Below are 489,899 nucleotides of genomic sequence, written 5' to 3'. Positions count from 1 at the left end.
AGAGATCTTGCAGAAGAGCTCAGTATTTCACAATTCATCTATTGAAAAGCACTTGTGTTTCTTGTCAAAAAAAAAAAAAAAAAAAGAAAAAAAGGAAAAAAAGAAAACCAAGGCAATCTCCTGCAGAAAAATTCTGCTAAATAAAATAGCCATTGTTTAACTAAGCACTTGGGGACTGAGGAAAAGAGACTTCAGTGACATGGAAAAAACAAATTTGGCAAAGAGACTCAATTTTTCACAGGAGGAGTTGTAATGCATTGGAACAGTACAGAGTTTTCCAAAGGTGACACATCCAAAAATGGCCTTATTGGGCTTTGATGACACTGGTTAGTCATACAGCATTCCCAAAGCTGGAAAATCCATTTAAAAAATTTAAATTACACAATTTACAGGTGGAGAAGGCTGAGCAAGTGTTTCCTGTAACTGGGATAAGCAGCACAAAAGCAAAGACCTAAGGGACAGCTTTGCTCCACCACAGACCAGGTGAATGAAGCCACACCTGGCCTAATAAAAACCATCATGACTGAATTATAAAAGCTCTCCCTCTCTCCATGTATTTTATCTCACTGCCAGGAAATCTCCTTCTCAAAAGTAGGTGCAGAACTTCCTTTAACTTCCCTTGCCACTTACTTGTTTAATCCCTCAAGCATGACACTGACAACTCCATCTAATATAAAGGGATTCTTAAAATCCCCTGGAAGGTTTTAAATTCTTTTTTTTTCCCAAATCCTTGTAAGTTCATGGCCTTAACAGTAGCCTGTAGCAATGAGCTCTGGAGGCTGATCACAGCACTAAGGGAAAGAAAAAAAAGGAAGTTATTTTATTAGTGTTTAGATCTTTTATAGCGTGAAAAACTGCATGAATGCCTTTGCTCATTTCCAAGGATTCCCATTACTCAATCCTCTCTCCAGGAACACATCTGAGTCTCTCTGGAGGGAATGTGGAGCACAGAACGTGGTGCTAGGAAGGATGATGGATGGAACAGGCACTGATGAACTCACACAGATCTTTACACACCCTTCCCCACTCCTACGTCAGGAAAACACCACCACACTCCTCTGAAACAGGATTTATCAGTTGTTTTCAGAGCTCACAAAGTGTTTAGTTATTATTTTGCTTGTTATGCTTATTTGGATTGGGTCACAGAGGTTTTATTTCACTCAAGGTGGTCTTTGAAGAGAGGCAGGGACTGATCCTGCCCAGGAGCAGTGACCCTGGAACAGCCCAGCTCCTCTCCCTGAGCAGCAGCAGCAGCACAGCCCACGATTTATCTCATGCATGCATTCATCCTGCATGTGATCTCACTCTCATATTATTGACAAGAATACATCTTCATACATTACAATACTTATGTGCCCTTGTGGTGCTGAAAATGCCATCACTTTGGGATAGCATGGCTCACAAACAGCTTCTCAAGGTTCTGGTTAAAATGTGCTTTGGGGAGAAGCAGATCAAGCAAAAACACAACCAGTTTGTGGCATTGCTAAAGCTGCTAAGGCTGTTTAAGTGAAAATAATGATGGAGCTCTGAGATCAGAATGAAATATGTGGGTTTAAAGCCTTTGTATATGATTTAAACAGCCAACCTCATCACAGTACCCAGCAACACCAGCAATGCTGCTCTTAACTAGAGCAGCTGTTTGACACCATCTCTCAGTTTGATCCACTCACAGCAGCTCCAAAATTCTATGTTCTTCCCTCTTTTGTGAATGCAAAGTTATGAACATTGCACCATTCTTTACAAATAGAATTCTGAACCCTCTGAACAATGACTGGAATTATGCAGCCTTCATGTATACCAGGATTTAAGCCCCAAAATCTTTCCTAATTTCCTGTTTTATTCCTCTTCTCGCATTAGTGGATCAAGAGGCACAAAGTGTTAAAATAAGGAGGTTTGTAAGATGAAAACATTTGCTGCTCCTGTGGAGTTTAAATGTCACACCAACATGGAAGCCTGAAAAACCTTTTCTTTGCTCCTTGTGCTTCTGCCCTTTCAGCATTCTCTTCTCTTATTTCCCAGCTCCATTCTCTGGATCTAACCCTGCTGCTGCATTCAGTGCCTGTAAGGCTTGTTCACCCCAGGACCAGATTCAGGAAGTCTCCAGGGAAGTGGGAAAATGACTGTACAGTTGAACAGTAATGGGCCCTCCAGGAGCTGGCCCCCATCAAACCATACACATTCCTGCCTAATAAGAAGGAGAGAGAAAAGCCTTGCTGACACAGCCAACGTTTGCAAACAAAAAGTCAGGACAAATTTAGCTTTGTCTGACAGGGTTGGATTGAAGATCAGAGGTCTCTGGTCCTTAACCTAGAAAGTCGTGCAGCAACTCTGTGAGGATTTGACAGGCCTGCAGCTCCCCCAGGCAGGATATGGGGAGCTCCAGATGGATGTTGTTGTATTAGCACAGAAGACAGAGTTTGGGAACTTGGTGGGGGTTTTAAAGAAGAACAGCCCTGTGATGGATTTTACATTTAAGGGCAGCAGTGAAAGGCCTGCCCAACCTCCTACATGGGGGAAGCAGTTACTCATCCCTACTTCTCCCTCTTCCACATTGCCATACTGGTGACTGCCATGAGAAACACATTTCAAGAACATTCAGATATGCTCTGACACATTTACTCATGATTTTTTAGTGACATGAAAACATTTGTTCAGAAAATCCTGCAGTACAGATCCTACCCTGGTAACAGAGTATAATAGTTTCTGTAACACTAATTTATCTATTTCCTTCATTTTGCTACTGCTAAATCACTACTCCTGGGTATTACAAATAAATAGACACAAGTGCAACTTTAGAGAATAAAGAAAAAACCAAACCAAGCACTGCACCACAGAGAATTTACTATGCTGAATCACAGCACTTTCTATCACCTGTTTGAAAAGCTGATGTGGGTCCCAGCCTTAACTTCTTCAACTATCAGCTCAATCTACACGATCTATTGATTAGAAGGTGCCATCACCTTGCATTTTTATCACATTTCTCAGGCAAGAATCTGAGAGCTCTACGCAACCAATTCAGTGAGAGCTCCTGTGAAGTCAGCAAATATTGCCCCAGCCTAAGGGATGAGAAACTCAGCCAAAGAGAGGTGAAGTTGTCCAAGGTAACACAATGACAGAGCCAGCAATAAAATCTGTAAAACTACTATAAACCCCCCCACAGACAGTTTTTCAGCTGGTTACAGGACACCCTTTCCCTGAAGTCTTTCTGGGTAAGTTTTTATTTTTTGATAAGTATTAATAATTTGGTATTCATCAAGAGAAAACTGGACAACAGGAATTTAGGAAGAGAACAAAGATTCTCATTTATCCATACTGCAGACATAGAGGTAGCAGGAAGAGGGGTATTTTATGTTTTCTCACTGATCTCTTCAACTTCTGCTCTGAAAGCATCACCTGGACATAAAGGGAAATTTATTCCATTTATTTATGCATCCTGAGTACTTAACATAGAGATCTAAGCAAGCTGGACACTTACTGTACTCTGTTATCTCACTATAGAAAACTGTATCATCAAAACCTGATTATTTATTACATTTAACACAAATTTCAGCTATATGAATTTACCCTTTCAAGTTATTCTAAACCAACACATCCAGGGGGACAATCTTATGCCCAAATGAGTGTACAACCAAACACACACATTGGGATGTGGGAATTGGGAAACTGAGATGATGCAATTGGGGAACTGAGATGATGCAGGTAATTCCAAAACCTTACATTTATTCCACTGCAAAAATCACTTTAAAGGCAGGCTGATAAACAAATGCTGTTTTACTTCCTGCTCTATTACCCTACTTGATGCTAAAATAGAAAGAATATTTAAACCACTAATCTCCGGGGTAAAGAATCAACTGCAGCAAAAATTTGCTTTAATGCCAGGCAGAGAAGGGAGAGCAACCAAGCTCCCCAAAAGTTGTCTCTTGATCTCCAGCAGGGTAATATCCTAGGTCAAACATCTCCCCTTCTGACTGTCTCTGAAATCTTGGAAGGGAGCTGCACAAATACAGCCAAGATGCCACAGTTTTGACCCCTGTTTTTGAGCTCTTTCGAGTCCCTGACCCACATTTGTCTCACAAACAACAAACGGGGATGAAAGGAGCCAGTGCAGCAGCTGGAGACTCCAGCTCCTTGAACAGGGGCTTGAGGGTAGGGAAACTGGAATTTAAACTCAGATCAATCTGAACTTACAGCATTCTGACAAGAGGCCTTCAAAGAGAATTCTTCCCTTCCTTGAAAACAGCAAGATATAGATCTTTCTAAAACACACTTTAACCCTCTTAGCAGTTTTATTTTTATTGCTGCCATTCTCTCATCAGTCTTCTCTTACTTTATGGCAAAACATTCATTCCAGTAAGTCCCTCCTCTTGCTTACACCATCACGGGAAGAAGGAAAGGCAAAAATAATGTCACGGAAAATATTTCCAAACTTATTTTGGAAAGGGGGTTCCACTGTTTTATTGAAGACAAGAATGTGAGGCAACCAACCCCAATGAAAACAACAAAGCAAAATCCAAATGAAGTTGAAACAGTCCTTTCTCCCCCAAGAGATTTAAACTGAAGAAGGAATGCTCAGAGATTCCCCATGAAATTTTAAGACTAGTGCGGTATAATCTCCAAACTCCTGTTCCAAACCATGGACTGGAACTGTGATAGGAAATAAATCCAAATTAAATAACACCAGAAGTGATCTTCTTTTCTACTCACAGTTTTCCATCATTACAAATTATTGTTTGCTATTTGCAAGTTGGGATGACAAAGAATAAATTTTGAATTATTTAACATAAGGGCCCAAATATTTAAAATCAATTCCACATATGTGCCTTAGGTAGAGAGAAATGATGTGAGACTTACCTTCTGAAAAACTTGATAGTTGGATTTAGACCATATGTCAAGCTAGAGTAGGCAAAAAAAAAAAAAAAAGTTATATGTTACTACAGATAAAGCAGCAGCTTTGGAGAGAAAATGGATCTACAAAGATATATCTCTGAGTTCACTATTTTGACCCCTTGCCCTCACCTGCTGCAACCCAAGAAAGGGAATTAATAACGTAAGATTTCCTTTGTATTGCAATGAAGAATGAACACAGTTCAGCGCAGTTTCAATAAAAAAATTATACATACAAGACCTGTTGAATTAATGAGTTTTCTTTAAAAAAGCAAAATCTTCATTTGTATGGGGTTGTGGCTGATCTATGCAAATATTCATCAGCTTGAGTGTGTTTCTAAAATGATGGCATTTTTATTAAGTTTATGCTTGTCTTGTGTTGAGTAAGTGATTCAGTTAAAACGACACAAAGAGCGTTTAGCTGAATTAAGCCAAAGCTTTGGGTCTACTGGGGCTAAATAAAACATCCCTCAGGAAACTGCATTTACATTTGCAGACAAAAATCACACTAACAGAGATTTAAGGTTGTAGATAACTGCACACATCTATGACTTAAACCTGTGCTCAGCTACACACAAACTAAGAGAAGAAAATTGAAATTTAAGATTTATTAGCCCCCAAACAGGAAGGTAAGGCTGTCCTTGATGAACAGCCCAGTGGCTCTGGTGTTTAACACTTCCTACTGACACATTAATGGTCTCTTAGCCCAGCCCTGTGGAACATCTTGGACTCTGTCAAGGAAAAGCAGCAGGGAAAAATAAGAGGAGCTTCCATCAATCCTGGACTTGCAAATCACTTTTTTTTCAACAGATCCCAGTGTACTCAACGATTCTGTATGCACAGGACTCGTCATGGGAAAGGTGTTTGATAAAGCATTAATCTCAGGAATCTTAGTCTAGACAAAAGAACTTCTGAGTGAATTTATGAAGCAGGGGTAGCTCCTCTGGTGCCTGATACCCTGGTTGGACACATGTGTTCTCACAAGGGGGGTTCTCTCTTTTTCTCATTATTAAACTGATTGTTTTAGCTCTGCCTTACATGCCCATACATTCTAACTGAGGGCACAAAGAGACTCTGAAATGAAGGAAGTCATAAGAAGTGAGTAAAACACATTAGAGGGAGGTGAGGGAAGTGAAGGGGAAGGATGCTGAGTCCAAGTGATTAATTCACCACACTAAAAATGGTCAGAATTCTAAAAGCTCTCATTCTTTTAGGAGCAGCAGTGTGAAGTGGCCCATGTCCAAACCCTGCACAGCAGTGACTCCTGAGTCCCCAGTGCTCAGTGTGGACAGGACATGAGGCTCAAACTTCAAAAGCCACTCCAGGAAGGATGTTTCACGGCTCAGCACGGCTGACCTTGCCGTGAGACAAAAGACAGCTGAAGTCTAAACGCCTTTTCCAGGCTGGATGGAGACACGAGTACCCCGAGGCACCTCCCTGCAAACCTTGTAACATTTCCTGGCTCTTGGGGTGATATCAAGAACCTGTGTGAACACCAACAGTCAAGATGCAGCCCAGGCTTGGACCCAGGCTTGATTTACAGGGAATTATCCCACCTGTGCCTCCTAGGAAGGCAGCACTGCACTTCCAGATTAGAAAATCTGACATTTGGAAATAAAAAACTAATGTGTATTTATTCCCCCCCTGCTCCCCCCTTAATTTTAATCTAATTTACAGCTTTTTTTTGACTGCAGAGTTAGTGTAATTGGAATGTATAGATGGTTTGCTGATCTCCAGTGATCAAACCAAGTATGTGATCCTCTCTAGTTAGGCTCAAAAAACGTCCACTTCAGATGCTGCTTTAAGATGAGTCCAACAGGTTCTGAATGTTCATTAGCTGGCATGGAGATGAGAAAGCTGAAAAAGTAATGAATGCCTGTCTTACAGACATGATGCTATCCATGTTAAAAAAGGAAGAAAGGAAAAAGAAAAAACCACTAGTCCCTGCTCTGTCCATACATCCTAAATGAGTGCCCACCTTTCCCTCCCGAAATTGAGGATTAAGGCAGAGGCAGATTAAAGAACGAATCGTTACAGGTCTATTATTCTTCAACTTTTCACTTTCAATCAAGACACACATTTGTAACTAAAAAACTGCTGAAAGCAGAATTTCAGGGCATCCTCTGCATGCGAATTAACCCGGGGCTTGCTTTCCCCAGCGCCCCTCTCCCCACCCACCCCCAGCAGCTGGAACAAGAGGCCGTTTTCTGAAGGTCGTCGGAGCGATTTCAAAAGCGATAACAACCCCGAATGTTCCCTGCATCCCATATCAAACAGGTCCGGTGCCAACACTTATTAGAGAAATCGGATTCAACCCCCCCTTCACCCAAACACACACACAGCCAGCTTTGAAGTGGTGAGAATGCAGGGATCAGAAATTACCCGAGAGACAGCTCTGCCTGTCTTTGAAGCTTTCCTTTGATACTACTATTTCTTCTCCTCTCTTATGCTAGGAGGCTAAAAGCTGCCTTTTCTTACTGATATGGGGTAATTAATGAAGCCGTAGCATTAACATAACCCAAGTTCCTGAACAGGAGAATTCAACAGAGACACTTATGTTTCTTTAGTTAAGTCTAAGGGATGCAAAAGAGGAATTTGGCTGGGCAGTGATGTGAAGTGCCCACATGACCTGTCAAGGTGGTTCTCGGTCTCTGCATCCAAAGAAAAGCACGGTATTATCATGCCAAAAAATCCCAATATGACTTTGATGGCCCAGCTGCCCTGTGAAGATGAGCTGCATAGCTTCATTTAGTCAGGAATCAGGAAAACACTAGTAATTAATTACCATCCGTGGTTAAATTTCAATGCACAAACAGCGTGTCAGTCTGAAATTAAGGGTGGCATTGTGCCACCACTAAAATCATGAGGGTAATTAAAATGAATCAATCTGTGGTGGACATGAAGGGTTAGGATGGTGAGCAAGAGCAACTCTGAGCAGGTCCAGCACCCATGACATGTCAGAGCCTGCCAGATCTCACTTACTGTTTTTGCAAAGTGGCACCAAAAATGTCCAAGTTATGCAGCTGGAAGCTTGGCAAAGACAAATTCTGCAGGGTGTGTGAATAATTCACGAGAGAGGGACACCAGCCACTTAAGAAATGCAGTGATTCTGTCTGTATAAGTAAAGCTTGAAAATAAAATCTCAGAATGGCTGGTCTTGTTTTATTCACTGCAAGCTTAAAACTTCTGCTTTTTCACCTTAATTTTGAAAGCGTTTAAATGTGTAAGAGGGAGGACCCAGCTTAGGGAGGCTTCAGCAGAGACTGTGTGAGGCTCTCACGTAAGCACCTGTCAACCTGCACAGCACAACGTGTGAGCACACAGCAAGATAAAGCAACCTGGAAAATGCAATGTCAGCTTTCCGGGGGAACTGCTGGTGTGCCACTGAGCAGCTCCACAACCAGAAGAAACACCCAGATTTGGGGCTTTTTGCCAGACTTGCCTGACTGAAGGACCAGAAGAGTCTCAACAGCTCTGCTGTTTGCACTTGCCCCTTCCTTTCTTCCCAGTAATGCAGAATTTGCTAAAAGCAGTGTATTTCCTGTAATAAATGATGTCTACTCTGATCAGAGGGAAAATCTTTGGCCTCTTTTGTGCACAGTCCATTTTTCACTGTCTGTGTGACCAGTCTACCAGTGATGGCCAATTCTCCTTTATTTAAACACCACTGAATACATCTGGTTACCCCAAACCCCTCTACTTGTAAAAGGTCTCCCACTAAATTTCATTTTTTGTACTTAAAGGCCTTTCCAATGTGTGCAGTTTGGAGGGTGACTCAACAGACCCTTATCCAGTTAAGTGCAAAGAAGTACAAAGACTTATCCAGTGTCCTTTCTTCAATGTGCCTTACAGAAAAGAGGCACTTCAGCATTGCCATTTGCATGTTAGCACCTAATTCCTCATCTCCCTGCTGTTTACAAATATTAAATGTTTCCTAGGAATATATAAGCTAAGTCCCAAATCAACAATGACTGTGTAAACTGCTCCCTGGAAAAATTATCACCTCCTACTGTGTTCCTGAGCGTTCTCCATATTTCTGTTATTTAATAAGGATGATACTCTCTGATCTTTTTCTTACTTTTTTTGTGTGTTTCTCCTTAATGCTGGTGCATTTTTCATGCTATCAGGCTAGCAACTGAGAAGCCAGAATCGTGCAGAAAACTCACTGAAGTACTTTCCCAACAGCATCTGTTGTGACAGGGAAGGAATTGCAATGGACTCTGTCTGTAACTGACTGCAATCGCTCATTCCCAGCAGGCACAATAAGGAAAGCAAATCATTGTGAGAGCACAATCTTAATTCTTATTCTCCAATTACCAGAGTAGTTAATTAGTGACAAAAAAAAAAGGAACTCACTGTTTGTCAATATGTGCTCCAGTTGGCAAAACTAGCCAACTACGCGTTTATTTAATCTTCCAAGCCAAATTTGCTCATGATTTAAGTGGCTCCAACTCCAATTCTACTTCAGTCAAATGAAATGTTCCTATAACAGAGACCTTCAGGTTTGCAAAAACTCTGGGATGCCCACTGGAATAGCAAAGTGCCACATAAAGGTCATGGGTTGGTGCAGCCTTAAAGGAGCACTCATACAGCCCAGGTTTGGACACAAAGCTAAATGGGTAGAGAACAGACTCCCCTGCAGACTGGCTTAAAGCAAGAAATAAGCCAGGTGTTAACAGCAATGCTCTGGAGGAGCAGAGCTGCTCCCCACTGACAGCAGGCAAAGGTTAGTGCCCCGTGCCCAGAGCTGGCCTTGGCAAGTCCTGCTGTCCCCTGGCAGCAAATGATGCCAGAGGAACAATGTGCAGCTCCCAGGAGAGTTCACCTTGAGCTGAACAGAATCCCAATGCCAGATGCTGAGTTTCAGAAAGAAACTCCTTAGTTAGCTTTTCAGCATATGTAGCATTATTGTATTTCAAGGGAGCTTCAAAGGAAACTGGATTCATCAGAGAAAACGAGCACACCCAAATGAAGTGTGACATGGGAATCCATCACACACTGTCAGTGCTCTCTCAGCAGACCATCATTTCACTTCCATGCAGAACGTGGGGTGAAGAGGGGCCGGTGCTGTAGCTCTGTATTTCTATGTAAATATACAGGGAGTAGAGAGCAGCTGCATCTGCAGCAAGCTGGTATTTAAACCTGCCTATCCGAAAAAGGCAAATCAAAATTAAGCAATTTTTATTTTACTACTTCTTGGGCCCTTTGAGAAAGAAGGTCTCACCTGGGAAACAGAGCTGCAGTATTTCCTTCCAGCAGCTCAGCTCCTTGCCTTTCCCAGAGAACAGAGGTTCAGACTCAGAGCTGCTGAACTCTGGGTCAGCACACAACGTGCTTCTGTGTGCTGAAACACAGATAACACAGTTATCACTTTTGAAAGGAAAAGAAGTCTCACCTCATTATAACATGGCCTATGGGTGCCAAATACTCATCTTGATATAATGAACTTTTTATTTTAATAGGCATCATAATCAGAAGAGAAGGCTCCAGAGAGATAATGTGAAACATGGAGGTATTTAGTGCTGTTACTGGCAACGGAGAGTCCTGGTGGATGTCTCAGGAACAGAGACCAATTCCACCCTGGAAAGAGACCTGGGCTGAGCTAAGGCCGTCAGGTCCCGTTAACATCTCCTGATGTGCTGAGGAGAGCCATATGGAGTGTGTGCAGGCACAGGAAATCTCAGGGTTCAAGCAGGGTGAACTGTTCACAAAACAAATCACTTGTGGAAACAGGTAACACTTGCTGTAGTAGCTGCTGTTCAAGATGTGCTGCTGCTGGCAAGCAAATTCTTGAGGAGCACCTACCAGTGATCCTCTCTGTTGTGTTTATTGAGCCAAAAAAAAACCAGCCCAAGATTTCTCAATGGCTCTCAGAAGAGAGAAAGCTGAACCTTGGGGTGTTGATGTGCTGGTACACTGCAAAATTGTTTTCTCAGTAGACACTACAAACACAGCAACTAGGGTCTAAGGTGATAAATCAGAAATTCAAGCAAAGGCTTCAGAGCTTAGAAAGAACTCAGAGATCTGGGGATGCACAAGCAAAGCAAGACAAATTTAAACCAGAACATTTTGCCGACATTCCCAATCTTTTGCCAGCTTTATGTTTCCATACTTGCAGTGGGATCCCAGTGCTCTGTAAACAGACAAAGATGAAATGCAGTGGCTGCAGAGGCCACAGCCCACCTTGCCATCCTCGGTGTAGACGTTCTCGTTGTAGCCTTTGACGATGGTGCGGTCGATGAAGAGGCTCCGCATCACCACAATCACTTTTAACACCTTTCCTAAGGTGACCTGTGAAGAACAGGACAAGGACACCAACTGAGGGCGAGTCGATGGTGTCTGAATTCATCGAGTTAACAGCTTAAGTTGATGCAATTTCAGTTTTCAATATGTTATAGAGAGACCAAAATAAAAGACCTAAAAGCAGTGTGTGATATGAGGAGGAGAGAGACTATAAAGTGCAGAACAAACAAACATTCATTTGCAACTGAAAATGTATGAGTCCACAGAATTCCCTTGTGCAGACATGACACTGCCAAGCAATTCTCTCCATTTTATTAACACCACAACTCAATAACTTGTCAAAAACAATGGGCAAATGTGATTATTTTCGATGAATTTGATATTCTCCAATATAAGTCCACTTAGAGAAAAACAATTCAAAAGAAGAATCAGACTCTCTTAATGCTGGCTTGTAAAAGCATGCCATGAGTTTAATGGAAAACATTTTCTGTCCAATAAAAATGTAAAATTATTTCAAAGGAAACTACAGCTTCAAGTAAAAATGTTACATTTTCAAAGGTTTCATTTCCTTCTGTGAAAGTGTTAAAGTGCAAAGAATAAAACTAGTATAATGGAAAATACAGAGGGTCAGTCAGAGTACAACAACAGAAATGAGCCTAAATTATATTATTGACAAAAATGCAATAATGAAGGCATTTTAATCTAAAAATCAATTTACATTTCAAAGATGAAGTTGTACTTCAATACAGTTACGGTATGTGTCTAACAAGAATCCTGTCTTTGTATTTTGTTATGCAGAGATTATTAGAGAGTTTTTCCTCAGTCACAAAAGCATAAAACCAAGATAAAACCCAAACAATTAGCTCATTTTAATATTTCCCAACCAGCAGCAACTCATTTTCTGCCGTGTTCCAACCTTTCATCCTGTATAGATTAACACCCACTGAAACAAATGTGCTTTTACTGCTGACCTCAGCAGACAAATCCACACCTAAAGAAATAAGTCAATATGCACCTTTATTGATCTGTTGGATGTTATTCCTTTGTAATTTCTGTTAATGACTCCTGCCCATCACCTTGTTCCAACACCAGCAGCCCCAGCTTGAGCTGATTTAATCAGCAGACAGCAGGACAGAGCCACAAACTCTGGACAGAACTGATGCCAAGCCTTTGGCATGGGACAGGGAGAACTCCAGCAGGGAAGAGTCTTAACAACAGGGCAGGACAAGTTCGCAGCAAGAGAAAAGACAGAGGAACAAGAAGGGAAGACAATGACAGCCATCAAGCAGACAAGCTGCCAGGCATCATGCTGCAAGAACATAAAAAGTGGGTCAGAAAAATGGGTAATTTCTGTAGAAAAAACATGTGAAAGGCTGGAGGACAGGAACTTGTATCAGGCTCTGAGCCATGGACACAGCAGGAACCATGAACATGTATGGAAACACCATATTGTACTATCAGGTGCTGTGAATTTTGGTTTAAATGCAGCACCTTGCCAGGGTACTCTTAAACAAGACCTAGTTGATCCTCATATACAGAAAATGGGCAGAGTTATTTCAGCATCTGACACTGTATTAATTAAGTTAGAAATGCAAAGTCATGACCCAGAGGTGCCTAAGCTATGATGGTGATCACCCACTGGAATCACAGAGTTTTGTCATAATTGCTATGAGGAGGAAATGAATAAACTTTGAGACGAGTTGCCAGCACATTAAGAGTTAACTATTTTCAATTTATTTTTCTGCCTTATTAAAACTGGCACTTTAGTGGAATATTGGTCTGCTGAGAGAACGGACTCTTATTTATAACTTCACGCTAGGCATCAACCATACATAATAAAATTAAAAATAGGAAAAGAAGACATTTGAAAGAAAAAGAAACCTTAATGGAAGAAGGATAAGGCTGCCCTACAAACACTCAGACCCAGCTTTCTGTATAGTATTTCCTATCCCCATTGCCTTCACACACTTCAGTTGAAGCTCCCTTCTTTCCTCTTTCTCTTTACATTGTGCATTCACAGCATTTCCCAGTGCTGCCAGGTAGAAATAAATCTGAGGTTGATCTGAAGCCTGTGTGGGATGTTCCTGAAAATCCTCTCAGTGAACAGTGGAAAATAACATGGTGAAAAATCCTGTGTGTGGCACTCCAGCTTGCTGGAATGAACTCACTGCTGGTCTCAAACCTTCTCCCCACCTGATCTACCTGTACAAATGCTCCTGCATTAGCTCCCCTGCCCTTCTCCAGGTGATGTGACTTCATACCCTTCCAGTGGGTCACTCTCCACTTCCAGAATCCAGCACAGCACTGGAATGTCACATCCTGCACAATGTCCAGGACAGTACCTGGATCAGCCACTTGCCTGAACACCAAAATTCAGAATTCCTGTCTCTCACAAATGTAAGGAGCTGTGGAAACCTAACTCTAGCTGGGTACCTCAGTGAGCTCACTGAGGAAGGTCCTATTGCTTTACAGAGGGCACCCAGGCACCCTGGAAATCCAAACTTCGCCTGGGTTGGTGCTGAGTTGTCAGAATTAGCTCTTACAGTGCTCTGGTACTAGAACAAAAAACTTTCCTCTTTTGTACCACTCTTGTTTTGACAAGGGATTCCTGTAGACTTTACTCTGGCTGGAAGAGAGATCGAGACTTCGAGATGATTTCTGTAGGACTGTATCATTAGCTAAGTCTGACAGAAGCAGGAATTTTGTAAAAGAGTAGCTCAGAAAAATTACAGTTCATAGTTTTAACAGCACTGAAAGAATGAGAGTAGTAGTACAAAGAATGAACAACAGCCTGTCACCAGACTGGAGGATGCTGTGAGATGTAGAAGCCAGAACTCTGCTCCACAGCTATTTGCAGGGTGAAGCACATTCCATATTGTACACAGCAAATACTTTTTTTTTTTCCTCCAGTAATCAAGATTCATAACTATTTCCAGGGCTTAATGTTTTTGTTCAACTCCACTGTATTTTACAAATCATGTTTTTCAGCAGACCATTTTATTCCAATCCCTGCTCAACTTGGCTACTTGTTCAGAACAGATCTATGTATGGAACATAATTTACACTTACAGTCGGTCATACAACTGTGTCCCTACAGATCACCTGAAAGAAGGTAATAAAACACTAATGGCTTTGGTAAACCAGTAATGTGACAGTTCTACTCCAAGCTCCAAGAGTGCAGGTCTCTCCTGGAGGTCCAGACTCACTCAGATGGTCCCTATTTAATGGGCATTGAAATGTCTCTACATTTCCACAGGTACCAACTGAGAGAAATTTCTTCCCTTGTTCAGAAAAGATACCTTTCAATTGTGACAAGAAGGCAACAATTTCCTTTCTAAGCCAAGTTTTCCTATTAAATTTCAACTTCTCCTGTCGATATCCTGTTAAGACAGCACTTGGCTTTTTAATATTTTGCCTGAAGGATATATGCCAACTCGTCCTTGATGTAGAAAATTTTAATTCAAATCAATACATGTACAAGGTCACTTTAAAATTCAATTAATATGAATGAAAAAATATGCCCCACAGTTCTGTGAGCTGAAAATGGAACAGTTGCAAGTTAAATACTTCTGTAGCTTCTGTTTTGGGCTGTGTAATAACAATGTACTTCTAACTTCCTTTTAACTGAAGTATACTAAATTCAGACAGTTAAGTTATTCATAAATCCCCTGCTTCCTAAAATGGCAAGCCCCAGAAGAAGGTAGGACAGGCAGCTGATTGAAATCTGCAATATTATGCAGCTTTTCTGACAAAGACATATAGAATAAAAATCTTCTTGAAATATCCCAGTTTTTAAAATATTTTGTCTATCACCAAGATAAATTTCAAGGAGCATCTGACAGACACAGTATGCCAAGGAAGGGAGAGGGGGAAACAGAATAATCAGGGAGAATGACTTAGATAATTTCTTGTAAGACTGCTAAAAAAAGTTCCCATTTAACACCAATTATAATTGGAAAGAAGAAAGTATCTTTCCAAGTAAGTCAGAATCAGGGTCCACATGAGTTTACAAAATAAAAAGGATCAAACTTAATTTACCATGCCAGAACTCTGCCTGGAGGAAACAGCTTGAAATCCCCCCTTCAATTTTGCCTCCTCATTGAAGCTAATACCAAGTGAAAATCCCTTTTATGAGCCATTTAAACAACATATTAGCAAATGCTCTTTCTTAAAATTTATTTAAGTTTGATATCAGGAAAATGTATGCTGACAACACCAGGCTCCCACACTTTGTGAAATGAAAAATCCCCAAAGCTGCAGATTTCCCCTCAGCATTCCAGGGAATTTGCTGCTGATTTGAGCTGCAGATGCTCTGCAATGCAGAGCTAAAAGAAAGAAAACATTATTTTCAGTTAACATGGGCACCTCCCTGCTTCTATAAAAAGGAGCACAAGTGTGTGTGTGTGGTTTTTATTCACCTCAGAAATAAGGCAATATCCAAGCAGAGATGTAACCAAGCTACAGATTTCCAGCAAAAGGCTGGATACCTGCTCCTTGCCATGGAACCAGCCATAAGCTCAGCCTCCCACTCGCAGATCCTTCTTACTAATCAGTACAATGCATGGAATTCATATTTATATATGCTCGAAAAAAAAAAGATTTTGCATTAAAAATAAAGATTAAAAAAAAACAGAAACCAAACCAACGCACAGACTTTCAATTGGACTTTTTTCCTCTCATTTTTTATGTCTCATCTGCTGCTGGTATGGCTGCATTTCCCCTCACATGCTCATTATTCTTTAATGACGCCTATTTGTAAATAGCAAGATAAGATGCAATTAAGCCATTAGAGTCTAAATAAACAAACATACTAATTAGGTTCTTTACAAGGATTTCTTTTTTTATGCAAGGGCTGGAATTTACCTTTCATTAGTCTAACCTAATTGCAATAGAGCCTGCTAAAAAGTCAACATAAATGAAGGACTTTAAATGCTTCCACCATATCAAGGATGAGCTGACTCTTCTCCCTTGGTAACATCCCCTATTCTCTTAATAAGGCAAAAAACCTGGCACAGGAATATTGTTCAAAGGTTCAAGGACAGATTTTGCCAGTGGCCAGTCACACTTAGGGAAGGGTCACACCACTCCATTGCTACAGAAGATGAAATGGATTTTGTCTCTTTTCTCCTTTCTAAATTAGAGCACAACTCTCGGGGTTTAATCTGGTTGTTTCCACCCGAGATTCCAAAGCTGGCTGGTGGTTCGTGTGGGCACGAAGGGAGTGATTTTCCCTCTTGACCCCTGAAGGATTTAGGGTCTGCTGTCTGACTCTGTGTCTCTGTGTTCTGTGCTGAGCTCGGTGCTCGGTGTTCGGCGCGCGAGAATGATGAGGAGTCTCAAGGTCTTGCTTTTCTGGTTTCTCGCGTTGTTTATTAGTTCTTATCTTACAATTCTCTGTGTCCGGCCAAGATGTTCACAGCAGCCTGGACACGAGGTGACTCCCTTTCCCCTGTGTCCTGCCATGATGTCCACTGCAGCTCGGACACAAGGCGACTCCCCTGTGTCCGGCCATGGTGTTCTCAGCAGCTCGGACACAGGGCGACTCCCCCCCTGTGATGGGAGGTCGCTACCTCTTATACAGATAACTACGTACCTATTGTTTACAATTCCATGCCAATGTCTATCACCTAAACTAACAGGGTCATTTCTACTCTGATCCAATCCACTGAAACTACTTTGTGCCCACGTCACTGCAGAAGATGGATGCCAAGGGAGAAGAAGAAGAACCCAGGGCACCGCCCTAAAACCACCATCTTGTCCCTTTGCATCTACGTTCTAAAAACCCAAAACTACAAAATCTTCTGCACAGTGATAACTACACTACTCTCAGTAACACCTTTGTGACTTGCAATTCTTCTCTCTGTTGGATGTTTTTCTCATGGACCAAAATCAAAGCCTGTGTCTTCCTGGGCTCTGTGCCAGGCAACCCCCCCTGCACAGACCCCAAACCCTCATTTTCGGGTCCCAGGCCTCTCTACCGAGGTCTGTGACTTCCCAAGGCGCCCAGAGGGATGCCCTGGACTCCAACACACAACCAGGATTTTACAAGGATGAAAATGATGTCTGATCTTCCACAATATAAATCTATGAGAATATCAATACACACCTGAGAGCTTTGGGCACAGTAACCCTGTGGAGGGAGCAACACTGAGGACATTTCTCCCAAGTCTTTGTTTACTTTTCTCTACTCTTGTTCCCTTTTCCCAATGGAAAAGACTCTTCCTCATCTTCCTCATTCTTCATTAGAGAAGCAGAGAATACTTTCCAATTTACTTGCCAACTCCTGCTCATGTACTTTGGTAATTCAAGACATTCTTCCCCTGCCCATGTCACCTCAAACACTGACGTAATGTCCTTTAAATGCTGATTTTAATGCTTTTAAAATGCTGGTTCTCCACCTTAAGGCACAACCTCTGAAGCCACTGCAGTCACAAGTCCCACTGCGAGCTCAGGAGTGATTCCTCCAGCTCACAGCAGATCCTGAATCATCCCAGGAGTTCCCTCAAACACCAAAACCAAGTTATTGTCTCCAAGGCAGTAAATCCCTAAATGAATATTCATCCTACAGGCCCAAAAATCAGGTACCCAAGCCACCAAACGTGACCATCAGAGCTCCATCCCCCCTTCCATGAACCTGCCTACTTTTATCCTGTGCCTGCTGAGCACTGGTTTCCTAATAAACCACCCCACAGGGAAAAAGGAAAGCTCACACTGCAAAGCACTTGGGAAATATGAAATTGTTTTGGGAATAACAGCACTGAATTGTTTCCAATCAATGTACCATCAATACTGTTTTTCAATCACTTTGTAAATTCTCCCCAAGTCCTCCCAGTTCTCCAACATCAGGGTCTCATGCACAGAAATCAGTCTGGTGCCTTTCTTAATGGGCAAATAATAAATTTCAGCTTCCATTTTCCCCACAAAAATAATAATGGTTTTATGTAAAACACTAATAAACAACAATGAGACACGACGAATTATTCAGCTTCAGAGAACAGATGTCTGGCCCATTTGCAATTAATACAACCCACTGCCACACAATCAGACTGCTGCAAATGCCGGGAACAAGATCTGAAAGTTCAAATGCAAATGTGTCTGGTTTTAAGGAGAATGAATAAAACTCTTTAAAAACCTGCTTCATATTTTTATATGACAGATCTATTAAAAAATCTAGGCAGCAGTATAAATTCATAAAAATTAACTTAAAAGCAGAAATTTGTAAGATAACCTGGAAAGAAAAACAGTCATGATTCCTGACCTGAGTTTGGCAGAAACAATTCAGTTTTTCAGGTTGGAAGTTACTTACACATACCATTGTGCTTTAGAAATTGCAGGAAACAATTCCATTATCTGCAAAAATATTTACCCAGTCCTTGTAATTTCTGTAATAGTTCTTAACAAATATTGGTGATAAAAAGAATTTAAAGACAAAGTAGTTCCCAGATGTAGATAAGAAAATAAACTTCTTCCCTAAGTAGGAGTGGCTGGGGAAATGATGCTAAGGAACTCAGCTGGAAAAGCTGGGTAAAGTTTACTGTCTTCTAAAATCTTTCTATTATTAATGAATCAATTGTATACAGGATTCGTTTCACACAAAAAATATTGTGAATTTTGATAACAGAACCAAGGTATGTGAAACAATCACAAAATAATTTGATTATTAGAGTAGGAAAAATAATGTATCTAGGAGTACAACTAATCATTCAAGGAAAAAAATCTAGTTATTTTCATTCATTAAAAATTAGTGAATGTTTTCTTAATATACAAGGTAAAATTTATCTATTTACAAATTCTGGCATTTGACCAACAAAATCTCACAAAAACCTTAAGGAGTCCACAGCTCCCTGTGCTGCTGCTGGAAATTAATTTTGCATAACACAGTTATTAGAGCTGGTATAATTCTATGTTTAGTCTATTTTATACATAGTGCTATTAAAAGATTAATTGAAAAATCACTGGTGAAGACTGGGATTAAACAGCACCTTGAAATGCCACAATAAACTGCTTTTAAAATTGGCCGAGGATCTCGCACAGCTCTGAAAAGGTTTCAATTATTTATGTGTTTGGCCTGTGTAGCATAAATCCAGACTAATGAGGAACAATTGCTGTGAATAAATCGAAAGCATAAAAAACCTCCTCATTGTCTGGAGGCAGCAGTTCATTTTTCTCACAGGAGTTTGCAGCTTCTGGTCAGGGAGAGCCCAGCTGAGTGTGAGGTTTATTCACCAGAAGAGTTTGATCAACGGGCTCACACAGCTCCTGATCACTACAGAATTCCAGAATTGTTGAGGTTGGAAGGGACTTCTGGAGATCATCCCATCCAAGCCCCTGCCCAAGGCAGAGTCACCTGGAGCAGGTGACTCAGGAGCATTTCTAGGTGGGTTTGGAACGTCTCCAGAGAGGGAGACTCCACACCCTCCCTTGGTTCCTCTGCCACCCTCCATGAAAAAGAGTTTATCACAGAATATTCTGAGGTGGAAGGGACCCACAGGGATCCCTGGGTCCAACTCTTGTGTGAATGGCCCATAAAGAGACCAAACCCACAAACATGGCATTACTGGCATCATGCCCTAACCAAGGGAGCGCCTCTCAGGGTTCTTCCTCATGTTGAAGTGAAACTTCCTGTGGTTTCTTTTAGTTTATATGGCCATTACTCCTCCTCCTGTCACTGGGCACCCCTGAAGAGAGTCTGGCACTGACTTGACACCTCTTGGAGATATTTACATGGATTGCTGAGATCCCCTCTCAGTCTTCCCTCCTCCAGACTAACCCGGCCCAGCTCCCGCAGTGTCTCCTCATCGGAGAGATGCTCCAGCCCCCAAATCCTCTCTGCAGGAGACCCTCTCCAGCAGCTCCTTGTTCTTCTCGGAGAAAGACATCTTCTTGAACCACCAGATAAATCTTAGTGGTGCAAGTACTACCTCTACAGCTAAGGACATAAATAGATTTCCATGTGCACATGAAGTTGTAGAGTCTGGGGCTAGAACCTTCTCTCTTGGATCTTTTACCTAATTTGTTTGGCAAAGACCCCAACATTTCTTGAGTCTCAATGAGTCTCCCAGGCCTCCTTTCTCCTTCTTCCCCATCTCCTTCCAATCATTTACACATTTTTAAGTTATGGATAGTGCTTACCACTACCTTTGAAGATGAATGCATGGGTTTTCCCCGGTAGATGGAATAATTGTATTTAAAGATGTTATTAAAACCGGACCTTTGCATCAAGGACCTTCCTAAGATGCCAAGTGTGCTATAAACAGTCCAAGGATGAGCATGGTCGAGATTGTACAGTCAGTTAATTAACTCTGGGCAAACGCTATGGCTGTGAAATATTTTGAAATAAAATGAGCATTATCTGGAGCCTCTGGCACTGAGGTAAACCACGCTGCTGCAGGGGAGCAGCTCCAGATGTAACTTGGGCTAAGTTCAGAGTGAGAAATCACAAGTGCTGAAGAAACCTCTCTCCTTCTGGAGGAGGTGCTCTTTACACTGCCCATCCTGCAGCACCTTTTTCACTGAAGGATCTGTGGCTGAAAACAGCAAAAGCTTTTGTAGCAGTCAGGGCCAGATGGAAAGTGCCATATTGGCAACATCAACTGAGACAGATGGGAAAGAGGGAAAACCTGGCTAAAAGAAGAAATGATAAACCCATCACACAATCACACATAAAAATACTTTAAAAACAATCTTTTTGATCTCTGATCCAAGGAAAATATGCACACCACTGGTTCAACATGGGGCTGGGATCTTGTAGAAACAAAAATGCCCTTGATTTAGAGAGCAACTGTCACATGGAATTTACTCTGACTGCTGCTGGTGAAAGGTGCTTCCTTTAGTTATCACCCAACCCTGTTACTTGGCAGTCACACCCAAGGTAATTTACCTTATTTCCTAATTGAGTCTCAGTCTTGAAAAACATCATCTATTTCCTGACCACCTCAAAAAGCCACCAAAAGTGGAAGGTACTTCAGTATGAAAAGAAGGGCTCCAAGAGAATGGAAAGCATTTCAAAGTAAGGAAGCAAAACCAGACATTTTTCCATAGCAAAACAGATAAAACACAAAGCCAGCTTAAGAGGAAATGCAAAAACTTCTAAGACTTATAACTTCTTAAGACTGCACTGATGAATTCTATTCTTTTCTGGAATATATTGTTCCACTTGGTGAATCCAACAATTGCAGATTAAATGTTTTAATGCCAGCTGTTTATTTTAACCTCTGACTCAGTTAATCTCTTGTGAATTTGTGACTGTTCAAAGAAAGTTAATAATGAGATGTTAGACAGTTGATTAATCAAAACTAAATACAATTAAAATACTTAAAAATTAACAATAATCACAGCAATAGCTACAGGGAAATTTCCATGAGAAATATGAGATGGAAAATACTGAACTGGCCTCAGTTCTTCATCTGTGTATGTGGTGTAATTTCTAGTTTTATTTAAAATTTGGCTAAATATGTGACTTCTTCTGCCTTTTCCTAGAAGGAAATCAGCTGCCACACCATGGACTCCTCCTCTTCCACTTTGCTGTCTTAGAGCTTTGAAGACTTCTTTTGCTATAAGGACAACAGCTGCCTGTAAAAATGGATGTGAACAATAGATTCCTCTGCAATGAAATCTTGCTTGGTCAGGCAGAAATAAGTCGAATGTATTGGACTTGTTTATCTCAAATCCAGCCTTTACTGCTCATTTACTTCAAAGGCAAATTCTTAACTTCATCATATAACAGAAATTCACTGACCCAAGAGCAATGTGAACAAATTTAAATCATATTGGTCTCCTTCTTTTCTTCTTCACAACATTCTCTTCCTTCTTAATTATCATGATCAAGATTCACTCATTGCCAAGTCTGCCGAAAATCACAGTGAATATTTGAGTTTATGCTCATATTTCTGCAATCACATTTAACGATAAAGCAACAGATCTTCTGTTTAAAAGGGAAATTATTTTTATCACTTATTTGCCTAAGAGCAAGAAAGATGCTGCATTGCTGTGGCAAATGAAGAACAATATATTTCAAAAAAAAAAAAAAAAGAAAAAAAAAAAAAAAAAAAAAAAAAAAAAAAAAAAAAAAAAAGAAGAAGAAGATCTTTAATAACCTGCATTTTTGGGACAGCAATTCAACCTGTTAAGAAAATCAACTCAAGGGATTACATGATCCAACTTACCAGGAGCATTGCAGAGGTTCCATTTGGCCGGGAGAGCTGGATGGACATTTCAGGGAACATCCGATCAATCCGACTGATCACATCATCAACGTACCTACCAGCCAAACCAAACAGCAGCATTAACACAGGGGCTCTTTCTCACACATTCAGATTATAAAACCATGCTTTTAAAAAACATTGATCCTTTTAAGAAATTATCCTTTTAAAAATTATCCTTTTTAACCCCATTCATGAGACTTTCCCAAATCCATTTCTCTTTGATACCTGCATATTTTTCAAAACCACATGCAAGCAATAATTCAAAAATAATTCAAAACAACTCTTCAAGTTGTTTAGAAGATCAATTACTCTGCCCTTAAAAACATGCACTTGCCTAAATTTTAGTCCACATCTGTCAGTCTCAAACTCCTGCCACTGTATTTCTATACTTTCTCCTCAGCAGCGCTGAAGGACACAAGATTAAAATTACTCTTCCAGTGTAGGAAGTCACAGGTTGTCATGTCTTTACTCTCTCTTTGATAAACTTAACAGATAAAGGTTTTATCAAAGTCTTTGGATGATTCTTAGGGGTGGTGTTTTTTTTTTTTTTTTTTTTTTTTTTTTTTTTTTTTTTTTCCCCCTGAACCTTTTCAATTTATTTCATGCACTGGTGACTCTGAAATTGGCTGGTAAATTCCAGATGTTTCTCTGGAGCAATCGAACACAAATGTAAAACAACATCTTTTCTGCTGGGTGTAATCCCTGTTTCTGCAGACCAAGGTGAACAGCTGTCCTGTTCCCTGGGATCAAATTAAGAACTGACCTTCATTAACACTGAAAACAGCCTTACAGAGACCTTGCTTCCCAGGAGACATCGTCCCAAACCATGGACATGCCACTTCAGCCACTCCTCTGGGCACATTAAAATCCAAATATTTGCTATAGCAGAGTTTCCTGGACAGTCTGTATCACCTGTGCACTGATCTGTCTCCATTTACAAACTGCAATTTGATCAGATCCATAAATGAATTCGTAAATAAAACAGTTTTCATGCTAATCCACAGATGTGCACTGAAATAAGACTTCGGGAAAATTGGATGCCTGAGTTAGATTAACAGTAAAACTACAAAAAAGAGCAGCTAATTATTTCCCTTTAATCTGCTTAAACAAAGGCAAAAAAAAAAAAAGAAGTTGAATTCTTGCTCTTTCAGAGTAATTCGCTTCTAATGTTAGTGCTCAAACCTCCTGAACAACGAGGTGTTATGCTCCAGTTGCTACTTTGCAAAGGATTAAAACAATCAGGAAAAATAAAATCAAATCAGGAAAGCTGCACCTCATCAGCTGGTAAAGTCAGCTTTTAAAAGCAACCAAAGACTGAAACGAGTTATGACAATTTTGTACAAAAACCTTAATCCACACTTGTCATTGTGCAGAAGAAAGTTCCCCCATTCACTGCAATGACTCATTAACACTTGCTGCTGATAAGCAAAGCCAAAAACATCCAGAAGCCAACAACTTCCTCAGCACTGGGAAAGAGGAGGCACATCAGACACTGCTCCAGGAGGAATAAACCACACGTGGACAGCACAAACCCAACTAATTTCAAACACTGCGGAATCCCAGACTGATTTCATGCAGCAGGAGAGTTTACACTGTTCCATAAATGCTGCTACTCCTGGCTCTGCAAATAAATTAATCTCTTGCTTGTGGGGAACCAGGGATGACTGGCTGTGGTACAGGCAAGGAGAGATTCTGTGTTTCTGGACATGTCCTGATGGAGATTTTTGCACAGCTTAAGTTTTCCAATTTGCCAAGCTTTAGGCAATAAGTTAAAAGAAACAAAAGAAGAAGTTGCAGAAAACAAGACATTGGCATAATCAATGCATTAAGGAAGGGAAATTCAAGTAATTTTAAGATCATGTGAACAACAGTTGGACATGGGCACTTAATCTGCTTACGTCCTTCTGAAAATCCCACTGGACACGTACACTCATCCCTTGAAAATGGGATTCAGGCTAGCTGGAGGTAATCAATTCTTTGAAGTCTTTGTTATATATGATTATTTTTAAATGTAAAACTTGTCTTACCACGAGGCTTAAAATCTGACTCAAACCCAACTGTCACTTTTACTACGTGAGCAGTGTAAGGCAGAACAGGAAACTCACGGGGTTTTGAAATCTTCCCTTTAAATAAAATCACACATACAGCAAACCAGAAATCTTCCAATTTGCATTAACCACTTTGTGAAAGCACTTAAAGGTGAGTGATTATGAATTTTGGGCTTAGATACCTGTTAATTTTGTACTTTTTTCATAGATCAATTGACAGAAGAAAGAAAATGAAAATCACATCTGCCAGGAAAGGTGATGTTTTACTTTGGCAGCTCTATCAGGGCCATCACATAGGGAGCCTTTGCCTTCTCTTCTTAATCAATGGGACGCCAGAGAAGATCCCAGACCAACAGGAGAAAGGAGCACTGATGTATCCAGCATTGTCTTGTGCCCCTATGCCTTTTTTCAAGTAGTCATCGGGCTTTCCTGAGCACTCATCAGAACAAGGATTCTTCAAAAATACATATATAATTATTCAATTGGCCTGACTGGATTGTGGCCCTAAATACAAAATGACAAACAATCCTATCCAAGGCAAAATTCTTATATAGATTTGCCCTTCTGAGAGGACATCTGGTAAAGTATCTTGTGAAAGCATGGACACGAGGAATCAGATGCAGCAAAGTAATGTTAAAGTGTAACTGCTGATTACTTCAGAGAAAACTGAGGAAACGTGATAAAGAAAGAGATAAAGTGCACTCCTGAGGCTGTCTGGAAAGAGGGCCAGAGAAAAAGCTGCTGTCTGGAACTTATTTTGTAGCACTGAAATACATAAATTTACTGCCAAAATAAGCACTAACAAAACTTACACATCTCTGTCCTGTTTTAGCTCAAAAATACGATAGTTCCTATTTATATGTTACAGAACCTCTTGCCCAGTCTCAGAGAAGCAAAGCACTTGAGGATGGAGAAAAGTCAATTTTACTTTGCCAACAAGCACTTCTAACTTCTGACGTCCTTTGCACATCTCATGTGTAGTTTTCTCCTACACACAAAAGATGATGATGGTTGGAATGAGCATTTACAAACCCAGACGAAATAACGCAAAATGGGGAAAAGCAAATGGCAATAGATTTGTTCAGACATTTGGCCTATTTTCATCTTAAGAAAAAGAAATTCATGGGATTCTCAGAATTAAATACAAGCTAAAATTTCATGTCCTGGAACAGGCATTGTTCCACCTACAAAGGGCTGAGAGTGTCTAGACAAACTCCACTGCTTCTCTGGGATGCAAAGGTTGTTCAAAAAGGTCTGAAGCCAGACTGCAAAAGATTGTACCCAATAATCCCCATTTTACAGCACAGAATTTTAACTCTATAGACAGAATTTCCTATTATGAACTATCCTAGGTCTCAAAAAACATGTAACAACTTCTCATTGCAACATCCTGAGCTAGTCCCATTCTATTTAAAAAGACTTTAAGTAACTTCATCAACACCTGCATCCTAATCCAGATCCATATGCACCTCCTAATCCAGATCCCTGAACATCCTACTCAGAAAAAAAAACCAGACTCAACCAAGAGGTCTTCACCTCATTAAACCTTATCAAGTACTAAAACAATTTCCCCAATGTAATTGTACTGGTCTGGGGGGACATTTTAAAAATATCTTTAACAGCAGGTTTGTACCAACTTCCCTTTTCTTTTTCTTCTTTCCATCATGACACAGGTTCATGATTTTTCAGGAGGTATTAAAATTGTATTTTAGATACAAAAATTTTTACTTAAAAAAATGCTAATATTATCATTCAGGAGTTTACATCTGAATGTGCAGAGCCAGCCAGTCCATCAGATGCTTTCAAAGGCTGTCAACACTGTAAATCAGTATTTTAATTTTAATGTAGAAGAGTTATTTTTTCCACAAACATGCCAGATTAATACTACAAAAGTCAAAACAAATCTACTTCATGAACATCAGCAGTGATTAAAATTAATTCAAAATATTACACTTCAAATGAAGCCTTGCTATGAACAAGCAGAAAAATCAACACTAGAATAAAGTAATACAGATATTAGTTGAAAAATGTTCCTGCCATTTTGGCAGTAAGTGTAGACATAAATCCTTTAGCCCCTATTAGAGAAACAATGCCTGGGACATGCAGAAGAGACCTCTGAAGGCAGTTAGAAAATACTGTTTAGAAATGCCTAATTATCTATACAAAACACTCACTGAGAAGTTTCATGCTAAAACATCAGGTTGACAATGTAGAAATAATTCAGAAACCATTTTTGTAGATAAATGGTCTTGTACCATCTCTGATTCACATAAAGGCCCCCCAAAAGACAGCAATATAGGAAAGTAATTCATTATAAATGCCTTTCAATTCCACACTGGACAGATGGCTTCACTCTCTAATGTGACCTCTCTTTTAATTTTTTTTCTATTTTTACTGGATTACATCCAGCAATCCAGTGTTACTGTGATGTTTAACAGTTTAGACAAGACTTAAATAGAATTTATCCCACACAGTGTTTCACTTGCGTGCTGTTCATTTTTTCCACCCAATACAACAATTTAAAAAATAGAAATATAGGTATTATTAATAATTTTATTTTGGAAGAAAGAAAATTTTGCTACGTGATCTTGGGAAGATGGAGAGAAAGAGAAAAGGGGTAAAAATACACATTTGTAACATGAAAGAAGTTAATCTTTTTTCTTAGCAGAAAACACCACACGTAAGACAAAAATAAAACTCTACACTTCTGTCGAATCTGGATTCATGAAATTCTGGAGAGCAACAGGGGAAACTCTCCACACATCCTCTCACTTACTAGAACAGTATTCACTTGTTCACAGATTTTTTTTTTTTTTTTTGGCTTTCAGTTAATATTTTCAACCCAGTTAATAATTTCTTTTCACATGTGCGATATTTCAGAAGCATGAGTTGGCCCTACAGCACATGTTGAGTTGGTTGATGGAGGCACTGGGGGACATCATTTGCCTGCATTCATTCCAAGACCTACGGAACAGCTATTTTTGGCAGAACCAAGCTCAATATACAACTTAAAGATTTTAGCAGCAGCAGAATTTAAAATGTTATAAACTTATAATGAGATTTAATAGTTTTCAGTCAGCCTGATTAGAGAAATAGTATATTTTAACACATACAGGGGTAATCACAGTTCTAGTGTGATTTATTCATCACGGAATTTAAGTTTTAATTTGATTCAGCTACCTGCCAGGCAAGTCTCTGCAGGTAGCAAATTCAAGTTGATAGAAGGCTTTTCAGAAGCATCAATTAACAACAGTTATTAAAACAGTGACCTCTGCCAGCTTTGGTGAGATGACACTTCCTGCTTGGATAGGCAATGAAGAGCGTGAAAAGAAATTCAACACCACTCACGCTGAGAAAGCAGCTTCACGTCTCAAGACTAAATTGGACAGCTGGCACCATCCCTGACATCTGTACAACAATCCTGGAAGTCTCTGCCTCCTCTCCCAAATTCCACAGGTTCTACTGTTGTTGTTTTTTTTACATTAACACAGGCTCTTGCTTTTCACTTCTGCAGAACCTCTATAAAATGCTCACGGTTTCCTGGCTCTGGTACTAAATTCTCTTGTTTTGAGCAACTTCTCCCCCAGCTATGAGTTTCCTTGCCAGGCTGTTTTCTCCTACAGTTGTTAACACTGTTCTCTTGTCCTTTCTGAACAAACTGCTTCAGCAGTTTCCTCTGTCTTCTCACCCAATTTCCAAGTTTCTTGTCGTGGAAGATTCCAGCCAGGATCCTCTTGGCTCATCTTTCTCTTCCCTTCTCATGTGCACATTGACTTGGTCTCTGCTACTCCTGCAATGCCTCTGTTCCCGCTGGAAAATCTTTATTCATAACACATCAGAAAGGAAAAATGTTCTTTCAAATAACTAACTGACTTCTAACTACCAGGAGGTGAGGTGAGGGCAGAAGGAGCAAATCCGAGTTGTGCACAGTGCGGCAGCAGAGAGTCTTGGCAGCACTGGAGTGCACTTACCACTGCACTTCTTGTGGCAGTATGAATCCACAGGTGTGGGAAGAAGTCAGGATGTGTGGGCTGCAAAGAACTGATTTGTTAAGACACCTTGAACAAAGGTCCTGAGGAGCAAATTTGCTAAAATTTTTGCCCACCTCCAGCTCCAGAGGAGTGGAAGCACTGAAATATCCAAACCTGAGAGAAGGCAGACTTCCATTGACTCTTACAAATCCACTTGTTTTCAACTTTGCTACGGATGTTATTTTGGTCATAGAGGAATTATACTTCATTATTGAGTGGATGCAAAAGATTAAGTTATGCGCCTAAATAGTCTAGCAGTGTTTACATATAAACACAGGGTTGTCTGCTGCAAAAGCATATGCACACAGAGCTGTATCAAACACTCACCATCTGCACTTCTCACTCATGAGAGGCCAAACCTGGTACAGCACTTAAGGACACATGTGGAATTGTTTGGACAGTTCTCCAGAAGCCAAGACAGAGTGTTTAAGGGTTGGATTTACAAAGACATTTAAAAACCTGAGGCTGCGATTCAACAATTTTCAGGCTTCAGCAGCAATAGTGACATAAGGCACTGACACATCCCCTCCTGCACAGCATTCAGCCCCCTCAGCTGCTCTGTGCTGGAGGAGCTGGAGCTCACAACTGAGCTGGCTTGAAAAAAAAAGAAGCATTAGTTTAAATCTAAACCAGTTTCATGATTCAGCTCCCTGTGTGGCTGCACACACAGCGTGCCAGTACAATTCCTGCTGGCACTACACATCATGGGCCAGCAATGCTGCACGCTGAGGTCACTCTATTACAACAATAAAATATTGGTTTATGGCAAAATGTTGTTACTTAAGCGGCATTGTTTATACAGCAAACACAATTCAGAATTCCTCAGTGCCACCGTGAGTCCACTGCTAAGTGACGTGGTGCAGACCTGCCTGGAATGTCCTCAAAGGTCTGAGCTGACAGTGATGGCACAAGTGAACACAGTTTCTCCTGGTGAAAGCTTCTGGAATGCAAACCTGCTGCTGAATCAAACAGTCTCTGGACATCTGCACATTTACATTAAATATGAACAATAGCTCTGTAACACACTCTGAAAACACACATTGTCAGTGCATACTTTGTTTTTTAAGACAGAGCAAAAAGCTATCTGTTCACAACACTGAATTCCAGTGCACCACGTTAAAAAGCATAACTTTAATAAGGAAAACTTTAAGTTACAAATAGAGACCTTGCAGTCCAATTCCCGGGGCTATTTTATTATAGTATTGAAATAGCTTTCTTTGTACTTTTGTGGAATGCTCTTCGAAAAGCCTTTAATTCATAGCAGTAATCATGAGAGGAATATTGATATTAGAATGTGTGAAAACTGGTTAACAAAACAAGCATGCATCTACTTTACAGTCATCACCAGGATCCTGCCTGAGCCTGCACTGGTCTGTGCTTTATGAAAAAGGAAAGCATTAACTCCTTTATACACACCTTGAGAGGAAAACCAGCCCTCCCTTAACCATTCAGCATCAGTGGTAAAACAATTTCAGAACCAAAACTCCACAGCACAAACGCACTGTTTATATTTCCACTTCATGAAACGTGATGTTGCACCACCACAATAATAATATTGTTATTATTAACAATAAATGCTAACAGGAGCCATTTTCAGGGGCCTGGCTAAGAATCAGAATTATTACATTAGTGTTTACCTACAAGGATGGTTCTTGAATTATTCCTAACTTTTCAAGCAGTTTATGCCCCACACATCAACTTAAGTTTGCACGTGCACACACATTTCCATACAGCAGAGCTGTGTCAGAATTCCTCAGGAGAAACCCAGAGTTCTTTAGAAAGGAGCACCAGCATTTGCACAAACAGAGAACTGTCCCCCATGGTGTTCCAAAGCTGAATAATGCCCCCCCACCCTCCTGTGATTCACCTGGGGTTGCTGGGTCAGTGCTGTGAGGTGAAGCCCCTGTCCTGCACCCCCAGGAGGGACAGGGGGTTAAGCTGTTGCTGATCTCAGTAAACACAACATGGTGCTTTGAAAAGGCCCGAGAGGAAGGCACAGAGTTCAGTCCTGCTTTAAGGAAATGTGATGGCTGGGATGGTTCCTGCCCCAGCTGCCCAGCCCAGATTCCCAAGAGAAATTAGTGGGGCTGTCTCCCATTTGGGAAAGGCCTCACTGTGTGCACTGACCAGGTGATGAGACCTTACACCATGCACTACTCCACACAGTCACTGAACTTGAGTTCAGTCTTCTCAAGCTAGAATTCATCATTTTATAACGTGTTATTTTCAGCTCTGCTATTGAAGATTTACTGCAACAGCAATGCCTTCTCACTCTGTTTCTTTGTGCTTTATTTCTCCCTCAACAGAGCAGAAATTACAGCACTTACCTCCTTTTATGAACAGCAACAGATGATGCATGATACCTACTATTTATTCTATACTTATGGGAAGCAGTGAGATTTTCCCTTTGGGTGCAGTGACTGATGAAGAGGAAACACAGAATGTTGTGCCCAGTTAGACCTTTTCATACACTGGGCTTGGCCATGACAGGCACTGCTGGCAGGAAGAGACCTTAGTGATCAAATGAACTCTCAGAACTTAGTGAAGGCATCACAAATTCCAGAGGCTGGGAGGAAGGGAGGATTAGGGATTTAACCCTCTGGAGGACAGCTAATATATCAAAACAGGAGAGAAGAGCAGACCATTCCATACACAGGACTAAAAATACACAGAATCAGCAAATGAAGACTCACATTTTATGCCCCATCAATAGACTTCGAACAGCCACTCCAAAAAAAATTATCCACTTCAAGGTCTAGAGCTTTGTTAAAATTATAAATTGTGGTAGAAACAGGCAAGCCTTAATATTATTAGTTCTAAGGGTACTTAAGATACTTGATATCAGCCTTTAAGAATCCTTAAGATCAAACTGATTTTCTTTCATTAAGAGGGAAGTAAAGGTGAAGAAAAAAACCAGAAAATATGAGATATAAACGTTGTACAGCCCACTGCAATTTATTAGACGAACTTTTATCCATTTTGACTTTTGTGATCACTTACTTTAAATTTTCTTGAGGGAATTTTGTAATTAGTCCTGGTTTTTAGCTCTTCAGTATGATGCTCTGACCAAGTACTTCGATCTGCCTGTGATACTACAGAGATAAAAATCTATCTTACGACTCAGACGTTTATCAAAAGACTCCTTCAAGGTCATCTTCACACTTCAGTAGAAAAACTGGAGATAACAAGTACAATTAGGCATTTATAAACTCAAGACTCTCCCAGTACAAACATTTAGGAGAGAGAAGCCCTTCAAAACACTACTTTATCAAAAATATGCTTTCATCACTTCTTCCTCCAGCATGACAAGCTGTTCCTTAGGTTGAGATTTTTTTATAGGGCTTATGGAAATTAATTGCGTGGCTTCCGCTGAAAGTCAACGTGGGGGAGGAGGGCGAATTCCCTTGAGGAAATTCAATGAGAAAAACTCTCTCCTTGAGCAAGAAAGTTGGTTAAAGGAAAGGGCTCATCATGGCTGTAACTCCTGGGCTTGGTGAGCACAGTCCAGACATGGCAGCAAAGTGACAGCAGATATTCACTGCACCTTTCTGGCCAGTTCCCCACTCTTGTAATCAGATTCTTTCTCATTTGTTATTTCCACTCACACAAGGATCATGCACAGCCCCAGCAGAGATCACACAGGTTTTAAGTTCACTGTGGCTTTTGAAATGTTGGAGCCTCTGAGCTGAAGTTTGAAGTCTTTCATGGGGCTGAGAGCTGGACTAAAGCCAAGTACCAGAGTAGGAAATACAGAAATTCAGAAGCGTAGTCCTGCACCTGCATCGTTTGACATCACCTGTAGAGCTTCCCTAAAAAATACAACCTAAGATAACATTAATGCCAAATATACCTAAAGAAGAATAAGCCCTGTAAAACTACCATGTCTGGTGCAATCTGGGACAAAATCTCAGCCTACTAAAAAATAATGATTCTGTTTATGTAGGCAGACTTAAAGAGAAAAGTGCCCAAGTGTCGTCCCTGAATTTCTTGGTTTCAAGTGTTCGAGTCTTTGCAGCAGCTTCTCATGCTGCTTCATGCAAACAATATTTTATTCTTAGAAATTATCAGTATGTTTTGCATTCTTGTTCTCTGAGAGAGAACTTGACTGATGGTCATAGTGACCAATGGAGTCAGGAGGTTGTAACCTCTTTGGGCCAATCTTGGCCCTCTGTACAAAATGTATATAAGCCTATTGGAGTCAGATAATAAAGAGCTTTCCATGATTCACCAAGCTGCTCCCTGCTGTCCTCTGTGAGGCTCCACTCCCACATCACAACGTGTTGCCCCTCTAAAGGGCAGGGGTAACACCCAAGTGGAATCCAAAGAATAAAGGTCTCCCAAGGTAAGCAAAAATATTATCAATAATACTGCCCAGCTTAGTTCCTAAATACATTTCTCAATCCTCTTCATGAATACTAAGCTCAAAACTTGTGAAGAGCAAATTCCTTTAAGGCATGTCAAGTTGGTTATACAAAGTAATGAAATTCCAAGTTGTCAGACAATTTCTAATAATAAATAGATACAGATAAAAAAAAAAAAAAAAAAAAGAAAGGACAGTCTATGCATTCACAGTCTTATATTTAAAAATAAACAAAAAATAGAGTCTGTCCACTGTAATGTGACTGAGTGGTACAAAATAATCTACCTGTCTACCTGTCCCTGGGTCTGTAGTTGGTTAAAAGCCAGGGTTTAGACTCTGCCAAACATCTCCAAAGTGCTGCTAGAAGAAGGGCCAAAAAAACATTTCTTGCAGACCCTGCAGACAACACGAGCCTGCTGAACCCTTTCTGATCAGCAGCCCCAGTGTCTGGCCTGTCTGTCAATGCCAGTGGCTCTCAGCAGGGAGTGGTTTATTATTCTAATAAGATGCTCCAATGAAGAGAGGGTCAGCTCTGAATCGCTGCCATGAGAAGATTTAATTAGATTTTTACACTGACTAAAGACATTCCCTGCACACACACAAAATTTTAAATATGGAGATAAATGACAGTGTCTTTTAAGGCAAGGTTACTTTTGTTTTCTTTCTGTTTTAAACTCCCTGTTTCTATTTTTCCTTTTCTTGAGATAGCTGTTTACATCACACAGTTACAGTGTCCAAGCTTAAAGGTTTCTTGTGAAAGAATTCAATAATTTTCTGATTAAAAACTCTCTGGAACAACCTGCTGAAGTACTCCACCCAATACAGAGCTCTATAATTTCCTAGGAAAAGGTCTGAAAACTCATATCCAAGTAAAAATTAGAAAAATCCAACAAAACAACCCAAATTTTCTTCATCACTGAGTAAAACCTGCAGAACAGATTGGTATTGAATACATGTTTATTATATATCATTACTGTTAATTATATAATATATAATATTGTTAATTATATATATAATATACCATTAATGATATATATAATAACATATATTATAATTATATAGCATTAGTGTTAATAATGCTGTTTTAATTCAAAATATACTGGATAAAGAAGAGAAAGGGGCTCAGCTGTATTGATCCACACAGCTGCAAACTACCTGTATTAGCAGACAGAACGTTCATTAAAAGTAACCTCATATAAAAGATTTTTCTAAAAGCCACCAGAGGAACACTGAAGTCAAGCACGAGGGCCAGGGCTATTAGGGCTGTTGCAGTCATTAGGAAACCATTATCTCAAATTCATGCTGCTACCAGGATACAGGTCCACCCAGTAACATGACAGCAAATTATATGATTAATTAGCTCCCACACAGCTACTGTGAGTCAACCAGTTGAAACCGATGCCCTACAGAAAGAGATAAAATATTACCCAATGGTAGCTCATGGCTCCACAGATCCTCCTGCAGTTACACTCCCAAACATCAGTGAATTGCACATGTTTTAAGGGAGCTCCCCATCCATGCTCACTTTGCATTTACTACTCAGTGCACGGACGTGCATTCCTGTATTGATTTTTTTTCCCCCAACATTTCTTTATTTTCACTCTCTTCCCTAATTTCAATCATTCAAAACAGAAACTACACTGGCATTCATCTAATGGCACCCATTCTTAACAGCATATATAGGCATTTTTTAAAAGGAGACAAAATATTTGCCTCCTTTGGGAATTTGGCAAAAAACACAGTGAGACAAACATTGCACAATGACTCTGAAAAGGATGATGGGAAAGCTGGAAGAGAAAGCTTAACTGAGAACAAACCAAATTAAATTACATCCACCACTGAGAACTTCCCTGCTCTCACTGGGGTCCTGCAACCCATCCCAACAGTTGAGTCAAGTGCTGAGAAGTCAGCAACAGCAAAACCAAAAAACCAAAAAAAAAACAAAAAAAAAAACAAAACAAAAAAAAAAAAACACCACCCAAAAATATGGGAAACAAAACAAATCTCTCACTTTATTCTTTTCAAGGGTTTTAAAAAAAACCCCAAAGTACATGTGTGTACAAACATTGCCCAGTGTTACAGTAGTTGGTGCCCCCTGACACCTAAAGAGGCTCTGCTTACTCAGAGCTGAACTTTTCTCAGTACATCCTCTCCTGCATGCTCAGGAGATGGGAATGAACTATTTATTTGGGATCTGAGAACAACAGGAGTCAAATGTGGAGAGACCTTATGTGAGAGAAAACAACTTCATCCTTGAAACTCTCCGAAACAAACCAGAGCAGGTTAAGAGATAAAACATTTGAAACTGAAAATCTAAGGACCATCCAATTACCAGGTTCTCTGTGTACCTTCGTCTCACAAGCATTTTAAGATGTCTTGAGAGTTTCAGCAGAAGGTATTTGAGAGATTTGCAAAATGCAGACCTTTAAGATCCAATATTTATTTACTGACACTTTAACAATGCAATTAATGCAAAAGCAAACTGTTCACTGACATTAAGAGATTTCTGGTGGAGGTTGATGACTAAGACACCAAGAATTAACTGGCTTTAATACACATCAGCATAGAAATAGATGATTCAATCATGGCACTGCTGGGAGATGCAAAAGAGCAGGACAGAAAGAAGGATATTACAATACTCAGGCTTCAATATCAGAATCATTATCCCTATTGATGATTTAATAAAAAAACTGAGGGAAGACAGCAATTGTGGAACAACAAAAAGAAATTAGTAGCAGTAGATAATATTTTAGTTGTACTGGCAAAAATTATAATTGATTTTCTGTCTGTGGTGTTAAAGTTGCTATCTTTGCTCTGAAAATAAATTTTCATTTTAAAAGCATAATCACATGTTAAAATAGTTCTACCTGGCATTTTCTGTCCACGAGCTCATTTTACAAGAGGGATACAAGAGCCACCATTGCTCTGTCATGTCAAGAAATCCATTTCACTTCCTTAGGAATACCTAAGATTAGAAAGCATTAAATTTGCTTATCATCTACTATGCTGCAAAATCAAGTTGTTGAAGAAGGAACCTTTTGTCTAAATGAAGAGCAACTTCCAAACAAGAAAAGATCATGGAAGCACCAACAGAGAAACTGTTTTTAAGCCAAATTACAGACTTAAAAAAAAAAAATCTTGCAACAATTACTTCAAATGCCAAGCACTCCTCCTTGTAACACTCCTTTCAATTAACTCAGCTTCTCACTGTGGGATTTTTAAGCAGGCTAATATAATCTACATTATTACTTAATGTAGTTTCTTCAAAAATATCTGTTTTCTCCTCCATCAGGCACCGCCCTCGAGCCATCCTTCTCCAGGGTTCACAAGTGGGCTCTCAGCTCTTTTCAAGACCTGTCTGCACGGCACACACAAATCTGTCATGAGCAAAGGCATCATCTTTGCTGAGCAACTGTCAAAATGCAAAAGCCAAAATGAAAGGAAGTTCTGCATGTAAAATAGGGAAGTAGAAAAGCCTGGGTTTTGGCTTCAGGGGAGCTCAGCCTTACAAGGCTATTTTGGACACAGATATTACATTCTGACTTAAAACACAGCAAAACCGTAGGGTGTTTTTTGCCACTCCTAGAGCACACTTGATTTTAATACCAAACACTGAATACAACAATCAGCAAAAGAGTTCAACAATTTAAGAGGCCACAGAAGTTTAGGCAGCTTGACACAGACTGACAGGCTCCAGCCAGGCTTGTGTGGAATTATTTCATGTGCTGGCACTTTGTCTTCCATCACTGAAATGAGCACCTAAAGGCAAGAACACAAAGGATATAGGATAATACATCACCACTCATTTATCACAATGAATGCTGGCAGTGGATAGTGAGAGTTTCCTATCAGGCCTTGCAAGTAGGAATTATCTGGTCATCCCTTCATTCCTCAAAAAGTGTCATTCCCAGACTCCAGATTTTTAAAAATATTACCCGATCTTGAAAAACTAAAAAAGATAAAAGTCCAGATTCTCTTCCTGGATGAAGGTTAATGCTTTGTGGTTAATGCCTTCCATTCACTCCCAGCATTCCTGCACAGCTTCCAGATGATAAAATTCTCACCGTTCCCATGGGGAAACTGAGGCATGGAACGATTCAACAAAACAGTCATTTGCTCTGCAGGAACTTGTTGAGGGGTCTCTGTGTAGTGGTGTGGGTTTGGTTTTATCAGTTTATGTATGTATTTGTTCCTTGTATTAAGTTCATTTTTATAAGTTATAATGGTTTGCCCCATGCACCCATGTTCCACCCTCATTGGTTTCATCCCAACCCCAGTTCTACGTCAATCAGAAGTTATCCAGCCCCTGGGCCTTGTCTGTTACTTTGGGGTCTCTCCCAAAAGTCTGGAAAGTTCCAGGAGAAACCCCAAGTGATTGGACAAGACTTCAGCTGTCTCCCCACCTGAGGTATTAATTTGTTACTATGTATGTCATTTATCCAGAGAGCCGTGCCCCTTTGGCCCCTGATTAGTCCCCAGTTAGACCCGTCCCTGAGTTCCTCCCCCCAATAAAAGGTGTTGCATTGGGGGGTTCAAAGAGATTCTTTTCCCTCGTTTTTCCCCCACTGCTTCTGCTGAGGGGTGTCTGCTGGGGCAGATACCCTGATGAATAAAGCCAGCAGTTAACCCAGAACAGCCTCCTCTTTTTTCCTGCCATTGTTGCTTCACTCCTTCAAGCAAGACAAGAACTCACGGGGTCGGTGAGGTTCATCCAGCTATTGAGCCGTACCCTTTACTGTTGAGGTGTCAGGGCTGGCCGAGGCAGAGAAAGACACCTCAGCATCTCTGTATCTTTAAGTGCTTTCAAACACACATGGCACAGAATGAAAAGGCTGAACACTATTCCACAATCACATTTTGTGAGGGATGGAGTCTATTACAGGCAACAGTGGAGCACAATGATGATACACAGAATACAATCTTTATTTCACTTCATTCCAGGTAAGCTCAGCAAACATTAAATAAGTGATTCACTACTTTACCACGAACTCTGTGCCAAACTCTTACTTTCTTTCCCAAAACTGAGTTTCAAAGGACAATCGTGAGCAACACTAAAGCATAAATTTAATTTCAATGCAAAACTTGCTGCATGGAGCTGCTTTTGGTTGCTAAAATTAGAGGGCTTACTACAGGATTCCCTTGGCCATGACTCTCAGACAATAAAGACACGGTGTGCAGCCACAGAAAAAAGCCAAACCCAAGTCTCCAATGTTAACAAGGTCTTCCCTGTCCAGTTTTTACTCCCTGTGTTACCTGTGCAAAGGTAAGAATCAGGTAAATACACAAATAACGAGGTGAATGCATCTATGTCAATTAGCAATGTGCATCACACTATTAATACACTTATTTTCACAGTAACATACACATATTGCTGAGTAACATCAATGAAATTGAAAGAATGGTGTTACTCCTGTGTAGGTAAAACCTACACAGCACAGAGCAAGTGCCTTCCAAAATTAACCCATCAAGAATGGAAATAACAGCAGCAGATGTAGAGCAGCATCCATAAAGAGATGAAACTGAGTCACTTCACCCTGTGAAACTTCCAATGGTTCCATTTTATTTATTTTTTCCCACTGTGTGTTAGGAAAATGGGGCTAGAAAATAAGTGTACCAAAATAATTCAAATCATTTCAAGTGAAGATTATATTTAGAGGAGAAAACTATGAAGTCATCAGCTGGAATTTGCTACCCCAAGCTTTTTTCATTTAACCCATCCATAGGGTTCCTTGTAAACACATGGATACCCAGAGAATGCCCTAAAGTGAAATTAAAAAGTAATAACGGTTATTTTTAACAGCAAGTAAAGAAAGCAGAGCAAAGCAGTTCTCCTCTGTAGTTAGAAATGACAGCCAGGGATCCTCTCAGACCCTGCATGTGCTCAGGAACACAGCCAGAGCCTGGCACCACCACAGTCCCCAGGGATGGGAACAGCCCCCTGAGCTCCCAGGACACCTCCATGGTGCACTTCATCACTTGGGAAAATTCCACCCTTTATAGAGTTACTGCTGAAACTACTTTAATTGTCTTTATTTCCAAGTAAGATTTGCGTTTTTGAAGTTTTTTATTGTGATACACACCTAGAGCTTCCTTCTCCTCAAGGATACAGGGTTCCCATTTGAAAGGACTTTTATCTCCCCTCCCAGTGTAGCTGTTTGGTTTTCCTCTCAGACAGACAAAGGTTACTTTGTAGACATACAGAAATAAAGTAATTGATTAATACATTCACAATGGGCTTATACCACATTACACAACAATTATACAACAAAGCTGGTCTGCCTAAGCCACCAAAATATAAATATCTTCTCATTCCACCTTATTCCAGCTCTGCTCTTCCTGCCCCTCATCTCTGACAAGGGAATATACAACCAATGCAGATGGAAATACTTGCTGTAGTACATTTCTGAATTTGGCAAGAGGCAGTTTTAATTTATTCTTTTCAGATTGATTGTCTGCTGCAGTAAAGCAGCCTCGAATCCCCATCCCTCAAATTGCAAAGCTAAAAAAAAAAAGAGGAAATGGGGGTGTTTAAAGCAATCTTATTATAAAATCACAGCTTTAGCAAAAGCTTTGATATCGTTATTCGGTTCATACAAATTTCCTCTCTTATCTAGCTTGTTCTTTACTGTCTTAATTAGTTCAACCACACATAGTTTGTGTTCTTTTTAACTTTTTTTTGACACAGAAACAAGCAGTTAAACTAGTATTTGCAGTCTTTAATTACACATTAAAATCTTCATCCTTGACTTTCTTTTTTTACTGGGAGTACAGGGATTCCCTACAGTGCAATATTAATGTTCTGCTCTAAATGCTGCAAGGGCATCTTCTAATGGTTGGGACTGTGGAACAACTTTTAATTAATTGCCACCTTTTAATGGCACAGTTCTCACACAAACATTACCTTTAAGGCAAACATACATCAAAAGAGTCAGAAATTTGCTCTTTTACAACAGAGCTGTGGTCCCCTGTAATTCTAAACTCGCTAAGGGTCTGCTGCTCTAGATCTGTGCACGCTTTGGAAACAGCAGATCAACACTGCTACACGGCCCAGAGTCTCCAAAAAGATTCATCTTTTTTACTTCCCAAATCCAGTGCTCCAGTTAATCTTCCCCAAAGTAGATGGGAATGATTTCAAATTGCTGTGCTTGGTCACACAGGGCTCCACATCACACTCACCACAATCCTGTTTAGGGGATTATTTGTGGAATATGACAACAAAATATCAAGAGCCACCAGCCCCAGGTGCTTTTTGGCTCATGTCTCCACGACAGGCACGTGCACAGAGCTCATCATGTCAATCCACAGTGGCTCACAACACACTCATAAAAAAAGCTCCATACACAGTAAAGAAATTGTGAAATCTGTGAAATCTTAATTGCACGCACTCTCTTTCCACAGTACTTGGTTATAAGAGCTGTTGAAAAGTGAATAAATAAAACGGATTTTTCCTCTAAAATGCACCATGACGTTTTAGCTCCTAACCAATATTTCCTGCCCACATCTGTGGCTGCCCCTGGACCCCTGGAAGTCTCCAAGGCCAGGCTGGACAGGGCTTGGAGCAACCTGGGATAGTGAAAGGTGTCCCTGCCCATGGCAGGGGGTGGAATGGGATGAGCTTTAAGGTCCTTTCCAACCCAAACCAGTCTGGGATTCTTTAATGTGTATTTGAGTAATTTACTACAGATAAAGCAACATCCAAGATCCTTTTGTATTGTCTGGATAGAAATTATTCTCCTGTTAATGAATATCATAAGGAACATTTAGTTTTATTTCCTTTGGACAATCTGTGTTGATCAATGCCTGCTGGTTTTTTGTAATTACTTTGTAAGAAAATATGCAGCTGTATAATACTTAATGGAATGAAATTAAACTCCGCATATAACTACAGCCAAAAAACCCCACAACATTGATTTGGCATAACAAAACAAAGAAGATTACTACAAAAACCCCTGCTGTCAGATATATCAACATATTAGAAGATTAAATCAAGATTAAAATGTTTAAAAGAATTGTGTTTCTAAAGATGCACAGAGCAGCAAAGCTCGTGTTCTGTATCTTTGGTATCTACACAGGTTACAAAGCATCTGTAAAGTCTCAAAGTTAACATGATAATGACCCAAGGGAACAGCACTGAAAAAAAACAGAGACATCAAACAATTTAAGAGCACCTATTTTAAAATTTACCCGTTACACTGAAATAAAATTTCAACTGGATTACCCCCTTCTCTCTTTTCTGGAGCAGAGTTTGGTAAGGTACCTTTGGCTACAGGTAGTGAGATGACCATTGTTACACCCCTGGTATGTTACAGAATTTGATCTCACTGGAGTTGCCTAACAAAGCCCTTCATGAATCAAAGCTGTACTGTGGAATTCTTTCTTTCCAGCTGCATCATACTGAGGGCTCAATAGTAAATATCACATAACTGAGACAGATTGCCATTACATTTAATAGCAGACTGTTTCCCCCCCACCACATTTAAACAAAACACACTCAAAGCAGCAGGACGAAGCAACAGTCAGTCACAGAGCTCTGGAACATTTGTCCCTGCTGCTGACATGAGCAACTGGGAACGAAAAATATCTGTCTTTAAAAGCTCAGAATCATCTCTCATCCAAATGACAAGGACTGGGTAACCCACTTGTGTCACATCTGAAATCCAGAAAGGACAATGCAACACCCACCCAAGGGCTGTTCCCTTGGAAAACTCAACTCAGTTCAAGATAGGTTAATGATGTGTCTTCCACCTTGGAACTCTCCCTCAAAATTTGTTACACAGATGGGTTCAGTCAAGGGAGATGTTCTCCAGCTTTGAGATCACAGAGTCCTGGCTCCACACCCCCTGAACACACTGAAATCAGTAGGGCAGTCAGGGGTGGATGGCAAACACACTGCAACTCCCCCCCAAAACAGCTTCACAAAAGAGCTCTGCAACAGAAGCTCAACAATTTACTAAAAAGAAAAACAACACAATGATGTGATCCAAACTGTGCACAGGACATCAAATACTGAAATTAATGCTCAATTGACATGGTACATGGCTGCAAAGTAATTAAACTTATTCCTGTAAATATTATTATCTTACAATATAAAGAACTAATTTTTAATCCTTTTTTTTCTTTCATATAAAAGGGGATTAATTTGCAGAGCAAAAGGGTCACACGTTTCAGCAACATGTTCTTTTACAGTTCCTGTTGCACTGACTTGCTAAAAATCAAGCTAAAGAATTCCATGAGCAACTGAAACATGAACAGGGATATGAAATGAGCTCCCAGTCTTGAAAGTTATTGGAAACTGATCTCTTCCTTATTAATACAATTCCCCATCATGTAGGAAAAGATATCTCCATGTTCCAGAATGCAAACAGAGTTTTAATCTTTAATTATATTCTCAACCTCAGCTCTTCTGGAGAGAAGTACAGATGTGGGCCTGAGGATTATTGCTTTATTACATTATCATCTCCATGGTATTTAATGAATATTGATACTTAATGCAGCTTTGCCAGTACAGACAAAGAAGAATTTCAGAATTGCACAAAAGAACTTCTGATGACTTTTCTCAAAACAGAAAATATGGCCACACACTTCACTCTTCTACTCTTCAATACTCCAGGAGGAGGCCCAAAGCTTGAAGTCCAGCTCCTGATACTGAATTATTGCAATAACAACACTGGCTGTTAAATAACCCCACCCCTATGCCTGGTGTCACACTGAACTGAATCACATTCATCATGGAATTTGGGTTGGAAAGGAGTAACACAGCATAATTTAAACAAGTTTTCTTAAAAATTACAAAACTTATAAACATTTATTAGTTTAAGCATGTTTTGCCATTACCTTTAGAAAAACCTGCCTCGTTCTTACAGACTGAAAATCCCTGAACTTAGGAAGCAATTAAATGTTGTTTATGAAACAAAATGCTGAAAAAACGCTTTCCTCCAAAAACCTCTTGGCAAAGGGCTCAGGATTTTTCCTTAATGCAAAAATGATAAATTATACAAGTCAAGTTCCAAAGAATTTATTCTGGCACGTCTGATGACTGGGTGTGTATATATATATAAAGCTGTTAAAAACAGTAAGTTTTTTATTTAATACTAAATCCTTCCTTAAAAGTCAATTTGAGTATCCTGAAGAAAGCTCCTGACCAAAGCCAATAGAACCTGACAGTACTAATTACATGACAGAACCATTAAACAGGTAAGACATCAATGCTATGACAGAATGACACTTTGACTATGCTGGTATTGAATCAAGCTCCAATAAACACAGAGTTTTTCTGTACAGTTCTGTTCCAAATCCAGATGAACAAATAGAACAAATACCTGCTGAGCCAGGAAATTAACTTTTTACAGAATCAACTCACTATGGAGCATCTTTAGTTAATGCAGTTCCAAAAGATGCAGAAAGTATAGACTTCTTTTGAATATATCCTTCTTCTCTAGAAGAATCATCCAGATGAATTCTGAAGGTGTAGAGAGCAGATCAGAGACTTCCTCCATCTCACCCAGAAGGAAAAGAAACAAACTGGCCATCCAGAGTCCCTATATCCTCAAGTTCTCCTTATCTCCTAAAAGAAAAGTTATCTCCACAGAATTTTTTGCTCATTCATCTAGAACAGTATCAGAGGCAGCACTGTCTTTTCCTTTATTTAAAAAAGAAAAAAAAAAAAAAAAGTAATTTTGCTGGTGTGCTCCTAGCAATAGAGTACAAATTTACAGAGATTTTTACTCAATCTATTACAGTATTTTCACTGTCAAGTTAGGGCATACATCAGACCACAAGAGATTTTACAAGACAAGTTGAAGAGCCTTAAAACAAAGAAACTGGACTCTCTTTTACTTAAACCTCTCTGTTCGTTGAGCCTGATGTTGTCCAACAAGAACAAGACTTCCACTTGTTTATTGTTTATAGTGTGCTTATTTCTCCAAAACCACAAAGTGACAACAAATGACCCTAAAAGGCACCATAAAGGGCAAGAGTCTCAGTACCTTCTGTGGTGATCAAGTTTTTGTTCTGGCAATTTTCTTCCAGACAGAGAAGACAGATGATTAATCTGGGAGCAATGAGAAAGCCCCACACAACACAGCTACCAAAATCACAGGGTTTCCAACTGAGACCCCTAAAAATTCCCATTAAAACTGACTTCCTCTTGTGTGTGCCACTCAACTCCACTGTAAGAATATAGACAGCATCCTAGGCTTTCTCTTTTCTTCCTTCTCCAGCTCACAGTGGCTCACTGCTTTTGTTTTCCAGCTGGACAGTGACACACCAGATTCCCTGGGATCCCAGCAAGGTGGTCCAGCAGCAGGGATTACCTTGTGGACTCCCTGCACTCAGCACTCCCCAAGAGAATTCTGCTCCCTCAGGGTCTCACAGACAACTTCGCAACTGCAAATTTGCTTTTGACACGTGGTGCCGAGCAAAATAACACAAGATTAATTAACTAAACTACACCAATTACAGCATTTCAAGAGGAAAGGAAAGCTATGCCATCATTTCTTATTGTCTTTATTTATTGATTCCCAAGCAGGAGCAGCCACCCTGGTTTTCAGCAGGGCTGCACACAGACACTTCCCCAGGCACTGAGAGCTGACAGCTCTCAGCACTTCAGCAAACATTGCCTTGAGATTCCTTAACAGAAGGAAGGAACCCGCAGCCAGATGAGAGGCATGTGAGGGAACGCATCCATTAGCACGTACAGGGAGATGTCTTGTTAATAGAAGACAGAAGGAGGGACAAAGCAGGCAGAGAAAGCGGCCAGCAGTTAGTCATTTTCTCACACAGATCATTTGGCTGGGAATGAGACACACATCAATCCAGTCTTCCTTTCTGTGCTTTCAGAGCCAGGGAAAACCAATACTGAAAAGCAAATCCAAACGCCAAAAGGCCTCTCATCAAAACTGCTCAGCACCCTTAGAACTCCTCCAATAACAAACAGGGAGAAAATGCAGATTTTCCTCAGATGGTTGCATAGGGCAGAGAACTTCCATTTTCAAAACCACCTTTGGGATTCGAAATTGCTGCTCTGTTTCAGATATTTACTAGTGAAGAACTTGAGGTTCTCACCTCCAAACCAGAGCACATCAGAAGACAGTCTAAGGTTGGGCAGGAAAAGGGGTGAGGACTCACCAAGAATCATTTTTGCCATCAACAAAACCCTTTCTCCAGCTCCTTCTGCATGCATAAACCAGGAAGAGATGGCTGAGCCTCCAAGACAGGCTTGGGTTTGCTTTGTTTGATAGGTTTCTTTAAAAAAAAAAAGGCATTTTGGAGGGGGAAGAAGAAAAGCAGAGCAGGGATAGAGACTAAAGGCTCAAGTGAACAGTAAATTGAACAAAACTTCATTTTTCTGCTGCATCACCCCCTTTATGAGAAGAAACACCATTTGGGTAACTTCAGTTTGTGGAACACAACCCAAGTCTCACCCCAGCAGCACAGATCAAAGACCTGGATGAACAAGAAAATTGCTCAGCTCGCACCACTGCCATCGAGAATGTGAAGTGCAATAGCAAAAGTTACTCATGCAGTTTCTTCAAGGAACAGGACCATAAATAAACAGTTAGTAAACCACTCTCTAATACTACCTTTAACTGAAATATAGACATGTTTACAAGCAAACCACCCATGTGCAAAATCTGCATAAGAATAAATTGGTTTTAGGAGATTCTTTGCCCAAATCATCACCTCTGATACCTCCTGAGCAAGTGTTTCCTGCATTCCTTTGCTGGCAGAAAGGATTTACTGCAGTGTTGATATTCACTCCAACCTCCTCTCCTGAAATGACATTTTGGCATACAGCGGGTTTCAACTATTTCTGTTTAAGAAAAAACTCTAGATAATATAGTTGCTCTGAACAACATTTAATAAGCACTTGACTCATTGTTACTCAGCCCAATGACTTGTCACTGAACTTAATTTTACTAGCATAGATCAAAGCAAAAATAGACCAAGAAATAGTTATCCTTTTTTGATGAATTAATAAAGCTAATAATAATAATTAAAAAAAAAAAAAAAAAAAAAAAGAGGCTTGAATTGTCATGGGAATATTAGGATACAGGATGCCCTTGCAAGGAGATCTGTAGTTTTGCATCTGGATGTTTTCTTCTTTTGCATTTTATAAAGAATGGAGGGGAAAAAAAAAAAAACCAAACCACTGCATGATTCATCACTATTTGCATGAAACTACAGCAAAATCAAGATATTAAAAACCATTTGTCACACCTTTTTTTTTTTTAATACTTTTCATAAGCCTATTTTCATAAGTCTTTTCATAATCTGCTTCTGCCTTGTGTGGAAAACAAGATATTGAGCCCAACAGGTATTTTATTTGCCTTAATATCACTATTATTCTCTTAAAACATACCGAGATAACAAACAAGAGCAAATATGGAGAGGTCAAAGAGAAGCCAGAGAGGAGGAAACCAGTGACAGATAAAGGGCCAGCTCAGCAAAAACACATTTTCCCTGTGAATAATGCTGGAAGTGGTAATAAGATACTGAAACATAATTCAACTACTGCCTAAAGTTTAGCAACCACACTAAAATTTCAGTCTATCTGCAGGTCCTAGGTAAATGCACCACTGAAGGAAAATCATCTACAGATAACAAGATATATAATTCTTTTAAATATGTATATTATGTATCTCACATTAAGATTTATACAGCTGCAACTGTTAAGAAACAATTTTTTCTATGCAAAAGTAGAAGTTAGCCCTTTATATGTATTTCTAATTACTAGAAATGCCATGATTAAGAAATCAAAGAAAAAAACCACCAAAATACTTTAAGATCTCTGAAAACATTGTGTTAATTGATGCAACAGTACTACAGTTTACAGACTTCCTGGAGAAGGAAGTCCATTTGAAGCTCCAGACACCTCAACAAAGAAGGAGAACTAACCAGTCAGTTTGACACAAGATATCCCTGTTCCATCACACATATCAGAGAAACAACATCTGGGTTTCAAACTACTGCTGGAGCTCCCTTCAAACCATTCTCCTTTGTCTGAGATATTGGTAAAACCATAGAGCATTTAATGGATTCTTGAATTACCAGCACTTTAAAGCTAATATACAAGGGGAAAGCTCTATTGACTCTGATTTTTTTCACATTTCCTTTAAGAAAAAACCCTCTAAACATTGACCTCTGAAATCTGGTGACAACAGTGACTTTTATTATTGCAACTACGAGGTTTTTGGTAGCACAGTGTTTATACACCAGTGACTCTTGTTTTGTGAAGAAAAGCAGGCAGCTTCCACAAACTACAAGGATGCTCAGCACAGTGAACAATTGCTTAGCATTTAATTTTCTACATAATAATAATTTTCATACATGGACCTAAATATATTTCAGGCCGTTTATTAATTTATAAGCTCTGCTGTGTACATCTCTGTGTTTCTGGCATCACTACACACAGGCTGCTTAAAGTGTTGATACTCTCTATCCTCAAACAGTTTCTAAGTGTCCTCATAATTGCTTGTCACCTGTAAAAGAGGTTTAGATCTGATGCAAAATTAACATATGGTGAACAGATGGACTCAGAACGTTTGCCGAGAAAGTACTTACACCAAAGACTTTTTGGCTTCAGTCTTTTAGGACCTTCAGAAAAGTCCTACTTGAAGCTCCAAGTCATAACAATCAGGTGAGCATCATTCCTCAATGATAAGCTTGCGTTGCAAAAAGTTTTTTAATGACCTGACACAAAGAGAATGTGTACGGAACAAAAATGCAAGCACAAGGTTGCTTATTATGATGATTGAAAATGAAACCAAAAAAACCAGTAAGTTAATAAGAAATATTCCACCCCCCAAGCATGGAAACTCTTCCAAATATTCTCTTACTTACTGAGGAGGCAGGACAAGAGTTGTTGGCTGGGCTTTTGGTCTGCGCTTTGCAGAGACGCCCATCTGGTTGGCTGAACGTTTCAGGGACTGCTGATTCAAAAGGCCAGATGCCAGCCCAGCATGGTACTGCAACTGGATAAGAAAAAACATATATATATATATATTAAAATACACACCACTGCAGTACTCTGTCTGTGTCAGACCTCTGCGACCTGTGGCACCTGATTCAAATTACAGCCAGTCAGGAAGAGAATGTGTGGTATTTCAGATGTATTGCTAGGTGGAAGACAATAGGGACAAAAGCACATGGGAAAAGTCTGCTGTGAAATAGGTGTGAGGAGCAAGTTATGCATTAAGGCAAGTAAGATGAGGAATCAAGGACTTCCACTCAAGTCTAACTCCCTTGAAACTTGGGCTTGCTTTAAAACATTGAGACTGTTTCTCCTCTCTAGGGACTAAACATTCTCACTTTAGGAAGAAGATAAGAGGAAGACAGATGCAACCCTTTTACAATATAAACTAGCTTTTTAGAAATAACACTCATCTTTTTCTTCTTCAACATAAAACCACAAAACATTTGCAAAGGAATTTCTACCACTGTAAAGAAAACTCTTGCTTTTAAAATACCTGCCTGCACATCTCCATAGCACTGCAGAACAATTCACATTCAGTAGCTTTCTCCTCGAAACTTTTCTTTTCCTTGCCAATAAAAGACAAATTTCTGAAGGACACAACATGAATCAGCAGGATTTTGAGTGCATTCCCACAGCTCTCAGATTTAAGAACAGCCACAGGGCTCTGCTGTCCTGCAACCACCTCCAAGTGCAACAAGTTCTCCTCTGAACACTTTCAGTTACATTCTGAGATCCCCATTTTTGAACTGGAAAGGGAGGAAGATTCAGTGCCAGAGAAATGTGATTTCCTGCATCATTCCAGTACCTGGATCTATGTGTTCATTACATTGTCTAAAGAGTTGTTCTGAAAAAGCTGAATTGTTTCACACCTTAACACCTCTAACCCCACGGTCTGCACATAAAAAATGGGTTATGGTCAGGAAAATATGATTTTAAAATGTTCAGAAAATAAAGTGGTCTTTGACCAAGCTGTTTTACAGAGGCTGAGTGAAAAGGAGGGAAGTAAAGCTTGGAATGATGTACTCAAAACCACCTGTGGACAGGAAGGAAATGATCCCCTGAGCAACTTTGACTCAGATGTCACTGCTCAGCACATCCAGAAGGATTCCTAACAGGCTCCTGGTTCCCTCGGCTGCCTTGCCATGTGAGCTCAGCCATGGCACCATGTGAAGACACATCACATTCCTAATGGGAAGAGAAAGGGGGGGATTTTATTGCCCCAACCAACGGATTTTGCTGAAATTTGTTTTTCTCCGACAGTTTTCTGAAATGAAAAAAAATCAATGAGAGCAATGGAGGGTCCACGTTTGAAAGGTGATGTTTCAGTGTCAGGGGCTTAGTTTTCAATCTTCACTACCTGAATGTGCAGGGAGTGCAATATGCAGGGAATTAAAAGCAAAGACAGCTCTGGCAGAATAGCCTGTTGACTCCAGGAATATGTTTTTCCTTTTCCTTCTTGCATCTTTTCGTGTTGGTGACACCATTCACTGATGTTCCTTGTGCAGGTATTTCAGGTAAACAACATTATTTGGAGACTTGCTCAGAGATGGAAGTAATCACTGGTACTAATCACAGATGGATTTTAAAGGTAACCTCTTAAAAACATTTCATAACCTCCCAGCTAGTGACATTTAGTGGTCAGGCATTAAAAAAAACAACCAAAAAGCTACAAAAGGAATAAAAAGGAAATAGATTCTAAACCACAAATTTGTCCTTCGAGGCTGACTTCCAAATGATTAAGATATTTTTATTAATTATAAGTATTTCTTCGTAATCTACCTTTGCTCTTAGGAATGCAGGTCCAACTGTCAAAACCTGTAAGGGCCATTAAATATTTACCAAACCATCTTTATAATGGGAGAAAAGGTCAAAGTTAATAAAACTGACAGGCAGCTTCTGTCCAGCTTGATTTATACATTATTAAAGCATCACACACTGTACTGCACAGAGTGCTCTCCTTTTTGGGGACAGGGGGTTTTCACTGAAGGGATCAGGAAATTGTTTCCTAATCATTTTTCTGAGAAGCAGAAGCAAGACTGTAAATAGTACCAAAGTAGGACCACAAGCATCAAAACTATGGCCAGGAGATTGATGGTCTGATGGATAATACAGGTACCATTCAGTTCCCTTTTCCTCTTACAAAATAAACACCTTTGTCTGTCAGCATCAACCACGAGAGAAAATCTCAGCTAAAAACACACCAATCCCCCCAAATTTTTGCTTACTAACAAAAGAATGCCATTTCCAAACACATTCTCTCCACTTTGGGGCAAAGTGCTGAAATGCAGTATCAGAGGATGTTGTGGGTGCTAAAAAGGCTCATGCAGGGAGGCTGAGGGACACAAATCCTTTTTGGGGTTAATGAACACACAGAAACCACATGGAGTTTGAGAAGACCTGAATCCAGGGAATGCTGGTGGCTGGAAGAACATTGGAGAGAAGGTTGTGGGCACATGCTACAGCTGCAGATGAGACAGGGGGTGACAGAGCCTTGGGCTGGGCCAGCAGAGCTGTGGTGACAATCCCACAACTCAGAGCAGTGAAAAATTGCAGATTCACTGGCAGTCAAACCTGCCCCACCCAGTGCATTCCCAACAACATTCCCAACAACCTCCTCTCTGCCTCTGACACCTGTGCCCAGTTAAACCAGCAGAATGGTGAATACTCACTGAAATGAGCACTGGTAGCAGTTGTGCAGATCATTCCCCCATCAGCTGCAAAGGAATTCCCCATCACTGCTGCAAGCATCCACCTTTTTCCAGCTTTGGGGAATTCCACCTGGCTTGTGTGAGGTTAAGCTTTTCCTAATGAAATATTTTTCTGCATAATACCAATAAGATCGATCTGTTTTCCCCAATACACGTAGATGAAACAGAAAAATCTTATTTCAGAAAACCAAGAAATCAAACCCAGCAACAACAAAAATCAATTTACAACATTTAGCAGCCAGGATATACCCCAGTGCCAACTTGTACAGGTTTATGATGAATCTCACGATAGCTGATATTTTTCTTAAAACTGCAGTTCCAAGAAGATGTGTGAATTCTACATTTTAAAATCGAAAGTGACTCTTCTTAGGAATGTAGGAAAGGTACTGAAAATAACACCTCAGTATATACAAAAGCTTTACATGAAGCTAAATAAAACCAGAACTTGGATTACTTTTAAATTATTTTTTTAAGATTGATTTTTTCTACGTTAATGGCCACACAGCTGTATTTTCTAGAACAAAATGCTACCACTAATATTTCCCATTTTCAGTGTTCCTGAGTATATGAAAACTATATTAATATATTAACAACTGTTAATCTTCCTCATTAAGTGAAAAGCATCAACAGAGAAAGCACCTGGGAGTCACTTTTTCCACAGCTGTAATTGTAAGGAGGGCAATTTCTTCACCTACATAAGATGTCTTTGGCTTTCACAGGAACTATTGAAACAAAACAAAACAAAAGGTGTATTAAAGAATTACAGATTTGATTTAGCACTGAAAGCATTAATATTTTTAAAGATGCTAATCACTTAATATCTTCTTACTCTACCCCAGTGACTCTTCTACCAGAAATAAGGTAACACATCTCCTAAAACAATGAAAATAACCAAAAAAACCCTCTCCACCCCTCAAAAAATCCTGTTTTGTGCAGAGGATCTTTAAGATTTGGAGCAGACAGAAAACTTCTGCTACAGCCAGAACCCTGCAGAAAAGGCCCTTTTATTCAGATGAAAAGCACTGACCATGTTGTGACAGGTTTCCATCTTAGCCTGTAGGGTTACTCTGCAGTGAATGCTATGAAACCACAAACACGGGCAAAGTGCTCATTTAAAACTTTGCAAACTAAAGCTTCATCATTAGAATCAAGCTGGGTCTAGAGGTCTTTAGTTTACATAATTCATGGGCTGGAGATTTTGCATGTGCTGACTGCTGCCCAAACAAGTGAGTGCACTGCACTTACTGTCAAGGCCATCCCAATTTGCAAAAATAGGTTGAAAGAAGGTAAGAAACAGGGAAAAAAGAGTAAGAAATAAAGAAAAAAAACCAACCACTTGGAGCATTAGCAACTGATCACATCAGCTCACAGTTGCACACTACATTTACATTTTGCCATTAATTAAAGCTTTCCAAGCACCAACACTTTAAAAAGTGAAATCAGAAGAATGATATTCTTCGTAATCACCTTACCCTGTTATTTCCTCCATTCTTATGTAAATACTTAGTGATCATATACATAAACAGAAAACTGTTTTCTCACATCTAGGTAAAGTTTTTCTCCATTCCTCCAAGGAATGCCTTTTAGAGAGGAGGCTGACAGATACTCACCCCCGGTGGCATTTTCTGTATTCACTGTAATCCTGGTGATGCACATTTGCCTCCTTTAGGATGCACACTGCTCTGCCCCCGCCCCCCGTCATTAAACTTCTCCCTTGCAGATGAAAAGGGATTTGTCTATTCTGATAAAACTTTACTTGTTCTTTTGAAAAGAGTAACGAGCAAGCAAGGAGGATACTCCCACAGTTTCATCTCTGCAGACTAAAGTAGGAAAGAGAGAAATTATACTACCTTAATTGATATTTTTAAGCTTTTTTTCAGATAATGAGGCCTGTTTGGAAATTCTCTTTTTCTGCAAACAACGTTTGATCATTTTAGGACAGCTGAATTCTTGACTTGACCAAAACAGCATCAATAAGCCAAAAGAAACGTCTCCAATTTCTTTACTCATTGGTTTTCCTCTAGCTGAGCTGGATTGAAGGCTTTTCAATTAGCAGGAAAGCCAGACTGTGTGTCTTTGCTCTACTTTACTATTTAATTAGGACACCTTATCCTATTTTTTTACAAGCATTTATACCCCCCAAACACTTTCTAGTTTACAAGAATATTTAAGCAAGAAACATCTATCCATGACAGGAACAAAGGCTGCTCCCATCCTATTCTTTTTTAAATCCCTGTACAAAAGTTATGACGCATTTTGCCAAACACCTTGATCTGACTAAGCTGTGACAATAATGAGCTCACACTTCTTTTACTGTCCTCTCTCATGCCTGGGCTGGGTCTTGCATTGCAGTGAGATGCCATAGCCTCATCCTGGTCAATAAATTGGGATTTGGAGCAGACTGGGAACACCAGCCCTGTACAGAGCTTCTCTTTTAAGTCTCTCTCCTCCTTCCCTCCCTGACCTAGGGAGTTCAAAAACAAGCTGCGATATTTTTATTTATTTATATATATAATGACACAATAGTAGGAAATGCATTGATACACATCCCTGTTTCTTTTTCTTGTCTTTGCTACAGGTTTTATTCCATTGTCTCTGAATTCCTGTTTTTGCTGAGAGTGCTGTTCTAATTAGTGTCAGATTTCTGCCCTAAAGTGTGTCCTTCCCATACTTTTCTTTCGAAAACATTGAAGTTCTGCTGATGAATGTTCCCTCACTTCAATACTGCTTGCAAGTCTTTGGCTTTTTACCATGCAGAGATAGCAAATCTCATGGCACTTTCTTCAAGGAATTGGTCAAAACTTCAGCATTTGCATCCCTGCTGCCAATAAAATGACCTGCACTGCTCAAAGTCCCTGCAAAAGCCACTACTTCTCCTCTATGTTTTTAAAAAAATTCTGGGATCCACTTAATAGAAGAAGTGCCATATTCTTACTTTTTTGGATAACATCAAAACAAAGGGACACTACACAGCCATCAGGCTGAATTTTAAAGGGATCTAGTGTTTGAAATGGATAAAGAGGCACAGTAATCATAATCTGGGGTTACAAGCTACTTTATTTACTCTTTAGAAGAATAACTGTATTTTATGCTTAAAATGTCTATACCTCCAGGTATTCTGAAGGGTTTGAACATACATATTTACTGAAATACAACTAAATGAACTGGCATTTATTTCCTTGTATATGCAGCTACAACATAAACACATAACAGAATTACAAAAAGCAAAGTAGAATTATTACATTGTGTTCTGCATCTAAATGACAAAATAAAACCAGGTGCAGTAACAAACAGCAGCATTTTCAAGTAACCCTGAGCTGAAGGCAGTTGATACAGAGGTTGCCCAGAATAGGTAAATGGTCTTAGTGTCACTCTGTGGCGTGCATTCACAATTGTGCGTTCCGTTAATGGACTTCATTAAAGTCTAAAGACCCAAGAAGTGCACATGATCAATATCTAACAGAAAATCCTAATTCCTTTTTGACAGAAGCATTATCTTTGTATAGGACAAATAATCTGTAGCAGGGGAAGTCATCATTAAACTCAAAGATCAGGACACAATTAGTACCTTCTCCCAGAGCTCCGTACTCACTTAAACAGCCACCAGAACTCTGGAGACTGCTCTCCTGCTAAAATTAGTATTTTCTAAAGGCCTAGACTAAATCTTTGGTGTCAGGGGCTCAACTGGCAGCTGTGTCAGTATGAAGAATGACCTGCTGCCTCTGTGACAGGGAGTGCTCAGGTGCTTAGATAAGAAATGGGAGACACTTTAAACCCAAATGGCAGAATAAAGGGCTGCAATCAGGTACACAAACACTCCCCAAACTGTCCAGCACCATGTTATGATTTGCAGCTCTGACGGTGGCCTTTACTAGAGCAAGCAAAGCACTTTACAGAAAAATTAATACTCTTCAATAAAATGTCTACATGGTGCAGCACATGTAAATGCAACCAGTACAGTGCACAGTCAGACAAAGGGGAGACAGGCAGGCAAAGCAGACAAGAGAGAAACCCATTAGTGGGTGAGCAGTGGAACAGTAATAACAACACCCAGTACTTGCGCTGCTGACGCATTCTTTCCCTAACTCATTCACTTTAATTATTTTAACTTCTGTTAAATGCCTTTCCTTAGTTTTGCTCACTTGCTCAATAATTAAAATGCACAGTATCTTTAGACTTCAGGCAGATATCCATACTGAGTGTGTGACAACAGCCCAGCTGAGGGTTTTCCGGCCAGCACAGGGAAACCTGGCTTTCCTCAGCCTCCTGTGGCTTTCTTGAAGGGGAAATTGGAAGATCATAACTCCACAGTCCATCCCAAGGCTCTGTCAAGCTACACCAGACATCACCACTCTCTTCTGCTCCAGGTGACCATTCCACTGTTTCAGCAGAAGGGGCTGAAGGAATATTGTTTAAACTGAGTTGAAGTTGCCAAATTAGGAGCTAATTGTTCCTTAAATGGTTCTTTACAACTAGCGGGCATCCTGAAGCAAGGCTGCAGGGGATGCTGATTTCCAACCCTCCAGCAACAAGCAATTAAAGCTTGAAGCTGGAGAGTTTTGGAACAGAATGCACAGAGGCCTATTTCCCTGTAAGAACATTCCTACTACAGAATATTCATGATCAGATTAATTTATCCACCTTTTCTAGAAAGTAACCCATAGAAAATATTCATCCACAAATCAGAGCAAATCTTAAATTAAAGGTCACTGTTACAACTAGAGTTTGAGTAAGAGGTTTTAACTCTTATCCCTCCCATATAACACCAGGATTCTTACAGAGACAAACTCTGCAATCACCACAGGTGTCTGGAACTTCTGAAAAATTAGATTAAAAGATATTTCGAGCTAGACAACCAAAAAATAAGTAGATATCTATAAAAGTCTTAGGCAAATTATTTCTTTAGACACCAAAGAGTTAAGTCATGACTGTTTTTGGGAATGCAAAAAGAATCTATCAGGTTTGATTGATAAAAGTGTAGCTTTTAACTAAGACTGAAAAAATGGAAGACTGGCAACATTCTTTTCCAGAATAATATGCTTCCTCTGCTTTTTTTTCAGCATAGTGCACATAAATCAAAGAAATGTTAAAGAGGCCCATACATCACAGGCTGGCATTTCTAAACTATTTACAAAATCTGTAATAGTCAAGAGGATGGAAAACATAAAAGTGTGACCAGCAAAGTTCCTGGAAGAAAAAAAGGCAGTTCTACCATCCCAGCAGGGTGAAGGCTGGAAACTCCTGATTGTAGACTTTAAAACCATTAAACCAAGACAATACTGATAATGCAGGGTTACAAAAAGCAAATAGGATGGTGTTACAAGCCAAATATGGCGTCAACTAGACCAGAGCATGGAGTGCCACGTCCAGGGATAGTGACTTCATCTTCCTGGCCAGCCCCTTCCAATGCCTGAGCATCCTTTCCGTGGAGAAATCCTTCCTCATGTCCAACCTGAACCTCCCTGGCAAATGCTCTAAGGAGGTTTGAAGTCCAAAAGCAGGGCTGACCTCGCTGCAGACAGAGAGCCCCAGAACCAGCAGAACTCCAGGGCTGAGCTGTGTCTCCATCACGTTTTCACATCCCCACGTCTACACACACAACAGATTTCGACAGATTAGGTTTTCCTCAACAACTTTTACAGAGGAGAATCTCATGTCCTCTTCTGAAAGGAAAGAAGTGGATTATGGAAAGTTTATACGTCCATCTGTTGGAGATGTCACACTCCGACTAGAGAGTGCAAAAAGCACAGAGATGTTTTACAACCAAATCCCAAACTTACTGTAGTCTGAACGCGTGGAAGAGCCATATGCTTTGCAAAAAAACCACCTCTTTTGCTACACATTTTTTGCCACAGCACAAAGAGTAACAGTTCTCTAAAGCTGCTGTAATCTTTATTTCTGAAAATAGACTGCATATTCTTACTCTCATCTGCCACACTCGGGTGAGTTACTGATGGGAAACTGGAAAAACAAGGAAATACTACTGTGGGAAATGCAAACTGAAGACACTGTGCACTGCAAGGAGTTACCTGCAGCTCCAGTAAAGGGGCAGCTCAGAGAGCCTGGGACTGGGATGATGCACAACAGGAGGTTTGGTGCAATGACACATGAAATGCATTTACAGTTTTCTGTGTTGAAGACTTGCAGTGGGAGCATTTGAGATGAAGCTGAGGGACCTCAGAAATATCTTCAGGAGTAAAACAAATGGAATACACTTCATCCTATTTTCATGGGAGCTTATAATGATATTATAATTAACTCAATTACACCACAAGATTAATAGCCTTTAAAACGCTCCTAGTCATTCATTACAGGCCTAATTAAAACTCTCTTTTGGTGCTGAGCCAGCAAGAAATATGAAATGACTTGCTAGCAACCATATAGAAGTATACAAGGTATTATCTTTATTGTGCTGGTTTTCCACGGTCACAATTCAACGAGAAGTTTGGGTTTGGGTTGCTTGGGGGTTTTTTCAATACCAAAAACAACAAGAAAAAAGGACAAAATCCACTTTAGAGGCTCCAACACCTGCAACAGCATATCAGCCTCACCACAGCTAAGCAGTTTATTTCTAGTTTTTCTGCAACAGTTAAGGGCTTCTACAATAGCAGATGCCTTTCCTCCCACACATCAATTAATTTGCAAATGCGCTCAGGTTGTAGAAATAATGAAGTGCTGAATGCTTCTCTATTGACAAGTTTTGCTGTCAGGAGGTGGATGCTGTAGGCGAGGTGCTAAAATCCGCTGCCTCTCTCTGCATGCCAAAGGATAGACACGCCACACATGAAACTTGGACATGAAACTTGCTCGACAGCTAACAGGGCACATCAATTACTTTATTTACTCTCCTCTCGCTGGAACCAAAAGGAAGAAATCCTCTCCAAAAGCTTTTTATTGTATTTGTTTAGGTATTTGTAACATGCCATTTTAAGAGGGAGGTGGAAGGTTTTTGTGCTGACCCAAGACATATTGTGTATTTGAGGAGAGAAGTAGTATTTTTCATGTATTTTTAGGTATGCTAAAAAAGTTTCATTAAAATTAAGGTTATAAATGAAGAAATCCGTAACTAGGAAATGCTTCATAATGCCTGTGCAATCTAAATCAGTCTGCCTGTGCTAAGGATTCAGACTTTCATTATGTGCTTCTTTCCAGACCTCAAATTACCACAGTCTGCAGGATCTCATGGATGAAGAGGCAGTTACTCAGCACCGTTTTCATGCACAGAATGTTATTTGCAGAATCTCACACAATGCCCACACTTCTCTCAGATGCCTTCTACCATATTTTCCTGCTTTATCCTGCTTCTTTACAAATACTGTTAAATTTACCTTCACAATTCTTATTCCATTCATGCTGGGTGTGGATCTGAGGAATCTCAGATTTTTAAAAACACTACATGTTTTTACTACTTACTATATTTATAGTAGAGTTTCTACAGATAATGACTGCAGTCAGGTGCTGAGCAAGTCTTTGAAGCAGCCAGAAGAGGCTTTCAGCCAGGCAAGGTTGGAATCTCTACCCCCACTTCTATCACTTGAAATAAAGGATCAGTCTGGAGCAGTCCATTGTAACTTTCTGTCTGGACCAGCCACTAATTGGACATAAAGCACATCTTGCCAGATAGTCTCTGAAACCAAGTTAAAAACAGAGATACTGAACTTTCAATTCCAAGGAAGGCGAGTCCCAGACTATTTCTCTCCAATTCTTTCCATGCTTAATAACCACAGGTGTTTAAATCACCCACCTCAGCAGCAGTCCAAATTTTTTACACTTTTTTGTTTTTGTTTTTGGTACAATGAAGAACCCTCTTACCCACTTTCTCCCCCAGCAGATGTTGGTAAAAAGCAGGTGACCCACCCATTATTATTTCTTTCATGAGTGGAATAAATTGACTTGTTTGATCATACAGAAGGAGCACAGGAACCCAAATGCTTCTGGCTCAGTTCTCATGTCTCTCAACTCGAAAACTCCATATTAATGAGCACTAGACAAATGGTACCTAGATAGTTTTACAATTAAAATGATGCTTAAAACCATTATCAAGTGTTAATAACTGAAAATGTTATTAGTAAAGGTACTAACAGGTAAGGAAATTTGCTGTTAAAAATAAATGATTTTCTGCTTTTTAAAATATGCAATTTTCAGGTTGACCTTGTTCCTTTTAAATTTTTATAGCATCTTCAGTTCCAATTTGAGATTTTCATATGGGGTAGGCAAACCTTCTTATGTTCTGTATTAAATGCAAGACACCTCCTTGGCATGATCTGCAATATTAATAATATAACAGTACCAATTTCAGGAGCAGCACTGTAGCATCAACACATGCATACCTACATGAATCAAAATTTAACCATGTACATCATGGAAATCTTTAATATATCACAAGAAAAAAGCAGTTCTGAGACAGCTCAAAGACAATTTAGGATTTCCTCTTTTGCCATACAAACACACAACCTTGTTATGCCTCCCAAGGTAACACCGATGTAGCTGATGCAAGAAAACATATGCTTCTCTTTACTGGGCTCAAAATAGGAACAGAGGGGAAGGAGAATGATACTCAGGGCCAAACCCAGGCTTCTGAAGACCAGACTTGCAGCTGTCACTGTATTGAGCAAAAAACCCCATCCCCACGCACACAAGCCCTACAGGATTCCTAACGCTGACTGCCACTACAGAATGGGGAAAATACTTTCTGGAAATTACAAACATTAGAGATTCATTACTTAGCTAGGAATTTGCACTGGTGTTATCACAGGGTTTTAAGACTTGGAGATTGAGCCATTTTTATGTTGCTGTGGGACACAGTTAAAAGCCACAGGAAAATGGAAATTATTATTTTCCATGGATTTCAAAGGAGACCGACATATATTTGATTTTCCATGCACTGGCTGTCTTGCAGGCACTCTTCAACAATCCAATTACTACTTAAATGTTGGCCATCTAGCCCACAGACATTTCAGATCCTCATTTAAACCTGGACATACCTTATTTCTGTATCTTGATAATCACTATGAAAATCCTACCAGATCAAAGCCCAGCAGTTTATCAGTACCTCAGTTCAAGGCACCAAGTAAACAGACATTCCTCTCACTGCCTTGTGGACTTCATAACTAATGAAGTGAAAATTGCAGACATCAATCTATTGCTTCAGATGGCCATCATCAAAAAAATAAACAGAAATGTGGCTGCTCACAGTGGCTCATCTGGCACATTCACTGGAAGGTAAATTAAAAGCACTAACGACCAGAGCACAACAAGCGAGGGAATAACATTGGATTGGAATAGGAAATGTATCTACACAGCTTCATTCAGGCTGTGTTTCCTCCCTCAATCGTAAGATAAACAAATAATATCAGTGATTGTTTTAATGACTTCACCTATCTCTGCTGAAGGCCATGCTGCCTATAAGCCCCTGCAGAAGAAATGAACACTGCTGGCTTTTTTTTCTGAATGCTCCCCAACACCAAGAAAAAATAAAAAGTGGGAAAATAATAATAAAAAAATCAGCACAGTATTACTTAATCTCTTGAAAGAGCCGGTGAGGCTCTGAGGGGGTTCTCTTTTCCTGCACCTGCATTACCCAGTTCACAGCTGTTATCACACCCATCCCTGAATGGGTAACTCCAAAAAGTCCAGCTGACTCTGGGAAACAGCACTGACCTCCCCATACAGAGTCTGTGTTGTACCAAAATTTCAGCATCACCCTATTGTGCACTGGTATCAAACTCATCCTATTGCCTGCTTCCCATAAAAACCTCAATGCATCCCAAATATATGGTCTGCCACCTTCCAAAGCTTGCCAGTCCTGAACAGCCACACAATACTCTACCTTATATTCTTATTTTCTTCACCTGAAAAACCAAAGTAACTCCTTCTCCAACAGTTCTGAGCTGGCCATAAGCAAATTCCCTATGGAGCTGAGCACAGCACGGTGCCTATCGCTGCAGTATGGTGGGTGCAGAACTTTGGAGAACCACTGGAAGTGGGAATGTAAAAATGCATCATGTATGTAGGAAAATAGAAAACAAACCCCAAACCTGTATCTTTTGGTCTTGAAGACAGACAAGGGAATTACATTTAAAAAAAAAACCCAATGCAACTGTTACATTACAGTTACAGTTGGAATTTTATATTACAAATACAATTTCAAAGCAGATATGAGCTGACAAATTCAGCACTAAGTTTTCTGAAAGTGTCCTCAACTCTTCAGTAGTGCATGTACTTACACAACCAAAAAGGATCTTTCTGTATGAGCTCATAGCACCAGCAGCATGACAAACTGGTGTGCATTTAAGGAAACTGGGGCGGTGGGGGAGCGAGACACTGCTTCTCACAAACCATGATTTTTGAACTTGTTTCCATCACTTCTCCAGCTACAAAATCTTTTTTAACGAGGACACTGCCTATCTACCTCACAAAGTTTATTTTATCAAGCCAATAATTCAGCAACATGAACAACTGACAATTCGCTCAACTATAGTTTTTGCCTGAGGCATTCACAAAAACATAAAAGAGCAAAGAAAACTTAAAAATGGTGCTGGAGAGCTGAAACCTTGTTGGCAGCACGCTGAACAAACAGGAACAATTGAAAGCTAAGGAGCAGTCAGTAATTTATACTACTGAGCCCAATGCCTGGACAGTAAGGAAAACAGATGGCTCTGCAATATGGAGATGGCTCCATGAAAAGTAGTCGGCACAGGGACGCTGCAATAGCTCAGCAGCAATGGTTTGCCTGGCTCTAAGCACCACAGCAAACCAAATTCCATCATCTCAGAGGATAAAACAAAAGAAAAGTAAATGAGATTAAAAGAAAACAGAAGTTCTTATCACAGTTGGCCTATATTCCATGATCAAGCGTGGGCTCCTTCAGAGTTTTTCCAAGAGTCCTGCACAGACAGCTCTGTGCAAATAAATGAGCTCCATCCACCCGGCAGGAGCAGCACTCCTCTTCCTGTCCCGGCCCCCTCCCAGGAATTCTGCATCACACCAAACGTCTCTGAACGTCAGCTATTTGGTTCTACTTTTAGCTCTGCTTTAAATAAAAGTGTGTGGAGTGCAAGCTGCATAATGAAGGCTCAAAACCATGGAGATGGCACAGACTGCACTGGGCAGCATTACCAAGCTGAAGGGGATTCAGGGTTTTGCTTTTCTTTCTGGCAGCCTTATTTACGTGGAACAAAACCAAAATTTGCCAAAGGAAGTTTCCAACTCCATGCTGGAGCAGACAAGAAGCTGGTTCCAAATGGAAATGGCCCTGTTTGAGCCTTGAGGACATACCCAGAGGCAATGGCAGGGAACACATCAACAAACACATCAACACAGGAAGAGCGGGCGAAGGAGTTCTTGACAAGTGCGTAAGGACCTCAGACTAATCTTTCTGAAGTATTGCTTTTCAAGGCCATTGTGACTAAGCAATATACCAGTTATGCAAGGTCTTAAAATAAGCTAAAAATCTAGCACAAAACTTTTCAGAAAGGCCAAAACATTACAAACTCTTTGACCGTAAGAACCTCTTAAAATAAATATACACTCAATATGGAATCAGAGCACAGGTGAAAGCCTCAATTTAAAGCCAAGCATAGGATTCTTCTTCCTCTGCAGGTTTCCTGTGATAAATCAGGTTGTTTAAAGGGCAAGCTCAGTAGCTGGATTTAGCAGAGGAAATATCATCTTGCCTTGCACATCATGACAGGTGATGCTACTCAGCTACCGATTATGCTGACATATTCCTGTTTCACCTACAGAATTGTTTTAATTTAAAAAAAAATTCCACTAAAACGAGTGTTTTACTGTAGAATATGTCTATTATTTTTCTTAAATCACAACTTACTGACACAGTTGCTGATGTTGGTAAAAGGCCTCTGCACACAGTTTTACAAATGGTTTAGAATTGAGCATGAGCTCACAACTGCCTGGGGTTGGCTTGTAAAACTCAAAAGCACAAGTTTATCATCTCTCTCAGGCAGTAACCAAATGTTATTGCTTTCTAAAGTAATATTCAGATAGAAAATCAAAGCAAGTTCTTTTTAAGGAATATGCTTTCAGATATTTTTATCTTTTTTCTAGATTTAAGCCTGCGACATTGTACAAGAATTAGAAGAGAACCTGCATGTACAGTCCCAGCATCCTCCTGCCAGGACTGTGGCCGCTGGCATTGCTCTTCTCAAGAAAGCAAATATTAAGATTGATTAAACACCTTTGTTCAAGTACTCTTGATAATAAAGGGATTATTCTTCCCCTTTTCTAATGGGTATTTTATTCGGGCAACTGATGGATCATATATTAAACTGTTTCAATTCCAAGCAGCATCTGCTGCTACAATTACCAAACTCAAGAAAGAAGGGATATAAAGCCCTGTGATTTGAAGGAAAAACAAGGAGAGAGAAAGGCATAAAGTTTACATGACACTAACAATCCTACTGACAAGTTTTTCTGACTTTGCAAACTTTCTTTCACACAGAAGCATTCTTTTATAACCTGACAATTCCCTGCAGTCGGAAAACCTCATGAACATGTCACAGATTCTTGTTTTCAACCTCTCTGAAGTTCCTGCAAGAATCTTTCTAACCTACTGGTCAGGATGACATCCGACAGCAGACATCAAATTAATAACTGCATCTGCAGAACCCTTCTTAAACTACTTCTGCCCTTTACAAGATTCATTGTTTCCCTAAGTACCCTTTTAATGAAGACAAACAAACATCAACAAAGGTTAAAAGAAAGAAATAGATTTAAGCAACTTGCAAGAAAAGAAAAACCAAGTCATTCAGCCAAGGCATGTTTGACTTCATCAGCCACTGAGAAAGCCACAAAGGATGTGCTGCTCCTCCAGTTTCTTCATGAAAGTCTCTGAAAACTTTCCCTAGTCTATTATTTATTTAGGAAAGAACCCCTTTCCATCTTTACCATAAGAGCAGTGAACATGAGACATTAGTTTTCCAGACTTCACAGTGGCTGACAAAGCAAAACACAGACTGAATTTAGGCAGCCAGCAGAGCAAGAATCTCTGAAAAAGGGCACCTTAAATAAATGCACAATAAATGTCTCCTCAGCCCACTCAAGCAGAGCCTTCAGCCACTGCTGTATGTCCATGTCTGCTTTAAAAGCAGGTCATGGATGCTTAGAGAAAAGCCACAGACCCTGATTTCCATCCATCTGGGAATTACTACATTTTGCAAGTTAGCACATATGAAGATGCACTCCGAGTTCATTTAGGCTCAGAGAGGTCTACTACAAAGAACCTTTGCAAAACAGTTAACATGACCCACAACAGATTTTTTTGAAGGATTGTGACTCTTAAATAAGAGAATCATCTTTCTGTGTTCTGCTAACACAACAAAACCCTTTCCACAGCCTGACCATCAGCAAATATGCATTTACTAGCCACAAAAAATAACAATAATAAAAAAAATCACAAAGTTACTTTTTCAAGTAATCTGTTTGAAGATGAGCTAAAAGGATCTGCAATGCTGTATGCCCTGATTCAGGAACAGCTCCCATGCCATTAATGTCTATTCCATTTTAAACTTCTCCTCTGTTATTCCATGGAAGATCCACACAAGTTTATCAGTACAGGAAAAGAACAAAACTTCATTAATAAAGTCCTATCAAATCAATATAGCAATAATATGGTTCATATGGGAACAAACTTTAACAGTAATGTGTTTTGGTTTATCAACCTAAATTAAATCTCTTTTCACCCATCAACCCCTTTTTCATTTCAAGACTCTTACTTTGCAGGGAAAATTAATTTTATCTGAGCAGGTGAATATTCCATGTCCCTGCTGCTTTTAATTCATGCCACCTGCTACAGCAGCACAGTTGTTTCATTTGGGCTCTTGCAAAAAATTAACAGGAAATTTATTCACCTGTGTGTGCAGATATTGTTGCCTATTACATGGAAATACGACTTTGAAACACCACATTTACAAAACAGAATATGCCAAAGCTGCCTGGTCTCTATGGACACCTGTATAACACCAACTGCAGCCTAAACCAGGAGCAATGAGAAGTTCTTTTGAAGATCCCCACAGATGAAAGGGGGTTCTGCTGACTCTCTGCACCTGTGGTGCTCTTTGAACAGACAGAATCATCCCTGGGATGCATCAGCTCAAGCAGTTGTGTGGATTATCTAACGAGACAGCCAGACTGCAGCTCTCCTCTCAGCTTTTCCCTGGAAGAGAGGTTTGTTCTTTCCAAATCCGTCGGGTGCGGTGAACTCCTCTCTGCTTCTGCTCTTCCACAGGGAAAGTATTGGCTTGGAGGAAATAACAAGTAAGTAGCTCCCTCATTGACAGCAGAAAGCGAGCGCATTGACTTGTGCCCTTTCTGTATTGATGCTCTGGCTGAGTAAATGAAGATGTACAGGGGAAAAGCAAAGAGCACCACGAGCGGGTATGTGACCCAGAAAAGCACAGTAGCAATTTTATATCTTCTTCAATCTTCCTGAAATGTGATTACAGTTGACCTTTAAATCTAGTAGATCAACCAATCGATTCTGCTGGAACAACCCCGTGTGTGATCTAAGAGCATGCCCATGCTTAAAAAACTTCCCGTGCCTGCCTGGCATAGTCATTTTATTTCCTTGTAAAAGTTACCAAGATCTGTCTGAATTGATTTCACTTGCAAGAAAAACACACCATCAAAACTGCAGCATCAGCAGACACTAAAGGTCTTAGATTCTTGCAGGATGAATGCAATATCAATACAACTAGGATTTATCCATATGAGGTACACAAGAGGGATGGAAAGAAGATGTTTCTAATCTCACTTAATCCTAATGCAAACCCGAGTTTGCTTTTTCAGACTGTGGGAAAAAAATAAATACAAGGAAAACTACAAACACTCCAAAGTATTTGCCAGGCAAAACATTGAATTTGGAACAGAAAACATATTTAACAGCTCTTTAGGAAGTAAAGCTTTAAAGCTTTCCTGTTGTGTTGGATGGTAGTTTTATCTCAGCTGATAAACTGTCCTTTAAAAAAAAAAAAACAAAACAACATCAAAAGAGACTTCAGGATGGTGTTTGTCCATAGTGGCCTTGGAAGTGAGGACCAGGGATCCTGCTCATGTGCAGCACCTCTCTCAGATTTCTCTGAGCACTCACTCTGTAGCACAACCCTTATTTTATAGTTAGATATTTTACAGATGGAAAAAGACATGCACAACAAAGAGACTCATGAAACCTCATCCCGCAAGCTAAGGCCAGAGGAAAGAGGAGGATGTACAACTCCAGAGTCCCTCCAGCCCCATGACAAACTTGGCAACGCTGCCAAAATCTTCATCCTCCTCATCAGAAGTGTTTTGGGAAGTCCACATCACACACTCATGTTCACAGAGTCAACTACACAGCAGGTCCTTTTAAACTGAAAGCTATTCACTTCACTCCATATTACATGCAGGGTGTCCAAAAGAAGCAGAAAATTGGAAATGAAAGGTTAGCTGGTGCTTTAGCAAACTGAAAATGCTACACTGAAAATTCTGAAAATACAAGATTTGACTCCAGAGTAAAACTGAAGCAGACGGCAAAGCAGAGAACTTGTTAAGTCTGAGTGTAGAGACAACTGCAGAGAAGACTCTAAATAGAAGCCAACTGAAAGCAGATGGGTAGGGCAGGGAACATTAGAATAAAAATCTAACTACTGGTAAAACACACAGGGATGTTTTTTCTCAAAAGAGAATCATATATCCACCCTCACTGAGGGATAACCTTGGAAGGAGGAGGAAGCCATTATCTTTTTAACTGCAGCTTATTTGATACAAAAGTGACATTTTTCCTGAATGAGGAGTTCTTTGCCCATAAAGAAAACCCACCATCTGAAATGAGAGAGAGCCCAGCAACACTGCAGCAGTTGAGAATGTCATGATTTCCATCAGAAAACTGTTTTGCAGAGATCAGGAACAGCTGTTTCAAACTGAATTAGACTAAAACTGGAAACAAGCTGTCAAAACCCAAAAAATATATTTTATACATAAAATCATGTATTTGATTCAGCTGTTTTATCGTGGTGGTCAGCCAAAAGAGAAATAAAGTAACATTCTGAGATCCAGACGTTGTCACAAAGACTCTCTCATTTTAACACTCTTTATGTAGATTTATTCCTTTGAGCATTTGGAATAGGAAAAATGTCAAACAGCTCATATCACAGATTCTTGAATATTTTCAAACCATGGGCAGCTTAAAACAGTTTAAAGACACCTGAGGACTCTTGCTGCTCCAGTCCACATTCTCTGCATCTTCTGTAGCAGTAACAGGCTGGTGCAGTAAGGAAAATATCCTGAATTGATGCTGACATGAAAAGATTAAAATAATTCACTTTAACCCACCACTTGTGGGTAATAGCACATGCATCCAGCTCCTTTTTGTGCATGCTTGCAGATCCTGGGAGGCTTTTAGTGGGTATTTTCAATATTGATTTCCCTAGGAATCGCAGTTTCATGTAATGAGAAGTAAATACATCTATTTTAGACTCTACTGTAAAATGTCACATCAAGATACAATTCCTTTGTGTCCAATGGCCCATGCAGTACACAGAGCACCTTTAGTACTCTGCCACTACCAGTTACAGGAGCTTAGAGAAGCCAGATACAACAAGCAAATTAATCAAGACTGCATTGGTTTTGAATAGGACTATTTGTTCTAAAGCACAACTCCGAACATCAAAGACCTCTGTGATTTCATTACGTGCTGTAAGATGTAGTCATTACACCCTGCTTGCCAACCAAGTCTGAGATAATCTTGAAAATACCCTCAGCATTCAATATGGTCATTACTTCTCATAATGATGATTCATACTAATTCCATCTAATAAGGATATTAGTTATTACTGTCAGCTGTCAGCAGCTGGGCTTTTGAAGAAGAGGTATCTGAGAACAAGCAAATTCATGAGCATATTAAAAAATGTACATCCCAAGAAATGCATTTTTAACTCACTAGAAGACCAGGCAATCATGCAACAGCAGCCATATGCCATATCTCCTCTCAGATTGCTCACCCAGCCCAGATTTGGGCATTTTAACTCAAAGGTTTAAGTTTCCAGCACATCCAGTGCAGCTCCAAAGCATGAATTAGTGCTTCACACTAAGCCTAGAACTTCACAAAAGAGCACAAAGTAACTGCTGCTCAGGATACAGAAACTTTTGATCTTTCTGTGAAAAGATCAAAAAATGTGAAAGACTAGCACCTGGTAGAGTCAATCAGCTTTCATTAATTCTTCTTTTATTAATTCAAAGGACATCTTTTTCCACATATACTGTAACTGAACAAGTGTCAGTGGTTAAAAGATTTATTCATGTTTTTTGTTTCTTCTGCAAGAACCATTACATTCAGGCACTTAAAATTAGATTAAATGAACTGCTATAAATGCTTGGGCTAATCTTATATCAGCAAAGGACACGATAACATGTACTGATAAGCATCTTTATTTCCAGAGCTTCACGATTTGACAGCTCTAGTAGATTTAAATGCTAGCTCATACCAAGAAAATATACCAGCAGCAAATGGAGTTGGGAGTGAAGCAACTCTGAGTGCAATGATCATATTCTGATCTCTTCTCTATTTTCCTGTCAAACCCCAAACCAACCCAACCACAGCACCACTCAGATTCCAGGAGAGCCAAGACAGTTCTGCATGACAGCAGGCATAGAGTTACAGCACCTGCAGTTCTCATCCAGTCATGGTCCTGATGTCATGGTCTGTAACTTCTTATTCACATTCTTCAGCTCTCACAAAACACCACCCTTTGTCCAAGACAGGATTATTCTTCCCTCCCAGGTAAACAAAAATCAGTCTGCATTTATCCCAAGAGGGGGTCACCACAGACCCTCTGGTTTACACACCTTCAACATCAGCAGCTCAGTATTAACTCCTGCTGAACAAAAAAATGCTGTCACCTTTTTGCCAAATGCACATTTCCACAAAGCAGCAACCAGTGGTCAGAAATGCAGTTTTGATTACATGCTCACACAGTTCCTTACACAGACTTGTAAGACTCTCAGTTTTATTAGCTGTTAAATCACCTCCATGTTTTGTTACCCAATTATCAACAGCATGAGATTAAGATACAATGGGGAAGAACTGAGCATTGTTTATATGCAATTCAAACAAATAAATCCACTGTGAACTATAAGCAGAAAACAGCTGAATACACTTTTGCATTAAAAAAAACCAAATAACAGTCACAAATAAAAGACCTGACAACAACAAAAGTAGAGAGCAACAGGGTGACATCATTAAATTTTCCATTTTATTTGATTTCCTCTAGAAGCGACAAAAAAACCTTTTCCATATGAAGAATACCTGTGGGATGCTTATCACCTGCATCAGTTATTTTATATTAGTGTTCATATTCCTTGAATGCCCTTCATATGAAGGTCAGCAAATGCTTCACAAACATCTTTAATTTGCCTCAAAGAAAGCGAGAAAGGACACTGAGTGTCTGAAAACATTCTTTTATGCTTTCATGGTGGCACCTTCCATGAGATGGTCCAGCTTTATCACCAGCAGCAAGTCAGTCTGAGCCATGGAGAGCTGAGGCAGCAGGAGAACTGGAAATTCAAAGCAATGCTGGGTCTGAGGCTTTCTTACAAGGCTACTCTTGTTCTGCAGTCCTGCATATTCATCAGTTAATCCCCAGACAACATGGATTTCCAGTTATACTTTGTTGTATTCCTCAGATTCTGAAAGTAAAGCCTTTTCTGCTGCTCTGATGTGGCTGTACCATGAGTTACAGGCCACATTTCTGTGTCTATGCCTGACTTAGCTGCATTCAAACTCCTTACAAAGCAAGGCAATTTTAATTTGGTTTGATGACCACATCACACAACCTGGAAAGGGAAAATGATCACTGCTTTATAAATCCCATATTTGAGCCATACAGCATGAATTGTATGAGCAGTTCTTGCAGAGGGAAAAAAGGAGTTAGAGAGGGAAGAACCAGGAGTGGGCAGAAGTGTTTTGGGTAAAACAGAGCCACATCAATCATTTCCATCCTGAAATAGGCTAACAGCTAGGACATTAATACTTATCAAAGAAACAGGGAAAAAAACCCCACTCATTAGCAAATAAAGGTGTTGCAAAGCATTAAATAATTCCCACCAGCTGACAAGGGAGCTGTGATTTATAATAGTGTGTTATTGATAGATCACTTCCCATAATTAGGAAAAGTGAGACTGGTACTGCTTACAGCATTATTTTGATCAGAGCCTTGAAAAATACTGTTGAATAGCAATGAACACCAGGCATAACAATAGAAAAACACCCTATCATTGCTTTCAGGCTGCTCCAGATTTGAAACAAAATATTGTAAAAAAAATTCAGTAAGAAAGGCAATTCTGTTTGGACACATAACCTTACTTCACAACAGCATCCTGGTGTGAATTATTATTGTGATAACTCTGGGAGGATCACAGATATAAACCATTCAAACTATGTAGCAAAAAATAAGTCAGAACCAAAGGCTAATTATTTCTCATTTTTTAAGTAACAAGTTACTCCTCATAACTCTTATAACATAACAGTAACCTCAGTCTACTAAAATGTCAAATAAATTCAGCTAATTTCTCTACTAGCACAAGTCAGCATATGTGGGAAATTCTCACCTGCCATGATAACTTTCCACAGTGCAAGGAAAAAAAACACACTGGCAATTTTCATTTCCTTCCATTCACATTATCAGGTGTCAAAACCACTTTTATAGCTATAAGATAACAATAAAATAGTTACAATAGCCCTGGCTTGGACTTCTGTAGGAAACCAACATAAAAATCAAATGCAAAGAGACAGAGAGCCCAAGAGCTGAAGATTCCAGGGATTCACCGCTGAGGAGAGAAGATGCATTTCCAAAGAGAAAACTCAAGTGATGTTATCCACCTCTAATGCCTCTGGCACTGATTTAGGCAGGACCTCCAGGAAAAACAAACCCTGTCTCACAAGCAGGAGCTGGTGATTCTGCCTTTGCTGTTGTTATTATTATAAATTTCCCTGTTTTCCTTATGGTTTTCACCATTTTCCCCCCTCTCACCATATTCATGTTCTTTTTTTAAACTATCATTGCAGAGCTCAAACACCCTCAGAAAAAGTTCATGTCCCACCTTTTTCCTTCTCCAGTAAAGCACACAGGGACTATTGAAGTTACATTTTGGTACAAGCACTTTCTTCCTCATCACAGCTTTTCCAGTGTTTTTTCCCCCCATCATTATAATATCAAGGATAATTTCCACGCTATCTGAATTTGCCATCCCTGCCATGGCCGGTCACTAAAATCAACCCTGCAATGAGAAAAGTCAGTATTCTCCAGGCAGACAACTGAGCAGTAATTAATAACTGCAGCAGTTGGAAACAGAGGTAACCACCTGTTCCCCAGTCACACTAAAAAAAAAAAAAAAAAAAAAAAAAAAAAAAAAAAAAAAAAAGGGAAAACCAGAACATTAATGTAATTCTGAACAGCAAGGGCATTTCACCAGATATCTACCCAAAATCACACAGAATTAAAAGCCCATAAAGGGCATTTTTCCAGCCTGCCAGGCAAACAGCATTAGTCATTGCCTATATAATACTTGGCACCTACAAAACATTTCTGTCCAAAGAACCCAATGCACTTGGGACACATTTAGACTAGAAACTCTCCCAAGAAGTAGGTTAAGTGATATTATCCTCTTTTATCTGCACGAAAAATGAGGCACAGTAAAAATTTGTGTGTCCTGTTCAAGGTTACAACAATTAGTAAGAAAAGCAGGAATAGAATCCAAATGGCCCAGCTCCTATTTTGTGTCCAGTGTACAAAACCCACCAGCCTGTGGCATTCATTTCTCCAGTGACAGGAATACGAATTCCTGTGGCTGATCTGCACAGCAAAGCAACCCATAACTGGAGTTCCCAATGCAGCTCCCTCTAGGAAGCTCTGATTCTACTCCTACAAATCAGATTCTTCCAGAATCTCTGGATCTCCACATAACAGCATGTCACAACATTGTAATGTTGCATTTTTGTAGGAAAAAAGAGTCCTGAAAGGAGAACATTTTGGCCACTTGACTGAAATTCCGAAGAAGCACCAACACAATAATCCAGTTACATTGTCCATGCTGCCGTAAAACTACAATAAATTCACGAGGTTTGAGCACACCCAAAATTCAAAATTAATGTTCCTTGGAATGAACATGTCCTTTTACAATCAAGATGGAGTATTTTTTTTTCCTGTTCTGCAGTGTTTCAATACTATCATGGTTAACATTTCATGTCATTTATTGTCATTAAACTCAGTATTTGTGTCTAATCAATACTAAGCTACCAAGTGCAGCTGTAACAAGTCTGGTCTTTCTCTACATGCTCTATTGATTGGGTTTTGTTGAGCCCTACAATAAACACAATTTATACAAATAATTTATCAGGGAACATAGCAAAATAATTTAATAAACAAAACCTATCTATACCTTTTCTCTTCAGTCATGTGACAGAAAATCATTTAAACTCATTAATGGTAATCTTAACAGTTCGATTTTAAATTTATGTAAAAACAAGAGGAAGCTATAAAGCAACAAATTTAAATCCAAATATTTTTAGCCTATTTCCACATGCAGATCAACAATTTTTTTTTTTCATTTTGTATTTCCCAGCATATTACCTTCAAATAAATTTATGACAACTCCCGTCCAGGTTTGTTCACTTAGAAAACATATAATCCACTGATATTGTAACATTTATCCGAGTTGCCAAAATAACTTTTTTCACAGATAAGTAAATTAAATAATTTGATATAAATCCTGCTTCCCCAAAAAGCTACAAAGTCAGAAAAGTTGATTTTTTGCTTCCTGCTTGAAGCAGTAGAAAACAGCCTTCCCAAACACATGGTTATCACGTTTTGTAAGCAGCATCTCATGAAGATAAAACAATACCACCACCCCTCACACACACCTACACACACGGGTTCAAGAAGAGTTGGAACTGGAGTAAGGCACATGGATAAATGCAACTCTGAAAACAGCAGAGGATGCAACACTGCACTTCATTCAAGTAAAAAATCAAGGAAAAAATCTAGAATAACATCACCTGTTTAAGACTACAATTGCTCTCAATTTCCTCACTTCAACTGCTGTTAATAAAATTATTTGAAGTCCTGAACACAAACTTTTCACTGCAAAGGAAGGGGGAGAAGGAAAGATGACTTGCAGAAGACTATTTTTACTTGATCAAGTGAACTCAGCTGATGCTGCTGTCACTCAGCAATGCAGGGGAGACTGAGTTTGCTGCTCTCCAACAAACATAGCATTCCTTCAGTGGCTGAAAGTAATTCTGGAGTGCTGGTTTGGGAGCTGATCCATTCTGCACACACCCTTCACCTAAACAAACAACAAACAAGCAAAAAAACCCCTACAGTGATTAAAGCTCAAGTGTGGGGCACAAACTACTTAACAGCATCCCAGCAAGAGAAGGGAAACCTGCCCAAGAAAGCATTTTCCTTGCTCAGTGGACATAAAGTACACTATTTTCTGTTCCACTGGAGCCAGTGGAAACCCCTTAACAGGCACTGCCTCGGGCACCCACAGGGTGAGGGCGTGGAACACTTTACCAAGGGCAAAGGATGAGCAAGTACACGCTGCAGGCCATAAATAACCTCACTGAAGCTGCAGATGGAAACCCAAAGTTTATACCACTCAGAGAATGACACTCCTGGATCCCAAAAACCTGCACCTGCTCTGATCACCAGCATTACTGTAGCCAGATTAAGTGACCACACCACCACAAGCTTCACCGAACATTTATTGTTGGGGAAATATGGATTGGATTAATCACTGCACCAACTAGCCTTTCTCCCCTACAAAACCTCTTTGTCACCCAGTATTGACAGCAAATATTGAGAAACAGGTAGTTGCTTAGTAAAGGAAGCTGATGTTCATGAGTTGGTGGTCTCATCTCCTGCAGGAAACAAGCAGCACTAGGAGCTGGGAAGGGTGGCACAGGGGCACCTGGCAGAGCAACCTGAAGAGAAGAGAGCTCTTCCAGCATCTACCACAAATCTGAAGTCACATCTCTTAAAAAAAAACAAAAACAAAAAAAACACCAAAAAAACCCAACACCTTAATCAGTATTTCAGTCTAGAAAGTGACTTTCAAAAATTCCTTTAATCTAAACTTAGCTGATGCCTTCCACTCTGTGGCGATCCCCCTTGAATTCCAAGATAATGCAAGAAGCAGGCAGCTGGTAATGAGGGATAAGGCAGAGCCTCTGCAGACCCATCCTGAGTGCTCCAGGAAGCATCAGGCCACATACACACCAAACAGGAGCCCTCCTGACTGCTGCTGTCATCTCAGATTTCACCTGCTCACACACAGCAGCATGTTACCAAAAAAAAAAAAAAAATCAACTGCCAAGATGTACATAACTACTAAACCCAGAATTCAAGTGCAACGACTCAACAGAGACAGTCCATGAGAAAAAAAAAAACAAAAAAACAAAAAAACAAAACAACCAAAAAAAACTACTGCTATCTACAAACATCCTGTCTTACCCATAATACTCTCTCTGCATTAACCTTGCACAATGATAGCTCATTTTTACCTTATCTAATATTATATCTTCAGTATTACATTAGAGGGTACATATGGATCCTTCTGGGAAACAGCACTTCAATTGTAATAAAGATAACCTCTTTTCTTAAATAAAATTGAAGAGGAGGGGGAAAGAAATTTATAAACTAGACCTAAATACTGCTCCATGGCTACTACACGTCTCCATGCACCCCACAGGCAGCAAAGTAATTCACTTCCATGATTTCTACTGATACATAAAATAAGTTAAAGCAAAGAAGAAAAACCACTTAGTTGTTACTTGCAATAAAATAAACTTCCTATGTTTTTCAGCTATGGCTTGGTGATTGCTGTTAAACACCTGAAAAAGGAAAGTTCCTTTACAGTTGTGTGTGTATGCAATTAATGCATTTGTCAAGCTGTTGTGTTCCCAAACAGCTGCTTCCATTACACAGACAACTTTACCATCTGCAAAACTATTGGATAAACTACAGTAAGTAAATATCAGGAGAGCAGGTGCTCATAAATAACAAACCCTGCCATGATAACACACTTCAGTAAGGGAAGTTTTCATTCTTCCCACTGGACTTCTTCTTACTCCTGAAGCAGGTAAACTTACAGTCAGAAATGGAGGAACCAGTGCTGTGACTCACAGGAGCAGTAAAAAAAGGTTCAGGGTAAGTATCTGTGAAATCACAACTAAATGCAACTCATCTCTTCTGCACTCAGGAAAATGGGGTCAGTAAATTTGCACCTGAAAGTGACTCTTCTCCAAATACATTACCAAGCACAGCTACAAGTATTAATGATGGTAAACAAACCAAGCCAGTGAGTGTCAGCTTCCTCTCATCTCCTATGTCAACACTCACATCTTAAACACAGCATTTTCCATTTATGTCCGTGACTATGATCTTCACTCCATTTCACATCCAGCACTTCTACTTAACCCAAAAACTTCTCCCTGCATCCAAGACCAGAACAAAATCAGGCATTTGCTGGACCTAACATCAAAACAAAGCTGCAAATAGAAAGAAACAGCTATTCTAACATTCAGTATCTCATGAACCACAGGACAGTGCTTTGATAAACTGAATTTGCTTCTCATAGGTAGCCCAGTTATTACCAACCTTACTTATTATTGCCCTGAAAGTGACTTTTAACAGTCTCCTCATGTCTCAAGAATAAGCAGAATGCATTGAGACATGCAGCACAGTCTGTGCACTCATTTTCCTTGTATTTCCTGAATGTTCTTTTGGAATGGCACCACAGCCCCAGAAGTCTCCTCCCCTGGCAGCCATGGGGCTGTTCATGCCATCAGTAATGCATGAACAATCAAAGGCAGAGGGAAAATGCCCTTATCTCAGCTCATCAAAAATACAAGCAGGCAAGCCACCAAGGGGTCACAAATTAAACATTAAATGCAGGCAGACCTAAAGTGTATTGACAGACCATCACTTCAAAACCATCCCTGCAAAGCAGCTGGAAACAAGAGACACATAATAAGAATCGAAGGCAGCCAGAAGAAGTAATGAAATAACTCTTATTCCAGAAGTGTATTTAGCAATGAAGAATTAAGCAGGAATAGAAGGATGTGTGCTGGTAAAGCCAGGAGCTCACACCCTCATACAGGCAATACATTCCCTGCAACTCAGCCAGTATTTTCCTTTTATTTTATCTCTGTTGTCTCTGACTTCTGTTTTACAGCTAAAATAAAAGGTATTGTTTTCCTCCTGCAACATTTAATTATGAATATGAGTGCACAGGATCCTAAAACATTCAGCTTTCTGAAATCAGAATCTGGGATTACAAAAAATTGCTCTTCAAAGCTCCATAACACTCTAAGTTAATAAAAAACTACATCAGAACAGCTCTGTAAAGCTATTTCATTACTGCCTGAGTTTACTCTGATAATGACCTAAAGAAGTAATTAAATCCCTGAAGACTTAGGTGCCTGACAAGTTTATAAGTTTTCCTACTTTTACTTTTGCTGAAAGTAGCAAATTAATTATTTTTTCTTCAGTGCCAATAATCTGCTGCGAACAGCAAGGAACACAAGCAAACATGAAATATTTTCTCAATTACTAAATCTCCACTTAAAAATCTTTCCTGTCCCCCATTTTCCAATTATACCAAATTTCTCTCAATGCCGAATTCTGCTGATTTTAAAAAACATTAACACATATTTGTATTGTGACCCATTACTGCGGTATTCATACAAACATTATTGCAGTATCCTGTCCTAAATCTGAATAAAGTCAGAATGGTTGGCTCAATGTATAACAAGAATTTGCCTACAAAGTATTTGTGTACTCTCAAAGTCTTCCTTGCTCATGTATCATAATGAATAATTTAAAGAAGAATGGTTTCTTTTAATGCTCTACATATTTTCAGATTTATAATTCCTGCTTGTTCCTGCTGTCTTCATAAGGGTATTAAAAGCTACAACTCTGGACACACTTACTACTAATAATTATTGTAACAGAAATTAATCCATCTTTTATATTTCTTAACAGCTTACAGTATTTCAAATGTAATCTTAAAAAAAAAAAACTTTTAAATACTTACTCATCCTAATACTTCTATGAAAAGTAATAGGCATGCTCAAAAAAATCAGGATGGGAAGCAACCTGAAACATAACAGTGCTCAGAGGCCAGCAATAATTGCAATGCCACATTTACCTATTTAAGAAAATTAGGAGAGGAAAGAAGTATTTTTGACCCACAAGTAGATCGTTCAGAGTAGAAAAGAGAACATACTTATTCAAATCCTACATATATTCACCATACAGGTTTATGAAACTGAATTATGCTGTTGAGAAAGAAATTTCTTTCAGCAGAAACAATTAAATTTTTTGAATGTAAAAGACCGCATTAATATTATCTGCCTTTTTCTTTTAAAACTACTTAAAATTCAAAACCATATATATGATATGAAAACAGGAGGGATGCCAAAGCTGCTGAATACAAAGCTGCTTTTCAGACCATGGGCAGAAAATGGTAGGGGAAAGGCTTCAAGATTCCTGATGATGGCAACTTCCCTACAGAACTCTTTCCTAGAAATTTTTTGGAGGTGACCTAAGGTGTTGACTCTCTGTTCTAATATCCCACTAAAGCGTTTACTGCCAGATGCAAGGACACAACATACTTTTAATTTACATCTACATAAGATGCTAAATGTGGAAATGCTTGGGACTTAATACCCGCTTTGAAATCAAGGGCACACCTTGGTATCAGAGAAAAGTCTTCTCTTAATTAAAACATCCTTTTATCCTTGAAAGTACATTTAGGCACGTATTATGCTCCTCAATTCCAAAAAAAGTCAGCCTTTTTGGCAGCTCCAAACACTCAGAGGGTCTGCTGTATGGCTGCTCCAATGTGCAATGGGAATACACAACTAAATCACACCGAGGTGTTTTGTTACCTTGTTTGACCATTTGTAGGCCTGGAGGAGTTGGCTGTAGAGGGGGGTTTTGTCCTGCACAGGGTCCAGGCTCAGGAGCCCGCTGTTGTGCAGGGGGTGGTTCTCTGAGGGTTTCCCAACCAGGTTGCTCAGACGCTCCAGCTCCCTGAAGAAAGCAGAAGGGCATTTTTTAGACTCAGATCTGGGAATCGCAAGATGTGCAATCCTCCAGGGACAGCAGCATGCACCAACACTTATTTTAGTAGCTAAATGAGTTTTAAATACATCCCAAATTTGATTTAAAACATAATCTCTCTTATTACCCAAACAATCTGAAGCAGGCTGTTGGTTGTTAAGTTCAGTTCTTCTTGGGAGGGAAAGTACAAGTCAAGAGTCTTTGAGAACAACCTGGAAAGAGTCAGACTGTCCACAGCCCAGGGCACCTCCTGACCAAAGCAGCCCCTCAGAAACCACAAAATTCTGACTTCAGCACTGCCTGCAATACTAGAAGTAAGCTTTTGAACCACCAACCAAGCAAATGCTTCATCATTTCATTAGAGAACTCCAAATTAACATTGTCCTCATATAAATACACACATGAACTGGCATTAGTCCTAAGCCTGGAGACAATACTGCAAAGGCTGTGACTACTCTAATGAAGTATCAGCCTTCCAAATTCTCAGGATAAGGAACGATCTTCTGATTTCCATGAGCAATTTGTATATCTGTAGTGTAAAATACTCAACTGAAGCATAATAAGCACCATTTTCCCCTGAAAAAATCCCTCACTGTGAAATGATCTATCATTGCTTCATATCTCATTTGTCAAGCACAACATTTCATCATAAAAAAAGTTAAGCAATTTTTCAAACTTGCATTAATCAACTGTAGAAGAAAGACTGGCCACTTTGCACAGATATAAAAAGCAGTTTTTCAAGTGACATGACTAATCAAGTACTTTTCCTTCTGATTGCCCAGTGCTACACCCAAGTCTGAACTTCAGAACCTCCACTAAATTAAATGCAGCACTCAAAAGGCAGCTTATGAAAACATCTGTAAAGAAAAATCCAAAATATCTCAATTTACATTTAAGAAAGATTACAAAAATAAACTCCCAACAATCCGGGAACTGACACTTAAAAGACCTCCAGACTTCAATACCACAAAACTCTCCTTTATTAATCATCATTTCTTGAAGTTTCCATGGCCTACATTCTTTCCAAGCCTCTGATGCTGTGAACACTTGCAAATCTGCTTAATACTCCTCGACAAAAGAATACAATAAACAAGTGTGACTAGGCATAATAACTGAGGATTTGCTGAACAAAGATACCAGTCAATATTTTCTCTACATAAAAGTCCACTGGTAATATTAACTTCAACACACCTTGGAGTATTCCCTTGCTACTTGAATAGGCCAGTTGATGGGATACCCTGAGTTGGAAAGGACCCACAAGGATCTAAGTACAGCTCTTGAGTTGTTATCTATTATTGTCTGGGAATGAGATTGTGGGGTTATACCTGATTACTCTTTAGGAGGCCACAGAGTCAGGTAAGAAGGATAACCAAAGGAACAGCTTAACTTCCACAGAGGGAACTGTGAGGCCTCCTCAACTTGAAAACTAAAAACTAAAGGGATACAACACCTACACCTAGAGCTGCGTACAGCATCATTCATGAGAAAGGTTATCCACCACCCTCCCCAATAGAGGAGAAATGGCTAAGAAATTATATTACCATGATCACTGCTAAAAACCAGCAAGGTCTTTTAATCAACAAGAAAGAAATTCTTGTACACAAGACACTGAAGTAGAAGATGTTCTGGGAAGGGGAGGTTAAGTGGACACCTCCCTGGACAGTGCTGATGGCTCCCAGGAGGACAGTGTCAAACCCAGCAACCTAGTGGTGGGAACGACACAGACAATCATTGACCCAATTAGGTTGGAAAACACCTTTAGGATCGTTAAGTCCAACCACAAAGCTCACAACTAAAGTTGCCAAGTCCACAACTAAACCATGTCCCTACATGTACACTACTAAGTACTCAGTTCCTGTGACTGTGTAGGGGTTTTCAATTTAAATACACAAAATTGCTGAATGAAAATGTGTGCTAGCCTCTCTCTTCTGCCCACAACTTTCCTCCACGTCTTCAGCCTCAGCAGTTTGTCTCTACTTTACACAAAAGACACCTGCTGATACTGAGCAACTACACTTACCTGGGAAAACTTTCCAGCCTGACAAGTTTTGGTAGGAAAACGATCATTCCTGAACCACTTAGACGCTACTGAATAGTCTGCACTTAGGAAGTGTTTGAATTTTTTTTAAAAAAACCTTCAAAATATAGAGAAAAATCTCCCTGCAACCAAACACCTTCATCTTGTCAATGCAATCCCACCGACATGTCCTTCGTGAAAACAAAACGAGAACAAAAACCAGGTAAATATTATGATCACGTTTAACCCTTTGGAGACTCCAGAGCAGAACATCACGAAAGAGGTAACGCGCCCGGTGCTGGAGAGGAGAATAAACCGGAACGTTTTCGCATTTATTTGCCTAAAACTTTCCCCTGGAGTGAAAACGAACCCGCCGGTCGCTGAGAGGAGCCAGGACACCCCGGGACCCCCTCCCCGCCCACCGGGGGATCTCCCGCCGGGGCCGCTGCTCACCCCAGGTCGCGGCTGACGGAGTGCAGGCTCTCCTGGAAGGCGGCCACGAAGCCCTTCTCGCGGCCCTCCAGGGTCTCCTTGTTGCGCATCCCATCCTTGAGGCAGTCGAAGACCCTGGTGACGCTGGAGCGCAGCGCCTGGATGGCGGCGATGGCCTGGGAAAACGCCTCCAGATTCACGCCGGGGCTCAGCGTCCCGTCCGCCATGTCTGCCGGCGCCGCCGGCCCTGCCGCGCCGGCGCCGTGCACGCTGGGAAATGTAGTCCGGGCGCGTGTGGGGGGCCGGCTGTTGATCGCCGTGGAGCGATTGTTTAGGAACTTTTATCTTCTTTTCCTGGGCCACCTGCGTCAACAGTCACGGAGTCGGCAAGAGACAAGAAACCATGGGATTACAGTTAGATAGAACGTGGTGCTAATAACACCAAGGTTGCGGGTTCATGTGTGAGTCATATACTTGAGAGTTGGACTTGATGATCCTTGTGTGTCCGCTTCAGCTCAGAATATTCTGTTAATCTGTAAATCATCAATTCCAACCATCCACCCAGCCCTACTACCATAACCCCTGAACCACATCGCCCAATGGCATGCCCAGATGCCTGCAATCACAACATTACAGAATCATAGAATCATGAAGCACCCTGAGTTGGAAAGGCCCAAAGGATCACCAAGTCCAGCTCCTGGCCTTGCATGGACATTCCAACATTCCCACCATGTCCCCTGTTATCCGAACACTCCTGGAGCTCTGGCAGCCTTGGGGCCGTGCCCGTTCCCTGGGGAGCCTGGTCAGTGCCCCCATCGCCCTCTGGGGGAAGAATCTTTTCCTAAATCCAATCTAAACCTGCCCTGACACTGCTCCATATCATCATTCCTTCAGGGCCTGTTGCTGGTCACCAGAGAAGCGATCAGTGCCTGCACCTCCATTTCCCCTCTTGTGGAAGCAGCAGACCACAATGAGGTATTTGTAGGGTTCATTCCCTCCCTTGGATGTTCTGTGGATCTGCAGGGTGTTTCCCAGGCACAGAACCAGAAATAAAACCATTTGGAATGGGAAGCAAGGGCCATTCTGCAATAACTGCACAGAGGTGGATGCGGGCAAGAGCGTTTCCATCATCCTGATGCTCCTGGGGAGACTGGGATGTGCAGGTCCTGTGTTATAGCTCCTGTCTTAGTGATGGAACCACCTGGTGCAATGAAAGTGTCCCTACCCATGGCAGGGGGTGAAATAAGATGACCTCTAAGGCCCCTTCTAACCTAAACCCAGCCTGTGATTCTGGGTTTCTATATTTCAGTTGTCATTACTGCTGAAACAAGGCCCTTATTACCCAACCTTTACAAAGCACTGCAAAGTTCAGGAGTGCTTTCACAGCAGTAAACAGTGCTGGTTTGATTTTGTAGGAGCTGCTTATGTTTCCTATGCCACCTCCAGCTCTTTTCACCCTCAGAGTGCAGCTAAAATAAATAGAGCTAAAGTAAATGAAGCACTGCACAGGCCAATAGTTGCTCCACACAGAGTAAACTGCTGCACAGGGATGGGTCTTTTCTCAGCTTCTAAAGTAAATAACAACCCCTTTCATAAAGGTATTAATTAAATTCAGTAAGTAAAATCCACACAGATCCTTTAGCCATGGGTGATCTTTTTTTTTTTTTTTTTTTTTGTATGTAAAATGGAAATGAATATGACAAGGAACAGCCGAGGTGTCAGTGGCCAAGTGAAGCGAAGCTTTGCCCTCCACTTGGTGACACTTTTCTGTCTGTCAAGTGATGGATTCTGAAAATTGTATCCAATCAATTAAATGTTCTCAGAACACCATGTGAGGTATTGGAAAGTGAAACGCTATTACTTAGCATGAAGAATGAGAAAATGAAAGGGCTGTGGTTCCTCTTCTCTTGAGCTCAGGGATGCTGCTCTATCTGAGCACTGGGGTAAAGCAAACCTGGAAGCAATATAGGCTGAAGCAATGGAGTTCAGCCTACACAGCCAGTGAAATACATAGCACTGTGCTTCAAAGGATCAGCAATGGACTGAGCACACTTAGTAAGGCAAATAGGAACAAGGTAGGAATAGTTCTCTGTGTTAAAAAATACTGAATCAAAGAAAAGCAGCCAGAGGCAGAAAGGACAGGACTATCTCAGCCAGACCAGCAACCTAAACTGTTTATGGATCTGTAATGCTAGTTCTTTTAAACATAAAATATCTTTCTTTGGACTAAAATAGATTGGTGAAGAAGGTATTGTGTTGTAAGGGAATACTTGCAGGCTGAGAGATCATTCCTGCATGACATTATTTTTTTTTCTTCCCACTACAAAGTTCAGATTCTCAGTGCACATTGCAGATGTCTGTAATTTATTTTATGTGTTATCACTTGGACATGGATGATGCTTTTCAATTTAATATATTTTAAAATACATACTTTTACATGTCAATATTGAACTCGTTTTGATTATCTCCAAGAGCCCTGTCATTGTAGTGCCCAAATGCAAGGAGCATTTCTGATTTGATATCACATCCTACCTGGAACAGTAGAAAGGATTTGACAGTTGTTTTACTATTTTTAAACAAACGACAAAACGGTGGCCTAAAAACAAACCCATAAATATATAAAGAATCATTTGGAACTTGCCCCTATAGAACAAAGTGCACTGCATAGCTTTGCCTTAGAAACTCAAAGGAGGGCATTCAGAATTTTTTGCTCCAGGGATCTGCTTTTTCTTGCATAAATGAAGAGCCAAGTCCTCCAGAACAGACAACAGGCAATTCAGAGCAGTCAGAACTCCACTGGCTCCATGGGGAGTTAAGGCAGGCACTGCTTCAACACCTACAGATAATGGCTGAAGAAGAAGAGAACAGGAGCTCCTTTTCCTCTTGTTATTCCTCCTCCTGTTTTGCCACATCTAGAAGGAAAAGGCTGCATCATTTTGTGTGCTCATTTGTAGGGCATTGCTGTGCCGATGTTGCTCGTTTCTTTTAAGCAAAATTCCTTAACTGGCAGCTTGCCCAAGCCAAGGCAGTATGTTCACTTCATCTTCATTATAGGTGCATTGTAAGGGGACATTATGGAGAGAAAATATGTGGAACAGGGATATCTCCAAGGTACCTATAAAAATCTTCTTGCCTTAAAATCATTAATAAAACATAAAAGGAAGAATCCAGCTGATGTTCGGAACATCCAAAAATCTTATTATCTGACAGCTGTTGAGTGGGCTCCTGCAAAATTATCTGGGTGGCTCAATAGGGCAGGTTTCCACACCTGAGCAAGCAGCAGAACTGGTGCCTTTTATCCTCCCCACCAGAAGTTCAAGGACCTGGTGATCTCCCACCAAAAAACATCTCACATTTAAAGCATAGGGGGTGTATCCACATGGCAGAACTCCGTGTCATGTGGAGAGGTGCAAACAGCAGCCCTGCTCCCTTAGTGCAGCATCCTGCCCACACTAATTAACCCTGTGTCTCAGCCTGGCTAATTAGCCATAGCAGACCCCTGTGCTAACACGGTGACTCTCCAGCCAGCTCAGTTCTCCCCACCATCGCTGCTCCATGCTGAACAGAGGCACTACGAGATGGGAGAGGGAAAGCTGCTCTGAGCTGCCAGTTCTGGATCTGTTCTGTGGCTAAAGAGAGAATTTCATTTTGGGTGCTGTCAGTCTTGGAACGTACATAAGCTCTGAACTCACTTGGAGAGAAGGGAGGGGTATAAAGTAACAATTCAGCCTGGCATCACATGCAGCAAGAGAAGTTCAGTTCCCTTCTCAAGCAGAAGCTTGGCTGGGGGAGTGTGTGATTAAGATGAACATTTCACAGCAAAGTATGTTACTCAAATTGCGGCTACTAAGAGCCACGTGGGCTGTAATTAATCAGCAACATCAAAGCAAAGGGATGACTTCAGAATCCTTGCAGAGGTACTGTAAACAATTTGTTAGGGAAGAAAGTGTCCAATTAGAAATGAGTTCTCATTTAAGAGAAATTAATTTTGTTGTCAGGAGAGACAATTAATGGCCACTATTGGGTTTCAAAGCAAGTGCAGATAATCTCTCACAAAACGTCCAAACAGGGCTCAATATTGAAATAACTTATAACATAAGAAATTATCTTTATCTTCCTCTGACAGAGATAAATGCTGATATTTATTCTATGGCAAGCTGGACTGATATTCATCACCAGAACCTCTTCATTTCTTCATACTTCATTGCTACATTCTTGACAGCACTTCAGATAAATATAATAAACTGATTTTGTTGTTGCTGTTGTTGTTCAAATAATTGTGATGCTCAATAATGCAATTGGCAAGATGTTCTTGCTATTTTTACATTCCTATTAATTTCTTTCAGGTTTTCAGTGTTCAGTTAGCCACAGAGTTTACTACACGATGCATTATTGAAACAGAAGACAAGCTGAGGGGTTATCAACTCCTGTTTGAGGCTTCTGCCAAGAGAAGGGAATGAGTCCTGCCTCCCTTTAGAGAAGGCTGAAATGGCAAGACATTTTCAGATGTGGAGGAGACTTGCTCTTCAGTGCTATTTCTTTCCTATTGTTCCCTGAATCAGAATCCCCCACTATATCCAACAATAGTGAACAAAAATCTTATCTGAACACTCCTGCCAGAAGAAACAGCGAAATAATGAACTGAGCTGACAATGATGTAGTTATCATCAGAGTTCCTGTGGGATGAATAGAGTTGGCTTCCTATTGTTTCATGCTCCCAGGCGACCAGGCTCACATTCAAAAGGATCTTCTCCCACATCATGGTGGATGGAAAACAGACCTAGAGGCCTCCCTGTCCCCTTAGAGGCTCTCTGTAACTGTATGAACTACAATTTTCAGGTGGCTATTCAATAATCCAGAGAGTTTTCTTTCAGTTTATGGTTATGAAGAGTCCCTGTGACACACAGAGAATCCAGATTTGTCTGCAGAACCACCAAGGGCTGGCTGGATTATGACTCTTCAATTCCCTCTTACCTGATGGAAGTGGCACTCTTGATATCAGCTTTAAGAAAATTGAAAGAGATCTGCTGTTGTGTTGTGCTGCTTCTGAAACTTGGTTCCTCAGAGATGTCAACTTAACACCTTATTCCAGCACTGAATTTACATGAGAAGTGTAAAGCAAAATACAAAAAGTAAACCATACCCAGCAAGACTCATGGTGTTATTTTATGCATGAGGAATTCTGTCCCAAAATATGTCAAATTTTACTTGCAAAAAATAAAAGGCTGCTGTTTTATTCTGTATGTGTGCAATCTGCAGAAAACTCAGTTACGTCTTTTCTTTAAACATTCAGTGATCAAATGGGGAATCTGCTGTAAAACCAAATTGGAAGAAAGTACCATTATTTAAAGGCTACAGAACTGCTTAAAATTAGAGCTGTGGAAGGCACCAAAAAATACCAGAAATCACAGATGGTTTGCAGATAAATTCACATTGCATTTAGTCCACTCAACATCTAAAAAAAAACCCTAAGCTTTTGCCTTGCTTTTCAGTCTATCTGTTGATGCCTGCTCAAAACGTACTTTCTTTAAATCGGGCTTTGAATTGTGTTCTGTTGCCCTACACAGTCAGATCCCAGTCATTTTGAAAAATCTGCACAAATATGTATTTTTAAATGATGTCGTTAAAATTTAATATATTCTGCATATTTGCAAAATCACAACTATCCTGGGCAGGTTAAATAAGACATTAGCAGGGATGAAATAGTAGCAAGAACAGACAAGTAGCTCTGCAATATGCAAGTGGCTGAGACAGAATGACCCAGTTGTTTCTTGTTGTCTATGCTGATGATTCTGCAGTATTAGAGTCAGTTAAACATTGTTTTCCTCACCCAAACACTGCAAGATCAGGATTTTACATAATTCTGGGATGTTTGTGTATTCTATAATTTAACTACTTAAAGCCTTTTTTCTTTTTTTTTTAATGCCTAGGCCATATTTTCAAACGCTCTCTCTTGTCCCCTGAGTTTTCCTTCTGATACTGGCTTGCTTTGGGGAAAATTCCGCTTCCATTATCATGAAAGATCAGGATTTGGCACAATCATTCCAGCCTCACTGCCTAGCAGCAGTCAGCAGAATTTGTTGAATACATAATGCTCCATTCTCCTCCTTTACCAGGTTCTTGCGCAGGGATTTTGCAGCAGGCGAAGGGAAGCTCAGAGCGTGATGGTCGTTCAACACCTGCTTGAGACATCCAGGACCTCTTCTCTTCACTGCACAGGCATAGGGAAGTTTTAGATGGCGCTGTACCCACTGTTAAAGAGAGTAAATAGGATGAAGTTCATGGTACAATATATGGCATTTCTTCTTGCCAGGAACAAACTCTCACCTGCAGCCTGGAATAGCCGAGGCTGCTTTTCCCTCAGCTCATTAAAAAGCCTGACACACTAAAAATCCCTGAGACAAGTTCAGAGAGTTCTCAAGTCCCTGATTAGTAAATATTATTTGTGCAAAATGTAATCTCAGGACAATAAGGCCTGACATAAACCAGATTCGGGCATGTTTGGCAATCCTCAGCTTTATTCCTTCTAAATACAAATGTAGCATGCCAAGCAGCAATCCTCTAACTCCTGAGCTTAGCTTTCCCCATTCCACCAGCCACTTGCCAAGAGTCATTTGCTCCAGTACTTCTCACAAAAGCCAAGCTACTTCTCATAATTCTCCATCCTAATTAAGCTACTTGCTGGCTTTTATAATCACCTCTCCATACACCAATCAATCTCAGCAGGATTTTTAACAGATGAAACTTGGCTGATTTTCCCTTAAAGCACCAAGCATCCTGAAACAATAAGGTCTGATTTTTTACTCTTTACTGCTTTTCTTGCAGGCCCTTTTTCTTCTCCACCTGTCAGAAGGGGAGGCCAACAACAAAAATAAATATAGTCAAGTATGCTTGAGGATGAATGGGGGCATGAAAACCTTCTGTTTTCCAGACAAGTCAAGCAGTTCTAGCAACTGCACAGACCAGTATTTTCTTCAAGCTATTCCACACTCACTATTCATCAACCCATCAAAGAGGACAAACAGCCAAACTTTTTAACAGATATCCAGACAAAACAGTCAGAATAAAGCAAAGTTCTGGGATATTCAGAACTTTAGCATTTCAGAAATACAGTACTTCATCTTGACCTTTACTCAGGAGAGCAGCTTGAACTAAACTTGGAGTACATACAAAAGGAGTTTGCAATCGATAAGCCCTTCTACAGCACTGCTGCCAGCTTTAAGACCCTACTCTGGAATCTATAGGCATCTAAACAGAGCTCAGTTCACAGAGTCTACAACCAAGACAGCATTGCCTCTGGAAGGGGTTTTGTGGGGAACACACATATCCAAACAGTGCACAGAGCATCCCTAAGTCACTGCAGCACTCAACATGTTACCAGGACCCAACTGACACTGCTCGAATTGCCACTGGACTGGATTTACCTAGAAGCTTCTAACCCCTCAGAAAACATCCTACATGAGGGGAAAATAAAAGTTAAACGAATTTGATGTCAAAGGCAGCAGAGTGTTCCTTGCTGTCTCATAATGAAAGGGACATCAACACTTGGAGATACTGGAGGCCGCAGATGATGTGGAAACAAACTGGCTTCAAACAAAAACCTGGCTTCCTTTTGAACTGGAGCAGATGCCCTCACAGTGGGGTCACAGAGCTTCCAAGCACCCGCAGCCAGGGTCGCCCTTTTGGGTCTTGCTCCACCAAGAGCAGCAAACCCAAAAGCCACAGACAGGACTGTGCACTGTCAGTGTCTGCTGCTGCCACTCCTCTGTGTCAGCTGACGGTGTCCACAGGGTTGGGATGTGTGGTGTGGGCAGTGGATGCAGAATGGGTTGGATTGTTTCCAAAGGCTATTATCTGAAAAAGACTTTGCTTTATGCTTGGGCCAATATGGTAAACTGCATCCAGTTAGCTCAGGGAAAGGTCAGGCATATTTTAAAGCAAAGAAAGGCCATCTCTGGCAGGTGTATCCAATTCAGAGAGATATATTATCCCCAAAGGAACGTGAGAAAAAAAAATCCTTATTTATTTTATTTCTGCATATTCCACTTAGAGTTACCCTGGTGCATCCATGATATGGAATTGAGGAATGTTTTCAAGCAGAATCCAGCCAGTCTTCCCTAAAATGAGACGTTGTTTGTCTAAACAGACAATCACTTACTGGAATTTGCAGATCTAATTCTGTACTTCAGTATTTAAGGCCTCCAAAAAAAGTGACATCCATCTTCCTCTTATAAAAAAAAAGAAAAAAAAGAAAGATTTTTCTTCTATCTAGAGATTATTTAGTGCTCTGTTATTGACGGTGCTTCTATTGAAAGATTTAAAGATAAAAATGCAGTGTATTCAAGTAGTGATCATTTTTCATCGTCACTTAGTGACAGAACAGCCTATAGTCAATTCCAACTGATTTATCTTTTCTGCTATTGATTCTGTGTGGGGCTGAGCTGTGCACAGGAACTTGGCTGTGGTGCTTCAGAAACGCAGCAAGAAATGCAAAAGGAGTGGACAAGAGAAGTGCCAAGAAGTCTTGTTTTCATTCTCAGGCTGTTTAATTATTTCCCTCTGAGTGATGAGGCAGCCTGCTAGAAGATAACTTGTGTGTAGACACATGACACTTCCTGACGGGCAAAGGGAACAGCCCATAAATGCTATTTCCCCATGTAGCTCAGTCTACAAGGTGTTCCAGAGCTGGGTTCAAGACATTGGATGCAAATCAAAACTTCAGGTACCGGAGGGACAGATGTTTTGTGAAAAGTAGGAACTGCCAGTCAGATCCCTAATGCAAACCTTCCCTGATCTCCCGTGGTGAAGATGCTCTCTTGTGCTCTCATGAGGATTCCCATCACATCATGGAAAGAGTCTTTCTGCTTTTTGAAGCCCAAAGAGAATGGAAAGTATTATCCTGAGACTTTGGAGCACTCCAGCTTCCAAAGTTCCATGACCAATTTTTATACTTAAGACACGGATATTAATTCTGGTCCCCTTCTGAGTATAGAGTGAAGCTGAAAGGGAAAAAAACCCCAAAATATTTAGATTCAAGGTAGAACCTGAATCTTCTCAAACAGTTCAATACTGGATCCCAGACTATCTACTATTTTAAACAGAGCCAGATTTCTATATATGCTATTCTTCACTTAAGCCAAATACATCGGTAAATGCTGATACAGAGGCTGTGAATTTGATGGCTGAATAATGTTTGAATCCTTCAGAGACCAAGAAAGCTTTCTCCAGAAGCTGTCATGCACCTCCTGATGGATCACTGCTCACAAACCATAAAGGCACTTAATGCTGGGAGCAGGCAGAACCAGATCTCCAGCTTCCTACAGCAGCTGCTCTCTTATGGAGCTAAAAGATAATTTTGGGCTTGTTCCACTTACCAGGTACTGGCTGAAATGTGACCCAGACACCTTGAAAGTTCCTATACATCAGGTGTAAGTTTTAAATATAAGCTGGAAAAGAGACACAAAAAGAAGTTAAGTGAATGGACAATGGTGCCTCTGTGCTATTTGCAGCTTTCTCATCCTGCTGATGCCATTTATCCACAGTTCCCACTGTGACTTTGGGTCTGTTTTTTAGATATTTCCCACACGGCTTAGGAAATGGAGACCCAAGCACTGGCTTGACTGTTCTAGTCCTTGTAGCTGGGGACACCCAGCAAATTAATTCAGACAACAGCAAAACCCCCAAACATTGCAACTATGTCAAGATGAAAATCACAGACAGTATTCTGGAGGCAATGAATTCAACCAAAGCCAAGCAAACTATACAAATAAAATATATATACAGGTTCACCTCATGTATGAGCTTGACAATGTTCTAGCCCTTCTCTCCTTCCTTGTTAATCGTGAGCTTCTGAGGTTCATTTTCTAATCATTTCTGTGAAAAACATTCTTCTACAGAGACCTAATCTTGTACTCCTCTGCAGCTCTGGCTGCCTTGTCATTTCCTGATTCAAATCCTTTTGATTAATCATCTCTGAACAGGTTTATCAGTCTGTTCTGAAGGCTGCACACAGGAACATACATGTTCAGCAGACATTTCCTCCTGTAGCTGTTACACTATTTTGGAGAACTGTTCCAAACTGTGCCAGCTAACTCTTGCTATTTGCAGACATGGGAGATGGGATTCTAAGCCATGAGCACTTGCCAAGGTAGCTATATGGGTATACTAGCAAAAGGATATTTCTCCTACTGTATAGCTCATTCCTACTCTTCAAATAAACTCTACGATTAGAAAGACTTCCACTGCCTCAGCAGAAGGGTTTTGTTGATAGATAATTTCACCTCTTTCATTGCAAACCAATGTAGCAGTGATAATGCAGCTTTTGACCAGAGTGAGTTGTTTTCTCCTCAGCATTCACAGCTGCCAGAGAAGGAATATGATTATTGTCTTAAAGAATAACAAGTGGCTTCATTTTCCCCCCCAAAATAACCTGCACCTTAGATCCATTCTGAATTTTTTTCTCTTGCAAGGCTTTCCTGCACAGAGAACAACATTAAACAAATTAGCAAATTACTCTCTCTGCAAGAGCCAGGTCATATTTCATCATTAGAGAAGGAGTCTGATTTTGGTTGGGTGAAAATAAATCCACAGTAACACCATTTGCTATCATTCATGTCTCAACATTTCCCCTCAAAATAGTTTCATTTTGTTATATTTAATGCTTCAGCATTACATCCTAAAATAATGCCAATAATTACAAATCTCACCGTTTTATTTTAGGCACTGTTCTCCTGAAGTGACAGAAGCACACAGATTGAAAATGTTGCTGAAAGATTGCTGGAAGAGAGAAAAAACACATCCAAGCTTTACCTAAGTGGTAAAAAGGAAAGAGATGCTCTTTGGACACAGTAGGAGATAAAAAAAGTTTGTAATTTTTGTCATTTGCTGAAAGCCTGAAGAGGATTTTGGGACAGAAAACAGAAGCACTGCAGTGTCGTGGGTTCGTGGTGCAATATTTTGGTCCTTGTGGGATGTTACACTGCAATATTAAAATGAAGGATCATCCTTTGAAGTCTGCAATCTGGTGCCCCTCTCTGGCTGTCATACCTAATTCTAGGCAGAAGAAACCCAATAAGGGATATCGATCAAACTGTTTGATGTGTCAGTTAAAAAATAGCCCCTATGTAAACAAAAACTATGCAGAGCAAAAAAGAAATAAATTCAAAAACCTCCACTTCTTCAAGTTATTAAAGCTCTTTCTGTTGCTATACAATGAGAATCTTTGTATAAGTTTTATGAGCTCTATCACTGATCCGTTCATTTTCTAATGCCTGAAAAATTACAGATCTTCTGCCTATTGAATGAAAAAGCAAAGCCCTTTACAAGCCTATTAGGAAAACAATATTTACAACAAAGCACCGAGGAAAACTCTCCCATTAAATTTTACAGCAATTTCCTTGGAAGAGTCCTTTCCAGTGAGAACAGCTGGACTTAATTGCAGATGAACTGACTGAAGGAAGTATATCTGATTGCAGATGTAATAAAATTCATGCTTGACACCTAAATTTTTTTAAAATATATATTGGCCACCATCAAATCCCTGCATTTGCTGGTTTGCAGGCTGAATCTATCAAAGTTTTGGCAGGAGAATAGACAGGGAACGGAAAAGCTTGTGGAGGCCTTCAAAGCTTGGTGCTTAAGACACAGCTTTTTAATGCTATTGATTCCTAACAATCAATATTTTTTTCAATAAGAAGGTCTCATATTACCCCTTTTCCCAACCACCCTTCACAATGAACTTAGGATGAAAAAGCACTTAATGGCTTTCTTGTGAGATTTTTTTTTCCACGTTCATTGCAGTCTTTTCTCCCTTACAAAGTTCACCTTGCTCTGCCCTTCTGGTTGATGCTACATGGTTGTGGAGTGGTTGACCAGCTCTTTTCCAGCATAACAACCTACCATGAGGTTAATCTTTTATTTGAAAGAAATTAACTCTTCTGGGTCAAAAACATTGCAACCACATCAACCTCTTGCCTTTAAGGTTTTTTGCTTAGAATCCACCATAAAATCAAAGAGCTTGCTCTTCTTCCTCATCCCTGTTGAAATTCTGTGGATAATTTAATTCTCAATGAGTTTCACAAACAAGGTTTTTAAGTATCTTTTTACCATTAAATTTGAACCAAAGCAGTTATTTCTGTTAGGAGTTTTTTTACAGTGACCTTTGAAAAAGTAGGGTTGGTCATCTTCTGTTGTGCATCACAAGGGTGTGGAAATTGCTTGGAGAGAGAACAGGGGGAGCAGGAACTCTGCTCAGTGCCACTTGAGATTGCCCAGGAACTGAGTTGCATTGCTGACTAATTGCAGGCAGATTTCTTCTGCTGGAATATATTGAGTGAACAGCAGCAGCAGTGCTTGCCTGGAGAGCAGAAAGTTTAACAAGGATGGAATATACACTAAATGCTGCCTGAATCCTCCTGCAGTGGTGGTGTATATATAACCGCTTCCTTCTTCAGTCTGGGACATAGGACTGTGGGATCCCCCTCCCATTTGCCCAGTTGCTCCATTTTCTGCTGAAGAAAATATTGGGATACTCCCCCAATTCTTTCCTGTCTCCTGACCTAACAGGATTATTCCTGGATAGAAACATACTTTTGTGTGAAAGGAAAATAGTTATATTTCATCCCTGTGTTATGAGCTGAAGCTGATAATCAGGACTTATTACAAACAGAGGCTGCTTCTCATGCCTGGGGGAGTTTTGTTTGCAGAGTAACACTGCATGGGCATCCCAACACTTCAAAACCAACCTGCTGCTCCTCAGGTACCTAGCATGCCACTAATAAGAACTTCATGAATGTTGCAGAATCTTTAATAAGAAACTTTTTTTTTTTTTAAGGAGTCGCATTCACTGCTTGTCTCTGTAAGTGGCTGTTTAACCGGGCCTGCCAAACATTGCAGATGTACACACAACTGCATTTTAATCAACCACAAAAACACTCTGTAGCATAAGTAGTTTGGCAGCCCTGCCCACAAGAGCACAGGTAAGTGGGCTAGTAAATATTTAATCAACTATTGTTGCATGGGATAGTAAACATGAATATTTAGTATAATATTTACTTACATTTATATCCCATGTTTAGAACAATATTATGTTTAAGGACAGGTATACATTCAGATGTTTGGTCTGGAATACTACTTGTAGACATGTGCTTAGGTAAGTTATTTAAATACTGTCATGATGCAGGCAAGAAAAGGAAAGGATTAATTTATAAGAAATAGACACAGGCACACAGATATATACATATTTAGTTTTCTTCATGGAGTAATTGCACTGTGACGAACAGATGCAATGTACACATCAGAATCTCTTTACAAGGTGGTAGATGTTGGGCTTTTAATATCAGATTTATCACCTGGCAAGGAATGACCTTGGGGGGTTGCATTACAAAATGCTGGACTAGCACAAGGGCAGTTTTCCAATGAACACAGCATGAAGTGCAAATATCACTCCCCCAAGGCACAGCCCCAAGCACAGACGGACCTCATGCCTTTCATAGAGAGTAAAATGGAGGCATTGGTGATTCTTTGGGGAAATGCAGGATCCAATCACTCCAAAGGAAAAGATTCCTTACCAAAAGCCCTGGAAGTGCACCAGCTCTGTGGCAGGATTGCAACTCATTCTCTATCAGGCTGGCTTTTGCCTCCATCCTGAAATAGAGGTGGCACCCAGCTTCACACATTAATATTTACTGCAGCTTGCAGTGCAGCAATAGTCCTATCTCAGAGCTGACTCTATTACAGAAAAGACCTGCATTATATCAAGAGGTGGCCCTTTAGAGGGATTTGGGTTTTCCGCCTGATAACACATTTTGGACTACAGAGTCTCTATATACATTGAAAATTTCCTGTTACAGCCACCTTGCATTCATGATGACAGACAGCCTTTCTCTTCAGCTGGGGGCCTTCTGAAAGAGTTCCTTCAGGTCTTTTTTTTATTTATGAATTAAATTAGACTTCTTTAAAATATATATCTGTATGTGGATGCGCAGGCTTGGGTACTGGTTAGTGCCATTTATATTGGACCCCTGACAAAAGCCACATCAGCAGCTTGACCAGAATATTTTCTGCCAAAGTAGAGAAGTCATCTGAGGACCAGTAAAGCAGTAAAAAGCATTTAATCACTATTTCATGGGCTTACAGATGGCCCATGTTATTCAGGACTGGTTTCACAACCATGACCTCAGCGAGATGTGGCATGGCAGTGGGTCTGCTCTTAGGGGATACAAGTTGTCTGTTGTACAAACAACATTGTCACTGCTGATATCTCTGCCAGAAGGACCTGTGTGGAGCACTGGGGTTTGTTGCCTTTTTCCTTAGCATGCACTGCCTTTTTAGCAATATGCCTGCTGAATATTAACCACCTTAACGATCCCAGCGCAGCTCCACAGCACTGCTGCTGCCTTTAGTTCTGGCTGAAGTGATTTTCTGCTTTTGTAGCAGTTTCAGCAGAGGGGCCAAGGACTGGCAGAACTACAGCAGCTGAGCAACCTTCCTCCTCTTCACAGGCAGCTCACAGCCAGGCACCAGTGCTGACGCACAGGGCAAAGAGATGCTCTGTCCTCTCCGGATTTTTTGACAAGGGCATGTGGTGGTAGGACAAGGGGGAATGGCTTTAAACTGGAAGAGAGTAGGTTTAGATTAGATACTAGGAGAAAATTCTTCCCTGGGAGGGTGATGAGGCCCTGGCACAGAGAAGCTGTGGCTCCCCAGCCATGGAAGTGTTGTCCAAGGCCAGGTTGGAGCAGCCTGGTTGAGAGAAGGTGTCTCCTGCCCATGGCAGGGGGCTGGCATGAGATGATCTTTTAAGGTCCCTTCCTACGCAAATCACTCTGTGGCTGTGATTCTATGACTGACACACCCTCCTCTGGTCACAGCTGGACTGGCTGATGCGGTGGCTGTGTTTGGATGCCCATCACTGCTCTTCCCTCTGTCCACCAGTCTGGCTGGGTTACTTGGGGTGAGGGCATCCAGAGGAACTGACCCAGGCAAGACCCTCCCAAAACAGGGTCTGCTCTCTCTCTGACCTGCCCCCAGCCTCTCTGCAGGCACACTTCATTTTTCATTGACTGCCTGCTATCATTGTGCCTGACTCCATTGAGAGGCTTTTAAAATCTTCAGTTTTGCTATTAGTATTGATTAGCTTTGTCCTCTTAGCAGGCTATTCTTTTTTTTTTTTTTCTCTGCGTGTGTCTCCTGGCTTGTTGCATCATCAGGTTCTATATTGCTCTTTAGGGTCCTTTCCGTGGATTTATAAGTGTGAATACAGCTGGGGACAGCTCTGGGAAGAGATGCTAATCTTCTGAACAAACCTCCCCAGGCCATCTTTCAGTGTCTAGGAGACAATTCACAATGAGAAAGAGGACTAACAATCTGATCATTGCATCTGGGCAAAAAAGGGGGAAAAAAGGAGAAGAAAAAGAGAAAAGAGAGAGAGTTGCTCTTCCAAAGGGAGAGAATGAGTATTCAGGAACTCAGTGAGCCAATGCACCAACTTCATTCCTGCAGCCATGGATTCTGAGCTTAAAAATACAGGAGTAGTAATTAATAGTTTGCACTTACATAGTATTTTTGCAGATTAACCTCTCCACCATGAATTCACCTAAATCTAAATGCAGCCATTTCTGGAGTGGAAAATAGTGGGAGTTTAATAATGCATAGAAACACCATGCAAGAAATCAAGTCAGGAATACTATATAGACATAAAAATGCAGGGGCAACGTTCATAGTGAGAGAACTCAGGTACTCAGGCTGAAATTGCTTTGTCCTGTCCAACTAATAACCTGCCTTACAAAGCTGTTGCTGAATTGTTAAAATATTACAAGTAGGTGTTAGAAGTACACTTCAGTTCCATATCTCATCTTACAGCCAGCATCTCCCAGAGTGTGGTGCCTCCAATCAAATCCCCCTGCATTAATCTGATATTTATTCTGAGGAAACAGAGCTTCTGAGCCACCCAAACAATGTTTTGCAGCACAGAAGGTTTCCATTGACATCTGTCCTCCAGCCAGTGACCCAGCACTCCTGTAAGCTGTGAGAACAGCAAATATCACTTTGCAAGGTGATGATGCGGGTGCAGCCCATTGATTCGGTGGCCTCATCCTCATCCACTGGGAATGAATCCATTGCACAATTTAGCCTGGATGTCAGACAGGTACTGCAGGCTAGAGAGCTGCCTCAGAAACTGGTGGTAGTTACTCTGCTTTCCCCATTGTTGGAAAGTCTTCTTTGTCATCTCTGTTCTTCATTCAATGTCCCCAACCCTCAGCACTGTTTGGTTGTCCAATGGAATGGGGACCGGGAGTGATTTTTAGCCTCTTCCTTGGGTGCTTGTGCCTGGGATTTGATGTTGAGCTGCCTCCTCCCCACCAGCTCAGCTCATCCCCATGCCTGTTACTGCAGACCACGACCAGCACACATCTCACCCTCCTGCTGCATGGAGAAGTCCTGTGACATCTGGATCTGGAGATGTTGCTGATGTACAGCGAGCTCAGCTCATGGAAGAAGGAGAAAATACTCCTTAGAGGGGGTGTGCACTCGTTAGCTGACCCCAGGTATTCCTTAATTGGACTCTGCTTCCCTCAAAATTCTCTCTTGAGGGCTGAGCTCTAATCAAATTAATTTGTCTCTTGGCCGGTGAGGAATAACAGTAAATCTGAAGTCCCTGCAAGCGTATGGAAATTGGCCCACGTGAACCATATAATTTTTGAATATGAAGGAGAAAACAGATTTGCAAAGGAAGTTTCTTAGGTGGAAAAATAAGCTATAACAGAGAGTACAGCAAAAGGGAGAAAGTAGCTAGGAGAATACTGCAACACAGCTGGAACACAAGGTTTTGTCTGAGAAAAGCACTTTCTTTTATTTTACCAGAAAGGCATTTCAGTCTGAAAATGAAATCCAGACAGGATGTTACTGAAGGTCCACATCTTATTTTCAATAAATGATGAACCTTCATGTCCCATGAAATATGAAAGTATAAAGCTGCATTTCTATTACAGTCAGCAAAGGTAGGGGTTTTTTGTTCCCTTTTGTTTAAATATATTCATTATCAAAGGTGTAGTGCCCTTGAGAAGCTGAGATAGTTGCTTGTATTGCTGTGCAAGGAATTCGAGAGACTTGGTAAAGTTTTTATGAACAGTGATGCAGAGATGTGTAGTGTGTCTTTCAAGACCCCTGATCCATCCATCCAGAGCTGACACTTGAGCTGTAAAGAGACATCCTTGTCAAACCACTTACATATTGCATATGCAATGAGATAGCCCTTCATTTCTAGCACACCAGTTGCAAGAGGTAGAATTTAAAGCAGAAGGGCTCCAGAGCTCTTATTTCAGATTCTTATGACTCCAAGCATGGAAATCACATTGCCAATAATGAAAGGTCAGTATCTGAATGCACAGTTCGTGAGAGAGCATAAGAATATTTTGGTAAAAAAGAACCCGTGCTTCAGAATTTGTCAGTGTGCTACAAATCTGAGGGGTAGGGAGGGACAATGCTTGTTTGAGGTGCTGGTTATCCCTGTACATCCTTTGTTTTGTCCTGCAGTTAGGGATGACACTGGAAAACAAACCCACCTGCATATGCCATATAGATCTACAATACAAAAGAAAGGGAAAACTATCTCAAATGGCTGGTTTCTGAAAGTCAGTAAGAAAAATAAGATTCAATTCAGCCCTCAGATACACACCAATGATTCCTCTGAACCTTTTACACCTCATACTTTCACTATGATTTTATTTTAATAACACTTTTCTACCTTCTCCCCTGTCCTTTAGACACACTGGTTGCTATTTCATATAATATTTCCATTTTTAATTTGTGTGATACCCTCATAGATGGTTCAAAATCAGGGAGAATTACTTATCTTCTCAAAAAGTAACAATGGTTGCTATTAACCAGATTTTGGTCTCTGCAGTGCCATTGGGAAAAGGTGGCTCGAGTGACTCCAGTTGTAACTCAGGAACTGAAGCAACCAGAAGTCATTGCCTAAGTTGATAGGAGGTTGTCTCCTCTGGCTGTGTATTTCCAAGGAAAGTGCAGGCACAGTCATGCTGGGTATTGAAGGAGATCCATTTTATGCCAGTTTTTGTCCGTGACAGTCTCATCAGCAGCCATAGAAAACGATATGAAAAGTCTGAGGATGGATGTTAACAATTCATCTCCTAAATTTCCATAGTTAATGTAAACTTAATAACTTCCATGTCCTACCAGCTTGATTGTGCCTGCTGGAGTTCACTGCCTAAATAGTTCTCCCTGTAAGGAAAATGTACCAGGGGCATCATCTGGACCAGCTCATTCACTGCCAGGAACTCAGATGATTTCTTAGAATAACGATCCAGGCAGCTTTTTTACAAATCACTGCAAGTTCAGCTCCTGTGAAAAGGGTTTTCTGAGGAAGAACTCGTGGGCACAGCACGTTTGGAGGCAAGCAGGAGTTGAAGATTCCCCTCTGCCTCCACGGGAATGGTGCCTTTCCCAAGGCACCTCTCAGAACAGCAAAAATCCTGCACAATATCAGCTCAGTCTTTCCCAGGGAGGCTCCAAAGGCTGCTCCAGCAGCTGGAAATCCTTAGAGGTGCTTTATAAATATGCCCAGTCTTACAGCAGGTGCCACATCCTGGTCCACCAAGGAATTTTCCTGCATCTGTTCCAGGGAGAGATCAAGGCTGAAGGTCACAGCTCTGAGAAGTCCTTGTGTTAAGTGACCTCAGCTGGCTGGGATGTGGTCCTGGGTAATGTCTAATGGGTTTCATATGACTCAGGTTTTTCTCCTTTGTCCTTCCTTCTCCTTGCCCAGCATTTTGCTAGTTAGTGGTTGTGCAGCAACAGCTGCAAAGTACCCTTTAAAGGCAAATTATTATTAACATCGCTTTGCCAAATTGGCACAAACTATTGAACAAGGAGTCACGGAGTGGTTTGGGTTGGGAAGGACCTTAATTATCATCTAGTTCCAACCCCCCCGCCACGGGCAGGAACACATTCTTCCAAGCATCGCTCTTCCAAGCAGCCTGCTCACTGCAGCCCTCTAAGCAGAACACGAAATTTTGAACTCCAAATGCTTTTTTTCCTCCTAGAAGAGGCTGAAAAGCAGGAGCTGGGCTGGCTGCAGCACAGCCCCGGCCAGCCCCGCTCCGCTCCCCCAGCGCTGCGAGGGAAAAGCTGCGCTGAGCGAGCGATGCTCTGCGATGTGGCAGCTCCGGAGGTGCCAAGCAGAGCTAATGCTCCGGAGCGATACTAGAGGGCACTGTAAACCTGGCAGTTTTTTGGCTTCCGAATGGGACGAAGCAAAAAAAATTTGAAGTGTTTGCTACTTGCGGTCGTCAAAGCTCTCCTGGTATTTAGTGCGAAATTAGTGCTAACCCCCGGGTCCTGAGCAAATTAATTTGTGGAATTACATTCTGCTGTCGTAGATCCTCCTTACAGTCCGGGGTATTTATTCATTGCCGGGCCCTGGACTGTTGTATCCATTGCTGGAGGGGCTCCTCTCCCAGTAAATGGGCAGGCTTGGAGGAAAGGGGAGAAAAAAACATTATGAGAACTCAGCAACTTTTTTTTTTTTTTTAAGCTATCACTTAGCAGTAATGTGTTCATTAATTGGCAGCCAGACCACTGCCTGGCTTCATTTAAAACCTGATGGTTTCCTTTCATTATGGTAGCGAAGGTTTCATCCTGCATCTTCCCTATGTGCCAACATCATTCTTTTCCATGTGTCTAATTAAGGATGCACACCTATCAGAGAGACAGAGAGTTCCTGTACTGCGATGAAACAAAATTGTTTTTAAAAGAGTCTTTTAAAACATATTTAAAAATAGGAACATGTTACTCTAAATGAAACACTCCAATCAATGTGATCAATAGATTAATGGATTTCAGTACCTGTCTCCTCAGACAGTCCTCATACACCCATCACTGTAATTTATAATTCAGTGTTCAACTTAAATTAGTAAAATTTAAACTGAAACAACAACGGGCTGACAAGTAAACAAGACTTCCCAATTTAAATGTAAAATGTTTACCCAATATGCAGAATCAAGCAAGCTCTCAGCTCTTGCAATATCACTGCCACACAAAATAAACACAGAGCCACAGGGAAAAAGAGGAAATGGCATCTTGAGAGGTCACCTAGTCCATCTCCTTCCCCCAGGGTAGGATCAACCCTGCCTAAATCGGTCTTGACAAGAGAGTTTCTCTAACCTGTTCATCCCTGGAGGTTTTAAAGGAAACTCCACAGGCTCCTCAGATGGTCTATTCTTATAGATGGAACATTTCCCCCAAAGTCTAACCCAAATTACTTTTACTGCAGACCAATCCCACTAATTCTGTCTGTGAGCAACAGTTCATTACTTTTGTAGCATCTTTTTATATTCGGGGAGATTATTACTGTATCTTCATCAGCCTTAGGCAATGGACTACAGTTCTTTCCCTCTTGGGAGGTTTATTTTCTCAACTGTTCTTTTCATTTTCTGTATTTCTCTGAAAGTCTGATGACAAAACTGCTCCTCCCCAGCACTTAGCAGAGATGGGAGCAATGTACCAATGCACCACACTACACTCTCTTTATGTACAGCAGTGTCAGCTTTGCTTTGCTCACAACCAGGGCACCATAGTTGGCTCAGGGTTCATTTCTAGCCCATGATATTGTCCTTTTCTCCTAGAAATGCTGCCTATGCAGCCATTTCTGGACACACATTTCAATAGTTTTCATACATTCAGCTTTGCTCTTGTCCCTGAAGAATATCAGTCTCTTCTTTCCAGCCTCTTTCTTCAGTTTGTGAAGATTTTTGAATCTTTCTCTTGTTCTCTGAGAGCACTTACAGCCCCTCTCAGCTTGGTGTTGTCAACAGCTGCAATATGTCTCCTCCATATTCCACTACCCAAGTCACTAATGAAAAACATTGAGTAATGCCAGAGCTGCACAGACCCCTCTAGCACTGTATTCAAGCCATCCTTCCACTTGGACAGCAAACAGCAAACAGTTTTTAGTGTGTTCCCCAGCTGGTTTGGTACCTTACAGCATTTCTCCCCATCCATATTCCCCCCACCTCACTCCTGGAACACCCCAAGGGTCAGAGTCAAAATCCTGACTGCAGTCAAGCTGCATCTCCTCTCTTCTCAGAGACCTTCTGCCCTGCCACAGGAAAATTAGATTGGTTTGACATGATTTATCCTTGACAAAACCACAGCTTGTGGGGCTACTGCATCCCTCATGCCAGTGCCATGCCTTGCCTTTGGATTTAATGAGCAAAATTCTGTTCCCTTTGAAGTAAGGGACAAAACTCCCTCAATCCTGGGACTTTACCATGTCCATCCAGCCCCTAGGAGCAGTGGAAATACCATCACATTACTGCTCATTTTGGTAAGCAATGGTTTATTTCCACTGAGAGCTACAAAGGCAGAACATAATCAGGGATATCACAGCTGAGTTTGAGCTTTGAATCCCATGAGTACCATCATGTTTGGACACACAGCCCCTCCCCAAAACTGCTGCTACTTCATTTCCTTGGGACAGTTCAACAGAGGTGGGAGAAAGTACAATTTACACTCTGAAGGGAGCTGCAAGGAGGTATAAATTACTCAAGCACAAGCCACCTAGGATTCACTTAAAATTCACTCTGAATTTGGCACCAGAAATGTAGGAGATAATCAAGTTTTCCTTTTTGAGATCTTGTGTATTTAAAACCTGCTGTGTTTAATTTTTGCAGTCACAACAATGCTCATTCAAAATATTTCCTAATGTTTAATCCTATTAGTATGTACAGCGTGGTGTTTGATTAATGCACTAGAACAATGCGATCAAATATATTTTGGGCTCCAGAATACCACTTTGTAATGCCTAATATTTGATGAGATATTACAGATAGGCTTGTCTTCTGACTAGAAGTGATGGCACTTGAATTCTGAGATACCCAGATACAGATCTTGGATAAGATCTGAATTTCAAGTGAGTCCTAATTACGCAGCACACTGGACCAAAGCTCAAGGTCTGCACATTTCCAGCACTGGATTCTTCACAGCTCAGATGCAAATGTTGTTTCTTAGCCCTCTCTCTCAGGAATTCATAACATATTCATCAACTTGTAGTACCTAAGAGTCCTGTCCGACCGTATTTGGAAGACCTTAATTTGACTCCGGTAGGAGTTTAACAATATTAATAACTAATATTAAACTGGATTCCTAACGGGGATGCCGGGACAATACTCTTTGATCACTGCATTAATCTGCTGCAATTGTGTTTATATCAGCCTTGTTCATCCCATGTGAGCTCAGTGCCATCTTGGCATGAATATGAAATATGCAAATCTGGGGGATACACTTTAATAGTGGGTCCATCTGCTTGGATCTTTTATTAAAGGGAAGTGTGAATGCAGTTGCCATGCAATACACTCTTACACACAAAGACCATGAGTTATGAAAACAAGAGAAAACATCTCGTGCTTTGGCCTTATTGGTATCTCACATTCGTTGTTTCTGCGTCCGGTTTTCATTTTAATTTAGAAATTTTCCCCAAAACGAAATTTGAGTGAAGAAGTTCAACAGTTAGCAATGACTGTGCGTATACACGCACGCACATCTCTTCCCCTCTAGTGACAGACAGGATATTACTTTTCCACTGCATATGAAATTAATACCAGAAGCACAAGAAAAAACATGCAAATGCCATCCCTTAAAGCCTGATCTGGATCTCACTTCTACTGCTTAAGACATATATAACACCGAGGAAAACTAGTTGTTGGGGTGAAAAAGACAGTAATCTGGAGCTGGTTTGGGAGAGCCAAGCCCAAACATGAGCTCGGCCTTGGCTATGGAGTCACAGCCCAGTGCCTCCAGGGGATATGGATGAGCTGTTGTGTTCTGCTATCCCACTTTCTCTGTAATAAAGAACTCTCTCAACTCCATCCAAAAGGAAAAAGCTCCTATGGCTCATTGTTCCCGTGCATTGCCGTGTCCTTAGCTTGTCTCCCTTGGGTGTGTGCTGTTCCATGCTAATGGTTTGGGGGGAGTGTGCTGTGATTTATTTAACAGCTGGCAGGTCAAGCCTCTGTGCCCCAGATAAGCAAGTGCTGAATCACATGAGGAGGGGAGAACATGCCCTGATGGCATAAAGTCAAAGTATCCACCTTGCTGAGCACTCTTAATCCAGGAACAGCCCTTCATCCACCACCCTGCAGGAATGGAGAGCTCCTGGCACCACAGTTGGTTCTGAGGCTCACACTCATTCCAGCAGGTTGGATTGAACAATCATTTTATTCAAGGACACTGGGATCTGATGTACAAAAGGGCCCATATTCTCCTCCTTGATTCAGAGATATCTGAGTAGGCAGCAGAGTAAGCAAGAGGAGTTTTTTCCATATCTTCAATATGCAAATAGATGAGTGAGCTCAGCTCTCTATTCATTGCTTCCAACATACATGACACAGATGCTGCTGTTCCCATTGTCACGCTGAAACTGGGGGCTTGATGACAAGAAATTCACTGAGCTTCCATCTGCACAGAGCTGAGATGGTGGCTGGGTAGGGAAAGTCACTGCATTGGATTATGTCAGCTCTACTGTCTGCATCCACAATTTATTAGCTGTGCTTGGGATCTGAGAAGGCAGTTGGAATTACAGTTATTCCTGCATGATCAGCTCTTGCTGCCACCTGGGGCGGGCCTCATTTGTCACTACCCAGGACTGGCACCTTTCTCTCTAGTAGGGGCACAGGGACTGTGGTCTGGGAGCCAACAAAACAACTGAAGGGAGTGTTCCACCAGTGTTCAACGTGACCCAAGTAAAAAGTTAAGTGTGAGATTTATTCCACATGTATTTCTTAATAGCATCTTAACATAACTGGGTCAATTATCTGGGAGTCGGCACGTGTGTGCCTGGGAGGGGGACATGTGCTGGTTCTGTGCTGCTCAACACATCACCTGCTTGGGAGTGAATGAATGTGCTTATCCCAGTGCTAAGGAAAGAAGGGAAAAAGAACACGTCAACCTTCCACGGCGAGCTGATTATGAATTTCCCACCTCAAATTGTCAGCATTTATTCAATTACTTCACTCATTACAAGTGAGTTCTTCTTCAGCCACTAACCTAAAACCCCGCCCTGCTGCTGTCAGCTCCTTTAGAAGCGACACGTTCCTTCCTCAGGTTAAAAAGCTTTTGTGGAAGGCAGCTGTTCCCAGGACAGGGCTCGGGGCTGCTGAGGGAACACAGCCCTGCCCTGGAAGGGAGCTCCTCTCCCTCTGCTCCCCTCCTGGAGCACGGGAATCCACCCAGGGATTGAGGTGAGTCCTCCATGGGGTAGCAGGAGTTGTTTTTCAAGCCTCTGACACTCTCTGAGGCAGGAATTAGAAGAATTCACAGGGCTCAGCCAAGGATACAGGGGAGATCCCCGGAGCCAAAACTGTATATTTTCCAAACACTTCCACTTTAATAGTAAGTTAAAGGGAAAGTTCCCCTTCTGAGGGGTTGTTAATTATAGATCCCTCCTTTAAACAGTCCTCCTGTTTTTATCCATGCTTACACCCCCACAGCTGGTAAAGAGGAGGAAAGCTCTACCTTCCCCAAAAAAGTCAAATACATCCGAACTGCTTCCTGAGCTGATTCACTTGGCTGGGCTCCTATTTGATATATGAAACAAAAGACAAGGCAGCAGAAAGCAACATATTTTCCCTGTGTCAAGGTGAAGCACTTCCCCATCACCCAGCCCATCTCTGCTGGGGTTAATGCGCATCGAAAATATTTAAATGATCAAAGTTTTTCAGCAGAGATAGTGATGGGGTTTTTTTCTGACTTGTCATGCTTGTTTTCCTTAAAGAGGCAATGACCTGCTGTAGTCAAGGCTTGCAGTTTGGCACACAGGAGCGTTTTGAGAAGCGTTATCTCCCGAGCAGAACAGCAGCCTCATGTTTCCCTGCACAACAACCTTTCTTAGCCTAAAATGCTTTGCATCCCATTTCCTTGATCTGGCTAAGTGCTTGCATGCTGAAAATCCCACCCTCCCTCCAGCTGTCCTTCTGGCAGGAAAGAGACAGCATCTTCTCTCTGGAGAGTACAGTCACTGCTCCTTTGGTTATCTAATCAGGGAGGGCAAAATTCACTCAGGGCCCTGTGAAACCGGCTGAGCTGCAGAAAATGCATCCCGAGGTCTTGTGCGGGAGGGTGGGAGGAGGCAGCCGGGGAAGCCTCCCCTCCCAGAGCAGATGCTCGCTGCCATTTCCCCAGTAGCTTTCACAAAGGAAGAAAAATGTGGAGTACTCCAGGGACTGAAGCATTCGGCTCTTCCCTCTCCTGCTCCCCGGCTCTGTGTGTTCTCAGAGCAGGGCAGGGTCTGCCCCGAGGCCAGAGCAGCCTGGGCAGGAGGGCAAAGAAATAAATGTCCTCCACCCACCATCCCGGCGCCAGAACTGGCTGGTGCTCAGTTTCTCAGGGTTTGTGTGGGTTTTCCAGCATTTCTCATAACTACAAAATATTATACCTCTCTGCCTTCTAAAACTCTGTGATTTTATCTTTGCACCAAGCACGAGGAACTGGGAAGCAGAAACCTTCCCATCCTGATCAAGCTGGGAGCTTTGTTCACATTCAGCTTGCTGAGAACAAAAGGGCAGCACAAGGGGGGTGAGAGGAGACAAATCCCCCCTGGAAGTGCGAGGTTCAAGCAGCCTTCACCTCCATCTGTAACGTTCCAAACAAAAGCACCTTTAAGTCACTTCCTTCCTTTTCCTGGCACACTTCTCCCCCGAGGTCCTGGTGGGCTGGAGAAAGCCACCACTGGAACAAGGTTTGGGTAGAGCTGTGCTTGGCAGATATCCCCCCTCAAAAAGGGGTCTCTCAGCTGCTCCTGGGCTTGGAGCACATTCCCAAGCCGTGTGTTCCCACCTAATAAAATGCTTACTCACTTGCGGGAGGCACTTTGACATCCTTGGCCTCACGCTGCTAGATAAGGAGCATAAAAAGAATGCATTGCTGTTATAGGGGATACAGCAATATGTATCCTCAAATGAAATATCCTTTATAAGCCTGGTTATTATTCTGGCAGTGATCTTGGATGGCTCTCAGCGGGCTCAACTCAGCTGAGGTGTTATGGAGCTCATCGCCAGGGCTAGTGAGGACTGAGAGGTGTCACTTTTACCTTCTGTTGTTCCAGAACATCCTCTGCCATCCCAAGTCGGGAAAACACTTCCCTCTCCTCCTGCGCATGTCAAAAGCCCCGTTTGCCATTAGATTTAGGGAGCCAGATACAGCCCTGGTATAAACAGGTGTGAGACCGCATATGTCAATAGAATTACACCCGATTTTAATGGGCTTACATTTGGCCCTTGGGCCCTGAGGATCCCTCTGGGAGCAGAGGCTGTATTAAATATTAAGGGCCTTATTCTCCACGCCTGCCTACGCTGGAGTAATTAAATCTCCACGCAGACCCATTGATTTTCAACCGCGTTCTCCTCCCCGTGTGAGGAGGCAGCACTGGGCACGAGGGAGGGAGCAGAGATGTCCCCTCGAGGAAAAACACATCTATTTTTCCTCCCCACGGAAATTTTATCCAGAAGAAAACTATACCCAACACTAAGTATTTGCAAAACGTGCTCGGGCAAAAAGATGCAAATGGTCTAAAATGAAAAAATGGCTCCAACTATTCCCCATCGCCTCCAGCCTGTGACAGCAGCGCTGCCGCTGCTTTGCCGCTTCTTTCAGGCTCTCGGCTCTGTGAGTGCCACAGACAATCCCTCTCCTTTCCTAGCATCAGGACCTTCCGAGCCAGACCTGCGAGGAGCTGGGTGATTTCCCTGCTCCTGGATCTCCTGGATCGCAGTGTAACCTTGGACAAGCCCCACAGCTGTTGCCGGCCTCTCCGGGGGGTTACACTCCTTGGTTAATTCCGGCGCCTTTTACCTGTGTCTATACCAGCATTGTTGCCAGCCTGTGATCTTTTGAGCTCGCATGGCTGTGAAAAACGACTTTGGTTTTTCCTTAAATGCCACAGAGTTTAGAAGTGTGACGACTCACACTGTGCTGTTATTCTTTCCAATTGAAACCTAATGATGCGTGCATATCACTTAACTCTGATGTCAATAATCAGCACACCACTTGGTCTTTGCCGTGGCTATTAGAGGGAATGAAAATGAAATACCAACTCCTTTTTATCCTGTTACTGTACCATAATAACTAATAAAGAAGTAATAAGGGAGACGTCGGGAATTTCCAGGGGAGTCATTACTACCGAGCAGACCTAAAGGCACAAAGCGAAATCCAGGAATATCAGCCAGCCCTGGATTTCCAGCCAGTACTTCTCACTTAAGCTATACTGCTGCTCTAAAAGAAGTGTTTACAGAAGAGGTTACCATGTGGAAAGTGTCAGACTGTGTCCTGGAGTGGAAACTGAGCCAGAATCAAAGACATCCTCGCAGGTAAAGACCACCCTGTGCATCAGTGTTGTGTTTAGGCTGGGCCACAGTCAAGACACAATGCCAGCATTTCATAAATCTCACTTATGCTCCAGAATATGGGAAACATTTCCCAGAAGAGCCCTAAATCACCTCTGCCTGGTTGCAGGATGAATCGTGTGTTTTCCAGGGAGTCCTGTATGGGAGAGGCCACCCAGAGACCTCAGGGCAATGGGTCAAAGGAAAGAAACCATATAACAAAATACTGAGTGCATGGGGTTCAAACCACGTGTAAGGTGGACAATGCATTTTCTGGCTCAGAAATTATTGAATTTTTGGGTAGGAAGGAGCAGTCATTTTTTGGTGGTTGTATCTATACATAGGAGGCAGTGGTGATTCTTTGGTTTTCCTCTCCATAAATGACCTGTCGTTTCTCCATGAACTGTCATTTATCCACGTGTCAAAAACCTGTCGCTGCTCAGGAATTCTGTCTTCACCAGCTGCCTGGTGCAGGGAAAACTTGGACCTTTACCTGCCACAATTTTATCCACCTTGTCCACAGCTGGAGCCTCCTCTGCCCCTCAGCATGGACACAGCGTTGACCTAAGGACCCCCAGGTGCTTCTCCAGCCCCGTGCTGGAAGGTGCTGTCACACCTCACAGCCCAGCATTCCCTCACCTTTCCAAAGCAAAACCTGGTTCGCTTCAACCTCACAGCACATTCCCACCAGTACCAAGCATTTCCCAGCCATCTGATTTCCCCATCTCCGAGTTCCTGCTTTGTTTATCCTATTAATTCCAACCACCCCCTCTTCCCCCAACACACACGCACGCAGCCTCATTTACAGCATCTTCGCCAGCAGAAGCCTCCCCAAAATATTCAGGGCACACCAAGCGAGGACTTACACGTGTGGGGAAACCCTCGTGACTGGAGATTTTTTTTCCCTCTCTCGAGCAAACATGAGCTCATGATTTTAATTTTTTTTTTAAGCTCTTAAAGGAAAAAAAAAAAAAATAAAAGAGAAGCCCCGAGGAGCGGCATTCCCGGCTGCCGTTCTCCAAGCGGGGGCAGCGGGACGGCGCGGATGCTGCACCGGGAGCCGCGGGGCCGCCGGGGCTGAAGGCTCCCGCTCGCATCCTCCTCTTCCTCGGGTGGTTTTCCCTCCCTCCTCCTCCTCCTCCCCCCCCCCCCCCCCCCTGCATTTCCTCCTGCACCTTTAAGAAGCCCATTGCCGCCGGTGGGATGGTGTGTGCTAAAGCTGCACAGAGGAAGTTACGCAGCCGGGATCAGGCACGGAGATAAAAGCTCCGATTGTGATTGAAAGTGAGAGCAAAAGGGATTTCAGCTTCAGCATTAACTTGCGAGGGGAGCCGGGATTGCACAAAGCTCCCCCGGCCATCTGCCCTTGGGGGCCGGCGGCGCAGCGCCTGCCCGCCGCGCTGGGCTGGGCTGGGCTGGGCTGGGCTGGGCTGGGCAGGGCAGGGCAGGGCTGGGGGGGAGTGTTTTTTTTGGGGGGGTTCCCCCGGCCCCGAAGTTGGCTGCTCCGCCGGGAGCCCCGCGCCGCAGAGCTCCCTCCGGTAAGGACCCGCAGCGCCGGGGATGGGGGAAAGCGGGGGCGGAGGGGGGGCGGGCAGCGCCGGCATCTGCCCCAGCCCCGAGCGCTGCGGGGCCCCCCCGCGCCTCCCAAGTTGTCGCCACGCTTCCCTGGGGTGTCCCGCTCTCTCGTCCCCCTCCCCGGAACGTCCCCGTCTCCCCCGCCGCGGGATATTGGGTTTATTTTTCCCACTTCGGAGTTTGGGAAGCCGGGGGGGCTCTCCCGGCACAGGGCGCCGGTTCCCCTCGCCCCGCCGGTTCCCTCCCCAGTCCGTGCAGCCCCCACAAAGTCCTTTAGTGTAAAAGAAGCCGAGGAGGATGGGGAGGAGCGGGAGCGGTATCGGGTTTTGCCGGGAACCGCGAATCCATCAGGGAGAGCGGCGGGATGCGAGCGGGATTTCCAGGTTTTCAGGCGGGAGCCGCGCAGGGTTATCGCGGGGTTCGGGCTCCCGGCCCCCTGAGGGTGGCCTCAAATTCGCTGTCCGGGCTCGGGGAAGGGACGGTCAGCGTGGGAAAGAGGGGAACAACTCCTGCTCCACGAGCGCGGGAGGAGAGCGGAGAGTTCACGGGGAGAGCAACACTTCTGAGAGAAAATTAAAAACTCCTTCATTGAGTTTACTTTCTGCTCTTAATCCGAGAGCAGCTCAGTTGTTGCTCAGCGTTGTCCCTTTATTTCAATAGGGTGTTAATCCAATAATAAAAAAAACTCGGAGCCAGCTAAGTCAAGACACAATCTAATTTTGTGTTTTTAATACTCCGGCTATCAGTCAGTCCCCAGTGAGTGCTGAGTACTCTTCAAAGAGAACAAAGAGCATTGATTCTATTTGTTCCCATGAACTGCAGTTTCTTAATAATATCAGGTGAAGATTTATTTTCTAAGAACCAAACCAAATCAAGCAGGGTGAAATTTGGGGAGCCTCTCTGCCCCGTTTGCAGTATGTTGGCTCATTCTAGAGCAATGCTCCAACTATTTCTGCAAAGGGACTGCACTTGCTAAGTGAGTGTTGAGCCACAGACTTCACCCCAAACCCACTTGCCTGGCTGATGGACCGACAGTAAATGCATTTTTTTCCAGCAAATTTTCATTTCCCTGGGAATCTGTGACATTTAGCCAGTGTAACAAGACTAATAGATATTATAGATCCTTTCTACCTGGATGTTTCCCTGACAGCCATTCAAGTGCAAGATATAATTGTTGAGGCTGTGAAAATAGATCCATAAACTTAACAGCACTGGAGTCCTCATTAAAACTACCCTGCTTGTTTTCTCCACAATACCGGAGTCTCTCACTCTCCGCTGTTATCAGGCACTTGGCAGTGACCAGTTTGATGTAATAATTAGGAACTGACTTGTTATAACTGAAAAGACAGCTCTGATGTAAGTAGGACTTACAAACACTGTGTCACAGTGGCTTATTATTTTTACTACATTTACTCATAATATAAAAATAGCAGCCAGTCTATTCTTTTTCTGGGAGTTTATTCAGGTCCAACACAGCTATAACAGGCTCTTCGTTGAGAGCTGGCAATGAAACATGAGAGACAGCTTCTCTTTTCTGGACTCATTCATCTCAATCAGCAATCTTTCAGGCAAAAAGGGGGGAAAGGGAGATGATAGCAGTGTGGTGTGAAGCCCTCGAACACGGATCAATGCATCTGTTAACCTGGGGTTTCTGAGCTTTAGTAACTGAGCTTCATGAGAAAGCAAATGTTAAGCATGTTGAAGCAGATATGCCTCAATTGTGAAAGAAAAGTTGGGGAAAGAAATAGAAAGGGAATTATCCAAAGGTAAATTTCTCTTCTGGATATGTGCCTCCCACCTTCTGGGATGAGATCTCCCTCCTGAATATAATACTGAGAGAGGGTTTGTGTTTTTCCCCCTCCCCGCTTCAGTTCTTTGTCATTTTGTTTTGTAATTACTTACAATTTTTATAGCTCTACTGGAAAGACAACAAAATTGCAGAAATGTTGTTCTAACCTGAAATGAATACTGGGAAGGTCATTGCTCTTTGTATTAGGTGAACCTAAATGTTATTAGGACTTTAAATTGTTTTTTATTAAATGTTATTGTTCAGATAAATCATATGTGGGGATGCTGGACAATGTATCTGTCTCCCCAGCTGTCTTATTTATTTGCTTATCTTTTTAGGACTATCAATTTGTCTGTCTATCCCTACTCTGTCTACATATTTTCCATCTTCTAATGACCCATGGTTGCTTCTTGATATTATTTGAGGACCCATTAGAGCTCCTGTTGTCCAGCTGCTGTTGCAAAGCAGATACCTTAAATTGGGCAGCGCTCCTTCCCTTCTCCCAGACAGCAGAAAAGCCATAAGCATCTTACTATGGATTGCTTTTTATTAAAGTTGTATATCTCCCTGTTACAAAAACCTGTCTGGTGGCTTGGCAAGCCCAGCTGAGGGCTCTGCCTCCTGAGGGATCTCTGTTTTTCTTGTTCCAACTGTCCCCCCTTGCTCCCACCTAATTTGTCCTCCAATTTCTTACAGGTCCCTCCTGCTGATGAACTCTGCCTTTGCCCTGACCATGAAAGAGAGAGGAGATCTCAGGTAGCCCCATGGCTTGCAGCTGAAGGCTTTGGGAACTTGGTGCTCCGTTGCCAAAAGGCAGAATTGGACAGGAATCCTCACCACCACCACAGGACACAGCAGGAGAAGCCAAAGCCAGCCCTGTCCCAGTCACTCCAGTGATCACCCAGCACCTGCTGGGACCACCACAGGTCTGGGCACCCGCTGACACAACCATCCTTTGGGAAAAAGGAATTTTAGCTCCAAGCAGTCTCTCTTGTCAGAGTTGTACTGATGACCAGATGCTCTATTTTATGTGCTAATGTTCAAACACCCCAATAATTAAGGCAGACACTGTTTAAGGCACTTTCCACAGCAACACATTGGGAGCAGAAGGTTGAGGAAAACCTGATCCAGCACCATCTCACGGCCTCTCCAATTTACTCCTATCAAATTTCATCAGCAGCTCAGAACTTGATCTTTGTATTGATTGACTGGAGTCACCTCTAGATATTTTCATGCTGATTGGAAGACCTTTCGTACAATAAAAGGGGAAAAAATGAGGTTAAGGAAGACTTTTGACCACTGATCAGCAACTCTGGCCAAAACTTTCCCAATCAAGTGAATTGCAAAGTTGGCTTCTGTGCCCAGAGGAACTTTCCACATCTAGACACAGCGTGCAGAGTGGGATCATCCCTGTTACTGCCTGGATCTCCTTCGACTGGAGCATTTTTAGATGAGGAGTTTCCATGCTGATCCTGAGAGCCACCCCTAGCCCAGTTGCTGCCTTCCTCGGGACTCTCGGCACTGCCCTCGCCCAGGGACCCCACGCTTGGCCACAGCTGCCATGCTCTACCTGGCTGCTCTCCTCATGCACTGCGTCCCCCTGGCCATGGGACAGTATGACATTTGCAAGTCCTGGGTGACCACGGACGATGGTCCTTCATGGGAGTTTTATGCTTGCCAGCCCAAGGCCATGAGGATGAAGGATTACGTGACCGTGCGGGTGGACCCGGCAGGAATCACTTGTGGGGACCCTCCGGAGAGGTTCTGCACCCATGTAAGTGTTTCCCTCCTTATTTGCTGCCTTAGAACAAACTCTGCTGGTGGCTGGGAGGAGAGTCCAGCCCAGGTGCCACTATAAGGGTGTTGTGGGTCAGAGTGGCCACAGTGGCCGCTGCCTGGAGCTCTTACTCTGCAGAGCAGGGAGAATTCACCTGCCCACCCCAGTGCTGTGCCAGTCCTGCAGCAGGGATGGGGCTGGCATGCCAAGGGGAGAGTGAGGAGGAGCCAAGGAGGGCTCAGCAAGTCCTGGGTGAGGTCTGGGTTTTGGAGAAGCTCTGCCCCTGCAAGCACACACAACCTGAGCTGCTCCTCTACTTGCTAAAGTGTGGGGTGTACTGGCCAGTCCCATCCCAAAGGGCTGCTCCAGCACTGCTGGGATTTTACAGGATGTGGGTAGATGGTCTCAGTTCGAGGCAGAGTGAAGGGCAGGGCAGTGGGGTGGTTTGGCCCCTGCATACACCACAGCTCTGGCAGTTGGTCTGACAAATTTCACTAAAGCCCCTGAAAATGTGGTTCTCCCTCTCTTCTAGCCTCCACATGAAAGGGCTCTGTGGACAGACATTTGCCCTTGTAGTTAAAATCTTTAACTTATTTTCTCTTAAATATTAATCATTGCATTTCATTCCGTGCACCACAAAGCTCAGCAGGAGCATTTGATTTATAATTCACAAGGCTTTACATTGTTAAAGAGTTCAGGGGTCAAAGCAAAGAGCAAAACAGTAATGCCCCCTCCCAAAGGTCCCCCAGGAGCAGTCCAGGCACACATTTAAAGGACAGACACCAAGCCAGCTCATGCTGGCAGGGTTTCCACTGGGCTGAGGACTGGACAAGGAGTGTCTTCTGAAAGAGCATATTATTCTTTTATTATAATGAGAAGGGGATTTCTCCCTCTAAATCAGTGCAGAGAGTCTCATTTTCTATTGCCAGTGCTACCCCATGCCTCAATTTGCCAGGAAAATGCCCTGAGGAAATACCCTGGGCCCAGCCACTCAGAGCATCTCTTGAAAACACAAGAAAAAAAAAAATGCTCCTTCAACACCAAGGAATACCAAGCATTTGTGACCATCAAAACATGCTGCCAGTAAGTTACCCAGTTCCCTCCAGCCTGAGGGCTCTCATTAGTACCAGGGAAGACATTTCCACTAATTCTAGATAAGTAGCAGCTTTTCCTTTTAAAAGATCGTTTGAAAAGAAAGATTAAGTCCAAGGTTGCAAATAAAACCGTTAACTATTGATGGGTCAGTCTGTATTTCCACTTATCTGACTGACTGCAGAAGGATTAAAAGGAGAATACCAGATTGCTTCCCACTACACTCACTGCAGCTCTTTGCAAACCCTCTCTGGCTAAGGATGCTCCAGACTTCAGCTCCACTGACCTCCAAAGAAGCAAAAGACACAAACTGCAATCAGCTCTCTGCATCTCTTGATTCAGTCAATACTGAGCTGAAATCTTTCTATCCTGGGCACCAGCAGTATTTCCTTGTAGCGTACGCCTGCCATGTGCTGTTACACTTGCAAACACCGTGTACAGCCGTGAATGAGAGCTACACAAATGCAAAACATAGATTTGCCTTCTTGTCCCTGCCTCACCCCAGCCTGGCCCGGCTCTCGCCTTCCAAAACAGAAACCAGCACTCACAGCAATGTCCCTGAGCAATTCCCTGGTGAAAAAATCAAGCTAAGAACAGGAATAATACATGGCAAGGTATTTTTTAGATTTTTTTGGGGATGCGTTTGTGAAATGCCAACTGTATTCATGGCCCTTTCTCCCCCACCTTACACCAGTGCTGTTGTCTCCAGAGGACTTAAGAGTTGTAAAAACGAAGCAGAGGAAGAGCAGCCCTGCTGAGGTGAGCAAGGAGCCTACCCAGCACCCAGTGCACAGAGCAGGAGGTGGCTGCAGGAGGGATCCAGGCTCCAACCCAGCCTTAGCACTGGAGTGGTGTGGGCTGGGAGGCCATCAAGCTCAAATTTCACAGCCTCTGTCACACGTGGCCACTTCCTGCTGAGCATCCCCTTCTGGTCAGTGGGAAGTGGAATCAGCAAGAACTGGCCCTTCCATCGCAGGTGCTGGGCGGTGACTTGACACCGATCGACGTGCAGGGAGGGGGAGCAGAGCCCACAGAGGATGTGTGCAGAGTTTTGCTCCCCCTGCACTAAGGAAGTGCCGGACAAAAATCGATGTCTCTGCCCACGGATCATTAGAGCCTCCGAGCCCCGGCCCTCGCTGCCCGAGGGGAGGGCGAGCAGCTCACAACACAGAGCCAGGGCAGCTCCTCGCTGCCGACCTGCTCAGGTGTCTTTTCATGTCCTGTTATCCTTTCTCTTCAGGTTTTAATTATTTCCTTGTAACAGGTGGGTTCTCATAGGAGCCTGGCTTTCCAGCAGAGAAGTTCTTGCAGTGACTGTATTGCTTTCTTAGGTGTCTTTCAAAACAGCAGGGGACCGTCCGTGCAGTTAAACTCGCGTTACTCAGAATTAAGCGCAGCCCAGCGGGGCTCTTGCCCTGCTCAGACAGCTGCAATCAAAACTGAAGACACACAAACACCCCTCCATGCTCCAGGCAGCCAGACAGGAATGAGCTGCAGCATCTCCCCGTGCAGGGCAGGCCAGGAGCAGAGTCCTGGTGACAGTCAGGACCTTGTCAGACAGAGAGTGTGTCCTGCGAGGCTGCACAGGCCACGGGACCAGGCACTGCCCTGCCACAGCACCAGCAGTGCTCACAAGACTTCTGCACCAGCAGGCTTCAAGAGATGGCAGGAATTATTTGGAGGACCGTCCTTTGTGTTTTATAGCAATTCTGGTCACATCTGGCTGCTTCCTTCTGATTGGGAAGCGTTTTGTTGCTTATTAAAGTCAAGGGTTTTGCTTTTTCCACAGTTTCTGAACCTGTTCCTATTCATGTCAATGCCTTCCTGGCAGGGTCACCTGAAAAATGAATTGTACTTTGCCTCCTGGCAGAGCAGGAAGACAGATGGATAAGTAAATAAAAGCCTGAATGAGACTGAAAGTGCGACTGAAGACTAATAGGGAACAGATCTTTTAAACCAAAGATGTCGAGGGAGGGGTGGGACTTCAAAGATCATAGGCAGGGCATGGCATGGAGCAGCTGAACGTGGCTTTCAAAGGAGAGGGGTTTGCAGGGTAGGCACAGCTGGGAAATGGCCAAGCTGCACATCCCTATGGGGCAGAGGGGAGATGTGGTATTCCTTCACCTTCCCACCCTCCTGGGCAGGAGGAGGAGGAGGGTGGCACAGCTGGCAGGCTGCTCCCAGGTGCTGAGATGCTGAAGCACTTCTTTGATACCGAGCAGGGACCTTTGGAAGTTTCACTTTCAAGCGTCAGCGTTTGCACACGGGATAAAAATTCCTCAGCCTTTGTGGAGAATTCACACGTGGGGAGCCAGCAAACAGCACAGCCCAGTCCCAGCTCCTGGCAGCTCAAGGGGTTTCCAAATCATTCCAGCAGAAACAAGGAGAGGTGTCCATAACAGACGGTCATTATGGGATGGTTTTTGCTGCTCCTTGACATCCCAATGAGAGCACAGGGAGCCCACCTTGCTGCAGGAATGGGAGCCTTTTTCCCCCGCCTCCAGAGGTGTGCAGACAGTATTTCTTGTTCTGACAACACTCTTTGATGCAGGGCCGAGCTCTCAGCCCATATTGATGGGTCAGGGGTATTTTTATTTGGCGTCAGCATTGTTTCATCAGCTAATAGAGCTTGTTGACTTTGGCACGGGCGCATGAAAGGAAAAGGTTTTATTTATTCATTACACATGCAGCCAAATTGGATGTTTAGTTTAATTCTTAGCTAAACTTTTCTGAATGACATGTGGTTATAAGGCTTGTACTGAAGGACTGTTTCTCCTGTGGACTGGGTGCTAAAATAGGAAAAAGCAGACAAACCTTTGGGCTAAGAAACCCTTTTCCTCTGCTTTTCTGCCCATCTCATACAACTCTATCCATCTATATCTTCATACACCTGTTTAGGTGCAAACAAGATTATGGGTTTAGGGATGATTAAAAGCCAAAAGATTTTAAAAAAGGGAAAAGCCAAAGTTTTTAAAGTGAGAAGGGGAAAAAATTGCTTCAGCAATGCTCTTCCAAAAGCATTTTTAAAGATGCAACATGTTCTGGTGGTTAAAGGATGGATTCATCCCTTCTGGTACCCTGAGCAGAGACCCACAACCCTTTCCTGGCTCACCAGAGTTCTGCCTTGTTTTGAGTAGAACCAGGGGGCAAAGCACGAGGTGTTCTCAGCCTTTCAACTGCCCTAGAGTTCAAGGACATCCTTTGGGCTAAGCAGAGCCTGTATACAAGTCCAATGGAAAATCCTTTCCAAGAAAAGCGGATATTCTCCCTCCTCCTTGAATAAATCAGCACTATCCACTGCTGCTTACAAACCCATCCTTGGCCATAGCAGAGGGAGCTGGAACTCCCCTTTGCCCTTCATTGTGGACCCTCTATGGCCTGGGGACGATCACTTTGCCTTTATGCCAAAATTCAGCAGCACAAGAAGTTCACTCTCTGCTGTCAGATCACCTGTGACACCCCTGGCAGGGCTGTAGGGATGGAAAGACTGGACTTTGTTTTCACAGCTGCAAAGTGCTAACAGCCTCTCTTCCCCCTTAAAGCCTCCAATCTGTAAAATTAACACCTGAAAAATGCCCCCCTTGCCTTTGAGGAAAGCCTGGAAAAGACAACTTGCTGCCATTTCCACCCAGAGGAAGGTTTCCCAATCCACCCCTGGCACCCATCGTGGCACCGCTTTTGAGTGTGGGAGAAAGAGCTGGAGCCTTTTGGTTCTGTTCCCACCCTTAATCACTCCTCAGCATCAGAGTTGCAGCAGAGGACACTGTTTGAAGTCAGGATCAGTGGCTCCTTGCCCTTGGGGCCAGACCCTTGGGTTGTACATTATTAGCTGCTCAGCAAATTACACCCTGCTCTCCTCCTGCCACTGAGGTGACTTCAGAGTGCAGCAGGATCTTGGTGTTTTAAAAGGAAAGGCTTTGCAGAAAAATGAAAGAAGACAATTCAGCTTCAAATTAGAGAGTGCTGAGCAAACGGGATTTTCCCTCAACAGCCTGTAACTATTTCCTTAAATGCCCAGTTCGGGATTCATCTTGTTGTAAAGTGGGATGCTACTCCCCTAACAAGGATCATTTCCAGCTGCTGATGGAAAAGACACAGTGATAAAAATGAAGCTGTCAAGTACATTTAATTGGTACAGTGACCAGAAAGTTTTCCCCTACCTTGAAGGTGTTCAGGAAGAGTAAGAAAAGCTTTGCTCTTCAAAGGGAACAGTGTCCAGATGGGAAAAAGAGAAGAGAATGGAATGAAGACTTGTTGGGAAGTGTGGGCAGAGCTGGGAAAGCAGTTCTTACAGCAGCCCTTAAACTCATACAGCAGCTCCAGGTACCACAGCTTTCCATAGGCAATTTTTGAAGCCAAAGGTATTTAGGAAAATCCTTCCCATTTATTTATTTAAAAATCTGCACTGTATTCTGTAGCATAGATATGATTTTCCAATAAACTTTAAAAGGATTTCTCCCTACAGAAAATCCTGCCAGAGTGGGAAGGAGTGCTCTCCTACCATGCTCTGGTTTTCCTGAGTGAAAGTCCAGTTCCAACCTTAGTTTCAGATCCCAAACCACCCTTTTACCACCAGCCTTTTGAGATGTGGAGCTCTGGCTGATCCAGTTACTCAGGCAGCTCAACACAGAGGGCAGGTTTCTGTGTTGGAAAACACCAAAGAGGTTTTTTCCTCCCCAAATCACACAGCACGGCTGGGATGTCTTTGGGGAGAAGCTACTGCCTGCAAAGCCCTGGCAAACAGCAATTTGGACTTCCAGCCCTCACCTCAGGTAGATGAGCCATGCCCTGCAGCCTCAGACATGTCTCATAAGGTTCCCCACTTGTCCCCCTTTTTCCAGGCAGGGCCACCAGAGTGCCCAGAGGAGACAATTGCAGCCCTGACCCTGCTCCTGCCCTACTCCACTGCCCTGCCCTGTGCTTGCTCCAGCATTTGGCACCGGTGCCTCTGCACATCTGCTCAGTGCTACCCACAGCCAGGCTTAGGGGAACCTCTGCCTTTTGGCTCTGGGGTGGATTTCTGCATTGGTCAGCCCCAGAGGAGGGGCCTGGCTGGGGCTGCTGGCCCAGGAGCTCAGTGCTGCAGAGTCACGGGGCTGGGTCTCATCCCTACTGGCTCCCATCCATGCAGGAACCTCTCAGGGCAGCCTTCCCTCTGCTCCCCTCCGTGGAGCACAGTGCCAGCACTCCAGCCTCTGCCAAGGTGCTGCACAGCCCAGACCTGGGGGGTCTCTGCTGCCCCAGTGCTGAGCTCCACCCTGTCCAGTCCTGCCTTGACACTTCCATGGCCCAAAGGGGGAATTAGCACAGATTCAACTGGTTTCTACTCCAGCCAAAGGGTTTGTAACTCCCCATCTGCTGGCTGAGTCAGCTGCCTCAGCTCTGTAGTGCTGCCAGTCAGGAGGTTTGGGGAGCCCTCTCTAAGGAGAGGATCACTGTCGGGGTCTCAGGGACAGCCAGGACACGTTTTGGGCTGACAAAATCCAAACCTCTGACAGGCACCTGCTGAACTGCTCCCCTGAAACAGAGCATAAAGCAGCCAAAGGCTCTGCACACAACAGCAAAGGCAAGAGTGCTTGATGCAGCAGACAGACACAGGAGCCCTGAGCAGAGGCTGCTGTGGGTGCAGGGGATCCATCACCCAGCTGTGCCCCTTCCACAGAGGCTCTGGAGGAGCACAGCAGAGCCTCCACTCCCCCCCCTTTCCCACCCCCGGGCTCTGCATCCTGCCCTCCCCCATTCAAACTATCAGGGCCTCTCTCACAGAATAAATTATTAAAAGCGGCGTAGCGAGCCTCTCTGCAAAGGCTGCATGTATTGAGCTTACAAGGCGCACAAGCTTTTAGAGAGCAGGACACTTTTCCTACTTCCTAAGCATTTTCTTAGTCCTGAATCAATAATGCACTCGCAGCCCTGCACACAGGTCGCTGCTGCTGTGCTCCTGCTGCTAGGGGCTGCGGACACAAATACATCTCTGGAGCAAGATGCAAGGGCTTCATAATCTGGCAGGGAAGGGATGGGGCGGAATCCAGACAGCTTAATTTGTAAACAAGCTTCAGGAAAGTGCCCTGGGAAGAGCAAAGCTTGCAAGTCCCCAGTAGAGAAAAGTCCGAGTTTGGAGACAAGCTAAAAATCAGTCAATGGGATTAAAGTGCCGCGTTTTTGAACGCGTGCCCGTGGCTGCCAGCTGAGGGGTGTCTGGTGTATCAGCCTCTCATCCCAGGCTCCAGGTCACCCCGCAGCACCCACTGCCAAAGGGGGAGGTTGAGGGGTGCAGCCCCGGCAGGGAGCTGGGGGTGGAGGTGAGCCCAGGGCGGCAGGAGGGATGGGGTTAGAGCGGCTCACCGGGGGATTAGCAGTTCACAAAGAAAGAGCTGCTCAAAAATGATTCCAGGGGAGGCCGGGCTGCTGCGGGTGGTGTGTGTGTGTGTGTATCCCCAGCACAGATGAGATTATCTGCTTAGGAGTGGAATTTTCCGGGCGGCGTTAACCCTTGTGCCGCCCCCAAATGAGCTGCACACGCTTCTCAGGACAGGGCAGGGGATGCCAGGGCTTTGGAAATGGAGGTGCTGCTTCCAGGCCACTCTGCAAACATCTTGGGGCCCTTCTTGGAGAGGTCACCCGTGGACTGGGCTGGTTGCAGGCTGGAGGCTGAGATTCCTCATGCAGCCAGATTTTCTGTTTGCGGCTCAGGCAGAGTGGGCGGCAGGGGATTTGTGCCGGGGCAGGAGCGGTGCCGGCCGCGCTGCGAGGGGGGACAGGTGACTTGGGTCAGCCCTTGGCGTGACAAGCTGCACCTCCCTCTGCATCCCCCCTTTGTGGACAGGATGCTTCCTGCCTGGATGCCACCCTTTTTGCCCAGGTTGGGTTCATTTATGGTGGCGCAAGCACCAGTTCAGACCCTTTTCACGAGGTGCTGCCAGATCACAGGGAGAGTTTCAGAGACGGCGTGGGATGAGAACAGAGATTTCCTTGAGCCTCACATCAAGGCTGCGTGAGGGAGCCACGACTTTGCCCTGCTGCAGGTGCCTGGGGGATTTCAGTCCTCGGAAAGGTGGAGCCCTCAATGCCTAGTGAAGGCCAGACCGCTCCTGAAATCATTCCCTGCCTCAATTTCCCCATCAGGAGACAGGACACTGCCCTGCCACCAGCCCACCCTGTCTGGCACAGTGATGTCTCCCCAGGGCCGGTGGAGAGAAGGGCACAGAGCTGAGCCTGGATGAAATACGAACGAGATGCTTCTCGAATTCAGAGCAGGCTGGAGGGGGAAGGGGAAGAGCAGCCACGAGTAGGGCTTGAATCTCTTTCTCTGACGGAGAGACGGGCCCAAGGGAGCCCCGGAGCCTTGAACGAGCGGCGCTGCTCGGTGAATGAGTATCTGCTTCAGGCCAAAGGGAAGAGGCAAAACAGCGAAATGTCTCGCTGAGCGCGTCCCGGTGTCTCGCCCGGAGCCCGGGGTGGGTTTGCTGACTCACGGCCCGTCCCTGCCCCAGGCACAGCCCGCCCTGCCCCGGGCTCGGGTCACCTTGTGCCCGGACAGCCGCGATCCGGCAGGAAGGGGAAGGAAGCGGAGGAGCGATCAATGCCCCCAAACCACGGCCGGGGAGGAGATGGAGGGTGTGACATTCGGCTGAGCCAGAATTAGCAGCAGATCTGTGGAGGGACCCCATTTCCACCCTATTAATAATTCATTCCAGCTCTGCCTTTACCTGCTCATAAACAGCAAACAGCTTGTTAGCGAGGACGGTTTTCTCCCCTTTTGCTGTCTTTGCCTTAATAAGAGCCTCTTGCAGATGGCTGGGGGAGGGAGGAGGCAGGGGAAGGACACACAAGGGAGCAAAACACCCCATCAGCCTCCCCTGAGCTTTGAATCCTGTTCCATCCCATCCCATCCCGAGCTGCCCTTCCCCTGCAGAGCTGAAGCTGCGAAATAACCCCTCACCAATGCCTGGGTGCCTTTCCAGAACCTTCCTATCCACAAGGGCCACCCCAAAACATCCCTTTGGAGGGGCATTGGGAAGAGGAGGGTGATGCCTGGAGGATGTGCAGATGGATGAAGGCTTTGCTGGAGCATTCCCCAGTGGCTCTTGGGCTGCAGCCACCCATGGGAAAACTGCATCTTCCACCTTGTGAGACAGCTCCTGTCTTATCTAAAATAATAGAGAGCTTGACCAAAGAGGTATTTTTTAAAACAACGATAACAAAAAAGTAGAAAACACAGCATTTTGAAGAAAGGCTCCCCAGAGTCTCCACAATCCAATGCTGTGGTGCTGGCCCCATTAGGGACCTCTCCCTGCATCCCAGAGCTGTTCCTGAGATGTTTTCCAGGTTCAAGTCACAGCTGTGCAGTGGGGAAAGCCCATGGCTCACTTGAGGGACAGGGAAATCAGTGCAAGAAGAGTGGACCTGGCCAGGCAGATCCCAGTGTCCCCCCATGCCCTCAGAGGAGGGCACAGACCTTCACCTGGGCTCACAGGGAAGGGGATTTGTGGGGCTCTTTGGCATCAGAGGGGCCTCGTATTTCTCCTGCTCCCTCTCCGTGCTCCCAGCCCTCTCTGCAGTGAGTTGTGCCACTTGCCAGCTGTTGGAAATAATCGCTGTAAATTAATTACGGTTGTTTCACCCCTCTGATCCCTCCCAGCCCATGAATAGAGTGAAAATTAATTGTCAGAGAGTATTTCCAGCTCTCTTAGAGTCCCACCCTGACCACTGGCAGGTTACGGTTTATGCCCTAAAGCAGGAGATTTAATTACTCACAAATGTTATTTTTGATCATAAAATCACCTTGTCTTGTCATAAACCCAGAGAGAGCAGTTGAACCTTCAGATCAGGAGCAGCAAGAGTGAAAACACCCTGAAATGTCATTAGGATGAGCCTGTGTTTTCTCCTGGGTAATTCTGTTTGGGAAGCAGATCACTGGAGTGATTATTGGGAGAAAAGCCAATAACACACATTGCTCAGGGTGGCCCTTATCAGAAATTTGTGCTGCAGAAAATAGGTTGAATTGTGTGTCACTGGGGAGGTTAAGGGTGGTTGGCACTGGGGCAGGGTCAGGCACCTTCCCTGCTCAGAGGGTGATTTCCCTGTGCTGACACAGCCCAGCCAGGAGGGGAACAGAGATCCCTGTGAAGCCCTGGCAGAGTCAGGAAAGCCGGGACAGGGGATGGAAGGGAAGTGAAGCCCTGCAGCTCAATCCCAGCGTGAGCTGGGGGCACTCAGCCGAGTGTAAATCAGGGAAGAAAATGTGCTGGGAAGGTCATTTCAGCTCCATCCCCACAGCCTGTGGAGCCAACGGATCCAACGTGGTGCTGGACAGTAAAAGGGAGAGGGGAAAACAAAACTTGGGGAGGGATTGTGTTCCAGAACACCCACAGGACAGGCAGGGGTGGGGAGGGCTGGCCCTGCTCCTCTCTGCAGATTGGGGACCCCCATGTCCCACCAGCCCTCCTGGTGACAGATGAGCTGCTCAGGGAAGGGGAGGCTGCAGGACACCTGCAGTGGCACCACTCCACAGCAGGGACATCATCAGGGCAGGAGTGATCAGGTGCACGTGGAGATTTTGCTGATCCCGGGTTTTTTGCAGGATTTGGAGGAAATTTGATAACAGTTTCAGGAGTCAGTTGCAGCACAAGGAGACACGGGGACTTTGTGAACCTCATCTGCTGCCCTTTGAGCAGAAATTCAGAGGCAGTGTCAGAGGTGTCCTGAGGGAAGCAGAAGGGCCCTGGGTGCCCCAAGGGAAGCAGAAGGGCTTTGGGATGCTCCTGAGAGCTCCTTAAGCATCACAGCTGGATGGGGTGGGGGCTACAGAGGGAACTGTCCCCTCCTGGATGGAGCTGCAGGTTCAGACCGAGGTTTCCTTGGTCACAAGCAGCCCCAAGAAGGAGGGAAGGAGGTTCCTGTGCTGTCACCTGCTTTTTCTGACTCTGCAGACTCTTTGGGGGTCTATCAAACAGCCCCCAGTCCCAACCAGCAGCAGCACTTACAGGAGAGCCTGGAGACACCCTCGATCTCAGAGGTCTCTGGTTGGGTTTGAGAGCCAGTTCTTAGAGGAAAAAGCCACTCCAGGAGAAAGTATCCAAGAGAAACCCACACAACAGCACTGATCTTTGGGCTGAAAAAATGCATTTCACTTTTCCTCCTTTAATAAAAATCTTCCTAATAAAACACCAAGGATTTCCACTCCCCACCTCCAATTAAAATACAAAGTTTTGTTTTCCAAAACTCATCCAAGTTGATGAGACCTTGTCATCACTCTTACTGGGAGACTAATTAAAAACAAGTGGTCCCGGGGTGCTCTAGGTTTTGGCAGAGCCCTTGGATTAAATTCCATCAAGCAGAAGAGAACCTCAAAAGCAAAGGAAGTCCAGGGAGGGGTTCCCAAGACACCATTAAACAAATCACACCAGGTATGAGAGCTGTGATTGAGCATCCTTGGCTGTGCAGTACAAACTCTCACATCACCTACTCATTTTTCTTTGCCCAAACCTCGTTGGTTTTTTGTTTCCTTTTAATATTATTATTTTTCTTATTTCTCTTCACTGTGCAGCTAGTGGTTGCAATTGCTTTCCAGCTTTCCTTTGGCATGGAGATCTAAAAGCTGCAGTCTTATTTCTGTGCAGCTTTCACCATTCACAACAGATGTCTAGTTTGTTTAAAATATTCAACAGCCTAATGATTAATCAAGCAATTGCACCTACAAAAATATATAATTTTATGCTATGAGGCTTAAAAATGGTAATATCTGCTAGGGAACAAAAAAAAACAAAAAAAACCAAAAAACAAACAAACAAACAAACAAAAAAAAAAAAAAAAAAAAAAAAAACCAAACAAACAAACAAAAAAAAAAACCCACAAAACTTTTGCGCTCATTAAGAGCCCTAAAAACCATCTGGGCTTTGTAAAACTGAGGCCTTTTGTTGTGGCTGGTTTCCCCCATTCCCCCCCTTCCCAGCAAGGTGGGGAGCAGCTTCTCTGCAGCATCCTGGATTCCTGTCATCCTGCTTTGTCAGACCAATATCTTGTTTCTTAAGAAATCCTCCTCAAGGAGCAAGTCTCTGCTGTCACCTTCAGAAAGTCCCTTTTGCAGCATTTCTGCCCAGAAGTGACTGCAGGCACCAAGAGGAGGCAAAACCCAAGGGCTAGGTCAGCACTCACCAGGGCTGGGACACATTTCCAGCTCAGGGACTGGGCCCCTGGGAACCTCCTGAGTGCACCTGGATCAGGACAACCCCCAGGCTGGGGAGGAAGGATTGGGAGCAGCCCTACCAAGGAGGGTTCAGAGTCCCAGGATCTGAAGAGGGTCTAGAGGAAAGATGGGGAGGGCTCTTTATTATGAATTGTAGTGTTAGGACAAGGGATAATGGTGTTAAACTAAAAGAGAGCAGATTCAGATTAGCTGTAGGGAAGAAAACTTTTATAAAGGGTATGATAAAATACTGGCACGGTGAAACCTCAAAGGTGATGGATGTCTCATCCATGGAAACATTCAAGGTCAGGTTGGATGGGGCTTTGAGCTGCCTGACCTAGCTGTCCTTGCCCATGGCAGAGGGGTTGGACTAGATGACCTTTAAAGGTCCCTTCCAACCCAAACCATTCTGTGATTTGGTTCACAGAGGCACAGCCTTACCATAATGCCATTTTTTTAGGACACTGTGTCCTCGACGAGGCTCTCACAGTTCGTCCCCTGGAGATTTGCCCTTTTGGGCTGAGCTGGGGCCAAGCAACACTGCAACACTCTTTGGTACAACCCCAAAAAGTGCACAACCAGAAGAGCTGGAGAGCCTGAAATCTGCAATGTTTAGTTGCTGTGAGGACACTCACGACTGATTTAATAGCGTGAGACTCAAAGTGAACTGGTTTATTTTAAGCTCACTGAGACCAAGTTTGCCTGGCTAATGCATCCTGACTTTTAGATTGAAGACTTAAATATCTCGAGACTTTGGACAGATTCTTTAGAGGACACACGGCTTGGAGGAGGAAACCAGACTCAAAAATAATACCTGGAATTGTTTCAATAGTGCTATATCTGATCTTACCAGGACCAAGGGAGCAGCCAAAATGTGGCCATCTGTTTCCGCTCCCCCCTGCCCTCCTGGCTGACTCCAAACCACCCCCCCAGCAGAAAAGGCATCGAGCATCCCGCAGAGGAAGGACAATTCAATAAACGTAACCCCAAAAAGGAACACTTCATTTGAGCAGAGGAAGCCGTAGTGATGTGACTCACTCGGCGGCTTTTGAGGCTCTCCCCCACCTTTGCAGCACTGTCACTTGGAGGTTATTTTTGAGTTTGCTCTGTTACAACCGTGCACCTCCTGAGCCTTTTGCCTCCCCAGAGCCTCAGGGTGCTTAAGATTATCTTTGGGGGTGCTGCCTGCTGAGCTGAGCACACTGAGGCTGGGATACACAGGAACCATCAGGGGTTCTGCCCCTCCATTTCCTGGGATGAGCATATGGCAGACAGGCAGAGTTTTCACTCCACTTCTCCCTGCTCCCAACCCTGCCAGGGACGTGCCTGGCCAGCCCTGTTCCTCCAGACGGGACATGGTGAGGGGGATCATGCTTGATCAGACTTAGCTGCTTCCCTCACTGCTTCAGGGAAATCTGTCCTGCCTCCCATCCTGGCCAGCCTTTTCTGGGCTGGGTAAGGTTTCCTTATTGTGGTTTCATCACTGAATCCTCCTTTTGTTTAATTTTGCATTGATAGGAGCATCACCCACAGCCCTGGAGGTGACTACTGTGGCCATGCAAGTGGCAAATACTCAGTGAGATTCATCTCACACCCACTCAAGGGCTGTGGCTGCTGCCCACAAGGAAAGGAAAGCTCATGGCAAGAGCTCTCTTGCCAGGACAGCTCTGAGACACAGACTCTGCTCCAGCTCTGAGACACAGACTCTGCTCAGACAGAGCCACTGAGCAGCAAGGCAGGTTTGTCAGGGAGTTTTCTGCTGCCATCCCAAGCCAATCCTCCACCTGCTGCACCCTCCTTCAGACAAGTGGCAAAAATGGACCTCTGGGATGGTCTTTTCAGGGCTGTCCTATTAAGCCATCTGTATGGCCACATTGACAGGAGGACCAGACTGCAACACAATATGTTGCCTCAGCTCAGGGGACACACTCAGAGCCCCCAGCACTTGAGCTGAGGGGGATTTTTCTGCCTTTTCCCTCAGCCACCAGCATAAAGCTGTGCTGAGAGGGAGCTCCATCCCCCCAGCAGGAAGCTGTGTCTCATTAGCAGAGGTAAACAATTCCTCTGAACGTGTCGAGTCAGGAGAGCACATTAAATGTGTCAATATCTCAGGGTTTTTCAATCCCTACTCCAGAACAGCTTGTTGTGGCAGGAGAGGACCCCCCCAGAGCCCCACCACAGCCCAGCTGGCATCTCCCCTTCTTTGAGGGGCTTGTGGGGTGCCCTCACCCACCCAAGCAAGCCTGAGCACTCCACTGATTTCCCTCACTCAGTTATCACAATTGCAAACAAAATAAATAAACAAATAAGTGACCCAGCTATTTGCTTTTAAAACATCAACCCAAGCACCCGTTTGTGAGCAGCCTCCCTGCTGCAGGGTGGGCACCACAGCAGAGGTCAGCAGCCCCTGTCCCAGCCCTTCCTTCCAGCACACACAGGAGGAACAAACCCCTCATTTGCAAACAAACCCCACCCCAGTGTGGCATTTGCAGCTTCACCACCAGGCAGGGCTGTTTCAGAGCAAGACTGGGTTGAAAACAATTTGAGTTTTGACCTGTTTTATCCTGTGCTGCTTTCCCTGGCAGCCTCGTGCACACAAACACAACGTGTGCTGTGTCTCCAGGAGTCCCCTCGTGTCCCCAGGGCTGCCTCCCCTGCACAGGAGCCTGGTGCTCACAGACAGATCAGCCACTCTCTGGTTTGTTTTCTCCCCGTGCTGACAGAGCAGCCTCCTGCCTTATTTACACTGTGCTGCTCACATGCTGCTGCAGACACAATTATTTGTGTCCTCAGGAGTTTTTCAGGGCTCCTGGGTGCTGTGGCCTCCACTGACTTTGCAAACAGTCACTTGCCTTCAGTGCACATCTCTGAGCTCCGAGGAGGCACCAAAGGCCCATTTTACAGACACAGAGTGGGGAAGCTCTAAGTGGTTTCCAAGACTCTTGGCTGCCTGGGTGGAGGTGGCAAAGCCCAGATTTTTCCAAAGCACATTGTGTTATTCAGAGGTTTCCACTTTCAAAGCATAGCCCCACTTTTCACCTCAGAGCATCCACTTGTACAAGCCAGATCCCCTCCTCTGCTGTGCCTGGGCACCCTAAAAGCAGCTCAAAAGGCACTCAGACTCCAACAGTTCCCTAGGTCAAAGCAAGCCGTGGACACATGAGCAGCCTCTTCCCACACCTGCAGCAGCCAGAGACACAACCAGCCTGTTTAGATCTTCATTTTTTGGAGCCTCCAGGTACCAATATTAGCTTCCTGCACCCTGGCACAGCCTTGGCACTGCAGGAAGTCCCCAGGGCCAGGCAGGAACATGCTGATCCCCACACACAGCACCTCCCCATGGCTTCCAGACATGCACAAAGCACCCACAAACCAATGCACAACACCCAGCTCGGTCTTACCTTGGAAGCTGCTGTGCTCAGGAGAGCCAGACCTCACACCCCAGCAGGCTCCTCACCTCCAACCAGCAGCTCTGAGCTGCTCCAGCTGCTTTATCACCTCCTCCTCCTCTGCCAGGTGCCTCTGCCTTCCTGAGAAGGGTCCCACAGCAGCAGAGCCCGCTGTCATACCAACCTCTCTCCCTCCCCAATCCTTTGGATTTTGATTCCAAGAGGGAGGCAAAGTGACAGCAAATAGATGCTTCATATGCAAAAAAAAGGGTTTGCAGTATGTGGCAGAGTTGTTTGTGCTCTGTACCCACTAGAACACAGCCCTACACCATCCCCAAGGCAGGTGTGACCTACATGCTCCCTCCTGGAGGCAGGGGCTGCAGGGCAGTGATGATGGGCTTTAACAAACATATTGGGTGAGCAATAAATGCATTGGCACAGCTGCCCACCCCCAAAACTTCAACATGTGGTGTGTGACCTTGACATCATGTCCTAGTGTAGCTCAGCCTGTGTGGATGGAGGTGTGTCCCTGCAAAACACATCAGCCTGGCCCTGCACTGCCACTTGTGGGCAAAATGGGATCGCTGGAGGTTCTCTCCCACTGCTCAGGCCTGCAGCAAGTGGACATTGTCACCTGGATGGGATGAGCCATCCTTCCACCCTGTTCCCTGTGGGTAGGTGAGGACCAAGGCACCAGGAGCACAGATCTCTGCTCTCTCTGCTACTGCTCAGTTCTGTCCCAGCTTGGAGCTGGAGAAATTGGGTTTCCCTCCTCTGGCTGTGCTCAGGGGCACTGGGAGGAGAGTGTGTCAGGGGCCATGAGAGGCAGGGATGTGCTTGGGGGGTTTCAGCCATTGAGTTCCTCCAAGGCAGCAGGGATGAGCACAGCTTTCTGTAGGCTTGTAAATCAGCCAAGCTTCACCCAAGTTTCTCAGAGACCATCTCAGGGAAGGAGCTTTCTATGAAAATTGCCCCCGTGCCAAATTGAAAAGCCCTTTCCCAAAGGGCCTTTCAAAGGAAACAGCTCAGCCGTTCTTACAGCTGAGGCACACCCGCATCTTTCTGCCTTAAAGCCGTTCTCAGAAATAGCATCCTCCAGACCCAGGTCCCTTCCAGCTCAGCCCAGCACTTAACGCTGGACACAAGCAGCCAGACCCATATGCCCACGCTGCCCAGGCCGTGCCCAGGCTTTGCTTTCCCGTCTGGTGACCGTTGTTGTTGTTCCAGGAGAACCCGTACCTGTGCAGCGACGAGTGCGACGCCTCCAACCCCGACCTGGCCCACCCGCCCAAGTTGATGTTCGACAGCGAGGACGAGGGGCTGGCCACCTACTGGCAGAGCGTGACGTGGCGCCGGTACCCGGAGCCGCTGCTGGCCAACATCACCCTGTCCTGGAACAAGAGCATCGAGCTGACCGACGACATCGTCATCACCTTCGAGTACGGGCGCCCCACCATCATGATGCTGGAGAAGTCGCTGGACAACGGGAGGACTTGGCACCCGTACCAGTATTACGCAGACGACTGCATGGAGGCCTTCAGCATGCCAGCACGGAGGGTCCGGGACCTCTCCACCACCAGTGCCAACAGGGTCCTCTGCACCGAGGAGTATTCCCGCTGGGCGGGTTCCAAGAAGGAGAAGACCGTGCGGTTTGAGGTGCGTGACCGCTTCGCCATCTTCGCCGGCCCCGACCTCAAGAACATGGACAACTTGTACACCCGGCTGGAGAGCGCCAAGGGGCTCAAGGACTTCTTCACCGTGACTGACCTGCGCATGAGGCTGCTGAGACCTGCCCTGGGTGGCACCTACGTGCAGAGGGAGAATTTGTACAAGTACTTCTACGCTGTCTCCAACATCGAGGTCACCGGCAGGTAACGGCCGCTGCGTTTCTTTGGGCGTCTCTTCTCGGAGGGATGAGAAGAGGGTTCTTGCTAGAAAAGTGAAATCAACTTTTCTGTCGACTGAGAGAGAACCATTCCTCCCTCTAACAGCCCTTCTCCCCAGGCAGGGCAGCAGATGTGTCCTTGTAGGGAATGCCAGGGACACCTCCAAGGCTGTGTCCTCCCACAGCTGGTCCTGGGGGAGCTGGGACATGGCTTGGATGGACACTCAGGGTCTGAGTCCCCTCCAACACCCTGTCCCAGCTGTGCAAACACAGCCAGCCTTTGGCCAGATGTCTCAGGGGTGATGCTGGTGGATATGGGATGTGGAATGAAGCTCAACACACTGAACTCTAGCTCACTGCCAGTACAAGCAGGGTGGGTCATCCGCAGTCAGTCCTGCACACCCTGAGCAGCCCCAGCCAGATGAAGTTTGGGGTGAGGGCAAACCCCCCAACAGATCTGGGGCAGAGGAAGCCAGGAGGGGGGTTTGTTTCTCCTGGGTTTTGTTTCTCATTTCTCTGTACGATGCCATATGTTACATTATGACATCAACCAAAAAAGCAAAGTAAGGTGGAAAAGTGCCAAGATGGCTGATTTCCCATCCAGCTTGCGCGAGACTTAGAGGCGAGAGGGGAAGAATCTCCCCATCACCCACCCCAGGCTAACAAGCATCACCACAGCGACAGAGGAGCCATTTGTATCGGTTCCAAACCCTTTGCTTCTGAGACTTGCAAGTAGAAATGTTTGCAGGTGCCACTGAGACTGGTTTGAACAGGCTCCAAGGGGAAGGAAGCTGCAGTGAGGGATGGGAGAGCCCTTTCCACCTGCCAGGGCAGGCAGGAGGCAGCAGTTGGGGTGTTTCTCATGGCCTGGTGCCCGTCTGGGATGAGCAGCTGTGGCTCTTAGTTGGGTTGGGGGCATTTTGGGGTGCTCACCGTGGGGATTGCTCAGGGAGGAGCCCAGGGGGTTCTCAGACATGTGGGCAGAGGAGTAGAAGAGCACCTCCACATGTATCTGGGGAATTAGGACTAAATGTTTGATGTCAGTGCTTGTGCAATGAGCTTTGGCTTCCAAGTGTGGAGATCAGCACAGGTAACCAAGGACTTGTTACTGCTCCTACAGCAGCCTGGGGGATATTTGATGCTTCAAAGAGTTAAAATACTCTTGGTGTCCCATGAACACCTTCCTCCTCTGAGCCTTTTACCTTCCCTGCCTGCCTTGAGTAAGATTTGTTGTTTCAGTACTTTGGAGTTCAGGCCATGCTGGCGGGATTCTCCCCAAACCAGCACCTTGTTGTCAGTTGTCCTCCTCCCCTCTCCAGTCCCCCATCAGCTTTTGGATTCACTGGCCAAATTTAATACCCTTTCATAGTAGCAGAGATTGGTTCAAGACAGAAAATCCCTAAAAATTCAGTGAAAAGAGGCAGGTAGGGAAGGGGAGGAAAAACCCTTTCAAACACACCCAGGGCTGGAGGAGCCTCAACCTCCCCAAGACATCCAAAATTCCCCAGCCACCCCGCGGGCACCTGGAGGCGGGGGGGATGGCCGGGCTGCGAACGCCCTGTGGAAGCTGCAATGCTGCTTTTTCAGCCGGGACCAACACGAGCCAGGTCGGGGTTTTGCTGGCTGATCCCCGCCGGCCTCTCCCGGCGCTGGCGCGGTGCCGCCGTGGCCGCCCGCCCGCGGCTGCTGCAGCTCCGCCGCTTCCCCCTTGGCTCCGCTCCCCAAAAACCTGCCCGCCCGCCTCCCCCAGTGCAGCAGGGCCGCTGCGAGCAGAGGGCTTTTCCTTGGCTGGGAACGGGGGAAAACTCTGAAATCTGCTTTTTATCAGCCCAAACTCCCCAGTTCTGAGCAGGTTTGCGCTGCTCCAGCTTGCTGGGCTGGTTCCCAGGAGAGAGGAACACCCGTCCTGGACAGGGAGGAAGTCAATGCCTGTCCTGTGCTGACTCTTCCAGCTCCCGTGGGCACAGGGCAGGGAAGGTGAGCAGCTGAGGAGCTGTGGATAAGTGGTGTGTAAGATCGAGAAGCTCCCTGTGAATTAACTCTGCTCCTGTGATTATTCCAGTCCCAGCAAGCAGGGTTTTTTGCACTGAAAAGCAATCTAATTCCAGCTGTAAGCAAAGCCAGTTACAGTGCAGGGACTAAAACCAAATTAAATCTAGTGTATGGCTCAACAAGGGATGGGTTATTGAGAGGAAGAGAGGAGAAATCAATGTGAGCCTGACAGGAGCACTGTGCAGGGAAGGGGGGAGGAAGGATGGGCAGGGATGGGGATGGACACACACTGCCTCTTCCAGGACATGTTGGAGGAACAGCAGCAAAGTGCCTAGATAAAAGTGAGGCTGTGTTTGGGATCCACTACAGAGGGCATGGAAACAAAAGGGAAGATGATTCTGAAGAAATGAGGGGTCAAGGGCAAAATGCAGCCAGAAAATTCCACCTGGAGAGCAGAGTGAGAGAAAATCCCACCTGGAGAGCAGAGTGAGCAGCCCTGAGAGGCTGAGGGAGCTGTGCCTGGCCGTGTGTGTGGCAGTGCAGGAGCAGTGTGTGTTCTCAGTGTGTGGCATTGCCTGTGTCCCTGTTCCACACCGGGATTTTGGCAGTGCCCACAGGGTGATGAGGCACTTGGCAGCTCTTTTCCAGCTGATGTTCATGTTCAACACTTTGCCCTCAGAGCAGACCATGAGCCCAAGTGGTTTATTGTGCTGCAGCCTTAACTGGTGGGTTCAGAGAGCTTTCTGTGATCCCCTCAGTCCAGGTACTCCTGGCCCCCATCCAAGCACACTCCATCCTTCACACCAAAGAAAACCCCTCACCACAATCTCCCAGAGCTTTTGGGAAAAGCAGAAAGAGAACAATGGACCTGGGGACAAGAGGAAAGAGTTTTTTGTCATCTCTTGTCCTGTAGGCCAGAGGATCTGGTGAATCCTGGGGGTCACTGCTTCATTCCTGGGTGTTGGTACAGTGGGCTGGTCCCTCAGGGTCTCCTCTGCATCTCCTCCTCCCACAGCCTCAGCCAGGTCCATCTCTCTGTTCATGGCTGACAGTTTATTTTTACTCCCTTTCTTCTTGGTATCTTTTTCTTTTTCTTTTTTCCCTCTTCCATCCTGTCCCTATTGATCTGCAGAGTAACTGGAGATGCAGAAGAGTCAGGACAGGAATAGACACAAGCAAGCCCTTGGCCTGTGTGCTGTGTGTGTGCCAGGCAGGGTGGGGAAGGGAAGTGGAAGGACTTTTCCCCACAGATCTCTCTGTTCACTGCTTAATTTTCTCCTCGGTGCAGCAGTGAGCTTGGGCATGGGTGAATGAGCTTTCCCTGGCTGCCAAGGCTGTGGTGAGAGCCACTGGTTCTGCCTCCACTCCATGCTGGGTCTCTCTGGAGTAATTTCTTCCCTTTCATAACGTCAGTCACTGCCGTGCTCAGCAGGGCACGCTCCATCACGGAGACATTAATAAACTGTAATTGAAGTTAATGTGCCATGGCCAGGACATGTGGATCCAGTTAGGGGAAATCAGATTGAGCAGAAGTGAATCAATTTTAGGCTGGTTATTAGGATTTCTCCCCTCTGTCCTGCCCTGCCCCAGTGCATGCACTGTCTGTCTGTCTGTCCATCCTGCTGGTGATGAGCAGTCCCTGGAGGAAGGCAGGAAGAGGGAGCATCCCTCATCACTGAGGAGCTCCATGGAACAGAGCCTCCTCTCTGGCTGTGCTCAGGCCAAAGAGGCACCAACAAGATGAGGTTTCCAGTTTTGAAGTGGCATTTCCTTTCCTCACTTCACCAATTGCTTTTCTTGAGCTTTCCTTGGCTAATGCTTTGCTTACACCAAAAACCTGAAGGGAAAGGCCCTTTGTGCTCCCCTGCCTCTTTCCCTGGTGTGTTCTTGGTGCTGTGTATGGATGCTCTCCAGGAGGATTTTCTCTCCACGACTCAGAGAGTTTGTGCTAGTGGAGCAGAACAACTTTGGCCAGCCTGGTGCCAACAGCCAGGATCAGGCACTCCAAACCTGGAGGACCAAAGCCATCCCCAAAAGCACCTCCTGCAATAACTGGAGCTGGAAGTGGTCAGTGGTATCCAGAGGGGATATATTTTTCTGCATCTGTGGTGAATTTTGAGATGTGGAGCTGATTGATGCTGCATTGCTGTTAAAGATGAATGAATTCTTGGTCACTGCCTCCTCCTCCTCTCAATGAAGGCAGCTCAGTGCACTTCCCCTGTGGCTGTAGCTCAGCTCCAACCAGGGCTGCCAGCACAAAGCACTTCCTGGCTGCCCCTGAGCTGCTTTTCCCTGGTTGGACATTCCTTCTTCTGGCTCTGTTGTGGGAGACCTTCCAGCTGATCTTGACTCCTCCAACAAAGCTGTCTTTAAATTGGAGAAAAGGTTTGGTCTGTGGAACAGTCTCCTGTTGAGGGTCTTAGATTTTGTGTGGTGGCTGGTGAACATCTCTCCCTGATGATCAGGGTGGGACCTGCACCAAAGGGGAACAGGCAGGGCTTGGGGTGGATGATCTGTGAGAGCACAATCCCAGTGCTGGCGCATCACTCCCAAAAGGGCCGCAGGCTCATCAAAACATCCCCCAAGAACAAGCCCAACTCCCCTGCAGCCCTCAGCCAGCTGCTGCCCACACTTGGCAGCTTTGGGATGACCACAAAAACCAGGGCAAGCACTGCCTGTGCCCATCCCTGCTTCTTCCCCTGCAGCTCCTGGCAGACAGAACTCGGGTCCCAGGAGGCAGCAGCATCCTGGTGTCAAGGACAGCCAAGTCTGTGCCAGCAGAGCACCGTGTTCCTCAGCCCGTCCTCGCCTCCATCCTGGGCAGTCCCTAGGAGCTGGATGGCTGAGCTTCCCTAGCATTCCTCCGGGCTGGAATTAGCTGGAGTTTGAGCAAAATCTTCCTCTGGGTCATATAGTTAAATTAGGTTAATGTGCAGCAACTGTTTGCTGGAGTCCTGCAAAGGTTTCTACTCCCACTGCAGCGAGGTGGGGAGGAAACTCTGAGCAGGAGGGAGGGAGTTAGTGAGAAACCCGGAGAGCTCCTCCCTCCCCCAGACACTGCTGACACTTTGTCGATAGCCAGAGATAGATGCCCAAGGTCCTATTACCTGCTCCTGCCTTCGGTTTGTGAAGAGTTTTATTCTCCCTCTGATTTTGTTGCCGAGTTGTGTCCGGCCCTGAGCAGATAATAGAATTTCATCGATAGACTGAGAAGGTGATGTATGTTAAAGCACTTAATATAAAGAGACTTCTACAGGAGCCCAAATTCAATTTGGCCAATGAACTCAATTGCAGGCATTATTGCATTCCAGGAGAAAGAACAAGAGCATTTATACACATTACTCTGCAAATATTTAGGTTCACATATCCGTGTGATGTCCTCTTCACCCTTCCTCCCTTCTGCTGGCCGACCCCCTAATGGGGAACTTTGGTTTTGTGTTTGCTTTTTAAGGCAGCTTTGAATATAAATAATGTTTCACCAGTCAGCAGGATCTTGACAGCTGGTGAGTGTCAACTTATTTAAAATAAATAGCCTCTTGGATGGGAACAGCCAGCTAGCATGCTCTCCACTTCGGCATCTTTTAAATTGTCTCATCTTTGTAACCCAAACCTCAAATCATTTCGGAGGGCAGCGAGGAGGGTTCCTTCCTGCTGGGAGGACTCACCCGTCCCTTACCACACAACCAAAAGTAAAAACCCACAAGGAAAACAACCCAGTCACAACCCTCTGACCTAACTCGGGTTTTTTTTTTTCAGTTCTTTGGCTCTGCACAAAGCAGTGAAAGCCAGAAGCCTCTCACCCTGGTTCAAGCTGAAAAAAACCAACACATTAAAATGGCTTTTCCTCTCCTTCAGCCCCTGGACCTCAGAAACTCCCAGCCCAGCTCCTGGGATGAGCCACCACCACCTTCTTCGCCCCCTTGAGCCCTGCTCCAGGACTGGCAACAACAAACCCCTGCCAGAGCAATCTCCCAGCCAGGCAAATCCTGATATAAACGCTCTCCACAAAGGGACTGTGCTTCTTCCATGGCCCAGCCATTAGAAGCTATTTTTACCTGCTTCCACACGCACAGATGGGCCAGAAACAATCCAAGCTCAGCACCCGTTATGCTTTGCCCAAAAGATTTGCTCCCTGCTTTTGCTGAGCTGCCAAAACACTTGCAAAAGAGCAGGTAGAAGTGGGTAAGTGATGGCCAGGCAGCTGCCGGAGCGTGCTGCGAGCAGCGGCTGGGGATGACAATAGAGAGATGGAGAAGAGTTATTCATGTTTCCCCGAGAGCCCAGATCAGTTGAAACATCCTTTTCCTTGGGGACGGAGAGGAAAGAGCTCCCTTCAAACACATCGTGCCGTGAGACTCATTAAAGGCTCATCAATTACAGTGAGAGCAAACAATTCAGGGGAAAGCTCTGATGAGCCTTCCTCCGGCCGGCAGTCATTAGCGGCTCTCCCGAGCTGCCTCTCCCCGCACCGGTAGGAAGGGAGCAGGGGGGCAAAGCCAAGCCCATGGAGGGAAAGGCAGGAGTGTGATGGCTCAGAAGGCGGCAGGATGGGACCAGCAGTCTCCTGAGCATCCCCGTGGCCATGCAGAACATCCTTATGGAGAGGAGAGCGCAGGCTGAGCTGGAATGAGGCTTGCAGGAGAGGTAGTGGCCTTCTGCTGCTCCAGGATTTTTTAAGGAGCTCAGGGCAGCCAGTGTTGTCTCATGGGAGCTGGGCAAGAGGCACAAGGGGATGGAGCAGCTCTTTAGGGCCCCACTCCAGCCCTACCCAGCACAGCAGTGTCACTGCATCAGGCCTGAGGCAGTGCCAGCATCCCAAGGCTGCCCCATCCGTGCAGGAAGAGAGAGGGATGAGATGACCTTTGCCTTTCTCTGCCTCACCTCCCTGCTCTGCAAGTGGGGTTGTAAAACAAGGAAAAAATCCTTTGAAGGAAAACAAAAGGCTGGGATGGCTTTTTGAAATTACTTCAAAAGTCATTATTAATGAAAGCTCAGGGAAAGGGTCTGTTTTCCCACTCCCAGCACGGAGGGAGGTTTGCTGCAGGTTTGCTGCACTCCTGTGTGTGGGTATCTCCTTCCCTCACACGTGGGCTTGGCACCAGACACCTCTCCAGCAGCTCGCTGCTGTGACCTCCAGGATGCTGACGTGGAGAATTGCAGAAAAGTGTTCTTTATGGCTGAAAAAAAAAAAAGAGAAGAAGAAAGGGGGGAAAAAAGGATACTTTCCTGTAAACTTTCCTTGGCGCTCAAAGCTCTGTGATGTTCCCTGGTGGAGGCATTGGCAGCATCAGAACCACACTGCACCACTCTGAGGAAAGCCGAATGACCTGCACTAAAATAAACTCATAAATGCCCCTCTGTGCAAACTGTGACATCTTGGGGCACACATTTCTCCCACCACTCCTGCTGGGAACAGTGTGAGGCAGTTTTTGTTTAATGCCAACTGCAGTGGGGTCACCTCCTGCCAGCCTGGTACAGGATGGGTGTCCCTGGTGCCCGAGGGTGCTGTGGGTCCTGCTGACTCTACACAGGCTCTGAATGCCCACCGAGAAGACAGCACAGTCAGCACAGCCCTGACCCACGAGTCAGAGAGGAGAAACACTCCCAGATCTCCTCCAGAGCCAGAGAGACCATATTGCAAGCAGCACTTTGCTGGAGCAGCCCCGGGGCTGGAGTAGGGCCACGGCTGCCTTCTGCAGGACACAGCACAGGTGTCTGCCCCACTGCTGATTTTTAAGCCTCATTGCTAAGTAGCTCCTAACCTTTCCCTTCATCCTCTCCTTCCTGCCATGGCTGGGAGCCGAGGAGGATGAGCAGAGGCAAGAAGGACCAGCAGCTCCCACCCAGGGGACTGGGCTAATGCCATTTATTCCAGTCTCTGCCAGCTGAGCCTTGGCTGGGGAAAGGCAGGCACAGACCATCGGCGTGTCCTTGGGCTGTGGGCCTAGAGGAGGAGGCACAGAAGCCTGAGGAAGGGGTTGAAGCTGATCCACTGAGCCCGAGCTGCAGGAAGGCCAGGATGTAGAGACCTCTGCCCAAAATGGGGCTGGTTGAGGGTGCTCAGCTGTTCACCATTAAATAATGCAGCCTGATTGATTGGGCTGAAAAGTGCTGTGCTACGGGGTTAGCCTGCTGGGGTTACAGTTCCCTGCTTAGATTGATGATCCTCAAAGGTCGAATTCAGAAAGCAATTCCCTGATAAAATTGATCCTTTGGATAACAAAACTTTTGCACAGTGGCAAAGGGTCTAGCAGTGAGAAAAATCAGTGACCCAGGCACAGGCAGGCAAGGTGAACACCTGCCTCTGCTTCCTCTTGACTGAATTTTCCTTGTTTACACCAATTAGGAAGTGAGACTCTCCCCTGGGAAGAGCAGTGGTCTGTCACTCCTCGCTGAGGGACATCCATGAGCTCCCTCCCTGTCCCCATCCCACTGGGCAGGAGGCAGCTGGGGCTGTCCCAGGAGCTGGAGCTAGCCTCCCAGCCCTCCCCTGCAGCAAGTGAGCAGTGCGTGTGTAGGAGCAGCTGCCTCCTGCTCACACCTGGGCAAGGCCAGGTCCTGCTGTGTGGAGGAGGCTTTGTAGCTGGAGCCAAATTGATGGTGAACAGGTCTCACCCTCCTGCACTGGGAGCCAGAAGCACCCGAAAATGTCTGCTTGGCTTCTGCCAGGAGCAAGGATGTGCCACATGTGGAGGGGGTTGGTCAAAGCTGCCTCAGGGCCACCCAGGGCTGATGTCCCCACTGTGACTGGTCCATGACACACAGGGTCAAACACTGGAGCCAAGCACCACCCTCCACCTCAACCCAAACTTTAGGGAAAACAAGGGGTGTGATTTCCATCCTTGTTCCCACTCCCCTGTGGCTCCTAAACCACCCTAGGCTGGATGCTGAGGCTGTGCCCTGGCGCTGCCCCATCCCCTGGCCCCCTCAGAGGAGGAGGGAGGAGATCTGCAGCTCCTGAAGCTGTTGCTCTGCTCAGGCAGGGCCCAGAGCAGCAGTGGTGAAGCTTTGACCTGCTTTAACCTGTCTTAACCCACTATCTTGCCTGCTTTGCTCTCGTCTGCTTGTTTTGAAGCGAGAGAAGGAGGCCACCCTGTGTGGATGCTGAATAATTCAGAGCCAGACTCTGCAATACCCCAGGGCTGGGCAGCGCCTCTGCCAAAGGGCTGGGACAGCTCAACCCAAATCCTCCCTCACCACAGCCAAAGGGGACCTGCAGCATCTGAAATTCAGCATCCCTCCTGGCTGTAGGTACCAGCCAAAGCCACTTCCTTCCCCTGACTGCTGGGATTGGTGGCTCAGTCCCAGAGCACTAGTGGTGGAGGCTGTCAGTGCTCTCAGCCGTGACGTGGCATCTCCAGCCCTCGCTCATGCACGGTTTTGAGTGGAGCATGCTGAATGTGTCTGCCTCTGCTCCCTGGGCCACGTTTTCTTCTCTCCTCCCTTTCAGAGGCTGCAAAATTCCCTCCTCTGCTTGGTCAGACACAGGGCAGGGTTGTAAGACTGGGAGAGAGATTGTTCATCCAGCTTATGCTTAGCCTCTGAGCGGGGTTTGCTAGAATTAAGGACAGGGAGGGGAGGGAGAAGAAAAAAAGAAATCATACATGAGGTCAGCTTATCCAGCCGTGCGTGAGGAGAGCACAGCAAAGGCGGCCTCAGCGGGTCAGGCAGGTGGCTGGGGAGCTTCTTTGGGGGCTCCAAGGGAGAGGGAGAGAGGTACCAGGAGCAGGGGGCTTGTGCAGCACCAGCACCCAGACTCCCAGCCTGACCCAGGCTGTTTATCCTGGTGCAGACAGAGCACAAGGAGCAGCAGGCCATGTTTTTTGTCTTCTCTGCAGGCAGTTCACTCCCTGATTCCCAGATTCATCCGTGCATCTCCAGGGCCCTGTAAAAGGAAGCACTGTCCCATCAGACTTCCCCACCCCTGCACAGAAGGCACAGCATTACTGTTTCCTAATGCTTCTGCTTCTGAGGGTGTAAATTATTGCACAAAGCAGGGAAAACCATCAGGCTGTGCTAGGGATCGGCTGTCTGGAATGAAATGAGATGTTTTGGTCCCCAAAGTCTCTGTCTGGTGGCCTCAGCTCGGGCCCAGGAGTCACCAGAGCCACGAGTGAGTTATGGGCTCAGCCTCTGTGCTCTGCGCAAGTCACCTCCGGAGTCTGAGCAACAGGAATTATTGTGCACGGAGATAATTATTCCCTGTGTACTGCACTACAGCTCATTAAAAGTTTCTTAATGTTTGCAAATTGCTGAATAGCATTTTTAGTTGTTGCCTTCTCTGATGAGGCGGGGACTAACTGGTGGATTCTGGTGGTGGCTTTGTTGTCTGTGTTATTTTGGTCACAGCAGGCTGGGGCCATGCTGCACACAGGGAAAAGGGTTTGTGCTGGGCAGCCTCACACAGCCTCACCAGGGCGAAAACACTGTTGGCTTTGGGACAGTGCACAGGGGGCAAGGGCTGAGTGCCACCAGGTTAGCCCAGCTCCTCCATCCAAAGCCAGAGACTGCCCCAAGTAAAAGCCTCCACCTGAGGTAATTACCCAGATTCCTGTAACAGCCTGACATGTGAGGGACTCCTTCCTGGTGTGTCAGCTGGAGATGTTGACTTGTCATTGAACAGTCTGTGCGCCTCAGTCAGAGGAGTGAAGTGTCTCATTTTGGACAAGAAGCTACAGATCTGCCCTGGGTGAGGAGGTGGACATTGAACCCCAGCACCAGATACCTGGGGAAAACTGCTGAGTTCAGTGAGAAAAACCTGCAGGAGGAGCAGGGAAGGGGTGACCAGCCCAGCCACAGCACATTTTCAGTACTACGCTGGGGACAAGGAGGAGCAGCAGTAACACCTGACAGCTCCTCCCTGTCTTCTTCCTCCAGGTGTAAATGCAACCTCCACGCCAACCTGTGCACCTTCAAAGAGGGCAGCCTCCAGTGCGAGTGTGAGCACAACACCACGGGCCAAGACTGTGGCAAGTGCAAGAAGAACTTTCGTTCCAGGTCCTGGCGGGCAGGGTCCTACCTGCCTCTCCCCAACGGGTCCCCCAATGCATGTAAGTAACCTGCAGGGAGCCAGCCCTGCCCTGGCCTGCACAACACCCACAGATGGGAGTAGGTGCTCATCTTGTCCCTCTCCAGCTCGAATCAGTGAAGGATGCTCAGCTTTCCAAAGGGAAATGGGTTCTTCACAGAGAAATGAAGGAGGATCTGGTGGATGCAGAGGTGATGTGTTGGCTGTTGGCAGAGGAGTGATGAATCTTAATGATGGTCAAGAGCAGGGATGATGACCTTGGGTCAAGATACAACCATGGCTTTGGGGCAATGCTGATTATTGTCCTTTGATGAAGGTGCTATTCAGCACAGCAGAGCTCAGAGCAGCCCAGGGGCTGTGTGCTGGCTCTGCTCAGCTGCAGGAGTGTTGGCTGCTCTCTGGATCCTGTCTGTGCTTGCTGGTGTTCCTGGGAAGCGCTGTGAGCTGCAGTCCCCGTGCACAGCCCCAGCCTCCTCTGGCTGCTGCTGGAACATGGCTCTGACAGCAGTGAGATGAAGAATGTATCCCCACCATTCTCTGAGCAGAGAATTGGGGCAGGAAGCATCACAGATGGGCCGGTTCCTCCTGGGTTCCTGTCCACTGCACATTAGCAAACTTGTTTAAATGTCACGAAGCCACAGTAGCCATTCTGGCCTTTCAAAGCAGCAGCTTTGAGCATTACCAAAGAGAATCTTTTCTTTCCCTCCTCCCAGATTTTTTGAAAGATTTATGTGCTTTAAGATGATCAAAGCTGAAATCCAGGCTCCAAAGGCCGTGACGGGAATGTTTTGTGTGTGCCAGGGCTGGTAGACGAGCAGGTTCTTTGAAAGGGAATGAGCTTGTCAGCTCCCACCAAGTGGCTGCATTGCTTCAAAGGAGCCTGGGAGAGTTTCTGGTGTTGACAGGCACAGACATGCTGTTCTCTCTCTTTCCCTCCCCTCCATTCCTTGTGTCTCTTCCTATTTCTCTTTCTCCTCTCCTCTTCCTTCTCCCATTCATCTCTCCTCCCATCTGTCATTCAGTCTTCTTCCTCGTCCCCACCCCAACTCTCCCTGCTGCTTCCTTCTCCCCACATCAACATCCTCTTCCTCTGCCCCAGAGGCACCTCTCTGAAGTGTTCTGCTCTTGGTAGTCCTGCCTCTTCCATCACTGCTTTATATTCACACAGAGCTGAGACTTTCCATGATTCACCCACATGTTATAGCAGGGAGGCCCATGAATGTGTTTAAAAAGACTGGACGTGGCACTCAGTGCCATGGTTTAGTTGATGAGGAGGTGTTAGGTCATGGGTTGGACTAGATGTTCTTAAAGGTCTTTTCCAATCCATTCTGTGATTCTGTGTTTTTTTTACTCCCCTGTTCAGACCCTACAGCTTGTCCTTAGCCCAGTGCTCCTGTGTGCTTTCCCTTTGCTGGGATTTCGCAGCAGCCCAAGGAAATGGTTAACAGAAAAAACCCATCAGCAAGGACCACGCTGGTTTTCCTTCCCCAGGTGAAAGGCTTGAGATGCCAGGAGCCCAGACAGCGTTGTCTGCTGTTTCTATGCTTTGACAAAAGCAGCTTTTAAGCTGTAGCAGCAAACTGATGTGCCTGTGAGCAAGCCCCCACTAATTAGCTGCTGTTCAGTCCCATGTTGTGTGTCTGTGTGATCTTCTGATGGTGTCCTGCTTCCAGTGACTGGGCTTCCTCTTGTTTTTTCCAGGTGCAGCTGCAGGCTCAGCCTTTGGCAGTAAGTAAAACCCTGACTGAAATGCTGGCATTTAACACCTTGGTGCATGATCCTTGTGGATGTCACTAGGAAAAAAAATAGGGTTATTTCCTATCCATTATCATTTTCCAGGCAATAAGTCTTCCCTAATTGTGCCTCATTTTCTGTCCTGTCAAAGAGTCTTATATTTTCTTCCTCTGACTTCAGCAGCCTCATTTTGCCTCCTCCTCTGGCATGGTTTCCCCCCATGAGGTTCGTTAGTATGGCAGCTGGAAAGGAAATAAAAAAAGACTCTTCAAAATCACCAGTTCTTGCTGTGAACTCCCCCCTTAACCCCCCAGTACTGCAGAATTCTGCTCTGAGAAGGAGCTGGGTGTGAATTATTTGGCGTAGAACCCAGTCTGGGTCACCTTGGGCTATCAATAAAAAAAGCATATAGAGTGTGTGTACATCTGTATGTACACGTGTATGTATATGAACAAATGTCTGTGAGGTGTCAGCAGCAAAGGCAGAGCTCAGTGGGGATTTCTGCTGCAAGACTGATGGCAGGAGAGGGCTCCTTATTTAACAAAGCTGGAGGTAGTTGGATATCAAAGAGTCTGGAGTTTTGGGTAAGCAGAAGCCTGGGTTTGAATGTTGTGGTGCAGAGTGCCCCTCCAGAAGAAACAAATCAGGGAGCTGAATGAATAATGAATTCTTTGGTTTGCAGGCAAGTGGGAAGAATTGGAGGAGGAATCGTTTCAGGGAAATGCAAATGCAATTACGAAAAACACACCTAATAGGAAAGTGGAGGACAGGTTTTCTGAAATGAAAAATGGACCCTATTTAGATTTTTAGCAGTTAAGTACTTGAAATTTTCAAATAAAAATTAAAGGTCTCCCTTAAGTAGTTTAGGATTTTAAAAAAATAAATGTTTCAACCATTCAAAATATTCTTCACCTTTCTCTTCAAAACCATTTTGATAACTTTTTTGCCTCCCATTTACAAAGCTTAGCATTCTCAGCACTACATTTGTTTCCCTGGAAATCATTCCCCATCAAGATTTTCTGCGTGGCAGAAGCTGGGAGGGTGCTGAGAGCGATGTGCAGGAGGTGGACAGGAGGGATTTATGTCCAAGGCCAGTTAAGGAGAGATTATTTAACCCACATAGGAGACTAGAAGTGACCTAAATTAAGTATTTAAACTAGCTCAGGGCTATTATGAAATTAGGCACGATAATCTGTGTGAAGCACTGAGACAAACAAGGACAGGAGGGCAGCAGGTGTAAGTTAAGCAGGAATTTCTGTCCCAGTGTTATTTTAGTCGGGGCTGTTGTGGGGAGCAGTGTGGTAGGAGCCATCCCGAAATTTGAAGGGTGCCACTGGAAACAAATGGTGCCAATGCTGCTGGGTGGCTTTGATGGTGCCAGGTAGTTTAGTGAGGAGTGGCAGCAGGTAATGGCACCGTGCAAGGTGCCATTGGTGCAGCATTGGTGCAGCAGGGAATGGCACCGTGCAGGGAGCACAGCTGGGCACGTGGGCACCGGGCAGTGGGAGCACAGCCTGGCACAGCTGGCGGGGCTCCTTGGCACCTCCTGCCTGCTCCTCACCCCACATCCCTGCCCAGACGTGCCTTCATCTCCCCTTTTCAGCTTAATTGGCAATTAGTTTATGATCGAGCTGTAAGTATTTAAGCCAATATCTGCCCCAACAGAGTAAGCTGATACAGCCTGAGGCTGCAGGCCCTGCTCACACAAACACTCTCACACACACACGTGCCCTCGCTGTGGGCAGCGTCATCCAGCCGCCAGTGCCTTAATCCTGCCGGTGCCCCAGTTGTGACCGCGCTGAGAAATCAGTCACCAGTTCAGCCCAGCAGCAGCAGCAGCAGCAGCCTCACGGGTGTGCAGGCTGGCCTGGACACTCACCAGGCCTCCCCAGTAAGTGCCTCGCAACTCTTCTCTTTGCTTATCAGCGTACGAGCGACCACAGCGAGTAAACACCGCAAAAACCACCATGGCAAAAACCACCACCACCACCTCAACCACCGTCTCAACCACCACCACAACCACCACCACAACTACCAGCAGCACCCCCCTAGCAGCCACCACCACCCAGCAAGGTGGGTGCCATGTTCCCTGCCCTGCTCAGAAGCCAGGGTTCCGTTCCCAGGCTCCTCTTCCAGCTGTTGTGTTGGTAGCCGTGGATCTCTGCTCTGTAGGATGATAAAGGGACATGGATAAAAATCACCCTGACTTGGTTCACCAGGCCACCCGGCAGTCCTGGTTTGTCTCTGGCACAGCTGGTTCTCACAGCTCTGTCACAAAGCAGGGCAGGAAAGCAATGAAGACTTTCCTGATCCGTAATAAATTTAAAGTGCATTTTTCTCTAGAAGGAGAGGGGAATTGTACCCCATCCTGCTCTATCCCCGACCTCCTGCCACTTGCCACCAGACTCAGAGCAGCACACAGGTTTTGCTCTGTCCTTGCTGGTTGTCCCAATCCTGCACCAAATCTCTGTGGCCAAACTCATGGATGTAGTGCAGGTGCAGTTTTCCTAGGGCAGAATTCCAGCTTTCCCCAGGTGGCTGCTGTCCAAGCAGCCGGGGAGCGTGCGGGGCTGGAGCTCACACACGTGCCAGAAACATCCTTTCCTAATTTCTGAAATCACCCCGTGGAGGAAAACTTTTGTCCTTTTTCTGGGGGTTCCTCCTTCCCTCCCCCTGTGAACAAGGAGACAGTGTTTTTCCTTGTCTTTTGGAAATGAGCAGATAAAACTTAACAGCAGGACATTTTTTTAAGCTGCTCATGGGGGAATTAGACACGCATTCCTCCCTTTGCCATGCTTTCAGGGCCTGATATTTCCCAGGAGGACGTTTTACACCCACAGCATGTTAGTAACAGTCTGTCTGGGGGAGCTGCCAGAAGCCAGTCAAAGGGATGAAGAAACTTGGTTGCATGTTTATGCAAATATAGATATATTCGTGGAAGTGCCCTGCTTGAGGAGTTAATTAGGGAGCCGAGGGTTTAAGTCCAACTTCCATGGAGTTGGAGTGACCTTGGAAAAGAGTGCAAAGCTCAACTTTGTTGGGAAGAGCTCCTTACCCAGATCCATGCTGTACCTGTGCAGGAGGAGATTCATCCACCCCATCCCCACAGCCCCAGCAGGGCCAGTTGATCACATTTACATGCACACAATGCACTTGGGGTCATCTGATTTTTATCCATGCTCACCTCTACTGACATTTTAGGGCTGTTTTTCAGCTGTGTTCATGTGGGTAGCTGCTTGCTGGATCTCTTGTATGATTTGCAGTGCACTGCCTTTTTGGCACCTCTGGCACAGGCAGGACAGTCTCTAGGGGGTTTGGGGTGCTGGTGGTAACCTCTCCTGCTCTGAGAGACACCACAGGGTTTGTTCCTTCTCCAAAACCTGCCTCCTGGACAAAGAAAATGTTTTCCTAATGCTTTCACAAACTGATGGCAAGGGATAAAATGAATAAATCACAGCCCAGCTACCAGGTCATTGGCTTGATACAGCCAGGCCTGAGCTCCTTGCTCCTCACCCCCATCCAGACCCCCATCTGTGCTTCTGCAGAGCCAGGTCCCACCCCAAGATGGTGTGCCTGGGAGTGGTGACAGTCCCTGGAGGGGCTGCTCCACAGAAAGGGCAGCCAGGGCCACCCAGCAGCTCAAGGACCTCGTCTTACCTGGGCAGCATGAGGGGTTTGGTACCAAAACTCCACTGTGTGCCCTTGACCAGCAATAGGGAATCAAGGCACAACTTAATTCTGATCTGCTTTTGGCCGGAGATGTTTCTCCTCCTCCTCCATACAAAATATAAAGTATTTCTTTAAAAACTATGACAATCCCAAGAGCCTGCAGATTTAATTCTAACCTGGGCTCCAAGGGAAACACTTTATTAAAGAGGTGACCCTTGAACCCCTGGTAGGACACATTTGCAGGAGGTGACCCTCCAGCAGTGTCAGAATCCCAAAGTGAGATATTCTGTTGTAACCCCCCCTTCTGAATTTTAGAACCATTAAAATCCCTCCTTGCTTTAAAGCCAGACATTTAAACCAGTCCTGCCAGAGCCCTGCCCCATCCCTGCACTGCTTCGCCCTCTAATTGACACACTCTCTTCTGCCCTCTGAATTTCTCCTTCCCACCATAAGCAAGCATCATCAGACCAGCCTCTGAATTTGCTGCCTCTGTACCCGTGACAGAAACACAGAAAAAATCAGGTATTTAAAGCCAGCCCGACGTGTTTTTCCCTTCTCCCCGGTGCCTCCGCACACCAGTGGGTAGCAGCACGGCAGAAGCAGCGTGGCATGTAGGCTAGAGGAGTAGATTAGATTTGGGTTGTCTCTGGGTTTGCATGGAGCTGCTAGACATCTGCTTCCTTTGGCTGCTCGTGGTGTTTTTGTGGTCAAGGTGGAGCTGTGGTCGTGCTCGTAGGATGCTTTGTGTGCCCGGTTGTGCGGTGAGAGGGGAGAGAGGGATGAGTTCATGGGCAAGGGCTGTGGTTTGAAGGCAGTGGAAGCTGCCAAAGTGGGTAGAAGGAAGAGAAATCACAGAGTTACCCTTAGGAGGATGAATTAAGTGCTATTCTCCTTTGCCTTCTGCAGTTCTGTTGTTTCAAAGCCTTCCTTGAAGCCTGTCAGCTTCTTCCTTGCCATTTGTTACATTTTTTTCCCATGTTCAAAATAAGGAAAAAAAACCAAGCCACCAAAAAACCCAAACTTTTCCTTTTTAATTTTTTTTTTTCCTGCTTCAATTTTCCTCCCTCTGGTTTGTGGCAGCCTCAGCAGTGCCAGTTCACCTCTGGGAAAAACAGGACCAGTGTGAGCTCTGCTGGGTGGTACCAACTCCAGCAGAAATTGTGCACCAACAGCCTGGCTTTGGGGAGGTCCTGCAGGAAGGGCATCCCACACTGATGTTTTGAGAAGGGCTTTTCCAAGCTTCTCCCCTGTGCTGTTTGCCCCAATGGTTTTTGCTATGAAATGTGACTTCTTGGTTCAATTTATTCCACTTCCTCAGAAGCCCCCCAAGAACAGCAATTTCCAGCAGAGCTGCCCATCGTTTCCCATTTTTATGAAGTGAGTCTGGGGCAAAATGTGTCTCTCTCCCCCTCCCAAAATGTAAAATTGTCCATTATGGCCCAGAGCTACAAAGGGAAAGGTTCTCAGGATAATGAGCATTAATAATTTTCTTGGCTCTGTAAATGCGATTGAGTGGAGGTGTATGTGAATGACTAAAAAGCAAAATGCCTCCAGGGCTGTTTTTTATTGTGACTCTAATTAAACCCTTGCCAATTTGCACAGGGATTTTTTCATATTCTCTTTAACACCGTATTAATATCAATTGGTTTCCACTTTCCAGCTGAAAAGGACAATGTCTATCACCTTCTCTTAGAGCTTGTCATAAAAAAAAGTAATATTTTTTTTTTTTTCTTTTTTATTCTGTATTGTTTATCATCCCCTTGATGAGGCTGGGAAATCACATTTCTCTCCTACTCGGGTTTGTCCTTTGAAACTTGGCAAGGATCAAGAGATTTTCTTTTTTTTTTCCTCCTCCTCCTTATGTTACCCAACTGGAGCTTGAAATTAATAATATGGCTTTTAAAATTTTTAGTCCCTGGTTTGTTTTCTAGCAAACCTGAGGATTGTTACCAATATTGAGAAGCAGGGGAGGGGGATGGAGCCAGTGGGGGTGAGGGTTTGCAGGGAAACCAAACAAGTGAGCTATAAAATTTCTTACTGCTTCAACTTCTCTGCGGTGGTTGGAAATTCTTTGATTTGTATTTCTGAGGGAACAGCAGAGCTGAAGGAGGGTGTGGAAGTTGGGATTGAAAAGCAGGGTTTGGTGCCTCCATGCCAGGTGCGTGTGCTGTTTCCCAGCTGTTATTTTAGAGCAGAGGGGTGCAGGGCAGTGTCTCAGACCCTGGTGCTAACACAGGAGCATGGGCAGCTCAGCACACACTGCCCCTCACAATTCAAGGGCTCCGGTGCCTAAAGACCCCCGTGGCACAGGGCTGGGTGTTGGATTTGGGGCTCTGACTCCCTGTGGGAATGCTGCAGGGCTCCTTGTGGGATATCAGCTCCCCCAGTAACACAATTTTCTCTTTGACCACTGCAAGACTACCCTGGCTTGTCGGCGGCTGCCCCGCTGCAGGTGGGCTCTCCCCAGGCCAAGGCTGGCCCAGGAGCACAAGGTAGGAGCCACGGGGCTGAGCTGGGTCCTGCTAGCCAGAACCAGCTCAGAGAAGGCTTTAGTTCCCAGCTCTGGATCTGTGCTTTCCATGCCTCTCTTCTGCTCCTGCCCAGGAAAGAGCTCGGGGCTTGTCTGTGCCCTGCACACAGCTGGGAACGAGGCTGGATGGAGCCTCAGGGTTTAGTCGTGTACGTGAAAGATGAGGCTGGTGAGTGGTAGAAGGGATTGTTCACAGCTTGCTGCTGGGGTGAATGGAGAGGATCATGGAAATCCTATCAATTCCTGAGGCTGGAGCCTGTTTGTAGAGCAGAATCACCCTGTGAGTGGATAGGCCTGTGTCCTTTAGAGCACAGATCCTTCCATTTCCTTGCTCAAGTCTCCTACGTGACAGCCTGAGGTGCTCCAGGTGGGAGCCTTGGGAGGTTTCTCTCTGGCTATTGAGGCTGAAGCTTCTCCTCCTCAGGGTTCCCACCACACACATGCTTTGGTAGCTGCCCTTGGTGCTCAGCTCCCGTTTCCCACCTGAGATTCCTGTAGCTCACTCCAGCTGTAGACTTTAGCATCCCTCCTGTGCAGATCACAGCATCCTGGGCCTGTCTGGCCTCACAGAGAGGCAAAGCTGCTTTTGATGCAGTAACAAGGGATAGAGCTACACCAAGGGGCCAGGAGTGCTGACAGCCTTGACAGTGCTCTGCAGATCTGGCTTCTCTCTGTGCCTGGGCACTGTCAGGACACATGCCAACACTCAGCCAGCTCCCACACCTTCCCCTTAGGAATATTTTTCCTGCCTCTCTTCACACTTAGAGATGCTAACTTTGAGGAGACTTTGTCTCTCCTTACTGCTTCAGCATGTCCTCCACCAGATACAGCTCCAGTGACCCAGCTTAGACACCTGCCTAGAGCTCCCAGTGTCCCTTTGCCACCTTCTTAAGCAAACCAGGGGGGAACTGTTTTAAATCTGCTGTTCTCTCTGATGCCACCTGTGATGACCCACCAAACACAGCAGCACTTGGACAGAAGCTGAAGCCACCAGACCCTCCCAAGAACATGAGAGGTAAGGCCAGGCCTGTCCCCAAGGCTGGGACAGGGCAGGGTTTTCCCTCAGTGCCACAGGCCAGGACAACCCCCTGTCCTCAACACAACCCCCTGTTGTACGATCTCCTACTCGGAGGGTCCAGCTCAGCTCAGCTCAGCTCTGCTCATCCAGCCCCAGGGAGGTCTTTTTGGAGATGTTTGGGGCCAAGGAAAGCCATGGAGACCAGCAGGGTCCTGGTACCACAGCAGCCTCAGGGATGGTGTTGGAAGCAGGAGCAGGTGCATTCTGACCATAGCTGAGCCCATGGGGAGCAGGGCCACCTCCTGCCACCACTGTCACTGTGACAATGTGACCAGCACAGGTGGATGGTGCTGGCAATGCCCACCCACAGCCTCCCTGAGCACCACAGCACTTGTAAGGGCATAAGCTCCACAAAAAAAACAGTGGAATCAAAACCCATTTTCAAGTCCCTGTGAGACCTCAGTGCTGCTCAACCTTGCTCCTCGCTGGGCACACCAAAGCACAAAAGACTTGGTGTCCTTTACCCCCAGTGCTGGGTCATTCTGTGAGAGACATGGGTCTGGCTGGCAGCACAGTTCCCAGGGAGCCCCACTTCAGCTGGGACAGCCCTTTGACCCTGAGGAAACATGGGAAACAGGGAGCCCCCTGGCCAGCACAGCTCTCAGACCTGTTCTATCCTCTGGCGTAGCGGCTCCGAAGAGCAAACCAGGGCGCACAGCACACTCTGCAGGCAAGAAGCACGGGAAAAAGACAGGTATGTGCTGCTGGGGACGGGCCAGGCTGGAGCAGCACCTGCTCTGCAGGACCCTGTAGATGCACCCCTGCCAGATGACACCTTCATAGCACTCATCCTCCTCGCAGATTTTTGGGTGCCAGCTGGTGTCACCTTCATCAGCCCAAGTCCATGGCCAGCAGATAATGGTTTATGAGTTGTAGATCCTTATTCCAAACCATGCCACCAAATGCTGATCAAGTGTGAGCAGCTCCTCCCAGCTCTGCAGTAGTGTTGTGCATTGGGTTATTCATGCATCAAGTTTTTCATGCATTGAGTTTTTCATGCATCAAACTTTGAGGAGGGGAGGGGAAGAGCAGAAATGTAGCAGCTACCAGCTGTCTGCTGCAGAAATAGCTGCCAGTGCTGCCAGCACAGTGCTCTTGGCTCGGCATTGTTCTCATGGCAGGGGAGGACATGGGGTGGTGCTAAGCAGTGAGAAAAAGCCTTTCTCTGATTTTTCTCAAGCATCCTCAAAGAGCTCAAAACTCATCCGGCTCAAACCAAACTCTGGCCCAGTGGCTCCCATTGAAATGTATAAAGGTAAGCAGAGGGAGGGACGTGCTCCGGGGTCCCCTGACCTCACTCAGGTGATGTGATCCTGCAGACTCACACATGGAGAAGGTGGGGAGGGTCTGTCGTGGTTAGCTGTTGGCCGTGTGTAGCAGTGCTTCCCTAGTCTGAAACAACACCTGGGAATTGCAGCAGGCAGTATTTGAGCTGGAATTCTTTGGATATCAGTTGATGAGGCAGAAGTCCTTTCAGAGGGAGTCAAGATTACAAGAGACTCTCAGCTCCTCCTCAGGCAGCTGTGAATCAGGGGGAAACCTCTGCCCTGCTCCTTCTTCCCCAGTCATCATGTCATTGATCATGTCTCCTCCTCCAGTCGCATGTGCATGCCAACCCACACCCTTCCCTGCCATCCCTCTGCCATCCTGGAATGTTTAATGTTCTGCTTGGAACAAAGCCCCAGCGCCAAACCTCCTTTTGAAGGCTCTGAAAGCTCAGACCTGGCTGAGGCTACTTCTGCTCATGTTATCCCCTGCCCTTGCTGGCTGGGACCTTCCTGACCAGGCCAGCTGGGCCACAAGTCACCTTCTTTTCTCCTAAGTTGCACATCTCACTATATAAACATATAGTTTATATATAAATGCCCAGTAAGATCCAGCACCTGGATCTGACACTGCAAGGTTGTCACCATCCCAAGTCATGGTAATAAAAAGCAAACACAAGGAGCACAAAATCCAATCCTCCTGACTATAAATTCACCCAGAGATGGTTGTTATCTAACAAGTGCCCACAGATGACAGAGGTCAGCCCTGGGGACAGGAGCACTTGGCCAAGTGATGGTGGCATCTCCCAGCCCACCAGCAGCCTTTGCAGGCCATGCTGTGCCAGGCAAGCCATGGTTCCAACCTTCACACCAGAAAGAGCCCACATAAGCCACACTGCCTTGCATAGGTTTATTTTAGACATTTAACCTGAGAGCCACCACCCCTCACAACAGAAAGGTACAACAGGAAGGGGCCTGCAGAGGAGGGATACAGAGGGGAAAGGGAGAGGCTGTGGGGTTTTATCTGGACATGCAGCAGCTCCATCTCCACTTGAGCACCCTCTGCCAGCCCCATCCCATGGGCCAGTCCCCTCTGTTCCCTTTGCCAGGGCTCTACCCCCCAGCTCAGCTCCTCACAGGTCCTCCAAACCTAGGCGCAGAGCTCTGCTCATTAACAAGGCAGCTCTGTAATTAACACCTGACTCCCCTCCATTGCCTGCTCCCATAACGATGCAGTTTCTGAAGGAAATCATGTCCTGGGATTGCAAGGGGCTGGCTCCTGCCTGTCCACACCTCAAGATTACAGGGACCCTGACCCCGCTGCACTCTCTGAGTGACAGTTTCCATCCCGATCCCCCCATGGCGGTGCAGACCTGCTGCCCTCCTCCTGCCCAGCACAGCCCAGCCCTGCTTTGGCCGTGATATTCCCCGGGGCACAGCGGCTCCTCTCCTGCTCCCAGCATGAGGGAAGGCACTCCAGGCCCCTGTCCCCAGCTGTGCCCTCCTGTCCTCCTGCAGACTGTGAGTGCTACGGCCACTCCAACCGCTGCAGCTACATCGACTTCCTGAACGTGGTGACCTGCGTGAGCTGCAAGCACAACACGCGGGGCCAGCACTGCCAGCACTGCCGCCTAGGCTTCTACCGCAACAGCTCCGCCGAGCTGGACGACGAGAATGTCTGCATAGGTGAGAGTGTCTGCAATAGGTAAGAGTGTCTGCACAGGTGAGAATGTCTGCATAAGTGAGAGTGTCTGCACAGGTGAGAACGTCTGCACAGGTGAGCGTGTCTGCATAGGTGAGCATGTCTGCTCAGGTGAGAGTGTCGGCACAGGTGAGCGTGTCTGCATAGGTGAGAACGTCTGCAAAGGTGAGAACGTCTGCACAGGTGAGAATGTCTGCATGGCTGAGCATGTCTGCACAGGTGAAAGTGTCTGCACAGGTGAGCATGTCTGCATAGGTGAGAGTGTCTGCATAGGTGAGCGTGTCTGCATAGGTGAGCATGTCTGCACAGGTGAGAACATCTGCAAAGGTGAGAACGTTTGCACAGGTGAGAGTGTCTGCATAGGTGAGAGTGTCTGCATAGGTGACAATGTCCACACAGGTGACAATGTCTACAAAGGTGGGTAAGCACGGTCCGGGCCGCCCTCACGCCCTCAGGGGCTCCACTCGGCCTCTCCCCGCAGGCTGTGCGGCCATCTCTGTGCTCAGTGAGGAAGGCAGCTGGTAATGGTCTCTGCGGCCTGGCAAGGCATATCTTCCCTGAAAACAAAGCCTAAAAATGATCGTAGAATCATAGAACAGTTTGGGTTGAAAACTGTCTAGTTCCACCCCCTGGCATGGGCAGGGACACCTTGCACTAGACGAGGTTGCTCCGAGCCCCAGTATCCAACCTAGCCTTGGACACTTCTAGGGATGGGGCAGCCACAGCTTTTCTGGGCAAACTGTGCCAGGGTCTCCCCACCCTCACAATAAAAAGTCTTTCTGACTCTGGATTCAGGTGTCTTATTCAGACAAGAAGGGCTCAGCCCCAAAGAGGAGTGGCCTTTGCACCCATGGCTGTTTGCACTGTTCGGGGGCCTCTTAGGCCAGTGTGTCCTGCCAGCCCCTTGGTCTCTAAGCTCTCCTCCACAGCACATCTCCAGACTTTCCCAAGCCCCCAGCCCTTCCCTCAGGGAACTGCAGGCACAGGAGCCCAGGCAGGACAGGCTGTGACCTCCCTGTCTCTTTGGGCAGAATGTAACTGCAACCAGATCGGGTCCATGCACGACCGCTGCAACGAGACCGGCTACTGTGAGTGCAGGGAAGGCGCCACGGGGCCCAAGTGTGATGACTGCCTGCCCAACTACTACTGGAGACAGGGCTGCTTCCGTGAGTACCCACCTGCTCTGGGATGGCTCTAAGCAGGAGCAGCATCTCCAGTGCTGTTGGTTTGGGTGCCCCACGATGCTCAGGGTGTGGGGCGAGCAGATTCCGGCCGTTCCTCCCAAATCCAAAATTACTTTACAGCTTTGGCACCCCTCCACTGCATCCTGCTGGCCTTAGAACTGCTCTAGTGCTGGGAGGGTTGGATAATTTAACCCCTAGGAGCTAAAATCCAGTTCCTGCTGCAGCCGAGGGGTTTAATACACTGCGGGGTAACACCTGCACCTCTCTCCCTGTTGCCCTGCAGCCAATGTCTGCGATGACGAGCTCCTGCTCTGCCAGAACGGCGGCACCTGCTACCAGAACCAGCGCTGCATCTGCCCCGTGGGCTTCAAGGGCGTGCTGTGCCAGCAGTCCCGGTGTGAGGTGGACAAAAAGGACTGTGACGGTGCTCCCGGTGCCGGCGGCAGCCTGGCCACCGTGGCCCTGGGGCTGCTCGCCCTGCAGCTGCCAGGCTGGGTGGACCTCTGAGGCTGCACAGGGAGCCCAGCCCGGGCACGTCACCCCAGGGACCTGGGGACACCGAGGTGACGGGTGGCCGTCCCCACCGCCTCCTCCGCCTTCCTTCACGCTAGGACTTGCACAACGTTCTTTCGGTCCACTTTTCCAAGCAGAGAGGTACGCAGGGAGCCCGGCGCTGACTCCCGCCCGCGGGGCCAGCGCGGTGTCCCAGCCCTGTGTCCCGGCCCGGTGTCTCAGCGCGGTGACACGGGGACCGCAGCAGCCTGTGCGGGACACGGCGCACAGTGACTCTGTCCTGCTCCGCACAGAGCGGCCCGGGGCCGCCGGGGTTCTGGGCAAACAGTGCCGCAATCCAAGGGATGGTTTTTTTTATTATTACTTTCTTTACTTTGGTATAGGCTGGGGTGTTGGTTTTTATTTTCCCTCCGCTTGGCGTCCTGTTGTGGAAGAGCCTGTCATGACAACTGCAGAGCCCCAGCACAGAGCAGGCAGGGGACAGGAGGGAGGGGAGAGGGGACTCTGGTCCATCCCTGCTGCGTAGTCCCACATCCCACCACGGGCCCGGCCTGGCCACGCACATACCGTTGCCTACGACTATAGTTGCTGCATTGATTTTGTATTTTATTATATGGCTGGGTTTTGTTTTCTTGCACTTACAGAGAACACAGGGGCCGTGAGGCATTTGGAACACGAGGAGTGCAGTGTCTTATCCACACATGTCTGTATGGTGTACGGGTCAAATACTTCTTTTGGTAGAGACTTATTTTTGTTTGGATTAAATGTTATAACAGAACCACGACCTAAAGGGACATTTTACCATGAGCATTTGATTCTGGTGTATCCTCATCCAGTAAAGCAACTATTAATGGCTGCTTGATCACCACGTTTTCCTTTACGTGTGCACAGTTAATTACAGGTAAAGACTTATTTTTTGATTCATAATGTCCTCTTGTGTTTTCTGAGTCACTACCAAGGTGCACCACATGGTGAGGGAGAGGGGAGGGAGAGAGAGAGGTTGCTTCATCACTGAGAGCTGTTAATTATTTCTCCTAATTACTTCACTGAGCCTAGGTTAGACTACTAACTGTAGACAATGAGCAAAGTCTGAGTGATATATTAAGCACTGGTCTTGTGTGAAAAGGCCATTTCCAAATGAGCCTGCAGCAGGAAAAGGCTGCCTAGTGCAGGGATGCTTCTCCACAGGGACCTCAGCTGTCCCAACCCCATTGCAGTCCCCTCCAGCTGGTGCCATGATGCACCTTTGCAGAAAATGCTGTATTTTTAAGCAACCACAGCCAGTATTTTTAAGCAGCAATATAGAGCTCACAGGGATTATATTCATTCATTAAGGCTCATCAACATGCTCCTGTCTGAGGAGGCATTTACAGTCAAGCACATAAATGAAGGCAGGAGAAACCAGAGACAGGAAAAGGGGTAACTCAGTCAGATCAACTGGAATGTCATTAACACAAGAGCTCTAGTGTTGTCATATCCAAACGTTTACTAAGCCAGGAGATGATTGAGTGCAGGTTTAGAAGATGGGGGACATCCCCAACTCCAGCTTGTTCAGTTCTAGGCTCGTTTCTCTGACAGGGGAGCAGCCTTGGTCCCAATCCCAGTTCTGGGACACTCTCAGAGCTAGCCCAGGAGCTCCACATAATCCAGGCTTCAGCCCCACTGGCATTTCCAGTTCTGGTGTCCTTGTCTGAGTGGAGCTCTTCTCTGAGAGCTTCTCTTTCAACACCTGCTCTGTTCCAACACCTTCCCTCCATGGCCCTGTCCCTGCAGCTCATCCTGATCAGGGATGCCAGGAGGAGCCCGTGTTTCAGAGGTGCAGCATCTTCCAGCTGTAACTCTGGATACTGAGCACTCAGCCAGTGCCACCAAAACCCAGCCACCTCCATGGAGAGGGGACAGCGAGTCTGTGCTCTGGAAAAGGAGAGAAAACCATAAGTGAAGGTGGAGGATGGATACTGTCACTTCAAAGAGCAACACACATTCTGAGCAGGATCTAACATCACAGAGGCAGAGAACAGGGTTTATTTAATCCACCATAAAGTAAAAGAGGGTTCAACTCACCCTGATTTGACCCTTGAGGCAGCGGGCTGGCCCCAGCATTGCCTCCCTGGTTTCAGCACATTTGGTTGCTCTCTCTTGGTATCAACATTCATTCTTCTCTTTGTGCTTTCTGACCGCAGCAGACCTTAAATCCTCATGTTACTGATCTTACAAGTAATACCAAAGATTGTAAAAGGATCAGGATCTCTAATGGCCTTTCTGAAGGGTAAAGCAAAATTCTCCTTTCCCTGCACTACTGTTTTTCTCTAGAATATTAGATTAAGCAACAGAAAATTTACTACTTCATAAAGCCAGACGAACTCCCCGCCCAGCAGATTCCCTGCAAAACACACTTTTATTGCAGGAACGTGCCAAGCAGCAGCACCAAATTCCTGTAGAAAATAACCTCAAAAGGGCACAACAAAGCTCAGACCAGTCCAGGAACGAAGGCTGCTGAAAACTACACTTGACCTTTCTAGGTTTGGGGCTTTGCTCTTGGTTGGTTAGGTATTGGCTGTTTGGCTTTGGCGTTTTAGAGTCACAGAATAGTCACACATGCTGGAGAACTTGGAATCTCACAATGCAAGACACTGCAAAGCAGAAAAGAAAATCTCACACAAAACTTACACTTAGCATTCAAGAAAACAATTTAAAGCTTCTGAAAGCTTCAGTACTGAAGACACAAAAAATGCAGACATCTGTCTGCACAAAGAGAACAGAGCATTATTGAAGTAACACAGAGAAACCATCACTGCAAGTACCCACAGATCCCAAAGTTCATCTTCTCTAAGGCAGAAGTTTTGTAAATCAGTTAATGATTCCAAATGGGAGTTGTCCAATGAGCTTGATACTTGTGGAAAGATTACCCAAAAGGTACTTCTCCTTCTGAGAAAAGCCACTTATGCTCTTTCAAGAGGTTCCATGTGCATCCTGTCACCGGCATTTGATTAGTTTGAAAAAGTTTTTAAATTACACTTCTGCCTACAAAAAGTGACCTCTCCAAACAGCACAAGTAGAGCTTTTGATTTTTCTTGTTTACCTCAAATTCTGCTCTGATTTTAACTATTTAGAGTTCTGAAAAATCTAAATAACCAAAGCCCCAAGGCTACAAAAACCTTCCTGATGCACACTTGCTCACTTGCCAGGTAAAATGTTAAAGCTACAGCTCCCAGGAGCTGGAGACAAGAGGAGAGAAAGAATTTCACTGGCAGTTCCCAGGTATGTTATTTTTTGTTTTAAAGATGAGACAGCAGACATCTCATCTGCAAGTGATTTGTAAGGAGCCCTGCAGAGGCTGGAGAAACAAGAGAACCAACACTTTTCAGTGGGAATAAAATGGTCTCACTGCCCTGTTCTGCTCTGTAATTGGCTTTCATGAGAAGCCTCAAATGTAAATAAAAGAAAGTATGAAGGAAGAGATGAGTGGTTTTGCTCAGAAATAAGAGCAGAGCTGGGTTTTGAAGAGCTTTATATCCACATCTTCTCAGCCCTCCTGGCTGGGACCTGGAGAGTTTAGCTAGAAAATGGCTAAAAATCACACTCTGATTTGAGATGCAGAGAAAAGCTTCAGACCCTCCTAAAGGCTCCTTTGGCATTTTGATTCTGGAAGTGTTGTAACAAGTTTCACTGCAGGGTGAAACGTGTGAGGAAAGCTTAAACCCACCCATTTTCACCACATAACTGCCAGCAACAATACCAGGCTCCAAAAGCTCCATCCTGACCACACTCAGTGTCACTCCAGGGGTTAAAACAGAAGGGAAACTGATGGGGTGTCTCTGTAGCAAAGGGAGTTCTTGCTTCATGCAACAGTGAAATCAGTGACAACCTTGCACAGCTGCACCAGACTATAAAATCAGCTTTTCTATGTTTTCCCAATACCAGATGTAATGTGCTTTCAGGCCACCTTCATTTCTATGCTTTTCCTGGGAGCTGGTGGCAAATTAGCCAAGGGCTGTGCAACAGACAAGTACATATGGCCAGGAGGTCTCATGTCAGTGATATTCGATGTACAAGGCTTCTTAGCTTACATTTATTTGCACTAAAGAATAAGGCACTGGGCTCCTTTCCAAGCAGCTTAAAAAGACAATAAAGGAGAGCCGTTGTGGCAAGAGACTGTATTATATCATTAACATTATAAATTCCATTTACAATCCAGCACTCATTTCATCCATCATTTATTCATGCACAATGGAGAGAGAGCATCTTGCATTTTTAGGACCGTGGTTCTGCTCATCCACAGGACTGCTGTGAATGAACAGCCCAGCTCCAGTTTTGGCTCCTCTGGTCTCTGCCTTCTCACCATGTTTCAGAGACTGCGAAAAAGCAAATGTCAGCTCTGGAATTACTGGGGCTCCATGTTATTTTTCAGGCATTGACTTGGAATGTTGCTTAGCCCCAGCTGATGTTTAGTCACAAGTTCTGTGTTGCCCTGGGAGCCCAGGCTGCTCTGTGCTTCCCCAACATGAGTGTAGCAGGGCTGGGGGCTATTCCCATTCCATGGATTAGCAGGGGGAGGAGAAAGGCCTTGCCAGCCTGCACACCCCTGGCTCCCAGCTCCTGCGCCACCACTCATTAGACCCAGCTGCTAATTAGTTGCTGCACTGGGCTGCCACAGGAGACAGCACTGTAAGAACTCCACCAGCATGTAGAGTGTGAATGGACAGGAAGGACAGGTTGGTGTCCCTCATGTCCCCACAGCAGCCTGGCACAACCCAGGAGAGTTGGCATCTCCAACTGGCTGTTGGCTGGCATCTCCAGCTCTCAGCTCTCCTTAGGTCCACTCAAGGAGTCAACACCGCCCTCCTGCACTTCCCAGAGCAGACAACGCTCCTGGAAAACTGCTGGTTTCCCTCTGGTGCCCCACAGACAGCCCAGAACAGCTGGGAAGGCAGCATAGGGCACAGTGACCCGGAGCTAAGGAACACAGATTAGACATGGACCTGCCATGCTCTCACATCACCATGATTGGGAATAATGACATGGAAAACAATTACAGCAAATCTTAAAGGAAAAAGGAATAACCACAGTTATATCCCACATTTACTACAAAGCCTATTTTGTGTACAAAGAATAAATTTTTAAAACCTCCGCACTCTGAAAACTCCTCAACAAAACACAGTCCAGCACTTACATAAGAGACTTTACTTCCTTCCCAAGAACACAGAGGGGACTGGCTTTCCACTGCAAATTAAGCTCCAAACTTGGAAGCAGCATGGAAGCCTCTATAAAACCTGGATACTGGTCCTTCCAAAGGGTTCTGGCATAACCTCCAATAAAGTGTTTTACATAAAGTTGTGTGGAGTATGTTTCTTTACTGACTTTTCCAACTTGAACACTCAGTCACCACTAAAAAGCCTCCTCCAAGGGACACCAGCTCTGAAGAGTTATAAATTAGTACAGCGAGTCTCTACTCACAGCTTGCACAGTGCCTGCCCATCACTACTCCGCACTTTGTACCAGAGTGGGAACAGCAGAGAATTTATGAAAATTGTACCTGATCTGTTTGTTCCTCACTGCAGATTTGAGTCAGTGAGAAGTGTGCTTGAGATTGGATTTTGCTTGGTTTTCCTTGTATAAACAACAGGAGAAAAAGTTAAAGCTACAAACCTACTCTGAGTGGTTTGTAAAGAGGGAAAAGTGTTGTAAGTGCAATAACCCAAGCATTTTTTTTATTGACAAATACAGGACTAATGATACAGACTGACATGGCAGCAATAATCTCCTGCTGAAGACTGACGACTTAAGTCAGATAAATCTAGTATTAAACCAGCAAAAAGGTCTGAGAAACTGAACACACTTCAAAGATGATTTATGGGAATACACAGGCATTAGAGAGTATAGCAAAAATGAAATGTTGAAACAAAATTCCTTCCAGCACGTGGCAAGTACTGCTGCCAGAACACGTTCTGAAATGCAGACTAAGGAGAAAGAAAACTAGAAGAAAAGTTTCACAGAAACATTCTTGTGACCAAATTGCATTTAATAACCAGAAAAGCATTTCCTCATTCATTTTGTTGCCAGCTTCACTTTATTTACATCAAGACAGTCCAAATGGCTTCCACAGCCGTGGGGTTTTTGCAGAGCAGCAGCCTCTTAATGTGCTAAGTACAAACAGCAGGCAGGGCAGCACAGCCCTGCCAACAAGAGCCAAGGGGCTTGTAAAATGACAGTTTTTAAATATTCCTATTAACACAAAGGGAAATAACACACAGGGTATGGAGTCTGTGATGGAGAGTGACTGAAATGTCTCGTTTGTTAAGGTCAGAGTCACTCAGCAGCCTCTCAAGAGTCACAGCAGCTGGAGAAGAGCACACAGGGCTGCCAGGAAGAGTCAGGGGTCACTGAAGGATTCAGAATGCAACATAACAAATAACTAAAGCTAAACGACACACAGATGCTGATCTCACCTCACAGGGATCTCCCAGATTCTCCCCATTACACTGAATCACTCGGTCCTGCAGAGCACGAGCTGGACAGGCCCAGCCAGCAATAAAAGCCTCCCCACACATCTCCAAGCCAGCTCCTACCAGTAAAGCACGTTTGTTCTGGGCTTGGATGCATTAGGGATGAGAGTTTTCCTGGCAACTACAGCCTGACGCAGCACCTGGTGGTGCTTGGCAGAGTAAGGCACTGGTGTCTCCCTGAGCTGGACCACAGTGGGTTCAAAGGACAAAGCTGGAATTATCCCTGCAATAACAAAAATGGAACTGAAGATTGTGGCTCACTTGCTCCAGCAAAGCCACTGCCACAATGCTGTGACAAGGGACAGCAGGACATTCCCTGCTTCAGGCTGTCCCTGAACACACACCTGGAGATGGCACAACCTGGCCCACTCTGTGCAGCCAACTGGTACCAACCCTGCAGCTCCTGCATTCCCTGAGACCTGCACTCTCAGGTTATCTCCACACAAAGCTCAGTGCATGTGAAATGCTGCTCTTCACCTCCTGAGACACGCACATAAGCTCCAGAAAACAAAAAAAAGTGTTACTTCACAGTAACCCCAAGGAATTCTTAGTAGAAATAACCCCACTTTTATTGTAAATGTTATGATGTGAGGAAGGTTTTCTTAAAAATAATTTGTTTTTTTGCTGTTCTTGTTTAGTGGCTGCATATTCTTCACCAGCACAGTGGAAAGAATCTAGCAGTAACACCTAGAAAGAACTGCCTGCCCTTTTTATTCCTGCAGATCTCCAAAAGCTCCATACAAAGAAACTCAAGTGATATTAGCAATAACTGTTAACTAGATCTTGGACCAAGATTCCACAGTGAGATTCCTCCTCACAAGGATACAGTGGGACCAAACAGACCTCACAGGTTTGAATCTGCAGATTGTGTTGCCACTGCAACAAGAAAGGCATTCCAGCTGACAGAGCAGCAGCAAGAGCAAAACTCAAGGCATGTTTGTATAAACAAAACTCTTCTGTTCCTATAAAAACAGGCAATAAAATATACAAAATAAGTAGAATTCTCTCCATTCAATCAACATACATTTGCCTCACTCTTCCCTGAAGCAGTAGTGGAGCATAAGCAAGAACCACTGCTACCACATTTTCAACATTCAGTTTTGCTATGAAATAAATTAGACATTAGTGCAAAGGGAAAACAAGTCTCTCTTTTGGATTTTGGGGTTGGGTTCTGTTTTTGCTTTACTCTGGTTCTTCATAAAAAAATTAATCTCTAAGAAATTAGCATTTACACAAGCAAACAAGAAGCTATGTATTTGTCAAATATCTTAAAATAATTCTGTATACTGTACAAATATACACCGTTAAACATTTACAACCTCAGCTTCCTAGATGACTAAACCCACTGGTCTTCCAAGCAACGCAGCTACACAACTCCTCTTTTCAAAACCTCAAAGGTACTATCTGTCAGGTAAAAAATCCCTTCACAATTAGGGACAGGATGGGAAAGATATCTACTGATAGTTGTGGTATCAATATAAGGGAGTTCCAGATGTGCTAAATAATTTAAAATAGAGTCCTTGCTAGACAGAAATCTGGGAATAGATTTTCAGTAATGAGCTGATAGTAGAGTCAGGGAAAGATCTTTCTTCTCTTGGCAGAGCTTGATTCTGTGTTCTCTGGCGATTCCTGGGATGGTCTCCTTGATAAGCCACGAGAGTCTTTGTTCCACTCACTGCTAGTGCTCTGACCTCCTTCACCGGGGGCTCTGGAACTGCTTTTGCACACAGCTGCTCTCCGGTCACCCTCGTGCTGAGCTGTGTGAGGGGCTCTGGGGAGCACCTTGCACTGCCCTGCTGTCTGCTGGGCCTTCTTGGCCTTTTCTGTTCTGGAAACCTGATCCCTGGCAGCTGAGGACATGTCCAGGCCTTGCTGTGGTGCTGATCCTGGATGGCTCTGGGCTGACCGATGGCTGTCTCTCAAGGGCTGCTCCTTGCCTTTGCCTTCAGTCTGACTGGCCAGGCTTGCTAGCCTTGGGTCCCGTGGTTTCTCTGCAATGGCAGCAAGTGCTGCAGCTCCTGAAGGTGCAGGGGCACTGCCCCTCCTGGCATCTGCAGCTGGGGCCCCCATGGATGAAGAAACACTGCTCCTTCTGGGATCTGCAGCTGGAGCCCCTGTGGATAGAGGGGCACTGCCCTTCCTGGCATCTGCAGCTGGAGGCCCCATGGATGGAGGGGCACTGCTCCTCCTGGAATCTGCAGCTGGAGCCCCTGTGGATAGAGGGGCACTGCCCTTCCTGGCATCTGCAGCTGGAGGCCCCATGGATGGAGGGGCACTGCTCCTCCTGGGATCTGCAGCTGGAGCCCCTGTGGATAGAGGGGCACTGCCCTTCCTGGCATCTGCAGCTGGAGGCCCCATGGATGGAGAAACACTGCTCCTCCTGGGATCTGCAGCTGGAGCACCTACAGATGGAGGAGCACTGCTCCTCCTGGGATCTGCAGCTGGAGGCCCCAGGGATGCAGAAGCACTGCCCTTCCTGAGATCTGCAGCTGGAGGCCCCAGGGATGCAGAAGCACTGCCCTTCCTGAGATCTGCAGCTGGAGGCCCCAGGGATGCAGAAGCACTGCCCTTCCTGAGATCTGCAGCTGGAGGCCCTAGGGATGCAGAAGCACTGCCCTTCCTGGGATCTGCAGCTGGAGGCCCCATGGATGGAGGGGCACTGCCCCTTCTGGAATCTGTAGCTGGAGCTCCCATGGATGCAGGAGCACTGCCCCTATTGGAATCTGCAGATAGAGCCTCCATGGATGGAGGGGCACTACTCCTCCTGGAATCTGCAGTTGGAATCCCCGCAGGCTGGGTGGGCCCTCGGCTTCCTTGGGGCACTGCATGGCCAGGGCCAGCAGAAAGTTCCTGTGGGCTGTTCCCAGAATTTCCAGGCTCACTCCTCTTGCCATTAGAAGAACCAGCCTGCACCACAGGAGATGTCGTTGTCCCTCCTTTGGCTGGGGGCTGTCCTGGTGGCCTAAGCTTCAAAATCCTCAGAGCCTCTTTCTTGTAATTTTTTTCTGTTGTCCTAATAATGGCACCTCTTTTCTGAGCATCCTGAATCAAGTGATTCCAGTTTTTATCCTCCTTTAAAAAAAACAAACAAACAAACAAAAAAACGCCCTGTTACCAGCAAGAAATCAACACAAACGGACAGAGGTGTCAGAGGATGCACAACCTTTTTAATCAAGGTACCTGACACAACTGTCATGGAAACCACTGTTATGTTCCTTCTGGAATGGAAGAATCTTATGTTTCACGTGCAAAACAGCAACAGACACTCTGGCTGCTGTAACACAGGGAAGGCACTTTGAACCATCAGAACTTCCAAAAATGACAAATTTCTAAATTTCCAGGGTGTTTCCCTCACAGGCACGGGGCTTCAGCGCCCCCTAGCGGCGAACCGACACAACCCTCCCGCCCTCGGGAAAGCACAAAAATCAAGGGCCCTCCAGGACACAAAATTCATTCCCTTGCACAGACTGGAGCAGTCTGAGGATGGTGCTCGTTCCCCCAGCCCTCAGGGGAGGCTCACAGAGCCCATTCCATTGCCCCTGCACCTACCATAAGCGTCTGCAGCCGGCCCAGGATGAAGAGGCTGAACCGGGCTCGGGTGATGGTGACATTCAGTCGCTGGAGGCTTGCCAGAAACCTGAGTGACAAGACAAAAACTAAGCTCCTAAACTACTTCTTCCACAAGAAGATTTAAAGGGTTAGGAGAAAAAGACATAAAACTAAATGTCACTGAAATTAACAGCAGCAGTTCTTCCCCAGACCCCCACGGCAGCAGCCCTGCTTTAAGTTAAAGGCTGAGCATGTTTTTTTTTTTTTTTTCCTTTCTTTCACCAGTGATTCCTTGCAGGGAATTCCAGTTCTTTCCAGCTCTTGCTGTTGACGTTTCCTTTCTTAAAGCAAATCCCCTCTTAATGCCAACCACTGCTTCCTTAAACGTTCCTCAAAGTACTGAGGACATCAACCTCACTTCACCTATCAAGACTTTAAGCTTCTTTTTGACTCAAACTGAAATAGATTAATAATATTTAGCTTGATTAATGGGAAAACACTCTACTGAAACACTGAACACTGCACATGAATATTTTATTTTAAAGGTGACCTGCATTGGAATTACATTAAGGCAGACTTGCTTTGTCATGCTTCAAGAGGGGAGAGTATATCCTTGCAGAAGTCTGGCTTTGCACTAAGAAAATTGCGTAGTTTGGTTTTCAGGGATTGCACACCACAGTACTGAAACCTAAAGAAATGCTGAGTGTATTCTTAAAGGTTGATTTCTGTTAGTGCTCATTTACCAGAAGTCAAAAAAAGGTTTGTGAGACTAATATCAACTATTTCTACTTTAATGAAAAAGCTTCCAAAATGCACAGCTTATTCTTTACTGACAAAATCCACAATTCAAAAGTCCAACCCGATTTGAGCAGGTTCACTATCAATACCTGACTCTGTGGTCACTGCACTGAGACCTCATCTGCAGCAAATCCAAACCCTGCAGTGAAAACTGCAAAAACCATAGAATCGCCTCAAAAATTTGGAGAGTGCAGGAAATAAGAGAAGCAGGAAGCAGATAGAGGAGTGGATCCAGCAGCGCAGATAAAAGTTTTCTAGGTCTTGAGAAATGAATGAGGGGGGACCTTGAAAGACTACTAAATATTCCTGACAACTTTTACAACTGAAAGACAAGAAGATTATTTTCTCAGGAAGGAGGGGGAAAAAATCCTTTGTCATCCCCTGGAGTTTTCTTCTCACAGTTACTTCCAGGGTAAAAACGTGGGCCAGCAACCCTGGAGAACAAAATCCTTTACTCAGGCCACAAGATGAAAGGTAAGGGTGTGGCAAATATCCCATCACACCTTGCCAAGGACACCTGACCCTGAAACAGAGATGTTCAAGCCATCGGCACGTACAGCTGCTAAGGCACTGCACTGGCATGACTTGAACATATAAACTTTTATATATTAATGTAGGAACACAGTAAGCTGGGAAGTTCCTGCTGAAAGAGCAGACAGAGGTTAAGTCTCATGTCAGCCAAAAGAACTGGCAAGTTCCAACTGCCTTCCACTCCCAAACTCAATCAGCCAGATTAAGAAATCTTCAAAAGGCATTATTGTTGTTTACCACAAGATTTGGAATCCTTTTCTCCTCAAAGTGGATCAGCAAAATTAAAATATATTTTTCTTGCAGAGAATGAGTATCAGAGAAACATAAACAGCTTAATAAAACTTGTGTGTAGCAAGAAAGATTTTTGCTTATGTGACCAGATTTTTCCTAGTTTAACTTAGACGGCAGTGAAGTCTAAGAAGGCATATTTCATATTTTCACTACCATTTTTTAAACTAAAATGATCCACAAGTTACAGAAATCAGCAACTGCTTTAAGTGCTCTGGAGGTAAACAACACACTGTTTAGTTCCTTCTGTTTCAGACAGAAAAAACCCAACATTTAAAAATTAAGATATCTGCAATCCTGAGCTGAAACTTCCTCCTAATCTGCCCCTAGCTTAGAAGACAAGCACATTTATTTACAAATCCTAGATCCAAGTCAGCTACATCACAGTCCAAGTGACATACACAACTAATTAACAAGACTTTTACAGACAATAGCAGGACAGCAACAGCCACAGAAAATGGGTTTCGTTTTGAGAACAGCATGCAGAAAGTTACAAGGTATACCAAAAGCCACAAGAACAATAACTGCTGCAGTAATAATGCAAAGAGCCAAGATCTCAAGGCCAATCCTGCCAAATCCAGGCAGTGACAGGATAAGGAAGCTGTGCAAAGGGATCAGCACATAATACAGAGCACACCACCAGCATTTCCCTGTCCCTCTTGCTCAGACATCTCAGACCAGGAACACCAATTCCTGCACCGAGACACTCTTTATAGTTCACTGACTGGTAGAAGTGACTGGCTCTCTGTAACTTCCTAACCAGTCCTACTAAAAAGCTGACTTTCTCTACAGAAAATGGGACTGCAGTTCCCCTCAGGACACATACCCAATGGATCCTTTGGTGCTGCTTGCCTGTACATGTGCCGGAGTGGAGCCCTCAGAGCTGTTTGCCCGCACACAGGACACGATGATGCAATCCTTCTCCCGGCCCTGGAATGCATCCACGGTGTCCACTTCTCCTGGGCTGTTGAGGAAATAGAATTGAGCAGCTTGATAATTCTGAGCTGGATCTTTAAGCAACACACTGATGCAAATAGCCTAAATATTATCCTTAATGCTCATGTGTCAAACCATCCAGGGTAAGTTTCTCCTTCAGTACACAAGACTAAAGCTGAATTTACTTTTCTGAGATCAGCACCATTACTGAAAATCTGTTTGGGTTCACACAGCGTAGAATTTTAGGTTCTTTTAAATCAGCTTTATTCAGAACAGCACCATAATCAAAGCACGTAGGTAATAACTAAAAATGAGACAAGGAGACCATGCCTGTTTTAAGCAAAATGGTTACATGTCCCCTTTAAAAGCACAACCAACTACAAATTTCAGCAGTACAGAAAGAAGTTGGAGACTTCTTGCCATTATTTAAGAGGATAAGCAAAGGATTAATATGCAAGAGCTAAGGCCCATTTAAAAGCTCATGGTTTCTCTACCTGTTATTCTTAAACACACTGTCCAGCTGTTCCTGAATTCTCTTTTTCTGTGCACTGTAAGGGGTAATTATTCCAATGCGACGAAGGCCCAGATCCTTCCTTTTCTCTTTAATTGTTTTAATTAACTCCATCACCAGCTTCACTTCCCGAGGATTGCTGTAAGAGCTGCACAGGACAGAATGGAAACATTACAGGAACACCTTTGAGAGCTCTTTCCAGTTCAATGCTTTGGCCCAGTTTGTGGGGGGATTTTGAGTCACAGCCCCTGTTTTGAACTTTTGCAGCTTTTTTCACACAGGGGCTCCAAGAACTTGGGAAGCAGGCCCTGAGGAGGGGCCACCAAGCCTGGGAAGTGCAGGCAGTGAAAGGCTGCACTTCCACATTCCCTCAGCTCCTCCCAGCTGTACTCTCCTTTACAGAACAGGCAAAGGGGAGGACTGAGCCTGCCACCTCCTGGTATCTCCTCAGTGTGCACCTGGGAAAGGGAAATCATTGATAAAACCAGGAATTTAAACTCTTACTAAAGTTAACAGGCATTTAACAGCATCTAACAGTGAGTTAAACCAGGATTAAAACCAGTTTCAGATTTTAAGAAAACCTCTATTTTTTGTGAAATGAAATCTTATCAGCTGGAAAATGCAGTTCTAGCTACTTGATGCATATTGGAACAACAAAGGAGAGAACACAACTCTTCTGTAGGCAATTAATTCTCAGAAAATCTAAACTTTGGTTGAGTTAGAATGCAGAACTTACTCGTTGTCTCGCTCCTCACGACCATCAGCTACATCAAAAATCAGGTAGGGCTGGAATGGCCACTCTGAAGAACATCTGTTCTCCTCTATTGCCCTGGAAATAACATTTTTATCACTAGGTGACCATACAACTAAGAAATTCTAAGACCTTATATTTCATTAATTTACACCATGGTTATCAAACACAAGCAACTCCCCAGGAAAAAGAAGGTTTGGATTAGATATAAGGATTTTTTTTTTCCACAGAAAGGGTTTTAAAGCATTGAAACAGACTGTCCAGGGATGTGAGAATCACCATTCCTGGAAGTGCTCAAAAATCATGTGGATATGGCATGTGAGGACATGATTTAATGGTGGAAATGTTTGACACTTGAGCTTGATGGCACTAAAGGTCTCTTCTGACCTTAACCACTTTGTGATTGTAACTTTTCGCTCTTTTCCTCCCCAGAATCCTTAACTATCCCTGCTACCCAAATAGATTGAGGCCTGAAAATGAACTCTCAGCACCCTGTGTGCATAATTTTAAGGGATCTTACCTCACCTATCACTCTCAGCACTAACAGAGATAGAATGCACATTTTTCTCCCATTAACCACCTTTCCCTCTACCACAACCTCAAGCATTTCTAGACTCACAAGAATACCCTGACATGAAAAAATTGCTTTGAAATACCCTCTTGCTCAGAAAGAATAGACAGCTACTCACTTGGCAGTTTTTAGAGTCCTGCCATAAACATAGTTGGATGGGAAGAGGCAGATGTCTGGGTGCATCCTGTACTGCACTGTCAGCTGCACCACAGGCAGGCTGTGCAGCATGTTCCTCTGCACTTGCTCCTCCAGGTGCCTCTGCAGACGGGCCATCAGAGACTGGTCGTAGCCATACTGCTGAGCTTTCTGCCACAGGGAGAACAGGAGATTTCATCTGGGATCTCATTCCCCACCAGTCACAGTGTTTGGTGTTTTAAACTTCTAAATCGCTGACAAAATGACAACTACTCGCACTTTGATTTTCTATGTGCGTTGGTCTTATTTCAGTAAAGGCCACCTGCGCATATCTGAATTTTTGTGCGTGACAAGCAAGACAACTTCTCTTTGTGACTCACAACACAGTAAAATTTTAAGAACATCAACCATAATGAAAGGCAAGACTTAGCAGGTGGGATCTTGTTCAATAAATACACAACCTCCAGACAATTTACACCTCTAAAGAAGCCAGCCTGGTTTTCCTCCTTTCTTTATCAGGTGCTTGAAACAGCCCTTACTGTTGGAGATAAGGATGTGCTCCTATACATTTATCCATAAAAACCTGTAGGGTCAGGAAGTCCCCATACAAACAGGAAGTCTTCGTCCTCCTTAAGGAATGGGGTAGTGACTGAAGTTCCCAAAATGAGAAAACAGAGCCTGCCACAACACAACATCCCTCACAAACCAACTGCCCAGCTCAAAGTCTATACTGCCCCAATGAACTGTATCTTCCCCCCCCGCTTTAAATATTTTCTACAGATACTGTTCTTTAACCATATCCATTCTATGGCAAGAAAAAAGCAAAGAGTTTGAACACTTACTATTGATTTGACAGTAGGAGGGAGCTGTTTGGGATCTCCAACGAGGACAAGTTTATTACAGCGATGGATCAGTGGAATCAGTGTTTCCACCTCACAGGACTGCCCTGCCTTTTGGATATGCAAACAGAACAAAAGCAGGAAGACGTAAGCAAAGCAGGGAAGTACATTAAATTTCTTGTAACAGAGCCAGAATAACTCAAATGCTTTAAGTCTTCTAAAAAAAATTTTAAAGAGGAGGAAAAATAAGGACTTTTCTCTAGTAAAAAACTACAAACAGATTTATTTTATTATTATATGTGCAAAGCTCTCCAAACAGATATAAATATAACCCAACCATCTGGAAATCTCTAAATCAAAAAAACATGGTTGAAGCGTGGTTCTAAATAAAAGCTGTCTGCCATTACAGCAGCAAACAAGTCAGGAAAAGAATCAATTAAAAGTTCTTCTTTCTCCTCATGGTTCTACTGGGGACAGGGCAGGCAACTCACAAATATTGCAGCAGCAGCCAAAGAGCCCCAGGCTGCCCAAGCAGAGCACAGGACAGGTATGGAGGTGCAAGAGGCTGCAGTTCCCCACAGCTGCACTGACCTCATCCACGATGACACAGCTGAAGGGATCGAGGCCCTGCCGGGAGAAAGCCGATTCCAGCAGGTTCCCCCCGCTGGTGCTCAGCGTGCAGCAGATAATGTCAGACTCCAGAATGATGTCTGCCTGCACTTTCTGGGAGTGCCCTCGAACCTTCAAGCACAACAGGACACCCTGGTTAAAATTCAGCCTTAACTACAGCAGTGAATGCTCCTGTTTGGGCTTTTTCCCAATATGCAGCCAGAGCAGATTTCACAGCTGCCTGTCCATAACTTTCTCAGCTGATGGCCTTGATCCATTTACCCACTACTTTATAAAAACCAAATTTCACCACAATTAAAGGACGCCAAGTATAAAAATACACCGGCTGAAGTTTATGAGAGATAAATTCTCCTACCTCCTTTAGCTGAGAAGCGAGTTGTTGTCTCTCCTTTGCAAGTCTGCCAATTTCATCATTTAACATTTGATTCTAGATGGGGGGAAAAATTAAAGAGGAACCACCTTTAGCACCACCAATTTCCCACATACCTTTTTTCCTCCCATGCCCTAATTAATTTCCTAAACATATAGCCTTGCTCAGATTGTCTTTTAGTATCAAATGTCTCTGAAGAAGCCAATCAGTTTCTTGGAAAGCTGTCACCATATTTAGGCACTGCAACACACAAAACCAGATCTTACATATTTGTGCAAGTGAGAAATGGTTTTCACCACCAGAAATTTCTTATTTGGCATAAATGCCAAATTCTTAGACAAAAAAAAGGAAAACTTTAAGTGCAACACATATTCCAAAATCTCAGATCATGAGGTATCTTCCTGTATTTTCAGGGAAACAAAAACAGAGCTTTGAAACATATCATCAATTTAAACCATTAAGATTTATAAATATGGTTACATTAAAATCTAACTGGTGACAGAACCAGGTGAAGACTACTGAATGACAGAGCAACAAGTGGCATGATCAACCAGTGGAAAATACTGCCATAAATAAACAAAAAAATTCCTCAAGTTCTCAATTCCCTTTCATAGTGCTACCAACTTTGCCATTAGTTGAAAAAGTAGGTGAAGAGACAGTGACATCAAAAACCAGAGTTCTTTTTGTGTTATGAACACAAAACCACAAAGAGGATTAAAAATTGCCTTGCTACCTCTTTCTTCTCACATTTGTGCATGGCACGTTCTCGAGAGAGCATGTCCAGTTTCTGATCCAGAGCTTCTTTCTTCTTCTGAATGTCCTGGTCACAGTCACCTGGCTTTCGTTCTGTAATAAGCCAAAAGAGAGCAAAAAGGAGGAACAGAAAAACTGTTACAGTCCAAATTGGACAAATGGATTTTTGCTGCATTTTCCCATTTTCTACTGACGATTTATCTTGTACAATGAAGACAATGAGAATTGCTTCCAACTGTAGCTCTCAAATGCCGCATTGTTTAAAAAATGATGGCATTAACATGAACACAATGTAATTCCTTAAAGAAAAAAAGTCACCTTGCTTGTTTCTTTCCTGTTCCTTAGATTCTGGCTTATATACAAATTGTCACTTCCCCAGTAGGACTAAGAAAAACAGTGTTTTATGAAATAATATTGTAGAAAAATCTTCCTTCTTATAGGACACATTTTCCATGTGGAAAACATCACCAAGCTCTTAGAGAAGAGTGAAGAAAAGTCTGATTTCCATGTTACTTACTCATTCTGTGTTCAACTTGCTTATCCAGGCTGAATCCCCGGACTTCACTGTTGATTGATTTTTCAGGACCAAGTCGCACTAATGTGATATCACCACAATTTCCTGTTTACAAAATCAGAGTCAAAATACTCTTAAGTTACTCCAACTGTCTCTATGCTTTGACAGTTTAAAAAACATTAACATCATGGATATCAAACAAGGCTTTTCTATTTATGTGGAGTTTTCAACACTTAGCTTGTACTTAAATGGAGCTAAAAAATTCGGTAATTCCAAACACTAAAAAATAAAGATGTTGCCCATGTTTTAGTGGTGGCTAATATTAAGAAAGTTATTTTGAATTAATGAAACTACCTCTTATTCTCAGGTTTATCTAAAACTTCCAGAATTCCTAACTTGGACAACACTGAGTCCCATCAAGTAATGCAATAGGTTATTTGGTAAGTCAATAGCAAAATAACATTTGGTTACAATGCAGGTATTTTTCCCCTTGCCACAAACCAGTTGTCTTATACAGAATTCATCTACTTTGTATTAGTCACAAACTGGGAGGAGGAAAAACAAGAGGCTTTGACACATGAAAATTTTCACCAGTCTGTTTCCCATGACACACAAAGTCCAATTTTGTTCAAAATAAAGGCAAGGGACTTGTGTTCAAATCCCCAAGGAGTACTAAAAACTGATGACCTTAAACTAACAGCATGAGGAAAGGGTCAACGTCTATGTAAACCAAAGTGTAATTTATTACAAAAACCCCACAATACACCTTTCAGAAAAGCAAATCGAAGTTAACAACAGTAGGAGGATGTACCAGCATGTTCTCTGCAAGAGAAAGAAGCTGCTCAGAGGAGCATGCAAGTACAGTACATGGTCAAGTGCTTCAGTTCCTCCTCCAGGTTTTGCCCATTTAACATTAAAACAGAATTTAAAAACAAACCATACCCAAAGGCTCCTGTTTGTTTTGGCATTTTTCCTTAAATGCAATGATGATCTTTTTCATGAGCTCATCAACAGCAGCATTTGATGGTGCACAAACTAGAAAACGGTTTGGCTTAATCTTGGAATTTTTTTTCCGAGTTGTTTTGTCATTCCTCGTGTTCTATAGATTAATTAACAACAAACCAAAATAAGCTCTTTAGACTGTTTTCACTTGAGATTGAGAAGCCAGACTGCACATTCATCTAAACCAAACCCCAGCACACGGCATGTTCACTTACTTCTCTCAAAACACGGGACAGGAGTCCTACAATAGTTTTTGATTTCCCTGTCCCAGGTGGTCCATGGATAAGGCAGATCTTGGGAAGTCCTGGGTGTTGCTTTACCATGGCATAAGCTGTCTCAATGGCTCTCTTTTGATCTTCATTGTAATCATTCATATATACAGCCTGAAAGAATAGACAGGGAAAAAAAGAATGAATAAACGTTGGTCACACCGTCCACATCAATCTTCTGTACCTTCAGAATGTCCTCAGCTCTCTAGCTAGAAGTCAAAAGCTGAAAGGACAGGGAAGCTTTTGATTCTAGGTTTGCTCTAGATGCACACCCAATCCTCACTTGAAGTTGTAACAAAGGTTTTGTCCACGCCCCACATCTTTATTTTACAACACCTTTTCCATTCCAGTTTCATTTCCTGAACACTTCCTCAGTACTGGGAAAGAAAACTGAAAGTTTGAAGTTCACTATAACAATAGAGCACAAACACCTGAGCAAGTTCAGATCTCCCCACCCCAGCAGCAAACTGAGGAGCACAGTGTCTCTGTGCTTTTGAAACTTGGCTATTTGCTCTTAGTCATCTCAAAAGCCAGCATGAAAAGCCAAACCTGCAAAACTCATGAGGCCCAAATGGTCGTTGTGTTAACCCTGGCACTCCCCGCTGCAGGACTTACAGCACTTCCTGAGGCAACAGGCAGATCTCTGGGACAGAAGTCATTATAACTTGGATTTATGATGGGTTTAGCCAGGGGGCTCCTGCTCAGCAGCAGCAGCCCTTTGAACTTTCTGTGTGTGGTCACCAGGGAGCCAACCACCACACACTTCACTTGTGTATGGATGAAGAATGACAAATTGCCTTGGGTTTGCACAGTAAGATGACAGGCAGTTTGCTGCTCTTTTTGTCCTGTTAAAGAAGAATAAAAAAAACAAGCTGTTAACAACTCAAAAATCATCCAAATCATTAACTGAAAGATACTCCAGTAAGTCACTCAATGAATTCACTAGAACAATATGCAGTCTTCTACTAGGGAATCAACAATGAATTCTTGAAAGCTCCCAACACTTCCCCACCCCCGCCAAAAAAAAATCCAAAACATAAAAACAAAAAAACAGTGCTCTGTACAACTACTCAGATCACTGCTCTAATAAGGCAGGTTCTTGGTAATTCTGGTAATTCACAGTTTCAGTTCCCAAAGACAGTAATAATTTTAGGCAGTGAGATAACAGAAGTCCATGGCACTTCTTATCTCCTGGCAATACCATTCTAAAGATGTGTGCAGAGCATTTACTCATCACCAGTTTCTGTTTCTACATGAAGTTCTCAAAAAACGATGGACAGCAGGGCTGCAGCTTCAGTTCCTGATTTTTACAAAGCTTCTAGCCTGGAACAGAACTGCTACAGAGGAAAAAACAATTCAGTTTCCTCTGAAGCCAGTGGTACATTACAACTACCAACACCCAGCTATGAAGAAGCATTTTATGGCACCAAGAAGGACCCCATTTTTACTTCCAGCCCTGTTACTCACTATTTCCACAGCCAGATGCACGAAAAAATCGTGTCACAAGGCCAACGTGATTCACTATGTGGTTCTCCATCCCACTTTCTTCCCCAAAAGTGTCCTTCTCCTTCTGGACCACCAAAAGGATTAAATCATCCTCCTTTGGATGAAGCTGCCTCGCCAAATCACTCTCTCGTAGATGAGCTACCCAAAAGACAAATTAAAATCACAACACTGGAAAGAAAATGGTTATAATTATTTTCTGCCTGTAGAAGTGCTGTTAACTTTTAAAGTTGTTAAAGGCTATAGCAAAAGATTATGGTGAAAATTTAAACTCCATTCTGCACTCTTAAGCCTGAGCACAGCGCTGCATAAAAACAGAGCAAATCAAGGACAACTTTATCAAAACAAGCTGAAAAAAAATCCCAGCTGAGAAATATGCAAGGCACAAATTTCCTGCAAAATACGTACTTCTCTTACACGCATTCTGTAGAACAGCAAAGTTGAAATCCTTTCTATATTTAAAGCAAACGCAAAAAACTCTACCTTTAAGTGCCAGCTCATTATAATGCATCATCTACTTGAAAACCAGATTTTATTAAAAAAAACAACCCTCACCTGTAAAATGTGCTGTATTCATGTCAGCAGAAAAGCTCTGTAAGTAGAAGGAATAACTTTTCTCTTTTGCTCTCTGGTTTTCTACCCATTCTTGTGCCAGCTACATGTTGAAAAGGAAACAATTATACTTGAAGAGTTTAGTGTATCAGAATAAAAGCTTATCATGACTCAAAGGGCAAGCAAAAGAAATGAAATAAAACTATCAGACTGTCAATTAAATATACCAAGTGTCTTACCCATTTTCTTTCTTTCACACAAGCATACCCATTACATATAAACACACAGGGCAAACAAAAGTTCTTCCTTGCCACTCACCCATTTCATGCACTTTCTTAAAGCTCTTCATAACTGCTGAGTTTTCCCTGACTGCACTGTCACCTTAAAATGTCAGTATTAACCAGGCACTGGCTTTATTTTCTACCTTATTTCTATAGAAGTGATGCAATGACTGAAGTTGAAAGCATTCAGACATTAATTGAAGGAACACTGTGCTTTGTCGCTATTAAATTATAAACGAATAAAGACTGGGAAAGAATACTCCCTGGACTAGCCTACTCTCTCCTGTAAGTTCTCAACAGAAACCAAAACATTAGGTTTTCATCCTCTGCCACTGAAAGACCTCAGTTTCTTAAAGAGCTCTGTTTTGAGTTTTAAATGCTATATAGAGAGAAACCACATCCTTTGCCACTCCTTTTATTGCTGATGTGCACCCAGGAAAAAACACTTCACTGAGGTAACTCTGGTTGTCCCCAGTCTTAAACACAGCTGTTTGTTTTATCTACCCCAAATCCTTCCTCTATTCTGATCTGTATCTAGATGTTTTCAAAGGTAAACAGAGGACATAAACCAGGTTTTAATCTCGGTAAATTTCACCAATGTTGATGAAACCAAAGCAAAAAGCAGAAAAGCTACTTACTGTTTCAAAGGCGTTGAGCATCATCAAGGGAAAAAACGTACTAAAATAGTCGTTGTAGCCCTGAAATTTGACAGGAACAGAGGCTACTATGGACTGCAGAAGATTATTTGGAGTTCCAAAGAGGTGGAAGTTAGCAAACATTTCGTAAGTCCACTTTAGGACTTGGTTAACAAAAATGCTGTAATCACGCTGCTGAGCACCAAGAAAAGAGGAGTAGGTTTCTCGGCCAGACCCTCTGGAAATATTTGAAGCATTGTCATAGTGTCTATTTTGCGACTGGAGAACATTTTTTGAACTAAGGGGTTGAAATACATTACTTGGAGATTTGCACGTTGGATTTGCTGCTGGTGCAGGTTTTGGACACGGTGGTGGCCTGGCCAGAGCCTGTTTGGCCGCATTCACTTTGCTTTTTGAAGGCGGGGGCAACTTTCTGACATCTTCAAGATCTTTGCTGAAGGCTGCGTTCCGTGAAGAACTTGCTGAGCTGAAAATTTTGGTAGTGGTAGGCTTTCTTATTTTGGGTGGCAGGAGGGAAGGCTTGGCAAACACATGATCTGCGCCTGGGGTGGTGGCTGGGTGTTTACTGCAGTACTCTCCAGGTTTTTCCACCTGTTCCATACAGTCTTCGTCCTTACACTTCACAACAGCTGAGGGTTCATTCTGCTGAAGGCTTTCATCAACATCCATTTCCTCTGGGGTCTTACTACCTATAGCAGCATCTTGAACACTTTCCGCCTGAGAACATAACTCCATATCCACAGGATCTAACTGGGTTAAAAACAGATTATCATCACCTTCATCACTGCTTTCATCTGATTTACACCCGTTTTGCTTTGAAGTTTTCACCTCACACTCAGGCAGGACAGTGCCACCTTTTCCTGAAGACTCATCTTTATAATCTCCAAGTGCAGTGGAAGAGAGACCTGAATCCTTAGGGAGAGGAGGAACCACCACACTGTTACCACCCTCCCATTTTCTGTTCCAGTCTGAAGAATGAGGCATTTTAGAGGCACTTGCCACCTCCTCCATAGCAAGGCTCTCAAATTTTCTCTCACTGGCAGAAGGACAAGCAGCCTCTTCTCTTTTTTTCTCCCTTTGGTTTTCAACAGATTCTTTAATAGCTGCCAGTTGAAAACTTTGAGGCTTTTGTTCCACAGGTTTTGCACAGGCTTTGGTAACTTTGTTTCTGATCTCCGAACTTCCAGCAGAATTTTTCAAACTTCTTTTCGGCCTTGTCTGCCTTGGATAACGCAGGTCTTGGCAGATCAGCATTTTTTTATTGTATTTTACAGACAAACGCTGAGCCTCAATCTGTTTGGTCCTCTTTTTCTGTGCAACTCCAATCCTGCCTGCAGCTTTGCCGTGGCTGCGCAGCAGAGCCACGCTCTCCAGGGAGGGCTGGGACAAGTCAAATGCCTTGCGGGGGCCCTTCTTCAGGCCAAGCTTTTCCACAGCGGATGCTGGAGCAGGACTCTGCCGAACCTTCTTTGGAGGAACCACAGCAGGCACTGACCTGCCAGGCTGAGAACGTTCCATCATGCTTTTTAGTGGTGTTTTATTTTTGGCTGCTTTAAAAATGGGAGGTTTTTTAGGACTTCTCTGAACAGCAGGTGCCGATTTGATTTTTGCTGTGGTCTTCTGTGGGCTTGTGCTGTTTTTCTTAAGGGCCAACTTTGAAGCTAATGAGATGGGAGATGTAGATGGTTTGGGTTCAGGTGATTTTGAGTCCACGGTGAAGTCTTTAGCAGCACGTTTGTCTGCGGATTTCTCCAGTTGATCTTTTGCACCTTCATTGCCAGCTGATTCTTCCAAGGTTGAACTGGTCGCTTCTTTTGTATCAGCAGCCTCTTTCTGATGAGAAGTATCTTCTGCCTGCTTTTCTACTGAGTTTGCTGCTTCTTCCATGGCATCATCACTTAAGTAAGACACTTCATAGCCCCAGTCATTTAACTTATCATTCAGCCAGTCATCTGGATTACTGGTCTCAGCTGGTGGTGAAATACAATCTTGTTTATCCTGAGCTGTTTCCACAGCATATGCCTGAGTATCTTGCCAAGCTGAAAAAACCTCAGCTTCTGTTTCAAACTCAAAGTACTGAGAATTGCAGTCATCCAGTAACATGGGAGAGCTTGGAGACTTTGATTCTTTTTTAGTGTCACTATCAGAAATGCTGCTGGTTGTTGAAGATTCCTCTGCACACACATTTTCAGTCTTGATTTTTGTTTCCTCCTTGTCGGCCATGCTTTTTTCTTCATCAGAAGAGTCCGAAATGACAATGACTTGATTGCTGGGGCCATCTGCACCACTGGGACACTTGGTACTTTGGCCCTCCTTAGAAGATCTTACAGAACCTTTCACTTTCCTTTTAATGTCAGACACATTGTGGTACACTGAGCTTTCCTGGTTGGATGAAACAGGAAAATTGACACTTTTGGCATAAGCGGCTAAAGATAATTTACTGAGTTCTCGATCAACTTGGGAGTCTGATAAAGCATCATCTTCAGAAACCATCTTGACAAAATCCTCCTCTTTCTTCCCCACTGAACTGTTTTCCTTCCTGAAATATTCTGAAAACTCAAACAACCTGTCACTTGATTCATGTTTCAGTGACAGTGGCCTGATCATATCCCTCTTGTTTTCAGAGCTAAATGGACAATAGTCATATGCTGAAATTTTATCCCTAGAAAAGGTCTCTGAAAATTGATTTTTGCAATCATATTTATCCGAATCATTTAAATTAGGCTGCTCCTGGTTTGAAGTTTGCACATTAGTGTTTTTCTTAAAGAAAGACATCAAGGATGAACCTGATTTTTCTTCTGTTGATACTTTTTTCAGTGAGGTGTCATTACGCCCTAAAAGCAAATTACTGTCTTCTTGCTTCCCCTGCACACCAGGTTCATTTCTAGAGAAGTTAGAGGAATCTAGTGATGCTTCCTTGGACACCTGTTTAGTGGGGACCAGTCTGGATTGCAACACACTGTTTGCACTTGTCTCTTGCATACTTTTGCAATTCCTTGAAAATGGAGAATCAAGATGGGTTTGAGCAGACAAATATGGTGGTGTTTTGGGTTCTGTTTTGTGTTTCATTTCCAACTCTCTGCCTCTCCTGAAATCTGAATGCTGGATGTTTGAATTGAAGCACTGATCATCTGTATTGCATTTCCCTGCCACAAGATCATAGTTCCTATTTTCCTCAACTTTCCCACGTACTTTTGCTACCAAAGGGTTCTGTGCGAAGACAAACTCCTGAACTGTCGAGTCACCAGGTTCCTTTTTAATATTCATCAAGATGCCGTCTGTGGAGGTGCAAGACGTTGAACTTCTACATGTATCTCTACACTCCTCTTCCCACACATTCTTTCTCCTGTGGAAAGAGTTCTCTTGACAGTCTCTGCCTTCCTTCAACATGACAAATGGTGAATAATGGTCCTCCCTCTCATGTCCACTTGTTTTGTATCCATCATCACATCCGTTCCTCTCGTGCTTTAGAGAGATAGTTGGCAAAGCTGTTGAGTTTGAACTGCCTCCTCCAGCCAAAGCAGCACTCAGCGCTTTCCCCTTTATACTTCTTATAACTTGCTTTAAGCACATTTGCAGCTCCTGGGTTTCCTGGCTGCTCAGCTGCCACCCCACAGCTCGATTTCCCCTCAGGAGGAGATTGAGTTTGTCCAGGTACTGCTTGCAGAGGGCGTGCTGGCCGATCTGGTATCCCTCTTTGAGCAGGCTGCGGATGAGCTGCACGCAGGCGTGCTGCACTGAGCTGGGCGCCTGGAACGGCCCCGAGCCCTTGGCACACAGCCCCAGAGCCTTCTCGCTGCACCGAGTGAAGGCTCTGCTGGGGAGCGTGGCACACCTCACCACTGCCTCCACCCACTCCTGGGAGCTGACCCACAGCAAGTGCAGGCACTTCTTACTTCTGTGCAGCTCAATGATGGACACCAAGATGAGGAGGAAGAACTCGGAGATTTTGTCACACTGCTGGAGCCTTTCAATGAGGATGTCTTTGATTTCTGCACAGAGGTAGTGGATGACCTCTACTATATAGGCTACACCCAAGTCCTTGAGATCCATAAGGGACTGAACAAAAGGGATGAACCAGAGGAACGTGCTGTGATGGACACGCATGTCTCTGCCAATGTCAGACTGAAGCATGTTAGCCAGGGTCTGCATATCTTCGTACATGTTGGGGCAGTACTCTGGGCAAATGGCAGCCTTCCAGCTAGTGTCCTGAAAAATACATTCGCCACACAACAGCCTCAGTGATATGCAGTTTAATATGGCAGCTTTTTTGTAGCCAAGCTTTTTTTGTTACTTTCTTTCTTATATCTGTTCATTAAACAGTAATATCTCTTATATCCCAATGTAAGTCATTAAAAAATGCAAAAAATAAAGAGCACACAGAAGTATAAGGAACTAATTTCCTAAAACATTATCTATGAAATTGGTGTGAAGTAGTAGTTTTTTTAAGAATCATTGTGAACTATTCAAAGACACCATCATGACATAATTTAACTTCAGACAATCAAAAACACATGGAAAGCCTTTAAAAGACACTTCATAAAAGCAACACTAGCATCAAGAGATAACTCAGAAATGTTTATTCTTGACAGTGCCATTCAGTGACCTCAGTTCAAAGAAAAAGAATACAAAATACTGGTTTAATACCTTCTGAGGCTTTTCTGTGTTATAATTATACACAATCTGACTGCAAGACATCATGTCATCACCATAGTCTGACTCTGGTTCAGATTTTGTCCTGAAAAGAAACACAAATCACTACAGACTCATGCAATTAAAAACCTAAGAAAGTCAGGACAGGTGCTGCTTTTCAGATACCAAGTGACCATTAGAACTCATCAGTCATAAAACACATCAATGAAAAGTTACCATATTTAAAAGTATAGAGCTTGTTTTATCCAGCTTGTAAGAGGTGGTAGAAGTGGCTGTCTCAGGAAAAAAACTTTCTATTGAGTCACGGATTTGCCTACATAGAACAAATGCCCAGAATGCCATCTACTGAAAATTCATGATTTCCCATAAATTTACCAAACCTTGAACATGGCAATCTTCATTAACCTTCAGTGCAAGTTGGTTGTAGCACTAAATAAGCACAGTTAACAGTCTTCCCAATTCAGGAAAGAAAAACCCTAACAAGTTTAACAGACAGCAGAGTTACTAAAAAGAAGTGAGCACATATTTTTCTAAAGAACCTCACAATTTTAGGAGACTTACTTCAGCTTTTCTTTGCTTGAAGTTGGAAATATGATATTTTTTTAATTGCCATCTCCCTCCCCCAGCACAAATTCCAGCAGCACTGACAAGAACTGACCTCCTGAAGCTGCTGCGAATATTTTTGATTTCATTGTTGTAGCTCACACTGTTGATTATGGTTTGAAAGGCTTGGACAGGATCAATCAGCTGACCCCAAACTTTAGATCCAAGCTGATCCAAAATAACCATGAAACAGTGCAGGGCAGGCCAAAAGGGGTCAGTGGAATCATCTGTAACACAACAACAACAGGAGAGGGTTGAAATGCAAGTCCTGGACATTCTTAAGCAGAAGTTGAAAGAGCTGGTTCTCATTGATTTTTCTAAAATATCAATAGAAAAGTATTCTAGTAAGGTGCAGCTGTGTTTTTAACCTGGAAAAAGAATGAAAAAAATCAAGCTCCCTCACTCGTACAAAGACACTGCTCCTTATGCAGTCTGAAATCAACAGGAGCCTGGATGCCCATTATTAACATTAAATAATACTGATATTGCCCAATTCAATGAAACTGATTCTTTCACACTGATTTTTGCAGGGGGGTGTTAAGAAGTGGCACAACTTACACAGTTATTTATACCTTCACTTACTCAGCTAATTTATTTTTCACATTTATCTAGAAGCAATTGGTTGTTTCAAGTGTGTTCTTACTCCTTTATGTAAGAAAATATTATGCCCTCAATAAACATAAAGTTTATAAAGATCTGCTCATTTAAGAGGCAATCCTGGTCTTGAGCTCACAGGTCATTTCCAGACTATGCCATGGTAGCCCATGGGGTTACTACATCTAAATTCTAAAGTCTAAATTTACAGCTGCAAAAGGGGGTCCCCTCAAATGGACAGACGGAAGAGTCAAATTTTAAGGCAAGGTGCAGCAATTCAGACGGAGCTTCTTTACTTTAGGATTCAAAATTCAAACTTCAGGCCACAATGAAATGAGCACTCTGTACAGACACACACAGCCTTTACAGAGTACAGGACATTAAATGAAAACAGTGGTAGGAATTGCAGATCTGTCCTCTCAAAAAACTCTAAGCCAGATTTAGCAAGAGCGCTGCCATCCTTTCTCCACTCCAGACTCTGAATGTCAATCTTCAGTATCTGTCAATATTGCCCAAATATTGCACCTTTCAGAAAACAAACAGGCCTCAGGTAAAGTTACTTCTCACTACACTACTAAGAACTCAACAAGGAATTTGATAAAGATGAAAAATGGGCTATAGACTGTTTTAATCTCAGCATCAAAGCTAGTTACCATCTGCTTCTTTCTCCATAGTGTGAAGTATAGACTGCATGAAATCATTTTGTTTGTCTGGGGCCAGTAACAAGGAGTCCATAGCTTGTTCTTCCAGCACTGACAGCAACATGCAAATTCCTACAGAAGAAAAGAAAAAGAAGCAACTTGTGTATATATTTAAAAAATACACAGCACCTATGAAAATGTAGGCCTCTGACACGAAAGAAGTGCTTACAAATGGGAGACTACACAAATTCATTTCTCATCATAAATACTCACCCAGCCAATAGTTCTTGTAGTTGGCTGTATCATACAAATGAGCTGGCAGAAGGATGAGTTTACCCTTTTCAAACATTGAAGAGCTGTAAATATCTGGATTCTCAAAAAGCCCCAACTCAATAACTTTGAACAAACAAGTCAGCACTTCCTCCAAGTCATAGTAATCATCCCTGTCAACCTTTCCCAAATTCCTTGCTGTTAGGATGGCCCACCGACGAATCTAAGGATTGAAACAAAAAATTATATAAATAAAAAGAACAAATAAAATCACAATTCTGCAAGAGGAAGCACTGCTATTAAAAAAAAGACAAAGGCATATTTTTACTAATAGAATAACTTAAAATAAGTCTTCAAAATCATCTTAGAAACAGGCTGCTATACCTACAAGATGATGTTGGTGACAATGAATTTAAAATTCAGGGTAATACCTATAAAGAAAATTCCTTGAGATTTATGTGCAACAGTGTAGCAGTTGGTTTGTACTAATTTTATGTTATTTACATGTTACTGACCAAGATATTCTAATGGGGGAACTGCATCCTGTAACAGATGTCAAGTTTTATTTACAGATAAATGCACCACACAGATTTTCTAAAATCATGCAAAGACAGCACTCAATTCCTTCAGTATCAACATAGTGCACAAAACCAGGATTCAGAAGAACAGAAAAAGGAACTTACCACCTCATTTGGGTGTACCAAAAAGAGATAAATTCCTGGGTATTTCTCAAAGACCTGAAAGGACTCATGACTTAGCTCCATTTTACAGAGCACTTCTACACACAGCTCACCTAAAAGGGTAAGACACAGTTATATTAAGGACAAACCTACAGGCTCACTAAAAAAAAGTGTATTTAATATCAAAATAAACATATACATTGATCCTCTGGTTTAACTACTGTTTATTTTCACCTCCTGCAGTGGAACAACACCATTCCCTCCCACAGGGATATGATCAGATATGTACGTACTGACTTTCTTGTGCAGCAGCAGATAAGGGTATTTCAGTATTTCCAGGAGGGGAACTCTCAGGTTGTTCTCAAAATTTGGGCCCACAAAACCAGACAGACGAGTCTCCCCATGCTCATCGACCAGAAACAGCTCATCATCCTCTCCTGTCTCTTCATTCATGGATTTCTCCATGTGGGCAACAAGGCGGGAGGTTTCCAACTCCCACAGGTCCTATTCAGTGGGGGAAAACAAAAATCAAAGTGTACTCGTGAAGAAAGCGATTAAGGACATTTATCACCATATACAAAAATCTTATTTACACTTTCAGAAATTGAATCTCATCTTGAAAAGTTTCTTTCTATGCATGGTCCAAAACACTAAAGCTTTGAAATGGAATTCAATTATGCAAAGCACAAATCTCTCACTTTAAATTTAAGATAACAAAGTCATTTTGAAAAGAATAGCTTTCAAACCAGATGCAATTTCCTAATTCTGTTAAATATTCATATTCATTTCAATACTTATTTTGGGTTAGTCACAAAACTTTGTTCCACTGGCCAATACACAGAAAGACACAATACAGGAAAAGATCATATTTAGGAAGATAGGAAAAGCAATTATAAAATCTTGCCTTCTTAGATTTTTCAATTAGTGGAAGGAAAAGAATATAAACAATGCAAAGAGACTGACTGATTTGCTAGATATCTGTAAGGATTCACTCACTCAACATTACTCATCTTAAGTAACTGCTCCAAAACTCAATTAGACACCAAGTTTATTCACTGCAGTAAATGGACACAGAGAGGAACTTGCAGTAGGTCCAGACACTTCTCTTATTTCCAGTCTATGGAACTTGCACTCCAGAGCAATCTAGCTGACCAGTCTAAAGAGCAACCTTTTAGACAGCTGTATTATGATCAGTTAGCTAAAAACACATACTTTGCATACACAGAAGGGAAAAATACTTATGTAAGGGAGAAATTTGTATACTTAAGGGAGGATGACAAGAGGTTTAAAATTTTTGGTTAATTGCAGAGTCTTGCAAAGTCTGATCTCTGAAATTGAAAGACAGGAGAAAACTACAAATGAGAAGTGAAAGTGAGCAAGAACAGGAACAAACCAATAACTGAAGAGAAACCAGAGGAAAAGAGAAAATACATTAAAGAAATGAGTTGTTAGTCTGGCAGATGTTCTGTTTTAACAGTGTGAAAGAAGTCTAAGCTATAGTGTCAAGTCAGCAACTTACAACTACTCTTTAGCTCTTGCCAATTTGAATATATACAGAACAAGAGGATCTCTGTTTTACAATCAGCAGTTTGCAATTCCATATGAAAAAAACCAGTTAAAAAGCAACACAACTTATTCCCAAAACCCAACAAAACACAACCCCTCCTCCTACAACAAAGCTAAACTACAGAAGCCTCTTAATTAATCACCTCATGCAATCTTGGACATTCTTCCCTTGCTTTGTGATATTCAACCACACACTCCAGGCAGTAACAGAGGTCATCGTTGGATCCTTCAAAATCTTCCTGGGAAAGCCTTTGAGCAGCATAGTGCCTGAGGAACTCGGTGGTGTCAGCACCACTCGGTGTGCACCATCGGCATGTGCTCATTCTGAGGGGACAAAGAGGCAGGAATTCAAGCCCAAAGCCTTCAAGTGGCAAAATATTCTCTCTCAGCCACAACAGGAGCCCCTTTTCAAGTGAGGTGAGCCTCAGGATTTCAGTTACTCATCAGCAGCCTCCATGCAGGTGTTCTTAGAACATCCATGTGCATGCAGTTAAACAGATTAAAGCATTAAAGGGACATCACACAAAAAATGCCTGTGGAATAGCAAAGAGTAAAAGCAAAGCACTGTAGTCAAATGCGCAAAGTAGGAAAAAAAAGGGTGAAAACTCATTTTATATTTAAAAAAATAAATAAAATCTCCTTACCCAGACATTACACCATTTCCAGAACTACAGTGCAAAGCTCTTAATATTATTTTACATGTGTCTCTAGAATCTAGGTCTAGTGGCACAAAGTTTAATTAGCTTTTTTCCTTAATCTCCTGCTAGAATTTATAGGTCAAAAAAATCCCTGTTGTCACAAGCAAAGGATATTTATGCAGAACTTTACTGTCTTTGTGATTTTTATAGACAGAAAGAGTGCTAAAATTCTCACCACAGATTGCTTTGCTCTAAAAACAAAAATCCTTCACTAAGCAGCAACGGAGTCACCTCAGATCCTGCTAGTCTGAAAAATCCCACAGAACACTGGAATCACTGAATAGTTTGGGTTGGAAAGGACCTTAAGGATCGTTTCATTCCACCCCCTGCCAGGGGCAGGGACACTTTCCACTATCCCAGGTTGCTCCAAGCACCGTCCAAACTGGTCTTGGACACTTCCAGGGGCAGCCATAGCTTCTCTGGACAACCTGCGCCAGGGCCTCAGCATTCTGAACTTCCTCCTAATCCTCAATCTAACCCTGCCCTCTGTCAGTTTAATCCACCCCCCTTGTCCTACCACTACAATTCCTGATGAAGGGTCCCTCTCCAGCATCCTTGAGGCCCTTTCAGACAATGGAAGGCTGCAAAAGCATGAACTCTTGAACAAAACAAACAAGAAAGATTGAAACTGCTTCTTTTATTCTGCATAGCAAAAGTAGATAAAGCCAAGCCATAAGTTTCCTCATGCATACACATATACCGGGAAAAACCCAACAATTGTGGCATTTACCTTTGAAAAAAGGAGCTATTTGCTGTGCAGGTGTGCCAGGTCACATGGTGGGAAGGAGAACAGCGCTGCCCTGCAGCCAGGGAAGGGGCTGAGCCCCTCAGCCATACATGTCCTGAGTGCAGAGGGCAGAGCCGTATTCTCAGCAATCCACCCCCTGGTGACCAAGTCTCGGTGGTAGCTCAGAGGTCTAGAGCAAAACAGAAATCAAACCACTGAATCACGGAGTCAGCCCGGCTGGAAAAGACCTCTGAGATCACCGAATCCAACCTGTGACCGACCAAACACCGCCTTGTCACCCAGAGCAGAGCACGGAGTGCCACATCCAGCTAGACACCTCCAGGGATGGTGACCCCACACGGCCCTGGGCAGCCCATTCCAACACTCAAATATTTAACAACTCTTTCAAGTGAAAGAATTGCTCCTGATGCCAGCCTGAACCTCCCCTGGCACTGCTTGAGGTTCAGTCCTCTCCTGTCACTCACTGTCTGGGAGAAGAGGCCAACCCTCATTTGCTATAATCGTTTCCCAGATAACAGATCAGTAGAAATCTGTTCAGCTCACACTTAAGATTTTGTTTTCCTAAATACCAGTTGCTTTGGTATTTAGGCTGATAGCTGCATTAATGCATTTCATGAAGCGATAAGTACGATTTGCAAGAGAATCCCTCCTTGTCATTCAAATGCGGATGAGACAATGTTCGTCTCGCTTTTCACTCGGAAAAGGCGTCAATATTTACCTACACCCTTAAAGCCAGGAAACCACTTAAAGCAGCGTGGGCGGGCACAGGAGCGAACCCCAGCTGCGAACAGCACCGTGCCCTGTTAACGCTGCTACCGACAGCCCACACCGGCCGCGGAGCCTCGGCAACCGCGCACGGGAACGCCCCAACACGGAAATCTCTTTCGGTTTCGCGGTTGGAGCCGCCGCAGCCCCACCACAATCCCGACCCCAACACGAGCCCCAGCCCCTGGAGAGCCTCGTGGGCGCCCCGGCAGCTCCCCCCGAGCGCTGCCCTGGCCCTGCCCGGTGCCCTCCGTCCCTTCCCGCCAAGCGGCACCGGCCCTGAGGCGGCGTGAGGGACCCACACAAAGCGCGTCCCGGCAGGAGCGCGGGCTCCGCGGCGGCGGCACAAGTTCCGAGGCGGCGCGGGGCGAGCGGACTCTCCCTGTGCCCATCGCTGGCTCCGCTCCTCGCTCACCTCACGCCGCTGCCGCGGGTCCCTCGGTCCGCCCGGCCCGGCCCAGCACAGCCCAGCGCCGCCGCTGCTGCCGCCCTGAGGCCGCGGCGCTCCCCGCGCTTCCGGACGCGGCCGGAAGTGGGCGCTCACCGCCTCCCGCGGGAGGAGCCTTAAAGGGCCAGCGCGGGGCCCGGAGGCGGCGGGCGGGGAAACTGAGGCACGGGCTAAGCCTGAGTGGGGTTGCAGCGCTGCTTCAGGGACAGCTGTGCCCGAAAAGATTGGCTGGAGGTAAAACCTCACAGGCAGGTGTCTGTAGAGCAAATATTTGCTTGTTGCAGTGCTGGAGGTGAGGGGGATTTCTCTGCCTCGCTTGCTCAGCCTTGTTAAGTTTTGTGGTTTATTTATACAGTAAGTATTCCTTGATGTTGTTGTGTCATTATAACATCAACGTGTGCATGCTGGAGGTGATTTACATAATGTTATCTCATGGCTTTAAATAGTTCTGTACTGCCTTTGCATCTCTGCAGTTTAGGTGGTCTTGGGGTCTTCTTTGATGAAGGCTCAAGGTCTTCCTCACATCTGACCTTTTCAACTTTGCCTTCAGAGCATGGGCAGTTATGGTGTTCCTTGGTCTTTCTGGATCTAACTGGTCTAAATTCTTCATTTTGTGGCTAATTCACTTGATAATTGCCAATTTCTCATTAGTCCATCCTCCTGCTTCCCAGAATAGCTGATTTCTTGTCTGGTTTTGAGATTATTCACCTGGTGAGTTTCACCTTATAATGGGTATTGCATTGTATGGAAGGTTATGATTCAGGTCATAGAGGTACAGTAAGTTATGATTCAGGTTCTATTGGTGTCTTACACCTCGAGCTTTTTAAGTATCTTGTAACTTTGGCCCAAGTTATATCGACATCACCTTTCTTCACCTCCTTGGTTAAGACCTTACAGGAAAGAGGGGTGAAAAAAACAAGTCCCCGTTTGATCTTCAGCTACTTCCTCAGCTTTGAAGTGCTGCAAACACACCCTTGGAACCCGTGTGTCTCTATCTTTGATAATGCCTCACAGCTGAAGGGTTTTGTGCTGTAACACCACCCAGGCCATGAACACGTCAGGGAAATGCTTGAAGCCACACATCTGCTTGAAATGCCCAAGTTTTTAGGGTGCTTTTACACTTGAAGGCTCTGTCATGCTCTTATTTATAATGCAGTCTGATACACAAAGCTTTGTCAACCGTGTTTCCTTCATCATTCTCTGGAGCCTCTTTTGGTTTTTTTTTAAACCTCTGCACAGTTTGCTCTGTTTGCAATAATACTGAAATATCCACTGTGGTCCCGTGGGCCCGGCGAAGAGGATGGCAAAGGGAAAAGCTCCTTCCTTGTGCCATTATTCAGCACCTGGAAAATAATCAACATCATGCAATTATTTGCCCCTGTGCAAACAGATTGCACACCCCTCACTCAAGGGGAAGAAGGGGAACGAGTTTCCTTACCCCGTTCCCAGGGTTGCAGGGAGATGGAAGCCTCTCTCTTTCCCCAGGTCTGAGTTTCCCCAAAGCAGCCGCTGCAGTGATGGCACCAAGTTTACAATTCCAGCCCTGCCTTGCTCATATTTAGCAGAGAAACTGGTTTTAACGAGTATCAGCAAGATTTTTCCTTGGGTTGTTTCTGGGAGGGAGCAACAGGAGCTCATGCCCTGAGGGTGACCCTTCCAGCTGGAATGCTCCTGGCTCGCAGTCAAGGGAGTGAAAGTGCCTCGGAAAAATATTTTGAAAGGTGGTTTTGGAGCCCAAACGTGCAAGATAACGAGAGTGCAGAATGAGACAGCAGAGCTAAAACAAAGGCATTTATCTTATCTGTATTGCTGATTAACAGGCATCGATTTCCCTTTAATAACTGTGAATTACAGCTGGATTGCAGGCCAGAGGAGCAAGGAAAGCTCTCAAGATTTGGGATCCCTTCCTTACCTGAGCCCCACCCCGAGGTCCTTCCCTGCCCAAGGGCGACAGATCCCTCACTCACACCGGATCCTGGGTAAGTGACTGAGAGCAGCTGAGTAAGTACAAATGAAATATCACTGATTCATGGGGCTACTCAGTATTAATGATAAACTTTGCATACATAAATCAGCTCTGTCACTAAGCCTGGATCCAGCTGCACCCAGACTCCTCTTTGAGGAGTTAGAAAAGAGGGGGGTCCATTCTCAATTCCATTCAGAAGTCAGCTGGGGGGTCTTTCTTACCCTTTGTGTCTCCAAAACTCTTTGTGAATCACTAACTTGATTTTTACTCAGTTTTCCTTCATATACTTCTTCAATGCAGTCATTAATAAGTTGAACTTCATTGAACCCTTAGTGAAGCTTGGCAAGCCACTGTTAAAACTTTACTAAATTCCATCAAATTTATTGAACTCTGTCAGATTATTCTTTTTGCTCCATCAAACATGGTGCATTCCACTCAGCCACAACAGTTTTCTTTTAAAGCAAAGAATAATAAAGTAAATCTCATAATGGAGGTAGAAGTTTATTTCTGCAAGATCTACTCTACAAACTCTACAACCAGGCATTGCTTGTGCTCTGGCCTGCAGACAATTCAGAGCATCTCCAGTTTCCAGGAAAAAAAACAAAAACAAAAAAAAAAAAAAAAAACAAAACAAAAAAAAAAAAAAAAAAAAAAAAAAAAAAAAAAAAAAAAAAAAAAACAACAAAAAAACCACAAACTTTTTAGATTCAGAAATTCAAGTTTTTCAGCTTTTAACCTTCAAACCATGAAGCAACACAAAGACCTGAGTGGAAGTGGTGTGTGTTTCCTTCCCCCTCCGTCCCATTTCACCTCTTGGCTGGAAAACTTTACCCTCAAAGCAGTGACTGATTGCAGAGAAGGCCCCACCTGTCTCACAAAAATTCCAGTACTTTCTCTCTTCAGAGAGACTAAAGCCAGACACAGTTAAAAATGCGAAGTTCTCCTTTAAAATCCCTTGCTGTAAATCACCTTCCACACCCTCCAACAAGGCCTTTATTTCAAGCCATTGAATGTTCTGGATTTTCAATGATGATTATTAGAATTGAAGAGGGAAATTGTCACTTATCAAAATGACCCTCAAAAAGCAGTGACTGAGTCTTCTTGCATTGGGAAATATAAACAAGCCATACAAAGATTTTACACAGTAAGAGATTTTGGGCTTTTTTACATTCATTCAGTCAATTTACAACTTATCAGGCAGAGAGTTAAAAACATCATACAAAACATGAGTACAACCTCCATTTTATTGCTTAATATTTTTACTAAAAGGTAGAAATTCTCCTCAGGAAAATAAAAACATATGTACGCATATGTATATATATATATATACACACTGCTTTGTACTGCAAGTATTAATCACAACATTTTAAATTATTTGTTTTGGTTAGCATGAAATGATGAAAAGTAATGGATAAATGTCCTTTTTCTCTAGAAAGGTTCAGAAGAGTGCAAGTCTGCATCAAAAATAAAACCAGTTGCTTTTAAGAATAAGTTAAAAATAAAAAAAAAACCCTCGAAAGTTGTGCTGCTTTCATCAACCCAAATGTCCTTAAAATTTGATTATTACATGGTTTAAAAAGCAAACTAAAAACTTTTTTCCAATCCCATGAATTAAAAAAAAAAGTTCTGAAAATCAAGTTCATTGATACAGGTAAAACAGCAGCTTTCAGCTGCACAGAAGAAGTATTTTGAGATATTTAAAAAGCAACTTGGATGCTTACATGAAAACTTCTAACACCAGAGCTAAATTAAATAAAAGGTGGCACAAAAGCTCTGTTTAACTCAATCTTCATGATGAAACAAGACAATCAGAGGTACCTGTCCTTGAATTTTCCCATTATCAACAGCCTGGATACTTGCAGGTGGTGAACTGCATCCACTTTCAACCGGAACCAGTTGCAGTTAAATATGCAAATTAGGCATTGGTTTTAGGACAGTCAATTAATTAATCACTCTCTTCATTAGAATCACTCTCTTCACTGCAGTCAAAGATGTCACTGAATCGGAAAGCCCTCTGCTGCTGACTGGCTGGCAAATTGCAAAAATCTTTGTGTTTCTCCTCTTCTTTTCTTAACTTTTTTTCAAGTTCTGGGAGCTTTATTTCATACAGATAGTCAATAATTTCTATGAGGAAAAAAAAGTAGTTTTAATTGGATCTGTAGAGGAACAGCATCTCACAGACAAATTGTGTTGTCAGTGTTAAATGCACAAAAATCTCTGTATTGTTCTGATCACAGGGGTTGTAGGGAGACCAGACATAACACAAACATGCAAAGAAAAACTAAAAATGCTGAGTCTTAAAACTTTTCAAGTCAAGGTATTATAAAGAACAGGTTCATAAGCACTTGCATGAAGAGGACACTGAAAGTTATAAAAAAGCATTCAGTAAAATAAGTATAAAGCCCAAGATTTTAGCCAATTAGGGAAAAAAAAGGAACCAGAATATGTATTCTCTGAGATTCAAGCCAAAGCCTTAAGGAGTACATACAAACAACTGGGATACTGACCAGAAAAAGTCCTTCTTTTCCATAAAGGGACAAAGGACACTTTTAGCTTATAAAACTTTGCTTGAACATATGTTCTAGGAACATCTCTGCAAAGAGAAGAATTCAAAGAAATAGTGATGCAAGGAACTAAAATAAAGCTTAATTGTTACTGAGTTATCCATTCCTGAGAGTGGTGCCAGTCAAACCCTAGCTTAGATTTAGGTAGAAAGGATGGAATTCAAATAATAATTAACCCATGATATCAAATGACTTTCCTCATTAGTTGATTAACACCTGGAAGCACAGATACACAACACTCCAGTACTTGGAATGTTTAGAGTTTCAGATCTTGGCTTCCTGCTTAGTGCCATGCCAGGATATGCACCTGTAATGTTTCCAAACTCTTCCTACAGTTGTAGGAATATTTCCTACAGTTGTAAAGGTACTTTACAACTTAAAACAACTTTGATTAAACTGCTTGAACCACCCTTTGTATCCATAAAAAGAGGGAAAGGACGTTTACCCGATAGCATTACTGAGTTCATCCCAGTTTACTTCACTGGCCTCCTCTGCACTTGTTTCATACAACCTGTGAATATAAGACCGAAGCAGTTTGCAGGCAGAACTCAAGACATAATTCAGTGCTCCCAGCTCCCCCAGTCAGAAATTGCAGGACATTTTGTCCAGAGAAAGAATGATTGCAAAACATGTATGAAGCAGGCTGTTCTCACCCTGCAAACTTTTATAAACACAGCTCAAATGGTGGGAGATGCAAAAACATCCCAGTGCTCAGAACTGTACCTTTTAATAAGATTGATCTTGGCCTTTAATCCATTGATCCCTCTGTACAACTGCTGCCCTCTGTTCAATTTGCTTGTTAAAATCGAATTCCTTTGAAAACACAGTAAAAAAAACAAAAACAAAACAAAAAAACCCAGGTTTCAATCATTTCAAGAAATTCCAAGCATTAAGATGCTGCTGCTGTTGTCAAAGAGAGGCAGTGTTCTGCCAAGTGACAGGGGGGATTGAAAGGACACAGTCACCAATGGAAAGAATGGTCTTATTTTACTATGAATATTAAGGCAATAAAAATGATACATTCAATAAAACTACACATTTGGCTTTAGCAACAAGCAAAAATAAATGAGGGAATGCACTAATCACTACTATATGAGAGAAAGAAAAGTGATTGATAAAGATACATCAGCAATTGACTCAGTATTTTACCATCATCCAGATGCTGTTGCTGAAGAGCCCCATTTCACAGTCAGGACCTGAAAAGCCCTTCCCAACAACTGGGAAATCCTACACAATGTGTCCACTCCTAGGTGAGGGCTCCAAATTCACCCCAAAAGTGGCTCCAGCTTTTATAGGCCTCAAATCAGCAAGTCAAAGTGCCTTGATTATATTTATAGCACAGAAACACCTGGATCTGATGGCAAACTTCCCAACTAGCAGGGCCCAGGCCTTGGCTGGGAGAGTTTCCCCTGAAATACCCTACAAAGAAGTTGCCATTCCTGTTGGTTGGGAAAGTTTCTTAAAATGATACAGTTCTTGCAGATAACTAGACAAGGTTATGTGAAAGTTTCTGAAGCAGCTGGTTTGGTGTTAAATAGCTGGCACGAGAGTCTCAATCATCTATTTTTAGCTAAGTAATACTGCTGGTGTTAGTCACAATGCCCAGGGTTCATCATGTAAGTCAACTCTGCTGCTCAGGCCTCAGCACAGCAGGCAGAAATCAGGCTTTGCTATCACAGCAAACAGAAAACTTGCCCCAGCTGGCAGAGAGTTTTTTGTCTCAAACACATCTGCAATGCCTTTCTTGTGCTCTACAGTCTCTTATCTGTCCTACCAAAGGATCATGATGGTACAAAACACAGGTTTTGCAGAACAAATACAGAATAAATACACCCCAGAAGACATTTTACTATCTCAGGTTAGTCCAAGCCCTCACCATTTCTGTTTGCATTGTCTCCAGTACCGACTTCCCACTTTGGTTTCAATCTCAGTCCAAGGCAGTGCCTGGTACAGCAGCTCACGGTCAATCCAGAGATCAGAGTTTGACTGGTCCAGTGGGAAAAGAGAATCTGGATTTTCTAATTGCAGTTTTTTCCTCATGATCTCCTTCACTGCATTCATTAACTTCTGGGTCTCTGCCTTTGTCCAAGGACCATAGTTAATAGCTAAAATAGAAAACCCAGCAGGTTAAGGCATAATTTATCATAAATGATTAGGGGACAAAAGGCAAAAGAGCAAATCTTTCACTTTGCACGATTTTTATTCATAGGACCAACTTCTTAACACATAGAGTCCTAGAAACTCTTCTGCATAACAGACTTGAGAGTTCAGCTTAAACTCTAAAGAACAGTCTGATTCCCAGTTTTTATCTTTTTAAACCTGGCTGCCAAATTCTTCCTGCCCTCCCCATGAAATCATCTTTTTTAGATGTCAGTTCTGTTAATAAAGAGTTAGATTTGTTCCTCTTCTTTTCCATTTTCTTTCAGAGATCTTTCTCATCCTTTCCACATGAAAATGCAATCAGTGGTGTGAAGAAGAGGACCACCACTACAAATTAATTCCTTAATTAAAACCTCCATACTTGAAAGACTTTTTCCTGGTTTAGGAAACCTACATTGTACCTACATTAGGGTACCTACATTGTACAGTTCAAGTAACATTACACAAAATGAATTGTTTTTCTTAATATTACACACCTGACTTGATTTCAGAGAATTTCATAGCAACTGAGAGGTTAGAACGGGACATCAACTCAGAAATCTTCTTCCAATCATTACCATATAGAGCTTGATACTTCTTTAATTGTTCTTTTTCTTCCTTAGTGTACCTGGTTGAGGAAATGGGCACAGCTTCAGCTGTAAATTCAAACCATTTCAATCTCTTAAAGAGCTGTAACATCTGCAGGTGATCAGTGTTAATGATCACTATCACTTCAAGTCATATTTTAGAACAGAGGAATCAATGAGGGAGAATGAACTATCAATTAAGTCACAGTAACTGGCACAAATGAGAGAGATTATCTTCATTTGAATCCATTTTTAATTTACAAATAATCAACACAGACTGATATTAGCATTCAGAAACACTTTTAAAGTATTCCCTTACCTTCCTTTATAATTATTTGGGTCAAACATCTTCCTTGCTCGATAATAGATCAGCCTCCAGGGCCGGGGTATGCCCTCAGCTGGAAGGTAAAAGATCATTTTTAACAAACATTTCTCACAGTGGTAAGGCCAAAATGAAACAAACCCCAATACCACACATTTTCATGACTGTGCTGTCAACAACAATCTTTCCACTCACCAGCTACAAACTGCATGGACTGGCTGTGCATTTGATCCAGGTGTGATTAAAATTTAACTGGCATGCTGAACACTCCCATTAAAAGAGAGACATGAGACAGCCACCAGGCTGAGGAGACACTGGGTGCTCACAGACTGCTCCAGTTGGGAAAAGCAGGCACTGGGAGCACCCAGTAAAAAACAAATGAAGCTCTCTGCTGAAGGGAAGATCCACAGAGATCAATCCCTGGGAACACACAACCACCTTCGTCAGCAGTGCCCAGGAGAGGGGACTGCACGGCACAGAACACTGATGAGACTTTCTGCCAAATCTTCCCAGCCCAGGAGGAAACTTCCAAACTGGAATGAAAGTCAACGTCAGGCCAATGTGCCGATGCAGAGGAAGGATTGTGTGTCTGAAATAACCACAGAGGGACAAATCTGTTTGATCCCAGCACTCTGATCCATGACAGGCTGCCCTTCTTTACTCTGCCTTGCCCACGATGATGTCACCAAATACACAAAATAAAGCTCCTGGTGCACTGAGAACATCCCCATGTCTTGGAAAACTGACATGGCTCAGTTTCTTCCACCCCCTCAGTCCTGCACCTCCCACCTATTTATGTGACCTAAGAATTTCAGGCAGGATGTCATCACTCACAGCTGCCATTGGTAACCTTAATTATAGTTTAGCAAATGATGCACTTAAAGCCATAAACCCCAAATGTAAGTCTGCAAGTCTTTACTGGTCTTGGCCATGTTTTCTCTCTAAACTCGTTCAATTTGAGACCAGATAATAAGAACAGTGGCCTGTGCAATTATCAACAACACCATGTCAAGCAGCTCTACTTTTTTACCAAATTCAGCAACATCAGTGCTTTTCAATGAAAATTGTTTTACAAAATATGCCATGGTATCAGCAGGTTGTAGAATGCAACATTCAGCTGGCTGAGGATGAACTTAAATACTCACAGATCTTTTCACAGAAATGATGTTCTGTTTTCAGGCGATGGATGGTGTCTTTATCTTCTGGATACCTCGAGGTGAACAAAAGTTTTTCAGCACTGTCTATTCCAGTAAGTGCCAAGAACTCGTCAACATTTCTCTGGATTTGTTGGTTTTCCTTCTGGGTAAATCTTCCAAACTTGACAGAAATACCTAAAATATAGAAAGGTTTAAAAAAAAAAAAAACAAAAACAACAACAAGTCAAACCTCAAGTACGTATCTCCGGTTTTAGCTCAGGTATCAACAAATTCAGAGAGGAAAACAGAAAACTGAAAGAGACAAAACCAGCTGGGAATCAGCAATTAACACACAAGTTTGGACTGAAATTTGCCAGGGTGGAAGCATTTGTTACAAAACAGAGAAACAGAAAATATGGCAATGGAATGAAGTGAACCAGACTCTGTGGGTGCAACAGACACAAGAAATTTTTCTCTCTGTCCAAACACTGGCACAGCTGCACAGTCCTTCCTCACTGCAAGGGGATTTCAGAGAGCTCACCCTGCTTTTTAAACTCCTTAAACCTTGTTAGGTCTCTTCCAGCCATTTTCCTGATTGAACTGTCTGATATGTTCTTCACATGAGGAATAAACTCTTCCAGTTCTTGTCTTGCAGTATCCAGATCTATGAATGAAGCCATGGCAAGGTCCAGGACTTCGTCACCATCCTCACTGACCTCATCAGGGGCTGCCAGTGCAGTAAAGGAATTGTTCTGCTGCTTCTGCTTCTTCTCTTCCTGTGATGCTAAGACTTTTGGTGTCCTGATATAAAAAAAAGGCATAAAATAAAATAGACCACTAGAACTCCACACCAGAGATTTTGTTAACATCTCCACCACTAAAGAATTAACATATTTGTTAATTACAGAACAAAAAATACTTCACACATCCACTGCCTTGCATTTCTAACCTTTTAACATAATTTACTAATTATGTTTATAACCAAATTTCTGTACTTACAATAATCAAGGAGCTTTCTGAAGTTCTGAAAATCCACAAAACCCTCACACATGGGCATACAGATGAAATAATGTCTCTTGCTACCACTGGCACACAGACTTTTTCCATCTGTCTCTTATTAGTGCTTCTGTTTTGTGTTCTAGACACTGTAAAGGCATCAAGAACTACTTACATGAGCATTTATTGCACAGAATATTCAAATGTTTAGCTGACCTTACTAGTTGCTTGATTAAAGTGCACATGTGCACTATAAATATCAAGTTTAACAAATGAAATCCGTTCATTTTCCCTCTACTTTTCCTATTTTAAATGTGAATTGTTTGCACATAAATTATTTCCATACCTACAGTTTTTAGAGAGGAGAAAAGAGCCTACACTGAAGTATTCTTAAAAATTGTGATTGGATCTCCACAAGACCACCGAGCTTTTAAAGCAGGTCTCTAACATCACACATTCTGTGTAAGTTCAAAGTTTTTCTATAAAACACACATAAAACAGAGTGATGACAAACCTGGAACCCAAATAACCTGAAAGGAATGGATTTGGGGAGTGGAGGAAGGGAAAAAAGCCCCACAAACAAAACCTGAACTTACATCACATCAGAGTCTGAAGAGCTGTTGTCCATGACATAAGCGCTGCTTTTAATTCTCTTTTTAGCTGGAGTATTTTTAGCTCTGTCAGCTGCTTTATTGGGTGTAGAAAAATGAGCAGGGAGCTCCTCACTACTGGCAGAAGCAGCATCACAGCCTCCCTCCTCCCCTGCAGGTGAAGGCCACCCCCTGTGTCCCCTGCCCTGCTCTGAGGGTGACACCAGAGGCTCCTCAGCCGCTCCATCTGTGTCCTCCGGCATGTCCTGGGCACTGCCCTCTCTCCTCTTCTTCTTCTTCTTCTTTCTGGATTTCTCTTGGTGGTACTTGCCGTGTTCCTCACAGGGAGGCACCTCACACACCTCATCTCCCTCAGGATGCTTTTCTTTCTTTTTCTTCTTGGGTTTTTTAAAACAAACATCATCATGAGCATCCTCCTCCTGGCAGTCCTGGCTGCTGTGCTGGTTTACAGGGACACAGGTGATATCACTGAGCTCGTCAGGGCTGTCCTGATCCTTCCTCTTCATCTTCTTCCTTGGGGAAGCAGCAGCTCCAGTCCCATTGCTGATTTCATGGTCCACCCTCACAAAGAAATTATCTATCAAAGGCTGTTGCTTGTCACTCTTTTTTTTCAGTTTTTTCTTCTTTTTCCTGCCCTCCCCGCCCTGTGCTGCTGCTGCATCTTCAAAGAACACAGAGGAAGCCTGGCCCAGCTCTGGATCTTCCACAATTTCAGCATTTTTATGTCTGTGGTTGGACTGGCTGAGTTTCCTCTTCTTCTTTTTCTTCTTGACAAAATCCTGGACTTGGAAATCATCTGCATGTGCTTTGCCTTTCATTTTTTTTCCCTGAAGTAAAAGAAAGGAGTTTTATTGAAGTGCTGTCATTTATACGTTGTTTTTGTTTAAAACAAAACGCTCCCCCCCAAAAAAAAACCAAAAAAAAACCCAAAAAAACAACAAAAAGGACAAAAACCACCCAAACCCTTAACAACTGGAACCTCCATTTTATCTTAGACTCTTACTTTCCAATCCAGTTAGTTTTGTAAAGTGCCAAGGAAAAGCCGATGCCTTCTTTGTCAAACAGATGTGCATCACAGCTGTCCCCAGCCTCCAAAGTGCCTTCCTACAACAACAAAAAACACATTAACAAATTTAATAACTATTAGCTTTTATTTTGAATAACTAAGCGACGTCTGACTATTATGTTCAACTCAGCCTTCAGCACTCAAACAGCAGCAAGCTAAATACAGCAAAGAAATATGAGACTCGTCAGCACTAAACCCAAAATTCTCTAATTAGAAGGAAAGGGCAATTCCTGCAGAATTCAGTCACACAGAGCAGGCAGGAAGCGTTTCCAGCACATTTTCTACATCCAGCACATACAAAACACTCACTAAACGACACGCCCGTCCCGTTTGAAACACGCGCCCTTGAATTTGGCATTCCCAGCGCGGTTCGCACCGCCGGCCGGTCCCGGGCATCCCCTCCCCGCCACCGAGGGGAACGAGCGGCCTCGAAGGCTCCGTGGGGCCCAAACCACAGCTCACCCCTAGGCCCAGATACCGATAAACCCCGGCTGAGCACGGCTTTGCGGACGGGCGGAACCCCGCCGCTCCTCTCTGGGGCTACCGAGGGAGACTCCCGGCGCCCCGGTGTGTGAGGAACCCGCAAAACCTCAGAGACCCCCCACAAATCCGCCGCGCTCCCGGCCCCGCCGAGCCTCCGTTACCTCCACGCGGTGTCAACCCGCGCCGCCGGCCCGCGCCCCGCCCGCGGCCCATCCGTTCCCCCGGCGGAAGCGGCCCCGGCCGGAGCCATCTGAGCGGCGCACCGCCCGTTGCCTGGAGACGGACGCCGCCGCTCGGGCCGCGAGTTCGGTGGGCGAACCCCGGCACCGGCACCGGAGCCGTGCGGAGACCCCCGCCATGGGAACCGACAGCGGGACCGCCGAGAGAGCCCCGCATCCGGGACCGTCGAGACCCCCTTCCGGCGCCAAGAGCAGGACTGGGACCGCCGAGAGACCCTCGGCCCGGGAGCGGCCCCCCTGCGCCATGGCGAGCGCCGCCGCTCTCAGGGCGCTGACCCGGCGGGGGCCGATGACTTTGGCCGAGGCGGGCCCGGGCACGGAGAACGAGCGGCTGGGGGTGGTCCGGCTCAGCATGCTGCGCAACCCGCTCATCCTCAAGGTGAGCCCCGCGACCCCCGTTCCCTCTGCCCCCGAGCCCTGCCCGGACACGGCCACCCCCCGTCCACAGCTCGGGGACCCCGGAGAGGGTGGGGGGTGGGGGGTCATCGTCGTCGCGGGCAGCTTCACAGCAGAAAAGTTTTCTCTTAAAAGCGGTTAAAACCAGGTTTCCGCCCCCTACCAACTGATTTATATGACAAGGAAATTGTGTTTCCCCGCTGCTCCTTCACAAACATGGTCGTGTTTCAAACAGCCGGCGGCCCCTGGTCGGTGACAGGCACAGAGTAGGATGGGTTCTCCCTGCGAGGCTTTTCCCAAATTGTAAATCCCAGGGTTTGGCGAGCACTCGGGGACAGCGACCGAGGTGTCACTGGGGCTGCTCTCCACCCCCAGACACAGCAGAGGGGTCTCGAGGAAGGGTCACACAAACTGTATCCGCCTGAATTAGCACAACCCTCGGAAGGGGCCGCCCGGGGAGGTTTGGAGTCACCATTTCTGGAGTCGTCCAAGGAACGCCTGGATGAGGCACTCAGCGCTCTGCTCTGGGTGACAAGGTGGTGATTGGTCCACAGCTTGGACGATTTTGGAGGTCTTTTCCACCCTAAGTGATTCTGTGGTTCTGTAATTAGCATTTTTAGACCTGTTGAGGAGATTCTGGTGCCTTCCCAAACTCCTGGCACTTCTCTAGTTTTTAACCCTACTTGTATCCCTGCCCTGCGCACCGGCTGGGAAAGTTTTCAGCGTCTCGCTTGGCTTGGTTCCTCCTCCTCCACACCCACACACCCAACCAGCGGCGCTTTAACCCCCCGCCTGTGCCCGAGCAGCAGCTGAAGTGCAGCTCTCGTCCCCTGGATGGCACTCGCAGAACGGCTTCTTGCCCGAACCGGCGCTCCCAGCCCGCCCCGAGCCCTCCCCGCGCTCCGGAAGCTCCCGCAGCCGGCACCGAGCGCTTGGAGCGGCTGCTCTTCGCCCTTCCCCTGCCAGGGCACCGCTCCTGCTCCCAAGACTTGTTTCCCCGCTTAAATCTCGCCTTTCCAGCCAGACTTCGGCTATTCGGCTTCCTTAGTAATAATCGCACCTTGCACAACTGGCAGGCTTAGAAGTTGGACTTAAAATTTGGGAATTTGGAGCGTCACTGGAAAGTCGAGACTTTGCAGTGTTGAATTCTTTTGGATTTTTTTTATGAAACTCTAAAACTCTGTTGGGAAATTTTGTCGGGCAGCTCCCGCAGCCGGCACCGAGCGCTTGGAGCGGCTGCTCTTCGCCCTTCCCCTGCCAGGGCAGCCGCTCCTGCTCCCAAGCCTTGTTTCCTCGCTTAAATCTCGGGTTTCCAGCCGGAGTTCGGTTCTTCGGCTCCCTCAGTAATCGTACTTTGCACCACTGGCAGGTTTGGAAGTGGGACGTAAAATCTGGGAATTTGGAGCGTCACTAGAAAGTCGAGACTTTGCAGTGTTGAATTATTTTGGGGTGTTTTTTTTTAATGAAACTCAAAAAATCTGTTGGGAAATTTTGTCAGGCATAGAAAAAAAAGCAGGCTTTGCATCAGAACTCAAAAGTGCCTTCATTTTTTTCAAATCCATAACTTCTACTTTCTTTATTTTCTCTGGATCCCCTGGGTTTGATGGGAAGGCTAACTCTTTGCAGAGCATCCTGGCAGTGGGAATTCTGAGCAATTTTAAATCTTGGGATGTTCTAATAAATTAGGATCTGGATTTCTGCAATCTGGCCTGGTGAAACTAAACTTTGAGCAAGTTTTAGAAGAAGAAGAAGAAGAAGAAGGTAGTGTTCAATTTTAGTATTCTGGATGATTTCAGTTTTCTCAAGGCTTCCCTGCAGGAGGGTGTCTGCAGGTAGGGATGTGAGGAGATTTGCATCTCCCTGATGCAACCCTTGGGCATGGAGTAAGCAGGGTGTTAACAGGGATGCTTTTACTCTTGGAACCAGCAGTAACTGCACTTCATGGTAGGTTCTGCTGTGGAGTTTGTGCAGCAAACTGCTGCCCCCCTGCCAGCTGCCTTCCCACCCTGCCCCAGGGAGTGCTGAATTCACCAGGGTGTCCCTCTCTGCCGGGAGGTGACAGGGGTGGCAGTTTGCTGGATAAACGCTGGCACTTGGCACTGCATTCACCAGTGGTGATATACAGACATCAGCCCTCTGCCCTTCCTCCTCCTCCTCCTCCTCCTCCTCCTCCTCCTGCTTCCAGCTGCAGCCTGGAATCTCCTCCTCCCCAGGACAGCCCTGGGGACCGAGCACTCTGCAGAGGATGGCCAGCAGATCCCAGCCCTCAGGCTGAAACCGAAGGACACAAAGATGGTTTAGAAGAAAAGGACAAAAGGTTTGGAAGACAACTGCAGCTTGGACAAGTGCTGCTGGCAGCCGAGGGAGGGCATGAGGAACACACAGCTCCAACAGCTGCCAGTGAGGTTCTCTGGGCAGGAAATACACCAGAACCTGAGGCCCAGTGGAGATGGATGGGACACTTAGTCCCCGATCCTCCTCCAAATAGCACTCGGACCCCAAAACCTGGTGAAAGTATGACAGACCCCCCCACTTTGCAGCAGCCAACAACAGGACCCCCTGTTTTCTCTTTCAGTTATTTTCTATATCTTCTACATGTGGCATCACATATCCAAACAATATCCCTGTCCAGACTGTGTTTCTGCTCTGCTCTGACTCTGCTCTGCCCAGCCCCAGCCTCCCCACAGGATGTGTCCACACACTCTGGTTATCACAGATTAAAACCATCATCTTCTCATGTAAAGATTCCTAGGGATGAATGCTCTGTTTCTCTGCTGGAATGTATGATGTGTTTTAATTAATCAAGGAGTTAATTTAGTTGTCAATATAGATTTGCTTGCAGCATAAAACTGAGGAAAGCATTTCATCTACTGATGCCAGTAAAAATCTGAGCAAAGCATTTTTGGTCTGTTTTCACCAGTAAAAGCCTTAGCCAAGCACTTTTCCAGAACAAACTTACTGAAAACTCCTGTGTTACAAAAATAAACCAGCTCTGGGCAGGAAATAAGAGTTTACCACGCTTAACCCCTGGCAAGCCTGACCCAGACTTCAGAAATAATGACCCGCAGCAGTTTGGTTACATTTAGATTAACATCTTCTACATAATATGGTATAATTAAGTTCAACATATCACTGACAAAGTCATTGTCACCCACGAGGAGTTGGATTTACCTTCCTTGATGCGTGAAGGTAAATAGGGAATCCAGCCCGACGTGCCAAAGCATCCACTTACCCGTCCAGGTGGAGCCAGGGGACGAGCAGGGAACTGCTCTCCAGGAAAAGCCCCGAGGATCATCGGGCTCTCCTTCAGAGCCCCTTCTGCTGCTCCCAGGGTAGAAAAGTTGTTTCCAAAGTGGCATTTCTGAGGAGGAAGAGGAGGAGAATGGTGCTGGTGCTCTGCTGGCCAGGAAAGGCTGGCACCAGGTCCCAGTTCAGACTGCAGGAGAAGCAGATTTAACAAACAGAACCGCTGGAATGTGCAGTGTTTGTTTTACAAGCTTGTTATTTACATGACAACTGATGCCAGGCTGTCTTTATTGGTCTGAATGCCAGGGCATTTAGGGTTCATTTTCCTAAGCTTTCCTCTACGGCCCTGAGGGCTGGAAGTTTTTCATTTTTTCCAAATGAGATTGAACAGAAGCTACAGGATTCAGGCAATAAAATTTCAGCAGCTACGATCTCCACAAGAAGAATATACGATCAAAAAAACCTCCCCAAACCACAGGAACTGGCACATTGATAGCCTTGGCTTTGGAATTCCCAGCAAAGGAAGGATTAGCCAGGGCAGGAAGAGTGAACTGCCCTTTTTGGTGGGTGAACACACCCAGAACAGAGTTTTCCCTGGGCTCTGTTCCATGCCCAGCCAGGTGACCAAGGGACTCCACTCCCTAGGTGGGTACCAGGCAAAGACAGAAATCACCCAGTGCATTTTTCTTTTTCCTTTCGTGCCTATAAAGCTCAGCATGAAGTATTTCCGAGCTGTCTGACTGTCACAGAGCAAGGCACTGCTGATAATTGTTGCAAAATCATTTTGATTTCTGGAATGATCCATAGGATGGGCATTACAAAAGCAAGTGGGGCCATTTTGTCAAACTAAAGTTGTGTCACATCGTGAAAAAAGAAAAGAAAAAGCTGTAATTAAGCAAGAGACAAAGATGGACAAGTGCACGGTGTGAAAAAGAATATTACAACTTGGAGCTGTAAACTGCATCATCACAAACATCTCTTGGAATAGAAATACTGACAGGGCAGGTTTTCCATCACTCTGAAGCTTTTGTTATTGAGCTGGACCGTGGCTGCAACAGGGCTTTTACATCTGAATGTTGTGCTTCATCTTCGAGCCTTTAACCCTCAGCTTCCTGGGTGATTTGGGGGCTTTTTTTAAAACATTCTCTCCAAATCCACTCATCTTCTTTATCTCTTCTGGCACCAGCCTGTCGAGGAGTCAGGGTGAACTCGGCACGGGTGAGGAATGGGACTGACAGGAGCAAAATCATTGCTCTTCCACAGAGCACCCACACAGCCCAGGGAGGGCTGTCAGGTCTTGCTGCCTCTGCTCCCCTCGAGGGATCTTCAGCCGCAGCCAAGATCTCACAGCTGTTTCCACATGAACCAAGAACCCCTCCTGTGGCAAACTGCTGATCACAACCCTGCCAGGCAGCTTCCAGAGGGTTTGGATAAGTTCCCTCAGGTGTTAGCCTTGATGATTTAAATAACTCTGTTCTCTCCTCCAACCTAAACCTGCCCACAGCTCTTTGAGTTCAGTACATTTACTGGAAACTTGGTTAGAGAGCAGATTTCAGTTTTTCTGTCTCTCCCCTGTAACACAGAGCAGAAAACCACAATCCATGAGCTGTATTTGAAATAAGGCTGTTTTATTTGCTGTTAATTATACTCTTTACCTCAAATCACTACATGTGCTGAGCATCCTGCCTTCTCTGCTTGCTGCTTGGGGACACTGAGGTTTAATTAGTGTTTATGCAGCATTTTGTGTGCTGATTGCTATTTTTATTATTATATCACGAGTACTATTATATTTTTGCAGTCTAAGACCAGTGTTGTGCTTTTAAAAATGTATTCTGAGATGTCTATGCAGTGCCTCAATAATTCATTAGAGAAATAAACTAATGAAGGGCTGGTTAGTCAAATAATCATTAGGTTTAGTTCTGAGCTTTCCTTCCAATGCTCTGACTTCTAAGGGTTTTCTTCTCAGCATGAAATCATTTAAGATTTTAAATGAATTATTTGGTACACTAAAAATTAAACTCCTTATGAGCTTTAGTGCCCTCCCATCTTTTGCACAGGCACTGCTGAAATAAATTAGGTATTTCCAAGAGGCAAGTAAACATCCTGCATGAATGAAAGTAGTGGGTTTTTCCTCCTTGTTTGAACACAGGCTCCAAAGTGCCAGCTGTGACTCAGCAGGCAGGGGGACAGCCCCAGCAGCGCCGGGCCTTGGGAACTGCTACTCCCAAGATCCACAGGCAGGATGTAAAATCAAGCAAAAGGGCATTTTGATCCTTTATGTGAACAAAACAATGCAAATTGGTGAGACTAATAAGCCCAGAAACATTACAAGGTGAATGCCTTTTATGTTTGTGAAAATCTTCTATGTTTATTTGTCTAATACAATGGAAATAAAGCTTCAAAGGCTCTTTGATTTAAAAGTGCATTATTGAAGTCAGCCAGCACAATAATAATGGTTAGACCAAATTGTTGCATTATGACCCTGATAGCAGTGCTGGCAGAGCAGAGAACATCTGTACAGCCTCTTGCCCGATTTGGTGGGGATGCAAAAAGAAGAATTAAGCCTAAGGATGAGAGGATGTAGGCAGGATAGGGAAAAAACTAAAATGAAATGGGTCACAAATGGATCCATACATTCACAATGTATCCAGAGCTGCTGCAGACTATAAATTTTTAGGATTAACCTAAACCTCAGGCTTTATTCTCAGAAAGATTTAAGAAACTTTGGGGGAGAACCACTGTCCATTTTTAATGCTGCCCCCAAACCACACTAAGCCAAGAGATAATTTTCAGACTAATTCAAATCAAAGACACCACACAGAAAGTCAGGGATATCCCAAACCCCACTAAAGTGCCCTTAAGCCATCAACCCTTCTCCAGGGACACTGAGCCCAGCAGGCTGAGAGCAGCACCAGAGCCCCAGCTAAAACTTGGGGAATATCTCTGCCCTCTTTCCTCTCCAACACCAATAAAAATTCTCCTTCTCTGGGAGAGGCACCAGAAAGTGCCCTGAGCAGAGAGGAAAACCTGGTGGGGGCTCAGTGAGGACAGTGCTGGACAGGAGGGCGTCGGGCAGGCAACGAGTTGGCAGCTGCCCAAGGAAAAGGTGAAAAGCTCTTTATTTTTAAACGTTTCCCACAATCATTCCCCTCCTTTTGAGTGCTGCCTGGCAGAATGTAGAGCAAAGAGAGCGTGTTGTCGGCAGTCACAGAGAGCAGCATTTTCAGTTCCTGATTTTGGGGCGTTTTTAGCCACGCTTTCCCCAAGGGCAGATTGCTTTCCATGCAAATTCTTCGAGATGCTCTTATGCCTAATTATTGGATTTCAGGAGCTTTTGTCATCTTGCAGGGATGGTTTTGTTCTTGCCTGGCTGCTCACATTGTACAGATTAGACAGAACCTGCATTTCTGAGAATATTTCCTTTTTTAACCATTTGTACCGTATAAAATAAATTACACTGACTTTCCCACTCCCATTTATTTGAAGTAGCAAAGATAAATGCAAGTGGGACCTCCTACTAGATTTCCAGCAACAGCCTTTAAGAAAACCTCAATATCATGGGAAATATCTCTAGTTTGATTTGTTTAAGCAAACCAACACGAGGTTTGTGCCTAAAAATCTTACAAGTGAAACCTGATTAAAAATAATAGCATAACTCCCAGGCTGGGGGGATAAAAAACCAGCAAAGCAAACACAGTGAACCTTGCATTGCCCTGTAAAGAGCAAACCAGCCTGAAAAATAACGCCGGTTTTAATCGGGAGCTTTGGGCTTCTCGCCCAGGTAGAAGAGCCCCTTTGTTTGCGGCTTTTCAACTTCCCCGACGTCTCTTTACATTTGCTTTCTCCATCACCCTCCTGGCTGTCCAGCCCCTCTGGTGGCTCCCAGGAGATTCCAGTGGGCTGGTCAGCACCGTAACTCCATTAATTACCCCGTATTACAGTGTGTTAAAGCCTTAAGAGAAGCAGAAATGCAACTTTCCCTGCACGGGGGGTGGCGGCTGCATCCGTCATCCCTGCTCTGCCTCCCGGTGCTGTCCCACCTCTGCCACCGCAATCAGGGAGCTCAAATTGTTGTCAGCTTAGCCCCAGCACTGAAAAGCACAGTCCCGGATCACACTCGCAGTTAGTTAGCATTTAGATAGGCTGGGACTGGGCCCTGTACAATAGGCATCAAAGCTGAACTCTTGGTGCAGCGAGAGGGATTAATTTCTTTAACCAACATGCCTGATCTGGCCTATCTCATTACCCTGCCTTGTCAGTGTCGATGTTAGATTTGATTGAAGATTATACCATTTAGGCCTTTCCCCTGCTTTCCACAGAAATCAGGCCTATTGAATTGCACATTCTTCCATGGGCCCCTGTCAATACTCAGTGGCCTGAGCCTCTAATTCTGCTTCATTTAAACTTCATCAACTTTTCCAATCAAGTGGAAGGATCTGAAATAGGCTCCGTAAGCAGAAAGGCCCTTTTTCCTTTTGTCAGATAATTTATTCTGTTTTCTCTTTCTCTCCCCCTCGCTTCCCCACCTCTTTCTCTTTTTCTTCTTTTCGCTCCCTTTCCCTGATGCTGAAAATGAGATTACAGTATTTAAATGACTATGATAATCAATCGGGGGACCTTGAGCCGAGATTGAGGTTAATTTTTCTTAGCAGAACAAAGAAGCGTGATGCCAACGGGGATTTGAAGGTGCAATCTGTGTTTCATGCTTGTTTCATTCCTGCCCCCCCACCCCCACCCCGAAACTGCAGTTTTAGGAGTCTTTTCTTGTTACTAACTATGCAGTTTATTGTGATTTTTAAGAGGAAAAAAGAAATGTAATTTTGGGGCTGATAAATAGCTAAGAGCCTTCAATCAACAAATTTAATAGGAAAAAACAATTCACTTACATGGAGAGACTGCAGATCTAATGAAAGTGTTATCATTACCTTATTTATTTTTAAATATACTTGGAATAATTTTCTGCAGTGCTAGGAATAGTCCCTCCAGCCTGCAGAGCAGAGTTGTGAACTTTTAACTGAATACCCCTTTTACCCAGCCACTCTTCCTGCTTTGCAGCTTTCTTGCTTGCTTGGAAAAAAGTTGATGCTTTTGTCATGATTTTACTAATCAGAAATGGAATCGCTTATGTTGATCTCAGAAGCTGCCTCGAAATGGCTTGTTAAGTCTTTAGATTATGTATTTTTGGTTGTAACACGCCAGCATTCACTCACCTGGATCCTTCCCATCCCCTGCTCTGGAAGAGAGAAAGAGAAAAATATGCATTTCTTTGCTTCCATCCCAGCTGTCTTGTCAGTGCTGTTTTACATGCTGCCACCCAATGTTATCTTTTATTTGTGTCAGGAGAGAGGATTTGACAAGTTCAGTATACAATGTTCATTTGGCAAGGCAAATTTTTCATACCGATTTTGAGTAGAAAATGAAACCATCTTTCAACACAACGAGTGACATCATTTTTGGACAGACTTATTATGACAAGAAGAATTGCAAAACTTTATTTCCCTGCACGATGCAGAAGGAAAACAAACCAGGAAATGAGACATTTAAACAAACAAACAAACAAACCCCCAAACATGTATGAATGTTTGAGGCCATCAGTTTGTTTTAGAAATAAAAAAGAACCACTGGCTGCTGTCAGGTAGCTGTGGCCTCCTTTTTGTTAATCAGATGCTGCTGAATTTGGTTGCATCATAATGTAGCTTTGTTTCAAACTTTTTAAGGTGTCAGATAACTGGGGAAGGCAGACCAGACTGACTTTAGAAGTTTGTCAGCTTTTGCCAAGCAAAACAGCACTGGAGGTTTGGGAAGGGGCTCAGAGCCTGAGAGAGGGAGGGCCCAGGGACATTTCAAAGGGCTCTGCATGCTTTGTCTCCACCCAGATCCCAAATGTAACTTCTGGCAGTACTAAATACTCTGTACAAGCCAATTAATGGAAAAATCTCATTGTAAATTCTGCTGTCCCATGTGTCTCACAGCAGGTTCCTCAGGGATCAGGTTTTGTGTCTGACAGCCCCACACCACAAAGGGTTTCTGCTTCATCACCAGGACTTGCTGGTGCCACTGCAAAGTGAGGGCCCAGGACACTTAAATAAATATTGCTTGAGGAAGACCATACATTAGAAAAGGCTGTCAAAAGCTTCACGGGGTGACAAATTCATTTTAGCCCCCAAGACCCTGCAGGGTTGGGAGGTGCAGCCTGAGAGCTGTGTAGGATTTGGCTGAATGTCTTCCATGCCCTGCAAGTCCACAGGAAACCTCAGCCCCTGGTGGGAATTGATGCTCTTTGGTGCCCCAGCTATTCTCCTCTATGAATTCTACCCCCACCAAAAGCAGCAGCAGCCCCAAAATATTCAACCCCACAGATGTGGAAGAAGCTCTGTGTGTTTCAGGCAGTGTTTTGCTCTAAGAGTTTTCTCTCTTTAAGCAAATGTTGACTCACCACGGGGAAATTAAAACTCCATTAGACATTTGCCACACTGCAGAACAGACCCCATTACAACGGTCGAGCTGCAATTAATTGGTTTCCTCAGATATCTCTTAATTCTGGGAAGGCACAGAGAGATGGGAAGGACAAGGCTGATCTAAACAATAATTTCCTAAAATAACATAATCTAAATAAACTAATGAAGTGATTACATAGTTATTAATCTGATATGAAAAAGAGTCAGAAGAAAATATTGGGTATATAACAATTTAGAAAGAACAGTGGAGTTAATATCATTCTGGTTAGACTCATCATGAGGCAATCAGCATTTGTGCTTAGGGATGGATGCTGGTTTTGCAGATTAATTATATTTTGTGCTAAAAGCTGCCATTTCAAAGCTACCATCTTCTGCTTTTTTTGGTCTGTTGCTCATACTCAACTTTTCAACACCCGGATGGAAGGAACCACTGCCTATGAGGCACTGCAGGTTTGGGGGTTGTTTTGTTCTTTTAAGTAAAGTTAACTTTGGATTAAGAAATGTAAAGCAAAATAACCATAAAAACAAGCTCCCTTGTGTGCAGATAGAATAATCAACAATTTGAAAATATTCTGGCCCAGGGAGGCTCTGCACAGGCAGTCCCTGTGCAGAGAGGCAGTGGGGAGCTGCATGCTTGGGGTGCAGCAGTGCCTTGGGTGCTGTGGGGGTCCCCAGGGCCAGACAGGGTCCCCCCAGCCTGGGGCCAGTGCAGGGAGCAGATCCAGCCATTCCCACAGAGCTCCTCTGTGCAAAGCTGTATCATCAGGGTAGAGAAAGTATTTGGCTTCAGGAGAATAAATAACTAGGCCTTATAAGTCATTAAAAATGTATTACAAGAAAAATACAGTGCAGCTATAAATAGGAAACAAAGCAACTCCTATATAAACTTTTACAATTGCTGCTACTCTGACTATTTTTCACTGTCTGGTTTTAAGTGAGTTTAGCATCTGTGATCTCTGGAGACTGAGATCTCTTGAAGCTGCAGTTCTGCTGGCAGTGCTGTGGCCTCTGGAAGGCTCCCCCCAAGTTGGATGATGAGCCTTTGGTGACAGGAGTTCAGGAGTGTGACCTCCTCAGCCTGGCTGAGCAGGGATGGGGACTGAGGTTCTGGTCAGTCCCAAACTGAAACTTTGGTGTTCCCGCCCTTCTCTTTTTTTTAAGTGGAAGTATTTTAATGGATATTTGTGACAGTCTAGCATACTTTCATAAAAGTTCCATGAGAGTTACTTCCATAAAAGATAACACCTCTCCCTGCAAGCTTCCACAGATACAGATCTTAATATGAAATAAACTCTATATGGCAAGGCATTAATCATTCAGTGATACATCATTACTGTCTCCCTTTTTGTTATTACTTAAAATAGTTCACATAGGTAACATCAAGCACTCAGAATAATTTTTAAACCTTTGTGAAGGAATAGACATGGTTTTTGAAGAAGCCAGTATTATCTCCACAATGTGCTCAGTGCTCAGCTGAAGTCAGGGTGAGTTTGTTTTCAGGGGAGATGAACTGAAGTTTGTGCTTTCACACTTCACTGATTGTTTTTGTCATCTGGTCTGATTTTTCTTTTTGTCATGTCAAGCAATAAGTGGAAGAATTTGGTTGTTGATACACCTTAATGCAAAGGTGTATTAACCTCATTTTGCTGGTACCCATAGCAAAGAAGGTACCTCAAACTTTCAGCTAAATTCAGCAGTGTGATCTTCTGACTTGGAAAAATCAAATCCTGACTGTGACCCCACCATAAATACTCCACCACAGGGTACTCACAGCACTGAAACTCCCACGTGTAGCTAATAGGGTGTTTCAAGGGAAAGACTGAGCTGCCTTGGCTGGACAGTGATGAACAATTAGAGGTTTCAGGACCCAGGTGTACTGAAGAATCCACAGTTAAATATTCAGGTCAGGGAAAGTAGGCCACGGAGCTAAATGGTGAATCCTAATAATCCTAATGGAATCCTAATAACCCTAACAGAGTTGTGGAGGAGGATACTTTGTGAAGCTTTCTTCTTAAGAAATGTGATGTTTTAATGTGTGAGAGATCTTGGGCTGCATCAAATCCCTGATTGCAATGTAATGACTCCAACTTGTTTGAAAATAAACCTGGGCACTGCAGTGGGGTCACACACACCCTCATGGGTGTGAGGGAGAGCAAATGAGCTCTTCTTGATATGCACTCCCAGCTTTGGAAACTGCTGGCTGGAAATGCTGGCTGAGGGTTTTTTAAAATAACAGACCTATTGGGTTAATTTCTACAAAAAACATAAAATTCAGCAAGCAATAACTGGAAAAAACAATTTCCTTTCCATGAAATGTGGGCTCTTACTTTGTTTTCCTCCTAAACTCTCAAAATCCTCTTTTCTAAAATGCTCCCCCAGCCTTCCCCAGCTGGGGTCTCCTTGCTCACCCCCCTCCTGGCAAGGCTGTCAGCATCCCACAGTCCCTTTAATTTAGGAATTTAACAAGTAATTCTAAATTGGGATGCTGGAAAACCTGTGATCGTATCTACCATGTCTATCCTATCAGATGTGGTTCTGTGCTTTCCCTGCCCTGAAAACAAAGGGGAAGAGGGTTGAACACATGGTATCCTCACCTAGAAAGGACTTTGCTGTAAGAGGATATTGAGTTGTTTTGTAAAGCCCAATATTACACTTGAATTATGCCTGAATAAGGAGAAAGGACATTGTTAAAGAGCCCTAAACATTGACCATAGTGGATCTTCTTTCTTCCAAACCCTTCAGCAGCGTTGTTTTTGGCTGGTAATGATTTGGTATTGTATTTATAAGCCGTCAGGGTAATCCAGAGAGCAGCAGGAGGGGCAGTTGCCTTAAATAAAGCTTTAAAATGCTGCTAATTAACATGATCCTTCCTCTCCCTGTGATGACTAATGAGATAGAAAGAAGAACCATGGAGGGTTAATGAAAATGTTGCCATGAGATTCCCTATTTTTAATTGGTCTTTGTAATGTTTTAATCTTCTTTATGGTGCGGGGGTGGAAATGGAGAAATTTTCTTTCAACCTTTCTTGCACTGCGTAGCATGTGGCATTTGAAACGTCCAGTTCTTGCTTTATATTAAGAATCTGTAACCACAGGTCTGAGGCAGAGTGTAGCCTTGAGATGGAAGAAGCAATTTCAGACTTAACTGAGACCAGAAACAAGAAATATGAAAGCTGGTTTGAAGCTCAAGCTTCCAAAGCTCCAAGGGAGCATTCGTACCCTGAGGACTGGGGCTAAGATCTATTGTGAAGGATTGGCACTGCTGCTCAATAGTATTTACAGCTTTAGGTCATGATGCTCTGTTAAATGCAATATTTATCCCATGAGCATGTCACAGTTCACCTCAGATGTCAAGAATTCAATTAATATTCTATTTAATAGAACACACCATGACCTAACCTTTTAATACTCTTAGTGCGTCTGAGCCCTCCTTATTAGTGTCACTTTCCAACTTTCCTTCTCAGCTGATGCATCTCACAACAACTGGGATGGGGAAATTGGGAGCAGGGAGAGAGGGGAAGAGATTTAAATTACTTTTGGACCTCACTGTGAGGATTCAGCAGCTTTATCCCTTGTAAAACCTGACTCTCAGTGGTTTGGCACACCCTGCTTTTCCCAGTTTTAAGGGTTGACGTTCTGCAAGTTTCAACTTTCTGTCCATTCAAACCCACAAAAGGCGCAGCCAAATTTTTCATGGTTTGAGCTGATCCAGTTTCAAACAGCATTGCCTCTGCCTCACGTCACAGTATTGAGCTCAGGGTCAGGGGAAACCATTTATGTGAGCAACACCTGCAGGATTCAATCTTTGGCTTCAAATTTTGTCTGTGCACTGTGGGGGTGGGTTATAAATACTCTGGGATTGGGAGATCAGCACTGCAGAGATTTCCCTACATTGCATCTGGAAACTGTCTCAGGAAGTGAGATCCCTTGGATGCACCATGATTTTACAGATGAGAATGGAAAATTGGAGGGCTCCTACCATGAGCAAACAGAGCAGCCCAGTGTCTGTGGTAGAAATCAGAGCCTCAGAATCAGGTTTTGCCATCCTTGTGTCACCTCTAATGAACTACCAGCAGAAAGCCATAAAAAACAGTAAATTGTGTTTCAGATCATACGAAATAGAAGACAGGCTTAGTAATCTGGTGGGATTTATAGCAAGCTTTTTTAAAGAATAGAATTAATTTTAAAAACTCCTAATTGGGATCTGCTTTAGGCTGATGTTTTTCTGTGTGAGACCCATGTAACACATTAGAAATGGAAAGATCTTGAAAGCAAATAAGTGTTTTGAATTACTCTGTGTCACTGCAGCCTTTACATTTTGAGAAGAATTAAACAGCAAAGTGTTTTTGAAGGCAGCACTTGCCTGCCTTAAGGCAGGCAGGCAGGCAGGATGGGGCTAGCACAGAGAACACCTGGGAGGGGGCCACGCTATTACCACCCCTGTGATTTCAGCAAGATTTGTTGGGAAGATCAACCAATAAATACAGAACCTGTACTGCAGCTCCTTAGAGTGGGAGGAAGAACAGACATTGTGCCAGATATTTTCATGCAACTATATTCATTATTTATGCAGAAGAAGAGATATTTCAGGAAAACAGAGCTGAACCATGAGTGACAAGGTATCTTTCCAGAGTGTAGGGTGCAGGAAAATTGCACTGAGGTTGACAGCTTTTTAATGTAGAGTCTCTATTTCACTGAATTACTGCATGTTGGCATTTCAAAAGTACAAGATGACCTATTTATTAGCTGTGAATCAAACAGAAATTACATGCTAGAAAATAAAAAAGTTGTATGTTTCCTCCAGCTGGTAAGATGCTTATCCTACAGAAATAATATATACAGAGAGGAAAACCTGGAAACAAAGGATCATCAATCACAAGGCACTAAATTTAATGTTGTCGGACCTATATTTGTCATATAATATTGCGATCCTATGTGCTTGTTCCCTTACATGTGATGTAATCTTAAATGTATGTGTGTCATAATACTTTAAAATTTCATTATCCCTGCTCTGCTTTGGCTCCTATCACCCTTTTCTCCTTTTGGAGAGGGAATAGTGGCTGGGAAACTTGGCTTTAACAGTAACATGCTTGTAAATGGGCAGTGCCAGAAACTCAGGAGGAAGGTAACCAGCTACCAAACTAAATGCTAGAAACTACCAGGCCATGCAGATGGAACATTGCCCTGTGGAAAAGGGAAAATTGGGAGGAAAAACTGACAAAAGAGCCCAAGTAGTAGCCCTGCACTTTGCTAGAGGCAGATGCCATATCTGAAGGAAACACCAACAGCATGCTATTTGAAGAGTGGAAATTCAGCTTTCCTTGCAAAGTTTGATGCCTTGGATCTGAACAAAGGGCCAGAAAGCAAAAGCTACAATTGTTGGATTTGCCAACTGACATTCAAATGAAGGTGGAACAAATTCCTGCCATCTCTGCCCTCATGATCTTACAGAAACAATTAGATAAGGTGCAGGAGCAAAAATGTCCAAGCACAAACCTGGAGCAGTGTCAAATGTGGTTTTAAGAATGTATTTCATATGCATTTTATTTTAGAAAGGAAATAATTTTATATACTTCCATTTTTCACTCCAAGTATCGCCATCAATTTGAAGAGTAGACACTACTCAGGAAAGTCCAGATGAACTTGTATTTCATATATAGTGGTTTTATTTTTAAAAATAATTAAAGTAAAAACCACAAATTGGCTGTGTAGAAAGAAGGTTTCTGGCAGGTTTCTTCTCAAACCTGGCAGTTTTGTACCCAAACCTGTTCTGGAATAAGCAGCTTCTAAAATCAGGGCTCTGTTATACCCCAGTGACTATGGCCAAGAGCACCAAACTCATCCTGACTTTGCAATAACCATGTCCTGAAGAGGGCAAATGAGCAGTAACCTCCCAAAACAATTATAATTTCTGCTAATCCATCCATGTGGCAGGAAAGGGGAGGACAGCATTAAAAACTGCTGCTCCAGCAAGACATGAAGAGAAGGAAAAATAGTACAAAAATTCCTGTTGACATATCTGAGACCTATTAGCAGAGGCACGTGGGGAACTTGATAAAGACACCTTTGGCTCTGCCCTTTTGCCCTTCTGGGAATCTAAAACCATCTTTCACCAACCTTAAATTCAAATCAGCTTTGGAATTGATCAACACCACTTGGATGTATCTATTTTTACATATATATTCTCTCAATGTAATTTTCAGGCTTATCAATACAGCATCTGCTTCCTCACAATAGCTGGATAAAGCATATTTTTAAATACATGCTGATCCAGGTACATTTGCAATAGAAGCAGGGCACTTATTTCAGCTTTGCAAATTCATTCCAAGTGAACACACAGGATCTTGGGGGGAAAAGAAAAAAAAAATCTATACATTAGAAACATTTAATTGACCACTTGATGTTATCCCAGTCCCTCTGTGTTGAATCCTGAATGGTAAAACTTAACATGACTCTTTTTTTGCTTGAATTATCCTCCTGCTCTTGCATATATACAAGCTATGTGCTCTAATGCAAGACTCATACATTTGTCTTCGTAATTTATCTCATTTCCTTTGGAATGGTGTCCCTCAGTGGCTCAGAGAAAGTGGAGCGGTTGTTTTAATAGATTTGAGTTTTATCTGCCTCTCTATTTGCAGCAGAGCATAATAATAATAAATTATGATACTAATAAGTAGGTTGTGCAGAATGGACTACAGTGGTACCACTTCCCTCCCCCTCCAAAAAAGTAATTTATGGGTACATTCTTGTGACTTTAGGGGTGTAATAAATTATCAGGGTTCGTTTTTCCATCCAATTTGAGGCAGTGCAGCTGTGTTTTGCAAGCAATAAACTCTCTTGTTGTATTTCTTAGCTAAGCACTGAAAAACACAGTGTGATTTTTTTTCCCCTCCCTTCCCAATTATTGTTGCAATGCCTGGTAGCTTCTCTGTAGTTGAGGGTTTGCCAGTGCTTCTATTATAAACCTCAATTTTCAGGGGCCTATAACTTTGCTCTTTTAAATCATAGAGGGCTAGAACTTGGTGTACATCTCTGTCAATCTGGATGCTTTTTTCAAGGAGAAAAAGGCAAAATTTTTTAAGGAGTCCAGACCTCCAAATCTGAGCCATGTGTGGAAGTCAGAGACACATGGATGTGAGTAGCTGGTAATGCTTGGATACCCTTTCACCTCCTGAAAAGCCTAGGATTCCTCTTATTTTGGGGCACATCCTGGGGCAATATTTGGATCCTAATTACATTTCTGGCAATGTACAAGAAGGGCAGCACCGTGTGCCTCTTTCCTGCTGGAGGTTTGGGGATCAAGGACAAGTGAGCCACTTGCAGGAGCTGCCTCCTTAAAGGTGATGCCCTGCTGTTGAGTGCTGGCCCAGGGTTCAGGATGCTGAAAATACAGAGGGAGTAAAGGAAACTGCAGCAATTCATCCTTCCCAAGCAGCCTCGTGCATCTTCAGCCAACTGTATCGACCAAAATATTGTCAGAGGGTCTCTGGATTCAAGGAGAGGTTAAGAGTCTTCGTGGGCCTGGTTCCCATTCCCATTCCTGCCTTCTTTGCATTCAGCCTGACACAACCAAGGGTCAAAGAAGGAAGGGAGAAAATGAGAATATACAACACCAACACGAGAACTGCACAATCTCTGCAGCAACCTCAGAGACCCGAGGCTGGGGAGAGCAGTGTGTGTCCAGCTCTGCCACGGAATGGTGAATTCCTTCCCCCTCTGCAAAATCTGACTGGATGGGGCAAAAACCCACCTGATTTTCTGACACTGCATTGTCCAGGTGCAAATATGCCCTGCATGCCCTGCACAGCCTCTGCTCTGCATTAGGGAGTCAAATACCTTCTAACACAAGGAAGTAAAAATGATTGTGGGTTTCCAGGGTGCTCTTAGAGGGGGCATCATGGCAGGGAAGGAGCAGCTCTTTGTGCAGGCTGCTCTTCCAGCTGCTCATCTCAGGCTGCACAACTCTGCCAGACTAATGCTGCTGCTAAAGCTGCCTTCTACGTGATCAGCAATTAAGCTGTGAAGCCAGCCCCTTAATATTATGTTAACATAGTTCAGTATATTAAATGTAAAACAAGTCATAATTTTTAAAGGTACCTCGGCTTACTGAGTTTAAATGAAGGCAGCAGTAGGACTATCACAGCCATATGCAAATCACCTGCATTTTAAAGCTAACAATAGATTTTGCTTTATTGTTTTGGCATTTAACGAGTGGGAAAATAATAAATTAAGCCACATGGGGAATCCCTGGTGCTTTTACAAACTGAAGCAGTGCCCATTTGGAGAGAGAACATTCCCCATTTTTCTCCCTAGCTGCATTTCTCTTAACCCACCACCTTATTAAAGCTTATAGGGCAAAATTCTCTTCTCATATTCCTCTGGAAGCTCTTAGTCCACATTCAGCTCTCCCTACCTTCCCAGCTGTCTTTCATCCTGCCAGCTCTCTCTGCAGACAGGAAACAGGAGAAGAGTAAAGACTGGCTGGGCCATAGGGAGTCAGAAGAAAGATTTTGTCATAGTTTTAGGAGGGTTACAATAGCTATTAGAGCACGGATGCTTTTTCTACCTGTTGTAATAGGGGATGCAGCTACCAGAGCAAGATCCAGAGAGAGGCAGCTGCATCAGGCTCTGGTCAGCAGAGTAATGGATCCATGCAGGATCCCAAACAGAGCCTCTGCAGCTGCCCGGCATGATATCACCCTGGCTCTCTGGAGTGGTGGGGCTCTTTGGGGCTGCACAGCCAAAGGAAGGAAGGGGTTGAATGTTTTAGCAAGATGACTTCTCTTGTTTGAAGCATTTTTGAACACATTTTTAGACTGCGTCACACAGGGCATGAGCAAAAAAAAATTAATTTAAAAAAGCCTAATTGTATCTTCATTTTAACTCACCCAGCTCTTACTGATCAAAGCCCCTAGCCAAAAGTAAGGCTCAGCCATGAGGGTCACCGAATTATAGAATATCTCAGGGTGGAAGAGACCCATAAGATTGTTTGAATGGGCAGGTGTTGATCTTGCCAGTGACAACATTTGGCCCTCTTATCAAAAGTCAGACATGCAGCTGGAAGCAGATCAGATCATGGATGGTTGCTCCTGAATGCCATCCTGGATGTGGCTTCTCCTGGCCATGTTTTTACAAAGTCACCAAAAGGAAAATACAGCACCTGATTGCCTCCACAGCTCCTCTGTGTGCACAAGCTCAGCCCTTCCTTGTGCAGAGCAGGGACGTTCAACACGTGCTTGTTTCCTCTGTTATCTGTGAGAAGTATCAATTATGCACATCCATGAACATCCCCTGCACCCGCATTCCCCCAGGAACCCTTTTAGCAACACCAAAGGATGGAGCGGAAATCAGGAACCAAGGCAAACCAGGCAGCCTAAAGTGAACACGGTGCTGCAGCATTAACTGACAACAGAAAATTGCCAGGCAGAGTAAAAATTTAAACAACAGGAACATAGAAAAATACTTTGAATGGAAACCTACAAACCTCAGAGAAGTTTGAGATGTGCCTGGGGATAATTCCTCAGCTTCCCTCTCATGGCTCTGTACAATCTCTTAGAAAAGCCCCTGTGGTCTTGCCACATATGTCTGTTTTCTGTCAAATCTGCTGTTTGTCCTACTCAGTGCATTTCATCAGAGGTGTGTGAGAGGTTTACTCTCACATCCACTCAACATGGGGAGATTTGAGATAGATGGTTTGTGCAGCCCCATGAATATATGAAGCACTCCACAAGGATTATGATTATTTTCATAATAATTCTCCACCCCTGCCTACGTTTGAAGTCAGGGATGTCTGGTGCTGAACCAGACAAGCAGAACACACACAAAAGCCCAATTAGCTCTGTATCACCAAAGCTCCTACAAACACTAATGCATTAATCATTGTAGAACTAAGAGATGAGCATTGGTCTGTGCTCCTGGCTCAGTTCAGTCAGGATTTAACTTGACTGATGCTGAGAGTTACGTGATGAATCTCATCCATTCATCTCCACTCTGCAGGAGAGGGAACAGAAACAAAGGCACAGCACCTCACTGGCCACCCTGACCTCAGTCCATGAAGTCCCTTTGTAGAAACTGGCCAAGTCTTAGCTCAGGAACAAGCACATCCAAGGCTCAGGTCCAGGAGAGCATCAATCCTCCATGCAATGCTTTCTCTTACCCCTTTAGAAAATCGAGATGTTGTTTAAAAACATGGAAAGTCTAAATATGACATGAGAATAGACAGGGAAAGGCTAAACAGCAAAGTAAGTGTTTGGTTCTGCAAGAGATGCACAAACACACAAAAGCAAGCTGGCTCTAGGAAGAGCTTTTCAGATTACTTGAACATCTCTTTTTAAAAAATGGATTAAAATACATATTCCCCCTATTATTTTTCAATAATAGAAGTGCAGCACAGAACAACTCACTAGTGCCACAAACTACTTTTTCATTCCTGTTTTTGTTCCATGCTTCAATATCTTCTTCCAGCTGCTCACGTCTCCTTTTCCTTCTCCTCACTTTGATCTATTAGTTTTCCCCAGAAATGGGGTTTATAAATCATTGTAATGCAGCCCTGGGAAAGACGGTGCTTAGTGCAGGGAGAAATACATTGCAGCTAACAGCCACGGCAGGGAGGAAAACTCTCACCTCGGAGAGGGGCTTTGGCGACAGGTTACGGATGGCGCTGGGTTATTTTATGGCTGCATTCCTGCCATCAGGGGCAAGGCCACAGGGAGCGCTGCCTGCACCCTTCACAATATTTCAAGCTTCCTTCTGCAGGCAAAAACAAGCCGCCCAGGGGCTCGCGAGGGAAAGGAGGGAAAAATTGCTAAAAGAAGGGGAGGGGAGGCAGGACAGGTGGGGATGGATCGCTGAGTTTCTGCTTTTTGCACCATCGCATCTTTTTTTATAAAAAAGGAGACGTTTGTGTCTCTTGCACCCTGAAAAGAAGCTGATTTCGTGCAGGTCCCATCCATTGGCAGCAGTGGTAGGATCCAGCTTGCCCAGGAATATCTTCACCCCTTTGTGCCGAGGCTTTTGTGTTCCCATTTTGTACTCGGGAAACTTTGTCGGTGGAGGACCTCAGGACAAGGCTGAGCCCAGTGTTGCTCCTTGCTGAAACTGAGGGGTCCCACAGAAGTTACCCCTCCAATGCTGCCCCACTTTAATCCCCATGAGAGCAAATGCAGGGGCTGTTTTTGCTGTTCAAAAGTCTTTTTGTATTTGAAACCTAAGGATTGAGCTTCCCTCCCCAGTCAGGATTTTGAAAGTTGGCTATTGTTATTAAAAATATCACCTAGAATATGAAGCTGGGAGCAGTGCAAGGCTGGGCACCAGGTCACAGGGTGGTCTCAAAACAGCCTTTCCATGCCAAGCTGGTGGAAGGGCTGTTCTAGTGTTTGTGGCATAACATTGTGGCCAACCTGGGTGAAGGTCTGAGCATCTATCTAGCAAGGAGACATCCCCTGAATCCTCTCCTGTAAGTAAGGGTTAGCTCTAAATGCAGAAGACCCAACATCATCACACAGCCAGAGAGACAAGCCTTCGTCAGCAGGGGTTTCTATGCTTATCTCCTGCCCTGGAGTGCAGCATGGATTAGGGGAACCCACTGCCAGACCTATTTAATTAGGGAGGAAATCATCATAACTTCCTAAGAGCAGCACAGTCACATGCAAGCCACAGGCACTTTGAAGCACTTGCTGTGTTTTTAGGATCACCAGCTCCTAATAAGACCACTCCGGGCAGACACACCATGCTTTAGTTCCGAAAGCACACAAAAGAGACACCATGCTGGAATCTTACTTCTATCTTTAACAAAGCATTACCCCCTCCTCACCCTCTTCCCCATAATTGCCTTGTTATTGTCATTGGTGCCATTGTTCATTGGCTCAGCCCTAGAGAGGCCCGAGGGAGCAGTTCTGCCTTAGCTAAACCAATATCTCCTGCAATAACCCCCTGCAGTTTCCCCTTTGCTATCCCATGTTGAATAAATCCTCCATCTCTGTTTGCTGAATGATCATAAAGATATGATTGAAGTTTCAGATTTATGGTTTCCTTCGAATTGAGGAGCAACTCCAATAATGCCAGAGCCTGTTTGCTGACTGTTTGCTGACAGGATATACAGAAAGGGAGATTTGTAAGAGCAAAAACAGGAATGCAGAGATTAGAGGCAGGTATTTTCTAGACATGCAGTGCACACATATGCAGAGGGGTTGGACTCACACACACACACACTGTCAGAGCATCCTCTGTCCAAGGATGTCGTTGTGGTTCCCAAGCACCCTGCCAGGCAGGGTGTGCACACAATATTTCACTCTAACAGCAAATCTGTCTCCAGCAGCCACACAAGGGAGCCACAAGAATTGGTTGCTGGGTAAAGGAGGATCCTAACTAAAGATCTCGCTCAGCTGCACTGAAAACTAAAGTGGCTGCTGAAGGCTGGCAGAGGGCTCTGTGTTAAGGTGGCCCTTACTGTCAGCCTCAGGCTCCACATGCCATGAGTTCCCTCTGAACTGTGTGCATGCAATCCTCTGGGTGCCCGGGATACTCTTTGGGGAGTGCAGAGAAACCCTCTGGCTCCTATGGGAGAATATCCCAGATGTTTCCTCTGATCAAAGCACCAACCCCCCAAAAAACCCCACCAAAGGGGCACTTACAGACAAAAGCAGCTGCCTCCTGAGGACACCCAGCCTTGCACCTCCCTGCTGAGGCAACAGCCTCCCAGGGAATCTGGTGCAGGATTGTGACCTTCAAATTGGGCTAACTATCACCTGCCCCAATGCTGTTGTCTTGGCCTGGGTGTCCTCCTTTCCCTTCAGCCCATCCCAGCAGCATTTAGTGAGCCATCTCTATTATACAGCTGGATCTTGGGAATTACACAGCATGGGGCACACTACTATTCAGATTCAGGTCAATATTAGTTTTTTAATGAATAAACCACGGCAAAGCTGCAGTGAAAACAAAGTTTGTGACTTCGGTGTCAAAAATCTGAACAGAGAACCCAAAATACCTTCCCTCAGCCCTGCAGCCACAGCACATTTGCTTTTCCCTGATTCACAGCCATTTATGCCCATTCCCACTTCAACAAAACCTATAAAACTCTTACAGCATGATGCAGTCCTAAATTAAATGCACTTTAACATTGCTATATAACAAGGGAGTCTTTGCTCTTTTAATTTAATGCATGCAGCTGAGAAGGGGACCTTTCCTGGAAAATTTATTCCTCTTTATTTGGAGAAAACCCCACCTTGTTCCACCTTCTCTGAGAGCAGAGATGATTTTGTGTGTTATAATGAGGAATTTGTAATAACGAGAGCATTGTGTGTTCGAGTAACTACGAAGCCAACAACATAAGACTTCTGTGAGCAGCAGTGTTTGTGTGATGTATGGTAATATTTTTCCTCAGTGCATTACAAAAGAAAAAAGCAAGATAAAAATATCTTCCATTTTCTCCCTAATTTGTAGTTTTCTGGTGTTAGCAAGGCTTATAAGACACATGCTCCCAATTAGCTACTCCTCTTAATTTAAATGCTTCATAAATTATCTCCTGCGCTTGTGGATTATCACTTCATAATGCGAGTTAGCATTTAAATAAATAGCTGCGATGTAGGAAATTAGAGAGGTTTACTGTCTGAGGCAGCAGCATAATGAAGGAAAATACCACAGCAGCTGAACAGGGGTTGAGAGAGATGTGATGAGGCAGAGATTTTTTTTCCCCCTTTTACGTTTTAGCAACCAAATTTGGACTGCAGCAGGGAAAATATGGGTCAGAACTCCAGCAGAGCAGAAGCCTTTTGTAATGGCTGAACACGAAGGGAACATGGAGAATTCCTAAGCACATAAACCGTCTGATTTAGCAAATATGATGCAATTAGGAAGTGACTTTTTTGAGCCAACTCTTGGTTGCCTCAGAAGGTTGCCCCTTTGAAAGCAATTGGGCTGCTCATGTATGTCATACCTGAGCAGTACCCAACCCCTTCTGTTCTAGCCTTTTAAATAAAAAAAGTATGGGACTGGAGAGAAAAACAGCAGAACAAAGCAGAACTGGAATCGTATTGAGAAAATTTGGTGGGGAAAGCAATGAGAGAGTCAGCTGTAGAATTATGGGGAATTCTAGAAATATATATATATTTCTGTCTATATAATGAAGTGAAAAAAGCAAGTATTCATTTGTAAGCCACTTAACTTCTGCCATGTTTTTAGCACCATTTATAAGATCAACCTATAGGCAACAAGAGCTTTTAAACATTGGCAGCAATCCCCCACTGCTACTTCAGCCAGTTTATTACTGGCTTGTCCTAAATGTAGAAATTATTGTCCTAAATGTAGAAAATTACGAAGACAGGGCAATGAAAAACCTCATGACAGCTCCTTGGAGGATTAAGGCTCTCTCCAGTGCTTGCTGGTCTTGACTTTGGTGTCACTGCTGCTTTTTCTGCCACAGGAGAAAACTCTGGGCAGGAGTCCACCCTATTTAACTGCCACTGAGCTCCTCAGGAGCTGCAAACAGGCACCAGCAGGCTCAGGACCCTTTGGTGTTTGTCTTGCAGAGCACCCAAGGTTGAGCAGCTCAGGGAAGTTCAGCTCTCACAGCTCCCTGCTTGCTCACACACACACAAAATGTCAAAATCATGGATATTTTTTTCAAAAACACTGGAAAATCATAGCAGTCTTGACAACCTTGACCAAAGTCCAGCCTTAGGCAGGAGTAAAGTTATTAGTTACCTTATTTCCTGGAGAAAGCCTGACACATTAGGATTTCACAGCAGCTGGCTGTAAGTGTAATGGGCAGGGTGTGATTTTGCTCCCCGGGTTTTGCAGTCACATTTCAGCTGGTTGAATACATTTTGCTGTAGGACAGAGCAAATGATTCAGGCAGGTTCTTGCATCAGCACAAGGCCCTCGGTGCTTAATGGGAGTTGTGCCCAACTGACAGCATGATGTGAGTGGCCGCTGTATTTAATATTCTTCAAGAGCGGGGGTCAAATTGTCTCATCATTTACATCCCTACAACCCTGCTGATCCCAGGGGAACTGCACTTCCTCTGAACTCGACAGGAATGAACATGGGCTACTGGACTGAAATCTGCTGGAAGAAGATTTTTGCCTGGACCCCTCAGGATTCAGGTGGAGTCTGCAGCTGCTGCTTCGAGACACAGTTCACCCTGCAGAGAGTTTGAGTCAGCACAGCAGGAGCCTTGTTTCATCCTATAATTTGCTATTCCAACACGTAGTGTTTAGAAAGTGAAAAAGAGACTGATCCCACTCCAACCAACATCTGAAAGTTTACAGCTCTTCATCTCTCCAAGTTTCCAGGTGCTAAAAGAAAGGCTCTGGGGGCCAAACTGTACCTGTGCTCAGCCCTGAAGTGGCTCTGTCCTCTGGAGTATATTTGCATCTCTGTTATCACTTTGTCTTCTGAGCCAGGCAGGAATGGCCACAGGTGCTCCTGGCTTATTCTGTGCCTGAGCCTGATAAGCCTCAATTTCTCTGGACTACGAGCACACAGAAACCAGCCCTTCTGTCCCAGCTGCAAGGGCTCTTCAGGTCTAAGAAAAACCTGGCAGAAGTCTTGAATTCTAAATGCAGGAGACAGGACTGGAAGCCCCAGGACTGGATTCCTTCAGGGAGATGGTGCCACTTTTTTTACAAAACCACCTTTTCTTCCTAAAGGGCATTTTAAATAATAAAATTGGAACCTGCTGCATATCTTTCCAACTGATCTACTAATCATATTTCTTCAAATTTTATATCCCTGACCCTTGTAAAGGGATTGCAAGGAAGGCATTTTTAAGCTGCATTTTAATAAGTCAATATGAAAGCTCAAAATTATTTAAAGCTTCTTAAATAGGATTATATTTGATTTCTTGTGGGAATAGTGAGGGATAGTCTAGTAAAGACGTTCTGTCCTGCTGAGGTTTTATTACATTAAAGAAACAGCATCCTTTTTTAACAGCAAAAACTTTATCTATTCTCTAATGAAAATGGAGATTATTCTGCACATGAGGTGACTGAAGTTGGAAAGTTCCTGCATCTTTGATCAGAGATTAGAGTTTCTCCTTGAGTGAAAGCAGAGAGATTCCTGAACCAAAGGTTCGCCTGAATTTAACAAGTTGCCTCCTCACCTAAAATATTTGAATTTTCTTCTAGGAGGTACCACAAGTGTATTGACTTCAGACAAATTCTGCTGTGAAATAACAGGTAGCTCTCAAGGCAGCCAGTATCTCATTTGCAGCCAGGAATTTAATATGGCCTAAGAATCAGAGGTCTGTGCTGCTGGGGAACTATTTTACTATACAGGAAATGTCATATCCAGTCTGCTCTGAAAGGCCCACAGTCAAATTCTCACTTGAATTCAACTCCTTTAATGTCAGTGTGACTTATATGAAGGTTATACTGGCAGCACTTAGCTTAGCATGTTCTATTGCACTCAAATAAAAGCAGGGGAGTGAAATAAAAACTACCTGCATGAAGTTGGAGCAGCAGCAGGGAGTTACATGGTGTAAGCAGCAGCTTCACTGAGCTGAGTTGCTCTGGACATAATCTGGGCCAACATCTGGCCTTGAGAGCATAAAGGGATTTTTCTTGAAGTAGCAGATGGGGAGGTTCAAAGAACAGATATTATTACGGATGAAACACAAAGAAAAGGTCATAACTGCTGAAAGGGGACAGAACCTTAAAAAAAATAGAAAAACCAAACCAAAAAACAAAGCCATTGTCCATTCTATTTAACAATTAGAGAATGTTCTCTCATTCTCAAGTAGCCCACACCCTTCTCTCAGCTAAACCTCTGTTTCCTCACTGAAAGCAGTCACTGAGCAACAGCATTCCCTGGCAGAATTTGACTTCAGGGTTTGCAGCACAGCAGGGCTGTGGTTCTCGGGGAAATGACAACCCCACTACGCCCGTTCCAGCTCCTCTCTGGCCCCATTTTTCTCTGGGAAATCAACAGCAATGATGGTAAAATTACTTTTTTTTTTTTTTTTTTTTTTTTTTTTTTTTTTTTTTTTTTTTTTTTTTTTTTTTTGCCAAGGTGCTGCATGTTATTCTGCCCACATTATACCCTGAGCTTCCAAAACTGCTGCCACATCAAAGACAGAATTATTTTCCTGATTTTCCCACACTGATCTGTCCATCCATGCCTCTATTTTCCCACTGATGTTGCTTGTAGGGAGGGCAAGGACTCAGAGAAGTCCTTCTCCATCCAGCTGCTCCAGGACCACCCCATGCTGTCTCAAACCTCCTTGCCATTGTCCCTACATGTCCTCAAATCTATGCCAGGCTCATTCCATCTCTTAGAGGTGAATGGTGGTTGTAGCTCAAGAAAAATCAGGCACAGGTAAGACCTCACTCAGCAGCAGCTGTAACCTGCACATTCATTTAGCCTGAATAACCTGTCCCTCCTGCCAAGGGCTTTGTCTTCTGACTACAGCCCACGTTTCTTCCTCAGGGCTGAGAGCAGGCAAGGGCTGATGTGAACTTCACAAGCTGTGACACCCTCTACAGAAACACATGTGCTTCTTTGACCTTCAGCGCTGGCACAAAAACCTTACACAGACACAAATTTATCTTAAAGTCAGGAGCAGATTTAATAGAGCAGGAGAAGATCGTTTTCAATATTTCCATCTCAATTACAGTCAAACACCTCGGTGAGTCTCAGCCTTTGGGGCTGTACCTGGGCTGGCTGCTCCCAGCGTGGAGACTGTCGGCAGAATCAGCAGAAATAGCACAACTGGGCAAGGTGTTGGTGATTTATCAATGCTGAAGTAATTCATCCTGACACGGAGGCGCCGAGGAGGAGCTCAGGGTCCAGCAGGTGCCCCCGAAGACCTGAGAGTTATACGGTGCCACACATTGACAGTGGCAGACCTGGGATCTGACTCCTTAGCAAAAAAACATCCTTTTTATTTTTTTTTCTAAAGCCATTTTCAAACAGCAGAAAGAAGCAGTCTTGTTACAGAGAAAGGCAGTTTTAACAGTTGCAATGCCCTACTGCAAAAATTGTCCCTCCAACAGCACATTATCTACTAACTCCATAAAGAGTGACTAATATTCAGAGTCTCAGAATTTTGGGGCAAACAGGATTTTTCAATGGAAAACTAGAAGGTGAATACACCCATGAAGACAAATGCAAGTATTGTATACACAAATGCTCTCATATCTGCCTGGCCCTTTAAAGCCAAAATGATAGAGTTCATTTGCATTTAGATCTCTTTGGCTCCCTCTTTTCATCTAAAGACAAATCCTCACAAAGGCTGCTTAATTAGACCAAATTAGATTTCCACCTAGTGGCTTGTCATTCATTAGAAAACGCTGTTCTTTTTTTCAGTTTTGGTAATTATAAGCTGGTCTCGCAGTGTTCACTTCAGGTTCAAAGTCTGACTTGCATTCATGATTTTGTGCAGATGAGAGGAAAATTATTCAGTCGCATCAAGTCTGCCCATTTTACAAGTTGGATAAAGATCATCGCTGGAGTCTTTTATGTAATGGGGTATACTCTTTCTTAAGTCTTTAATGAATAATTGTAATAGCATATCTCATGGCAATTTTCAAGACGAAAACCTAAGTGCAAACAGTCGGAATGTGCAGTGACTCTATCAGACAGTGGGTGCTTCCCTGGGCTGGAGTTTCTGTGTTGGGCTCTCTGTGTGTGGCCCTGGCTTGTTGGTGTTCCAGCCCTGTTGGGAGAAGGAAAATGGCAAGGGGCTGGTGCCAGGGGTTGTGTAGGGAGAGCCTGGGCTGGAAGTGCTGTCTGCCTTCTCTCATTGCCCTCTCTAACCCAGCGAGGGGGACGCCTCTGCTGCTGGCCTTACACAAAATGTGGCTTTAGAGGGGAAAATCGTTCAAATCCACACCTGACACTCAAAGATTGGTGTCTAATAAGGCTGCAGCTCCCAGGGCAGGTCAGTCAGGAGCACAGGTTAGTGGAGATTGCACTTGTAGATGTACTCTGGGTTAGCAGTGTGGCTGCCCTGTCTGGAGTATTTATAATGAAAGGAGTTAAACTCACAGCAAGATCCTTGAGTTTTGCTGTTTCTGACTCCAAGGGCAGCAGTTTGCCCAACCATCACCCTTTTCTCTGAAAAGAGAGATTCTTACACTGTTATAGATGACTAGAATGATTTGGTCTCACTCTCTTCCCTCCCCAGTCCAAACTTCATTCCCTTTGCTGTCCTACATGGGCACACTGATTCCCTGCCTCAGTTTCCCCTTTATTACAGAGCATTAATGCTCAGTGGCATGTTTTGAAGCTTAATAAATCAGGGACAGTTCTTGTGGTGGTCCATCAAGCAAAGCTTCCTTTGGCTTTGACCTTTAATGCTTATGAAAAGCTTCGAAGACGACTGCCAACTTATTATTAATAATCTACTTGGGAGTGGAAGTTACAAGCAGTTGGTGCCAGGCAGCCCAGCAGCCACCAGCTCCTGCTAGGATTTCTTCTGCACTAACAAACCCAGATTTTTCAGGTGTGTTTTTGTAACAACAGTCTTGTTTTCTTTTTGTCTTTTTTTTTTTTTTTTTTTTTTTGTGAGAAAGTTTTTCCTTCCACCTTTAAAAAAAAATCTCATCAAATTTGCCTTTCTCAAAACACTGAACATTCCCTTTCTCATCTACCTAAACCTGATGTTGAGTTACTGTCCCCCAGAGGCTTTCAGTAGCTGAGTTCTGATGTATCCCTGCACTTTGTAGCTCACTGCCTTCTTAGAGTGTAATCAAACATCAAGCTAAGTAGCAAATAAATCTCCCGATCTCATAAGCTGCACAGCAAGATCATGTAAATGCAAATGAAGGGCTTGATTTCAAGCTGTCGCGGGGGGAAGGAGGGAAAAATGCTGGGCCTTGTCACTGCAATCACTTCACTCTGCAAGTGCAGTAAATCTGCAATAATAATAGTAATGGCAGCGTGATGGGAGGCTTTACTGTACAAGGGGGTGTCATGAAAAGGGGAACAGAAGGTAGGAAGGAGGCAGGGCCTGGCAGGCTGAAAATGTACCGGCACAGAGTTTGCAGGTGTCCACAGGGCAGAGCCAGAGGGGAGGGGATGGGGCAGCCCCGGCTGAGTCGGAGCACAGAGGATTCATGGATTTTCCCAGCATCCCCTCCCAGGGAAAGGCTGCAAAGGCAGGGATTAAAAATCCACATCTCAGCCTCTTTCTGGACCTCTCTGCGTGGACACGTCTCCCACCTCTCTCAGTTGTCTTTAGAAAATTGATTCAATGTGTGTTGCTGGGCCATGAACACCAGGGGATTGAACACAAATAAGTCTTGCAACAAAACCTGGAATCCTTAAAAATTTTGCACCTCCTTAAACCTTTGCAATGCCTCCACCTCTAGAAACAGACCCCTTTCAGAGTCTTCCTCTTCTTTCACAGCAAACATTTTCCAACACTCAAATACAAATCCAAGGCTCAAGCCCAGGGCCGCACAGATCAGAAACTACTTGGCAAAGGCTGGAGATAACTCACTACACCCAACAGCACTCATTTTTCAGCCAACCAAGGTATCCCCACTGATCAAAGACCCCCAGCACTACACCATGACCAGTGGGAGCATGGTACCCTCCAACCCCAGCCCAGACCCACCTGGTTCAGACAGGGAAATTATCATGTCTAAAAGGAAAGGATGCATCAGCCAAGCCCTTAAAGACAGTTTGGGAGAGCAAACAAAGCCTCATTGCACATCTCAGCCTCATTGCACATCTCTCGTAGCCCTGAGAGATGTTGATCTCTGCTGGGTGCTCTGGGAACGATTCAGGAAAAGGTCTAGAGCTGTCTTTTCCAAACTGGCTGGATAAACAGCATTTAGGATGCTGGATTTTCCTCACTGAGGTCATAAAGGGAGAAAACTTGCAGAAGGTACCCAGAGAAAATTAGGACCGCCTGGGATGCAGAGAGAGACGGTTTTAATTAGAGCCAAGAGGTGGGAAATAAGGCAGAGAAATGACATCTTAATGAGGTTTAATGAAGTTGTCTGCTGATGGGCACAGCTGTCAGACAGATCTGTATTCCAGCCAAGCAGCTTTGTGACAGGCTAAACCTGAACACAGGGAACGGTGCTGGAACTGGGGGAGAAAGGAATAAAAAAGACCTGCATCAACTTTGGCTCAGTTTCCCCACTGCTTTATGACAGAGCACACCTATAATGCCCCAGGACAAACAAATGAAACCAGCCCATGAGCTGGAAACAGCATTTTGCTAATTTATGAATGGAAAAGGCTGTAATCTTGGATTACACTGAGCAAGATTCATTCCTGCTACATCCTTCCCCTTCTTTTCTTTTGTAAAAGATGTTGGCAGGCAACCAGAATCCTCTGAGTTCGTTGATTTTTCTTCAGGCACAGATTCTCTCCATGTTCAACATATTGGACCAGATTTTTTTTTAATTAATTATCCAGCACCTTCAGCTTTATTTATTCAGTGCAAAGTGACTGTAAAATGCCACCTGATCATAAAAGGAAACAGCATGCACTCATTTTGTGATGGAGTAAACACCCAACTGTGTTAACTTCAGGTGCTCTGCAGAAGGGACTCTTTAAATCCCATAATTTCTTCTGTTCTACAGAGTTATGCACTAGAGGGTCTGGAAGCAGCTTTGCCACAGGTTACAAACTTCTCTCCTTTCCTGCAGTTTCCTAGTGATTTTTCTCCCATCTGACACACCTTTCCCACCAAAGCAGATTTCTGACCTCACTTCCCTGATCCGTTATCAGACCATGATCCCAGGAAAACGCCCTTTCTCACACATCTGAGGAACATTACACCATTTCCCTTGTACGCCAGTGACAACTAATCTAAAAATAGCTGTAAATACAGGAGGAATAGATCAGCACTGAAAGCTCCTTTATCATGGCTGGCAGCAGTTTGGGCGCTTTGCACGAGCTCCCAGCACACACAGAGTGCACGTATGATTTGTCACTGCTGGGTGGCACCGCAGCCCTGGTGGCACTAAAACCCCACTCAGCACCCTCCTGCTCAATGCTGCACAGGGGACAGTCCCTCCCTGTCCTAGAGGCTCACAGGAGGCAGGTGGGGAAATGCAGCCACTTCACTGAGTCGATGGTTTTCAAAAGGGGCTGTTTGCAACAAAGGATCTGTAGTTTCACACAGGGCAGGTCCCTAAAACTCATCTTCTGGTGAACTTGTGCTCCTGAGAGCATGGAAATGCCACACCTCCTTTAGGGTGTCAAAAGTGTAAAAGTTTGAGGAATTACAAGCACATTTTACAGACCTCAGGAAAGGTACCTAGTCTGGACAGGGGTTATTAACCCTCACTCTCCACGCAAAACTGGCTCAGTGAGAGTCTTGCCTGAGCTGAGGGTGATGCACATTGGAAAGCAGCCACCATGCTGGCAGTGTACAAGGGTTGCTCTGAGGCCCTGGCCAGGATTTGCATGGCGCTGACTGGGAGTAAAAGGAAAATTTTGGTGTGGATGATGCTCCTATACAAGCAGCTCCAGTGAGCTGGGTCCCTTATCAACCTGCACAGTCTCAGCCTGCCATGGTGCCAAGCTGGAGGTGGTTCATTTGCAGTTTCTTTTTCACTGTGTCTCTGCAAAAAGGGCTGCATTTGATTCAGCAGCTCCTGACCCAGAGTGTTCACTCTGCAGTGTGATAATGGCTCTCAATGTCGGCGTTCAGTAGTTCACCCATGAGAAGCACCAGAAGCACTTTCATTCTCCCAGCAAGACCTGCCAACACCTACAACACCCCAGCTCTTCTAACACCCTTCCCATGGAAAATAACCTGTCCCAAACCACCCACATCCTGCCCTCAGGGCTCCTGGGTACTCTGCTCCAGCTTTCCCTGTGCCAGGCTCTCTCCCCTTCCTTCCTCTGCTGCCTCCCTTTCAAGCAGCAATGAGGTTTCAAGATACATCCTGCAGTGACTTCACCATGGAGATGGGAGGGTGGAGACAAAAGGGTGAGAGGAGGTCAGTTAATCCCACAGACACCACCAGGCTGGGACACACATGAGCTGAGAAAGAGTTCTTTTGAAAACTAAATAGAAATCATGTTACTGAGCTGAAGTTGTTTTCTGTGCTATAAACCCCAGGCTCTGCTCTCCCTTCTCCATTCCCCTTCTTCTCCTCCTCCAGCAACATGCCTTGTGTCTTGATTATTCCCAGGCAGGAGCCGCCATGTGATTGTGCCTGGGGAAGTTTTTGTCAGTTTTCTGGGAGGATGCACAACTTGGAAAGGAAATAACTCAAAGTGAAGTTAAGACTAGCTGCTGTCTCCCCAGCAGACACCACAGCTGGGCATGCTCACCAAAGAAGAGATTAACCAAACAAGAAGACTTCAAGTCCATACCTATTGAGTCAGGATCCCTATTTCCAGCAAGGCTAGATCTCTTTATAACTCAAAACCAGACTTGTGTGAAATTCAGCTCCTTTTTGCACTGTGACACTCACTTGTGCAGTGGGATTCAAACCCTTGCCAAATGGACACTCCTGCTACTTGTGGCCGTCTTCTGTTACAAACTTCTGTTTTCAGGGGCTTTATCTTATCAGAAAAGGTCTTTATGCTTCTCTACTAATGCTCTATATGCTTCACTATTCCCTTTTCTGCAGCCAGAACTGGGGAAGCCCAAGAGAAACTGCTACCCCCTGCCAGGCCCTGATTTTACCTATGGGATGTACATGCACAGGAGAGATGGAGGAGTCGCAGAAGGTAGGACACTGCCCCTAAAACACAGACCTGTAACAAAGTCCTAATGCTAGTAGGAAGTCTCTTCTCTTTCCCACAGCTCTTCAGGACTTCTCATCAAGCCGGAAGTGCAGAACTCCAACACTGACTCACTTACATTAATATCACCCCAATTGTTTGGTGAGCAGTGAAGTTTCTTTGTAACACTGGAAACTTTAAGAGGCTCACACAGAACCCAAACAGAGGGTGCACCTGCAAAGGATGATATACCTGGGCACAGTCATAACTTTATCAGGGCTCCTACTTTGTGCTCTCAGGGATAATTTCCTTGTAAAATCAGACATCCTGAGCAAGCCAGGGTAGAGGGTGAGAAGACACCCAGTTCAGATGGGATATGGAATGCAGTGGGACAGGATATGAAGTTCCCAAAAGGAACCTTAGCCACACAAGACCCCCATACACAGTGCACACACACCAATCTGCTTTCCCAAACAGGAGCTAACCAACACGCCTCCTCTTTTTCTCTATTTCCTCCCATCTCCAGCCATAGGCCACTGGGATTCAGTGAAGGCCAAGCCTCGTAAGAGGGTCATGCCCCTAGACTTTGTGGCCATGAGCCGTGGGGCTGTGACTGAAGGCTGCACCAAACCCCGGGACTTTGCTCTGTACTACAAGTTCAAGGACATCCGCCAGATAGACAAGGGGATACTCAGATATGGAGGCAAGGCACCTCCAGGCATGACTTTTGGCAGGCCATCACGGTAAGATTTGAATGAAATTATCCTTTCCTACCCTCACACCGACATCCATCCCCAGTCTCTGCTACCACAGTCCCCAAAACAGAAGTATCCTGAACCTGGATGTGCTGAGTCACAGCATCACATCTGTGTCTGATGACACTTCTGTCAGATAATCAACTACCTGAATCTAACATACCTGCCACAACACAGCCTCATTTCACCTGTGGTATTAAGGGCTTGAAACCTCTTAAAAATATCTTCAATGCCAACCCTTTAATCTAAAGGAATATCAAGAGCTGTCAGCCAGAAAATTGGCATCCCAAGGTCAGAAAATCAGAGCAACAGCATTTCTACCTGTCTGCACTGGTTGAAATACTTTGGTAGAGTTAAAGAGCAGTTCAATTTCTTTATTCTACTCTCTCCCACTTAGTTCATTGCCCCGCACTGGGCAGAAATTGGGAGTAGAGCAGGACAGAGGCAAAGAAGCTTCTCCCTGCCAGTGTAACTCCAGCACAAACCAGTGCTCAAAGCCTCTGAAAATCCTGCTACTGCTGGAGCCCAGAGGGGTTTCTTGCTCTGTGAAGGTCTGGACCAGACATTAGGTTTTATTTTAAGAGCCAGATAATAATCACTACCAGCAAAATAACAGCTACAAATTCTAGAGAAAAGACATGATGAACGGCACCGTGTATTTTACATGATAGTAAATGGGCTTTGCATATGCAAATTGAATGGATTTTAAAATGGTATTTAATGACAATTTTCGTAGCAGACATTAACATTAATTGCATCAAAATGAAAATGTAGCATTAGCTTGCTGTTAGCTGCAAATGCCCCAGCTATAAAGCTTTATCTTTATCAGTATCAGCCCTCACCGATGTGACAGGGCTGCTCTGCAAATTGCAGGCAAAAGGGCTTTTATGTTGCAAAAGTATCCCCCAATGCCGGCCAAAATCAACATCAATTTTGCTTTATTTCTTCATAAACGGAGGTTAAATGGCTGCCTGTAAGAACCCCGAGCATGCTTCAAAAGTTTTAAGGAGAATCTGCAGACCCTACAATGGCAGAAGTAGTGAGAAAGGGCTTTTGATTGAAAGTTATTATTTGTACAACTTGCCTGTGCCTTAATAGCTACCTTTTATGCAGACTGATTGTATTTATCCGTTTACTTTAAAAGCATGTAATAGATAAAACCAAATTACTGGGATTATCAAGGAGTTGTTACAGCCATTTTGGTAAAAGTGGGAGTTTAACACACTTTCCTATGACTGACAAGAGATCAGTTTTGATGAGCATTTCTGGGACAAGCTGGTCCCTGGTCACAGCACACCAGGTTCAGCAAGACCCATCTTCCTAAAAATGACGTGGTTGTCGATGGATTTCAGTTGGGTTTGGACTCTAAGCCCTGTTTGACTGTGATCTCAGTGCTGCCACCTGAGAAGGTGCTCCCAAGTAAGGCACACGCTTGTCTTGGGACAGAAGAAAACAGTGGCAAATGGTCTTTTTTCACAACTCCAAGCACCTCATGTCTATAAAAAATAAGAGATCTGATCAACATCTCAGGTTCAGTGAAGTTTTTCAGCAAGAACAGCTCCTGCCTGTCATCCCCCAGCACTGACAGGGTGGCTGAGGAGGCCAGAGAGCAAAGGTGCTTTCCCATGGTGGAGACACCCTGCCTGATGATGTGGTGCTCTGGGACAGCCCAGAACCCCAGTGCAGACCCTCCCCAGTCTGCACCCACAGCTCTGTAGCAGGTCTCTGCACAGTGGGAATTGCAGCTGGTGCCAGCCTTGGGGCTGGGCTGCTTCCCTGGGAACCCAAATAACTCAGCAGCTGTCCCAGGAAGGGGCTGGGGTCTTGGGTAATGGGCAAGGGGCTTCTGGAGCCCTGGTAACTCGTGTCCAGCCCCTCCTCAGGCCCTGGGCTGTGCTGCTAAAAGCTTCTGTCTCCTGGAGACACCAGGGTCAGTTCTCCCTAGACTCACAGGTTGGAGCTCTCCTGGATCATCCCAAACAGAAACAAGCACAAGAGCTGTGGTTGCTGTTAGTGCCTTGATAATCACTGCCTGGCCCTGCTGCTGCTCCAACTCAGATCACTTGTGCCTCTGCTTTCTGCTCACGGTGGGTGCAGCATTTCACCAGGCAGCCTCAGACACTGCAGCAAGCTTTCTGAAGCTTTGAGGCCTCTTTCTTTTCTTTTCGTGGGATATTTACCTTCAAAGGTCACCCAAACCCCTCTATAATTCCCCCTGGGCACCTTCCAGGGGAGAGAAACGCTGCCTTTTGCTGATTCCCCCCCCATTCTCTCCCTCCCTTTTCCCGGAGTAATGTTTGCTACGAATCATGTGGCCAGCTTTGTTGTGAGAGTCATAAAAAGGACATTTTTCATCTCTCCTTTTTCCTGCTCTCTCTCCCTTCTCTCTCTCAGTACCAGACAGAGATTTATTCCTTCCCTGATGCCTGTGGCATTTGGAGCTGGGAGGGGTCAGGGGAGGCACTGATGGGACATAACAGATAATGCAGTGATTCCCCAGGGGCTTGTCCAGCTCCGGAGCCGATCCATCAGCAGGCAGTGCTTGTGCCAAGGTCAGCAGTAACGAGCCTGGGGTGGGGTCCCAGCCTCCCCCGTGGGGCACCCTCCAGCCAGGCTCCCCCACTCCATGCTCTACAAGAGCTGCCTTGTGCAACCACACCTTGCAGGAGAGGACACGTCCACAGAGTGAAGGCACTGGCCTAACAGCACATGGGCTCAGCTTCACCTCTCCCAGCCCTCCTCCTCACCACACACAGGTCCACAGGCTCATCTTCCAAGGAAAATTCCCATTTTTGACAGTCCACTCCAGGAGCTAAACCCCATCCATGTGGTCTGTGCACGACACATTACGGAGCTGCTGAGGGCCCCTGTCCTCCCAGGTATTTTCATTCAGAAAAACCCCACAGGTGTATCCAGCCCCCATACAATGCAATAATGACTTTGTTTTACAAGGAGGAGGCTGGAGAGCACCGAGTGGGCTGGGTTTGATGATACTGGAGAGCTAAAGGCACAGAGGGTCTGTGAAGACCTCCAGGATCTTCCCTGGTGTCACCACAGCCTGCTATTCAAGGTGCATTTGGAAACCTCAATAGCTGTCCAGACCTACACTGATCCTCCTGACCACCTTTTCTGACTGAGCTTCACTGTGCACTGAAATCAGCCAACATTAAAGGATCATTTTTGGAATGAGAAGTAAACACAAAGATGTGCATGCTGTCTACAGCTAGATTTTAGATGCTGTTGATCTGTGCAAGGTCACACAAGGAGTTTGAAGCCAGAACACTCCAGCACACAGTTGGCACCCCAAGCACCAGTTCTGTCCCCAGGATGAGCAGGGCAGAGTGCACCCTCAGCATGGACACACTGCCCAGCACTGCCAGGGCTGCTTGGAGAAAAAAAGCTTCCAATCACCTCTTGGTGAGCATCCTAATTCTGCCTGCTACGCCCCAGAACCTATTCCTGGACACAAGGACTGCACAGACGTGCCATCCTCTGCCATTCTGCACCTGTACCTGCTCCAAGCCCTGCATGGCCATAACCCTGCCTCCCATGGGCTGCCATGCACTTGGCAGTTGGCCTGGAGGTTGGGCTAACCTTGGGTGTGCTGGCAGGATTTCCCTGGCACTCTGTCATCCCCAGAGCTCCTGCCGGGTCCCCCCCACTGTCTGCCTTCGCTTCAACTGTCCCTTTCCTGAATTTTACAGCCCATTTTCCTTCTGTCTTCATCTCCTGCCTCCATTTCCACCTTGCATTCTCTAAAACTGCTCTTAATCCTTTGGCAGCTGTTTTCATCACGTTCCTGCAGCAAACTCACCTCTCCAAAGCCTTTGGTCACTGCAATCTCTCTTCTTCAAATTGTTACACTTGGCCAAGGGCATCACTTACCCAGTACCTCCTCTTTAATTGGTATCATTTGCAATCATCCCAACCTTTCACCTTCCCTGAGAAGGGAGATTTCTATGTTCATGCTCTGCTTAGCAAATGACCTTTCCACCCAAAGTGTCTGCACTGTTTGCACACAGCCAGAACAAAGTTTAGAAAGCTGCCCAAGAGGTGCTGAGATATTTCCACTGATAGGTTTATTTTTGAGATGCTTAAAGAACATTTCAGGTTGTTAATATATGGCTGTGGAAAGAAAGCTAATCTAGATGTAGACCAGCTGCAAAGATGTCAAAGAAATAATGTTGAAGAGCAGAGAGTGTTACTGGAAAGAACCCCTCAGAAAAAGCTAGACAGGCAATAAAATTTAATATTATGGCAAGTCTGCATCTGACCCATGACCATTTGAAGCCAAAGAGAGTGTAAAGCCACCAAAATCCTAAAGATTTGGGGGAAAAAAAAAGTTTTACAGAAGAAAAAAAACCCCACTGAGGACTGACAGAACAGATTGTAAAAATATAATACAGTGACTGGAACCACTGTCAGGCTCATGGCGACAGAGAAACGCAACCAAGTTAAAAAATACAGGACTCCCATCAGCTTGGATAATTACACATCCTATCCAATTCCACAGTGAAAGGCACTTCGTGCCTCTGCCACCATTCTAGCACTGCTAAGATAAGAATTTCTATTTCAAGAGGAGTTTTCTGCTCCTGGAAACGTTCCAGGCTGGGTATGTGGTCACATCGCTACTGCAGAGCTCCCAGCCCCGCCCGCCTGCACCGTGCCCCGGTGGCTGCAGCATCTGCTTGGGCAGAAGGACCTGTTACGCCCTTCAAAAAATCCTGAGTGCACCATGAAGATACTGATTCCCCTCCAGAGTGGTTATTTGCTTGCTGTAAGAGTTTCTGAATGCTTCAGGCTGATGGTTTAAGAGAAAAATAAACAACCAAGTCATGGTTTGGCATAAGGTTCAGGTCCTGCATGTCAGCCACGGAGCTGGGGAAAAAAAAGATCTGAAGGAACAGATTTAGATCCCTTATTACCAATTGGCTTACACTGAATAGGAAAGTAATTTACTCTCATACGGACTGGCTGTTGTCTGTGTGTTTATCTCCACTGATTACAGCAGGCTGAAAAATTTCTTCCAAAGTTTTACCATCCAGAGCTACTTCTAGGTCACAAGTGGACCTTTTTCTTTGCCAACTTTTGCTTTTTCAGCCTGTGCAATGAAAACCTGGGTCGAGGGGGGGGGGGGGGGGGAACCACAGAATCTTTTCTGTGAAAACAAAGTTTTTCAGCCCTCATCAACATCCTTTCCTTTCAAACAAAGTCATGTTCCCACTCAGCCAGAGAGATTCAAGCATGAGATGGAGGTCAAGGGGAAGACTTCATTCTTTGATTTCTTCTGCTCAGCATTGGAGGTTTTTTTTTTCCTTAGTTTTTCACTCGTTGGGATGTTTTGCATTTGTTGATGGCTGCAGACTGAGCAATGCTCACTCTCAGCCATAAATCTGGACCTCCAGGCAGAACAGCTCTGTCCCAGAATCACATCCCACCTGAATTTCTCAGAGGATAACAGCAGATTACTGCAGACAAATGTGTTGAAGACAAACCTAAATAATCTTCAATTAAGTCAGCCAAAGGGCATCTCCAACCTTAAAATCAATGCTAACACACAAATTCCACCTTGTCAAGCCAGTTATTTAATGGCTAAGAGCTGGCTTGGTATCTTCACTGCAAGACACACATTTCCATATGTGCTTTTAGGACCAGTGCAAGCAAACATCTCACTCGGCCTGGGAGGGAATAGTAAAGCAAATTGGTGCTCTTGTAACCATGTGTACTCCTAAGTACAGCTATGAGCATCTGATAAATCTTTTAAAGTGCATGTTTACAATGGATTTTATTCTTTTTACTGTTCTATACATATGAGCCCTCTGAGCAAAATAACAGATCCTCTGACACTTAGAAGAAGCCACTGCCTCATTGGCTGCCCGTAGTGAAATAATTTATATTGTTATTTCCTCACTCAAATTACAAGGATTGTAAAGAAGCTTCAGAAATTCAGAGTAATCAGTGCTTTGGAGGCACAGATCCCACAGCTGCCACACGGGTGGAAGACCCACTATTGCAACTGAGAGTTTTGCCAACCCAAAGACTTCAAAAAAAATTGGTCCCTGAGTGTTTTCTACCAATTTTTCTCTTGTTATTTTCTTCAATAGTTAATAGAAAGTGAGGACAAGTGGAGATCATTTAAAAATGATCTTTTGGGCTTCTCCATGGGTTTATTGCCAGGACCTATTTAGAGAAGCATAAAGCTGTAAGGGGCCTATAACTTTACTGTATATTCCACAAGCTGTTTAGGAAAACGAGGAGCCTTTGGACTGACACCCAGCTCATTTCGCCAGGTCTCTCTCGCCTCACAAACACACCCACACACGTATGTGCAGGGACTTCGAGCCGCTAATTGAATTCACCCTTGTGAAAGCCTTAACAAATTGTAAGTGACCTTTTATACAAATTTCAAAGTCAAGGATTCGCCACTAACCGCACATCCCTCTTCTGCCATTCACTGTTATGCAAAACCCACAAACAATTAAAAGAAATAATGAAGAACCCAGCGGTCCTCTTTCCTAATTAACTGCAGGAGGCAGTGCTGGGGAGTGTGGTTAAGTGCTTCAATTACCTCGGCCCTCCTCGCAGCCCTTGTTAGACGAGACAGGTCCACTGGCCAAAGGGGAACAATTAAGGCGAGGCAGAGCCCGGCAGTTTGCAGGGGGATGCCGGGGCTGTGCGGGCTCTCGCACAAGGGCCAGAGCTGTAATCATAGCCCAGCTTCCTGCTGGGCTACACGGAGACAAATTAATGGGAGATAGATTGCTACCTGCAGCCCATCAGTAACCCGGGAGGGAGGGAGGCAATGCAGCGCTACAAGGGAGCCATAACCTGGATTTTCCTGTGCTCTCAGCCCCCTTTCAGGGCAGAGGGACCTGAGCACTCACTAATGCCTGGCTGCTGCCAACACTGGGGATATCCCACAGCCACACACAGAATCACAGACCCCAGCTTGTGCTTTATTTGCTGAAGTTAATACCTGTAGTAGCTGCCCCAAAGAGCCCCACACTCCAGAGGTGTTGGAGACCAAACTGGTCCCCAGTAAGAAACAGGTTGGACTCGCTCTTGAAGGTCTTTTCCAACCCTAATGTTTCTATAAGAAACCAACCTGAGCTGGTGGGAGCTGGTTCTTCTGGCCTGACCATGAGCCATGGGGAGATTCTGTGTGGATACTTCTATCACAGGAAAAATCCTTCCCAGCATGAAGACACAAGGAAAGAATATAAAAGTGGTGCCCCTGTAGCTGTCTCCCCAAAGACAGATCCTGACTGTGCAGCAAAAGCACATCTTAGGTGGAAGGACAGCAACAAGGACTAACCCCCCTGAAACCTCATTAACCTTTCAAGGAAGGGTTAAAGTTTCAGCATAGGCAGTGGTGCAGCAACACAATTTTAATGTCACAGGCATGGACAAATTCCGTTCTGTGATGGATCTGTTGCACAAGCAACTGTGCAGGTCCACATCCTGGGGCCTGGAAGCTGCCACTGGGATCAGAGCAATGCTCTGGGCACAGCCCCAACAGCCACTCCCTGTGTGCCCATCCTCTACTCCCAGCCCCAGCCCATTCTGACCAGCAGCAGGAAAAGCACTGCCCTGGCTGCAGAGCCACACACAAACCCCATGGGCTGAGGTCTGCACTAAAATATTTACGTCCTTTTGAATTATACAAGAAAAAAAGCACTCACAAGTCAAGTTTTTACCCTTTCGCAACAGAACTTAGCAATCAAATTGATCGCACCTTTCAAGCTGGTGTAAACCCCCTTCCTGAGCAAAGTCCTTTGTATCCACTTTTGCCAAGTGCAGCTGATATATAAACCTTTGAAAATAAGTTTGAGGGGAGACTGACAATCTTGAAACCTCGAGAGCAGCATGGCATTGACGGGCGCGGCTCCCTGAGCTGAGTATTATAGATAGATTTTAATTTCATTTTAACAAAATAGCTGTCTCCAGTGGAAGAAGCATCAAGAGCTAAATGAGGACCCGTCTTGAGCTGAATCACGTTGAACAGACCTCGGCACTGTCATTGATTTTCTGGGAAGAAAAAAAATGCCTCTGGCTACTAAACCAAATTAGTAGTCACTGATGACCAATTATTTTGCCCCACTGTGAACGGGGAGGCGTACTAAAATTCCAGTTTGTCAGACCCAAGGCTCTCTTCTCAAACACCTTTCAACAAGCGTGTACCAAAAATCTCTCAGATGGTTCTGACGCCTTCCTGTTTTCGGCAACTTCTCCTTCTCCAAAGTTTTAATGAGCTGCTGCTCTGAGGATGGCCTGCCACAAAGTGAGCCCTTCCCTGCATGGTGGAGCACTATTTGGCACAGGCACAAATCACAGCTGTCAGGATTTATACACACATACACAAAAAAGTGTCAGCCTAATGTTTGCAGATTATAATTACCATTTCTCTTGCATGTCCCTGGTGCCTTCATTTTAGATAAATCCCAGCTCTGAGGTATCAGCTGCAAAGCACTGAAGGCTCATATTGAATGGAATAGATTTAACTAGTTTGTAGCTCATTTAAGGCTTACACTGTTTTATTTTAATATTTTTAATACTTTATTATACTTTTTAACACTGTTTTCACAGTAAAATAGCCTATTAGGAGGCTGCAGCTTCTTTTCCAGGAGATGTCTGACAGACTAGAATAGAATTCCACATTGTATAACCAAGTTAGCAGGTGCTTGTCATTTCAGTTGAAAATAGGTCTGTACCCTGACTCTTGAAAGTAAATTAGAGAGATTCTATTAAAGAGACAGGAACTGTTTCAGGGATAATAGTTTTGAAAATGTGCACAGATAAATTTTAAAATATTTAGGAAATGTCAGCATTAGAAGTGGCTCCAACTATCTGACTATAAAAGGAAGCAGATGAGTATTTTTTCCCCTACAATTATAAATAATTTGTAACATCCTATCAGAACTTCTTTGCCTTTCCTTTCTGTGGCAGGGTGCTTGTGCCAAAACAAGGAGATCTGAGTTACTCTGAATGAGATGAGTTTTAATGTGCAATGAGCATTTCCAGAGGATGCTTCCCCTGCTCTCCCTGCAGCATCTGCAGACAGCAACAGCAAAATCCTCCCTGTTCAGCAGCAACATCTGGGCAGGGTGACAGAAGGAAAGGGAACACACAAGCCATTGATCCCTGTCCTTAAGTAACACTGAGGTAAAAGGACATTTCCCAAAGGCCAGCTGCAAGTAGGAGCTGTCACATTGCCAAGCAGCACCGATACTGGGCCAAATTCCCTGTCCACTCTGCTGAGATCAGGCTTTGACCTACAAAGGAAAAGCCGCCTCACTGAGATCTCTCCAGTCACCTTAAAGAGTTCCCTGATATCCCCTGCTCTTCCCCACTCTCTCAGGGTTTCTCTCAAAGGAGGAAAAGCCAGGTGAAGCCTCACATCCTACAGCCCCACCAGGGCTTACGAGGATAAGCAAGCACAGGAGTCATTCCCACCAATTTGAGAGAGGCAGTTCATGCGTGCATCATTCCAGGCATGATTCTATACTTTGCTGGATCAGGACTTAAATGCGATTAATCACACGGCAGGGAAGGATCTCTGAAGAGCATCAACCCAAATGTGTCCTTTCAAGCATTTACTTACAAGCCAGCTGTGGACTAATCAGTCACCAACTGGCTGGTCCACTGGAGATGGTTAAAGTCACCTCCATAGAGATGTGAAAACACATTCAGCTTCCAGAAAAAAAAAAAAAATCAATAATCAAAGACTACACACAAAGGCCCAGTGCTTTCCTGCATCCCACCCTGCTATTCCTGCACACCAGGAAAGCTCCTGCCTTGGAGAGCAAAGGGACAGGAGCAAACTCACCATGTACTCGTGTCAGGAATACCAAGACTTACACCACACTACAAGACTGGAGACCCAAACGGATAATAACACCCTTGACCACTAGTTTGCCACATCTTTTAACCTTTTAAATCTTTAGCCCAGCTCTGATCAGCATGAAATGCCAAACTGGAAGGGAAGGAGGGGAAAGAAGAGGGGACAAAGGGTAAATGTCAGTGTTGCCTTTGGCACTGGGTGTCTCCAGATAACAGTCTGGAGCAGCAGAGCTGATTTGCAAGCAAAGGCTTGAAAAGCCCTGCAGCATGTGATCTATGAAACAGGAGGCCTGCAGAAAGATGTCTCCTCTGATATGAATGTCCCCTTGGGATGGATATTGCTGGATTGCACATCCAGTATCATTAGAAAACACGACCATAGATTAGGCTGTTTTGAAGCATGTGGTGTGCAATAATTAAGTAATAAAAGTCACCACGGGGGTGAAGGAACAAGAAACAGAAGAGTTACTATTTGCATACAGGCTGCTGGCGCCCTCAGTGATCATCAAGGATTCTCCAGGCTGCTAAAAGCTGGCAGCTGTCAATTCTGGACCCACTCCTGCCATAAACCACGAAGCACCAGCTCACTCTGTGGCACGTGGGCTCTGCAGAAACAGGTGGAAGTGGTGGCCCAGAAGCAGCCCAGCAGCTACCCCAAGTCCCCAGCGTCCTGCAGTTGGTCTGCACAGGCAGGGAAAGCACTGGCTCTGCTATCAGAGCTGCAGCTGAGGGCTCTGCAGGCTACAGGTGGGAGGAGAGCTAGAGGTGAGAGCTCCACAGTCATCAGCTGCTGCCAAGATGGGGAAAGTCCTTCCTCAGCAAGGTGTACAAGGACAAGGACCAATAAAACTTGAGGTCCTTCACTCCCTTCAAGCATTTGCTTCTGGGGGAAAGGAATAACAGCAGAACCATAGGAATTACTGATTCACTGTCCCTGCCACTGCCAGGTCTGCCCCCCATGGTGGCTGATGAAGGATCCTCACTTGCAAGGAGAAAGGCTCAACAATTTCAGGCTGCAACTTCGCCACAAGCTGGTCAGGTTAATGCCAGCTCAGAGCAGCTGAATGGGACACTGGCCAACATGCAACTGCCTTTTAACTCTTTTTCTAGAACCAGGGTCATGTGCAGCTCCTCCTCTTTGCTTGTCTCCTCCTTGCTCCCTGGAATCCTCTTCCAAGGGGCAAATCCACCTGCTCTGTGCAGCTGAGGCACCAGACCAGGGCTCAGCATTTCAGCTCCCCTTTCTGCTGCAGACACCTGACCATCTGCATTGGGTCCATTTTTAGCCCTGTTCAGACTGCTTAGGACAGCACTTACTCCTCTCACCCCATCCATCATTGCACATTTGCAGCCTTTGGTGCACCACATCAGAGAGATTTTAATAGCAAAAGCAGTGTTATTTTAGCAAAACACACTTGGCACTCAGGGGTTCTTCCCCTGGGGGGAATCCAGCCAGAGCTTCTCCATTGGGTCCCAGCTGGGAAATGCTCTCCTAAAGCTCTAGCAGGGCTTAAAGTTGAGCTGCAGCCTGTGGTGCCTTGTGGTCCTTCCAGCACACACCAGTACTCAGACAGAGCTGTTAAAACCTGCCCTGTGAAAGGTTGTGCAAAGAGAGAAATTGTGCCAGTTCTGGGGAATGCCCTGGCACAGGTTACCACAAATGTGTGTAGGTTGTAGTGTGCTCACTGCAAATGGTTGTGGGTTTGAGGTTTCCTGAGAAGGAGAAAGCCTTTCCCAGTGCCAGGTTTTATTCATGTTCTCACCAGTCCACTTTTCAGGAGCAGAGATGTGAACCAGCATGAGGAGGCAAAGATTACACTGGTGTCTTTTCAATGTTTTCCAGGCCTCCCACTCCCTTTTTTGACATCATGCAACACAGATACAAGGAGTTGTGGATGGAGCAGCAGAGAGCCCGGACTGTAGTCCAGAGAGAGATAAAGAAAAAGGTGGGAATATTCCAGCAATGCTTTCCCTTGATGTGCACAGAACTGCTGGGCATGACCCCCCCCCACTGTCTTACCCTAGGAGGGATGGATGGGCTGCTCCCAGCCCTGGGAGGGGCTCCCAGCTGGGAAAACATCCCCCTGACTACTAAAAGGCTGATGAAGCCTAACAGAGATGAGCATCCCCCTGCCAGGAGCCCCACATGATGTCCTTTGGACATCAGCTCTGCTCAGGTTACCTGTGACAGTGGCCACAACAAAAGAATCAGCAAATGCTGAAAGGACAGCCCCAGCCCTGAGCATGGTGTGGTTGATGCAGCACCCACAGCAGCTGTTGGAGTGTAAGGCTGTGCTGTTAAACACACCAGCATTGTAATATCATTTAAAAGCAGCCAATGACTGTTTTATTAGTTAATGGCTCAAAGAAGAGTTGGGCTAATATGGTAATGACCAATTTCAGTGGGCTTACTGCCATCACAAACTATGCTTTATAGTTAAGTGCAGGAATACAGTGTCCTTAATTAGCAGCTATTTTATGAATACACCAGCCTGGGATGTTAGAAAGTGCATCCTTACTTTATCTATTAATGACTGATGTTTTTAATCACTAAGTTACCTCCATCAAGCTCCCAAAGCCTGCAGCCACCAATTACTGAGTTAAGCAACACAACCTGTATCACCACAAAATAGATTCCCAGGGTTTCATGCAGTGGCCAAAACATTCACCATGTACCTACCTGCACTGGCTTGTGCTGGGATTATCAAGCACTGTGACTTGCAATTAATCAGGAGAGCCAGGAAACCCCACCAAGGTGGGGATGCTGGAACTGACTTTCCCAGTTAGGGATTCCAGTGGGCAGCAGTCACCTCCCTGGGATACTCTATAAAGCAAACACTGAGAGCTGACAAGTGTTCACGTGTTTATCAGTACTGGCTGCAGGGACATGGAAAACTCCCCAGATCACCACTTGTGACCATCACCCCAAAGCAATGGCCTTGTCCATCCCAGTGTCACTGCACTGCATGATACAGAGCTGATGTGCACAGCTGTGCAGCTGTTGGAGCCTACTGTTGTTCCCCTTTGGTAGCAGCCAAGTGAAGGCAGCTATTGGAGCCCACTGTTGTCCACCTTTGGTAGCAGACAGGTGAAGTGCAGCTGTTGGAGCCCACTGTGTCCACCTTTGGTAGCAGACAGGTGAAGTGCAGCTGTTGGAGCCCACTGTTGTTCCCCTTTAGTTTCTGACTTGCCCACCGCGCAAGAACCGCACCTCGTTCCTGCGCACGCACCCGCTGCCGGTGAAGGAGGAGTCCTTCTGGCACCCACAGCGCTATGAGAAGGTATGGGCCCCCCACAACCCATCCCAGTCAACTTTCCTGGGCCTCTACAAGCACCTGATTGAAATCAGGGACTGTCCAACCTTGCCCATGTGCCTCAATAACATCCTTAGCACACAATGAATGAGGCTCTTAACTCAGAGCTGCCCATGACCCAGACCTTAAAATGGTCCCAAATGTGTTCACCCGTCAGCCCCTTTAAACATCAGGGTGGGATATTTTTTGCTGGCCATAAGCCCTGGAAGTGAGGCACAAGTTGCCCAGATTTTTTTTAACTTATGTGCACTTTCACAAGCTTCCTAAGAGGAGAAGCATCTTTTTATGTCTCACTGTTAGTACAGGGCTTGCCTTTGCTCTACAAGTGTCCTACACAAGCAGGACAGTCACACCTGCATTTTGGGACCCTGCCATTTCATCAGCTCTCACCTTAACTAATTCAAACCACACCAGATGTTTCAAGAAGCTTTTCCACCCCAGGATTAGAGGTTTCCAAAAAAACCTGCACTCTTGATACCTCTCTAAACCACCTGATTGACAATATTCACCCTGAGACAAAGCAAAGGGTCTGGCCAGGTTAGACATGTCCATGACATTTCCTTTAATTGATCCAAATAAGAGCCAAGGTGAAAATTTCTTGTTCTAGTGATGGGATCTAAATATCTCCCTGAATTCATCTGTGCAACCTGCTGTGCTCTGGGGTACTTGTTAGAATTCCATTAGCTTTGTTTGTGGTGTAAATTACATGGAAACTTCTAGTGAAGAACTAGGGGAGATTTTGGGAGAGGAGAAAGAGCTGGACCAGTGGAATGGAAAGGAGACACTAGAAAGTGAAAGCACTGAAACCCTGCAGGGAGTTTACATGGCAAAAATCATATTTGGCATTGATAGATACCACTGCAAAAAGCTCTCAGCTCTCCATCCTGGCCCTCCTTCTGATGGGGTGATATTTTTTGCCACGCTGTTGAATTCTAACCACAGTTTAAAACAGCGAAGAAGCCCTGTTATTTCCTGAAGGTGATTTGCTTGTACAAGTTGGAGAGTTTTGCCCAAGAAATGTGCTTTTTACACCACCTTGATGTATTCCTGTACCGTCCTGTCTAAGAGTGCCCGATTAGCATATGTCAGTAATCATTTATCCCCACTGCCTGTCAGCTTGGAGCTGCTGCTGCGGCGATGGCAGCGAGAGAACATGACCGATTGCTGTTAAACAGATTGTGAGAGTCACACAAGATACTGGGGCAAGCCTCCTTTTTAGAGCTCCTCTCACCCCAGACCTTTCCATCACTGTTCATTTTTCAGCCTGGGTTTTGCTTCTTGCTTTTCCCTTTTGTGTTGTCCATGGTTGTGGTTGGGTTCCTGCCCCAGCTGCAGCTCTCAAGCCTCTGAATCCTTCCTTCTTCTCTCCCTCCTTTTTCTTCTTCCTTCTTTCCCTTCCTTGCCAGAAGCAGCATCCAGGGAGGAGGCACTGTTCATTTTGCACAGCCTCTGCAGATTTTCCATACTCCTCCTTTCTCTTTGCATTACCCTAGAAGGTTTCCCTTCCCTAGCTGAACATCTAACAGGCACAGGCCACATTAGAACTTGGATCAAGGAATTTGTTACTCACTTGACCTTCAGTGCACGGTTTCCTCCATGGAAAAGTAACTCCTTAAGGTCCATAAATGTTGACCCAGTTAAAAGCAGTAACAACCTGGAGAAGGTTATGGGTACCCAAAGACTTCTGGTGGTCTCCAAAGTGTTCTTTAACTGCTCCTGTAAAGTTGGGTTCTACAGAGATGATGGAATGGTTTTGAAAGCCAGACTGACCTAAACCAGGGACTCCAGGTGTCAGTCTCAGTCCCTCCTTTACTGAGGTGACAATCGACCAAAACACTGCCTCAAATCCTGTAACACCCTTGTCCTACTGTGCAAGAATATAAAAAGCAACCACAAAAATATCACCTCACAGAGAGCTGGTTAGCAGACTCCATCTGCACATTGTTTCCTACCAGCCTTTTGTGACTTTGTCCTGCTCTGACCAGTACAGAAGATGCTCACAACTCGGGAATACTCCAGATCCTGGACAAGAATATTCAGAGACTCTATTGCCCTGACCACAGGCTCATTTTAAGCTTTATTCCCATGTGATCCAAGGCTGGTGTGAGGTGCAGGAGTGTGATATTCTCAAGCCCCTTGTCCTTCGGCTCACTCAGTCACCTCATCATCTGGCATAATACCTTTCAGTCTGGCCTGCTCTAGGTCTAAGGGGAGCAACACCCAGGCACTGAAATAGTTATTATCCAAAACAGGGTCAGCAGGAAGGTGAGATTTTGTTCCTTTAGGCCCATAAATATCATCAAGAAGTTTTTTTTTTATTCCCACTGTGTGACCCCTTACAGAGAGCTGCAGAAATTCAGCATGGATATCTCTGCTGGCTCTTGATCTGGGTTTTCTATTCAGTCCCTGGTACCACAAAAGCTTGCCCAAAAAGTGGAAGAGAAGAAAACAAAGGAGCTTTTCCCTCCCCACTAATTGTATCTGCTTGCTCCCTGCATTGCCAGAACTGCATGACATTACATAGTCATTCAGTCAGTAAAGTATGGACAAATTGACTATATTTTCATTTGGATTTAGGTTTCAGCCCCAGTGCTTTAGAATAATGGCTCACACTGTTAAACTAACTGGGTGATTTACAGGTTCTCCCACACTGGGTGCTCCTGCTCAGTTTTGCTTTGCAGGACTGACCTGGCCTGTGGTCTCCTGGGCCCCTCAGCTCACCAAGACAAGCAGGTCACAGGGAGCCAGTCCTGCCCTGATGGGCACTTCATTAGGGGTAGTTGCTGCATTGAAGTATTATTTTTTTGCCCTTTTTTTTTTTTTAACTAAACCAAGCAGAAGTTAACTCCTTCCTTAGCAAGATGCTTCTACTGCCCTCCTCTTCCTCAGCCACCCCTCAAAGCAAACAGCCTCTGCCTTGCTTTGCCTGCACTGACACAATTCCAAGGCTCAGGTTTTGCTGGGACTGTGCACCAAAACTTAATTTATTTGTAGATGTGGGACTACATTCTCCAGGAACTGTGCTCTCAGACACCTAGCATGGACATAAATCATAGAATGATTTGGGTTGGAAAGGGACCTTGAAGATCATTTCGTTCCACCTCCTCTGCCATGAGCAGGGACATCTTCCACTGGACTAGGTAGCTCAGAGCTCCACCAAGCCTGGCCTGGAACACTTCCAGGGATGGGGCAACCATTGGACAACCTGTTTGAATGCCTCACCACCCTCACAGGGAAAATTTTTTTCTAATATCTAATCTGAAGCTACTCTCTTTCAGTTTGAACCCAGTTTCCTTGTCCTGTCACTCCAGGCTCTTATAAATAGTCTTGCCTCATCTTTCTTGTAAGTTCCCTTCAGGTCAACCCAAAGCCTTCTCTGTTCCCGACTGAACAATCCCAATTCTCTCAGCCTCCTGCCCCCCATGTTCAATGGATGTGTCCTGTCCCTGTGTCACTCCTCACCTGCTGGCTCAGACAGAATGGTGCCAATCAAACTCTGGAAAGGACATTGCTGCCGAAATGCAGCATCCCCATCTGTGCCAGGCCAGGGTGAGGCTCCAGCAACCTCCATCTGAATGTCTGGTAGTCATTATCCAAACCAGCAAGTCAATGTCGGCCACCCCCAATATATTTCAAGTCAAGAAGGATTCAGGTGGCAACAAAGCAGCAACACAGGACAGAATTCACCAATGTGTCAAAACAGCTCCGTGCACCTCCTGTCACTGACACACACCAGGGTTCTTCCTTTGCTCATTAGAGAATCCCAGCTCACAGAGACACTCAGGTGGGCTTGTTTACTTGACCAAGCGAGGGGAAGGAAAGAAAATGCAGCAACTTTGGACAAGACTTTTGTCACTGTGCGCTGCCTCCCCGAGCAGATGAAACGCGCGATATGAATAAGCGATAAGCAATTGACGAGCAAGTGTTCGGGTACCTTGGCAAAAGACTTAATTTGCAACCTGGCACAAAATCAAAGGCTCTGTCAACGGCTGAGCGGCTCTCCTGCGTATGCCTTGCATTACCTGGGAAAGCTCTGTCAGGTAAATTTCCACTGAAAGTAATTAGAGGAATCCCCACTGTATAAACTTTGCAGCAAAAAAAAATTCTGGGCTCCAGAATTTGATTCTCACCGGGGATCCGATACCTGCTCACAGCCTGATCCTTCGTCAGAATTAACAGTCGAGGTTTAACATGTACACACAAAAGTGTTCCGCATTTTTTTTTAATGCCTTACCTCTATTTTTGTCTATAGAGCCAAACTGACAAGCACAGCTCATGTAATCTTGCAGCTGTTGTGTTGTCAGAAAAACCACAGATTCTGCTTAAGTAATCTGGGCTTGATACACACAGCACACAGGGCTGGCTGTTCAGGTGCAGCATTGGTCCTCCTGGGTTTGAGGGCAGGAAAACTTCTGGGACTTGGGAGTGTTATAAAACTCCTCTCCTGGGGCCTAAATAGTGCTTAAATAATAAAGAAGTGAGTTCAAGAGCTTCCTGTAACCACACTACCAGATCAATCCTCTCTTCAGCTGGGATCTTGGCTGACCAAAAAGAATTAAAATCAGTGTTGGCTGATGGTTGTTCAATGGCCCAAGTGACACGAGCTGGTGGCTCCCAGCCCTGCAGTAACAATCCAAAGCAGCATCACTGGCCTGTGGCAGGTACAGTGCAAACAGAGACCACAGCACCCTGCAGAGATCCAAACAGGCAGCACAGACCCAGCTGTCCTGGGCACCATCCCTGCATGTCCCCTCTATGGCCACAGCAGAGATGTCACCTCCCACCCCACAGCCATTCCATGGCCAACTGCAGGCTCTGGCCCCTGTCAGCCTCACGACACTTCCTTGCAGATTCTGGAGGTTTTCTTGTTTTGCCTCCAGAGCCAAAGATTCCAGCAATACAATTGCTCAAATCACAGCAACGCATTTTCATGATCCAAATTTTCCCACTATCCCTTGTGCCCTGGACACTCAACCTCTCATCCTACTCAGTGCTGCTTTCTGGCACAGAATATTTTGGCTTGGAAGGAACCTTTAAGGGCCATCTAGTCCAGTTTCCCCTGCAGTGAGCAGAATCATCCTCAACCAGATTGTGTTTCTCAGAGCCCCATCCAAGCTAACCTTGAATGTTTCCAGAGATGGAGCATCCATCACCACTCTGGGCAACATGTCCAAGTATTTCAACATCCTCTTTGTAAAAAAACTTCTTATATCTTATCTCAATTGACCCTCTCTTAGTAAAAAACCATCACCTGCCATGCTCAGCACTTCCTTGTGTCTCACTAAGAGTGACTATCACTGGTCTGCCATTTACATTGCTCTGGACATCTCCTGATTAACACAGGAAAACAATTCCCTCCTGTGCAGCTTTACAGCCTAGATCATCTCCAGGGCAGGCTCCACCTACAACCAAGCCCCAGTATCCAAAGGCAGCACAAGGAACCGTTGGCAACCAATTCCCACTGCTCCTCTGGAGATTCTCACCCATGAAAGAACCGATTTGGGGTGCTCATAGCTTGTGGCAGGGTGAAACCACACAGGCTGTGTTGGGTTATGGGTGAGCACCTGCCATTGCTTCCAGTGCACAACTCCACAGAAATGCTTTTTAAATGGATTTGGGATTTCACTCATGGCCCTGTTCTGACTTCTGCAGAGATGCTATTTATCCAGACAACTTTAAGTAAAACTCTTGTCTGGCATGAAAAAGGTCAGGATTCAGATGTCAAGCACATGAGGTCAGTGTGAAAGCTGCCAGCTCTGGTCTGACCCTGAAACATCTGCCAGAGAGGTGGGGGGCACACACCAGGTTACAGCTCCAGTGCGTTCATTCTTCTTTCCTCATGCTGTTGTCCAGATCAAATGACCAGTGAACCCCAGCAAATATCCGTGACCATTATTTTCAGAAAGAAAAAAAAAACCCAAACTAAACTCAAATCTCCATGGGACATTAAATACAGCAGCCCAAAATTGCCAAGCACTGTTTGAAACCTTCCTGGGCTTGAAGCAAATAAAGATCATTTAGCCCAGGCTCCCTTGTCCTGCATTTCCCTCTGTTCTTAGAACGGTGGGGAGAGAAAAATCAACCCCATTCGTTAAGCCAGTTAAGCACGCTCCTGGCAGGAAAAGCCACATTATTTGTAACCCTAATAATCCAACACTCACCTCTGAGCACAGCTCATCTTGGACAGAATAACGTCTGTTTTAAAAGTACCTGCCTCTCTCTAACTTGTCATGGCATTTGTTGACAACCCTATTGAAAGCCGCTCTCGATGCGGCTGTGAAGGATCTTTCAGCACCTCTTTCTCTTTCCTAGACAGTTTTTGAAAGGGAGGGGAGGAAAAAAAGAAAAAAGCCATCAATACAGGGGGAAAAAGGCATCAGCAGCCAACATCGGCTGATGAAGCGCCTCACCTGGGCCCCCAGCACACCGCCTCCAATTAAATCAAAATGGTTTGTTTTTAATGGTCTTTTACACTGACAAGTGGGCTATCATTCCAGGCCTAGAGAGCTGTCAGGGAGCCGAGGCAAATCCTCCGTTGATAATGCCCAATGCTTCCAATTAGGAGCCGGGGCCGCTCCTGGCGCACTAACGATTCCCCAGCCTCCCCCAAGGCCCCTTCGGCGTTGGCTGTTTCGTCTTCCCTCTTCCTCCGCCGCAAATTACTGACACAAAACGGAGGCGCCCCGGTGCCTCCTCACCACGCCGGGCCCCGGCCCTGTTGGATTTAATGAGGCGATGGAAGTTTTTGCGGATCTTTCGCTAAATTCTTTTCTTGTTTGACAGCTGCTTGAGTGTTGACCTTATAAAAGATTTAGTGTTTCTCATTATTTTCTGTCAAGCTTTACAAGCGGTGGCTTCGCGGGGAAAAAGAGAGAGAGAGAAAAAAATAATAATTTGCATCTCAATGTGCGCGCGCGTGGGGTGGTTTATTATTATTATTATTATTTTATTATTATTTTGTCTGTACAGGGATGCTCAGTACGCTCGGCACCCTACCCATCTCTGTACTGTTTATTTTACTCCTTCCTCCCTCCCTTTCCTGAAAAAAATCCACTGTTTTGTGTTGTTTTGGAGGGAAGAAAAAAAAAAAAAAAAAAGCCCTAGGATTTGTTAGACTCCCGTAAATGAAGGAGGGTTTGGGGAAGAAAAAAAAAGAAAATAATAGAGATTGGTTTACTGTAAAGTGAGCATAGAAAGTGTTTTGTCACCCGCTAAAAGGATTCGATCAAATGGATGATGGAGGAACAAGGCTGAGTCCTGGGGCAGCTTTGTTGTTAAAGTGAAAAATGGTGCAAGGCTGGGGAGCTGCCTGGGAGCAGGTGGGCAGAGCCAGGCAGGTGCTGGGAGAAGAACAGGGACATCCAGTCTCCATGGATCCTTCCAGGCCAGGAGGAGAGCCTGGCACTGCTCCTTCCTTACTTCAGGCCTTTTCATGGCTTCTTTGTCCAGTCACCACAAACCATTAAATGCAGCTCTAGTAACTAAAACTCCTCCCATAAACTGAGCTTATTTTGCACCCAAGGGTGCTCACAGTGCCCAGCAAAAACCCTGCTCAGGCTCTGGGGTTTGCACCATCAGGGCAGCTCTGACTCCCCTGCACTGGCTTGGCCTTTCTGCATCTCACACGCAATTTATCAGCCCTCAATTAACACAGCTGCCTTAATGTGTCCTCTGATTTAACACATTATTATAACTGTGAAACCCTAAAGATAATAGCACCCAAAAATATATTTGAGTTTTAGGAGTGGTGATTATTTTTCTTGCCCCTCCAATTCTGTAAAGCAAACACTGACATCACAACGTCCCAGCTGCAAGGGTTCTGCAGGTTTTCATTTATCAATAACAAATGCAATGAACAGCAGCAAAACATTGCTGCTCAGCAGCACCTGGAGCCTATGGCAGCTCCATCATCCTGCAAGGAAAACCTTTCAGCTTTTCCCTACAAACCATATTCCTGTCCTGCTGCAGCCAGTGCTCCAAACAAAATCCTGGCATAACAACCCATAACTGTAGCAGGGTAATGGCAAAGATCATCAGCTGTCTCTAGAGGAGGTACCTTTGGGTTCATCATTTAAAATATTAATTAGAAGCATCAGAGATGAGGATTCATCACTGGCATTGACTACTCAACACTAGTCTCTATCATAATAAGACCTTTGACCCAGGGACACCCTTATCTGGACTCTAATGACTGGGAGGGTTCCTCATTTTTTAAAGCAGCACTTGCCCCTGTCCTACACCTGGTGCTTCCCACTCACTCATGCTGAGGGCAGGAACTGGCATCCCTCACAACTTCCTGAAGGCTCTGCTCACTTTAATTACTGCCAGTTGTACCTCAGTGGGACATTTCTCACCCAGGAGCTTTGTACTGAGATTGGAGTGAATAAACTGCTGTTTCCTCTCCTATGGCATCAGCCTCATCCCAGGCAGAAATGTCCTTGTGCCCAGTTCCCAGCACTGGTGGATCAGGGAGCATGGCAGGAAGGCACATTCAAGAGAAGCAGCTCAGCTGTCTTTACCTGCAAGCACTGGATTTTTCTAACAATCCCAGCTCTAAGGGGAAAACTGCATCTTTCATGGCAGCTTGGAGTTGGAACAGCCAGGATTGTCCCTGCCAGCTCTCTGGGGTTACCCACCTACTTCAGCCAGTCCCTGGTTCTGCCTTCCCCAGCTCTCCCTCCCAGGGAGGGGTTATGTCACTGCTGCTATTCATGAGAAAGCAAAAACATCCAGAAACAGCTGTCTGAAGTTAGGCACTCAAATGCATATTTAAGTACCTGAACGCCTTCCTCCAGAGAGGGAGAATAGCTAAATATGCTTTGTTTGTCTTGATTAATGAGATCACTAGCAAGCTTTTCAGGGCAAAGACTGCTCTGTATTTTTACATATGCAAAACCTGACATGCAGCCAGCCTGAGCAGAGTGGGGGAAGCGGTAGGCAGCTCAGCACAGCCACACGAAGCAGATGTATGGCACAGGGAATTGTGCTGGGGCAGGCAGAGCCCCTGGCCCCTCATGGGAAACACTCCAGTCTCAGTCACTGCATCTCCTGTGCAGGTTTGCTGTGTGTGAGCCACACTGCTCACCCTAAAGGGCCCTGGGACATTTCCACCCGCAGATTATTTCCCTTTTGTTTATTGCCATGGGCATTTTTACACCCTGTCCCCACTCAAAGGTGATTCCTGGGGAGCTGCTGCTTCTGTGTTTTTAGGGCAGGGCGTGTAAGAGCCTCTGACATCACCAGGGACTTCTCTGGGAGCTCTGAGCTCATCCTGGCCCCTCAGTGAAGCGCCCCAGTCCTGTGTTGTAGAAAACAAGTAATATTTATTCCAGGCCCCTCTTAGGCCATGGGCAGCCTTTGAAAATGTCAGACAACAAACACACCATAATAAAATTACAGGATTTTGTTGCTAGAGCAGGATAAGACTCTCCTGAAGTCAATCAGAAAGCTACTCCTCGTTTTAAGCAGGTTAAGTGTTTAACTTCAGCTGGAGCAACATCTCCCAGTCAGGCAAAAGCCCTTGTGCAATCTGCAGTCTCCTCCCTGTCTCTGCTTCAACCTATTTTCTGTGGCTGGCTCCTGGCTGTAACCAATCCTCTCTCTGCTCCTTTCCTCATAGGCTGAGCCTCATCTCAGGACTTTTCCAGACCCTGAGTCCCGTAAAAAGGCTCTCTGTGCCTCCCATTGAGGAGTGCCTGTGAGTGCTCCCCTTCCCCCTTGGACCCTGGGATTCCACATGCAGTAAACGTTCCCTCAGGTTTCACAAAGTTATGCTAATGCAGATATAGCCAAATAAATCATAAATATAAGCGGAACGATTCTGTCTCAGTCTGTTCATTGCTTGGTGTCAGGTGCACAGCACAGCCTGAACAGCACAATTCTCATGGTACTCAGAAACAGGGCAGTGCTCACACCAGCACAGCCCCGCAGGAAAGGCAGCACAGGCTCCTTCCCTGCTGGTTCTGGACAAATGGATTGGATGCAGCCATATCCTGGCTGATATCAAATCTGCAATATCTCATCAGTCCTCATTTCTTTGCCAAAAAAGCTTCCCATCAGTGCCTGATTCAGCAAAGCTCTTGCCTGTGTGAAGGAATTCAAACACCTGCTTTGAGTGCTCTGCCAAACTGGAGCCTCACCACAGGCAGTGCCTCTACTTTAAGATGGCTCCAGCCAGCTCCACACTCACCCTGCAATAGCTGCTGGAGTCCCTCAGGGCTGAGCCTCTTCAAGCCCTCACTGAACAAACTCAAACTCTTCCAACACCAACTCAACACCACAGCACCCAAACCCAGGGGTGTCTGCACAGGTCCAGTCAGGAACCAACACATTTGGAATCCATCTTCTCCCAACAGAGCATTTCACTTCAAATATCACTTGGTTAAAAGTGCCATTATTGAAACTGTGGAGCTCCATTCTCGCTAAAGGAATAATTAATAACTCTTATGTAGTCTGCTTCTCACATCTACCATTACAGCTCAGAGCTTACCAGCTTTTTAAGCCAAATTATCTCCCAGTTTTCATATTCACCCTCCCACTGGCACTTGTAGAGCTCAGGTGTGTTCACCCCAGAGCTCTGGGAGGTGACAGCAGCTGTGCTGGGCAGCCTCAACTGCATCCTGAGCTCAGGTGGACATCCTAACATGATTTTGCCCCCACACCTTGGCACTGGGATTAGCCCAGCCCTACATAAAGCCACCAGCAGCCCAAGGACATGAAGAGCCCATGCTGAGCTCAGGGCCCATTGCCCCTCAGATTTCCAACCAAACCTTTAACCCCAAACCTCAAAGAGAAGAGTTCTTTATAACACTGCACTGCTCAATATGAAACAACAAAGTAAACTGCAAGGGCAGCTTTTCTTACCCCTCAGGACAATGAAGCCTCCCCAGGAGCTGCTCCAGCACTTCCCACACCTCATCTTTAGGACAGCTTGTACCTCAACCTGCCCTTTTATAAGGAAGGAGCAGTGACAAACTCCACCCTGCCCACACCTGAGCTGAGGGAGGAACAAAATCTCCTGCTCCAAACCGGGAAAACCCTGATATGTGGTTGCCTCTTTTTAGTCCAGGCCTCTAAATAAAACCCATCTAAAATAATGAGGGGGATAACAGCAGGGCTTGCCAAGCTGGCAGAGGTGGATTATAACCAAAGACCTTTCCCACCTCCCCAGGGAGGGAGGAAGCTGGGCCTTAAATGACTTATCTTGCTAAAAATGACACTGTTCATGAGAGTGTGAGAAACCCAGGCACGGGGTTTGTCCTTCTGCCTGCTGGGAGCCACATCCAGCTCTCAGCCGAGCCAGAGCGTCTGTGTCCTCCTGCAGCAGCCACTGCGATCCCTGGGGGGTGCTCAGGGATGGAAGCACCTCCAGAGAGTCCTGCCTGCCTGGGAAGAGCTGGCACAGACCGGTGTGAACCAAGCCCCTGTAATGCTGCTGAGTGAGACAGCAAAGAGACCAGAAACCCGAAAATCAGCAGACAAATAAACAAAATGCGTTCAGGAGACACCTCTCAGAGCAGCTCAGAGCCGAAAGATCTGTCCCAGTGCCCCCGAAATGCTGGCCAAGGTCGTGCCCCAAATATCCCCAACCCGGAGGGGCTGCGAGGGGCAGCTCTGCCCCTGCACCCACCCGCACCCGGCCCGACCCTGCCCCGTCCCAGCCGTGAGGCAGGGCGTGCCCGCTGCTGCCCCGGTACCGGCGGAGCCCCGTGCGGGGTCCCGGCCCCCCGCCGCCCCCGCTCCTTGTCCTGCAGTGACACCCACCGGTAACGGAGCTCTGCCGCTGCTGCAGCTTCCCCGCCGCCGGGCCCGGCTCCTCCACGGCTCGGCCGCCCCCGGCTGCCTGTCCCGCTCCTTTTCTGCCTCTTGCCCCCTCCCCGAGCCCTCCTCTCTCTCCTGGCCGTGCTTTCGTTTGGGGACCGGAGCGTCCCAGCGGAGCCAGTCCCCGCCGGGCATCCCTCGCTGTGCCGGCTGGGCACGGCCTTCCCGAGCACCCAGCCGGCCCTCGGGAGGAGATTCCGTGCGGCAGAGCCTGCGGAGATCCCTCCCTCAGCCGGACCCTTCCAGGACACCGGGCTGTGCATCGCCAGCAGATGTTTCTGGGTTAACTCTTGCTCAGTCACCATGGCTCAGCTGTGACAGGGGTTCTGCAGCCAAAGCCTCTGGGGACACCTGGAGCAGCCCTGTCCCTTGGCTCAGGGACAAACCTGCACTGGTGACAGGAACCAGCAGAGCCCAGCCCTGTCCATCAGCAGCACCCAGCGGGGTGGGATGAACAGCAGCTCCCAAAGCTGCCACAGTCCTAAATCCAGCCCTGGACTGTGAGTGGGGCTTGTGAGGAGGTGACTGTAAAAGCAGTTGGCATCAGGGATCTCCTCTTGACTGATGTATTTGTGAGCAGCAACAGTCTGGAAATGGGGTTTTAAGGGCAGACACACAGAGGGAAGGAGTGTGCACTGCTCAGTGGTCTGTGCACAGGATTTCCTGGTTTTGCTGGGAGCCACAGAAAAATCGTTGGAACCCCACTTGTCCAGGGTCTGGTGATGTAGGGGGGACGGGGGGACACCACATATGGGCAAAATTTCTGCCTTGGGGAGTCTAGTTCTGAAACAACTTAATAAAACAATGGCATTAATAGTAATAATAGTAATAATAATTTTAGTGTAATTAGAAGATAAGTAGCAGTGCATCTGTAGCTGCTCGGAGCCCTGAGTATGGCCTAGGAGTGACACGTCTGTCCCCACGGCCTTGGCTGGGCATGGCACAATACACAACCTGCTCTGGGATGAGGATTGTACCCCACACACAAATACCCCCAAAATCTTGCACATCATCAGGAAGTTGGCCTAATCTGTGGACTTCCTTGTGGTTATTTGAAGGCAGGTGCTTTATTCAAGAGCAAGACTCAGCAGCCCAAACCTATCCCTGTATGGCTGATCCAAATCCTGATTCTAATCCCACTCCCAGCCTTGCTGCCTTCTCAGTCAGTTCCTGGTCCCAAATACACCCTCAATGCTGGTCCTGATCCCAGTGCAAATTTCCAACCCAAATGTGGTGTCCTGGTTGAACAGGGAGGCTGCCAGAGCCCAAGAACCAACACAAACAGTGCAAGGAGCTGACAAACCCCACCGGGGCCTTGACAGCATTTCTCATCAGGACCAGTTCCTGCACATCCATTGCTCTGGTCCAGTCCAAAGGGACACTCGTCCCAGCCTTGTGGATGGTGAACACTGCAAAACTGACCTGGCCCCTCTCTGTGCTGGGAGGGAGGCAGGGCAGAGCCAGGGACAGGGAGGATGAGCAGCCTCCAACTCGGGCAAGTTCCATCCCCGAGGTGGGGGCAGGCTGGGACCGGGGCTGATGCTGATTTTGTTCCTGGGCTTGTCCTCCTCTGAAGTTCTTTTGTTCCGCTGCCCCGATTGCAGGCGGCCCTGAGCCTGCAGGGCCGAGGGCAGGAGGTGGCGGGGGCCCTGCCCGACAGCTGGCAGCCGGGCTGCCCCAGGGGGGGCTCTCCCCTGCTTGGTCGCCTCCAAGCTGCCGGCCAAGGGCGACTTTGGAAGAGGGACAAGATGCAGCTGACTGGCCGGGAAGGTGGGGAACAGAAGAAATCGAGTGTTTGAGAAATAACCGGCGACATCGCTTTAAACTGACGCAGCTCCACTCGCCCGGGTGTGGACATTTTCCTATCTCCGCGGCGAAGGGTCTATCCACGGGAAAAAAAACCCTAAACAAACCCTCGAGGAGACAGCAACCAGTCTGACCGCGAGGAAGGTGGGAATCCTCCGTGAGCCTGTCCCTCTCCAGCCTGGGAGACCAACAACAGCAAACCCCCCGACGGGGCGGGAGGGAGGAAAGTTGATGTCTCCGGCAGCGCCGGGCGGGACGGAGCAGCCCTGCCTGAGACCATCGGGGTTTTTTGTTTAAAACGCGATTGACGGCAGAAAAAAATCCGCTCTGAGTGCGGTCCTTTCCCAGTTGCAGCAGTAGGTACCGCCCTGGGCGCTGGCAGAGCGGGCAGAGCCGTTCCCGGTCCGGTCCTCGCCGCTCTGGCAGCGCCGGGCGGGGGACGCGGCTGCCCCGGCGGCCCCTTGGACCGCTTTGCTCGGCCACTGCCCATTTCCAGGGCATGCAACGAAATTCGCAGCTCCGAGGCTCATCTCGGGCTTAGAGCAGGCTCCTCAGTGCTGGGGGTTTTGGGAGGGTTTAGATGCTTTTTTTTTTTTTCTTGTTGTTTTTTTTTTTCTTGGTTTTTTTTTTTTTTTTTTTTTCCTAAATTTTTTGGTTTTAATTTTAACGCCCGGCAAAACTTTCCTTGCTCGGGAGGGACCGGCAGATCAGCTAATTGCGGGGGGAGGCGCGCAGAAAGCAGTAACCCCTCGATACCCCACCCAACCCACATTCCCCCCCGCCCTCCGCGGCTAATCATCCCATTAAGAGCCCCATCAGCGGGATAATGACAGCAAAAGAGGGCGGAAACCGCCCGGAAAGCGCGGGGATCCGGGCCACAATTAATTCCCGTTGATCAAGCTCCAAGGTGTCGCCTGTTGGGGAGTGACATCCCCCAAAACGCCTGGCGGCCAATGGGCGCCTTCACACGGGCTGGGTGGAGGGTACCGGGGTCCCCCAGCCCGGGCGGCCCAAGTTCAGCTTTTCTCCCCATTTCCCCCGTTCCCCCCCCGGAGAGGGCGCGGCGCTCCCGCCGCTGGCCGAGGTGCTGAAGGCACCGCGGGCTCCGGAGCGTCTCCGGCGCTGTCCCGGGTGCTGCGGGCTCCGGAGTGACTCCGCTTTCCTCCCCCGGCGCTGTCCGAGCTGCTGGCGGGGAAGGGGGGCGCCGCGGCGGGCCGGCGACTGGCCACCCCCTTCGCCCTCCCCTCGCCCTTCCCCATTGATTTCTGGATCATTAAGTGGTTAAGGCGCTGCGAAGCCTTCACTATCGATCGCTGCCTCCCCACGTCCGGCTGGGAACCCCCGGGCTGCCCCCCAGCCCCGGGCACGGGTGGGGTGGCCGGGACCCCGGGTGAGCTTGGGGTCCGTCCCCCCTCACCCCACCCCCTTCGCGGCCAAAGTTTGACTCTGCCTCCCTCTCCCCCCCTCTCCTGTTTGTCTGTGAGTGCAGCTGGGCGCGATGCTGAAGACGGAGCAGCCCTGGATCTAACGCGCGGCGCCTCGAAGAGCCTTGCAGCAATTGTTGCCCGGATCCCAGACCGAACTTTGCTCCTTTTTTTATTTTTCCTTTTTACATTGTTTTTATTATTTATATAATTTTTTCTTTCGTCTTTTCGTTTTTCCCTCCTGTTATTGTTAATTCTCGTTATCAACCCGCTTCCGCCGCGCCCTCCCCGCCAATGCCCGTGTGAGCGCCGGCACCTCGCGGGGGCCATGGAGGGCTCCACCGGCTTCGGGATCGACTCCATCCTCTCCCACCGAGCCGGCAGCCCGGCCGTGCCCAAGGGGGACCCGCTGGTGGGGGACGGGCGGTCCCCGCTGGAGCTGAGCCCCCGCTCGGAGGGCAGCAGCGGGTGCCCCTCGCCCCGCTCTCCGGGCCGCGAGTGCCTGGAGGCGGCGGGGCCGCGCCCGGGCCTGGATGCGCATCTCCAGCCGGGGCAGGTCTCGGCTCCCTCGCAGTCCCGGACCGTCACCTCCTCCTTCCTCATCAGAGACATCCTGGCCGACTGCAAGCCCCTGGCCGCCTGCGCGCCCTACTCCAGCACCAATGGACCTCACGGCGGGCAGGAGCCGGCGGGCAGGATCCCCACCAAACCCGGCGAGGATTTTAGGGAGAAAATGGAAAAAAACACCAGCAGCTCCTCCTCGGACTCGGAGTACAAAGGTAAGAGCGGCTCACACCCCCGGGCTGTGCGGGGCGGCCCGGACACACAGCCTGGAGCGGCCCAGGAGGCTCCCGGCGCTCTGGGGTCTCGCTCCGGGCCCGGCTCGGGGGCGGCTCGCGGTATCGGTGCCCCCCGAAATGACCGAGGGGTCGGCACCAACTTGGGGAAACTTGGGGGTTCGGTGGGGCTCGGCCCCGGGGGAAGGGGTTGGGGTAATCGGCGCTTCATCAAACGCGCCCGGGGGATGCTCCGGGCCGCCTTCCGCAGCAAAGATCCGCCTGTGCCCTTCTACCCGCGGGGAAAGGAGAAGCAGAGACGGATTTCTGCCTGCGGAGAGAAAAAAATAAATAAATTAAAAAAAAAAAAAAAAACCCACCAAACAAACCGAAACAAGCACGTAATAAAATAATCGCGGCTTTGCCAGGTATTTCCCCCCGCTCCGGTGAGAAACGAACAAGCCAGTCCGAGCGGGCTTTGATTCGATCGGCGTTATTTGTATTATTATTTTGGAAAACGTTCCAAACCGAGCGGGGCAGACACGGAGCCCCGGGCCGGGGGGTTCGGCCTCCCGGGACCCCGCAGCCCCTTCCCCGCCTCCCCCCGCAATCGAGGCAGGGAGAGGCGCAGGAACAGCGCGGGGGGATTTGGGGTCAGAGCTCTCCCCCTCGGAGCGGTTTATCCCGGGTGTCTTCTCCCATCCCACCCCTCATCGCCTCTGCAAAATAACTTTTCCCCGGGAAAACTGTTTGGCCGGCTGTTGGTGAGGGAAAGGAGAGGGTTTTCATCCGGCTGGGCGGAGAAAAGGGAGGCGATGGCACCTTGTGGGGCAGCTGAATTTGGGGGGATTGGAAGGAAAAAATAGGGACAGGCTGAGCTCCGTCCCGGCTACAAATTCACCCTGGGCCCGCCCGGAGGCGCTGGGCTGAAATCTGGTTCATGAAGGAAAAAATATTCACCATATTGAGCCTGGAAAGGCGGCGGCGGGTTCTGGATACTGAGAGGCGATTTTTCACTCCAGAAGAGAGCTGAGCCCGGGTTCGGGGCCGGGGCTGGGAGTGCCCCGGGAGGAAACACCGGCCCCGGTGCTGTGCGGGGAAACAGCCGCGATTCCCACCTTGGCTGGTTGTTCTCCCCTCCTACACCCGGCCCCAATTCCTTCAGCTCTTCTCCCCTTGCCCCAAATGGCCGAGACGAGAAAGAAGCGAGGGGAGAGAAGAAAAGCGAGTTCTCTTCATCCCCTGAGCCGGGGCCGTTTCCCGGAGCCCCTCGGCTCCTCTCCTCCTGTCCCTGCGCCGGGACAGCCACAGCCAGGCTGCAAATATCGTTTAAATGGGGAAAAAAATCCTTTAAATTATGAGGGAAACACCGCTTAAATCAAGGGGAGAAAAACCCCAATGCTTAAATGAAGGGAGGGAAAGACTGCTTAAGCGGAGGAAAAAAAAAAAAAAAAAAAACAAAAAAAAAAAAACAAAAAACCAACCACCCAAACAAACCAAAACCCAGTTTAAATGAGGAGAAAACCACAGTTTAAATAGGGGTAAAACCCCCGCCTCAGTGGAGGAGCGGGTGAAGATCCCCGCTCCCAGAGCGATCCTTTCTGTGCCGCTCTGGAAATTGCCTTTCCCGGGGCAAAACCCCCCCAGATTTACTCTGCAAAGGGGCTGCGAGGCCGGGCCTAACCCCCAGGGCCAAAGTGTCCGAAAACCCCATAATCTATATTTTTAATAATTTTTTCTATATTACTAAATATATCCATTGAAGCCAGGAGTAGCCAGGGGCCGGTCCGGACCGAGCAGCGCCGCCGTCGCCGCCGTTCCCGCGGCCCTTTGGCGAACAGGAACTTTTTAGGAGCCGAGGATCAGCTCAGGGACCGGGGGGGGGGTGGGGATTTTCCTCCTCGGGATGGAGGAGGCCAGACCCGCTTTACTCCGGGGAAAAAGTCCGTCCAAACTTTGGGGCCGTTCCCGGGAGAGAGCGGGGCCGAAGCTGTGCCCGGTTCCGGCGGGTCGGGGCCGCCGCTTTCCCGGGAACCGGCACCGGATCTCTCGGCCCGAGGATGGTCCCCGCCTCGTTCCGCCCGCTCGGCATTTCTGGTTGAAGGGTTTCGCTCCCCGGTGGCTCAATTAACCGGATTATTGTCTTCCTACAGAGAGAAATCAGCTCGCGTTCGGCTCCAGCCTTGTCCCTGCTCGCCCCCGCCACCAGCAAATTTAACATAAACCCCTGTAAGAAAAACAAAACCAAAAACCAAACCCAAACGCCGCCGATTTGTATAAATCGAGCCTATTTGCTCCGTAATCTCCTCCAGGAGGGTGGAGAAGGCGAGCACAAGCAGGAATTTATTTTTCCCCTTTTATTTTTGTTTCTGCTCCGTTATTTTTTTCCATCACCTTCCAACATTTTGGGGCGTAAATTCCCTCATCGCTCTGCCGGAGCTCATGTACCCACCGCGCTGACGAGCCGCCACCAGCCCCTCTCATTCGGGCTTTTTTAAAAGATAAATAACAGGCCTGGCAGGGTTCGGGAAGTGCTTTCTCCAGTATTTCGTTGTGCGCCCTGGAGAAGGGAGGGTGCAGCATCCCCGGGAGGACAGAGGCTTCCCCGGGAGGGGAGAGGCAGGACCAGCACGGCAACATCCCTCTCTAAAAAATCGGGGCTCGTAATTTTCGTTACTGGTTGGTTTGTTTTGGTTAAAAAAAATGAAAAAGAAGAAAAAAAAAAAGATATTAAAAAGATAGAAAAAGAAGGAAAGAAAAAATATCCAAGCATCGAGAAAGCTTTTGAGTTTGGGGGAAATAAGCCCAGAGGAAGGTCCTGCCCCGTGAGAAATGAGGGGTGAGGGGGATCAGAGGGGTCTGGGCAGGAGGCGCCGGGGCCGGGCTGGGGATTCTCTCGTTCCCGCTCCGATCCCGGGCTCTCGGGACGGGAAAAGCCGGGCCCGGCTCGGGGAGCCCCTGAGTTCCCGGGGTTAAAATTCACGGGGGTGCAGAGCGAATGTGCCGTGAGCACCCTCTTCTGTGGGTAACTCCCTTCCTGTCTGACCTGGCCTCTCTTCCTCCCTCTGGGCTCAGTGAAAGAAGAAGGGGACCGAGAGATCTCCAGTTCCCGGGACAGTCCCCCGGTGCGGCTGAAAAAGCCGCGCAAAGCCCGCACCGCCTTCACCGACCATCAGCTGGCCCAGCTGGAGCGCAGCTTCGAGAGGCAAAAATACCTGAGCGTGCAGGACAGGATGGAACTGGCCGCCTCCCTCAACCTCACCGACACGCAAGTGAAAACGTGGTACCAAAACAGAAGGTAAAAATGCGCCGTTCGCTCCTGCCCACGGCGCCGGGATCCCGCCCTGCTCCCTCTCCCCGGCCGCGCACCCCCAAACCAGGCAGGGCTTTCGTACCCCACAACGGCCCGTCCCTCCTGCGCCAGGACAGGGGCGATGTCCGTCCCGTCCCCGCCTCTCCCGGGGCTTTTTACCCCAAAGTAAAGGGGAGAAAAGCGATGCCGAGGCAGGGCGGGTGTAGGGAGGAGTGGGGGGACAATCCGTGCCCCCAGCCCCGGCCAGGCGGGGAGGCAGGACCAGCTTCCAGCTAAACACAACAGCATAACACATCGGCCCATTAATAATAGATACCAATTACTGCTTTGGGCATCAATAATTAACACCCTTTACAGTAATTACACAATTATTATTATGATGAATAATTTACTGGTGGAAATAGGTTTGGCGCTTCAGCGACAAATCTGTGAAAGGGCTGGCGACGTGGTGGCTTCGGTGGGTCTGTCCGGACACCGCCAGCCCCGGCCATCGCCACCGCCACCAAACGAGGGACCCGTGGCTGCAGCCCCCGCCCTGTCCCCTCCTCGCTCCAGGGTTTTACCCTCCCTCCCCATCATTTCCAGTCCCGCTTGTCCATCTGCAAAGATTCCCCCCCACGTCGGGGGTTTGGGGAAGTTTAGGGGACGGTGCGATTACCCGTCCTCTCCCCAAATCCTTCCTGCAAGGACGCGCCGGAGTGGAAATTGTGCTCTCAGCCCCTTCCCCAGCCCGGCCCGGCGGCGGCGAGATCCTGAGGCCAGGGCTTGTCCACGAGATCCGGCACACAGATATATATATATATGCCTATACTAATATACAGCATATAAATATATATACACATACATATATATATGTATGTTTACACACACACACACATATATATATGCCTATACTAATATATAACATATAAATATATATACATACATATATATACGTATATGCAGACACAGAGACCTATACATATATATACATACATATGTATATCTCGCAAACGAATTCCCCGGGAGCCTGCCCCACGCCCGTCCCCCCGCGGGACCCCCGCAGCCCCCCGAGCGGCCCAGCCCGGCCCCGGCAGCCCCGGCCCGGGGAGAGGGTCCCAGAGCCCCGGGCGGGGGAGCGGGGCCGCCGCGGCCTCGGGCTGGAGCATCGCGGCGGTGGCAGCGTCCGCTCTCAGCTCCCGGATCCCCCGTGTCATCCTCGGCTCGTGTGACAATCTGGGGCTTACACCCCCAGGAAGGGACTGAAATGTTTGTCGCGGGTTTTATGGCCGGGATTCACATCCCGCCGTTGGATCCCAGGCGGGCTGTGGTTCCGATGCCTCCGGGAAAGATCCGTGGGCGCTCAGGCCGGGGCTGCCGCGGCAGGAACGCCAGGGGGATAAACTCCCTTCCCTCATTAATGGGGTCTGCATCCCATCCCATTAAATCCCGTCACATCCCATCGCATCCCTGCCGTACAGGGGAGAGCGGCCCTGGGAACCAGCGAGAGAGCAGAGCCCGGGGAAAGGGGCTGTGCAAAGGGTAAAAACAGCCCGGGAGCGGCTTTGGGAACATCCCTCCCCTCCTTGACCCCTTCTCTCGACTTGCCCCCCCAGGACCAAGTGGAAAAGGCAGACGGCGGTGGGCCTGGAGCTGCTGGCCGAGGCTGGCAACTACTCAGCCCTGCAGAGGATGTTCCCCTCGCCCTACTTCTACCCGCAGAGTTTGGTCTCCAACTTGGACCCCGGCGCCGCCCTCTACCTGTACCGCGGCCCCAGCGCGCCGCCCCCCGCCCTCCAGAGACCCTTGGTGCCCCGCATCCTCATCCACGGACTGCAGGGCGGCAGCGAGCCCCCGCCGCCCCTGCCCCCGCTGCCCGGCGTCCTGCCTCGGGCTGCGCAGCCCCGGTGAGCCCCGCTGAGCCCCGGTGAGCCTCGGCGAGCCCCGGCAGCCCCAGCGGCACCCACCGGGCCGGGGGGCTGGAGGGGGCCACCCCACACCGCTGAGGCCGAGAGCAAGAGACAGACTCCCGCTCATCCCCATCTATATATATATATAAATATATATATAAAATTATAAATGACACCACCCCCTCCTTTTTTTAAAATAATATATAAAGAATGCAAGAATCAAGGACAGGCTTGGCAGGTCGGAGCCGGCGGTGCTGCCCCTCACCCCGGGGGGCACTGGCCACCTTCACCCCCTTTGTGTCCCCACCTCGGCCTGGGACGGCGCCGGGAGGGGCTGGAAGCTCCGGGGGGGCTTCGCCTCACCGCCCCCTCCCCAGGAACAGTCAGGGGAGCCGAGCCACACCTGCCAGAGCCCTCCCCGCTTTGTCCGGCTCCCCGACCCCGGCACAGCGGTCCCGCCGCCGGGAAGGACCTTGGGGTGGCCCGGGCCGATGGCCCCAGCGAGACTTCGGGACGTCCGTAACTTAAACTAAAATAACAATAATAATAAAATAATAAGAAAAAATCTTAAAAAAAAAAAAAAAAAAAAAAAGGAAAAAAAAAAAAAAAAAGCGGTGGGATGTAAATACGGTGCAAAATGTATATGAATTATTTATTTGTGAACCCTGAGGGCGTATTTGTGTAAGTGATTCTTGTCAGTCTGTATCCCGGGGCCAGCCCGGCCGGGCGGGGGGCGCAGGGGGCGCGGCGGCCGCTCCCGTTCCCCCCTTTTTTTAAATGTGGAAATAAAACTTCTTTACAAACAAATGGCTCTCGCCTCCGCCGGCCCCTTCTCTTCCCCTCCCGCTTGTTTGTTCTGGCGGAACGGCCGCCGCCGAGGGAAGGGGAAAAGCAAAGAGGAGATTTCCCACCTCCCATCGCATGGAACCTCCGGCTCCCCGGGGCTCGGTGTCCTCCCGGGGCTCGGTGTCCCCACCGGGATCGGTGTCCCCCAGGGCTCGGTGTCCCCCAGGGCTCGGTGTCCCCAGGGCTCGGTGTCCCCAGGGCTCGGTGTCCCCCGGGCCCGGCTCCAGTACCGGCATGCGGGACCGGCCCGGGGGAAAGCGGGGCAGGCCGGCGCAGTGATAGCCGCGACTTCGGTGAATTAATAACGCTAATCTTAAGTGTATAATTGCCTAAGTGCTTTAAATGATCGCTTTGGAAAATGGATTGTTTCCACCCTTTAAAAGTGTCGCTCACGCGGCCGCGGCCGGCGGGCCGGCAGCTGGTGCCCGGGACAGGCGGGCAGCGCTCGCCGCCGGCTCGGGGAGCCGACAGATGGGCTGCGGGTCCCCCCGGTCCCGGCCGCTCCCCCCGGCCCGCCCGCCTGTCTGCGGAGCCCCCCCGGCACCCACCGGCCCTCCCGATCGCCCTCCCCGGCTCTCCGGACCGGGTCCCAGCCCGGTGCCCCGGGAGCTTTGGGCCGGCACCGCCGAGCCCCGCGGGGAGGGCGATTGTGGCTCGGCCAAATGCGCAGCCACGCCGGGGGCAGAGAGCCCCCGGCCTTTGTGGATGGGGCTGGTTCTTTGCATGTGAATGGGGGAGTTTGGTAAATCCCCGGGCCTCGGCTGGGCCAGGAGGAGGAGGAGGAAGGGAGGGGGGGGTCGCTCCCAGCTCGGGGTTAATGAAGTGGGAAAGGAGTCTTTCAGAGAGGCCTGCAAACAACCCCCTCCCCGGGCAACAACCCCCGTCCCAAATCCTACATGGATTGACTTAAACCCAGGGGATAAGTGCTTTAAATTAATCTCATTGAATAAGAATGAGGCCAAACAAAACTCTTTAAAATCATATTAAAAATCTATCAAAGGACAACTTGCAGTGGGTGTGCTTTTCATTTTGTGAGCGCAAAGGCAAGGAGCATACAGCAACCTTCCTCCCATTTACACAGCAGGAATGTGAATCAAAGGCATTCTCTAATATTTAATTGTCCTTGTAGCCGTAGCATATTCCTCCTCTTACATTAATGAAGTACAAGGCTTCGTTACACGTTTGTAATTGCAATATTTAAATTTGCCATTTCACATCTGGAAGGAGCTGGAAACTCCCCTGTACCAGCGGGTCTGAGGCAGCACCAGAACACGGTGCCAGGGCTACGAGATTACAGAGCCCCAAGGAAAGCTCTGCCCTGGGGAGGGGGAATGGCTGTGCCGGGTGTGGTGGGAAGGAAAGAGAGCAGAGGGGACGTGAGGGATGGAGCTGTCGCTGCCAGGGAGATCTCACAGCAGAGTCAAGCTTCAAGATAAAACAGTTTAGGGAAGACACCACAGGCTCTAAGCAGAGAGCACCGCAGTTGCCACATGAACTGCATCGTGTGTGGGAGGATCTCAGCAGCCTCAAATCCTGCTCAAGGACCAGCCTCACCTCCAGCCTGTGTGCAGGGGCTCGGCTGGGAGCTGGTGTCCCACAGCAGAACCCACTAGCACTGGCCCTGCACCTACAGCAGCCCCTGAGCAGGCTGGAAATGTTTCCAGAGGGTGGTGCCAGGTGGGCACAATCCTGGCAAGGCTCCAGGGGTAGGACAGGCTGTGCTGGGTTGAAATTATATGAAGCAAAAAAATGGAACAGTTCAGAAGCCCCAGTCCCAGCAGGGAAACCTTTGGAGTACTGCACCAGTTCTGCTCCATGGATTTCTCCAGGGTACAAAGTCCAACAGACAAGCTGCTGCTGCTGGTTGGGTTCTGTCAGCTCCAGACTCTGCATCCAGAGAGTGCAGAGGGTTTGCCAGGACCAAACACAGTCCTGGCTCTCAAGTCCCCTCCAGGCTTTTACCCAGCTCAAGGGCCACCTTCCTCCCCTCCTGGCACAGCTTTAGCCAAGACCAGCACCCTTGGAACAGACACAGCAAGAGCTGCTCTGCTGGACATGCCAGCACACACACAGTCACTACAATCAGCAGAATTGTTTCTGGCCAAGATATTCCACAGCTTCATCAGAGCACCAAACAAAACTCTGTCAGAATGGAAAGCCCAGAACATTGTTGCTTTTCCTGCCCTGTCTCCAGGTTTATGGAGAAAACAAGGTGTTGTAAACAGGGAGGTTCTCTTGCTTCCTACTCTGCTTAGTTCTGGTGTTCTCAGCAGTCAGGGACCAGTGTCCTGTGTCTGAGCCAGCCCCTGGTGTTCAACTGTGACCCTTGCCCCAAGGTGACCTCCTTGCTTTTTCCTAATCCAAAGCCTTGCACGAGGAACTCAAGATACTCCAGCTGCAGAGGAGAGGAGGATGTGAGCTCCTACTAAAGGTAAAGGACACGGAGCAAGAAGAGAGCTGAGAAAACACAAGAGCATCTCCTGCAGTCTCAGAGTGTGAGAACAGGGAAGGCAAACCCAGCTAAAGCCCTGGTCTGACTCACCAGCAGCTTTGTAGAAAATTAAACAGTGCCACTATTTCCAGACCAAACTCAGAGACTTGAGGCTGCAGAGCAGTGAAGCCCTTGTCCTCCACCACAACCCAGACAAGGTAACTTGACCAAAGCCAAAACCAAAGGTGCAGTTCCACTGACACTGCCAAACCCAGCTCCCACCCAGCCAAGACCCCTCCAGCAAACACCACCTACCTCAGATCAAGAGGGGACAATTCAGGAACAGTTCAGGGCAACATCCACCTGCTCCACACCATGGGAATCCACTGTCACCCCCAGCTGCTCCTCTGGGTTTGGGAACTCTGCATACTCAACACCTTGGTCCTGCTGCAGGTGGTGGAGATTTGCAGGTGGTGGAAATGATAGAACTCTACAGCACCTCACAGCTCCAAGCACCACACCCTGTCCTGCCTGAATGAAAGGATGATTTGAGTAAAATCAACCCCAAATCTATCAGGTTCTCCCTGAATTGAGTGGTGCACAAGAGTGAAGCCAGCTCAGAACCAATCTGGAGCTGCCCAAGTGTAGGTAAGGGCAGAATTTGACTCCTGCCCACCCAGCCACAATTAAAAGACATTTTACTCATCAACCTTCAAATTTATTATGAGAAAACTTGGCTTAACTTCAGGTGCATGTATTTTTCTTTCAACTTTCTTATTTAACAATCTCCTCTCTCCCTAATCACACAAGCAATCCAGCCCTATCTGCTAAAGATGGTGAAGCTGAAAGAAAAAGGCACTCTTATTTTTTGGAAAAAATCACTTTATTCATCATAACCATTTGTACTGTTTCATGCCCAGTTCATACAGGCAGCAATGAGATCTTCTGGTGTCTCTCACCCATGTGCTGTTGGCCTTTTTTCCTACTATTACGAATTTGCCAATAGTCCTTATTAATTCCTACGTGACAGTCAGCCAGGAGAAGGTCATGTATTTCCCCTTCATTCCCAAAGTTGCACTCTCTGCATCATTCTGAGTCATTTTCATCCTCAGGGGTTTCTTTTCTGTTTAAGTTGACATTTGCCTTAAACCTCGTTGCTCTTCCAAATAGTTCTCATAACAAAACCTTGTGGGCTTTGTTGTTATTTTATTTTAATCTAATAAATGTTTCTAACTCCATTCTCTCTGCAAAATCATGGTTCATTTGATACTGGAGCCTTTTTATCATCTTTCAGAAGTGTCTAAAAAAGTATTGCAGTGAAATCAGAGTGTTTGATAATTGCCTGGGAGGAAATAAAACTTCAGGTTTCAAAAGTTACCTTCACTTCAGGAATTAAATACTTCAGGGATGATTATTGCTGCTCTCCTACAATCCTTTGTATGACTCACTACAGCCCAAAGTAGGTGCCCTCAATTCTGCATTTACAAGGCATCATTTTCATCTGCTTACACTCCTTTTTCAGTACTTTTCTTCCTTCTGACGTCTGAAATTGCCACTATTTGAGCACTTTCTGCTCCTGCATTAAACATGCCTGGCCCAGGTCAGGGGTGAGCTGCTCTTTCTCATCCCTTTCCTCGAGGAAGACACATGCAGGGAGCAGAAAGCTATGTTTTGGCTGGGTTTGTGCTCTGCTCACCTGTGCCTTGTGCTCTAGGAGGGGCTGGAAGCAGCAGAGGGAGGAACACGGAGAGGGACAGGTGGGTGCTCACCTGCAGGAGCTGGGGGAGTTGGGAACTCTGCAGGCTTTGGGGGCACTTCGGGTTTCATTTCACACACCATGGTGAACAAGTCACAGCACACTGGGGGCCATCCTGCATCCCTTTTCCCAGTGTCCCAATGCTCTGATGGGAACAAGATGGATGGCAAATGGGAAAAGCAAGCAGTGAAATCCATGAGCTCTAAACAAGCCCAGGCAAGGCAGAGAACCCCAAAGGGCTGGGTCACTGCTGGCAAAGGCTTGCAAGAGCCTGCAAAGGCTTTCATGTTCAGAGAGGTGAGACATCTCCTGCTCCCTCTGTCACATAATCAGCAATGACAACACGCTGCAGGCAAGGAGAAGTTTGGAGACTGCTGGATTCCACTGTGCCTCCTTCCCACAGTGACAATGTTTGTTCCTGAGCTCAGGAGCTCTGACAGAATTCTGTGCCCATGAGCTCTGCCCCAAAGAGACTGTGTGTCATCACACTGAAGAGTTCTCCACAATCCTGCCACTGGCATCAGTGCAGGTGGCAATTCTGACTAACAGTGACCAGGGACAGACCTTGCCCAGTGCCCAGAGCACAGGAGAGGAGGTGGCAGCAACGTGACTTCATTACCTGAGACAGGAGCAGAAGTGCTCCCTTTACAGTGGCAGAAATCCCTCTCCATGGTGCTCCTGGGACATCTCCCCTGCCATGTTTACCGGGCTGGAAACAGCAAGTGAAGGGACTGTGGAGTGTTCCTTAAACAGAAAAGCAACTCCTGCCTGCCCAACTTGTCTCACTTTAATGTTGCACACACATCACATTTCTCTGAAAATCATATTTAACCTTTCTTTATTTTTCTTGCTAAAAATCCATCTTAGGCACACGGCCCATCTTCAGGAGACCACATTCAATTGCAGCAGTACAACAGGACATGCCCAGATTCCATTTCAACTGCACCTATGGAATGAAGGGGAGGAGGCCAAGATCCCCAGGATCCCTCCCACATTTGCCTGATAAATTGAAACACTCCTCAGTTGATTTGGCAGGTCACCGTGACCCCCAGCTGAGGCACTCAAGCAGCTTTTACAGCCAGTGACTGGAAGGGCCTGGCTTATGTTGGAATCTGCTGGTTGCCAGCTTTTCTCTGCTTTTTCTTCTTCTTCTTGACCTTGGCTCCAGCAGAGTCCATCCCACTGGAATATTCAGAGCACAGGAGCTCAGCAAGGCGGTGTTTGCCCTGGGTCTTCTTGAGCAGCTCAGACCTGGGCAGGGGGAAGAGCAGAGGAATTAAGGAATTAAAGAATTAAGAACCCCTTCTCCTGCTGGGTGGGTTCCTGCAATGCCACTGACAGTTGAACATTAGAGAAGGAGCAGCTCCCTTTCCTTGAGGCTTGATTTGAAATTCTGCCTCATGCAGAATTAGGTATTGTTGTGACAGGTTTTCACAAAGGTGGCAAAATATCATGGCATTTTTCAAAGCAAGCCTTTGTTCTGTACAAATGCTCTTGCAGGGGTGGTGGGGAGAAGGAGGGAAGCTTGTGTGCCTGAAGGCTGATGAATGAGGTGACACAGCAGTTTGGAAATAATAATAATAATAATAATAATAATAGTACCATCTAACAGAGCCTGATGACATTGAACAATGGAAACATTTTATAAACGGAGCTTAAATCCAGAGCTTGAAAACACAACCCTCTCCCAGACAAACCAGGGAAAAAAATTAGAGTGTCATGAGTCTAAACTCAACAGATCCAACAGATTTTCTTTTCTTGCAGTGTCCTGCAGCCATCACATGCACCTCACAGTCTCCCTCTCCAGAGACTGGCTTTTGCAAGGGTAGCTGCATTTTGCCAGGCCACCAAACTCCAACATGGGTGTCCCTGCAGCCCTAAACTGCCAGCTATAAATATAAAAACCCACTCAGCATTTTCCCACCACGAGTTCTGCCACTGTCCTGCTCTATAACCTTGGGCAAACCTCACCCTCAGTTATTTAAAATACAATCTCTTGGGTGCAGGACCAGCCATTCCCTACCCCATTCCCATGGTCCTGGGCACAACAGGGTGTCCACAGCTACTGGTGTTGGCGTTTCTCACTCTCCTCCTCATCACCACAGAGTCACAGACTGGTCTGGGTTGGAAGGGACCCTACACATCATCTCATTCCTTTCACTAGACCAGGTCCAACCTGAGCCCCTTCCAGCCTTCAACATCTCCTGGTGCTCCTCTCTGAGCAAGTTCTAGTAAGGACCTGTAACACACCTCAAGTGTGTCCAGAAAAACAGAAACCTGTGTGTCCCTCTGAACACGAGGGAACTGACCAGCAGCCCCACAGCCACGCCAGTGAGCTTTGGTGACAACACAGGGACTCAGCAGTCCTAAAGGTGACACAGCACTGCCTCAAAGCCCCTTCAGGTGTCCAAACCCACGCTGGGCACTGAAGAGAAGGAAGAATTTCTGGCTGCAGCAATGGATCAAGGCCAAACGCACAGGGAAGGCAAAGGGAAGTGAACTCTTGTCTGCCTGGGGTATTGGCTTGCTCCCTTGCCATAGCCTGTGCAGGTGTATCCTCAGCTCAGGCCCCTTCACCAGTGGATAAAGTTCCTGTTTGACACTTTGATTGTTGTCTCCAAGCATTTCCTACAGTAATTCCTGGGTTTCCAAGCAACAGACCAGTTTACTTAACAACAGGAAACTCTCTGCTGCAAAAGGACAAGGAATCCACCAGTAGCTGCCGGGCTGAACTGCAGCTCAGCAGGGAGGTTGTCCAACACTTTATTATCAATCAGGTGAAATTGCTGCCCAATTAGTAAATCAATACTCCCTGCTGAGGTGATCAGCTGCACACAGAAAAGCAGGGATGCAGGGAAAAGGGAGCTTTCTCCCTCTAACCCGGGGCCACAAAAATCAATGGAGTTGTGCTCTGGAACCTGTGCTCATCAGGGCCAGAAGAAAATCAGCTGTCAGGGCCCCGTTTAACCATGAGATGGAAGAGCTACAGGGAACAGCACCAGCACCAGCCTGCAGTGACAGCACAGCAGGAAACTGCACCAGCTCAGGAGCCCTGATTTCTGCTGTAAAGCTGTAAATTCCCCTCTCTGCCCAACTAGTGACAGTCTCTGGGGCTCTGCCAGTGCAGCAAGGTAACCACAGGGCACCTTCCCTCACCAATGTCATGAGACAAAGACCTAAACACTCACCCCCTGGGCATTCTTGGGCAAGGTATTTAATCTCTTTGGCCTCCATGTTCATTCTCCCACCTCCCTGTGTTTTCCCCTGTTGCTGAGGGCTGGTGGGATGTTAATTTAAGGGAGCTGTGTGGTGATACTGAGGCAAAAAGCTTCACAGAAAGGCTGTAAATGTAAAGATGCATTTGCAACACAGACAGAATCCATGTTCCCATCACTGGAAAAACACATGGTTTATCAGCATCTCTTGCTGTGATCTCATGTCTAGGTATACTGAGACAGAGGAAGGAATAAAAGACTCAGGTTTAGAGCTGCCTGTGCACATCTGTAATTAAGCTGCAACCTCACAAAAGCTGGTACCAAGACCCTCAGCAGAGAGACAATAAGGAAAAAGAGGAACTGTCCCCAGATGACTTTGTTATCTCCTGAAAGGCTGGAAAAGACCAGGTCGAAGTTTTCAAGACAAAAAAAAAATAAAATCTGTTATCCTCCAGAAAACTGGAATGATTTTATTCACTGTTTAAACATGAGAAACTTGTGAATCTTGCTAAATACATCACTGAATGATGAAAAGGCAGGAGAGGAACATCTGGAAGAAGTGCCCAATGAAGGAAAGAGTAAAACCCTTCTTTCCTCTGCTTCAGTTCCCTTCTACACCCACTCACAGGGCTATTCCCCGCATGCTGCTCCCCTTCCCCACTCAGGAGCTGATCTTAGGGATGCTGGTGCTGCCGAACCCTCCATTCTGAGGAAATCTGAATGGTTTGGACTGATCTCCTTCTCCTGAGTCTTGTTTGCTGGCTCAGAAGATGCCTCTGCTCATGTTTCCACCTCAGTGGTGAGTGAGCTTGTTCTTGGAGGTGTCTCTCAACCTGGCTGGCATCAGTGCCTGTTCCTCTGTCTTGCAGTGTGAGATGCTGCTGCAATGCAGTGCCCAGGTGTAGTGACCTTTAACCAAACTGCAGCATCTGCAGCAACCAAAGGCTCCCAAACTGCTCCAGCTGAGGACAGAGGAGGAGGAAGTTCTGATGCACAGTCCCAGAAGTCAAAGTGTGTCTTTGGAGGAGCCCTGAGGAGCCCGTCCCATTTATCAGAAAACATTTCCATGTGGATTGCACCATCAATCTGCCTGACAGCATCTCCAACAGCTCCTTGACACTGTGCCAGCAGCAGAGCTGGGTTACCTCTGGGCCAAGGCTGCTGCAACACCTGCTTTTCCTACTTATAGCATTGGATGAACCATCTGCAGCCAACACAACCCTGTTTGGGTTGGTTTTTGCAGAGTGGGGGCAAGAAATCCATCAGCAATCCTACACTGCTCTCGACAGGTCAACAGATGGCCTAGGTCCTCTGCTCCCAGCTGATGCAGATGCTTGAGAAGATCGAGGAAAATTATTACCCAGGCAGAATGAGCACCAAGCCTGTTCCAGAACACTCAGGACAGGGTGGTCTCCACACTGGGATGTGCTGAACAGCAAAGCCCACCTTGCCCTACTGAAGTCAAATGTGTTTCAGCCACACAGAAACCCCTGGCTCACTTTCACTGCCACCCCTTGGTCTTCACCCAGTAGAAAAAGGACAAAAGCAGCACTGGGAGGCTGGAAACCTACCAGGATTCTTGCTTCTGTCAGGCCCTTTCCCAGCCTAGAGGACAGAATATATTTCAATTAGAGGGAGATGATAATTTTTGGTGCACAGCCCCCAGCCCAGAGGTTTTCCAGCTCTGTGTTTACTGTTTACTTGACTAGAGATGGAGCAAAAGCTCTGTGCTGCAGCCACAGTGGAACAGGACAGTAATAAAGGGCTGTATGCTGTAAACAATCAGATGGATTTTACAACTATAAAACTTTAATTTCATAAGATGATTTCTCTTATAACATTATTGACTCACCTGTGTCCCTGAACTGCCTTAATGAAGAGTGATGGTGATGTTTCCTTTCACAGCAGCCATGTCTCTTACTCTCATTTTTGGCTCCATTTGCCCATGGATACATGCTCTTACTTGAGCTCCAGTTTGGCTTTCTAGAGCAGACAGCCCAAACCAAGTGAAATTCCCAGTGGGCACAATTCCAAAGCTGCATTTTGACTAATTAAGTGATATCAGGAAAGCTCTAAATGTGCACATAAAAACTGGCAAGCAAAGTGCTTCTAATGATGAGACAATTGCTGTGCAGTCTTTGTGCTTTGAGTCACAAAGCTGCATTAGTCTTTTCAAAATTGTCAATGCCAAGATGTTCAAAAGTGAAACCAAAGATGTGAGGTGGGAGAGAAGGTAAAAGGCTGCAAGTGCTGCCCTGACCATGTGGAGGACACACGGCCACAAGGTCTGTTTGCCATGAGTTATCTGATTCTACCTGACCATGCTGAAGAAAGAATTAACACAATGCTCTTGCAGCCAAAGCCTTCAGGCCATGTCCATCTCCACACCAGAGCAATGGCACTGTGCTAATGATGCCCAGCAGCTCTCAAACACCTCTTCCTGATCCCATTTTACTTGAGGGTGGGACTTAAATTCTGAAGCATAAGGGGTTTTTCACCTTTGTTTTCATATCACTTTTTGCATATGCTGTAGCAACTCTTGGTACTCATAAGTAAATTCAACCTTTCTGAGCATTTCTTGCATCAGAGATTCCTGCAGCAGGGAGTTCCACAGAATCAGCTGAACTAAAGAGTCATCTTCCTTTGTAATGGCCTGAACTCACAAAAAAGCCAAATTAAGCTGCAACTCCTCACTGCAGTGAAAGCTTCTGGGGGCACACACTCTCCTTTCTGATCTCAAGGGAAAGCAGACCTTCAGTTGCCACAGATTCCCATGAAAGCCCACTGATCCAGAAGGCACAGGGATGCACGGTGCAATGGCAGTGGGTCTTTGGCATTTGCATTGTGAAGGAGTCAAAAGACAAGTCTATCTGGCCTGTCAGCCACTTCCTCAGCGTGCTGCGACTCCACAGTGAACCAGGGACAGCTAATCCCTCAATGGAAGTGGGATCAGCTTCCTTGCCTCTACCCTGCAGTCAAAGCATGAGCCCAGACACTGACTGAGCTGATGTACTGTAATTCAATATGCAGTATCTGGTTTGTGTGCTCATCTCTCACCTAAACACAGCACTACAACTTTCGAAAAACATCGCCAGCAATTATTTCTCCGTCTTCAGATGGGGTTTTTGCAAGATCCACTACGACTAAAGGGACAGCTGGTTTGCACAAAGACCTCTGAAAAAACACATGGAAGTTTCCATGGGTATTGAGGAGAGGGCTGCTCCCATGTTTCAGCACTGAAACATCACACACCTGGCTGCTCCCTCTCACTGTCTCACCTTCCCCCCAGCAGGCTCTCCAAGGAGGTGCAAAGCACAAAAGGAGACTTCAAAAGAAATGAAAAGTTTTCTTTGTCCTCTTAAGGAAACATTTAATGATTGCCTTTACCCCACTTTCAACCCGGAGTGCCTGCTCTTTATTCTCTAGGCAGGTGCTGAGAGATGAGGCTTTAGTGAGCAGCCTGATTAAAAACCAGTATCGGATGTTGGGAGACAATGTGTAATATGACAACCAACACTCACAGCATCATGTGAGAAATATAATTAAAAAGATTGCTTTGTGACTGTGCTGTTAGAATTTCAAGCCTCGTATTTTACAATTAGAAACCATTTGTCTTCTAAATGGCAGGCTAAGTTTTGCTTTCTGCTTTGTCAGTGTGAAATCAAAAGCAATTCTCTAAGTTAATAGCATTATCTTGGATTTATGCAAGTGCAGACTGAATTTGAATTGATATTCACTTTCTCTAAACTATCCTATAAATACTAATAAACCCTCTCTCTCTATTTATTTATTTATTTTAGCACACAGAAAGAAAACTGATTAGAACCAAGTTTCACAGGCAGGAACATTTGTTGCACATCACAACTTTGGCTATTTTTTGCAGATGCTCCCGGATTTGAAATCTGGGTCTTGAGCCGTGACGGAGCTGTGCAAAGTCTGCCCACTTTCCTTGAGCTGCAGTTCTGTGATCCACGTGCAAATGAGCTCTCAAATCACTCTCAGACCATTTGTTCCAACACCTCCACATCCCCCAGCCCACACGTCCTGCGTGTAAATACCTACTGTATCTCGAGCTTGTCTGTGCTATAATGGGATGAAGACTCAGGGAGGAGGAACCCCCCCGTCTAAAAGAGGTTTGTAACAAGGGAAAAAGTAGCTCTAACAGAGTAGCAACATCACAGGAACAGAGAGAGGCATTGTTACAGGCCAAGTAATCCTGTGACACGCTACTGTCAGTCATAGCTTGACACCCTGCTGGGCCAGCAAGACATCAAAGCCCACCCCATACCATCTTACATGCTCTTTATCAGCTAATCAGGCTATTCTTCCTGAAATAAAGCTCCCTTAAATCCCCTGCTCACAGGGGCATTCCCATCCTGTTGCCCATCTGCTGAGGAGGGTCAGCTGGAGCAGGAGGCAGAGCAGTGGCCTGTCCCTGGTGGCTGCTAAAAGCAGGACAATGCAGGTTCCAACTTTTTATTTTAAAATCCTTTCCCTTTGCATTTTTTTCTTTTCACAGGATAGGTGCATGTGCAAGAGAAGAGCCCAGCCCTGGAACAATTATGTGGATTAGTGCATGGCTAAGGTTTGCTAATGGAGTTTGTAGCAACAATTACATGGAAAGAGTCACAATTGGTGCTGATAAAGAAAAAAGATTTTCCTCCTTTGAATTATTGCAATGATTTCACTGGCAAGGCAGAGGTTTGGATCCTGCCACTGCACTAGGGAAGAGAGTGTGTCTTTAGCATTGTGATCTCAAAAGAGAGGATTATCTGTCCTGTGGAGCCAACTCAGAACAGCCAGGATCAGATGCACTGAGCACCTTCAGCTCCCTTGCAAGCACAGAAGAGGGTTCAGGGCTCCTCCAGCAGCATCCAGGGAATCTCCAACTCCTTACACAGGAGTGCCCAGAACAGCCCTGAGCACACACTAGGAGGGACAGAACTGCAACTCTGGGCTTGCTGCAGACTGTTCCCAGGAGAGATCCCACAGGATTTTGCAGAAATGCTTTTGCCAGAACTACTCACACCTCCAGATTTGCAACCATTTCTACCAATAGATCTGCTTTTGATTTCCACTTGATTCCTGGAGCAGGCCCAACCACCTTGAGGAGCAAAGCCCAGCACAGTGTGTCACCCCATGTTCCTTGGCTCAGGAACATCAGACTGACCTACCTTTTTGGTCTTGGTTTGGTTTTCCTCTTGGAGCCTGCAGCTGGAAGAGCAGTCAGGTTCTGGGGGGCATCTCTCAGCCCAAAGCTCTTGGCCACATGACCCAGGTGGAGAGATTTGATGTGGAAGATGTGCTTGAGGTTCCTGGGATAGGTGGTATAGGCACAAAGGAAAGACTGCAGTGCTGATGGGAAGGAAAAAAAAAAAAACCAGTGAATTCTGTTTGTTGCTGCACTTTTATATATATATATATATATATATATATATATATATATATACACACATGAAGATTCAGCTGTTCCAGCTGAAAGGTCTGGTCCTTTGGGACACCTTCTGCTCAGCAGCTGGCAGAGAAGGTTGGCATGTTAGCAACCTGTGAAGGTTGCACAGTACTGGTACAATCCCAGAAGGGGAAGGCAAGTACTGGGGAAGTGTTAGGAACTGAAACAAAGCTCCATTGAATTGCACTGGTTTTGCCTCCTGCAAGGCTGCCCCTTTGGCCACAAAAGGTGAGTTTGTAGCACATCTCTCAAGAGTCATTGACACTGAGTGGCAGCAGATGAGAGGAGAGTGGGAACAGAGATGCAGAGATGAAGAAAGAGAAGCATGGAGATGGCACAGGAAGACTCCTCTGATATTAGAGTCCCAGTAGTCCATTCATTTTTCACCAGTTACCAGCTAGTCCCTTATAAATATCTGAGAGCCGGATGGATTTCCTGACTCATCAGCACACTGAGAACAGAGCTCACCTTCTCAAAAGGGAAAAATAATAGAACTGTGTGCAAATTTCCCTTCCCATCTTTATATTCCTATAATGCCCTTCCCTGAGGGCTCATTGCTCTAAAGACAATCATCCACTAATATGAGCACTACCTCTGCTCCTCCCCGTCCCTGGAACGTTAACTACACCCGGGCTGGCCCCTGCTCTGGGAATACAGGGACTTCCAGGAAGGAAACTCTGTAGCTCAGAAAATGCCTCCTCTCAATCCCCTGCTGCTCCTCTGCTTGCTAAACCTCCTGTGTCCCCCTAGCCCTCACTCCAAACCACCTCCTGCATCTTCCTCTCCCTCTGAGTCCCGACAGCAGTGAGCTCTAAACTCTCACCTCTCCTGCCCTTGCCTGTTGAGCCACCGGACCAGCAAGTTTGCCCACAGCTTATGTCTAATCTCTTGGCAGCAGCCGGAGATTGGAGTTTATGAACAGTAATAAAAATGTCATTTTAGCAGATCAGCTCCTGGAAGGACCCAGGGAATCCATCAAAGCTCTGTTTACTGAGCAAAGCGAACTCCTTTTCCCAATCGATGAGAAGAAAAGATTGAGTTTTTTGCACCTTCTTCCCAATTTCACAATGCTGCTCTTTTAGAGGCTTCTGAGCACCCAGAGACCTGTGTTTTTCCAAAAAAGAGAATGCTAAATTCCAAATACTGTCTCAGTGTCTCGTCTGAAGGCCATCCTTCTGAGGGCTTATAAACCAGCTCAAATGCTCTCAAAAACCCTGTTCTGCTGCCTTTTTTTTTTTTTTTTTTTAATAAAGTTATTGGTCAAATTCATCTATGAGAAGGTGTAACTCTTCAAAGGGAACAACAGGAACTTGCTCCCTCTTTGAATTCAGTCCCATTGGAGCAAATACAGCTGTCTGCCTCATAGCATTTGAAATGGCTGATACTAAAGATCTTGTTATTATGAAGGCTGAGCTCACCTCCTACAGTCATGCAGAGAGGAAAAGCTGCTGGTACCAACTCCCCAGGTCAGAGATAGAGAATCAAACTGTCAAAGGCTCCCCTCTTCCCAAAGTCCTGACAGACATCTGCCAGATCCAGCTTTGAGTCAGTGCACACAAAACCAGAGACAGTTGCAAGGCACTAACCCAGAGCTGAACTGAGAGTCTTGGCTGGACCTGCAGGTCACAATCCCAGCCCCGGAACTCTGAGCAGCTCAGAGCTGAGATGATCATTACAGCACACATGAGATTGAAATGAAGACCTCAGTGGATGAGATTCTTTTTAAAATCTTTACTATCAGGTCTTTAGACCTCTCACTGTTGCCAGAGCCATGTTTTCTGGCTTTTATGTGCAATTAGAGTGGCCAGATACTGAAAGCTTTATTGTTTTTTTTTTTTCAAACTTGAAATTCTTTTATGATTTTGTGATCAAAGAGACAGAGCTTTAGGAAAACAACACACAAAGACTGGTAACAGTGCTGGTCAGGTCATAATTCATGTACAGGGTTCCTCCTTTATCTTGGTGCCACAGGAACAAACTGCCTGAGCTGTTGAGAGTTTTTGCCACACTGATACAAGTCTGAGGTAACATGTACTGGCTTGGAGTGGGATTTGGACTCATGCTCATGAAAGACAGAGGATTTAGACTGGTCCTTTGCACCTCTGCATGCCCACTTTTCTCCAGGAAATGTAAGTGTGGAAAGTCAAAGGAAGAAAATCCAGCATGTTCTAGGTATGATGGGGGTTAGATGGGTTGGTATGTTGTTATTTTAACAGGGGATGAGAAGGTAATGAGATATGAAAGGGAGACAGGTGACATAACCTGTTCACCAGGCTCTCAGCTGGCAGCCAGCTCCCAGCACTGGCTCCAGGGCATGGCCTCAGCAGGGCTGGAAAAACTGGGAGGCACTTTGCCAGAGCAGGTGGGAAGGATGTACCAAAACCACCATGGATTTGAGCCTTGTGCCACAGCCCTGGGCTCCTGAGACTCTGCTGCCTCTCTCCACACATGGGTGCTGAGGAAAGAGAGGAGGAGGCAAAATGCTCAACTGCTAGGAAATGAGGAGGAGGAGGAAAGCAGGATTTGCTTTCTTACCCTCTCTGTAACTCAGAGGCACAGACGGTCAGCCTCCAGAGCTCTTTCTGGCCCCACAGCTCCGAAATGAAGCACCTACCACCATGCCAAGCCTTGGGATGAGCACCCTCCACTTCCCAAAAGAGGCTCCACTCTTGATAAAGCTCATCCTTCAGGTAGCAGGGCCCAACCAGACTCCTCCTCCCACCCACCTCACTGCTGATCAGTCAATCAAGTTTGAAGGGCAGCACCTTCCCTGAACCATTTGATTTGAGTGTGAAAAACACGGGACCCAGAGCCAGAAGGGGAGAGCGGGCAGGGAGCCACTCGCCTTTTGAAAGCAGGCTGCAGTGCAAACACTGCTTATTAACATTGACTGGGTCAGAAAATGGGGAAAAACAGAAAAAGAGAGAAACAAATGCATCTCTGGCACAGTTTCCAGTTGATTGTCTGCCATGAAAGCAAAAGCCAGCTGCCATGTTAATTATTCATGATGCCTGGCTCAGAGGGGAGGAAGAGGGGCTTATGGAAGCCACTCAGCAGTGGAAAATTTGCATATGTAGATAGCAGAGTTGGAAAAAGAGGTGGAGTGCTCCTCTACAAGATAAATGGGATGCACAACATTTCAGCATTTCCTGATGTATTTTCTGTGGCTAAAGAAGTTACTAACAACTGAAGTCAGCAACAAGTGTGTGTGGGTTGGGTGTGTGCACAGTGACACTGGGTAGAGAGGAACCACAGAGGTTTTTTAGGTGTGACCAGAGTTACTCACTGGTTGTTCCTGTCACAGACATTTCAGGCTGGAAGTTTGCATGGGGTACAAGAAATCCCAAGGGAGCAGCAGGAAGCTCATCCATGCAGAATGAAGGAATATGATCATGATTTAGTCACAGGCTTTGAGGTTGTGGATTAAAAGAGCAGTGACAAAATTACACCTGAAAATGGGTGCAAGCTGCTTGTGTAGCAAGTCCAACACTTTCACTTCAGGAGGAAGGTGTTTGAAAACCCCAAGGAACTGAAATCAGCACTGCAACTGCTGGAGGTGGGGTGAGATTTCAGCCCAGGGATGTGCAGTGCTGGGGGAGAGCAAAGAGAGAAACAGTAGAATTTCAAATACTTTGCCCCTCAGTACAGCCACACATAATCAAAAGCATGTAGAATGATTTGGGGTAAGCAGGTAGTCACAGGAGATACTCTGTGTCATCACTGCTGTGTCATCACCTACGACGGGAGTACAGCATTCAGAAAAAAACAGCACCTCTGACCTCCTGAACAATCACTTCTCAAGATTCCAAACAATTTTCATGCTGAACTTAAACTTTCATCTTGAGAACAGCCTCCCCTTCTCCAGACATTGTATAACCCCAAGAGCAATTTCTCCATATGGTTTTGGACCCCTTGGAAGGTGATTTCAGAAGGTGAGCACACGAGGCACACCTGTCCCACACCTGTATGCAGGTGCACAGAATGGTAAACAGCAATGATGCAGACCATTAAAATTCATCGCACCAGCACCCCCCTCAACTGGAAATGCTGCAGAACTGAAATAACTTCTACACAAGCTTAGAGAGCAGGACTTGACTCAGAGCAATGAGGTAAAAAAGAAAACAGTCAGGAAGGGAGATGTAGGAAGAGGAAACTCAAAAAAAGGGGAAAGGCTCCAGTCCTAAATACTGTGAGCAAGAATGGCTTGGTCTCTTTCATAAAGGGTTTGTATCTTGTGGACTTGTCTCAGTAACTCATAGTCAAACTCCAAATAATTGCTCAGGAGCTCTGGGGCCTGACTTCCCACAGTGCCTACCCTGCACCACCTTTCTGGCTCCTCTCAGGAGACAATCTGGTGTTTCTTTTCCTACCACATCCCCAGCAAGATTTTAATCTTTCTCCCAGATCTGTTTTCCTCTCGATGTTCCAAACTGAGAGGAAGAAGGGCAGAGTCTCTTACAGTGCTCAGTGACAACTGCTGTGCATCCTGCCTAGGAAAAAAGGCAGATCAAACCCCAGACTTGTACACTGATCAAGTCCATCCCAGTTTTTATCCATCCTGCCTTTTTGTGTTGTTGCCCCTCTCTCTTTTATCTCCCATTCCACACAACCAGCTCTACTCCAAGATCCTTTCCTGGTCAGGGTTGCGTCCTGTCTTTCAGGCTGCAAATTCATCCCTGGTGTGAACTGGAGGCATCTGATGGGAATTGCAGAAGGATGTGATGGAGGAATCACCCAGCCCCTTCCCAGCATAACCCACACAACCCACTCGCTGCTGTGATTGGGTCAAAGCCCTCAGATGTGAATCCCACTGAAAACCAAGACTAAATCTCATTTGCACCTAATATGGGAATGCCAGAAATTAACATTTAATATCACCACAAAGCCTTCTGGGCCTGCCTCAGAGCCCAATGGCCCCAAAATGTTTCTTCCAGGCCTTTTCTCCCTGATGCTGTGCCCCAGAAGAAAACCTTGGCAGCTCCTCTGAGCCCTTGTGGGATAAATGGAAGGAAACTCACTGACCTTTCTTTGCCCACCGGACGTTCCCCTCGCTGGAGTGGACAAGATTTTCAAATTTTGTTTGCAGGACCGTGGCCCTCTCCCGGACTTCCTGAGGGTTCTTGCCACAGGATTTCTACCAGGGAGGTGGAAGGATTAGAGGAAAGAGAGAATTTGAGTCAGGAATAATGAAGCAGTTTACAATAGATTTAATAACAGTAAAATCACACAGCAACTACCCAGGGGCCAACAAAGGTAATCCTCTCAATATTACTAGAGGAAAAAAAAAAAATCCAGATAAAGATGTTAAAGTCAGAGCAGCCAGTGAGCGCTGTGTGGTGGGGAGAACAAATCAGTTTTAATTTTGTGTTTTCTAACATCTATCACGTATCTTTTCCCCTTGCTTTTCTTTTCCCTTCCTTTTTTTTTCTTTTTTTTTTTGCTTCCAGGTAAAACAGGCCAGATCCCACTGCTTGTTTCCATTAGAATTACTTGGAGTGACTGCTCCCAGACCCTACACTAACAGTTTCAGAGTGATGCTGCAAGTTCCCCTGTGCACTTCCCCAGAACACCCAGGGCAGGAGATCAAAAGATCCACAATGAGCCCCAAGCTCCAGAGAAGAGACCAAATTCAGCACCTGTGAACAAAGGCAACTAAATTAACTTCTCATGAATTCCAGCATGGATTTCTACATTAAGTTTCCTCACTGTCAACACATCATATTTGACTGTAACTGCCATCACTTGGCTCCTCTAGAGCAGGACAAGCCCCTTGCACCAAAGGCATGACAGAATAAACTTCCTCAAGCCAGAAGGGCAATTTTGCACGTTTTCCAGCTTTCCTGGGATCAGACTGTGGGATGCAGCTCAGGAAATGGAAAACAAGCATTGCTGGGAGCAAGCTGTTACTGGGAGGAGAAGAGAGGCTCTGTCCCTCTCCAAGGGATCCAGGCAGAGTAAGGAAATGTGGACCAGAAAAGAAGTGAAAATTTTGATGGAAAGCTGACAGCAAAGAGCAAAGCCAAGCATCCATGGATGTGCACCTCTCCCAGAAAAGGGCCACAGTGTGACTCAGACAGGAACCAGCATCCAACGGTGAGAGTGCCAGATCGAAGGCAGCAACTTGATACTGGTCAGACCCCTCATGTGAGCAGGGCTGACTGAATACCAACATGCAGCTCCTGGGATTCTGCAGGAGGCCTGTGCCAAGGCAGCAATCCTGTTCTTCTCTGGCAGATCTGCATGCTAATGCTGCAAACCCCTTTCCCCTGCCCTGCTGCCAGTGCAGAGGAGCCACATCCCAAAGACACCACAAACAAACTCCAGGTTCTGTGGGGGCTGCCAGCAGCTGACACAAAATGCTCTCCTGTCCCAGATGTGCCACTTTGTACCCAATAGCAAATATGCCCAGAGACAGAACTCCAATGTAGTTTAAATGCCCTGCACTGTGGCCCCTCTGGAACTCAGCATCCCACAGCTTCCAGCCACTGAGTAATTCCTCAACAAAGCAAACACACCTGGGGCTGGAGCTCCTGCTCTCTCACTGCCTGGACTGACTGTCCACCTGCATCTCCAAAGACAGCCTGGCTATTTTAACACGTGAACTCAACCAGATTTCTGGTCTCTGCTGTCTCCCAATCCCCTCAAGAAAGGCTCATGACCCATCACAGCATCATTTAGATCAAAAAAGACTTCCAAGATCACAGACTGATCATCACTTTGTCAACCAAACCATGGCACTGAGTGCCACGTCCAGTGTTTCCTGACCACCTCCAGGGATGGGGACTCCATCACCTTCCTGGGCAGCCCATTCCAACACTTGACCACCCTTGCAGTGAAGAACCTCTTCCTGATGTTCCACCTGAACCTTTCCTGGCACAGCTTGAGGCTGTGTCCTCTCCTCCTGTCCTTGTTCCCTGGGAGCAGATCCTGACCCCCATCTGGCTGGACCCTCCTGTCTGTGAGTTGTCTTCCCTGAACCTCCTTTTCTCCAGGCTCAGCCACCCCAGTTCTCTCAGCTGCTCCTCACTTAATTTGCTCTCTGGATTTACTCTTTGCTGCCCTTTTCTGGACACTCCTTTCACTGACACTTCAGGTGTGCCCTGAAGCTGAGAATGTCCCCAGCCCAGGGGCCTCTGCGGAGGTTCAGTGACCCCCAAGAGGAGCTGAAGAGGCCACTCCTGGTTGTCACTACCAAGTTTCCACCGACGTGAAACACAAAACTTTCTGGCCCCGCCTGCTCCTCCCGGCCCCCAGCACTTTCCTTTTGTTAAGCCTCCTGGCAGCACCAAGTGTCACCTTCCCAGCGCTTTTTAATATGAATGTGAAATTAGTGAGGTTTGCCCTTTCCCCTGGCGGACAGAATCCTCTGTTATTAAAAAGTAAAGCACTTTAATAATGAAAACTTTTTCTCTTTTTCCTGTGTTTTAACTGTTTAAAATTAATGAGAAGGGCATAACGGTTGTCAAAGCGATATTGAAAGCTGGGTAGCCAGGACCGAATAAGCACGAAAATCCCTCCAGAGTGTTAAATAAACAGTGCTTCAGCCCCCTCTGAATCCCTGTGTTGGTTATTGTATACATTCTGTAACAGCACTCAGAATAGATCTGAGCACCGGGGAGGCAGAAAGGTTTCAGAATTCCAATAAAGGCCTCAAATTAAAGACAGCCTGGTGCGAATTCCAGGAGAAAATTAAAGAGACCTCAAGCTTAAGTGACAGGTGACTTGCTTCTGTGTCACAACTGTCAGGGGATTTAGTGATAATATGGCAATATATTACAAAGGACTTTTCTTATTCCCCCCTTTAGGTTTCAAAATGCGGCATCTCTTCTTCCTGGTGCTGGGGGAAAATAATAATAAAAAAAAAAGTAAGACAAAAATGAGGGATAAAAAAACTAGGTGCACAATTTTCAAAGTGTGAGGTCAATGCAAGAGATATAAATTAAAAAAAAGCAAATGGCAGGAAACATAATGTCCTCGGAAAACAGCTTCTCCCTTCCTATCTCCACCTTGTCTTTTATCCTCTTCAGACCCTTGAGACAGATCTCATTTTAAAATTGCACCCTAATGGGCATGAAAAAAAGCCCTGTGTTTGATTCTTGTCTTCCAGGGAGGTTCATCTAAAAAACAAAACAAAAAAAAAATCCCCACTCCAATACTAATAAAAAAATTTTCTAAATTTAAAACTGACTCAGAGGCAAACTGTGAAAATAAAACTCGCCCATGACTGAGTGTCTGGACAGATCAAATAAATCAGTGCTTCTGGAAGGGCATGGAAGCCATTCCATGCTTTACTCACACAGGCAAGCTTTAATCCTGGTTTGGATGAGCGGGACAATTAATTTGAGACCTTACACATTTTTTCCAAGACCCCAAAGATAAAAGCCTACCCCAGAGGTTTGCTTGATCTGCTCCCCATCTAAATTTGTTCCCCCTGTTAAATAAGCAGCACTGTTCCATCATGGAGAAACAGTGGGATAGGAGAACCTTTTCTGCCTTGTGATTCTTTAAAATCCTGTTCTGGCAGATCCCAAGCCACTGGCATAATGACTGTGGGCAGTAACAATATTTATAAGCTAAAAGAAGAAATGCAAGAGAAAAAAGTCAGGGTGCCGTGTTATTTAAGACATCAGGGGAACTCCCAAAAATGCCAACTCCACGAGGAAAGGATACATGGATTTCTGTCAGAAGAAGGAAACTTCCAGTGATAAAGATGGCAGGTTTTAGGTTTGAGAGGTTGGGATAAGTACTGAAAACTTCTGATTTCATTAAGAGAACATGATTAAAAAAAAAAAAAATTGAAACACAGTAAGACTAGACTGAGGTAGAAAAGTTCATTCTTAAAACAGGAAAAAAAAAAAAAAGAAAGATGGGGAAAACCCACCAAAAAGCCTGTCTGTAACATCTCCTGCTTCCATTATACTTCAAAACAAAATGAAGGATTTTGTTTTAATAACAACTTTTTACTAACCTCCACACACCTTCTCTAGAACTCACCAAGTCTCCCTTGCCCCCCTCCATAAAAGTTGAAAGATCAAATTTATTCTCTTTGTAGGCAGGTGAACATTCACACGCCCAGACATAGCCACATATATATTTCATATACCTAAATATAAAATATACATTTTACAGGCACTTCAGCTTGCTCCCTGGCTGCACACAGAAGCCAAAAAAATACATGTTCCAACGTGGTACTTATAATGGACTTGAGTTGAGGCAATGAGAACTGAAGAGCATCATAATGAGGTTGCCGTGTGCAGGACTATAATATATACATAAGTCAGAGCATGGAGAGCTGAGAGCAGAGCTCAACCTCCCTCCAATGGCAACATCCTAGTGAGATCAGCTTCAGCTCCTCCTGACACCTCCTCAACCCCTCTCTGTCCCACTGCACTCCCAGCTTATTGTACTGTCCATGTGGCAAATTTGGGGAATTTAATAGAGATTAACCCTCCTGAAAACTTGGGAAATGCCCCTGCAGCTTCTGGGCTGACCACTCAGGGCCTCCATGGCAATATAAAATATGGAGCTAACAAAACACAACTATAAAACATGGAGCTAACAAAACACAACATGTCCTTGATTGTATTCATATATTTTTCAAGTAATTCCTGAAGAAGTATGTTTCATATTGACAGAACTGCTGTAATTCCATCCCCATTAAATGATACAGAATTTTTCCCAGGAAGAGAAACTCTGTTCTTAAATCCCAACCCTTTCAGATTGAAAGAATAAAAACTGGTTACTCTGTAATTCTAAGTTCCTGCAAGAGATTAAAACCATCCCACAACCACAGCGGATGGATCTCAGCTCCAGTGAGGTCAACAGCAAAATCCCACTTGCTTTGATGTCAGAGGGAAAAGAGGAATTTAATCCCACTTTTGAAAGCAAAAGGAACCAAATCCTTCTGTGCAAGTTCCTGCATGGCAGGGCCTGCCCGGCAGCACTGCCCAAACCAGCTACTGCTCCTTTCAAAGAGGGGCTGGGTTTAGAGCTTTTTGGAAAGGAAGAAAGCCAAAAGAAATCTATTTTAAAAATTCTGTGCTTAAATGTGTAGAGCATTTGATAATTTGGAAGCATGGCAGAAATAGCAAACTGATCAGTTTTGGTACCAAACAGGCTTGGTTAGGTTTTTGTTGCTAAAAAGGCATTTTCTCTTGTCACTTTTCAAAACTTAAATTGTAATTTCCTGGAACATAACATGTTCTCTTTTTTGCCCACTTCCCAGAAATAAAATTTGTTCCCACATCTGGAACAGCAAATATTCTGTCCCATGTCAGTAACAAATTTAAAGCACAATTTCTGCATAAATGGAATTGTGCAAAAAGTCTTCAAAGGAAATCTGAAGTTACTCCCCCTATAAGCACATTTGGAACAAAAGTATTTATACATGGAATTATTTAAAATAATTTCTGCACTGACAAAGCACAACTGAACTTTGTTACGAGGCGATATCCTAGGCAGGATCCAGACATTTAAAACACAAGCATTACAGGCTGATTTCAGCCAAAAACATTGGTGGGAGAGAGCTTTAAATAGAGCTGCATCTCAGCTGAGCTCAGCTTTGGCTGTGTGTGAGGTGCAGGAACACTGAACATCTTTCACAGGCCGTGTTTACCAGGAACACCACGGCTCCCACCAGAACAAGGCGCCTCAGACACGGGGTAACAAAAGCACGGGCAGGCAAAACAGCAACAAGAGGGGAAAAAAAAAAAAAAGAGCGTGTGCTGCATCATGCTTGACACATTCTTGACTTCCATTCAAAATGCAGGTTCTTGCAGGATTTAATTTGCCAGAGTGCAGCAACGCCTGAGACATCAACTGCAAATGAGTAAATTCTGTGAATTAGCAACTTGAAGGCAGACCCAAAGCTTGCCTGAGTCAATAAAAAGCTGCCTGTCAACCCAGGGAGCTTTGTTTTAGGCTCCAAGTAAATACAGATGATAAAAACCCTGACGTAATGCATCAACAAATGCATTTTCCTTGTTTCTTCACAGAAGTTTAGAGCCATTTGTCATCTCCAACAATATTTTAGGGCAGAAAACACAGGAAAAACAGAAACATGGAGCTTTTCAATCCTTTTTCTTTTTCCTGTCTATTACAAAGATATTTGCTGAGGAGTTAGCAAGCAACTGCTTTCTGGGAACAACAAAAGAGTGAAAAACTGTAATATAAGGTAGTTCTATAATTATTTACACTGTCTGACATCATGGATGTAAAGACAGACACTAAGGAAGGAAACACTTGTGATGTTCAACTGGCAAGTGAAAACTGGAGCAATTCCAAAGCAGCAGAATAACTCACCTTGCTTCCTGGTCTGTGCAACTTGAAGCGATCATCTTTCATCAGGCTGGCTAAAACCTTCTCCATCTTCAGCTCTGAAACACTGAAGCAACAAAGACAAAAATTTACTGTTTCTCCTACTCTGAAACGCAGCGTGGAATGAGCCACAGATTGGTAATGGAGAGCAAAACAGTTGAAATTCACAGTTCAATTTGAGAATTTATTCCTGAAATACAGGAGGTCTTAGCTCAGACACTCCCTCATCACCCCTGAAAGTGGAACTACTGTAAAATCCAAACCTCTGCTTTCAGTGGCACAGAGGCACAGTTTCACCCACAATTTTGTCACTGTTTTAAGTCACCAACACACACACACTCCAATTCTAGCAGAGCACCAACGTAACTGAGGGTGGACTTTCCATTCACTGAAAGTCTCCTTGGCTCTCAACCAAGAGGAACTGATTAAAGAAATAAATTGGATTACACTTCCATTATTTTCATAATTTTTCTTTCCTTGCACTGAGAAGCATCAGGACAATTGGGAGCACCTGGTTACTCTTTTCACCAAAAGAAGCTCAAGACAGAGCTGCAGCAGCTCAAAACATTAATGCTCCTTGGAAATTTGTTTTGTAATTATAAAGAATAAGATTTGCAACCTTCACCTTGAACCAGGGGTTGTCCAACATTTATTTTTTCACTTAATGCCATGGGCAGGAGCAGAAGGTTGGTTGTGCAAATGTGAGAAAGAGAGTGACTGAGGCACCCACAGGCTGGAAACACCTGCTCCACTTTGTTTGCTACATCCTGCTACATCCTGTCTCCTCCAGTTCAGCTTCCAGAGTCTCTGGAAGGAGACACAGTGCTCAACTCTCACTCAAAGGACAATACTTTCATGTTTATGCACATTTGTTTCCACCCATGTTAGTGACCACGCTCACAAAACCAAAGAGCTAAAACTAAAGGTGTGCAAAGACACAGCTCCTTCTTCTCATAGTGATTCAAACTCAGAGGGTCACAACAAAACCATGAGGAACTTTTCCTATCAGCCAATTCTCCTGCAGCTTCCTTCCCTCTGGTCACATCATCACTCTTTCTTTCCCACAGGATCCTACATGATTCCACCTCCTTGCTGCCTCGCTCAGGTCAAAGCTCAGAGGCTCTTTCCAGTGGACAAACTCATCCTCCAATTCATTTCTAGTCTCAAAACCCACCTCTGACACCAGACACACAGTTTGATTTCCTTCCCTGCTCTGAGAACTCACCTCCCCTCTTCATCTGAAGTGCAAAGCCAAAGCCCAGCCCATTAGAGACTCCACAGCATTTTTTTTTTTTTTAAATACAGGAGACTCAGTCAGCTGTCCTAGCCAGGCTTCACACTGGGCATTTATTTTCATTCTGTCGACTCACATTCCTCCTGTAGGCTCAACCAGATGATTTATTCTCCAGTTCTGCTTTCAAGACACTGCTAGGTCCTGCTATGGCCCAGATATGGAAATGCTTACAAACCTGCTTCATTTCCAAGTGAGTAGTCCTGCTTAAAGGTGCATTTACAGGAGACCAGAAATTCTTTGTCCTCTTTAATGCTGTCTTAAGGGGCGCACACACACAACCCAGGTGACAGCACAGGAACAGCTGTGCAGCTCCAGGCCATTAATATTACAGCTGCATCCAAACTGGGTCCCATTTCCAAGGGAATTATTCAGATCATAAAAGCTGATGTCTGTGGGCCCAAATTTTCTGTAATGGGCAAAGGTCATATCTAGAAAAGAAGCGAAGGAGTTCACTTGGGATTAAACCAACCTAAGGAAGAGAGAAATCTTTAGGGTCCAACAGTTCTCAGATTCCTGAATCTCAGATGGTCAGAAAGCTGCCTGTGGTTTCTGAAAGGAAGCATTGCTGGTATTCTTCAATTTGTAAAGTACAGAAAGGTACTACACTAACAAGAATATCTTCTTTTTACTCCAAACTCTCTAATACCTGGCTAGCAGGAATGGATGAATCTCTGCCACAGTGTGTGACAGGATTCCTTACCTGCTCCCCATCCTTCCCACTTAAAACAACAAATACCTTTACTTTTGCAACCTGCCTTTTCAACCTCAGCCAACTCAGCATCACAGCATAAGGAGAGGAGAAGGTGCAGAGGAACAGCCATGCAGCCTGCAAGGAATGGGGCAGAGTGGCCACCAGACACCCTACAAGGGAGAGCAGCCCCTCCATGTGCAGCTGGGCCACCCCATGCACAGATTTCTTCACAGAAGATGCAGAGAAAGGCGAGAGAGCGATGGGGGAGAAAGGGAAATGGAGCATAAAACGACAACCAAGGGTTTCTCTGTTTGGTTTTGAAAAGTATAACAGCAAATTAAAACATAAATGGCAACCACTTAAGCAAGAGGAAAGCAGACCTCCCCCTTCCCCCTGCAAAGGTTGCTTTGACAGGCCTATGAATGAAAATGTCAAACCTTTGACATTGATTTGTTGGAGTTGTCACCCCCTCTCGGGTCCTCCCCTTGCCTGGCTTGTCGCCAGCAACAGATCCCTGAACTGGGTTCACAGCAGGGAGCAGGAGAGGGAGCTGGGAGGGGGGAACAGCACAACCCCAGAGCAGCGAGGGAAACAACTCGTGCCTTCACGGTGATGCCTCTTCCTTTATAAATTAGTTAGGCTGCCGTTAGCAGATAAAGAAATTATCTGATAGCTGTCGAGGCAGGTGCTGCGAGATTGCAGCTGAAGGGACTAGAAGAGACATAAAGGGAAAAAAAAAAGTGAACCTCGCATTTCTTGTTTGTTGCCTCCTCCCTTTGAAGGGAAATCTGTTAGTTGTGCTTGGAGCTGAGACAGAACATTTTGGAGTCTAAACTTTTTTTTTTTAAAAAAAACAAAAAGGAAAGAGGGAATGTAGAGGAAATACGAGTGTTCACGTGCCTGCACATCCACATTTACAGCTGGGCAGAGCAGCCACAACTTCCAGCCACACAAAGCCCAAACAGAAAGTTGCAGAGAGAGGAGGCAGCTTTGCTGAGCCCCAACGGGAATTACTAATCTCAGCAGAGCCAAAGTGAGATCGTTTTGGCAAAGGCTAAAGCTGCTTTTCCACACTGGAAGCCAAGGAGAGGCTTCAGGTACCGGTGAAAATTAATTGCGAGCGATTTCCAATTTCAAAGGCAGTCATCTCTAATTCCAAAGTGGATTTTCATCCAGGAACAAAGCCATGTCTGCTCTCATTACTTCCGACTCTCAACATTCCTGGACTTACTCCCATGCATGCTGGGGTGGGTGGAGGGGTTTGGGAAAAAACTCTGGGTCAGATCCTCATCCCATGTAAATCAGCAAAGCGCTGCTCATTTACACCAGCTGAAGGCTGCGGGGACACATCTCATGCTTTGTCTTCTTCAAAATACATATTTTATGAAGTATTTACATTTCAATAAACCCAGTGGGAATTTCATTTAAAAAAAGAGAAAAAAAAAAAAACACCCAACAAATTAAAATAAAAGATTCACAACGCACACTCACCCTCGACAAAAACCCAAGAGATTTGAAAATTAAGCTAAGAATGGGGTGGGGGGGGGGGGGGGAGGGGAAAGAGAACTCCAGTAACTTGTGCAGACCAAGTCAAAAGCTACAAAGACTTAGGGTAAAGGAACAGAAATGAGCAGTGCTTAAGAGGCTGGGTGACAGTCCAACACACACTGTCTTTCGCCCTCGCATTGAATTAAATTGTCAGGATTATCACCATAATGCTCTGTTTATGAAGGGTAACGGCAATTTGTGCTGATGGCACTTGCTGCCTTGAGCTTCAAGCTGCCTTCCTCCATCTTTTCAGTAATTCATCAGCTCCCTGCTCTGTCCTGGTGCCCCTTCTCCTCATCCATGAGGGAAGAGAGGAGAGGCTGGATGGTCCCTGTGCCCATCAGGCATTTGCTGCCTTCCCTCTGAGGACGGGGGTCAAGGAAAGCAAATTACACTCCTTTCTGGCAAGTCCTTCATCTGCAGAACATAAAACAAACAAATAAAACAGGAAAAGGCAATCCCCAGAGTTGTCTGGCTCTGAAAAGCAAAGGAAAAATAAATTCACATGAACCTCCCGCTCACATAAATTCAGAGTCTTCAAGATTCCTGAAGACCATGGCCAGCACAACAACAGGTCTCCCCAGCAGATGTAATTACCAGCCTGAGTGACACTTCCCTAAACTTGTTAAAAAACAACAACATTCGATAAAAGCATTAACATTTAAAATAAAAAGGAAGGAAATTTCCCTCTCCTTCCTCTAACGCTACCAAAATATTATAAAATAGAAAAATAGAACTTTCTACTTGGAGTTAAAAATTCACAATTATGTGGGATTTCACCTTTAAATGTCAGTGCTGTTTGTTACATGAAAAAAAACCCTGTCAGCTTAGCCTTCCATGTCTTGCTGGTGTCTGCTTAATAGATAGTTACCTGGGATGATGGATGGCTCTTTGTTAGACCACTAAATGGCTCACAGCCTAGAATAAGCCTGTATTTACTGCCAACATTTGTTTGTTTCAAGGATGCAAAACCAAATTCGATTCCAAGCAGCTCCACCCGACAGAAACACGAGAAATAAAAGGGAACTAATTTGTGCATGAGTTTACAGGGCTCCATCAACACTGCTACAACACTGAAGGGACTCTGCTGATGTTCTCAAATGCTGAGAGACAGCAGAGCAGGGAGCAAGGGGAGGCACAAACACCCAGCTGGCTGCTGAGGAGGCTGGGAATCCTGCCTAGCAATGCTGAGCAGCCAGTTGTGGGTTTTCTCCACAAAAGGACCATTTTGCAAGCAGAGCTGGACTAAAATCTCATTGTGTGTCAGCCATCAGGTACCTGACTGCACACTGGGCTGCTCCTCACCCAGCCCGGCTTGCTCTCCTTGCTGCTACTCCAAAGTCCAAGCCACAGCCAGGTAAGAGGAGCATTCCCAGGCTTGGAAGCACACCCCACTTTGGGTCTGCAGAGTCCATCCTCCCTTTTTGCCTTCCAGTACCACACTGGGTTCTCACCACTTGCCACATCCTCTCCTATTTCTATCACAAGCCATTTAAACAACACATCTTGGTCAACTAACTCCAGATATGACCCACAGCTCCCCAGCAACTTCTCCCCTGGATCTCTCCTGAAGGGCCAGCAGGGTCTCTGACAATATGGTGCCATGCAGGCAGAGGGCCAGGCAGCATCTGACAGGCTCCTTTGACTCGTGATCTGCACATAGTCAGGATTTGAACGCAGGACCAGAGAGAAAACAATGCAGTGCAAAGGATCTCCGACTATGGTCTCCTCCCTGCCCCTCACCACACACACTCGCACACACACAGCCTGTCAGGCTGATGATTTTCGCACACTTCCCTCTTCTCCTTGCGCTAGTCTGGGGCCAGGCCCGGATCACGAGAATTAATACATTCTTATTAAAAACCTGCACAAGGCACAGTCCCGCTGCAAGTGCCACGGAAGGTTAATTAGCGAGGACGAGCTGAAACTTTTGCTCGCGTTTCTGACTCACTTAATCTTGTGAGAAGCCAGCAAGCTGACATATCCTGCCTCCGAAGGCGCTAGCACGAGCAGGCTGCTCCCGCGGCAGCCGATGCGCGCCGTCCTCCCGATCCGGTGGATGTATTCCGCAGGTGAAGCCGGAGCGTTGTACTTCAGCAAAGAAGGGGGGGAAAGAGGAATTAACAGGATGTTAATTATCAACGAGGCCACTCCAGCCTGCTCAGCTGGAACAAAAGGCACACACCCCACACACTGTTGCACCTCCCGAGGAATTGGGCTGTTTGTAACGGAACCATCACTCAGCCCCTTGGCCGCAGCAGTTTTTTGACGTGTGGATGTGACACGTTGGCCAACTTTCAGATAACAGGACACTTTCCTCATCTCAGCATGTCTCTCTGCCTTTTACATTTTAGTTCTATACAGAAAGCTGTTTGCTTCCCCTAAAAAAAATCTAATCTAATCAAATCTCACACCAAAAGGGAGCCCAGCACTGCCCACATGGAGCAGGGAGCTGCCCGCTCTGCATTTGAGGGAGAAACCACAAAATAAAAAAATACCTGATGCCAATTTCGAGTTGGGCTAAATTGCTTTGTTTGAATTAAAGCAAATCGTAGCTGGATACAGGGTAGAATAAATTAAAGAGAGAAGAAGGAGTGCTTTCAGCAGTCTATGATACAGCCAGCAACTGTCTTCTCCTGTCCAACTACCAGGCACCAGGAAAATGTTCCTTAAAGACTCCCCCAAATATAGCATTGCCTCACATTTACTTCACTGGGAATCAAAACTGCCCAGCCATTTGCAAGATCTGATAAAGGGTGACACATTTCCCTCCCTTTAACCTCCCCCTATTCTTTCCCCCCCTTCTTCTCTTTCCTGGAAAAAATGAACAAGCACAGAGATACTGCTCAGAAATGAGCCCTCAGCAGTTTAACTGGAAAAAACCCAACAACCAAAGCCCACTCTAGTGTTTATACCTGTGCCCTCTGGCAAAGTTTCTACTGGCTAGAGGTGTGAGTAAGATGCTGTGAGCAATCTAATTGCTCCCTGCAGGTCCTTGCTCTTGGACACAGCTCTCAGGACAGCTGAGATTTCGCCTTCTGGACACACAGAAGACTCCCAGGGCTTTAGGTAATTTGCACTGCGTTCTAACACTGGCAACTATATCTTTGGTTAAATTATATTAATATACAGATCTGGGAATTAAAGACTTCACTTCCACAGCCTTCTCTGACTAGTTGGCTGCTACAGAATCATTCTTTTTTAAAAAAAAACACAAAAAACAAATCAAATTTGTTACCTGAAGGGATGAGGTAGAAATTAAAAAGCTTTGTTGAGGCTCTGTGCCCTGTTCCTTTTACCCAGGTGTCGCTTGATACATGTGAATCTCTGGATCAGTTTTTCCTCTATTCAACTAACCTTTTTTTAATTATAAATATTTTATAGAAATGAAATCTGTCTCATGCTCTCAGCCTCCTCTTTGAAATGACAGGCTGCTATTTTTAAGGTTCAATCCATCTTCCTTTGTTTCTATTTTTTTTTCCCTAGGACTGTATTTCTGTTAACAGCAATGTAGCAGTGTGGGGTTTTGTTGGGCTTGTTTTTTTCAGGGAAAATCTGAACCATGCAGTTCTACTGGAAGCTGGATGCCTGCAGCTACTCAGCCCAAACCCAGCCAAGCCTCACTCAAAACACTCAGGTCACTGCACTGACACTACTAGGCTACTCAATGTTTAACACTAGGAATGCACCTAAACTCCTCATGCCTCCCCAGCAAGCTCAGGAAAACAGGAACAGAACTGCAAGAGATGGCCAGGACTTCACAAAATTTGGCTTCCTGGGTGGGGAAATGGAGGGTGCTTCATCTCCAGCCAGGAGAAACTCTGCTAATACCAGATTAAAGAGAAAAACAGACCAAGGCTATCGTAGCAATGCTTTATCCTGGCAAAACCCAGAGTCCCAGTCCTGTAGTCAGGAACTTGCAGGCCCCCCCACCTGCAGGCATCAGCACCAAGAGCAGCAAACTGCAGGAAAGTTCTGGACTGAGAAGGGATTTCCTCTGAGCAAGGCTGCACTTAACACACACAGACACACAGAGCAAACCCACCTGTAAAATCCAGGTCACTTGAGGCAGGTCCAGGCCCCGTGCTGCTACATCCTTTAAAATTAATAAGAAAATCACTTCAGTAAAAATCCTTTGGCGGTATCAGCAGAGTGAGGAGTCTTCTGGGATGGGAACTATGTCTGAAAGCAACTGGCTATGTAAGTAGGAATTTTATGTGTCTAATTTGGGGAGAGATGGACTGAAGGTCAGAAATAACATTGACGGTTTTAAATGCAAGGATTGTTAGCAGACTAATGAAATAAAAAAATGATCCACTACTATGACCCAAAGCCTAGAGGATACAAACACTTATTTCAGGATGGTGGTGTTGAATTACAGCATTTAGCTACAGCCCCTTTGCATTAAATCTGAGAGAATCCACTGTGTAAATGGTAGTGATACCTTTGGTTCTTCAGTTTATTTCACTGATGAAAAGAGATCTGCTCATGAGCACCTACTGCCCAAACACAGAGAGGTAGAATTAAATTTCAGAAAGGCACCACTAATTCTGAGCACACCTTTCTCCACAACAAATCTAAGCACTAAAACCAGGCTGCTTATGATGAAAAGGAAAAAAACCCACAACAAGTAAAGACCAATGGACAAGAATTCCTGGCCTTGGGTGGAATGTCCAAAGGTACACCACTGACCTCTACGTACAAATAATTAGTTGTTTCCTAGGTGATGGTCTGAAGTTGAGGAGCAGATGACTTGCAGGTCATCTGGCCCTAAAATAGAAGGCCAATAAACAATTTAGCAGAATCTGCAGGAAACTGGAGCACAGCTTGAGGAGAGGGGACTTCAGGTATGCCTTGACTTGCACCAGTCTGGCTTTGATTCGGAGAAACAAAACACAGCCCCAAAGAAAAGAGTCTGAAGCTGCTATCAAGGTGTTATTTGATGTGCCAGCTCGTGAGAAAATCGATCAACTTGGAGAAGAACTTGAATGAGACCCTCTAGTTATCCACAGCCAGCACAGATGCAAAAACATACCCCTTCTGAGTGAAAAGAGAGTTTAAATACTATCCAAAACAGAGAGTGCAAACACATTTCAATCTCCCTTCTTGATTTTCTGTTCATTAGTAATGTCCTCACATACTCCTTGGATTTCACATTCACCAGGTGCAACAGCAGAGCAGGTGTACAGATTTAACTCTGTTAGGAAATGTTTTGCAACACATGTATCTTTTAGCTAGTTGCAAAATAGAATATATTAAGGACGTAAGCAGGAGCTTAATGTACTAAAAATGTGTCAGCCACCCACTGAAGTGTTTTCATGCAACTCCCACACACGTTAAAAGAATGGGAAGCTGATGTTTTGGCAGCCAAGGCCTTCCCATAAACACTAACCAGGCTGTTCTGCGGCTCCAACTGCAGTAAAAGAGGAGACACTTTCCACAGCGCCCACTCCGAAATAATGCACACTCGCACTCCAACACGCTCATTAAGGAGTGACTTGTTCCCAGAGTCAGAATGAACAGATGTACAAAAAGCCATTTAAAGGAGGTTGGAGGAAATAAATCAAGGGAAGTCGGGAAGCGTGTACAGCAGTTACCAGGATAACAAGACTATAAACTCTGCAGCACGATCAGACGGGAGCGCTGACGGCTGATTCCGAGCTGGCTGGCTCTGTTCTTCCACGCTGACAAGGCTTTGGTCTTTTCCCTTGCTGTGCTCTTCCTCACACCCAGGAGCTGCGGAAAGGCTGTCTGAGGAGAGGGCTCTGACCTTGGGACAGGGCAGTTTCCCCAAAAATAAATCAACAACCAAGACAGCTCTGTGGTCTGGAGCACCTCTAACATGAGAAGGAGCGGACAGCACAGGCAGGAGCCATCCCTCTCATCCATCCAGATTCTTTCCCTACTCTTCCAAGATAATTTTCTCAACACCTCAGCTTGGAAAATCACTGCCACAGTCAGCATTTTCATGTGCGTTTGCCCAAGCTGAAAAGGTTCACCAAAAGCCTCATAAATAGCCAGGGAGGGCATTTTAGGAGAAGGCTTTCTCCCATCACCAGCCTTGCATTCATGATCGCTTTCACAGTGCCACCAACTCCCCTCAGTCCTTACTGACACACAGCAGCTACTCTCCTGGAGCTTCCCTTGGTTCTCTTTCACAAATCTCTTGGGATTTACTGGTAATTGGAGTGTTTTGCAAACTCTCAAAGATTCCTCAGTATCAGTCCACCTGTGTCTTCTTGAGCTCCTTTTCCTCAAAGACCCTGGTAGAGAGCAATAAGGTAGGACTAGGGTAAAAAGTTTGAGTTGATTTGCTTTCCTCTGCTGGCAGAGCCCATGAGTTTCAGCTTCTCAGAATTTCAGAATTCTGTGGGTCACCTTTCCAGGAGAGAGAACACAGTTCAAACAACAGCCATCCAGTTTTACATTTATTCCACACACAGAAGCACTAACCTGCTGCCAGTATTGTTTCAAGAAGCCCAAGAGATTTTTAATGTACCACTCTCCCCTCTTTTCCACTGCCTCAGATGGCACTGCCCCTTCCATGTGTGTCCTCACACTACCATTCCTATTACAGGGACATCAAGGATATGACACCTCGGCAGGTCACTGCTGCCTCCTTTCCATGGGCAATGGAAGGGCCAATTCTTCAGTGACCATCTCATGGGAACAACAACAACAACAAATAGGAAAAAAAAATAACCTACATCAGTGCAATTTTAAAGAAAGCCCAGATACCAAGCAAACACAAAAACCTGAAGCCTTAACCATGTTCCTGCCCTGATCCCAACTGCAAGGCACAAAGGGGCACAGGATCAAGGAACAATCCACCTGAGGGATGCCAGAAAGGCTGAAATTTCTGCTTTGAACAATTCATGTTACCAGCCTGTGCCTGTGGGTACAGGGGTGGTTCCAAGAGAATGGGGTACAAAGAATGGGTGCCAGGGAATGGGGTACAGAGAATGGGGTACATGGGGTGGGTGCCAGGGAATGGAGGGCAAAAAGGCCACACCAAAAGCGAGTCCTGTCATTGCACAAGATTAGAACCAACAGGGCCACAAAAGTTTTGCAAAGGCCTTGGTTTGCTCAGTCCCTCTCACACAATCTAATTAGGGCAAAGGAAATTGCTAAAGTTGCTTTTGAAAGACACTCAATGGTGAGGTCTTGAAGGCCCTGAGCTTGACAATTGGCTGCCTACATGAGGCCTAGAAGTACAGATGGAAGGCAGCTTGCTCAGGTGCCAGGCTGTCAGTTGGATTAAAATGACTCATTTATTTACCAAAGAACCTCACAAAGTGCTTTAGCTAACAGGCAGAGAGGGCCTAACGTCTCTCCAAGCTGGGGAAGAAGCTCTCGCGCCTTCCCGGCCTGCCAAAAGTCATTACTGCCGAGTGTGGAAAGCCATCAGCAGGGTAGAGACCCCCGTCGGCAGGGTGACAGATTGGGCTGCGTAATCAGAGGAGGAAGGGGAGAGCACAGAAGCTGTCAGAGGCGAAAGCTCTTGGCTGGGGCCGCCAGAAAACTGGCAAGATGAGTTAGCGTGACTGAGTAAACAGCAAACAATCTCCAAATGATCTTTCCTCCCTCCCTGGAAGAGATGAACTTGTTTAAAAGGCACATCCCAAAGGAAGCCGCAAAGAACTTTCAGTGAAGGAGAGAGAAATAAATCTGGATGAGACCCTCTGAGATACATGGCCCTTCTTTATTTTCTTGTCTGCCAGCTTATACTGTCTGGCAAAAATATTTTATGGGCTATATTAATATACATATGACATAGAGCAAATTAATAAAAGGAACAGCAGGTCCCATTGCTTACTAGAGCGGAAAGATGGGTGGAGAACATGGCATAAGGGACAAGGGAAGGACAGCAACATTATTTGTGTTGCTCTTTTGTGAGCCAGGTTCCAAAATTTTGTGGGCACAAAACATGATTTCGCAGTGAAAAAGAACAGAACCACCTTTCTGCAGAATTTTTTTTTTTTTTTCTGATATGGAGAAGAGTGTCAGAAGAAGCAATGCCCTTAGAGGCAGGAGGTGGTCACAGAGCCTGGCTGCCCTTTGGACATCTGCGTTGGGGAGGCACCTGTAATGTGGGACTGGTGCAAAGTGTATCTCTATATTAAGGTGTCCATATGGTCCCCATTACTGTGGTAACAGGCCACCTCCTGCTTTCAATGCATTTGTCCTCCCAACATCTCTGTAAGATGGAACTGTGCTACTTTCCCCATTTTACAGATGGGGAGTTGAAGCACAGGGAGATTTTGGACTCAGACACGCAGCTCACTGTGCTTAACGTGCTGACCGTGTGCCAGCTGAGCCAGAGTCACCGGCACCGGCAGGAGCCGCATCCCTGCCTTGCAGGAAATGCAACGTGGCTTAGATTGAAGAGGAGGAGGGTTACAATAAATGTGTTACCTTACACCACCCTCTTCATGGCAATCCAGGTTACTCCACATTATCTCCCATTTATGGCCATAACCTTCTGTTTGTGACAGGTCAGGAGCAAGCCCACAGCTATTGCTGCTCAGCTGACATGTGGCTACTGGCCTTGTCACCCCAATTCCACATTCACCTCCACAGAGTCTGTGGGATGGCAGGAAATCAAGCCACATCTCCAGGGTCTCAAGAGGGGAATCCCATCCACTGAGATTTCTTTATCCAGATTCTTCCTACCTTTCCAACAGTTCCACATTTCCTGACAGATTTTTCCTGTCACAGGCTGCATTTTCCCTTTGAGCCTTCTCACCCAGGAACTGATAGCCTAGTGATTGCAATGGCTTTGCTTTCTCTTTGTCTAAAACTGAGCATTTACCTTCTTTCCAAACCCATTAAACTGGAATTTCAAAAACAAGATATGTGCCTGACATTTCTCAGTTATAGGCAGCATGTGCTTGATACATGCTACATGATATCCTTGATAACTTTGTTATCAAGAATAACAAAGTTTAGCTATTTATTTTTTTTAATTTACCAAGTACTTTTTATATTCAAAACAATCAACACCACTGAATGATTTAAGCTCTACTCTCCCTCCTAGCTCTGACACTCAAGTATTACTTCTGTATACAAGGAAACCAAATTACAGTTCCACTTATGCACTGCAAAGATGCATTTTGACCTTGATCAAATCACTGAAAGGTTACACACACAAAGCAGGACCAGAAGGTAACAAGTAGAATTTTACAGGTGACATTAGATATAATTTCGCAATACTAAATCAAACACTCCTATACACACGGTACTCTTAGTTTGAACTGTGGGCAAAAAAAAGAGAAAATTCAGCCCCCCACACTCTGGAAAAATTGCAACTGGTTTCCTTTAAGAATAACGTGCAGCAAGAACAGGAGTAATTTCAGAGCTGGAGAGGGTTTCTCAGCTCTAATTACTGCCGATCGCTGTAATTTACAGGTTTGCAGTGGGTAGAAATCGCCAAGATTCACACGTTTTCAGATCAACAGCTGCCACTATTAGAGAGCAAATCGTGCAGCCTTCTGCACCACTGCAGCAGCCTGTGGCCCTGGCAGGTCAGGAGCTAGAGGCAAAGGTGCCACCACAACCCAAGGGTGCCAGCAAACTTCAGCAGAGGACAAGAATTTCACCCTCAGCACTCTTGAAGGGCACAAGGCAAGGAGAGCAGCACAGCACTTGCTTTTCCTTCTCCAGCTGGGCTCCTCTTTCCACCTCTGCAGGTGGTTGTTTTTAACCTTGGGGTAGTTATTAAGATGGGAAATACCACATTCCATCCAATTTTCCTGGTAATTTCAGGGCACACTACAAATCAGGATTGCATTCTACTGGCTGCACGTAGGGGGCAAGGCTCCAGCTTCAAAGGAACAGATTTTTCAAGACATAAGACCATGCAAAATACTTGGTGGTCTCTAATATAAGACATACATTCTTCCTCTATATGATAACTCAGCAGAAGATCATATTAATAGTTTTCAAAGAAGCCCCCAGTCCTTACAGAACATGTAGGATGCAGAAAAAGGAGATGTCTTTTCTCAAGGTCAGACAGTGAGCTGGAATTAGAGCTCAGTGCCAATTCCTCTGGTTACTTTTAGGGATCAGACAGGCCCATTAGTGTGGAGCTGCAAAGGGACTCCAGGTTACTCACAGTGCAAAGCAAGATGCCAGTCTTGGATTTTAGGAACTCCTGGAAGACCTCTGTCCTTTCCTAGAAGATTGAAAAGGGAGAAATAAATGACTGCTTATGCATGTTTAAATTGAACACAAAGCAAAAGGTAACAATTTAACTCTCTTGTTCACTAGATCATGTACAGATTCAAAAGCAAAGGAATTGGCCTCACCATTGCCAGTCAGACTCTTCCTGCAAATGGAAAAATCTGTGGCACACAGGTGTGGTCCCAGGTAGGAAGGCAGTGTCTGGGGAAACCTGGATACATTTGGGCAAATCAGAGCAGCCAACACCTCCACGGTTTGCACAGAAGCACAGCCTGTGTGTGCCAGAAAACAGGAACTGTTTTACATGGAGAGGGGATCCACAAAGGATTAGGGCAGCACCAACAGAAGCACTGGCACACTTTATGGGCAAGACAGGCTTTTGTGGAAGATGTGTTCACTGCTGTCTGTCCAGTCACACGATGGGCAGGATAAGCCCATTTTGTTGACACAGTGATATAATCACATCACAAGAGATCAGCCTCATTGTGTGCCCAATGGGGCATGCACACAGCCACTGCTCTGACTCTGGAATTACTGACTGTCAGGGATGCTCAGCTGCACAGTGAACTGCTCTGGGACAAGGCTTCAAAGTAACAGGGCAGGAGAGATGGCCAGAAATCCCTGCCCAAGGGGAAAGGAGGCGCCCTCCCATGCCTTTCCCTTGTACTGGCAAAGGCCACCACTGGGGTTGGTGACACGGGACTGAGGCTGTTACTTCCACCAAGGTCAGAGGCAGGAGCTCCCCAGCCTTGCCCCTATCTCTGCTCTGCACCACAAGTCCTGCAGCCCCCACTCCTCACACGAGCTCAGGCCCATGGGCAGGGCCATCACAGCCCCCAGATCCCAAATGACCTCCCCAGCAGTCTTTGAGCTGTTGAAGGGAACTGCAGGAACCCAGTACAGCCCCTCAGCTCCCTTCAAAAGCCTCCTGCTTTGTCAGTCCCCAAACCTTCCCAAACACATTCCAGTTATTTTAATTAACAGCTTTGGGCTGTGTTTTTTTCTTGATGAAAGCCACAAAAACTGACTCCACAACTCACATTACATCACAATATTTGCTATCTCTGAGCAGCAATAACCAAAGTTCTCAGCAGAACTTGGTCTTCACTTGCCAATACCACCTCTGCACCTACACTCCCCTTTTCTGCTCGTCTTCCAAAATATCCTTGTTTCCACGTTCCAAGCCTTTCCCTGGAGTTCTGGCTAGGAGCTAAGTGAATATTCTGTTATGTTGATGATAGAGAAGAAACCTTACACACTTGACTCCCAGCTAGAGGTGCTGTTCTAGAAAAGAAGGGAAACTTGGGCCTTGCTGACACACTGAACCCTCTGCTGACAAAAATTAAAGAAGAGAGCACGCTGTATCTTGTTGACAATGACAGCAGCCGTGCTCAGCAGTACCATATGGGATCCACAATTTAGCTCCATTAATGCTCTTAATTTGAAGACATCAAGCACTAATTACACACTGGGTACTAAAAAGGCAAAACCCTTCCCCTGGTGCCAGCTACTTAGTGGTGTTCTGTTGGCTTAACAGCTGGTCAGGGTAGAGTTGGGCCAGACCAGGCCTGCTCACTTGCTCAGGAAGGCAGGTTGAGGAAAGGCCAGACTGCAGGGACAGCAAAGCACATGTTTCTGGTCTCCACAGGATGGGAATGAGTGAGAAAAACAATGGCTCTTCACCTCTTGCTTCATCATAAGAGCTCTATTCATTTACCATCTCTGCTGTGCAGCTCAGAGCAGAGCGGCAGCTCGCTCCATCACAGACCAAGGGCAGGATCTGGGCCTGAACTTCCAAGGGAGGCCTCTCAGCTATGGAGAGAAACTTTGCAGTGACAGTTCATCTGACACTCTCCTCCTGGCCTCTCAGCCCTCTGTAGCAAGGTCCAACCTCTCCACTCAGGCCTATCTGGCTAAAACCTAAACCTGTTTTGGGGGTAATCACTGTTACAATACTGTTATTCCATCCCAGGGAAAACAGCAGTCTGTCAAGACACTGCTCTTCAAAACCAAAACCAAACTGCTCCAGCCTCATTTAATGGGGGCAACTTATTAGGTAATAATGTTTTGGGGCTTGGAGGAGGTTTTCCTTTGGCATTAAAAGTCTGTCTTGACTGCATGAGAGAGAAGCACAGAGACATAAATGTGCACCACTGGGAATAGAGAATGGCTGCTCTGCTGCTGAAATAACATATTTGCCTCTTTAGGTGTGTTTTTCAGATACAGCTACAGAGGTACTTTCCAGAAATGGGACAATATCCTTATTCTCATTAGCAGATGGAAGACTGAGGCCCCTAGAGGTGAAATGACTCTCTGTCCTCTCTTCTGCTCTCCTCCCCAAAATAGCCACATAATAAATCATGGGGAATAAGGAATAAAACTGTGAATCCTGACATTTGGAGAGTCCTTACTTCCTGTTCCATGTTGCCGTGCAGACGTAGAAACTGTAGGCTCCCAGAGGAGGGGGATGAATGTCCAGGTTTGTCTGACTCTGACCCTCCTGAAAGGACCTTTACAAGGAGCTCGTGGTAGAATTCCACTTGTTCACAGCTGGAGAAAAAGATGATCATCTTGTGGTGCTTTTCAAACTGCGAGAAGAACAAGAGAATTGCACATGACCACTTCCAAAGGCCTCTCCCAATTCCCCGATCATGGAAAGATCCAGGTGGTTTACACTTCCAGAAATACAATTATCTGGGAAAGGATTACAGAGTCTGACACCAAACAGTGAGCCCAAAAGAGAAGAATGAGTACACGCTGCACAGGGATCTCTCTGCCAGCATGAAAGACACAACAGCACCCCAGGTCTCTTGTGGTTCAAGATGCACTTCAAAGCCCTGGATCTAATCCATGCTATCCTCAACAGAGGAACAGAAAAAGGAGTTAGAAAGAGCAAACGGCTACTCAGTAATATAAATGCAAACAGAGTCTCACCTTGCATTTTTGCAGGATAAAAGCTGCTAACGTGACAAGCCTCAGTTTGCTGGGGACCACCATGACATACTGCTGGAGTGTGTCTGGAACAGCAAAGTTGTCCTGCTCCATGCAGTTTGATGAACTGCTAGCTTCCCTAGCTGCTTGTGATGCTGCTCCAGGCACGTTCTGGATTTCATCTGCTATGGAAATGCTGACAGGGTCATTCAGGCTGATATCGGCCAGGTGTGTCACTCCTGAACCACAGGAAATGAGAACATGAGGCCCACTCTAGGCTGGGATGATGCACCCACAGAAAAAACCAACTATCACAATTTCAATGAGAAGGAGTGGAGGACAAGAACCCAATGAGCCACCCTCAGACACTGACAGAAACCCCTCCCAAGTCTCAGTCTTTTTAGGGCTTACCAGGCTTAGCTGCTGTGGACTCCACCAGAACCCTGACAAGACACTACTGCAGCTGACTGTGCTATTATTTTACAGTATATAAATGTCTTTATGGACAGATTGCATTTAGCATGCCTCTTTAAAATGTATGTGGAAAAATCCCAGCAGATCTTCACTCAGTAAAGAGTGCAGGAGGCCTGGTTCAGTTCTTGCCTCAGCAGCTGACTGCTTATATGGTACAGAGCAAAGCACACAGCAGCTCTCTTGCCAGTAGCTTTTTGCCTTAATTCTGCATTTGTAAAGCAAACAAATAAACTTTCAGGCTCATGATGACTTTGCTATGGAATTTGGGAGATATATGTGAATATCACGGAAGTACATACACTGACAGAAATTCCAGTAATGAAGGAAGTTCCATAAGCCAAAGAAATTAACAGAAATTAACAGGAAATTAATTCCACTCCTGTAAAGGGTTTCAGACTGGGCTGTAATAGAGGCAGACTCAACCAACTATTCTGCAGTTGCCTGGGCATTATTCAGCTACAAGAGCCCCCATCTGTCCATAACCCACCTTCGGTGAGGGTGGCTGAGAGCAGCACATTCTGACATGTCTCTCTCTCATCATTTAAAGCATTGAGTATCACAGCCACATCCTTCTCAAAACCCAGGTCCAGGATCCTACAGAAACAGCAGAGATGGTTAAAGGTGCTGTAGGAAGGAGAAAGTCTTAATACTGTATGACACCTTTGCAATGAATAACTGTCCAACAATCTGTCCAAAATGGTTATTTCGTCCTAATCCTAGACATCTGGTGCTTGGCTGAGGCCACTGAGCATGAATGGATTAAGATCACACTCCTTCTCATACTTTTTAATATTTAGTGAATTATGATGCAGAGGGTATTGTAATAATTTTCCATATCTGAACACTTGGAAGTTTACCTGTCTGCTTCATCAATGATCAGCCACTGAGTGCGATGGAAATGAATACATTCCGTGGACTTGATGTGATCAACCAGGCGGCCAGGAGTGGAAATGAGGATATTTATCCCCTTCCGTAACCTGTGCAGATTTAAAAACAAAAAATAAAACCCAGGTAAGAGAAAGAAAAGAAAGAAAAAAAAAAACCAACCGCATGCAGGTTAGCATGGAATAGGACCCAGAGTGATGAACTGGAACCTACAGAGGGAGAAAGTGCCACAGTAAAATGAGTGATAAAAACTGATTTTTCCCCCCCTAAAATTTATCCTTGATCATCACTGATTTTCTGATACTCAGAGGCACACTCAGTGCTAAGGACAGGGTGGAAAGAAATATTAATAATATTTTAAAAAAATTTAACACCTCAGCTAGGTTTTCTTTTCTAATTGAGTACTTGTTTTACTGTCAAGAGTAAACTTCCTTTTGTGTATGCTTATATAGAGAGAAATGAAAATTCCATTTTGGATCACCAGCTCACAATTCAATTCTTGAAAAGGAGAAAGAAAGGGATTTTTAACACCAGGAAATCTCTTCTCCAGACAGCAATTTCCCCCATAACAAATACAGTTGGTGGTAAGCAAATACAAGTGTTTGTCAGGAGAGGGAAAAAAAAATACTGACACAAGAAATCATCTTCTCAGAAGGCTCATCAACAGTTTAGAAATAGATTCAACTGGGGGAAGTGAATGTTTCCTGCTGACCCAGCCACTGTGCCTGTGTAAGATCCAGGGGATCACAGCTTGATCCAAGCTCACCATCCTCCCTCCCAGTAAGGAAAACACTCTGAAGAAGACTAGCAGATAAAGAGTCTGTAGAGCATAAGGACCCAAAAGACAATTTAAGAAGTTGTTTTCCTACCTGGCTTTTTCTGATTTTCTCTTTTCTCCCCCCATTAGCACTCCAGGCACAATCCAGGTAAACGGCTACAGAAAAGAAAACCAAGACCAGCAATGATTCTTCTTAAGAACAAGACAAAGCCTAATCAAGAAATGATGTTTCTTGGCAAAAAGAAAGATGATGGGGCTGACAGCGGTGTGCATGTGATGTGATCACAGCTTCAGCACTAAAAAAAGACTTGTCTCTTTTTAAGGCTTATAAATTTATAAGACTTATAAATAATGAGGAAGTACCCTATTATTCCAAGGAAAAAACGAAGAGGGGCTGGAAATATGGATCAGATAAATAAATGATTTAAACACCTTCTAGCCCAGTAGTAAGATAGTCTGCCTCAATTACAAGGAAAGCACTATCATTTAATGATTTTAAAAGCCTTCTCATTTCTCCAGACATTCAGCTGGCAAAGCAGTTCCCCAAGTCCTGCTCCCCATCTGAAACCCATCTGTCCAGTATTAGTTTCAGTAAAACGGTCCTTGTCACCAGGAGAGTTTCCATTCATAACTCAGCCCGAGACAATGAAAGGTATTTCTACAAACAAATGGCTGTGAAAATCAACTATGCTTGTTGATCAGCACATGTGCAAATAGGGTGCCATAATTAATCACTTAATTGCTCATGTAATAATTTAAAACATGCCACAGGGAAATCACACACTTAAACACATTTATCTTTAAGGACTTATCTTGCCAGGTGCTGGATTTTCTTAAACCTCCAGCTGAATTCACAGGAATTGAAGTTGTTTGGCTCCTTACAGGAAAAAGAAGAACACAGAGCACTGAATTCTTACCTTAAGTAGTTTCTGGATTGTATCAAAACTTTGGAGTGCAAGCTATGGAAATCAACAAAAGAAAATGAGCTCTGACAAAGTCTCCCTGGAGTAAAAAGCTGCATTACAAATTCCTATGGTTCAAAAATCTGTAAATTAATCTAGTTATGCATATCAGAATTCTAAATGCATCCCTAGTTTTTTCTTTTAGAAGATGCTTATTAATTTTTTTCTCTTGAACAATCTCTCTTTTATGGTATTTTGACCTGTTCAAAAACCTCTCTACTGGCTCAGCTCCGTGAGCCAGCTCTCAGGACAAGAGACACTTCTGCAGGCTTCTGTGAATGCCCTGGGAAGAAAACAAGCTACAGGCACAGATTTTGCTCCAGAGGGAGAATAAAAGGGAAAAATATAGAAATTCTGGGGGAAAAAACACCATGAAAAATAAACACATAGGTCAATTCTATTCTGGCAGCCCTCACTGTTCTTCACCTGACCCATGGAGTGATTGTGTCACTGGATCTTTCTATGTCTGCACTTCTTTTCTCAAGGAAAGTTATTGCATCCATTACAAAGTAATGCCAATTGTAATCACAAATTATCTTCCTAAGTACTCTCAATGGCAGCCCTTTAAATGAGCTTACACACAGTTTTCTCCATGCTTAGCATTCACAAGGCATGCTAAAGAGACAGTAAGTTGTTGCTGTAAAAATTTAAATAGCTTCAGAGCCTTTTCCTTTCAGGTAACAGAGATACTACACTGCAGGCTGCATAAAATATTGGACCCTAAATGAGATACCTGCAATCAATTCTCCATATGGAAGTTATCATCATTTGACACACCAAACAAAAATAAAAAAGGATGATAACCTCTTCTGACACTGCCTTTGCAGTTGCAAATAATATAAATAAAATAGAAGAGTTCAATGGAGAAACCAACTCTTGGAGGCCTCAGCTTCAGCATTCACTTATGGATTTGAAAAAAAAGCTTTAAAATTAAATACTTGTATAAACCCACACATTTGCAAAGCTGAATTCATTGGTTTTACTCATTTCCCCTGTATGAGTGAAACATGAGTCCTGCACTGAGCCAGAGAGGTTCTGCAGCCTCCACAAAGATTTCCAACTGCAGAACTGAGGAACTCCTTCTTTCTTACTCTGGTTGGTACCGGACAAAAACAACAACACTTTTTGTGAGGGCAAGATCCAAGCAAAAGGACTTGACAGTGTTTTCTAACGTGGGGAACTCTGCTGGATCTACATCCACATCCCCAAAAATCGGTGTTCAAACAGAATGAGAAAGGAAAAGCCACCTACCTCCCTGGTTGGGACGAGCACGAGTGCATAGGGGCCGTCACTGCGCTGTAAACACACAAGAGCAGGGAGGGCTCTGAGAGAAGGCAGCATCTCCCTGCTCTCAACCAGCACACAGGGCTCTGAAGGGCTTTAGTGCAAGTTTGTACATGACATTTTGGGGTATTTCTGCCCCACAGCTTTTAAAAAATTAAGTTTTTCACGGATCAATCCTGAACCATCTTCTCCTCCCAGCTGGGAAGGCTGCTCACAGTCAAACCCAACATTTTATTGCACACAGAAGTTGTCTCACTCCTGTGTCCCTGAGCTGCAGGGATGCTCTCCTGTTTGACGCACAGCTGTGACAATCCAGGATGGGCTGGAAATGCTTCAACCCTTCAGTCAGGATGACCTCTTTCCATAAAATGCACAAGATCTGTAGCAGCATTTTCTGGTTTATGATCCAAATTGGGAGCAATTACCCAATCCCACTCCATGACAAAGATTAAAAACTTACTCCCCCTAAAGACATGGCAGTAACCTGTGTTTTCAGTTCACCCAGCTTCCAGACCATTTCTTCTGCTTTCTACCTTCTCCACACCTGATAATTTAGCCCCTTTCCAATTTATCCTGTTGCATGGAGCAATGGGGAATGGCTAACATTGATCTTGTACCATCCATGTCTCAACAGAACTGGAAAATCCCATCCCAAAGTCACATACAAACAAAGGGGAAAGTGAGCTGCTTGTATGAAAAAGAGACAGTAATGACTACAGGAGCTAGATTTTATTTTTATTAATCTTACTGTCAAAAGCAAACATATTTAATGTTGTTGGACCTACCTTTATTTTGGATTCCATTCCTTGCAAAGACTGCACAAGTGGAATCCCATAGGCAAGAGTTTTACCTTTTTGAAAGGGAGAAAATAAGAAAACTTTCCATTAAAACGAGTATGTGGCAATTACAATACTCCAGCAAACCAAAGCATCATTTGTCCCACCATTCTTAAACTGCAGAGTCTAAAAAAGTTTCTATTAAGTAGGAAGTTTCCAGAATGGAAGATTGACAGGCAATTCAATAACGGGTCAATTAGAAAAGAGAGGTGGTGGTATCCCACTATGATCTACTAAATAAATGCAGTTAACACACCCTAAGGAAGGACAGTGACAGTTCAACACTGACCTGAACCAGTCTGAGATCTGACCAGGGCATCTCTGCCTTGCAGGAGCACAGGAATCGTTTGTTTCTGAACACTGGGTGACAAACAAAGCAGGGCAGGAAACACAGATGTGACACAGGATAGAATCCCAAAATTTTAACACACAGTGACTGTCTCAAAACTCTTTACCCCAAGTTCCTCCCACTCATCTCTGCTATGCAGCTACATCAGCTGAGGTGATTTCTAAGCAAAGCCACTGGATAGGCACCAGATATGATAAATTCAAACCAGATGGGTTTATGATTCCAAACTAGAAGGCAGGACTCCCTACAAACCCAAAAGCAAACAGGACAGTGGTACTGTGGTCTTCACAAGCCAATTACATTTAATGAAATAATCACAGGTGACTGGCTTTTAGGGGTAAACCGCAGAGTTTTGATATTGATTTGCTTACCTGGTCATGCTGCATATGTTTAGCACAGTGTTTATTGTGGAGATCTAGAGAGACAATAAAGAGAAATGAAGGTTTTATTGTCAAACTGTTCCTTTTGTTACGTCTTGTACTGCTAAGACAGAATGAAACCCAAAAGACTGACATTTATTCTCTGCATAAATGGTCCATAAAATTCCCATGTCCTCAAAATACTTCTTAGTTAATCAAAATTACATCATTGCTGGTTTTCTGTGAGGTTTTTTTTGGTATTACAGCTGCAAACTGTGAAGAGGGCTGGGACAGGTCAGGACACAGACCAGCACAGTGACAAAATCAGGTGAAGTATCCAAGTCACCATGAATAAAGGCTCTCTGACCTACCCCCACCCAAAAATCCATGTTTCTGAGGCATGTAGCCTTCCTGCCACTCACCAGGTGTGGGTGGAGGTCCAGCTGGCTGAAGGAATCTGTAGTGAAAACATTTTCTTGCACCTGCTGCACTTCTTTTCTGAGTTAGGGAAAACAAAACCAAAATACACAGTAAGGTTAAAAATGATACAACAGCATCCTACATAATCAGCAATGAAACTTCATCTACCAAGCAACTGCTCTGCCAAGCAAGGGCAAGAATTCAAGACACTGAATTTCAAGGCATTGCAAGGTGTTTTAGTCCCTCCCATTCGTCTAAAATACCTGGGAATTTCTGGGATGTCTGGATTGTTTTTAAACAGGCTGGATGTCTTAATGAAAGGTTTGCTCTTCTGGCTTTCATTTTGTTTGTCAGTCAACTGCTTCTTAGGAACAGGTTTTTGTGATGAGCCTCCCTCCTCCCTCCTGTCAGGCTCCGTGGCACCTTTCCTGAAGGTGTTTGTGGATAATTTACGTTTGCGTTTCACAGGTGGGTTTCCATGTGGTGACTGGAGCTTCCTCTTCAGAGCACCAGATTGCTTTAGAGTGAACAAACAAACCAGAGTCAGCAGTGACTGGAAGTTAACACACAAACACCAGCCCACAAGCAGAGCCTTACTTTTGGAATCCCCCACTCCACGACTAAAGAAATCAAAGTTGGTTTCTGCAGCTACACAACTCCCACTCCAACAGATCCACCGCGCCTGAGACTTCTGTCACTGCTGAAACGCCCAGAGTAATCTGAAGCCAAATGCTCATCCCTAAAGGATTTCATTCAACTTCTCCAGTAACTGAGCAGAACACGCTTTCAAAATGTCTGTCAAAAGCATTTTAAAGCCTCTGCAGAGGAAGCAGAGGGCTAGGAGAGCATCACCCGCAGCCCATCAAAGGTAAGGGGGTGAGTCAGGGCAGCGCCGCCCGCCCGCTGCCGGGGCTGGGGGGAGCCGGATCTGCCCGAGCCCCGCCCGGGGAGCCCCTGCGAGCCCCGGGCCCGGATCGGCCCCGGCTCGGGCGCGGGGAAAGCCAAAAGCTCCATTTAACAACTTATCGAATGCCGCCTCCCAGCCCGGCCACAGTCCCGCAGAGTCCCGTGTGCCGTATCCCGTGTCCCCTGTCCCGCAGGGTCCTGTGTCCCGTTTCCCCTGTCCCGCAGGGTCCCGTATTCCACATCCCGTATCCCTTGTCCCGCAGGGTCCCTTGTCCCGCAGGGTCCCGTGTGCCGTATCCCGTGTCCCACAGGGTCCCTTGTCCCGCAGAGTCTCCTGTCCCGCAGACCCCACATCCCTCCCCTCCGCTCGTACCCGGCCGAGGCCGCGCATCCCCACGCCCGCCGCCATGTCCCGCCCTCTCCTCCGCATGGCCCGGGGCCGCCTCTCCCCCGGCCCGGCCCGTGAGGGCGGCGCGGCGGCGGGTGCGGAGCTTTCCCTCGAGACCGAAGCCGTCTGCCCTGCCCCGCGCACTCCGCGGCGCTCCGTGCGCTCCCTGAGGGCTCTCCGCACTCCCGCAAGCCGCGCTCCCGGGCCCGCGGGACGCGCAGGCGGAGCCGGGGCAGCCCCGGCCGGGCCCACCGGGGGCTTCGGCGGCGGCGCGTGCGCGCGGCCCGTGAGGCGGCGGTAACATGGCGGCGGCGGGGCGGGAGGAGCCGCCGCTGGTGCTCGAAGCGGTGGCGGAGGAGGCGGCGGCGGCCGCGGCGAGCGCCGGGTTCCGGCTCACGGCGGTGCGGCGAGAGCCGGCGGTGCGGCTGCAGCACGGCGCCAGCGGGCTGGAGCCGCTGGCCTGGTCCGAGGACCACCGGGTGTCGGTGAGCACGGCCCGCAGCATCGCCGTGCTGGAGCAGCTCAGCGACGTGCACAGCGGCGGGCAGGACATGGTCATCCACCGCACCGCCGTGCCCGCGCCCGCCACCGCCTGCACGCTCAAGGTGAGCGCCCGCCACGGCCTCGGCAGTGGGTATAAATGTCTAAAGGAGGAGGCGGCAGGAAAAGGGAGCCAGGGAGGGTTCGGGTCGGACATCAGGAGGAATTCCCTCGCAGGAAGGGTGACGGGAGCCCGGGATGGGCTGCCCAGGGTGGTGGTGGAGCCCGCCGTCCGTGGAGGTGTTCAGGGAACGGCTGGACGTGCTGCTCAGTGCCCTGGGCTGGGTGACACCGCGGGGGTCGGTCACATCATGGACTCGATGATCTCAGAGGCTTTTCTAGCTTTAATGATTCTGTGGTTTTTCCTGATGGTGCCAAGCAATAAGACGAGAGAAACAGGCATAAACTGATGGGCACGAAGCTGCACCTGTGCACGAGAAGAACTTCTTTCCTGTGCAGAATCCAGAGAGGGTCTGGAATCTCCTCCACTGTGGTCCCTTCCAGCCTGACCCAATCCCGGGATTCCGATCTCCCTCTTGGGGAGCTGCCCTTGCCCTGCCCAGAACTTGCTGCAGGGTCTCTTTTTAAAAATACAAGGGAGAGAAAACCATATCCTAGCAATATCCAGGGATTCTAAAGTTCTGCAGCTTTTCTGAGAATCACTTGAGCTCCAGTACAGTTATTTCATTACAGTTTTAAGTAGGAATCTTCCTTTGTTTTGCTACCTAAGCTGAAAGATTTTTGCTGCAGGGATTTCTGTTTCCTTCAGAGAGGAACATCAGACTTTTTACAAAGATGGCAGCTGTGGGTGAATATCTCATTAAATAATACTTTTGTTTTTGTGAATCAGATTTTATTTTCCAAAACAAGGCTGGGAATATGGAGTGGAGTTGAAATATTGAGTATTTACATATTATGCCAGGTATCTTTAAGAGAACGGAAGTATGAAAACAGGTTCTTTGATTCAGCACAGAAAAATTCAAATAGCTGAGAGTCAAAACTATGCAAATTTGGGGCATTAATGAAGTTGAAATCTTTAGGAGTGACATCAATTAACTAGCTGGTTGGGATCCTCTGTTTCAAGAGGGAATTAATTCCAGGAAAGTCTTCCTAAAAAAAAAAAAACAACAGCTGTACAATTGTTTCAAAGGTTCTTTCTATTCTCTTCTAGGTTGGCCCAAAGAAGGAGGTGGCTGAGTGCAAGGAGAAATTCGCCAGCTCTGTGGATCCCACCGTCAGCCAGATGTTCATGCTGGACCGAGTGTTCAACCCTGAGGGGAAATCCCTGACACCCATGAGAGGCTTCAAATATTCCAGCTGGTCCCCTCTGGGCTGCGACGCCAACGGGAGGTGCCTGCTGGCTGCACTGACCATGGACAACCGCCTGACCATCCACGCCAACCTCAACCGCCTGCAGTGGGTGCAGCTGGTGGACCTGACTGAGCTCTATGGAGAGCGCCTGTTTGAGGCCAGCTACAGACTGTGCAAGGCCGATGCTCCCTGCGGGGAGCTGGGAGACTTCCCCGAGTTCCAGCGGCGGCACAGCATGCAGACCCCAGTGCGCATGGAGTGGTCGGGCATCTGCACCACCCAGCAGGTCAAGCACAACAACGAGTGCCGGGATGTGGGCAGCGTGCTGCTGGCCGTGCTCTTCGAGAACGGCAACATCGCCGTCTGGCAGTTCCAGCTGCCTTTCCTGGGGAAGGAATCCATCACTTCCTGCAACACCATCGAGTCGGGAATAAGCTCCCCCAGCGTGCTGTCCTGGTGGGAGTACGAGCACAACAACCGCAAGATGAGCGGGCTGATCGTGGGCAGCGCCTACGGCCCCGTCAAGATCATCCCCGTCAACCTCAAGGCGGTCAAAGGCTACTTCACGCTGAGGCAGCCCGTGGTCTTGTGGCAGGAGATGGACCAGCTGCCCGTGCACAGCATAAAGTGCATCCCTCTCTACCACCCCTACCAGAAATGCAGCTGCAGCCTGGTGGTGGCTGCCAGAGGCCCTTACGTGTTCTGGTGCCTGCTGCTGATATCCAAAGCGGGGCTGAACGTGCACAATTCCCACGTGACGGGGCTCCACTCCTTGCCCATTGTCTCCATGACCGCTGACAAGCAGAATGGCACTGTGTACACCTGCTCCACCGATGGCAAGGTCAGGCAGCTCATCCCCATCTTCACAGACGTTGCTTTAAAGTTTGAGCACCAGCTGATCAAGCTCTCAGAGGTGTTTGGCTGTGTCAGGACTCATGGGATCGCCGTCAGCCCCTGCGGGGCGTACCTGGCGGTCATCACCACCGAGGGCATGGTCAACGGGCTGCACCCCGTCAACAAAAACTACCAAGTGCAGTTTGTCACCCTCAAGACTTTTGAGGAGGCAGCTGCACAGCTCTTGGAATCTTCTGTCCAGAACCTTTTCCGGCAGGTGGACTTGACGGATCTTGTACGCTGGAAAATCTTGAAGGATAAGCACATTCCTCAGTTCTTACAGGAAGCACTGGATAAAAAGATAGAGAGCTGTGGTTCCACTTACTTCTGGAGGTTTAAGTTGTTTCTGTTGAGGATTTTGTACCAGTCGATGCAGAAAGCCCCCTCAGAGGTCACGTGGAGACCTTCACACGAGGATGCCAAAATCTTGATATCAGATTCCCCTGGGATGGGCAGCACTGAAGATGATCAAGAGGAAGGGACATCAAAACAAGCCAGCAAGCAGAGCATGGGGGACACAGGCAAAGGTGTGGACATTGATGACACTGCAGAGGATTCTCTCCATCAGTCAAGTGACGCTGGAGGCCGCGAGCCAATGGTAGAAAAGCTTCTTGAAATACAGGCACAGATTGAGGCCGTAGAAATGCACTTGACACGAGAACACATGAAAAGGGTGTTGGGAGAAGTTTACCTGCACACGTGGATTACAGAGAACACCAGCATTCCCACCAGAGGAGTCTGTGACTTCTTAATGTCTGATGATGGCTACGATGACAGAACAGCACGAGTAAGTGGCACCTCTGCTCAGGGGATTCTGTGTCACTGCCACTTCCTTCTCCCCACTCCTGAAAATACAGCTGGGCTGGGAAAGAGAGCTGTGGTCATGTCATCCTTGCCAGTCAGAGTCTGTAGAGCATCCAGCTTAAATTGTCCTTCCTTGATATTGTGAAACAGGAGGGGAAGTAAATACAGATGTTGAAATTTGGATTGAGAACAATAAAGAATAACGATACTGAGTTTTTGCAGAACAGGGGAGAGGACTGGGGTTATTGTGCTGCTATCAGTGGGTTTAGAACATGAACTGATTGAGGGATGTTTGTTTTCATTACTAAGTTTATTTAATCCATCATCTTTACACAGCTCACCTTCAGATGTATTTCCTCTAGTCAATCACTGTGGTTCTCATGTTAAGAGCTGCAGAAGTCTCTCTTCTGAAATTATTGTTCAGGTGGTTCATCAGGTGTTGTCATTGCTCCCTGAGCCTTCAGTGCAAAGATCAGTTTCAGAGGGTCAAATGTGGTTGTGTTTTATGAGTTAAACCCAGGGATTCAGAACTTCATGCAGGACATTGAATTAGCCAAGCTGACTGAATGCCTTTGTTACAAAGGCCAGGACTCTAAAAATCCCCCTTTATATTGCATCCAGAAAGACAGAGGAAGGAAGCAGGTGTCCATCACTGGGGTAGTGTGGTGTTCTCCCTGCTGGCATCAAGTGTGGCCATCAGTAACTCACTGGGAAAGTGCTCTGGCACAGCTGCTGGGCTGTTCTGGCATCCAATTACTAAGAATTGAAGGTTTGTGAGGTTGCTTTTCTTATCTTAGAAGAATTTTGTTTCATTTTTATAGCGATGAAAAGTGACTTCTAAATTGTATTTAATCTATTCAGTTTGCTGTCACACTTTAAAGGTCCCTGGGATGTGGTTTATACCTATTGAAATGTCACAGACAAATTTGATCACATAAATGTTCTGCTATAAGTGTTGTACTCCCAGGTGACTGCTGAAGACATCCAGGTAATTTCTGAATAGGAATTTTTTTAGCACATCTACTGTGATGGGCATGAGGGAAAGCATTGCTGTTATGGTCAGGGGTATGTTTCAGTACTTTTAAAATTTGCAAAGAATTACCGTTTTTAAGGTTGGTGTCCATTTAATGTGGGACAGAAATCTTTAGGAGAACAAAAGGAGAATAAATGAATACTTACTGATACACTGTACTTCTTACACTTTGATTTTTTGGGATTTAGCCTCACTCTGACCTCACAGTGAGGTGTTCCCACCCTGGGCTGTCTCACCAAGTGCCTCCTGTGTGTTGCAGGTGCTGATTGGGCACATCCTGAAGAAGATGAATAAACAGACATTCCCTGAGCACTGCAGTCTGTGCAAGGAGATCCTGCCCTTCACCGACCGCAAACAGGCCGTCTGCTCCAATGGCCACATCTGGCTCAGGTAATCCAGGGGATGAATCATCCACAGCTTCTCCCCTCCTCTGGAGAATTCCAGCTTTAGGAGCTCACTAAACCACTTGTTAGCATTAGAGTGAAAAGGCATGAAGCATCTTAATCCACGCTGCAGTTTTACTGTCCTTTTCCATAAGAGGCAGGGCACTGGAGGTTGGATTTGGTTCTCTTAGCAGCAGGACAATGTTTTTATAATAAAATGTTTTTGAGCATCTTCTTTTGGGGGGAATATGAGGTCAGGGAGAAAGCAGGGGAAAGGCAGGGGAAAATCGAGGACAAGGCATCCTTTGGAACATCACTTGAAGGAGGGTTTGTTCAAGCTCCTTCAGCATTTGAAAACAAAAGCAGTTTAACAAGAAATGGTTGAGAGCAGGCACATTGAGAAGTCAGACAAATTCTGGAACATCTAGAAAATGAAATCTTTCTGTACCAGTGTGGGAGGTACATGGAGACTGTCCCTGGAGCTGTGGCAAGTCACTAGTTTGTCACAGAGTAAAGCTGTGCCTAACAGGTTTTGTCTGCTAGTTTGGGTAAATAAGTCAGGGCCTTAAGGACACCCTGGTTCTTCCTGTACAGTAGGGCTTCAAGCTTTTCAACTCCTCTACAGAATGCTAGAATTTTTTTTGTCAATGATATGTTGATTTTTGACTTTACATTTTTGTGTCCAAATGCAATTTGGTACACTTGGGAAGTTGCATTTACCTGAATTAATAAATGATTAATTTTCATATTTAATGTGGTTCATTACTGCCTTTACTCTGAGAAAGCAAATTGTGAACAGAACCCAGCCTCCAGTCATTAAACAATAAACCCCAAACCTCCTGATAAAACTGCTTGTCCTTTCCCAGGTGCTTTCTAACCTACCAGTCCTGCCAGAGTTTGGTGTACAGGAGGTGTTTGCTTCACGACAGCATTGCACGGCACCCAACCCCAGAAGGTAAAATGTTCCTGGGGCCAAAAGGGGCAGGATTGGGGCTTTTTAACTTTTACCTACAAAATGGCTTGAATTAATTTCACTGACTTTACTCTTTTAGGCAGTTCCCATGTGAAGCTCTGCATTTCACAGTGTCCTGGTGTTTTCTGGGCATTAGTGATGTGTTAATTACAAATTAATAACTGCAGAAATTGAGGTATAAATCCCACATTTTAATGAAATCTGGGTAAACACATAATCTGTGCTGGAATGCTCCAGTAGTTTGATATTCAAGTTGAATATATCAGGATACAGTTCTGCAAGAGGGATAAAGAAATAGGAACCAAGGACTGTGTTATGTGAGGGATCTAATTTCAGTTTAGAAAATGAGAACACTGCAGTTGTGGCATGGTGATCCTTTAATTTTTTTTTCCTATGTAGCTATGGGCATGTAAGGATAAAGCGTGGAGTGTTTCACCTTAATTTTGTCCCCTGCCAAGGTGGAATTTGAACTGGCATTACTTGAAATTCCAGGGCAGAAACAGAGTTGGATTTCACTGAACTCTCAGTCACTCCTGCATGTGAATATATACAAACTCCAGGATTCCTGTCGAGTTTGTGCATCTCAGGTGTCATTGCTCTGTTCATCTCTACCTCCAGCTCTAAACAACTTGTTTCCTTAATTGCAGATCCCGAATGGATCAAGAGGTTATTGCAGGGACCTTGCACCTTCTGTGATTCTCCTGTGTTCTAGAGAAAAGCTGTGTCAAGACTGAAAGTATTTTCTCTGCTGCATAAGCTTCCTTCAGCCTGGGAGGATACAGAGACAGGAACACAGACTCTGCTGGAGGGAGAACACCTTGTCCACAGCCCTGTACATAGAACATCACAGGTTCTACAAACTCCTGAAATCCAGAGCCCATTCCATGCTCCAGAAACAGGAATACATCTGGAAGAGCCAGTTTGAAGCTGTTTGGAAATGCATCCATGGAAGCCTCAGCAGCTGGACACTGACAAGGAGCTGCAGGGTTGAGCACAGTGGGAATTGTCCTTTCTGCTTGACACCAGTGTCAATTCCCAAAAGCTGGGATGGGAACAGCAGAGCTGCCTCTTGAATGGTCTTGGTGGGTAGAGAAGGCTCCAGCTTGCAGTGCTCTCCTTTGCTTTTTAACCCTGGCATTTGCTGTAGAACATGGAATTGTCCAAATAATCCATGGTTCCAGTGTCTTGCCCAGAGAGGCAGATGCCAGTTACAGCCATAGGAAAGAATTTGGCCAATACATGAATTTCACTGAAAGTCTAGAAGAGTAACTGCCTCAGAATTGTAACAGTGTTTTTCAGTCAGAAGGGTGATACTGGCTGCCTGGGTCAAATAGGGATCAGTAAGGATAATTTTTAAATATAATAATTATTAAACTAATAGCAATTAGCTTAAACACTAATATATATATACGTATATATAAAATAATTTTCAATGCTCTTAAGTCTCTTGCCCCACTTTCTTTTTCTGAACTAAGTTCTAACTCCTTCCTAGCTCTTGCCAATGTATTTGCCTTTGGTTTCACTTAAACCTCTACCAAGAGGAATCCCCTTCTCAAGAGAAGCTCAGTTACCAAAAGCATTAGCAATTAACACTTCTGTCAATTAAATTGCGAGTGTCCCTCATACAGCAGTTGAGTTTTACACAAATAATTACTCTCAGCTGATAATTTTTCTTTTCATAAAAGCTCAGTAAGAATCCCAAAAGAAACAGAACCCCAAACCCAATCCCAGCATGGCTGACGTGCTCTAGGTCAGGCCAAGGAGGCTGGTGAAGCTTTTTGTGTATCCCAGAGTTGTTTGGGTTGGAAGGGACCTTAAAGCTCATCTCCTTCCACCCCTCCCATGGGCAGGGACACCTTCCACTGTCCCAGGCTGCTCCAAGCCCTGTCCAGCCTGGCCTGGGACACTTCCAGGGATCCAGGGGCAGCCACAGCTTCCCTGGACATCCGGTGCCAGGGCCTCCCCGCCTCACAGGAAAGGGTTTTTTTCTAATATCCCATCAGCCTTTTGAAGCCTTCCCCCCTTGTCCTGTCACTGCAGGCTCTTGAAGAAAGTCCCTTTCCCTCTCAAGTGGCTGAGCCCAGAAATTTATTTTGCCTTCTAATTGTCTTATCAGAAAAAACATCTTTTTTTTTTTGCCATCTGTTCCTACAGAGAGCAGAATCCTTTTCAACCTCCCATGCAGTGTTAGAGGAATAACACCTCCCAAATGTGTGTGGTTACTTGGTACAGTTTGTCTTGTTAACTTCAATCCATGCTGTCAAATAATCCTGAGTTTGTGTATTTCCATTCTGCAGAGTACCAATGGCAGAGGTGTCGCCCTGTCTGTGATTCCTGACACTTTCACTGTGTGGGAAGTGCTCTACAGCTGTTGAGAAATCATGGAATTGTGCTGACAGTATCAGTCTCCCACCAGTGCAAGTGTGATTGGTGCTTGTTTCCTCGATTCAATGACTATGCATATTTTGTTCATGTTCCTTCACCTTTAATAGGAGCAATTTTATTTTTTTTCAGCAAACATTAAAGGAGTCAGCTGTCCTTCTGCTCAGTGGCTCATGCATTAAGCATGATCATGCATTGACTGAGAAGAACATTACTGTAGTAGCTTAGAAACAGCAGAAGCACATTCATCTGTAAAATAATTAGCCTTGTTTGTAAATATCCTTGGAAGTGATACCATTATTGTATTAAAGAAACATTTAGTTTTTTATTGCTGTGCATTGAAAATTGAAATTACTTCAGCGTGTCTCCAGAGAAGGGAAATGTAGTTCATGTTGGTATCAGTAAAACAAGAGGTGACCTTGATACCCAACATGTGTGGAGTTTGGGGCCAGCTCTGGTACCTGGGACAAAACTTCCCAGTGCTGATGAGGCTTGGGGGAACAGAGCATCCATTTTTATATGAGCTGAGCAGAGGTTTATTCGTGGTGGTTGAGAAGTTATTTTAAATGGAAGCTGCAAGTCCTTGCCCTGGCAGCTGTGACCAGCTCATCAGTAAATGTTCCAGTTTAGAAATTCTCCTGCCTGTGGAGAAGGGAAGGGAGCCCTGCAGAACCTTGTCCCAGTGCTTTCAGAAAATGTCAAAGAACATTTCTTTGCCCGTGGTTTAGACACCATAAAAATATCCTGATCTTCTGAAATGTGTAAGTCTGGCTGACCCAAAGGTTCACATGGTAACAGATTAGACTGGTTCTTGCTGATCATTTCTAGCAGTTCTCTTGAATTTCCCTGGACTGAGTTTTAATGCTTTGCCATGGAGAACATCTAGCACATCTCACATTAACATTGCAGCATTAATGTTTATTTTCCCTGTCTTTCAAGGCAGTAGATACTCAGTCTGCCATTGCCAGTTTATTTAACCTGGTTTCAGACTTCTAGGAAAATAGAATTTTAAAGCCAACAATGTTGTCTTTGTCTGCCAGTGGAGATCCTTTAGCAAAAAGCTTTCACTCTTCACCCTGACCTGTTCACAACAGGTACAGAGGAACTGGGATTTCATTTTTGTCTAAACCAGCGCTTGTCCCTAAGTGCATTTTTAACCAGAATAGCAGAGCCCACCTCACTCAGTAACATTTAACCCCTGGTGCTGACCTGAGTGGGTTTGGCTGCCCAGTGAGTGCTGAGGCTGCTCCAGGAATCTTTTTATGCCTCAGATTTGTGGGGGGCAGTTCTGGGCACACAGGGGTTGGTCCTGCTCCTGCAGGGCTGCAGCAGCACCTGGGGCATTGTCCCACACGTTGTCCTGATCAAATCTTGCTGTCACCTCACGGGGAAGGGGAGCAAGGAATGAGCACCTGCTGCCAGACCCTTGTGTTATTTTACCATTATCAGAGTTACCTCCTCAAACTAAGACATCTATCGAGGCCCAGTCTGAGACACCAACTGAAGTGTTCAAAGAACAAATCCCACAGAACTGGAGTTTATAAATTTTTGCCCAAGTTTTGCAGGATACTTCAACCAAGTGACTAGTTGGAAGGTGTCAACTGCTTCACCATTTGGTGGTGAACACTCTGGCTGTTCAAGGACCCTCATCTCCAGAGGGAGAGCAACATTCCAGCAGAAACTGAGGGTTCCCGATGCTCTTCTTTATTTATTTTTTTAAAGGGTTGTGATACTTGCTTTTGCAGGTGAGAATTAACAAGCAGAGATCCTGTTTGTCCAGAGCTAAGGTGTCATTTTCCTTGATGAGGAGCTTCTGACAGCATTTAAGATTTGCTGCTCATGCTGGTATCACAGTGGGAGTTAATCCCTTCTCCACTGGGATGAAGAAATCATCCCCCTTGGCTAATCCAAGTTGGATGGATAAGTGGAACAGCTCTGGACTGTACAGTGTCTTAGTGCCTGGCTGCTAGATGCCATTCTTGGAACTAAGGAAGTTTGGGGTCACAAGGACTCAGTCTTGTGTCTCCAAATTACACTCCCTGCTCTGGGAGTGGCAATGAGGGACCTCATTGCTGCTTTTACCTCAATTCCCTTATGGCTCTGGGACTTCATAATTGTCACTCTTTCCTTTGGTGTTTCCTCATCCTCTTAATCCTACTGTGTATTTCTAGAGAGGAAATACTATGCTTGTCAATGCATACATAAAGACAATAAATACTCTTTGGGAGAGAGGAGGAGGATGAACCATTCCTCAGAGCCCTCACCACAGAGCCAGTTGAGGTTAACACCATTCTCTGAGCAGCATCCAGACCTCACAGGGAAAGGTGAGAGCAGGGAAATCCTTCCAGAGATACAGGGGGTCCCTGCAGAAGTGGTGCTGGAGGAGGGGATATCCTGCCTGGGGATGTTCAAGTGCCCTTCCACCCCTGAAGGGTCTGCTGTCTGGAGCTGGTGGACACAAAAGTTTGTGGAACACTTGGACAAACAGACCTTGTTGCTAAACTACATAATTAACAGCATAACTTAGGGTACAGCACAAGCTCCAGGCAGCCCTCTCCACAAAGTGTCTCTGGGAAGCAGAGTGATGGAAGATGTCCATTCCAGACCTGGACAAAGCTGTACAATCAGTAACAGCTGATCCCTGTTGTGCTCCTACCACCTCCTCTTTACCTTGTTTTTCTCATTGCTCAACATTTGTTTTGCCCAAATAAGATGCTAATAAAATCACGCCTAGTTACCAAATTGGTTTTCAAGTGTTGCATTCCAATTATAAAAGCCTAATTCCTCCTTCCACCCACTGAACCTTTTTGGTATTAACAGGTTTTACTATGCAAAGTCATGCAGGGGCTGTTTCGTTTACAGTAATTAAATGAATGTCAATTGTTTTAGTTGTTTCTGAGGGAGAGTTCTACATGAGTATTAGCATGTTCTGCTAACCCTGACGTTCTGCACTTCAGGCCTGCTGCAAACCCTTGGGGGTTGACCACTGACCTGAGACTCCTACCCAGACATGCCAAGTGCATCTCAATGAGACTGAGCTCTTTTTCTCAGTTTCTATGGAACCAGCAGAGCGGAACTAATATAGCATCCGCATATAGATGAAAGAATGAAGAGGAAAAAAGGCTTTACAGCTAAATTAATTAAGCAGATGTACCTGTCTAATTAAAGATGCACTGTCCCTTTTGTACCCTAGCTGCAGTACAAACAGTATTTAAATACACTCTCTACCCATTTCATCTATCAAAATATTTAGTAGGAACACTCAGATGAAGGTGATATTAGCAAGATGAGCTTCCCATGTATTATTAATAGAAGGGCTCCCAATTATGCACAAATGCTGCAGCACGTCTTCATAGCAATGGCAGAAAAGCCAGCTGCCCAGGCAGTCACCAACCAGCACATTTGTAACAGGTAGGGCAGTTAAAGAGGTCCTTGCCCAGCTGAACACAAGGGTTTGTGGCTGGGCCCTGTGCCTGGGAGCAGCCTCTGCCTCAGCCTGGTGCTACAGGCTGGAATTTCTCAGCTCAAGAGGCACCAGGAACTCAGACTGCTTGGATTTGGCTTTCTTAGATTTCAAAGATATTTATTAAAGACTTTTAGAGCTGCCCTCAAGGCTAGGAAGTCCAATTCCTATCCATCACAACCCCTCCTCTCCCAAAAGTATAGAAAATTCTGACTTTAAATTCTGACAAAATAATACAATATCCCCATTGCCACATTGACAACCAGGGTCTTTCTACCTGAAGTTATTCTGCAGGAGCAAGAAGGAAATCTGGCCTGTAGCTTTTTCATATCTCCATATAGATTTAGACACACAGAGCCAAAGACAACAACAAAGACCCAAATCTATTGACAGCAACAAAACCAGAGGAGTCACCTAAACCCAAAAGCCTGTTCTTTCTGCCTGCACCTTCCCTGAGGCTTCCAGGAGAAACCTGAAGCTCCTCCCCAGGCCCTGGCAGGGGCAATTCACATTCACACACACGGGAGAAATAGAGGGAGACATAACAGAGGCATCCAACCCAGTTTTCTGAGCCCAGCACAAATCACTCCCCTTTCTTACAGGCATTAAGGATGTACATTTCCACAGCCAGCAGGCTTTCATCAGAGATTTTCCAGGTAAAAAGTATTCATTGCTGCCATATCCAGCCAGAGAAGGAAAAAAAGAAACCCTGGACACCAACATGCCCAGGCACAGCTCAGCCAGAGCAGCCACAGGCTGGGAGCTGCTATCCCAGGAAAAGAGAACTGAGTGACCCACCTGCTCCTGCAGCTCGTTGTGTCCTTGATTGGCTTCTGAAAGTGATGAACCTGCAGTCAGTCGGTTTTCCATGGCTCTGGATATCCTGTCCAGCTGTTCTGAGTCTTTCTGCCCAGCAGAATGGGGATGGCCAGTGCACCTGCAGAAGGGTTTGTCAGCACTTCTAAATCAATCTGAGTTAACAGGGGTGTGAAAACTTGTGCCCCTGATCTCAAACACTGTGGAGAAAGTTCACTGCAGAGCTGGGAGCTTCATTTTTCTCTTTGCTTTAGGGTTTGCTTGCAGGGACAGAGGGAGACAGGGACTGCCTGGGTGGTTTTGATGGAGAATTAAGACACAAACACATCTAACAGCTTTAATACTCCAAACTGGCTTCATAGGTCTTACATAGTGAAGACAAAACTACCATTCAGTAACAGAAAAAAATAATTTAATTAAACACAGGACTTTCCTAGCCACAGTGTTTCCTATCTTGCATCATGAAACAAAAGCCAAAAAACTTTCCCTTTAAGGCAAATTTCTTACCCTCTGTACTTCACTCAGCCTTGGTGAGCTTCAGATTTAGTACAGCTTGGTTGACTTCCCCTTCTCTGCCACTTCAGCAACCAGGCTGCAAATATTACGGGGAAAAATTTCCACAAATCATCCCTTTTAATTATGTTATGTTTAAAAAACGTTTTTACATGGAAGGGGCTTAATGATACAGCTTTCTATGAACTCAAAGATAACATAAGGATCTTGGTCAGCATTGACATAAAAAGCCTCTTCATAAAAATCCTCCAGGGCCTTGACATTGCTGTAATAGATGTCCAGGCGCTTCTTAATATTTTCTTCCTCATCTTTGGGGTTCTGCCTGAGCCGGGCCTGGATCTCTGGAGTGGGAGCTGGTCTGAATGTGGTGTGGTATCTGCAGAGGAGAAGAAATGACACAGTTTCAGCCCAGCTTGAGGACACAGCAGCCATTCCTGCAGATACTCCATGCTTTTACCTATCAGAGCTCTTTGGCCTCTTGCTGTTCTAGGCTGGGGTTTTAAAACACAAATTGGAAATTTCAGGGCAGGGAAATCGCTGTCATTGCTGCCCTCAAGAATCCTGGATCCTCAAAGGCCAAAGGTTTTTCTGGAGATGGCACTGGGAGTGTTTATCTGCTCCACACAAGGAGAAATTTCTATTTCATTACCCAGTGCTCCAGGTTCAGAAGCATTTCCAGATATTTTACTTGTAATCTTTGATTCCTGTCTCGAAAAAAGCATCTAAAAAAAAGTCTAAGCTTAAAACATAAACACAGCCCTGTGTCCAGCATTGGACACTGTCACTTAAAATGTGTTTAAGCCTCTCAGATATTTAATTGCTAACATCTTTATGTAGAAGCAGAAAGTAAAAAGAGGTTAATTCACCTAAGATATGTTTTGGTTATTTTTAATTTTCCAAAGGCCAGAATTTGGCTTCCCTCAATCCACAGTTGTGGCCTCCCTCACTTACTTCAGCAGTAAGGAGGATTTTCATCCTCAGAGTCCGGTAGCAGTGCCACAGCCCAGCTCAGGGAATTCTGATGATATTCCTGCAGTGCCAAAGGCTCCCAAAACCCTCTAAAAGTTCCTTTGCAATCAAGTGTTTAAATTCCCTGTTAGAATTGGTAATACTAACTCTGAGTAAATGTCTCCTCTGCCCTAACACGAAACCATCCTATCCCTCTTCCCGTACAGACAAATTTTCTGAAACTTTGGGGATAAATGCAAAACCAAGGAGAGAGCAGAGTCTGTGTTTGCAGAGCTGCACACACTGATGTGGACAGGGAGTTCATTGCACATGGGAATGATTTAGGGCACAGCTGAAGGCCACCCCTGCCCTGCAGCCAGAGGGGCAGCCTTTACACCGTGCCAAGGATTAGACACAGCACCTAAAACAATTCAATTCAGGGAGAATTGGTGAGGAATAAACCCCAGAGTGTGGGAGAGGGAAGCGTGTGAACTGGAGCAGATACTGAACAGCCTAATCCTAATGATGAGAAATGCAAAGATGTAGGAATGATTTGCTTCAGCCTGTTCCTTTCTGCTGAACAACCACATTGCTCATTACTAAAGCAAAGAGAGCAGTTACAGCAAATCACTGCTGCTGTCACAAGTTAATGTTGCACCTCGAGTGAGATGTCGGAGTAATCACCCATCACTTTGGGACAAATCCACTCCTTATGGCCTTAATCTTTGAGGGTTCAGGATTTGTCTTTGATGCAATAGGATGAGCTCAGCCTTTAGAAAAGTAAAATAAAGGTTTAAAATTTATGTGTGGGGAATCATAAAAGCAGACCACAAGTGAAGCTGTGAACACATGCCAACCCCAGCAGGTATTTGGGAAGATAATTTTTTTTGTGATTTGTCCTCTGGAAATCAAGAGTGGAGAAGGCAGGAAAGCTGAGGGTCACTGGTGAGACAAGGGGATGTGACACCAGTGAAATGAACCAACCTTACAGTGACTCAGTGACACAAAGGAGTCTGCTCTGCTGAGCAGGAAATACATTAATACCTCCCAGCAGACAGGACCATCACAGGAGCCTGGGGAAGTAAAATGCAGCAACTTTTCCATTTCCCCTGCTGGGAAACCTTCAGAATTCTCATAGGAATATCTGAAAACATCTGCATTTAGGCTAGGTTTCAGACATCTTCCCTCACCATTATTTTACCAACCAATTTAGTTACCATTAAAATGTTAGACCTGAGCTATTTGCTGCTGCAGATTTCAGGCACCAGCATTTAAACCTCCCCTTTTGAGGAGCTGCTGCAGCAGGAAGGTGGGCTGGTGCTTCAGGAGCTATGAAAGTTTTAACTTTGCTTTTATGGAATCCCCTAAGCAGGAGTAGAGCATTCCTGAGCTCCTTAGATTTCTAAGAAGCTTTTTTGGTGCTTTCATCTCCCCGGCAGTCAGGAAAACGTTCCCCAAGAGCCAGGAGTGCTCACCTCTCCCCAGTGACAGGATCAGTCCTCCGCTGGGACAGGCGTTCCATGATGGACTCCTGGGGGAGATTAAAGAAGAACACCCTGTGGAGAACACAACAATTAAGTGCATTAACATCCTGAGAACATCTTCTGTGACCTTCAGAGTGGGAGTTAATCCTCACCAAACGAACAGCAGTGGTGGCAGTGACAGTCTCCCCAAAGCTGCAGTGTCACAGAGATGAGCACAGCATTTCTGCATAGCTTCTCCTCGTGTCTGGTTTGGCCTGCAGGCTCAGCAAGGCAGGGGCTCTGTGGCACAGGGACTGTGTGCTGTGTGCCCTGACAGCTCAGTGTGGGGGAATTGCAGCTGGAGCCTCTCTCAGTTTGTCCCAGCCTGTTCACCACCCAGCACTTCCCTCTGAACTTCTCCAGATCCACTTCCCAACCCATGCAGCAAACAGAATCACAGTGGCATGCCCCCAAAGGTAAATAAAAAAAACTCTGCTGCTCCTGTCAAGGACAGAGAAAGAGCTCGTCTGCCAGAATTATGCATTTCTCCAGTGCCCATGAGAGGGATTTTCCTCTCGCTGTTTCAGCTCACTTCCACTCGTTTTGCCCTTGTCTCCCCCCAGAGTGAGTCCTCTGCTCTCCCACTACTGCCCTGCATCCCTCAAAGCAGGATGAGTGGCAAGACAGAACACAAGCCCCATGATGCTGGTGACAATTCCCTGTCCCTTCCATCAGCACTGCCAGGGCACGGGAAGCAGCTCAGCACGGCTGGGCCTTGCTGGTGACACTGCTAAAAGGAAATATTAATGCTGAACGCTTCATCTGAAGATCAGAATCTGCAATTCCCATTGTGCCTGGGTGAGTGAGAGTTGCTCAGCATCTGAGAGAGGCAGCCCCACAGTGTCACTGGGGTGGTGCCTCACCAGGAGCAGCTTTTCACTGGGGGATGGAGCAGGACTTGCCAACCTATTTCACAGAGATGACACAAACACCTTTACGTGGATGAAGGATACAAAACCAGGAAACAACATACCCCACATGCACCCAGGGACATCCCACTGTTGCATATAAACTGTTGTGCCCACCTCACATTGATTCCCTGTCTTTTTGGTTCATTATACTGGTCCTGTTAATTTTATATTTGCGTTCAAAAGCTCCTCAGCTGAAAATTCTTGACAAACTGCTCACGCTCAGCAGTTTGTCAAGAATGAATCCCCTGTCCCCAGCTACTGGAGACTAGAGCAGCTCTGCACAAAGATCACATTTAACAATTAGCTCAGAACAAAATAAAAAATAACGCTCCCTTTGAACCTACAAAAATAATTTTTTCCCAGCAAAGCACAACCTGAAGGCTGTAAATACACTTCTCTTTACAACACACCTTCTCCTGCTGCTGCCTTCAAGGCCAGGCTTCCTGTTTTCATTTTTTGTCTGCTTCTCACAGGAGATACTGCGTGGTTTAGACAGTCACCAAAGGAACATTTTACACTGACTGGGTGGGATCAGACCAGATGAAAGGCTGAGCTTTACCTTGGCATGCACATAGCAGATTACTAGAATCCTTTGTAGGATTTAAAGTTATGAAAATCATCTCTCTTTTCAAATGTTTACAGATAATGACTTCTATTCACACTGTGGTAACAAAATAACAGCCAGGAATAAAACATTCAAGATCTTGGAGATTCCAAAGACAGGAAAAGAACAACCGTTTCAACACTCTTTTATCCCTTACACTCTTAACATTTTGTTTTTCTTTGTTTCTGTTGCCCAATAATGGCACAAAAACGTGATTGTCAGAACAGGTAACATCTGATGATGTGTCTCAAGATGAATATTCTAGTAGAGAGGAACAACATTTATACAGTCATGATAATTGATACAGCTTCCTATTATATCCTGAGATAAACAAACCCACTGAAGGATTATAACCTGGCATATCAAGAAAGCTTGTCGTAATTCATAGTTAGGAACACAAAAAGTATTATGGTATTTGAAACAGAGGAGCCTAAAAAACTCCACTTAAAAAGCTGCCAACAAAATGAACTCTGAAAGCCTTGTCTGAGACTCCCTTCTTTTCCAAACCAAATGCTGCTTATTATCCAGTCTGGTGTCACCATGAAAGAGGAGTGTAGGGGGAAGATGTGGGAGGGTGCAGACATCCCTGCTAATGTGGATTTTTCTTCCCCCATGTGCACCGTGTAACAGCACACACAGAATTCACTGTACAGCAGCACAAATTCCCAATCCAAGGGTCCTTCCAGTGGAAGGTGGGATGCCTTATCCTGCCACTCCACACATCTCCCACAGATAAGAGAAAACAACACTCCCCAGAGCTGTCAGTTTAAAATCGTTCAGAGGCAGAAAGGAAAAAAAAAAGATGAAGGGGAAAACCATTGACAGAACTACAGTCTAGATTTAAAATACTTCCAATTAGAAAGCTTTATTACCATTTGGAAGAAGACATACACCCCACACAGTCTATTACACAGCCCCAGGAGGTTTACTCATATGAGTAAAGCCTATTTACATAGGATAGGCTGGGAAGTGCTAGCCTTGGCTATCTGATACATCTCCTGCAGCTCCTCAAGGTACTTCTCAGCAACATTTGGCCTCTGTCCTTGCTCAGGCTGCTGTGACTGTGATCACATAACAAAGCTGACCCTCCAGCTGCCCAGGTAACACATTTATTGGATTTCTGTTGGAAATCCTCATAACTTACAGGGCTGCACCCATGACCTTGATCCAGCAGTAACTGGAACAACTCCCTGCAAGTCCTGGATTCCTCTCCAAGCACAGCTTGGCCCCTTCCACACAGTGAGTGTGGATTTCTCACATAAATGCATCCTCTGTAAAGCTCACTTTAGGAATCAGCCAGGCTTTGTAGGTTGTAATGTGTCACAACTCCTATCAAGGGGGAATATGAAACAGATGTCATCAGGATTGGTAGACAGGGAGGCGAGGAAACACAGCCTCATATCAAAGTACACGACATTACCCTGCTGGATTAGCATCCAGCACATCCTCTGCCACAGCTCCCAGTTCAGCTGCAGGAGGGGAGTGGTGTCAGTCAGCAGCAGGGTGAGGGAGGGCTGGGCAGAGGGACACCAGGAATCCTCACTCCTGTGCCACAGGGTCAGAATCCACCTGTGGGCAACCAAAAAAAATCTCTGGCATCCAGCTGGAGACTGTGAGGAAAACTCGGTGCAGCCTCTGAGGTCTCTGAGGACAAACATCCCCCTGAGTCCCATTGAGTGATTCCTCAGCACAGCTTTGTCCTCTCTCCTTTGTTCCATCTCCCAGGAGAGGGATATGTGGGAAAAGGTCCAGTCCTGTCAGCTTTTATAGATGATAAAACTGTGAACACAAATGTTAAAAGGCACAAAACATCCGTGTGTCAGAATCCTGCCTCTTCCTCACTGTACTTGACATCACTTATCTCATCTAGTGCAGCTTCCAGATACATTAGAGAGATTAAATTCCAACAAATTAATAATGATGATGACACCTTTGCTGTGTACCCAGTCAAATGAGAACTTGCTGCCTTTGGACGCTGATGAAATGTATTCCAGCCCTAACAGCTGGAATATAACTCTGTTTTCCTACCAGCCATCTGGCATTCCAGAAGAGTATTCCAGCCACTTCTGCCTTCTGACTATTCAGACAGTGTCATCTCAGAGCCTGGAGGTCACCAGGGCATCCTGATGCTCTCCCTGGCAAACGGAGGGAGGAGAGGGAAGAACAGGGGTGGCAGGTGTTATTTCAGCCTGGATGGTGAGACAACATTTTTGGAAAAATGTGTCCCAACCACGCCATAAGTGAAGGATTTGTGACCCACACAACAGCATTCCACTAATCCTGAGATGCATTTGTTCCAGATGGCAACCAACCCACTTAATCCAAGTTATTAACAACTGGCAGTGCTCGGTGCTTATGGTCCTTCTGAGCTTGGCTGTCTGGCTAGCTTGCTCTTCAGATACCATACAAACAAGTTATTCCTTTGGGTCCAGATTTCAGACAGAGACGTGACCTTGCTTGGAAGAATGGAGTGGACTCACACTTGGTGTTGCTTAGGAGGGTGTTTATTCAGGGCGAAGGCCCAGGTGGTCAAAGCGTGAGTGGTTGCAAGAGTTCTGTCTTGCCCTTATGAACACGGGCGTTACTGATGGAAATGAAGGGGAGGGGTTTAGGTACCGGGGGGCTGGACTTCGACATGTAAGGGAAAAAGGGGTGTGGATGTTACCCGAGGCCTGGCAGAGCTACCTGGCTTTCCAGAGCCATCAGGTACCTGGGAGTGTCCACAGATAACATACAAAGTTATACGATGGCCTAGGCCAAGCTATCAGAGACATACAGTAGGGATGGCCCGGGCCTATTATGTGAGTTGATTACAGCCATTAAGGGAAGCGGAGTGGGGGTGGATGAACACTTACAGAAACTTAATACCAAAAATTACAAACATTTTAGAAAACCCAAAATGCACACTGCAACAGGTGCTGTCCTCACAAGAATTTATTTTATGGTGCTTTTCCCATTTTCTGGATAGAAGCACACTGACTTCAAACACCTGTAAGGGAAACATTTTGGGTGTTGCTGTAAGAGAAGCAGGTGCTGTGTGCCTGAACCCTGGAATCCTGTGCTAGGGAATAAGGAATGCTCCTGCTAAGGACAGTCCCTTTCCAGGATGGCTCCATTGCCCCGCCAGCTGCCTTCACACCTCCAGAGAGCTGAAGCTCTGCCTGTGAGCCAGGTCCTGTCATTTAAGCACAGCTGCTTCATGAGGCTGACCTAGATGGATCCAGATGTTGGCTGTTCTAGACCTGAGCTAATATTTACTTAGGTCAGATTCACATCCTTGGCATTTCTCATTACTTGGAGTTGCTCTGGATTGACACAGGCGGAATGGAGCCCAAAGCCAAGCCCTTTTAACAGAAATAGTGTCTGTGAAATTAGATTATACCATGAAATCAAACTCATACCTGGTTTCCGTTTAAGGATGTAAAGACAATACAACAGGATATCTGAGACAGGATCCTGATCCCTACCTGGCTTCTAAAAACAGAGACTACTGACTTGCTTGTGGCTACAGCAGGGCCAGGTCAAGCTTTGCAACAATTTAGGATGCTCAAATTAAAATAAAAATACAGCACCAGCCAATACTGGGCCGCTTTGAATGCAGCTTTTAAACTTTTGAGTTGAAACTGCAACTTTAAAAATAGTAAGCTATTAATCTTTCCCTTATTTTCTTGACTCCTATATATCTTCTCCATTGCAGGCAGGTACCAGCTGCCATATTCCCATTCTTCACGCTCTGCACTCTGCAAAAAAAAAAAAAAAAAAAAAAAAAAAAAAAAAAAAAAAAAAAAAAAAAAAGGCCCCTGCTGGCCAATTCTTGTTTAAAATTGTGCATAATTGATAGTGGCAAATCTACCCCAGCTGTGTCTAAAACCTCTCCAGGGGCAAGAAAAACACTCTCTGTGACTGTCATTAACTACTAAATTAGCAAGTGCTCCTGGCAGTTTACAACGTACCACATCAGTCTGCTTAAAAAAAAAAATAATAAAAATGTGAAGATCAGATGCCTGTGTGATGTCAAAGTTACAGCAAAGTTTGCTGGCAGAACTTTGACAGACCCTCAGCTAAATCAGAGCCAAAAGAACAGGAAGGAGAGAATGAAAGAAAGAGAGTGGAAGAGACACAAAGTTACCTCCTTTTCCAGGCAGACAAATAGAAAATGTCAAATTCAAGGCTAACAATAATTGTGCCTTCCATGAGGCACAGAACATGTTACTCCATATGGAGATATCAACAGTGTTCCTGATGCTATGGCACAATTCCCCATGGAAAACAACTCTCCTGGAGGATTCTGTTCTGGCAATGCAAAGGCTACAAGTTTTGTAATTGAAATAATAAAGCTGAGAAAGAGCTGAGGTTGAAGTGTAAGGATGCTGTAGGTCCTAAAAAGCCACCACAGGTACAGTCCTGGTGTGATCCCTGGCACAAACACAAGCTCCTGCCTTTGGTTCACAAAGCAGCCAAAGCAGGTGGGGAAGGAAATCACAGAGTTCTCACAAATATGTGGAAAAGCCTAGGGGGCACCGTGGACTGAACTGGCAAAGGGACAAAACCATCTCTATAAATTGTCCTGAATTTGGGTGAACTCTAAGACTTTCATTGTTAAAACTGACCATATTATTAGCTTTTAAAAGTTTCAAAAAGTGCACAAAACTGTACAAACTTCTGGATTTTACAAGGAGAAATGAGCAGGATGGCAGTTTTGGTCAGGGTACAAAAATCATCAGCATTCAAAAATGGTCTTTTCCTTGGGTGGCATCACAGAGTGATCACAACAACATGACAAATCAACATAGTGGTTCAACTTGACAGGTACGAGGAGGTTCAGATTTGAGTCCAAGTACCTAATTCCAGATAAAACCCTGACCATTTCATCTTTGTTGACTTTCCAGCCAGAGATACTGACTTGGATCAATCAATTCCCTAAAGAACATCCCTTTCCCTATGGCATAAAGACACCTTGAACCTGAAACCTTGGCTAAGCCTCTTCTCAAGCCATGGCCCAGACACAGGATGCCAACACGTTATATTTCCACAATTACATTCTGCATCCCCAATCCCCCTCTTAAAAATTCAAACTGGTTACACAGATCCCATCTACCTTCTCCCAAGGCTTGTTCAGGGCTCAGTGCAACTCTCACCAGGTGTTTTGCCCATGGGTAACCAGACTACAAAGGCTCTGCTGAGGCTGCACCCCTGACTCAACATGAATCACAGTTTATTCCCTACCCTAAATACTCCTCCTGCATGTCTCTGCAATGGATAAAATGATCCTTATCTCTTATTTATGGAAGGAGCTGTTCGGAGGTTTTATTCACTGATTTCTTTCAAACTCTGGGACATCTTCTGATGAAAGATGCTTGATTCTATTTTGGGAAGTAATTTCACCCTCTAGGTTTCAACCATAAGGGAAAATACACTGCATAAACACTAAAACACAGGTTAATCAGCACAAGTGTTTTGCTCATTGAGCTCTTACAATGATTCATGGCATGGCAAGCTATTTCCAGACTCTGGATCTTTTCAAATGGATGCATTTCTGTCAAATAACTACAAAAGGCAGCTAAGTGGGACACTATTCCCAGAACATGGCTGCTGGCCAGGGGAGTGAGGTGAACAACATCCTTCGTGGCTGCAGATGTTCCTTCCCCTCAGCAGCAGTGCAGAGTTATGACTCTGTTAGATGTTTTCCACCCCCCAGCTGCATGAGCTGGGCTCCACCAGCCCAGACAGCTGAGGGGACAGGGTTCTTCTGTGTCCCACCCCAACAGCCTGCTGGCTCAGGGGTGGCCCAGTGGGTGCCACACCAGCTCACACTGGTGCCTGTCTGACAGAACAATGGACTGGGTCTGTAGCCGGGATAAAGCAAAGCAGTTCCATGGAGTCACAGCAGCAAGGAACCCCAGGCCTTTGGGCAGCTGGAGCCCTTCCATGGTCTGCAGGACTTGGGGCTGTGCAAACATGACAGAGCACAGTGAAAGGCACACACAGAGAGCAAATGTGTTCATAGGAGTGGCTTCGATGCATTTTTTAAAGCTCCTTTAGAGGAGGCAACATTAACTCCTTCTGTGTGTAATAAGTGGCTTGGATGCATTAATACCTGCATCCTGAACTGCTTTACATTGCTCCCCTCATTTCTATTCTTTGCCTCCTCCTTCCTCTCAGCTGTTATTCCAGCATCTTTGCATTCCCCCCGGAGTTCATTCCAGCGGTGTTTTATGAATCACAGAATAAGATGGCAGCCAGCAGTGCTTTAGAGAAGTGTGCCTGGCACCATTCCTGCCCTGCACAAGGTTAATCAAACCCCTCCTCAGATAATCCACAGCCTCTGCAGCCCCAGAGGCCCGAGGTCAGGAACCTGAAGCCTCTCCCCCAAATGCAGGAGTGTTTCCTCAGATCCCTGTGACCCTGCCCTGCAGTAATTAGATTCTGCAAAGCAAAGCTGGAGCTGAGCAACAGCTCCAGGGTTAAGCACCAACAAACTCATCTCAGGACTGATGTCTTTGCTACCTGTCTGCAGCTTGGCACCAGCACCTCCTGCTCCTAACAAGGGTAAAACCTATACTTTTCTTCCTTATTAAATAAACTGAATCAAATTTAGAGTAAATGATGCTTAACCCCCACCCCCAACATTTAAACACTAACTTTTGTCGTTAGTAAGGTATTTGGTATGTAAAAATAAATAAAAGGACTGACGCCGAAAAAGTGTGTGATTTGGGGGCAAGGGGAGGGAATAAAAGGATGGATTATAATGTGTCATTTTATATATGTGTCAAAGGAAACCAATTTCATAATAGGGAATAAAAATTCCCTGTTTAAATACTGTCAAATAAATCCTCAAATGTAATAGGGTTCACTTCTGGGGAAAGGAAAACTAAATCTGATTAAATATTAATGTGGCGTAGTATTAATTAAGAGAGAAAAAAGTCCATCAAGAGAACCCCAATATGTTTACTGTGTCCCCAGGAAGCTGGAAAATTTCACAATCAAGTGTGTAAATGTTCTAAAAAAGGGTCCTGAATATTTTATGAATATTTGTCATAAAACAGAAATAATAACCACTGTGCCGAGCTATTAGAATTAATATTTATGCTGCCCGCCATGAAATATTCATGGGGACAGAGAAAGGGGGGCCCGTAAGACAAGAATTAATTTACATTGGGCTTGGTTTACCCGCTGGCTTGATGTTTAAAGACGGCTTGACAAGGCTCCATATGAATCCGTCAGTCACTTGCAGCGGTAGGTGGGGTGAAGGCAGAGGGAGGCAGGAGGGGGGAGCGGGTCCAGGCTGCTGACAGCTCACAGATTGAGTTTCTGACAGCCCTTAAAAAATCTAAACGGCCCCCCACCTTTTTTTCCTTCTTCCATTGCCCAAGGCGCTCTGTACTGCCACCGTTCATCCGATCTCCCCTTCCATCTGCTGAAATTAAGGAATTAATGAGCGCTATACACTTTACAGCAGGCCCCAGGAATGTTTACTGGTGATTAAATTATAATGCAGCCGAGCTGTATAATTCATGAACCAATTAAAGGAAGTGTTAGTTGATTTGATGGGATGAGGACGTACAAAAAGCATTTAACTAATAGGGAACCGTGGGCTGCCGGGCGCTTCGGCTTTCTCGGATTACGCGGCTAATTGCTCTGCTTTATAGGGCTGTCACAGATAGCCATACATATTTCATTGTTCTCAAATACTTCAATTGTTTGCTTTCGTGTTGCTGCTGTAATATGTAGAAGCCCAGCCAAACTTCAGTGTAGTTAAAGCACTACTCTGCAAAAGCAGGTTGCTCTGGGAGGAGGGAGGGACGAGACGGGCACGAGGAGAAGGCTGGCTGAAAAGGAGTAACTTAAAGCCTCAGAGTTAAATGTCACTCAGCAATTACATGATTAAAAGCTGCAACATATGATAGTCTTTTGTTTTACAACTTTTTGGACACTAATATTCTATGCTGACTTCACTGTGGAGAAAATATTGGTGCGCTGAGCTGCCTTTTTGTTTTTCTAATACCGAGGAGTGAACGAAGAAGGTGGAGAGGAGAGTGCATTAAAAAAACCCAGCAAGGAAGAGCAAGATTGCTGTGGTTATCAAGAATAATACATCATGTTTAAACTTCGGTGGTTTGATATTCCAAAGCACACGAGAGATGAAGGAGGTTGATTTCCCATCTGGGAGAATGCTCGGTGTCTAATTCAGAGAGCTGCTGAGTCGTGCGAGCTGCTCATCCCAACAACTCCAGTTTGTTGCACAAGGAATGGGGGAATTCCCCATTCCTGCTGTTTCACAAAGCACTCCCCCAGAGTTGACAGGCCACAGGGTTTGATGAAACAGATTCTCTGGATTTGAAGGGGCCTATCAGTCAAGTTACTCCTCAGTCAAAACAGGCACATCCTTCCAGCAGTGAAATCCCCAGCCCATTGCCAGAGGTATTGATGAAGAAATTAGGTACAATTAGATCAACATCTCACACAGGCACTGTTTTGTGGTTAGACCGTGGAGTCTATTGAGTAAACAAAAAGCTGGGTGAATATTGGATTTCTTTAGCTCAGTGATGAAGACTGCAGACCTCCGTGTGTCCCTGGCAAAGTGTTTTTTCATCCACCTGAGGGACTCCATGGTAAATCCTGACCTCTATAATTTGGAGCTTTCCATTCCTTAGTGTTGTACAAACACCAGCTCAGCAACTTCCAAGATAAGTTATTATGCAAAGTTTATAATCTGGCTCATCTTTTTCCTCACAGCTATTCCCTTCAGGATTTGGGTTTGGAAAGCAATCCCTCTGGAGAGAACTCCACCAGAAATCAGAATGGCTTTGCAAACCAGTGCAGGTGTTCAGCAGGGAGGCAAGAGACATACATTCAGTGAATAGTTACTTTTTTTCTAAAAAGAGCAAACCTAAGTGGTGCCAGAAAGAAGCAGCTGCACATCCCAGTTCCCAGGGCAGCACTCAGACTAGCAGGCTTGGGTCAGTCTGGGTGGAAAAAAAATTGGGGTACTAAAGAAAAAAGATTCCTCATACAGCTTGACAATGATGTCAAAAGGCATGCAATTAAAAAAAAAAATATTCCCTTTATTCAGAACTACCATATATTGATAGTTTGTCCCCAGTTTCTGGGTTCAGAGGTGCAGAACTTTGGCTTAGTTGAACAGGTAGGCTCCGAAATAAGGGATAATGACACCAGTCACACAGCAGGGAAAACTTGTCATCAACCCACTGGGAGGCTGAGTAAAATGGAAATTGGATTGCCTGCTCTAGAAAACAGAAAGGTTAAATTGTCTGGGAGATAAAGTTGATCCTAAACTCACCTAAGTGGGCAGTGCCTCAGTTGTGAAATCTGACTTTCTAGATAATCATGGGGACATTTCTACACCCTACATGTGATCCTGGAGGGCTTTGAACTATCCATTGTAGGATTAAATACATCTGCAATTTGGTAAAATCCATTTCATTACATTTCTGACGTTCAGCACCTGGGACAGCAACAAAGAGTGCCGGTTAATAACAAAAAAAAGGTGCTTGTGCAGAAAAGATGAGCTCAGACTCTTTCCCAGGAACAGTGAGCAGCACTGTGGGCATTTCATGGGAGAAAAGCAGAGGTGAAAGCAGGCTCAGGAATCACTCTGTGCCAATGATTGCTAACAGGAAACGTCAGAACTTGGCAATGTCAAGGAATCAGAGGCACTGAAGAAAGTATTTTCTTTGTGTCTTTTGAAGTACCCTGGATACAATCAATCACACAGAAAAAAACTCCTGTATTTCGGTTCAATGTGGAAAGGGTTATTTGCATTTCAATATGTTCAGCTTATCCTGCCAATAAAAACATGGAATCATGAAGAAGAGATCAGGCCAGTGGAGTGAAAAACAAGAGATGACACCCTGCAGACCTTTCAGATAAAACAACTTCTTGTTTGTAACATTTCTGTTGACGTCCCAATATTTCTGAATGATTGGGTTTTCAAATGAGATCAGTCAGCATGCAAATAAGGAAACAGGATCAAGACATCTCCCATATCTGATTGGATAGAGAAATTATCAAAAGACCCTTTTTTCATATCAAATTTCCATCACAAAAGGTCAAACTTTCAACTCCCATTACTTTTGCTAACTGCATTTCACTGTGCCTGCCAGCTCATTGCTGCTGCTGTTTTCAGAGGAAAAACAGAGAAGTAACAAACGATTCCATCTTCTCCCACATCTGTCAGACAGGATGGACAAACATCTTTTAATCTCATTCAATTTTTTCTCTATAGCCCTAAAAAATCCTTGCAGCCAAAACATCCTTTCTAACCTGATTAGCTATTCCTAGGTTGCTTTTCTTTTTCTTATAGGTTCTCTTCTTATTTTCTAGCCCGTAGACTGACAGAGCACCAGCTGTGTTGCCAGAATGTTTTGTCCTACAATTTGGCCATTTAAAACACTTTTTGATGTGTGCTTTCCTAAAATATATGTCCCTCTGTTGTCTGGCTGGACTGCTGCCTAAATACACAAATAATGGATGTTCCAGAAATGGCCCAAGACTCAAAATACTCAGCTCACACAAACTCAGATGAGCAGCTCAGCACCCCGAGGTGCCATCCACTGCTTTTCAGGTTTAAAGCTGAATTTTGAACAGCAGGGATGGCAAGTGGGGCAAGCACAAGAAAAATGAATTCATTAGTAAATTGGCAGGACTTGATGTATTCCTTGCTGCTGGTCCCAAAAAAATTCTCCCTCAACATTATTATCATTGCAACATATATAACCCATCAGATCAGTACCTAGAGGCTTCTGTTATTCTGATTTTCTCTGTTGTTCCTTTACTCAACAACTAAATGTTTCACAAAGCCATTTCCTACAGAAATATTTATGTTCCCAAATGTTTATTGGCCCCTCTGTCATGATCAAGCTTTTATGAGCACTCTATACAGAACTCTGAATTAAATACATAATTCCTGCTCTATCAGATCTGTGTTTGTCTATTTTACACAGCCAGGCACTGTGGTGAACCACAGAACACCTTACAGAAAATCTAATTTGTATGGTAAAGATATTTTTACCCACACACTGACTGTGTGATTACAGGAAGCTAATGAGGACCAGGAGGAGGGAGGGTTTAAATTCCATTAAAGGCTTTTATTCATTGTGCTGGTTGTCCTGAACAACCTCTTCCAGTGATTTCTACACAACCACAGGCTCTGAACCACCACAGGCTGGAAGGAAATGGAGAAAATGTCCCACAAATGCTTCTGACTTGCTCCACATCATCCCACAGGTGACCACAACAGCTCATCTACATGGAATAATCGACCCTCAATCCCTTGGAATCTGCTCTTGCTGGCAGCTCTGAGCTAGGACCACTGAACAGCTCAGATCAGGACCCAATTCCCCAGATTACTTCCTTCATCTTTGATTTTTCATTTTTCTTCTTATCTCCTGTTGACCAGAAGTGCCTGTGGTGATTTGTCAATGTCTTTATGTAGCTAACCTACTGTTAACTAAAATTCTGGCCTCTCTATCAACACCAGTTCAATGTTCTCACCTCCTTGGAGCCCAACAAATGCCAGATGCAGAATACAGGGAAACTTTTTGCATGGAAATTCTTGGGAATGGCTGGAGCTGTGCCAGGGGAGGTTTAGATTGGAATTGGGAAAAGGTTCTTCCCCCAGAGGGTGGTGGGGCACTGCCCAGGCTCCCCAGGGAATGGGCATTGCCCCAAGAGCTCCAGGAGCATTTGGACAACAAGGGACATGGTGGGATTGTTGGGTCAGGGTCAGGAGTTGGACTCCCTGATCCTTGTGAGTCCCTTCCAGCTCAGGATATTTTATGATTCTATGAAAATAACAGTGAATACATTTTATCTATAAGCCTCTGCCTCTCATAAGTCTATTACTATTGATTCACTAATCATCAGGCCACTTAAATGGATAAAAAGTCATTATCTGAAAGGTTAAAATCTGTAGTGTTCTCTTTTTCCCTGAGACGTGTCTGGTCAAAGGCTATTTTGAGGATGAACTGAGGATTTCAGTCACTAGGTAAGGTCTGGAGCTCACAGGATTTAATAATGGACTCTTCAGAGTAGATGAAGAAAATGTAAAAGATCTGCTGACTGGAAACTGTATTTGACATTCAGATACATTCACGACTCAGGTGTGGGATTCTAATGATGAGTAACTGCATAGGAAGTTATTCACTCTTGGGTTGATTGTACAGGCAACTTTTAAACAGAGTGATTTTTCCTCCAAAAGATACTCTAGTTCAAACAAGACTCTGTCTGAATCTGTTGTGAATTACAATGTGTTTGGAATTAATCAGACAGAATCTGACATTTAACAAAAAAGATGGATTTTCTTCTTGGAACTGTTTAAATGAAGACTCCTGCTCCTTAAAAGGCCCAACCACTATGCAAAACTGTTTGTACTCAGAAATAAACTGACGGAAAGGACACTCACCTCCACTTGCAGCTTGCACACACCAGGAAAATGTGAAAAGCTGAATGTTTAAATTATTTCCCCAGTAATATAACACAGAATCCTGCCTAACACCATAATGAAAAACACCTTTTACAAAATGAAATCCTCTAGTTCTTCTGGGGGCAAAGCTTCCAGGTTACCCAACAATTAAGAATTTCCCAAGTGCACAGCTCAGACAACCACATGAACTCAGCAGTACAGACTTTGTGCACCTTGTGAGAATGAGGAATATTCACAAATATCAGCCCTTTGCAGAATGGTTTTTAAGGGCAGGGAGGAAACCAGAACAGGTTTTTGTGCTGCCTTCCAGGAAAGAGCTCGCACTGCCATTACCATAAATCACCCCAGAACATCCACAGTGATAGAGCACCTTTCATTAAAAAAAATACTGCAGCTTCCTTCAGAAGCACTGCCACTTGCCATTTCTTTGAGGTAATCAGATAGCTGTTAATTAATAAACCTGTCAGGTGAATCGTCCTGCTCAGGTCATCATTATCCATTCTGTAACAGAATCCTGCTCTCATCACTGCTATCCACCCCATAGCTTCCAGCTCAATTAACTTAATGCTATGCAAATGAGAGGCTCTCCTCATCATTAGCTTATAGCCCACAAATGTTAATAACATAATTGGGCCTTCAACAGGGTAATTAGACACGATTTCTTCCATTAGTCTTACAAGGCTAATTATTGTTGATAGGAGAGAGGGGATGAGTCCCAGTGCTGCATGCAAAGAGGGGCATCTGGTTAAAGCAAATATAGACAAAGCATCAACAAGGTAAAACAACAGTTGAGATCCAGAGCAGGGTCAGGTAGGGGTGGGATGAAGGAAGACACCATCAGGAGAAACTTAGGAACCACTGGAGAAATTCTCTGCGAGACAAGAACTAAACCCAAATATCCATCCTGATGCTGGAGCTCTCCTGCCCTTAGCAGTGAAACAACCTGATGCTTAATAAATCCAAGGAAGCTCCTGTCAAGCTTGTGCAGGCAGGGCAGTTAGGAAGCTGTGCTGATCAAAATTCCCAGGTTTGAGACGCAAATGTGCAGCCACAGAGAAGACTTTAAGAACTGAATTCATTTCTCCGTTTCCCTGGTCATTATGCCCAACCATTTCTCCTGCCACCCCTGGGTTAGCTGTGTTTGATCATAAGATTTTTCTGAGCAACACTACTTGCTGTAAGAACAGAGGAAATGGTCTCAAGTTGAGCCAAAGGAAATTGAGATAGTAGGAAAAAAATTCTTCATGGAAAAGGTGGTCAGGCTTTGGAACCTGCACTGGAGGCTGCCCAGGGAAGTGGTGGAGTCACCATCTCTGGATGTGCCCAAAATTGTGTGGATGTGGCACTTGAGGATGTGGTTTAGTGGTGAACATCATGGTGGTGCTGGCTGGAAGGTTGGACTTGATGATTTTAAAAATATCTTACAGCTTTCAGGATTCTGTGATTGTAATTACAAAACTGGAGTACACAGAATTCTTTAATAATCACAAAGCAAAATGCGTGTCAGCAATTTATTCACAGAAAGTTAATAAAAACCTGAATTCAGTGTAATGGAATGGCAATAATATCTCTAACAAAAACCCAAAAAGGCAGCAAGTTTCCAAATTTAAATTATATTTTGGGTGGTGGAATGAAAGCTAAAGATTTGTTCCTGTGCCAGTTAAAACTGAGCATCCATGGAGGTTAGAAATGTACAACTGGAGACAGAGTTCTGTGAGAAAACTGGACTTTTAAAAGGAGAAAGGAAACTTCACAAAAATATGGCAATATGGCAAGTCCTCCATACCCACCACCACTTAGGGTTGACAGTTCAGTGTCTTGCTGCAAAGTGTTTAAAAAGAAAAGTCAAACTGAAGAGTGCACAGGACACAAGGGGCTGAGAAAACACATTATTTCTTTGTTTTGTAGCTGTTTAACTTTGGGGCACATTCATGGCCAATACAAACCTTTGATTTCACTGCAAGTATGTGAGGAGGAACCTTTTCTATAGACTTGTCCTGAAATTCAGCTTAAATTATGTTCACAGAAGTAGCAGCTTTTACTAGAAGGTTAAATGAAACCATTACTCTTTTAACCTACTGTACCTTGACCTTTGGTCAGGCTCTCAACAGAACAGGATTGTTCACTCAGTGAATATCAGTGGGATATTAATCAGCATTTGTGTCAAAAGAATGATAGACCACAATTTTAAAAGAATTTTTTTATCAAAGCATGGCAGTGCCCTACTGAGCTAAGAGACACAGAACCTGTTAGGAAAGGGAAATGTTTAAAAGCCTCTGTGGAATAAATTAAAATCTTTCACAAAATGTATTTCAAAGGACAGCATTCTGTAATATGGAATTGTGCAAACATAACGGATTTAGGGACAGAAAATATGATCCTTGCAAAGCATAAAAGCCCTGGGTCATCTCTTACACCTGAGCCAAAGGAGGTGAATTTAAGTGATGGTGATTAACGCATTTATGTGCAGGTGATCCAAACCCATAGAATTGGATCCAGTGCATGTGTCAGACATCAGGGACCATTCCTACACCTTTCCTGCAGAATAAGCCATGGCAGGATTCAGCTTCCCTCTCTGAAATTGCCCTGCACTTACTAAATTTACTCACTAGAAAATTCTGAGCAAATATCTCGTTCCAAGGCAAACAGCAGTAAATCCACTGATGTTTTAATGAAGATTACACTTTCTAATCCTCGTGGTAATGACAAACCAGTCTCCATTGAATATGCAATATTACTTGTCAGTTTTAATCACCAAAACTGTATTCTATTTGCTACAGACTGATGCACTTGTCTTCCCAGATCTTCAGCCTGGAGAATCCAAGCAAAAAACAGCACTGTTCTGCACAAAATTCCTGTTCTGCTGGGGGTTTTCTGCCTGGGCCAATTTTGCCACATGAGCTCTGACTCTGGGATTAGTCCCAGATCCAATGAGATCACTAAATCAGAGCACAAGTGGCACAATCCTGTTCATGTTTTTACCTCAGAAATCCTGAATTCCAGTGATTGTGGAGTTCATAAACTCAATTTTAACCTGAACAAGATGTAAGGGTGGCCCTACTGCATTTATTTAGAAGAATATTCAGCCAAATTCAGCTACCACACTACTGAGGTAATCAGCAAGGTATTGACGTGATGGGAGATGCTGGACATCGATGGCCAGCCCTCCTTTCCCCTCGTGCTTCCTCAGCCACTAAATGTCTTCATTTACAATTCTCACACCTACAAAACTCTCATCAGCTTTATCTACACATGTCCTCTTACCAATGCAAAGCAAGTATGTTGGTTAATTACATTCAAATGCTGCCATATCTTTATATTTTCCTCCCTCAGTCATTTTTCAGAAGTTTTTCTGGTTCTAGGCAGATCCCAAAACTAGCATCTTCATTACAAACACACTACAAAATCAGCATTGCATATATATGGTTTTTATTTGTGTGTTAACTACTGAGTTAATTAAGGTGAAATTTCGAAAATGACTGTTTTAGACCACGAGGAAACAGTCAGAATTGACAAAGCACATCATATTTTACCCTGTGAGACCAATCAGCATTGCACACCATGAAATGCACTGATGGTGCATGACTGCAGCCACAGCTTTTCCTGCACACCCATCCCAGCAGAATTGCTGGTGCGGAGGGACTCGAGAAGAGCTGCAGGAGAACCTCAGGCAATGCCACAGCAGCCCCAGCACTGCTGGAGCCCAGCCCAGAGTCACAGAGAGTGAGATGAACAAGGAGCAAACTGAGAGACCTGAAGGAGAGTTCAGTGAACTCTTGGGGATGCTCCAAACTGTGTGAATAAAAACTTCAGCAGAGAGAGGGCAGAGGGGAAAAGCACAGAGTTAGACTTGGGTACTATTTAAATGATAACCCTTGGACTTCCTTGGCTGTTTCACTTCATTACTTAAACCAAAGTCATGTTTTAGGGGATGCCCTGAACAACCTTTGTGGATTTGTAGAGATTGGTATCATGAAGTTGTCATTGGACTGAGACGTGACTGGCTTGCTTTGTCTTGTCTAAAATTTGCTACCAGCGCCAAAGACATCAAAATTAGTCCAGACTCTGCTGCTTTTACAGAATTTCCCTCTCCAGTTTGGTGCTGAGTTCAGAAAGGCAACCTTGATGTTGGTGGCAACTTCCAAGAGAAAGAGTTCCAACGTAAGGGCAACCAGGATAGAAAGTCTTCAGGTTTCCTAATGTTTCCTCATTTGTGAGAGATAGTTACTGCAGGAAAATCTCCCTCCTTTCAGCAGCAAAAGGAATGAAAGAGTTGTGCATGTGGTGTTGGGTCCTTAAAAATAACAATAAAAATAAAAATCCTGACTTAGAAGTAGAAGCTTTTCTTCTTTTTCTTCCTGGAGACTTTGGAAGCTTGCTGAGATCAGAGTACTCCTTAATTGCTGCATCCAGGATTTCACCACACAAACTCCAGCCATCAAAAGGAGCTTGTATGAGATGAGGTAACTTCTAAAAATAATCCCTGCCTCCCACAACTGAAGCCAAATATACCTCCTATTCTTGTTGGAGCAAAATCAGCTTGTGACAGCAAATGCAGCATCCTACAGAAAGCCCATAGAAAGATTTTAAAACTGCATTTGATGTTTTGTTACAGCTGGCTCAAGATGCATATTAATACTTCTCACCAGGAGAGAAAGGCTCTTATGGGACCAATATAGGTTAGGCAGAATGTGCAGCAGAAGTAACATAATCTTTTTATTGTAATAATCCAATTTTCTATCTATTGGATTATTTAAGAGCAAGAGCTTCTATTCAGAGTAGTGTTAGGAGGGAAGAGAGAGCACAGTCGGAGGAGGAGGAGGAGGAGGAGATTGAAGAATAAGGATTCCCCACCAGTGGCTAAACCTCAGAAATCTGAACAAGGAGCTGCTTGCATTGGGTTTGTGTGGACAAAAGAATGAGGGTGAGTTTGTGCACTATATGTAAGTCCTGGGAGAGCTGAACAGCCCATAAAGCAATGGGAGATTCCTGGATTTATTTTACCCATTACTCCATGTTCAGTGATGCCTCTGCACTGGAGGCAGATCAGGAAACAAAGGTAAATGACTTAATTACAATCTTGTTAAGCAGGGTGAGTGTCCAAACACTTGCATCAAGAGATGAGACAATCACTGTGTTAGTCCTGTAGCTGGAGAAGGCTCCAGGAGCAGAAACTGGATTAAACTGATCCCACTCACTGAGTGAAGCAGACGAGTCTCAGGTGAGAGGAAGATTTACTAATTTTGCCCAGTAAACACTGGGATTTTGGTTGGGGAACAGAAGCTGTGCTGTTTCTCCCTTGGCCAGGGTGCTGTGGTCCCTCAGAGCTCAGCTGTGGGTGCACTGTAAGAGGGGCAATGTCTCTGCTGGGGTGGGAACACAGATCAGGATTCCTCACCTAAAGCCACAGTTTGCTGCAAGTTTCTACTCCATAAGCACATCACAGAGCTCTGCGAGATCTGGTTCCTTGAGCCCCCACTGCCCCTCGGTTTTACCAAAAGCCTGTTTGATTTGATGATGGAGGAGGAAGAGCCCAGCTGAGATGGGAGCAGTGAAATGCAAAGGTAAAATGAACTCCAAACCAATTAGTGTTAGTGAAGACAAGAGTCACTAAAGCAGCAGCCACAGAATGGCTGAAAGAGTGAGCTGGGAAAAAAAATAAAAGAGAATGATTGAAACAGAGAATTGTGCTGCCTATTATTTTTACTATTTTACAAATTAATCCAAACCCTACATAGTTCACTTGGACTTTTCCTACAGTTTCTCTGTCTCTCTGGTGCAGGCAAATTTTATTGCACTGATTTAGTCCCTTGATTACCACATCATTTTTCTGGGTGGTATTTTTTTTTCCCTGAAAATGAGGTGAAAATAAGATATAACATTTCTTCTTTGCTACTCATCAGATTTTTTTTCTTCCATCAACTAAAACCACATCTATTATAAGTACACAATATCCATCATTTAAATTAGGTCAAAGTTTTTAAAATGCTCTGTAAGATTTTTCCACATCAGAATAATTCAATCACTATCATGTTTCCTTGATGCAACTATTTTGGGATTTAGCTTGTTCCTTGATAGGGATTTAATTAAGTCATTTACATGTAATTTCCAAATAAGTAGCTGCTACAAAAGGCAGCAAAGAAATGAAAAGGCAAAAAAGAACTTGAAGGCAGCTGATCTTTAACAAAAGTATTTCTGATATAAAAATGAATCTGAGGAATACATATTCAGTGATAAGTATTCCAGTCCATGCCTGGTAAACTCTCAGATAATGGCAGCATGGTGGGGTCACTGGGGTTCTATTAGCTCAATTAATGAGGAGTAAGATAAGGCTAACACCCAGCTCTTCAAACGGCTCAAAAATAGAGCTGATAGTAATGGAGTTATTAACCTTCGCCAGCCATTGAATTTTGCTGCTGATTCAAACTCCATTTCCTAGTTCAGGCCTCCATTAATAGGCTGTTTATTATCCCTAATCCACATTGGGATCAGCTGCAGAAATATGAAAGCCCCATGTAAAGACCAAATAGTTAAAAAGAAAAAAAAAATTCCATTTTGATTTCTCCCTTTTCAACATATTCCCAGGTTCTTCCTTAGAAATTAGGAACTTCATTATCCTCAACTGTTTGAATACATGTTCTCAGCAGTGTAGTGAAAAAGAAGCTTGAAATATATTATGTAAAAAGATGACATAATTGGGAACACAGCCACATCATTTTGAAGACCAAATAAAACCCTGCTGGAAAGCTTGCACTGGAGAAGCTGTTGCTGTTTATTTTTCTCTACTGGGAAAGAAGCAACTTTAATTTTGGAAAAATGGGTATTAGAAATGTATTATGGATGTATTGTTAAGTCAATCATTTGGCTCAGCCCTCCCCTGCCCAGCTTTGTCTGTTCACTTGTATTATTTGGGAAGTAATTAATCAACACCGAAAAGTAAAATAAGTGACCCTGGATTCAGATCAGAAGGACAAAACCAAGGAATTAATGGAGCAGGGAAGTGGCAATCCCAGGACACACCAGAACCTTTGGCAGTGATGGGAGGGCTTGAGGAGAGCTCCAACACAAACCTGGCTTCAACTTTAATACAGAAATCTTGAGTTAAAGTTAATTAGATTCTCTGCCTAGTCTGAACTCACTCAACTGAGATTTTTGACACTTTGTATATTTTTGGTATATTTTCAGTGACACAGACAATGTTTATTTACCATAGTCTGCACACAGAAGATGTTCTTCCAAAATCTATTCCATAACATCTGAGAGAATAGCAGCAATTATGAATGATGGAGTTAAGATCAAAATAAAAATGTTTATTTTATCCACCTCCAGTACACAGTGCTGCCCTCAACTGCAGTTCTGGGTGTCCCATCTCAGCAAAAAAATAAAGCTGGAATGCCCATTGAGGGGAGAGAACAGGATGATCAAAAGAGTGAAATGATTTCTAGGAGAAAAAAAAGGACAGATCAAGGTTCTTTGTCTGGGAAAGGGGTGACTGAAGGGCAAATACAAGGGGCTTAGAAAATCAGGAGTATTGGGAAACATGACCAGGGAATGTCTGTAATTGTTTCTCAAGAGAAAAATGCATCTGGAAAAAACTTATGAAATATTTTCATATGACACCCAGTGAAACATGAAACTCCATTCCACATGATTTGGTGGCCCAAAGTACAGCGTTGAAAAAGAGACTATAAAGTCAAGGAAAAGGGGTGATTAAGAGTTTTCCAAAGGATCCTCTGGCTCAGGGAATCCTTACATTCCTGATTGCCTTAAGCTGGCATGGGCCCAGCAGAGAAATGGGCAAGAACCAGCTGAAGGTGACAACCAGAGAGTCACAACACGACACTGCTGCTGCTGAATCTTATTTTAACTCCAAGTTTGGGAGAGAGCAAAAAGGATAAAAAAATACTTTGGTGGATATTACATTGAGTTTTCAGTAGAACCATCCATGGCTATGCTATACGTTTCTTTTTGTTGCTTAAGCACTAACCAAAAAAGATAAAATTTATTCTCATTTACTCCCCATTTCCACTCATCTGGGTGAGGAACTGAAGTCAGTCCTTTGTGTCAGCGGCTCAGGGTGTCAGCAGCCACCCTGTGATTGTGGATTCCCACTCAGGCGGGCACTAAGTGGTGGATGGCAGTAAATGGTTAATCTTTTCCTCCCCAGCTGAGAGGCCATTAACAGATTCAGCTCCTCATTTGCCCTAAAGGCTGCCCCGGTTCAATGGCAGGAGGATCCTGTCCACTTAGGCAGGAGCTGCTTCACAGAGGGAACACAGAGAGCAGCTCCTGTCTTCCCTGGGCTCTTTGGGAGTCAGGGCTTGCAGCTTTTCCTGTGCCACTCCACCAGCAAATCCTCACTCTCCTGCAAATTCTAATTTCAAGAAATCCCCTACTTGTTCAGTGAAAATTGAATTATTTTCCTTTTTGTTCCAGGGCAGTTCTTTGGATGCGGTAGCTGATGCTGTATGAGATTTTTTTTATTATTACATTTTAACAAACTTTATAGCCCATTTTGTTTGTTTTCAAATAACTTTATTTTCCTTCTTTTCTACCATCAATTACTAGGTTTGTTTTTCTTTCTATAAGATGGAGGAGTCAGGAGACTGATCCTGCTCAATGCTGTATAATTTAGTATTATGTGTGGTAGCTTTATGAGGTGGGAGTCAGATAAAACATAGTATTTGAACACTAACCATTTATTAGGTCTAAGGAATAGATTTGTGACTTGACAAGGAGACAATAACTCTGTGTTCTGATCAGCCAAAGAGGTCTACTCTGAGTTCAAAAACCAGAGTAACATTCTCTTTCACAAATAATTTTGTTTACTGATGTGACTAGATTTTAATAATAAACTTGATATATATGTAAATTTATTTTAATCTAATTTCATCAACAGAGCCCTCCTAAAAATGAGACTTTGTAGATTGTTCTGTGTCTGATTTATAGATTTCTGCATCCTATTCCCAGATTGATTTCAAGGCTATAATTCTATCAGGTTTTTCTCCTGATGTCAGAAACACCACCTCTGCAGATAGTGTTTTATAACTCACATCACAACTGAAACTGAATTACTGCCCTGCTATCCTAGGCTGCAATGTGTCCTTTTGTTTATAATCACCCTCTCTCCCTTACATCCCCACCACTTCAGCTTCATGGAAAATATCAGCTCCGAGATCAATCAGGGAGCTCCATGTCTATTTCTGTCCCTCACTTCAACCCCTGTATAAAACAGGGACCAAATTCTAAACTCAGATGTGAACGTGCAGAGCTCTTTAAAGCCAAGGGAGGCTGAGCAAATGGATCAGTGTGAATTTCCACACATCCAATTCTATAATGAGTTGCTCTTCCTCCCTTGATGAGGTCTCAATCCTGTGCAGGAGCACGAGGGGCACACTCGAGTATTCACACTGATCTCGGGGACTCAGATGTGTTTAGGGATTCAGTACCTTCCTTCTAAATGCACAAGAGGAATAATAATCTGTGGGAAATTAGGTTTAACTGAGTCCAGCACAAGTTTTGAGGTTCTTTCTTCATTTCTTTCATGCAATGGATTCCTGTTTAAGATGCATATGGTCTTACTTTGGATAAATGAAGTTACTGCTGTTTTCGTATGGTTTCCTTTTCAAACCTTGATGGATGACTGGCAGCTCCCTCCCTCAGCACTCCCCTCTATTCTCTCTCCAACTCAACCTCAACCTTTTCCATCCTTCTCCTATCCCTGTTCAGGAGGGAATCCAGGGCAATCACACAGGACACACAGGAAGAGTAACTTTGCCAAATTAAACTCTGATGTGGGTAATGCACCTCTCCTACCACCACTTTTTAGGTAAGAACATCTTCCTTGGAAGCAGAAAGATCACAAATTTCCCATGTTTGCCTTTGGAATGGCCACTGTGCCAGGCAGTAGGATGGACAGAACCAGGAAGGCCTGGGATGGGAATGGAAAAGCCTCTCAGCTTTGATGAGTGCACCAGCACTTTAAATCCTCCCCACCATTGGACCAACTGTGAAAAGTAACTCTATTTTATTTGCTTGGCACTCGTAACAGTTCTCTTTGGATGCTGATGTCTTTCATATTACATTTCTGAACAATTCATTACAGCTCAAATAAAATGTAATTCTCGTGTTGTTTTTAATTATTTCACAAAACCCAAAAGTCTCATAACGAGCTCCTTGCAATACCAATATATTTCCATGGTATTATGTCAATGCTGAAGAAAGAAGATGTAGATCCCCCACCTCCTGCTGCAAATAAAATACATCTTCTCATATAATCCAAACTTTAATCCATTTCTTATGGTTTGGCTTTAGAGACAACTCAAACAAATAACCAGAACAACAAACCTTTTCTCTCTCCCACAGTTTGGCCATCTGGAGCATTTGTCAGGCCAGGGCTCTATTTCCTACTCTCCAGGAGCAGGACCCCTTTCCTCACCGAGGAAGCAAAAACTAAGATGCAGCAGCACAAACGACGTCAATAAAGATCTGTATCTTTCCACAAACAAATGTGTCATGTCTACAACAGTGTGATGGCTGGGCTTCTCCCTTACCTGTTGGGATTAATCTGTGCTTTATGCAGCTGCTCTCCCTGCCCCACATCCCTGGGGAAGCCAGAGAGCACCCAGCCATTGGTCAGGCAGTCAAGGGCGCTCAGGCGTTCTGTCAGCAGCCTCAGGACAAGGTTGTCTGGCACTGCAAAGGAGGAAAAAGGTGACATTTATTCTGTGTCTGCTGAGTCTGCAGTGAAGGGAGGTGCTCATAAGTCCTTCTGGAACCAAACCAAACTGTTATTCCCATTTATGACTGATTGGCATTGGGCATCTGCGTATTTACTGTCATGGGACCCCCAAACTCACAAGGAACTGTAGGATCAAAGCAAAGTTTTACCTGGATTTGGTAAAACCTGGTAATTTTGCAATGTACTTTTTCCTCTCAGCTACACTGGACTGGTGTCACAATTGTGACATGTGTGACACAATCTTATCAAAATGCAAAAACAATGACCTGAGTTGTGGAAAAGAAATCCTAAGACAGGAAAGGAATTTCTCAGTATTCTGGATTGAACTCAGCAGGTGATAATGCTTCTGCCACAATAGACTCTCTGTGCTACTGCTCCAATTTACCCCAAGACTTGAAGATTTTATAACTGAAAATACTTTCCAAAACTAATTTCAACAACCTGAACTACTGCATTGATGAACCCCTAATTTTAGAGCTAAAAGCTCTTTTTTCTCTGTTATTATTTTTCTTTAGGGCAAGAGAGAACATCAGCAAGATCCTGACTAGGATAACAACTACTACGGAGCTTTTAAAATTCTATTTAGTGGGACACAGTGGTGGGGAAGTATCCTGCACATTTTCACTAGAGTCTTTATAAAGTAAAATACTTCAATTAAGGTACTTAGATCTTGGGGGTGTTTTTTTTTTTTTTTTTTGTTTTTTTTTTTTTTTTTTTTTTTTTTTTTTTTTTGGGGGGGGGGGAGGAGGAGGTGTGTTCAGAATTAAATTATTAAGTTCAACCAGAGTGACTATAGATTTTCCAGTGACTGTTGTCAGTGTCTCAGGCTCAGTGTCAAATAACCCCAAAGAAAGGACAGCAAAATCACCTGGAGTTGCTTCCCAAAGCAGCAACCAAATCAATTCCCGAGCAGGAAGAAGAGCCCCTTCCCTTCATCTGTCTGATACACCCCGTGCCTCTACTGAAAACAGGAGAGAAATTGCTACATAAATCCCCTTCATGGCAGGTTGATGTTCTGATGCTCACCCTGCCATCACATCTGCATACAAAAATACAACAACAAGTGCTTGTAGGAGAGTGTATGTGTCAGATTTCTAGCACTGCACTTCTCTTCAGGACAAGCTGACAGCAATCTTCCTGGATTTTAGCAGAGTGAATTATTAGCAGCGCACAGTTCTACCCCGGGAACAAGCAGGTTTTAAACTGCAATAATAGAATCCATTTGCTGCTGGAATTTAATGTTGCACCTCTATCATGAAATTCATGGCTTCTCCTTTAAATAATCAAATTACTGAGTTTACAGAACTGCACTCAGGGTTCAATGTACCAACAAAAAGAAAGGAAAACCACAGGGAATTAATTAGGAAACAGATTAGTGTATTAATTGAGGATATCCACTTCACATTATAAAAGAACAAGTTAAAGAGAGTAATATTCTCCATCTGCTGAAATGAGAAAAAGAGGACGGAATAAACCCACACACTTGACAAAGAGCAAAATGACAATGCAAAAACTGAGTAGTCTGTTAAAAATGGGATTCATAAAACTAACTGTAACAATAGCACAGCAGCAGGAAGGAATTTTATCAGATGGATGCTTCTTCCCTATCCAAGACCTGAGCTGCAGCAGGCAGGGAGGGAGAACAGGAGAATTTCAGAGCTCTTTCCAGGGCAGTTCTCTCTCCAGCTTACAAGAATTCATACAAACCCAACACATCCTAGCAGGAATAAAGAATAACAAACCAACCCACCCTTCTCCTTCCCCAAAATGTATTCCATACAAAGACCAGTAGAATTTTCCCACAGTCCCAAATTTCTGGCTGCAGCACAAAATTTCTTTCATGTATGTTATTTGTTATTTTATGACAATTCCTACTGGAATCATGGATTTACAGAGATGACAAAGGACATGATTTTATTTTCTAATTTCAGAATGCTCAAAACAGTTTTGCAAGGAATTGGAATAAAACCTACAAACCCATGAGTAAAAGTGCAGCAGGATTCTGCCAGAGTTGACATCCCTGTCAGATGAACAGGGGGTCAGGGCAGAGGCTGGGAGGCCCAGGAATGGCACAGAAAGATGGAAATCCTGTGCTGCTGAGCTTCCAGCAGATCCTGGGAGATTCCCCAGTTCCAGTTTGCTTCCATCCTTCGTATGGGAAGGAGAAACACTGCAGTCTATGAGGAAATTAAAAAGCAATTCTGATGGGAACCTGGGACATCTCCTGGGTCTGAGCACTTCCCACAGGACCTCAGTGAGCCCTGATGATCAAAACCCTCCACTCTGGTCACTATTTTGGAACAAAACTGAAGCAATCACACAAGGGGGAAAAAAACTGAGATGCAGAGACAATTAATAGTTTATCTAATGACATGACAGGTTTGGGGTGTTGTGAAGGATGCTGGGGACACCTGACACCTCTCTCCCTTCAGCCAGGAGTGACTGCAAGACATCAGCAACACCCATGTACACATATACATCACTGAATAATATAAATGCTTATACATTTTCTGTGCCTCCCTCTAAAGCTTGATGGTGAGAAATAAAACATAAACAAGTCAGACAGCAAGCTCTGCTCTCCTCTTGATTAGCAAACATACCTATCACTTCAACACAATAGGGGAACAGAGCTTGTTGGCTGCTTGGTGGCATTACAAAGTACATCAGCTGCCCTTGAACAGGAACAGTCACACTTAAAACAGCTGCATTAAAACTGTAAAACATCTTCCACAGACCAGAGGGAAGGAAAAAAAAAAGAAAGAAAGAAAGAAAAAATCAGTATTATTCTTATTTTGTAGTACAGACAGAGTAGGTAATGAAGAACTCTGCAGTACAGAATTCCTTTTCACTCATGTGGAACTGTCTCTGGAATGTGAGGCAAATTAATAACCTGTAATTGGAGGGGAACAGAGCCTGTGAGGAACTAGCCAGAGGTCTCCTGGCCTTAAGCACATGACCCAATGGGCATATAGCAAAGTAAAATATAGAGCTTTCCTGATGAGACAGTCAATCTACATGTTTTAAGGAGATTATGAAGCACAAGAGCTTTGAATAATCAATTCCTTTTCAACCTAAGCTTGTGTGAGTTTCCAACTCTGAAAGTTGGGGGAATGAGACTCGAGAGAGATTTTACTTTATCATTAGAGAAGTCCAAAGGTAGGTTTCTTGTAAAAATTACAATGTGCTGCTGCAAAGAGATATCCAGACTAGGTAAGGTGGGAGCACATCTCTATTAGGCACAGAAGTAAAATTCACCCCTCAAAGTAAAGCTGCAGAGCCACTGAGCTGCAGTGACTCCTGAGAGCACCAGACACAGCTGTGGACCAGCGTTGTCTGTGAGGGGAAAAAAAAAAAAAAAAAAAAAAAAAAAAAAAAAAAAAGCTCTTAGGGGAAAGAAAAGTGTTTTAAAAGTTTTATTCTGATTTTTTTCTCTTTCTTATAGTTTTGTTAATAAGCCTGTCTTTATACCTTTTAACTTTGAGCCTATTTTGCTTTCCTCCTAATCCTATCTCACAGCAGAAAAACAGTAAATAATTCTAGCAAACACTCAAACCACTGCACTAATTATGAGATGCAGAAATTAGCAAAAGTAAAACCACTACAACCAGGATCACAGCGAACTCCAGGCATGGAATAACAGCAGAATGAAGCCACAACCAGCTCCAGATGGAAATATAATTTCTTTGTGCCTACACCAACCCCACACTCCTTGCCTCCTTTATCTCCCAGCCTGTTTCACCACGTTAGTGATCAAGACTACACCCCTGAATTGGCAGCTGTGGATCTAAGAAGTGATTTAATCTTTTTAGGGATTTGATCAGGCAGGGGCTGCTGCTCATGCTGGAAACTGCTGGGTGGATACCCAGAGATTTTCCATCTCCAGGGCTGTAGATCAGCACCTTCCGGCAGAACATTTAAAAAATAAATTTACTTCTCAGAGCTTCAAAGGTTTTCACAGGTATCAGGCACTTCTCATGAGAGGTATGTCCTCATGAAGCTCACAGGAGTGTGGCCTATTAGCTCTTCCTCAATTCAGGGATCTGCAGGACTAATAGAAACCCGGATCAGGCAATCAGTTACAAAATCAGGCAATCAGTTACAAAATCATCCCATCTGCTCCAGACAAAAGTAACAGAGCAGTAACAAAAGGCACAGTCTGAAAGGGAAAAACACCATTTGAGAGATTGCAGGGCACTATTCTCCAATAACTTCAATGCTGTCAGTGCTCCAAGCTATATAATTACCATATTTAAATTAATACCTCCTCTGTATATTTCCCTTTAAAACAGACTTTTGGAGGGTATCGACTCACTTCTCCAAATCTATAAAATCTCGATTCTAAGAACAGCATAAATGCATCTGCAGATACAAATTCGGTCAGTTTTGTGCTCTAAAAGGTCCTTTTGACAATACTGCCCATCTATGCTTTATCCTGCTTACAGAGATTTTTTTTTTGAAAGGTCTGAAGACTTCCACAGCTAATTCAGATGCCTGAGGCTTGATCCCAGTCCTGACAGTTAACATCTTGTCCTGAGTACAAGCTACTGCCAAAGGCTACTTTCCTGAATTGTCCAGGAGATCCCAAATTTAGCAAAGCATGAGATCTCCTCATTTTATTGCTCTAGAAACTCTGGATGATTCACAATGAGTAACTGCCTTTCTCTACTCTGTTTTCTTGCCCACATTAAGGTCCTCAGAGATGGCATCGATCGAGATTGTATAAATCGGTTTTTAATGTGTTCGAGAATGATTTAGCAGTGATTTACCGTGGCGTGGGCTGGTCGATAATTTCGGCTAATGCTCCGAGCCGCCGGTGGGTGAGGACGGGCAGGTTTGTGTGCGGCCGCCTCGGTACCGTAAATAAACACTGGGCCGAGCGCTCTGCAGCGGCACCGGGAGGAAAACACCGGCCTTTGCCTGCCTGGGCTCAGGACAAGGGGATCGGTCCCTCCGGGGATGCTCCGGGGGGCTCTGGCCCCGCACACCCGGCGAGGAACCCCGGGAGGCTCCGACTCCACGCACCCCGAGGGTCCTGGGGAGTCCAGGGGGGCTCCGGCCCCCACACCCGGCGGGGCCTCGGAGGGTCCCGGGGGTCTCAGCCCCGCAGGATCCCGAGGTGGTCCCGGGGGTCTCCCGGGGGTCTCAGCCCCGCTCGGCCCGGCCGCCGTTGGCTGTTCTCTGTCGCCACCCCGCGGTCACGGCGGGCAGCGCAGCCGGTCCCCGCCCCGCGGGCAGCAGCGGCCGCGGCGCCGCGGAAATCTCGGGAATTGGGAATTCGGGGAAAACGCGCCCGCTCCGGACGCTGCTGAGGCCTCCTGAAACCCCGACAGCGCCGGGCTGGCACGGGAACACCGAAAACATCTCCGGTTTTATCGGGTTGGAAGAAGGGACAGCAAAAACCAGCACCGCCGCGGGTTCGCACCGCTGCGAACACAACGCGGGCGCTCATCCATCAAAGGGACCGTTCCTACAGAAATCCCGTCTCCACTCGCTCGTTCGACACTGCTGAGAAGGGCTTCCGTAAGAATCGGAGTCGTTCTTTTAATACAGTAAAATAAATAACGCGGTAAAATATTTAATTTCCACCTTTAAAATATTTCTGCTTGTTAGCATATATGAGAACCAGTCTTTCCTTGGTTTTATTTTTGGTTTTTTTCGGCTTTTGGTCATTTAAAATGGGAATTAGCTGTATTAAAGTGGAAATTATACTATTTCTAAAGCAGCTACAATCCCAAATTATTGATCATATATAACAATAAATCATATGGTACAGGATAAATTAAGACCTTCAGAAATGCCTCCTCACAGGTAGCAAACCAGAGATTCAGGAATCTATACCTGAGCATCTTTAGTGATGAGATTTCAGCCCCTTACACCACTTTACCTGTTAGCAGCAAAGGGAATTCACCCCAAACTGAGTATCCAGCATGCAAACAAAAAGCTTTTTTCCCACTAAAAATGGCTCCTATGCTATTTTCCATGGATTTGACTCCCAGGATGATGCAGGGCTGGCTCCAAGGTCAGGATTTACACACCTGGATTCCCACCCACGCTCCCTGATCATGGCAGGGCTTGAGCTGAACAAAGTTTTCTGCCTCAGTTTACCTGCCTGCTCTGAACTATCTCACAGGGATGGGTCTGCTCTGAAAGTTTTAGAAACTTTCAGAGTAACAAAATGTATATTTGTATTTCTTTTTACTCCTTTGGTTTCCACAGGGAGACTACAGTTGGACAGAGAGAACAACTACACTTCAAACCCATTGGACTCCTCATTTCCATCATCAACCAAGTTCCTATTTCCTTCCTTATTTCTAAAAGTTCAGCTCTGCTGAAGAACACAGTGAAGAATTTGACCTACAAACCCTTCTCAACAGTGATAATATTAAAAAAAAAAAAAAAATTGGTCTGATAAACATGGTGAAAAACATCTTGGCATTTTACACCAAGTACTGCTCCCCATGGGATGAGAAGGGAGGGTGATACTGAAGGGTTTCCTCAGACCCCCAAGAGTGGGATGGATCCTGCCTAGTCCTGTGTCTCCCCTTCTCCTGACACCTCCCAGCCACATTAAAGTGACATTTAAAAATAGAAAAGGACACACAAAAGCTGTTTAATGTTTTCCTTGTCATGAAGACAGACTGTTTCATACAGCAGCCTGGTTCTGTTTGTATTTTTGTATTATACCCCCTGAAACAGAGCCAAATCCACAATTTTATGTTAAACTCCAAAAAAGAGATGCTGACAACATGTACTTTTTTTTTTTTTTTTTTTTTTTTTTAATAAAGCCTCCTATGATATCTCCATCCCAAACTCAAAACCACACAGAATTCAAGTGAGCAGCCCTTTGGTGAGGAGACAGTGCTGCAAGGAAAGGAAAGGAACCTGCACTTCCCTAAATTTTAAAGAATAACTGTCAGCAACAAAGATCAATATGGATATAAAAGATTAATACTTAATGTTTATATTTTACTTTGCTGTTTAAAAGCCCCTGACCACGAGGCCCCAAATGGCCAAGGGCCACATCTTCACTCGAATCCATGAGGGTTTGTGGCAAAAATATTGGAAAATTGATCCTCCAGCAACAGCAGGAATGGTGAATATCACTACAAAACCATTTTATATAGGCAGGACTGAGGACTGTATCCATGACCTGACTGATTATCACAATTGCTCCAGAAAACAACTGCCCTCCTCTCTTTAATCCAATTGCATTTATTTTGCCTGGTCTGGCTTCCAGGGTTGGCTTTTTAGGGTGGATTTTTGATTGCTTTGTTTTCACTCCTAAGTGAGGTGGCCTTTAAAAATATCTTTGTAGACCAAGGCTCACTCCAGCTCTGAGTATCAATACACCAATCTGGATTGTGGAATAAAGAAAAATACATTCTAGATTTTCAAATAAAGGAAAAGGGAATTGTGATTTATCATCTTGCAGTGATTCAACTCATGAAAAAGTAAAACTCAGGGAATGAAATTACAACCTACTGTCTATATGTCTGCATTTAAAACTTTCTGTTCTACAACCTTGCACCTTATATAAAAATATGGCCACCTAAAACAGAAAATAAAATAAAAAAAATTATTATGTTCTCTTGACCACCAATTTTCTCCTAGTAGAAAAAAAAAAAAAAGGCAGCTACCTATTTTCCATAAAAAACCCTTTGTAGCAGTCCCAGAGGAAAAGTCAAAAGTTTGACTTGAAAAACGAAGCTACTTCAAAAGCATTGTCAAACAGAGGTGAAGGTTTCTTAAAAATGCATAAATTAAAGTGTGGTGTATTCATAAATATCTCTGTAAGTTTACACAGTTTATTTGGGAGCAACGTGCACATTTAGGGGAGCTACAGAATTGCTGCAAAACTACCTTAAAATAAAGTAGAAAATCGATTTGTTTATTAGCTCCTGTTTGGACTCTGTGTGTGTGTGTGTGTGTGTGTGTGCATGTGTGTGAAAAATGAAAGAAAAATGGAGAGTTTTTTTCAATAATAAAAAGGGAGTTGCACTGCAGGGCCCCTAAAGCTTGTGAAAAATTAAACTCGACGGATTCAAACTGTCCTATTTCCACTTCAAAAGAGAAGAGGCACTGAGCTCTTCCCAACTTATCTTCAAACGCCCAGCACCCTAGAAAGTTTCTTTAAAAAAAATAAAGTCTCTAGTTCCCCCAAGCACTGTACCCGTTACTGTAGCTGCTGTCTCTCCCTCTTCTAATTATACCCATGTGAGTCTATTAATCAACTTGTAAATTATTTAGAGAGCCATGCGCTGTCTTCAGCCAGTACAAACACACTGCATGCAAAGGCTTGCTGAAAACCAATGGAGCTCCCAAAGGGTCTCTGCAATGTTCAGACAGCTTGCAGCTCGCCAGTACAGCGCTCTTAAAAACAAGAAATAACACTGAGCTTTACCCCCTCAGATATCAAGATTTACTCATCCTTTCAACTCTGAAACTCGCGGCGAGTTTTTAACAAAGAGGAGCCGCTCTATTGTCAAATCTGCGTTTCGTGCTCAGTGATGAGAATATTAATTTGATGTAAAAAAAAAAAACACCCAAAAAAACCAACCCACCACGAACAGAGCAAAGTGTTTTCAGTGAGACTGTGATCACAATCACCAGGGGACCCCCAACTTTCAGAGGCTACACCAAAAAGTACCCCTTTAAAACCACTGCAATTTAAAATAAGGGGAAATCTGTATTTGTACAAGTAATAGTTTTCATTAGAAAACAGGAGAAATTAGGGAATTCCAGATTTTACCCCCTATGTGCAGACTGCCACTGGGGACAGCTTCAGATATTACAACTTAAAAAAATATATATAGAAAAAGGAAGAGGTAAAAAACCAACACAGATTGTGTGTGTTCAATTCTAACAGGCTGCAAACAGTGTAATGTTATGTGTGTTCCATGAATCAGTTCTCTTACCTCTTGAATCTTCATTTTGGTGGGAGAAAACCCAATTACTCAAACTAATAGCAGTTCTCCTAGCTGAAAAGCAGAATCTTACTGGTTTGGGAATGTTTTTTTTCTTCATGCTGCTTTCCTGTCGTCTCACTTTTCTTGGTTATATTTATTCCAGCCTCACAAACAGATATATTAATTAGCAGTGATGACTCTAGGCTATTCTACCACAAAAACTGGACAGAATGACATGCAGATTTCAACTGACTGATGACCTTCCCTATCTTTGTGATGCTTCTGCTTGTCCTTTCATTAACACAATGCAAACACCTCAAGGGGCAAATACCAGGGACATTAAGGTGGGGAAATCCAAAATGTTTTCTGCAATTTTTTTTTTTTGTTGTTCTCCCAGGGTATCAAATTGTGACAGACATTTTTAAGATGGTGAACAAAGATCAGATGGAACTTGAAATTAATGTTTGTCCATGTTTTCAGTGAGACATGTCCAGCAGGCTGTCCAGCCCTCCTCAGAAATGGAGCAACCTGAGGAGAGGAATTCTGTTTAAAGGTCGCCTTCAGGCCTGTGAGGGCCTTTCTACAGAGGCATTATCTATCCAGGGGAGGGCCAAGTCTGCCTTCTCAGAACATTTCAGAAGGAATCAAACCAAATAAATTAATTTGTGGCACTTGCTGCCTATGGGAGGGTTCTGGGCACTGCACTCACCTCTTACTCCATTTCTTGCCAGGCTGCCCAGACAAATGATGTGTGCTGAATTTAGCATATTGACCAAGAGTTAATCTAACTGGAGTTAGTGACAAGAAGATTTGTCTTAGACTCCAATGCTGGTAATTTTCTGCCCAGAGTACAGTTAATAATAACTACCCAGTACTCGGTGAAACCACAGCATCCTAAAGGAACAGTCTCTGCATTTCAGACTGGTTGTCCAAAGCACAACTCAATGTTTATGACAGGCAGAAAGCTTATCACCAAAAATGTATTTTTCATTATCTAGTGTGCACCTATTGTAGACTAGAATGTCATGGGAATTAAAAAATTAATGGGCTCAAAAATATCTATGCTGCCTTCATTAGATAAAATAAATCACCATGTACAAAATTGAGGATTTTGACAAAAATCAGGTCTTTATGAGACAGCAAACACTAGAAAACATAGAAAATGGGAATATTGGGTTGACTTTTGAGGTGAATAACAAAATTGTCTGGGCTGTTCCTGTAAGATGAAGCAGCAGTACAGGAAAAGCAGCACAAAGAATGTTGATGAATCCTAGAGCCATGAAGAGATCTGGGTTAGCCAAGCAGAACTGGAGCAGAACAGACAGTGGGCAGCCTCAGTAATTCCATAATGAGTCAGCTTTGAACAGGCTGGGCTTTGATGGAGCCTTGTTACAGCACCACAACACGCCCTGTTGGCACATCTTAAATGACTAATTGTATGCAATCAGTGGTGTCCACAAGAAGGGAAACTCACTGAGATCAGTCCCCTGGGGGAGCATTTTAAGAATATATGAGGTATGTCCTCAAGATTTTACGGCACTGCTTTCATTTTGACAAGTAATGATTGGAGAACAACATCTTTCCTGGTCTGCCTTTGGTTCCACTGTTCTGTGCCAATGTCACTTGCATGATTCCCCCTCCACAGGAACAGCTAAGCCTCTTTACAACCAGAAATGTAAAGAAAAGGTTTGAAGTTGTAATTGCTTTTCCAATTACAACACTGTCTGCTATTGAGTCTTTGCAAGTGAGATTTTTCTGGAAACTGACTGTAGTCAATCATAGCAGGAGAATCTTTCCCCTGTTGTAACCTGGGCTGCAGCAAGAGAGCAAAGATGTAAAGATTCTTTGCCCACCTTTCCTCTTCAGTACCCTGTGTTATTCCATTTTCTCCAAGCCTCTTGTGAGGGCAGTAATGAATTCTTGTTAGTGTTTACTAATGTAAATTCATTCTTTGTTATCCCTGGGAGAGGAGGATTAGCAAAATGACAGAACTTATTATTTCTGGTTTTGCTGGATGATATTTATCTTTATTCAGCCCTTAATTTTGTGCTGTGTCCCACCAAATAAAATAGATATGTGCATAACCAGCAAATCTAAGGGAGAGTTTTTAGCATAATGCACAGGAATATAGTTATGATCCCTATTAACATTCAGAAGTGTTGTACAGCTTTATCTGTGCATGCTGTATTAAAAAATTAATCTAAATCTGAAATAATTTCTAATTTGGAGGAAGAAAGGAATTACAACTTCAATTTCATTTTCCTGAAATGAAAGCAGCTCCCTCAGACTAAGGATGTGCATATTTTTAGGACTGGCTAAAAATTATGATCAGTGCAATTATTTTACTCTACTGGGAATGCATCTCCTTTAAGGAACTTTAATGGTTAAGATGAAGTTTATAAAACACACAAAGAGCATTTTAGTAAAGGAAGCTTTTAAAGGAGCTGTCTTTGAATAAACAGAACATCCAAACGCCCATCTCAGCCATAACTGAAATTTAGAGAGTGAGGTATTTACAATCCTCCTCTCCACAGAGATGAGCAGACAGTGAAATTACAGTATGTACACAAGATTCTGAAATTAATGGATACCATGAAAGACAGGCCCAGAGCCTAAAAGGATCTCCATGTGTGAGTTAAAGTGCACTCAAACCCAGCCACATTCAGCTCAACCAGATTACACAGGAAGGAATTATTCCCACACCTGGAGACCTCGGATCCACTGCATAATAAACTCTGAGATGTCTTGCCTTTGAGTTAAATGCCCATTCTGGGTGTCTCTAATTCAGGAAATCCTCTCCTAGATCTCAGAGGACTCAGCTTCTCTCTTGCAGGCTGCAGAGATTCCTGCTTTCGATTCCCATGGCCCCCACAGCAGCCCCTACTCCCAGCAGTGTGGTGGCTGCATTAGGAATAAATGCAACCCATTGACTGGAGATGAAGTTCAGAGTTAAAATCCATCACTCTGTGGCTTGGATGAAGTGCCTGACAGGGGGATGGCATTCCCAAAGCTGCAGGCTGCCAAAGGTCTTTTGGAAAGGCCTGGAAAAGTCCTGCATCTCTGGTTCTGGTATCAAGGGAACCTCAGTTAATTTTAAAGGCTCGTGTTTCAGAACTGTCTAATTCAGCCTCAGAATTAAGCTATTGTGCAAAAAAAGAGGAGATTTTCAAGCTTTTCACCTTGCCAAATAAATTTCTTTGCTAAAAATAAAGGACAGTGAAGATTTCTCTTTGCTCAGGGGGGCTTTGCTCAAAATTCCATTAATACTGAAGCTTAACTGAGATTTCTCCATCTTCAGCACGATTGTCTCCTTGTGTTTGTACCACTGGAAACCATTTGGGCTGTGGCCAGAAACAGCACTGAAAGTTCCTCTTCCAGGCCATTGCAATTTGGCAAAATAAACATTCTTCCAGCCTCCTGCAACATGACTTCTCTTTAACTACAGAAATTCTCTGATTTCTAATACCCACCACACACAGGCAGCAGGACAAGTCTAAGAGGAAGACAGGTGTAAGCTGCTGCCCTCAGGAACTTCCAGTATTTATGATTTATCTGAAATCCCTGCAGAACCTTACAAAATCAAAATATACACTCAACATTCATCGTGGCAGTCCCCTCCCACAACCAAAAGTGCTGATAGAAATGAAGTACAAAGAAACTTTAAGTTTAAAGTATTTACATGAAAGTAGAGGAAACTGGTAGCGTTCGAAAAGTTGACACCCAAATATAAAATGAAACACAATATTATTGTACTTCGAAAGCAGTTTGATACAGGTTTGATAGTGTGCTTTAAAAGCAGTTTGAGCTGATAGCAGAATTCTTATTTTGATTTACAAATTAAAACAATGAATGCAGATTTCTGAATTTTACTGGAACAGTCAATATTTGCTTGGAGGATATAAAAAGCCCTTAGAAATCTAACTTCTGTTAAGCACTGCCACAAATCCCATGGAATAAATGGAATTAATCGACTTTCAGGCTACTCTGATTAGAATCTGACCAACAAAACTTCACTCACAATTTGGTTTTTGCTACAAATTTGTACCTTCAGTGTAATGAGACAACAATGTGCCCTACCTGGGCATCCACTGTCAATGTAAGGCTTAACGAGTTCTCCAAGTTTTGTGTTGTCTGCAACAGCTTCCTTTAGCAGTTGCCCACAGCAAACTAACAGGAAGGAAGAACAAAAAAGACACAAGGTTAAATTTTAAAAAGGAGGCAACAAAGAAAAGAAAAGGAAAAAAAAACAACCCAGAAGCTGCATACTGGAATAAGGTCACTGAATAAAATAAAAGTTGTATGTTTTTTGAGTTTGTTGTTAGGGTTGTTTTTATTTTTTTGGCCAAGCAGAGGGAAAAGCAAGGAGACTGAGGATATGGAATGAAAAAAAAAAAAAAAAAGAAAGAATATATTTGGCAAAGAACATATTAAAAATTGAGAGAATGATATTAATCAAATATATTTCTGAAATAACAACTCAAGGGATTGCTAGTGGCTTTCACTTTTTATAAACTTGTAATTACTGAATAAAGTTCCAGCTGCTGAACAGCATCTGAACCACACTGCTGGAGGTGCAGCATAATGCTCAGTTCAGGAAGGGCCTCCCTGGATCATTTAATGATCATGTAAGGATTACATTAAAAAAAATGTGCTAATGCAATATTATCATTGATTTCAAACACACAGAACACCAGGAGATGCAGATTTCAGGTTTGAGCCAGGACAGCTGTACATGAAATATTCCTGTTTTGGGCTTGGACAGGACTGGCTGCCCCAGGTGAGGGAATTCACAGAGAGGGAACCAAGACATGGAGAGGTCACACAACAGCAGAAATCCTGCTCACACCTCCAATTTGGTAAATATTAGCTCTAGTTTCCCTGTAGATTATTCAATTAATAATATTAAATTGATTCCTTTCTTCCTGGAATCAATAGCACCATCAGACACTGACTTTGATGGGAGAAGATGGAGCCCTTTAATCAGTTTAATGCTGTTATAATCACACAGCCAGGCCAACAGGAGTGGGGCAAAGCTTTATCAGCTTTGCCCCAGCTGTGTTCCTGGGGCAAAGCTGATAAAGTTCAATGTTTAAGTGACAATTTGAACAGTCACCACTTGTCCTGGAGAAGCAAATTCCTATTCATCATAAATAGTGTAAAAAACATAACAGAAATTCAATGCATAGACCCCAATTTTAAACACCTAATAAGTACACACTTAAATTCAATCCAATTAATTTAAATTATTTAACTATTTAAACACAGAATTTAATTTTTGAGGCTGTGCTTCAAGCGCAATGGCCTAATAGAAATAAGGTGTATGCTGAATAAAATTCTGAAGAATGATCGTCTTCCAACTCTGTATTAAACACTTAATTCTTCTAATATTTGGGCTACAGAATACTTAAAATAAAATTCAACACATGGGTAAAGCACTGGTAATGATTTTTAATAAAAACAGCTGCAACCCTCTCATATTGTAGTTAATTTTTTAAAAATGCAAATTTTGACCTAGATGGAACACTATGAACCTTGCAGTTTTAGAAAAAAAGTTGAAAAAAAATCAAAAGGACAAGAACAAAATAATTTTAATACATTCAATAATGTTTTGTTTTCTATAAGCCAATTACACAATTAATAAAAATACAGCTGTGAAGAAATCTACAAATATTTAGTTTTCCACATGATATTTTAAAATACAGCAATGGCACAATAACTGACAGCAGAAACATTCTATTAAACCTGCCTTTTACTTAACTAAGACAATGTGACTAATCAGCAGGTTTTACAGCTACCATACATTTGTTTAAAATAATTTATGGCTGCTCCAATGTTAGAAGACACTAGAGAACATGGAAAATATTGCACTCATTCTATCACCAAGCTGCACTTTTATACACAGAACTTTTTAACATTTAAATGCTAATAATGAATAAGTCTCATGCAGAATTTTTTTTGGACTTCCTTTACAAAAAAACGATGATGCACTTTTAATGAATTCCTTCATTTTCTCACACATTACTTGAGATGAGCAGAGCCTGAGCCTTCAGTAAAGTTTAGTGTGAATTCTGCTTTAAAAGTGCCCCAATTTTGGTCAGACAGCTGAAACTGCAGACCTTACTCATGATCCACTGATTCACAGAAGAACTCAGAGCACTACAGGAGTCTAACAATAGAAAAATACAGATGTAAAAGATATAAAAAATGACGAAATGATGACTTAAAAAAACCTTAGAGCTAGTTTGTCACAGCACATATACTTGGTTTACACTTCTCCATTCAAATACTTTTCACTCCCCTCAAAAATCTGACATCCACAGCAATGGGCTAAGAGAGACATTTTATCAGCAAGTAAGAAAGACAGACAGCAAAAGATAAATGATCAAAAAGAGAGAAAGGGGGAATTGAGCAAAGTGCATATTTACTGAGAACTTACTGTTGACAACATCATATTTCTGAGCTATTAGTGCTGCCTGCAGGCTCTTCCCACTGCCTGGGGGGCCAAAAAAGAGAACCCGGGGTGTAAAGGGGGCAGGAGATCGGTGCCGGCTTTGGACAAAGGCAAGAACTACAACAGGGGGAGAAAGACAAAAAAAAAAAAAAAAAATTTACAGGTTTTAACCCATTTCTTTAAAAAAAATTAAATTTAAACATTGATTTACTACCCTCTTCATTAAAAAAATAAATGTTGTCATGTTGATTGTGGTTTGTTTTATCTCTGAAACATCCAGGCTCTGCACCCAAAATCAGGACACTGATAAAACTGTCCTGTCAGCAAAATTTATTCTGAGAGGCATCTTAGAAATCTCACTATCATTACACTCCTCTTTCTTTCATCAGTGCCTGTCAAACCATTTTAAAGAGCAGATTCAATTAATAATTGCTCTCTTACCATGTTGTTTTTAGCAGAAGTAATTTTTGCTTGATAGCTACAATTTTACCATGCAAATTATAGAGTGCTGTAATTACATTTAATACTTTCTGCAGTTTCTGAACAAATATTTAAGCGTAAAAACTTGGGATGTTAAATTAATGACATTTATCCAGCTGTGTGTGATTAAGACTCCTAATTACAATATTATAGACTTGTAGCACAGTGTGTCATGACACTGCTCAGCGTTGACAACACAGAACTGAGTGTGGATGTTTTATTCTTTTACCCATCCTTTTTGTGTAACTGGTAAAGAATATTTGAGCTTCTCTGCCTGATTCCACTCATCTGCTGGACATCATCGTCCTAAATTTTGTTTCAAGCAGGAAATAGCAACTTTAGTTCAGCCTTCAGGTTTGGAAAGACCACAGGACATCATCAGCATTGTCACATTATAGAGACCTGAACTTTGTTATAATCCCAAAAGAGAACCTGAGAGATCACCAAGAAGCCAAAAGATGCCACAGCTTTGGCAGTGAGAACAAACTGGGATTGTATTTGGACATAGCTGTGCCCCTTTGATGGCTGAGAATACCAGAGAAGGGAGCAGCTCAAGCCATGCAAGTTTTGCAGGGATCAGTCAAATGCCAAGGCTAAACTTTCTGGCACTGATCCCACCTGCCATGGTTGGCCACGACTAAAGCAGCAAGGACACATCTGCACAGGCTCTGATTCCTCTGGGATTGCAGTGGATACAGCTAAAGATGAGCCCAGATGAGCTGCAGCCTCTCTCAGTTTCTGTGAGATCTTCACTTCCAATAGAAGACTCTCTAAAGAGTCCTTGTAATTAAAAAAAAAAAAAGTATTTTAGGCTAAGGAATAGGACAAACTTAAACATGACTGTTTGTATGAGTCATAAGCTATATTTAAAAAAAGCGTGAAAGGATTGGTGGGGAACATCCTGAGGATCAGGATTTTAAGTGCCATTATCAACACATTGCTCTGTACCTACAATTTATTCAGAGAACCCTTCCTTAAACGCTTTGCTATGATTAGAAAATAATTTCTAATAAAGAAGCACCTCCAGCAAGCTCCAATTTCTACATAGCAGCCCTAAATTATTGAGAAACTAAAACTGCAACCACATGAGATTGTACCCATCTCTTCCTGCAGTGCTGGAATCCTGCACTGCCCAACTGAGTTGGGTGGCACATCCCACATTAGGGCAGCAGCAACTGAATTCAAGTTCACAAAATTTTATAGTTGTGTGAAACAACCCACAATACTGCTTATATTTATGAGAGAGTTCCTCTTTTTTTAAAACTCTAGCTGGGGCAATAAAAATCTGAACAAAAAAACCTGGAAAATCCTACCAGAAAATAGTGATTGTTGCATGGCTCCCTAAACCCTGAGTATCAGCAGTGCTCCAGTTATTCTGAACATTTTCCACAACTCAGTGTATTGAAAAGCACAAACATTACAGGCAAAGCACCCTGCTTACAAATGATGCTTAATTTGCAGTAAATAACCAAGTTAATTAGGAGTAATGATCCCCTAGACAGTCTCCACATCTAATTATTCTTTAAAAAAAAATCTGGCTGCTTGATGCACTGCAGAAAAAAAAAAAGATCTAGAGAGGATTTTTTCATTCCAGTTTTCAATTTATCTCACTACATTATTAATTAATAATAATTAATATTCAGGCACTCACATTTTTATTTACAATTCAAGGCATGAATTCTTTATGAATGATGATATGAACTTTTAAATTTAATTAAGTAATTTAGAGGTAATTAATGTGTAAATTCAGAATATAAACTTCCTACTTGTTTATCTTAAAAGTGCAGCACTTGTTATTAAAAAAAGAGACCTTTTTGAGATGCAAAATTACTGAGATAGAAGAGATCATCAGCAGACTGACAGCTACAAAGTACATCATCAATTGGTCTTTCTGGCAGTTTCCTCATTCTCTTCTAGAAGGATCAACATTAAAAGTCAGACTGCATTACAGTCAGGCAAAGGCAAACAAGAATTGTTGAACAGGAAAGCTCCCAGCACAAACAGCTTTTAAACAATGAAATGTTCCTGGCTTTGAACTGCTCCTCCTTGTTGTTCTCAGACTTTGGAAGGTAGTGGCCCTTTGGGAGATGAACAATTGAGCCACAGGGCTCCCTTTTAGAAGAGAGACTCACAGAAATGATGGTGACATTTGCTCTACTGAGTCAGCTCTTCCTTGGCAGGACTGTGAGCTAAGAATTTCCAGTTATCTGCACTTACTCCAGTAAAATAATTACCAGGAAGAGCCCAAATGCTGTTCTAGAGAGAGCAAAACTCAGCTGGGAGCCATCTGTGCTGCCTAATCCTACAAAGTGACTCTAACAGCCAGGAACTATCCCTCAGACAGGACTTTCTCAACTTCCCACAAAGCACATCTTTACCCTGTGAGAGAACATCCACAGAGGGCTGGTCTGCATTGATGGATTTCAGAACTTTCTGGTAGATGTGGAAAATCTCTGGGAAGTTTCTGTGATATTCCAGCAGCTTCTTGGACACCTCCTGCTCCGAGAGATCTTCTGGTTTCACCAACCTCTGCTGCACCAGGGGGTCACTTGGCCAGTCAAAGGTTGTGTGGAAAACCTCTACAGGGAACAGGGTTAAGAACTAAGAGCATGATTTAATAGGTCTCTAGTTAAGAATTAAATTAAGTCCTCTTAATTCCTTAAAACATCCAACCTGATTTTTTTATTGAGCAATGTCAGGATTTTATCTCACAATGGATGATTGATGATAAAGTTCAACAGACAGAGCTGAGTCTATTTGACAGTTTATTTTATTGAACAGAAATGCTTTTATTTAACCTAATGGAAGTGATTTCATTTACCCTAAAAGCATCCCCACATCTCAGAAACAAAGCAGGTCTGAGCAGAGATGCACAGCAAAAATATAAACTCATATGGACAGATCTAACCTTTAAATATTTTGTACTGCCACAGTCCACTGTTTGCAGGGTCAATACTGAGCTTTTTATTTCCCTGTGTCTTATTGGCACTGAAAATAATGCAATGCCAACAAATACCATTTCCAAACAGCTGAAATTTATAATTATAAATTCCTTCTAGCCCTTAAATGGATCCCATGTAAATGTTAATCCCATCAGTAGTACTACAACGTTTCTGAGACCAAGCCACACTCCATTCTGCAGTGGAGGTCAGAAACAAACATACTGCACCTTGTGTGACAGGATCCAGCCTTTTCCCACCACTCCTCTCAATCAGCACAGTGTCGGGGGCATAGAGCATAACTAGGCAACAAAAAGGAAAAAAAAAAATTAAAAAAAGTGCAGCTCTTGTAGATTACTTGCTTTATTCCTTGTAATTCTTCGGATGTATCCTAATATTAGAGGTGGCTGAATTTATCTCAAGCACATTTGCCTCATTCTCATTGCCCAGCATTCTCCCTGCAAATGTTTTACTTCACTTTTAATCAGAATTTTGCTTCACCTACTACACAATACAGTGGGATAAAATAACCATGAATGCAGTACCCATGGGCACTAACTGTCCCCATTATCCCAAAAACATCACCACCAGCAATAAACAATTGTCTCTGGAGCCTCAGGCAGAAGTTCCCACTTGAGACTGATTCTCTTCTACACCACAAACCATTGCTTTTTACCCAAGTACTTTGTGGTGAGACCAGTGAAACTGTTGGGGTTTTTTTATAACCTCACAGAAAAGTGTTCAAACTTGATTAGAAAGCATCAAAAGAGGGAGAACCTGTCAGTTCCCTGGGTTGCTTTTGGCTAATCATCCTTGCAGTTAAACATTGTAATTTAATTACTATTTGCAGAGCATTTGATTACAGGTTTCAAACAAGTTCTTTTTATGACTTTCCTCTCTGTGTTAAATGGCTTTTTCAGGCACTTTTCTCCCTATTAAGGTACTCACACACCGGAAATCTCATCTCCTCTCAATCTTCTTTTTGATTAACTAGACAGACTGAGCTTTAAGATTCTCATTCAGGTCTTGGTGGCACAGATATAATTGTGAGCAAAACTCAACTTCAGATGTTATTAGGTATATTAAAAATACATGCAAGTACTAGACATTAAACATTTTTGCCTAACTCTGCTGCAGTGATTCGGAGTTCTTCATTAACAGTTGAATATCATCCAAATCAAATCCAAAGTGACAATTCATCAAGTTGGATAAATTCTGTTCACTGTGCACTGGCAAGCTCTGCATTTATCATTTCACACTGCATTCCACACAATTGCAGCAATTTTTTATATTCTAAGTAGGTCCTTAAACTGTAATTTGGACAAATGGCTTCTCCTGTATGGCAAGGGCAGCTGTCAAGGTCTTGTCTAGTAAAACATTCCACCCCAAACCAGCCACTCTGAAAGGTCAAGTTTAAAATCATCATGTTTCCATTTCACTTGGTGAAATTTGCATTCCTTAATTCAACAGAAGCATAAATTTGTGTTTAGTACATGAGGAAGTGGTTTAGTCTGAGGATAAAAGCTGATTTTTAGAGATGGAAGTCAGGAGCAAAGCTACTGGTAGCTGCTCAAAAACACTTGGTGTAGGGTCTGGAATTTACAGAGCTCTGATGTGGAAGGAGAAAAGGGTGTGAAAGACAGAGCTTAAAGTCTCCCAGGTTACTACCTCAGGCTTTCAACCCTACTGAAATATTCTGCTGCCTGGTGATTCTGTCTCCAGCATTGGTATTGAATTTATTGAGGATTTTTTGGGACAAACCCTTCTAGTCTTTCCTCCTGGATGCAACCACACACAAACCTTATACTGCTTACCAACATGCCTAGGAAAAATGCCAGATGATTGCAGCATCCATGCCTGTTCCTGATTTTCAGGGAAGCCTTCCAAAATCCATCCCTATTGAACAAAAACATGAAGCAGTTATTGATCCTGGAAGAGAAAAAAACCAAAATTCATACTAAATCTCAGTGCTATTTGCACAAAAATTACCTCATTCTGATCCCTCCACAGCACAGCATTTCTCATGGATGCTTGTGAGAGAAGAAAGCAAACATGGAGCACTGATATTTTTGTGAAATGCCTGCACTGATTCCACTGCCACACAGCAATGGGAACTTACGGATTGTAGCAATGGTTTGGGGTTTTTTTTCATGTTTCAATCTTAAAAATAAAAACAAAACAACTTCTATCTTGAATAAAAAACAACCCCAAACAATTTCTACAGTTTTGAAATATTCAAAAGGATACCAGCCCACACTGAGTATGTATATATATATATAAAAAGGAGCTAAACAAATCTAAAGACACATTTAATGCCAAGAATACTGAGGAAAATATGCATGCTTTCATTATTTTCTTAAATTATACAGGAAAACTCACAGTAATGGAACCAGCATTCCCAGAGCTAATAAAGCAAAAGAGCAAAAGAAAGAAAAAAGAAAAAAGAGCCTTTTGCTCCCTTAAGTCCTTGTTATAGCCAGCTAAGTGTTGGATTGAGCATCTTTAAAAAAACATTTACAGATCTGTGAAATACCATCGGAGAGCTGCAGCCTCACTCAGTTTTTGTCTGATGCAGTATTTGAAATCTAATCCACTTCCCAGGCTCAAGTCTGAATCTTCTGAACTCTCCCTAATTTATCTGTTAGTTGCCTGAGCAGACAAGTTCTTGCTTATATCCCATCCCTCAAAATAACTTTGTGATACTGCAGTAAATCTGGGAGCCATCTTTGTGCTGAAATAAAGGTGATATTTTAATATTGCATTAGCTGGCAATCATTATCATCTCCCATATAAATCTGGTGCTCTGTCAGCGTGGGGTCCAAAGGTTCTCCAAGTATTTCAGGGAAATCTATCTCCAGGACTTCTGTAGGAGGGAATGGGCCATTCCAATTACACAAGAAAATAGAGCAGACTATTTAAAATTCCTTAATTAGCCTGGTTTCAGGAACATGTCATCCTGCTGACAGATGTAGAAAATACAAGACTAAAGTAACTGCAAGCCATTTTTGCCACTCCCGGTGTTTGCTCTGCCAAATTAGAATGAACCACTGGATAAGGTCACACAGGTGCTGAGAAATCAATTTATCCCCAGGGAGTTGCAGAAGGCAAAGCTGCACAATGTTTGTAGTGCTATGCCAGGAACTTCAGCACTAGTTTGGAATATACTGTGTACTATATATATATACATATGCGCCCAGATCTTCTAGGGAAAAATGGCATCTGAGCTCTGAGGCAAACAAATTGATCCCAATTTACACAGACTACAAATCTGGCTTATTTTCTCCAATCTGAGTACAACATTTTTAGAAACTATGACAAAACAAATGGAAAAAAACCCACAAAGCCTGAGGTCAGTGCTGCTTATGGCTCAAATCACATAATGTGCAACAGGCAGTAAACACAGTAACAATCCCAATCCAACAATCCACAGCAAACCCTTCAAGAAGTTTACATACAAATTTCAAGAGTCCTTAAAAACTGGTAATAAGCAATTTTATAGTGAAAAGTTTTTGTTCTTTAGGAAACCAAAGCTCAATAAATAGCTTCCTACAGAAAATATTATTTTAAGGCATTAAACAAATGCAAAATCAACACACAGTACAAAACCAGTGAGCATTTCAGAGCTGATCTCCAAAGGTCTCCGAGTTGCAGGGCATCAGTCAGTCCCTAATTAGAATATATTATCCATCTACTTGACACTTCAGTGAAATGTCTATTCCGGCACGGAGCTGCAGCTTTGTTCAGAACAGGTTTATTGATATTCTGCTGCATTCCCTCTCCATACCCCCAGTGGCTCGGTTCTGTTTTATCACACATCAAAAAGGCCGTATGCTCAGGGCACCCCATGCACAGCTCGGAGCTGGAGGTCTGAACAGCTGCAAGTAGTGTGCTATCACAGGAGGGACAAGCTCCAAGCAGATGTCACAGATGATAAAAAAAAAAAAAAAAAAAAAAAAAAAAAAAAAAAAAAAAAAAAAAAAAAAAAAAAAAAGTGAAAAGGGAGTGTGGCTTGGGAACCGAGCAAGAGGAAGCAAGATACAGCAGAGCAAGACCTGACTTACAATATGCCTATCATGCTTTATGCAAACATTGGTCTTTCTTTTGCCCTCCTGACTGTCATTAAAGTGTAATTAGTAACTTCACATGGTAAATTTGTTTCTTTAAGAAACCACCTATTTTTGGTTCTTGATAGCAGTAACCTTCTATCCAGGCCTGGATTGCACCTTATCACATCAAGGGTGGAACAAAGGCTAAAAGTGAGAAATTCCACGGTGCCTGCACTTTGTGGTCACTGCTCCTCCTCTTCCAGCTGGGAACCTCCCACCTTTCCCACATCAACCCTGTAAACAGAGATTCTGCTGCTGCCTTAATGCCAGGTGAGCTGCTCCTCAGAGACCCAGGCCATGCTGAACAATCAGCAGCAAGGAAGCACTTTCAAAGCCATCACTTTCCTCTCCAGACTTCAGGAATCTGAAGAAAAGGAAATGCTCAAGGTCATTCCCAAATGGAAATCTCTCCACTTGTCTGGCAGTTCTCTCAGCTATGATACCAAGCTACAGACTTTCCCACTTTCCACAATAATAATGACTTGGTTATTCAAGTTCCCTCCTGTTATTTGACCTGTACATCATCCATATTTTTTTTTTTAGTTACCAAATCCAAAATTGATACTGACTTTGAATAAAGAAAAAGAATCAGCAGAAAGAAACAATGCTGAATTATGTGGCATATGACAAAAAAAAAATCTCAGCTAGAAGCACAAAGGTCATGAATACAGCTGTTTTTAGGAAAACAAGTAATCACAACAGCTTTTCTGCATTATTATTCAGTGGTTTGGAATAAATATTATATTACATAGTTTTCACTCCCAAATAAAGAAAGGGGTCAGAAAATAACACACACACACACACACAAATAATATCAGTAATGGCTTTGCCAGTATGGATCTAAAATTCTGGAGATTTTCAGAGCACAGTAGACTGAGGAGTGCAGTAGAAATACTGACAACCCAGCTCTTGCAGTCCATCAACATGAGCAGTGTGGATGATGGAAAAAATTCAAACCTTGCCAAATTTCCCATTAGAAAAGAGCCTCTTATGCCCCACATTATTTCTGCCAGTTGAGCAAGGTGCAAAGATGTTTTAAAACAAGTTCCATTCTTCTCAGAAAACAGAAAATGTGGTGAATGGGTAGATTCTCTCCCTGGATAAATCTTTGTACCATCACTTTCTTTGCATGGAGTTTCACAGAGGAAAATGTGATGACCTTTAGCTACCAAGGTAAAACCAAACAGAACCAATCAAGGTAAAACCAAACACAGCCATTCCTATTTTTGCCTTCCCTTTCAAGGGCAGTCACAAAAAAAATAACCAATCTCAAGTCATTCTGCCACTTCTTGTGTGAATCACTGGCCTCAGCTCAGTTTCTAGAGATCCTAAGCCTTCAGGAAGGTGGCTCAGCTCTCTCTGTCAAACACATCCTGAGCAATCGCTCTCCTCTGGCTTTCTCCAGCTCCATGAATTCCCTCCACAAGCCCAGCAGTCAGAGGGGCTGCAGCCAAGCTGGGCTAACCCTGCAAGATGAAAACCCTCTCTGAAAAATCATCCTCACAAAGTGCCAGGCTAGAACATAATGTTTGCAATAAGTTTCCTGTGTGTGCTGCAAGACCTCCCCACCTGATCCCTCACAGCCCTGACTACGTTTGTGTTGTAAGAACACATAACACAGGGCCTCAGCAGAGCTGTTGATCAATAAAAATGTTCTCCTTAGAGAATGCCAGTGACATCTATAAACCTGTGAGTGTCAAAACAACGGCACAAAAAATCCTCTATTCCTACTGTCAGTGGGATGAAAGCTGTACAATTAATGCCAAGCCAATGACACCACAAGGAGAAATAAAACAAACAGCTGGTGGTAATGTGGTCCAACATGCTGCTCTTAATCTAGGAACATTTTCAGTGAAAACATGCTGACTCATGCTTTGAAAGAAATGGCATAAATCTGGTCAGTGATGTAAAAAACCCTACAGCATTAATTCTATTTTGAGTTACAGATGGAAAAATATTACACTTAAAATGCACAGATCCCCTTTCAAAGGAGAAAATAATTTCTGGTCACTTTGTGTGTATCTATCTATTAATGTAAAGATTTTTAATAACCATCACACCTTTGAAAAACAAATGGTGTTTTTCCTAAAACCAGTTGAAACCTCAGCTAGGTTGATAACATCCACTCCATTCTTGCTGAATGTCAGGGAAGCTTCATAAAGGTTTTGTTTTTTTCCCCTTAGTTCTGTGAGACACCCAGCACTGATTCAGTGCTGCTGGTGACAACAACAGGAACATACAATGCAGGCAGGACTCTGTGCAGCTGTTGGCATTTTAACCACCTTGTCACCTCACTCATACATGACCTAATACTTAAAATAACTCACTGAGAAATCCTTCCCTCATTATTGACAGGAGAACTAAAGCCATGCCAACAATTATAGAAAGCACAGGGAAAAAATGTGGAAAATAAGGTGGATGGAGCCTGTGGAGAGTGATGGATTTTGCTTCTACACTGACAGTAAAACTCACTTTAACAAACACTGGGAAAAGTATCTGTTGAAAACATCTGTTCTTTTAATCAGGGAAAGAGACCTATGTGAAAAAAACGAGCATTTTTGAGAGGTTTTAGAGCTCTTGTTATAAAAAGAACTAAAAATTCCACAAAAAAAGAACAAGACAGGATGCCACGTGTGGTTTTAAACAGGTTCTCCTGCCAGTTGAATGGCCTAGGTCCTGTGTAGATTTACTACAGATAAAAAAATGCATTAAATGCTACCACATATATAATCTGGAGTGCTAAGTAACTATAATGAATTAAAATGAAGTAAAATAGTTCAGCTAAAAAGACCTTCAAGGAAAACCAGACAGACCCATATAATTCAAGCACAGTGAATAGCAATGCAAAAGTTTAATTCTGCTTTGCAAATTCAACATTAATAGGTCAGTTATAGAGGAAAGGTCTGCAGTATTTTATGTGAAGAAGAAAAGTTGATACCACTTAGGATTTCTGCAAATCCCTTTACTTTTACATTCTAAGGATCAAAAAAAAATATCATTGTCTCAGTCTCCCAGATGATGAAACATGAAGCAAAAAAACAAGGGATCCCAGATATTTGAACACAACTAAACCTATTCAATTCAGTTGCCTCTTTGTGTTAGCTAAGAGTGAACATATTAATTATTCCCCAGAAGACAATATATTCAAGTGCAGTGATTCCTAACACAGGAAGAAAAAGGAGACATAATGAGAAATAAAAAATATGGAAATTAGTAACGTTGAGATTCTTTTCCTCCCCTTTCCTCAGGAAGAGCCCAAACCTTACACAATATCGATTTCTATCTATTTGCTGTTTATCTGTTTTGTCCACTCCATCTCTGCCAGTTGCCTCAGGCAATCAACAAAGCTCTGCTTGTTCAGCCTTTGATCATGTCTGTGCTGGAAGATTAGCATATGCATACTCTCATCCTCCCCTTTATCCTGTTAATAAAGCTCCAAACTCCCTCCGCTGATGTTCAAGAAAGAAACTGGCTCGGGAGCCCCGATGATTTGCCCCCATTCCCTGCTCTGCTCAGGACTTGGAATGCTAAGTACCAGCCACGAGTTGTGTAAGTGCTTATCCACCGGCCCTCTGAGGAGCAATTCTTACTTGTTTGATGCAGTCCACGTTTGACAGACGTTCCTGGATCAGATTGGCCCAAAGCGCGTTGGGAATTTTCTAAAGAAAGGAAAAAAAAAAAAAAAAAAAAAAAAAAGGGCTGAATATTCACAATTGAGTTCAAAAGGAATTTTACCATGCAGGCACTGTTGTGGTTAAAGGTGAAGTGAGATGTCTTCTTGGAAATAAAGAAATAAATAATTCCGTGCGAGTCTCCGGGTCATTAACATGAGTTAATGACAAAGAGTTAATAAGGGCACGAAAATCAGTGTTAAAGGGAAGCTGAGCACAGAGCATGAATATCCATGGGGGGGTTTGCACACTGACATGGAAGCAGTGCCAAGTTCTGCACGCTGACGCACATACTGGACCTGCAAAGGGATCCAGGAGAACATCACATCCACATCCACAAAGCATCCTTTTAACCACAAGGATCTGACCCTCGACTGCTCCATGTCACAGAGGGCTCAGCACCAGGGACCTGCTGGCTCTCAGTGACACAAACACAACCTCAGACACTGAGCAAACAACACAAAGAGTCTGATTTTCAGGAGGTTTGTTTCATAGCTCCAAGTAACTCTCATCATCCAAAAGTTTTATTTGAAATATATTTTAAAGTTGAACTTAGTTTATTTTTAAACTGAGGACTGTGAAATGGGATGGAAAAGGTATCTGCCAATATTTTCAAAGTGCTGTTTAGTTCTGTGACTGCTACTCTGTCTATCTCCAGAGATGTTTTGTGAGAAGCTATTTGCTGTGTGACAGAAGAACCAAGTTCTTATACAGATTAAAATCCCTCAACATTTCTTCCATCGTATTTGATTTCCTGACAAGAAATCAGCAACACTCTCCTTTCCTTCTAGTAAGAATTTGCTTCACTATCTTGTTAATTTAGGCTTTCATTCTATGCTGAACTTGGTTAAACTCTGTGTTAGCCGGTTTAATTCAAAGCCTAAACTTCTGTCCATGCAGATCCTAACAGCTATTAATCATTTCACTAAATGCCATGTCTTATTCATTCTGTCATTATTGGTAAAATGAATACCCAGAAAACAAAACAAAACCAAAACCAATCTGCAATTAAAATAAATTATCTTTCACTTAACAATGTGAGCTTGACTCTCTGTTCCCTTTAGTTCCATACATTGTGGGTTCTCGTGTGTTTTTCCTAATCAGTCTGAAAGGCATAAAACTAAAAAGGAGTATTTCTACAGGCTTGGAGAGGTAGATAGGGCAGGAATCAGATGCTTCCCTTCGTATTTTTCCAATCTACATACTTTTCCAACCTAATTGCCACTAATTTTTAATAATTAGACAATTTTCTTTTAATAAGACAATTAATTACGTTACTGATTAACTAATCCTGGGACTCATGGCACCTGGAAGAAACATTCTTTGGAGCAACTCCTTTGAACGTCAATTCATACAATGAAAAAAATGTGGCTGATGATGTGGGAAGATTTCACAAAATCATCTTCATTAGATGATGAAACAATTTCACAAGGAGTGGTGGAAATGGCACTTTGAAGGAGGGTGGAAAAAGTGCTCCAGAACACACAGAAGAGCCCAGGTGGGCCAGCCAGGCAGGGTTTGCTTTTGTTTCTCTCTTTTGTGCCCAGCTCTCAGTGCCTCTCCTCACATCAGCCGCGCATGAGACAACGCTCAAGCAGGTAGCAGAGAAGGAGGGGAGGAAATTGCAGTGTTTGCTGAGAGTCAGCAGGTCCCCAGGGTGCTTTGTCAGAGCCTCCTGCAGCCCCTCGATGCTGGAACCTGTCACCTTCCAAAGGGGCACCACGCTGCTCCCAGGGACAGCCAGGGCCTACCTGCTCCTTTCATGTGTCATGTCAAACCAGGCTGCAGGCTGCTGGGGGGCTGCTCTGTTCTCCTTGCCAAACCAATTTAAACCAAGTTTATCCTCACTTCTCTCCATGCAGTGGTGTTCTTACTCCTGTCTTTGGAGTGGGGTTTGTTGCATGGAAACAATCAAGGACACAAATTCAGGTATTTCAGGGTTTTAGCTCCTTCTGCTCTCTGTGGCTCAATTCCAGTCTCATTTCCTGTGCAGTTTTCCTCCCACTGAGCAGTGGCCTACAAAATCATTTTCAATAGGCTGCTTGCAGAATGCCTAATTATTCCACTAGAAATCAGGATATCTGGTACATATCAGGTAGCCCATTTATAACTCATCTCTCATAAACACATAAATACATGGTGAGCCTGGTAGAGGGGATTGCACTTCCCAGAAATCTGCAATAACTGGTGAAATGTGTGACAGCGACACACATTTGATAACAGCCAAACCACACCTTACCCACAGAGCTGTCCCAACACTCAGTGCAGGTAAAGGAAACATTGCTGTAGGATTTTGGTCATGTTCACACCACTTTTCTATCCACGCTGCCTTAATCACTATTTTTATGTTTGTTGAAAAATTGTACCCACTCATGATTAATTTTAAATATTCCATGTTATTTTGGAAACATCATACTTCAATTTCCACACCTGGTCTACTCAGAGTTATATTTCATTTCCCCTTTCATAAAATTCCCACACTTTTTTGTAGGGGAGCTTTTTCAGTAGACATTTTTCTTGGAAGTTTTGGATATATTTGCTCTGAAAACAGCTGCAGCTAAAAACTTCTGGCTTCTTCAAGTTGGCACCTCGGAGAGAACAGCAATCAAGTCTGAAGAAATTTACTTCAGGTTCCTGAGTAACATAAATGTTCAGATTTAGTTTGTTCAGATAAATACACAAGAAAGGCTGGTCTTTTTTGGATACACAAAACTGGAACGTTTTCTTTTTGTTCCTTCAGAGTGGCTTACCCTGGAATAGATTGGAATGCTGACCATGCATAGTTAAGGATGCCTTGGATTTTTTTTTTTTTCTCTTATTTTTTATTTCTTTTTAAAAAGCACAGGGATGTGACACAACTCTGGAGCAGTTTTAAGTTATTAAGTATTATGCAAACACCTTAACTGCATTTTAGTGTAGCACTAAGAGCACACCCATCCCACAAACCCACAATTACCACAGTTGTTTCAGCTTCTTATTTCATCCAGTTAACAAGAAAAGTGAAACATGCAATAGCTCATCATTAGACTTCACTATAGGAAAACCTGAAGATGCTTCCTCTTAACATTATAATAACTAGAGATGAGGGAATAATTTGCAATGATTTATCCAAAAATGTAGCCTCTTTTTCTGTTCATGGAATATTTATTGGTAGCTTGTGGTTCTTCAATTTACTGAATATTCAAAAATATTTGACTTCTTTTTGGAGTATTCTTACATGCAAAATGATCATGTTTTGCTTTGAACACTCAATATTTAAAATTCACTACCTGAGCTGTGCTCATTAGTAAGTGGCCAGGTATGTGTGGGTGAATGATTGCTTGTCCAACCTGAAAAATGGAGCTTCAGAGAGTAATCATGGATTTTAAATATGCCTTCCATGGCTTCCTGTGCTAGAAAAACCCAAATGCTTTAATGGGCGAACACTAAAGAGATGAAAGCTTGGCTAAAGATGAGTAGGTCAAATATGTGAACAAACATTTGCAGAGCTTTTTGCAGCATTTGCACAGATCCAGTGACAGTGGCCAAGTGACCTCAAACTGCCCAACCTCTGGGGTTAATGCAGCCACAGTAGCCTTAGATGTGAGAAACAATATGAAATTGTGTTTATGATCTTCACACCAGACCCTCCAAAAACTACAGCTTTAGCTCCTGCATCTCCTCTTCTCCATTTATTAAATTGCTTTGGCCAGGACTACATTTTTAATGTCCTGGTTCTATCCAAACTCTAGTACACAGTTCTTGTTGTGCTCCTGAACAGACATCCCAACCTAGAGGAACCCAGGAGTTCCCCCCTGATTCCAGGAGTTACATTTGAAGAAACAAACTCACATAAAAAACAAAATTATTTAGTGAAAACCTCCTCCTAGGGTTTGAAAAATCAAACCCAAAGGCAAACTGCACAGTGCTGAACCACCAGCAGCCTCTGCTCTGCGGGCTCTCCTCACTACCTGATTAGCCTTGACATTTTTGACTTTCATCTTCCACACCATCCATCTTTTTAAATCAAATAAGCCCAAAAGGACACCCTTGAAAGTGCATCTGTATAGTCTGAAATATGTTAATAATTACAGTAATTAAACCAAAGGGAATTTTTGTTTTAAATTCTCCCCCTCCAAGTATAAATTTATGAACCTATCAAAACAATCTTTAATAATTAGAACTAAGATTTCAAAGTACATATTCTCGGTAAGAATAATTCTGTATCCCCCCAGCCAAATGCAAACATTTTTGCCAGTGAGTTCAGGGAGTTCAATTAACTCTTTCCTCTCAGATCTTGAAGTGTGCTACTTGAGGCATCTCCAAACTTCATTCACTGTTCCAGTATTTTATTCAATTTTGATAAACAATATTTTAACCTAATTTTCTAAGGAAAAAACCCTAATCTGTGTATCACACCATCGGCCATCTCAGTAAATTACAAATCTATTGGCCAATTCCAATTCTAAATTGGATTTAGCAAGGGTGTAGAATTCCCACAGACAGGAAATTGCTTCGATTTTTATGAAAATGGGTGATAAGGGACAAAATAGAAACTCAAACTGGTGGACTCATCAGAGAAAGTCGCAAAAACCCAAGACTTCTTCCATTCTATTTCTCATGAAATGCCTTGACATGGGAGAAAGGAATCAGCCAAAAAGGCAGGAATCAGATGCTTCTCTGTATACAAAATAATGTTTCAATGTATTTTTCCAATCTGTCACTAATTTTTTTAATAAGACAATTAATTACAATACCAATCAACTAACGCTAGGAGTCCTGAAAAAATGTTCTTTGGACCAACTCCTTTGAACATCAATTAGGATACCCACAATGAATGGATTTAAAAATCTCAGTGGAGAAACTCGGATACACAGAATTGGGGGAAATTCAACAATCTGAGTCAGCTGCTCCTGCCTCAGCTTGAGAGCTTCCAGGGCTGTCAGGAGCTGACTGGATTGTCATCCTCCTTTTGAGTTAATGCACCAAGTAAGTTATTTGTGTCATGCTACAGAGAAATCAAGCACGCACAACTAAGTAGCACTGTCAGATCAAAAAAAGTTCTTTGTGTACATATTTTCCAGAGCATTTTGTACCAAAGGAGACCTCAGAGATTAATGCTTATTTTATCGAGATTATCAAACGTACCCAGATAGAAGACACTGTGTTCAATAATAGAAGGAACCATTCTTTAAACTGGATTGTGCATTCCTCGATTTTCCCCAGCTCTGTTGCTTGCTTCAAGGTAAATATTTTCAAGACCTCCATTACTTTGCATTGCCTCCCTCTCCTGCCCCTGTTCTGTGTCCTGACACCGAGGTACAACACAGAGAGAAGAGAGTCTTTACTCACATCTGCTCAACTCAGCAGTGGAAATCATGGGAATGCCACATAATTCCTGTTCTGTGACACGAGAACAACTGTTATTATATTCTCTTACACACCTGGTTTCTTTCTTTATATGCCTTTGCTTCCTCTGTCTGCATTAATACTTCCTTGAATAACAAAGTCTCCTGAGAGACACGTATGGCATTGAAATGTTTACAAAGCCACATCGCCTGAGGGGAGGAAAAAAAAAAAATACAGGTTGAAATATTTGGAAAGAAAATGAAGCAATTTTTTTTCAGAAGGCTGCAGAAAGACAGAGCTTTCCTATCCATACATTTAAATACACAGACATTTAAGTATACAAGCAACTTTAAGTAGTTTCTTATAAAGATGTTCAAGAGTATCCAGCTTTGAATAATGGCTTTTTCATCTCCTGTACCTCAACATAGAATTTAAAGAAGGAAACATTCTTCCTACCATGTCCTCACCAGCATCACCTGCCGATTCTGAGGTTCAAATGCAACTTTGACCTTCGCATTTAATCGGTACCAGTGGACATGAGACAACTGACCATGTAAATGAACCAATTCATAGCAAGAGAACACCACAAATGTGTAATTATCTTACTTCCCCCAGGCTAATTAGTCCTGCTAAAAGGCTGGGAAAACAAGGCAGGCAGAATTTTGTCGCATTCCAGCAGTTTCACTACTTGAGTGAGTTCTCACAGACCTCACTTGAAAATATTTAACCTGTAATGTAATAGCCTCAGGTGTATCTCTCAGGAATGACACCCTTTAATTTGTTTTGTACTCATCTATCACTTGGATAAATCTCAAAATTCTTTTCCTAGAATAAAATTCTCCAAAATGCTGAGCTCAGTAGAAAGTAAGAAAGTGAGTGGGAAGTGCTACAACACTGAGGGTAAGGTACTCACAACTGTAGTTTTCCCAGAAGCAGGTGGACCAAGGACACAAATTCTTGGAGCTATGGAACAAGGATATGCAAATGTCAAGATGCAGAACAGCAAAAATCCCAACCAGTTTCCCACTCTTGTATTGGGTAATATCAGTGTAGCCACCATGGAACAATTATTTCAGCTGCGTCAGTGGAGACTTCAGGATTGGGCTCCACTGGGAAAAAAAGGGGGAACAGAAAATCAGTGCCAGCTGGGTCCTCCTTTAATCTCCATGGTCAATGAGATTAACACTCTAACTATGCCACTTGGAGAGAGATATATGTATATCTCAATCCATTTAAACATGGAGAGTTTAGGGGGTGAACCATAAGATACAAACATTTCTTTACCTGAGTTTGACTTTTATTCCTGAAATATTGATTCAGAACTAACACATTTTGTGAAGAAAAAATATTTCGGTCTTTGGTTTCACCTAAATAGGTTGTGTCAGGGTTCAGAGAAGATTTACGTATTGCAAAATGAAGGACTCCCTCGCTATGCTTTTTGACAGCTGCCTTCAATTTTTCTAGTCACCATTTAAAGTAATTTTCCTCATTTCTGTTACTTGTGTTTCTCTGCTGCATGTCCCTGAGGGGGCAAGGTGCAAAAATGCATCCCAGTTCTGAGGAATTCTTAATCCAATGCACACACACAACACAATGGGCATTACTGCCCTGAGCTTCCTTGGGAATGAATGAGAGGCAAGACAAACAAGGGAAAATGGAGTCGCTCTTAGGAAAGTATTTGGAACTTTTTCCATAAATACACCTTGGGCTGCGATCCCTTGAACTGTCATTTTATATTAACAGCTTTGATGTTTTTTCCTCCTATACCACGGGGATAAAAAAACCTCAAATCAGAATCTGTGCAGGAGGGACTGGTTAGTATTTACTGGGAGTAACACAGGTCAGAGCAGAGGAGGGATCCATCCACCCAAAAACCTCCTCAGCTCTCGATAACCAAGGGAGATTGTGTCTGATGGTAACAGACAGGCAAGGATGTGAAATGTATTTTCATGAGGCCTTCCAGGCACTTAACAGTTATTGGGCAGGTGCAATTTTTAAACATACATGAAACCCAAATTACAGATTCATCTTTACAAAGTTATCTAACTTGGAAGGTTTAAGAACAACTCCCCCCTTATTGGTTCTTGCAAGTGCAACAGAACTAGTACACAATGTAGAAAAATACTTTAAAAGGATACATCAGCTGTTTTTATCACCTAATTTCTTTCAAATGTAATGTGATTAAATCCTAGGGTTTTTTTAAAATCTAACACCTTGAAACTCCAGCCCGGTACTTAGGAATTATTTATAAACAGCGTCATAAAAGAGTGCTTGGGTGCCAACACTAATCAACTTCTTCAAACCACTTCAAAGAAAATCAAAAAACCTTTCCATCCACAGATCCTTTTGAGGTTTAACTAGGAGCATGATTTAAAATTCACAAGAAAGCCCTTAGGTATTGAAGCTTTAATACACAGCTTTCTTGGACAAACGTTTGATAAAAAACGAAACATACCATTATATACACCATCTCATGCTTTAATATTGCCCAGGGCTACTGTAAATGCTCACTTTGTACTAAATCTGGTTTTCTCTCTGCTTAGTGGCTGGCAGCAGATGGGGCAGTGTAATTCACTGATTTACTCATTTGCACACTTGTAGGGCTCCTCTAAAGCGTTCTCCCCAAACATATGACACGGGGGCACAACCAGGACACCACTGGGTGTAATGTTTAACCCCTCCAATCAACAAATAGTCACCATTTACTACTGCAGCTCCAAAGCAGCAGCTAAATGAAGGTAGGAAGTTCTGGGAAATGCCTTTTTCTTCAGTAAGAAATAATATTTAATTCTGTATTTAGTCTTGATGAGACGTTACAAGATTTACTCGTCCAAGTAAAGCAGGTTTTAACATTCAACAATAATTTTAGCAACAACAAAATGAATCCTGGAATAACACAAAAGAACAGCTGGACCCACAGAATTCCGTTTAAATCCAAAAGGTTCAATGATCAATATTAATACAACAAAATTTGCTTAACTTGTAAGAGAAATCCTTTGTCAAAGGGGAGAACCATGGGGTACATACTGAACATTCTTGCAGAACTTTTTTTACATTCCTTCAGAGGTTTGAATGTAAAGGAGGAACTCCCAGAAATGCCACTCAGACCCTGAAAGCCTTTTTCATTAGCACAAACCAAGATACCGTGTAGAAAACTTGCCTCTTTGATTGTGAAAGAATTTTCAGTCCTCATGTGGCCCTTGAAGGTTTTTAGAAGGAGCACATGAAAGAACAATAGCACAGAGCCCTAAGCACAAACACTTTGCCACACATTTGGACCCACAAGATTTTCGAGGCAGTTGTAAGCTATAATCACCATTAGACTTGTTTATGTTTTTAAAAGTACTTTAGATCCTATTATCAATTAAAAAGGTTTTCTAACTTCACACCTGGGATAGATGCAATGCTTCTTTTCCACACATCTCTGTTTGAAATTTTCTCTAGGGCTAAAACTGTCTAGGCAAGGCAAGATCATGAAAATTCATCACTTTACTGATGGCTCTAATAAGTTTTTTTTTTCCTTCTAAATAGTCAACACCTTCTGCCATGATCAAAAAGTAAAATCAACTCTGCTACACATTTCTGTTACATTATGTTCCATATAATTTATTCTTAAAACAACATTTAGGCTTTAATTTTAATTGGAGTTCCTCTCCTTCCTTAACAGGGTTTTCCAGACCAAAAGCAGACAGCATTTTCTCCTTGACAAACAACGGCTGTAGTTCTATCTTTAGCCTCTTAGCACTGAAGTCATGAGATGGAAACCTGCCTAATTCTGCTAAAATAATACTGTGGGGCTTCAGGACAAATGTTAGCCCAATGTGAAGAAATTTTATCAGCATTCTATCAAACTGCAGGAAATTCTTCCACATGTTTTCCATGGGTCTACAAAGCAGATTGATTATTCATGCTGCCTGCACCAGAAAAGGCTGGGCACAATTTGCAGGATTTGATTTTTTTTTTTAATGCATTTAGCAGCATTTCAATCAAAATCCATCTGATCAGCACCACTAAGAGCTCACAGCACCTCCAGTGATCATGATTTCATTGATGCTGCAGCTGGCAGAACTTTCATAATGGTTTACTCTGGTTTTAAAGAAACATCAAAGCTCCACGACACCAGCTCTCCCTGACAGCTCATGCAGAACAAAAATTACACTTCAGTTGTGCATATCCAAATATAATCTGCCTAAGGGTGAACAGTTTGTAAATCAAATAATTTGATTGAGGGTACATGTCTTTATTGTGCAGAATACAGACTTCCCATTCAATTTACCAGGTTTTGTTACACAGAGGAGCAGGCACACTCACTGTTCCTTCAGCCGAGATGCCACTGAGCTGTGGAACTCATTAACAGCAGCGAGTAACAAACTAATCAAAAAGCAGAGAATCTGCCAGCCCAGGTAGAATAGGAACCCAAATTTACACCTGACAAAAGGAGTAATTAGCGAGCTTAAAGACAACAGGAAATATCAGATGGGGCACAGAAGGCATTAATAATTGATACACCAGAACTCTTTGTTATTCCCTTAGAGGGTTTCATTGTTATAACTGTTAAAGCGCATTTCTTATTAGATTACCCACGAAAAAAAGAAATTAAAAGCATCTTGCCTATAACTATTCCAAAATGCTCACCTTTTTTTTTTTTTTTTTTTTTTGTTTCCCCCCTCCCCACGACTCAGCCTGAAAAATTTGATCCATCACCTGCCAACGGCAGCACAGCTCCCAACAGCTGTTCACAAATCAGGAGCTGAACTATTTCTGCTGAACTGTTTGTCCATTTTCACTCACCATCATCGTTGTTTTCCTTTAAGTGGTTTATCATGAACTCAATGGGATCATCTGGCTTATGAATTAATAGCTCTTCAAGCATGGTCTGGAAATAAATGAGACAAAGTCAGAGGAAAATTTAACACAGCTCTGCAGTCGTAGATATCTTGCGTTTTTACAGCCACGTTACAATGAGGATCCTAAACAGTTTATAAATGCTTATTTACTTCCTTTCACAGACAAAATTGAGCCATCAGAACCTGTTTTAGAAGCTGAAAAACTGAAGATGGTCAGAAAATTGCCAGTTAAAAACCCCCAGCCTATTTGCTCCAGCTTATTTCTGGTACATATGGACGCCAGAAAGGATCGGCTCGAGCAGCCTGGGGTCAAAAATTGTTGAGGCAGCACTTACATAAAAACCATACAAAGAGTCCAAAAACCAGAGTTAACTTGAATTTGTGTCTCTGCAGGGCAAGAGAACCCTTCTCTAGGACATTCCCACAAGTTCCTGACTAGCCCAGAGGAGTGCAGAATGGACAAGAGCTGTGGAAAATACAACCCACAGAAATGGCACATTTCACACCTGTACCAACCAGCCTCGCCTCCTGCATGAAAAGGAATGGGGAGAAGGGTGGGGGGGAAGCAAAAAAAGCCTTGCCTTGAATGTCTATTTTGGGGGCTATTTCCATGTTAAACCTTTGAGATTATACAGGGCCTTGTTTCAGCTCCCACCCACAGCAGGGGGGATCTTGCAGAGGTTAGAGGGAGGATTTGGGCTTTACAGGCAGAAAAAAGAACAACCCTGAGAAATCCCTACATTTCCTAGTGAGACATTTCAGCACAGCCAAGAGTTCTGTAATTAAAACTAAACATCAAACACAACTAATGCTCTAATTTAGACAAGCTGCAGAAATGCTCGTGCTGGAAGAGAATTTTCTAAAAAAGCAGTCATAACACTTTTATATTTGCAAGTAAATTCTATAAAGTCCGTCTAGTCTATAAAGTTTTATATCCTCACCAACTGCTTGTCTCTTATTAGAGTGGCCTATTTTCCTTTTCTACTTCATCCACTTAATTAAAATAATTAAAACACTCAATTTTGTTTATAAACTGGTGATCGTGCAAGTTCTGATGTGTCAAAGTCTGGGGAGCACAAAGCATAAATGATGAAATTTGTATTTTTATTGGAAATTCATTTAAAAATTATTACTATCCAGCAGCATTTATTTAAACTAAGCAATCTGGACTTTTCACTACACTTACCAGAACTTTTATAAATCACAAACCTAAGAAAATCTGTGTTTATTATAATTCAAAAACCTTCAAGCTGACAGTGATTGACACTGGCACTATTTCTTAGCCAAACTCTTAATTTTATCCAATTCTGCTAAGCTCAGTTTAATTTCACAGGAGTTGTTCTGTTAATCTCTGGGGGAGGTTCATACTTCGGGTCTTGCATTCTTTACATTTTGTGTTTTGCAAAAGTTTTGGCACAACAATTTCAAGCTGTGTTTGTGTCATTGTTTTGCTCCAACACAACTGAAGCACAAAAACACAACCCTGAGTAAATCCCACAAGCATTTCATGTAATTGGAGTCCCTGCAGCTGCATTCAATGCCTTGTGGCTTGCAAAACACAGTATTTCATTTTAAAAAATCACAAACATTATGTGGCAATAGTCAGAATGAAAAGAGAAAAAAAAAAAGATAGCAAAAAGAAAAGGGGGGGGGGGTGGAAAGAAATAAACATATGTGTGCGCTTCAGTGAGCTCTGAGCAAGTGAAAATTACTTTCTAACAGAGTTAAGAGCAGCACAAAGGGGAAGGGTTCCCAGCAGGGTCCCCAACGAGAACAGCACCAGGATATTTAGTCCTTCACACAAACCTCCCCATGCACGACACAAGGGCTTTTCCCGAACTTAAAGAATAAAACCACCTTTCCCTAAAGCAGGGTAACGAGCCTGGCCATGTACAAAATCACAACTATTCCACAAGTGAACTTTTCTCCCTTTATTTTTGACACCTCCACGAACAGCCACAAGAGGAAGGCGGGGGAAAGAAAGGGTTTTAACCGGGGGATGATCAGAAGGCGGTGACAGCCCCGGCTCGGCCCCGGCAAAACCTTCACCGCGTCCTTCCCGCGCTCAATTTGTCACCGTCCCCCTTCCTCCTGCCCTGCCTTTCACCGACTCCTTTCCTCCACGAGCTGCCACTTTCATCCGCAGATCAAATAACAGGTATGAGCCGCAGCAACTGCCAATTAAAATAATTCATTGAGAGTCCACGGCCGCTTCCCGCACTCGGACACCCGCCCATCCGCTTCCACAGGAGCCCGCACTGCTACCCCTTCCCCGCCTCCCCCCCTACCCGCCCGGCCGTCCCGCACCGCGGAGGGGCTGGCGGGGGGTTCCCGGTCACCTGCAGGAGCTGGAAGAGCCCCCGCTCCTCCGCGTAGGCGCCCGCGGGCGGCGGCCACGGCCGGGCCGCGTCCTCCACGTCCGCCTCCGCCATGGCCGCTCCTGGCAACGAGACGCGTTGCTAACGAGGCGTCATCACTGCGCGACGGGGAACGTCCTCATTAACAGCCATAGGAACGGGGAGACGTCATCGAACGGCGACAGTTGCCAAGGAGACGGCGGCGCGGTTGCCGCGGCAACGGCGGGGCCCAGGGCCCGCGGGCAGCGCTGTTCGCCCGGTCATCCCGGCCAGCCCGGCCGCCCTGCCAGCGCGGCCCCTCCCGGGGAGCTGCCCCTCCACCTCCGCACACCATCCGGCCGGTAGGAGCCGTAGGAGGGCCGGGGCGGGAGCGGGGCGGGGAGACCCGCCCGCAGCGCGGGGTCCCGGCGGCACGAACGGCCTGGGGCGGGGGAGGCATCAGGGCCGGAGCTGCCCCGAGAGATTCTCATCTTCCCGCAGGCTCCGGATCAGCCCCGTGAGGAGGGGCGGGTTAAGCGCGGCCCGGCCGGCTCCGGTTAACGGGAGGGCTCGGGAGCCGCTCGGCGATGGTTCCACAGCCGTAGGAGAAGCCCCGGCTCCCCGCGGCCCCGCGTTTGATGCATTGCCGCGTTGTCTTTACAACAGACCCGCCAGGGTTTATGGCATCTGATTGTCAGCGCTCCCCTCTGGCTTCTCTGCCTCTTTTTGCAGCCTCGTTACCAACTCCTTGACTTACTGCTTGGCGCTCGGGGACTGCAGCGCTTTCACACAATAGTTCCTGCTTTTTACTTTGTTTAAGTTTTCCCCTAGCCCACACAATTCCAACTCGGGTGAGACGTAGAATTGCATAATTTCTAAAAACCAGCTTCCTTTCTTTCCTTTTTGTCCCCTGATCCAGAAGTAAATAAACATGAATGAGATAGAGGAGACCCTAACAAGGATCGAGCAGAACTACAGGCTCTTCCAGCAGCAGCAGTTCTCGTTTATCAGAGCTCTGGAACACACCCGGAAGGAAGCTCACGACATTCTCAGGCCTGTGTCATCCATCGTGCAGGTACAAAAGATGCAGCACAAAGAGGTCCCAGCCTGTGAGAGCAGGTTCAGCACGGGGCTGGTATGCACCTGGGGCCTGTTCAGGGGTTAAGAAATATTTTTAGTAAAGGGCAGATGGACAAAACCTCTCCAGGACCATTTGTGTGTAACTGAAGATGTGGGGAGAGAAGCACCTGTGTGAGGGCTTCTCGTTATCTCAGAGGAATCTCAGGGCTGAGCAGAACTTTCTGGTTTAGTTTAGTACTGCTGAGTCACAGCCAGAAACTTCTCAAGGCACAAATGGAATCTATAATCCTTAATAGAATTGGTCTAACAGGTTAGCCAGGACAATTAGGGTTAAATGGGTTGAGTTTGCAGCCATGTACCACATAAAGACCCCCAGAGGATGCACGATGCAAACACATCACTCCAAACCATTCCCAGTGTGGGGGCTGCCCTCACTCCCCACCCTGCTCTGCCCAGGCAGCTGTGGCAGGGGCAGAGGGAGCAGACACAGGGCCCCAGCCTCACTCAGCCTGTGTCCTGCAGTGCTGCCAGCACAGCTGCCTTTGGCTGGGGCACTCCTCTGTAGGAGCATCTGTGGACAGCAGGGACAAGGAACTCTGCAGACCTGAGATATTCTAGGAACATGTGGTTTTATTGCAAGAGTCGTGGGTAAAGAGGGCTTTGCCTTCAGCCACCAGCCTGGGCTGAAGCAAAGCCCCAAAGAGAGAAGGAGAGAGAGAAAGAGAGAGGGTATGAGGTGAGGGAGCTAAGAGACCTAGGGCAGGTAAGAGGGCAGGGGTCAGAGTGGTAAGAATGGTAAGAGAGAGCGAGGACCTTGTTACAATCCATTCTATCTCATTTTGTGTTGAATATTCTAATTTACAGTGACTAACCAGTGTGAGATACAAAACCTACAAACTTTGCATGCAGCCTATAAGAACTACTATATTACCATATCATCCTATATTCTAAACTCTAAAGACTACCTTTCTTATCTACTTTTTCTTTGATACCTTGGCAGGGTGGAGAGGGGCTACATTTTTGGATCCTTTTGTTTTTTGTCCTTCAACCCATCTCCAGCTAATCACCGTCTTCCTGCCTGCCATGATCACATCCCAAAGCTGCCCTTCATTTCTATTTCACTCACAGGTTTTACATCTCTAGTATTTCTTACCAGGCAATCATACCTGCAAGCTCCTCCTGTCCCATCTTTCCCAACACTAGTCCAGCTCTAAGGCTGAGACAGGCTCAGTGTGCTGATGGACACATCCCTCACTCCGGCCTCCCCCAGTCTGAGGATCAACAAACAAACATCCCACAGTGCTCACACCTGAGAGCCACAAGAGAAAGCAGCTTCTCCTGACTAACCCTGACCACCTTTGGGGCACAAGTTCAATGCAGTTCACCAACATTGAGCTCTGGGTTTCTCCCTGTGCAGGTGCAGTGCTACAAGGACCATCACTGCTTCAATGCCACTGACAGGCGCATCCTCAACATATTCATCTCCATCTGCAACGACCTGCGCAACCTGTGCCACAAGATGGAGACAGCGCATCCTGGGGACAGTGTCAGCAACTGCCTCCTGGAGAAGTGCAAAGTGCTCCTGAATGACAGCAACGACCTCACTGACATTCGAGCCACGTAGGTGCCTGCTCAGCTCAGCTCAGCTCAGCTCCTGGGACCTGACTGTCAGTGCTGGGGGACTGGTACTGCCCATTCCCACCTGGCTTCTCCACCAGATCTGTCCCAGCACCTTCCAGGCTTTAGTCAGGCTACAAGGAGCTGCCCACGTTCCTGTTGCAGCTGTTGGGAAACCACTGCCAGTGTCCATTCCCAAGAAGAGTGCTGGTTTGTTTGTGCCTTCTTGTTCTGGTGCATGGCAGGGCAGGTGAGCGCCCTGAGGTCTGTTCAGTGCTCAGGCAGATCAGCTGCTCTCTCCTCCTGGTGCTGCTCTGCACAGAGCAGATTTCTGCAGGGCAAGTGTCTGTGTGTCCTCTCCAAGACTTCCAGATCTGTGCCAGGTTGCTTTTTGGCAGGACTCTACATCCAATTCTATCCCTGCTTTTCCATTTTTGGGAAATGGCTGGCTGTGCAATGCTGCTCCTCCATGGGAGGTCTGAGGGTGTCTGTCACTGTTAGGGGCATGAAAGAACCACACACTCACTGTCAGGTTGAAGTGAGGAAAAGAAGGGCAGTTTATTATGATTCAGGGTTTAAATAGGATTTGGAATTTGATGAAGGATTGGGGGACAGGAGGAACACCTCTCTGACCCCAGTAGTCAATTCAGAAGTCTATCACAGAGAGGAATGAAAACAATCTACTTTGTTTATGGTACATGCATGAAAGATATGTAAACAAGATCGTCAGGAGCTAAAAAATCTGAGCAACAGGTGTCTCCCAGGCTTGCAGTGCTGGGATTCCTCTGCCAATTGTCTCCCTCTGTCCCACAGCTACCCCCACGCTGTTGTGAACTACCTGAGCCTGGAAGAAGCAAGGCATCGCTATGGAGGGGTGGTGAGCCTCCTCCCCATCGTTATGGACAGCATGTGGGAGTGGGTGGCCTACATGAAGAAGAGCCTGCTGCTTCCCGTGAGTCGTGGACATGACATGTCCAAGGAGGAGACACTCACTTCCCAAACACCACCTGCTGGGCTCTTTGCAGCTCAGACCTCCATTAGTAACAAAAATACTTTACAATTACAGGAAAGTATATGCCCGAAGTGCAAGTATGAAGACCCACGCTTGAAAAATAAACCTCCCTGGATACCACCAGGCAGAAACTTCTATTAAAGGATCAAAGCTCCTGCATCATGTACTCACCACCTTTAACAGCCTGGATGATTAAAAATACAGTGAAATGAGCACCAGAGATCCAGCCTGAGTTCACTTTCTGAAGAGTTGCCTTGCAGCCAGCCTGGGACAGGTGCACTTGCTCTCCCTTGCTGGTATTTCCACTCTGCTCCTCATATCCCCACAGGAGTAGCTGTAGCTACAGCTGGTGCCTGGGGCCAGCACTGCAGTGGGAGCAGGGAACAGTCAGGACTCATCAGGGTCTAATCTCTCAGACATGCATCTTGGACAAGTGATTTGAAAGAGGATTTTACATTTTCTCAGCCTTCTTTCTGAGGAACATCCCCTCCCTGCCACAGCCAGTGGGGTGAAGAACCTGCCTGTCTGAAGGATGTGATGCAGAACATCCAAGGCCTGGCATTATGGATTCCGACACGTCTTGGATATTTAGACGTGTCTCTAAAATTCCCTCACCCCCATAGAAATAGTTTGGTTAGCTGGACCACAGAATCCGTGTTTACAGGACAAACTTCCCGCAATCGGACACCCGCCCATCCGCTTCCACAGGAGCCCGCACTGCTACCCCTTCCCCGCCTCCCCCCCTACCCGCCCGGCCGTCCCGCACCGCGGAGGGGCTGGCGGGGGGTTCCCGGTCACCTGCAGGAGCTGGAAGAGCCCCCGCTCCTCCGCGTAGGCGCCCGCGGGCGGTGGCCACGGCCGGGCCGCGTCCTCCACGTCCGCCTCCGCCATGGCCGCTCCTGGCAACGAGACGCGTTGCTAAGGAGGCGTCATCACTGCGCGACGGGGAACGTCCTCATTAACAGCCATAGGAGCGGGGAGACGTCATCGAACGGCGACAGTTGCCAAGGAGACGGCGGCGCGGTTGCCGCGGCAACGGCGGGGCCCAGGGCCCGCGGGCAGCGCTGTTCGCCCGGTCATCCCGGCCAGCCCGGCCGCCCTGCCAGCGCGGCCCCTCCCGGGGAGCTGCCCCTCCACCTCCGCACACCATCCGGCCGGTAGGAGCCGTAGGAGGGCCGGGGCGGGAGCGGGGCGGGGAGACCCGCCCGCAGCGCGGGGTCCCGGCGGCACGAACGGCCTGGGGCGGGGGAGGCATCAGGGCCGGAGCTGCCCCGAGAGATTCTCATCTTCCCGCAGGCTCCGGATCAGCCCCGTGAGGAGGGGCGGGTTAAGCGCGGCCCGGCCGGCTCCGGTTAACGGGAGGGCTCGGGAGCCGCTCGGCGATGGTTCCACAGCCGTAGGAGAAGCCCCGGCTCCCCGCGGCCCCGCGTTTGATGCATTGCCGCGTTGTCTTTACAACAGACCCGCCAGGGTTTATGGCATCTGATTGTCAGCGCTCCCCTCTGGCTTCTCTGCCTCTTTTTGCAGCCTCGTTACCAACTCCTTGACTTACTGCTTGGCGCTCGGGGACTGCAGCGCTTCCACACAATATATCTCCGCTTTTTCCTGCTTTTTTCTTTGTTGGTTTTTTTTTTTTTTTTTTTAATTTTCCACTAACCTACACGTTTCCAACTCGGGCGAGACGTAGAATTGCATATTTTCTAAAAAGCAGCTCTTTTTCTCTTCTTTTTGCTCTGAGGTCCAGAAATAAGTAAGCATGGACGAGGTAGTGGAGACCCTAACAAGGATCGAGCAGAAGTACAAGCTCTTCCGGCAGCAGCAATTCTCGTTTATCAGAGCTCTGGAACACACCCGGGAGGAAGCCAATGACATGATGAGACCCGTGTCATCCATCGTGCAGGTACAAAAGATGCAGCACAAAGAGGTCCCAGCCTGTGAGAGCAGGTTCAGCACGGGGCTGGTATGCACCTGGGGCCTGTTCAGGGGTTAAGAAATATTTTTAGTAAAGGGCAGATGGACAAAACCTCTCCAGGACCATTTGTGTGTAAGTGAAGATGTGGGGAGAGAAGTACCTGTAGAGCCTCCTGTTATCTCAGAGGAATCTCATGGCTGAACTTTCTGGTTTAGTTTAACACTGCTGAGGCACAGGCAGAAACACAGGGTACAAGAAAACAATGAAACCAAGCCTCCTTCCCCAGCCTCACATGGAATCTGTAATCCTTAACTTGTAGGAAGCAGCATGCCTGGCTCTTCCCCCTGGTATTGGTGCTGCTGTATCTTCCTATAGTGCTTATTAAAAATAATGGCTGTGTTACAGAGGGAGAATGATGGATTGAGGGCTGAAAGTCCCCAGTCGGCAAGGGGGTTTCTGGGCTGGTAAGTCAATTGTCTTGGAATTTTTATATCATGGTGTACTTAAAAGTAGGACTTAGACACCTGGAGACAGAGGAGGGAAGAAAATTCTTAATAAAATCAGAACTGTGGATTTGAGACAGCAGAACTTGGGCACAAAACCCAGGTGGATGCCAGAGGCAGAGTAAAAGCCAGGCTGCTGTCAGGGTTAGGACACAGAATGAGCTGGTTGTCTTTTCCAGGGGCTGCCTCTCCTTAATATAAGGGCTTTGCTCCTTGCATTGAAGAGGATTGTGACAGATATTGCCCTGAGCCTTTTTTTCCTGTTGAGATGTTGGGTAACATTATGCTGTATTTAGAAGCACTGATATTTCCAGTGGTACTTGTTGGTAGAAGTGGAAGGGCTGCTTGTAGTGGGGGTGAAACCTGGTGGGTGGTACCTCAGAATTCCATGGATCCATGGCCTCCTCTGTGACAGCACACAGGAACTCAGCGCTGGCAAACTGTACCCCTGAGGGAAAGAGTGGGAAAAGGAAAAAAGCAAAATAAGTGAAGGATAGGGAGCAGTTGGTGCAGCACACCCTGGTGATGCACTGAGCAAAAGCTAAAACCCTACCAAATAAACTTCACTGGTGACAAAAGCAGGAACCCATTTTAGTTCACTGCCATTCTCCCTATTTTTAAATTGCCATGGGAAGGCACAAGAATAAAAGTAGCAAACACAGAAATGTGTGTGGTCTCAGCCTACAGCTGACTTGGCTTCCAGCTCTCTTTGCATGGAAATATAGACACTACAGAAGAAAAAAATGATATTGCACTGGAACATGGCTGAGTTTCCAAGCCCCAGCAGTTTTATGTGGCACCATTTTTAGCGAGGAGGGATGACATTCCTCAGGAAGGAGAGGAGAGCATAGGAAGGTGGAAAGGTGGGAGTGCACACTACAGTCAGGCAATGGCAACAGCTCTTTAAAGATTCCTGCATGGAGTAGGGTATAAAGTCTGGCTTGTGCAGAACTGGACAGTCCTTGCAAGTTGTTCCTGTAGTCTTGGTCCCCATCCAGGTCACTTAGGGGCATTAACTCTCTGTTGTTGATGTGGACAACAAGTCCTGTTATCCCACTGGTGAACATGCAGGAAAAATTGATACTCACCTTAGGAATATTTCTGCTCACAGCAGCAATAAAAAATCCTGCCACTCAGAAGGACACAGCACTCAGCAAACAGTGTTGAAGGAGGAAGCTGTAGTGGAAATGGACCCTTAGGGGCCATTTTTTATTTTTCTTACAAACCTGGTGAGAATTTAGCCAAGCACATTCCATGGCACTTCTGTAAGCAGAGACTGTATCCATGCTGGAAGAGCTCCTTCCCTCTTGTCTTGAAATCTTACAGAAAGCACAGGAGGTGTTGGAGCCCAGCTCTGGCTGCCAACCAGCCACTCAGAATTCTGTATTTTGAAGAGTCTGTAATTTCTTTGGAGAAGATACTTAAAGCCTTGGCATAACATTTCCTCATTCAATGCCATGACACTGAGTAACACAACTGCTCAGGGCAAGCAGGGAATAGCATTGATCTAACAAGTTAGCCAGGGCAATTAGGGTTAAATGGATTGAGTTTGCAGCCATGTACCACATAAAGATCCTCGAAGGATGCACGATGCAAACACATCACTCCAAACCATTCCCAGTGTGGGGGCTGCCCTCACTCCCCACTCTGCTCTGCCCAGGCAGCTGTGGCAGGGGCAGAGGGAGCAGACACAGGGCCCCAGCCTCACTCAGCCTGTGTCCTGCAGTGCTGCCAGCACAGCTGCCTTTGGCTGGGGCACTCCTCCAGCTCTAGGGCTGAGACAGGCTCAGTGTGCTGATGGACACATCCCTCACTCCAGCCTCCCCCAGTCTGAGGATCAACAAACAAACATCCCACAGTGCTCACACCTGAGAGCCACAAGAGAAAGCAGCTCCTCCTCACTAACTCTGAGCACCTTTAGGGCACAAGCTGGGTGACCTCTGGGTTTCCCCCGTGCAGGTGCAGTGCTACAGGGACCACCACTGTTTCAACTCCACCGACAGGCGCGTCCTCACCATGTTCATCTCCATCTGCAACGACCTGCGCAACCTGTGCCACAAGATGGTGACGGTGCATCCTGGGGACAGCATCACCAACTGCCTCCTGGAGAAGTGCAAAGTGCTCCTGAATGACAGCAACGACTTCTCTGCCATTCGAGCCACGTAGGTGCCTGCTCAGCTCAGCTCAGCTCAGCTCCTGGGAGCTGTCAGTGCTGGGGGACTGGCACTGCCCATTCCCACCTGGCTTCTCCACCAGATCTGTCCCAGCACCTTCCAGGCTTTAGTCAGGCTACAAGGAGCTGCCCACATTCCTGTTGCAGCTGTTGGGAAACCACTGCCAGTGTCCATTCCCAAGAAGAGTGCTGGTTTGTTTGTGCCTTCTTGTTCTGGTGCATGGCAGGGCAGGTGAGCGCCCTGAGGTCTGTTCAGTGCTCAGGCAGATCAGCTGCTCTCTCCTCCTGGTGCTGCTCTGCACAGAGCAGATTTCTGCAGGGCAAGTGTCTGTGTGTCCTCTCCAAGACTTCCAGATCTGTGCCAGGTTGCTTTTTGGCAGGACTCTACATCCAATTCTATCCCTGCTTTTCCATTTTTGGGAAATGGCTGGCTGTGCAATGCTGCTCCTCCATGGGAGGTCTGAGGGTGTCTCCCAGAGTTGCAGTGCTGCAACTCTGCCAATTGTCTCCCTCTGTCCCACAGCTACCCCCACGCTGTTGTGAACTACCTGAGCCTGGAAGAAGCAAGGCATCGCTATGGAGGGGTGGTGAGCCTCCTCCCCATCGTTATAGACAACATGTGGGAGTGGATAACCTACAGTAAGAGGCACACGCTCTATGTTGTGAGTCATGGACATGCCACATCCAAGGAGGAAACACTCACGTCCCAAACACCACCCGTTAGGCACCGTGCAGTTCAGACCTCCATTAGTAACAAAAATAATGTACAATTACAGGAAAAAGACTTCAAGAAATTCTTGGCTGCAAATCAATGTCCGAAACAAAAGGCTCCCTGGAAGCCACCGGGCAAACACCCCTATTAAAGGATCAAAGCTCCTGCATCATGTGCTCACCACCTTTAACAGCCTGAATGATTAAAAATGCAGTGAAATGAGCACCAGAGATCCAGCCTGAGTCCACTTTCTGAAGAGTTGCCTTGCAGCCAGCCTGGGACAGGTGCACTTGCTCTCCCTTGCTGGTATTTCCACTCTGCTCCTCATATCCCCACAGGAGTAGCTGTAGCTACAGCTGGTGCCTGGGGCCAGCACTGCAGTGGGAGCAGGGAACAGTCAGGACTCATCAGGGTCTAATCTCTCAGACATGCATCTTGGACAAGTGATTTGAAAGAGGATTTTACATTTTCTCAGCCTTCTTTCTGAGGAACATCCCCTCCCTGCCACAGCCAGTGGGGTGAAGAACCTGCCTGTCTGAAGGATGTGATGCAGAGCATCCAAGGCCTGGCATTATGGATTCCGACACGTCTTGGATATTTAGACGTGTCTCTAAAATTCCCTCACCCCCATAGAAATAGTTTGGTTAGCTGGACCACAGAATCCCTGTTTACACCAAGGAGATCTCCCTTACCTGCCACTGGCTACTGAGCCCAGTGTTCTTCAGCTGTGCTCTGCTGCAGCCTCCTGCAGCTCCTCACAACACAGAACATCTCTCCTTATACCTGTTTGACTCCTGTGCTGTCAGAGCTGGAGATTTAAAGGAGAGCAGAGCTCACATTGGCCTTAGTTTGTGTGTACCGACAATAGCTAATCATGGACAAAACACCCCTGAACTCCTCAGCCCTCTACAAAATAAAAGCCATCTCCAGTCCATGTGATTCATGGAGACGTGGTGGGAGCATCATGTTCAGATGGTTCCTGTTCAAATTGCAGATTAAACTGCCTGTGCTTTCCCTGCTTCAAGGCAAGGTTAGCATTACATTAGGCCTGATGTCCCACCTAAGGGATGGGCCCATGATGGCCCTGGGGCTCAAAATATGGAGCATGAGGTCAGCATGTGGTCAGACCCTACAGCCTTTCCTAAATAAGTGTTCTCCCTGTGTCTGACTGCTCTTTTCCCTTCCCACAGGCAAATTACCTCCTGCTGGAAGAAACTCCTGAACAAACAATTTCCCCTTGCATACCAGGCTTAGCTTGCTGTGAGAAAGCTTTTGCCTTAAAATCACCCATTTCTGGCAACAAGCAGCTGAAAACAGAAAGGAGAATTAATACAAAGGAAGGGGCATAGGAAGGAATGACAGCTCAGATGAAATGGAAAGTACTTTCAGGAGCATTTTTATTCCTCGCATAACCCCACGTTGTTCTGTGCTTTTTTTCCTTTCCCCTATCTACTTGCACTGCAATGCACCCACCCAGTCTGGAGCAGAGCCCTATTTTTAGGGAGATTTGATCCAACTGAACTGAACCCTGGTGAACTCAAAATGTTAACAGAGGGTCACAGAGCAACTCCTGGGCACTACTGGGGCCACAGCTAGTGGAATGTCACTGTCACCCTCTCTGGCTTCACTTGAGATTCCTGCTGCAGAGGCAGCTTTAGGCTGAAAATTCCAAGTTTTGGCAGCTGCCCCGTTGTGTTCTATGGTGCAGACAAGTGTCCAGTGACAGTTGCTGTCTTGGAAAGCTTTTCAGGGCAAGCTGCAAGGATTGAACAATGACAAGTGTTGGGGACACAAGAGATGCTGTTCCCAGATCTTGTTTCCAACCTTCTTGGCCCTGTCCTATGGTTTAAATTTGAACACACAGGCTGTGAGGAGACCAAAATTATCCTCCAGCTCACTTTCAGCTTCCAGGGATGAGCACAGCACAAATGGCTTGTCAGAACAGTCCTACCAAAGCCAGTCCACCACTGCTGCTCAAAACTCCAGTGCAAGTTGTCATTTTGCACTTGACCAAGGTGATACACACAAAAAAGTTCCCTAATTTTAATAATAAGATTCATACAGACAAGAAACAGTTCCCAAATCTTAATAATAATTTCTAACCTAGCCCTATCCTTTCTGTCAGCATCATGCAGCCAAAATTTTAAGACCTAAGCAGAAAAATGAGTGCATAAAACTTGCAGTCTGAGGTTTGATAATGACAAGACCAGAATCTGTTGGAAGACTGCAAAGTTAAGTCTCACAAAAACATCCAGACAAATTACTTAATTTCCATACAAGTTCTCCTCTTCCAGAGTGGATGGACACTTCAAAAGACAAAAAGATACAGCAAGAATTGTTTTCTTCTACTACAAATCAAGCTGTTTGAAGAATTTACATAAACAGGATGTAAATGCCAAACACAAAAGTGCAATAAAGTTTTCCTTTAGCCTCAGTGAGCATAAAATTGCAAGATACACACTGAGAAAGCAGGCAGGGCACCAGCCTGACTTTCCTAGAGATCTGTCAGGTAGTCCCAGAAATAAATGCTGCTTTTTTTGTTCAAAGGCTGAAATAGAGATATGGGCTGGTAATAGATGACATCAACAGAATCCTGGCATCTGTATGAATTATCTCTGTGCTCCCCTTGATTCAGCTAAGGGTCAAACCAGGCTTTTGTCAAATCGAGGAACCTGATGTAGTTGAAGGTGTCCCCTCTCACTGCAGGAGGTTAGACTGGATGAGCTTTAAAGGTCCCTTCCAACCCAAACAATTCTGGGATAAAACAATTCTGTATGTTCAGCATGTGGTTCCAGCCTCTCCCACACTGAGAGGACAGGACATAGATAGGACATAGTCTTGACCTGAGAAGTCAGGATGAAGTGTCAGGAATGGTGGTGGGCTCTGGAGGGAACCAGAAGGGACGATTCAAGGGAGAGGAACCTCAGCATGCCAGAGATGCCGCGGAAGCTGCCGCGGAGTGAAGGGACGGGCTTGGCAGGGCCTCTAGCGGCCGCCTCAGAGCAGTGCCCAAACCTCTCGCCAGCGACTTCTGAACAGTTCCAACAACTCTGCTGCCCCCAGTCCTGAATCCACAGGGCCTTTTAGACTTTGGTTACAAGCATTCAACCCCTGGGATACAGCCCAGGGCAGCTTTGGGGCCGCCTGCCCCCACTCCCATCCCCAGAGCTGTAATTTCAGAAGAGCCATCGGCTGTTCCCTGTCACCACCACTCTGTTTCATCAGCTCCCCAGATCATAAATACCCCGAGGGAGGAGAGGTTTTCCTGGGAGCCCTGAATTCCCCTGGTGGTGGTGCAGCACCAGTTGGAGCATCGAACGCAGCGAGGAGAAGCAGCTTCGCAGAAACCAGGAATAGCATCTGGCAGACAGGAGAGATCAGCCAGCCCAAAAACTGGAGTGAAAAGACCTTCAGGGAAAAAAAGGTTTAGCCAAGTAAAGCCCAGAGACACCAAAATCATGATGACCATAAGTCAACTATTTGTAACAGTCTCGTCTGGAAAGCAAAGCCCATAGGAATGAAAACCAGGCTTCCTCTGCAGAGCTCCTGAGTGGGAACGGATGAAGCAATCAACTCCTGTGATTTCCTATTTTGTAACCACTTTTAAAATCCACCATCGTGTCAGCAGCTAAGTAGTTCCAACAAATCAGGATCAATCAGCAAAGATATTGTAATTTCCTGAATTTGAAGTATTTCCTTCCCTAATGTCTCCTGTGTGATTATCAGCTATGTTATGAACTACCAAATGTACTATTTGGCATTAGTGAGTAAGGAAGGCACTTAATTTTTCTCTTTTTGTACTCTAGTAATACAGTTCTGTGGGTAATTTTTATCTAATGATTTTTTTATACTGGCAAGTGCAGCTTTTCAATGCCAAGGGATGCCTTATTATTATTTTGAACTTGTTCCGTGTAAGGACAAGTTAAATTCACTTTGATTTGTTTTCATTTTACTACCCCATGCTACAGAACTAATCCCAGTGCAGGAGTGCAAACAACTTCCTGTGTCACTCAACTCCAAAATTATGTTTATGGTATTTTCTATATAAAATTCCCCATAAATGTTACTTGGCCAAAGCATGTTCACAATGTGTCACTTGAACAACTTAGACCCTTGCCTGTTGCTCATATTTAAGAATTATACTCAGTCCTTAACTGGAATGCTGAGGCTCGAATATGGATTGCTAAACTGCTTTGGGCAATCTTTCAAATATTCAATTCTTTTGAGAAAGAAAAAACCAAAACACCCAAACAAATAAAAACCCATGAAAGACCAGAACCAGTGAGAAAGTGCCAGTCTGGAAAAAACCAAAAGAGAACAATCTTACTTCAGCAGGTTAAGCTTGGAACAGTGGCCCCAAAATTCCTCATGGTCTGAGGAAGTGTCCTCATGTATGCACTGCATGCAAGGGAAAAGCACAGACAAAGCCAACTCCTGACAGCAGCCCCAGCTTTGCAAACAAGCTCTAACATTTCCAGCTATTAATTTCTCTAATCACTGTGCAGTCCTGGCCTGCAGGAGCAAGGCCATGCAGAAGCTCACCCGCAGATTTATAGCACTGAACTGTTTGCAGTTCATTTATGGATTATACTGGCACATTGCTGGTGAGTTTGTTTGTCACAGAAGAATAAAAGGCTTCCGCTCCTTGCAGAAAAATGAGCTTCTAATGGTGAATCCTGTACAAAGGGGGAGCAGCACTGACCTGCTCTGGACTGTCCCATCTGGGAAAATGTTTGGACACTGAACTCCCTTCCACATGTTTTGTCCCAAAGAGGTCTGGCAGGGAATTTAACACAGAGTAGTGCAAAACAATACATTTTATTTGTTCACAGTTAAACACAAGCAACTGCCTTGACATTTTAGAACATTCTAATAAGGACAGCAAAACCTCCTTTTGGTTTAAGTTCTCTTTAGCTTACGATTGTACCATTTCCTCGTATTTCATATTTATGGCATTTAATGTGGATTGTTTAACATGCTTACAAAGAGCGAGGCAGGGAACAGATTAACTTGACAAAGACAGCAATTTTAGATTTAACTAAAAGCAGTCAGTTAAAAAAATCTGTTTCCACTTCACCGATGGGACCCCTTCAAACAAACTGCAAGTTAACTACATACAGCAGATCCATGATTTTTAGACTTAGGAAAGAAAATTGCAAAATTTGTTCCTCCATAATCTTTGTGGTCCATAAACAAACCTAAAGTGGTTTCCATTACTATCCTGGTGCTAAAATCCTGTTTAAAAGAAGAAAAAAAGCCACCTTATCAAAGAGCTTGCGTTGCTGCCAGGGCATTTTTGGGACTGACACAAAACCTGCCTCTCTTGGGAACGCCAGATCTGGGGCTGGACAAGGGCAGGATGGGAATGAGCTCCTCCAACATTCCTGGCTGAGCTGACCCATCAGGCCCTTTGTGTGCAAACCGTTCACTCCCAGGGCTGGGATCCAGTGGGAAAGGGGCAGGAAACCTCCAAATCTTACCAAAACACGCGCTACCACGTTTGCTACCACTACGTTTGAGAAAGCCTAAAGACGCCGACAAAACCAGGCTGTCACTCACAACCAACTCTCTACTCTCTACTCCATGCAGAGTCAGCTTTGACACAACCACTGAAGTTCACCTCTACTCTCAGAGTTCAGACTGACCAACTGAAAGGACACGGAGAATAAGTTAAGACAGGCAGAAATGTATTCAGACCTTGGAGTTACGGAGGAGGCAGGAAGGGGAGGATGAGTCATGTCAGGAATGAGCCGAGCACCAGCTGCTCTGACAGCCTCGTTCCCACCCGGGCTAAGAAGGGATTTGAGCAACAAATGCAAGTGTGTTTGGACTTGATTTCTGTGTGAGGTGGTTCTTAAACAGCAGCTGCCACCCACAGAATGTTTAGGAGAAGAGGCCACGTGTGATGCAGGGGAACTGTGAAGCCTAAACCGTCTGAGTACACCTGGACCCAGTCACGTGGGACATTTAAAACAAGCACTGCCTTCCTAACAGCAGGCCCTGTTCTGTCACGAAGGAGATTGAGTCTGACCACTGACAAGCCCTGATCCCACAATCCTCCTTCACAGAAGGTTCATAATTGACTTAAAACATGATTAACACCGAAAGGCTTCACGCCAGGATTCTGATTTCAGTGTGAGCAGGATTCCTCCTCAGCCTTGTCATCTAAGGAAGTAGGATGAGGGTGAAGGGGAGAGACCTAGAGCCAAACTGACACTGCTGAACTCAAAAATGTGCTGCAATCTGAGGAGGAGAGAACTCAAAGGAAACCATGTTCTCCAAGTCAAGCCTGAAAAGGTATTCCCAGAAGAATGAAACCAATTTCTTGGACTCAATACATGGTGGTCTTGCTCAGACCAGGAACAAAGAGGAGAAATATGAAGGAATGTGAGGCAGCACATTGCCCTGATGAAAAAAGCAAATCCTCCTCTGCAGATCTTCATAAGCTTGGAATTCTACCTCCATGTTCTGCATCCTCTCCCTACTTGAGTAAAGCTTCCTCTTCCCTCCTCTCCCACCTCAACTGCTTTCCCATATGAACCAGTGTGAGGTCAATCACAGTTTGTCAGGCAAACACCAAGAAGATCTGAAGCTGGTGTTTTAACAAGTCTTCAGCATCTACAGTCTCTTCTGCATTACAAGCTCCAGTTCCTTTTTGTCTGTTCAAAAGTAACTTCCCAGGAAATGTTAAGGACAATATAAACAATGATCATGAATTAGGGTGAATGAATCATTTTGCAGAGGTACAATGTTCTTTAAACATTTGGGCATTCAATCAGACCAAATGAAGGCTGGGCTCTGAGGGATGTGGGACAGTGGACAGGCAAAAATAGAGAATGCACTGGAAATCCTAATGCTGCTTTTTTCCAGGATGAAAGGAACCAAAGTCACCTGGACATGCAGCACAACCAACTGCTCTAAATGGGAAGCTTGCAAAGAAATACAAAGCATTCAGAGTAAACTCACAAATGTTAATTTGGCCTCATATTGCACTCAAGTTCATAAATGCAGCCACTCAACTGGGGACAGGGAGAAAGGGAAAAAAATACTTGCAGATGCTAACAGTTGTTGTCCCTTCAAATTAGTACACGCTGGTAAGGATTGAATTTGAAAAAGAAGCAAGAGTTAGGCTGGGCATTTTCAATTCCAGACCCAAAAATCCACTTCGCATTCATTCAGCAGCCTCCTTCCGTTCCTGGCCATCAATCCTGCTCCGCTGCATGAGCCACTGCTCAGACCAAAGAAACATAAAAGCTTTTAGTTAAACTTGCACTCACGCCTCCTGTTCTATGCCAAGAATATGAAAATAACACTGATTGACTATCTTCCTCTTTAACTGTGGTCATGATGAGTTTCATTGTAGTCCATGATATGAAGCTGTCCAACACTGCTTTCCTGGAGCTTAGGTGAGAGGTTATCAGGGCTTGGAGGGGCCTTTGACTCCATGCTTGGATCTTTACACTGTTCAGTCTTTAGGGCATCAGACAGCCTGTTGATGGTGAGCCCCTCCTCATCACACTGGCTCTCACTCTTGTTGCGAAATAATTCTCGTGCCTTCATTCCAAGGAAGCTTTTGGAGCTGGGGAGTGAACCTACAGTCAGTGGGACAGTAGTTGAGGGCTCCAGCAGCACAGATGTCTCCCAGCGACTGCTCAGCCTCTGGTTCTGGGGTTTTTCTGGGGTGGAGAGCTCACTGCTGCTGCCCCCCTTGCTGCTACTGCTGCCTCGGGTGCTGGGAGGTTTGGTCTCTCCATTTCTACCCATTGTTTCTTCACTGTGTCTTGCTGTATCTTCATTAGCACAATCCAGCCTGCTTGGGGAAGAGAGAGGACACAGTGTCAAGGAAATCACAGCAATTCAACAGTGGAGAGGGAAATGGCCAGGGTAGATTACTTTACTTTCTCTTTCTGCCTCTGGGTATGTACTTCAATACGTTTCCTTTCACAGTTCTGGGGCAAAGGAGGAGTGACAGGGGGTAACCAGATGTGTCACACACTCAACTCTGCAACAGCCACTGTTTTAAAGTCCAAAACCGGCAACAATCCCACATGGGTCCTGCAGATTTCACACCACCACCCTCACCTTTCTTCTGCTGCTTCAGCTGCTTCTGTTTTATCATCTTCAAGTTTTTTCAGCAGGCTGCTCTTCTCCAGCCGCCCAAACAGATCCAAGATCTCCAGCTCAAATGCCTGGGTGATTCTTTTCTGGGCCTTGTACCTGCTTTCTACTGCCTGCAGTTGACCCCTGAGCAAAGAGAGAAACCAGAATGTTCAAAATCTCCAGATTCTGCCTCAGCTGTGACAGTACATATGTCAAAGCACAGCTAAAATGTTACACAGGAAGCCCCTACCTTGCTTGGATTTTAACATCTTCCAGGTATTTCTTTTGCTCCAGGAAGAGGTGGTCCTTTTTTGAAAGCTGAGATTCCAGTTCAGCTATCCTTTTCTGGGAAGCATCGAGCCTTTGGCTTTGCTGCTGAACACACAACTTTGCCTTCTCCAGTTCTTTCCGAAAAGCAGCGTGCAACATTTCAACCTCCTCGAAGCAAACAGCACAATGGTAAAGTATAATTTGATCCTGTGTTATTTTTATTGGTGTTTAGACATGTTCCTGATGTTATAAATAGGCACATTTTAAAGCAAGCCAGAATAAAAGCAGCATTTCTAAAAACAGATATAGAAAACCAGCCCTGCTGAGGATGTACACTATTAAAATAACTACACATCGCTGGAATTTATTATCACATTAATGTTCCTTATGAAAACCTCTTTTCATCAAAGCACTCTTACCAGTTCTGCACTGGATTAGAGTAGACAAACTATTTTAAATCCATTTTTCCAACACGACCTTCATTAAATACCAGTAGAAGACTTTTTTTCAGCATATTATTCACCTTCTTTAATTACGCGCTCTCACGCAGGAACAGTTATATTGTTGTGTAATTTACTTCCTTCTAATTAGAAAAAGGTTTCTTCGAAGTCAGGAAGTAAAACCATATGAACCACAGAAGTTTTAGTGAAGTTACTGGTAACTTTTAATAGGAAAATGACTGAGTGGGAAGGCTGAGATGCTCATTTTAAAGTAACACCTCACGAAAACCCGTAAAATCCTTGTTAAGATCTTTCCACAAATTCTGGCACTATCCTTCATTATTTTACCAACAATCTGCTGTCAGTTACATTGAACACAGTGAAGTCTTAGCCTTTGGAAAAGAAATTGCTAAGAATTTACATCAGTTGGCTAAAACAGACCCCAGGTGTACCCCAACAACCCCTTCTTGGCTTTCAGAAGGGGCACTGAAGATATTCCTCAAATCTACAAAACATCTGAAGAGAAGATCAAACATAAAATCAAATCCCTGAAAATCAATTTCAGAACAAAGAATCTGTTAAGTTACAAAGCCTTTCCTTCTGAACTCAGGGCTGGGAACTGCTGGATGATGACCTCAAGGGATGTCTCCCCAAAGTCCTCTGCACTGGTACCTTTGTAGTGTCTGTGTGCTTGTGCTGCAGCTGCTCCAGGTACAGCTCATTGACCTCCCCAAGAACCAGCAGCTGCCTGTTCAAGAACTCCATCTGCTGTTGCACCGATTCACTGTTGGAAAGCTGGGAAAGGAAATGGAACAGAATCCAGCACTGGGATGAACAGTTCAGCAGGAGAGTCACAGCTGAAGGCACTGTGTTCACAGGGTGTTTTTATAAAGAAGGGAAACAAAGGCTAAAATCCAATGCATCATAGGTAGTTAAGTGTTAAATAAGTTGTTTTCAGAAGGAACTTTTAATTTCTATTCAACTTATGATATAAAAAGTGTCTCTCAGTTGTCAAGATTTATCAGAGGTTTAATACAAATTCAAAATGCTCAATTTGCAAATCTCTGCAGTGGAAAGAGCCAAAATAAGAAGTTTCAGAAGCCCCTTAACTGAGTTTAAGAGTTTCTTCACCAAAATACATTTTTTTGTGCTGTTTTTATGCAATTAATATCAGACTCTATGGAGCTCAGCAGAGGCTTCTTTCAGATCACAAAAGAAAAAGCACCTGATGAAAACTATCAGATAAAAAATAATCAGAAAGACACAAAGGGACCCTGGGAACACTGACTTTTCTTACCTTTTGAGAAACTTGGCTAAGCAGCAATTCAGTGTGACACACCTTGTTGTTTGCTTTCTTTAATTCTAACCTCAGATCTGCTATCATGTTCCTGCAGTCTTCCAGCTTGGTCTGTTCAAGTAACAAAAAAATTACTCAAGGTTCTGAAACTTCACTAAGGACAGCAAGAGCACAGGGCTGGGAGGCTGTAAACCTCCAGCACTGGAAATCAAGTTATACTGACCCCTCCAAACCAGCTAAGAACCTGCCTTTTCCTATTTTCAAGCTGAAGGCAGGACAAAATAGAACTATAAAAGGACAATACTAAGTTAAGCACTTTCAATTATGCACTTATTCTGAATCAGGACAATATCTCTAATAAAAATGTGCAGCTTTCTCTCAGGTATTTCATGCCTTGTTATGAAGAAGGTTATTTTTAAAACCAGTAAGTAGACAACAAATTTGTTGATGCCTCATACCTGCAATTCCTGGCTCTGGTTGTAGAATTCCTCCCGGTCGTGCTGCAGCTGTCGGATCTGGCTGTGAAGCTGAGCCACAATATTATCATGTTCCTCCTGGAACTGGTGGTACCTCGCCTGCTCTTTCTGCAGACTCAGTTTCAAGGCCTGGATCTCCTTTTCCTGCAGTTTCAGCTGATCTTTCTGTTAAGAATCCCACATGAGGCATCAGATAAGACACCTGCTTAGCAGTTAGGACATCTATGCTCAGCCAAGCAAAGCTGTCATTACCAGCATGCAGGAAAACACTTTTCCACACAGACAACATTTTACACAGAGCATGTTCTCAAGGCTGTTGGGGCTTGGCCTGATTTTGGCTGAAAAGGAGATGAAATGGTGGTAACAGTGGACAGGCTGAAAACTCACAGCCACATTCAAAGGCACAATGAGCCTGTTTTTCCACTGCCCCTCATGCTTTCAACAGGGACCTGGGCCTCACAGCTTACGCTACAGTTCATCTTCTAAACCTACTTGGAAGTCTACTTTTGGCTCTTGTAGTTAATTATCAGAAGGTGAAACTGTTGATGGACAGTAAGCTACAACATGAAAATATATTATGAAACACACCTAAATCTGTACTGAGACATCCTTCAGTGCACTTACATCTTGAAATTTTATCACAGTAAACACCTCAGGAAAACAACACTTGAGTTTTCAAAGCTTTTGCTATTAGTCCTCATCTGAGGAGCAGAAGAACAATACTTTATCAAATATGCAGTAAGGTGTTTTGCCAGGCACTGAATAACCACTCCACTAACAGGGAAGCCAGGGAATAGCTTTCCCATTATCCAAAGGCAAGTGCTGGCAGGGGTCAAGCATGAAGGATTCAGTGCCTGCAGTCAACTACAAACTACTGACACTGAAAACGCTCAGAACTTGTGCGCGAGTCACTCCACAAACACCGACTCTAATGAGTCTTCTTCATTAATTGAATGGTACCAAAAGACACCAGCCAGGCCAATTAACACCTGTAGCAGCACCAGTGTGCTTCAGCCACTGGTGGAGCTGTGTCCCTGCTCACCATGGCAGCGTTGTGCTCCTCCAGAGCTGTGGCTTTGATGACTTTGCGCAGGAGGCGGCGGTTGCGCAGCGCGTGCTGCTGCCTCTTGAAGCGCTCATACAGCAGCTGGTTGTGCAGCAGGAGCAGTTGGTTCCTCAGGGTGTGAATCTCGTCCGAGGGGGGAGAACCTGCAGCGGGAGACAGAAGAGGTCACTGAGCTGCTCTCTTTGCTTTATTTGATCTCTAACACAAAATCATTAACATTTTTCCCAAAGCAATGGATATAGGCCTCAAATGGGTTGCTCCTTTGATTAAGAAAAAAAAAGCCAAGCCACCATCACCACAGAAGCCTCAGAGCACAAAACTAAGACACAGACACATAAATAAGCAAGAAAACCAATCAGGTTTAGATTCAGCTAGCAGTGAGAAGGTGCAAGGATCTGTCAGATGACCAGAAGCACTCTGAGGCTTAGCAAGGCTGAAATGGTCAAAAGCAAAATTGTCTAGAATTTTGCACTTTTCTAAGATGAAAAAAGCAGCTCATCTCTCTGGAACACAGCTACTTTCTAAGCAGATAAACCATGACGTAGTGGAGGGCATCATCTTTCTGCAGCATTAGTTAAAAACCCACAAGCAAAAAGTATGCAGGTCATTGTTTAAGCAAGTCTAATAATAGAGGAACAGATTGCCAAAACACAAGAAATTTCCTCACCTCCAAAGTGAGTCCAGTCAGCAGATTTGCTTGGCAAAGACAATCTGAAAAAAGAAAATGCAGCATTAACAGGTAAGTTTAAGTAAAAAAATGGAATGTTCACCTCAAAAGAGCTTATAGCCTGGTAAAAGTACAATTAAGGACAGTTGGTATAAAAAGATTAGGGAAGCACTGTGCAGCTGCTTGTCTAGCACAGCTTAAAATTAAGCCAGCACAAAAAAGAGTAACAATAAAGTCTGCAAAGTAAGATTTTCAGTCACCTACTTGTTCAGCTCCTTAGTGTGTGCATCTGCTCCTTGCTGAATCAGCCTGTCCAGCACTTCCACAGGAGAAGTCGAAGACATACAGTCTTCATCCTGGGCTCCCTTGGCTTTCTTTAGCAGCTCCTCAGTCTTCTTGCCAACAAAGAGGTAGGCAGTCTTTGGTAATGCAACCTCAAAGAGGTGCTCATAGAGGGGAGGCTGCCCACTCCCAAACACCACTCTCCTTTGTGCTGGTACTTTACAAGGGCTGGGAGTGAGAATACTCGGCTCCCCAGAGGTTCCCTCCCTGTTGCCAGCAGGGCTCTCCCCAGAGCCTCCACAGGGCTTGTCTATGGGAGTAAACGTTTGTTTGGGTGTTTCCCGTGCACCCTCAGGCCCAGGCTTGTCCAGAGATGTTAAAGGCTCAGAGGTCTGACTGTGTCCCTGAACACTGGAGGCTGCTGAGTGGGTCTTCTTCTGGGAGCCTGACAGACTTTCGTTTGTGCGGTAAAATGGGGAGTCAAATCCTCCTCTAGGCACCATGTGTTCAGCATCAGTCGTGATCTCGGAGATCTCTTTAGATATTGCATCTGAGGAGAGGGGGAGCATCATGATGCATCTGGTATTTCAACAGAATAAACATTTCCTTAGCTAAGATGTAGGTAAGGAAAGGAGACATTACCTTCCTCTCTGTCCTTCTCAGTGCTATCTTCAAACGACAACCCACCTAAAAACTCTGCAAGATCACTTAAGGTTACCGAACTTTTACTACTGGGGATGTCTGGAAAAAAACAAACAAACAGAAAACAAAAAGTTAGTTGTACAGGTGCTGTCTTCTCCAGCCTTAGCACAGCACAAAACACAAGTTTTTTAGTGCTGCAAGGTCCTCAGAATAAAAGCTTGCCCCTCCTTCAGATGCTTCCTCAGAGGAGGAAGGTATCTGACTCTTGTTCCATTCCACGTAGAAAACAGTTCAGAGATCAGTCAACAGGTCAGTCCTGATCCCAAAATATAATTTTGTAAACTTAGCATTTGCTATTGCACAACCTCTGTGAGGAAGGATGTGCTGTTTGCAATTTAACCCATTAAATAAATAAAATAAGGTGGCTCATCATGTGCACTGTGACTGCTGTACTTCCAATTAGCATTAACCTCCCCTTTAGCAGTAAGAAGCATCACAAGAAGGTTTTAAGTTGAATCACAGGTTAAGGCAGGATCCTGGAATTACAAAGAACTCGGAAAAAAAAAAACCCAAAACAACTGGAAAAGTGTTTGGGAATTGGAACAAGTGTCAATATAAACTGGAGTTGTTTACAACAGGTTGTAGTAATGGGGAGAGGAAAATGGAGTTTACCCAATGATTTATCGCTGTTTATGACATTTTGCTGTCGGTACAGTAAAGGCCTCCCAGAATCTGGTTTGTCCTCCTGGAAAACAAAAGAAACCCAGAATACATTCATTGCCTCAGATTTCCTTGGCAACTGTGCAGCTGGAAGTGGCAATAGTTGTCTACATTTAGAAGAGTTTTTGCAGTGAAATGCAAAATTTTTTTATAAACCACCTACTCTGATTTTTATTTCTCAGTTAAGGTCACTGCACTAAGGCAAGTCAATGAAAAAAACCCAGATCAGTTCGGCAGAAGAATTTTGTAATACCTTTTTAGGAGGTGTGGCAGCAGCTGAAGGGAGTGAAACATGCACAAAGTCATCTGAAGTGCAGGGTGGAGGAGGAGATGTGGCTGGTGTTCCCAAAGGTGTTCCTTTCCCCCCTGCTGAAAAGGAGCACAAGTTCTCTCAGCAGGCTCCCCCTTCCTCCTTTCAGCTGAACATTGCATGTGAAAAATTGTACATTTTAACACCATCTCATAGCATTTACTTCTTAAATCTCTTTCAACTGTTTATCAAGACAAAAGTGCAGACAAAACTTCCCAAAAGTTGTTTCAGACTTTGGCACTGAATTCACAGATTTCCTCTCAGTTTGCATCAGTACTGCTCTAGGTGAGGTACTCAGTTCACAGGAGTAATCACTCCAGCATATCAACTGGCATTCCCATTTCAAAATTGTCAGTAAAATTTACAGCCAGAATTTCCAGTAAAACAAACCTCGAAGGCCAAATTCCAAAAGGCAGCACGTACCAGATGTGCCAAAAGCTTTGCTGTAGGGTTGTGATGCAGACTGGGATGACTCTGATGGGACAATGCCAGGGGATGTCGGTGGCGTGGTCATACCACACACGGCAGAAGGGCTCCAGATGGTGACCTGTGCAGAGTAAAACACAGCAGAGCTCAGAAAAGGAACACATGAAGCACCTGGATCCAGGTTTTCACACAGGAAATCAGGCAGAGATTAAATGTGAAACAAACACCAACTTCTGAAGAATTCACAGCACAGCTCAAAACCATGGATTTTTAAGACTGGCACAAGGGACTATGAAAGCGCAAAGAATGAAAACTTGCTGGGCTTCATCTTCTGCTTTACCTGCTGTGGCTCAGTTGACAGTCTCGTGGACTGTGGGCTCAGAATCTGAGGTAGCTGCCCTGGCATTTGTGATAGTGTTAGCCGAGGAGTGGAATATGGGGTAGAAGTCCCTGAAAGTTAAATAAAAGAGAAAATCAAAATTCCAAAGCATCCAACACATCAAATACAAACTCATGACTCTTCTGGCTAGGACTTAAAGGCTTTTAATCAAAGCATTTCAAATTCATTCAACATACACATTTGTAGCTAGAGACTTTTCTTCCAGCCCAACAAAATATCTATTGAACACATTATACAACAGCTTTCTTTTTTTTGTTGTTGTTTTGGGGTAGGGAGGACAAGAGGATGAAGAGACAATGTTGAGAACACACTGTGTATGTCTGCACATAGAAAATATGTCTATGTATTTATTTTTGTAATGATAGTTTATATTCTGGTGCCTAAGAATCAGACTTTAAGTGGGATAAATTAGTGAGACAGGTTTTTTTGCTCTAGGGCCAGTTCTCCTCCAGCAATTGGGGATTGATTAGCCATCAGGCAGGTCTTACCATAGCTGCTCTGTGTGTCAATGTAAGAGCTGGCACTGGGGTCAGTTTGATGATGTTTTAAGCTTGTGCACAGTTTCCGAGACACAGAGTAATAACCATCTTCATACGAGGCTTCTGCAGGGTCCAGGGAGATTTTGGCACATTCTATCACAACATCATGAGTTTCTAGTCTTTTCCACCTGCAGACAGTTTTTGGATCCAAAAGAGTAAGTTAGTCAATTATTGTTAAAAACAAGAGTTCCTGGAGATAGGAGGAATTGGCTTGCAGGATGGCTCATTTGTTCCAGGCAGCTTTGCATGCTCCCAGCCAAACTGGAACAAGGCACCAGACAGAAATTGCAACCAGATGACTTGTGAGAGGGGGTCTCAAAGAGGAGACAAACAGCTTTGACACAGAGATCCATGAAGGTCTGCCATGGAGCACTCTGGAAAGGAGGAACAGCATACGAAGACTTGGTTGATCCTGAGCTTCAGCAGCTGTAGAAATCAGCTCAACTACACTCAGATGTTGGTAGTCAAAATTTAGACATGCCAGCAGTAAGGGAATTTGTATTATTTAGGCAAACACTGTCTGCAATACCAGTTTCAGATCTGTGTTTTTCCTCCCAAGTTTAGGGAATGTTTTTTACTATTACTATCTCCTTCATCCTGAAAACTACTTCTTACTAAATTAAGCAGCCAGATTAGATCTGCCCAATATTTCAGGAGATGGATGTTCACTGTAAAGAAGAGAAAGCCTTGAAGGCTGTCTATTAAAGGCTGGGCTGCTTTGGAAAGTAAAATACTCTCTGTCCAAGATACTGAAACAGAAGGCTTCCACTGGTAGGTTTGTGCCAATTGTGCTCCTGAGTGGTGCCACCCTCCCCCCTGCAAAATGGAGCATTGTGACATTCAATGGGTTCCCAGTTAGGAGTGATTTCCTAGTGGCTCTGAAAAGCAGGGCAAGAGCACTACTGTGCAGCAACAAGAGTCAAATTCTCCTCTTCAGTGGCTGGGCCTGTGGAGACAAGAGAAAAGCAGCAAGTGGTGCTGCTGCAGGCAAATGAGCCTATTGCTAAAGAAAACTAATACAGCTGATAATGTTAACACATACCTGTTAAAAGAACTGATCTGTTAAATGAACCAATATCTAGGTACCAAAACAAGACACACTGAAGCCATTTTAAACACTTAAATCCCATCAAATACTTCAACAAACCCAAGGAATATGACCCAAACCTTCACCCAATGAAGCATCTCAGGCAGTTTCACTTTATTCATGATAGGCAAACTGTTTTAGATCGTTATGAGGATGTTTGATCATTAAGTCATAAAAAGAAGACAAAGTGAAGTAGAAGACAGATGCCATCCCAGACACAAAATGAATTTAGAAGCTCAACATTGTTGTTAATGACCTTTCACAAGAGTTTTTGCTTATTCATCCAGCTGTAAGCTGGGATGAGGAAAGTCTACATGTTTACATGGTGCACCTACAAATCTGGGTGGCAAAACACCCCCACACAAACTGTTCCTGACAGAAAAGGTTTTGCTGCAGCCTTCTGAAATAACCCCACAGAAAGCTGCTCAATTTGAGCCTTTCCTAATAGCAGAGAGAACATATAATACCTTCGTGGGTCCAGTTCATGGTCCTTGGATCCAGTCACTAACTCTGGATGAATTCGCACATGTTCCATCATTGGCTGGGAGGAAGAAGAAAGATTTGTTATCAGTGCAGCACCTTTGGATTGCACTAAACCACACAAAGCTGATGAGCAAACTACTGATCCCAATAGTTCAGAAAGTTACATTTAACAGATAAGGTTAATACACATCACTACAGTTTCAAGAGTTGATACCAACTGAGCTTTCAGTCAAATTGCTCATTTTTATCCTGTTTTGTTGAACAGTCCTCAGCTGAATTGGCAAATTAATTGTATTAAATTGGAATATATAGCTATAAATACATAGATGAGCAGCATTTTACCTTAACTACTTCTTCAAAGGTCTCCAGGTTTTCCTTCATACTGTAGTGAGAGCGCAGAAAGGAGACAAAATTGCAAGGATACATTCCATAAAGACGATGAAAGAGAGAATAAACGCTGGCATGAAGATGGACAAGATAAATCTCTGCCACATGACCTGGAAAAAGTAGTTAGAATTTTTTTCATTACACTGGAGAAAAGAACAGAAGTTCTAAGAATGCAAGTGAAGTACTTTAAAATTTGAAATGTTAACTGGAACAAGTCTTCTGAGGTACAAATAGTCCCTAGTGAAACTGTGAAGTCTTCTTAGAAAACAAGCAACACTTAGTCATCAGCTCACAGCAAACTCAGAAATTAAGATAAGGACCATTAATTCCAACCACTGTGCTGTCATTCTCAAAGCACAGCTCTGTTTTTATTCAAGTTAAAACCTGAAACTTCTCTAGATAGTGAGCCAAAGTAAGACTGACTGAATGATTAAAAAACGAAACCAAGGTTTGTTTCACTTCCAAAGGTAAAAACGAAAAGCTTGTAGCCACCAGAAGCAATCACAACAGACAAATCTTAGTATTCACCTCAGAAGTTCCAATCCTACTTGCAATGCAGAATGGCTCTCTAAATAGCAGCTCTATGTGCTTAACACAGCATTTGTTCATTCAGCCATGAGCCACAGTCACAGATACTGCTGCTGTTAGACATCAGACCCCTTACAACAAATTCAGCAAAGCCAGGGCTCTGAGAAAACCAGTTTTATCAACCTTCATGACTATTGATACTTGCACATTAAAATTAACTCATATATATTGCTTCTTTCCCTTCCCCATTGATATCTGGGAATACCAAATTCCCCCAAATCTGCCTCAAACATTAGCATTTTCCCTTCTCTCTCCATTAAGATCAATCTCTGCTTTTCATTGTCATCAGGGCAGTACTTTGGTTCAGTGAAATTTCATGCAGTAGCAGCACCACATGGAAGATTCTAAGAGACTTCTAAATTCTGAGCAAAGCACTTGCCCATGTTCTTAAAGAACAGAACAGCTTGTGGGCTTAACACATAATTTTCTGTGTTTAAATAATCTCAGACCATTAAGAGTCTCACAAAAGAATGTGCTCATCAACTGCACAACCAGTCAGAAGGATACTGCTAAACCACAACTGCATGCAACAAAGTTGAAATCTCACCTGGATTCTGCAAGCACCAGGCTGAGAGACGCCCAAAGATACCAAAGAAATCATGAAGGTACTGTTTGCCAGACTGAGGAATCATTGGCAACATGGTTATTAGCACTAGGACACCTGTGGTGAGTACTACTACATCTGTGTCAGTCTGCAAGAAGGGAAAAAACCTGCATTAGTTAAATGTGTTGAACTTAATTTTTTTCCAAGGATGAAGTGAACACTGAATCATCATCATGGAAAAAGTTCTCTATTGAAACAGTCCCTCTGAAACCTACCAGAACTTAATGATCCAAGATTATTGAGTATTTTCATACAGAACAATTTGAAGAAAAAATAAACTTGGGATTCTTGCTCCTACTCTGCTGCTTTTCTGTAGAAACACTTGGCTTAGTTAAAAAGGGAACATCACCACAGTTCCACAGCTGAGTAAAAACAATTACTGGTATGTGAAGCATCTTATGTGCCACCTTCCTTCCTTCCCAGAGCTAAACACACACACAGCATTCAGAGGCTCAGAAACTTCACATATGATTAGGGTGTTCAAGGGTGTTGGCCAGTTACCAACACAGGGGTCAAAAGCTTTTCTACTAAACCTGGCTGCTGGAAATTTCACCCAGCAGTAATTCAAACAACGACTACAACACCTTGTCTTGTGCCACAAGAAAGGGATGTGGCAGTACAAACCTTTGGCTGGATGAAACAGGAATAGAGAACCAGATTTTAGGGAAGGACACAAAGTGTTCAAACTCTTTCCTTGCTTCCTCAGTTTAATGTCCACTTTCCTTGGCAGCTGCTCTGCTTTGTCAGCACAGGTTAAGCTGTGGGCAGGGGCTGCTGAGCTCTCTTGAGTACCTCCCAGGAGCCACTCAAGCTGATGGGACAGTCAGTTGTAAGGGATTTCTCCTCCTCTGTGTGTCTACAGCCTCTACTCTCCCTCAGTCACACAAAACCTATCAGAGCACATTTCCTGTCCATCCCTACCCTCTTTCCACATCTCCGCCCTACTCCCAGCAGCTTTCTGACACACTTCACTCCTCTCTCAGTCACACTGCAAAGGGCAGGAGATCTTGTCAAGCACATCAGGAGCTCCAGTAACAGCAGCTGGAGCTGCTCCTTTGGCAGTTAGAAATTTGTGGTGGTTTTGTTTTGAGGAGAGCTGGCTCTTGACTGCATCGTGCATTTAAATGTGACTTCATGACTACTGTGGATTCTTCACTATCATAATAAGTTCCATTACTGACAATGCACTCTAGGTCTCAAAGCACTTTTCATTCCTTATTCACTGGTACAGTGCTGTACAGCATTATCCCTGACCAATCTGCAGATGAGGGAAAAAACCCACAAAGCCTGGGGGAAGAGCTACCTCCTTGTAATCCAGCATGTCAGTAGCTAAGAAGGGAAAGTCTGCTAATTCCAAGGTAATTCCACCAGGGAATAGTCCATGGCCTATCTACACTACAGGTAGAGGACACACAAATTCAAACTGCACCAGCAGGAAATTGCTGTATTTCTCACTCATTAGGTTCACATTCAAGATATCCACTAACTTCACCAAGGGCCTTCTTGTCTTTAACTTATTTCAGAAAAGTTTAAATAAACATCCCTAACTCACAGTGACAGTGGCTTTTAGAAACAAGATTGTCAGCAATAACAGCATCAGCACAGAGTATTCAGCTGATATTAATAGCACTGTGGCTTAACTACATGACATCAAAACAGGAATTGAATGCCTTGCAGCTGTATGCAAGTTTACACCAAGTGTTTTATAGACAGCACTGACAGTTCTTACCTTGAGACATTTAAGTAATGAAAGCAGGAGAGGTGCTTGAGAAAGTTTGTGTTTCCAAGATGGTTGTCGTCTTATCACATGTCCCAGCAGGGAGAGGGTGGGTAAACGAGTAGCAGCTTTGCCCATATAATCATTAATTTTGTCCAGTAGATGCTGATAAAGGATTTTGCAGAGAGTGGTAGAAAAACAAAGATATTTATATTTAACTGCTCCATACTCTTTTTGACCAGTCTATATTCAGCAGTTTGTCAATATGGAAACTATGGGCATTGTACAAATATACAGGATCCTAGAGGAAATAAAACCCTGCAATAACTTTGAGGCTACTGGTAGACAAATGCAAACTATACAGGCCAGAAACAGTCACTGCACTTCGAAATGTTTATAAGTAAATAATAATAATAAAAAAAAAATCTGGGCAGCAGCCAATTTGCAGTGCCACTTCCAATCTATTTAAAATCTTTACTTGCTCTCAAAATACCCAATTTGTTTTAGGCTAACACATCCTGCAGCAGGAGCACCATAAAGACAACATTAATCCTCCAAATCCTTTCCTTTATAGAGGTTCTTTGCTCAATTGGGTCAGTTTAAGCAACTCAAGAAACAGAGACCTCTAAAGTTTATTTTAAAGCTCAAACTACTCTTACTACAGAGATACTACATCTCTACAGCAAGGTAATTCTACACCAGAGTGGAACCCCTAGAGTTTTAACAGATGCTATTTAAAGGCTGCTTCAATACCAGGCTAAAATCTGCCATAACAAGATTTTTTTTTTTTTTTTACCTTGTCATGAGGCTCTTGCAGAGTGGACAGAATATGCAGTGCCTGCTGAGAATTGGTTTCCAAGTAATAGTCCACCAGGTTGTTGACAAGCATAGGCCCACGGTCTGTCAGTTTGGGGACAACAAGAAAAAAATCCCAAAAACATTCTCAGTACACTAAAAATGAAGCACTTGCTACAAGGATATTGCAGAACTTTTAAGCAACTGTTACACAATTTCTAACATAAAGCAGTCCTTGGTGTTTAGCAGACCTTTGGGAAAATGAGACCTCTCAATTATATTTCCTGGTTCCAAACCATTCAAGGGATTGCATTCAGCTCAGAGAAAGGGACCAGCTTTTTTAACAACCAACAATTCCTGTCTAACCATAAAACCCTACAGGTAGCTGAGCTGCAAGGGTGCTTTACCCAGTGAAGTGTTCAGGAGTGACTTGATGTTCTCTCCCTTCAGCAGATAATGGAGAGCAAGTTCAGGGACAAGGACACTGGCAGTGCTCTCATGCTCTGAAAAGGCTCTGTCAGCACAAGTGATGCCTCAACAGCAGCAATCACTTTTCACAAAGTCTCAATCTGTTTTGCTTGGGAGTAGGGATTTTTTGTTATTTTTTAAAAAATTATTATTAACAAAATCCCAATGGTTCCCATAATGTGGGTGACACCTAATTCTTTTTAGATACACTTGACAAAGAAAGTTTCATCAGCTCACACTTGAGGCTCTGCCTCAGGAAAAGCCAGTCATTTTGTAATAGTGTTTTAACAATTATGTAACAGACCTTCCAGGAGCCATACCATTAAGTAAAATGGACTGAAGAGAAGCCTCCATCCTTAAAGCAATTTCAAACCCAAATATCAAGAGTTTCTTTCAAGCTGCATTAGCAAAGACAGTGTTTGATAGAAAAAAACCCCACATTATTTGACCTTTATTGATGTAAGAGCAAAACCCTTCCCAAAACTACACAAAAGGATACATACCACAAATGAGATTATCTTTGAATGCAGCTGTTATATCTTCCAGGACACCCAGAATTGGAGAATCCAGCATTGAGAGGAGCTCACCAACATTTCCTTGCTGTGCCATGATGCACGTACTGACACGAATGTGGAGGTTAAAACTTCAGGAAGTTCTTCATTGGTGTCTTTCTACCAGACTAGGAGAGAAGAGACAGCACATAAGTGAACTTTTCTCTTTCAATATAAAATCTCTTATCCCTCCTATTTCTTTTCCACACAAGTGCCCATTTAACACTGAGAGGATTGTTAAGATTTCCACACCTGCAATAAAAGCTGCAAGAGCTTCCAAAAAGCCGATGAGTCATGAGCAGGGTTTTCTTCGTGTTTTTCACAAAGACATTAATCTGTTTTGCAGAAGACCTCAATATCTAGACTGTCAGAGCATTCTCTTACCAGATTTTTTTTAATTTGCTCTCTAGGTCAGTAAACTGAAGCTACAGTTTTGAAAAAAAAAAAAAAATGCAAAAAGCTCCCTGGAATCCCTCCATCCCTGAGTTCTTACAGCAATTCCTCCTCAAACCACCTTTCCAGCCCTGTGTATAAGACTAAAATCTGGAGAAAACACACACCTCCAGATTCTTCTCCACTCCTGTGACCAGGTCAGGAATTCATTGCCCTGGGCTCTGCATTGCTGCACTCTCAGAGATTTGGGCTTTAAGACTTTGCAACGTGGCCAGGCTGCAGCTGTTAGGAAACTCCAGCAGGGCTGTTGCAGCTGCTGCTCCTGGGCAGCCTGAGCAGCACAACACACCTTGACTCACTCGTGGGATTTGTGATCACCAACTCTGCAGTGCAAAAACTGCATAAAGTATTAAATGCAACAGTGTGCAGATAACTGGTCAGCTGCAAAGTGCTAACTGGGAGCAAATCTCACCCACGTCAGGCTTTTAAAATGGCTTCTTCCAGAGGGACTCAGGTGTCACACTGACCTACCTACCACAAAATGAATCCATTTCTATTTCATCCAGAAGAATCCTATACCAAACCTTTCCAAGTGGAAGAACAATTCTGGCTTTAGATCACATCTAATATTATTATCAGCAAGAGTTTCTTCTTCCCTCCCACTCCAAGCTAGAACACATTTTTCACTTCCCCCATGGAAGGCAAGACTGACACATACCAAGCTTACACACAAAATTGTTTTTCTACTGCAGTTGTGTTTACAGCACCTGTTCTGTGGATGAGCTGAGCTTCTGTCTGCAATGCTGTCAGCCACACACCTTTCATGATCACTAATAAAGGAAAACCAGAAAGAGGTTAACAAAAGGCACAACTTACTTCTTCCTTATCACACCAGGTATATGTTCAGAACATCACTAAGTTTTTTACACAGAAGAGTTGGGCACCCCTTGCATGAGAACAGTCAGCCCTCAGTCTGAAAAACACCAAAAGGAGCTGCAGTTGCTCTTTCCAGAACTGTCCACAGGTTAAGCTGTGCAATTGCCTCAAACTTTCACAAGACCATGGTTTTGTACTGTGACCCTTCAAAAGCTGCTGAAGTTTTATTTATGGCAGGTAGAATCTTACACAGAAAGGACTCTTCTCTATTCTGAACATACAGTAATTAATTTAAGCCTTTAAATTCTATTCAAAACATTTTTAGGCATTAGCCAAGGAGCACAGATCACTGCTCTGTTTTAAACAATAATGCTGTAATTATCTACACACATATTACTTTCTTGAATACGTTTAATAAAGTCACTGGACAGCAGGAGTTAACATGTCCACCAGTAAACTTTGTCATTTGCAACATATCACTCTGCAGTTGCAGAACTGCCCAAGGTCACTTTTCTTAGTGCCACCAGACATCAGCTTACTTAACCTGGCACTGATTGCAAATTCAAAGGTGATAATATGGCACCACACTCCCAACTGGCATTTCAGTAGCAACAAACTGGCTGGAGCATTGCAGTAATCACTGCAGAACACAACAGCCCTCAGTCTTCAATGATCACAACTGAATAGTCCAAATGAAACTTCAGGTCATGTACAAGCAGCCAGCAGAGTCTGATCACTGAAGTGTTTAGATTTAAATGCTATTTCTTCTCTAGTCTAATGCTGGCAGAATGCTAAACCTGCAGACTTAAGACTAGCTGGTGGTGTGAGCAAGACTGTGATAATAATAGAATAGAGACTTGGGGTGAGGGAAGTTGCTTTTTACTGAAAGCAGAATGGATCGTTGCTTTTTATGAAATCAGAGCTGGTATTTGTTATGGTTTAGGATTTTGGTTGGGGTTTTTTGGTTGGTTTTTTTTCCCCTACATTGTGCAGACTCCCAAGCTTTGACTCCTTCCTCAAAGCGCTTGCTGTTTACAAGACAAACAATGCTCAGAGAATGACACCAGCCTTTCAAAAGGTTTAAAGCCACACATCCATGCAACCTAAGAAGTCAGCCTTCCACTCTGTTAGTCCTTTTAAGGAATCAACTGCTTTTTCCATTTCTAGTAATCATTATAATACTGATTTGACTCAATGACTGCATTTGCAACTTGTATGGAGAAGCAGCTCACTCCAAGAATCTATTCCTTCATTTCTGAGAACACATCTTTCAAACAGGCTGTGCTGTCCCTTAATTTCTATCCAGACACAGTCTCGGCTATGGTTAAGCAATAGATTCACCAGCTTCCTAAGCAACATGAATTAGTTGTTTAAAGTCTTGTTAACAAAGGAGATGCATGGCCACACCCCCAGAGCAACTGCAAGCAAAACCTGTTTTGAGAATTAAAGCAGCAGAAACACGAGTCTTTGCTTTTTTATCCCATAAAAACCTTGTCAACTCTCTTCCCTTTGATTCCTATTCCACACTAGTGAAAAGAGTGATTTTTTCCTTATTTTCCTTAAACAATTATATTGGACCAGATCTTTGTCACACCAGTAAAAACCTCAACAGCAGTTTCACTGATTTTGATATTGCCAGAGGGAAATCTGCAGCCTGGTGAAATCATAAAGCACTTTTGGAGATGCTATGGATGGGTTCCAGAAATCAGGCTCAACAACACCTCTGCAGCCAGATGGGGAAAACCCCGGTTTAAATGTTGAGAAGGTAAGAGGATTTCAAACTTTGTGCCATTGTGCTGGCATGGACAAACGCTGCCATCAGATAAGGGCGAGGCTGATAAGGACACACACGTAGGTAACGGATCATTTCCCAAGCTCCCTGACTAAAACAGATGGCTGGAGTGACCTTGTGCCAATAAATCCAGCATTGTTTATTTCAACTTGTCAATCGTGCACTGGAGTACTTTAAAAGTGGAGCAGTCTTCACTCCAAAAGTATGCAAAATACTAGTAAAAGTATTTCAAAGCACATTTAAAAATGGGGCAATGTTACGCACAGGTACCTCATGAGGTGGAAGTTTATCTGGAGTTACACCAAACCATTCAGTGTTGTCACCCCACTGTATACAAATGGCCACAACTTAAAAAAAACAAATCACAGCTTTCTCAAGGTAAAGTCATTTGTCATTTTAAACTCTAAGTAAGACTGAGACGCTCCAAATCTGTGCCCAACACAAATCAATGAGCCAGGAAATTTCAGCAGTAGTCTTAAACCATGTCACACTTTTCTCAGGCAAAGGCAGCTGAATAAGTAGTTTACAGGCAACGGGCTTTTAGTCAGAAAACGCCGTGTTCTGGGATGAAGTTCAGCTCCGTGGTGTCACTGTGATTTATCACAGTCCCACCAGGAATTTGTGATGTGATTTTCAAATCCTGTAGATAAGCACAGGGCAGGTTAAGGGGCTCCCATCGCCTTGTGAAACAGCGGGATCAGCCACTGACTGTGCGGGTATTTTGTATCTGGAATTGATACTTGTGCGGTGAACAGGACATCCCTCACACCTTTCAAGTATCACATCACCGGCAGGGCTTTCTGCTCAAATACACAGTTGCAAGATGAGCTTCTCTAATGCTTCCATCCCCAGATATTGCAGTCATTCCCTCATCAGAACAATTTCCACATCCCTGCAGCCGTTTCTTGCAACTAATAGGATTAAACCAAGTAAGTTTTCCATGTAATTTGAGTCACTGACTCTTCACTAACTTTAAAAACTAGTTTTATACAAAAGACCTAAATAAAGTACATGGTTAGTAAAGAGTAGAAAAAAGTCTGTTTAAATACCTTTTTAAACATAGCATTCTAATCTCACTGGAAAATATCACACCAACAGCACTTCTTATATTCAAGAGCTTTCTTTAAGATACATTTAGTAAAAAGTATTAAAGTACCAATACAACTTTGGAGCCATGTTACAGAAGGAAAAGGGAAGCCAACAAGCCAAGAATCAAGTCTAAACTGCTTTTTTTCAGTAGCTAATTTAGCAACACAAAACAGCTTAAGCTACAAACTCAAGACAAAGGGAGAGCCTGTAGAAATAGACTATAGAAATATTAATTGGAAAAGGCTAAACAGAGAAAGAGACAGCAGAGTATTACCAAAGATTATGACTTCTCTAAGTATTTCTGTCAAGAGAAGATGTTCTTCTGTTCAGTGTATTTTTATCCCAAGGCAAATGAAAAAGCAGCTGGTAGTGCCAGTTATGCTGCTCACAGGGATGGTGAGGAGGGGGACACACCACAAACACACCCTCGGCCTTTGCTGCAACAACACCCAAATTCAGGCACCAGGAGCACTTGCCCCGGGGGATGGGGAGGGGGATCGGCAGCAGCATTTTCTCTCTCCTCATGAAGCAGCAGTTGAATTTAGGGTGTGCCAGTAAATAGTTATTGCCCCCTCTGCCCCACGAGAAAAGGGGATTTCTACACCAGAACGTCCAGATTTACACTTTTTCATCTGATTTACTTCTATTACAGGCAAGGTCAGGTCACATCCCCAGGTATTGCTCTGGCAAAAGCCATGAACGAGGACAGGATTTTACAGCAATTGTGTTGAAAGAAAAATTGAGATTGACAACACAGCAGCCCTTTTCACTCTCATCTTTGAAATGTTGGTCATGAAAGGATTAAGCCTCACCCCCTCCCATTCAGCACACAAAACTGAAGCCCATTTTATGCTTCCTAACCATGCCCAATCTTACATCTCCCTCACAGTTAAACTGAACATTCCCATTATACAAGTGACATAAGCAATGAATGAAAAGTTCCAGCAGGGAGAAAAACCACTGGTGGCATAGGAAAGCAAGCAGCTGATAATTCCCTTTTTCACCACCCAGAAATAATAACTCTAAACACTCTAAACCTCATTTCAACCTGATCACTATAAATGGCAATACAAACAATGTAATTTATTTATTCATCTTTAAAGAACGAAGGAGTCTGGCTTCTTCTAATAGTAAATATTTTCCTGGTTATATTAAGATCTGATCCAAGATTCCATAACTAAACTAAATCATTATTTATAGTTATAATCTGATATTACACACATTCTCCTGTACTTTGCTACAGGTGCTTAACTGATGTGAGAACAGGAATATCACAAAAAAACCCAGCAAGCCCAAACAAAGAGAAAAAAATCACATTCAGCAATATTTAAAATTCTTTGGACTCTCTGCTGTGCTCATACATTATTGCTAATTGCTACTCATCACATTTCTGTCAGAGGGAAAATTGGTTAAAAATAATCCATGTCATAAAAAGCCCAAACATGGAAGGGCTGTCACTTCACCCTCTGGCAGGAGCCAGGGTAACCAGCCAGCTACTAAAGGGAGTCAGGGAGTTATTGCAATTCCTTACACACAACTGCACGTATTAATAGCAAATAAATAAATAAGAACAAGCCCTGGCTTTCTAGAACAATTTAATTAACACTACACATGGAAAGTCAGTCCAACTATGGAATCTTTTTAACTACAAACAGGTGATCAGAGAGCTCTAAACTTGGCACTAACACAAGGAGTGAGACTCTTAAATCTCTGCAGCTTTTTTTTTTTTTTTTGCCCCCAAGAGGAACCTTTTAAAATATTCACAGTTAGGCAGCAATTCAGTAAACCTTGAAACCACTGCAACCTATCTAATGTACTCATCAAGGCATTTTAACTGCTCCAAGAATTAAACCCAGCATTACACAGAACAATAGCAGATGATGTGTAACTGTAAAGTAAAAACAAAATATGAATAATGCCCAGGAAAGTGACAGTAATTCACCACTGTCAGAACTTTACTCTGGATCTTAATGTGCTACTCAAAGAAATGCTTATGCTAAGAAAGGAAACATCATTACTTGTCCTCATTATGTTGATTAAACTACATGAACATATAATACCTGACACTGAGCTGTAACATTCTTTCTTAAATACACACCTGTCTGCAACTTGTCACAAAATCTGATGGCCTCCCCTGCTTCCACCACTGCAAAGTGCTTTGATTATTTTATTTGCTTCTTGTTGAAGAATCCCAGAATGGTTTGGGTTGGAAAGGACCTTCAAGACCATCAAGTTCCACTCCCTGCCATGACTGGGACACCTTCCACTCTCCCAAATTGCCCCAAGCCCTGCCCAGCCTGGCCTTGGACACTTCCAGGGATGAGGCAGCCACAGCTGCTCTGGGCACCCTGTGCCAGGGCCTCCCCACCCTCACAGGGAAGGATTTCTTCCCAATAAAAAGGTATCTTTTCCAAATATCTATTTGTGTGTGTTTGCACCATGCATGTGTTCCAGGCCATTCAGAGGCTGAATCACATCCCCAGCTCCTGACAGGGCTGACAAGAAGGTGCCTGGCAGTTGGAAGAATTTCAGGAATCAGGACAAGTCAACATCCCAGCAGCCCAGCTGCAAATAGAGCCAGCATTCATTTTAAACTACAAATAGTTACTGAAGACAAATATTTGTCCAAACACCAAAACATCTGCAGTTGGCCAGGCCATCTCGCATGGGAATCCTTTAATAATGCCACTTTTTTAGTCACCATAAAGGTAACAAAGAGTTAAGGTGTCAGGATTAAACACAGCCAGAGATAAAATCATTTTAATTAAAGCTTATCTCATGACACATTAGATATTCTGACTACATTTTCATCGGTGTAAGTCCATGCAATTCCCCACAAATGTAGTCCTGAGTGAACTGGGCTGCTAAAAAAACCAGAACAAATGAACAAACAAAAAAGGGTTCTCACTGAGTAAAGGATTTTAAGCCTCTGATTTTATTTTAAACTTCAGTGTGATGTAGCTGATCCTCATAAGCAGAGTACCTGATGCAAAGGCAACAGCAGACTGATGGATTCCCAAGATTTGCACTGATTATTAAAACTTCCAGATTTTTCAAAGATTTCCTTTCTAGTTGTTCACACATGTAAACTGAAGAGGAATTTTTTTCACCTAATGGGATCACTTCAGCAGTGCTTCCATTCTGAGGGATTTCCAACAACTATCCCCAGAAGTTAACAGCAGGAAACTTCAGGATCAGACCACACAGAAAATGAAAACCTGTATTAGCACCCACTGGAAGCTTCTCTGGAAACAGCAGTTCTGGAAAGAGTTCTGCACACAAAACCTGATCCCGGTTTCTGGGTCATTTCCAGGGGGTTTGAATCATGCACTCCTTTAAAGCACGTTCTTCCTTTCACTCATTGCCTTGTAAAAGATTCATTAAAAAAACCCCAACCTCGAAGAGCAAAGGAGAGAAGCTCTACCCAAACTGATAAAACAATGACAGAGGCTGCATCCATTGCCAACAAAGGGTGAAAACTTCAGAACTGCAGCCTTCCAAGTTCTTTGTGATAACAGGAAGCAAAATGTTTTATTGTAGAAGTAAACAACATCCTGACTTCACATTACCTACCCAGGAGCAAGGAAATGAGAAAAGCCTTCCTCACCGAGAGGACAGACTTTAACAACTGCTTTATTAAATACCCAACCCCGCACAAGGGAACCTCCTCAGCAAATAACCAAGGCAGGGCAAACCTGGAAACAGCCACTCAGCCTTTGCAATGGGGGTGCTGAGCCTTTTTCGATAAAAAGCGCAGAATTAAAAGGGCGCTTTGGCTGGTGGGGGGAACCTTGGGGGGTGGGGGCAGAGCCCCGAGCCCCTCGGACAGCGACCTGGAGCAAGTTTGTCTGGAAGGAAGGAAAGGGGACAGAGGGAGGCAGGAAAGGGGACGGAGGGGGAACATCACCCCCCCGCCTTCCCCATCCCCCCGACCCCTTCTCTTTCTCCTGCCGCCTCCTCCCCCAGCCCTTTCTCCCTGCTTCCCTGCTCATCTCCCTGCTCTGCCTGCTCCTCTCCGTCCCCGCGGCCGTCCCCGGTGTCGCGGCGGCGGTGGCGGCGGGGGCCGGCCCGGCGCACTCACCTCTCCCTCTCCTCCCCTCAGCTGTTTACCACTCGGGGCTCCTCCGGCCCACAGGGCGCCGCCATCTTGGCCCTGCCTCCCCCCTCCCATCACAGCGCTTCGCCCCTCGGATCCCTCCGCCGCGCAACCTAGTTCCGCCTCACCGCCTCGCTCTCCGCCGGCTGCCCGGCTTCTCACCCGGTCCCTCCCCGCCCCGCTCGCCCCTTCCGCCTCACGGGACGTTCCCGCCGCGGGGGATGAGCGGAGGGCGAGCCCGCGGCCGCGGCGCCCCCGCGGAGTCCCGAGGCGGAGGGATCCTGGCGGGGCAGCGCTGCGGTCGCGGAGGTCGCGTGATGCGGGAGGCGGGGCCCGCGCGGGCGGTAAACAAGGCCCGGCCCTGAGGGGACGCGGCTGGAGAGGGTTCTGTGCTCTGGGTTCGCTCTGTTCTCCCGAATCCCACTTGGGAGTCCCGCGCAGAGTGCGGGGATGTGCTCAGAAGAAATAAAAAAACCGTCTCGGAAGTGCCGCTCTGTGCGGAGCGCGGCTCTGGTGGCTCCCGGACGGAGCCCCCGGGCACGCGCCCCAAATCTCATTGATTTTAATTGATGAGCGTGCAAAGCTGGTTTCCTTCTCCTGTTTTTGGATTCCTGAGGACTTACTCATCCAAACCGTGCACAAGGATCCTGTCTTTGGTTTTGTTTTCTTCCTCCCCCCTCAGAATGCAGCAACCACACAACACAGACATCCCACCCTTGCAGATCTTTCTCTGTGGAAAAAGCAGGGAAGAAAGGAAATTACCACGGGGAAGGATCTGCAGCCTTTTTGTTTTGTGTGCCATGTGCAACAGGTTTGAAACTCCACATTTCAGTCCCCAGGCCGGTGGGATCTCCATGTTTCTCCTTCCCCAAGGAGGAGCAGCTCCACAAAGGACACACCGAGGGTGTTAGACCTGACTGGGGTGTGCACGAATTGTCCGCAGATCCCTGCACCAACCACGGATATTAAACTTGGGAGGTGGAAATGAAGTCCAAGGGAAGAAAAGCAGATTAGAGCCCCGTCTGAGACAGGGATCGGTTGACTTTTTAACTTCTGCAGCACTTTTTGTGTTTCCCGGCTCTGATCCCTGCAGGACTGAGATAGTTCCTTGCCGCTGCACCTGCAAGGGGTTATCCTGTCTCATAATGAGATAAGAGTTGCTTGGAGCCAGCATATTTTTAATCTAGTCCTGCCTTGTGCCTGGCAATTAATATTTATTATGGTCTGGGCAGAATGATGGTAATTTTTTTTTCTTGATGTGCAGAAGACACGTTTGTTTAATCTGCCACAGAAAAAGAGTGGAAATTAAGATGAGCTTCAGAAAAGAGCTGGAAGCAATTAGTCGTGTTATTTTACTGGGACTTAATTGCTGTAACAGTCAAAGTGACAAAGAAAACATGGATGCTATAGCAGGGGTTTTCTGCTGGATTTGAAAGGAGAAACAACTACACTAAAAGTGACGTGTTATGTTGTAATTAACCTGTTTATTATTACTGAGCTGTACATTTAAAAATCTATTTACTTAGGATGCACTGGAGCATGAGACACGTAGTAAGGACTCACAGCAGCACACAGAATTAAACTGTCCTTTTGTGCAAGGAGGGCTCTCTACATCCCCCATGGCCCATGTGGGTTAGGGCCAGGACAAGACTCTGGGAGCCCAGATAAGCTCTCTGTAGCTCTCCCTTCTCTGCTGAGCCTGAATAAGAGAGGACGGGGAAAATGATATCAACAGGAAGAATATAAAATAAGAATGACCACACGGGGTCAGCTCTAAGGTTCTTCCAGCCTCAAATGCACCTCCAGCTCTCTGGGTTTATAATTCAGCTGCCAGCTCTCTGGGTTTATAATTCAGCTTGTGTAAGTCACCTTTTGATGGTGCTTTCAGTGGAGAGATGAACAGAACCTATAGACAGAAATCCAGGGAAAAGTAGAATAAGCCAAGCTGACTGCACTCCCATCCCACAGCTTTTTGCTCCACAGGAAATCCCTAAAAGAAAATAAAGGGAGAAGGAGTGGGTGAGAGCTGGAGAAACCACAGCAGTGTCCCCATGTCCCTTCAGCCTTTGCAGTGTGGTGACATTGGTCCTGAATGAGAGTTTCTGTGCCCTTAGTTCAGGGGTCTGTCTGTCTGCACTTATATCTGGGCCTGGTGAGCTCATGGCTACCTGGGGAGGCAGAAGAGCTGATCCAGCTGTTGCTGACACTGGAGATGGAGGCATCTTCCTTTTCCACAGGGCTGTGCCCAGTGCTCCTTGGTGCACCTCTGAAATCAGCTGGCTGGGGAGGTTTTACTGAAAATAGAATTTTAGAGTGGCCTGGAAGGGACCTTAAAGATCTTGACACAACTACTTTTAAAGGGTTTTTTTTTCTGTGTGGTTGACTTACTTTGACTGTTTTGAGTTTAAGAGCCACGATCTGCAGCCATTTGCACTTTGTATCAACGGGAACTCTGTGCTCAGGGCTGCTGGCAGAAGCCAGCTCCAATGTTTCACAAAATAACATTTCAGTCCTTTTCAGCAGCTTGTCATTTTCCTGTTTTAATTCCTGTGACTGTCTTCATAAGAAACCATGAAGCTGCAATGTACATTTTGGGTTTCTGTTACAATGCTTGTTTTTGTAGCGGGAAATGTAATCCCTCAAATGCCTGTGTTTAAGAGGATGCAAATCAGCTTCCAAGCACAATGCCTTGGGAACGTTTCTTTCATGCAAAACCCAGCTAGATAAATATGGAGGGGAGGAGGGAGCAGGGAAAAGGGATTGTTCTCTTCTATAAACAACGAGAATTAATTATGCTCAGTAAATGACAGATGGGTTAAGATCAAAATCTGAATCTTTCTCAATGCGGGTGAAATCCACGCTCCTATCTCCGAGTTGCATCAACCTCATTGCACAGCCCGGCCATGGGGCAATGCCACTGCTGCCACTCTGTGCTGGCACAGGGTTGGGGACAGCAGGCCCTGCCATGGCCAGGTGCAGAATCCCTCTGCTCTCGAGTGTCCCTGGAGCACATGCGTTCCATCAGGGAAGCCCCAGCCTCCTGCCGGGCCTGGGACAGAACAAAGGTTGTTCCTTCCTGGTGTTCCCCACCCTGAGCTGCAGCAGGAAAAGGGACCCAGCAGAGCCATGCAGCTGTTAGGAAGCAGTGAAATGCATTTGGAAGCTCCCAGGTAACAGGAAAACTCCATCTCCAGAGGAATTCCCCTGCTGGTGGCAGTCCGGTACTCGGCGTCCAACAGCTGCTGTGCACTTATTTACCTCTGGAATGATAAATTCCTTGGAAGGCATCTCTGCACTCTCAGTTCCCCTACACAGAGAGGGCTGTGAGCAGAGGAAGGGACATCTGAGGGCACACACAGCTCATACCACTGTGCACCTGCACAGCTGGGAGGGTTGGGACAACTAGAGGATAGGTGGAATCAAGGAATTACTCCCCTTCTCTCTCTCCCAACTATTTGGGGATTTCAGCTCTGTTTTTCTCCAAATAAGAATGATGCCTAAGGATTCTAAAAGAAAAAAAACTGTTCTCCAGTTCCTGTTCCCACCTGTGCTAGAGAACAACCTGGGGACAGACACTGTGCCCCTGCTCCATCCTCCCTCCTTCCACTGCACCATTACTTTGACACTCAATTATTTCACATTTGCCAACCTGTTCTCAAACCTTTTTTGAAAGCAAGCGATAGAAGTGCAAATTCTTATTATTGCTCTTGAAGAGCTTTTTGCAAAGCTGTTGTTAATGAGCTTACTTAATGAGCTTTCTTAAATCTATATTTATAACCTATATACAGCTGTATATAGCTAGAGCAATGCCCAAAATATGTGTGGATTGCACACACATATGCCTGGGAAAATGAAGGGTGATTAACACGCATCTTCTTCGGTTATACCGGGCAAGTATTCATTCGGTTTTTTCCTTGGAAATTGGAGAGATAAAAGATCCATTCTGGAATAAAATAATTCTGTGCATATGTGCTCGATGGTTTTGTTTATGAGCCCCAAGTATGTGAGTGTGTGTGTGTGTGAGACAGATGGTGTGTCTGTTTGTGAGAGATATGATGCGGGGATGAATGTGTGTAAAAATACAGGTTTCTTAAGGGCTTTTTTTAATTTTATTTTTTTTTTTTAAGAAAAGACAAAACAACAAATGCCTGCTCAGTACATTATTTCCTGTGTCATGGTTTTTGTCAATATGACAGAGGAGTATTCCTGCAGAAGGCAAAGCTGCCCCCAAAAGTGAAGAGTGCTGCCCCCAGGGCTTCGAGCTGGGCATCGTGAATTCTCTTCAAGTTGTCAAAGTCCTGGGAAGTTTTGATAAGCAAATACTTTTCTGGGCTCTGCCTCTTATTGGCTGTTTCTTCACCGCCAGATTTTGACACAAATAATCTGATTGAAAAATCAGGGAGGGGAACAGGGGAAAAAAAAACAGAGAGAAAAAAGGAGAAGTATCTATTTCAGCTGACTGCAACCAAGTGAAAAAGTGGAAGAGGAGTCCCGAGAGAAGACAACATCTCGCTTGTCTGGGAGATTTCAAGGCAAATCCAGTAAAGCAAAGTCCCTCAAACAGGTGATTGATTTATTCTTTTAAACACTTTAAATTGCATTGGTTTTCTCATTTTTCTGACATGTTTTTTCTAAGCTTTTTTTCCTTCTTCTTCTTTGCTTATGTCTGCAAATATGTAACATATTCCACTGCCTAAGCCACTTGTCCTGAGGATTCCTTTATGGTAACAGTTCACTTGACTCATTTGAATTGAACCTTTTGAAATTATATACCATGTACTTCACTTTCATATGTGAAAGTGGTGATAGAACAAAATATAAAAGATGTGACAATGGTCTCAGGTACTTGTGTCCCAGCCAGCTCCATCAGCAGGAGCTGTGGAATGTTTTATTTTGCCATTGAGGAGATGACAAACTGTGTTTATCCTTTTAATTGCTCTTTTATGGGGCCAGACTTTTACATTCAGAGAGCAGCACACCTCTGCTGCCATCACCTGTGCCAGTTTTTGTAGATGACAATTCCTGTCCCATTCAGGATTTTTGCTTTGAATCCATCTGTTATTATTTTCCCACCCTTTTAAAATACAGGCTGATTAATCTAAAAATTTTTAGCATATGGATTAGCTATTTATAGGTGCTTCTCATATCATGAGATTGATTCAATACATTAATGATCTGCAAGTTCATATCGAAATTTCATCTGTACATTAAGGAGATCTGGAATTTGGGAGATTGCACTGTGTAATTCCATCCATGGAAGTCTCAGGCAAAGTTTCCTAGAGCCAGTGGCATTCCCAACATCACAGGGAACTGTGTGAGCTTTCTGGAGAACAAGTGCTGCAATTACAGCCTAAATATTTTTTTCTGAGTGTTGCAGCTATGCCAGAATTTCTGTTCAACCTCTTGGACAAAATTTCCACCATAATTTGCTGCCCTGCCATAATGTCCATTTATCCAGTCTTACCACAAGAGTTAAAAATGTCCTGTTCATTTTTCTGATAAAAAAGTTGCGCTTAAATTACTTGCCCCAAGTACATTCAATTTTGCAAGGGTGGACTAGTGAAGGAATGATTAATTCTCTTGTAAAAAGCTGAAATTCTTTCAAATTTGACTTTGTATTTAAAGATCTAAGAGTCCATAATAGCTCTTGTTTTATTTTATTTTATTTTATTTTATTTTATTTTGGCTCTTAAACCACAGATACATTGTGTTCTACTTTGAGCTTTTTTTCTTCAAAAATGTAATCTTTTGAAAGGGAAACTATTCTGTACTTTTGGAAGCATCATTTTTTTCTTGAAAAGAAGAAAAAAAAAGCAGTAAAAAGGGCAATATTAAGATATAAATATAAATATAAATAATATAAATTAAGTCATGGAAAGGAAAAACCCTTTTTAGCCTAAAACTTTGTATGCTCATCAACTTATGTGAAGGTGTGGTGTCATGTACTACTAGTGACTACTAGCCTTGTAATGCCAGTTAAAATTTAATGTTTCGCTGAGTGTAGCAAGAAAAAGCATTTAGTCTCTATAATTAACCTTGGAAATCTGAAAACAGAATTACTTGAATTAAGAGGAAAATGCAAGTCAGCTTTAGAATGGAGCTTTCACTGCAAATTGGGTTCAGTGTGGCACAGTCCTGCAAACACTGTCCCCACCAAAGGCTTCACAATTCACAGAGAGTAATAATTTCCTCTCAATTACATCATAGGACCAGTCCTGTGGGTTTGGGTACTGAGAGCTGTCATGCAGTGAAGTGGGAGTTAGGCCTTCATGAGGAACATAGGATCCAGTAAAATGAGTATCCTGGAGTCAGAAGCCAGCCCTAAAAGACCAAGCCCATTTGCAATGGTTCAGTGTCCTATTAGGGTTTTACCTGGGATACTCTGCAAAATCATCCAAAAGCTGAGGATGAAGGAACTTGGAGTTTCAACATGCAAATGCTGGATCTGCTTTCAGATCTGACTGGGGAATTTATAACTGGTGAAAGAAACCCTTCTAAGGTGCTTCAGGTGAGGTACCCAAAATAGTGAAGCTGCTTTTTTCCCCTTGGCTCCTGCTGTCTTTTCTTCAGGGCACATTATAACATTATTATACAGCTGCATGAAGGGCAGGCTAATAAAAATGTCAATTCTAGCCACCTACTGGTTTTATGTCCTATACTGAATTAATAAAAATGCCAGAACACTTCCATTTTGGATGGGCACTCCTGCCCAAGCAATAAATTCCCTTGTGCACTTACCAGTCCAGGCTGCCACAGGGGCTGTGAAATGAACAGACTCCAAAAAAAGAAAGTTTAATTTTCAGCAAAAGGTTGAAGCTAAATTCTGTCAGAAGCTTCAATAACTCTAAAACGTAGCAGGGTCCATTGTCCACAGCACTGCTTTTCCTGGGAAATACAGTGAGCCATTAGGAGCAGCTGATCTCTTGCTACAGATAATGTGGAGTTTCGAGGAAAACCAGTCCGTTTTCCTCCCACAATCTCTGCTTGTAGCTTTCCTTTAGCCTGGTTGTGTGAATCACAAAGCCAGTCCAGTGCAGTTTTAATTAACTCTGCTTTGGGCTCCCAGTTCCTTTTTTTTTTTTTTTTTTTTTTTTTTTTTTCTGTAAAATGGGGTGGGGGAAGGTGACTTCCTTTCGCAACGTTCAGTCCATTGAAGATGGTTGTGCTCAGTCGTGGCCCTTATCAGCAGTCAGGATACTGGACCAAATTTGACTTTTACACAGGCTGGGGCAAACACATTCAGAAAGATTCTTTTTATTCGTGGACATCTGCTTTCAACCAGCACTAGAAAAGAGGGGCTGTACTTAGTGCTGTGTGTACTTGGCATATGGGCACTGCCATAAAACTTCACTGGATTGTTTAAACCACCCATCTCCAGTCCTCTGATTTACCTGCCTGAGCTGCCCAGCTGCTGCCACAGGATTCTCCAGGGTTCCGTAGCCTTAGGGAAGGGAGAGTGGCTGTTCCAGCAGGCACAGCTGGATGCAGGCTCTCACCCTACAGCTACCCACTGCCACAGCCTCTTCTTCCACCGTGGAGGAAGCCCAAGGAAACGAACTGGTTAATTCAGGCAGAGAAATCCGATGTCTGAAGCTTCCTGGCATGAATATCCCCCATTGTGGACACAGTGTTGCCCCACCACATGGGAAAACCCCTATGACAGCAGTGGAAATTCCAGGTCTAAAGGGTTTGAGGCAGCACTTGAGCTTGGGATGGGTCTATAATGCAGGGTTGGGTCAGTGCACAGGTAGCTCAGCTGGGACTGACCAAGAGCTCAGCAGTGCTGCTGGAATGGGGGGGAAACAGGCTGAGCTGAAAGGTTCTAACCCACTGCAGAACACCCCTGTGCTTGCACTGAGCTATTTCTGTGCCTGCAGCTTTTCACTGGGCAGAGACTCTTTACAGCTCTTCGAATGCACCTCTGCAGAGAGTTCCAGGAGAGCAAAAAGCAGCCTTGTTACTTCAGTGCCCCTTCCCTCAAGGGCCTGCTTATGGTTGGTTCATCCTCAGTGCTGTTCTGTCCTTTTTCTAAAATTAAATTAAAAGTCTGCTCTTGGCCTCAGCTTTCTATTATTCATCTCAAGTTACACGTAAATTTCTTGGAAAAAAGATGAAGAAAAACAGGTGAGTCATTTCAGAAGAGAAAAATGGTTAGAGCCAACAGGAGTTATCCCTGAAATCATAGCTGGAACACTGGGAATCCTGGACCAGATTTTAAAAAGACAGCAATATATCCAAAGGCAGCTGGGCTGGGGGTACCCTGGCAATCCCCCTGTCCCCAGCAGACCTGGCTGTGGAAATCCCACAGCTTTAGGCACCACTGTAAATGTGACCTTCAGACCTTTAAACAAAACACCACTGTGCTCTGTAATTATATTTAGCATGAAGGGGTAGTACAGACACTTCTGAACTCTGGGGAACAGACCTTTTCATCCTTGCCTGTTTGGGATTCCAGGACTGCTCTGTCCTTGGACAGCCATTTCATATCATTCCTGCTTAACAGGGGCAACCTTTATGGATTTTGGGGGGTTTTCTTTAGTAAATAAGCAGGTTCAACTGAACCTCTCTCAAGAAGGAAGAAAACGTAATAACAGTTTCCAGTCAACAGAGAGCCACAACTTAAACGCTGACTTTTCAAATGAAATATTGCAAGATTTGTTTTTAGTGCCTCTATCCCAAACAATTACAAGGGAAAATGCAAATACACATGCAAATGAGGCACCAGCTGCTATTACTGCACACAACATGGTCCCTGTTGCCACCCTGCCTCCACCAGAGCAGTTACCAACCCCAGGGAGCGGGCACAGGGCGGGCTGGGTTCTGGGTGGCAAAGATAACACAGACATTGCAAGAGAATTTAGTATGATTAAATTTCAGCATTTTATGTTTGTCCCTAACCCGCCATTTCAACGGTCGGTCATATTTGAGTTGGGTCCAAAAGGTGACTTCTCACCCAGCCCTCCTGCTCTGCCTCTACTCTGGTGTTTGTCAGCCACAACTCCAACTATTCAAGTGAGAGGGAAACCCTCCACACATCATTCTGCAGGGATTTCCCTGCCTCTCACCTATTATTGATGTAGATTCTATCATTATTGTTTATATAATAATTTCACAGTAGAGCCCAGGCCATGGCTTGGGACTGGGCCCTTCCAGGTGCAGCACAAACACTCAGACTTTCTCCAGTGGGGATCTTGAACCCGTGGTTCCCTCTGTGTCCTGTCAGGGAGGAGAAGGTCAGAGATGCAGCTTGTCCTGTAGTCAGAGCAGGACTTTCGGAGACAGGTCCTGGCTTCCAACGTGTCTGCCACAGTCAATTCTGGTCTAACACAGCTCTTGGGTGAAGCCTGTCCCTGTTTCTTTTTCTGTAATCCTTTGCCTCAGCCTGGGGTAGATTGTGAAGTGTGATTTTTAGAGACTGCACTTCATCTGAGACAAGTGGGAAGTTACTCCCCAAGCCATAGAGGTTTACCTGGTGGTTTTCTGTGTTTCATCCCAGAAAGTGAATGGAAGATGCCGCGTTCCTTTTTGGTGAAGAGCAAGAAGGCTCACACCTATCACCAGCACCGCTGTGTGGAAGATGATCTGCCAGTGCTCACGTGGGCTCCAGTCACCTCTGCCTTCACTGGTGAGTCAATCCATCCTCCCCTGGGCTTTAGGAACACACTGAGGTGAATCAATAATTCAGTAGGCAGCTAAGGGAGCAGGATGAGTGAGCTAAAGAGCATCCAAGGGCTTCCACACAGGGATGTCAGTCTAAGGGCAAGCTGATCCCTTACTGTGTGTCCTTTCTCCATGCCAAATCCACACTGATCCTCCCTTTGCTTCCTGCTGGCTTGCTGGGGAGATTTGAGCTGTGAGATGCTGTGTGGAGTTGGTCACATTTGGGAAAAAATTACCAACTTCAGGCCACTAATAGCTGGGAAAAGAGCTTCCATTGGGTTGTCAGTCCTACAAAACTCTGCCAGCTCCGTCTCTGGTTTCCTGTGTTCACGGCCCACATTCCCTCTGGACTGCATCTTCTCTACCTCAGGGTGTTACCATCTCTTCCTGGTGTTAACACCACCCAGCACAGTTCTGCCCATCCCTGCTGACCTCCCTCTGCTCTCACTCCCCCACAGCCATCCAAGCAGTGGCAGGGCCAGAATAATTATCTTCTTCCTTCAGGCACCATTCAAATTTTCTTTATGCAAATTTAGGATCAATTTACCCTTTGTTCTAGCCCTGGCTATCAAATTAGAGTCTAGCCTTGAGATAAGTTTGATAAAAAAGAAGGGAGGTAACATTTTAATTTCCATTCCTGCCATCATCCTTCGGCCATTTGTTGTGTCTCTGGTGCAGTGGCAGGTTTGACAACAGATAAACACTGTCCTTCAGCAGATCTGTCCCATGTCCAGCAGAAAGGAGACACATTTGGACCTCTGTCCATTTTAGATTCTTACTACAAAGCTTAACAAGGGTTGGTCAGTGTCTTTAAGGGCTGGGACAGGCATGGAGAACTAAATGGGAGTGTGGGGAGGAGGACACAAAGCTCAGTGCATAAGGACTTGCCTCCTCTCTCTGCTTCCCTACTTGGCTGTCCATAAATCCAGGTTAACAATACCCAGCTCTCTCAGGAGAGGGGTGGGGAGGTTAATAAGTTAGTGATTGTTAGTTACCCACACAAACAGAAATGGGTTTAAATAGGGAAATTATTCTTACAGACATAATTCTAGGGTTGATTTTCTCTAACTGTATCAGGTGTCAAGGATCCTATCATCTCATCCTGCCTCCTCTGCCTTGCCTATCTCATCCTGTTTGGAATTTCCCTTCCTCAGCAATGGGCAGACCTCGAATGCTGATTGCATCACTCTGCATTTCCTCAGGGAATTGAGCATGGGCTGCTGTGTCCAGGCAGGAGTTCACACACGAGTACAAAACTCATCTAAACAGACTCTTCTTGTAACAGCAAGAGTGACATAACTGTGGCATAACTGTGATACTGCTCTTTACAGCCACAGGAGACAGGACACCAGAGGACATCAAGAAACAGGACCTGGGGTGTGTGGTTCCAAAACAAGAAAAGGACCCACCCGAACTGAAAGAAGAAAGTGTCCCTGTCCAGTACCTGAGCAGGATGCTGCCAGGCCCTTCAACTCAAGGTTGGCTGAGCTCAAGGAGGTTAGGGCTGAGCTGGTTATGGAGCCCCTAAAACTGGGCCTAGATTTTTGGTAAATGAGAGAGCTCTTATTTTGACATCAGTGGTCAAACTTGCCACAGGCAGAGCTCATCAGAAGCATTCTGTATTTCCGTTTACAGTTCTGGTCTACATCAGAAAGAATGAAGGATAGTGCTGTTATTCCCAGTGAATGAACCTCCCCATCTTAATGCAGCTCTGTGCTATGTGGGTCAAGGCAGGTGCCCACAGGTTACTTGTTCAAACACCCCATCAAGGAGGGCTAGCAGGGGACTTAATATCCCCTTATCCATAAAATTTCCACGGCATTCTTTGCCATAAAATTCCCTCAGATTGAAATCAGAGTCACGACAGGAACTTAACTGGGGAATCGGGATTTGAATCAAGGAAAAGTTGCCAACTGCAACTCCCAAGGTCAGACAAAATGAGGAACTTTTTTACAGGTGCCCAACTTCAGGCAGTGGTGTGGCACTCACCTCTCTCTCTCCTTTACAAACTCAGAGATGGCCATGCCAGGGCTGCAGATCAAGGACTGCACTAGCACAGCGAGCACCCCAACCTTCTACAAAGCTGGCTTCTCCTGGGATGCTTTCCAGGTGCCATACAGCTATCAGCAGATGTCTTCCAGCATGCAGTCAGCCCTGCTGGAGCACCCTGTGAGCCTGTATGGCAGCCACCTCCTGCCCAGCACCGACCCCCCCCTGGATTACAGCCTGCACTATTCCTCAGACATGGAGACCTTCCACTGTGTGAAGTGCAACAAGGTGTGTGTTGGATGAGAACTTATTGGGGTGGGGAGGGCCTGGAGGGGTTTTTTCATTGCACACAGGAAGCATGAAACCCATTCTCCATTGGGTCACACCAGGGTGTGTGGCTCAGAGTGGGGCCTGCAGTCAGGAATGGGAATGCTGCTGTTCACATGAGTTCTCACAGAGGGGAGGATTAAAAAAAGAGAAGGAATTGAAAATGGACATGCAGTCACTTCATGTCAGAAAGATCACTGGGATTTTGTTTTGCAGGTGTTCTCCACTCCCCATGGACTGGAGGTCCACGTCCGGAGGTCTCACAGCGGGACCCGTCCCTTTGCTTGTGAAGTGTGTGGCAAAACCTTTGGGCACGCCGTGAGCCTGGAGCAGCACACCAACATCCACTCCCAGGTGGGTGGTGTGGTTCCAGAGAACCAGCTCTGGACCTCAGCTCTTGCTTAATCCATTACAGAGGAAGTGACCCTTGCTGGGTTACAAATGTGATGCCTTTCCTGTGCCCGCAGTGACAAGGACAGGAGCTCTGAAAACCACAGGTCAGAGCTCTCGGTCTCACAAATCTCAGCCTGCCCTTCAGAATTCTTTGGAAAGGAAGGGAGGATCATTGCTTCTGGCTCTTCTGTGCCTCACTTTCTGCTAAAGGGTGCAGGAGTTTGGATCACAAGATGTGATCCATTTCCATAATTAACCCTCCCTGCATTCCCTTTGTGCTGCACCCAGCACTATCAGTCCACGAGCCAAGGAGATTTGCTTATCAAATCTACAATTCTCATCACTCTTCAAGCTCTGTCACATGTCTTGCAGCCTCAGACATCCCATGATTTTCCTTCCCCAACAGGAAAGAAGCTTTGAGTGCAAGATGTGCGGGAAGACATTCAAACGTTCCTCCACCCTCTCCACTCACCTCCTGATCCACTCGGACACTCGGCCCTACCCCTGCCAGTACTGCGGGAAGCGCTTCCACCAGAAGTCGGACATGAAGAAGCACACCTACATCCACACAGGTGAGAAACCAAACATTCCAACGAGAAAACCAAAATTAGAGCCCACTGTGATGATGTGCATACACAGTCCCCAGACACTGAGGTGTTCAACTGGGGATAAGTGTCCAGAGGCAATGGGAAGTCGTTATTCCATGGCGGGTGAGACAGCAGGAGGCTGAAGCACATCTGCCTGACAAGGTGGTTATTGCCCAGCCTCTGGTGCATGTTGGGGTTGTACCCGGCCCTGGAGGCAGGGAATGGGTCACTCAGCTGGAGAGGAGTGTCCCTGGTTCTTCCCATCTTCTGGTGCTGGATCACAATCCAGACACATCACCAGCAGAGCTGGGCTGGCAGCACCCTGATGCCCAAGCAGGTCTGACTCTGCCAAAATCCATTTCTAACCCTAATCCTTCACCTGTTAAAATGGGAATTTTTTTTGCCATTTTCTGTGCCCTGCAGGGGAGAAGCCTCACAAATGCCAGGTGTGTGGCAAAGCCTTCAGCCAGAGCTCCAACCTGATCACCCACAGCCGCAAACACACCGGCTTCAAACCCTTCAGCTGCGAGCTCTGTGCCAAGGGCTTCCAGCGCAAGGTGGATCTGCGCCGGCACCGAGAGACCCAGCACAGCCTCAAGTGATGGGTGGCTCTGGGTCATTTCTGGAGCTCCCACTTCGTACTCCAGGGAAGAAGACTGTCCCCAGCACCTCCATCCACCTGATAAAGCTCCCAGGGTGTCCTGTGTTCCCCTGGGGACTGGCCAAGTTGTGCACTGGCTTTTGGCACCTCAGGGCCTTGCACATCCCAAAGAAACCTGTGGGAGCTTTCACTTTTTGATTGCAACAGGTACCAGCCCAGATCTGACATCACCTGCTCAAGTGTAAATCCAGAGGAATTCCTCCAAGGTCACTAGTACTCTGGATTTACACCAGGAGCAGTATCCAGTTCATCAGGCTGCCCAGCAGGGAGGAGGGGACTCCTGGGCTGGTGGCAGCAACAATCTGTGCCAAGCTGGTGCTGTAACCATGTTCTGCTCTGATAGTTGGGAGGATAAGCCCAGGACATGCAAATAGATTGCATTCAGTCAGCTGTGTTGAACCTGCACAGGCCTTCTGCAGAGACTTGCCCAGGCCATAAATTCTGCCAACAGACACCTTAAAGTCATTTCTTTCAGCAGAGCATTTACTGTGATCAAATGACAAGTTAACTGTGCTGTATTTTTAGCTTGGAGTGGGAGGAAAATACTCAAGAAACAGCTCCTATCCCTAGCAGATAACAGAGGTCTCTAAATACATTCCTCAGACACACCATGCTGCAGAGATCCCAAGCAGGCTCCAGGAAGAACCACAGCACAGCACCAGGCAGGAGCTAATCATCCCCATGTCCTGGTACCATGGGAGAGTCTGGCTGCTCTTGGAATCGGGGCTGGTATGTGCCACAATATTTCCCTGAATGTTGGACATGCCAGCCTTGAGCTGTCCTGAGCCATCCTGAGTCACTGCCTGGGCAGGAGTGACCCTGGATATTGATGTCAAGGGCCAGAGTTCTGCTTGCCAGGCACTCTCCTCAAGGAGGAAGTGACTGAGCCTGTACAAGTTGGCAGAGCATGCAAGTACCTCACAAATATTATACAAAGAGAGCAGTGGCATTTCCTCCTTTTGCCAGGTATAGAGATTGAAGCAAAGCACTGTAGCAAGTAAAGAACCAGTTCTCCTCAAAGCTCTGCCAAATCCTCTCTCTATAACCTTTGGCAAGTCACTGCAATGGGCTTTTGTTTTTCCACCCCTCCTGGTGACATGGGGTCATTCACTCCGGTTTGTGGAGTTCCCTGAGTTCTTAACAGGAAGGACAAAAGTATTATTATAACATTATTATAACACAGACAAGTGTTTTCAGTTAACTGGGGCATTGTAGTAGCATATGGCTCACTCCATAACTGCATCCCTGAACACACAGCCTTGGACAATGGCGGCAGTGGGAATTACCCTGGGAACAGGCTGTGACCATTTCACTCCACAGGCTTATGAAGGAAGGCTGCCATCATGGGCAAAGACAAAATGGTCCAAGTGGAAAATTCATGTATTGCCACGAGAGAACTGCCCTCAGTTCCACTGCTGTCAATCCCAAGTTATTCTCCTAAGACCCAAAATGTACTTGCCCCTATTATGCTGTGCCTTAAGCTGTAAGTCATTAATATGTACCTGGAAGCTCAAACCCAGAGTCTGTACTCCTGGCATTACTTGTACACTGTAAATATGTATTTATACTTAGTCTAATGTATATTTTTATTGCACTATACCAGACAGTGACATGTACAGGCCTGCTGGGATTTATCTGATAAATCTGTTCCTTCTTAGTAACTGGGCTAACACAGTGTGTTTCATGTTCAAAACACTCCTTTAAAGAATGGCTCATACCTGACTCTGGGGACACAGGCAGTGGGGATGGGGTGAAAAAGGAGAAGGGAAAGAGTCTAGGATTGCTCTTTATGGTTTGAGTGGGAATAAAGATGGAAATTCACATGCAGGAAAGGGCTCCCATTAGAGAGACTTTCATCCTGGAGGTAAATTGCTGCAGAGCCCCACAGAGCCAGAGCCAGTTCTGCAGAGCAGGACACCAGGTACACAGAATGTGTGTCCAACAGACAGTGCCAAAGCCCCCAGTAAATCCCTGCTCTCCTTCCCTGAGCCATGCTGGGGAAGGTGCAGAACCTGTGATGGAATTGGTCCCTAGCACCTCACACACCTGTGAACACCCACAGGTGCACAAGCCTTGCTCAAGGTAAGGTTATTTCAGCTTATTAAAACTACTGCCCAAAATGCAAACTGTGTTTTTTATTCCCCTTGTCCTCCACTAATCTGCAAACAGAAATATTCAAAGAGGGAGTCAACATCTGGACTGCTCAGGAGTAAAACCCTCCAACCCCAAACCCCACAGGCATACCAGCACAGACTTCCCTGGGGACAGCAGGGGTGTCTGACTCATGTAAAACTTCCCAATTTTGGCAATTTAGAGTCAAGTGCTGGCGCACATCAATTGGCAAGAGTGCCTGTGACCACTCATAAAACCAAACCAGACAGCTGCTTCTTCTGAGCCTCATGAAGAAGAGCTGCTGTGTCCATTAGATTTTCATTCCTGTCTTTGATCCAAGGTACAGAGGAGCTGTAACCTTTAATGCACAGCTGGGATCTTCTCTCCTGTGTCCTCCTACAGCTTCTCTCTCCAAACACAGCAGACATCACCCCAGTCCTGCCTGCCCTTTCCCCAGGACTCCAGGGCAGGTTACTGAGCCCAGATATTCCTGAAGAGCAGCAACACTGGAGGAGGCAGTGCCAGGAGAGAGCTGGTGTTGTTAACCCTTAGCCTGGTGTTTGTGAGGAGCCAGGGAGGCACATCCCAAGAGATCCAGAGATGATTTTGGCTGGATGGACAGTGAAGGGAGGAACACACTGGGATGGCTTCAGGCAGTGTGCAGCTGCAGGGCTCAGGAGAACACATCTGTGGCCAGAGCAGTGCAGGGGATCAGACTGACCCACTCCCCCAGGCACAGGAGCATGTCAGAGGCACAGCCTGTGGAGGGGGGCCACTGGCAAAGACACCAGTGAGACAGAACAGCTAGAGACAGGAAGTGACAAAAGGGAGGATGAGGATAGGGAATGAACTTGCAGTTATTTCCACTAAGACACTACAGTTTCTTCCTCTTGAGTAATGAGTTGGCACTTTAAGATCACCTAATGCCCAAACCCTGGCATTGTCTGAGGCCTGTGGATGCCAACAGCCTGAAGGAGAAACAAGACAAAGCCTCACTGCCCCTTCTTCCCTCCAGCACAGCACCAGCTATGGGCAGACCTGCTAAAAGAGCAGCTAAAGTGCTGCCCTGATCCTTGGAGCTGCTGAATCTACACCATGGGCACCCAAGGATGCTCGGCACCCTTCAGGACCAGGCCATGGCTGGCACCAACTCCAAACACACCTGGCCTTGCTCTCCAAACATGCAAATCCTCCTCCAGTTCTGATTACTCTGGTACAACCCCTTTCCCACCACCTCCCCTTGCATCACAAACATTCTGGTCAGTCAGTCAAGGAAACAGATAGCAAAAAGCAAAATCTCAACTAATCTTTGTGGCTGAAGAAAGAGCTGATTGTTTTTGCCTCTCTTTGAGCCCACTCTGTATCGTGTACTTCCCCAGTCTCCTTCACACCTTCTTCCCTTTATTGCTAGGGAAAAAAAATCCTGGTCTCTGGGCTGTTTTGTTTAGCAAATGAGGGACATGCAAAGCACTAACCCCAGGCATCTGTCAGGGGGGGAGAGGTGCCTCTGTGTCTTCCAGACAGCCTTGAGGCACTGAGAGCAGCAGCCCAGAAGAGCTGTGATTAAGGGTGGATTTCAGTTTGGACACGGGATGAATGTCTCCCTAATGAGGACAGAGCCACGGTACACCTGCAGGAAGTAGAGGGGTGTTCCCAGCTAGCACAGCATTAGGCTGAAACTTACCTTCAGGTTGGAATAACCTCAGGGAAGTGCAGTCCTGGAGAAGGCAAGAGCCTGAAGTTTCTTGTGTTGGCAATTGTTAAGGAAACCCTAAAACAAACTGAGAGGAAGGACAGGGAAGAATTAGACTCCAGTTGGGTGCAGGTTCTGCTGGTTAAAGTTATTTGCTGCATCCACCTGCTTCCTGCCTTAGACATCACAAGAAAGGATTTTCAGTGAAAAAAAGATAAGAGCAGAGTCCCTTGTCCTCACAGCAGGTTGTTCCCCAGTCACAGGTGATGGAGACAAGGCGGCAGTTTAATTCCAGCCCATCAGCACAGCACACAAAAGGAAACTGGAAGATGTGGGGCAATCTCCCAGAAATAGCTGCATGCACATTTCCTTGCACAGGGAAAACATTCCTGCCTCCCATTAAGGGCCTAACATGGGACTGGATATGGAGCTCATCCTGCAAAGCTGCTACAGAATAATAAAAAAAGAGTTCTTCACAAGCCATTTTTTAAACATTTAATTTGCTCACAAAGCAGAGTTGTTTTTTTTTCCTCTCTTTTCACCTGGACTAGCACATCCACTCAGAGGAGGCAGCCCAGAACAGCCACACAAAAATTACTTAGAGATAGTGAATCTCTGTGCTGAATGAGAAGTCAGAAAATACAGATCTCTGCAGAATTCCTGGCCTACCATCTTAAAACTAACAGTCTCACCATGGACACACACTGATCTTAAGGCTGCAACTTTAAACTGAGACTTAAGATCTGCCACACATTTCCTGCATGACATTGGGCAAGACTTGAATGCTGGATTTCTGAAGTTGTTCAGCACACACTGTGAAGCTCTCAGAAGCTCTTCATCCCCTCTGTGAGAGGAGGATAATCATTCCCCCTCTCCCCTTCATTTCACTTGTTTATTTCAACGGTAAGATAGTCAGGAATGAGACTGCTCCTCCTTATCTTCCACATCCAGCACCTCGCACAAGGGAGCCTTGATCTGGGCTGGGACACCAATAACCAGTGATAGGAACTGAATCCAGCAAAGCACCCTCACTGCACAGCTGGCTCAGCAATCCTCCAGCCAGGCACAGCAAGACCCTGCACTAACCCCAAAAACTCTGAACCAGCAGAGGAACAGGGCAAGCAGCAACACAGGGAGGATAAACCAGACAAGAGTATTTCCACTGGCAAATAATATTGCAGGGAGAGAAGCAGAGATGGATGTGGATGCTGTAAACATCCCACTCGATGTCCTCGCTTTGAATGTGCTGCTTCAATCTGAGCACTCCTCAATCTGGCCCTTGGGCTGATTTTGACCTGTGGGCCCAAGGGGGATCTGTGTTCACTGCACCAGCCAGCAAGGCAGGCAGAGAGCAGAGAGTCCTCAGGAATGGGGAAATCTGGGGCTGGGGAGGAGCTGAGCGTGCACTGAACTCAGCTTTCGTCTGATAAGTTTATCAAGCATTGCCGGCTGCTAACTGTCAGCCGGGGAAGGGAGCCTGTTAGGGAGGAGGAACAGCTCCCAGGGCAAGATAGGACAGCCCAGGCCTTATCAGAGTGCCTGAGCCAAAGAGGGAACTGGAGAGTGAGCACTTTCCAACCACTTCATCTGAACAACAGACAGATTGGCAGGAAAGGCCTGTCAGCCCTTTGCCTCTGCAGGCACCCGGGGAGCCCCTGTCCATGCAAATAACCTGGGTAAGTGCAGCCTGGGAGCTGCAAACGTGGACATTGGGACCTGAGGGAGTGCATGGGGAAGGTTTTCTTAGAGCATTGCCCAGTGTGAGAGTCAGATTTGCAATAAATAATTCCTATGTTCACTGAGCCAGCTGCTCCTATTCAGTGCCCAGAGCAGCTTCTCCCCTATGCTGCTTTCCCTGAGGTTTGGGAGGGGGATCTACCACTTCACAGGTGCACCAGTCACTGAGGTTTGGTGTACAGATGATTGCTCTGTCTCTGAAAAATTCACTCAGGATAAAAACCCCTGAGTGAATAGAAGGGGGGAAATCCTGACTGTTCCCATTTGAGCTTCAAAAGCATGAGCCAGCTCATACCTCTTCACATCTTCTCCTAGGGCAGCAATAACCAAATCAATACAGCTGAAGATCATACCAGGGACACCCTCCTGTGTTTGGATGAACTCCCCTGGACCTGTGCAAGCTCCCTGTGCAAACACCTCAGCCCTGACAGGGAGGGGAATGAGAGATTCCTGCAGGGCACTTCCTCTGCTTGGTTTCCCTGATAAAAACCAGGGTTTTGCAGGATGAACCAGTGTCACACCTGCAGCTTTAACATGTTTGTTTAGCCTGCCAGACAGTGCTGTTAGCAGGTCACTCATCCAGACCATATGGACAGCCCTCATTCTGCACCCCACCACCTTTGGTTCAGGTTGGTGTCTTGGGTCCTGCCCGTATCTGGGGATTTTACTGAGATGCAAGCCCTGCCCCTGTGCCTGGGAGGATGTGCTCATCCTTGGCTCATCCTGCAGTGCTGTCCCCAGCTCTCCATGGGATATGAGGCAGGAAACCTTCAGCAGTAGGTCAGGAGATTTCTGCTGTGACCTGGTGACTCAAAGGCTCCTTTTTTTTTTTTTTTTTTTTTTTTTTTTTTTTTTTTTTTTTTTTTTTTTAATAAGAAACATATCTAGGAAAAGATTTTTCTGCTCTTAAAGCACATATCTCAGCCAAGGGTGAAGTCCTGCCTAGTATGCACCTACTTCTTTCCCCAAAGAGACAAAGCCCAGTATCTGTAGGCATCTAAAGTTACACGAGCTGAGTCACAGCCCTGTGGTTTCTGCACCACTCTCAGGCTGAGTTTCTCACAGCTGATTCTGCTCCAGCCCATAATCTACAGTTCTCCAGGTCATGAGCAACCTCTAAGCCATTTAATTCCTCTGTGCATCAAGGGCTCCTCAACAAGCTCCAACAGCCACATTCAGCACTGGCCAACACAATTCTGATGTTCAAGGCTTCCTCATGAAGAGCAAGGGGCTTAAAAACCTGTCTCTATTGATTCTGCTTTCCTCTTGGATATTTTTAAAGCCACGGGACTTTATCTTACATCCCAGGCTCATCTATATTAGGAGCTTTGGTGGGATTTTTAGCAGTGGTCAAGTTCACTGGTTTTTTCTCTTTATAAAGTAGAAGTTATCTCTTGTCTCAGTTGAGGAAGGGGAAGTTGGAGATGACAGAGCATTCCTGTTCCTGGAAGGGCCCCATCCTGAGAGTGTGGACATGGTGAAGCAGTGTGCCAGTCAGACATCCCTGCCTCAGCTCCTTATTTAGATCCAGCCTGTAGCAGCTTCAAGATCTGCAGATGAGAGCAAGGTAGAATTCCTGTACATGGACAGCAATACACTGGAGTGGCATAGTGAAAAATCCCACAAAACTCCCATAAAGCATCAGAGCAAGGTCTCTGCATTGGGATCTGGCAACCTGCATTTTTCACCCTAAAATATTGGCCCAAATTCGAGTAGAACAAGAAGAAATGGAACTCAAGTGAGCTGGCCTTGCAATCTTGTTTGTTAACCAACTTTAACTTACCTCCTTGAAGTATTAAAACTAAGTAGAACATCCCAAGTTAAAACTCCTTTTTAGGAGAAGTATCATGTACTATTGGTAAGACTTTATTCATGAATGATACTTATGAGATCTGCACAAAACTCATTTTCCAGTGTCTTAAAGGCAGAGCTGACAGGGCAGAAGACCTTGGGTTTCAGACTAAGTGTGCATGAGACAGCTGAGGTTTCTCATGTTACCTGGAATGCAGGGAAACAGCTGGAAAGTCAGAGAGCCGTGTCCCTGTGCCACAACCGTGGTGGTGGTGAACTCAGCAGGATTGATAATACTCTGCATCTGAATAGCTCATATTGCTTATGGATTCCAAAAGGGCACAACATCCAACAGGCAGCAGGATTTAGCCCCCAGCCTGCAAGTTCTCACAGCATCGTTATTGATTTTGCAGAAGGTACAACACAAACTTTGTAGTCATCAGGAACGATTTCTACTTTGGGGGTGCCACCTCCTCCTCCTCTCTGCCTCAATCCCAAAGTGCCCAGCAATCTTAGCTCAGAAGGGAATGTGACTCAAGCCTTCAGCTGAAGGGCTGTCACCTGCAAACCCTGAAGGCTGGATGTGGCTGTGGTTTTATCACTGGCCACCAGCTGCCTCTACAGCTCTTGCCTCCTCCCCAATGATTCAGCAAATCTTCTTCGAGGAGAAAAACAAGCACATGAGTGAACAAATCACAATGTCAGATTACAAAGATGAGCGGGGAAAAGCTGCGGCTCGAAGGAGGGAGATAAAAGTCGGTAAAGTTACATGAGCCAAGGATGAGAATGGGCAATAAAGACAAGGGTTTTTTTGAAGGGGAGCAATAATAACATGAAAAAAAAAGTATTGTAGTTTGGATACTTCATGCTGTGAAACATTGCTAAGAGTAAGAGAGCACAATGTGGAAGGAAATTAAGCATATTCTACCCTCTACTATCTGGGCATTGCACTGGGCTGATAGGGATTTTTACTGGTATAGATGAGAACTGAACAGTCCATTCTGGTTTACACTGGAACAGAGTTCCCCTAAGAAAGTTATTTTCAGAAGGAGCTTCTGCTCTCTGTAACCAAGACTTCCAATAATCTGGAAGCCCCTTGTCAAGCACTTTGAATGTGACTGTTCCTGGAAAAAAGGATGCAAGTTATTAGCAGAGAGCAGTTGGAAGTAATGTTTTAACTCCTGACAGCTTTGGCCACTGCATCATATTTTTATATCATAGTCCTTTTTGTTTTCTGCTTGAGGTGAAACACAGGATCAGTTAACAGCTCTATAGAATAAAAAGTAAAAGAGAAACTCCAGCCAGATCTCAGCTAGGAGATGTAATATTTCCTCTAATGGCATTCCACTTCACTCAGAGCCCAGACTTCCAAGAATGCCATGAAATCTTAGGGAAAAAAAGTGTTTGGAATATATGGAGAACTCCTGCCACATTTGGGGAATCTCTCAGCCCAGTAAATCCTCCAGTACCTGTGAGAGAGATGCAGCCTTCCCCTGGATTAAATGCAACACAAAAAGTAAGCACAGAAGGAAGGGGAGCTCAGGAGCTGTGGACACATATGGGATGGATAAACTGTTCCCAGAGGGAACAGAATTATGGGGTACACATTTACACTGCTGCTCTTCCCTAGGAAATACAGAAAGAAGGAACCATGACACGACCCAGAGGCTTTTCCCTCGAGCTCACCCGGGATATTGTTGTTGTGTAAGTCACCCAAAGAGTGCCAGGGGTGTCTCCTTTTAAAGCATTTCCCTGTACTGTGCTGCCACCTGCTTTCACAGCTCCCGGAGTCTCCCCTTAGGTCTGGCAATATTCAGGTAAGCTCTAGAACTCCAAAGTCAGCCCACCTGAAAAGGGGAGAACTTAGCACTGGGTTCAATGTTTAAAGTGTGGCTACAGAGAAGATGGAGACTCCCTTTAGGAGGAGTCACACGGGAAAATAGAGGGGTAATGGGTACAAATTACTCTTGGGGAGATTGTGATTGGATTCTAGAGGACAATTTTTCATTGTGAGAGCAATTGGAATAATCTTCCCAGGGAAGGGATTCTCCAACACTGGAGACTTCTCAGATCAGCTGGACAGGGTGCTGGGCTGTCTTATCTAGACCAGGATTTTGTCAAGGGAGGTTGTGTCAGGCGATCCTTGAGATCCCTTCCAAACTGGTATTCTTTGTTTCCATCAAAGCGTGCTACTGCTGCACCCTACAGGCTGCCAACAGTTCTTTTATTATTAATCACAACTTCTAAGTCAGGCTTATGGTTTTGTGGGGGGGGACTGGCTCCTGGGTATTTGGGGCTGGTTCTATTTCTACCCCATCCCAGAGCTCTCACAGAAGGAACACACCCAGTTCCCACCTTGCTGGGATGAGCGGCAGCTGTAACACAGACAAACAGACACACAGACATGTCACTAACCCTGACTCAAAAACCCCACAGTGGTGGGGGACAGGCTCAGCTGTGGCAGAGATGTCCCACATGCTGGATCACCATGGGAAAGGGAGAGCCCAGGAACAGCGGGGAGATGGGCTGTAGACCTTCACCTGCTGAAGCTGCTGCCTTGTTCTGCTTTATCCCTTTAGATCTGGCACAACAGAGGAGGCACAGGGAGAAACTGCCTGGCAGAGGCCACTCCAGCAAAAATCCACTTGAGGTGAGGGGACCTGGGGATGTGGTGAAGAGCACTGCCCCTCCCAGCACACCCCACACATGCTGGGATGCAGCAAACTTGGATTTCTGCTGGGAATTGATGCCATGTGTTCCTGTGCCTGCCCCCCGGCCCTGATGTGCTTTGCCAGAAGAACAATCTGGGAGATCTCCCACATGAAACATCTTTCATTTTCTCACCGTTAGCCTTCATCGGTACTTTATAAAGGGGAAAAACAAGGTCATAGTGGCATTTTGCTCTTGCATTGCCTCTTGATGCAGAGGTTGGGCCAAAGCTAAATGAACCCATTGGTCACTCGGGTGAGTCCCTTCTCTTCTGGAATCTGAAGCAAAAATTTCATTTTCACATGTTCCAGTGACAGCACCAAGTCTCTGTGAGCCATAGGCAGGGCAAAAACTTGATCCCTTCCCTATTTCTTAGACAGGGATATTACAATTCCTGGTTTTGGGGTGAGAACTTGAGTGGCCTCAGCAGTACTTGTCACTCACACAATTCCATCTTTGTGATGAAGAAATCTCAACTAAACCACTGGATGCTGCAGTCCAGAGCTGGAAGAAATTGTGCACCAATGCCGTGGATAAATGAGTGTCTACATTTTCATAATAACTGGATAATGAGTCCTCTAGGAAGCTCAACAAGTTCCCAAGAGAGAATCAAGCATCCAAATGAGCTGGTAGTACACCAGAGAAAAAGAATAACAGAGGAGCTGCACTACCAAATCTCTCTGAGTGTGGGAAGTATAGTCTGATCAGGATGGTGGGGATGAAGAAAATAGAAAATATTCCTGAAGAACTTGAGCCTCCAGCCCACAGGAGCAGCACCTGCAGGGCTCTCACACAGCCATGCCCATGAGTCAGGGACTGGCCTCGGGCCACTGAAGGACGAGGGTGTGGAGGCCACCCTGCTTCAGCCTGAGCCAATCCTGGCCCTTGGTATGGGCACACACCTGCACTCGTGGCTATATAAACACAGCCCTGCAGCTGGGACTGTCCCCTCAGGGCTGGCCTCACCATGGCGCGCTGGCACATCCTGGGCTTGGCCCTGTGCTCCTACATCGGGGTAGCCTGGGCTGCCACCGTAAGTACCAAGGCTGGGTTTGCAGCCTAAGGCTGAAGGTTTTCTCCTTCTGCCATTTGTCTTTGGGACTGGGGGACTTGCTGCTGCCGGGCTGCTCCAGAGGGCACTGCAGGACACCTGCCCAGGCACAGCTCCAGTGGCACCCAGGGGCTTTGCACAAGGGACCAAGGGCACGGATGGGGAGGGCGGGATGTGAATGTGTGGCAATGTGGGAAGGCAGAGTAATGAAGGACAGAGCAATGGATTTTCTCTCCTCCATGGTACCACCTGTAGCTGGGTGTGGTGCTCACCGAGGGAGGATTTGTGGAAGGCGAGAGTAAGAAGCTGGGACTCTTTGAGGGCTACGTTGACATCTTCAGAGGGATTCCCTTTGCTGCCCCACCAAAGACTCTGGAAGACCCTGAACCTCATCCTGGCTGGGATGGTAAGGTCCAACTTTTGAATGCCTTTCTTTTGGGGTTTTATTCTTGCTTCTCACTCTTTGATCTCATGCACACAGGATATATTGAAACATATTACTCAGACTGGTCATAGTGGCAGGGGAGGCTTTGCTGCCACTGCACCGGAATCAGAGAGTAAAGGATGGGTGAGCAAACACCTTGCAAGCAGAGAATGGAGCTGTTGCCCTTAACTGGTCTTTCCTCTTTCCTTTCAGGCACTCTGAAGACAACAGAATTCCAGAAACGCTGCGTGCAGATGACGCTGACACAGACTGATATCCGTGGGAGCGAGGACTGTCTCTACCTGAACATCTGGATCCCTCAGGGGAGGAAACAGAGTATGTGCTTGGCAGGGACCTGGGGGATGGACTTCCCCACCTGCCTTGTCTCTGCTGGAGCCTCTCTCAGCAGTTGTGTTCTAAGTGGGCAGGTGCTGAGCAGTGATTTTCAGGGGGAGAGGTGGGATCTGTGTCAGACACTGTCCCTCACCTTCAGCCTGTTGGGTGGGCCAGCATCTTGAGCAGAGTAAGGATTTTCTTTCAGAGCATCAAGTCAGCTCCTGCCCAGGGCAGGTGGAACGATGTTAAGGCAGGGGATGAGGGGAAGGAGGGCAGCAGGCTGCAGCTCAGTGGGGGCTCACTCTGCTCCTGTTCCTCTCCTGCCAGTCTCGACCAAGCTGCCTGTGATGGTTTATATCTACGGCGGCGCCTTCCTGGTCGGCGGCAGCCAGGGAGCCAATTTCCTGGACAACTACCTGTACGATGGGGAGGAGATCGCCGTGCGGGGCAACGTCATCGTGGTGACCATCAACTACCGCCTGGGGCCGCTGGGCTTCCTGAGCACGGGCGACGAAAACCTGCCAGGTACCACAGCTGATGCCGCCCTGGGGCGCTGTCCCGGGTGCCGGGCAGGGACAGCTCGGCTGTGTCGCTGCTCACTGCTGGCTGATGTCTGTCCCTCAGGGAACTACGGCCTAAAGGACCAGCACATGGCCATTGCCTGGGTGAAGAGGAACATCAAGGCCTTTGGGGGTGACCCAGACAACATCACCATCTTTGGGGAATCGGCTGGTGCCACCAGCGTCTCCCTGCAGGTGAATTATCCTCGTTGGTTGTGAGCAGAGCCCCTTCTCTGGCGATGGGAGAGAGGGAGCCCTTGGCACTCGTCTGCTTTCCTCCCTTTGCCTCATTACCGTGTTGTGCTGGCCAGGTCAGCAATGGTCAGCCTCAGTGCTTTGTAGCTGCTCCTCCTTCTTCAGCTTCATCAATCCCACCCCTGTAGCCACATCTCCTGTGGGGAAACAGCCTTTACTTTCCATGTCTCTTCTCCTCTGGTTCTCTTAAAATCTCACCTTTGAACTTTTCCTAGTGAGACTGTTAAACATCACAAGACTTGGCAGCTTTCCCAGGGACAGGTGCACAACCCACATGGCTGTCCACCTGGTTTGGCAGGCCATGGTGTTCTCAGGAGTCTGTACCCAAAGCCCTCTTGTTTCCATTTTGCTCTCCAGACGCTGTCCCCAAAGAACAAGGGCCTGTTCAAGAGAGCCATCAGCCAGAGCGGTGTCGGGGTCTGCAGCTGGGCCATCCAGAGGGACCCGCTCCTCTGGGCCAAAAAGGTAACGTGCAAGTCACGCCTGAAGGATTAGGTTTATAAAAACCAAAAAATAAATTCCCTAGAGAAGACCACATCTCAGAAGAGATTAGCCAAGTGTTGTGCCCAACAGAGCTGGGAAAAAACCTCTGGTTTGAGATTAAAACTCACAGCTTTTCCTCTGTGAGAATAACTCTGGCTTTGAGAGGTAATGCTACAATATTTCTCTCTCTCTTCTCCTGCAGCTTGGAGAAAAGGTGGGCTGCTCCACAGACAACACCACCATCTTGGCCAGCTGTCTGCGCAGCTCTGATCCCAAAGTCTTGACTCTGGCCTACCACCTGCAGCTCATCAACCTGCCCAGTAAGTCCCCCAGCCATTGATGTGGTCCCTCAGTCATCCTGGGCTCCCCAGCCTCTTGGCAGGACTCTGGGGCAATGGGGAGGAATGTTGGATCAGTGTTTGTGCCCTTCAGAAAGGGGACATTCCTGAGAGCTCTTGTAGTCACCTCTCTGTAGACAGATGTACATTGGACCAGGTGAACACTTGCACACCTCAGCCTCTTCTTGGGATATGCCAGACCACATATCCATGTTTCCTCACCTCCTAACGGACTCCACTCTTGTCTCCTGCAGTGCCCCTGGTGCACACCCTCGCCCTCTCTCCTGTTGTTGATGGGGATTTCCTCCCAGACACACCAGAGAACCTCTTTGCCAACGCTGCTGACATCGACTACATCGCCGGGGTCAATGACATGGACGGGCACCTCTTTGCTGGAGTGGATTTACCTGCCATCAACCGCCCACTGGTGAAAGTCACTGCGTGAGTGACACCTGCCCTTAGGACCCTCAACAGGGACAACTTCTCTTTATGCAGCTCCCAAGCCCCGAGGAGTTAGACTTGAGCAGATGAGTCTAACTGCCTTCACAGCAGGATGTGACTCCAAGCCTGGGTGCCCAGGCCTTTGGTTGATGAGTCCAGAGCCTTCAAGAGAAAGGACCAAGCAATATCCCTGCCCTACCTGAAATAGCTGGTCAGTAATTAATGAATATCACTTGTCTTTTCAGTGATGAGGTCTACGATTTGATCAAAGGCCTCACCGTGGACAGGGGCGAGGCTGGAGCCAACGCCACCTACAACATCTACACACAGAGCTGGGGTGACAAACCCAGTCAGGAGGTGGTGAAGAAGACAGTGGTGGAGCTGATGACTGACTACATCTTCCTGATTCCCACACAGCTGGCACTGGACCTACACCTGCAGAATGCCAAGTGAGCAGCTCAGCCCTGGGGATGTTGTGGATGGAGGATGGTGAGGGTGAGAATTGGACAGGAAAGTTGAAAATTGCCTCAGGGTGTTTTCTCCTGAAACTGGCCCATGTGAGTGGATGCATGTGAAGATGTTGCAAGACTGAATCTCTGGCCCTGATGGTCTTTGGAGCGTTGGTTTGAATTTTCAGCCCTTTTTCTGCTTTCTCCTTGCTCAGCCAGTCTCTTGTATTTCCCAGTAGTGGCAAGACCTACAGCTACGTGTTCTCCGAGCCGTCCCGCATGCCCGTGTACCCCAGCTGGGTGGGGGCAGACCATGCTGATGACCTGCAGTACGTGTTTGGGAAGCCCTTTGCCACCCCCCTGGGCTACTGGCCCAGGCACAGGACTGTCTCGAAGGCCATGATTGCTTACTGGACCAATTTTGCCAGGACCGGGTGAGTGATCTCTGGTTTGATGCAGCATTCCAGGCTGCTGCTTTTGCCCAGTAACTTTCCACTTTCACTTCCAGAAGTTCCCTGCCTTTGTGTTGGGACCAGGGCTCTGTGTCTCACAGGGCTGGAATTTGCTCTGGGTTCTCCTCATCCATAGCACACTTGGGGAGGGCAGAGGCATTTCCATAACTTACGATCTCACCTTCCCCTTGATGAGGTTTACTTCTGGTAAATCCTGGTGTTCAGGCAGGGCGTAAGTCCCTGGGTGAAGCCAGGGATGATGCAGGTGGAGATGGAGGGAGGAGACTGTGAGTCATCAACTCACTCCTGGCAGGCAGAATTCCCATTGCTTGCCCCAGTGTCAAACACTCTGCATGGTCACACACTTAAACTGCACCCCCAAGTTGGCCTGCTAAAACTGAGCATTTGTGTTTCCTTTTCCCCCCAGTGATCCCAACAAAGGGAATTCAGCTGTGCCCATTTCCTGGCCAGCCTACACGAGCAAGGGCAAGTACTACCTGGAGATCAACCACAAGATGAACAAGAACTCTGTGAAGCAGGACCTGAGGTCTGAGTACGTGACTTTCTGGAACTCGGCCTATCTGAAGCTGCCGCAGGTTGCCAACATCTCCCAGGCAGAGTTAATGTTCTGAACCCCTTGAATTAATTCATTAAAGACTTGCTTGTAACTGAGTGATTTTGGTTCTCATTTTGTTTGCCATGGCAGGATTTTCTTGCCAACATTAAGGTCCGTCAGGAAAGGACATCCATGATGTGGGTAGTGTGTGTTCCCCTGGCTGTGGCCCCGCGATGTCCCAGGGAACCTGCTGCCAGAGGGGTTCAGCTGTGCTGGAGCTGCCCCACAGGCCTGGCTGATGTGGAGAACCCAGGGCTGGTGTGGGACACAGGGGCCATGCTGTGGATGCTGGGAGGAGAGCACAGGGTGTCACAGGGGCTGGGAGCCTGGTGTGTGTGTTGAGGTTCTCCAGGCACAGAGGCTAGAGGATGGGGAGCTCACCCCTGGGGAGAGACAGGGTCAGGGACCCCTGCAGTAGGACCATTCTCCTGCCACCTTCCAGAGGGCTGGAGCCAAGGGCAGGGTTTCCAAGCATTGGTGCCATGTGTCCCAGGCCCTGATTTGCTTTGCCAGGAGAACAATCTAGGAGATCCAAGGGCAGGGTTTCCAAGCATTGGTGCCATGTGTCCCAAGCCCTGATTTGCTTTGCCAGGAGAACAATCTAGGAGAGCCAAGGGCAGGGTTTCCAAGCATTGGTGCCATGTGTTCTGGCTCTGATTTGCTTTGCTAGGAGAACAATCTAGGAGAACCAAGGGCAGGGTTTCCAAGGATTGGTGCCATGTGTTCTGGCCCTGATTTGCTTTGCCAGAAGAGCAATCTAGGAGAGCCAAGGGCAGGGTTTCCAAGGATTGGTGCCATGTGTTGCTGTGCCTTCCTGGTCCCAACTGGTTTTGCCAGAACAATCTGGGAGATTTCCCACAAGAAACATCTTTCATTTTCTCGCTGTTGGCCTTCACTTCACTTCACTTCACTTCACTTCACTTCACTTCACTTCACTTCACTTCACTTCACCAGCACTTTTTACAGCAAAAGAAATTTCCAGAATGAGTAGGTATGTGCAGTTCCATCTTGCTTTGCCCTTGTCCTGTTACAGATTTTTCTCAGGGAAGGAGGACGTGATTTATATCTAGATCTTGAACTACCCTAGCTGAGGCCTGACCTGAGGCCTTGCTGAGGCCTTGAAGCCAGTGATGCAGTTAAAATTACTTAGTAAAGCTTGTGGCACAGTGTCGTCCCTGCATTTCTTGGTTTCAAGTGTTTGATTCTTTGCAGCAGCTTCTCACGCTGCTTCATGTAAACAATATTGTATTCTTAGAATTTATCGGTATGTTTTGCATTCTTGTTCTCTGAGAGAGAACTTGACTGATGGTCATATTGACCAATGGAGTCAGGAGGTTGTAACCTCTTTGGGCCAATCTTGGCCCTCTGTACAAAATGTATATAAGCCTTTGGAGTCAGATAATAAAGAGATTTCCATGATTCGCCAAGCTGCTGCCTGCTGTCCTCTGTGAAGGTCCACTCCCACGTCACAACGTGTTGCCCCTCTAAAGGCAAGGGGTAACAGCACAATTAGAATTAGATATTAAGGTGTCAGGGAAAAATAATGAGGTTTTGAAGGTCACTGAATAGAGTTCTTAATAAAATCACAGAATCACAGAATCACAGAATCACAGAATCACAGAATGTGTAGGTTGGAAGAGACCTTCAAGATCATCGAGTCCAATCCAGCCTTAATACCTCAACTAGGTCATGGTATCAAGTGCCACATCCAGTTTCCTTTTAAACACATCCAGGGATGGTGACTCCACCACCTCCCCGGGCAGACTATTCCAATATTTAATCACTCTTTCTGTGAAAAACTTCTTCCTAATATCCAACCTATATTTCCCCTGACGAAGCTTAAGACTGTGTCCTCTCATTCTGTCAGTTGCTGCGTGGAGAAAGAGACCAACCCCCAACTGTCTACAACTACCCTTCAGGAAGTTGTAGAGAGTGATAAGGTCACCTCTGAGTCTCCTTTTCTCTAGGCTAAACAACCCAAGCTCTCTCAGTCGTTCTTCATATGGCTTGTTTTCCAGTACCTTCACCAGCTTTGTTGCCCTTCTCTGGACACGTTCAAGCATCTCAACGTCCTTCCTAAACTGAGGGGCCCAGAACTGGACACAGCACTCAAGGTGTGGCCTGACCAGTGCCGAGTACAGGGGAAGAATGACCTCCCTGCTCCTGCTGGCCACACCATTCCTGATCCAGGCCAGGGGCCATTGGCCCTCTTGGCCACCTGGGCACACTGCTGGCTCATGTTCAGCCGGCTGCTGACCAGAACCCCCAGGTCCCTTTCAACCTGGGCACTGTCCAGCCACACTGTCCCCAGTCTATAACGCTGCAGGGGGTTATTGTGGCCAAAGTGCAGGACTCGACACTTGGACTCATTAAACTTCATTTTGTTGGACTCTGCCCATTGATCCAACCATTCCAGATCTCCCTGCAGAGCCCTCCTATCTTCCAAGCAGTCAACACATGCTCCCAGCTTTGTGTCATCCGCAAATTTACTAATGAAAGATTCAATACCCTCATCCATATCATCAATGAAAATATTGAACAGAACTGGTCTCAGCACAGACCCCTGAGGAACACCACAGGTGACTGGCTGCCAGGTGGAAACAGCACCATTCACCACCACTCTCTGGGCCCAGCCATTCAGCCAGTTCCTAACCCAGCAGAGAGTGCTCCTATCCAAGCCCCGGGCTGCCAGCTTATCCAGGAGTATGCTGCGGGAGACAGTGTCAAAAGCCTTGCTAAAGTCCAAATAGACAACATCCACAGCCCTTCCTGCATCCACTAGGCGGGTCACCTGGTCATAAAAGGAGATCAGGTTGGTCAAACATGACCTACCTCTCCTAAACCCGTGCTGGCTGGGCCTGAGACCCTGGCCATCTTGTAGGTGCTGCATGATGACACTCAGTATAAACTGTTCCATTATCTTGCCAGGTACTGAGGTCAGACTGACTGGTCTATAATTACTGGGATCCTCCTTCCTACCCTTTTTGTGAATGGGTGTAACATTGGCCAGTTTCCAATCTTCCGGAACCTCACCAGTGAGCCAGGACTGATTGTAAATGATGGAGAGTGGCTTTGCAAGCTCATCTGCCAGCTCCCTCATCACCCTGGGATGAATCCCATCTGGGCCCATAGATTTATGAGCATCCAAGCATTTCAGCTGTTCCCTGACTGCCTCCTCTTTGATAATGGGGGGACTATTCTGTTCCCTGTCTACCAGCCCAGGAGGACAGTTGCCCTGTAGGCAAGTCATCTTCCCACTGAAAACTGAGGCAAAGAAGGCATTAAGCACTTCTGCCTTCTCCTCATCAGCAGTTACTAAGTTCCCTTCCTTGTCCAATAGAGAGCAAAGGTTAGCCTTACCTTTCCTTTTACCATTAATGTTAATAGGCACGTGTTAGCCACCTTAAAAGTAAACTAAATAATGTATTTTGCATTCATTCCTCCGCTGTGTGCAAATGAAAAAGCTATTGAATTTTTAAACTATACAGAAATGTATATAAGCCACCATTCTGAATGAAATAGAAGAAGAACGTAGTGGTAGCCATAATGGTTGGACCTGTGTTGCTTCTGTCCAACCCTCTCTTATATTTAAGATAACCCTGGCAAGTTAGTGGCGCCCAACCAGGGATACCTTCGCTTAAATGCGTTTTGATTCACTTTATGCGAAAATTTTTGCTTAAATGCTTGAAATCGTCTAGACGTGAGGTTTTTTTGAGGTTTCCAGTTTGAATATGTAAAGAGTCCTCGATGGTTCCAGTTTAGATATGAAAAGAACCCTCACTTGAAAAGAACCCTCCTTGCTTGGACCTGGCTCAGACACGGCTTGTAAGCTGAGCGGGCTGAGACCGGATGGAATGAGCTGAAGGAGCACAGGGTTGGAACCACACCGATGGTCATCTGACTCTGAAGAAAAGCGTCAGAGACACCCCGTGGAGGAAGGTAAGCTGCAGTGGGGAGAGAAGGATCAAAGCAAGCATGGATACAGACCTCAGTGCAGAGGTGCGGCTTCTTTTAAATATCCTCTCTAGGAGAGGAGAAAAAGTGAAGGAAAGTGAGTTAGAGCAGTTGGCCCTGTGGGCCAGGAAAAAGGGAAAGTTACACGTTCAGTACCACGGAATGGAAGGAGGTTGGAGAACTGCTTTGGGACTCAGCAGTTTCCGGAGAGAAAGACAGAAAGATTGCTCTTGAGCTTGGTGCTGTGTGGAAAAAGGTGCATTGTACCTTGCAAGTTGTGTCTGCTGAGAAAAAAGTGGCTGCTGCAGCAATCCAGGCTTTCGAAGGGGCAGGACAGGGAAAAACAGAAACCCCGTCTCTCCCATCTCAAAAGCCCACCAAAGTAATGAAACTGTTCGGCATTTACAACCGCCCGATTCACAGTCTGAACGCTCCTGTCAGCCCCGCCCCGCAGGATGTCCTTGATCATGTGACTCAGCCAGAGGACTTGTCCCCTCCACCGCTGGGATGGACTGAGAGCAAACAGAAAATGGCTCAGCCGCCCAACTCTGTGGGCGTGGAGACAGGCGGGGACTCAGGCGGGGCTGAGGGTGGAGATGGGCAGTCCCATGTTACGCAGCACAGAGGCAGAACGCGAGGCGGAGACCAGAGTGATGTGGCAGTGCAGGCAGAGCAGACCCACTGTCAGTGTGCACAAGTGCAGAGTGACCCAGAGCAAAGGGAGCGCGTCACCCGCCAGCGTGCGGCAGCACACAGCGATACAGAGCACTTGCCGGGGGGAAGCAGGCTCTGCAGCGCCTGACAACCATGGCATGCATGGCAACAACAGTGACAGCGGCTGCAACAACAGAGACACCGACGCGGTCACACAGTCCCACACCAACGGGGTGCCCTCTCCCCTCCAACTCTGACACTGATTTAGAAGCCTTGGACAGTCAAGTGACTGCTTTTGCAGTCTGTGGCAGACAGCGATCACAAAGACAATCCCAGCGTGTCGCTGCCTCATGACACAAACAGCATTAATCCAATCTGCATCAAGTCATCTCCAAACTTGCTCAACTGTCGCACCATTATGACAACAAGAGCAACAGACAGCTGCAAGCCCTCAACCTAGAGCCCAGAGGGACCATAGCCCCTTTCCATCTTCACCAGCAATACCACCTGTTTCTTCAGTGTCAATGCCAGCTTTTTCAAAAAATCCAGTTGAGGAACGCTGAACTGCAGTTGCCAAGGCAGCAGTCATGGATGGAGATTGGGATGCAGCAAATGCCCTCTCCTGTCCTGTTTTAATTGCCAATGGCACTGCAAGATGGGAACCTTACGACTAGAAGGTACTCCAGAAAGCCAAGGAGACCATCACAACGTACGGAATCAGATCAGAGGCAGCAAAAAACATCATTCAGTACATCTACACCGCTGACCTCCTTTGCCCAGCTGACTGTACCAGCATTGCATCATTGCTTCTCACACCATCACAGCTTCTCATCTTTGAGTGAGAATGGAAGCGCCTGGCTGCAGAAGAAGCTGGCAGGCATTGACAAGTGGGTGATCCATTTTACATCATCCAGCCCAACATGTTGACTGGGCATGGAGCGTACGCTTCATCTGCTGTGCAGCTCACCTATCCTGTTGAAATGCATCAGTTGGCTCAACCACTGGCTCTCAGAGCCCTTCTGCTGGTCCCAGATAAGAAAATATCATCACCTTACTCTACAATAAAACAAGGAGCCAATGAACCATATGGACAATTCATAGACAGATTGGCAGCTGCTTTGAAAGATGCAACAAATTTGACATCAGGTGTGCAAGAACATTTGTTTTGCTCCTTAGCTTTTGAAAATGCCAGTTCATGTACCAGAACCATTCTGGCCACACTTCCTCAGGGGAGCCCTGTCGATGAAATGTTAGTGAGAGCAACTCGAGCAGAACAAAATAATCAGAATGCAGCATTCATGGCAACCATACACGATGCAATCAAACACCAAGGACACATCATTGCTGCTGCTTTGACAAATGGAAAATCCAAGAACAAGTCTTCACATCGCAACAAGTCAACCAACGTAACTTGTTATTGATGTGGCAAGACAGGCCATGTTAGACAGTTATGTCAAAAGCCTGTGTGGTGCCAAACACCTTGACAATCATGCCACTGAAGCTTGCCGAAAATCGGGAAACTTCAAACGCAGCGTGTTGCGGCACTGCGCGAAGACACAAATCAATGCCCTGATCCAACAGACCCCAGCAATGGATTTTTAGTTAGAAGTAAACATGCCACTTGGGGGAGTCTCAGTGTGGATGTGGAAACAACTGCAGAAGTCACTCTACAAGACAAGGAAGTTACAATGATTCCCACCAATGTCTGTGGCCCAATGTACCGTCTCATGTCTCTCATTGGAGGTTTGCTCCTTGGCAGATCCTCCATGAGCAAACGAGGTGTGATTGTAATCCCGGAACACATTGATGCAGATTTTACCGGACAAGTTCAAATTTTAGCTTATGCCCTGCAACCACCTGTGACAATTCCAAAGCGCAGCAGAATTGCTCAAATTGTAGCTCTTGAAAATTTCTTACCACATCGCCAACGTCCAAGAGAGCCACAAGAAAAATAAAGAATGGATGGAAGCTTTGGCTCCACTGGCCATGATGTCTTCCTCACCTTGGATTTGAAAGATTGCCCATTCAGAACTGTGCAATTGCAGCATGATTCTCATCAAATCCAGCTAAAACTACTTCTAGACACAGGATCAGATGTTTCTATAATGAATCAATTGTATCGGCCTTCTGATTAGCCTTTGCAGGCTCTGAGCAACCACATCATTAGAGTGGGTGGAATGAGAATTCCTTCAATCAGCACAGATCCCATTCGCATCACTTTCGAGGACAATCAAGTTATTGTAGCACAACCGTATGTCATGCTTTTGCCTGTCGAGCTTCCAGGAGTGTTGGGCAGAGATGTGTTGTCCCAGCTTGGCTTGGTTTTAACCACGGATCAGCATTTTTTCCTAATGGCCACTGCAGAGCAGCCACCCATTCTGAAGATCACTTGGTTGACTGACAACCCTGCATGGGTTGAGCAGTGGCCCATGACTGAAACAAGGCTGCAAATTGCAGAACAGCTGATTCAAGAACAACTTAATGCTGGACACATTCGACCATCTGTCAGTCCGTGGAACACTCCAATTTTTGTCATCCAAAAAAAACCAGGCAAATGAGACTGTTGCATGACCTGTGAAAAGTCAATGCACAGATGCAGGGCGTGGGTGCCTTGCAACCTGGCCTGCCAGAACCAACCACGATACCACAAGGGTGGAGCATTGTTGTCATTGATTTAAAGGACTGTTTCTTTACCATTCTGTTCCACCCACAAGACACTCAACGTTTTGCTTTCACAGTGCCATCAATTAATAGAGCTGCTCCAACAAAAAGATATGAGTGGGTTGCTTTAACGCAAAGCATGCAAAATTCTCCAAGTATGTGTCAGTTGTTTGTTGACTGGGCCTTGCGACCAATTCGTCAACACTTCTCTGACGCAATGATCTATCATTACATTGATGACATTCTCATTGCCACAAAGTGACCATTGCTGAAAACAAAAATAGACTGGCTGATTTCACAATTAGAGCATCAGGGAGTGACAGTTCCACCAAAGAAAACACAGCGATCAGCCCCTTGGAAATATTTAGGCTGGCTGATCACAGATGTGCAGATTTGTCCCCAGAGAGTTACCTTGCATGACAACATCACCACCTTGCATGATGCTCAGAAACTTTTTGGAGACCTGCAATGGGTTCAAACCATCATAGGCATTACCAATGATGACTTGCTACCATTCCTGCCATGGCTTCGTGGCAGTGATGCCAACAGTTCATGAGTTTGTAGCCCCAAACAACAAAAAGCTTTGATGCAAGTGTCTGAAAAACTTCAATGTGGATGGAGTGCCTGTCGTGTGGAACTTCTCCCATTGTCACTTTTTCTTTCCAATGCTGAAGCTTGCCCACTTGCCATTGTCTTTCAATGGCAAAAGAAAAAGTGGGAGAACTGATCTGACAAAAAATTTGATTCTGCAGCAATCGTGATTGAGTGGGTGTTTCTGCCCGTGCAGCCAAAGTGTCGTGTCATGAGAAGAACAGACGCTTTTGCAGCATTGATAAGAAAAAGCAGAGACAGAATTGTAGAAATAAATGGGAAAGAACCAGCAGACATCAGCATTCCTGTGAAAGATGAAGACTTGTAACGGCTGTTGAGGCACTCAGTTGCATTGCAAGAGGCATTGTTGGGTTTTGCAGGTGTGGTTCACAACAAGCAGCCAAAAGGTCCGATGTGGCATCTGATCACGCGTCACCGATGGTTGGAAAGGCCTTTGTGTTCACTGAAACCAGTGGAAGGCAGGACAGTGTTTACAGATGCTGGTCGAAGAACAAAAAAGGCTGTGTGTGTTTGGCAGCAACAAGGAGAATGGCTGCAACATGTAATTAAGGGTGAGGCAGGAGATACTCTTCAAACCCTTGAGTCGAAAGCCATGTGTTGGGCTTTGCAGACTTGGAACAAGGAACCGCTCAATGTTGTGTCAGATTTTTTGTACATGGTCGGAGTTGTGCAGAGAATTGAAGATGCACTCCTCAGGCAAACCCAGAACCAATGCTTTGAAGAACTCTTTTTGCAACTGAGAAGTGTGCTGAAACAACGTCATCATGTCTTTTGTGTTATGCGCATCAGAAGTCATCAGTGCAACAGAGGTTTGGGAGAAGGCAATGCACAAGCTGATGCTGCATTCAGCTGTGTTATCCTTGTTCCTCCTCAGAACAAGTTTGAAAAGGCTCGCAACAGCCATGAAACATTCCATCAAAATGCACGAGCCTTGCACCGACAATTTCAGATTTCTTTGAGTGATGCACAAGGAATTGTGCGCACCTGCCCTCAATGTAGTCATCATGGGCCTGGACTGGGGCTAGGTACAAACCCAACGGGACTGAAAGCTCTAGAATTGTGGCAAATGGATGTAACTCATGTTCCAGAGTTTGGAAGATTGAAATACATCCATGTCACTGTTGATACATATTCTAAATTCATTTGGGCAACAGCATAACCAGGGGAGAAAGCTTTGCATGTGGAAAGACATCTGTCCGTTTGTTTTGCAGTCATGAGTGTTCCTGTGGAAATCAAGACCAACAACGGTCCAGCCTATGTCGGTCAGCAAATTGCCAGATTTATGCAGCAATGGGGGGTGAAACATATCACAGGGATCCCTCATTCTGCCACAGGCCAAGCTATTGTAGAAAGAACAAACCGCACCCTGAAAGAATATCTAGCAAAACAAAAACAGATCGATGACATTGATGTAGTTAGTAGATTGTCAAAAGCATTATTTACATTAAATTATTTATGTTTAGCAGAAGGTCAAGAAGAACCTGCAGTCATGATATATCATCACGCAATAAAAGAGGGAAGGCCGCAGGCAATCCCAGGACTTTATGTTTATCATAAAAACATGTGAATGGGTGAATGGCAAGGACCAAGTCAAGTGTTGTTTAATGGTCATGGATATATGTGTGTGTCCACAAAGCTGGTCCTGTCTGGGTGCCAAATCGATTTACCCATGTGTGTCCTCCAGCAAGAATACCATCAGACAGTGAAAACGATCCAGATGACAATGACCTACCTGGAACACCTTCTGACGATCCTGAGACTGATCAAAATTAATTTTAAAGAGTGTGAAATAAGTAGTTTGTATAATTACATTTATAGAAATTAAGTTATTTTAAGTTATTGTAAGTTATAAGCATTTCTTAGCAGAACACTGGAGAAAAAGACCAAAAGTACCAGCAAAATGCTGTGGATTGAACTTCATGTTTCTCAACATTGTCCTTACAGGAGGAGTGTTTGGAGTGCTCAACATTGACCAAAGGGAAAATATGTGGATCACATGGGCCAATCAAACTGGACAAGATTCATTCTGTCTGTCTTTAGCGACACCATCCAGTCCTTTTCACACCTGTTTAATTGGAGTTCCATTGCTTTCGATGACAGAGTTCAAAAACTGGACTCAGGCCAAAATATATTCTAATCTGACATAAGCTTGGAACGCGTGGTGCCATCAGCCCATTGTGTCCACTCGCACTCATTCTGAAATTTGGTGTGAGATCCATGAAATTCCAAGAAATTATTTAGGAGCACAAGCTGTTGCAATCGTGCAAAATCTTAAAGTAATAAGTACTGAGCCACAGGAATTTGATCTCCTTGGTTCTGTACCAGGTAATTATTGTTTGACATTTGGTCATGTACGACAATCCAAAGTTGGCAACACTTGGTTGTTCCCTAAATCCCCATTGTATTATAGTAGTACAGAGTACTGCAACAATTGGACACAGCTTGTAGCACCACCACAAGATGCTTCAAGAAAGTTGCCATCTGGAATTTTCCTTATCTATGGGGATCCAGCCTGGTCTGCCGTACCCCAGAGAGCTGCAGGGGGCCCATGTTACTTTGAGAAATTAACCCTGTTTGCTCCTTCCATTCATCAAATTACAAAGTTTTCACAAACACCCTGGCAATCTAAACGCGATGTTCTTGAGTTAGATCCCAACTGCAAATCTTCAGTATCATTGCGGGGACCCCCAACTGTAATAGTAACATCAATTTTTTCCCCAGGAGTTGCATCAGCACAAGCTCTCACCCAGTTACAAACCTTAGCTTGTTGGACATCAAAACAAATTAACATAACATCTAATATGTTGAGTGAATTTGCTGCGGATGTTAAAACCATCCGCCATGCAGTGCTTCAAAACAGAGATGCCATTGACTACCTTCTCCTTGCTCAAGGGCATGGATGCGAGGAATTTGAAGGCATGTGCTGCATGAATTTGTCAGATCACTCTCGTTCAATTTATGAACAGCTTAGACAGCTAAGAAGTAACATGAGAAAAATTGTAATTGTTGATACCCCTTTTGACAGGTGGATCAAGTAATTTGGTTTTGCTGGTTGGATCAAGGACTTGATCCAGTTTGGAATCACTCTTCTCATTATTATTATAGTTATATTAATAGCTGTGCCCTGTGTCATAAAATGTGTGCAAAATGCAATTAGTCATGCCTTTGACTCAGTCTGGGTAGTTCAAAAAGAAAAAGGGGGATTTGTTACAGATTTCCTCAGGGAAGGAGGACATGATTTATATCTAGATCTTGAACTACGCTAGCTGAGCCCTGACCTGAGGCCTTGCTGAGGCCTTAAAGCTAGTGATGCCATTAAAATTACTTAGTAAAGCTTGTGGCACAGTTAGAATTAGATATTAAGGTGTCAGGGAAAAATAATGAGGTTTTGAAGGTCCCTGAATAGAGTTGTTAATAGGCACGTGTTAGCCACCTTAAAAGTAAACTAAATAATGTATGTTTGCATTCATTCCTCCGCTGTGTGCAAATGAAAAAGCTATTGAATTTTTAAACTATATAGAAATGTATATAAGCCGCCATTCCGAATGAAATAGAAGAACGTAGTGGTAGCCATAGTGGTTGGACCTGTGTTGCTTCTGTCCAATCCTCTCTTATATTTAAGGAAACCATGGAAAGATTGTCCTACTGAGCAGCTCTAGTAGCTCCAGGAGAGGAAATCCAGATGGAGAAGCCTTGCCACCACATTTCAAACAGATCATTACCAAGTACTGGAGGGTTTTCTACCAGACAGTGAAGAGCTCCTCTGTCAGTGTACAACTGCATGTAGTTTTGAACGGATTTTCAAAAAATTTCTTTCTTCAGTGGTGCCATGAGAGACTTTTATGGTACCAGTGTGTGACCAAGGGAGGTTGGGCCAAAGTTAAAGCAACCCAAAGTTAAAGATATCCATTGCTTTTCCCCTTTTAGAAATCTGGAACACAAACTCCATTTTTGCATGTTCCTATGAAGACTCTCATTTCCCCATAAATTCCACATGAATCCTTTCCTTCTTTCCTTCTCTTATCAACAGATGTTCTACCAGCTCTGCGGTTAAATGTGGAAAGGTATTGCACACTGACATAGGGGTTTTGTGTTAGAGATAACTATCAAAGCTGTGTATTCCCCTCTCTCTGACAAACTCAACAAGTGGTGAAGATGACAAAGGACAGCTGCCATGAGCCTGCAGAGATATGAGGAGGAAGGAAACTTCAAGCCTTCTGATAGACATGGCAATGAAATGGAGACAGAAATTCTGGACTATGTGTGCACTCAGTGAGCAATCTGGGTGCTGTTGCATGGAATCGCCTTCAAAGCCTGCTGTCATTTTGAATCTTTTACATTCCCCATGTGTGCAACAAGTGCAAGGCTTCTCATAGCCTTGCTATGAGAACGTAGATAATATGTTCTAAGGCATAGCCTAATCTGATTTCAGTCACCTGTGCTTGGATGAGGCTTCTGAAGACTCCATTGTGTTAGATTTCTCTGGAATTTTCTTGGACTAATCAGTTTCCTTTGGTTTGGCCTCCAGCCCACAGGAGCAGCACCTGCAGGGCTCTCACACAGCCATGCCCATGAGTCAGGGACTGGCCTCGGGCTACTGAAGGACGAGGGTGTGGAGGCCGCCCTGCTTCAGCCCGAGCCAAGCCTGGCCCTTGGTATGGGCACACACCTGCACTCGTGGCTATATAAACACAGCCCTGCAGCTGGGACTGTCCCCTCAGGGCTGGCCTCACCATGGCGCGCTGGCACATCCTGGGCTTGGCCCTGTGCTCCTACATCGGGGTAGCCTGGGCTGCCACCGTAAGTACCAAGGCTGGGTTTGCAGCCTAAGGCTGAAGGTTTTCTCCTTCTGCCATTTGTCTTTGGGACTGGGGGACTTGCTGCTGCCGGGCTGCTCCAGAGGGCACTGCAGGACACCTGCCCAGGCACAGCTCCAGTGGCACCCAGGGGCTTTGCACAAGGGACCAAGGGCACGGATGAGGAGGGCGGGATGTGAATGTGTGGCAATGTGGGAAGGCAGAGTAATGAAGGACAGAGCAATGGATTTTCTCTCCTCCATGGTACCGCCTGTAGCTGGGTGTGGTGCTCACCGAGGGAGGATTTGTGGAAGGTGAGAGTAAGAAGCTGGGACTCTTTGAGGGCTACGTTGACATCTTCAGAGGGATTCCCTTTGCTGCCCCACCAAAGAGACTGGAAGACCCTGAACCTCATCCTGGCTGGGATGGTAAGGTCCAACTTTTGAATGCCTTTCTTTTGGCTTGCTTCTTGCTTCGCACTCTTTGATCTAGTACATGTGGGAAATGCTACAACATATTGCTCGTGGTCACAGTGGCAGGGGAGGCTTTGCTGCCACTGCACCGGAATCAGAGAGTAAAGGATGGGTGAGCAAACACCTTGCAAGCAGAGAATGGAGCTGTTGCCCTTAACTGGTCTTTCCTCTTTCCTTTCAGGCACTCTGAAGACAACAGAATTCCAGAAACGCTGCGTGCAGATGACGCTGACACAGACTGATATCCGTGGGAGCGAGGACTGTCTCTACCTGAACATCTGGATCCCTCAGGGGAGGAAACAGAGTATGTGCTTGGCAGGGACCTGGGGGATGGACTTCCCCACCTGCCTTGTCTCTGCTGGAGCCTCTCTCAGCAGTTGTGTTCTAAGTGGGCAGGTGCTGAGCAGTGATTTTCAGGGGGAGAGGTGGGATCTGTGTCAGACACTGTCCCTCACCTTCAGCCTGTTGGGTGGACCAGCATCTTGAGCAGAGTAAGGATTTTCTTTCAGAGCATCAAGTCAGCTCCTGCCCAGGGCAGGTGGAACGATGTTAAGGCAGGGGATGAGAGGAAGGAGGGCAGCAGGCTGCAGCTCAGTGGGGGCTCACTCTGCTCCTGTTCCTCTCCTGCCAGTCTCGACCAAGCTGCCTGTGATGGTTTATATCTACGGCGGCGCCTTCCTGGTCGGCAGCAGCCAGGGAGCCAATTTCCTGGACAACTACCTGTACGATGGGGAGGAGATCGCCGTGCGGGGCAACGTCATCGTGGTGACCATCAACTACCGCCTGGGGCCGCTGGGCTTCCTGAGCACGGGCGACGAAAACCTGCCAGGTACCACAGCTGATGCCACCCTGGGGCGCTGTCCCGGGTGCCGGGCAGGGACAGCTCAGCTGTGTCGCTGCTCACTGCTGGCTGATGTCTGTCCCTCAGGGAACTACGGCCTAAAGGACCAGCACATGGCCATTGCCTGGGTGAAGAGGAACATCAAGGCCTTTGGGGGTGACCCAGACAACATCACCATCTTTGGGGAATCGGCTGGTGCCACCAGCGTCTCCCTGCAGGTGAATTATCCTTGTTGCTTGTGAGCAGAGCCCCTTCTCTGGCAATGGGAGAGAGGGAGCCCTTGGCACTCGTCTGCTTTCCTCCCTTTGCCTCATTACCATGTTGTGCTGGCCAGGTCAGCAATGGTCAGCCTCAGTGCTTTGTAGCTGCTCCTCCTTCTTCAGCTTCATCAATCCCACCCCTGTAGCCACATCTCCTGTGGGGAAACAGCCTTTACTTTCCATATCTCTTCTCCTCTGGTTCTCTTAAAATCTCACCTTTGAACTTTTCCTAGTGAGACTGTTAAACATCACAAGACTTGGCAGCTTTCCCAGAGACAGGTGCACAACCCACATGGCTGTCCACCTGGTTTGGCAGGCCATGGTGTTCTCAGGAGTCTGTACCCAAAGCCCTCTTGTTTCCATTTTGCTCTCCAGACGCTGTCCCCAAAGAACAAGGGCCTGTTCAAGAGAGCCATCAGCCAGAGCGGTGTAGGGGTCTGCAGCTGGGCCATCCAGAGGGACCCGCTCCTCTGGGCCAAAAAGGTAACGTGCAAGTCACGCCTGAAGGATTAGGTTTATAAAAACCAAAAAATAAATTCCCTAGAGAAGACCACATCTCAGAAGAGATTGGCCAAGTGTTGTGCCCAACAGGGCTGTGAAGTCTTTGCTTTGGGATTAAAACCCACCCACAGCTCTGCTTCTATGAGAATAACCCCTTGGCTTTGGGAGGTAACACTAAGGTATTTCTCTCTCTCTTCTCCTGCAGCTTGGAGAAAAGGTGGGCTGCTCCACAGACAACACCACCATCCTGGCCAACTGTCTGCGCAGCTCTGATCCCAAAGTCTTGACTCTGGCCTACCACCTGCAGCTCGTCAACCTGCCCAGTAAGTGCCCCAGGCCATGATACAATCCATCAGCCACCATGGGTTCCCCAAGCTCTTGGCAGGACTCTGGGGCAATGGGGAGGAATGTTGGATCAGTGTTTGTGCCCTTCAGAAAAGGGACATTCCTGAGAGCTCTTGTAGTCACCTCTCTGTAGACAGATGTACATTGGACCAGGTGAACACTTGCACACCTCAGCCTCTTCTTGGGATATGCCAGACCACATATCCATGTTTCCTCACCTCCTAACGGACTCCACTCTTGTCTCCTGCAGTGCCCCTGGTGCACACCCTCGCCCTCTCTCCTGTTGTTGATGGGGATTTCCTCCCAGACACACCAGAGAACCTCTTTGCCAACGCTGCTGACATCGACTACATCGCTGGGGTCAATGACATGGATGGGCACTTCTTTGCTGGAGTGGATTTACCTGCCATCAACCGCCCACTGGTGAAAGTCACTGCGTGAGTGACACCTGCCCTTAGGACCCTCAACAGGGACAACTTCTCTTTATGCAGCTCCCAAGCCCCGAGGAGTTAGACTTGAGCAGATGAGTCTAACTGCCTTTACAGCAGGATGTGACTCCAAGCCTGGGTGCCCAGGCCTTTGGTTGATGAGTCCAGAGCCTTCAAGAGAAAGGACCAAGCAATATCCCTGCCCTACCTGAAATAGCTGGTCAGTAATTAATGAATATCACTTGTCTTTTCAGTGATGAGGTTTATGATTTGATCAAAGGCCTCACCGTGGACAGGGGCGAGGCTGGAGCCAACGCCACCTACAACATCTACACACAGAGCTGGGGTGACAAACCCGATCAAGAGGTGGTGAAGAAGACAGTGGTGGCGCTGATGACTGACTACATCTTCCTGATTCCCACACAGCTGGCACTGGACCTACACCTGCAGAATGCCAAGTGAGCAGCTCAGCCCTGGGGATGTTGTGGATGGAGGATGGTGAGGGTGAGAATTGGACAGGAAAGTTGAAAATTGCCTCAGGGTGTTTTCTCCTGAAACTGGCCCATGTGAGTGGATGCATGTGAAGATGTTGCAAGACTGAATCTCTGGCCCTGATGGTCTTTGGAGCGTTGGTTTGAATTTTCAGCCCTTTTTCTGCTTTCTCCTTGCTCAGCCAGTCTCTTGTATTTCCCAGTAGTGGCAAGACCTACAGCTACGTGTTCTCCGAGCCATCCCGCATGCCCGTGTACCCCAGCTGGGTGGGGGCAGACCATGCTGATGACCTGCAGTACGTGTTTGGGAAGCCCTTTGCCACCCCCCTGGGCTACTGGCCCAGGCACAGGACTGTCTCGAAGGCCATGATTGCTTACTGGACCAATTTTGCCAGGACCGGGTGAGTGATCTCTGGTTTGATGCAGCATTCCAGGCTGCTGCTTTTGCCCAGTAACTTTCCACTTTCACTTCCAGAAGTTCCCTGCCTTTGTGTTGGGACCAGGGCTCTGTGTCTCACAGGGCTGGAATTTGCTCTGGGTTCTCCTCATCCATAGCACACTTGGGGAGGGCAGAGGCATTTCCATAACTTACGATCTCACCTTCCCCTTGATGAGGTTTACTTCTGGTAAATCCTGGTGTTCAGGCAGGGCGTAAGTCCCTGGGTGAAGCCAGGGATGATGCAGGTGGAGATGGAGGGAGGAGACTGTGAGTCATCAACTCACTCCTGGCAGGCAGAATTCCCATTGCTTGCCCCAGTGTCAAACACTCTGCATGGTCACACACTTAAACTGCACCCCCAAGTTGGCCTGCTAAAACTGAGCATTTGTGTTTCCTTTTCCCCCCAGTGATCCCAACAACGGGCATTCGGATGTGTCCGTTTCCTGGCCAGCCTACACGAGCAAGGGCAAGTACTACCTGGAGATCAACCACAAGATGAACAAGAACTCTGTGAAGCAGGACCTGAGGTCTGAGTACGTGACTTTCTGGAACTCGGCCTATCTGAAGCTGCCGCAGGTTGCCAACATCTCCCAGGCAGAGTTAATGTTCTGAACCCCTTGAATTAATTCATTAAAGACTTGCTTGTAACTGAGTGATTTTGGTTCTCATTTTGTTTGCCATGGCAGGATTTTCTTGCCAACATTAAGGTCCGTCAGGAAAGGACATCTGTTATGGTTTGAAAGTAAAACGAATGAGAGGCTCCAAGTCAGAGATATAATTTAATAAGAAGAATGGTAAAAAGATAAAAGTAAAATAAAATAAATGCAATAACACAAAGGATCACTGACAGAGTCAGAATACAACCTGAGCAGGATGGTGGAAGCAGTCCAGGTGAGGTGCTCTTCCTGAAGCAGTGATCCTGTAGAAAGGTCTGGCAGCCCTGCTCCTCTGGGAATCCAGTGAATAAGTGCCCTTGCACTGTCCCACATACCAGCTTACATCCAGGTGAGAATGCTTGGCTCCTCCCCCTGAGCAGAGCATCTCACAATAGCATGAGAAGTGTGAAATGGGTCCTTGATGGCCCATTAACAGAGATAACGTGTGGAGGGAGTTACCTGTGACTCATGGGCCATTAGCAGAAGACACCCCAAAAGTCATTAGCAGAAGACACCCCAAAGGCGTTAATGGGCCTCTAGCAGAAGACACTCCAAAGGCCATTAGCAGAAGAGGCAGGGGGCTTGGGAAAACACTAGCCCACCTGGTTTCAACAGTTCATGAAGATGGTGATAGAATAAATACTTTGTGTACATCCTACACTGCAACCCAGGACATAATCCACCCCTTATTCGATTACCATCTACATCATATCCAAATCAATACATTCTTACAAAGATATGCATACACATAGAGAATAAAATGTTACACACTGTTCTCACTTAAAATTAAGTCTCCCTGTGGTACACAATGGGTTTCCCCATCTTTCTGCATTACCCACCAAGTGTGACCAGGTTCTTGAGCAAAGAGAATCCCACGGATGGGTCTGCCTTTTCCTGAGGCAGGATTAATCCAAACAGTCTTCCCTAAAATGCCTTTCATATGTACTGCAGGGACTTTATCTTCATCCACTGTGTGCAAGGGTTCAGACTGGGCAGGACCACCTCAATTAATAGACCCTCGGTTGTTGACCATCCAGGTAGCTTTGGCTAAGTTCATTTCCCAATTCATGAAGGTCCTCCTGCCAAGTGCCTTCAGGGTAGTCTTTAGTAGTCCATTGCACCGTTCAACTTTTCCGGCAGCTGGTGCGTGATAAGGAATGTGATATATCCATTCAATATCATGTTCTCTAGCCCAGGTGTTTATAAGGCTGTTTTTGAAATGGGTCCCATTGTCCGACTCAATTCTCTCAGGGGTGCTGTGTCTCCACAGGACTTGTTTTTCCAGGCCCAGGATGGTGTTCCGGGCAGTGGCATGAGGCACAGGGTAGGTTTCCAGCCATCCAGTGGTGGCTTCCACCATGGTCAGCACATAGGGCTTTCCTTGGCAGGTTTGGGGAAGGGTGATGTAGTCAATTTGCCAGGCTTCCCCATACCTGTACTTCAGCCATCGTCCACCATACCACAGAGGCTTCATTTGCTTTGCCTGTTTGATTGCAGCACAGGTCTCACAGTTGTGGATGACCTGTGAGATGCTGTCCATAGTAAAGTCCACCCCTTGGTCACGGGCCCATCGGTATGTCACATCTCTTCCTTGATGACCAGAGGCATCATGGGCCCAACGAGCTAAGAACAGTTCTCCCTTGTGCTGCCAGTCCAGATCCACCTGTGATGCTTTCACCTTGGCAGCTTTGTCCACCTGCTCGCTGTTGTGATGCTCCTCATTAGCCCGGCTCTTGGGTACGTGCGCGTCCACGTGTCGAACCTTCATGGTCAGTCTCTCTACTCGGGCAGCGATGTCCTGCCAAATGTCAGCGGCCCAGATGGGTTTTCCTCTGCTCTGCCAGTTGGCCTTTTTCCAGCGATTCAGCCATCCCCACAGAGCATTAGCTACCATCCATGAGTCAGTGTAGAGATAGAGCCTCAGCCATTTCTCTCGTTCAGCAATATCCAAAGCCAGCTGGACAGCTTTAAGCTCTGCAACCTGACTTGACCCACCTTGTCCCTCAGTAGCCTGTGCAACTTGTCGTGTGGGGCTCCAAACTGCAGCCTTCCATTTCCGGTTAGTGCCTACAATTCGACAGGAGCCATCAGTGAAGAGAGCATATCGTCTTTCAGTCTCCAGTAGCTCATTGTATGGTGGGGCTTCCTCAGCACACGTTACTTGCTTTTCTTCTTCTTCAGATGATAATCCAAAATTCTCACCTTCTGGCCAGTTTGTTATGACTTCCAGAATCCCAGGGCGATTTGGGTTTCCAATACGGGCGTGCTGTGTGATGAGAGCAATCCATTTGCTCCATGTGGTGTCAGTGGCGTGATGCGTGGAGGGAACCTTTCCCTTAAACATCCACCCCAGCACTGGTAATTGGGGTGCCAGAAGCAGCTGTGTTTCAGTACCAATCACTTCTGAGGCAGCTTGAACTCCTTCATAGCCGGCCAAGATCTTCTTCTCTGTGGGAGTGTAGTTGGCTTCGGAGCCTCTGTAACTTCGGCTCCAGAATCCCAATGGTCGGCCTCGAGTCTCCCCAGGCACCTTCTGCCACAGGCTCCAGGACAGACCGTTGTTCCCGGCTGCAGAGTAAAGCACATTCTTCACATCTGGTCCCGTCCTGACTGGGCAAAGGGCTACTGCGTGAGCAATCTCTTGTTTGATCTGAACAAAGGCTTGTTGCTGTTCAGGGCCCCAGTGGAAATCGTTCTTCTTGCGAGTAACCAGATAGAGAGGGCTCACAATCTGACTGTACTCAGGAATGTGCATCCCCCAGAAGCCTATGGCACCTAGGAAAGCTTGTGTTTCCTTCTTGTTGGTAGGTGGGGACATGGCAGTGATCTTGTTTATTATCTCTGTGGGGATTTGGCGACGTCCATCTTGCCACTTGACTCCCAGGAACTGGATTTCTTGAGCCGGTCCCTTAACCTTACTTCGTTTAATGGCAAAACTAGCTTTCAACAGAATTTGGATAATCTTCTCTCCTTTCTCAAAGACCTCCCCTGGGGTGTTCCCCCATACGATGATGTTGTTGATGTACTGCAGATGTTCCGGAGCCTCACCTTTCTCCAGTGCAGCCTGGATCAGCCCATGGCAGATGGTGGGGCTGTGTTTCCACCCTGGGGCAGTCGGTTCCAGGTGTACTGCACGCCCCTCCAGGTGAAAGCAAACTGGGGCCTGCACTGTGCTGCCAAAGGAATGGAGAAGAAGGCATTGGCAATGTCAATGGTCACATACCACTTTGCTGCCTTGGACTACAGCTCGTACTGAAGCTCTAACATGTCTGGCACAGCACCGCTCAGTGGTGGCGTGACTTCATTCAGAGCACAGTAATCCACCGTCAGTCTCCATTCTCCACTGGACTTACGCACAGGCCATATTGGGCTGTTGAAAGGTGAATGAGTCTTACTGAGCACCCCTTGGCTCTCCAGTTTATGAATCATCTCATGTATGGGAATCACAGAGTCTCTGTCAGTGCGGTATTGGCGGCGGTGTACTGTTGTTGTGGCAGTTGGTACCTGTTGTTCTTCGACTCTGAGCAGTCCCACAGCAGAGGGGTCATCTGAGAGACCAGGCAAAGTATTCAACTGTCTGATGTTTTCTTTCTCAACTGCGGCTATCCCAAAAGCCCAGCAATATCCCTTCGGGTCTTTGAAATATCCATTCCTGAGATAGTCTATGCCGAAAATGCACGGGGCCTCTGGACCAGTTGCAATGGGGTGTTTTTGCCACTCGTTCCCAGTTAAACTCACTTCAGCCTCTAATACAGTCAGTTCCTGGGACCCTCCTGTCACCCCAGAAATAGAGATGGATTCTGTTCCTACATACCTTGATGGCATCATGGTACATTGGGCCCCAGTGTCAACCAACGCCGTATATTTTTGTAGGTCAGATGTGCCAGGCCATCGGATCCACACAGTCCAGTAGATCCGATTATCCCTTTCCTCTTCCTGGCTAGAGGCAGGGCCCCCCTATTCCTGGTCATGGCATACATTGTTCTCCTCCTGTACGTATGTTTCTGAGGTCCCTTCCAGAGGATCAGTCATATCATCATTCCTGTACCGTCTGGAGTTCTGAGAGACTGGGGCAACCTTGATTCTAGATGGGCTTCTTGTGGTAGGTGTTCCTCTTTTCAGTTCACGTACCCAGGCTGCTAAGGTGGAAGTGGGTTTTCCATCCCACTTCTTCATGTCTTCTCCATGCTCTCGAAGAAAAAACCAGAGGTTACCTTGTGGTGTGTATCCTCTCTCCCTGGCTGGAGGACTCCTGCTCCTAATGGCAGAGACTCTCGTCGGCTCTGGTGAGATATGATAAATTTCTTCCTTAAGTTCTTTTAATTTCTGATGGCCTTCTTCAATCAAGCTCCAGACTTGCTCAGCCAGTCGTGTTTCCACAGACAAGACATGGATACGAACTGGGGCGGTGACAGCGTCCTCGTAAATTCTTAATTTATTAGCCAAGACACCCACCTTGTCCTCACCTTCCCTCCATTGCAGTGTTGCCAGGTAACGTGAGTGCATCTCTGGTCCAAGCCGTGCAAGTCTCAGCCACATCCATGATGTGCACTGGACATCATCTGGGTTTTTAGGAAATCTCTCGTTTTCTGAAAAAATGATCTCCAGTACAGCCAATTCTCTCAGGCATTGGATACCTTGTTCTATTGTGCTCCATTTGCCTTGGTGCACTTGGAGGTCTTCTTTACAAAGGTATTTGTCTTTCACACTTGTTAGCAGTCGCTGCCAGAGGCTGAGAGGTTCTTGGGTTTTCCCAATCCCCTGGTCAATGACCACATCCCAGGACAGTGATCCCAGTTGCCTGGCCTCAATTCCATCCAGAATGGTGTCATTGGCTGCAGCGTCCCAGATGCGGAGCAGCCAGGTCAGGATGGACTCGTTGGTCTGGCGGGTGAATTCCCTTCATAGGTCATGCAACTCACCCAGGGATAGAGAGCGAGTAATAATCTCTATCTCTGTCTCCTCTGCTGGCTGCGAAGGTCCTGCTGCATCCTCGTCAGTCACTACACGGACTGATTTGCTCCTTGACTTCTTTTTCTGAGTGGTGGCAACTGCTACTGGTTTAGGTTGTTCCAGTTCAGTAACGGTTTGTGTGGAGATGCTGACAGCACCTTTGGTTCCTTTCTCCTCTGTGACAGTCTGTGTAGATGTGGACACTGTTGCCTCACTTTTGGCTTCTTTTTCCTCTGTGATGGTCTGTGTAAATGAGGACACTGTTGCCTTGTCTTTGGTTCCCTTTTCCTCTGTGACAGTCTGTGTAGACACGGACACTGTTGATTCACTTTTGGCTTCTTTCTCCTCTGCAATAGTCTGTGTAGATGAGGACACTGTTGCCTTGCCTTTGGTTCCCTTCTCCTCTGTGACAGTCTGATGATGTTGCTTTGCTTCTCTTTCCCTCTTCCTCTTCCTTAGGAACATGCTGTATCACACCAGGTAGTGTTTTGATCCTAAGCGTGGTGCAGAAAAAACAAAGGGCTGTGCAGAGAAGAGAAAGCAGGGCTGACAATAACATAATACTGTCCTTGGCATTCAGAGGGTACTCAATATTTTCAAAAACTGCTGTGTGATGCCTAAAAAGCTGGAAAAAATCATTCTTTACTCCTCCCCACAGGGACTGAGTGAGATTGTTGAGGCCCCAGATGTAGCATCCTAGACCAGTACATGAATCCAAAACTGGGTATATATTCTGAATGCTGTTCATTGCCTCGGAGTTTATCAAGCAATGGACATAATAGACCAATAAGGCAATTTTAGTACCATACCCTGGTCTACGCAGGAGCATTAAGACCGGCAGATAGTACCCCATGTGTGGAAAAATATAGAGAGATAGGTATAAGACACATGTAAACATGTTGAGCATCATAGCAAACAGGTGTCTTCTCAAATACAAAACTGTAGTTCTGACTTTTCTCAGTGCCTCGTGCCCCACGTTGGGCACCAAAAAAATGTTATGGTTTGAAAGCAAAACGAATGAGAGGCTCCAAGTCAGAGATATAATTTAATAAGAAGAATGGTAAAAAGATAAAAGTAAAATAAAATAAATGCAATAACACAAAGGATCACTGACAGAGTCAGAATACAACCTGAGCAGGATGGTGGAAGCAGTCCAGGTGAGGTGCTCTTCCTGAAGCAGTGATCCTGTAGAAAGGTCTGGCAGCCCTGCTCCTCTGGGAATCCAGTGAATAAGTGCCCTTGCACTGTCCCACATACCAGCTTACATCCAGGTGAGAATGCTTGGCTCCTCCCCCTGAGCAGAGCATCTCACAATAGCATGAGAAGTGTGAAATGGGTCCTTGATGGCCCAT

At 45.0% G+C, this 489,899-nt stretch overlaps 15 protein-coding genes and 1 long non-coding RNA gene across 38 annotated transcripts in view; 10 read left to right on the top strand and 6 right to left on the bottom strand.

The window, feature by feature from the left end:
* Positions 1-80,277, bottom strand: part of MED27 (mediator complex subunit 27) — an 85,166-nt gene extending 4,889 nt beyond the window's left edge. Inside the window, exons 1-6 of the mRNA XM_083875843.1 lie at positions 80,042-80,277; positions 77,397-77,541; positions 47,612-47,742; positions 22,293-22,386; positions 11,068-11,175; positions 4,852-4,893 (exon numbers count right to left, since the gene is read on the bottom strand). Of these exons, the coding sequence (XP_083731969.1) occupies positions 4,852-4,893; positions 11,068-11,175; positions 22,293-22,386; positions 47,612-47,742; positions 77,397-77,541; positions 80,042-80,247 (726 nt within the window). The 5' untranslated portion in view covers positions 80,248-80,277. The remainder of the gene's footprint in view (positions 1-4,851; positions 4,894-11,067; positions 11,176-22,292; positions 22,387-47,611; positions 47,743-77,396; positions 77,542-80,041) is intronic.
* A 28,392-nt stretch (positions 80,278-108,669) lies between these two features.
* NTNG2 (netrin G2) lies at positions 108,670-154,870 on the top strand. Of its 3 annotated transcripts, none has more exons than XM_083876020.1 (8): positions 108,670-108,699; positions 111,476-112,553; positions 129,453-130,096; positions 140,980-141,152; positions 142,832-142,858; positions 152,925-153,092; positions 154,140-154,274; positions 154,576-154,870. In XM_083876020.1, exons 2-8 carry the CDS (start codon positions 112,341-112,343, stop codon positions 154,797-154,799), a joined length of 1,584 nt encoding a protein of 527 aa, XP_083732146.1. In that variant the 5' UTR covers positions 108,670-108,699; positions 111,476-112,340; the 3' UTR covers positions 154,800-154,870. The 3 variants fall into 3 exon arrangements, with proteins under 3 accessions (XP_083732146.1, XP_083732147.1, XP_083732145.1); XM_083876021.1 differs by lacking the exon at positions 108,670-108,699 and adding an exon at positions 108,876-108,953 and having other exon boundaries at positions 129,456-130,096; XM_083876019.1 differs by lacking the exon at positions 108,670-108,699 and adding an exon at positions 108,876-108,953.
* A 7,452-nt stretch (positions 154,871-162,322) lies between these two features.
* On the bottom strand, positions 162,323-188,461 carry SETX (senataxin). Of its 3 annotated transcripts, XR_014591447.1 has the most exons (27): positions 188,384-188,461; positions 187,186-187,372; positions 185,901-186,081; positions 184,485-184,695; positions 184,195-184,304; positions 183,515-183,734; positions 183,254-183,373; positions 182,062-182,233; positions 181,398-181,488; positions 176,733-180,959; positions 175,817-175,916; positions 175,226-175,402; positions 174,374-174,603; positions 173,705-173,872; positions 173,430-173,586; positions 172,491-172,592; positions 171,954-172,066; positions 171,206-171,277; positions 170,812-170,961; positions 170,224-170,331; positions 169,365-169,552; positions 168,661-168,753; positions 167,908-168,072; positions 167,304-167,441; positions 164,861-164,948; positions 164,492-164,585; positions 164,299-164,383 (listed from the first exon to the last, which is right to left on the bottom strand). XR_014591447.1 is itself a non-coding variant. In XM_083875644.1 (26 exons), the coding sequence occupies exons 3-26, from the start codon at positions 186,078-186,080 to the stop codon at positions 162,884-162,886; spliced, it is 8,880 nt and encodes a 2,959-aa protein (XP_083731770.1). In that variant the 5' UTR covers position 186,081; positions 187,186-187,372; positions 188,384-188,461; the 3' UTR covers positions 162,323-162,883. The 3 variants fall into 3 exon arrangements, 2 of the variants coding, with proteins under 2 accessions (XP_083731770.1, XP_083731771.1); XM_083875644.1 differs by lacking the exon at positions 164,492-164,585 and having other exon boundaries at positions 162,323-164,383; XM_083875645.1 differs by lacking the exons at positions 164,492-164,585; positions 185,901-186,081; positions 187,186-187,372 and having other exon boundaries at positions 162,323-164,383; positions 188,384-188,435.
* An 80-nt stretch (positions 188,462-188,541) lies between these two features.
* On the top strand, positions 188,542-197,895 carry LOC310917380. 2 transcript variants are annotated; one of them, XR_014591436.1, is made up of 4 exons: positions 188,542-188,650; positions 190,271-190,395; positions 197,174-197,243; positions 197,786-197,895. It is a non-coding gene; the product is annotated as an uncharacterized lncRNA (long non-coding RNA). The 2 variants fall into 2 exon arrangements; XR_014591437.1 differs by having other exon boundaries at positions 197,772-197,881.
* On the bottom strand, positions 190,633-204,338 carry TTF1 (transcription termination factor 1). Of its 3 annotated transcripts, none has more exons than XM_083875545.1 (12): positions 204,154-204,338; positions 199,741-199,841; positions 198,723-199,564; positions 197,672-197,931; positions 197,140-197,325; positions 195,992-196,070; positions 195,583-195,713; positions 194,823-195,051; positions 193,670-193,759; positions 193,392-193,457; positions 192,890-192,975; positions 190,633-192,506 (listed from the first exon to the last, which is right to left on the bottom strand). In XM_083875545.1, the coding sequence occupies exons 3-12, from the start codon at positions 199,553-199,555 to the stop codon at positions 192,328-192,330; spliced, it is 2,139 nt and encodes a 712-aa protein (XP_083731671.1). In that variant the 5' UTR covers positions 199,556-199,564; positions 199,741-199,841; positions 204,154-204,338; the 3' UTR covers positions 190,633-192,327. The 3 variants fall into 3 exon arrangements, with proteins under 3 accessions (XP_083731671.1, XP_083731670.1, XP_083731672.1); XM_083875544.1 differs by lacking the exon at positions 204,154-204,338 and adding an exon at positions 200,448-200,508; XM_083875546.1 differs by lacking the exons at positions 192,890-192,975; positions 204,154-204,338 and adding an exon at positions 200,448-200,508 and having other exon boundaries at positions 192,392-192,506.
* On the top strand, positions 200,605-257,974 carry CFAP77 (cilia and flagella associated protein 77). The gene is made up of 6 exons (XM_083875547.1): positions 200,605-200,904; positions 234,168-234,267; positions 234,788-235,004; positions 246,700-246,802; positions 248,036-248,137; positions 257,790-257,974. Exons 1-6 carry the CDS (start codon positions 200,644-200,646, stop codon positions 257,856-257,858), a joined length of 852 nt encoding a protein of 283 aa, XP_083731673.1. The 5' UTR covers positions 200,605-200,643; the 3' UTR covers positions 257,859-257,974.
* Positions 257,975-263,307: 5,333 nt separating this feature from the next.
* Positions 263,308-269,199, top strand: BARHL1 (BarH like homeobox 1; the record flags this gene model as incomplete). Its single annotated transcript, XM_083875682.1, has 3 exons — positions 263,308-263,999; positions 267,072-267,294; positions 268,905-269,199. Exons 1-3 carry the CDS (start codon positions 263,549-263,551, stop codon positions 269,197-269,199), a joined length of 969 nt encoding a protein of 322 aa, XP_083731808.1. The 5' UTR covers positions 263,308-263,548.
* Positions 269,200-273,383: 4,184 nt separating this feature from the next.
* Positions 273,384-318,556, bottom strand: DDX31 (DEAD-box helicase 31). Its single transcript, XM_083876181.1, has 20 exons — positions 318,487-318,556; positions 317,471-317,724; positions 317,210-317,285; positions 316,800-316,843; positions 316,369-316,439; positions 316,029-316,093; positions 315,211-315,255; positions 313,915-313,956; positions 313,089-313,153; positions 312,192-312,311; positions 311,822-311,928; positions 310,864-311,099; positions 310,341-310,517; positions 307,862-307,921; positions 301,793-301,843; positions 299,699-299,838; positions 294,200-294,281; positions 287,921-288,032; positions 282,621-282,801; positions 273,384-275,482 (listed from the first exon to the last, which is right to left on the bottom strand). Exons 1-20 carry the CDS (start codon positions 318,541-318,543, stop codon positions 275,332-275,334), a joined length of 2,136 nt encoding a protein of 711 aa, XP_083732307.1. The 5' UTR covers positions 318,544-318,556; the 3' UTR covers positions 273,384-275,331.
* Positions 318,557-318,786: 230 nt separating this feature from the next.
* GTF3C4 (general transcription factor IIIC subunit 4) lies at positions 318,787-329,526 on the top strand. Of its 2 annotated transcripts, XR_014591472.1 has the most exons (6): positions 318,787-319,106; positions 320,213-322,033; positions 323,343-323,473; positions 324,333-324,421; positions 325,087-325,521; positions 326,737-329,526. XR_014591472.1 is itself a non-coding variant. In XM_083876180.1 (5 exons), exons 1-5 carry the CDS (start codon positions 318,804-318,806, stop codon positions 325,149-325,151), a joined length of 2,409 nt encoding a protein of 802 aa, XP_083732306.1. In that variant the 5' UTR covers positions 318,787-318,803; the 3' UTR covers positions 325,152-329,526. The 2 variants fall into 2 exon arrangements, 1 of the variants encoding a protein (XP_083732306.1); XM_083876180.1 differs by having other exon boundaries at positions 325,087-329,526.
* A 1,982-nt stretch (positions 329,527-331,508) lies between these two features.
* AK8 (adenylate kinase 8) lies at positions 331,509-397,945 on the bottom strand (the record flags this gene model as incomplete). 2 transcript variants are annotated; one of them, XM_083876131.1, is made up of 13 exons in its annotated part: positions 331,509-331,989; positions 334,037-334,117; positions 358,598-358,739; positions 371,769-371,858; positions 374,128-374,259; positions 377,001-377,201; positions 377,792-377,863; positions 379,376-379,457; positions 385,258-385,326; positions 390,762-390,875; positions 391,580-391,629; positions 395,458-395,542; positions 397,853-397,945. In XM_083876131.1, 13 exons carry the CDS (start codon positions 397,943-397,945, stop codon positions 331,749-331,751), a joined length of 1,452 nt encoding a protein of 483 aa, XP_083732257.1. In that variant the 3' UTR covers positions 331,509-331,748. The 2 variants fall into 2 exon arrangements, with proteins under 2 accessions (XP_083732257.1, XP_083732258.1); XM_083876132.1 differs by lacking the exons at positions 391,580-391,629; positions 395,458-395,542; positions 397,853-397,945 and adding an exon at positions 391,123-391,188.
* Positions 397,946-398,109: 164 nt separating this feature from the next.
* Positions 398,110-401,765, top strand: LOC310917651 (sperm acrosome-associated protein 9-like). 2 transcript variants are annotated; one of them, XM_083876098.1, is made up of 5 exons: positions 398,110-398,211; positions 398,769-398,924; positions 400,347-400,549; positions 401,360-401,498; positions 401,613-401,765. In XM_083876098.1, exons 2-5 carry the CDS (start codon positions 398,781-398,783, stop codon positions 401,697-401,699), a joined length of 573 nt encoding a protein of 190 aa, XP_083732224.1. In that variant the 5' UTR covers positions 398,110-398,211; positions 398,769-398,780; the 3' UTR covers positions 401,700-401,765. The 2 variants fall into 2 exon arrangements, with proteins under 2 accessions (XP_083732224.1, XP_083732225.1); XM_083876099.1 differs by having other exon boundaries at positions 398,117-398,211; positions 398,772-398,924.
* Positions 401,766-402,727: 962 nt separating this feature from the next.
* On the top strand, positions 402,728-410,353 carry LOC310917625 (sperm acrosome-associated protein 9-like). Its single transcript, XM_083876048.1, has 3 exons — positions 402,728-403,458; positions 405,933-406,135; positions 406,670-410,353. Exons 1-3 carry the CDS (start codon positions 403,315-403,317, stop codon positions 407,007-407,009), a joined length of 687 nt encoding a protein of 228 aa, XP_083732174.1. The 5' UTR covers positions 402,728-403,314; the 3' UTR covers positions 407,010-410,353.
* A 1,307-nt stretch (positions 410,354-411,660) lies between these two features.
* On the bottom strand, positions 411,661-437,610 carry TSC1 (TSC complex subunit 1). Of its 7 annotated transcripts, none has more exons than XM_083875541.1 (23): positions 437,405-437,610; positions 430,334-430,396; positions 429,126-429,301; positions 428,156-428,259; positions 427,372-427,524; positions 425,586-425,730; positions 424,406-424,560; positions 424,048-424,121; positions 422,443-422,621; positions 421,895-422,004; positions 421,552-421,675; positions 421,072-421,187; positions 420,771-420,843; positions 420,099-420,197; positions 419,439-420,006; positions 419,175-419,218; positions 418,484-418,650; positions 417,424-417,606; positions 416,966-417,076; positions 416,341-416,463; positions 415,209-415,393; positions 414,941-415,102; positions 411,661-414,671 (listed from the first exon to the last, which is right to left on the bottom strand). In XM_083875541.1, the coding sequence occupies exons 3-23, from the start codon at positions 429,229-429,231 to the stop codon at positions 414,191-414,193; spliced, it is 3,462 nt and encodes a 1,153-aa protein (XP_083731667.1). In that variant the 5' UTR covers positions 429,232-429,301; positions 430,334-430,396; positions 437,405-437,610; the 3' UTR covers positions 411,661-414,190. The 7 variants fall into 7 exon arrangements, with proteins under 7 accessions (XP_083731667.1, XP_083731663.1, XP_083731666.1 ...); XM_083875537.1 differs by having other exon boundaries at positions 415,209-415,396; positions 437,405-437,609; XM_083875540.1 differs by having other exon boundaries at positions 415,209-415,396; positions 421,072-421,184; positions 437,405-437,609.
* Positions 437,611-441,280: 3,670 nt separating this feature from the next.
* GFI1B (growth factor independent 1B transcriptional repressor) lies at positions 441,281-453,044 on the top strand. Its single transcript, XM_083876130.1, has 7 exons — positions 441,281-441,983; positions 446,916-447,044; positions 448,411-448,557; positions 449,094-449,356; positions 449,612-449,749; positions 450,195-450,360; positions 450,799-453,044. Exons 2-7 carry the CDS (start codon positions 446,930-446,932, stop codon positions 450,975-450,977), a joined length of 1,008 nt encoding a protein of 335 aa, XP_083732256.1. The 5' UTR covers positions 441,281-441,983; positions 446,916-446,929; the 3' UTR covers positions 450,978-453,044.
* Positions 453,045-456,391: 3,347 nt separating this feature from the next.
* LOC310917582 (bile salt-activated lipase-like) lies at positions 456,392-466,539 on the top strand. Of its 7 annotated transcripts, none has more exons than XM_083875983.1 (13): positions 456,392-456,517; positions 460,000-460,073; positions 460,949-462,111; positions 462,385-462,535; positions 462,767-462,889; positions 463,217-463,414; positions 463,514-463,644; positions 464,062-464,169; positions 464,390-464,507; positions 464,780-464,966; positions 465,212-465,415; positions 465,655-465,849; positions 466,295-466,539. In XM_083875983.1, exons 3-13 carry the CDS (start codon positions 462,046-462,048, stop codon positions 466,497-466,499), a joined length of 1,686 nt encoding a protein of 561 aa, XP_083732109.1. In that variant the 5' UTR covers positions 456,392-456,517; positions 460,000-460,073; positions 460,949-462,045; the 3' UTR covers positions 466,500-466,539. The 7 variants fall into 7 exon arrangements, with proteins under 7 accessions (XP_083732109.1, XP_083732104.1, XP_083732106.1 ...); XM_083875978.1 differs by having other exon boundaries at positions 465,652-465,849; XM_083875981.1 differs by lacking the exon at positions 456,392-456,517 and adding an exon at positions 457,102-457,207 and having other exon boundaries at positions 465,652-465,849.
* A 12,517-nt stretch (positions 466,540-479,056) lies between these two features.
* On the top strand, positions 479,057-483,580 carry LOC310917397 (bile salt-activated lipase-like). The gene is made up of 11 exons (XM_083875565.1): positions 479,057-479,164; positions 479,438-479,588; positions 479,815-479,937; positions 480,265-480,462; positions 480,562-480,692; positions 481,110-481,217; positions 481,441-481,558; positions 481,831-482,017; positions 482,263-482,466; positions 482,703-482,900; positions 483,346-483,580. The coding sequence occupies exons 1-11, from the start codon at positions 479,099-479,101 to the stop codon at positions 483,548-483,550; spliced, it is 1,689 nt and encodes a 562-aa protein (XP_083731691.1). The 5' UTR covers positions 479,057-479,098; the 3' UTR covers positions 483,551-483,580.
* The last annotated feature ends 6,319 nt before the right edge of the window (positions 483,581-489,899 follow it).

The sequence above is a fragment of the Zosterops lateralis genome (genome assembly GCF_965231275.1).
Source record: "Zosterops lateralis genome assembly, chromosome: 20".
NCBI classification, from domain to species: domain Eukaryota; kingdom Metazoa; phylum Chordata; class Aves; order Passeriformes; family Zosteropidae; genus Zosterops; species Zosterops lateralis.
The sequence above is the reverse complement of the archived record's forward strand: the minus strand, read 5'-3'. Positions and strand labels throughout refer to the sequence as shown.

Bases quoted from the DNA above. Each gene is read 5' to 3' on its own strand.
- NTNG2 (XM_083876020.1), top strand. From the start codon at position 112,341: ATGCTCTACCTGGCTGCTCTCCTCATGCACTGCGTCCCCCTGGCCATG. The intron at 130,097-140,979 runs GTAACGGCCGCT...TTCTTCCTCCAG, and splicing joins AACATCGAGGTCACCGGCAG to GTGTAAATGCAACCTCCACG. The intron at 153,093-154,139 runs GTGAGAGTGTCT...CTCTTTGGGCAG, and splicing joins CGACGAGAATGTCTGCATAG to AATGTAACTGCAACCAGATC.
- SETX (XM_083875644.1), bottom strand. From the start codon at position 186,080: ATGAGCACATGCCGATGGTGCACACCGAGTGGTGCTGACACCACCGAG. The intron at 181,489-182,061 runs GTCAGTTCTTGT...GTTTCTTTTCAG, and splicing joins ATTCGCAGCAGCTTCAGGAG to GACAAAATCTGAACCAGAGT. The intron at 175,403-175,816 runs GTGAGGGTTGTT...TCTTTTGGGTAG, and splicing joins GAATACAGCACATTTTACAG to CTCATCTACGAGAGAGTGAT.
- TTF1 (XM_083875545.1), bottom strand. From the start codon at position 199,555: ATGAAAGGCAAAGCACATGCAGATGATTTCCAAGTCCAGGATTTTGTC. The intron at 195,052-195,582 runs GTGTGTAATATT...TTTCTATTTTAG, and splicing joins ATTCTCTGAAATCAAGTCAG to CTATTAACTATGGTCCTTGG. The intron at 193,760-194,822 runs GTGAGGGCTTGG...GTGTTTTCAAAG, and splicing joins AGACAATGCAAACAGAAATG to GAATTCGATTTTAACAAGCA.
- CFAP77 (XM_083875547.1), top strand. From the start codon at position 200,644: ATGGGAACCGACAGCGGGACCGCCGAGAGAGCCCCGCATCCGGGACCG. The intron at 246,803-248,035 runs GTGGGAATATTC...GTTCCCCTTTAG, and splicing joins AGAGAGAGATAAAGAAAAAG to TTTCTGACTTGCCCACCGCG. The intron at 248,138-257,789 runs GTATGGGCCCCC...CTTTCCTCATAG, and splicing joins ACCCACAGCGCTATGAGAAG to GCTGAGCCTCATCTCAGGAC.
- DDX31 (XM_083876181.1), bottom strand. From the start codon at position 318,543: ATGCGGAGGAGAGGGCGGGACATGGCGGCGGGCGTGGGGATGCGCGGC. The intron at 316,440-316,799 runs GTAAGCAAATCA...TTTGTCACCCAG, and splicing joins AACATATGCAGCATGACCAG to TGTTCAGAAACAAACGATTC. The intron at 311,929-312,191 runs GTAAACTTCCAA...CTGTTTCTGTAG, and splicing joins ATCATTGATGAAGCAGACAG to GATCCTGGACCTGGGTTTTG.
- GTF3C4 (XM_083876180.1), top strand. From the start codon at position 318,804: ATGGCGGCGGCGGGGCGGGAGGAGCCGCCGCTGGTGCTCGAAGCGGTG. The intron at 322,034-323,342 runs GTAAGTGGCACC...TGTGTGTTGCAG, and splicing joins ACGATGACAGAACAGCACGA to GTGCTGATTGGGCACATCCT. The intron at 323,474-324,332 runs GTAATCCAGGGG...GTCCTTTCCCAG, and splicing joins AATGGCCACATCTGGCTCAG to GTGCTTTCTAACCTACCAGT.
- LOC310917651 (XM_083876098.1), top strand. From the start codon at position 398,781: ATGAATGAGATAGAGGAGACCCTAACAAGGATCGAGCAGAACTACAGG. The intron at 400,550-401,359 runs GTAGGTGCCTGC...TCTGTCCCACAG, and splicing joins CTCACTGACATTCGAGCCAC to CTACCCCCACGCTGTTGTGA. The intron at 401,499-401,612 runs GTGAGTCGTGGA...TTACAATTACAG, and splicing joins AGAAGAGCCTGCTGCTTCCC to GAAAGTATATGCCCGAAGTG.
- LOC310917625 (XM_083876048.1), top strand. From the start codon at position 403,315: ATGGACGAGGTAGTGGAGACCCTAACAAGGATCGAGCAGAAGTACAAG. The intron at 403,459-405,932 runs GTACAAAAGATG...TCCCCCGTGCAG, and splicing joins CCGTGTCATCCATCGTGCAG to GTGCAGTGCTACAGGGACCA. The intron at 406,136-406,669 runs GTAGGTGCCTGC...TCTGTCCCACAG, and splicing joins TTCTCTGCCATTCGAGCCAC to CTACCCCCACGCTGTTGTGA.
- TSC1 (XM_083875537.1), bottom strand. From the start codon at position 429,231: ATGGCACAGCAAGGAAATGTTGGTGAGCTCCTCTCAATGCTGGATTCT. The intron at 424,561-425,585 runs GTGAGATTTCAA...TACTTTTTCCAG, and splicing joins CTGGTGCTTGCAGAATCCAG to GTCATGTGGCAGAGATTTAT. The intron at 420,007-420,098 runs GTAATGTCTCCT...CCCTCTCCTCAG, and splicing joins TGAGAAGGACAGAGAGGAAG to ATGCAATATCTAAAGAGATC.
- GFI1B (XM_083876130.1), top strand. From the start codon at position 446,930: ATGCCGCGTTCCTTTTTGGTGAAGAGCAAGAAGGCTCACACCTATCAC. The intron at 447,045-448,410 runs GTGAGTCAATCC...TGCTCTTTACAG, and splicing joins AGTCACCTCTGCCTTCACTG to CCACAGGAGACAGGACACCA. The intron at 449,750-450,194 runs GTGGGTGGTGTG...CTTCCCCAACAG, and splicing joins ACACCAACATCCACTCCCAG to GAAAGAAGCTTTGAGTGCAA.
- LOC310917582 (XM_083875978.1), top strand. From the start codon at position 462,046: ATGGCGCGCTGGCACATCCTGGGCTTGGCCCTGTGCTCCTACATCGGG. The intron at 464,170-464,389 runs GTAACGTGCAAG...CTTCTCCTGCAG, and splicing joins CGCTCCTCTGGGCCAAAAAG to CTTGGAGAAAAGGTGGGCTG. The intron at 465,850-466,294 runs GTGAGTGATCTC...TTTTCCCCCCAG, and splicing joins ACCAATTTTGCCAGGACCGG to TGATCCCAACAAAGGGAATT.
- LOC310917397 (XM_083875565.1), top strand. From the start codon at position 479,099: ATGGCGCGCTGGCACATCCTGGGCTTGGCCCTGTGCTCCTACATCGGG. The intron at 480,693-481,109 runs GTGAATTATCCT...TTTGCTCTCCAG, and splicing joins CCACCAGCGTCTCCCTGCAG to ACGCTGTCCCCAAAGAACAA. The intron at 481,559-481,830 runs GTAAGTGCCCCA...TGTCTCCTGCAG, and splicing joins GCAGCTCGTCAACCTGCCCA to TGCCCCTGGTGCACACCCTC.